Source organism: Gobio gobio, assembly GCF_949357685.1.
Source record: "Gobio gobio genome assembly, chromosome: 10".
Lineage (NCBI taxonomy): Eukaryota > Metazoa > Chordata > Actinopteri > Cypriniformes > Gobionidae > Gobio > Gobio gobio.
The window spans coordinates 2,071,551-2,648,266 of NC_137116.1; the positions used below are offsets into that span (position 1 = coordinate 2,071,551).

The following is a 576,716-nucleotide window of genomic DNA, read 5'->3' on the forward strand; positions in this document are numbered from 1 at the left end:
ATTCAGGGGGAGCATAATGTTTTGTGCCTGGAAAAAAGAACAAGATTTTGTTAATTTTGTATTTCCACAGCTTTTTGTCTATTTATTCATTATATGCAACAGGTGATCTGCTGCTGATAAAGGCTCATTATAACTATAATACGTACCACTTAATGTCAAATAAGCAGACTTCGTCAAGCGTCTACCACAGCCGAAGTCTATTAATTTGACCTGCAAGGTGTCTGGGTTGATGAGCAGGTTTTCCAGTTTGATGTCGCTGTGGAAGACGCCCCTTTCACAGCATATTATTGCCGCAGTCACAGCCTGACGCATCACAACTCGTGCTTTCTCTTCACCAGGACAGCCATGCTTCTTTAAAAACCTCCTCAAATCTTCACATGGCATGGGCCGCTCTAAGATCAGCATGTATTCACTCCGTGTCTCGTACCAGTCCAGCAGCTTTATTATTTCAGGAACGCTGGGGCCTTTGTTCAGACGAACCATTAAAGCGACCTCATTTGGAAGCCAAGATAGACCCTACAGGAGAGATGATAGTTATACGAAAGTTATACAGTTAACCTTTTTTGCCTGCAAAATGTATGATAAATTGATACATTTGTTTAAATATCTTATTACTAATGTGACCGTATACTGAGAGAAATAAAACTAAGAGAGCAGCAGCCTACTTACAATACGGACATTTGCCATGGATTTTCTCTTCAACACGTATTTGATTGCCACCTGTTAAGGGAAGGGGAAAAGTACTTTTTTGTTAGAATGAGTTAAAGAATTATCTGTGCGGAGGTCACATGATTCCAGTCATGAACCTTGATGTAATTGTTGTCATTTAAATTCCAAGAGAGTATTCTAAAATACCTTTCGTGAATCGGACAAACGGATCGCTTCATAGACAGTTCCAAATGATCCTTCACCCAGTATTTTTATATCTGAATAGTGCTCAAAGATGTCCCCTGATAATAATAAAAAAAGATGTACATGGTAAATTTACAGTATAAACCATAAAAATGCTGATTAAAGATTGCTTTAGAATGGACACATTATTGTGCTGCCTGTTGGGGCTTGTGGTGGTAAACTGACCTTCCGTTCCCTTTAAACTTAAATGGATATTTTCTTCCTCATTCTTCCAAGAAGTGTTGTCCGATGTCGAAGGTAAGCTGTTGTTATTCACAGTCACAGATGGCACAGTCGGAGAAGTACTGATGCCCTCTTGCTCTTGCCTGGGGATGTCAGCCTCCTGCACACTGGTGAGGGTAGACACACAGGTGTCCCAGCTGGACACTGAACTGCTCTCTGTGTTGCAGTTCTGTCCAGCTTCATCACCAGAGCTTCTCTCAGGCTGTTGGCTTCTGTCATCTTGACTCTGTTGAGCTTCGGTGTTGCAGTTCTGTCCAGCTTCATCATCAGAGCTTCTCTCAGGCTGTTGGCTTCTGTCATTACTGCACTGACTCTGTTGGGCTTTGTTGGAAGTTTTCTTGGTTTTCCAAGGAAAAGCCCATCGGAACCTCCCTTTCTCCTTCTTTTCTACCTTCTCTGGGACGGGTCTTTGAGACGTAGCAGCAATATCTTGCTCTACTACGTAACTGTGAGATATGCACTGGCCCATTGCTCCAGATGTCTCTCTAATGTTATGTCAAAAACTTGTATCACAAGTCGACTGAACTTTAATAGCACAGATCGAATTAAATACTAAAAAGCAAGAGATATAACACAGATCGAGAGATGTAACACAATTTCTCACCAAAGATGTAGGCCTACAGAAATACCAGTAAGACGGATTGAACAACCAGACACCAACTACAGAACAACTTGAGCTGAGAATTCCACAGCTTTGTATGAGGGACTCGGACTGTGATGTCACAATGAGTGGCGCGTTCGGCGGTTGCCATGGATTTTTTTTTCGAATTTTTTTGTCAGCGCAGAAACAGCAAACGATAACTGCTATTGTTTGGGCACAAAATACTATCCGCCTATATCTTTATAAACTTGCATGTATTTTAAAACATTTCTTTCAAAAGTTTTACATTGTCACGTTCACAACTTCTGATGTCAAACAGGGAGCTGTGTTCGTAATCGACCTTATAAAGCGAACCGTCATTCACAAACATTCATGTAGGACTACCAATGATAATGATTTAAAATAAATAGACATTTTCGATTATAAACGGAAAACTTTGATAAAAGTAACATGTATTATGAAGTTGTCATAAATTCAGCATGGTAATTGAATGTTTTGAGCTCCTATTGTTTTTCTAAAGTTAATATGAACTGTAATTTACGCATTAAGGATGTTATTTGACTTTCTGAAAACCAAGTTGAAAAGTAGAAAATGTAGCCTGATCAAATCACTATCCTATTTAATCATAAAAAAGGTGATGAAAATATGATGAGATCTTTCATGTAGGCTACCGTGATAGCTGTTTTTTTTTTCTTTCTTTGTTTCGTTCTTCATATTATTTCCTGTTACACTGTGAAATAATGATTGAAAGTTTAATATAGATACTTTTGTTGGAAATGATCTAGATTTCTAAAAAATGTGTGTTTGCACTATTGTAATTTTTTTTTAAAAATATTATCATTAATAATAATAAAAAAAAATATCAGTAACAGTTTCCACGTCAACCTTGCATGGCGTAGCCTATCGCTTAAATCAATCTCATTAAAAAACATTGATTGGGGATGTTTTTATTAACCTAAACCTTGACATCTGAACATTTGCGAGATTTATTTTATTTGTTTTATTCTATTATGCCCTGCAGTCCATATACATGTGTCATGTCAGAACAATTTAACTCATATAGCCTAGCCTATCAAAAGAGAAGACCTTTCTAAACTGTTAACGCGCAGCAAGTTTTCCTGATCCAAGATCTAAGATTTAGTTGTATATTTATTTTTTACTGAATCGATTTCGGACATCCCTATAACGTCGCATGGTTTGATTGCAGAACTGAAGCGCATCGTCGCGAGAGCTGTCCGAAAAAAAGGTGCCCTGGAAATAAATATAGCCCATATAGCCTATATATATATATATATATATATATATATATATATATATATATATATATATATATATATATATATATATATATATATATATATATATATATATGGCCTATTTATACTACTTAATTTCTAATGTTGGCAAATTCATGGACATCTGTAATTGAATAGTGACTTGCTTTTAGTCCTTTATGTAATTTTAAATCCAAAATCTGTTGGTGACTTCAATAGCCAACTTTTTTTTTCATTTTTTATTTTTATTAAAATAGCCTGTATATTAGGCTACTATAACGGAACATTGATAGGCCTATTTTATTTCTGTGTAAAAATATTACTTTGCGGTCCCTCTGTTGAAGTAAATATCTACAAAATCAAAATGAGCCTTTCCCAAATGTTGCGCTAATTATAAATGTGTAGGCCTACCCGTGCTGGTAAATCTAAAATGTCTCAAACTGAGCGGTAGGCTACTTCTGCACAACTTACTTAATATTCATGAGTAAACCTGTGCGTCCTTTTCAACGATAGTTTTAGATGTTGAAATTTGCATCCTTATTTTTATCTCATGTAGGCTATTGTAAAATTATTTAGGCTACTTTAGTTTGACGGTAGCCTATATAGGCCCTGAATGAGGTAGGTCCACCCTATTTCACCAAGGTCCACTAACTTCACAGACATTCGCATTAGGTACATTTTCTGGAATTTTTACTTAGGGTGTGTCAAAAAAAACCTTGGCAGACTCGGATATCTTATATTAGTGCTGTCATTCGATACAAAAATAATTAATCGCCAATTTTTTTCAATATTTTTATATGGTAATAATTTCACAGTTTTAAATTAATTTTCCAAATTAATAGAAACAACTTAAAGACAGTAGCCTATATTTTAAATATTTGTTGTGGTGGCATCTTTTTATGAATGAAGGCCAATAGCCTACCACTGATACTAATACTGTTACTGATGTCTCTATGAAAATGTTTGTATATATTGATGCTATACATTCAACATTACAGTATAGAAAAATAACTTTTAATTTAAGTGAACTTAACACAATCTTCACATGAACCTGTTATAATAAATGTCATATGTACACTGTAAGCAATTGCTGTAAATTTACAGCCAATTTTCAACACTAAAATACTGTTTTCGTGTTAAACAGTTTAGTACTATAGTTAATGCATTGTGGGCTGTTTAACTTGGAGCAACAGGACTGAGGCCCTAAACAGCTGATGTTTTAAATTACAGGACACTACAGTCTTTTTTGAAAACTGAGTGTTGACCGGGGAATTAGGAGCACGATCAGAAGTTTGATACAACGTTAGTCTTTTAAATTGAAGCTACTGCTTTTGGTCAATTTTCTTTAAAAAAAAAATTACAGAAATAATTTGCCATTAACTCCTGGAGGGACTTCAGGAACCATCATTTGGATTGATTTTCCAGAAAAGGACGCACAATTTAGATGACGTGCTGCACATCATCGAGTGTTCTTCATCAACATCCATCGGGTCTTGCATAAATAAACGGTAGATCATTTAAACGGTAATTAAAATCTTATATTGCCAAGAATGTTTGATATCAAACTGATGCTCAGGAGCTTGTCTTGCTAGGGATTTGAACATATCATTTAACAGTAGGGTTGGGTACCGAAATCCGGTTCCAATATGGCACCGGTACTTATATAACCGGTATGTACCGGACCGAATCAGAACGCAGATTTCGGTTCCTCATTTCGGTGCCAAAATTCAAACGTGCTTTCGCGCTTTGGCTGAGCCAGAGACAGACGCTCAGCGCTGGTCACATCACAACTCATGACAACTATTCAGTGTTTTCAACGACATCATGTTTATTTCAGGTTTCAGACATTTAAATGTTCATAAGTAGGCTACTAGCAAAAAACACACACTGATGTCTATGAAAGCGGCAATGACAATCCTTTCAGACGGTTATAATTTGACTAACGTTACGTGTTTTATTCACATCAGATAAATGCACATTAAATAGTAGCTATATCGTTTACTCTATTCTTCTTCCAGTTCACTGGTCACTTACTTTCATGTATTTCGTGAGACGAGAATGAACTCAAGTGTTGTAAATCCGACAGATCCGATTCTGAGGCGCAAACTAACATGGCGCCGCCCATTGCGCTTTATAGATCAACTAACACACATTCACTCACACATTTGAACATCAGATAGTTCGTGACACAGTTAAGAAGTTTGTGAATATTTTGAATAAAAAGAAAAAACGAAATAAACCCGATACAGCTGAGCTGTCAGCGCTATTGCGGCTGCTGTGTGTGTCATGTGAGAAACATGACGCGTCACCATGGAAACTTTAAGGCGATGCGTTCAAAAAAATTTAGCCAGAGAATATGATCATATTTCAAAATAAAGCTGAAGCTCGAAGCTGGTTTGTAGCAGAGCAAGAATACAGACGACTGCTGTTATTACTGTAACTGTTTAGAGTTATATTAGGCTTGTTGTAGTTGGGTGGCTTAGGTTTTACTGTGAGTTTGTAAATAAGTCAATTATAATTTGTAAATAAGTAAATTGTGTTTTGTATTTATTTATATTCATACATTTAAGTATACATTAAACTTTTAATAAATGGTTCAATTTAAATAATAAATAAATAAATAAAAAGCCATTTAATGTCATCCACCTCGTTTGGTGGTCTTTTTAAAAAAAAAAAGTATCGGTTCAGGCACCGTTTAGGCACCGGAACCGTTTTAAAAGTATCGGTTTGGCACCGGAATCGAAAAAAACCCAAACGATACCCAACCCTATTTAACAGTGAGGCTTAGATTTGAATAGCCAAAACAATATTATTTTGGGTGGTTTTTGGTTTAATTTTGGTAACATTTGCAGTAGAACTCCCCAAGACCTGTAACAATAAAATTGCTACCCTTTAAATTTTGAATGCCAAATCTATTTAGCAGTTTGACTGTAGGTACTTCAGAAGCCTACCTCATTCGCCTCTAGGTTACTCTCACCTACTGTAGTGTTTACTAATTATTGACCTTTTATCATTTTTCTTCTTAAAAATCTTGGTAAGCATAATGTATGTGTTCCCTACAGGTGCCTGCACTGCAGCTGACATTGAGACAACTCTCAGTCTTCCTGCAAGTCCTCGTCTTATACTGCCTGGTATACATTTAATTTAGATTCATTGATAGACATTATATATCATATCGGCCATTGATCGTGAGTTTACAGATGTTTACACAAGGTAACATGTATTCCCATGTTGCTATGACTTGAAGTTTCAGGTGCAACAGGGCAACTCACAATTAAAGGTTGGATGATCATCCTTGAGGGCTGTGTAATCTCTGAGGGCATCACACCAACATTTGCAACGGGACTTGATGAGGCAGCCTGCACTCTGGAATTCATTCAGAGGCAAAACCCCTTCATTCCTTGTCATCATTATATGAATATATACAAGTAAATGAATGTGTTTGTATTTTTTTTGGTGTAAAATGGTATTAGTACAGTGCATTTCAAGCCACAACACCTACACACACACACTTTGTTGGACTATAGGCTTTATTATAATTTCATTTGATGTCTTCTGCCATTCAAGTCCACTCTATTTGTGCAATGAAGAAAGACAAAAAACAATCCATTGCATTTAAATAAATGTTCACAAAACAGTATGTTGTTGCAACCCTACTCTGATCTTTGACTATTTTGATTTAAGGCGCTTCATTGGTATAAATCCAGAAAGAGGGACAAAGGCCAAAAGGGGCAAGGTTGTCTCCAAGAAGAAAGGTGTGATCGTCCAGAAGTCATCTTCTGCAGTCAAAATACGCGTTGCCATGCTACTGAAGAATCTCCTTGACTTTGAATGGAACTTCATAATCTGTGAGCTCTTTAATCTCGCCCTCTTTGTTTTGACAGTCTGGCATTGCCACATTAAGCCACAAGAGAATGTGTATTATTAACTTTATAAGCATTAGCTTGGAGTGTGTACATTCCTGATTTTATAGTTTATTTATTATTATCATCATGATTGCTTGTTGTTGTTTGACAGTGGCAACACTGGAATAATGCTGCTGAGAGGAACAGCGGCTACCAAAGTGATGGTCATCTCTCCTGGATCCACAAGAACGAAGATGTAAAAACACAAGCCTACCTCACAGGACAATTTTAAGAGGTAACCTGAAATGAAATGAACCCTAAATGTTTTTATTGATGCATATACTGTCAAAATGTTCTACTGTACTTTTAATAGTTTCAAAATGTTCTTAAGTTTGTTTTCCAAATGTTGCCAATTCTGCATATGTTCAAAATGTTATTATGAAAGTATATTTTTACAGACAGCAGAGAATACATATGTCAATATTTTAAGATGACTTTTTAGGAAATTTTTATCTAACTCACAGGACTATTTTAAGAGGAAAAACACGAGCCTGTGGACTTTTCCTTCCCAAAATGTGCCAAAGATGCTTGTATGCTGAATGTTCTTACTCATGTAATCAACAAGGTCTTATTGTTCCTTAAATATCCTTAATAGTGTAGTTTTCCAATATTGCTATTGATGTGTATTTGTTGCCTTGGTCCTTTTCTTACACCCATTGTGTTATTCAAGGTAAAGCTTAAGTTGCTATAGGTAAGAGAAATCACTTATGACAAGAATTTGGTAATTGTTCAAACTTATGTCTTAAATTTAAAAAAAAGTAAACTATAGGTTATGCCCTTCACATTTGGTAATGGTTAAGGGCAGTCTCTGATGAGCAATTTAAGAATTTAAAGGGTTAGTTCACCGAAAAATTAAAATTAGCCCATAGTTTACTCACCCTCAAGTCATCCTATGTGTATATGACATTCTTCTTTCAGATGAATAAAATCGGAGTTATATTAAAAATGTCCTGGGTCTTCCAAGCTTTATAATGGCAGTGACTTGTTGTTCTGTTTTTGAAGTCCATAAAAGTGCATCTGTCATATAACGTGCTCCACACGGCTCCGTGGGGTTAAAGGATTAGTTCACTTTTAAATAAACTTTTGCAGATATTTTACTCACCCCCATGTCATCCAAGATGTCCATGTCTTTCTTTCTGCAGTCGAAAAGAAATTAAGGTAAAATTAAGGTGCAAGTATTACATGACAATAATGTCTCTGAAACATCCGTGTATTGCCAAACGTTGCATTTACTTCACTTCAGCGGTGATAAAGTATGCAAACAGCGCGAGCAACACTACGAGAAGCAGAAAGCTGATTCATAACGCTTCCAAGCTTCATGTTGCATTGTTTTGAAATCGGTCATCACTATATAAGTAGTTATTTAGGTTTTTTTTTGCGCACAAAAACTATTCTCGTCGCTCCATAAAGTTATTGTAGAACCAATGTTGTGAGATGGACTTTGAAACGTCTTTAGTACCTTTTATGGGTCTTGAGAGTGTACAGTGCTTTGTGCCAATGGAGGCCTTTCTGAGCCATCGGATTTCAACTAAAATATCTTCATTTGTGTTCTGAAGATGAACGGAGGTCTTACGGGTGTCGAAAGACATGAGGGTATAGCCTGGTTAAAACCAGACCATTCTCAGTAGTAACTGAGTTATGGTCTGGCAAAGCTTCATAGACAAATCATTTCCAAAGGGGCGTCACCAACGGGCATCGCTCAAATGCCTCTCGGCGCAATTGTATAGACCTAAAACCAATCAAAGCGATGAGGGAGATGACGTATGCAGAGCGACGGAGAAACATCTGAGACTCTGGCCGTTTCTCAATATGCGTACTTGTCTGTACTTGTGTTCTCAAATAGGAAATGTCCCCGGTTTCCATTTCAGAAATCTGGTCACCTTACCTAAACCACTTATTAATGTTTAATTATTTTTAAAATGTAAACGAAAAGAGGCAGGGTGTTTTATACTTCGTTTTATTATAAATATATAAGATCATGAATGTAGGCCTAACTACTCGTTGCCTGAACCACATGTGTGTGGCTAATATGTTTAATTTTTTTTGTTTTGTTTATGAAATGAGGCAGTGGTGTTTTATGACATATTTTGTACACGAACTTCTAACTTGCGTCCGTGACTTACGAAGTTTGACTCCGGAGAATGAACTCCCGATGACGATAATAGTTAATATTAAACATATTATAGCCACACAAATGTAGTGAAGGCAATGCATATTATCTTCAATGCATGTATATAACAAAACGAAATATTTAAAAAACCCGGCCTCTTTTCGTTTACATTAAAAAATAAAAACATGTAATATCATGTGTGCATAATATAGCCTATGATTATCACTGTAATAGAATGAGATATGACATAAAACAAAACCCAGTCTCTTTTTGTTAAATGTTAGTTTAATGCGTGATCAATATCCATTTTAAAAGTATAAGTAAAAGGTATAAGAAGCTATACAATACATAAAGCAATTCAGTCAAAGAAAGTCAGCGCTAGGAGACTACAACGGTAAAGTTTAATAGCTTACAAATATAAAGTTATGAAACTTCACTTTGCCCTCAGACAAAACGATCTGTCAGGGAACAAATTATAGATTAATGAGAGCAAAGATCAGCCGTTAGATCTACACAAGACGAATCATATCTTCACATCAGAGCCAGCGGCAGATGGCAGAAGGACTGGCCGAGGAAAGGCGCCTCTCGGTGGAGTTGAGCAATTGAGCGCCGCTGGTCCACTGGAGCTCACAACTCCGAAAACGGCAGATCAAATTTTCAAAAAGGCGCTCTCTTTATAAATAAACCACAGATTTTGGCTTTAAAAACAACTACATTCTCGCCTGAAAAGGACTTAAAACTATATTTTGTGAAACATTAACATTACCAGAGGGCTCTCGCTAAGACAAGCAAGCTGGTATATCAGACTTTTGCCGAATCCAGTCGGTAAGACAGCGATAACATCTTTTTTAGATATGAAGGCTTCTTGTGTTGTTATTTGCTCTGGTTTTAACGGAATGGAAAAGTTTAAATCGCTTAAAACAGCCGCGATAGCTGATAGTGATGTTCCACTGCTGCATCCATCTTTGTAGTCAGTGTACAGAATCTGCTTCACTGTCGCTGCGCTGTCGTCATCGTGTAAAGCCCGACTCAACGTTTCTGATTGGTGCCTCGATTTCTGGGGCTTAGAAATGGGTTTGAATGGGCTCTTTGCCAGACTACTTGCAGAGCAAATCTAAATTTGCCGGAAGTTGTCTGGGTTTTCCCAGGCTAATGAGGGTAAGTAATTAATGACAGAATTTAAATTTTTAGGGTGAACTAACCCTTTAATCCTACCCTATTTGCTACAAAATGAACCAGAAGACAGTTTCAATAAATATGAACATAATTAAAGACAATCCGTAAACCTAAACATTAGACCGCTCTGTGGTTATTCATTACCCAGTACGTGCATTTATCAGCAGTCTACAGGTCCTCAGCATCCTTCCTCCCCGTACCAAGGTGAAGCTCTGCAAACTCTTCGGCTTTCCTCACATCCGTGAACACTGTGTCTGTGCCATTTAAAAGTCACTCTCAACTTCACTGGAAATATTTTCCCATACCGTACCCACCGTGGCTTATCTCGAAGCATTGCTCTGGCTCTGTTGAACGCAGCTCTGCGCTTTGCCACCTCAGAGTGAAGTCCGGGAAAACATTATATTATTCTGATATTCTGATCATCATCAGCTTTCTTGAGGACTGTTGTCACATCCTGATAATAATGAAGTCGCACTATAAGTGATCACGGTGGTTTGGTGTCATCAGGGCGCCAAAGCAGAGCCCTGTGGGCGCGATCCACTACCGGACAATCTTCTGGTGACAGCGCAGCTTTCAAAAGTTCTGAAACAAATGTGTTGATTTCTTTGCACTTCTCAGATCCTTCTTTCAGTCCGGCTATTTGCACATTTTGTCGTCTAGATCGCCCCTCTAAATCCATGCACTTGTCTGTAAGAAGATTCACTTCACCACATAAGCGTTTCATCCCCGATTGAAACTTTGTTATGGCATCCGAAGAGTGAGTTGCCAAGCTTTCTAGGTCAACAAGAGTAGAATTGTGTTGCGTGGTCATACTTTGCAAGGCCAAAATAGCGACCTCAGTTTCAGATTTTAGAGAAATTTCACCTCTGATAGTTGTGGCCATCTCTTTAATACAAGTGTCAATTGTCTGGCAAATTTCAACTTTAGTGGCTCGCAGATCAGAACGTAGCGAGTTAATGGCTTCCAGGACTGTAGCATCTGCCGACCTTTGCGAAGCTTCACCTGGCGGAACATCTTTGTCAGGGGAGATCGGTGTGATAGGGCCTACCTCATTCTGCTTTTTGGGGATTGTGTCTTCGAGCTTCCTTTCATCTTGTAACCAAAGAGTATAAACGAAACTTCAGCTAATTCAACTTTCAAGAAAAAATTTTTTTGTTAAAGATGTCAATTTATTAATAATTTTGCGGGAGCTGCAGGGGAGTGCGACCTACCGACCCATAGCCCACTTTTGTGAATGTGTTTGTGTTAAAGGACCAATTAAAGAGGGTTTATTTTTTGTTCAGGCACTTAACATTGTTGAATTGAGTCCGATTTTTTTTGTGTGTGTTCAGGTGGCAAATTTAGGAAAAGTAGCCAAGTCTTGTAATGATCTAAATGATAGACCAAAAGGATAAACAATGCAGATTTATTTTTACAGCCATCTTTGATCATCTTTACCAGGTATACCAATATTTGTGAACACAACTGTGTATATATATATATACACAAACACATAAAAGGTTTCTTCAAGCGTCTTGGAGATGTTGCCGCAGTTCTTTTGGATTTTGTCTGTAATTTTTTTCTGTTTCTTCATGTATTCACAGACAGACTCGATGATGGTGAGATCAGATCTCCGTGTTCAGCATTTTGGCTGTTGTCAGACTCATTGTGCATACAAAAATCTCACTGGATTATTACAATTATTGGCAAAAGGAATGTTTGGAAATGTAAACTAATATTTCCTACAGACACACTACAGCAAAATATATAAATAACTGGCTTAAAAACATTTACATGTAACTATGGCAACTGTATCAATAAATTACATCTAATTTAAATATTCAATATTCCCTCAGGAGAAACTTGAATTTTAATTTATTTTTTTAATTCCTGATTGGCTGCTACAATAGTCCTGTAAGACATTACTGCAATCATTTTGATTTAGTTCACATTCAAATGGAGTTCCTGGCTGTACATGTAGAGCAGATTTCTCATTTGTTATTGTCACTGATGATCTTTGAGTGTGTGACCACGACATTATTATTAGCCACGACATTAGTAACACAACTGTGTATGTGTTCAAAGTTTTGAAAGCCCTCATGTTGAATGCTGCTGGTTCAGTATAGGTGTTTGTCCATTAAGGGGCAGCCATGTGTGTCAGTCATCAGTAGAAAGTTGTTTGTGTTTTGTAGTGTCAGTGACATCAGGTGAAAGTGTGACTTCTCGCAGGTAAGGCAAAAAACTGAAATATTGAAGAGAATAAAATCAGACATATTCATATCAGTCATTATCAACAGCTGAAAACTAAAAATGGATCAAGGAAAAATGGAAAGACAAAAAATGAAACTCTAAAATTAGAAAGAGAGATGGAACAATCCTATCAACTATTATATTATATGATAAAATATCTCACTGTAGTTTCCACATGAACAAGCAACATTTTAAAGCTGCACGTGTTTTGCTAGTCTCATATAAGTCTTTGATAATGGTCTTCGCAGGAAAACAAATGGAGGACAAATTAAACACAAAAAGAGAGAAGATAACTATATCTTGATAATTATCAAGAGAGATAATTTGATAGAATCCTCGTAAATCATCATAATCTTCCTAGCATTATTCCCGCTCATTTGCAGGGTCCACTTAGCACACAACTTTGATTTGGCACAGTTTATAGAATTCTTGAAAATATTTACTAAAATTATGACTTACTGTAGTTTCTCCAGTTTAGAGTGTGGATTCTCGAGTAGATCGTAGAGAAGCTTTACTCCTGAATGTCCTGGTTTATTAGAGCTCAGATTCAGTTCTCTCAGGTGTGAGTGGTTTGATCTCAGAGCTGAAGCAAGAACAGCAAAACCTTCCTCTCCAATACTGCAATCAGACAGCCTGCAGAGAAAGAAGAAAACACCTCATGATTACAAATCAACACACGCTTAAACGCAGGATGAGTTAAATATGACTGATACATCCAACACAATCTCATGGTAATTCAAGACTATTGTACGTTTTGGGTCTAGTTTGTATGAATTTTTACGATCTCATTCTTACATTTTCATATGATCTGCTTACACTCCTGTGACGGGTAGGGTACAACTGGGCTAAAGGCACACCTTAAGAAAAATGTACTTTTCATTACTCCCATAGTGTATGATAGCTGAAAAAAACAAAATGTTTGTATTGAACATTTATGGAGCAACAGATTTTGTGTGAAAATAAATCATAAAAGTGGTTTATTTGTTTAAAAATCTTATAAATATATGGGGTGGCAAGGGGGGCCATTTACCCCACAAAATAATACTAAATAATTACAATTCTTATTTGCTACTTAAATCTACAACATTTTTAAAAACATAAAATATTAGATCAAATTAGTGCAGAACAGATCTTGTGATCACTAATTAATTAGTAATTTTTTATAATTTGTCATAATTACCTATTAGTTCTTGTGATGCCAATCTCATTCAGTAATTATTGATTACTTAATAAGGAATCATCTTAGTCCTAAATTCGATATTACTTACTGATTAGTTCAGCTTGTTTCCTTATTAGTTCATTGTAGTAGCTGAAGTGTTAATGTAGCAATACCCATTAGTACTGCATTATTTCCTGCAGTTACTTATTAATGGCGGACCGTTATTCTTAAGTGTTATCGTCAATGGTTTGAACTCTCCCATAAAAAGGATAAAATGTACAGATTATTTACATCAGGGTGAGTAAATTCAGTCCTGGTGGGTCTCTGTCCTGCAGAGTAGAGCACCCTGATAAAAACTCACCTGCCTGTATACTTAGTAATACTGAAGCTTTTTCATGTTTTGGAGATAAACTCTGCAGGACAATGCAACATTATCCGGCAGCAATATCGGAGGCTGCACTTTCAGGACCGCATTTCTAGGACCGCATTTCTAGGACCCTATTTTTTTGTGACAGCGCCACCTACCGAATCGGAAAACCGCAATCCCAGAAACGCATTTCCAGGACCCTAGTTTTGGAGATCTGAAACAAGTGCCACCAAGGCAGTATTTTAACCCTTTTTTTGTTGAGGTTTTTAAAGGTTTATTACACCCAAATAGCCTACTGCTTTCTTTATTGCAATTAAATCTGGTTTCTAGGAATGTTGTGAAATTATTTGGTCCAAGTTGCATAACTGAATAACTCATCAAGTAAAATAAACAAGGAATGGTATAGCCTTTTCAGTCAATCACATTTTCAAGTACAGAGGGAATACACAAGGATGTCTCTGGGGTAGATTTAAGATTGTGTATATTTTACAAAATAATATATTGCAACAGTTGAATTTGAACACACACAGAAACAAATTTGTTCATGACGTGAACCACATAGGAAGAACTTCATGGACAACGTCTTCACTGACTCCTAAGAGAGAGAAAGATAGAGAAGTTAATGAAATAAGGAACATTGAGTTGAACTTGTTCAACTCTCTAATTTTTAATTTCAAATTTAAATTTTTCAAATCTTAGTCACCACAGAGCACACACATTATATACAATACAAAATTATATCAATCTTCATACCAAATAATGTTCGTATTACTGTTATTGCATACTGTTCAAAGATTTGGGTGAACAGGTTCTTGAAACATTCATGTCAATAAAGCTCATCTGAACCGAGAAAAAAAAAATTTATAGAGAAAGATGCAAGAAATCTGAATAGAAATAACATGTTATTTCTACAATAATATGACTTTTCCTGTCCTTTAAATATTTAAAGCACACATTGTGATGAATGCAGCAGCACTACCTACCTACCAACTGCTCTCCCCTCTTTTCAACAAGTTCATTTTATATAAATAAATAGACATAAATTAGGGCTAAGTCTAGGACTTGACCAATTAATTCATCTTTTGTTATACTTCTGCCTGCCCTGAGCTGTGTCCTTGAAAACACTTCATATAGAGTACAGTACACAATACATGACACAATCTAACACAATCTAAGTGGTATTTTAACAGTCAATTATTATGATGGCCTCTGTTATACCTGACTTTAAAAACGTCAAATGTCTCAATCAACATTATAAAACCATGCCAAAATGAAGAGACGTACTCTTAACATGTCATGTATTGTGTGGTAACGTTAATCAGGTTGACTGTGAGCATGTGACAGCTAAAACATTACTTTTATTTTAACTTACTCTTAAAATGAAGAAAAAAACAACGAGTAACTAACAAGCTTTCACAACGAACGTAATACAGTTGTCTTAAGACACAATTGTGCTGCCACTAAGTCAACACAAGCTTTCATGCAAGTTTAGTTAAACGAATGTGCTAACAATTCATCTACAGCACTATCTAATATACGTATGATAGCTATGCATTCAAGACTATTTAGCAAATCACGATCACTTTGGCTACGTTAACTTTCTAATGAAATGCATCACGATTGTTTTAATGTTAAAATAAAAACTGATTCACATGTGATACTCACACTCTGATCGTCATCCATCTTTGCTGGTCCTCTAATTCGCTAGATCAATAAAAACCTAGGGTCCTAGAAATGCGGTCCTAGGAAAATGCAGCCTCCGGTTGTGCAGGCAGATGCTACTCGGACAATGGCCCTCCAGGACCGAAGTGGCCCATCCCTAATTTAGATCGAAGCGAGCTGACGTAGCTTCTAACATTACTCTGTGGCACTTTAAACTCATAGCTTCTTCTTCTCTTAATAGCGCTTCACAAGGAGTTGTTATACTTAAGAACTTCCTTATTCTCCAAATATCACACAAGATCATTTAGTGACTTGTCATAGATAATGGCTTGTGTGATATTTAAAGAACGAGGACTGCTGGGATTATGCTCTTTATTATGCATATATTGTTTTAATTTCTAAATACTTGGTGAGAAATAGAACCATCAGCTGTGCTTCCATGTCGACTACAGAATAAGTTGCTAACAGGTCAATCAAAGAAATCCCAGAAGTTTAATACAATTATGAGTAATTCTCTTAAAATTTGGAACAATGTCTGTAAATTTATGGGAAATTCTAGTATAACGGAGTCTCAGATTTGGAAAAATCAATATATACTATCTGGAAACAAACCCTTTGTTTTTAAGCCATGGTCTAAACAAGTTATACATGTTCTAGGTGATATATTCAACAATCAGGGCCAAAGGTCCTTTCAGGATCTGAAAGAGTGTTATAATATTCCTGGACATTTCTAGAGAAGTGCAATGCATGCACGAGTACTGTGGAAGTGTAACCTGGACTCTTATCCTCTGATGGACTGTTTGAATTTCTCTCAGACACAAGGAGCAACGTCACATGGGAAAGTATTCCTGTGCAGTCTAATCATCTCATGTATCAACTTACTGTATACACTACAAACTTATTCACAAGGCTTATGCTACTCCAAATGTGTTGCACAGAATGAAGTTTCTACCTACCCCTTTTTGTTCACTTTCCAATTCAAATACTGTGGCAACATATATGCACATGTTCTATGAGTTGTATGAGTGAAGGTATTGCAAGTTTTGACAGAGCTATGTGATATAGCTATTTCTCGACATCCCAGTCTCTGTTTGTTGAATGATCATTCACACTGTTTGTTTAGTTTGTGTGTTTGTCTTTAAAAGTTGGTATGAACCTATGTTTCCGGCAGATAAAATGTGTCTCATAGAACTCTGTTAGAAGGCTCAACAGTGAAAATTAATGAAAAAAAGGCAAGAAAAATGAAAGCATGGACAAAATTTATTGAGAAACTCCTATATAATATCTCGATATGGCAGTTGAGTATATTTAGGGTCCTGCACTGTTTGCTCTATCAAGCTAGGAAAAAGGGAGCAGTGGGTATAGGTTGGCGCTGGTAGTCTATCACTTACTGTAGTTTCTCCAGTTTACACTGCGGATACTCCAGTACATCAGAGAAAAGCTTCACTCCTGAATCTCCTGGTTTATTAGAGCTCAGATTCAGTTCTTTCAGGTGCGAATGGTTTGATCTCAGAGCTGAAGCCAGAACAGCAAAACCTTCCTCTCCAATACTGCAGCTATGCAGCCTGCAGAGAGAAAGAGAAAACTTCCTGACTTTCCTTACACACACAACAGGTAAAATGACATGATGGATTAAAAGCGTGACTGAGGTGTCCAATAAAAAGTAAGCATTGGTTTGAGTGACGCACTGCATTTTGGTAAAGCAGTTAGTTTCAGTAACAGCTCAGTATGCAATTTTCAGAATTGTCAAAAAATATTATATTTAGATCTGCTCACATTGCCATCTACGATTTCTTCTATACTTTTTTTTTTTGCAACATTGAGCTTTATAAGCAATAACTTTGGTTACACTTTATTTTGCAGTGTCCTTGTTACATATGTTACATGTACTTAATGTACAGTAAATTATGCATAATTACATGCAACTAACCCTCAACCAAACCCTAATATTAAGTACATGTAGTTAATTAATATTACTCAGTACTTAAATATATTTTAATTACACTGTAACAACTACACCGTAAAATAAAGTGTAAGTCTTTATTTTAAGGTGACGCAGTTACATTGTACTTACTCAAATAAGTACTGAGTAATGTTAAATAACTACATGTGCTTACTATAGAGTTATGGTTAGGGTTTGTTTTAGGGTTAGTTACTTGTGATTATGTATAATTTACTCTTATAACTATAGTAAGTATATGTAGTAATGTGTAACTACGTCACCTTAAAATAAAGTGTTACAATTTTGTCTGTGCATGCTCACTGACTGAATTCTGATCTCTTGTGGATTCATCATAAACAACAAAGTGCAGATACAATGTAATCCAGAAAATCATTTTTCATTTTCCTTTTTTTGCGAGAGTACCTAAATCAGTGACCTTGTGATAGAGCTCTTCAGTGATGGTGATGGGGAATGTTCTTTGCTCACTTTATATATATATATATATATATATATATATAGTCTATTTCCAGTTTGAATAACAGTGAAGTCATGATTGTCTAATGCATAAAAAACAATAAAGTAATTAATAAACGTTCTTAACTTTTGTCTGTGTAGCCTATACTGTAGCCAATTATTCAACATTAATAATCATTAATACTCTTGATATAATAATAATAATTGATAATGATTTATCATAATATTGCAGTTCTGCTCTGTAAAGAATTCCTGTTATTTAATATTATAATTTACATACTTTTGTGTTGGCTATTTACATTAAACAAAATCATGCAACATTATACTATACGTGTAAATATTTGCATGCCACCTTTGAGCAGAATTAAACAAGTAAGAACAAGCCATGTCGGATGCAGCTTATGTTTCACATTTGCAGTGTAAAGATTACTTTTGTTGATCAAATTTTATTGGTGATTGGTAAAGTAAAAATATTTGACAAAAGACAACACAGATACATTTAAAAAGGTAAACATAAAAATGCCCTTGGAACGATATAAAATCCACTTTAAAGCTACACCGTGTGATATTTTCTCTCATCTAGCGGTGAAAATGTATATGACCATCCAGTGAATATTAGTTTCTGTTCCTCTCAATTCCGATTTCCTTTTAACTCCTACGGTGGCCGATTTAGTCCAAGATTAACATGGCTTCCAGTTCGACCTCGTCCACATTCGACACGGTGCCATCGAGTGTTAAAACGCGAAAGGCGAAGCTTGAATTTACAGGTATGTCCCTCTTAGGCTACTGTACTTTCAAGATGGAGGGGCAACATGGCGACCCGTATTGAACCCCTCACCCGTATGTATTTTCAATGGCATATTCTAAACTTATGAGAATACTTTATTACTTGAAAGAAGTAAATATACATTAATGAGCACATATATTTTTGAAAGAACTAAGTGTTTTTAGCTAAGAATAAACTAAAAAAGTTACGCAGTGTAGCTTTAAATAAATTCCAGTGGGCAAATATTTCCCATAAATGGATTCGGATATCCTTTAATTTCTGACCTTGATCCCGCAGAAATATCAATCTGGCAACAAGAGCACATGAGAAAGCTCATTATCATCTAGACTCAGAATTGTGAGAAGCTGGATTGTGTATGGGTGGTCACAACTGATGAGTGGGTGTCCCTCTCTGAATCACAACACACAGCCCAACAACTCTTGACTAAACTTACAGAACAGGGCTGTGTTTCCCAAAAGCCACCAATGGTCTCTACGATCAATTTAGGCTTACAATGATTTTGGGAAACAGCCCAGGATGAAATGACAATGTATTTGAACACATTTAAGATGCCGGTTGGCCACAAGGGGTTGGACTCCTTTCTGCCTTTTAACTTATTGTCCTGCCACTAACTGGGGAGCCCCAGTGGGTCCAGTACTCAGTGCCAGTGACCTCCTCAAATGACTGGGACTTTGACATCGGCATATCATTGAGGATACAGGCTTCATATATTTTTCAGCTAGCAAGGCTACAGCTCTCCAAAAGTCAAAGCGCAAGTTCGCATAGACCCTGTGCTGCTTGCTCTGCCCGAACCTCATCAAAAAGCTACCAGAATGGCAAACTTGGAGACATTGGTATTGCTTGTTGAAGGCATGAATGTTTTGGAAGTATCACAAATGCAAGATGCTCAATAAAGAGCTTCCCCATTTTCTGGAGGGCCCCCAAAAATCCGTCGACAGTGTTTACAAGCTGATGAGTAGTGGATTACCGAACAAAAAAGCTCATTCAACTGCTGAATGGGAAAGATGCTAAAAAATAATGTTTAGTGGCTTTTTTACTTTACACATCAACTGAACAAGGGCTTAGAATAAAAGATAGACGATGGGATTTATGAATCAATATTGAGATTGTTCAAATGAAGAACACAATTTTTACCCATCTCTAGAACTACATGAGCCCCTCCCACGTGAAACAGCTCCAGATATCAGTTTACCACCCAATGAATTTTTGACCAGATGCACTAGTGGGTGTTGCATCGACTGGTAGCCGAAAATGAGCACGACTGGGACCATACATGCATGGGGATGGCCCAGTTTGTCTTGATGTTTGACCTCACTAGAGGTTACTGACAAATCGCCCTGTCCCCTAAGGCAGGTTTCCCAACCCCAATTTTGAGTGTCTTATCTAACCTAACTATTTCAGGTCTTGGGGTCTCTACTAATGAGTTGACGAGTTGAATCAGGTGTTTTTGATTAGGAAGAGTTTGAAAACATGTGATGTTGGTGTGCCTCCAGGAATTGGGTTGGGAAACACTGCCCTAATGCATGGGAAAAGATGACCTTCAGCACACCATACAACCATTGGCAGTACCGGGTGGAACAGAGAGAGAGAGACAGATGGGATAGGCAAAATAATCCAATTAACTGCATTATATTATGACAAAATAATAACACTCACTGTAGTTTTTCCAGGTTACAGTGTGGATCCTTCAGTAGATAAGACAGCAACATAACTCCTGAAACTCCTGGGTTATTCCAGCTCAGATCCAGTTCTCACAGGTGCGAGGGGTTTGACCTTAAAGCTGAAGCCAGAGCAGTAAAACCTTCCTCTCCAATTCTGCAGTTATACAGCCTGCAGACAGAGCGAGAGAAAAACTCCTCACACTAACACAAATTCAAAAGGTCAATGACAAGTTAAAAGCATATGACTGAGGTGTTAAATAACTGAGGGATTTTGAATGACAATGCAGTGTCACTATAAACAAAAGACAAGAAAAAACAGCCAATGCACGGATATAACTAACAAGACAAAGAAAAAAATAAATGTAAATCAAGACCTACTACCTCCAATTCTCTTAGTTCATTACTGTAGAGTAACTTATAAGGGGCTTTTGCACCAGTTAGTTCTAGGAACATAGTTCTAGGAACTAGCTACCAGGTTCCCCGAGAACTAAATGTTCCCCTAGGGCCATTTCCTGGTTGCATTCACACTACCAGTAAGAACTCTGAAGTGACATAAGTGTAATGATAGTGTGAGAATCTGTTAGGTTATATATACGGTAATAAATAGAGCAACTTATACCTATTTGTGGTATGTGTAGCTAATAGGGAATATACGGTAGACAGTGAGTTGACAGAAACCAAGTGCATTATGCTGTTACATGTTGCACAGTTGTAAATAAAGATCAGAAACGGAGCAATGCTTGTATCACCTCATCTATACATGTCACTCTAACATTACAGTAAGCCGCGCTTGTTGTAACTTTTATTTTGACGGCGCAACAAACCTTTATTTTGATGCCACTGAGAACGCCAGAGTCTGAGGACACAGTGCTTGCATTCTCTGTCTTCATTAGTTTACAATCTGTTTAACAGTCCCTAATATGTTAATAGATAGATTAAAGAAAGTAGACAGTATATGAAAAATTATTAGCATTTGCTGTGTGGTTTATGTCCAATATCACTAGCTGAGCAAAAATACATAATCATGTTTTATTTGGTCCCCTCAAAGTTGCGTTAGATTTTCTCTTTAGCATAAAAGTTGAGAGGTCCATCTATCACTTTTTTCCATGTTCATAGAGTTAGCTTCTGGAGTAAATATGTAGGCTATAATCTGTGTGTTTCCACTGCTTTTTAAAAATGGCCGGTGCTGGTGTATCATGTGGGGCCAATCAGCATACACTAACGTCACTAGTAGTTCCTATTGTGCTGGGTTAGACCCTATTCTAAAGTGAATTTAGTTCTCCCAAAAGGAGTTCCTAGAACTAAAATCGTTCCCAGTTCTTGCCGTGCGAACACGCAAAAATCCGACCAATAGTTCAAGGAACTATGAAATGGTTCCTCCAGTGTGAGAGCCCCTATAATATGTTATTCACTCTCATATTTGGTAACTACTGATTGCACTGAAGACATACTTACTCTAATGTCCTAAGTTTACAGTGAGAGTTCCTTAATCCAACAGAGAGTAGCTTCAGTCCTGAATCCTGCAGGTTATTATGACTCAAGTTCAGCATTCTCAAATTTCTGAGAGTTTTGGCCAGAATTGAACAACTTTTCCATGTGAGATAACAGCCACTCAGACTGGGAGAAAGCATAACAATAATTCTGTGTTAAACTACATATTAACGCAACAATACAGTTTTACAATTCACATAAACAATAAACGCATACTTTAGTGTAAATTATGCAACGTAAAATATATATTGAAATTGACTTTGGACTAACTTAACAAATGTTATATTTTGGATTCACTATTTATTATTTTATTATTAAAAATAAATTAAATAGTAAAGCAATGAAAATACTCACTTAGCTTTTCTGCATACTTTGACCACTGGCAGCAGCCTCAGAAGACCTTCTTCTGATTGATAGTATTTACTTAGTTCAAACTCATTAAGTTCCTCTTCTGAGTTCAGTAACACAAACACCAAAGCAGACCACTCAGCAGGAGAGAGACTAAAATCAGAGAGACGACTGGCACGAGTTCCGTTCAGGTATGTTTGGACTTCCTGTACTAGAAAATGATCGTTTAGTTCATTCAGACAGTGAAACAGATTGATGGATTTCTCTGGAATGTCATTCTCCCTGATCTTCTCCTTGATATACTCAACTATTTCCAGACTACTGTGAGACATGTTTCCTGTCTGTGTCAATAGACCTCGCAAGAGACTCTGATTGGACTCCAGAGATAGACCCAGAAAAAAGCGGAGGAAAAGATCCATGTGTCCATTCTCACACTGCAAAGCCTTGTCCACTTCCTTCTTTTGAAAATTGGTTATTTCTGACTTGTGTTTCTTGTCTGAATCAAAGGAGAGAAACCTGTATAAAGCAGCAAGAAACTCCTGAATGCTCAGATGCACAAAGCTGTACACATTCCCCACACACAGTCCAAACTCTTCTCTAAAGATCTGGGTACAAACTCCGGAGTACACTGACACTTCTCTGACATCAATGCCACATTGTCTCAGGTCTTCCTCATAGAAGATTAGGTTCCCTTTTTTCAGTTGTTCAAAAGCCAGTTTGCCCAGTGAAAAAATATACTTTCTGGCCTGGTGAAGATCTACGTCATATTTCCCATCATACTTGGTGGTCTTCAAATTGGTCTGAAACATCAGGAAGTGTGTGAACATTTGAGTGAGAGTTTTGGGGATCTCTGCACTCTCTGCTTCACCCAACATTGTCTCTAGAACAGTGGCTGAGATCCAGCAAAAAACTGGTATGTGACACATAATGTATAGGCTTCTTGATGATTTGATATGTGTGATGATTCTGTTGGCTAGACTCTGATCATTTATCTTCTTCCTGAAATATTTTTCTTTCTGAGGATCACTGAATCCTCGTACCTCTGTCACCTGATCAACACACTCAGAAGGGATCTGATTGGCAGCTGCTGGTCGAGAGGTGATCCAAAGGAGAGCAGAAGGAAGCAGCTTCCCTCTGATGAGGTTGGTAAGCAGCACATCCACTGAAGCTGGTTGTGTGACATCAGACAATGTCTGATTGGTTTGGAAATTTAAAGGAAGTCGGCACTCATCAAGCCCGTCAAAGATAAACATAACTTTGTAGCCATCAAGGTCTGTTGATCTCAGTTCCTTTATATCTGAGAAAAACTGACGGAGAAGCTCCATTAGACTGATATTTTCCTCCTTCATAAAATTTAACTCCCTGAAAGGAAGTGGAAATATGAGGTGGATGTCCTCGTTTGCTTTTCCCTCAGCCCAGTCCAGAATAAACTTCTGTACAGACATTGTTTTTCCAATGCCAGCAACTCCCTTTGTCAGCACATTTTTGATGGGTTTGTGTTGTCCAGGTGAGGGTTTAAAGATGTCGTTGCATTTAATTGGTATTTCCTGCATGTCTGGCGTTCTGGACATCTCAATATGTCTAACCTCATGTTCGTTATTGACCTCTCCACTGTCTCCCTCTGTGATGAAGAGCTCAGTGTAGATCTCATTCAAAAGTGTTAAGTTCCCTTGATATGATATTCCTTCATTTAGCCTCTGAAATTTCTCTCCCAGTCTGGATTTGTGTTTTTGCAGACCAATAGGGGCAAGTTCTGATGAAAATTAATAACAGAAATTACAATAGAACAGAGTAGTTTTTGACATGCCTTATATTCAAAGTGACTTAGAATGCAAGCTATTCATTTTGCGGGTTTCCTAAAAATGACCGATTGAGTAACCGTTGCATTTTTAGCAGCATGCTCTAATGGTCAGACTTACTGAATTACTCAAATCTAACTATGAGCCTACTTCTGAGGGGTATTCTAGAAAGCAGGTTATGTGATTTACCCGGTTAAGTTTACTCAGAGTAGTAGGGCTGGGTATTGACACAAATTTCACAATTCGACTGATCTCAATTCACAAGCTTGCGATTCGATTCGATTCAATATATTGATTATTTTGGATATATATCAGGTTCAATACATGGCAAATTTTCTCAAGGAAAATATGGTACATATATTTATCAAAATGCTCCTTTCTAGAATTATTTTTTATAGCTGACTAATGAGTTTATGGACACTGGATATGATTTTTCTGAGCTAAATGTGATTTTACATGACATTGTTTACAAGCTGTTTTACTGATGCCTTTCCACAGTTGAAACACTGATTGAGTGATAAGTTGTACACCTCAGTTGTACTCTATCTTTTAACACACTTTCAGATGCTTATTCATGTTCACTCCGCGCTGCCGCTTTTCTTGAGTTGAGCTGAGCCAGAGCGATCTCACGACACTGCACCAAAACGGTATTTATGTTTTTGTATTTCTTAATAAAATGGATGTAATTTGAAATCTCAGAATTTGTTTCATATCAGTAGTAACAAAGCATAAAGATTATTGTGATTTATTGGATGGGAGGTGCGCTACAATGTTCCTTTCATTCATCAACTGAAAACAGGATGACTAATCAATTCTTGGGATTTAAGAATCGATATTGGTTCGTAAAAATGAGAATCTATTAAAATCGAGAAATCAATATTTTTTACCCAGTCCTAGTGGATTACCTCAACATTTGGTTCCAAATGTTTTGGGTTAACCTTTAAATCAACAATCAACCCTTAATCAACCTTCTTAGTATCTCTCAATCAATTAATTATAAACAATATTACAAGTAGGGGTATAGCATTATTTAAACCAAACCAAAAAGCTGCGGTACACCACCCACACTGCCCCGGCCCAGCTCTCACTTCACCTTATGCCGCAAAACATGAACCGTGGCTCCAAAACCATGATATGAACCGAACCGTGGCATTGGTGTATCGTTACACCAATAACAAGAGGAAAAAATGATAAAAGAAGGCTTGTTTTCCCATTCATTTTTTGAAAAAAAATTGTGTCGCTAACGACCCGAGGTGTCAACTGAACAACAATAATTGAATCTTTGATGACTGAATTAGTGCAATTCACCTTTATTCCACAAGGTGGCAATGTCTTATACACAATGATGAAGTGACGTTTCACTCATAGTTACCGCAGGCAGAAAACAAAAGACTTGGAAGTATCATCATCAAAACTTAAAATGGTTGAGTAATTTACTGCAGAGCAAGTACTGAACGCAATCAAATATTAGTGTCACTGCCACTTGATGCTGTTGAAAATGATAGTTTTGAGAATATGTTTGAGATGGCAAATATGAGCCAGATGCTGAATGTACTGGGTAAATGAGCCCTGATTAGAACACTGATGATGGTATAAAACATCTGCTTAAACTGAACCCTTCCAAGATCCAAACTGTAGCTTTATTTTAATCTTAATAGTTAATCTTATAGGAGTTTTATATTATCACGAAAAATAGACATTTTTCCGTGTTAGACACTGATCCGGGTCGTTAAAGACCTGAATATGTAATAATGATTGGCAAAACATTCATGCATTCATGGGTTAATTAATGAGAAGGTTTATGTGACATAAGTTATCCCTGCTTTCTGTAATACCACAATTACACAAACCCTGCATAAAATATCTTTAATATCAAATCAGCTCCATCTTTCCTTTATTGACTATTATATACTATTAAATCACCTTATGCTATCTATAAATTGGTTGCTTCCAAGTTGTCATCAGCTTTAATGTTGATCCCTCTTTATATTAGGTGTCTTTTGACTACTTACTAGTTACTTGCGTCAAAATAAAATCAATTGTTAAGTAAAATGTTGATGTATTGAAGTTGCTGCTATTTAAGTGTGATACTGGTAGGGTGGGTTAATGTGTAAGGGAAGGGTCAACACTGTATTTATAGATGTAATTACAGAGATTGATTACAGGAGTAATTATATGCAGGTATTTTCTTAAATATAAGTACAGTGTAAAATCATGTATGTACACAATAAGTGCATTGAATCAAATAATTAATTTAATTGTTAGTACAATGTAGTTAAAGACCCTTAATATAAAGGGATCTGAGAGGTTTTATATTATTTAACAGTTCTGAGCTCTTACTTGTCTGTAGCGTACTGGCTAGGTCTGTCGGGTCCATCTTTCTCTGGACAAGCAATTCATCCTCTTCTTTCTCATTGAGTTTTCTGGTATAAAAAAAAATTCACATCCATACCACTGACAATGTGAATGTATGTATTTCTCTATAGACCATGGTGTCACTAGACACTTTTTCTAAAATGAATTCAGCAGTGCACCAGGAAGTGTGCCGCACAATTCATGAAAAGTGAAGCCAAAATGTTTTGGTCGGCCCCAGGTGGCTGGTCCCATGTATCGGTCATAAACCCGCCATCTCTATGTAATCGAATGTAACGTGAGACAAACTAAGTATAACTTAAGTTTAAGATGAACAGTAAACTATGCTTCAAGATCTCAATTGCCACGCCCATGTCATCGTCACGCACATGGACTGCAAACACTATGTACATCTGATGCATATGGCACACTAAACTGGAAACAAAGTCTAAACCTAGTTGAATTGTAAATAATTATTTAACACTATTTTCTGAGCTTGGTCAACCCTTTGGATTCCATTTGTGTCTATGGCCAATCGCAGTGAGTATAGAGGTCAGACCTTATGTCTTTAAGCAAAGTTCTGGCTACACGAGAATAGGTTGCAACAAAACCATTAAAGTTAACAAAGTGGTTCCCAGTCCTGGTCGGGAGTACATCAAACTGCACATTGCGATGAGAGCAGGACGGGTATGGTCTTAAAGTGATAGCTCACTCAAAAATGATATTTTTTCCCCCACTATAGTAGTCAATGGCTGCCGAGATCTGCTTGGGTACAAACATTCTTACTTTGTGTTCAGCAAAACAAAGAAATGTATACAGGTTTGGAACAACTTGAGCGTGACTAAATGATGACAGGATTTCCATTTTTGGGTGAACTGTCCCTTTAATGAGCAAGTGTTAATGAGCGACACCGGTGAGTGTCAAGTCCCACGAGTTCCGGAAGGATACTGTAAAGAACTGAGACAATGAGTGCTTATCAGGATCAACTAAACGCTGGATTTTAGTGTAAAGAATGTGACGTTCACGGCAAAAACTCTTTAAAAGACATCCAAGATTTTCTGATATACATTACGTATATAAACATGAAGCTGAACAAAAACTGCCATCGGTTGCTTTATGTGACAGTCAGACAGCCTCTTGGGCAGTCCTTGACCAATGAAAGCTACTATGGGCTCCAGACCTTCTGTTGTCAGTCTGAAGGTCTGGCTACAGAAGACTAAGGAACCATGACACTGTCCTCACCTCAGATCCGTGGAAGAGTCTCCTGAACTGAAGTTGATTATATCATCTCTTGACTGGTCACTCTTTATGGACACACAGCTGGGTTCAGGAGATTCTCCCTTATTTAGACTAAAACATAGCAGCAGTTAAACCCTGTTCGTAATGCAAAAATTCTCAAACACTCTTTTTTGTCAGTCACTCCTCTAAAACTCTTTAAAGTTAAGTGGCTGTTTCATAGAATCATGAATATAATCATGAAATAATGTTGATTAACACAAATATAAATGTTGACATCTTTAAACAAAGCAAAATAGACATTACAGTAATAGTTGCACTTGAGAAAATGGTTTATTCCAGAGGTTTTTTTTTTGTTGAGAAAGCTGCATAATGAAATGTCATGTACACGTGAACACTGTTTTCCTTATGCCTTTATTTCCTTAAGAGTAATCGTGTTGTGGAGACCACTGTACTTCTATTGAATCAATATTGGATCTGATTTGACATAGAACACCAAATTAAGAAGTTACAATTGAATTAATGGCCAATTTGTAAATGTTAAATTCTCACCGTTTTAATAGGACCAATTATGTTTTTACATAATTTGATCAAATTGCTTAGTAATCTATTATTTTTTGTAAAGTTATAGCCAAATGTCTGACCTGGTCACTGTAAAATCAAATAGGTTGGCAAAACTAAAAAAAAAGGTTTTTATTTCAGTTACATAAAAAAACAAACTAAATTAAGAAATGTAAAGTTTAAGTTAGCAGAACTTGCATATTTTTATTTTGTACTTATAGATTTCAGTTGCTCTTAACTTGAAATATTTAAGTAAGCTAATTCATACATTTAACTTAAAAAGTTGTGGGGTGGATGTATCACAACTCATTTTCACAAACAGCCGTCAGCAGCACCTTGCCAGTGGGCTAGATTTGACTGTTGACATCAGTGGAAATTACAAGAAATCTACAAGATTTAAAAAATAAAATCACATTCTCATACCCAAATTTAGTAATCAAGAGCCTATGTAAGCATTTGTTCTCAACAAATTCAAGCAGAAGAGTAGGGTACAACGGGGCTAAAGGCTCCACGGGGGAAAAGGCTCCTTTGGTTTTATTTTCCTCTAAACGAATAGATGGCACAACAACCTGCTGTAGCACTTTCCAAAACATCCGCTTTTCAAGATGCATGTGGAAATTTGACCGATCCTTGAAGCAATCGCAGGCAGCAAACGCTGATTCTGCACTAATTTGAGTTAATATTTTATGTTTTTTTATGTTGTAGATTTAAGTAGCAAAATTCGCTAAAATTATTGAATATTTTTTTAAACAAAGGTCTTCTTAATGATTTTCAAGGTATTTTGTTTAAGGTAATTAAAGCAACATTTGCTCAATAACGGAAGAATAAAAATATGGTATTTGGGTTAAAAGGCCCTGCTGTTGGGGCTAACAGCACAATAAATAACATGATAATAAACAGCCGGCTGACTTTTCCATTTGTTGACATGACATGGTTAGATTCAGATGGTAAATATCATATGGGTGACCACCATAAAAATAATCACCATATTTATAATGAAACCATCATTAAAAAATGATATTAATCATATCATTTAATACAATATAATTTATTGTTACTTCTATAAATAAATAAACCACTTTTACAAAATATTTTGCTCATAAATGTTCAATACAAACCTTTTTCTGCAATCATATATGGGATTAATAAAAAAAAAAATTTTTCTTAAGGTGTGCCTTTAGCCCCATTGTACCCTAAATGTCAAAAACGTGTCCTTCTTTACATTTACATTTTTATAGACTGTGCTCCATACTAATGCCTCGTATTTCATTTAATTAAACATTAATTCTTAATATCATATTTTATTTTCTCCTTGCAATAAATGAATTATAGAAAGGGAGGGAGCATTAAAAGTGGGAGCCCAATACATGGATTAGTAGGCTTTTTGTCAACATTGTGACAACATCATTTAATCATTTATAATAAATACTGCAACATAAAAAAAGTTATAGTTTTGATTTCAAGGTGACTTTAAAAGCACACAAGTGACCCATGACGGTTTCAGTCACTAAATCAGGTGTGTGACATTGTTGCTCTGGCAACACCAATTCACATAAATATTACATAAGTGACAAATAGCTAATAAACAAGTGAATTTGATTTAAAGTAACAGAATAATAAAGGGACGTTTTATTCTCACCTTTTGTCCATTCTTGTGTCATGCTCTCTATAGATACTCTTTCTTGAGGTCATGACGTCAGCTCTGATATCTGGGGTCAAACTGTACAGTCCACAGTCACAACTTTAACAGACAATTTTATGATTGACCTGACTGCAGTCAACCTGTCAGTCAACCAAGTTCTACAGCAGTACTGGCAACAACAAGGAACTGGTAATTTATACCAATTGTATGTCACAATTAATTCCCAGTGAGAGACAATGTCTCTTTTCCAGAACCTTCACCCTCCCTGTTCCCCTTCCTGGAATGAGCTGTCATCCTCAACCCAATCTACTGATACCATCACAACTTTCAGGAAAAGGCTGAAACCTGCCATAAACTCTAATAACTTCTTACAAAAATTTTCTCTTTTTCTTTTCTGAATTTCACATCTGCTCTTGCTTGTGTACTAGGATGCACTTACTTGACATTGCATATTGATATGTACTGCAAATATTAAGGCTTCTAAATGAATGTACATAAAAAAAAATTATTAGTCAAGACATTTATGAATAACTTCATCTGTTGATTTCAAATAAAAGGGGTCAGAGTCCAACTGTTTTGATTGTTTTGTTCCTTGTACTCACTGATAAAGATTTTATAGCTAGATTATAAAATCATATTGCTTAACTGCGTGTTGCTATGCAGGCAAATAAAGTGTTTTTCACTGAGAACAGAATCTTTGAGATATTCTCTGAACTTTCTTTGTGCATTACTTAATAAATAATAAAAACAACAAAATAAATCACTAAATCATAACAATATGTGATACAATTTTACTGTCAGAGTATTAAAACACAATAAAATACAATTTCTGTTCCCAGAATTGTTTTAAAGAGCATATAATAATCTATTCATGTTTTACAGTTAAGATTTTATGAATATTGTTAGTACATTGTGGCCTATATAGGCCTTTCTATGTATTTGTGTACATAGCAAATGTCTAAAAAAGCTTTGATAAACAAGAAAATAATTGAATCAATTGTGATACTTACTTCCTTAGTGCTGTTTATATTCCTCTCATGATTAAATGAGTCAAATACTGACTTTCACAAGGATTTTCACCTGTACTGTCTAAAGACGAATGACATTTTGTGATCCAAAAACCATAAAAAAGGAGGTGCAAAGCTGTATGAGGTTTCAAAAGTCAAGCTCCACCTCTGTGGAGCTAATGGCTGGAGCGTGTTCTGCTTAGATTTAGGGAGAGGTTTATGGGTAGGGTTAGGGTGTGGCTGGATCTTAAAGCTCCACCTATTACATCCAGAGAAGGGGAGCTGGACCCTTCTCTGGATGTAATAAGTTCCTCAAGTACACTCATATTTTTGAGTCATTATAAAGAACTGGTTTATACGAGTCATTTGTTTAGAAATCGAACTGCATTGGCCTTGCTGTATGTTTTTTGACTCAACAAAGAACCGGTGAATGGGACATTTACACTAACTGCTATTTCAACGAGACATAATTAGTTTTCCCACGGCCTCACACAATATTCTTTGTTGTCTGTCATGCCTAATTTAGGGTACATTTCACATCAGCAAAAAATAATAAAACAACTATTGGTTTCAGTTTATGTATTTTATCAGTGTGCTTAGTTGCAAAGCATAATCATTAAGGATATTACAAAAAATGTTGGGTTGAGTTTGTTTATATGTTACAGACAAACTGGAATCTTACAGTGCAGCACTCAATAAATGTGTGTGTGTGTGTGTGTGTGTGTGTGTGTGTGTGTGTGTGTGTGTGTGTGTGTGTGTGTGTGTGTGTGTGTGTGTGTGTGTGTGTGTGTGTGTGTGTGTGTGTGTGTGTGTGTGTGTGTGTGTGTGTGTGTGTGTGTGTGTGTGTGTGTGTGTGTGTGTGTGTGTGTGTGTGTGTGTGTGTGTGTGTGTGTGCGTGTGTGTGTGTGTATTCTGCCATGTGTACAGAGATTATCTTAAAATACTTTTTTTTCTTGTTGATATTTGTGTAAAGGTCTCAGGGCGGACAAGAACATTTTTGATCATAAATCTACTGTAACCCTTATGCACTATTCGTTTTGAATGTATACTCATGTGGGACTCTCCAGAGACCACAGACAATAAAATGTGATTTTGTAAATAATAGGCTAATGTATATAATGTAACAAATATTATATCACTCCTTTTATTTATGTTTTTGCTCTAAATTTGTGCAGTGTTGGAGGGATTTAAGTTATTATTTTAATTTATATAAATATATATATATATATATTTTTTAAATACATTTTAAAAAATGTTTAACTACTTTTTATTTAAAAAAACATCAACATTTCTCATTTTCTTTTATGGAGATAACATGGACAATGTGCCATGGTTTAATGGAAGATTGCTGCCATCAACTGGAGAACAAACACTTTTCAAATTAAAATAATATGAAATTGTTTACTTTAAATGTTGTTAATAATTTCTTATTTCTTCTTTTCCTTGTACCTTTGGAAATATTTTTCTGCGGAATTGATCATGCATGTAAGGATGCGTGAATGTTATGATCCCCTGTAAAGGATATTGTTTCTGTGTGCAAGTAATTGTTGTAAAAAGAGATTTGAAGAACATTCAAAATAAAAAAATAAGTAACAAAAAAAAAAAAAAATCACATGAAATGCCATACAGCCATAGGCGGCTTCAAAGCAGTACTCAATGGCTCATTAAGCCATTTCATCATGGGTATATCCTTTCACAATTTTTTTATTTTATTTTTAGATTTATGTTTAGAAAACATAAATTATAATAATAAACATATAAACAATAAACATATTATTATAATAATAAAAAATTATTATAATAAAAAATGACAATTCTTTTCAAAGTTTAGCATTTATGTACTGAAGTATCTTTTTTAAATTATGACACATTATTACAGTCAAACCTGAACACATGCAGTGTAATATATGTGTTTTATGTGTGTCATATGTGTATGTGTTGTGCGTGTGCTTGCATTTGTTCTCCATCATATATGTTGTAGTGTCACTCCATTTCTGTGTGTGTTCTGCATTGTAGCTGATTTACTTTTGACAAATTATGTAACAGAGCAACTTATGGCAGGTCATTTTTAATTTCTAATGCGTTATTTTGGGGGTGGTGTGGAGATATTGTGTGTGTTTTTATCCATCAGGGATGTGTGTGTGTGAGTGTGTGTGTGTGTGTGTGTGTGTGTGTGTGTGTGTGTGTGTGTGTGTGTGTGTGTGTGTGTGTGTGTGTGTGTGTGTGTGTGTGTGTGTGTGTGTGTGTGTGTGTGTGTGTGTGTGTGTGTGTGTGTGTGTGTGTGTGTGTGTGTGTGTTTTCTGCACTGTAACAGAATTTTTTGACAAATTATGTAAAAAAAATACTATCTCATAGTCTCCCATTGCATGATGTCTGTGGGTGATTTTTGGAGGGTGGAGCTGTGTGTGTGTGTGTGTGTGTGTGTGTGTTTGTGTGTGTGTGTGTGTGTGTGTGTGTGTGTGTGTGTGTGTGTGTGTGTGTGTGTGTGTGTGTGTGTGTGTGTGTGTGTGTGTGTGTGTGTGTGTGTGTGTGTGTGTGTGTGTGTGTGTGTGTGTGTGTGTGTGTGTGTGTGTGTGTGTGTGTGTGTGTGTGTGTGTGTGTGTGTGTGTGTGTGTGAGCACGAACTTTCCACATTGTGGATGTGCTATGGGTTGCCACTTCACTTCTGTGTATTTGTGTTCTGTGTTGTGGCTAATTTAGTTTTTTTATTTGACAAATATAAAAAAAAGTATAGACATTTTAATTTCCCCATTCATTTCAATGAACATCCTGAAAGGGACTTTTTTCACTCCATACAACAAGATATCATTCCAATTCATTGTTTTGTTTGTAGAACTAACAAGTGTCAACCATGACATCAAGTCTCATGCCATTTAGATGAAGGGAACTTCTTTTTTAATTTTTTTATTTCAGCAAACGTCATTTGGGGTCAAAAAGACCCCAAATAGAGTATTTAAAGATGATCTTTAAGAATTTTTTTAAGAAGTTTTAAGAATGTCATACAAACTCCAGTTCAAGTGGATGTAATCTATACCTTGAAATGATATCAAAAGCAGCAGTCTAGACATCTAAAATGTAAAAAATCTGTCAAAACATAGTTGACAATGACAGTAACATAGTTGACGCAAGTAACCTAATTGATAGCATAGTTGACAATTTCACAATTTTCACAATGGCAGGCCTTGTCTGGCCAACCAGATGTTATTTTCTTGTTAATCTCACATTTTAATATTTATTTGAAATAAAATTATACAAAATATTGCAAACCATAACAATACCCAGCATAGTTGACAGGCAATTAATCTCTACTCCTTGACAATTGGTCATGAATGGGGATAAAATATAGAAATAAAAATAAGAGGATATTTACTAATGTGTTTAAAATATCCACCGCAGAAGAAAAGGTGCGTTAGCGCCATGTTGTAGGCATATTACAACAAAAAGCATTCAAGCTCGTAATTAGAGAAGATAGGACATTTCTGAGAGCTACTTGTACCACGTGACTGTTGTACCACCTGACCGCTGCAGATTAATTTAGGCATTGATAGGTTTGCCATAGAAACGCATAATTCTCAGTCCGAGGATGTCGACACGTGTTGTCATCTGGAGACTACAACATGAATGTAGCAAAAATTACATTGCATGATGTCACGTCGTTCTAGGATAAACCATTTTTTTCAGGGGGGTGTTTGGTTAGTAACATAGTTGACAGAATTTTTGCAGACATTATTATGAAATAGAAATTAAATAATTTCTTATTTGAAAGAAAATTACAATTAAACCCAATCTATTTTTCTATGTTATTTAGATTGTAGTAAATATTTAATATAAAGCCTATCATTTTGACTTTAACATTTTTATTTAGTATTTTGAACTCAAGACCCACTCACTTCAAAAAGCAGACATTGCAAATTTCCAATAGTATCCAAATTTCAGGCAATTTCAAGCAAACGGAAAAAGGGTCCATTAAAAATATTGGTGTGAGATTATTGTATGCATTCTCTTAATGGATAAAATATGATATTTCTTAAGATAATTGTTAGAAAAGCTATAGATAGAACGACCCCTGAACTGTTTATTTAAAGGAGTAGTTCACTTTAAAATGAAAATCACCCCATGATACTCACCCTCAAGTTATATATGACTTTCTTCTTTCTGATGAACACAATCCGAGTTATATTAATAAATATCCTGAGCCTGACACTTCGAAGCTTTAAAATGGCCCACAAGTTTGAAGCTCAAAAAAGTAATTTCATCCATCCATTCATCATAAATGTAGACCATGCTCCACATGGCTCTGGGGGTTCATAAAGGCCTTCTGAAGCGAATCGATCAAGTTTTGTAAGAAAAATATCCATATTTAAAACTTTATAGCTAAAGTAATCTATTCAGCCTTTGCAGAAAGTGTAATGCCTCTCGTAGTTCAAAACGTTGCGTCAACAATGCTTTTTCCATAAGTTGAATACGAAAGGCATTCTGGCAGAAGCTAGATATTTTACTTTATAACATGTTAAATATGGATATTTCTCTTACAAAACCCCATCGCTTCGTTTCAGAAGGCCTTTATTAACCCCCCGGAGCCGTGTGGAGTACGTTTATGAGGGATGGATGCACTTTTTTTTAGCTTTAAACAGTGATGGACCCCCATCACTGCCATTTTAAACTGCCAGTCAGGATAATTATTAATGTAACTCCGATTGTGTTCATCAGAAAGAAGAGAGTCATACCGAGGATGGCTTGAGGGTGAGTAAATCATGGGGTTATTTTCATTTTAAAGGGAACTAATCCTTTAAACGTCGGAATGAAGCTGCTAACTCATAAACGGAACGGGTCCCTTTAAATCCTCTATAGAGTGGAGCAGGTGGGCGTTCCCCTGCGCAACACACAGCGCTGCCGCTGCTGGAACTGAGCGGAATCATTACAGATACTTTCAGCTTGTGCTCGACACTTCAGTGAAATGCTGCAGCTGAATGACAGCGTAGATCCTGAGAGCCCGGGTGCGGCTGTTTTACACCCGGGGGACTGCGATGATGGAATGGACGTGGTGGCCCGAGCTGGATCTTCAGTGGCCTGCTGCACCCCGCTACAGACCCTCACGCCTTTCCATGTTCACAACCCAACCATGCGAGCTAAAGTCAAAGACTATTTCGTCTTTAGGGTGAGTACGCAATCCAGTATTTGCTACAGAAGATCCAGATTCGGTATTCAAGGTTGTAATCTGTGGAAATGTTTTGTTTGTTTGTGTGTTGACAAGACAAGGTTGTATGTCAAACCCTAGGAAGCTGCCTACTTAGACAGCATGAATGTGCGTCATAGACACGTTTATCGAAGGAGTGCAGCGACATGGAACAAAACCCATAGAGTTTAAACGTTGAGTTGTTTTTAATTTCACACGCATTAGAACGGGTCCTATATGGCCAAAATGCCTATAATGCTCCTTCTTTGCCTGAAAATGCGTACTACGTAGGGAGCACAGCATCTTTTGTGACCCCGCCATTGATTTGTGACCTTTAACAGCAGTCTCTTTTTAGCTGGAATGAAGTGCAGTCAGAAAGCAGTACATAGCCTAGTGACCTTGTTAACATTAATTTGAAACTAACTAATTATGAAGCCCAACTAACATTACAAATCTCCCTGACTATGATAGTATTCACATAAAGTTGATTTTTACCAAAAACACATTTAACTGTACTTACAGTATGTTAAATTAACGGTTACGCTTTATTTTACAGGATATGTGCTTGGTGTACTCACCCAAGAAAGTACTGGTAAAATAATGTAATGGCATGGATTAAAGTGCCCCTATTATGGTTTTTTGAATATTCCATTTCATGCAGTGTGTAATATAGCTGTTTATGAATGTAAACATTCTGCAAAGTTGTAAAGTCGATAAATAAATGCACGATAAATAAAGTTATTGTGTCCCAAAAGAAAGAATCGACTCTGAACCGCCTATATGAGTCGATTGTAATCCGAATCCCACTGCATTACGGTTCTACGTCATTAGAAAATACATTTGCATAATGTCCGCCTATGTTGTACATTGTCCGCCCGCAAACAACTTGTCCCGCCCTCAAACGTCATTTTACTGACGACTGCCTTTCAAATCTCGTGATTCGCAAAACGCTTGCTCTTGATAGATGGGTCAGTACTCCATTTATTTGGACGGTGCCAACATGCTCCTCAGAATCACAACCTGTAAGTATGAATAATTATTGATGTATTTTCTACTGGGTGTTCATAATACATAGTTTTGTGTTTTATATTGTGACTTATTTTACTTACTAAAATACTTCTGCTCATCAGCTGTGGGCCACTATTACCTACAATTGTGTCTATTAATGCGGATTCTCTGTCGTTCTTACTACTTTGAGTAAAGGTAAAGGATGGAGCAAGATTTGTTTTACAGACTTTAATGTTACATCAGTCATTCACGTTAGTGCTCTGCTAATGTATGCACTGTTATCGATACAGTTCCCACATGTGCACTGCAATAAATTAGAAATACACACACACACATTGGTTTGTTGATGGACATACACTTGTTAATGCCAATGGTGAGGAGGAATTACAGGTGCAGCATCTCATAATGTCCCTCAAAATGAGTAGCGTATCACTGAGAAACGTCCTGCTCAAGTTGTCCTTGTGTTGGAGGTTCAGGTTGAATATGTAGTTCTTCCAATGTTTCATCATTGGACTCGCGCTCGGATTGATATGGTAAAATCGACATCATCGCTACTGTCTTTACAGTGTGTACAATTACTGAGCTTTAGGAAGCCTCCAGAGCGGAAGTTCGGTTATGGTAATGGCCGTTTAGCTTCCAAAACACACGCTGTAAACGGTAGACCAATCTTAACCGACTGAGCCATCTGGCCAATCAGAGCACAGTAGCTCGCAGAAAGGAGGGATTTAGAGAGACTGATTAATCTGTCGAGTTGTTTGAGAATCATTGAAAAATGTGGTTATGTGCAATGTCTATTATGAGAAAATGAAACTTTTGTTAATTTTTTTTATCTTTAATGCATGTAAACATGTTGTAGGAAACCTCCAAAACAAAATTAGGAGCCTTCAAAATAGCATAATAACACTTTAAGGGTAGGTTTAGGCAGGGGCGTATCCATCTTTTCAGTAGTGAGGGGGACAGAAATGTCAGGTGTAATACCAGTTTTTTCTGACCTTTGTCTAATTGACAGATTTAATTGATCTCATCTCTTGCTTTTAATTCAGTAATATATCAAATACACTGCTGAACAATAACCACTAATATCTATAATGTTTTCCCTATATTTTATGCCAATTTTATGATTGGTTTATGTACTACAAACACTTGTGCATTAAGTCCCCATGGATTTTATGCTTTGTAAAAAAAAATATCACTGAATAAGGCAGAAAATAAACAGTACCTATCAAAAGTTTGGAAACATTACAATTGTTAAATGTTTTTGAAAGAAGTCTTCTGCTCACCAAGGCTGCATTTATTTAATAAAAAAATGCAGTAAAAAAGTAATACAGTGAAATATTATCCCAATGTAAAGCAGCTGTGTGAATATATAGTAAAAAAGAAAAAAAATCTTTGTAATTTATTCCTGTGATCAAAGCTGAATTTATCATCATTACTCCAGTCTTCAGTGTCACATGATCTTTCAGAAATCATTCTAATATGTTCATTTGATGCTCAAGAAACATTTATGATTATTATCAATGTTGAAAACAGTTGTGCTGCTTCATTTTTCTGGAAATCATGAAACTATTCAAATATTTGTGGTAAGATAAAAAAGAGGGAAATTAATACTTTTATTCATCAAACATGCATTAAATTGATCAAGTGGCATTTAAAATATAACAAAAGATTTATACATGATTTATTCAATGCAAATAAATGCTGTTCATTTAACTGTCTATTCATTAAAAAATCCTGAAAAATATCATCATGGTTTCCACAGCTGTTTTCAACAATGATTATAATCATAAATGTTTCCTTTTCATCAAATTATCATATTAGAATGATTTCAGAAGGATCATGTGATACTGAAGACTGGAGTAGTGATGCTGAAAATTCAACTTTGATCACAGGAATAAATTACACTTTACTATATCATTACAAATTAAAACATCTGTGAATATACAGTATATGTGAATATATTTCGCAAAATTCATGTTTTAACTGTATTGTTTCTTAAATAAATGCAGCCTTGGCAAGCAGAAGATACTAAACATTAAAAAGGCTCAGTTAGCACTGCATTATTCATATTCTTTATTGTCAATAAATACCTTGAGATGGCTGGAAAAACACAAGCCATATTGTCGCAATCGTGTTTGTTGTCACGTTTCATCAGTCATATTATTTTTATTCAGCTGCTGCTACAGCGCTGAATGCCTTTGGAAGGTGACAGGGTTTTACTTCAGTTTAGTTCTTTCTGTGAGAGCGCACCCTATGGCTTTGAGTATGAATTGGAGTGTTGCACGAGAGTGTTAGCACTCCATGGTGTTCAGATAGCCTCATTTTTGGATACGAATAAAATGACAGGTCATGTATAGATTATTTTGTGTCTTTGAATTTATATCTAGATTTATTTATGTTGGCTTCTACGTAAACGAACTTGCTTGTGTAACAGACGCAGGCCAGTAAGAGCGGTGCAACTAGACGTCGGTTCGAATCCCACGCGGAGCGGGTCGACTAGGACCGGTGCGACCCGGTAAAAGTGCGGGGGACGAATGTAGGTTTTATTAAAATTGCGGGGGACATGTCCCCCCCGTAATCTACGCCCATGGGTTTAGGGATAGGTTCAGGGCTAGTACCTAGTTATAACCCAGTTATTTGCTATAGTATGTACATGTGGTACTGGACTGCAAAATAAAGTACTACCAAATTAATTGCTACTTTGTTACAATGTACCTGTTGTGGTCATGTTGTATTGCAAAATACTTTTGTTGCTATTGAGGTGGGATACAGTTTAGGTTAGGGACAGGTTTGGTGACATGGGTAAGGGGTCCGAAAAGTTTAAAATTTGAAGCTTGTTAATTCGTCACTAGAAATGATCACACTAGAATTACTCAAGTGCATTGCATTGTACACTGTACAGTGTTGCTATAGATATTCTGGTTTCTGATGTTCGGAATTTGTAAATTGCTTTGTACAACAATTTATTATTTATAAACAAATACTTAATTAAACACACAAATACTTACATATGTGTGGTTAGTGACCCAGTGACTTTATACATTAGAAACAGTTGGAGCAGTGTGGCATCATGCTTTTTGTGTTTGATGAGCTATGTTGTCATCTAATTTTGTGGCCTATAACAATGGTTCTCAACCAAGGGGTCGGAGCCCACTAGGGGGCCTCAGCCAACTTCTAAGGGGGCTTCAAGATGACCTGAACTGACAAAACAATAGGGCTGGGTTAAAAATATTGATTTCTCGATATATGTTTGATATACAGTATTTTTGAATAAAATCAGTCATGTGTGAGTCATTTGTGACTGACTATTTCAATGTTTATTTTATTGTATCGTTTATATGTTTATAATAAAAAAAACACACATAGAAACGAATTATGTCATTAAAGTTATTATTATAACATTATTATTATTATGAAAAAAATTATTTGTGATTTAAATGTAAGTAGCCTATACAAATCAGTTAATTTTAACCATTCATTTTATAGTAATGTACCAATTGGAGTTCCATGTATAGTTTACAGCATTAGTTTTTATTTTCTACCATTAGAAAATGTGCCCTGTACCTGTGTAACCGTATCATGGCTCTTATGAAGCGCACAACGATAGAGAATACAAGCACAAATTCTTTAGTCACTTTGGTTTTTTTTTTTTTCATTCCACAACATTTTTTTTTCTTTGAAGAAATAGAATTCACTAGGAAAAGTCATGTAAATTAATAAAATTGTATAACTTTGGATGTTTTATACATTTTATATAAATATTTCTAGATATGCAAAGCTCTAAAATATTTTATTAGGTAGAAATTGTTTAAAAAAATCCTTTATCCTTACTCCGTAAACAACTGGACAAGTCTTGTTGTGTTTGAATATTGTTGTGGACAATGGGGGACCTTGGACTCAAAAAGGTTGAGAACCATGGCCTATAAGGACTTTAACTACACAGTAGACAGTGTATGGGTTGCATATTTATTATAAGAATGTTTTATATATTTATTTTATATTTTATTTATTATATCCATGCTAATTTGATGTAGTTTCAAGAATCTAAAATAGTTGCTCTGTTTGTTCTCGTCCCAGCCAGGAACCATAGAGCAGGCAGTCAATGATATCCGCACGGTTGCCTTGCCTTCAGAAGACGGAGAGGTTCTTAGTGTGTGGCTGCTAGCAGAGTGAGTCTAATGCTGCCCTTTCTTATGACGTCCACAGATTGAAGCATAATATCAACAGCGCAAAAGTGTCACTAAAGGTGTTTTCACACTTGGGTCCTCTTTAAATGAACCAAACTCAGACTCTTTTGAGTGGTCCAAGAGGTGAACCAAGTGAAAAAGTCTTTACGGTCACACTGGCCCAGAAAGAGGACTCGGATGTGGTCTCAGACCTCTTTGTGTTCATACTTTTGCTTTTTGGATCTAGTCCGTGTTTGATGGCTGACCCTATGGCCTTCAAAAATTATCCCATTCACTTACATTGTTTGTGTCTCAGTATGCAAGACATTTGTTTGCAAAGACTATTATTATTATTTTTTCACATACATTTTGTTGCAATACTACATCCATATTATATGCGCTTATTTGCACATCCATATTCTTATATGCATCCATATTTTATACGCACTAGCTATAATCACACATCCACATTTGTAAATAACATTTATTTTGAATTGTTTTCCTTAAATCATGTTTTTGTTGCAGAAGGCAATGATAACATCAGCATACAAAAAATAAACAATACAAAAAAATTATAAAATGAAATAAACTGCTTAAAATTTTCCATGTAAAGTAGGTCGCTATGCCTAAAAGCAGCATTCAAGTAAGACATGGAATAATCAAATGAGAACAATAAACACTGTTTTTGACACTTTAAATGCAATAAGATGCGAAAGATAATTCAGATTAGTACATGTGCTATGACAGCCGGCTTCTGTGCATGCGCTTTATGTGTGTGCGCTCGTAAAAGCATTTAAACCGTTAAGGCGCGCAGCCGCGTCTCTCTTACGCAGTTCGGATGCTGTTGAAATTGCAATAAACAAGTGTACGCTGTGAATTAACAATTTGTAGAGATCTGCCAGAAGAAACAGCCATGATGAACAGCTGATTTGTAGGCATCTGATGACCAAACTACATTGGAATTCACGAAACAGAAAAATCAAGTGAGCCTAGAGGTTTGCGTTCAGATTGTGTTTTTAGAGAACCGTACCATTAGATGAAATCGAACTGTACCCAGACCACCTCCCGCGCTCAGACCTCTGAAAAGGACCAAGTGTGAAAACACCCTAACCCTGCTCCAGAGGAGGGTTTCATAAGCCTGGGTAAAAAGCGGTGCTAACCCCGCTTCTATATTACAAGTGTGAAACGTTCCTTTACCCAGGGTTAAAAGCAGGGTTTAGAGCGATGATAACCCGGGGTTAAGTGCAGTGTGAAATTACTATGTAATTACTGCAGTACTATAAAAATACAATGGAATGTGAATATAGTAATCCGCCAGTACTATAACATATTAAATACTGTGATATTACCATCTAATAACATCAGAGTTCCATTGGTACCACTACAGTATGTTATGCTAGAGAATTTGAGCTTGACAGTTTTGGACTTTCAGAATGAGAATGACCTCTTGAATAAAACTGACAGATGTCCTTTCAACCAGATCCATTTCCTCTTTATATTTTACCACAGAGTTGATCACTGGAACAATGAAAAAGAGAAATTGGTTCTTATAACTGAGAGGTAAGTATGTCTTTACTGAAAAGGATGTTTAATACATTAGCAGCAGGAAGCCAGTATTGAATGAGCTGCTTCTGTTATGTTGTAGGTCTTTGTTGGTGTGCAAATATGACTTCATAAACCTCCAGTGTCACCAGGTCATCAGAATTTCCTTGAACGCTGTGGACACAATCTCTATCGGCGAGTTTGAGTTTCCTCCAAAATCTCTCAACAAGTAGGATACTTTCTTTCTCAAGCTCAAAACACTATTCTGTTGATGTGATATTGTAATTTTTGGCCTACTATAGCTGCTCAACGTGTAGTCAAATATTTGAGGATTTTCTCTATATTTAGTTAATTAGCCAAATATATTTAAAGTGGTGCATACTACACTGCCCAGCCAAAAAAAAGTTGCTGTTTGAATTTAGATAGGCAATGCTTAAGAGTGTATGATTGGATCGTAAGAGTGATTATTATGTTTCTAGCATGTTATTTGTTTGGCAACAGTTCTTCTAACCCTATCTGTGTGTGTGTGTGTGTGTGTGTGTGTGTGTAGCTTTTCATTTCTTAAACAACCATGTAGGAACATCATGGCCATATTCCAGGATGACAATGTCATGTTTCATCAGGCTCAGACTATGAAAGAATGGTTGAGAGGGAGCATGAAGAATCATTTTCACCTCTGAGTCCTGACCTTAAATTCATTGAAAGTCTTTGGGATGTGCTGGAGGAGATTTTACAGAGTGCTGGACTCAAGTTGCATTGTCAAAACAAGATCTTGACCAAAAACCTCGCATATTTTTTTGGTGGAATATGGCCATGGTTGTTTAAGAAATGAAAAGCTCCATCAATTAGGGTTAAAAGAACTGTTGCAAAACGTATAACATGCTAGAAACATAATAATTACGGCAATAATCATCCACTCATTGACTTATTGAAGCATTTGCCTTTTTTTGGGGCTGGGCAGTATATAACAACATTAAAAAAACAAAATGAGATTTAGGTAGTATTATACTGCAGGATTGTTGTATGATCAGATGTGTGTGTGTGTGTGTGTGAAGGAGAGAGGGAACCGGAATCCGTGTTCAGTGGGATAAGCGACCAAGACCTTCATTCATAAATCGCTGGAACCCCTGGTCCACTGACATACCCTTCGCCACCTTCACTGAACACCCCATGGCACACGCAGATGAAAAGGTGGCTTCCCTCTGCCAGGTAAATGTGCTTTAGGTCTAGTGCTGTCAAAAATATTCTAGAAACCGCCAAAAAAGAGGCTCAAGCATTTAACTTAAGTCATAAGTATCGTATTTTACTACTGTAAAATATTTAATATCCTTATGAAATATTCTGTTTGTTTTTAATTTTACAGTGCAGTTGTATCTTGGAATACAAATTATTATTATTATAATATCCCACTTAGTGCTATGTTGTCTGAGGCATCAGTTTCTGTTTATAGGAAAATACTTTGACTATGGTCAAAAGTAAATTAAATTACAGATAAAATGTTATGCTCTGAATGCTTTTTCAGGCAATTTTCCCCCAAAATGTTAAATTATAGTATCATGACAACACTACTTCCTACAATAGGCAATTTTAAAACCCTTCAAGGAAATAGGAAAAAAGTCATTATACTATATCCATAACTAATATTTCACAATAGGAAAATGTGAGTCCCATCAAAAACTTTCTGCTGTCAACTAAGGCTTTGCCCTACATCAATAAATCTTATGTAATTTCCTGAACTTTTGAAAAAAAAAATTGATAATGTTTTTGATAATGATAACGTGATTGTCTCCATGTTAACTGCAAAATCGTGAATCTGTGAAAATGGTGATATTAAAGGTTTAGTTCACCCAAAAATGAAAATAATGTAATTTATTACTCACTCTCATGCCGTTCCACACCCATAAGACCTCCGTTCATCTTCGGAACACATATTAAGATATTTTTGTTGAAATCTGTTGGCTCAGTGATGCCTGCATAGGCAGCAATGACATTTCCTCTCTCAAGATCCATTAATGTACTAAAAACATATTTAAATCAGCTCATGTGAGTACAGTGGTTCAATAATGTTATAAAGCGACGAGAATATTTTTGGTGCGCCAAAAAAACCTAAATAACAACTTATATAGTGAAAACCGATTTCAAAACACTGCTTCGTGAAGCTTCGGAGCGTATCGAATCAGTGGTTCGGAGCACCAAAGTCACGTGATTTCAGCAGTTTGGCGATTTGACACATGATCCGAATCATGATTCAACACCCTGATTCGATACGCTCCGAAGCTTCATGAAGCAGTGTTTTGAAATTGGCCATCACTACATAAGTCGTTATTTAGTTTTTTTTGGCGCACCAAAAATATTCTCGTCGCTTTATAATATTATTGAACCACTGTACTCACATGAACTGACTTAAATATGTTTTTAATACATTAATGGATCTTGAGAGAGGATATTTAATTGCTGGCTATGTAGGTCTTACAGGTGTGGAACGGCATGAGGGTGAGTAATAAATTACATCATTTTAATTTTGGGGTGAACTAACCCTTTAAGTGCATGTGTATTACATGTTCAGTCTCTAGGCGTGTAGTGTTTCTTTAAAGAGTGAAATCGCCAACTACTGGCCTGGCAGCATAATACAGCATTTGATTACACTTTATTTTAAGGTAAAGTAGTAATATTGTACTTACTCAAATAAGAATGGAGTAATAGTAATTAACAACATGTAGAGTTAGGGTTAGTTACTTGTAATTATGCATAATTTACTGTTTTTACTGTAGAACGTACATGTAGAAGTGTTACCCATTGTTTAGACGTTGTCACGGATTCGTGTGAACAGGGATTGTTTTTACAACAATGTTGTCTATATGCGAAAAACGCAAAGTCGTGTAAACGTACCCTTAATCTTAGATGCTAAAATTGTTCAGTGCGCTCTTCATACTTTATGCACAAGACAACAGATAAAGATTGCATTTTTCCATTTCAGCTTGAGAATTTCAAGACCCAGCTCATCCAGGCTGTGAAAAAAGCCCATAAAGAATTCCCCATTCCGGGGCGAGCCAATGGCGTGCTGATACTGGAGCGGCCACTCCTTATCGAGACTTACCTGGGCATCATGTCCTTTATCAACAATGAAGCCAAACTGGGCTACGCCATGACAAGGGGGAAAATCGGCTTTTAACTACTGAATTCTCCCTGCATCTCTGTCATCCTTCAGTCAAGTGCTGTTTTTGAGTGATACTGCTACACTTGAGTATGTGAGTTGAGTACATACTTGTTTTGTTGTTTGGATGTATATAGCGTGTGAAATGTGCCAGGCAGTAAGACATGGTCACTGCAACAGGATGTGCCTGGATGAACCGATGCCAATCTACGTGCCCTCTTCTCTATTCAACATGTAGTTAAAAAAAAGCCTTTCTAATGTGGTCAAATGGTTTGGAGAGGCAGTTTGTGTCTGTTTTATGGCATGCGTTGATGGCCATTTAATATTTTTAACAAATATTGTGGCACTCGATTAGTTTGTAGGTTGATTGAATGACTTAAGGAAGTCTTTTCCAACTTAGATGCGTTTAGGGTTCACCTGACCCCGCTCTGCTGACTGACTTAGAGAGCGTTTAGATAAAACACGGTCTTGCGTTTCAAAAGCACCTGGACTGTGTGCACTGGAATGGAACGCAATACTCATAGAAGGATGCTCAAAACACAAGATGCGATGCAATGACTGAAGACATCCATCTGCAGGTGTATGACTATAGCGCAGATTGAATTTACAAAAAGAAAATGTACAAAAGAGTTTTACCAAGCGAACAGTTAAAGCACATTTTGCTAATTAAAGCATTGCCGCCAAAATATAAATAATAAATGATAAATTATAAAAACTTGACCTCAGGGTTAGGGCTAAGACTTGTTGCGTTCAAGATTACTTTTAAATCTAGGATTTACAGTTGCGATGAAATGGGAGTAGCATCAGCTCTTTTTTTTCCATATTGTGACATATATCAAGTGTAGTGGATTATCGAAAAAGAAAAAATGTGAGGGGACTGGGGTTCTATGCATAGGCAGTTGATTGGATGTTGAGATGTGGGTGTGGCACTTAAAGGGGACCTATTATGCCCCTTTTCACAAGATGTAATAATAAGTCCCCAGAATGTGTCTGAAGTTTCAGCTCAAAATGCCCCACAGATAATTTATTACAGCTTGTCAAATTTGCCCCATTTGGGTGTGAACAAATGCACACCATTTTTGTTTGTGTCCCTTTAAATACAAATGAGTTTCTGCTCAGCGCCCCCCCTTTCCAGAAGAGGGTGGAGCCTTTACAGCTCCTACTTCATGGCAACAACAAAACTGGAGAATCTCACGCAGCCATAATGTCAGAAATTGTTAGTAGCGGTGTAATATTCAGCCTTATATTTCCGAACTGGAGTCGGACCATGATAGAGAGACTCAGGAAGAAGTTACAACATTTAGAATGTAACTCAACGTTTCAGAATCTTATGTAAGAGTAGGGGGAAAATCAGAAACCGACTGTTTATGATTTATGGGGATTATAAAAAAAAAAGGAATGGGTGGATTTGTACTATTATAGGCTGGTTGTTTGCACACACTGTGGACACACATCTGTATTCAAACACCTTTTGAATTTTGTGAATTTTGCATAATTGGTCCCCTTAAAAAGTAGAGGCAGAAGAATGTGAGTTTGCAGGAAATCGCATACTGTATAGTAGGTACTACATCTGGTTTGAAACTTACTTCGCAAGCATTAAAAAAATACATTCTATATAGTATGAATGAAATTGGATGTGCTACATCCGGCATGTTGTCATTGTCATGTGACCAACGATGTCAGTTGCGTCGCTTCACTGCCATTCATAAATCCTCTCTTGTGGCCTCATGGGATGGTAAAGTGCCCATCCAATGTGCTCTTCAGAATCTCGACCGAAATAGTAGGTCATTTATGTACTTTTTGCCTACTGTTTTTCACCTACTATGTATTTGGACATACTACTCCTAGCGCACTGTTTTTCACATACTATATAATAGTGTTGTCAAAAATATTGATATTTCGATATGTATCCATACTGAAATATCTGAAACGGTTCCTATACTCCTTTTCTGCAGTATCGATACAGCGATTCCACTTGGCACTTCACCAGCCTATTAAATAGTGCTTGTATTGCGCACCAAAAGCACACGCACCACTGATCTATATAAGTGGAGCTCTCATAAAGCCGCTTCAAAAACAGCTTGCAAGTACCAAATTTACTTCTTTTTCGTGGCTTATTGCGATTTTTAAACGGTCAATACGTACAAAGGGATGTCAATGCCTGAATAGCAGAATATTCAGATAAATACAGTCAGTTTTGGAGCGCAATATTTGAGAGAAAACGCATGTTGTGTAACAGTATATTAGATCCGTGCGTTAGCTCTTATGCTGCGTTCACACCAAACGCAAATAGAGCGTCAGGAGCGAGTGATTTCAATGTTAAGTCAATGGAAAGGCGCGTCGGCGCGCGTCTGGAGGTCCTGCGGCGCGACAGACGCGTTTCACGTGACGCGATTCCGCCTCATTCGCGCGAATGACACAAATTGAGCATATTGTGCGTTATGCGCGAGTGGTGCTTTTTGCGCATTCACGTGTTTGAAGCGAATTCGCGTCCGACACCCGAGTTGAAAAATTTGAACTTTGGCGTCAATTGGCGCCGCGTTAACCAATCAGGAAGCCTGCTTGCTGCTGTCACGTGGTAAAGTGACATGATGAGAAACCTGCATAATTAAAAAATACTACTATTGTGTCACAAAATGTAGCTTTAAGACTTTTTCAGGTGAGAATGTAGTTGTTTAAAGCTCAAATCTGTGGTTTATTTATAAAGAGAGCGCCTAATCTTGCGAGATAATCTTTTTTTGGATCCAGGCGATCACCGGGCGCTCAGCGCTCATTAACCCCGGCAAGAGCAGCCTTTCCTTGGCCAGTCCTTCTGCCGTCTGCCACTGGCTCTGATGTCTCTGTAGTGGTTAAACATGAGATATAATTCATCTTGTGTAGATCTAACGGGCAATCTTTGGTCTCATGAATCTATCATTTGTTGTCTGCCAAATCGTTTTGACTGAGGGCAAAGAGAAGTTTCATAACTTAATTTTTTTTAGGATATTTAAATATACATGCAGTGAAGATAATGTAGGTATGCATTGCCTGGACCACATTTGTGTGGCTGTTAATGTTTAATATATATTTTTAATGAAAATAAAAAGAGGCAGAGTGGTTATGACATATTGCGCCTGGAGCGCCTTGCTCGATTTAAACTATTTCGCTTCAAACGCTCGATTTATACGTGCGTCCAATTCGCTGTAGATGGATTCAAAATGTTCAAGCGTCCAACAAGAAGCGGTATACGCGATTTTGATGCTCTATTTACGTTTGGTATGAGCGCAGCATTAAAGTGACAGCAGCCCAATAAACCTGTGGCTGTCTGTCAAGTTAATAAGAGAACAAAAGAAAGAGAAAATCACTCTCTGCTCTTGACTGAATAACTTTTGTAACTTTAATTGTAAGCATTAATCTGTATTTAATTTTTACAATTAAATCCATCCAGTGTTATTTTACATTTGATTTACTTTAATTTCTGTAATATTTACCTGAATATACTGTAAAAACTTAAAGCCATGTTTATTTCAGTTGTCTCTTTATTTATATTTTATTGCTATCCTTTGCAATGTGTTTATTTGCTTGTTTTATTACTGACTACTTACTTTTTTTTAACTGTAAATCTAGTTCAACAATTTAAATAAAGCCTCCCTGTGCTGTGTGTAATCTATTACAACAAAATTACCCAAATTATAAAATTAAAAAAATAGATACATTATTTGTATGGCGTGTATATATGGCAGTTTTCCCCGTGGTATCAAAAATGGTATTGAAATATCAATATTTTTCAAGGTATTGTATCGAAGTTGGAAATTCCAATATCGTGACAACACTACTATATAATAGGGAAGTATTTGATTTTGGACGCCGTGTAAATGATTGGAGAATCTGAAATACGTCACCAGATAGAAGTCTGTCATTTTTTACTGGAAGGTCCAGTTATGACATTTTGATTAAACACTGCAAGGTCAAAAAAAAATAAAAAAATGTATTGTTTACCAAGAAGGTCTATAACATTAGAAAATTAGTGTGAATTTTCATTTCAAATGTAAATACTAGTGTAGTTTGGAGATTTGTCAATTTTAAAATGGTCTACTTTATTCATGAAGCGAAACCACAATTCATTTTTAATGTAACAAACAGCACATTTAAAACTTAAAGTACGCAATTGATCGCAAATAATTTTTACGAACGATTTAGATGGGTATTCGTTCTGTTTGTTTCATGAAGGGTCCAGTGTGACTAAGGGTTTCAAAGCTTGTTATAGAAAAACTGCATGCCTTCTGAACAGCAATACTATCAAATTAATACTAAGGCTTGCTTTATGTGAAATGTATTAATTTTACTGTACTTCAGTGCTTTGATAAGGTGTGAAACTCTTTGAATAGGTGATTTGGACCCTTTAGTGAAGATATTAAGTACTCACATTGCTGACATCAAAGAAATCTCTAATAATAATTTTAGGTCTAGACCAAGCCTGCCGCACTTGTGTTAAAAACTGAAGCCAAAGGTCTCGATCGCCCCCAGGTGGTTGGTCCCAGTATAGTTCATAACCCCCGCCCCTCCGTGTATTCTAATGGACACGAGACAAACTAAACAATCAAATTACACTTCAAATGATTTTTTTCCCAAAGATGCTTTGTCATTTTAGGCAGTTTTTCCTCTGAGTGAAGTTGTCACTGTGGCACCAATAGACTTTTTTCGGGAGGAGAGTGGAGCTTTAGCTTTAATTTCTACATTTCCATAACTGTTTATTTCACACCGACATAATGAATTATTCTGCATCTGCGAGTGCGGGCGGGCTTTTGATATCGCGCCTCTACTTCCTGCTCTCTACTGCGCAGACCCCAGTCCCGAGGTCACTACTGCGCAGACTCTGTCCCAAATCTGCGCAAGATGTCAGCGCCATATTCGGACCTCCGACGGCTTCAATTTTCTTCAGCGGAAGAATGAAGTTGCGTCGTCCATATTTTTTCACGGTCTATGGTCTAGACCCATATACCTTCTTAAATTCACATTCAGTAGCATCTGCTCTGCTGTCTTTGCAAAATGTATTTTCACAAAGAAATGCCTAGGTCATATTTCACTCCAAAATCAGGTTAAATTTTTTTTTTTGCATACAGAAAGTGAAACTCGATCCTCACTAATGTAATGTGAAAAATCTATTTCGCATTTGTGTATCAAGTATTGAAAATAATTCTGTGTTGACACAATATCAAATCATTAAAATGAGATACAAGGTTTTTTTGAGATACAACACCCCCCCCCCCCCCCCCCCCAAAAAAAGAAGGGAAGATTGATAGAAGACGTGTACTCTCAAATGTGTCCACAGGAAGCACCTGCCTGACATTTATTTTCACACTCTGTTCAAGTCCCGTGGCTGCATATTTCCAAGTGCATTTATTGTGGCTACTGTTAACCTCATGAAAAGTAGTGTACTACTGTTACATGTGCATTGTTACATGTTTGTGTGCTTTATTGATTATTCATGCCTTATTTCTTTCAACCTTAATGTAGACAAATTGTTTGTACCCTTAAGTTACAGAAAATATGGATGATACTGTATGCTACAATATTTAAAGCTAAAATGAAGTTCATGTTTAACTAAGGCAAATAGATATGCTGTTAACTCCTCAGGTGATGTTGGTCAACAGATTGGCTTTAAATAAACTGTTTGCGTAAGGATGCATGACACGGTGGAACATTCTGACTATGAAGGTTTCCCGCTGTCGAGCGATTACGGGTTCAGAGTATTTTTCATGCTTATGCACTTTTGTTGGCCAATTTCTGTTTGCTTTTTTGCTATGCATAAAGAAATAGTGGTGATTATTGAAATAATCTTGTTTGTTTGTTTTTTTAAACCGGCATCATAGTGTTTGTTATATATCATTTATTTTTATGTAATGCAAAGTTGTGCATGAAGATTGTGCCTGCAACTTGATAGGTGTAAAATTTGTAGATCATAGCCTCCATTCACCAAAATGTAAGCACTTTTTCCTCCGCTTAAACGCATGTACATTTTTTTTTTCAAGTGAGAAGTGACAAATTATTTGAATATCCATTTAACCATGTTATTACATTAAAATACTGTTTCTGTTACCCAAACAAAGTCTAGCTCTGAACTCTTCCAGGTTTTCCCAGGTTTTTTTTTTTAAATTGATTTAACAAAAAAAAAATTTTTTTTAATTCTTTCATCTGGATTTACCTACTACATGATATTTGTTTTATTGTAATAATTTATGTAATATCAACACGCTTTAAGTAAAATTACGGTTATTTTAACGCATTTCATTTGTTGGGTGTTTTTCATTGTTTTCAAAATGATTTATGCAAGGGTGAATCTTAACCCGCCGAGAACAGAAAAATCAAAAGCCAATTTTTTACATTGAGAGATTTTGATGACAATTAAAGGGTTACACTGTTAAAGAGTTGGATTCTCATGCTAAACATGGCCAAAATAAAAAAAAAAAAAAAAAAAACTGTTGGACGTATGACGGAGTACTTCTGTGCCAAATACACTCCTTCAGGATTGGAATAAGTTTCAGAAAGTTTTTTTTCCGAGCATGGCCCTGTATGACGTCATAAAGGGCAGAATTCCTTGTATGGGCATTGGGCACTTCTCCCGGGTGCGTGCGCACGTCAACCAGAGCGAGAGCAAGAGCGTGCCCATCAACGAGCTTCGTCCGGGTTACAGAAGCCGCCGGCATTTTAGACCACAAAATCAACTATGTCACTAAAGAAGTGTGTTTCTGGTTTTGAGGGAAAGATAACTTTGTTCAGCTTCCCAAATAACTCAGCATTAAAGCTACACTGAGATATTTTCTCCCATCTAGCGGTGAAAACGTATATGACCATCCAGTGAATATTAGTTTCTGTTCCTCTCAATTCCGATTTCGTTTTAACTCCTACGGTGGCCGATTTAGTCCAAGATTAACATGGCTTCCAGTTCGACCTCGTCCACATTCGACACGGTGCCATCGAGTGTTAAAACGCGAAAGGCGAAGCTTGAATTTATGGGTATGTCCCTCTTTGGCTACTGTACTTTCAAGATGGAGGGGCAACATGGCGACCGGCATTCGAACCCCTCATCCGTATGTATTTTCAATGGCATATTATAAACTTACGAGAATACTTTATTACTTGAAAGAAGTAAATATACATTAATGAGCACATATATTTTTGAAAGAACTAAGTGTTTTTAGCTGAGAATGCTCTCCGGAGCAGCAAGTGTGTTTGTTTGTTCCCAGACATGAGTCGGAACTGCAGGCAACCGCGGTGAAACAGCAACAAATGTCTATGTTTTGTTGGCGATCGGCGTGCAAGTGCATATAATGCAAACAACACGAACGTATAATGAATCGAAAGTTATCGAGGGATAATGCCATGATGTATTGTGTGTGTGCTCATGAGTCTTTAGCTCCGCCCACTGCACGAGTTCGTCTGTTTTCGGAAAGAATCAGTACAGCGTATCTGTCTTTTATAAATATGATAAAACTAAAGCCCCTTCAGAGGAATGAAGGATCCAATACTACTCTATAGGTACTCAAGATTAATATGAGATTGGCAGAAACTATTCATAAACCAGTCTGTTATGTACCCTTTAAGTACAATTCCACACAAATTGTCATTAATGGGATGTAAAAATGTTTAATTAAAAAAAAAAGTATTTATACATACTAGTAGTATTAACTGTATTGCTGATTTTAATTACGGTAAATTCTTATTTCAATTTTTTAGATATATTACAGTAATTCTTTAGTAGTAATACGAATCATAACTAAGCAAAACCTTGAGGTAAAACATCCATCCATAGTAATAAGCATTTTTGTAAAATGTTCTTGTCAGGTGTTGAGACTCACCTGTAATCTCTGTAAAAGAAAAACAATTATTGGAAACATCAATGTAGAAAACTTTATTACAAATAGATCTAATTTTTATAAAAATAAATCTAGTTCTGAAACATTTTCAGAAAAAAACAATGAAATACTACAGACATTGTCATTAAGCAAAAAGCTTCACATTCACAACTCACATTCTTCTAAAAAAATCACAGCAAATCTAAAGTGACATTTTTGTTTGTATGCTTGGTCCTTCACAGAGCACGGTTAACAGCTATTTAGCTTGTCTAAGGCCATAAGAAGCAGATCTGAGTGAAAGCAGTTCTTTTGCACCAGGTTGGTGCGGGAGAAACACACATATCTGATAAATATTTTCTTCATAGCATGTGCTGTACTGACAATCAACATTTTGTGTCCAGATGAAAATGTTATAAAAACCCGACCTAAAAACCACAAAAAGTGAGGTATATTTGAAGACACAGTGTTTTTGTCTAGAGTTCTTTGGAATCTCTCATGCTCAAATGGGAGCAGTGTTTGTTATTTTGTAGAAACAGACTCTTGGGAGTGTGATGAAGTGCTTTGGTTCATATATCCTCCTCTGTTTCCATGTAACACAGGCAGAGCTGCTCTTTTGAGAGCAGGATGAGTGAGCTGCCACTGCAGTGCCAAAATAGAGACTGTACCTGAAAACTGCCTGTGAGGAAACACATAAAGAGAAGTTACATTTTTCCACACAACTTCCTTTTATGCAAGCAGCTTCCTGTATTGCTTGGGGTAACATTTCCTAAAACAACTGTATATGATCAAAAGTTGTAAAAAAGGCTGATATACTCAAACCTGTGTCTGTACATCAGTTATTTTAATTGAAGCAATAATTTCCTTATATAATAAATGGCAAAAGTGATCAGCCTAATTAAATTGCCTAAGAATTGCAGCTGAGGGATGCACTGATATGAAAATTCTGACCAATACGAAAAGCTGATAATTATTTTCATGTTATGACTGATATCATAATTGACAATCAAGTTATGGCAGATAATAAAAAATATCAAATGTAAAAATGTCCGCATTAATTAAACACTACAAACTAAAATCAATCATGTTAATGAATTCTAATATATACACACACACACACACACACACACACACACACACACACACACACACACAGATCAGGCATAACATTATGACCGATGAAGTGAATAACATTTTCTCTTCATCACGGCACCTGTTAGTGGGTAGGACAGTAAGTGAACATTTTGTCCTCAAAGTTGATGTGTTAGAAGCAGGAAAAGGGGGCAAGCGTGAGGATTTGAGCGAGTTTGACAAGGGCCAAATTGTGATGGCTAGACGACTGGGTCAGAGCATCTCCAAAACTGCAGCTCTTGGGGGTGTTCCTGGTCTGCAGTGGTCAGTATCTATCAAAAGTGGTCCAAGGAAGGAACTGGTGAAGCTGCGACAGGGTCATGGGCGGCCAAGGCTCATTGATGCACGTGGGGAGCGAAGGCTGGCCCGTGTGGTCCGATCAAACAGACGAGCTACTGTAGCTCAAATTGCTCAAGAAGTTAATGCTGGTTCTGATAGAAAGGTGTCAGAATACACAGTGCATCACAGTTTGTTGCGTATGGGGCTGCATAGTGACAGACCAGTCGGGGTGCCATGCTGACCCCTGTCCACCGCCGAAAGCGCCAACCAGTGGGCACGTGAGCATCAGAACTGGACCACAGAGCAATGGAAAAAGGTGGCCTGGTCTGATGAATCACATTTTTTTTTTACATCACATGGATGGCTGGGTGCGTGTGTGTCGCTTATCTGGGGAACACATGGCACCAGGATGCACAATGGGAAGAAGTCAAGCCGGCGGAGACAGTGTGATGCTTTGGGCAATGTTCTGCTGGGAAAACCTTGGGTCCTGTCATCCATGTGGATGTTACTTTGACACGTACCACCTACCTAAGCACTGTTGCAGACCATGTACACCCTTTCATGGAAATGGTATTCCCTGGTGGCTGTGACTCTTTCAGCAGATAATGTGCAAAAATGGTTCAGGAATGGTTTGAGGAGCACCATGAGTTTGAGGTGTTAACTTGGCCTCCAAATTCCCCAGATCTCAATCCAATCGAGCATCTACATTACAGTGATTTTACCACTTTCAATGGGCAAAAGCATCTGCCTATGCGCAATTTGCGTATCTTTTACATCAGTGGAAATCTACCACCCTATGTTCATCCATAACTGCATGTGGTGATACATGTGTAATATTTCGTATTAAAGGGATAGTTCACCCAAAAATGAAAATTAGCCCATGATTTACTCATCCCAGGTGTATATGACATTCTTCTTTCAGACTAATAAAATTATATTAATATTTAATATATTAATATTAAATATAAATATATATTATATTAATATAATATATAAAAAAATTGTTATATTAAAAAAGTCCTGGCTAATCCAAGCATTATAATGGCAGTAAATCGTTGTCTCGTTTTTGAAGTCCATAAAAGTGCATCTATCCGTCCTATAACCGCTCCACATGGCTCCAGGGGATTAATAAAGGGCTTCTGAAGCGAAGTGGCATGTTTGTGTTAGAAAAATATCCATGTTTTAAACTTTATTGACTAAAATAACTAACTTCCGGCGGATTGCCGTACGCATCAATTAACGGCTAAAGAGTAACCCTTGACGAATCCGTATTGACGAACGCAGAAGCGCAGAGGATAGAGCAAAACAAAACACTGGTCATGAATTAGAGCCTAAAATGAGAATTTTTAAAGAGAAATGGCAGAGGATTTCCATATGAGAGAAGAGGGGCTTGAGTTTGTTGTCCAGCACTATCCGCGAGAGGCGTCAAATACTATACATCGTGTCAGGGGATACTCTTTTGTCGAATTGCGTACGGCTTTCCGCCGGAAGTTAGTTATTTTAGTCTATAAAGTTTTAAATATGGATACTTTTCTTACAAAAACGTGCCACTTTGCTTCAGAAGGCCTTTATTAATCCCCTGGAGCCGCGTGGAGCAGTTATATGATCAGTGTTGTGCAAGTTACTTCCAAACTGTAATACATTGTAGATTACTTATTACTGTTATTTAAAAGTAATTCTTTACATTACAATATTACTGTCTCAGAATTGTAATGCGTTACATTACTCATGTATTACTTTTGGGTTACTTTCTCCAACATAACTACAGAAGTAGAACTTAACATTCTAAAATGACAAAATGTGGGCTACTACAGAGCATTTTATGTCCAGTAGAAGGCTATCCAGGCTATTAACAATATAGCATATAATTGGCAAAGTGAAGGCTCAAGACAATGCAAGAAAGGATGACAGACTGAATCACAAATGATCTAAGTCTGTTAAAAGTATAGTAGAGGTAAAGTAATTATCTGGCAATAGCTTGGGTCTATTCATATTAGAAACAACTGAACTGTATGTAAACTGTAATTCCATGACAAGATGCACATATGTTCTTTTCTTATTGTTGTCATTATTTTATTCTCTTTGAATTCAAGAGGTTCACAACACAAAAACGTCATTGCAAGTGCAAAAAGTGTGAGATATTTTTTTTTTCAGTGCTAGTGCTATTTCGCGATGTCGATAGTTCTTTCGTTTTTAGACAGTGGCGGCTGGTGATAATAATTTTTTTGGGGGGGGCAGTATCAAGATGCATGTTGACTAAATTCAGTCTTCACTTTTATCTTTTTACACATTCATTTCCCACATATAATTGAATGAGGAAAGGAAAAACAAAAGAAAACAGCAACAACAGACTAGCATGTTGACTACTTGAACATACATTTTGCTCTCCTTTCTTTCTGGCCAGCAAATTTCTCAATGACTCTCTGATTAAAGTCAGTCATCTCAGTAGTGTCATGACGTTTGCATTCAGATATTTGAGGTGTCTTACCCCCGTTGTTGTCAGTACCGACTTCAGTACCGACACTTTGAAATAAAAGACAGGGAAAGCAATAAAGGGCATTGCTAACAACACATCCAGCCAGCCACCTACGTTTCTCATAACAAGCGCGTGGAGCTCCGAGTGTAGCTTCATCCTCTGTCACTGGCCTGCTGCTGGATTTGTAAATCGCGTTGGTCCGGGATCCTTTATCATTTTTTTTCCTTCATCAGATCCTTCATCTTGTGAAAGAAGTTGGTTTAACTGCTGCCATCTCTACAAAAGTGATCATCCTAACAAGGTTTTGGCGGAGTTGGAGTGACTGTGTCGCCCGCGCACTTTCGCTTTAGTGGCCAAGAGCGGAAAGTTGAATGACAGGTGACGAGAACCAATCAGATTGGATAAAATAACACGCATCCAATTCTGATTCGCCAGGGACGCAGCGACCTGCATCCGGAGGAGGATCTTTAAGAAACCAATTAGAGACCAGCTTCAGGTCACATGCTGCCTGTAGATTTTTGGACTCAGATAGACATCAATTTGTCCGGCGTCCCTCGCCCATGGAACCGCGTGAAACAAATTGAAGAACATATAAAATAGTTAACCGGTCAAAGCCAGTTTTTATTAAATGCTGAGGCTCTTACTAACAGCCGGCACGTTGTATGAGTAAACTATTTTATTTTTATTTCATTTTTATATCATTTTTGTATACATGTATATTTCTGGAATTTTGATGGGGCGGCGCCCCAGCGCCCTCTATTGACCAGCTGCCACTGTTTTTAGACAAAGGTTGCATTTGACTATTACGTTCTTCTTGTCCTTATCTCGGACAAACTCAAAGTAATGCGCATACGTCCATCTCGCGAATGTACAGTCTTCTTCTGCCATCTTCATTCATTAAGCCTTGTTTATTTTCGTTTGGCTCTGCAGTGCGAGCCTCCGCTGGCGCTGACTGCGCACACGCCTCGTCCTTTTGGGGAAGTATAGACGGTTTCATCGGACGCACGCGCGTTGCCACGGTTACGCGCCTGGCCCGAAGTTAACTTCCGGTCTGTGTTTGTTTATCGGTCTGGCAAGGGGATAGTATGGCGCACTACTCAGTAGAAACACATTTTTGATGTACTATTCTTGGATAACATGATATAAATCATTGAAACCGTCTATACTCGATGCGCTCGCAGTTGTGCTATTCTTTGAAATGACAGAGCCTTAAGCCTTCTTTAGCCGCTTTTCTACTGGCCAGCGCGAGCACAGAGGCCGAAACTTCCCTTCACTGGACCATGTCACACAATACAAAAGTACACCAGCAAGAGGGAGATTAATTAAATAAATTGCTACACAAATATATCAGAAGCTGTCATTTAGTCTTTATTTACAAACTTGGACACCACACGCGGCTATTGACTGACCACGAACAGGTAATACTTGCATTTGTCATTCGTTAATGTGCCGCGTTCTTTTTTTTGTTTGTTGAACAATTACATTTTGGGCTAAATGTGTGTTGTAACGCAAGCGTTACTGAAAATGTACAGAGTAAAATATTACTGAAAATTGATTAGTAATGCCTTACACTACTGCGTTACAGCAAAAAGTAATATGTTACTGTAATGCATTACTTTTGTAACACGTTACTCCCAACACTGTATATGATGGATAGATGTACTTTTATGGACTTCAAAAACAAGACAATTCACTGCCATTATCCAGCTTGGATTAGCCAGGACTTTTTAGATATAACTTCGATTTTATTCGTCTGAAAGAAGAATGACATTTACACCTAGGATGACTTGAGGGTGAGTAAATCATGGGCTAATTTTCATTTTTGGGTGAACTAACACTTTGAGCCACTTAAATGAAAATATGAGAAACAAAATCATGATAGTTCATCTTCATGATTTTGTGAAAGGTGCAGTTTCACCAAGAAACAGAGATTTAATTAAATTTAATATTTAATTTAATTTAATTTATGATGCTGTGTCATAATGGCACAAATATTTAGGGGGAAAAAACTGCTAAATAAGTCTTGTTATTGGAGAAATATATATATATGGAATAAAGTTCATTTTGGACAATAACACAGCCTCTAACAGTGATTTTCGCTTTGTTATAACACACAGAACTGTAAGTGTTGTTTAAGCAATAGTGTAAAAGCTTGTTTGAAAGTAATGTTGAGACATGAGCTGTGGTGAAACTGGATACTCCATACCTTCAACTGGTACATTCACAGACACACAGCCAGCTGGCGACCACAGATAAACTTTGGTGTTTCCGGTGCAGAGAGCCAGTCGAGGTCTGCGTGGGTCCCAGACGAAGCAGCGCACAGGAGCTGTCTGTTCCAGGACAGCTAGCAGACTGAGTCTCTGCATGTCCCACACCCACAGGCTCTGAGGCATGTTATCTGACAGAAGTTGGACAAAGCGTCAGCATCTCAATAACAACACCCTCACAAACACGAGCCTATGAAGCACAGTTGTTAGGACATCTGAATGGGAAGAATAAAGTCTGTTTGATGCAAGGGAATTTCCTAAGGAAGCAAGGGCAACAAATGGCTCTGAAAATCCCATTCAGGTTCTGGCACTGGCAGAATGTAATGCTTCTCATAATGACTATTGTTGCCAAATGGCAGAAAGGGCATGCAGATTGAGATGAACTACACAGAAAGATTGAACCTGGCTTTATAAAATGTTCAGATTTCTAATTGGAAAATGTATGGAAATTAGTGCATATTTAATTAGATAATGCCTCATATTTAAACTAAACATTTCAGAAAACTTGTAATGTAAAACAACTGTCTTAATCAAAATATATCTATTAGTTACATTTTGCAAATTAGTTACATCTGTAGTGTCTTGACTTGTGTGAATATGTTTGAAGTTATGCACAACTAGAAATAGCTCTTTGTGATCTATCAATGTTTAAAAATCTGCACCTAGTAATACAAGTCATGGAAATTCATAGGTTTAAATGTGGAAACCCTGCTTGATTCACATTCAGGACTCATGATTGTTTCATGAATACATTGCACACACAGCCTCACCATTCTTTGTAGCAAGGTAGCGATTATCAGCACTGAAAGCCATTGCAGAGATGCCGATTTTAGGGTTGGCACGGTCTGGATCGGGCTTGATTACTGGAACCTGGGTTGGCAGTTGTGTGATCTCATCTGAAACAAGGCATTGAAGTCTATCTGATCAAAATGTAAAAGAACAACTTTCACAATTTATTTGTATTTTACCACCTCTTTGACTTATGCTTACAGATTGTGTGCATTAATGCGAAAAGCGTATTTTACATTTTTGTAGCATTCATTTTTTGAATCTACTTATAAATGCTACCCAAAGTTTCTTGTACCAAAATGTCATATTTTCAGTGTTGGGGAAAATAACTTTGAACTCTTTCCCTGCCAGGTTTTTTTTTTATCATTTTCACAAAAATTTAATGGTCCATAGAATATTTTGTTGTATGAATATCTGAGCATGCAATATACAGTTGCAAGAAAAAGTATGCAGAATCTGTGAAAATGTGAATCATTTTCACTAAACAAAAGAGATCATATAAAATGCATGTTATTTTTTATTTAGTACTGTCCTGAATAAGATATTTTACATAAAAAAATGTTTACATATAGTCCACAAGAGAAGAAATAGCTGAATTTATTAAAACGAACCATTCAAAAGTTTATGAACCATTGATTATCAATACTGTGCGTCGTTCCTTGAATGATCCATGGCTGTTTTTTTGTTGTGTGATGCTTGTTCTCGAGTCCCAATGTTCTTCAGAAAAATCCTCCAGGTCCTGCACATTCTTCAATTTTCCAGCATATTTGAACCCTCTCCAGCAGTGACTGTATGATTTTGAGATCCATCTTTTCACACTGAGGACAATTGAGGGACTCAAACCCAACTATTAAAAAAGGCTGAAACATTCACTGATGCTCCAGAAGGAAACACGATGCATTAAGAGCCGGGGGGTGAAAACATATTGAATTTGAAAATCAAGGTAAATTGTACTTTTTTTGTCTTCTGGGAAACATGCAAGTATCTTCTGTTGCTTCCGAAGGGCAGTACTAAATAATTTTTTTTTTAAAGAGCACCTATCATGGCATTTAAAATGTTCCAAATATTGTTTTAGAAGTCCCCAACAACAGTTTTGCATGCATGCAATGACAAAAAAGACTTTAGTTTTCTTATAATATGCATTTATTTTTACCTGTTTTGACAGCGATTCTCAAATGATTCCTTTAGTGATTCACTTTTCAAAACTCCGCCTTTACGTGACGCTAATCTGCGGTGATTGGTCCGATGACCCAGTCAGTTGTGATTGGTATAGTCTGTGCAGATATTTTCGGAAACGGAACGCCCATCAAAGTCTTATAGTGACAGTAATTTGTTAATATGTGTCAGGAGTTATGAATATGAAAACCGCGTCGGTATCGTTTGATTGTAGTATGAGCCTCAGCTGATCTCATTCATAAAAAAACTCCTCTATTCTCCTCACGAAGACTCGCGACAAATCAACATCCCTCAGGGCTTTTAGTTCAAAAGTGTGCAGATGAGGAGACATATTGATAGATTCTCATATGTCTGTGTCAAATTTCTAAACAGAGGAGTATTTTTTATTCAATACTTCCTCAAAATGCGCAGATAGCCTAATCATGAGCGATTGAGTCTCTTATGTGTTGTTTTCAATTCATACTGGCAGCCGGAGGGCGCTCTGTGCACATGTAGTCCATATACAGACAGACGAAGAAGATACCATGTGCCATAATAAAAGTCCATAATAAAAGCTTCCTGAGATCGCGAAACATACATTTGAAGACTAATAAACACAATCGCGACGATGTATGGTTTGTCTTCAAGCCACTTAGTCTTCAAATGCTCATCCTTGGGCAGATGAAAAAAGTTTGCTTTTGAGTCACACTTCAGAACACAGCGTCTCGTGGCCATGATGTTTTCTAGTTTTCACTGGCGTCTTGGAGCGCAATAAGTGGGCGTATCGTATTCAAATAACTTGACAAGTTGACGTCATCTAGTCAGAGAAAAAGCTTCGGTCTTCTAACGATTCTTAAAAATGACTCAGAGTCGACTCTTACTTTTGAAAGAAAATAACTATATATACGGTGCACTGTCATATTTCAAACTATGCAGGATGTTTTTGTTCACTTAGATCTATGTTACACACTACATGAAAGGTAAATTTCAAAATTCCATGATAGGTGCTCTTTAAATAAAATAAAATAAGAAAAATTTCGACATCATCCTCCTATTCAAAAGTTTTCACCACCCGGCTCTTAACACATTGTGTTTCGTTCTGGAGCATCAGTGAATGTTTCAACCTTTTTATATTTATGTTTGAGTCCCTCAATTGTCCTCAGTGTGAAAAGATGGATCTCAAAATCATACAGTCACTGCTGGAGAGGGTTCAAATGTGCAAAAGATGCTGGAAAACTGAAGAATGTGCAGGACCTGGAGGATTTTTCTGAAGAACATTGGGCAGTTTAACTGCTCAGGACTAACAAGGGACTCATGAACAACCATCACAAAACACAAAAACAGCCTTGGATCATCCAGGGACCGACACACAGTATTAAGAATCAATGGTTTATAAACTTTTGAACGGGTCATTTTAATAAATTCAGCTATTTTTTTGTCTTGTGGACTATTTGTAAACATTTTTTTATGCAAAATATCTTATTCAGGACAGTACTAAATAAAAATTAATGCATTTTGGATGATCTCCCTTAGTTAAAATTATTCACATTTTCACAGATTCTACAAGCGGTTCAACATACTTTTTCTTGCAACTGTATCAATATACGTATACCCTCTGCTTTTAAACAACAACAAAAAAAATTTTTATTCTAGCTTCATGCATTCCTTTTTTAATCAACACTTAAATATGGTTAAGTTTCATAAAAAAAAAAGCTAAATTTTGAACAAAAAGCTGAAAAAAACTATTTTTTTGTCAAAGACTACATCCAGATCAGATTCAGAGCAATGATCAAAAACAGATAGACTAGATGGAGTCCATCAACACCCCTAATGCTTGCACAGTCCTATAGCTTGTTCTCGGTCGACATTTCATTCAGTAACATTAGGCAGTTTTGATATATATGATGTTTAATGTTGATGATCACGTTATTTTACATATACATCTGCTTACATACGATCGCTTCTTTTCTGCGTCTTCTTCGCCTGTGTTTTGATCAGGAGATTCTGTACTCAGTCAGATGCGTAATAGCACCCCTTCGCGTATAATAGTGAAAACACGGAAACCCAGAAAATTTTCTCACAAATAACGGAAAATTCCGTGTTTGGCGGGGAAAGAGTTAAAAGTAATCCATTAAAATATGATGTTACTCCCTAAAAAGTAACTAATAGCGTACTTAGTTACTTTATATGGAAAGTAATGCAATTTTTCTCAACATGAGGACAGAAGAGCTGTCAGTCAATAAATGGGAAAATAAAGAAACTTGCATTACCTGTTTGAAAAAGTAACTCAGATATTTTGTTGCACATTTAAAAGTAATGCATTACTTTACTAGTCACTTGAAAAAAGTAATCTGATTACATAAGTTGCGTTACTCTCAACACAGTATGTCTTGATTTTTTATAACCATTTTCCACCTTCTCTATGATCAAAAACATGCACTCCAAAATCCAAGGAAATGGTGATTTTCCCAAACTTCTAATTCTGAGAATGTATATATTAATAACAATTTTCATTTATGCTTACTGCGCTCAGAAATGACAAGAGCTATCTACAAGCTCCGATCTGATTGGCTTGCTTCAACAAAAAAAATCTGTATTTAAAAATGACGTACACTAATAAGTAATTAGTACCTCAATCCAAATGCTATGTACATATATATTACATCTTGTAAATGCACATACTGTATAGGCTACTAAAAATAATGTTACATAGTACGTCTTAAGGCAATGACCAGAATCTGGTATAATGTACAGTATATATATTAATATATTTAATATAATAATATATTTCATTTCTTTTTTAATTCTATTAATATTTGTTGTACTGCCTTTATGTAAATGTTTTAATAATAACAGTAAAAAGGCTATTTTTGGTACTGTATCTTTAAATCTTCTATATGTAAATTGTCTCTGTTGTGATTGGCTAACCTTAGCATTTAACCTCAGCAGGTGTTGATTTATAAATTACATGTGAAATACTGTCATATGTTAATGTGCTCAGGTTTATGATACATGACAACACATTTTTGTGGAGCTTATTTTCAGTAAATGTTCAAGATGGACTGGAGAGAGCTTTGCAGCGTGAATGTTAGAGTACGTCTGCAAACTACAAAAAAGGGAGTTTGGGGTATGATTGTAACATGAGACACTGTGTATACCATGTAACATTACTACGATGTTGGTGAGATTTATGTAGTGTATCTGCCGACCTCTGTCAAGAGTCCAGCAATAGAAATAGTTACTCAGAGTTAAATCTCCGGCATCCACTGAGACAGTGCTGTCAGCATAGCAGGTAATATTAGTGCAAACACATACAACAGACACCCTCCTCACATTAGGAACATAGTTTACCTACCAAGCATTGTACACAAGATTAATGAAACTTACACTTGCTCTGTGTGCTAAATAGTGAATTATCCATGGTCAGCTGATGAATAGAAAGATCCTCACTGCCCACAACAGGTCTTTTCTCCACTTCCTTAAATACCACCTAGAGAAAAAAAAAAGTATTCGATTATAAAAAAAAAAGAGACTTACATTCTCTTACAAGAAAAATGTAAACTCAAAATCTAACATTTTCATAATGGTCTAGTTTGTGCAGCCTAAGCTTATTGGACAACTTTTTGCATGTGGCAACAGTTCAGCATGATATTACATTGCTTTGCATGTCTCGTGACACTTTCAAAGTGAAATGTCCAGCAAAAGTGGCACAAAAAGTTTGATCTAAAACGCATGAATGTGAATCTACCAACATTTTATTATGCTGGTTGTTGTAGCAAGCAAGTTTACCATGTCAGAAAAGTCATACATATGATGCAAATGTTAAAATGTATTAAGTTTACAAATCATGCAATATGGTAAAAGTGCATTAGATAGAGGCAGAGCTTGTGTTGAGTTAAGCCTGTAAAAGTGCTGTTTAAAGTGCCCATATTATGCTTTTTTTTACATTACCATTAATGCAGTGTGTAATATAGCTGTTTGTGAATGTAAAATATCTGCAAAGTTAACGTGATAACGTTATCATGATACATCACTCAAAAGAAAGAACTGTTTCTAAACTGCCTGAAATGAGTCGTCAGTAATTCCAGTCTTAATTCTTGCGCGGACCTCTGTAGGTTCGTAAGACATTTGCATAACGCCATCATTTGGTCTTCAATGACTGCCTGTGAATATCATCTACTCTGACCCGCCCTCAAACACTGTAGTTGTAGCTGAGGCCTGGAAGAGTTTGGTTCATGTTGTTCGTGTTAAGACGACGCTGTTTCCACTTAGCATACACTTCAAAAGTTTAAGGAATTGGGCTCAAATTAATGCTGTAAAACCAACGCCAACAATACTGTTCGTATCACAGTGTATCAAGTGCAGAGAACCTCTCTGGATACGGTAATGGCAATTTCTTTTCTGATTTGCTCTGTAAGCGGTTGACCAATCACAACAGACTGAGCCATCTGACCAAGGCCCTATGAAAGCCGCTTTATTTTTTCTGGATTCTGTTTTTTCCCCAGGGTTTTTTAATGACTCAATTTTAATGGTTAATTCATTTTACTCAACTTGATGGTTGAATTACTTAATTTTAATGGTTAAATTCAATTTTAGTAATCAAAAAGCATGTCTAATTAATTGAAATCATGAAACTTATACAATTTAACAACAATTCATTAAAAGTTCAACAAAGTACATTTATAGAGCCCCGCGAAATGGGTTTTATGAAATTTTTTCTCAAATTCTGTTTTATTTTTTTACTAAATTCTGTGTTTTCTGTTTTAAAGTTTTCTGGATTCCATTTTAGTTTTAATAATACAGAAGCATGTACAGAAGCAATTTAATAAAAACAACAAAAAATATTCCGAATGTATACATACATTGTGTTTGTGTATGTGTGTGTATGAAATATGCAAACTTGTGTATATTTATGCATACGTGTTTTTTTGATAAGTATCATATTTATACATCAGGCTTTTATGACTCATATATGTAATTCATTGCAAATCAATGATATTTGAGAGATGGACAAATAAATGTTCCCCAAAAGCCAAAAGTTCCTAGCCTGGCTCCGCCCTCCAACGTACTTCCACTCAATTAAAATTTTCCTTCAGTACTCCATCTGGGATTGCAGTATATTCTCTGGTTTTCTCCGGTCAAATTTTAACTGGTCCAATCAGCGAACAGAGGGAGTGGCTGAGAACGATGACGTTGATGTCGTGCGCTAGTTTGAGATGACATAAGTCACAACCAAACGTTAGCGATTGGTTATGGCAGATCCAATAGTTTTAAACTTCAACAGAGTACCCGCCTTCAAGGAAGTCAACGCTTGTCAATGGAGAGTGGCCAGACTCTCTGTACAAATGAAATGTACGAGAGTCTGGTAGGACCAGGCTAAAACATTTTGACAAATTCCATGACGTACCGCATTCTACAGTAAATTCATACATTTTTATGACTGAATTCTGCGATTCCGTCCACGTTTTCCGCATCACAGAAATCATAGGGCCCTAAGTTTAGAGAGACTGGATCTTTTATCGAACCGTTTTAGACACTGTGAAAAAAGAGGTGATGCTGCAGTGTACATTATGAGAAAATTAAAGGGATTGTTCACTAAAAAAATCAATGAAAATTAAAAGAAAGAAAAGAAAATTAAAACATATTTTGGGTGAGCTATCCCTTTAAAGAGTTTTTTATTACCTTGGATGCATGTAAACCTATTGTAGGAGATTTCCTAAATAAAATGAGGAACCTTTAAAATAGCATAATGGGGCACTTTAAAGTGTAGTTGAGAGTTTTCCCCTCCCAAATAACAGTCCTACCCCCTCAGACATGTGCTCAGGAGAAAAACACCTACAGCTTTGGTGTTTATGATGGTGGATGGATGCTCAAATTCTGTGATCTTCTTCCAGGTGATATGATTCAGGAGCCGAACCTGATGGAAAGCCCATTAAATCTCTTTTACACAGATCCTATAATATTAAACAGATATTTTCCATATATTTCTCTAATATATTTCCTACCTTCTCATCATAGCTGCCAACGGCCAAGAACTGGCTACTGGGACTCCAAGAGACAGACTTTATGCCTAGAGACCACTCATACGCACTGAAGGAAGATAGCAGGCGGCCATCCAGCGAATATAATAACATTTTATACTGAGGAGAGAAATAAAGTTAATCTGATTAGTTAATACTTAATACAATTTTATTAAACAAAAATTGTTTCAATGATAAAAAGTAAAATTCTGCTGATCAATGATAAGAGACATTCAAAACATACGTAGTGTCTGCATCAATCGTCTGAGTATCAATCGTTCAGAGCATTTGATGCTTATTGCGCTCAAGAGCTTTTCAAAATTCCTCCAAAAAGTTCCAATCTGATTGGCTGGATTTAACGAAAATTCTGTGGTAGAAATCATGTAGATTACACTAACAACTAATTAGTACATCAGTCCAAATGCTAATTATATATTGCACATCTTGTAAATGCACATGCAGAATACTAAAAATAATTAATGTTATGTAGTACGTCTTAGGTCAATGATCAGAATCTGGTTGTGAAAGAAGTCTTTTGTGACCATAAGCATTGATTTTCTTCACCTCAAGACAGTTGTCCCACACCGCAAGCACACAGCCGTTAGGAGACCACTCCAGCCCTGCCAGATCTTGAGTCTCGCTCTCAAAATGCTACAGACAAAATGGAAGACCATTATAAATGCAAGCCAAGTTTCTTGCACCAAAAATGCATGTGTACATTTTAAATAATATGTGTTTGCCCTTATGCTGCCCAGTATTTGTACTGCCCTTAAAATTATTTTAATTAAATAAACAAATCTGTATTTACTATAAAATATTAAATATTTATACAGTTATTTAAAATCTGGATGTTTTAATAAATATCCAAAAAGGTTAAAATAATATAAAATAAAAATAATAAAATAATAATAATACTTCATGTTAAAAAAAAAGTATGAAATATTAAAATGCCCCAAACAAAGGGTTGTTCTTTTAAAACATTACCAGGATGGGTAGCACTTTTCAATAAGGTCTCATTAGTTAATGCATTGATAATAATGAGCAATATACTATATTTTTACAGCATTTATTAACCTTTGTTAGTTGCTTAATAAAAATATTCACAGTGTATTAACTTGGGGGTTTTGTTTTTTGCTTTAAATATGGAGAAATTACATAAATAAAAATATTTGATTAAAATAAATACAATTTGATTAAAATAAATACATTTGATAAAACTACATAAAACTTGATTTAAATTAATTAAAATAAGAAAAGCAGTGTAAATATGTACAAATAAATAAATAAATAAGATTAAGTAACTAAATAAATTAATACAAAGATTGAAAAGCCATGCATCAACTAATTTTTAGAGACATAACTTTTAATCTTAAAAATGTATTAGTAAAGGTTTAGATTAACATTAACTAAGATTAATAAATGGTGTAGAAGTGTTGTTCATTGTGAGCACGTGTGCTAACCATTAGGCCACAGCTCTGACACAATTGCAAACTACCTTTGATAATTGCACTCACTCTGAGAAGGTGCCAGTCATCACACACAAACACACTGATGAAGTCTTTACACTCCCGCCTCTCCGCCAGAGCCATATAACGGCCATCTGCAGTGAAGTCCATACCTGAAACACAATTATGCATTTAAAGCATAAATAGTCAACCATATACTCTATAGATTGTAATTTATGAAATATGGGGTTTCTTTTTTGATGAGCAGCAACTGACCGGGGCACTGTTATAGTATCCATAGTATAGCATAGTTTAGTATTTCCTACACCCCCTGACGCTTAGCGCGAATTATGGAAGTTACTTCCGTTAAACTGTAAATAATCAGCGAAACGTTCGCTCTATAAACACAATAATAAGCATTTTCAAAAACTGGGATCGATGAGATGACATTATTCTACACGCCCTTTAACCATCGAACATTAAAAGGAAATTTAAAGTGTAAAAGCATTAACAAATTACAACAACAGATGAATGACACCGAAAACGTGTTATATCACTGTATAATATTTGTCTGTATTGTAACATATAACCTAACCTTAATCAAAAAAGATCATTAACTTTAGCATCGACATCAAGTGATAATATTTCAAAGTCTAATAATATTTCGATTTACGTTTTCTAGAAACACTCCAGTAAACACTGCTTATAGGGATTAGGAGTGAAAAGGGGAGACTAATTTAGCTTAGTTCATTTTTGTTAGTAGAAAGTAACTTGACTGTTGTTGAACTCCTTTAACAAGACATTATAAGCTCCAGTGTCTGTCAATGTAGCTTCCCCAAAAGTGGATGAAGGTCAATTATGTTAAGAATGGAACTGTGATCCATAACTCTAACCCATGACTGCAAACAATAAATGACTACAATTTTCATAATTCACTCTGGTAGACAGACAATACAATGCTAGCACAGAAGCACCTTTCAACACAAGTTTTCCATCAGCTGATCTGAAGGTTACAGCTCAATCCAAAAGCAACGGGGGTGACAGATAGCTAAATCCACACGCTGCTGACCAGAAAAGGACAATCTATGGCAGTGGTGCATGATATGAACCTGATGTCCTGGAGTGTAAGGGTGGTTATGAGGACTATGTGCCATTTACCAGCTGTCTGTGAGAGCTCACGCCAGGCTAGACGTCCAGGGACATGACTTATATTACAGGTAAATATTCTCACATGATTCATGTTTCTGTCATCCTGTCCTTACAGCTCGCCTCCCACAAACAGTTTATAAAACTAGCTATACCCCAGACTAGTTCAGACACTCATTGTCTGCACTTACGCGCATGCACTCACCTTTCTGGCAGGCTTTAGGATACTTGATGTAAGATACAGATTTTGTGCATAGGGACCAGACGGTGACTCTCAACTGTGAAGATAAAGCAAAAAATCTTAGAGAAATAAATGTTTAAATTCAATGATACAAACCCAATTGCAGCTTCAAATTGTCAACCTTAAGATTAAAACAATGATCAGTGGTGTACGAACAAGTTTAAAGGGTTAGTTCACTCAAAAATGAAAATTATCCCATAATTTACTCCCCCTCAAGCCATCTTCTTTCAGCCAAACACAATCAGAGTTATATTATTAAAAAACATCCTGGTTCTTGTAAGGTTTATAACGGTCTTGTTAAAATGTACCTTGTTATTTAAAGCCTAAAAAAGCACATCCATCCATCATAAAAAGTAATCCATACGGCTCCAGGGGGTTAATAAAGGCCTGAAACAAAGACATGCGTTTTTGTAAGAAAAATATCCATATTTATAACTTTATAAACTATAATCACTAGCTTCCGTCCGCGAGTCTAGTTCCGGCGGAAGAGTGACCTCTGCCCCGACGCATGACAGATTGATGAACGCAGAAGCGCAGAGGATAGAGCAAAACAAACCACCGGTCAAGAATTAGAAGTCTAAAATTAGAATTTTTAAAGAGAAATGTGGGAGGAGCTTGAGTTTGTTGCCCAGCCCTATTTGAACCGCGAGAGGCATCTACTCTCACCTGAGCTTACGCTACTCATACATCGTACGTCATGCGTGGGGTCAGAGGTCACTCTTCCACCGGAACTAGACTCACGTACGGCCGTTACCGGAAGCCAGTGATTATAGTTTATTAAGTTATAAATACGAAGATTTTTTTTACAAAAATGCACGGCTTGGCTTCAGAAGGCTTTTATTAACCCCTGGAGTCGTATGGATTACTTTTATGATGGATGGATGTGCTTTTTGGGCTTCAAAACCAGTATGGAACATAATGATGTGCCTTTATCATAACAGAGAGGGAGAAAAAGTAGGAGAGGAAAAAACTCTATATACCCAGTGAGAATGATACCCAGTTTTGTTGTTACTGGAACCAAGCCATGTCCATTTAGAATCAATTATATGATAAATAAAACAAAATACTATTGAAATAGTAATGAATAGGTGTGTGTGTGTGTATTAGGGGTGGGAATCTTTAGACACCTCACCTCACAATCTGATTCTGAGATTCTTTTTTATTATCAAGTAATGAGTTTACCGAATTTGAATATCAAATGTATGCGTTGAATTTTATTTAACTACTTCAATTAAACTGTAAGTAATAAAATAATTATGAATAAATAATAAATCAAAACAATTGTATTTTAAGAAATATTAACCAACTAATAAATATAGTTTCACCACATACAAGCAGATATAAAGTAGTAATTGGGAACAAATAACACATTACAAGCAATAAACAGCTTTCAGTATAAGAGAGTGCTTTAAGTACCTGAGAGTTTTCCAGACAAAGTAAAGAATTTATGAAGCGACGACAAACAAACAAAAATGGCAACTTTATTCAACAATCTCTTCTCATCTGCGCCAGTTTTCTACGCAGCGCTTACGATTTTTACGGCTCACCATTGTGTGCAGAAAAAGTATTCTAGTTGCTTCATAAAATTAAGGTTGAACCACTGTAGTCACATGGACTATTTTAACGATGTCTTTCCTACCTATCTGGGCCTTAAAAGTGTTAATTAAATTGCTGTCTATGGAGGGGAAAGAGAGCTCGCCAATTTCATAAAAAATATCCTCATTTGTGTTCAGAAGATGAACAAAGGTCTTATGGGTTTGGAACGACTTGAGGGTGAGTAACTAATGACATAATTTTCATTTTTGGGTGAACTAGTCCTTTAAGACCTAACGGACTGTGTTTACATTGATTTTGCATCATAAAATAATTTTGGAGCTGCAAGTGCATTTAACCACTTACAGAATACAGTCTATAGTGCACACAAATGCCATTCAACATATGCGGAAAAAACTTCTATTTTGAAGTTTTTAGAATCAATTCAGAATAGTTGAAGAGAGAATCGTGATGCATCAGAGAATAAATGTTTTGTCCAACCTCTAGTGTGTATGTGTGGTGTATTGTATGCAGTATTTGTTTTTATCCAATTTGTAAATTTTTTCAGGTTGTTAATGCTGTATGTTACTGAGTGCAAGTGTAATAGTGACCTGCCACGGGACTGCAGATGAAAATTAGCAATTGGTTACTTGGGTACATACAATAAATGGTCAAATGTGTTTAATATTTTACATGGTCCCTTACAAACATATATGTATATTTTTCCATAAAAAGGTGGATAGTGATTCACACACTGTCAATCTCTTACAAAAAAGTCCCAACAAGTCAAAAAAGTGGTGCATTCAACCCGTGCACAATTCCAAATAATCTAAAGCCATATGAATGTCCTTTGTCTACAACTTAAAGGGATAGTTCACACAAAATGTTTCCAAATCATAATAGTTCAATCCAAAAATGATTCTGTCATAATAAGTCTGCTGATGCCAACAGCACATACAGTTTTAGAACTCTAGTGTGAACTCCCCACCTTTATATTGTTCAGTTTGAATCCTCTAGGTGGCACACCAGAGAAGCAAGCTGTCTGTGATTTCAGTCTTTGTCCAATTTTCAAAGAAACAGCATTGACTATGTACCACTACCTTACACAACCTTGATAAGCTGCTTTAAAAATGACTATCGCAAACTTATAAACACTGCATGTGCTGTCATTAAAACAGACAAACAAAACAAACTGTTCATTTATGGAAGCCTGTAACAGAGACGTCAGACGGAAGACAACAGACAAGTGTCCAGTCATCATTCACACTCACACACTCCAGACAAAGAGCAAGAATTCCAGACAGACAGACAGACAGACAGACACTTCATTCCAAGTGCATGGTGAACACACACACACACACACACACACACACACACACACACACACACACACACACACACACACACACACACACACACACACACACACACACAGCTGTCCATCATCTCAACACCTGTCAGTAATTCTTGGAATCAAGTTCAGACGACAGACGACTACTGTGGCACTCAGGCCAAGTGTAATCCAGACAGACAGGAAGAGAGAAGGAGAGAGAGAAAGTGGCATCGAGATTTCATAATACACTACCGTTTAATAGTTTGGGTTCAGTTAGGTTTTTTATTAAAGAAATTAATACTTTTATTCAGTAAGAATGCATTAAATTGATCAAAAGTAAAGTAATTTATAATGTTACGCAATATTTATATTTCAAATAAATGTTGTTCTTTTGGAATTTCAATTCAAAGTATCCTGAAAAAAAAAAACAATAATCATGGTTTCCACAAAAATATAACGCAGCACTGTTTTCAACACTGATAATAACTAGAAGATATGTTCTAAATCACTATATTAAAATGATTTTTTTAAACACCATGTGACTCTGAAGACAGGAGTGATGGTAAAGCTGAATTTTCATCTCAATAATTATTTGTTTTAAAACATATTCAAATAGAAAGCAGTTATTTTAAACTGTAATAATATTTCACAATATTACTGTTTTATTGTTTGTTTGCTTTTTAAATCAAATGAATGCAGACTTAATGAGCAAAAGAGACTTTTCATCTTACCAACCCCAAATTTTGAGCAGTAGTGGACATGGCCATTTCTACTCATGTAGATAGAAATAATAACAAAAAAATTCCATCATATTATGCACCTAGTGCTATTGGTCGAAAATATGGTAGTATTTTTATTTTTGTATTTCACTTCTCACGTTTTGCATTATTAACCAGATCATAAGAAGTGTATTCTGACTGTGACCCCACAGAGTTGAACTCAGTCCTGTCCATGGTTATTTATGGGCAGCAACAGTTGACATGGTGCAGAACTGACTCCTCCTACCGCCATACTTACATTGAACTCAGTGGTGTTGAGTATGTGTCGCCCGTCAGGACTCCAGCGTGACGAGACTAGTCCAATCGAACCCTCGTCTATTTTACAATGCCAGTCCGGCTGCTCTAGAGACCATACCTGAGAGCGAAAAGAGAAACACAAAGGCCATTTAGTGACGAACTGTTGAATAGTTCAACATGAAAGACTGGCGCTTACTTCCCTTACAAAGGTAAGGTCATTTGATGTGTGAATTAAACTATAGAGGAAATGTTATTTAATTTTTAAAAAAGAAAATTAATTATAAACTAATATTTAAGTTATTAGAGGGGTTATTAGGCTGAAGTAAGGGTTATTTGAATGCTTAATCCCAAGTTTTAAAATTGGTGTCTAGCTCATACCTTTTGTGCAACAGATGTGAATGAGACCTCAAATCATGTGTCTTGTTTAAAAGATACGCAATTTAAACACACATGCAATCTAATTCCTAAATGACAACAATTCTGCTTTGTCTATTTAACCTTTACAAGTACGATCAAAGCGAATGTGCGAAGACTAATACAAACGGCCAGTGTTGGGGAAAGTTACTTTGAAAAGTAATGCATTACAATATTGTGTTACTCCCTTAAAAAGTAACTAATTGTGTTACTTAGTTACTTTTTAAGAAAAGTAATGTGTCACATTACTTTTGCATTGCTTTTTCTCACCTGGGCTGGGTTTGTTTTTTTGTTTTATAAAAATAAAAATACAAAGTTATATTTTTGTGCAAATGGAGCTCAAACAAAACTTTCAGTGCTGCTGTTCTGGATAATGCAAGAATAGGACACAGGAGAAGAAAAAAAACGTTTATAACTTACAGTACTTCACCAATATAAACAAAAAATCTAAAGTAATTTTTGCTCATGGTTTAACTGAATTATCGAATGTCAGCAGCAAGAAATTTGTTATATAAAGTGAGATTAAATGTATAAAAATATTAGTTTTATTTAACATAATTATTGGGTATTCTGATTTTGCATTTGACTGATTTTATTCATTTTGAGGAATACTGAATCTTTTTTTGTGCAAGCGAGATTAGTAAATGCTCACTTTTAGTCTAGAACTACAATAATAGTTTACACACAACGCTTCTGAAATTACTCTCGATTCTTCTCAACATGGGTACAGGAGAGCTGTCAGTCAAATAAATGGGAAAAAGTAACTTGTGTTACTAATTTGAAAAAGTAACTGTTGTAAATTTTAAAAGTGATGCGTTACTTTACTAGTTACTTGAAAAAGTAATCTGATTACGTAACTCAAGTTACTTGTAATGCATTACACCCAACACTGCAAACCACCTTTAACAAAACAGGTAAAACAATGATAAATTAAATAATACATATGTCATTCAACATACAATAAAATTTGAACGATCCTCCTTCTTCACGCTTGTAAGCAATGGGGTGGTACTTCCGCCTACGTTCAGCGTGACCTTTTCAACGTGATTACGTAATGCCTGGCATGCGCAGACCAGCACAAGACGAACAATTGTGGTTAAAAAGTATATACATTTTTATTCTTTTTAGAAAACAACTGATTGTGACGCTCGGTAAGACCCTATTCCTCGTCTGGGATCGTGCAGTGCCATTTGAAGCAATTCAAAGCCCTTTGAAACTGCATTGATTTAGAGCTTCAACATTTTGGTTGCCATTGAAGTCCATTATATGGAGAAAAATCATGAAATGTTTTCCTCAAAAAACGTAATTTATTTTCCACTGAAGAAAGAAAGACATGAGTAAAGACATCTTCCAGTAGTAATGAGAAGATTTATAGAAACTAGCATGTACCTTAATTAAACAATTTAATAATCAACTAAAAAGGAATTTATGCCTGTATGATATTACGTTGTAGCCACATTGGACCAGCAGTTTGGAAAGTGAATGAATGGATGATTCAGCTGCAGGTGCCATCTTCTGGTGAACGACCCTCACAGTGCATTATGGGTATTCTAAAGCCGTTGAGTGTATGGCTGCGTCTGAAAACTTAGACAGCTGACTTGTTGCCTGGCTGCCTTACCAGGCAATGACTTTGTAGGCAGCGTTTGCACACGAATGTACCTCAGGAAACTGATTTCAGACAGACTTCTGAGGCAGCGTAACGGTTTAATGATCTACAGCAAAATAGAGCAAGCTTTGCTGAGAACCAAGTGAATATTTAATTACTACAATAGCAATTTCTTGTTAGAAATGACATCTGAAATGGAAAACGTTGGTCACATTTTTCACAAGCTGACCATCAACTGCAACTTTCAGACGTCATCTTTATTTTTTTAGCTCAAATGTCACAGAATGGAAAGCACAGGATTGTGGGATATCAAAGGCAGCGAAAGATACATCTATGCTGCCTTTAACAGTCGATCAGATGAAGGTATCTCAGGAGACAGGAAGTGAAGCTAACATTGGATTCGGACATGCCTTGATGCCTTCCTACCTTGGAATGCAGCCTCCGAAGGCAGCATTTTTAAGCTTTGAGACGCAGTCTATATCAGTTGTACACTCGTTATTGCGGTGCATTATGGGATTGAATGAGTGCACTCGATAACGTCCACTATGTTTTCAAACACCACTACAAATTGCTTTCCCCTCAAATAGTGACCTATTGAAGGGTATAGGGGGGAGATTTCGAACACAGCCACTGATTCATCCAGTAATGAAATGAAACAAAGGAAGTCTTTATGAGCGAGTCATTGAATCATTCACTCAAACCGATTAAAAAAAAAAAAAATTATTCAAAATGGATTAAAGGGGTTGTGAACTGAGAAATAAAATTTTCCTTGAGCTTTTGACATATAAGAGGTCATCATACTATAAAAACATCCTGTAAGTTTCAGAACTGAAAACAGCTTTTATTGTAACCAAGCCCAGAGAACGACTGGTTGTGGAATGTGCCTATGTATGAGGTGAAAGACCACCTCTGCAGAAGAAGATCAACACCTACTGCTTCATTGCAACTTTGGCCCCACCCACTGGAGTGTTAGTGAGATGACGATGAGAGAAGAGATACAGGATCACTGGACTAAAAATAACATTACCTTCCGATGGATCCTAATGTTAGGAAAGTGCTTATTTATTTTCAACAATGTGAATGTCTCAGTTGAGCATTATTTATTTGTATTCGGTACATTTCACTGCGTAGGCTTTGCAAACAGACTTTTACGATATGGACTCGACAGTAATGACACAACATGCAAGTAACTGTGTTAATGCTGATCTGTGACCAGTGATTTCTGATATGTAAAGATTGTACAGTCAGATGTTCTTTGTGTCAGTAAATCAAACCAGTGACTAAACGGTCAACTTCACATCTCTTAGTAGGATGAAAATAATCTGTTATTTAAACTGTGATTAAATTATATATAGAAAGCGATCAAAGAATGCTCCCTTTACAATCACTGGAGCTGTCAATCAAACAGCGCGCGTTTAACAGTGACTGAGTTCTGGACTCTCATTGTAATCAACAAATATATTATTTACATTGTGTTTGCACTGTTAGTTATGATAAAGCATTTGTTAGTGTGCAGAAAACGAGTTGCAATGACGAGATCACTGCATTCATGTGCTCTGTGATCGGCTACAGTGCTCATCACTGCAACCTTTCATGCCACAATCTAAATATAATACTATATACACAACACTTTTTACAATTAGTTAAAGGAAAGGGTTAGTTCACCCAAAAATGAAAATTAGCCCATGATTTACTCACCCTCAAGTCATCTGAGGTGTTTATGACATTCTTCTTTCAGACGAATAAAATTAAAAGTTATATTTAAAAAGTCCTGGCTAATCCAAACATTATAATGGCACTGACTTGATGGGTCGTTTTTTGAAGTCCATAAAAGTGCATCTATCCATCGTAAAAGTGCGCCACACGGGGGTCAATAAAGGTCTTCTGAAGCGAAGTGGCGCGTTTGTGTAAGAAAAATATCCATATTTAAAACTTTTTAGACTCAAATAGCTAACTTCCGGCGGATTGCCGTATGCATCGATTTACGACGAAAGAGTAACCCTTGAACCCTTGACGCATACACATTGATGAACGCAGAAGCGCAGAGGATAGAGCAAAACAAAACGTACCATCTCTACGTACTCTTTTAGCGCAAGTCGACTCGCACACTGACCCCTTGCAATGCAGTTCATGACCCCTTTAAAAAAAAAATTGTTTTCAAATAGACTGCTGCAATTAAAGGTGCTCTAAGCGATGTCACGCGTTTTTTTAGGCAAAAACATTTTTTGTCACATACAGCAAACATCTCCTCGCTATCCGCTAGCTGCCTGTCCCCAAATCATTCTTGTCGGCTATTGGCTGGAGCACTGTTTGTTGTGCTTCGTGGTCCAGCCTGCCCACGTTTGTTTTTGTTGCAGTTTGTGGAGCTTAGGCGGACTACAGAGACCGCGTTTTTTTACAGTGTGTTCAGGGGACAGGCAGCTAGCGGATAGCGTATGTGAAAAATGTTTTGGCCTAAAAAACGCGTGACATCGCTTAGAGCACCTTCAACATTTTGTCAGTATATTAAATGTTATTTCGTAGAGTCGTGAAAAATCCAGATCTCTATTTTAAACAAAACAAAATTGTGATTGTCAACTTATCCTGAATCGTGCAGCCCTAGGAGAGGAGTGATATTGCTTTTCAAACTTTTTAAAGACCTTCTGGATAAAAGATGAACATACCCAGACTGAAAAAGTAAAGGTAAAAGTGCCTCAACAAATGCAATGGGCAACTTGACATACCTGCACTAGTCCTCTTTTGTACATGGCACAAAGGATGAAGAGGGAGTCAGAGGACCACTCCATGTGCATCACTTGGTCCAGGCATGTGTACAGGTGCACGATCTGAAGGGTGTTGATATCACGGACCACCAGGCGGTACTGAACACAGGTGGCCTACGAGTCCAAATTAAATGTGGTGATTAACAAGAAACAGTAAGATCAGTACGGTTGTATGCTATTCTGATAATAGTCATAATTTGATTTATGATATGATGTTGATGGCTGTAAGAAAAACATCTTACCAAATATTTCCCATCAGGAGAAACTTTGCACAATTGATTGGACTGTTTGAAGACCTCTGAGAAATTCATGCTACTGGAAATAACAGTAAATCTTTGATTACTCTGTGACTGAAAAGACAAATATGAAAATGCAACTATAAATTAAATATAAATATATCGACTGCATACTTTAAAATGTTGACAGTATCATACTACCAAAATGATAAGTTTGCACACAGAGACAAAACCTAGTAAAACCTCATTCTTCACCAAAATCAAATAAAGTAAACATGATACATTTAGTTAAAAAAAGGACTATTTAGAGAACATTAAGATTTTAAGATGTAGTTTTTACATTTATTTGTAATTGTCATTATTCTCAATGGTGATTAGATTCTCATTACTAAACTATATTAATTATAATTTAATGACAGACAGACTTTATTATAATCAGTAATAAAGAAATACATCAACAGAAAGGCTATAAATCATTTGGCAATAATACCATTATGCATAAACACTTTTAAATTAAATTATTAATAATACCATTATGCACATATACTTTAATTCGTATGTTTTTTCACAGTACTAGAGTAATGCAAACTATGTTTAATAATAATAAGAGGGGAAAGGTGCTCGACAGACAAGAAAATAATGTCACAATGAAAAAAAGTCTTAAATGTTCCTAAACATGTTGATTTATGTTAAATATATTTCTTAATAACATATTTAGTAACTAATGCACACAGGTAGGCTGAAATTATAGTATGAATCGAAGTCAAAACCTATTCTTACTTTTCGTTTATGACAAATCCTGGGTTTACTATCTATGTAATGACTAACGTTACTTTGTAATTGTATTACATTTTTAAAACGACTAGTATAATAATACAGAAATTCTGTTTTGTCAGGCTTAGTACGTTAAACGTTAACGGCTCCGTATCAGTGCTTACTAAAGTTACAACACCGGTTACACGTCTAACGTCTAAGTTAACAGAAGATTCGTTACCTGCGTTTTAACAATTTACCTTTCAGAGTATTGTAAGTACTGATCCGAAGAGTTTATTGGTTAGTTATTAAGACCTTTGCAGGATAAAACAACAAGACACTCATGAGAATCAACTGTCTCATCCAAGGAGCGCTAAAGGGCTCAACCGAATCTCTTATTGTTTCGGAAGTGACGTTTCGAAAACGTCATTTGCGTAGTGCTGACAGCCAATCAGCGCCACGCTTTATTGTCGGCGTCGCAGGGGAATTATGGGAAATGATGTTTCATCTCTATTTTCTAGTGTACACTGGAATTAACAATAAATATGGTTTGCCAAGCTCATACTCATTAGTTTTATGACGTGTCTACTTTAAACGACGGTAAATGCATTTAAAATCAAATTCAAAAACGTGTTTATGTTGTCTAGGGGAGGGAATTTAAATCGTCGTTGTCTACGCTTTTGTTAGGGGCAGTTAAAGTCTTTCTACAATCGAATTAGACGGTCACATCTTTAAGTGAGAATATAAACGTCAAGCTTTAATCACATTTTAACGACCTCTTCATATGGGATTAGTGTTTCCCGCTCGTGTGAGCCCAAACGGCGGCTAACGCCTCCTCCCGTCCCCCACCAATTCCCCCAACCCAACCCTCCACAGCCAAGTGCACTCACACTCCGCGAGCCTATTTACCCTATAGGCTATACCTGCATAATCAGCCTCATCTGTCTCTCTCTCATCTGCCTTTTTAACTATTCAAGTTGCGCTCTGTTGTTCAATGGCTTAATTCGGAGCTCATTTGCTACATGACAAGACTGTAGTTTACATAGGGTCAGCTGCAGGTCAAGGAAAGTGATTTTGGGATCAAGAGAACATCAACAGTTTGTTCCAAGCCAGGAAAATAACTTGTTTGGTAAGTAAATCTAATATAAATACAGTATTTGTGGTTCGTTTGAACTCTCTTCGATTTGTCACGGTATGGGAAAAGTATAAGCGCTCACATTGCTGAAGGTGAGCATTTAAACCCACCCACTTTAAGTGAACGCAGTAAGATCTCCTCATGTTTTCATCATCCACTTCAATATAGCTTATTATAGACTAGATTTGTGTTTTAGCATTCAAATGATTTAACGTTATTAATGCTAAAAATGTATACATTTTTTTCACTCCACTGATGGAGTGATTTGTCATTCACGTAGCCTAATTTATTTATTTTTAACTAAGCAAATAGAGCACAAAACAATACGTGTAGCCTACTGGTGCGATTTAATTTGTTCCTTTTTGTCTGTCAGTTAGAAAATCGATGAGTGTCCTACAAAGGTGATGCAGTGGTCAGAGTTCACTATGATAATTGTCTGTCAACATGTATTACAGTAGACTAAACATATGCTTGATAAGAAACATGAACTTCTGTAGAGAGCGTTTATGGGGTTTTTTTTTCACAAGACACTGTTATGTTTATCTAGCCTACTATTTAGTTTTGCAGTTATATTATAGGTTATTATATTATTATATTATATATAAGTATTAAAATATTATTTCCAAACAATAGACCTATATAGGCGATAAAGAAGATATTAGGCAATGCTGGGTTGTTTCAATTGGGTCAAATATGGATAAACCCAACCGTTAGCTTTAAAAATCTAATTTAAAAATGTAAACCAACGGTTAGGTTTATCTAACCTACAAGTTAGTTTTACAGTTATATTATATGATATTATATTATATAGGCTAAATATTACATATTCTTTTCAAACAATAGGCCTTTATAGACGGTAAAGAAAATTAAATAAATACATCAAAAAGAACAATTATTACTTTACAAATGCTGGGTTGTTTCAATTGGGTAAAATGGACAAACCCAGCCGTTATATTTTACATTTTAAATTTAAATCAACGGTTCGGTTTGTCCATTTTTAACATGATATGGGTTGACACAACCCATCATTTTTTAGAGTGTATATCCTATATAATGTCATACATTTTAATTAAACAGCAAGCAGTGTAAAGCAAGAGGTAAAATGAAGGCAGGTGATGTGTGACGGTTTTTGTGTAATTCGTTGTCAAGGCTGCTGTAGGCTATTAGTTCAGTATAACGTTAGCTGCGCTGACAGAGTCGCTCGGAGGAGTTTGCAGTCTTTATCAATATTTTCGCCAAAATGTCCTTTTAGGCTCTTCTGTTTTAACATATGCTATATATCTAAACCCGGCCGGAAATTAACCCATACAAAGGAAGATTTTTGGCATTTTTTGTCCATGACGCATTTAACCGCTGAGGCTGCTTCTCTAGTGTGCTGGCTATATGGCTGATCAATTTTTGGGCTGTTCGGTGTGAGCATCGCATCGGTAAGATACAGCTTCATTAGTTCTAAAATACAAGGCCTTTGTCAAGTGATAATTCAATTCTCCGCTTGAATCCCTGTTGTCTGTGTATAATTGCTGGCAGAGCTTTAACTCCTCTCAAGGTGGCAGCTACCACGGGAATACTGGTCAAAATTAGTAAACACGTTGTTGCCTCGTTCGTGAATCTATACAGAGTTAATTCGGACTTGTAAACGAAAACCTACCCTCATCCCAATTCAGCTGTTTGAGCTTTTGTAGTCTTTCCCAGGTTGGAATGATTTAATTAGCGACGTTTTATTATTATTATTTAAATAGTTTAGTTTTGCTTTACTAAAGAGAACAGTGTCATATGCTGATCGCTCTTAAAGTTTACATCCTAAATTAGGGAGAGTGGACTAAACCATCTCCAAAAAAAAAATCAGTTAGGCCAATTGAGTAGCATTTAAGAGCAAAAGATGGTTTTATGAGATGTTTTTTTTTTTTTGGTCATATAATAGTGTTTTCAAATGCTCAGTGAGTTTTGTTTGAGTAAACCTTAATTTGGCTTATGCACGCGGCGTTACTGAGGGAACAGACGCGCGCGCGTTGCGCAACTGTAAACAGGCTATGTGTTCTGCATGAAAGCACGTATTATATGAGAAAACGTTTTATTTATATATTATTATATATTTTTTTAATTAGCACATGTAGGCCTATATTTACCTGTCTATTCTATTTTAAGTTAAGGGGAGACCGGGCTAGTTGTAATGGGGAAGTTGTAACAAGAATTATCTCAGTAATATCTTAAAATAAATGTTTCCGCTTGCATAATGTTGGTTTTAAACGTTTATAAAATCTGTTTAAATTATTTTGGCAAATCCAAATTACAATTATAATCTTTTATGTTTTGTAATAGCTAACAATTGAACAAAATAAAAACACAGTCGGTATTTAACTGGAAGGCTAAACTGTTTTCTCACAACAAATTTTGTTATAAATGTTATATAGTACATGAATGCTATAAATGTATATAATTGTTTGTTTACTTAATTTTGTTTTTTGTTTTTTTACAGTTATTTTACTATTGCGATTTTGCTGAATAATCAAAGTCAGTGTTTTTAATAAACTACGCCTTTTTTTCTTTTTCTAACTTTTTTTTCCTGCACAAAAATGATGTTTTATCTTCAGTATCCAAAATATAGCCTTTTATTCATTGATTGAGATAAGGTGAATTTAAAAAAAATACTTTTAAATTAAAATTTACATTTTAAAAAATGCTTAATTTATGTTCCTATGAAAAATTATATATATAGCCCCCCCCCCCCCCCAGTTTAAATAATGTGAGCATGTGGAAACATATAACAATCAAATAATAGCTAATAGCAATGTGATTGTCATCTTCAAATTTATCTAATTTACTTGAGCATGCATGAAATTAATCATGTTTAAAATAGCTACTTTAATTATCATCCACAAAATAAGGGATGTTGATATTTTTAGTAATAATAAAATAAGAAGTATGGGTATTTAATATGGGTATTTGAGCCCTTTATCTTTCCTTTTTCTTTTTTTTTTTTTTAAAGTAATTATTTTTCCTACCTTCAAATGAGTATAAAATCTTTTGATTAAAAAATCATGAGCAATATATTGCAAATTGACAGAAACTAACCCGCTGATCTTAGTTGTCTGTGAAATTAGAGAATTTTCTATCGGGCGTGTTATAGCCTATGTTACAGTTTCGATGGTCCACAACTGTAACAGACTCACTTTCTGTGTTGACTTGCTCCTCTGTGGTTTGGATACACTTTTCTAGCCCTCATTTCCTGTGAGTAATATGATGGAGGAAGTATGTGGTCACTGTGGAACAGTGCCAGGCAGGTTTGGACACGTCAAGCCTGGCATCTTTATTCTGAATCTGTGCATCAGCCTCAAAATCTGCTGGGATTCAAACTTCAGAAGATGCATTGGGCAGCAGGGTGGAAATTACTTTTAAATCGAACACTGTGTGTGTTCAATTTCTACACAGTGATGCAGTTTAAGTCATTTTACAGAGTATGAGTTATAATGCGCTCCCTCTTTAGGATCAGGGTCCATTATACAATTACTGGGTCCGTTAATGCATAACAATTGTGATTAAAATGTATAATCATTATATAGGTATTAAATATAATTTGGAGTTTTTATTTAATAATATCAAATGTAATTTTAAAACATTAAAAGTAACCTCTTTTTTAAAGTATATTTCAAAATATTGTTCACCTTTATTGTTCACCAAGATTATGTAATCATTCACTCTCATGCCATTTCAAACCTCCTTTTTTCATGTAACACAAGATGTTTCTTTCCGTATTAAAAAAGTGTATGGTGATTCTTACTGTCAAGATCCTGTCCAGACAAAAATGTACTTCACTGTGAAAAGTTATAACCTGCAATTGTTACCTTAAAGAGCTTTGTTGGTATAATTTAATGTATTTAGGTTTATATTAAATAATATTTTTGACTTGAATAAACTTTTGACTCGAAACTTAATGTTGTTTTCTGATGACCTCTTTTTTCCACTGTACTAAAGAAGTCCATGTATGCTATATTGCATATTTAGCTAGTTTTTGCATGTGTACTGTATGTAACTGACCGCAACTGGTCATTTTGCTGATGGTTCTGTTTGTTACGGATGCTTTTATTTTATGCATGCACCTCTTGTAACCCTTGTTTGGTTTGTGGTTTTCAGTGTGATCTGCCCTGCGGTGGATTGTCCAACATCAAAGATGTCCCAGTCATCCACCGCTGATGAGGGTACAACCTTTGAACACTTGTGGAGTACCCTGTGAGTTTAACCGGCAGTTACGTGCATTTCTGTTGTGTTGTCATATGCAGTGTTGGGGCGTAACATATTACAAATAATGTGAGTTACTGGATTAGTTCACTTCAAAATGAAAATTTCCTGATAATTTACTCACCCCTAGGCCATCCAAGATGTTCATGTCTTTCTTTCTTCAGTGGAAAAGAAAGGATTTTTCTCCACACAATGGACTTCAATGGCAACCAAAATGTTCAAGATTCAAATCAATTCAGTTTCAAAGCGCTTCAAAGGGCGTCAGAGGCTCTGCACAATCCCGGCTGAGGTATAGGGTCTTATCTAGCCAAACCATTTGTCATTTTCAATTAAAAAAAAAAAAGTATATACTTTTATACCTAAATTGCTCATCTTGTGCTGCTCTGCTACATGCCACGGATTGCATCACATTGGAAAGGTCACGCTAGAGCGTGTTTATAAAGCGCTTGTGCGAAGACTAATACAAACATCCTTTTGTAAAAAAAAATGTAACAACTATGTCGGACGATAAGATAAGACCCTATTCCTTGGCTGGGATCATGCAGAGCCTTTGAAGCCCTTTGAAACTGCATTGATTTGGACCATCAACATTTTGGTTGCCATTGAAGTCCATTATATGAAGAAAAATCCGGGAATGTTTTCCTCAAAAACGTACTTTCTTTTCGACTTATCAGGAAATTTTCATTTTAAAGTGAACAAATCCTTTAATTACTCACCCTCAAAACATCCTAGGTGTATATGACTTTCTTCTTTCTGGTGAACACAATCGGAGTTATATTAATAAATATCCTGATGTTTAAGCTTTATAATGGCAGTAAACAGGGCCCACGAGTTTGAAGCTCAAAAAAGTGCATCCATCCATTATAAAAGTACTCCAGGGGGTTAATAAAGGCCTTCTGAAGGGAAGCGATGCGTTTGTTTAAGAAAAATATCCATATTTAACAAGTTATAATGTAAAATATCTAGCTTCCGTCGGACCGCCTTTCATATTTAACTTGGAAAAAGCATAACTGGTGCGACGTAGGATGTAGCGTACGCGTTTTGAACTGCGAGAGGCGTTACACATTCTTCGTAAGTTGAATATGGAGCTTGGAAGTGTCAGGATATTTATTAATGTAACTCCGATTGTGTTCACCAGAAAGAAGAAAGTCATATACACCTAGGAGGTCTTGAGTGTGAGTAAATCATGGGGTCATTCTCATTTTAAAGTGAACTAATCCTTTAGATCACATTACTTTTTTACCTAAAGGTAACACGTTACGCAAATTACTTTGTTTTCCTATTTATTGACTGACAGCTCTCCTGTCCCCATGCAATGTGAGCACGCATTTACTCATCTTGCACAAAAACAGATTCAGTATTCGTCAAAAATGGAATAGAAACAGTGAAATGCAAACTCAGAATATTATGCAAACCTGCAATAGTTAAATATGTTAAATTACACACATACACTTTATTAACCAATGTCTTTGCTGCTGATATTTGATAATCCAACTCAACCATACTAAAAAGCAAAATGACTTAAACATCACATTTGTGTTTCATTTTGTTTTTATTGCTGAAGTAAGAGTGTTGAACTTTCTGCTCCTGCGTCCTATTCTTCTGCAATCCAGAACGGCAGCACAGCTGAAAGGTTTGTTTGAGCTGCGCCCTCTTCTGTACAGCCGCGAATTTGCATTTCCTTCAGCCTTTTGGTGTGAACAGGCCTTACATTTGCCAAAAATAGAAATTTAGTTTCTAGCAAGCTCAGCACAGGTGAAAAAAACACAACACATTACTTCCCATAAAAAGTAACCAAGTTACACCATTAGTTACTTGTTTTAGGGAGCAACGCAATATTGTAATGCATTACTTTTAAAGTAACTCTCCCCATCCCTGTCAGTTTTCGGTTGCGAATGATGAGGAAACGCATCTAAATGCAGCACTATCATATTTATTAACAAAATACTCAGAACACTGGAAAAGCAAGAATAGAACAACTGATTAAAACACGACGAGAACAGACAATGAACAGAAAGAAACCCAGAGCTTAAATACACAGACAAACCAATCAATGGAATGAAAAACGGGTGTGAAAAATGAATCAAACCATGAAAAACCAAACTGAAAACACAGAACTTAAACACGTGACAAACCTACCCAAAACAGAAACAAACCTAGATTATCCCTATAGGTAACATTTATTATTTAATGACTGTGATATCAGCAACACGTTTTGATATTAGTAACAATTAATTTGCACTATTTCAAGATAAACTGCCATTTGTTTTCTTTGAATTACAGTTACAGAAAAAAATCCAGATACAATATGGGAAATCTTTTACATGACCTTTTGATATAAGCTGGACTTGCTTATATAATCCATTTTTGATTCACGTACCATCTCTTTGTTTTGTTACAGTGAGCCAGACAGCACATATTTTGAGCTTCCTCAGGCAGGACACTCAGGGGACAGGGTGGCTTCCAGCAGCCTGCCCAGCAACCGCGCTGAAGTCTGCATGGACGTCTACCACATGAGAGACATGAACGACAATGTCATGGTAAGAAGCCGGCGGAAAATTCAAGTGTCAAGCAAATACAGCTGTAATCTATTGATTTACAAACATTCAAGACATTCTCAGTAAAATCAATCAAAAGAGCTGTGACTCAAACTTGACAGGATGTGTTAGTATTTATGTTTGTGGTATTTATATTTGTTTATTGTATTTTACTCATAATTTAGCTTTTGCAGATATGCAAACATAATTAATATGAATTAATTCAGCGTAATCTCTCAATCAAAATGGTGACATAAAACCGAAGGTATAATAATTATACAAGAAGCACAAAAATGAAGTGAAGAGTTTTAGGTAGAATATACAGTAGCAATGTCATGTCAACCTCGCATCCAAAAAAAAAGTCAGCCAATACTGAACCAAATTGGTTTTCCCTCCTTATCCATCAGGATTCCCTCCTCAGTCCTTAGTTTTCCCTCTCCTGCGCAGTTTTTTCCCTCCCTTCGGGCTCTGCAGCAGGCCAGAGTATACGACTGGAGGGTGTAGTGGGAGGTTGTGATGCCTTAATTAGAGAGAAAAGCCAAGCCAGGAACACGACACCTGCTACTGCCTCCCATCTGGGGCACACGTGCTGGGAAACAGAGCAGGAGAGATGGATGGATAGATGGAGACACAGGATATATGGCTAAAGGTCACTTTTCACCTCAAAATCAAAAGAAAGAAAGAAGAAATTATGTTTTGCATAAAGAAAAGGAAGCCTATTTTAGTGACTTTAACTATATGAAAATTGTGCACATTTCCCCCAGTTCTCATTTCCACAAAGAACATTGGACTTTTTTTTGTTGTTGGAATTTTAAATTATTTTAATTCTCATTAGATTCTTATTACTGTAATATAATATTTCTTACTGTTTCTTTCTATAATGATTGATTATAAAATATTTTTGATTGAATCAGCATAAATTATAATCATCAGCATAAATTAGTACAACAAATACATACAATATTTAATTATAAAATATCAAATTTTTTGTACTTTAATACTTTCAGTTAGTACAATTGATAATATTATACAATAATGAGGATGAGATTTGTTTGCATTATCTTAATGAGAATGGGGGGATATATGTTTAAATTGTCATGAACATTTTGTTATGCGTAATATATATATATATATATATAACTTCTTGAGCAATTTGAGCTACAGTAGCTCGTCTGTTTGATCGGACCACACGTGCCAGCCTTCGCTCCCCACGAGCATCAATGAGCCTTGGCCATGACCCTGTCGCCTGTTCTCCACTGTTCCTTCCTTGGAGCACTTTTGATAGATACTGACCACTGCAGAACACCCCACAAGAGCTGCGTTTTGGAGATGCTCTGACACAGTCGTTTAGCCATCACAATTTGGCCCTTGTCAAACTCACTCAAATCCTTACGCTTGACCATTTTTCTCTTGCTTCTAACATATCAACTTTGAGGACAAAATGTTCACTTGCTGCCTAATATATCCCACCCACTAACAGGTGGCGTGATGAAGAGATAGACAGTGTTATCCACTTTACCAGTCAGTGGTCATAATGTTAAGCCATAATATATATATATAATATATATTTCTTTTTTTAGGTGAAATGTGACTGTTTTGCGAGATTAAGTCATATATCTTGTGCATTGCTTTTGTGCATTTTTGACTTTCTGCATCAGTGGTTGAAGAATTCTGTGAAATATCTGTTCTAGGGCATATGGATTTCCTTCTCTTTATTGAGATGTTTTGGTTGTTCACTTTAGACTTGGACAAGCATTTTCAAGAATGTATTGATTTTCAAGTGTTTGTTTTGTACTTGGCTCTTATGGGAAATTGCTCCAACCGGTTGGTTATCTCTGTTTTGTGAGGTCTAGCAATTTAAAAAGATGTAGTTAATTTCAAAATCAATTAAAGAAAACGATAATTGGAAAACCTAAGCAATCTAGCCGTCCCCCTTGCAAAAAAAATGGTATAGTCTAAAAGACAAGTGGGCAAGTCTAGGCCTGCTTTTTTAGTTAATGAATAGTCATGAGGCCAAAAAGTGGGAGGGCCAAAGATTTGTTGTTGGCTGCATCTAGAAGCTGACAGGGCAAGGAGAACTGGCGGAAAATCAGAAAAAGCAACTCACAGTGCGTTACCTTTCCTGGAGTTGTTTTGTCAAGTTAGTTTCATTCAGAGCATCTAAAGTGAAGAGGTGAGAGACGTGAGGAACTGAGAATTGCAGAACTCACCTGTGTATTCTGTGAGGTCACATGACCAGACCAGTGGGAGAATCTCCCCTGTCTTTTGCCTGCCTAGCGGGAACGTTACAATGCTGTGTATCGGCGACCTGCCTCATTACTACAGCACGGTAGGTGAGCAGTTTCTGATCCGATTGATTTTTCCCGAGCAATATTTTTTCTTTATTTTATTTTATTTTATTTTATTTTATTTTATTTTATTTTATTTTATTTTATTTTATTTTATTATTTTATTTTATTTTATTTTATTTTATTTTATTTTATTTTATTTTATTTTATTTTATTTTATTTTATTTTATTTTATTTTATTTATTGATTACTTATTAATCATTAAATTAACTTGATCTCCTATGGCACCATATATTGATATAGCAGTCTCTTCAGTGCAAGGTTTATCTGTAATTGATTTGCAAGTAATAATTTGATTATAATGCATACGAATATACATACAATGTGATTTGATCATGTCTTATGCTGCTTGATAGAAAACCTTCAGCTGTTGTGATGCTATAGCTCCAGCACATTTGCTAGATGGACACCTGTTGATGTTCCTTTCTGTGCACTCTTGTATTGTTTTCATTCATTTTTGAGGGATTTCAGAGATGTTTTATTTTTGTGTTAGTTGAACTAAGCAAATGTAACATTTGATTGTTTTGGTTTTAATTATATTTTGCAATTAATTATATTTAGTTTACGGAGTCCAAAAATCTTCATTAGGATAATGGCATATAATGGCAATTCTTTGTGTTTTCAGCAGAGGGTGCTGTTTTTACATGTTATTATACAAAACTTTTCTGCAGTCCACAGACACATCTGTGTAACGCTTATTGTGTTACTGTAAGATCTGACAGATGTGCATGGGCTTTTTGTCACATAGTTCATAGAACACGTATTCTCACACTGTATGGGGTAAGTTGTCACAACAGACCCTGGCATTAAACAGTATATTACAGGCTTTACAGCAAAATATAAACTGTAAAACAAAAATGAATCAAACTAAATAAATAAATAAAAATAAAAGATCTTAAATGCATCATTGTTTTGACCAAACTAATATTTAATAAAATGTCATAAATATGTAATTAATAAATGAAATAGCATAATGTATAGCCTAAAGCCTGTATAGCCTGTATAACTTTTTAAATGAATGTGACAACTTGCCCAACTTTTCGGTTGAAATTTGCCTTCATTATATAATTTAATCTTGTCTGAATTAATGTCCGTTTGGTTTTATTTTGTACGCTTGTAAGTTATAAAAATATTGATATAAAGTAATGATTACATTTTAGTTTAATGGGCAGTTCATTCAGTCATTATATATAGATTAACAAAAATTAAACATTGAATAATTTACACACATCTCTCTCTCTCTCTCTCTCTCTCTCTCTCACTCACTCACTCACTCACACACACACACACACACACACACACACACACACACACACACACACACACACACACACACACACACACACACAGACGCACACACACACACACACACACACACACACAGACGCACACAATAACACAACAATGTTTCTGTTCTGTTTCAACTTGAAACAGAACATGTTGAGACTTACTGATGAGGCACACCTGAGTGTGTGTGTGTGTGTGTGTGTGTGTGTGTGTGTGTGTGTGTGTGTGGTTAACTCTGAAACAGCGTTTCTCACACTTTCTTGTTCATTTTAAGAGATCATTTATGGAAAGCCCCCTATTTGAGGCTCAAACTAAATTCAGAAAACTATGATGTATAGGATATACTGTACATGCTAAAGCAAGTTTACAATTACTGCTGAACATACTTAGGGTTATTGATATGAACAAACCCTCAAAAAATGTAGCAAGAATGATTCCTCAAATCTTGCTAATGTTGAGGATAGATGCTTCTTGTAGTGGTCAGATTTGCAATTGCCTCCTGGTGGATGATTGAACAGATTGAAAAGGCCCATAGACTTATATTGAAGGAGGGATATAAAACCTTGGAGTAAGCTTTTTGACTTGGGCCAGTAAATCACGACTCAGAACACCCTAGCAACTTCTTGGCAACACCCTATAATTGTATCAGTGAGTTTTGCACAAGAAGCACTACTTGCTTCTAGTTTTCAATTAAATGCATGCATGAAAAACTCATCTCTCTACCTTTGAACCCTTTTATCCTGTGTATGCTTGAATGGTGTTATTCACACAGACAGAGTCTTGAGAAAGTGATTTCTAAGCAAGTATATTCTTGTGCAGGAGTTGTCTGACTGCCGATATGCCATAATTAGGACAATATGTGGTTTCTGACCTCCGTCCCTTTGGACTCCACCCGCTCTCATTCACCATGTCCGCAAGGATCATGACTCCATAGAGGAGATCTCTTAGGGAGAGAGAGAGAGAGAGAGAGAGAGAGAGATAGACTAGTGAGAAAAGGTGATAAAGTCTCAGGTTGAGTTAACTTTGAGAGATGAGTGTTTTACTCACTATGGTTCCTATGGGTTCATCAGTGTGTCGTTTGACAGCAGAGGATATGTGATTCTGTCGGTTTGGACAATGTACTATCTGAAAAAGAAGGTAAAGACTTTTCTCTTTGCTTGACTTGTGTTTCAGTTTTGGTTATCTTATTTCACAGGGCTCTGATTGGTCCAGAGGTTTTGTGGGAATCATTACCCATCATGCTTTTTTCCTGAACTTTGAGTCATTATATCAGTCAAGTGATTTCTGATTTATTTGCTTTTATTAATTTTTTTTTTTGAGGTTTGGAAGATAATATTATACCATATTTATATAATAAAAGCATAATGTAGATTTTTACATTTGATTTCTGAATAAAACACATATGGTGCTTGTCCATAAAAACATCTGCAATGATGGTAGAGTGTTGTGGCTTCTTGGACATTGCTATGTGGTTGATAGAGTGTTCTGGGTGGTTGCTAGGGTGTTTCTAAGTTGTTTTGGGTTTTTGGGCTCATTGGCCCAAATCAAAAGATCCCACCCAAAGTCTCTTTTATATTATGTCTTTTTTTTAGCTATGACTCTTGTCTATGAGATTTTCATTAAAAGTCTCTTTGATATTATGACTCTGGCTTCCAAGTCTATGAGAGTCACACAAATGGTATGGGATGATTCATTAACCCTAAGTATGAGTACACTCTAAAAAATGCTGGGTTAAAAATAACCCAATTGCTGGGTTAAAATAACCCAATCGCTGAGTTAAAATAACCCAATTGCTGGGTTAGTCCATTTTCAACCCAACTTGGGTTATTTTTAACCCAGCATTTTTTAGAGTGTAATAGCGATGTTAATATTTATAAAGCTAGACATATTAAAACGAATATATATGAAACAAATGAAAAACAAAGAAAATATCTTTATTTGAGGACTCATCAAAAGCATTAGAATACATAATTTGTTACCAAATTAGTCCAGCTAAGCTTTACTTTTAACACACCTGTTGAGGTACCACTAGCCCAACACATAATTTATGAGTGGTGGGTATGATCTGTGAGTTTTGTGTTTGCCAGTTAGAGAAGAGTATAGCAGGCAATTAGACATTGGACAGATTACGGTTGTGTTTTACAACCTACCTTTTGCCCTGGAGGCATGGCTCCCTCTCGTACGTCCCATAGTGTAACTGGAGCTGTAGAAGTGGAGTGGATGGAGTCTTATCTCCTCCCTCTTTCCTTCAATATAAACTTTTTTGCCTACCTCCTTTCACCTGTCTCCCTCCCACTCCTTTACCTGTCTCACCCTCCTTCTCTTTCTGCCTTTTCACTCAGTCTCAGTACAGCCTACTGAGCAGCAGTATGGAACAAGGTTTGGGGAACAGACCAGCGTCTACCAGTCCCTACAGCTCAGAGACCACCTCCAACGTGCCAACGCCGTCACCCTACTCCCAGCCAAACTCGACCTTTGAGGCCATGTCTCCTGCCCCGGCCATCCCCTCCAACACTGACTACCCTGGGCCGCACAACTTCGAGGTCACGTTCCAGCAGTCTAGCACCGCCAAGTCAGCCACCTGGACGGTGAGTAGAGCGTCTCGGTTGTGGTGCAACCGCATCACGTGAGGTTCTTTATGAACGCATGCACACACTATGCTTTTCCCACACTGACGATCTTCATTTCAAAATGCATACAGAACTTTTACTTTTCTTTGGTTGATTTTGCCCTTTCTTCGCTGTCGGCTCTTCTTCTAGACTCTTATTTTGGCCGCGTTCCCGCTTTGTTCCTTTTTTTAATGTATTTTTTTTTTAGAACTAAACATCTGTATATGGGTAATTGACATGAAATTTCAAGAAGTGACAGCAGTGTCCTGTGGTGTGACATGCTTTTCGCCTATAATACCATTCAAAAGTTGTTAATGATTTTGAAAAGAGGATTTTATGCTCACCAAGGCTGCATTTATTTAATTTAAAAATACAGAAAAATATTAATACGGCAAAATATTATTACAATTTACAATAACTCAATTTACATTTTAAAATATATTAAAATAGAAATGTATTCCTGTGGAGACAAAGCTGATTTTTTTTTATGTCTTTAGTGTCACATGATCCTTCAGAAATCCGAAATTGTGGACCGTGACATTTTTCTTTCTTCGGTATTCTTTAATGAACAGAAAGTTCAAAAGAACAGCATTTATTTAAAATTTTAAAAATGTTGCAACTATTTTGTTTGTCTCAATTTTGATGAATGCATCTTTGCTGAATAAAAGTATTAATTTCTTTCAAACTTTTAAATATCAACATTTTTCTATAATTATGGGAATATTTGTACTTCATTAAATAAAAATATTAAAACACTTGTCATGCAACATGACTATTAAAGTGAACTGCAAAAAAAACCTTGAAATTGAAAATTTGTGAAAATGAAAATTTTGGAGAATCGAAAATACAAGTAACAAAACCTACAAATAAAAAAAAAAGTATATTGCTTCCATCTGGTACATCTGGATTATTATTTGTCATCTACCCATACATTTTTGTTGTTTTTAATAAATATATATATAAACATGTGACCCTGGACCACAAAACCAAAGCAATATTTGTAGCGTCAAAATTATCGATTTTTCTTTTATGCCAAAAATCGTTAGGATATTAAGTAAAGATCATGTTCCATGAAGATATTTTGTAAATTTTCTACCGTAAATATATACAAAATGTATTATTAGTAGTAATATGCATTGCTAAGGACTTCATTTGGACAACTTTAAAGGTAATTTTCTCAATATTTAGATTTTTTTTAGAATAATATATATATATATATATAGATCTGATTCCCTCAGATTCCAGATTTTCAAATAGTTATATCTCGGCCAAATATTGCCCTATCCTAACAAAATTTTAAGGAGACTAATGAAACTTAATTTCATAGTTTCATGTTGTTGATACATTTTCCTTGTAAGTGGTCCAAAGTGTCCGATGCTTGCTCATGCAAATGTTGCCTCCATTGGTGTTCTGTTAGAAGTGGTTTCTACAGCTTTGCTAGATGGTTACTGAAATGTTCTGGTTGGTTGCTTACAGAATTGTGCGTCAAAGTTTAATACTTAGGTTTAGAGGTTAGTTCGGATCTTTAATATGAGAGATAGCACTCATACTTTTTTACTTGTACATATATTGCATCCACCGAAGACAAGTAATGTCAAGCAGAGATGCTTGAAATCAGAGCAGTCTATGTTTTCCCCAAAGTCCAGTGTCGCCATGAAGAAAGGTGCTACATCAGTCTGTCATGAAGATGACCCTCTGAAACAGGAGATGGGGCTCTTTCTTGTGTCGGTGGCTCTTAGGGTGTTTGCTGGATGAAGTCAAGCGTGAGGCTTGGTCTCTGACTTGATGTGGATGTGTAAGGTGATAGCGGTTTCAGGAAGGTGAGTGCTATGGCCATCACTCAGTGTCTGCCTGTGAAGACTGTCACCTTTGACGCGCCACGTTCCGCTCCATTCTCAAAGACTAGCAACAATAGCAGGAGGATAAGCTTCTAAAATGGGCATAAGTGGAGTTTCCAGCACAGATTGCTGTTTACGTTTTAGGATAAGAGACACGGGCTTCAAATCTGAGTGCGCTTGGCACCCCATAGCTAAATAATGATACTAGTACATACTATTAGTTTTGTTTTCTTTATGTTAAATCTGTGGAATTCTGTGGGAATATCCCTTCCCTGTTCAAAAAACAGCCTTGTTTTTCAAATTCTTCACAAGCCTTCTTGTTTCACAGATTGGCCCAGATTATCCATTATACGTCTCTGGACTTTTAGCTATCACCTCATGTTTTGGAGTGTTAAATGTGCATTGTGCATGAATCAAAATATTAATGTTAGCATTTCCAGTCAAAAAATACTTTGCTTTACTGTTTTTTTAAAGTAAATGTATGTTTATATTTGACATTTCTTCAATCATATTGAAATAACTTTTAGAAATTACATTATCAGCTTAACCCTGACTCATTCCAAACCTAAAAGATTTTTTGGTTAATGTCTGATTTTTTTGTTTGTTTGTTTGTTTTGTTCATAGAATGAAAGTCAATGGTCACCAAAACCCCATTATTGCGAACAACAACAATAAAAAAAAAAACACATATTTTGTGTTCCACAAGAAAGAAAGTCATGCAGGTTTGAAATGATATTAGAGTGAGTAAATGATGACAGAATTGTCATTTTATTGGTCGATCTATCCCCTTAAAAGTCCACTCAGTAATTTTCCTGCAGTAAACAGTTTTACACTTAACAAAATGAAAAAAGAGAATAAAATAAAGATGACCTGTTTATGGACACTTTTTCTTGCAGAATAAATTTACAATAGTTGACTACAATAGCATTTCTTGATGGCATTCATATCTGAAAGTTTTTTTTTTTTTTTGCATGATGCTCCATGCCACTAGTTGTCAGTATAAGTCCAAGATGACTGCTGTATGATCCAGTGCAACATAAACAAAAAGGGGATATATTTTTGTTCATTTTGCACTATACACCAAAGCAAATTTGGTGAAGGATTTACTTTGAAGAAGAAGAAGAAGAAAAAAAAAAACACTTCACAAATAATTACAAAGAAATAACAGTTATCACAATTAATTAAATGTGAGATTCAGTAGAATGACTGAAATAGTATTTGTTTGTAAAACATACTCAAATAATCGTTGTTTAATTTACAACTTCGGAAAAAAAATGTTTTCAATGTATTTTGGGATTTTACAGTGACAATTGCTGGTGTTGACGAGATAAACAAATTAGGTTACCAATATGCCATAGTAGAAATACACCTCATTGTCCCAAGAGTCCAGTAATAGAAGGGTTGTCAAGATTTTTTTTTAACTTGTAGGCCTCTATGAGATGACCTGCTACATGTTAAAAATAGAGTGATATATACACCGATATAACTGTCTTCATATCATGTGAGTAAACATCATTTTAAACATAATCATAAAAACTGCAACTGAGCAATTTTGAGCTTGTTTTAGCTGGACGTGGTTCTAAAAATGATCTCATGTGGCTTTTAAGACAAATTCCCTTTTGTCGTGTAGCTTACAAACAAACAACTACACTCTCAGAAAAAAAGGTACAAAAGCTGTCACTGGGACAAGTATCTAAGGTACTTATACATTAACCGCAAATCAGAAAAAGTTGGGACAGTATGGAAAACGCTAATAAAAAAAAAAAGAAGTGATTTCTAAATTTACTTTGACTTGTATTTCATTGCAGACAATATGAACACAAAATATTTCATGTTTTGTCTGGTCAACTTCATGTCATTTGTAAATATGCATCTTTTCCTGTCATTCAGACCTGCAACACATTTAAAAAAAAGTTGGGACAGTAAAGCATTTACCACTTTGTAATGTTGCCATTCCTTTTCACAACACTAAAAAAGACGTTTAGGGACTGAAGACACCAAGTGATGAAGTGTTTCAGGTGTAATTTTGTCCCATTCTTCCTGCAAACAAGTCTTAAGGTGGGCAACAGTACGGGGTCTTCGTTGTCGCATTTTCAAAATGCGCCACACATTCTCTATTGAAGACAGGTCGGGACTGCAGGCAGGCCAGTCAAGTACCCGTACCCTCTTCCTCCGCAGCCAGGACTTTGTAATGTGTGCAGAATGTGGTTTTGCATTGTCTTGTTGAAATATGCATGGACGTCCCTGGAAAAGATGTCTTCTTGAAGGCAGCATATTATGCTCCAAAATCTCTATGTACTTTTCAGCATTAATGGTGCCTTCACAGAAGTGCAAGTTACCTTTGCCAAGGGCACTGACACAACCCCATACCATGACAGACCCTGGCTTTTGGACTTGTTGCTGGTAACAGTCTGGATGATCCTTTTCTTCTTTGGTCCAGAGCACACGGCGTCCATTCCTCCCAAAAAATACCTCAAATACTGATTCATCGGACCACAGTACACGTTTCCACTGTGTGATGGTCCACCCCAGATGCCTCCGAGCCCAGAGAAGTCGACGGCGCTTCTGGACACTGTTAACATAGGGCTTCCTTTTGGCACAGTACAGTTTTAACTGGCATTTGTGGATGTAACTACGTATTGTGGTACTTGACAAAGGTTTGCCAAAGTAGTCCTGAGCCCATGTGGTGATATCGCTTATAGATGAATGACGATTCTTGATGCAGTGCCGCCTGAGGGATCGGAGATCACGGTTGTTCAGCTTAGGCTTGCGCCCTTGTCCTTTACGCACTGAAATTCCTCCAGATTCCTTGAATCTTTTAATTATGTTATGCACTGTTGAATGTGAAATATCCAAATCTCTTCCTATCTTTCTTTGAGGAACATTGTTTTTAAACATTTCAATAATTTTCTCACGTATTTGTTGGCAAACTGGCGATCCTCTGCCCATCTTTGCTCCTAAAGGATTAGACCTTTCTTGGATGCTGCTTTTGTACCAAATCACAATCACCTGTTGACATCACCTGTTTCAAATCACATCATTATTTAACCATTTTACCTCATTACTAGCCCTAAATTGCTCCTGTCCCAACTTTTTTATAAATGTGTTGCAGGTCTGAATGACAGGAAAGGATGCATATTTACAAATGACATGAAGTTGACCAGACAAAACATGAAATATTTTGTGTTCATATTGTCTGCAATGAAATACAAGTCAAAGTAAATTTAGAAATCACTTTTTTTTTTTTTTTTTTTGCGTTTTCCATACTGTCCCAACTTTTTCTGATTTGGGGTAGTATTTAGGTACTAATATGTAAAATTTTAGTACCAATATGTACCTTTTGAGCTAATAATATGCAAGGGTGAATATGAAAGTGTACCACCCCAGTGGCAGCTTTTGTACCTTTCTTTTCCTGAGAGTGTAGTTTCATTTATGTCTTCACCCCATATACAAATTATACCTTAACAAGGAGATTCAAACAAAGTTAGAACATTGGCTGCATCCGAAATCACATACCCTCTTGAGGTACTTATTTTAAATAAGTAATTACTTCACGACTGCTAGAAAAAGTATGTTCTAGTATGAATGTGTGTAGTATGAATGTAATCCGGACGTACTACATTCGCCTTGTTGTCATTATTATGTGACCTACCAGCGTCAGTTGCATCACTTCACTGCCATTCATAAATCTCACATGGCCTCATGGGATAGTAAAGTTTCCATTGTATGCACACTTTAAATCTCGCCAGAAGTAGTATAGGTCTTTTTGTAGGTTACTTTTAGCGTGCTCTTTTCTGAGTACTGGGAATTTGGACATAATTATTTTGTCACAAACAGTTTTTTGCTATAAAAAAATCAAAACGACAGGTGCCGTGGTGAACAAGTGATGTAACTGGTGTTGTGGCTGAACACCGCCAACACCGACTATCGCAGCAAGCCTAATGTCTGCTAAAGGTTAAAATACATGTTTAATATCTTATAGAAGCAGTGTGTAGGCTTCAAAGCTAAAATACATACTAAACAACAAAAAAGGTCTTTAAAGCCATTTATCGTTAAAGCCTTTAATCGAGACATCGAGCAGTGACCCCTGATACAAAAATGTGTCAAATAGAGCTACATATTAAGTAGTCTTCGATATTAATAGAAACAAACTATATTATGATAGTTATATTATATTAAGACTATGTAGTCTTTATGTAGTAGTCCAGATTAGAACTATGTACGTTATTGTTGTTGCACATGCATCACTGTCTGTATATTACTTTTGATTGTTCTCATGTCATTCCAAACCCGTAAGACTTCATCTTTATCTACCATAACTGATGTGTGCGTTGATGAACGCATATATGTGCGACCCTGGACCACAAAACCAGTCATTTGAGATTTATACATCAATAAGCTTGAATAAATAAGCTTTCCATTGATGTATGGTTTGTTATGATATGACAATATTTGGCCGAGATACAACTATTTGGAAAAATGCTAAGTCCTTAGCAATGCATAGTACTACTAATAATACATTTTTTATATATTTATGGTAGGACATTTACAACATATCTTCATGGAACATGATCTTTACTTAATATCCTAATGATTTTTGGCATAACAAACGAAAAATCAATAATTTTGACCCATACAATGTATTGTTGGCTGGTCCAGGGTCACATATGTGAATAAAAGCCTAAATTAAATCTGTTCATCACAGAAAGTGATCGAGTCTCTTCAGAAAATTTGGACTAAACCGCTCAATTCATATGGATTAGTTTTACGATCCCTTTATGATGGAGGGATAGATCTCTGTCAATGGAGGGACAGAAATATCTCAGATTTCATTAAAAAAATGTGTCTTTTGAAGATGAAAGTTTGGAACGACATAATGGTGAATAACTGATGACAATTTTTCATTTCAATTTAAAGTTTACTAAAACTTTACATTTTAATTTCACTGTGAGATGGACAATTAAGAATCAAATCACTGAGCATCTGAAATTATTAAAAATTGCGCAGCTTCCTTCCCTTCACAGCTGTGAACATTGGTTCCCCCTAAACCCCAAACTTAACATCAGAATCAGCACAATCGGAGATTATTATAAAATGCAGTCTCTACTGTTTCTAAATTGCGGGACGTGTTTGATAATAAATAGAGCTATTAAAAGCAAGATCCGCGCAAGAGACGCAGTTTCCAACTTCAAGGTGGCTTATGCGTGTGCGCTTTGAAACCGATCGCAACTAGACTTGGACATTAGGCTTTGTGTGTGCGTCTAAACCATCAAATACAAACAACAAGTAGCCTATGTCAAAATGACCGCTTGGAGAGTATTCACTTAAAGGAACACAGCACTTTTTTGATAATAGGCTAATTTTCCAACTCCCCTAGAGTTAAACAGTTGAGTTTTACCGTTTTCGAATCCATTCCGCCGATCTCCGGATCTGACGGTAGCACTTTTAGCATCGCTTAGCATAGCTCATTGAATCTGATCAGACCGTTGGCATCTCTCACAAAAAATGACCAAAGAGTTTCAATATTTTTTTTTCTATTTAAAACTTGACTCTTCTGTAACTACATTGTGTACTGAGACCGACGTAAAATTAAATGTTGCGATTTTCTAGGCCGATATGGCTAGGAACTATATTCTCATTCCTGCATATGGTCATTTTTGAGCGAGATGCTAACGGTCTAATCAGATTCAATGAGCTATGCTAAACTTTGCTAAAAGTGCTACCGCCAGACCCGGAGATCGGCTGAATGGATTCGAAAATGGTAAAACTCAACTGCTTAACTCTACGGGAGTTAGAAAATGAGCTTATTTTCAAAAAAAAGTGCTGTGTTCCTTTAAACACAGTTTATGTCTTAAATGGGCGTTAATAGTAAATATTATGTGCATTATTAGATCTGCATTTGGTCTTAAACACTGAAAAAAAATGAAAATTTACCAAAAAAATGTATCGTAAGTGATCGCAATCAATTTATTTGATCTCAATTTAAACAAAAACAAATGCAATTCCCATAAAACCAATTAATTTTTTTAATTAAAATCAAAAAACTACATTTAAATTATTTAAACGAGCACAAATTAATTATGCTTAATTTAATCGGGCCATAATAATTTTTTTCAGTGAAGGGGCAGCATCTAATAAATCCTGACGATTGTGCCATTAATGTGAATCAAACAACAAAAGCCGAAGAGAAAGATACTCGCAGCTTTAATAAGCATTAATCTATCAATTTGTACAGTGAAAACTATGCAGTGTTATTTTACATTTTACTTTATTAGATGTCTTTTGTAGACCATATTACCTTCCTGAGATTAAAGCACTGTCTTTCATTTGTATCTTTGTTTTATTGTATATTTATTGTATTTATTTGACCATTTGTTTCTTTGTTCTTATATTCTTATCTTAAGCATATAAAACACAAAAAATGTCGGCACACTGGTGCATTTCAAAGTAGTTTTATATTCGTTTTGTTCAAACATTGCTGTTTCTTTTGCCATAGATATTTAACATTTCAGATTATAAAGCAATGTTAATTATGTTCTTCATTTTTCTTTTTATTATAAAAAATTATAATAAAAAGAACTGATAAGAATACCGTTAAAGTACCGGATCGATAACCCATCCCTATTTACAAGTCATTACTTTTACAAATAATTGGAACAGAATATCAAATATATATTGATACAAATATTTTTCTTTTTTCTTTCTTCTATTAATCTGCATTTGAATTGTGCGGATCTATTTTGACATGCCATATGTTTGTCCCGTGCTAATTAGCACTATGTCAATTGCAATTTTGAGAGTGAATCCTGCATTTGAAGATGTCACTTCTGAAATTTTGCAGTGTAATTGGCCGTCACTCCTCTTAGCAGCATATAAAACAATACATTTATTCAATGAATTATAGCTAAATAGTCTCGAAAGCGTGCAAAGACCATTGCCTTTACAATCACTACAAAGCTGTCACTCATCTTAGTTTGCGATCTCACAGAGTTCCATTAATATCAGTAAAGCTGCATAATGAATCTCTTTCTTACATCGTGTCTTTGGTTGTTAATAAACAAGGATTCGCAAGTGTACAGACCAAAAGTTCCAGTGTTTTGAGCGGTGAGTGGATTCTGATTAAATTAAACACCTCTGTTTGCCCATTGCGTTCAAGAGTTCAACAAACATGTCTGTGATTGGCTACATTTCTCATCACTGCAAAAGCACTTTGTAAATATTAACATTTGACGTTCTCAAGAGCGCAAACACAAAACCGCACTGCACGTTTCGCCAGTATATTATTCCAGCATCAGCTGAGGATGCTTTCGTTTGAGGGTGCATATATTTAAATTAGACTTTGCGAATGTTTTTTAGCCATGTTTTAATTTTTTAACCCAAAAATTATTTGTGATCACACATTAATTGGCGCACCCCCGATTGAAGACCCTTGCTTTACAAAGTTTCATGTAAAGAATATCATAGATTCTTGTCATGATTGTTTGTAACTCAAACGCCTTTTTTGTAACTGGATGTGAATGTCCATCCCAGGAAGACAAGAAGCTGCTTGCCTTGCTACTTTTTTTGCAACAGCTTTCAGTTTCACTCTAAAGACCAGTAATCGGTTTACTTTCTCCTCCAAAAGAAACAGAGAAAGGTAAAAATGACTCACAATATGTGGAATCTCAATGTACCGTCAAATTTAGGGAATTTCCAGGCATGATACAAAGGCTTGTCGGATCAGGAGATCTGGGATTACTGTGTAAATGGTAAGTGATTCATTGCGTGGCGAACTGAAGGGTTAAAACATGATGCTCTTGGATTTGTGTAGCCTCGGGATGCTTTGGGAGAGGCATGGGGGCATTTTGACTCTAATCTACTTGATCCGCAGTGGGCTTCTCACCACTACCTGAAACAACATTCCTCTTAGCCAACCTCATGGATAAACCATTTGTAAATCCTGAGTATTGCACAATCGCCTGTATTAGAATTGTTGGGGTAATGTTTCCTCATGCTTTTGTATCCCTCTGGTTGTTTGCCATTAATTAATAAATTGTATCATATTAATTGTTTTAGTTAAAACCACATGCCTGCTTAAAGGAGTGTGTAAGTGACATATAAATGTAAAATGTATAATGCAAAAGGAGATGCTTTGCAGAATGTCTGGACTACTCTTTTCCATACAGTGGAGCTGAATGGGGACCAGTGTAATTTTAGAATTATTTACTATTATATTATGTATTATGTATTATTTTATTTTATTATTTATATATTAGCTTGTATTTTATATTTTTGAGCTTTCCTTTTACATTTCGTTTTTTAAGTTTAATTTTTTTTATTAATTGTATTATAGCTTGTATTTTATATTTTCAGTTTTTATTTTACATTTGGTTAAGTTTTATTAATTTTGTAATGTGCCTGTCAAATGTTTTTTTTTCTTTGCTTTTTAAAATATTTCTGTTTAACTTTCACTTTTAGTTTGAGTAATTTCAGTACTTCAATTCAAATTTATTTCAGTTAGTTGCCATGGCCAAGGAAACATTTCTAATGTTTGCTTAAGTTTTATAAGTTTAAGTTGTGCAACTTGTATTTATATTTTATTTTATTTCAGATTTGTGTAATGATGAATGCGGTCGAAGACAGTAAAGCTCAAAATGGACCTGTGTTTTTTGCTCACCAGCCACTGTAGCTACTGGTTTTCCAAAGTTACCTGCCACTCAGCATTTTCACTGGCCACAAATTTGACATCGATACCATAGGGACAAACTGGCATATAGATGTTTTTAATATTATCTTATATATTATCTTATAATTTGTCAGCAGGTATATTAGGCTGCTGTCACTTTAAGACCTGACGCACACACATGTGTTTTCTTTCTCAACTGTTTATGCTCACTGTGTTTATGTGAATACTCGCCAAGACCTAGCCTGGCTCCGCCCTCCTACGTACTTCCGTTTTCATTTTCCTTCAGTACTCCATCTGGGATTGCAGTATATTCTCTGGTTTTCTCCGGTCAAATTTTAACCAGTCCAATCAGCGGACAGAGGGAGTAGCTGAGAACGATGATGACGATGATGTTGATGTCGTGGGCTAGTTTGAGACAAGCCTGCAGTGCTTCTGTCAGAAATTGAAGCTTCCGCGCCTCGATCGCCCCCCCAGTGGCCGGTCCCAGTATAGCTCCTAAACCCCACCCCTCCATGTATTTGAATGGACGCGAGACACACTAAACAATTCAATTACACATCAAATAATTGTTTCCTAAAGATGGTTTCTGTCATTTTAGGCAGTTTTTATTACGATATTATTTCATTTCAAGTGTTCGTTTTTTAAATAAGTTTAGTTTTAGTGAGTTATTTGATGCTATAAAAACGGGGGGTGTGACGTCATGATTGACAGCTGAGATTGACGGCCTCTCTGAGTGAAGTTGTCACTGAGGCACTAACGGACTTTTTTCAGGATTTTTGGGAGGAGATTGGAGCTTTAGCTTTAATTTCTACATTTCCATAACTGTTTATTTCACACCAACACAATTAATTATTCTGCATCTGCGAGAGTGTGGGCGGGCTTTTGATAATCGCACCTCTACTTCCTGTTCTCTACTGCGCAACTCCGGTCCTGAGATCGCTACTGCGCAGACTCGGTCCCAAGATGTCAGCGCCGTGAGCGGGCCTATGAAAGCTTCAACTATGGTCAGCGGAAGTCAATGAAGTCGCGTCGTCCATATTTTTTTACGGCCTATGGTTTGAGATGACATGCGTCACAACCAAGTGTTAGCGATTGGTTATGGCAGATCCAGAGTGGCTCTGGGCAGATCTAATAGTTTGAAACTTCAACAGAGTACCCGCCTTCAAGGAAGTTAGCACTTGTCAATGGAGAGTGTCCAGACTCTCTGTACAAATGAAATGTACGAGAGTCTGGTAGTACCAGGCTAGCCAAGACTGGCATTTTTACATTATTTTGTGTGTATTTGACTAAGTGCAATTAGTCAATAAATCAAACATTCTGCGTTAGTTCAAAGATTCAAACCCCACCCATATCGGCTGATCCCCTTAGTTCACTTTTTAAATAAACTTTTGCTGATAATTTACTCACCCCCATGTCATCCAAGATGTCCAGTGAGGTCAAAATACGAGTGTGGTCATAGATGTATACGTAGATACCTCATTAGTGCTTGTACGGATCAATAGAATTAGGCATCTACGATAGATTATATCTATGACCACCCTCGTAATTTGACCTCACTTAGCGGAGGTAATGGCTGAGCTCAGAGATGATCACGTTCGTCTGAAAAGAGGTAAAATAATAGCATGAATACTGCTCGGTTTCTCGCAGAAACTGATAGTTTCGCTAAATAAGACCCTTATTCATTGTTTGGTATCGTTTAAAGCCCTTTGAAGCTGTCCTGAAACTGTCATTTGGACCTTGAACCGTTTGGGGCCCATTGAAGTCCATTATATGGAGAAAAACCCTGGACTGTTTTTATCCAAAACCTTAATTTCTTTTCGACTGCAGAAAGAAAGACATGGACATCTTGGATGACATGGGGGTGAGTAAATTATCAGCAAAAGTTTATTTAAAAGTGAACAAATCCTTTAAGCGCAGCTTAATTTCAGTCTGCCTGCTTGGCTTCTTCCGCTGCACACTGCTTTGCAACCCACCTCCACCCCAGCTCCTCCTTAAACTGTGTTTAACTTAATGTTGTCATTGATGCATGCTCTGTTCTCAATGGGGATTTACGCTGCCCTCCCAGTTTAAAAAAATGGGAGGTTGTCCCCAGAAGCTGCTGCTGTTCCCTGTCTTAGCTTTTCATGGAGCTCATGAACAGGATGGGGAATTTAGAACAGAGCCATATCGCTAAATGTAAATTTAGCTAAATATGCCAATTAAATAGTTTACTGAACTCAATTTAGTACTGAGAGGCGGCTTTATGTGCCGCACTTTGGGTGTGAGCACAAAATCTGCGGGAATGAGTAAAATTATGAGCAATACGTGCAATCCCACGCCAATTATGAGCAATACGTGCAGTCCCACGGCAAAATTCAAGCCCTGTAACACCAACAATATTCATCCGGAGCAAATGAAGGGAGTGAGTGAGGGAAGGCAGGTTTGTGTGTCACTCGCTGTCAGAGAGATGAGAGAGAGAGAGAAAGTGCAGCTGGTATCATGTATCTTTTCTGCGGAAAATTAATATGGTAAGGATTTCAAATATTTCAGTATCGATATGTATCGAAAAATTTATATTTTTGACAACACTACATTGCACTTTGTTTATTATTTCAGATGTCTTTTTAAAAGACTACAATTGAAAAATGTATATATTATATATAAAATTCAACCCGCCAAAGTGGCTATGCGTTACACGACCCTGCTGAAATCCACCCGCATTTGGTGGTTTGGTGGGTGTTAATGTCAAGCCCTGTTTGTAATGGTTTGTAATGCTTGGGATTGGTGTTGAGTTCAGAGACCACGTCCCTGTCCTTGGTTCTGAACCCCTTCTGTTCATTCAGCTGTGTGCATTTCTCAAAAGACCTTGTGCAAACTCTTAAAGGTGTTTTTTTTTTCACCATTGAGGTTTTGTTAGGGTCATTTTATGTTATCTTCCTAAATCATGTCTGTTTCTGCCTGGGCCTTTGCCTCTGTATTCTTAGGCCCCAATTATAGTATGATATCACTGAGTGAATCATAAAAACAAATTGTGTGTTAGGGATAACTGTTTAAAAGCTCGCTCTCAATCGCAAATTATAGGCTTAAAGCATGAGCTGTCATAAGGGATGAAAATGAGTTCTGACACCTCAGCTTTTCCAATAAAGACCCCAACACTTTTTTTTTTCATTGTTGGCATATAAGTAGGGCAAGCCTGAGCACGTTTTTGCTTCTGGAGTATTTGAGGCTGCTCTTCTTAGCTTTTACCCTCATAGTCAGCTAGCGGGTCTAAACACGCCCCAAAGCCAGCGCATCCTTCCTCTCCAAATGACAAAACCTAACAGCACACAAAAATGATGAGATTTGCTACAAATGTGCACACACACTGCATGCTAACTTTGTTCATTTTTAGATGTAAAATCAGGTTGGCCCATCATTCTTCTCGTTTGGTTTTGCCTTATTCTCAATTAACTTAAAGTGATAGTTTAGCTAAAAGATGAAAAATGATGCACTCGTCATTCCAAAATCATTGCATTAGTTTTTTTTCTTCTTGCACATAACACAAAAAGAGAAAATTAACAGATTGTCCAATGAGTTTTTCTTCCATACACCATGACAGCTGTTCACTTTCACACTTTCATTGCATGTAAAAGTGCATCTTGGACATTCTGCTAAAAGTATCATTCACAATATGTATGTCTTACTTGTACACTTCCTTATGCAATCCTAACCAATTTTATTTTAACATAGCATTTTAATTTAACCTAAACCTAACCCAATTTAATTTCGTACAAAAATGTTATTTGTCGACTACCCAGTTTCTGAATTCAGTGATCTGGCATAAAACTGAAAAATGGTTCTCCCTTTAAATTATAATCTGGAAAGAAATGTGTCTTTGCGTTCTTATATTGAATTTGAACAAAAACAGAATTGTTTTAAGAAAAAAAGGTCTGCCCCTCCCTGTAAAGAATACCTGTTTCCACATGTCAGCAAACAGCCGCTAACTCCAAAGTAAAGCCCTCCAAAAATATGGAAATAAGTTATGTACTCTGAGCTCAGACAAGGCTCAAATAGACTTTAACTCTTTCCCTGCTAGCTTTTTTTTGTTTTGTTTTTTGCCAGTCAGCACCAGCGTTTTTTGATCATTTTCACAAAACTTTCGAGGCCCCCAGAATATTTGTTTATTATGAATATCTGAACAAGCAATATATCAAAAGAAAGAACTGACCCTCTGCTTTAAAAAAAGGTTTTTTTTTTTTTTATCAACACTTGAATATGGGTAATATGGCTTTTGTCAAAGACTATATTTGGATGGGATTCAGAACGATGATCAAAACATAGATGGAGTCCATCAACACCCCCAAAGTTTCACAGTCCTATAGCTCGTCCTGGGCCGACATTTCATTCAGTAACATTAGGCCGTTTTGATTAATATGCTGATTAATGTTGATGATTGCGTTATTTTACATACGATTACATATGAGATCACTTGTTTCTGCATCTTCTTCATCTGTGTTTTGATCTGGAGATTCTGTAATCTTTCAGAAGATATAATATAAAGATGTAATAGCGCCCTCTACCGTATAACAGTGAAAACATAGACAATTCCGTCAATGGCAGGGAAGGCGATAAGTGAATCTAAAAAACTTGAGAATAAATGTGATCAGCATGCTGTAAAAATGCCAGATATTAGATTTGATATGAGAAAAACTACAGGTGATTTTTAGAGATATTATCTTGAAAGGGCTTTTTCCTCCAAGAGCATCTGGATTATGTTGTATTAGAACTGCTTTTGTCCATACAATGAAAGTCAATGGGGACCAAAACTTCAGAGTCCCGCACATGACATGCAGACAAAAAAAAAAAACACACACATTAAGATTTCATTTCCACAACTTGTTAATTCGTTCCCTCAGTTTAGCAATTTGTATCCTCATTTGATTTAACTGAAAAAAGGGAAAAAATTCTTAATTTGTGGACATGAATTAAGGATATATATATATATATATATATATATATATATATATATATATATATATATATATATATATATATATATATATATATATATATATATATATATATCGTTTGGAACAACATGAGGGCAAGTCAATTATGACATTTTTTTAATGCTGTATGGATTTTCTTGCTTTATTACTATTTCATTTTAAAGTTACTTTATAAAACAAAATGATTTGTGGAGCAACTATTTCTCCCAGGCGTGTCCTTGGAGGGACAATGGAGAAGTATGTGATGCTGGCTGCAATTTCACAGCCGTTAGCATAGGCAGCACATTTGTGAATTTATCGACGGAGATGGGGAGTTGGCTGAATTTGCGGATGGCATGCTGAAACATGTCCATCAGGCTGTCAGACTCGTCATTATCACTTAGGCCGCCGAGCCTGCCCGAACGTGCGCCTTTCCAATGCTCACCTTCCTCCAGCCCATCATCTTATTCTACCGTACAACACTTACACTGTGTCTACACTGCAGGCGAGCAGTGCTGCCATTATAATCAAGCAAGCTGTCTACAAAATGCACATTTCGTGCTTTGTGTTTTTGTTTGTTGCATAGCTTGCTGTGTAGATGGGATTTATACACTGTAAAACAAATGCAGTTGATGCAATTTAATTCACAGAAATTCAATTTGGCCAACTAAAAAAATTAGATGTGATCAGTCACTAGAAAATTTTCAATTGGAGTCCTGATTTTTTTTTTTTTACAGTGTACATGTAATGCTTAGAGCTTTGTTTCTTCTTCAATTCTTATTATATTATATTATATTATATTATATTATATTATTTTATATTATATTATATTATATTATATTATATTATATTATATTATATTATATTATATTATATTATATTATATTATATTATATACCATTGCAATCAAAATTATTCAACCCCCTTGAGACTAATAATTTACAAATGTAAGCTTTTCTAAAGATACAAAGTTTTCTTTTAAAATTGAATCTATAAAAGTTAAGAGGCAAATTAAAAGTGATAATGACAATATATAATGTAATGCTTTGAGTTATAGGATTTTTTGTTGTTGTTGTAATACAGCTGTCATAATTATTCAACCCCTATTCAACGCTGCTGTTTTTAAGTCACTAATTTGTATGGTATGGTACAATTTATTTTAAAAACAATTAAGCCTTTGGAAACTCTATAACAAAACTGAATTAGCTTGTGCTGTTACACATACATGTTGAGTAGCAAATATGGCCAAGTCAAAAGAGCTCTCACAAAAGCTATAGAGAACCCTCAATTTACTGCCAAAGACTTGCAAGATGACCTGATGAAAGGAGGAAAAGAATAACGCTAGACAAGCATGGCCTTCCTTTTGGGACATCTTGCTGAATGCCACTCTAGACCAAGAAGAACATAAAAGGCCAACTTGAATTATGCTAAAATTCATTTGGATAGACCTGTGGAGTTCTGGAAGAATGTTTTATGGAGTGATGTAACCAAACTGGAACTTTGGACCCATGCATCAGCAGTATGTCTGGGGCAAAAAAGGCAAAGCTTATGAGCAGAAGACCATCTGGTCAAACACAAAGGCGGTCCAGTCTTGTTACACTGTAAAAAAAATCCCTGTAAAATTTATGGTAAAAAAACAGCAGCTATGGTTGCCAGAACTTTACCGTAAAAAATACGGCAGTAATGTTTTAGGTTTTTAGGGACAGCACCATATAATTTAAAGGTTTATAATGTAATAATTACGGTTAGAAAAATTGTTATTTTACAGTTCATTACCGTATAATTTAAATGTTTATATTGTAATGATTATGTTTACACTGTAAACAATTTAGGTTAAAAAAACATATTTCATTAACTGAAATAATGTTAAATTACCAACCTATTGAAATACTAATATCTGTTATGTACCTTTGATATATACGGACAACCACCAATCACAGTGGTGATGAGAATCACGTGATGAATCAAAGCTCATCTCAAGCAGCTTTTAAGAGGACAATACTAATATATAGAAGGTGCTCAGTGTCATTCACACAAACACTAAACATGGTCTTTATCATATAAACATTATCATGGTAAAACACATGAAATTTAAAAAATGCAATAAACATTAATTTAACAACATCAGATGTAACATAAACCCCGAATGTACATAACTGATTAGAAAAAACAAAGAAGAAACATAGTTATTGCAATGAAAATACATCAAATGCGAAGTGTCACGCAGGGAATTCTGGGAATGTCAATTTACGGGTTTTCACTGTAAATTACACAATGACTTGTTCTTTTTCACTTCCAAAAACTGTAAGGTTAGATCTATTACAGTTATTCACCGTATATAGTACGGAAACTTTCTGTTAACCAATTAACTGTTTTTCACTGAAGCATTTTTACAGTAAAATACCATTAAAATCACAATGTTTTTTTACAGTGTATGAGGGTACTTTGCTGTTGCAGGAAGTGGAAATCTCGACTGTGTGAAGGACATTATGAATTATTTGAAGTATCAAGCCATTTTTGGCAAAGGTGATGATGCTTTTAGTGCAGAGACTGAAGCTTGATGATCAATGGACATTCCTAATGGACAGCCATTCCAAAATATACATCCAAACCTACTTAAGATTGGTTCAGAGATCAGCTGTAGAATGTTCTTGAGTGGCCTGAAATATTTGGTGGAATTTGAAGAAAGCAGTGGTAACATGAAAACCAAAGATTATCAGTCATCTGGAAGCTTTTTTCAAGCGAGGAATAGGACAATATTGCAGTAGAGAGATGACAGAAGCTTATATTGGAGGTTATATTTTTGTACAAAATTAGAATTTTGGGGGTTGAATAATTTTGTACATGAATGTTTAGAGCCAATTAGAATTTTTTTTTTTTTTTTTTTTACATTTTTCAGCAACTTTACATTCTCAGAATCACTCAAATGTGTATTCATAAACTTAATATAATATTTTACTGATTCCTATGTTGAATTGTTTTCATAAAATGTTGTTCTCGCCAGCAAAATGTCTTGCAGGTCAATGGGGTTGAATACATTTGATTGCAAAATTTCGGTCTATTATATTTATAAAGTTCTTCAGGGGTTGTTTGCAGCATCACAGTGGCCTAGAGGAGCTATGGTTATCCATAACGGCATCGAGTATGGTACTTTGTGGGAAAAAAGGTTTGAAAATGATCATGCAATCGAAGCTGTTTTGAACAACACACTCTGTATCACACATTGTAAGCAATCGTTCATGATGAGAATTTCAGACAGGTCCAGCTTTTGGAAATCCAGTTTACTCAACATCAATCTTTGTTTCTATAAGAGAAGCTTTTCAGCCAATAACTATTTATTCTCTAGTTCTTATAAAACTTAAGTTCTTTAAATAATCCAGAAACCAATAGATTAATCTAGAGCACCTATAATGTTTCTTCAAGAATGATTAGCAACTCATGAACCCAATGCAGCAAAAATTATTCTTTTTAAGATTTGTTTTCTACAAAGTAAGAATCTACAGAAGGTAATGATGTAAAAATTAAGGTTCTTTTGAGCATTTATGGTTCCACTAAGAACCTTTAACAACCTTTCCATTGCACAACATGATCTTTAGTGAAGAAAGATTCTTCTGACTATTCAAATGTTTTTCACATTAATAAAAAAACGCTTCTTTTAAAAACCGTTCACAAAAAAAAAAAAAAAAGGTTACTCTGTGGCATTGTTGTGAAACCCCCTTTTGCAACCTTTATTTTTAGGAGTGTAGGAGCATCACTAATGGAGCTCTTCTTGTCCCACTTTCAGTTGTTGGTATCAACACATCAAAACTTATCTTTCAATCAGTAATTATTTAACCTTCTTTCATCCCAACAATAATTTCAACTAAATTAAATTGAATGATAAATGGTGTACATCCAAAGCAGATGGATTAAGTGTAAAACAGTGGCAAGATAATGTGAATAAGGGAGTGTGTGTCAGATGGGCGTGTTGAGACGTCTCCCTGTGCTCACACGTTTGAACCCAATGATTTATGCGGTTCTTTTGTGTGTATGTGTGTTTATGAAAGACTGTGTTTATGTTACTCATTTACATAATCTCTCAGTGAAAGTGTGTGAGGAAGTTGTGCTGATGTTCTTACTGTAAAATAACAGCAAAGTTAAACAATACTTCACAGAAAAGAGACTATAGCATGGGAATCAAATCACTTTGTGGTGTTTTTGTTGTTTTTATGACAATTGTAGATGAAGGAATACAAAAAAAAGATACTTTAAACTAACCTAATTCAATTACAGTGGTTTCACATAATGGAAAAACGTGTTATCCCTACTCAAATACCTCATGAATGATGAACTTAACTGAATTGAGTAAACTTAAGTATGTCTAAATAACTTTAGGAGTATATTAGATAGCGAGTTGTGAAAAAAGTCTGTAAGAAATATAAATATAGCTAAATATTTTTAAACATATATTGATATATATATATATATATAATATATATATATAATTATATATATATATATATATATATATATATATATATATATATATATATATATATATATATATATATATATATATATATATATATATATATATATATATATATATATATATATATATATATATATATATATATATATATCAATATATATATAATTATTTCTAACATACAGTCAAACCGAATATTATTCAGACACCAGGGGCACGTTCAAAGCTCAAACCGGTGCGCAACGTTTTGCTACGGTTTCCGGTTGAACGTCATGTTTCCTGGAAACGGTGTGCAACGGTGTGCAACGGGTTTGAGATGCGTTTGATCTCGTTTGGTGGGTGTGTCAAAAATGACAGCCCAATCAGCGGCAAAATGTATATAAACCACGCAGTATTAAAGAGACAGCTCACACAATGGAAGTAAAGTTGTTTAATGTGTTCGGTGGTATTAGAAGACATGATTGTCGTAAGAGTTTAATATATATATATATATATATATATATATATATATATATATATATATATATATATATATATATATATATATATATATATAATCAACATGATGATGTATTTATTTATATCTTTAGCTTAATTGCAAGGCAAGTTTATTTATATACCAAATTTCATATATGGTAATTGCTTGGTGAGAAAGAAAATACAAGCTATTAAAAAAGTAAGAACTAGAAATAAAATGATTTAAGTTAGAATTGATTACCAGGAGATGAAAAAGGTTCATTAAATGGGATTGGGATGTTGTCTTTTATTCTGGACGGCAAGGGCAGTGATTGCATGTATTTTGCAGTATTAAACACGTATTTATATCGATTTCATCAGGCTCCGAAAATTCCACAAAAAGAACACAAAGAATGGCCTTCTCGGCTGCCATAGTTACAACTCTTGCGTCAACAGAACAGGGTGTTCAACGCAGCACCGTTACCGTTTAAAAAACGTTTTGCAACGTTTTGTCGGGGCTGAACGCAGCCCAGATGTAATTTTTTACTAGTGGGTGCAGGACACAAGCTCATTTATGTAAGTGAGGATAGCAAAATAAAGTAAACTGTGACGTATTATACCCAAAAATTCTTCATACATTGGACTACCAGTAAAATTTATAAAAATTGGGACCAAAATTATTCAGACACTTTGATCTGACCATGTTTTGCTTAAGTGTTTTTTCTTTAATTGCTAATGCAACCTTTTACAAAACCGACTGAACCGACAAAATGAAGCATTGCTTGGTTTGGTTGACCTAAATTGCTATTATCTAATTGTGTGCTTAAATTTAACAGCTGACAGCTGATTGGTTGATTGTAATCCATTACATACCTTTCTATCAAAATTATCTGACATTATCAAGATGAATTTGTTCTGACACAGTTGAACTATTTTGTAAACTATAGCGAATAAACTGTGTTAATGTTTGAAAATGTTGAAGGTGTCTGAATAAATTTTGGTTTGACTGCATTTCTCCTGTTCAGTTTACCAAGAAAGGTCAAGATTTAACTGTTATTATTTTTTTTTCCTGCTATTTTTCATGTTCAGTCAACTATTTTGATTTTACAGTGTGGTTTCTGTTCAATTCTGACACTTATGATAGGTGTTAAGACAGATTGGATGTTGTTTGTACTAAGTTACACAATTGTGTAACATAGAACTCCATGAACTAAAGCTTTCACAAGCTTTAGGGAAACATATATGATTTGATATGATTGCAACATCAGTAGCATTCAGTAAACAATGTTCATCACATTTATTCTGTTGCTGCACCTGGTGTACAATCTCTCTTTCATAAAATCTGAATCACATTAATACAAGTCTGCACAAAGCAGGCCTGTACATTTGGTTTTTGAGGGAATATTTGGGATGTCTTTATAGTTTTAGACAAGCTCTGACATGTGCCTTGTGTATGTGTGTGAGAGAGAGACAGAAACCTTGTCCGATGATGATGAATTTGTCTTCATTTATAAAAGAAGAAAAAATCTGAACATAATCTGGTTATTTAGTGTAATGAAAGAACAAAATTTTGCCATGACGGACCCAGGACCTAAGTAGTTTTCAGAAAAATTTGCATTATTAACATTTTGTCTCGTTTTCACTGTGTAAGCAGTATTGATTTAAATGCTTATGCATAACCAATTGTTTATTTCCCTTTTTTCTGCAGTACTCTCCGTTGCTCAAGAAACTGTACTGTCAGATCGCCAAGACCTGTCCGATTCAGATCAAACTTGCTTCATCGCCCCCAAACGGCAGCGTAATACGCGCCATGCCCATCTACAAGAAGGCTGAACACGTCACAGAGGTGGTCAAACGCTGTCCTAACCATGAACTTGGACGGGACTTCAATGAAAGTTTGTAAACTTGATTCTTGTTTTAAATTGTGACATTTCATTGTGTACTACTTTTTCTGTTGTTTGACTGTTCAAGTTAGTGGGAAACAATTAAATATACTTTCTCTCTGTATTAGGGATGGGCAATACGGACTTAAAAATATATCACAATATTTTCTGGTATTTATTGTGATAACCATATTAATGACAATATAAATTCAGTACCATTTCCCATGTTTTTGGCTACAAGTGAGAGCTGCATGCATTCTTGAGAGCCTCAACACAAACAAGTAAAATGTACCCATCATCAAATTGGCTCCTATAAAAAAAGAATTGCATAAAAGAATACAAAACAACAACAACAACAACAACAACAACAACAACAACAACAACAACAACAACAACAACAACAACAACAAAAAACGGTAAAAATCCAAACACAAGCCTTTTCAGAAATGGAAAAGTTGCAGATATATGGTACTTTTCTTCTGTAAAAGTGCAGGTAATGTTTAAATAGTGCAACTGTGCTGAAAAACATCACACAATACAAACAATAATAATTCAAATCAATGACAAGTTTGAAATGTAAACTCAGGTTCTGTATTTATTCATATTCTCATGGTGCAAACAGTGGCAAACATAGTGCTAAAGTAATCCCAAACATGTCTTCAGATTACAACAAATTGCAAATAATGATTTAATGAAAGAACTTAAGTAATTTGAACTAAAACTTGGTAATTATGTGCGAATTAAAACATATTAATCTATATTTTTCCTTTTAACTGAACTTAGGGCTGGTAGTGGTGCTTAAGACATGTTGGTCATTCAGCTATTTCTGTAAAAAGTTAAAAACACTAACAATAATACTGATAAGATACTACGAATTCTACTACTAATAACAATACAGACCGCACTAAGGATTGATGAGCTGCTGAGATCATGAATATCAAATCATGTTGTCTGTGTTCGTTCGAACTGATTTGCTGAAATCAAAACCGGCCAGCCAATGAGATTGCCGTTTGCACATTAGTTTCTTCTTGTTCATAAATTCTGAACAATTCTAAACGAGCGCCGTTATTTTACAGGAAAATACAACAAAGAATATTGTTTACATGTAGCACGTCAATTCGGCGTGTGGTGTGTAAGACTCTCGCGCTCTCTTTGAGTGTGTGAGAAACACGGAGCGCTCTCAGTTGGGTACGCTCACACTAGTGTCTAGTGTGCATCAAATACACTGCGCATTCATTGAGATGAACTGAAATAGCACGCTTTACCGATCACTTAAAAAGAGCGAATCTCTCAAACGCTCAGTCCAAGATCCTAGTTTAGCGATAAACTCCTCAGCAGCTTCCGCCATAGTTGTTTTCGCTCTGCATGTGAGCTGCGAATAGGTCGCGTCATCAACTAGGCTTTATTGTTATTATCGCGGGAAGACTAATTCTTATCATGGGGAGAATTTTTACCGGTATATCGCAAACGATAAGATATTGCCCATCCCTACTCTGTATATGATGTGATGACTGATCGGATCAGACATCTGAAAGCATTTTTAAGTGAAAATGTACCAAATTGGTTAACAAAGACATTTGAACAAATATTGAAGTAAATTCGAATAGTCTTTTATTATTATCATTATTCACTCCTCCTCTAATTCAATGCTTTCTTTCAGGTCAGACAGCTCCTGCCAGTCACTTGATACGGGTGGAGGGCAATAATTTGTCTCAGTATGTGGATGATCCTGTGACAGGCCGACAGAGTGTTCTAGTTCCATATGAGTCTCCACAGGTTAGTTGAATATAGTTGCAGATGTTCTACAGTGTCTTTTGCAGCATAATGTTAAAAAATGTCAAACCTACTCGAAACACATTAGCAACCACATAGCAACACCCGGAATTTCTTATTTTTTTAGCTTAAACATGACATACAGCCTAGGCGATTTGTGCAGAACCAAACATTTTTCGTGTGCGGGTGGTTTGGGGAATCCATTCAAAAACTTTACAAAATATAAATTTTTAGTCTTCTGCTAAAATGACTTTTACAGATTTGACCGAACACATTGGTAAGGTAGGACGTTACGTTTGCAGGTAGGCCTGTCGCGATAATTAAATAACCGTCTAATCGCGGTTGTTTCAGACAAAGCATAATGTTGTACATTTTACTGCACTACATTTCATAGATAAAAGTTTTTTTTACCTTTAATAATAAATTACATAAAAAATTTTGTACTTTATTACTTGTACTCAAGTAAAACTTTGAATTACTTGAGTAAAAGTAAGAAAGTACTACATTGTTTTTATGTAATTAAGTATGAAATGATATTCAATATGAAACGTAGTGCAGTAAAAAGTACAATATTATGCTTTGGAATGTTGTCAAGTAAATGTTTTCCAAAGAAAAACACAAATTAAGGTCAAATCGGATCTGAAAATTCTGCATCCACAGATGGTCGGCACCCCACGCAGCCCCTGTGCAACTTTCCATAACAAATTATTGACTTCTGGTCCAACAGCTGTCGTTTGTCGTGTGCAGTGGAAAGGTGGCTTTAGTGCATGATGCCCCTGCTGGGTTAACATAGAGTAGTGCAGGTATAACGTCACTTTTTAGGCCAATCGGCAGTTAACATCACACTGGTTCCCTCGAGAAAAACCCAATAGGATTTTCCCATAGGCTTTAGGATTATGCTCTGGGATCAACAAAAGTTTATGATACTTGCACGTTTTCTCCATCATGCTAATATGAATTTTGAAGCTTAAGTCGCTATATTTATGCTTTAAACAAACTACATCACGGTCCACGACTTTAACGTCACCATCTCTAAGCTTCCGACAACTCTTTCAGTTTTTATCTAAAAACATATTTTTCCAGAAAGTTTGAGTTAGAATAGTTTATAAGAGCACACTAAGAGCATAACAAGGCTGTAAAAGGGGACTAAGTTTACTTGTTCGGCGTGATGACGTTTAATCTCTCAGACAGCCTCTGTAGTCCCACTAGATAAAGTCTGTGTAAAGCAATATTAAATATGTTCTGAGTTAGTCACACCACAAATTTTTTTTTTGTTAATAACCACCCAGCCATATTTCAATGGTTTAAAAAACACCAAGAAAATAAAATAAGTTATCAAATCTTGAAAAAATAAGCAGTATTCTCTACTCTCAAATACTTGGGCGTGTCCGCTGTCTGCGTTGAGACCACGCCCACCCGCAGGAAAGCTGCTGCCTCTCTCAACTGTCAAATACCGCTCTTGTGGCTGGAAGGGACTGCTTTGTTAACAGGTTATAGTTGAAATGACTTGCCTAATGAGTCAAACATAATGATGCATATACACAAAAGAATCACGTTAGAGGGTTGTGAAATTTAGTAGAGTTAGTGTGGACTACCTACTATAACATATGCACACAAGGTAACTTACACTCATTGGTGGGCACGTACTGCTGACGTGGCACCAGATGTCGGCGGGAGGATGAAAAGCTGGGGTGGGACTCGGGAGATAGTCGGTCTGGCCCCATCACCAGTGGTCAGCGGGATGAGATGGGGGGATGAAGGAGACCAAGCTTTTTTGTAAATTATCGCAACCAGATCATAAGCATTTACATGACAAAGTCATAACTAGCTAGCAAAATGTAGGCTGTAGTAACTAACAGTACTGACAGTAACTCGCGATTGAGCGGGCGAAACACTGATGCTAATGCGCTCTAGTTATTATAGTGTTAGGGGAGGGGCCATGCTCAGTGGCTCCAGTGTGCCATCGAGCCATGATTTCAGGCAATTCAGTACTACATAGTTTGCAGTCTTTGTAACGTGCTTTCAGCAATACATTTCTAACATTTAGAATGCGTTTAGAAACAAATCTCTAAATTGCCTTTACACAGACTTTAAACAAAAATAATGAGTGGGGTAATATTGATGTATTTTATGTCATAGAATAAAACTTGGAAGTGTCTTGAGCGTGTGTTAACCACAGACCTTATTTCAGCCAAAAGCCCATTCAAAAAACCCATTGACTTTTGGACAATGTAACCGGAAGTGCTAAAATGCAAAAAACTTGTTTCTGCGTGACAAATGTACGTCATACCTGCACCACTCTAATGTGGAGAAGAGTGGAGCATCTGTGGAGTGGTACAGCATATGTCATTACTGCTTTGCTCAAGAAGCGTAAACCGTTTAATAGCATTTACCATGCTAATATGTGCTATTGTTAGCTAATATGTGCTATTGTTAGGGTTCTGTCAGGGAACCCTATAAGATCACTGAAAGAAGATTGTCCAAATTTACACAAATACATGTTTGATGGTTTGAAAATGAGTCGATCCATGCAATGATCATTCGATTCAGGATGCTTAACATGTTCTGACTGGTTATTATTGTCAGTAACAATACCTGTAGTTATTCCTCTATTCCTCTGTTGCTCTGTTTTGTGTTTAACAGCAAATTGGTGGCGCCACCTAGAGGTACATATATCTTATGTTCTGTCAGTGCTGATGTTTGATTAATAAATACATTTCTGGTTCTTTTTAATAGTTTATTTAAATACATTCAAGTGTTCAAAAACGGTGATAAACAGCAGTTTTTAACTAAAACTGCTTTTAAAAATACATGTAAAATAAAAAAAGGGACATCTTAAGCATCATTGACTCACAACGGGCATCATGAGCATCATGACTCACAACGTGTGTTTCTCAAACGGAGGGCTGCATCCTACCGAGACTGTGTCCTTCCTAGTCCAGGCCTTCAGAGGCTTGTAGGCTATAGTCCTCCTCAGCAATTAAACGCTAGAATGAGACGGTCCAGTAAGTGCGCATAGCTACGTTACGTATGTTCTTAATTTTGAACACAAAACTTAATTTTGAAAAAAAATACTTTGTATTACAAATCTTTAGATTAACTGGCTTTCTAATAATGCAATACAGTGAATGACAGTGTATGCAGTCTCCCAGTGGCTTACAATATTGTCCGTTTAGTGTTAATGATAAATTTACCTCAAAACAAAAAATAACATCTATGCTTTCATATACGAAAACATTACATTTCATAATAAACTCAGACAGCTCAGTATCGACTCGTTTTCCATCCGTTTATTTTCGTGTAATTAAATGCATCCAAAGGATTGTGGGTGATTTAAGGCTGCAAAGGAAACATCCAATGCGTCCTTCAAAACAGGCCGAATGAAGAACGTGAAACGAAGACTGCCTTCAAATTGAGATGGCCTTCAGCGATGTTTGATGATGTGGCAGCCGAGATTTGCAGCCTTCCGTTTGAGAAACACCCTATATCTGGTTCATTTCAGTGTTTCTGAGTGAACCTAAATTCAATTATTAGAGTGAATTTCACTTCCCAATGCCATTTTTTTCTCTGAAAAGGGTACAATATGCTATATTTGCAATTTAATGTAATGCTAGAAACTCTTTGTTTTCTCTTTCTCAAGGTGGGGACTGAGTTCACAACCATTCTGTATAATTTCATGTGCAACAGCAGTTGTGTTGGTGGAATGAACCGCAGGCCTATCCTCATCATCATCACGCTGGAGACACGAGAGTGAGTGAACGCCTTTACTGTTTTCGCCTTCAGCAATGAAAACTTTACTTGCTTGTCATTTAACTGTGGACAACATGCAAATTAGGAGGATTCAGTTTGGTTATGCCAAAAGTTAAAGCCGAACTCTGCCATCTTTTCCCACAGCGGACAGGTTCTAGGCAGGCGTTCATTTGAGGGCCGAATTTGTGCGTGTCCGGGTCGAGACCGCAAAGCAGATGAGGATCATTTCAGGGAGCAACAGGCGCTAAATGACAGCGTGGCCAAAAATGGAAATGCCAATAAACGAAGTAAGACATGAATGCATTTCATTCTTCATATCATATTCAACATACGTTTCTAAATGTTATCATAGGGCGTGTTCATACTTGGTAGGTTTGGTTCGATTAAAATAAACTTGTGTGATTGCTCCATCAGTGCGGTTCATTTAAATGAGTGTGAACGCTGCCATCCGAACCCTGGTGCGCACCAAACAAGTGAACCAAGACCGCTGAAAAGATGAGTCTCGGTTGAAATATGAATGCAATCTAAATGAACCAAAATCAGAATGTGATGTCACAAGATGCGACCCTAAAAAAGTCTAAAAAAGGCATACCAGATTTTTCCTTGTCATAAGAGCTATGTTGCCCATTACAGTTTGGTTTAGGCATCGGAAACACAATCTCCTCACAGCAGATCTTCGTTTGTGTGTGACGGAGGAATTACTGCTGCTGTTGTGACTTCTTTACACATATTATAAGCTCTTTGGGAGTTCTCAGCTGGTAAAATACCACCATAAGCAACGAGCACACAGCATTGTTTTAGATGTATAAAATATATATATAAAATATACGTCATAAAAGCCGTCATAAAAGCCTTTATAAAATATACGTCATAAAAGCCGTTTTTGTTTGTTTTGCTTCTTTAGGTTTGTTGTTAAAAATGACAGTGTGAATGCTATGTGAACAAAATGTATTCTTTTCTTTTTTTGGTCCGGACCAAAAGAACAAAGACAACCAAAGTACAAGTGTGAACACACCCTTAGTTATTTTATCTCTGGTTAAAACTGGAGATTCTGTTTATGAACTTACAGATTTCAAACAGACTCCAGCCAATATTACAGGCCCTTCCATCAACATCAAGAAGAGGCGACATGGAGAAGAAGAGATGTATTACATACCAGTGAGTGTGGAAGCGTGCAAAACATACTTGTGTAATGTTTGATTTTTTTAAAGGGGTTTTTTTCCACTTTAAATGTCTTAAGTTATTGTAATGTTTTTGGATTGATTTGAAGGTGCGGGGACGGGAGAATTTTGACATCCTGATGAAGATAAAGGACAGTCTGGAACTTGTGGAGTTTGTACCACAGCAGTTAGTGGACTCATACAGACAACAACAACAGCAGCTCATACAGAGACAGTGAGTGGTTATATATCCATCGTACGCTGCCGTTTAAAAGTTCAGTGTCAAGTGACAGCCACTTAAAACAAAGATTTGTATATATCAAACAATCCTGGAAAAAAATAATGTATCAGTTTCCACAAAAATATGAAGCAGCACAACTGTTTCCAACATCGCTAATAGTAAGAAATGTTTCTAGAGCAGCAAATCAGCATATTAGAATGATTTCTGAAGGATCATGTGACTGGATTAATGATGCTGAAAATTCTGATTTGTCATCACAGGAATAAATTGTATTTTAAAATATATTAAAATTGCAAACAGTTATTTTAAATTATAATTGTTCACAATATTACTGTTTTACTGTATTTATGATCAATTAATGCAGCCTTGGTGACTTTTAAAAGCATTACCAGCCTCAAATCTTATTGCCCCCAAACTTTTGAACAGTACTGTATATACTGTACATATACCAAAAAAAAAATTATATATATATTTTTATGTTCGTCAAGGTTTTTTTGGCAAAAAAAAACATTTTTGCTACTGTAACTTTAAGACTTACAGTATGTATGTAAATGCCCTCGGTTATGATTGACTGACAAAATTGCATGTAACATTTGTAATGTCATACCTACCAAGTTGCTGAATGCAGGCCTTGGTTAGTAAATGAGTCACAGTGTTGATTGTAATATCATAACTACCATAACTAAAATGTCATACAAGCCAGCTCTGTTTCAGTAAATGGTTTGGTGAACTGAGGAGAGGGCTTTGCACAGTGAATGTTAACGTGTCTACATATCATTAGAAAAGCATATTCAGCTGTCCATGATATGGTCTTTCAGCTCATTCTTTAGCAGCTAGTATTGTAGATTTCCATTGAGGGCTGTATATAATTGTGTTCCTCTCATGTGATTCACAGGAGTCATGTTGCCTCTCCATCTCCATATGGCACACTCAATAACATGAATAAGATGCACGGGTCCATCAGCAAGCTTCCCTCAGTGAATCAGATGGTGACACAACAAACTCAGCAGAACGCAGGACCGTCTGCATCCATGTCACATATGGGTAAGCTCATTTGCATATATATATATATATATATATATTGTATATATCTTTTTGACAAATCTGCCAGGGGCTTATGAATTAGGGAAGTTTACCAGCTTTTATTGGTCAACTTGATTTGGCATTATTTCTTTATATATATTGTTATAATAACACTGATTATCTCTTCACCATGGCACCTGCCCATTTTTCTTGCTTCTAACACATCAACTTTGAGGACAACTTCACTTGCAGCCTAATATATCCCACCCACTAACAGGTGTCGTGATGAAGAGATAATCAGTGTTATTTACTTCACCAGTCAGTGGTCATAATAATATGCCTGATTGGTGTGTGTGTGTGTGTGTGTGTGTGTGTGTGTGTGTGTGTGTGTGTGTGTGTGTGTGTGTGTGTGTGTGTGTGTGTGTGTGTGTGTGTGTGTGTGTGTGTGTGTGTGTGTGTGTGTGTGTGTGTGTATATAAAACATTTTTTTTTGCAGTTTTTCTTTTTTTTTCTTCTGCAAATTATCATATACCAGTTCATCTCTAACAAGCTCTTTTAAAACAATGTTACTGATTTTGTCCATATATTAATTTTGCTAGCTCAACATTAGTGTGTTGCCACATTGAGTTTTGAAGTTATGACAATAAACAAATAAATAAAATGCTTCCTAGCTAGACGTATGATGATAACCCTTGTGAAAAAGAAGTGCGCTTTAGCACAATTTAAAAAAAAAGAGTGTGACTGAATGTAATGTTTTCTTTTCAGACATTTAATTACATGTCAACTGCAATTCAATTAAATTATTATAACTGAAACTTTTATTAAATGCAATTACTAAGTGCTTTTTTGACCCAGTTAAGTAGGACTTGCATGTCTTTTTATGAATTTCCATAATTCTGTTGTCTTTGAAATGTGGTTAAAGTGTACAGCCAAATGCACTGACAAGCATTTATGATCAAATAAAATACATTTTAGTGTAATTTCTATTAAAACTTGTATGTCATATAATTGCAGATTTGTAATGAGGTAGTTTCAATTTAGTACAAAATATATTAACTTAAAATGTAATGTCAAATATAAGTACTTTACATGCGCTTTAGTTAGGCACTACTTTAAAGCATGGCAAAAGATTATTAAAACAAATTTTAAATGTACACCAAAGTAACACATTAAATTATAAAGGGCACTTTTCAAAAGTGTATTTAATAAGTGTGTTAAGAAACAGTAATAACAGTGTCTCACTCTTTAAGTAGACTTAAGTGACCTTTTATTTCAGTAATATTATATTATCTGCAAGTATTTTTTTTAAATATATACCTTTAAGATTTGAAGTATGCTACAATTGCACATTCAATACAATCAAGTGCACTTGTTTTTCACAAAGGTATCTCTTTGCTTTCATTGAATGAAAGCAAGACTTTTGTTCTAGCAATGACATTTGCATTCAAGAAAAGCTACCAGACATTTGGCCAATAGCTAAGCATTATTTGATCATTAAATCCCATGTGATGCTCTATTTGATGTTTGGTGAGTGTTCATTTACGTTTTGTGGATTTCTTCATGCAGGTACAAACATGCTGGGTGGACACCACATGCAGTCTAACGGCGATGTGAATGGAGCTCACCCATCACAGTCTATAGTGTCCACCTCTCACTGTACCCCTCCCCCACCTTACAACCCCGACCCCAGCCTCGTCAGGTACTTCACCCTGCAGTAGCACCAACCTGACACATACGTACACACAGACTATAAATGATGGACAGATTCTTTTTACAACACTGCAATTCATATGGATTCCAACAGCAGTGTGACTGAAATTAGCCTCATGTGTCTCATCAACAGTGGCTTCGGGTTGTCTTATTCTGTAGGGAAGGGGTTTCAAATTCAGTTCTTGGATGGCCAGTGTCCTGCAGAGTTTAGCTCTAACCCTAGTTAAACACACCTGAGCCATCTGATCAAGGTCTTCAGGATTATTAGAAACTTCCAGGCAGGTGTTTGGAGCTACAGTGGCCCTCCAGGAGTGAAGTTTGACACGTCATCTAGGCCCTGTTTACACCTGGTATCAAGATGCATTTTGGTTGATTGGATCACAAGTGGACGACACTAAATACAGGTGTAAACGGGGTCTACAACATTTTGAACTTGTCCACTTTCCACCATTTCCAGAGGTAGTCGAAAATGCATTCGACCGGATTGCTTATGTAGTGTAGACGCTCATGTGGTCGAATGTGTTCGAACGGGCACTCCGCCTACTGACCACATGCGTAAACCATATTGGGAAGCGTGCTAGCTAGACGGGATTTAAACGTTGTCGACTGAAGACCCAAGTTTGGTTTGAAGAGGAAAAACATACCAAGCACAATGTCCTTTCACCATTCCTGATTTCTAACATGCACAAACCGCGTTCGACGGGGTCTTCTCAGAACAGAAACGAAAGCTGCTGCTCTCTGTATGCTTTTCCGCCATCCGTTCATATGTAAATTGCGCAAGCTTATTTTTAGGGCTGGGCAAAAAAATAGATTTTTCGATTAATCGTTTTTTAAAATGTGGTCGATTCGAAATCCATTCTCAAAGGCCAAGAATCAATTTTTTTTACCATATTTATTTCGTACAATTTTAACATAAAATTAATGTAAATCTAATTACCAGTCTTCTCCACTAGATGTCACCCTCTTATTGGCCTATCGATGTTACAAAGGAGCGAGAGGTGCGCCTGTCATTCCTTCATTCAGTGCTTAAATGGCGCCTCACAAATGATAAATCAGTCAATAGAGTCAATAGACAGCGCAGGACCAATAATTCAAACCTAATAGCTTAGCCTATATTATAAACAGATTTCCTCAAATAAAAGTTAGTCCACATAAGTCAGCACGTTAAGGTATGGTTAATTACCACGGTAACTTCTTGTGTCCAGGAACACGCTTCTCGTGTATGAAAAGTAACGAGTGGTGCAGAGGGAGGCTCGAGACGGAGCCCCCGGCAGAGATGACCGAGCGGCGCGCCCCGCAAAGAAAGCACCCATTCCCGATTACGACCTCGATCCTCGAAAGGACTCGTCAGGCACTACGATCGACCCAAATTACAGATGGTTTCGCCGGCGCGTTTCCGAGATATAGCCGGTTAAATTTTCAACTGGTCTCGTTCAATCCGCCCCGGTTCTCTGTCCCGGGGGTTTCCAGTCGATCCTGCCCGGTATCGCATATATGCTTGTCGCAAAGATAAAATCGAATGGCAATCGCATCTAAGGAAGGCACGCAAATAACAGAGATAGTGACGAAATATAATGCATCATCCGGGGCACGAATCAAAGCACAGACGCCCCTGGAGGAAAAAGCCTTCATAAAAACGGACAGAGTCTGAATGACGGTCGGCTAAATCGCAAGAAAAGCTTATCCTTTACTGAAAATTGCTGAAAATCATCCAATATCCTTTTTATGTTTTAGAATAAATGTATCGAATATCCATAAAAACACAATTGTATTGTATTTAACATAATTGTATGCATTTGAAATATAGAGATGGGTTCTGTTTTAATGTACACAAGTGTACCTAAAATAAAAAGAGTTTAATATACAGGTTTGTGGCTCCTAATTTCTTTTTAATTACCCACTTGTAAACTTGTTCACTGTTCTTTTTTATAAATATAGTATTTGTATTAAATCTATATTCATTGAGTTGAATCAAGAATCGAAATTGAATCGAGAATCGAATCGAGAATCGAATCGGTTTGAGAGTTTGCGAATCGAATCAGAACATCTGAATCGATACCCAGCCCTACTTATTTTGTCCATTAGATCGAAAGATCTGAAAAAACCTATACATTTATCCCTCCCCTCGAAGAAATCAGGACAGAAGTGGTTGAAAGTGGACAAAAGAGACGGATTAAAACACCAGGTGTAAATGGGAATGTGTCAGCCTTGTCTATTTGTGATCCGATTGACCAAAACACATCTTAATACCAGGTGTAAACAGGGCCCTAGAGAGAGAGCAACCTTAAATCATTCAAAATGCTGCTTTAGATGCATCTCCATTTCTCCTCAACTTGATCTTTACATACAGTTAGACTTGTGGAATTACTGTATACTGAGACTTTCTTTTGTGCTAATACTCAAAAGAGGATTTTGATTATAATGAAACCTTTGATTTTAAAGAGGTTTCTATTTCATACTTAATAATTTGTACATAAGAGTAATATCTTTCTAAATATTTCTCTGCTGGTCAGAGAAACCTTTTGACTTTAAATCACACCTTAGTGTACAAAACATGTCAAAACAAGCTGTTTTCATTAATATACACATTCAAATTTCAAACACTTGTGTTTACATTTTACATCATTATACATACACGGCAGATCGCATGCAGTTATTTATCACATTGGCTGGGTAGAGGGTGGTGAGGTGCCTAAATGGCCAGTGCAGTTTTGATCAGGTGATTCTCACAAAAACATGTCCGGTACACCCCAAAATCAAAAGGAAAAAAAATTATTTGGCTTGATTTTTTTTAAAGGGTTAGTTCACCCAAAAATTAAGAAATTGTATTGAGCGGTTTAGTCCAAATTTTCTGAAGAGACATGATCACTTTATATGATGAACAGATTTAATTTAGGCTTTTATTCACATATAAACATTGATCAGCGAAACATGAACACAAGCTCAACTGTACCTGCTTGATGCGCAAGAAAAAACCTCATTGGTTCTTGCAGAAGCTCAAACGTGCTGCGTAACACGAGAATTAACCTCATTGGCTCTTGCAGAAGCTCAAATGTGCTGCGTAACACGAGAATAAACCTCATTGGTTCTTGCAGAAGCTCAAACCTACTGCGTAACACAAGAACAAACCTCATTGGTTCTTGCAGAAGCTCAAACGTGGTACATAATATGAGAACAAACCTCATTGGTTCTTGCTGAAGCTCAAACGTGCTGCGTAACACAAGAACAAACCTCATTGGTTCTTGCAGAAGCTCAAACGTGGTACATAATATGAGAACAAACCTCATTGGTTCTTGCTGAAGCTCAAACGTGCTGCGTAACACAAGAACAAACCTCATTGGTTCTTGCAGAAGCTCAAACGTGCTGCGTAACACAAGAACAAACCTCATTGGTTCTTGCAGAAGCTCAAACGTGCTACGTAACACAAGAACAAACCTCATTGGTTCTTGCAGAAGCTCAAACGTGCTGCGTAACACAAGAACAAACCTCATTGGTTCTTGCAGAAACTCAAACGTGCTACGTAACACAAGAACAAACCTCATTGGTTCTTGCAGAAGCTCAAACGTGCTGCCTAACACAAGAACAAACCTCATTGGTTCTTGCAGAAACTCAAACGTGCTACGTAACACAAGAACAAACCTCATTGGTTCTTGCAGAAGCTCAAACGTGCTGCCTAACACAAGAACAAACCTCATTGGTTCTTGCAGAAACTCAAACGTGCTGCGTAACACAAGAACAAACCTCATTGGTTCTTGCAGAAGCTCAAACGTGCTACGTAACACAAGAATGAACCTCATTGGTTCTTGCAGAAGCTCAAACGTGCTACGTAACACAAGAACAAACCTCATTGGTTCTTGCAGAAGCTCAAACGTGCTGCGTAACACAAGAACAAACCTCATTGGTTCTTGCAGAAACTCAAACGTGCTACGTAACACAAGAACAAACCTCATTGGTTCTTGCAGAAGCTCAAACGTGCTGCCTAACACAAGAACAAACCTCATTGGTTCTTGCAGAAGCTCAAACGTGCTGCCTAACACAAGAACAAACCTCATTGGTTCCTGCAGAAGCTCAAACGTGCTGCGTAACACAAGAACAAACCTCATTGGTTCTTGCAGAAGCTCAAACGTGCTACGTAACACAAGAACAAACCTCATTGGTTCTTGCAGAAGCTCAAACGTGCTGCGTAACACAAGAACAAACCTCATTGGTTCTTGCAGAAGCTCAATCGTGCTGCGTAACACAAGAACAAACCTCATTGGTTCTTGCAGAAGCTCAAACGTGCTGCATAACACGAGAATGAACCTCATTGGTTCCTGCAGAAGCTCAAACGTGCTGCGTAACACAAGAACAAACCTCATTGGTTCTTGAAGAAAGCTCAAACGTGCTACGTAACACGAGAACAAACCTCATTGGTTCTTGCAGAAGCTCAATCGTGCTGCGTAACACAAGAACAAACCTCATTGGTTCTTGCAGAAGCTCAAACGTGCTGCATAACACGAGAATGAACCTCATTGGTTCTTGCAGAAGCTCAAACGTGCTGCGTAACACAAGAACAAACCTCATTGGTTCTTGCAGAAGCTCAAACGTGCTGCGTAACACAAGAACAAACCTCATTGGTTCTTGCAGAAGCTCAATCGTGCTGCGTAACACAAGAACAAACCTCATTGGTTCTTGCAGAAGCTCAAACCTGCTGCGTAACACAAGAACAAACCTCATTGGTTCTTGCAGAAGCTCAAACCTGCTGCGTAACACAAGAATGAACCTCATTGGTTCTTGCTGAAGCTCAAACGTGCTGCGTAACACAAGACTTAAACTCATTGGTTCTTGAGGAATATGAACACACATCAAGCGAACATGCTTGAGCTTCCGTTTACCACTGATGTGTGAGTTGATGAATGTTTATATGTGAATAAAAACCTAAATTCAATCTTTTCATCATATAAAGCGAGTCTCTTCAGAAAATGTGGACTACACCGCTCAATTCATTTGGATGAATTTTACAGTCTCTTTATTAACTTTTTGAAGCCTCAAAGTGGTAGTTGCGTAGCTGTCAATAGAAGGACTGAAATCATTCAGATTTCATTAAAAAAATATACATTTGTGGTTTGAAGATGAACTAAAGTCTTAAGGGTTTAGAACAACATGAGGTTGAATAAATAATGACAGAATTTTCATTTTTGGGTGAACTAACCCTTTAAGCACCTTAAATGGTTTCTGCATTGTGACATTATTTTCATGATAATTAAGCACATTTCCCCATGAATACTAATTTCTGTCACAGATTTTTTATAATTCTCATAAATGTTTCATTAAATTCTCTTTTTTTAAATTAAATAAGCATTCATTAGAGACAGCACAGCAAATACTAACATTTTATTTAAATTATTTACAATTTAAGTAACAGTTATTTTATATTACAGTTGTGAGAAATTAGGAAAATATAATGTAATAATGATTTATTATAAATAATGTTATTAAAAAATGTATATTACAAAATTTAATTATTATAACTAGTGCTGTCACAATTCCTCAATTAAATTCAAGTACTCGATTTTAAAAATGATGCATATGCACTATGTATATTGTATATGTTTATTATATGAAATTATATACAGTATTGTTCTATACAACCATATGATTACTTGCTTTTGATAATTTGAAATAAATATGATTGCCTCATTGTTATTATCTATGTATTTTAAGTCATTTTAAAAGCTATTGTTTGCTTAAGTCTATTTTTATTACCACAAAAAAATCGTCAAAATAATCGGCTGATTACTTGATTACCAAAATAATCATTAGTGACAGCCTTAATTGTAATATAATAAATGTCAAAAATGATGTCACAATCGAAAATAATCTTAATAACAAAAAAAAAACAAAAAAAACATTCCAGCAAAATATAATTATTACTTCTTTTTTATTATTTTGTATTGAAATATGACCATGTATGATATATTCTAGACAGGTTTTTTGAGATTCACTTTCACCCAGTTATGTGTTTTAGTCCATTGCCACCAACAACATCTTCACATTATTTACGAATAATAGCATTTGTCCTTCTTTGCCAACCATAAGTCTTATATATTAGCGCCAAGAGTGATATTTATTTTAAACAAAATGTGTCATTTTCCATGCACATTGCAATGTTTTACCGACTCCATTGACACAAATTTAATTTATTAACATCAATGTTCCATCTCCATTTAATTATCAGTGTATCAGGGTGAAAATTAAGGGCAGCGTCTATAATTATGACAAAGCAACCATGTGTTTGAATCTATGTTTTGTTTAAAATGACTTAAACTGCACAACTGCTAGATTAAATCAGATATTGTGATCATCAAGCCATTTCAAAACCCTTTACAGTCAGATGTTGAATTTACTACACATCCTTTACTCACTTTCTTGTAGTTTTGTTTGTCTTATTTGCTTAAAATAAATGTCGGTTTTATATTTGCTACATTTCCTGTTTTGATTGTATCAAGCAAATCTTTTTTTTGTAAATATTTATAATAAAAAGATCAATACAATTAAAATCTTGTTACGCATCATTAATGTAATTGCATGTTTTGATTGCATTTTTATTTATAACATGAAATCTTATGCAAACATTTGCATGAAGCATTTCATTTAACTACCGTTCAAAAGTTTGGGGTCAGTAAAACTTTTTTTTTTTTCTTAAAGAAATTAATATTTTTATTCAACAAGGATGCATTAAATTGATCAAAAATGGCAGTAAAAACTTTTACATTCTTCAAAAAAACTTTTGTACTTACTTTCTATAGAAAATAGAAAAAGAAATAGAAAACAGTTATTTTAAGTAATTGTAATACTATATCACAATATTACTGTTTTTACTGTATTTATATAATAAATAATGCAGCCTTGGTGAGCACATGAGACTTCTTTCAAAAACATTTAAAAATCTAATTCGTACCAATCTTTTGAATGGTAGCATATATTACATTTCACCATATTTAATTGGTATATGCATCATCAAAAATGTAATCATAATTATGATTATGCAAATGCTTTGTTGCCTAAATAGACTCACATGATTATTCTATCAGTACTTGATAATAATCCCTGTGCAGATGCAAATGCCGTGGTGCTTTGCTTGTTATGTTCTCCATGGGTGAATATGTAATTCACAGGACGCAGCCGCTTGGTCTTAGTGGGATTCCTTTTCTCTCTGAACAGTTTCTTAACCAGCCTGGGCTGCCAAAACTGTATCGACTACTTCACGTCACAGGGACTCCAGAGTGTGTACCACCTTCAGACTCTTTCTATGGAGGTAAACCAACAGTTCAGTCAATGTGGTCTTTTCATTCTTGAATCGTTTGTGTTCTATCCTTATAGAGTGCATTAGTGTCCGTCCCTTTTAGGTCACCTTGATTAAGTAAGACATGTTCCTGGATCAACATATTTGTCTGAAAATGTTGTCCTAATCCCTTATCTCTAAAATGGGAAAAGGGAAATGAGTGAATAACACTGATGTAGAAACACCCAACCCCGATTGTAAGCCTAAACTTGACAAACTGTAAACTTGTCCATAAAAATCTGATTGGTTGATTAGAATTTTGTTCCAGGATCAACAAAGAAACATGTTGCGCTAGATGAAATCACGTTCACATCCATTTTTTTCCCTTGCACTAGATGTGCTGGTTTCAGCCTCATCACCGGCTGCAGTCATGTTCTCATCTCATAAATCAAACACTTGCGATTAATCAACTCCCTGCTAATGCACTCACATTCATGTAAAGTAGCCTTGTTGACATGTTTGGGTGAGTAAAAGCAAAACGCACAAAATATCAGTGTTTGTAGTACTCAGGCTCAGTCTTGAACTCGGTCTCGACTCGAGACCATATTTTAATGGTCTTGGTCTTGTCATGGACTCGTGTGCATTTGGACTCGTTATTGACTTGTACTCGAACATATTAGGAATTGGACTTATTCCCGAGTCCACACGAGTCCCATTCAAAATATTTCATGATTATTACTGTACGTTAATATTTCTTTAAAGGGGTGGTTCTGTGGTTTTTTTTCTAGGCTTGGTTGTGTTTATGGGGTGCGGTATAACATGTCTTAATACTTCTTTTTTTTAAAAACGTCATATTTTTCTTATATTTTACCTTTATTCCACACTGCTGTCTCCACTGTCCTTTGAACGGCTCATTTGCTTCCTGCTTCTGTGAAGCCCATCCCTCCGAAAAACACAATGGTCTTAAGATTGGTTAGATGGCAAAATGTAGTTTGTAGTTCTGCAGCTCTCTCTTTCGTAATGACTGTGACGTGGCCTCGCCCACTTTGTTGCGTGTTGGCAGGGGGAGTGTTTATGTTAATAGCAAGGGTTTATGATGTCACCAACCCGGAAAGAAGCTTGTTGTAGTCCAAACCGGCCGTTTTTGTAGGCAATAAACTGCCATAACTTTAAAAGACAATATCTCTGTTTGCATTGAACTTTCAGCGCTGTAACTTTGCAGATACTGTTTATGCTCAAGCAGCAACATTACACACTGACTAAAGTTAAAAAAGTGAAATCGCATGCAACCACCCCTTTAAATTGATGTTTGATTGACACGTCCAATGATTGGTGATTTTCTTGTGCGCAACTGTGCATGCCTTGAGGCGTTAGTTCAAAGACTCCCGCCAGGTTCTCTCCCACGCCCGTGACTGGCCCGCTCTCGCTTCAATTTTCCACCTGCCATCAACCTGTAGTGATCCCACTTTCCAGAAAGTCACATTGCTACATTATTTCTCTTCTATTGTCTTTTTATTGGTTTTGGTATTTAACATAATATGAAAATAAAATAAATAAAAAATAAAACGACAGCAACAACATTAGATACAATTAGTGGCAGATGATAGAATAATTGAAGTCGTAATAATAAAGATAGGTATATAAATAATAACTGTAGAAATTACATTGGGGAAAAAAAGTACAGTTCCAACTATGGTATGCTACATTATTTCTCAACTGTGTTACTTTAATATTTTCTGTTTACAAAGTAGGACAAAAGTGTCAGAGAAAACCAAATCTCATTTAATGACATAAAATGAATACAGATACGATGACTGCTGACATACGATGACTGCTGACAGTCTCAACACTGAACATCTTCCCCCAAAAATGTCTAACAGAAGGCCGCCCGCCCTCTCTCCCTCAGGCACATTCACTCTTTTGCATTAAAAAGACAGCAATTTTTCTGCAGTCACTCTTGTGCACGCCCTCCGTAACTAAAAAGTTAATTAAATTGAGTTCTAATACTGTTTGTGGATTTTCTCTGGTCTCGGTCTCGACTCGGACTCAACCCTCTCTGAACTCGAATGAGCTGGTCGACTACAACACTGCAAAATATAGTACCTTCAATGGCCTTAGATGGCGATATTGTTTCTTTATAGCAGAAATAAACTGCTGCAGAAAAAGTTAGGTGCCATGAAAATGTATGCTGCGTCCCAATTCGCCTACTTATACTAGGACCTAAAAGTATGTACTCTTTTTGTGAAGAAAAAGTACATACTTTTGAGTGTGTAGCAGAAGAGTATGCAAGCTTTGGGACATACTACTTCGTCATCTATAACGGACTCTGTTGCTTAGTTACGTGCATCCCGTCACCGTTTAAACTGCCCTGTCAATCATCGTCACAGTTAAAATCCTTCACATTACAGAAATCACAGAAATGTAGTAGCACGTTGATCTGCCTTCTGTGGGTCTTTAATGCAGATACTCCTCTCATGTGTTTGCAGTTTAAATATAATGATACATTTAAAAGTTAATGGCCAAACGTATCATTACAAAAGTTCTCAATGAAATATAATGCAGATAATATTGAATAAATATCTTTTTGTCAGGTTAAATACTGATAATTGCTCACTCAAACCCCTTTATCGAACCCTCTCTACTTAACCGTCCGACTCGCATAACCATCATGTTTGTAGTTTTTTAACACTTTTTATCCGCGTTTGTAGTTCTAATCGAATCCTCGTCCATCTAGCAATGGGTTGTGGGCAATATCAGCCGTTAGAGTATGCATCGATCTGCACTTCGAATTCTAACCGGAAATAGTAGACCATCCGGGAATCTTTGGAATACTCTTTTCAACATACTACGATTTGGGACCTACTAATTCTTTTTTCGAATACTATTTAGTACGGATAGTATGCGAATTGCATAATTGCATTACTCAACACAAATGTATGAGTAAAAAGTACATTTACTTCAAAAAAATGTAGTCAAGTAGAGAGTAAAAGTTACTAATATCTTTGATACTCAGTACAACTACAAAGTAGCCAAAAAGATACTTAAGTACTGTAACTAATTACATTTACTCAAATGCTTTACACCACTGTTTGTATCCCTCAGGATCTTGGGGCCCTGAAGATCCCTGAGCAGTTCCGGCTGGCAATCTGGAGGGGCCTGCAGGACATGAAGCAGGGCCACGATTACGGCCAGCAGCTCATTCGCTCCAGCAGTAACATGGCCACGATGGCCATCGGCCCCGGAGGAGAGCTGCAGCGCCAGCGCGTCATGGAGGCCGTGCACTTCCGAGTGCGTCACACCATTACCATCCCGAACCGCGCCGCGTCCACGGGAGGAGAGGAATGGGCTGACTTTGGTTTTGACATGCCCGACTGCAGGATACACAAGCACTCCATTAAGGAGGAGTTCGCGGAAAGCGACGTTCGCTGAGAAGGACCACTTTCCATTTCTATATTGGCCGCATTGGGTTCCTAAAACTGCAATGGACCGTTTATATTTTCCATATAGTAGCACTTCCATATTTGACAACAAACGATTTGAGGAGCAGAAATTCCCTTTTTATGAGCTCTAGGGTTCGAACGAATCATTTTATTTGATTGTCATCTGTGGCCTTATGCTAATATTACATCTCACACAATTTTTTGTCATTAACTAAAATAAACAACATTATTAGGACGTAGTTATGAATGGTTAGAAGCAGTGTATGATTTCAAAACATTGCCTTATTTATTTTTTGGCTTGGTGTAAATATTAATTGTGCAATCGTGTATGATAATGAAAAAAAAAACAGTGTGAAGTAATGCCCGTAGATAAAGTGGACGCTTTAAAATCATACTTATTTTGATAAACGCAGGTTTATCTAATCTATATGTGTACGGCTAGATCAAAAGGCATTCTGTATTTGAATTATTCTCTCATTACAAAAATGTCATACAACACTTTTTATTTGTACGCATGCCATCCACGTTTCACAACGACCATAAAAGTGCAGGTGAATTTATTGGATTTCTTTTTTTGAACAGGATATCTTTTACTGCTTTTGTAGTGCTGTTTAATATTTTTATGCATTTTTTTCAAGTATTATGCAGTTGACAGGGAGACACTGGATCATCATAAGCGTTTTTTTGAATGCCTTTACAATCAGACTTTTAAAGTTCACCTGTTTTGTGGTATTAGCCTTGCAGGACAAGGTTTTATTTATCATGCTGTACTGTTATGATGTCTATTTTTCCTTTAGCAGATGCTCTTATATGTTATTGTTGTAATTGTCTCTAATTATAGGATGTTTTTAATAGTAAAAGTATGGCTCAGCCAAGGTATTAAGGTGAATTTTACAAAAAATTATTCCAGGTCATATTTCATCCCAGAATTAAAAGAAGAAAAAAATATATAATAAATTATAATTTTGCAGGGCCATTATATTATATATTTTTGACATTGTGCCATTATTTTCATGATAAAATTCTCATCATATTATGCATTTTTAAATCAACATGCCATGATGTAAAACTACTGTACACATATACTCCGCCGTTCAAAAGGTTTTAATCATTAAGATTTGTAATGTTTTTAGAAGTAGTCTCCTATGCTCATCAAGGCTGCATTTATTTGATTAAAAATACAAAAAAAACGTAATATTGTGAAACATTATCAACATGTAAAATAACTGTTTTCTATTTTAAAGGTGCACTATGTAACTTTTCCGTCCGCTTGAGGTCGCCTATTCAAAACAAAGGCGTAGCTTGATGACTCCAAGATTGAGAGCAGAATCTTGGGACATGTGGTCTTCACCTCACAGCCGGTGGAAAAGAATCGGGAGAGGACTCGGGCAGAAATCATGTTCATGGATGCGATTATTAATGTTACTGTAATATGCAGCAGAGCAGGACCGAGTGTTGTGGAGCTGAGCAAGGCCTTAATAAGATGAACGCAATACACGCTTTGCGAGCAGCGGGACTTTTATTATGCCTCACCGGTGCCATTTCCGCTTTTCCGGTCATGAGTATGAGGTAACGCAGCTCTGTTTATCATATTAGATACATTTGAGTTTGTTGAAAATTATGTTATGACGTTACTCTGTGCGTTCGCTCGCCAGCTGCTATGACACTTGTTGCACACTGCAGTAAGAGTAAAGCGCTTCTGCAAAATAAAACGGGAAACCGAGGGTAACCCAGATATGACGCATTTGACAGGCAACTCCCTCACACGTCCTGGTTCCTTCGTTAAAATAGCAATTTATCAAGATTTACAAATAGTTGGAAACATTTTGGATATTGTAAGTACTCAACTGAACAAAATACACAACACTGGCCTAGTTGTTTTTGGCTATTTTACTGAGAGAAAAAAAAGTTACATAGTGCACCTTTTAATATGTTTTAAAATGTAATCTATTCCTGTGATCAAAGCTGAATTTTCAGCATCATTACTCCAGTCTTCAGTGTCACATGATCCTTCAGAAATCATTCTAATATGATGATCAAGAAACATTTATGATTATTATCAATGTTGAAAATGTTTTTTTAGGATTCTTAGCATTTATTTAAAATATAATCTTTTGTAACATTATACATACACTCAAAAAAAGAATTTGTTGAGTTTACTTAAAAAAGCTGCGTCAAGTGGTTCCACACAACTATATTGAGTCATTTTTACAAATAACAATTTAGTTATATGAACAAAAGAAAGTCAAGTAAAGCTGACACGATTTCTTTAAGTAAATACAAACCATTTGAATTTGTCACTGTTACATAATATTTATATGTGCAGTTTACCTAATAATGTTATGTTAAATTTATAAAAGTTTATGTTAGGTGAACACATATATTGATTTAATTTACCTTATTAAATTAACTACTTGCTCTACAAGTGTAAGTGTAAAAATATTAAATATAACAAAAAGCATATTTTTAGAAACAAAATTCAAAAATAACTTAATTAAGAACAGAAAGTACATCCAATAAATGAGTGTATGAGTGGCCACAGCCTAAACACAGGCACTACTCTTCTGCATAATGGTAACCAGAAAATTACAGAAACCTCCTCTAAATGTCCAACATAACACTAACATAAACTAACAACATCTTTCCCTTTACCGAAAAAGATAAAATAACACTTTAATCCCTAAATTTACTCTCCTAATGCAGTCACTTGCAAAGCATGCTGGGAACTACAGATCCACTGCCCAGTTTGTTCGTTTCACTCAGCAATGTTAAGTTGACCGAACAAACACTTTTTAAGTAAAGCTGACAATACTAATTTTTAGTAGAAACAACTCAGTAAATCTAAGTAACTTTAGTTACATGAGTTTTTTAAGTAATGTGAACAAGGATGATTTGAGTGCAACTAACAACAGTGAACGTTCATTTTTTTGAGTGTATCAATTTAATGCATCCTTGCTGAGTAAATGTATTCATTTCTTTAAGTTCTTTACCAAAAAACCCCCCCAAAAATCTCAAAACTTTTGAACGGTAGAACAATGTTGCAAAAGCTTTCTATTTTAGATAAATAATGTTCTCTATCTAGAACTTCTTCTAAAAACATTCAAAATGTGCTAAAAATTGCAATGGCCTTAAAATTCTAAAATTGGTCTTTAATCTAAATATATTTTTATTTAGCGGCTGAAATATGACCTGGACCTCATTTTGTGATTCACCTGTCTAAGACTAATCTTGTATGTACTCTTTAAGGCCCAGACTTTAATATCCCTTATACAAGTAGTACTAACAAATCAAAGTTGGAAGTACTTTTATTCAGCTGACCCAATTATTATGATATGATCCCATCAAAACCCACTGCTCCAAGTAAAAAATAATATAGTAAAGTGTTTCACACAGAGCCGTCATCAGAGGAGGACATCCAGCAACATTGTCCTCTGTGGAATATGAGGAATGTATTTATATTTCTTACAGTCTGTGTATAAAACTGAACTAAGAGCCGTCTTGGACATTAATCATTTGGTGGATTATATGTAGTCAAATTTACATCTACCTTTATTCAACAAGCAAACGCATTTGTAAATAACTAGTGTTAACCATATTATTCATGTGATGATAACAGCACATCTTAACTCGGATGCCGCTAAAGGGTTGATGATGTTTTTAAATTGGCCGTGATGGTAAAATGCCATCCATCATATAGATCCAAGCACTTTATGGCTTTAGGATATTGTAAACAATGTTATATTTACAGTAAATATCAGTCAGTATTATGTCATGCTGTGTCATTTTGACAACTACAGATTTTAGAAATGTTTTTAAGAGGTAATATCTTGTGTTTTCATTAAAGAGCTGTAATGCTGTTTCTTTTTTATATCGCCATGTTTGAATTATGTAAAGTGATTTCTTTTTCAAATAAATACTAAAGTGTGCAAAAATGAGGGTGTTTTAATGCAAGGTCATTTCCGTGATTTCTGCTGGACCTCCAGTCATTCCAGACGTGAAATTTCATATTAAAATGTATGATCAAGATTGGCCATCTATGAGATGACAGTGGAGAGCATCTGAAAGAGCACTTGACTTTTGCCAATTATCTGAAGAATTTGCTCGTTTCGGCCTTTGGTCCATTTTTCAGCATGTAAAACTAGTAAAACTGGTTGGTTATGCCCAGTAAACAATCATGGAACGCCTAAAATGTTAGTGGGTTATACTTTTCAGACATCTTTATTCATTAAAACCTATAGGCTAATTGAGTAATATCGTTCAATTTGAATTAACATTGTTGATATTATGACATATCTTTCATTGGAATTCTGTCAACTATAATATATTAATATGCCTGTAGGCTAAACAAGTCATAGAATAATTTACATACCTTTCAGATGAATCTCTTTTACTGCTTGGTCTGTCATCTCTTATTCAATTGTGTAAATAATTTGCATAGATTTAATTGATTTAGTGTTATATTAATGATACTTTAAACACACACATATATATAAATTATAGTGCTGTCAAATCAATTAAGCGTGATTAATCACATCTAACATAAAAGCTTGTAAATTTATAATATGTCTGTATGTATTATATATACAACCCCAAATCAGAAAAAGTTGGGACTGTATGGAAAACGCAAAAAAAAAAGAAAAAAAGAAGTGATTTCTAAATTTACTTTGACTTGTATTCCATTGCAGACAATATGAACAAAAAATATTTCATGTTTTGTCTGGTCAACTTCATGTGATTTGTAAATATACATCATTTCCTATCATTCAGACCTGCAACATTTAAAAAAAAGTTGGGACAGTAAAGCATTTACCACTTTGTAATGTTGCCATTCCTTTTCACAACACTTAAAAGACTCAATGTACTTTTCAGCATTAATGGTGCCTTCACAGAAGTGCAAGTTACCTTTGCCAAGGGCACTGACACAACCCCATACCATGACAGACCCTGGCTTTTGGACTTGTTGCTGGTAACAGTCTGGATGATCCTTTTCTTCTTTGGTCCAGAGCACACGGCGTCCATTCCTCCCAAAAAATACCTCAAATACTGATTCATCTGACCACAGTACAGGTTTCCACTGTGTGATCGTGATGGTCCATCCCAGATGCCTCCGAGCCCAGAGAAGTCGACGGCGCTTCTGGACACTGTTAACATAGGGCTTCCTTTTGGCACAGTACAGTTAACTGGCATTTGTGGATGTAACTACGTATTGTGGTACTTGACAAAGGTTTGCCAAAGTAGTCCTGAGCCCATGTGGTGATATCGCTTATAGATGAATGACGATTATTGATGCAGTGCCGCCTGAGGGATCGGAGATCACGGTTGTTCAGCTTAGGCTTGCGCCCTTGTCCTTTACGCACTGAAATTCCTCCAGATTCCTTGAATCTTTTAATTATGTTATGCACTGTTGAATGTGAAATATCCAAATCTCTTCCCATCTTTCTTTGAGGAACATTGTTTTTAAACATTTCAATAATTTTCTCACGTATTTGTTGGCAAACTGGCGATCCTCTGCCCATCTTTGCTCCTAAAGGATTAGACCTTTCTTGGATGCTGCTTTTGTACCAAATCATAATTACAATCACCTGTTGACATCACCTGTTTCAAATCACATCATTATTTAACCATTTTACCTCATTACTAGCCCTAAATTGCTCTTGTCCCAACTTTTTTTTTAAATGTGTTGCAGGTCTGAATGACAGGAAAGGATGCATATTTACAAATGACATGAAGTTGACCAGACAAAACATGAAATATTTTGTGTTCATACATATTGTCTGCAATGAAATACAAGTCAAAGTAATTTTTTTTTTTTTGCATTTTCCATACTGTCCCAACTTTTTCTGATTTGGGGTTGTATATATATACACTCCGATCAGGCATAACATTATGACCAGGTAAAGTGAATAACTGATTATCTCTTCATCACGGCACCTGTTAGTGGGTGGGATATTTTAGGCAGCAAGTAAACATTTTTGTCCTCAAAGTTGATGTGTTAGAAGCAGGAAAAATGGGCAAGTGTAAGGATTTGAGCAAGTTTGACAAGGGCCAAATTGTGATGGTTAGACGACGGGGTCAGAGCATAGCCTAAAGGCCTGTACACACCGGGACGAATATCGCACGCACTTATTGCCAGCGTTTTTCGTGACGTTTTTCGGCGCGTCTTGAGTGTTCACACCCAAGCGATTTCCACTGGCGATGCGCCGAGTGAACGTGCACATTCAGTAGATGCGCTCCCGGTACACAAGGTGGTGCTGCGGCACTTTACGCTTCTGACACTCGCTTGTCACACCGAAGAAGAAGAGAGACAGTATTTACGTGCTTGCCAAAACCACAGATATATTATGTCTATGGCAAAACCATTCACACAATTTTTGCTAACTAGCAAGCAGCATTAGCAGCCCATCTTCTTCTTTGTCTACTTACTACTTCTTCTTCGTATCAATGTGTGCTCGGCAAGACCGATTTTGTGCTTGAGCGCCACCAAGTTGTGTTTTACTGTCACTTCAGCAGCTCCAGGCACGTGAACAAAAGCGCTGATCTCATTGGACGGCCAGTTTTTAACGCGCCGCGTCAAAATAAAAAAACGAACCCGAGGCGTTTTTTTTTAAATGACGCTTTTACGCCTGCCGTTTTACGCGTCGGTGTGAACACTCACATTGGCGCCCATTGTTTAGTCACGAGGCGTTAAACATCTGCGATTAACACGCGCGAAAATCGTCCCGGTGTGAACAGGCCTTAAGGCCTGGCACACTTGTGCAATAATCATGCTGTCTAATAAGCATCTTGATGTGCCACACCTGTGAGGTGGATGGATTATCTCGGTAAAGGAGAAGTGCTCACTAACACAGATTTAGGCCCCATCCACATGGAGAAGCGTTTGGTTGTATACGTAAACATTTTGTACCGTATCAGCGTTCCGTCCACACGTATCCGGCGTTTTGAGAGCATGAAACCGATATTTTTTTAAACCGGGTCCCAGAGTGGATAAATCTGAAAACGACACCCTTGCGTTTACAGCCAATCCGTATATTTTGTGAAACGGTGATGTCATAACACCACATCCCGCATGGGAAAGACTAGAAGGGAAACAACTACGGGGCACTGGCATGCGCACATCAATATTGCGTCATTTAATTACTGTATTTGCATTATTGTAAGGGTAGGTTTAGGGTTGGGGTAGGTGTAGGCGTTAATAAAACACATTTGGTAATAGCAAATGTATTTATTGTTATTTTATTGTGAGATTTTGCCTCACTTCCTACAATTGCTGTACCCCTTCTAGCCACAACTCTTCTTCTCCATTTTTTGTGTATTTCTTTAGCAGAATTACAGCGCCACACACTGGTCCGACATGTATACTACATCGTTTTGAGTCGTTTTCAGTGCTCTCGTGTGTACGCGGATATTGCTGAATAAAAGTATTAACTTTTCAACAAAACAAAAAAATTCCTGATCCCAAACTTTAGAGTAGTTGTGTACATTGTTCAAAAGATTTTTGCATCACAGAAATAAAATATGTTTCTAAGTAAATTAAAATAGAAACCCATTGTTTTAAAATTGTAATAATGTTTCACAATATTAGTTTTCCCCCCTGTATTTTTGATCAAATAAATGCAGGCTTGATGAGCATAAGAGACTTCTTTCAAAACTAATTTTGAATTTTTTTTTTTTTAACTTCTAATGTTTCCAAACTTTTGACTGTTACTGTGTAAGAATAAGAATGATATCAGAAGTAAATTAAGTTAAGAAATCACATACCCATTTAAAATATAATTCGTATCAGTATTTGAATCGGTATCGTTGAAATTTAACCAACAAAATACAGGTATCGTATCGAATTAAAAACAATTTGGTATAATTCTCGCTCAGTTTGAAGCGATGATGTCTGCGCTCGGCTACTGTGGTCTGATGCGGCTGCGGTTACAGAAGCACTGACGTGTTCACAGAGCAGCAGCGCGACGCGCGGATCGGCAGCCGAGAGTGACACAGCGGCACAACCGGGTAAGAGAAACTGATTTCTTATCATCTCACTCCTGTTATGAACCTCTCACGGTCGCTCCGACTCCTCGAGAATGTTAATTGTCCGCCTGAATTCATTTCCATCAGTGGTGTGACGATTGTAAAATAAGGTTTTCTATAAGATGCAGTAAAAGGTAGTGCTAGCAAAGTTTACCACTCGTCTGCGTTCGGATTTCCCCGGAAGTGAGTTGTCCACTTTTCTGCGTGTCTGCTGGTCTTTGTAGTTCCGTCTTGATGCCTCCCTAGGGTAGTTTCAATTACACATTCGCCAATGAAAACTACAACCCTTGCGTTTCCGCTCTGATGTATAGTAGAATGGGAAGTGTAGTGTTTAGGTTGTCCTCCGTGTTTACTGTCAACGCAGAAGACCTGTTCTAGAAACTACATTAACCAGCATGCGTTACGCCTTAAAGGAATCAGCTACGGCTAACAAACCGATGCTAAATAGCAAATTAGCTTACAAGGTCTGACCACTACCCTTCTAGTTAGGTGGTTACATTAAACAGCGAGTTTATGAAATAAACACTGAGGTAAGTGTGTGTCGCACTGGTTCACTAATGAAAACAGAGCAGATCTGTAAGTTACCGGAACTATAGCTAGTGTTCATTTGCATGCACTGTCCCGTTTGGTTTAGATGTCAGGAAATGGACGGATCTGGATCATGAATGGCAGGTTCTGCACTGGGATCACTATAGTTTATTTGGCATATAAATAAACATATTGGCATTCACCACAATGAGGCATTATATTCCACTGTAGCCGAAAGAAGTGAGTGAAAGATGAGGGAAATTGGGCTGATGAGCTGCTTTGAGGCTCCTATCCATTCATTTTATGCGCCGTTATATTGAAGGTAATCTTGATTATTTTACTCGAACAACCTCTTGTTCATTGACGTGGTCGGGTTTTTTTTTTTTTTTTTGGACTTTGCCTCAGACTACATCTGTAGGTTATCACACGGAGGCTTCCCCTGTTTTACGACTAGGAAATCAATTCCTTTAAAGGCACTGTGAATCGCAAGGCAAGTGAATCGTATATTATCTTTGATTGAAATGGGGGAAATGCACTGATCTGCAAGGAAGATAATGTATTCAACAGGAATGTGGATTTTAAACATACAAACCTAAACGTAATACAACACCACCCTCTTAACCCCGCCTTTGAAATGTCATTCAGTCAGCAAATCAGGTGATCCAAAAGGGGAAAAAAAAGATCTTTAAGGAATGTGTTCTGGATTCCTAATGGCATTTCTGGAACCGTTCCTAGGGGATCTTTATATCTTTATTGGAAAGTGTTTAAACAATAAAATAGCTTTCCACGCTTGTTTAATGAACCATAAACAATTATTGCACAAGCACCTGTGGAACAGTGCTTAAGACACTAACCAATCATTAAAGTCACAGATCCAATAACTTGGGACACTAAAGAGCCTGACTGGGAAAAACACCAGAGAAAGATGACCAGGGTCCCTGATCACCTGTGAACATGCCATAGTACTGTTGCTGAAGAAATTGCGACTGCAGATGTGACCAGAGCAATAAACTGCAATGTCTGTAATGCAAGACGCCTAAAGCCCTATTCGGACGGGATTCGTTTTACAAGGGTAGATGGAGTAATGTAATTTCACCATAGGATGTCTGTAATATCTATAGCCAATTCACACAGGTTAAGAAATCTCAGTAAAACTAGCAGAAGTGGGAGGGGTAGTGCACAATCTATATATAACCTATATATATAACAGTAATGTCTAGTCAAACAATTTATTAATTAGAATAATTAAATTCTGATTGGTTGGTAATACGTTTTGTGCTTCTGACAAGTGCTTTCGACCTTTTTTTTTTCTTTCTGAATGGTAAGCAGAAAACACTTGAGGTTTGCCACACTTTTCAAGCGCCTCGATACTTGAGAAACCACGGAAAACTACTTTTAAATAGGAAATTACAGGATATTTACAATATAGAACACAATATAGTTGTTTTGGCTTTAAATATGTTTTTTATGATATCAAAATTTGTGATACTATTGAAATGTTGATAATTCATGTCACCATTTTTAATATCACAAAAAAAAACTAATACTAGCTTAAAGGGTTAGTTCACCCACAAATGAAAATTAGCCCTTCTTTCAGAAGAATAGCTCTGTTTTTGAAGTCCATAAAAAAAAATCATCTGTCCGTCAAATAATGTGCTCCCCGCGGCTCCTGGGTGTTAACAAAGGCCTTCTGAAGCGAATCGATGTGTTTGTGTAAGAAAAATATCCATATTTAATTACTTTTTTTTTTCTGAATGGTAAGCAGAAAACACTTGAGGTTTGCCACACTTTTCAAGCGCCTCGATACTTGAGAAACCACGGAAAACTACTTTTAAATAGGAAATTACAGGATATTTACAGCAGGTCTATTCGCACGGGATTAGTATTACCTGAGGTAATTTTTCCAGACCTTTTTTCAGAAGGTAAAGTCTGTAATGATAACTGTGATGGCACATTCGGACGGGACTAAAATCAAGTTCTGGTAATAATTACTTTACCCCACCTCTCCATGTTAAAGGAACATGCCGACTTTTTGGGACTTTAGCTTATTCACCATATCCCCCAGAGTTAGATAAGTCCATACATACCATTCTCATCTCCGTACGTGCCATAACTCTGTCTGACACCGCTAGCCTAGCTTAGCACAAAGACTGGAGGTAAACAGCTCCAGCTAGCCTACTGCTCAATAAGTGACAAAATAACGCAAACATTTTCCTATTTACGAAGACCGACAGAAAATGAAAAGTTGCGATTTTCTAGACCGATATGGCTAGGAACTTTACTCTCATTCCTGCGTAATAATCAAGGAACTTAACATGTAAATAGGAAAATGTTGGTGTTATTTTGTCACTTACTGAGCAGTAGGCTAGCTGGAGCCATTTACCTCCAGTCTTTGTGCTAAGCTAGGTTAATGCACGCACAGAGATGAGAATGGTATGTATGGACTTATCTAACTCTGGGGGATCCGGTGAATAAGCTAACGTCCCAAAAAGTCGGCGTGCTCCTTTAAACTAATCCCTTCAAAACAGGGTTTAAAGGGTTAGTTCACCCAAAAATGAAAATTCTGTCATTAGTTACTCACCTGTCGTTCCAAACCTGTAAGACCTAAATTAAGATATTTTTGATGAAATCTGAGAGCTTTCAAGGCCCAGAAAGTTAGTAAAAACATTGTTAAAATACTCCATGTTACTCCAGTGGTTCAACCTTAATATGATGAAGCGATTAAAATACTTTTTGTGTGCAAAAACACAAAAATAATGACTTAATTCACCAATTTCGTTCTAGTGTCTGTGTCAGTCTCCTACGCAGTTTACGGTTACGTCTTGGTAGAAGAGTGGAGTAACATCTCACAGCAAGAACTGGCAATTCCAGCTCAGTCCATGAGGATGAGATGTACTATAGATTTTAAAGCAGATGCTTTTCACATAAGATACTGCCTGCTACTTTTGATATTGTTCAGGGACTCATTATTCAATTTCTGATTGTCAAATGTCTGTGAAATGTGTTCAGTTTATGTCTCAGTTGTTGTATCTTTTTATGTGATATAGATATAGAGATATAGTATGCAATAGGGCTGTAAAAAAAAACAAAAAAAACGTATAAAGTATCCTAAATGAATGGCATATTTTCCAGTAGAATCATTTTTGGTAGGGTTTTATATAGTCTTAATTGGATTTATAGAAACTAAGGATTTATAGAAAAATATAAATACAAATATACATTTATATAAAATGTATATTTTGAAATTTTATTTTTTATTTTAGAAATGTTGCATTGGTGTACCTGTTCAACACCATTATAAGCTAAATTAACAGTTATAATGTACAGGAAAGCATGCATACATAGTAGACCGTAGGATGGAAAAGTAGTTAGTTACACTCATAAATGGTAGAATGATTTGCATGCAGTTTTGAATATATGGTTGGATAGACGGCGAGCTCAATGAAGAGATTTATATTGTGTTATTCTAGGGTAATTATGTAGCAGGGGTTTTTACATTTCTATTTAACTGTAAATATAAAAATTAGCATGCAAAAATAATCCCTTTTCACTGTGCCCTCATTATGTTCCTCCACATTCACAGACAGAATGCCAGAAGGAGACAGTGCTGGTGAATCCATCCATGGGAAACCATCAGCGATCGGAAACTTCTTTAAACGGCTCGGGCAGGTGAGGCTCTTGGAAATGCCACTGACTGTTCAAGTGATTTTTAAGATTGTATGAGTGTTAGGGGTGGGCGATATGATCCAAATCTTATATCATGATAGGAGTAATTTTATTTCACGATAACAATATAGATCACAATATAGTTGTTTTTGCTTTAAATATGGTCTTTATGATATCAAAATTAGTGATACTTTTGAAATGTTGATAATTCATGTCACCATTTTTAATTTCACAAAAAAGGTAAAAGTTAGCTTAAAGGGTTAGTTCATCCAAAAATGAAAATTAGCCCTTCTTTCAGATGAATAAAATCAGAGTTATATTAAAAAAAAAAGTTCTGGCTAATCCAAGCTGTATAATAGCAGTAATAATAATAAAAAAAAAAAAAATTGCATTATTTTTCATATATTTGACCTTTTATTCTACACTGCTCTGTCCCTCCTTGTATAACGGTCTGATGCTTTCCGGGTTGTATGAAGCCAGTCCCTCAAAAATACGCACTGGGCTCAGATTGGTTAGCTGGCCCAGTGTGTTGTGATTCGCTAACCGCAGTGCACGTTTATCGGAAACGCCACGCCCCTTACCTTTACCGATAGACTGTGCTTTGGTAGTATTAGAAACAATGGTGTCAATAAAACCATACCAATCTGAGCCCGAAGCAGACCCAGAACATTTTAGTGAAGATGAGTGAGCAGAACCTGTTCATTCCTCAAGAGTAAAGACTGCGGATCTATAGTTATCGCTACTAAATGGCACTGTTACTTTTGTATTTTTAGAACGATTATAGCCAAATATCTGTCGCAAGAACTATTAACCCAAAACGAACACTAAGCACTGGCTTTACTAGTAAGTTAGCCAAATCACACACAGAACCATGTTTAGCATGCCTGTAGATAAACAATACATAAAAGCTCTAATCAAAGAATCATTTACACTAATGTCAGGTTCGCTGTTGAGATTTTAACGTTAGTGTTTGTAACGTTAGGTGTTCGTTGGATAACGTTAAGTATGAATGAGCATTTAACAGACTGGTTTGCAGAACAGCGTTGTCATCTGTTTACTTCCTTGCTACAACGTACAATTAATGTATTACAGGAAAACACATCGATGAAAAATAAATCAGACTTACAGGTTGTGGCCCGTTAACAGCTTCTGTTTGTAAATCCAGCTTTCAGGACAAGCCGTTGTGCATATCCTGCATTGAACTCGCGAAGTTTGTGGAAGTTTTCCTCCATGAAATGTGCTGCGGGAGCCCCGCACGCGTCGTGCATGATTCACACTGGCCGTGTTTCTCTCACGCAGCTGACGTTGTGCGAATCCTGTATTGAACTTGCGAAGATTGTGGAAGTTTTCCTCCGTGAGATGTGCAGCGGGAGCCCCGCGCGCGCCTGTTCCCCTCCGTCTCAAACACACATGTGCATATAACATGCTGTATGTTAAACGCTCTGCAACGCACCCCCGTCCCACAAGGAAGGCTGAACAAAGCAAGTACCCCAGACCTGCAATCCGGATGAAAATAACAGCGTTTCCTTGGCATCGCGGCAACAACACTCCTGCCTAACTATACCACAACTGCGCCGAGATACAAAATGCCCCTAGAAGCTAAAGAGCAGTGAGCGGAGGGACGCTACGCTCCTCACTTCAAAACGGAAAAAAATAAATACCGATAATGAAATTCATTGCCAACTCTTTTAATAATCAAATTGAATTGATTTGTTGTTGCAGCCCTACTTCAAGCACTAGAAATAAGAAATGCTACATAAATTGTATAATGTATAAAAACATTTATGCATAGTCTTCACTGTGATTCTGTCAAGAGTAGTGAGATTTTCTCTTGTTTTGTTTGATTAACATTAATGACAGGTATATTAGGCTGCTGTCACTTTAAAATCAAACGCGCGAATCCAATATACTGTTTCTCAACTCTTTACGTTCACGTAAGGCATAAATGTTTACGAGGATGCTTGCAAAGATGGGCATTTGATATGCAAGTATGTGTGTTTAACCGTTCAAGCCTTATTACGCAGCAGAAAGAACTCAACTCAGTACTCGCACACTTTGAGCAGTGGATTTATGTGTGCGCCTCTCAGACAGCACTCCGAAACCATCTCTCAGGGTGTACTCACACTAGACTATATGAACCATGCCGTGCATGTTTGACTCCCAAAGTCTGGTTCTTAAAGATCTTAAAGTTTTCTCCTTCATTAGCATGCTAAAATGTCACACTAATAATAAGTGGATGCACAACATTTCTAAACTTAACTTAATTTATTAAACACTGACTTGAACCATCTCTCGAATCTTAATTGTGTGCACTGCACGGTATTAAAATAAAATATGTATCCAAAGTTAACGAAACAAATCAATAAACTGACCAAGTATTAATGATAAACATGGCCATAAATGTCATTCCCATTCTATGAAATGCATCTATACACTATATCTAATTTGCATAGTAATGTGTTTTTAGGACAATATGTACTAATGGGTGTAATAAAAAGGAATATTTTCATAAGAATATCCAGACAAAACTGTATGTTGTCAGAGAAATTCATTAAAATATAATGTCCTCTACAGATGTGAAACCTCTATTCTGGGTCTCAGGAGGATATTTCTGTCTCGTGCAGTGTGAATCCAGCATTTATATTTAGATATCACTTCCGAAACTTTGCAGCATGCTGTTGGCCGTCGGTCCTCTTGGCAGCATGAAAATCAGTAGTTTTATTCAATGGATTTTATAGGCTGTATAGCCTCGAGTTTTGCCAGCCTGCATTAACTCAGCACTGAATAAAAACTCTGATCGCGTTCAAGAGATCTGGCTACATTACTCACCACTAGGGGTGCTCCGATTGATCTGCAACCGATCTCTATCGGCCGATAATCGCTTTGGGATGATTGATCGGCGGTCTCTAAAAAGGCCGCTCTCATGAACCGATAAACACACAACCGATAGACACATAAAACCCCGCGCCTGCCGTGAGAGCTAGGGCATGACATGCAGCGACACTGTCTCATTCTCTTTCCGGCGCGGGAAAAATAATTATAATGCTGAAGGTGAGGTACAATTTATATTTCTGTATTAAATAACTTACAAAGTCATTTGAAAACTTTCTGTGAGACGTAAGTTCACAAACAGCACGAGTGAATCACCCCGTGCGTGCACTTTCTTTCTCTTTCAAAATGCTCAAATGGCTTCACATCAGCGCATCGCATCTGCACTAAAATCGAGCTGCACAGTTGACACAGGATTTGCCACTTGCACAATCGAGGCAGTGTCGCATCGTCACTAAAGTTTATCATTTGCATTTATTTTTAAGTCTTGCCAGTGTTCAAACCGCTCCGCACTCGCGTGCTCTGCAAGAGACCGTGAGCGCGCACGCGCGCACACACACACACAGGCCATCTCACAAAAAGCTTGCAAATACAAATTGCGCTGAAATAGTCAAATACACACAAATGTATGTACTACATTACCGCCTTGACGAGTATGCACGTAAACCCCGTCGTGACTCGCGAGTGAACGTTAACATTTGTGCAGCTGCATGTAACCGTATCCGTGTTCGCTCTTAAAGTGACAGCAGGCGAATAAACTGCTGCTGTCTCTGAGTTTCTCTTTGTCTTGTGTTGTTTGATGAACCTTTATGACACTCACTGCTCTTGAATGACTAACTTTTGCAACCTTAAGTGTAAGGATTAATCTAATTTAATTTATTCAGGGAAGACCAATGTTAATATACATTTGATTCCTTATTAAATGTCTTTAGTATTTCTTACCTCAATACTAATGTTAGACCTACCTGAAAATTTGTCTTTAAAAACAAAAATGCTCTCCATGATCAAATATTTAGGTGAGATAATTATATACATTTATATGACAAGAGTCACCTAAGGGGGGGATTCCCCCATTGTCAGAAATAAAATTCAGGCCCTAAATGGATGTCTGTAAAATTCCCTATAAATAATTCCACATGATAATAAGAAGGCTTCAAATAGATCGGTATCGGTGATCGTATCGGCAGATACTGCTTCCTGTGATCGGTGATCGGCTCCAAAAATCCTGATCGGAGCACCCTTACTCATCGCTGCAAAAACACGTTGTAAATCTCCAGAGCGCGGACACAAATGTGCAAATCTGCCCAATCTGTTTCGCCAGTATATTATTACAGTATCAACTGAGGGTGCTTCAGCCTTGTTTATACTTTCTGCAAGCCTCCGCTGACTGCGCGCGCGCCACCGATGACTGCTCTCAACGCGCACGACCGCCCACCCTGCGTTGACATAATTTTTGCCGCGCGCACCCTCTCGCTCGTGCGGATGCGTTGAGTATAAACAAGGCTAGCCTGTCATGCACTGTTCTGGGCTGCTCCAGGAGTCTGGACAGCTCTGTGTCTCCGAGCACGGTGCGGTCTGTGAGCGGGGCGGAGTAACGTAGCCTTCGCCCTCAATCACGCTGCAGTGTTTGTGAGAGCTGCTGCTTTCTCCACCCCACGCACAAATTCTCTGACTGCTAATAGTTTTCGACTACTGTCCTTAAAGTTAACGGCAAGCATTGTTACAGTATACCAGTTCCGGACGGTTCCACTGTACCAATAACACGGGGCTGCCCGCGGACGTGCCTGTCTTTAAATTGCGCTACTAAACACATATATCTGCCGATATATATAAAAAAATTACAAATATCGGCCGGCCGATATATCGGGTCGATATTGGTATTTTTTTTCGTTCAGAAAAAAAAAAGAGCGTTTTTCTCCCTGTTTTCTACAAAACAAAAAGTTCCATCGTAATAATGTTTTGAGCCGAAGCACACTTACGCCAAGTGCAATGGTTTATAATCACTTGTTTTTGAACCGCAATGCTTACAAATGCATTGAAACGATAAACTTTTGTGACCACGCAGCACAGCAACGTCACGTGAGCGCAACCACGATAGAGACGATAGTCCAAAATCTGTACCAGTTGACCAATTTCTACTAGTTAATCGTGTCTACCAGTATATTGCCCACCCCATAGTGAGTGTTGTTGGATAATGAGAACTACTGTTTCTCTTTTGCAGATTTATCAGTCATGGTTGGACAAGTCAACACCATTCTCAGCAGTCCGATGGGCAGCCACTCTTCTTCTAACGGCCATATATATGATCAGAGTATATATTCTACAGGTAAAAAACACCATCTGTTTAGGAAAGATTGCAAAATACTTCAATTTTGTCTGATTCATTTATGCTTTGACAATATGGGTAGAGTTATCATGCAGTTCTTGTTGTGTAATAGCATCTGGCAGGTCTAGAAAGATGCATTTTTGATCACAAAACATTATTTAAATGCAGTGAAACATTTGTGTCTTTTATTAGGGCTGGTACATAGTCACATATGCTCTTGGGATCTACCACCTTAACCTCTTCATTGCGTTCCTCTCACCAAAAGTGGATCCATCATTGCTCGATGATCCAGGTAAAATCGGCATTTGAAATGATCTTATCATCAGTGACATTTGCATCGCTGAGGAGATTTTTTTTCCTAATCAATCTCTCCCTTCACTAGATGAGGGTCCAGCACTACCCACAAAACAGAATGAAGAGTTCCGGCCGTTCATTAGGAGGTTGCCAGAATTCAAATTCTGGTAAGTTGTCACATCATGGGTGACATTTTAAAATCCATGTAATCGTTTAACGAGTGCAGTTTTCTTCAGAGAATAATGAGTGGATTGACTTGATCTAGGGACATGCAGAAATGACCAGAAATAGAGCCCAATGATTTCCACCATATGCAAAAAGTAGGCAGAATCCAGTGATAAAAATTTAATTTACTGTATAATACGTAATGTCGCAAAATTTGGATGAATAAAAAGTAAGGCTGTACACTTAATCATAATTAAAGCTATTTAAGATATTTAATATATGAATATGCCATCTCACTATATGAGGACATGAACACATGCACTGAGGGTCACTTCATGAACATTTCGCCACAGAAACTTATGGAGACCCTAATGGGACCTTTGCAAAAATAATAAATATACATACATTTCACAAGAAACTATTCGCGTGTGCACAGGATTTATTTTCGGGCTCACGCATTACAATTTCCAGTTTGTATATGGTCTATAACAATATTTTTTGGGTAGAGCCAATTCAGTGGGTGTTATTACTTTTGGTTTACACAGTGTAATTCACAGAATTCATAAATATGTTTTCACCTAAAAAAAAATGTCACGTCCATAACACATTTATACACACACGAGTGCTGATATTATTCTAATGTCTGGACTTCTTTATTAAGGGATTATGAATATAAAAAAAAAACTGTTCAATATATTGGTATTAAAAGCATTCTCTGAGAATTTTTTGACTGCAAATGTCACGTCCATAACGCTGGAATTGCCCTACAGTAAAAAGTGATACATTTGTATTTCGTTAGGGCAGTATATTTAAATTGTCCCTTATAAAACGTTAACAGCCAATTCAAAAAATATGTAAAAAATAAAATGTACAAATTTCATATTTCACAAGATCAAACACCCTTTATTCAACGACGTTGGATTTAACGCATTACAGGTGGCGGAGAAATGCTAATTTTCTTGATTCAATTCTAGCTTCAAAAAAACGAATAAGTAGCTGGATTGAGCCTCGTACTAAACAAACTGCTCTAACGAAATCCAAAATTTTAGCACTTTTAATCAGCCCAGTGCACACAGCCGTACTGCACCATCAGAAACTCTGCTCCATAGAAACTCAAAGGTCTTAACTACAACCCACCAAAATAAAACTTTGATTTATTGTGAAGTTATGACAGAAATTATTTTGTGTTGTACAGTAGAATGCACTTCCCAAAGTAGTAATAACAATAATAAAGCAGTTTATTTATAAAAACTTTTATACCACAATTTAGTGCTGGGCGGTATACCGGTTCATACCGAATACCGGTATTTATTTTTATGATATGAATTTTGATGATACCGCAATACCGGTATGTGTTGCGTTCGGACGTACGGAACGCGGCGCAGCGCGTCACTGTTTAAAGGGTCACGTTGTTGCACTGTAGTGAGAGCACAGCGGATATCGCATTACAGCCTATGGTAAGTCCAAAATCACCCCCTAAAGCCTCATTCACTATTATTCCCTACGTTATCCACTTATATTGTTCACTTGAAGGAGTGATTGAAAACGAGTGAGTGAATTCGGACAGCCGTTGCGTGTACATCGGCTGTACACTCGTAATTGCGGTGCAATGTGAGATTGAATGAGTGCACTCCATAACGTCCACTATGATTTCGGACACCCCTACAAATGGCTGTCCCTTCAAATAATGCCCTATTTAAGGTTATAGGGGGTGATTTCGGATTCAGCCCTTGATGGAGAATTCAAACTACACGCGGCGTGCAAGAGAGACCGGTTTCTGCGCGGAACTGAGATTAAAGTTCTTCACATGGATCATATTATAAGACATATAGACCGGAGTGAGCGCGTTTTAAGTTTTTTATGGACATATTTTATATACTCTAGTGCTTTAAACATAGACCGACAGCGTGTATGCGCACATATTTCATCACGTCTTCTTCAAATGAAATGTAGCCATAACGTAATGCAAAGGATCCGTCTGATCACGACTGCGATGACACGATGGGTTATTCTGCTACACGGAAGACGATGTAAGTAAATAGACTGACAATTCAAAGAAGAAATGGCAAAAATGTAACTGCTTTATTCTTTCTGTGTTAAACTGACGTGTGTCAGTTGTTCAGAGACTGTAGTGCTCTTAAATGTACTGAAAATATCCTTAGACAGTTTAAATGTTCTTCCGCGTTTCTCCCTCGTTTTGTCAGTTTGTTGTTATATAGATTTTAAAAATGCTTAAGGTGCCCTCAACTCTTTTTTTTTTTTTTTTTTCTTCTATCTCCATGGTCATATTTGAATATGCATGTGTCTGTTATGAGTGTGTTGCATGTGTTTTATTGGTTTTCTCCCCACAGCATCATTTTGTGGGGCTTTGCAAACCTGTATTAATTCTAGTGTGGAATTTTTCTACAATATTCACTCATCATGACAGTAAAATAGGGCATTCTAGACAATCTACTGCATTATATCCTCTCTCAATTAGTAGAAAATGTGGTTAACACCCGGTCATGCATAGGAGAAAAGAATACCGTCATATACCGCAAAACCAATATAATAAAAAAAAAAACGTGATATATATTTTTGGTCATACCGCCCAGCACTACCACAATTCTTTTGTTTGCTAAAATTTGAAAGGAGTTGTTCAAATATCATTTGATTGTATTTTGAAAATGTAATTAAATTGTTAGTTTTAAGCATTAATTTGACTACCACCGTTTTTTATCATTTCAATTTAATCATAAAACACCAGAGAAATAAAGAGAAATTAAAACAGACAACACAGAATTTCTGGCACATTTCTTAGGACACTTCTATTGTTAAAAATAACAATATTGTGGAGATATAAAGCTGATCTGTGAGATATTAAAAATGAATGAAAACAACACATGCACAATATTGCTGCAAATGTAATATTTATATGATGTTTTATTTACTAAAATCATTTTCAAAATGATCGTTTTGAGATAATTTTTTACGTTAGTAAAAACAAGACAGGAGGGAGATGGAGAATAAGAGCTGTAAGAGCATGAACGCTTTAAAGATGCAGGAAGTGATTTCTGAGAAACAATGTTGAAATTTGAAATCAACCCAAACACACCCCTCCCTTCGTGTAAATATTGTTTGATTAGCATGTTACAAGAAGCTCACAGTGATTTTATTTTTTTTATGGCTCTTGACTTTACATATTTAATTTTAGACCTTTACCCCCGGTTTCACAGACAAGGCTTTTATTCTATTATGCCCCTTTTCACAAGATGTTATCTCAGGTGTCCCCAGAATGTGTCTGAAGTTTCAGTCCAAAATACCCCAGATAAATAATGTAAATGCCCATTTTTGATTGGAAGGGAAAACATGACGTTTTCGTCGGGCAGCAACCTTCCCCAGTTTCTCTTGAAGCCAATACTGAAGTGACTTAAACTGCAATTCATCGACTGGCCGCTAGAGACAGGCTCAAAAAGGGAGCAGAATCACATTGAGCCCCATGTTAAAATGCCCAAATTTACAGCAGAAAAAAACATGTTTACAGCCTGGTACAAATCTGTAGGTTTCTGAAAATGCTCTTCAGAAACCTACGGGTGACGTCACGGACACCTACGTCAATATTTATTTACAATCTATTGTTTTTGTGCATGTATCTTTAAATGCAAATGAGCTGCTGCTCCCCACCCCACTTTCCAGAGGAGTGTGGCGCCTACAGCTAAAACATCATTTTGGTTTTGAGTTATCATCTCTATCGCTCTTCATCCCCATGAAAGTTTATTATCTGCATGTGTTTTAAAGCCATATCAGTCTAAACGCATCCTGTGAGTATTAAACTAAGTTCTCTTTCACGGCTTATTGCACTTAAACTGTCAAATACACACAAGGTTATGTCAAAAATACACAGTTCACATAAACACAGTCAGTTATGTCTGTGAACATAAACCGTAAGTAAAGAAATCGCATGTGTATATAAGATCTGTGTATTAAAGTGAAAGCAGCATAATATACAGTACCTACTGCTAAATATGCTGTTAATATGAATCATACAACAAAAGAAAAAAGAAAGTAACTCACTGCTCTTGATTGAGTAACTTCAGTAGCTTTAATAAGAATACATTTCTTACTTGAATGCTGCTGTTAAATGCTCTGGCGAGGAGATAAACATGGTGGACTCACTCGGGGCGGGGTCTATGCTAATTGAGGTTATGCATTGATGTCACTTTCCCTTCAGAACACGCCAGGACTGATCAGTGTTGGGCACGTTACTTTAAAAAAGTAATTAGTTATAGTTACTAGTTACTTCTTACAAATAGTAACTGAGTTAGTAACTGAGTTACATCATTATAAAAGTAACTAATTACCAGGGAAAGTAACTACTGTGTTAATTTTTTTTTTTTCTTCAAATGTTCAAATATGTCATAACTTGGATGCCCCCAATATTAAATATGTTAAATGAATGAATTGGACACTAAATAGAATAAATTACTATTATAAAACATTGTTCATTAATGTACACTATTGTAATGTTGCGGTGGGACAATGTGAGAGACACCTATCAAATTCAATACATTATTGTAAATATTATCAGTAGATCTACTATAGTGTAAATATTGTGTAAATATTATCAGTACTATACTGCTCACGTTATCACATGGGTTTTTAGCCACTCATTTTGTGGCGGCATGTGATGATGTGAGGCTTCATTAGATTATAATTACTTGCCACAGACGTGGAGAGACTCTTTCTTCCTGGGCATAAGTTGCACATTACATAAACATTCTTACCTTTCACCTCAACGAGGGAAAAGTAGCGCTTATACTTCCAGTTTGCGAAAGCTACCTGTGAAGTCGTTGGACTTGCCATCGCTGTGCATATGCGTCATAGGTGTGTGTATGTGTGAACCATTGACCGTAAAAACATAGGTGTGAACTCAACCTATCAACCTCAACCTTGTCTCACACCCACCAATCATCATCAGTTATGTGTACCACCCCACCCACCCCCAAAACGCATGGCTGGTGCGAGCGCGCGCACACACACACACACACACACACACACACTTTGCAGGTCCGACTGACAGAGAGCCTGTTCGGATGAAAACCGCTTCAGTGAGCTCAATTATAGTAATGCCGCATTTTTTTTCTCAGTAGCGATAACGGCGTTGTAGCGGGAGAAACGGTAATTCGTTTGATTACTCGTTACTGAAAAAAATTATTCTGTTAGTAACGCCGTTTATCTATAACGCCGTTATTCCCATCACTGGGACTGAGTGGCAAAAGACATGCTGCATGACTGGAGTTAATATAGGAAACTAAAGGTTAGATTCGATCTAGTGTTCCTTACAACTTCCCAAAGATCCAGTGATCCATGGATATTGACGTGCAGCCAGAAATGATGTTTTCTGACATTTATATGTGCCTGATTTCGACGCTGGGGAAATACATGAAGCAGATTTGGCTGTGAACGCTTTATACAGCGCATCCAGAAAGTATTCACAGTGCTTCGCTTCTTCCACATTTTATGTTTCAGTCTTATTCCAAAATTGAATTCATTTTTTTCCTCAATTCTATAAACGATACCCCATAATGACAACGTAAAAAAAGTTTGTTTGAAATCTTTGCAAATGTATTAAAAATAAAAAACTAACAAATCACATGTACATAAGTATTCACAGCCTATGCCATGACACAAAACTGAGCTCATGTGCGTCCTGTTTCCACTGATCGTCCTTGAGATGTTTCTACAGCTTGACTGGAGTCCACCTGTGGTAAATTCAGTTGATTGGACATGATTTAGAAAGGTACACACCTGTCTATATAAGGTCCCACAGTTAATAGTGCATGTCAGAGCACACACCAAGCCATGAAGTCCAAGGAATTGTCTGTAGATCCCCTAGACAGGATTGTATCGAGGCACAGATCTGGCGAAGGGTACAGAACAAATTCTGCAGTATTGAAGGTCCCAATGAGCACACTGGCCTCCATCATCTGTAAATGGAAGAAGTTTGGAACCATCAGGACTCTTCCTGGAGCTGGCCGCCCAGCCAAACTGAGCAATCGGGAGAGAATGGCCTTATTGGCCAGGTGCTGAGCGCTTTCCATCCAACCTGATGGAGCTTGAGAGGTCCTGCAAAGAAGAATGTGAGAAACTGCCCAAAAATAGGTTTGCCAAGCTTGTAGCATCATACTCAAAAAGAGGTGACCAAGAACCCGATGGTCACTCTGACAGAGCTCCAGTGTTTCTCTGTGGAGAGAGGAGAACCTTTCAAAGGAACAATCATCTCTGCAGCACTTCACCAATCAGTAGAGTGGCCAGGCGGCACATGACAGCCTGCCTGGAGTTTGCCAAAAGACACCTGAAGGACTCTCTCTGGTCTGATGAAACAAAGATTGAACTCTTTGGCCTGAATGGCAAGCATCATGTCTGGAGGAAACCAGGCACCGCTCATCACCTGGCCAATACCATCCCTACAGTGATTATAAAAGCTACATAAATATCCTAATTGAACTAAAGCCTGATCCTAAAGCCTTGTCTGTGAAACCTGACCATAGCTTACTTGATGTCTGAATTACATAAAAGTGCTTCAGTTCATGCGTGTTGTTTTTTGATTGATGTTTCAGGCATTCAGCGACGAAGGGCATCGTCATCGCTATGATTTGCACATTCTTCGACGCCTTTGACGTGCCGGTGTTCTGGCCCATCCTCGTAATGTATTTCATCATGCTGTTCTGCATCACCATGAAACGGCAGATCAAGGTTCGGCAATGGAAGATTTCTTTTGAGATATTTCCAGTTCATATAGCTGAGCTGTTATCTGAAAATAGAGTTCCAGAGATGCGATGATGTAATCTTGAGGTTTTGACTCTGTTTGTGTTTCCTCTACAGCACATGATCAAGTATAGATACCTGCCCTTCACACACGGGAAGAGGACTTACAGAGGCAAGGACGACACAGCGAAAACCTTTGCTAGTTAAAATTCCCCTTCCTGAAATTAAAGTTATTGATGAAGAATGGTGCGTAACGGGGGTTGAGGTTTTTTTTTCTTTCTTTTTTTTCTCTTTTGCTTTCTTTTTCTGAGTAAGAAAAAGCCAAGCCTGCTGAAACTTTTGATCGACGTTGAAACTGTAATGATGCCTTTAAGCGTTTGGGGTTTGGGCTTTGAGAAATGCTGTTGAGAGCTTCTACACTGGCAAATTTTAATATATTTGGACAACTAAGTATGAGATTTGACACATTTATTTTTTGCTCAGTGGTTCCCATTCTTCTTCAAACCTAGAGGATTTTTAAAAGGAAATCATCTTTCATTCGTCCTTGTGTCATTTCAAACCCGTATGACTTTTTCTCAGTGGACCACAAATGGAGAAGTTTTAAAGAATGTCCCTGCTGCTCTTTTTCCGTACCTATTTTTATGGAAAATGGCAGCATGGAAATTCTCCCGTGCGTGCGTGTTCAACTGATGAAAAAAGTCATACTGATTTGGAACTAAAGGTTGAGAAATGAGTTTTGAATGATCTATTTCCTGATTATTTACAAACAAGGGAATGTAATATAAAATAGTGGGAAGTATAAAATTCAATACATTGGTACATGAAATGTCTCTCATAGATAATAACATTAGATTCAGTATTCAGACCGACGAAAGAAGCTTCCATGAAGAGAGAGGAGACATTATTGATCATAGGGTGGGAGTTCCATCTTGCCACATGTTAATATTTGCCTTTTATGAACATTTATAAATCTCTTAATGTGCTGTAGTATTGTATTTAATTTTTTGTACATAGTTGTCCACGTTAATCACATCCATTCGTGCTGTTTGTAAGTTATTCTTCAGTAGGTAAACCGTTTCAAACCCCCTCACTTTGTACGTCAGGATTTTTAAAGCGTGCATTCCATTAAAATGTTGATACAAAAATACTGGCTGTATGTTTTTGTCGTTTAAGCATTCCCAATTAAAACTGTCTCTCTTTTTTCTTTTACAGAGGAAACATAAAGTTGAGTGCTTTAACTATTACAAATGGATGGAGAGGGTTGAAGGTTGTTCATTTTGTTTTTCCTTTTCCTTTTTTTTTTTTTTTGAGATGGGCCATTACAACTAGTATAGAATTTTTTTTTTTTTTTTTATGGGCAAATGGAGAACTTCAATAAGCATTTGAGATGAGGATACAATTTCCAATTGGAGTGCAGTTTTTTTGGAGGGGAGATATATATATAAAAAATGTATAATGTATAATTTTTTAATGGTTAGCATGTTTTTTTTTTTTGAAAATGCCATTTTTACTGTATTAAATTAATCTTCATCAAAACAAAATAGGTTTGTTAATTCCTGATTAAAGACATTGCATGTTTTAGGTTTTCTTGTGCTGCTGGTTAAGAGAAAACAAGATGATTTTAATAACTAAGTGTAAATTTTTCACTTCAAATGCTATTAAAAGGCTGTGTCCCTTCACTGTTTATTATTTTGTTTTGTTTTTATAAGTTTAGTGAATAAATCAATTGAAGTGTGCTGATAATTCTGGTAATACTTTATTTTAGTGTCCTTGTTACACATGTTACATACTATAGTAATAACTGTAAATTATGCATATTTTAAGGTGTACGCGTTTACATTTGAGTACTAAGTAATAATAATGAGAATAAGTACTTACTATAGGGTTAGGAATAGGGGTTGGTTAAGGGTTAGTTGCATGTTATGCATAATTTATATTTATTAATACATTAACTACATGTAACATGTTTAACAAGGATACTGTAAAATAAAGGGTTTCCCATATTTCTGTATTCTACTTGCAAGAGTGTTTGGTTGACTCTGAATCCAAGATAAAGTGTAATGTAATAGGTTACAATTCTGTATGTACTATGAAAATTTGATAAACACAATCTTACAACATTTTGCATTTCCATTTACAATAGAGAAGCCCGCAAAATACACTTGGGTTCCACCTAGAAATGCATGAATGTCATTGCATTAGATAACAAGACAACAAACCAGCCGTCATCTGCAAACATATGATGCCAGCGCTTTTCTCAGAACTAGTGTTATTTATCTATATTTTGAACCGGAATGGAGCGGGAGATAAGACGTGTCGTCGTTATTGTCATGAGATGATGTATTTAGAAAGGGCCCATCTTACAAGGCAATAGCTGACTGAGTAGCACGTGATGCATTTTAAGCATTTTAATGCTAAAAACGTTTGCTTGTCAAAGAGTTGTTGTGTGTAATTTGACAGCGAATAAGATAATTATGAGTATATAAAATAAGAATTAAAAAACAGTCAACTAGACAAAGCACTTAGCCTATTTTGATAATCTTCCTCCCTTGCACTCATTTGCTGACTTTAGTTTTGTGGTATTGTAGATTTTCCTGTAGGGGGCAGCAATGCCACAGACATCGTGTCGTTCTGTCAAGCGCATGAAAAAAATAACTTGTGGTACATTTTGTGATGATTCTGTCGTTATATTTTAAATTAGCTATATGTTAGATTTCATATGTTATCCTCCTGACACCCAGACTTAGAATTTGTCGTCTGTAGAGGACATTATTTGAGCGAATTAAGACCTTTTCAGTTTCACCACAACAGCTTCCTCTACTTAGTCTTTAAAAACGACTGACTGAATTATCAAATTTAGCACTCCTATGGAAAAATTATATTTTTTAATTAGGCTATCATTTGAATCTGACTGTCAAATTGTCGTAGATAAACATCTCAGGAAAACGTTGGTTTCAAATCAGAATATGAAAACAGCCCAGACACCAACATGGTGTGGATTCCATATGTACCAGATGTGGGCCGGATCTGGGTCTACTATGTTGCTGTCTGGGAAGGCATCGGTTTTTTTAAACATGTCCTCTGTAGAAGACACCATACATGCTGTTTATCAGGCATTTTGAGAGACACGAGTGAATAGGGAAATAAATTATATAGGCTATGCTGTCAAATCGGTTAATCACATCTAACATATACCTAGCTAATTATATACGTTTATATATATATATATATATATATATATATATATATATATATATATATATATATATATATATATATATATATATATATATATATATATATATATATATCCAAAATTATTGGGACACCCCAAATAATTTGTGAAACATTGAAACATTTGTGAAAGAATGGGTCGATCTCTGGAGCTCAGTGAATTCAAGTGTGGTACCGTGATAGGTTGCCACCTGTGCAATAAGTCCATTTGTGATATTTCTAGTGATGGAAAAATTAAGCTTTGTGAAGCAAAGGCTTTCCCCTCAACTGTATCGTAAAAAGGTTCACTACTCGAAGCTTTTCAACATGGTGCACACTAACGGCATCTTGTGGTAAAAAGGTGGAAAAACCTCTCTTTGTTTCATATCGTCAACTTCCTAAAATATTTCCCCAATGACTTAGGCAATTATTTTAGGAAGGTGACGATATAATGAGTTTGTGCAATGAAAACCGGATAAAGCAAAGAAAATAGAAGTCTATATAAATAAGTATTCCACATGTCATTGTACTTACACAATGTATGAGTAAATGAGTCTGTGAATAAATTTGTGAACAAATAGGCAAGACCCATTGAGGATATATGAGAAAAATAAAAGAAGATCATCATAGAATGATCAGTTGAAGTGCCTGTGAACCGGGAATTCATACAAAATGAACATGCACAAAACTACAAATTTAAATAATTACATCATAATTTCGTATTATGATTTAGTCTTATCAAATAAGCGAATGACACTTGAAACTGTGCAAGAGGTTTGCATTATTTGAATCAGAATACGAAGCAATCACGTGGTTGTGTGCAAAAACTAAGCTTCAGACATCACAGATCACGTGGTCATGGCAAAACGAATCACGCTCCGACAGTGCTTCACTGTGAGATGTTTCGGTTTTTTTTAAACAAGCTTTTAAACAAACGAGGCCTCTGTGTCGAACGTCACATCACTAGAAATTTCCTCATGATTAAATATTCCACGGTCAACTGTTAATGGTATTATAACAAAGCGGAAGCAGAGAACCACAGCAACTCAGCCATGAAGTGGTAGGCCACGTAAAATCACAGAGTGGATGCTGAGGCACACAGTGCGCAGAAGTCACAAACTTTCTGCCGAGTCAATAGCTACAGACCTCCAGACTTCATGTGGGCTTCAGATTAGCTCAAGAACAGTGCGTAGAGAGCTTCATGGAATGGGTTCCTGAGCAGCTGCATCCAAGCCTTACATCACCAAGTGCAATGCAAAGTGTCGGATGCAGTGGTGTAATGCACGCCGCTAACTGGACTCTAGAGCTGTGGGGACGAATCACGCTTCTCTGTCTGGCAATCCGATGGACGAGTCTGGGTTTGGCGGTTGCCAGGAGAACGGTACTTGCCTGACTGCATTGTGCCAAGTGTAAAGTTTGGTGGAGGGGAGATTATGGTGTGGGGGTTGTTCCAAGACATTTTGGACAATTTCATGCCCCCAACTTTGTGGCAACAGTTTGGGGATGGCTCCTTCCTGTTCCAACATGACTGCACACCAGTGCACAAAACAAGGTCCATAAAGACACGGATAAGAGAGTTTGGTGTGGAGGAACTTGACTGGCCTCCAGAGTCCTGACCTCAATAGAACACCTTTGGGATGAATTAGGGCGGAGACTGCGAGCCAGGCCTTCTCATCCAACATCAGTGCCTGACCTCACAAATGCGCTTCTAGAAAAATTGTCAAAAATTCCCATAAACACACTCCTAAACCTTGTAGAAAGCCTTCCCAGAAGAGTTGAAGCTGTAATAGCTGCAAAGGGTGGGCTAACTCCATATTAAACCCTATGGATTAAGAATGGGATAGATATCATTAAAGTTCATGTGCATGTAAAGGCAGATGTCCCAAAACTTTTGCCAATATAGTGTATATATAGGCTAAACACATTATGTAAACACAACATTTTATGTAAGATGCGATTATTCCTATGAAATATGAGATACTCTTATGAAAATATTTCCAAGTTATTACTCCCATTATTACACTTTTCATTACATGTTGCCTCAATGACACATTCATATGCAATTAGATTAAATGTATAGAATGGGACTACACACACATATTGCATAAACATAAAGTATGATAGTATATAAAATGTTATATTGATATATATGTTCTGTTATATGTTACATAACAGTTGAGAATAATCTTTCTGGTCAGGTTAAAAATTAGCCTGAAACCTAAAAACTGAAACAACAACATTGTGTTTGCTTATAAATGTATTTTCATGCCATTCTATTTTCATAATAAATGAGTGGTGTCCTCTACAGAGGACATAACATAAAATAGGCATAACATATATTTAAAAAACAAACAAACAAAACTCAATTTGTTTTATTATGCTCCAAACAATGTAATGACTAAACATTCACAAAAAAAGTTGTTCTGGTTCTCAGGAGGATATAACAATAATTGTGTGGCGTGGTGTTGCCCTCTAGTGGCTCTTATTGGACACGCATGTGCGCGTCCCCGCTGACGTCACCGCGTTGTGTTAAACTACATCTACCAGAGCGTCACTGACAGTAGACGACCGAGTCCACCTTAACGCGCGATTTATTCTTGTTCTAAACCTGTGTATGGCCGTTTCTTTAATTTAACCTCGTCAGCAGACAATGATTGTACACTATTATTCACTTTGCCTAGGGAAAACCCCATCGAACCGACTGTTTCCCTGCGTATACATTGCACTTCCGGGTTTTCGGGCAAGCGTCTTTGCTGAGGATCAGCTGTGATGATTGAATGAGCAAACGGAGAGGAGAGCGACCCCTGAATGCTGTGCTGCCGATAATCGTTGCTGGATACCAAGTGCACTAAAAAGACAAGAGGACTCTTGGAATAAAGCTGCTTCCCGGCTTTATGTTTATGGCACTGGAAGGAGTGCGCTGGTTGGCACTCGTCAGATATGTTGTTATAAGATAGTGTTATGGCTACATAAGTATGAAGATATGTCAACGGTGACTCATCCTACTAGTCTGATAACCTATTCCTTCTTATGCCGTTGAGTTGGTTTGCTCTCCTAATACTTGGTTTAGTTTAACGCAGTCTGATATTGTGATGTGGGTCCGCTGAGATATATTTAGAGATTATCGCGCTTTTCTATCATTTGTGCATCTCAACGACTGTCAAGCGTTGTTGTTGGATCTGGAGAACGACACGTAACGCGGGAGTCTGGTTGTTTTTCATGGTTTAATGAAAAAGTGTTGCTGGTTGGACAATGAAGAAGTTCTTCGACACCCGACGGGAGATGGTGAGCTCCGGGCCCGTGTCTGGAGCCGGTGCGGGAGGCGGCGGGGGGTCCGGCGCGTTCATCGGACGCGTTTTCTCCATTGGACGATATCAAGTGACCGTGGAGGAGACTGTGGCAGAGGGTAAGCGACTTCATGCTTTCATAACGACATATAATAGATGTAATGTGTGCACTGGGGATGCCTCTACGCTCCATGTCTATATACATAAATAAATAACGATGCGTTATTATGAATGACTCCGAGCCTCTGTCGTCACTCGTCTCACTCATGCGTCATCTGAATATTTGCTGACTGCATGTAGTGAGTGAGGCGTGCTGCCTCAGCAGAGGAGCTTCAATTTAATATTCAAACGAAACCGTAAGACTTACTTGCTTCCTGGAAGTCAAAAGAAGTTTAGCAGAATGTCGTCGCTGCTCTTTTCCAAATAATGAAAGTGGATGGGGATGAGATGTCATGCTCCAAACGTGACAAAAAGCATCTTAAAGGGTTAGTTCACCCAAAAATGAAAAAAAAAAAAAAAAAAAAAAAAATTCCCATTATTTACTCACCCTCAAGCCATCCTACGTGTATGACTTTCTTAACTTCATAAACTATAATCACTGTAACGGCCGTACGCGAGTCGAGTTCCGGCAGAAGAGTGACCTCTGACCCGACGCATGACGTAGGATGTAGGCGTAGCGTAAGCTCAGGTTACAGGCAACAAACTCAAGCTCCTCCCACATTTATCTTAATTGTTTTAGACTCTAATTCATGACCAGTGTTTTGTTTTGCTCTATCCTTTGCCCTTCTGCGTTCACCAATACGTCATGTGTCGGGTCTCCTGGAAGGCACCAGTGATTTATAGTTTATAAAGTTAGAAATATGGATATTTTTCTCACAAAAACCCAACACTTTGCTTCAGAAGGCCTTTACTAAAGGTGCACTATGTAACTTTTCCATCCGCTAGAGGTCGCCTATTCAAAACAAAGGCCTGGTTTGATGACGCCAAGTTTGAGCGCAGAATCTTGGGACATCTGGTCTTCACCTCACAGCCGGTGGAAAAGAATCGGGATAAGGCTCGGGCAGAAATCATGTTCATGGATGTGATTATTAACGTTTCTGTAGTATGAAGCAGAGCAGGACAGAGTGGTGTGGGAGCTGAGCAAGGCCGCTGGAGCGATTGTTAATAAGATAAACGCAACACACGCCTCGCAAGCAGCGGGACTTTTATTATGCCACAGTCGAGGGTAACCCAGATATGACGCAATTGACAGGCGACTCCCTTAAGGCCTGTACACACCGGGACAAATATCGCACGTGCTTATCGCCATCATTCAAGGTGGTGCTGCGGCACTTTACGCTTCTGACACTCGCTTGTCACACAGAAGAAGAAGAGAGACAGTATTTACGTGCTTGCCAAAACCATAGACATATTATGTCTATGGCCAAAACCATTCACACACTTTTTGCTAACTGTCAAGCAGCATTAGCAGCCCATCTTCTTCTTTTTCTAATTACTACTTCTTCGTCGTATCAATGTGTGCTCGGCAAGACCGTTTTGTGCTTGAGCGCCACCAAGTCGTGTTTACTGTCACTTCAGCAGCTCCAGGCACGTGAACTAAAGTGCTGATCTCATTGGTCGGCCAGTTTTTAACGCTTCGCATCAAAATAAAAAGCGAACCCGAGGCGTTTTTTTTTAAATTACGCTTTTACGCCTGGCGTTTTGCGCGTCGGTGTGCACACTCACATTGGCGTCCATTGTTTAGTCACGAGGCGTTAAACGTCGGCGATAAACGTGTGAACAGGCCTTTACACGTCCCGGTTCCTTGGTTAAATTAGCAATTTTCTCAAAATTTACAAATAGTTGGAAACATTTGTTATATTGTAAGTACTCAACTGAACAAAATATATAACCCTGGCCTAGTGTTTTTTGGATATTTTACTGAAAAAATGCCGCCATGACAGTCGTTGCAAACGGAGTGATAAGAAGTGTTAAAGCGGTCCCAGTGCTGAAACTGGGGAAATATCACACGGCTGAAAAAGGCTCCCAGCCAATCAGATTTAGACTCATCATTGACTTTGTGATTTTTAATTCCATCCAAATCTGCCATGTCTCTGTTTTTCCTCACACACCCCTCAGTAAAACTTCCAGAGCAAATTACCTACTGTTTTCGGCTGATTTAATGGTCCTCTGAGAAATCTTGTCCCATCTGAATGTGACTGTCTGTGATTGCTGATGCTGTATTATCCTGACGCTTCTCCTCATGTTTTGACCTTGCTACTGTTTGAACACCAATCTTCGGCGTGCTTTCAATTCAATATGGATGGTATCTGACAAAAAATAACATTATATAATAATAATAATAATAATAAATACACCCAAATTGCAGAATGAAGACTGCTCAATTTCATATCAGTATCAGGTAAGATACTTGTCAAATGTCTATATTTATCCGCTCAATTATGTGGGTTTATTATAAATAACCACTTCTATAAAGGAATGTGATTTTATTTAAATATTGTTTTTATAATAAATAAAAATAAAAGATGTACGCAAGCATAGCACATGACCCTCTGCATTGCCCAGATCAAGAAAACACTCACTCCCACCTCTGTAATAAACACGGAGATGTTAGTCCCGTCCAAATCTATACATGAAATCACAGATGTCGGGTGACAAGAATTGTAACTAAAATATTGCTTTAATGTTGTTCCAAACCCGGATGACTTACTCTTTTGCCGTGGAACACAAAAACGATAAAAGCTGAGCGTATGACAAAAGAAATTCCTTTAAATATGATGCGTTTACCAGGGTTTCTGGAACGTATGCAGCCCCAATATTGTGGTAGTGCGACTGTGCATGGAAAGTTCTGAATGCACAGGATGCATTGCGTGAGTCATCAGCTTTAGTCTCTTAAGCAGATTTGAAGTCATTCCTCCTGCTGATGCAGTGAGATGTTAGCAGACGAGTCGTAATCAGGGTATCAGGAACTCAAGACTGGTTATGTGTGAGAGAAATTTCAAGCTGCATTTTAGGGTTTCAAAGGATGAGCTGTCCCTCAACTCCCCATGTAAATGCAGACGATATTATGAAGGCTGAGAGAGAGAACCGGCTGTCATATGTTCATGTCATGACCTCAGTGCATTGAGAATTCTGAACGCCTTACACAAGTCATTTCTGTTATTGCCTGTAAGCACATTTGGAGTCTCTGTGTCTCATGGGAGATCGGAGGCATTCTGCCATTTCAAAAAAGTCTACAATCTGCTAGTGAGAATTCTGTATTTGATAATTCAGTATTATATGATGTTTTGTCCATGAAGAGACTACACAATATGTTCCTTTTTGAAAACACACATAAAAATAAAGGTTCCTAAAGGTTTTTTTTTTTTTTTACAGTGACGGCTTAGAAGAACCATTTTTGGATCCCCAAAGATCCTTTCATTGAACAGTTATTGAAAGAACCATTTTTTTTCTTATTGAACATTTTAACAAACATTTAAAATATCTAAAGAACCTTTTTCTGTTATAAAGAGCCATTTGTTCAATGAACCATGGAACCACTCATGCCAATAAAGAACCTTTATTTTTGAGAGTGAAGCTGTCGATTGTGGAGACACATGATGTCCTCAGAACCTTGCACTTTATAACCATGCCAACCTGGTATTTTATGACAAACTTTGAACTGCTTCTGTGTGTCTCAACAAAACAGGACTTGGATATCTGGGGTTGATTTAGTCTTTTATTACACTGCCATTCCAGTCAAGCAGTACATTTTAAGCTTTTCCTGGAATTTTTTTTATAGATGCCTCTTAAAGGGATAGTTCACCCAAATTTCTGTCATCATTTAAGGCCTGTTCACATCAAGAATGATAACTATAAAGATAACTACAATGATAGCTATATTAGCGTTTCCACTAGCAATATTGTTCTGTTTATTCTAAGCACCTACTGCAGTTATGCCGTCAGATTGAACTCTTAAAGGGATAGTTCACCCAACAATGAAAATTCTGTCACTAATTACTCACCATCATGTCGTTCCAAACCTGATAAAATCTGCAGGATTTCTGTTCCTCCATTGACAGCTACATAACTACCATCTTGAAGTTTGAAAAAATTCATAAAGAGATCGTAAAACTAATCCATATGAATCGAGGGGTGTAGTCCACATTTTCTGGAGTCTCGATCGCTTTACATGATGAACAGATTTAATTTAGGCTTTTATTCAAATTTAAACATTGATCAGAGAACATAAACAGAAGCTGCTTGATGCGCAAGAAAACCTCACTGGTTCTTGCTGAAGCTCAAACGTGCCGCGTAATACGAGAATGAACCTCATTGGTTCTTGTAGAAGCTCAAACGTGATTCGTAACACAAATATGAAACTCATTGGTTCTTGTAGAAGCTCAAACGTGATTCGTAACACAAGTATGAAACTCATTGGTTCTTGCTGAAGATCAAACGTGCGGCGTAACACGAGAATGAACCTCATTGGTTGAGTGAACATGCTTGAGCTTCCGTTTACCACAACTGATGTGTGAATTGATCATTGTTTAAATGTGAATAAAAGCCTACATTTAATTTGTGCATCATATGAAGCGATTGTGTCTCTTCAGAAAACTTGGACAATGCCGCTCAATTCATATGGATTAGTTTTACGATCTCTTTATGAACTTTTTGAAGCGTCAAAGTGGTAGTTGCGTAGCTGCCAATGGACGGACAGAAAGCTTGCAGTTTCATCAAAAATATCTTCATTTGTGTTCCGAAGATGAACGGAAGTCTTGCAGGTTTCGATTGACATGAGGGTGAACAATTAATGACAGTATTTTCATTCTTGGGTGAACTATCACTTTAAATCAGGATGGATTTTGATTGGATGTCAGCATTTTTAGCGTTCATCAGCTAGAAAAAAAATCGCTCAAAGATATAGTTTCTTTGTGCTGTTATCATTATAGTGGTGATGTGGATGTGGCTATTCTTTTATATTTAGAACAATTTTTAGAAGTACACTCACCTAAAGGATTATTAGGAACACCTGTTCAATTTCTCATGAATGCAATTATCTAATCAACCAATCACATGGCAGTTGCTTCAATGCATTTAGGGGTGTGGTCCTGGTCAAGACAATCTCCTGAACTCCAAACTGAATGTCAGAATGGGAAAAAAAGGTGATTTAAGCAATTTTGAGCTTGGCATGGTTGTTGGTGCCAGACGGGCCGGTCTGAGTATTTCACAATCTGCTCAGTTACTGGGATTTTCACGCACAACCATTTCTAGGGTTTACAAAGAATGGTGTGAAAAGGGAAAAACATCCAGTATGCGGCAGTCCTGTGAGCGAAAATACCTTGATGCTAGAGGTCAGAGGAGAGTGGGCTTCTCTCGTAAGCAGATCAAATGAAAACGTACAAATTAGATCATATTAGCCGCCAATTTGCCAAAAACATCAAATAGTTGTGAAAATATCTTGTGTTGCAAAGATAAACAAAAGTCTAATGAGTTTGAAACAACATATCAAAGTAGATAATTTTGACTTGTCAATAGTTCAGTAAAATGCCATGTGGTACAACCTCTCAAAAACAAAATATATTTGGTTAAAAATCTTTTTACCTTGAACATGTATATTTAAAACCTTTATTATGATTAAGATCACTCACATTTATTCAATACTTTAAACTTGGCGACACCACATGACATTCCTTGGTTATTCAATTAAATGTTTTTTGTAAACCATATGAAGCCAATGTTAATGCAAGGATATTTCTTGGAACTTGACATGCTTTTAAACCTAAAAAAAGCATTCCTTTTTATGGTGGACAAGCAGAAACAAGCAGAAAGTGCACTATATTTCAGTCACTTTTTTCACGCATTTATTACAGGGGAGTTTAGGAAACCGAACACAACAGCTGAACTGTGAATGATTTCAGCTTGCTCCTCTGAAAAACAGCATCCAACCCTGTGCTCATGGCAGTCGGCCACCATAGTATAGTGGCCAGTTATGCAGTCTAAGCCATTTTGTCAAGAAAAAACTGTCAAGGTCTAGAGGCTTTGACCTTGAACAGAGTTCAGTAGATGTTTGGCTTCTGCCTAGTCATCTGAATGAGTTCATAAGGCCTTCAAGCGATATCTCAATGTTGTTAAACCATTACGTCACTGATTCAGTCAGGCTGTCATTTCTCTCTCTAAAAGACTGACAGGAACATTTGGAGGTTCTTACAAGCACGCATACACTCGCCGTAGGGACAAGAACACTATGCAAGTAGACAAATGCAGGCACAAATGTTTAGCCAAACTATTTGCAAGTGTGTGGTTCTGTTGCACATTATCTTCGTATTCAGGATGCCACATATAAACAGATCAACATTCAAACTAACTTTAACTTGCTCAGCAAGATTCTCAAGATATCCCCAGCTTTGGGATAAAACATAATAAATAATCCATCCCGATCTAATGAGAAACCGTAACAATTTTGCACAATGTGATTTGTACATAAATATAAGTATATAAGTATGAAGGTCTACCCTAAACCTAACTATCAGTGGGGAAAGCATAAAGTACGAAAATGCATGAATGAATGTACACATTTATATGATTTGGCCACCAATTCGTCAAAGCATAAATGGTTGTGAATTACCATGAGAGCATGTTGAATATTAAAAATACAACCTTGTTCCGAAGATAAACAAAAGTCTTATGGGTTTGGAACGACATGAGGGTGAGTAAATGTTGACTATGGGCCCTTATCATACACAATGTGACGCCAGGCACGACGCAAGTGTTTTTTCCAGTTTCATCCCTACGCAGTTATCATTTTCACATCCAGGGCCACGTTGTTTAAATACCAAATGCACTTGTGCCCATTTGTGCGCTGGTCTGAAAACGAGGTGTGTTCAGGCGCATTGTTGGCGTGTTGCTATTTCGAGGAACTGAAAACGACTGCGCCATTGACCAACAAAAACCTGGTCTAAAGTCAATAGCACAGTGTTTTTTGTTATTTAAAGTGTGCGTTAGGAATATGCGCCTATAGGCGGGTGCACAACGCACGTACGCTTATTACACACACAGGGCAGCGCAGCAGCACACAAACATGCCAAATATTAAAAATAAAAGGATTCCTCTCTGGAGAAGCATTCAGTTTTTCTGCTTGCAAATTCTGCCATGTAAATAGCGAATGTAAATCTGCCATGGTGCAAGTGCAACTGGCATTTAAAGGGAATGGGAGATGATACTCTGATTGGTTTATTGCACGTTACGGCCAAAACACACCCATGGCTCATTAAGAGACCAGGTACAACCCTTTTAGACCATGTGCCTGGCACGCAGACCGTTTCTTTCTTTGTTAAACTAGCAAAAGTGGATTCGGACACGCCCTAAGTACAAACTTTAAACTTGGTTACACCACATGACATTTCGGTAACCCTTTACAATAAGGTTTCATTAGATAACATTAGTTAACTACTTTAGTTAAAATGAACTAAGACTGAACAATACTTCTACAGCATTTATTAATCTTATGCTGCCTACTCAATTCACCTACTTATACTATGACCTATATTGTGAAGAAAAAGTACATACTTTTGAGTGTGGCAGAAGATTATGCAAGCTTTGGGACATATTACTCCGTCATCTATAACAGACTCTGTCGCTTAGTTATGTGCATCCTGTAACCATTTAAATGATGCAATTAAAAGTTAATGTCCCAACCTATAAAAGTTCACAATGCTGTTGCAGATGAAATATCATGTGGATAATATTAAATAAATATATTTTCGTCAAGTTAGATACTTATAATTATTCACTCAAACCCCTTTATCTAATGCGGCATTCCAGGCAACCCGTAACCGTATTTTTCCAACCTTCTACGCGTGAAAATGCACTGGAATTGGCAGTCCAACCTGTGAACTCGTACTAGAATGATATACTCCCAGTTACGAGCTCTGACGTCACATAGCCCGCAAAACAGCAATGGCAGCCCCTACAGATGCAGTGTTTATGGAAGTCGTACACATTATTTTACAAATAACGTAAAATAAAAGGTATCACAGCTTCTCTTGCCATATGCGCCGTTTTCTCCTTTGTTTCCCTCAAATAAGCAAGGAGTAAGCACCTTTGGCGATATAAATGATTGTAAATGAGAATAAGCCCGTACGGCTTTGTTTACATCTAGCTACCGGAATTCCATGCGCTCAGGCAGTTTGGCGTGACTGCCTGGAACATTACAAAGTCGTGGTTTGAAGTCGTGACTTACCGGCTCAAAAACCTGTCTGGAGCGCAGCATAAACCTCTCTACTTAACCGTCGGGACTCGCACATCTGTCATGTTTGTAGCTTTTTTAACACTTTATCCGTGTTTGTAGTTCTAATTGAATCCTCGTCCAGCGCGAAATGAGTTGTGGGCAATATTAGCTGTTCTACACAAATTCTAACCGGAAATAGTAGACCATCCGTGTATCTTTGGAATACTTATTTCAACATACTACAATTTGGGGACGCACTAATTCTATTTTCGAATACTTAGGATGTATAATATGTGAATTGGGACACACCGCTAGTTAATGTTAATGTTGAAATATTTCAACATTTACTAATACATTAAAATTAAATGTTGTATTTGTTAACGGTGTTTAATGCACACGAACAAACAATGAACGGCTGGATTTTTATTAACAAACATTAACAAAGATTAGTAAATACTGTAACAATACATTAACTAATGTTAACAAATGAAATTTGTTATTTACGTATTGTAAAGACAGACATTTCTTAGATATTAAACTGAAATTTATTTTGAAAACCATATATAGCCAATGTGTCCAACCATCAGTGGGGCATACGCAGATCATACAAAAACGTAAAAATTCATATGACTTGGCCACCAATTCACCAAAGTGCAAAAATTCAGTTGAATAATCCATTGGTAAGTTATGTGTAAACACTCTGACTCTGTGGTGCTGTCTAAACATTGGACAGTTGACCCCAAAATAATAAATTCTGTCATCGTACACTCCCCCTTGCAGTCAAAACTCACATGAACTAAAAATTTAAAACGCTAATTGGCTAAATATAGTATTTAGGAGATAACTGTCCAGTCAGCATTTGTGACTGCAGGCTCATTTTAGAGTCATTACCCACAGAGCAGTAAACTCTGCAATGATGCTTGACTCCAACAGCTTCATTATGGGAAGCTCAGCGGTTAAGTGTCTATGAACAATAAAAGTGGATTGAAGCAAATTGGATTAACACACTGAAGACATTGAAATGAAGGCCTGGTGCATTTAATTACATAACACTGAGAGGTTGTGTGTGTGGACTGCAGGGCATGCTTCGTGTGTTACATGATCTTTACTGCAGGCTAATCTTAATTTAAACAGGATGGCTGAATGTCAACAGCTGTGAGTGTCACCTATGACACATGGGCTGGATCGGAGACAGTTGTTTGATGGATTTGCATTTTTGTGGCCTTAGGAATGTGTCTGGCCTAAATGTAAAGAGGTTATTTGATACACTAATAACATGTTTGCCACACTACCAAAGAGGGCATACACATGCATAGGTTGGTATACAACCTACTATATTTGAAAGAATGGAGTATGCAGCAGTATGTATACTGTGAGTGCACACTATGCAAATTACACTGCACAATGTTATCGATCTTCTGTTTATATTAAGATAATCAACTGAGAAGAACAAACCAGAAGCCACATTTTTGCAAATTTCCTTTTCATTGTTTGATCCTTCGGCCACAAGTTACAAAAAAACTAATAAAATTGAAAAAACAGGCAAAATAGACACATTTATTTCCAAAATATCTAGTAAACACTGCTTACTTAAACGTCATGGTGTCAATTGATTCTATTGGGATCTAGAATTTGTAGCGATTTCAATGGATGAATCCCAATTCACATACTATTCGTCCTGACTAGTATTCAAAATTAGAATTAGTGTGTCCCAAATTGTACTTGTATGGTGAACTGAGGATTCCAGTTACCCTGATGGTCTACTATTTCAAATTTGAAATTATGATCCATGCAGACTCTAAAAGCTAATATTGCCCACAATCCATTAGAGGAGGATTTGGTTCAGAACTACAAACGTTAATAAAAATCTTTTATAAAGATGCATTCGGTCATTAAATGAATCCAATGCATCATTATGGGAAAAAAGGAAAAAACACGTTTTACACATGAAAGACTTTTCTCTCCAATACGGTAGGAAGAATTGTTGAGTTGTGTACATTTAAGGGGTAAATACCCACTGGCAAGATGGGCTTTAAATAAAACTTGGCTGTGTAAGAGTGTATGCAGTGTAGAACAAGACTGAATCGGTGCATGACTAGAGAAAACAGAGAAAAGGGGCTGTGCTATTCCCTTTTGCCAAAAACCTCAGCACCCATAATGCACTTTTGATTTTGGCACCACCCCTAAATCGATCCGACTGTAGTTTTAACTAAAGCTCTGGAGCTGTCAAAAATGGTCAAATTGTCCAAAATTGGCTGACAAATGAAAGGAGATATCTGGGTACACATTGTTCATATATTTTTCACATACTACCGATACTGTAACAATGCAAAGCTGGTTGAAAATCGGCAAGTGTGCAATTTTTATTTATTTATTTCTGGGGTTGAAAAAAAAAAGAAAAAAAGCAGGATGTGATGTTTCCCATATTTGTCATGCACTTACATTTATCAAAAAAAAAAAAAAAAAAAAAAAGAATATCGGCAAGTGTATGATGAGAGTATGCATGTAACAATGCTAATTTTATTATTAACGAATTATACAACTACTATAATTATGTCCAACCATCCTCTGATACATACAGTACACTCATATTTAAAAATAGTTCAATCATATACTAAAATATCATTTATTTTGACTACTTATTGGCATATACTTATTTTACTACTTTATTAAATTATTATGGGATCTCCTTCAATGTTTTCAGAATCGTTTTTTTTATTTAAATAATTTTGTTTCTGTTTTTTTATATTAGGCCTAACATAAACAGAAAATAGTACACACTTTGCTTAAGTGATTTTGAAAAAAAATATTAACTTAGACATTATTAAAAACATTATTTTAGCACACAAAATCTGTTGGTCCATCAATGTTCAATACAAACCTGTAATATGATATGATATATTTTCTGCAATCTTACAATATGGGAAAAACACATTTTTCTTTTGGTGTGCCTTTAGCCCCGTTGTACTATTTAGCAAATCTCAACTGCTTGATTGTTATATCTGCAAAAAATGTGCTGTCCACCTCTTTCCTACACTCAATGACGCTTTGTGCAAATTATAGGTGTAAATTATAGGATTATAGGAGTTTGCTTAACTGTAAACAATCAGCGAAAGGTTGGCTCTGTGAACATTTTCAAAAAGCATTTTCAAAAACTGGGTACGATTTGCCGACCCCCCCCCCCCCCCCCCCCATATTGTTGTTTGTCTATTCTGTTTTGTTTTATGCTAATTGGTGTATTTTGTACAATCTTTGTATGCATCCACTTGTTCTTCCCTTTATTATACTGTTACAGTGGAATACAAAGGGAAAAAAAACAATCAGGAGAAGAAGAATGAAGCGACTGAAAAGAGCTCTTGCCATAGATATTCTTGTTATACCATGTCACATTAAAATACCAAATGTTACGTAGTCTGAAAATAGAACATGAAGGAAATTTTAAAACCCATTCAGTCAAACTGACGGATAAGAATAATTTGTAGCACAACCTTATGATTTGTTTCAGTATTTTTGAGTGGAACTTTCACAAACTGTCTCCCGTGATCTAAAACGCAGTAGTCTCCTCAGGAAAAAGGTGGACAGCATTTGTTACAAGAAATTACACAGTATATTAAAAGTTGGATATAGAACATCCTACATTACCTGCATGAATACTGTATATGCATGTAGAACAGTTTATACTATATAGCAAATCTTGGCTGTGTGATTGTTTATATGGTCACTGTAACAGGGTTTGTTGTTATGGGAAGAAGGAGGTGGGAACCAGCAAACATTTGGCAAACATTTAACAAACCTTAATTAATAAATAAACTGAAAGTAAAAACGGACACACACATAGTAAACCATAAACAAAACAATGTAAAATCCAGGCCTGGTCCTCTCTCGTCCTTCACCGTCGTCTAGCGCTGCACAATATATCGAAATTATTGAAATATCGCGATATGCATATCGCAACGGCATGCAATATCTGAATGATTTTAATAGGCTACTTCAACATTGTGAAAAGTGTACGTTTTAGGTTGACGCATATAGTAGAGAATAGACCGGGCACACTTATGTGACTTGTTTGACATAAAAAAAAAAAAAGTTATTTAAACGCAATAACTTGCAGTCTAGGCATGTGCCGGTATCAAATTTTCATGTTGCGGTTAATTGCTGAAGCTTTTATCACGGTATACGGTATTATCACGATATTGGAATTTGTTGCAAAAAAAGTGTTGTCATACTATAACAGGTTTAAAAACTCTCTTATAACAAAAATAACCAAACATACAATAAAGCAATACACAAAAATGTATAAAGTAAACAAATATTTTAACATTAAAGTGCAAAAAAATTATAAAGAACAATAGGTAACACTTTACAATAAGGTCTCACTAGTTAATGCATTAACATTTACACATTTTTAACATTAACATTATCAAAGAATAATAACTGTAAAAATATTAGTTACAAAAAGCAAATGTTAGTGTTAGCTCAGGTCCATTAAATAATAGTTACAACTTTTGATTTTAATAATGTGGCATTATTTTGCTGAAATTTACTTTGAACTAAGATTAATAAATGCTTTAGAAGTATTTTTCATTGTCAGTTTGTTAATGAATGAACTAATGTTAAATAATAGAGCCTTATTGTTTTCATTCAGCCGTTCCGCCATGTGCTCGGCTCATGCCCGTTGGGATTCAGTGGTTGATGGGAAAAAGTATTTTTAAAATGCATTCTAAAAATCTGAATAATTCGTAAGAAATAATTATTCACGGTATTTTGAAGTGCCCACGATAACAATATTGTGCATGTTCATTATTGCGGTATATCGTATTACCGTATACCGGCACATGTCTATTGCAGTCTCACGCTGTCTGCTGTCTGACACACACACCGAAACGTGCGCACAAGCCGCCTCTCTGAAAGCGTGTGACCCCTTCAGTTCTGTTTCGTGCCTTGTTAAACACTCGAACTGTCAAATACACACACAGTTATGTCAAAATGGCTGTCTTGATGAGTATTCATGTAAACACAGTCAGTTATGCTTTAAGTGAACAATATCCGTTGTGGAAAGAAACCGAATGCATGTCAATAGAATCCGTGCATTAGGTCTTAAAGTGATAGCCTGCTAATATAGTAAACCTGCTAATACAGTAAACCTGCCGCTGTCTGTCAAACAACAAAAGAAAAAGAGAAAATCACTCAGTGCTTTAGGCTGAATAACCTTTGTAGCTTTATTATGTATCAGTGTATATTTCATTCATGTGAAGACAACTGTTTTAGTTCCTATTTTTAATAACAAAGATGAATTAAAATAACAAAAATAATCGTCCACCCTTAGTTCAGGTGTCTTTGTTTACCTGGATGTTCTTGATGTTAAGTTTTAGGTTGAAACTATATATTACCAAGTCAAGCAAAGAGTTTTTGGTATTTAAATATTGGCATTACATATTTTGTTTCTTTACATTGATGTTAAAATTATATTGTCAGATTTGTGACATAATTTTTTGCTAAAACACTGCTGGTCACTTTCAGAAGTTGTAGCAATGCTTTCTTTTCCCAGAAAGAATGTGAAACGCATAAATGGTATCATTCTCATTTCTTAAATATTTTTTTAAAATATAATTTAAATAGATTTTACACACTTAAAGCAATATTGTATCGCATATCGAATATTGCATTATTTATAAAGGTATTGCATATAGAATTTTTCCTTTTTCCTACCTTCGTCGCTCCTCCTTTTATGCTTTTGAGCTCCTGCTTGTCACAGTCACAAAATGCAAACTATATTATCACATAGCTGTATATATACAAAATTGGATATATTCTATCCAACTGTATTTGCATGCATATAGTACTCACATAAATGATACTATATAGCAAAAAAACTTGTTATATAAAGTTGGATCTATAAGTATGTCCAACTTGATCTGCATACTTAAAGTATACATGTGTAGGGCGATAAATACTTTATACAGTAGCATATCTCAACGGCTTGATTGCTTGTATCATCGCAAAATGTTAACTATATTATCACCCAGATCTAAATGCGACTATAAGGCATGAAGATATTAAGATACTAGGGATGCCACAATTCTCAATATAATATTGAACCGTTCGGTACGGCATTCACGGTTCAATATGCGCTTGTGAATTTCGGTTTTGCATTTAATTAATTATTTTTCTACAAATTCTATAATTTGCCTCCATCCCAATATAGCTACTGAACAACACGACATACATTCACATCACACGTTAGTGGTAGAGTTATACTCACGTAACACTATAATTATTTACAATCACGAAAGTTCATTATTTGCATGCGTTTTAAAGCCTTGCCGGTTTCATTCGGGTGCGTGGTTTTAACATGCGTTTTTCAGAGCGCGCACACTAAATGCCTGTCAAACACGTGATTACAGGACTAAATAGTCGTCTTACTGTGCTAATACTGTCAAATACACACAAGGTTAACATAAACACATTCGGTTATGTCTAAAGTGAAAGTAAAATCGTTTGTGTCTGTATATTAGATGCACGCAGGTCTTAAATTGACAACAGCGCAGTTGTGAACATGCGATCCTTAAAGGGACAGTTCACCTCTAAAATAATGTCATTATTTACTCACTCTAATATTGTTTAAAACCTGTATTCATTTCTCGATGACAGAATTTTCATTTTTGAACGAACTATCCCTTTAATGTTAATACAACAACAAAAGACAAAGAGAAAATCACTCACTGCTCTTGACTGAAAAACTAATACAGTAGCTTTTAATTAGAATCAATGTATATTTTATAGCGAAGTCTATGTAGTGTTTTATTTTTACATTCATTCATTAAATTTCATACTTTAATGCTGCTTTACAGCTCTGAGCTGCCAGTGTAAAGCTTTATATATTTATTTTATATTATACAATACACTAGGAATACAAGTTTTTTTTTTTTTAAAGTAAAGTTTTAAGTTTAAGGTAAAGTTTTCAATTCTTTTAAGTAAAATAAAGAAAGAGTATTGCAATAAAAATACTCTTTTTTTTCTCCTTAACCTCTTGCTGTTCCTGTCGCCTAAGAATAGAATAACAAAAAAATTATGTGACAAGCCATCAGAACCGAACCGAAAACCGTGGTTAAAAACCGAGGTATGTATTGAACCGTGGACTAACTGTATTGTTGCATCCCTATAAGATTCTGTATCATAAACATCATGATTTTCTGTAAAGCTGCTTTGCAGTGTGTATTGTGAAAAGCACTGTACAAATAAATTTGACTTGACTATGTTAAAGACACAATTATGAAGCGTTAGTTTGTCCCAACTTTTTTAATAAAAAAATACAGGGCTTAGTATAAGTAGGCAAATTGGGATGCTCTTGGGTCATCGCTGATGTTTTTGTCATTAAGTAGACATCAAACTGCCCTAGAAGAGCGTCTTTACCTCATTCTGATCGTTCAGTTGGACTGTGTGTATGTGTTTGTGTGAATAATAGATGGTCAGCAGCTGATTTATTCATTAATGTTTCTAATGGCCGCCATCTGTTGGCCCTCAGCTGTCATGCTGAATGTGCTCTGGTGTGTTTGTTTCTGAGTTCCTTTCGGACTGTGTTAGTGGGTTATGTTGGTTTTAGTTGGTTAGTCTAGTCTATCTTGTCTAGCTGGGTTTAGTCTTTCTTAAAAGAATAGTCCACTGGATGAATCCGTAGGCCATTTCACACATTATACTGGTAAATTATAAACCATAAAATGACCAATTGACTTTTCCGGTACGCCATGCTATTCACATAAGCAACGGCATTCTATCTTTTTACAGTTAAGATGCCATTCACACACCAGCACCAAAATACCGGTAAACTCTTGTGATTTCAATCATTAAAAGTTACCTTTAAAAGTTACATTTGTGCAGCCATATAAACGAGCACAGCAAACCTAGATTTAATTTCAAATGTATCTTTTTATGAAGTACGAACCTTAACTAACTTGCTCAGAAAGATTCTCTTTAGAATGTTTAGTCACCGCTAAAATTAGTCAAAAGAGAAAACTGTAGAAAACTGTTATGCTAAGGCTGTGGGCACTATCATACACCCGGCGCAATGCAACGCTAGGTGTGACACAAGTGTTTTTTGCTAGGTTCATCCCTACGCAGTTATCATTTTTATGTCCTGTGCCACGTTGTTTAAATGGCAAATGCATTTGTGGGTGCCCATGGGTGGACTGGTCTGAAAACAAGGTGTGTTCAGGCGCGTTGTTGGCGTGTCGCTATTTTGAGGCAACTGAAAACGACTGCGCCATTGACTAACAAAAACTTGGTCTAAAGTCAATGGCAAACACAATATTCTTTTTTTTGTTATTTAAGGGGCTCGTTTGTAATATGCACCTATAGGCAGGTGCACAATGCACGTACACTCTGCTTATTACACAAACAGCAGCAGCACACAAACATTTTTAAATATGAAAAAGCAGACGTCATTTCACAAGCAGATCCGTTTCCTCGCGAGAGATGCGTTTTTTTGGTTATTGTAGTTAAACCATGGTAACCAGAAATCAACTATGGTTTTACTAACCATAGTTTAACCATGGTATTTGTAGTAAAACTCTTATACAAATGGTAATTAATCCAATATTAATGGTTAATTTTCATAATTTATGATAATTTGATATGGTAATGATAATTTTCGTTATAAATTCATTTAAAGTCCCTGTGAACTGGAAGTTGCAACTGATTTTATTTCAGTGCTGTGACGTATTTCCAAGTGGAACGGAATATTGAATGGACATAGAGGGCAGGGTTTTACTTCAGCGCTCTTCCTCTCCATCTCTCGCTCATAGCAGACTATCGGTTGGAGGGGAGTGGTTAAAGAGCACCTATCATGGAACTTTGAAATTTACCTTTCATGTAGTGTGTAACATAGATCTAAGTGAACAAAAACATCCTGCAAAGTTTGAAATATGACAGTGCACCGTATATATAGTTATTTTCTTTCGACTCTGTCGACTCTGAGTCATTTTTAAGAATCGTTAGAAGACCGAAGCTTTCTCTCTGACTAGATGACGTCAACTTGTCAAGTTATTTGAATACGATACGCCCACTCATTGCGCTCCAAGACGCCAGTGAAAACTAGAAAACATCATGGCGACGAGACACTGTGTTCTGAAGTGCGACTCAAAAGCAAACTTTTTTCATCTGTCCAAGGATGAGCATTTGAAGACTAAGTGGCTTGAAGACAAACCATACATCGTCGCGATTGTGTTTATTAGTCTTCAAATGTCTCTATTTGCATGTTTCGCGATCTCAGGAAGCTTTTATTATGGACTTCTATTATGGCACATGGTATCTTCTTCGTCTGTCTATACCATATATGGACTACATGTGCACAGAGCGCCCTCCGGCTGCCAGTATGAATTGAAAACAACACATAAGAGACTCAATCGCTCATGATTAGGCTACATCTGCGCATTTTGAGGAAGTATTGAATAAAAAATACTCCTGTTTAGAAATTTGACACAGACATATGAGAATCTATCAATATGTCTCCTCATCTGCACACTTTTGAACTAAAAGCCCTGAGGGATGTTGATTTCTCGCGAGTCTTCGTGAGGAGAATAGAGGAGTTTTTTTTATGAATGAGATCAGCTGAGGCTCATATTACAATCAAACGGTACCGACGCGGTTTTCATATTCATAACTCCTGACACATATTAACAAATTACTGTCACTATAATACTTTGATGGGCGTTCCGTTTCCGAAAATATCTGCACAGACTATACCAATCACAACTGACTGGGTCATCGGACCAATCACCTCAGATTAGCGTCATGTAAAGGCGGGGTTTTGAAAAGTGAATCACTAAAGGAATCATTTGAGAATCGCTGTCAAAACAGGTAAAAATAAATGCATATTATAAGAAAACTAAAGTCTTTTTTGTCATTGCATGCATGCAAAACTGTTGTTGGGGACTTCTAAAACAATATTTGGAACATTTAAAATGCCATAATAGGTGCTCTTTAAGGATATTCAAACCCAAGCCATCAAAATGGCGCCATGGGAAAGGGAACGCCTTTTCAGATTTTCATTAAAGATTACCACAGCAAAAAAAAAAATTCTGTGTATTAACTTGCACGGATTATTTGTTCACCCTAAGACCTGTAATGTGCGCTAACAAAGTAAATAAGATTTTGATTTCATGAGGACTTTAATAATATAATTTCAACAGATGTGAAATATGATCAATAAGAGAAAAACAGTTGAGAAGACAAGCACTGGACTGCTGTAGGTTAGGAAGGGAAATAAATTTATAGGAACATTTCAGCATATTTCCACATAATATTTTAGAAGGACCTTCATCCCGCGGTATCAGTCTCACCCATGTTTAAGTTTCCTCTATTCTTTTTATGTCAGGAAATCGTAAAAACTAAGGTAAGGGTGTTGTTGCTTAGAATTAGAGCTGCTGGATCGCTGCAGTTACACCGGTGAGAGGATTCAGACATTAGTTTTGATTGCGTTGCGATAGTACCGGAAGTAACGATACACAGCTGCGTTTTTAAGCAGCAGTGTGATACACTTTTGGTGGACACGCGGCCTAAAGCAAGATAAAGTGCCCCTAGTGTCAACCCTGAGAATGCTTTTGTGTTATGAATTGAGTCCTAACCACAGCTAGGTGGAATCAAGCTAGTGTAGAAGCTTTTGCTTTCTCATGGTTGTGAGAATGTTTGAGGACTTCAGAGTACTCATGGGTCAGTAGAATCTACGCAAGGTTTTTATAATGGTTGGTTCAGTGCTACACATGCAGGTCTACACTGTTTTGGGGTGAGTGTGCGAGTCGATGTTGAATGGATGAGTCATAGTTATGCTGTCAGCTCTGCCTGCTTCAACCTCCTGCGAGGAGATCTCTAACACACACAAGAGGGACCACAGGAAATGAGAGATGGAGGGTGAAAGGAAACGATACCTCCTCTCCAACAAAGCTGTTTAAATTTAGCATAGTCCTGAGTCGCTGTCTGTTTGTATTGTTTCTGTTGTGCTTGATTTACTTCCATTAAGTTAAAGGTGAAGTAGGCCTATGTAGTTTCTGCGACACTAATGGCACCTTGCAGAATTGCAAATATAAAGCATATTTTCAAACGTCCAAACCTTGCAAACGCCCCTTTCACGCATCGCACCTCTCCCAATTCAAACATCACAAATACAGCTCTTAAAGGGATAGTTCACTGAAAATTTTTTATGACCCCTTGTTTTACTCACCCTTAAGTCATCCTAGGTGTATGTGACTTGCTTCTTTCAGACGAATGCAATCAGAGATATACTAAATAATGTCCTGGCTCTTCCAAGCTGTATGATGGCAGTGAATAGATTATTAGATTTTGAAGCCCAAAAAAGTGCATCCATCCATCATAAAATATATCTGCACAGCTCCTGGGGGTTAATAAAGGCCTTCTTAAGTGAAGTGAAGCGATGCGTTTGTGTAAGAAAAATATCCATATTTAAAACTTTAAAAACTAACAATATACTTCAAGCAAAATCGAAAAGTTATACTTCTGATTAAATGAGACACTGACACTATTTTTAAATGTTTAATATAGCAGTCTATTGTATAAAGTGCTATATAAATAAACGTGATATGACTTTACTAGAATGCTGAATTGAAGAGCTTGTGCAAACATATCCACATTGCTATGATCAGATGCTTATCTTATGCTTTATTTAAAAAGATGCTTGTTTTCTCAATTTTGTTTTTTATTTTGTTATTGGGAGGAAAGCACGGAGCACATATTTACATATTCATCTAAACACCGTTCTAAGTAGTGTGGCATGTCAGATGTTCACTAATAGTATATCGCTGGTGACAAATTTTGAACTTTGTTTTACCCCTAAGCGAATAACTAAAAAGAACTTCACTGTGAGTATATAGAGGCCTTTACAGGTGAAGGCATGTCTCAACAGGGAAAAGTATGCTACTTTCAATAAAAACTAATATTAGGAATACTTTTAGCTGGATTGCTATGTGTCATGAGTAAGCAACTGAGTAGACTGACACTGTCTAGAGCGGATGTGAGCACCTCGCTTATAATAAACTCATCCAACATACACTATATTGCCAAAAGTTTTTAATGACATTTTAACTTTAATTACATCCCATTCTTAATCCGTAGGGTTTAATATGGAGTTGGCCCACCCTTTGCAGCTAAAACAGCTTCAACTCTTCTGGGAAGGCTTTCCACAAGGTTTAGGAGTGTGTTTATGAGAATTTTTGTCCATTCTTCTAGAAGCGCATTTGTGAGGTCAGGTACTGATGTTGGACGAGAAGGCCTGGCTCGCAGTCTCCGATCTAATTCATCCCAAAGGTTTTCTATTGAGGTCAGGACTCTGGAGGCCAGTCAAGTTCCTCCACACCAAACTCGCTCATCCGTGTCATACCATACTTGAATTCACTGAGCTCCTGAGAGCAACCCATTCTTCCACAAATGTTTGTAGAAGCGTCTGCATGCCTAGGTGCTTGATTTTATACACATGTGGCCATGGAAGTGATTGGAACACCTGAATTCAATGATTTGGAGGGGTGTCCCAATACTTTTGGCTATATAGTGTATCTGCACCAGTTGTATTTTTTGACATGACACGCCACAACAGTTTGAGGCCGTCTACACTAGACACATCAAAGTAAACATTATAAACGGGTACATTTGTCTTTCTGAACATGTGCAGATGGTATTTCAGGCATTGCAACGTCCATTTTGCCCCGTTCGCTTGTTCATGACCTGTTTTATCTTTGAAGGTCTAAATACAGTGAATTTTGGCTTGCACTTCTGCAACTGAAGTTGAATTTCTTTTCCCATGAAACGCATCAGCCATTGTTCCACACTGACTAAACACCCTCTGGCTACGCCTGCTACAGTAGCCACACCCCAAACTCTCGCTATAGGTTGAGCTGGAAAGAAAATGACAGATCTCAATGTTTACTATTGGAGATAAACCCATGAATGGCGTACTAACAGTAGGCAATAAACAATAAAACGGATTAAGTTTTTGTTCAGTTGTTTGTTCAGTTTCATCATTTGCCCTTGAGCATTGGAAACATAGCTGTAATTTTATATTTGTACCTCTGTAAAACAGCACAATACCGAAATGACATGTGAGACACACTGTGAAGAAACCTGAGTAGTGCATACTGGGGCACAGGGTTCACATCACAATAGAGATGCCACAGAAACAGTCACAGACCACAAGGAAATGGGCTGTTTTCGTAGCCTTTTGATTGTCTCTGTCAGATAATGTATTGAGGCCACCACTGTAGTTATTTGTAAATTGTCATCTTTTAAAGGTCGGGCTACTTTCATAAGTGTATTAATGTCTTTTTATAGGTTATTGACATAATTCCTGTGTGTGTACTTTGAATTCTCAAGTTGGTTTCATACCATTTCCAAGAAACAATTTAATTATTCTAAAAATATCTGGTAATGAAACCATCACAAGTAAAAGGTAATAGCAATTTCCTGACAAGTTGAATATATGAACGTGTACACAGCTTAATTATTATTATCAAAAAAAGTTATTCATAAAAATATAATGAACTGTTTTGGGACTGAAATATCCCAATATGTCAAACTATTTTACACTTGCTTAATATACTACTAAACTACTTTTGGTTGTATTCTTTTGTATAGTGTTCTTCTAGACCATTTACAGTACAGTTTTTGACATTATGCCGCTACAAAATATGAATTTTAATCCACAAATTTTACATGCTCATCATGGGGTGTTTAAGTGTGTATTAATTACATTTGTGTAATGTATTTTTGAAAACAAAAAGAAAGAAAAAGTAATGGATTCAGACAAAAAAATAATAATTCACCAATGTTGTTACCACATCATAAACCAATATACATTTGAAAAAACCCATTCCTTTATTCAAAGTCAAATTAATATAAATATTAACAAATGAAACAATAGAATATGGCATTAAAATGTTTCTCAATTAAGTAAGCAAAGCTTCAAGCAGACAAAGAAATACATTAGAAGAAGCAATACTTGTCTTTTTTCTTGTCATTGTTGTTTCATTAATATTGATAATATAAAAGACATTTAAGGTTCTATTAGGCTGCCTGCATTTACTGTATCCTGATGTACATCCTTTCAATGTCCCTTTCTCACACATAAACCATGTGAAAGGAACCGGATTTACATATTTAGCTCAGCATTGCAGAAGTTGAAAGATTGGTTATAAATGAGCAGTCTCATGCCAACACGTGTATTTAAGAGTCTGAAGTGGAGTATTCCTTTAAGATGCTGCAGTTTTGAGTTCCGTAAGTTTCACAGTCCAGCCTATTAGAGATTCTTTGTAAGCGGCATGGACAAGATAGTGGGGTGATATTTATAGACCCTTACATAATCACATTCTCAGTTTACTTACGGCTATACCACACCTCATCCGAAGGCACTGTGTGTGTGTGGCTTGCGTGTTTTGCGGTGAGGACACAGGCGGGGTTTGTTATTTTTGAAGTAATTGCCATTTTCCGTGTGTTTATCTGAAAGCAGACTGAAACCTCTCTCCTATACAAAAGAAAAACACGGATGCAGGGATCACAGTGTGTGCAGAGCTGTGTACTGTATGTGTGCATAATGCATATACTATTTGATGCATTTGATTTAATCAGCTCATGGCAGCAGGTTTAACAACCTGTGTCCTGATTTATATGAAACTGTCTCCCGGTTTATATGAAACTGTGTGTGCTCTCTTAAAGGGATAGTTCACCCAAAAATGAAAAATTCTGTCATCACTTACTCACCCTCAAGTTGTTCCAAACCTGTATGAGTTTCTTTGTTCTGCTGAACACAAAAGAAGATATTTAGAAGAATGTTTGTAACCAAGCAGAGAGAGCAACCATTGACTACCATAGTAGGGAAAAAAATGCTATGGTAGTCAATAGTTGCTCTATCTTCTTTGTTACAAACATTCTTCTAAATATCTTCTTTTGTGTTCAGCAGAACAAAGAAACTCATACAGGTTTGGAACAACTTGAGGGTGAGTAAATGAAGACAGAATTTTCATTTTCGGGTGAACTATCCCTTTAAGACAAAACAAAAAATAAACCAATGAGTCTCATCTCCCATTCCTTTTAAAAGCCAGTTGTGCTTGCACCATGGCATATTCGCTATTTACATGGCGTAATTTGCGAGCGGCAAGACTTCTCCAGAGAGGAATCCTTTTATTTTTAATAATTAAACATGTTTGTGTCCTGCTGCGTGTCCCTGTGTGTGTAATAAGCAGAGTGTACGCGCGTTGCGCACCCGCCTATAGGCACATATTATTAACACAGCCTTTAAATAACACATGTAAAATATATGGTGCGGTCGTTTTCAGTTTGTCAAAATAGCAACACACCAACAATGCGCCTGAACACACCTCGTTTTCAGACTAGCACGCCCATGGGCGAACAGGTGGGGGGCGAGTGCATTTGCCATTTAAACAACGTGGTGCTGGACGCGAAAATGATAACTGCATCTGGCTGAAACTAGTAAAAACACTTGCGTAAACACAATGATAGGGCCCTGTGAGTTGTCATGACAGAAATATACTTAATGCATTTAATCTCACATTATTAACTAATGTCTTTGCTGCTGACCTATACTGATCCAGTTCAACCATATTGAACCATAGGAACGGGATATGTTGATATGGGTTGGAGGCGGGAACCGGTGAACGTTCAACACTTTAATAATTGATAAACACAAACTGAACGGACGGCTGCCACACATACATAAACAAAACAACGTAAAAGTCCATGCCTCGTTCCTCTCTCGTCCTTCACTGTCGTCACTCCTCCTTTTATGCTTCCGTAGCTCCTCCGTGAAAGGATACGAGACCGATGTGATGCGCAGGTGACGCTCATTAGCAATCACGCCACAACCTTGTGCCGTTCTCTCACGGTGCCGTTCTCTCCCTGCTAGTCACACATAAGCATAAGCAAAAACATTGCATGTGTATATTTATTTTTATTTTTATTGCTGAAGAGTGTTGATTTTTCTTGTGTCCTATACGATCTAGAATGGCAGCACGGCTGAAAGGTTTTTTGAGCTGTTCCCTCTACTGTACAGACGTGTATTTGCATTTCCTTCAGCCTGAGGCTTATTCATTTCACTTTTGGTGTAAAAGGTCCTTTACCCAAAAATTTTACTAATATATATATATATATATATATATATATATATATATATATATATATATATATATATATATATATATAAATATAAATATAAATATAAATATAAATATAAATATAAATATAAATATAAATATAAATAAATTTAAATATAAATATAAATAAATTTAAATATAAATATAAATAAATTTAAATATAAATATAAATAAATTTAAATATAAATATAAATATAAATAAATTTAAATATAAATATAAATAAATTTAAATATAAATAAATTTAAATATATATATAAATTTTTTAGGTCCAGACCTTCAGTGGTGGGTACTGTACATGGACCTGCTGAAAATTCTGAAATCATGAGACTTTTATGTGCTTCGTGCCAAATCATATAAAAATTTCAGAATAAAGTTAATTGTTAATCTCACTAGGCCTTTGACAGTTTTATTCTTCTGACAGGTTTCTGGACAGAGCTCCTCTTGTCCAGTTGCTCAGTTGGACTGACATTTGTGACATTTTATTTTCTGGACCTCATGGTGCTTCATCCCAGCTAACAGCGTAATCTGATGACTATACTTTTGATGTGTCAGCATAACTATTTATGCTGCGACAGCCAAAATAGTGAGATTCCTGGATGTGTTGCCACAATGCAACTTCGGTGTCAGATGTTAAAAAGGAACTGTGTTGCATTGCTAATCTGTAGGTAATATTTTACTTGACAGATTAGCCTGCAGGCAGACATGCAGTAGAACAACCAGTTCAACCTTAGTTTAAAGGATATGCTAGTTTTTTTTTTACAACTTAGTTCTTATGAAAATGACAGGTGGAACTCTTGGTCTTAACAGCAGCAGTGATCCTCCCAGAAACCTCACAAAGTCTGCACAACTACACAGCTAAAAATTCAAGCAAAATATATTTGGGAAAAGGTTATACCATGTTGTAACGACATCTCAGGTTTTAGGTGACATCATCTGGTTTTTATCTAATACTCTAATACTTCTCAAACAAAATGAAACATCTTAGGTAGATTCTAAATGAAAAATAATATGATCTGAACATAAGACATTCATGATGTTGCCGTCTTGAGCATCAGTGAATGTTTTCTCCTTTTTATTAGTTGTGTAAGAATCCCTCAATTGTCCTGTGAACGGATGGATCTCAAATCATACAGTCTTTTTTGGGAAAGGGTTTAAATATGCAGAAGATGCTAGAAAACCAATGAATGTGCAGGACCTGGAGGATTTCTCTGAAGAACCATGCTCCGTTTAACTGCTCAGGACAAACAAGGGACTCATGAACAACTATCACAAAACACAAAAAGATCATCCCGATAACAACAAATAGTATTAAGATTCAAGGTTATGTACACTTTTAAGCTAGTTAATTTGTCTAAATTCAGTAATTATGTCTTGTTGTGGAATACATGTAAACATATGTTATGTAAAACAGCGTTAACAGTACTAAAAAATAAAGAGAAATTATGATCCCTCTAAAAAATGTTTTAATATTGTTAGTATCTTGAATATTCTGCAAGGGGTATATAAACGTATGAGTATAACTGTAAAATGGGCCATAACTTGGTGTTTTTTAGCGTGTTACTCTGCAGTTTCTAGGTTGTTTTGGGCTGTTCTGATTCAATCATGCGCCTCAGTTTTTTTTTTTCTCATGATATTTTGCTTTTGATATTGCTTTGTATCAGTATTTTCTTTTATTTGTGGATTGCATTCATATAATTCCTGTTGTTCAATTACTAATGAACAGAGTTTGAAAAATTAAAAAATTTGGATTTCATACATTAATTTCTTATACAAAAAAAATCCTCTCATCCAGCCATCTCCTCCCTTTCTCTTTCATCCTCATCCTTTTGACCAAAAATGTATTTTAGGTGGACAGATCAATACAGTACAAAGAAAATCAAACACCATGCAGAACAAAACAAACCTGCGGTCTCAGGATAAAATTGTAGGATGTTGGAATAAAACAATGTCTTTTCTGTTAACCAAATGCTCAAATGTCCTAAAGAGCTCTAATCTTCAGAGTCCTCTGTAACTGTAAGGAAGTGCTGTTTTTCTAGTATCGCCACTTTAATATGTTTTTTTTTATCTTTGCTATTGCTTCAATACAAATGGACAAGCGTGCCATTATGAAGTGTATGCTCAAGTAAGCCAAATCTGCGCAGATTCTGCGCAATGCGCTGTATTTAATATATCATGATGACTCACGAGTTGAGTATTTGTGCTAAATCTGTACAGATTTGGCTTACACAAACTTCCCCAGTAAAGTGAGTAAACATAATAAGTAACCTGCCAAATTGGCTAGTGATTTAACAGCGCTACCCGTGTTAATTAAAAACCCTGCTAATGAAATACACTCACCTAAAGGATTATTAGGAACACCTGTTCAATTTCTCATTAATGCAATTATCTAATCAACCAATCACATGGCAGTTGCTTCAATGCATTTAGGGGTGTGGTCCTGGTCAAGACAATCTCCTGAATTCCAAACTGAATGTCAGAATGGGAAAGAAAGGTGATTTTAAGCAATTTTGAGCGTGGCATGGTTGGTGCCAGACGGGCCGGTCTGAGTATTTCACAATCTGCTCAGTTACTGGGATTTTCACGCACAACCATTTCTAGGGTTTACAAAGAATGGTGTGAAAAGGAAAAAACATCCAGTATGCGGCAGTCCTGTGGGCGAAAATGCCTTGTTGATGCTAGAGGTCAGAGGAGAATGGGCCGACTAATTCAAGCTGATAGAAGCGCAACTTTGACTGAAATAACCACTCGTTACCACCGAGGTATGCAGCAAAGCATTTGTGAAGCCACAACACGCACAACCTTGAGGCGGATGGGCTATAACAGCAGAAGACCCCACCGGGTACCACTCATCTCTGCTACAAATAGGAAAAAGAGGCTACAATTTGCACGAGCTCACCAAAATTGGACAGTTGAAGACAGAAACAATGTTGCCTGGTCTGATGAGTCTCGATTTCTGTTGAGACATTCAGATGGTAGAGTCAGAATTTGGCGTAAACAGAATGAGAACATGGATCCATCATGCCTTGTTACCACTGTGCAGGCTGGTGGTGGTGGTGTAATGGTGTGGGGGATGTTTTCTTGGCACACTTTAGGCCCCTTAGTGCCAATTGGGCATCGTTTAAATGCCCCAGCCTACCTGAGCATTGTCTCTGACCATGTCCATCCCTTTATGACCACCATGCACCCATCCTCTGATGGCTACTTCCAGCAGGATAATGCACCATGTCACAAAGCTTGAATCATTTCAAATTGGTTTCTTGAACATGACAATGAGTTCACTGTACTAAAATGGCCCCCACAGTCACCAGATCTCAACCCAATAGAGCATCTTTGGGATGTGGTGGAACGGGAGCTTCGTGCCCTGGATGTGCATCCCACAAATCTCCATCAACTGCAAGATGCTATCCTATCAATATGGGCCAACATTTCTAAAGAATGCTTTCAGCACCTTTTTGAATCAATGCCACATAGAATTAAGGCAGTTCTGAAGGCGAAAGGGGGTCAAACACAGTATTAGTATGGTGTTCCTAATAATCCTTTAGGTGAGTGTAAGTTGTCTAAGGGGCCAGGGTACATTTTCACGACATTTGCATTCTCGCGTACAGAAGACAATGTTGTCAAAATGATTCCCGTTTCACACGGTTCCGCGAAAAAGATGAAAAACCTCTATATTATTCATGACACTTTGTAAAGAAACACTACATGCCTATACGAACACGTAATATACATGCGCATGATATCACGGTTTTCACTAATTCACATTTTTGTGTTTTAGACGGAGACAATAACGATATCATTTTCAAAAATGTGCACTTTGAAAATCATTTTCAAAAGTTTGCGTTTCAGGCCCCCAAAATGCTATTGTCATGTGATGAACGGCCAAAACATGTTAGTTTCCTGTTTTTAGTTGAAAATGGTGTTGTGTAACTGGCCCCTACATAACTAGTAACTCTGAAACATCCAAACAACATTGAAGTGAACTGTGGTTCAAAGTAATAGCACGTCTCCATTTAGCTAAATCATACAATTTGAGGTCTCATTCCTAGCACAAACGGTCCATGATGAGTTACTTGTTGAACTTTTAAATCATTACTCTCAAGTATGAGCATTAGTTAATGTGATGCACCACCAACTCTTTTTCATTTGGGCAGAGGGTTGTATTTGCATAAGGTTAACCTATCTATAATATGATAATATACACTGTGCACTGACAGTTGCTCTGATAGCAAAAGGGAACCAGTGTTCAATACCTCCTTATTTCCCTGGACAAAGGTTGCCAGTGTTCCTTGTAATGCTGCGTTACATTTGTTGAATCACAAATGAGATCGATTTGCCTTTCTGTGCATGTGAGCTCTCAGTAGCTCGACTGTTTAAAGATGTTCAGGCTGTTGGTTTTCTTTCCACAGGTGGTTTTGCTATCGTATTTCTGGTGAGGACTCATCAGGGCGTCCGTTGTGCGCTGAAGAGAATGTATGTGAACAATGAATATGATCTTCAAGTATGCAAGATGGAGATTCAGATTATGGTGAGACATTCCCTTAAATGGTTCTTTACATGTTCTTTACACATTTTTATAATCTTGCAGCTCAACTGACTGATAAAAAAATGACAAAATTGCCTTTTTTGGGTAAAAACATCTGCCAAATGAATGTATGTCAATTGCATATCACCACAGGCAGCAATTATCACACTCAAAGCTGTTTAAAAAAAGGGGATATCATTTGCAATAACAGAATAGTTATGGTTGTGAATTTCTATTTATAGATATTGTAGTTAGTGTTCCCTATGGGTGGATTTTGACAGTAAATAATGGGTGTCTGCAGAGTGTCCTGTTGTTGATGCCTACCAAATTTCATACAGATGTGACTGTTTTCAGCGGGTATATAGGCCAAGTCAGTACGGGTCACGGCTAAAAATTAATAATAGTGAATTTTTTGGTAAATGGAAATTGACAACTCACACACACACACACACACACACACACACACACACACACACACACACACACACACACACACACACACACACACACACACACACACACACACACACACACACACACACACACACACACACACACACACACACACAACACTCACAACACTCACAACACTCACAACACTCACAACACTCACAACACTCACAACACTCACAACACTCACAAAACACACACACATTAAGCGTTTCTGCAAAATAAAACCGAGGGTAACAGATATGACGCAATTGACAGGCGACTCCCTCACACGTCCCGGTTCCTTGGTTAAAATAGCAATTTTCTCACAATTTACAAATAGTTGGAAACATTTGGGATATTGTAAACACTGGCCTAGTGGTTTTTGGATATTTTACTGAAAAAATGTTACAAAGTGCACCTTTAAACAATTACAATAACTTTTTCATTAGGCCTGAGTACAAGTTAGAAAGAACTTTAAAGTATGGACCTTCTTGAATTATTGACTAAACAATTGGTTTTCCCCATGTGTAAATGTGTTTTGCTAATGACAGATATTAGGAGAAACCTGGCTTTCAGATATTCCAAAAGATGAGGGAAGATTAACATTTTCAGTATTAGAACATTAAGTAAAGTTCTTTAAGTAAAATTCTTTCAAACTGATAAGGTTTTAGGTGTTTAAATAATATAAAATACATATATCCCATGTAAACAAGTAATTGTTAACTACTAGGCTGTTACTTTATTGAAGTTATCAATCAGCTTTGCATGTGGATGATACCACAAAAGACCATTTAAAAGACCAAATAAATCTCTTGAGTCAACATGCCCGGGAATTTGCTAAACGGTTCACACTTCAACCCACCCCCACAAAGTCTGCATGAAATTTAGTAGGCATCAATAACAGATCATTCTGAGGACACCCATTCATTTTTGTCAAATTCTACCAACAGGGAGAAGTATAACTAAAATATCTATATATTTATATCTCTCATATATCACACCACTGATTTGCTTTCTCTTGATTCATACAAGCGCCACTGGTGCCATCTTGCGTCTCAGTAATTGATTGTTTTGAAAATGAAACTTGAGTATTTCACTAATACCCTTTATTATGCGGGAACTGACTGGCTGTACATTATTATCTTGTACTAAGATGTTGCTAACACAAAGTTATTGCATGGCTTCAGACGCAGTCATTATAATGTTCTTTTTGGGTACACTATTCCTTAAAACTAAGCATGTTTTCTGTAGATTCCCATCCCCCATCATTATTTGTCCTCTGCTTGATCTATCCTCATAATACCATTGCGAATAGACCTTCAAAACTGAGCCATGCACAATCTTAAAAGGATTTGAGGTCTACTGTTCCTCAGTTTGGATGTAGTGCAGTAAATACAGTGCTGAGAACAGTACAGTGCCGGTAAAGGTCACCCGTGTCCTCTGGGAATGAGTTCCGAATGGAAATCCAGTGTACTTCGCTGTGAGCCCTGCTAAATAGACAGGGAGGAAAATGTCAGCACTGTTTTAGCTTCACAAAGTGTCTTGCTGTTTCAAAATGAGCAGCTGCTCACAGTGCACTCCTAAATTGACGACTAACTGAGGGCATTTCCAATTTGTGAATGAATGAGTCCATTTGAAAGGACATTGACCAGCTAAGCTATTTCATTTAAAAACTAGCATTGACTTAGTCCCCTCAAAGGCCCATTGTCTGAGCCATTTAATGGTCGGAAAACAAAGTGAGCTTTCACAATTCAGACAGTGTTCAGTAATTCTGACAAACCTCTGATATTAATTTCGGGAATATTTATATAAATACAAAGTATTTATTTGTACACCAAATAAACCGCTTTAATACACAGAGAAAATAACATTTGTTAGTGAAAGAGCTTTGTGTGTGTGTGTGTGTGTGTGTGTGTGTGTGTGTGTGTGTGTGTGTACAGCGCCGGAAAAAATGATGAGATCACTTAACATTAATTTCTCAATGTCATTTTTATATACAGTATATATTACGGTGACACATTGCTGCCACATACATATAATTTTTTCAACTCAATTATGTCGTAATAACGAGATGTTATGTCGTTTTAACGACATCTTTTCTCATAAAAAGACATGTATTTTCTCCTAATAAGGACATGTGTTGTGTATATGTCTATCCGCATTAGAGAATTCATATAGCCTATGTGCCTTTTTCACACTTCCATGTTTGAAAAGCTGAAGCAAGCTCAGCGTAAAATAGGCTTTTCCACTGCCTGTATCACTGGCAGTACCCATAGCACGAAATTGTTGTAATTAATTGATGTATCCTACAGTTCATAACAGATAGCCATGGGTAAGGTGCCATGGGTGGACCGCTCATGATTGGCGTAACTTTAACCTAGTAGCCTAAATAACGGAATCCGGTGCAGCCACACTATCTATAATAGGCCTACTGTAATTAAGACATATATTCAAGAAATGTATTAAAAACAGAAATACGCTATAGTTTCAGCCTTAGGCTATTCAAAGGCCGCGGAAACCTGGCCAGTGGGTTCGTTACACACGTCAATTAATTCCCGGCGTTTGCTTCTTATTTATCAAATAAACAGGCAATTTGTTGATGGAACCAAAAATGCACAAAATTCACTTTAAAGAAAGCCTTTCTTTAAAACAAAATCATGTCTGACCCCACTCCATGTCTCGAGACATATTGCACGTCTTACTCATGGTGCTCACTTTCCATAATCAACATATGAAATAAAAAAAAATAATAATATAATAGGCTAATATTTTCACATATAACCTAACTATGAAACTAAATAGGCTACGTTTTCTTTAACCCTCTGTCCGACAAAAGCGTCTGCGCATTTTTTCCTTTGTGACCGGAAACAACTCACAATACTCCATCATTTTTAGCCATACAGATAAGTTCAAGACATAATTATAAACTATAAACAGTCTACTTTTATTTGTGTAAACTCACAATAACAAAAAAGGCTCTGGATTCAGGGAACAGATTAATTAGCATGCATTCCACTCCAAACGCTGTCTACATTCAAAAAATTAATTTGGTTATTAAACGCAAAGTTTTTAATTTCAAAAGCATTTCTAAATTCAGTTCATATTTCCAACAAACGAAATTCCAAACCAAAATAACGAAGTGGTAAAAAACCCCGGAAAAATGCACGGGCGCTTTCGTCTGCATTAGTAAGATATAGGCTAAGACGCGCAATATGTCTGGAGACATGGAGTGGGGTCAGACATGATTTTTGTTGAGTTTTGTTTTATAGAAAGGCTTTCTTTAAAGTGAATTTTGTCCATTTTAAAGCGAATTTCGTGAATTTTCGGTTAAGTCAACTAATTGCCTGTTTATTTGATAAATAAGAAGCAAACGCCGGGAAGGAATTGACGTGCGCAACGAACCCACTGGCCATGTTTCCGCGGCCTTTAAGTAGCCTAATGCTGAAACTATAGCGTCTTTCTGTTTTTAATACATTTCTTGAATATATGTCTTAATTACAGTAGGCCTATAGATAGTTATGATATTTGTGGTCCGTCATTACTAGATTAAAGTTACGCCACTGAGGCTAATCATGAGCGATCCATGGCACCTGTTACCCATGGCTGTTAAGAACTGTAGGCTACATCAATAAATTACAACAATTTGGTGCTATGGGCACTGCCACTGATACAGGCAGCGGATGAGCCTATTTTACGCTGATCTTGCTTCTGGTTTTCAAACAAGTGTGACAAAGGCACATAGGCTATATAAATTCTCTAATGTTGACACAGACACACATCACTATACAACACATGCCCTTATTAGGAGAAAATGTATGTCATTTTAACGAGAAAATTATGTAGTTTTAACAAAACATCTCGTTATTACGAGAAAATTATGTAGTTTTAACGACATAAGATCTCGTTATTACGAGAAAAGATGTCGTTAAAACGACATAGCATCTCATTATTACGACATAATTGAGTGAAAAAAATATGCATGTGGCAACAATGCGTCAACGTAATATACAGTGTGTATATATATATATATATATATATATATATATATATATATATATATATATCTCATTATGACCTAATATTGTGTTAGTTCCACTTTTGCTGCCAAAACAGCCCTGACCCATCGAGGCATGGACTCCACTAGACCCCTGAAGCTGTGCTGTGGTATCTGGCACCAAGATGTTAGCAGCAGATCCTTTAAGTCCTGTAAGTTGCGAGGTGGGGCCTCCATGGATCTGACTTGTTTGTTCAGCACATCCCACAGATGCTCGATTGGATTGAGATCTGGGGAATTTGGAGGCCAAGTGAACACCTCAAACTCGTTGTTGTGCTCCTCAAACCATTCCTGAACCATTATTGCTTTGTGGCAGGGCGCATTATCTGCTGAAAGAGTCACAGCCACCAGGGAATACCGTTTCCATGAAAGGGTGTACATGGTCTGCAACAATTCACTTGCTGCCTAATATAGCCCACCCACTAACAGGTGTCGTGATGAAGAGATAATCAGTGTTATTCACTTCACGTGTCAGTGGACATAATATTATGCCTAATAGGTGTGTGTGTGTGTGTGTGTGTGTGTGTGTGTGTGTACCCATATACCAATCACAGAAAACATTGAGGAATACCTGAATCACACACACAAACAGTGGATATAAAAAATCTACATGATCCTGTTTAAACAGCTGTTTTTTTATGTAAAATAAAACAATAAATAAATCATATCCAAACTTTTGCACGTACTGTAAAAATTGCAATATATGCAATGTCATTGAGAAGCAAAGTAACACATTTCAGAGAAAAAAGATACAACTACAAATAAAAACCTGCAATAACCTAAATGCATAAGTGTACGCACCCCTTTATAATTGGGTATGTGGCTGTGTTCAGAATGAACTAATCATCAAGCTCATTTAAAATAGTACACACCTGATTAACTCTGATTAACTCCAAATAAATCTCAGCTCTTCTTGTAAGTTTTTTTCTTAGGTTGCATCATGCTACTACAAGATCCATGGGCCACAAAGAGTTAATGAAGCATCAGCAGTTTGCGTCAACTTTAGTATTCAGTGGCATTGCGTAGGTTGTAATTTTAACATAAAAGGTGCAAACCTTCTGTTATGGTTTACCTTTGTTTTATTTTCTACGTCACAAAAACCTGCAATTTTAACAGGGGTGTGTAGACTTTTATATCTAATGTATAGCCAGACATTTCGTTGAGATTTTTCCTGCTTACATTTTTTTTTTTGCCTCTAAATGTGTTGATCTTCTTGAACAGAGGGACCTTGTGGGTAACAAAAACATTGTTGGTTTCCTGGACTCCAGCATCACAGCAGTGGGATCGGGAGATGTTTGGGAAGTTCTCATACTGATGGACTTCTGTAGAGGTCAGTGTGTGTGTTCCTCTCTCAAGATGGTTTTGACATTGAGATCCAGATCCATTTTTCCCACTACTTTTAGTGGTCTGGGGCCGTATTCACAAAACGTTCTCCTAAATGGCAGTAAAAGTTCTTAGGTAACAGTAACCTCTTAAACCAATTCACAAAGCTGCTGAGACCAACTTTTACTAAGGAATAGAGAGAAATCTTAAGCTAAAAGAAAGGGTGGGGTTGACCTCATTGCTATGGATGATGTCAACATGTTTACTAACTATGCACACAGTGATTGGCTGATAGGGGAGGGGTCTCTGTCAGTGATTTAATTATAGAAATATTATAGAATGAGCTATCATGTTGCCATATTCGAATGAAGATTTTAATGTGGTGGTTGATTATGATTTCACTTTTTAAATTTTAGTTAGTGTGTAATATTGCTGTTTGAGCATAAACAATGTCTGCAAAGTTACGACGCTCAAAGTTCAAAGCAAAGGGAGATATTTTCATTTTAAAGAAATTACTTTTTAAGAACTACAACAAACAGCTGGTAAGGACTACACAAGATTCATACAGGGTTAGTGACGTCACTAACCCTGAAATGTACATAAATCCTGCCCCCGGAAACGCACAACAAAGGGGGTGAGATTATCATGACAGAATATGCTTATCAATGATTTAAAGATCGTTAACTTCACATCAGCTACATAAATTCATCAACTAACCATTCAGAAACGTCCCATCTCATTCTACATGTTGTTACTTCTTCTTGAGTCTCTACATCATTGGCCTACTCCGAGTCTGAACACAAAAGGCTGAACTGTTTCATTGACTGTCTGCATGAGGTTATCGGAGCTGCTAACTGGAGTTCTTGAAGCTCCGCACCATGAGCAGCAGCTCATTTGCATTTAAAGGGACACAAAAACGGCACGTTTTTGCTCACCCTCAAAAAGTGACAATTTTAAAGGGTTAGTTCACCCAAAAATGAAAATTCTATCATTAATTACTTAGAGATGCAGCGCTAGTCCTCGTCCGCTAGCACTTCCCCTGATGTGAAGGCCTCTGAGTAAAGGAGGAGCCCTCACCCTGATCTGAGGAGGTGGAGCAGCGTTGGGCAGATCCTCGCTCTCTGGGCCTACTCAAACCAGGGGTCGTGTAAAATGCCCTGCAGGGTCTTCAGCAGCCGTGTCCCTCGCTGCTTTTGCAGACGCCGGAGAAGCCTGGAGCATTCTGGGATCAGAGGAGAGCGCATTAGGTCAAGTCAACTTTATTTATATAGCGCTTTTAACAATGCAGATTGTCTCACAGCAGCTTTACAGTGTTAAACAGGAAAATAATGCAGCATAATTTTATTCAGCCGTCTGGCCATTCTGGAGAAAACGCTGATGTCATCAGTTCATTTCAATTATCATACAGTGACAGTGTGGGCTTTAGATCAGTAATTAGATCAGTAATTTAGTTTATATTTGGTTAATTTAGTTTAATAATTAGATTTATTTGGATATTTAGTTGGAAAGTGTAGTGTCCCCAACTGAGGAAGTGACGAGAATAGTTTTTGTGCGCAAAAAAAACCTAAATAACGACTTGTATAGTGATGACCGATTTCAAAACAATGCATCATGAAGCTTCGAAGCGTTATGAATCAGTGAGTCGATTCAGCGGTTTGGATCGCCAAAGTCACGTGATTTCAGCAGTTTGGCAGTTTGACACGCGATCCGAATCATGATTCGACTCGCTGATTCATAACGCTTCGAAGCTTCATGATGCAGTGTTTTGAAATCGGTCATCACATACACACTCTGGGGACATCAGAGACTTATTTCACATCTTGTAAAAAGGGGCAATCAACCATCCCTTTAAAACAAAAATGTTGACGTATTCAAATAAAGATTTTAAAATGTAGTGTCACTAATTAAACATGTTTATGTTCAGCTAATTGTCAGCCTCTCTCTTGAGATTACAGAATTTAAGCGACAAATTATATTTTAATAACAGGAGCACTATCTAATCAGCTTGAGAGGAGGCATATAGATACACAGCCGACTCACCTAGTTACCTTGACAGTTTTCTGCACCCTGACTCCTCACTCTCGGCCAGGGATACGGGGGAGTACTCTGGGTTTTAGCTCAATTTTGAGCTCTGAGCTTCCCCTCGGACAGCACACCAAATACTCTTATTATACTTGTTTAAGGCCCTGATATATTCACAGCGAAGTTCTTATTTGTTCTTATTTTATTGGCTAGGATAGGCTAACTTCCGTCAACATAACCAACGTGACAACCTGTTTGCACAGAGAGCGTGCTGGGGCGCTGCGTAATATCATTGCACCGCTGCACCCATGGTACGGCAGCTAAGTTTCTTGATTATTACGCAGGAATGAGAGAATAGTTCCTAGCCATATCAGCCTAGAAAATCACAACTTTTCATTTTCCGTCGGTCTTAGTACACAATGTAACTATACACATCACAACATGTTAATAGGAAAATGTTGGCGTTATTTTGTCACTTATTGAGCAGTAGGCTAGATGGAGCCGTTTACCTCCAGTCTTTGTGCTGAGCTAAACTAGCGGTGGGTGCGTCAGACAGAGTTATTGCACGCACGGAGATGAGAATGGTATGTACGGACTTATCTAACTCTGGGGGATACGGTGAATAAGCTAAAGTCCCAAAAAGTCGCCGTGTTCTTTAAAGATGTTTTGTGAATACGGACCAAATACTGGACCAACTATGCAACACTTTTCTGCGTGTGATAATCCAGGTGGGCAGGTCGTGAACCTGATGAACCAGCGCTTACAGACTGGATTCAGTGAGCCTGAGGTGCTGCAGATCTTCTGTGACACATGCGAAGCTGTCGCTCGACTACATCAATGCAAATCTCCCATCATCCACCGGGACCTCAAAGTATGAACTCTCTCCAGACATTTGTTATTCAATTTCCTTCTTAAAGAAATTCTGTCATCAAAAATTCTGTCATCATTTAATCACCACCATTTTGTTCCAAACCTGTATGACTTTCTTATGGACCATCTTTATTTTTTGCTGTTCTTTTCCATACAGAAACTAGTTTGTCAGGCTTATTTCTTCCATCCTGGTGGAATGCCTCAAATTTGAATATTTTGAAATGTACTGAGTAAACAATTCCTTTTACCCTGTAAAGCCTGACATACAAAATAATAGTCAGGTTTTTTTTTTTTTAAAAGGGAACAGTTTACTGAACCAAAATATTCAAATAAAAGAATAAAGTTTGCATATGTGATTTTTGTTGAGTATAATTGATACTTCAGGCTTTTTTGGGCTCATATAATATAGTGAGAATATGGAGCTCATACTCAAGGAGGAAATCAGTTTTATTCAGAGATCCAAAAACTGAGCAAAAATATGCAATTTGGTGCAGTTGCTGATAATTATATTGCCAAAAAGTAAGCTTTCTTATAGCTTGTAATGTAAATCAGTGAGATCTTTATAACAGTATAACACACTACTTGGATGAAATGCATATAAATATCAGTTGTCACTATATCTCCCATTAATATGTCTTAGTAAGATGATATTTTACTGCAGATTTTATTCCATCCATCCATCATCTTCCGCTTATCCGGGGCCGGGTCGCGGGGGAACACAGAGACTCCCAGACTTCCCTCTCCCTAGCCACTTCCTCCAGCTCTTCCGGGGGAACCCTGAGGCGTCCCCAGGCCAGCCGGGAGACATAGTCCCTCCAGCGTGTCCTAGGTCTTCCCCGGGCCTCCTCCCGGTGGGATGTGCCTGGAACACCTCCCTGGGAAGGCGTCAAGGAGGCATCCGAAATAGATGCCCGAGCCACCTCAGCTGGCTCCTCTCGATGTGGAGGAGCAGCGGCTCTACTCCGAGTTCCTCCCGAGTGACTGAGCTCCTCACCCTATCTCTAAGGGAGTGCCCAGCCACCCTACGGAGAAAGCTCATTTCGGCCGCCTGTATCCGGGATCTTGTCCTTTCGGTCATGACCCACAGCTCATGACCATAGGTGAGAGTAGGAACGTAGATTGACCGGTAAATCGAGAGCTTTGCCTTGCAGCTCAGCTCCTTCTTCACCACGACAGACCGGTACATCGACCGCATTACTGCAGAAGCTGCACCGATCCGTCTGTCAATCTCCCGTTCCATCCTTCCCTCACTCGTGAACAAGACCCCAAGATACCTGAACTCCTCCACTTGAGGCAGGAACTCTCCACCCACCTGAAGCGGGCAAGCCACCCTTTTCCGACTGAGAACCATGGCCTCGGACTTGGAGGTGCTGATTCTCATCCCAGCCGCTTCACACTCGGCTGAAGGTCCTGGCTCGAGGAGGCCAACACGACAACATCATCCGCAAAAAGCAGTGACGAAATCGCGTGGTCCCCAAACCGGACACTCTTCGGCCCTTGGCTGCGCCTAGAAATTCTGTCCATAAAAATTATGAACAGAACCGGTGACAAAGGGCAGCCCTGCCGGAGTCTAACATGCACCGGGAACAAGTCTGACTTACTGCCGGCAATGCGGACCAAGCTCCTGCTCTGGTCGTACAGGGACCGAACAGCCCTAAGCAGGGGGCCGCCGACCCCATACTCCCAGAGCACCCTCCAGAGGATGCCACGAGGAACACAGTCGAACGCCTTCTCCAAATCCACAAAACACATGTGGACTGGTTGGGCAAACTCCCATGAACCCCCCAGCACCCTGGAAAGGTATAGAGCTGGTCCAGTGTTCCACGACCGGGACGAAAACCACACTGTTCCTCCTGAATCTGAGGTTCCACTATCGGCCGAATTCTCCTCTCCAGTACCCTGGCATAGACTTTCCCGGCTGAGAAGTGTGATCCCCCTATAGTTGGAACACACTCTCCGGTCCCCCTTCTTGAAAAGAGGGACCACCACCCCGGTCTGCCAGTCCAGAGGTACTGTCCCCGACCGCCATGCGATGTTGCAGAAGCGTGTCAGCCAAGACAGCCCCACAACATCCAGAGACTTGAGGTACTCAGGGCGGATCTCATCCAACCCCGGTGCCTTGCCACCGAGGAGCTTTTTAACCACCTCGATGACTTCAGCCCGGGTGATGGACGAGTCCACCTCTGAGTTCCCAGCCACTGCTTCCTCAACGGAAGACATGCCGGTGGGATTGAGGAGATCCTCGAAGTATTCCTTCCACCGCCCGACGATATCCCCAGTTGAGGTCAACAGGTGCCCATCTCCACTGTAAACAGTGTTGGTAGGGCACTGCTTCCCCCTCCTGAGGCGTCGAACGGTTTGCCAGAATCTCTTCGAGGCCGACCGATAGTCTTTCTCCATGGCCTCACCCAAACTCCTCCCAGGCCCGATTTTTTTTTGCCTCCACGACTACCCGGGCTGCAGTCCGCTTGGCCTGCCGGTACCGGTCAGCTGCCTCCGGAGTCCCACAAGCCATCCAGGCCCGATAGGACTCCTTCTTCAGCTTGACGGCATCCCTTACTTCCGGTGTCCACCACCGGGTTCGGGGATTGCCGCCTCGACAGGCACCGGAGACCTTACGGCCACAGCTCCGAGCGGCCGCAGCGACAATGGAGGTGGAGAACATGGTCCACTCGGACTCAATATCTCCAGATCCGGTCGAAGCTCTGCCGGAGGTGGGAGTTGAAGATCTCTCTGACAGGGGGCTCGGCCAAACGTTCCCAACAGACCCTCACAGTACGTTTGGGTCTGCCGAGTCTGTCCAGCTTCCTCCCCCGCCATCGGATCCAACTCACCACCAGGTGGTGATCAGTTGACAGCTCCGCCCCTCTCTTCACCCGAGTGTCCAAGACATATGGCCGAAGGTCTGATGACATGACCACAAAGTCGATCATCGACCTCCGGCCTAGGGTGTCCTGGTGCCACGTGCACTGATGGACACCCTTATGCTTGAACATGGTGTTCGTTATGGACAAACCGTGGCTAGCACAGAAATCCAATAACAGAACACATCTCGGGTTCAGATCAGGGGGGCCGTTCCTCCCAATCACGCCCCTCCAGGTGTCACTGTCACTGCCCACGTGGGCGTTGAAGTCCCCCAGTAGAACGACGGAGTCTCCAGTCGGAGCACTTTCCAGCACACCTCCCAGAGACTCCAAGAGGGCCGGGTACTCCGCACTGCCATTTGGGCCGTAGGCACAAACGACAGTGAGAGACCTGTCCCCGACTCGAAGGCGCAGGGAAGCGCAGGTGAACTCCAACACATGGCGGCTGAACTGGGGGGCTATAAGCAAACCCACTCCAGCCCTCCGCCTCTCACCATGGGCAACTCCAGAGTGGTAGAGAGTCCAGTCTCTCTCAAGAAGTGTGGTTCCAGAGCCCAAGCTGTGTGTGGAGGTGAGCCCGACTATCTCTAGTCGGTACCTCTCGACCTCCCGCACAAGCTCAGGCTCCTTCCCCGCCAACGAGGTGACATTCCACGTCCCTAAAGCCAGATTCTGTGTCCAGAGATCGGGTCGTCGGGGGCCTCGCCCTCGACTGCCGCCCGATTCGCTATGCACCGGCCCCTTACGCTCCCTCCTGCAGGTGGTGAGCCCACAGGAGGGCGGCCCCACCTCACTCCTTCGGGCTGAGCCCGGCCGGACCCCATGGGGGGAGGCCCGGCCACCAGGCGCTCGCATACAAGCCCCAACCCCGGGCCTGGCTCCAGGGTGGGGCCCCGGCTGTGCCATGCCGGGCGGCGTCACGGTCCTTGGTCTGATTGTGAACATAAGGGTTTGTGAACTGTTCTTGGTTTGCTTTTATTGTCAGGGGCATTTCAATGTGATACAATGATGATTGAGAGATTAATTTATTGAAATTATTTGATGTATGGATAATCAAGTAAAGATTTGATTCAGTCTAGAAAATGTTTATCTTGAAATATTACTAACAATATAAAAGTTACATTTACTTTATAGAAATCAGTACGATTTCACAGTAAAAAACAACAACCTGAAGTGGGATGTTTTTATTATTATACTAAAAGGCCTTTTACTTGCTTAAAAAGTATAAACGTATGCATACTATATAAATAAACATTAATATATTGTATATTTTGTGCAACAGGTTTTTCAGCAAATTAGTGTATCAAATATACAGTAGGCTTTATAGGGTTGATTTGACTTTTTATTTCTGTACCCTTTTACGTTTTAGTTAAGCTTTACAAAAACAAAGGCACAACCTAGCACACGTGTCTCCTCTTTTTTTGTGTCTTTTTTAGGTGGAGAACATCTTGCTGCATGACAGAGGTCATTATGTGTTGTGTGATTTTGGCAGTGCCATTAACCGCTCCCAGAATCCACAAACAGAAGGTGTGGCGAATGTAGAAGAAGAAATCAAGAAGTGAGCGTCAGTTTCTTTGTTTATATTGCACACCACAGTTTTAATTATTTACATCAATTAAATCGTTTGCTCTGTCTGTGTGTTTGAAGGTACACTACTCTTTCATACCGGGCCCCAGAAATGGTGAATCTTTATGGGGGCAAGATTATCACTTCTAAAGCAGATATATGGGTAAGTTAAATAGGTGAAGAATGTTAGAGAATAATTTTGAATAAATTTAAAACTATCTACAAAATAGTGTATTTCAGTAGCAACCAAAGTGTGTTTTTAAACATGGTTGTTTTTTTGTTTTTTTACAGTGTTCAGAAACACAATGACTTTTGTATGTTTGTGTCTTCAGGCTTTGGGTTGCTTGTTGTATAAGTTGTGTTATTTCACATTGCCGTTTGGAGAGAGTCAGGTGGCCATCTGTGACGGCAGCTTCACCATCCCAGACAACTCCCGCTACTCGCACGACATGCACTGTCTCATCCGTAAGTTCAGCTGTTGATAGGTTATCTGATTTCATTTTTTTAATGAAAGATTATCTTGAACATTTTGACACTGCATGCTAGTTTCATAGCTGATATTTTATGTGCGTGTCCTAAATGCACACAATGAAATAATATTTTCTCACTTGCATTGTTTGGCAAAATTACAGCTTAAATTGGAAATCATGTCCAAAAAATATTCTGTTCACAAATGATTTATGTTTTAATAAAAACATTATTAGGGACAGAACTGTTGGTGGAAAAGACACCACAACTGAGGTCAGTCATAATTGTTGAAAGAATATAAATACTTCTCATACAATAAATATTAAAGTGGTTTGTTTATTTCACTCTTTGTATAGATTATCATAGTTTTAAATATTTAAATATATTATATACTGTATATACAGTTGCAAGAAAAAGTATGTGAACCTCTTGCAGAAAATGTGAATAATTTTAACAAAAGAGAAATCATACAAAAAAATATTTTTTTATTCGGTGCTGCCCTGAATAAGATATTTTACATAAAACTTTTTTTTTATTTAGTCCAAAACAAAAAAAAATAGCTGAATTTATTAAAATGACACAGTTCAAAAGTTTATGAACCATTGATTATCAATACTGTCGTTCCCTGGATGATCCATGGCTGTTTTTTTGTTTTGTGATTTTTTTTATTATTTTTTTTTCTTGAGTATCCTGTCTTGAGCAGTTAAACTGAGCAATGTTCTTCAGAAAAATCCTCCAGGTCCTGCAAATTCTTCGTTTTCCAGCATCTTTTGCATCTTTGAACCCTCTCCAGCAGGGACTGTATGATTTTTGAGATCTGTCTTAAGGGACTTAAAAACACCTATTAAAAAATTGAAACATTCACTATTGCTCCAGAAGGAAACACAATGTATTAAGATCTTTTCAAAAAACTTTTGAACAGGATGAAGATGTCCAAATTTTTCTTATTTTTATTTAAATTATTATTATTTTTTCATTTAATTCTGCCCCTCGGATGCAACGGAAGATGCTTGCATGTTTCTCGGAAGACAAATGCAGTACAATTTACCTTGATCTTCAAGTTCAAAAAGTTTTCAAGTTTTTTTAATATTTGTGTTTGAGTCCCTCAATTGTCCTCAGTGTGAAAAGATGGATCTCAAAATCATACAGTCACTAAATAAATTAATACTTTGATTCTCTAAAATTGACATTAAAGACATGTTACAAAAGATTTCTATTTCAACTAAATGCTGTTCTTTTGAAAAACATTTGTTCTAAAAAAAAAAAAAGTGTCACAGTTTCCACAAAACATAAATCACTACTGTTTTTTTTTTTTCATTCTTAAATTTATAATAATAAGAAATGCAAATCAGCATATCAGAATAATTTCTGAAGGAGGTATTTTCCGAACAGAGGCTATATACAAAGAAACTCTAGATGTCATGAAACTCTTGATGCCGCAGGCTCATAGGCCCTTAACTCAACCTACTTGCAATCACATCGTTGTCTAAAGGGCACAGCTGATTGGTTCCTGCTGTATCATTAGCCAATGAGCTTGCTGCTCAACCTTCAAATAGTTGGTCAGCATTTACTGTAGCATTGCAGCGTGCTTTCAGAAACCCTACACCTTCCCCAGCTCCACCTGTATAGATCTGCTATGGGTAATTCATGTATGCTATTTTGTGCAGCAGCAGCAACATGTCTTATTCGCTCACAGTGTGTCTCATATGTATTGGCAGTAGCAAGAACCATACTTGCTCTGCAGCAGATTGATTCTGCCAAAATATTAACATTGTCATATCTATTATCATGCCCCTCAAACACTCTGAGAGTTGTCATGACAGAAATATACATATGTAAACATTTGAAAAGTAGCAAAAAAAAAGCAGTAGTAAAAGTAGCACAAAAAAGGTCCACTTTAATGTGACCTTCAAATTTAACACAAAGAGAAAAATAATGTAACACAATTTGTTTTCTGGTACAAAAATGTGCAAATGTTCTGTATTTACCAAAACGCATTTTCACCTGTAGACTTTTGTTTTAATTTGTTTCATTTTTCCCATCTCAGGTTACATGCTGGAGCCAGACCCTGATGTAAGGCCAGATATCTACCAGGTGTCATATTTCGCCTTTAAACTGGCACGGAAAGAATGCCCAGTACAGAATATTGATGTAAGACCTGCTCATTAAGACTGTGACAAATGACTTAAGATCTCTGTGCTATAAGTAGACAAATTACCATGTGCATTTGCCCTGATCTTCTCACCCATTTTCCTGCCATACTCAGGGTTTTTGTTCTCTATTCCAGCACATACTTCTTAATCCATGTTTAATTCATGCCCATCCCTTTCAGTAGATATAGTAAGTGCTTGCATGTAACAGCAGAGGAAGTGGAATGTCGCTCATGGCTGCCATTTGGCCCATATCCAGTGGCCCCTCCCACTCTGAGTAGTATTGATAGCATAATGGAAGCATTGAGTCACGATCAAAGACATATTAACATTGGCACCGCAAAGTGCTGTTTAGAGTTCAATAGGAATGACCTCCATCAAACAGTTTTTTTTTCAGTGTTGCTGCTATAAAAAGAGCTTTTAGAAAAAAATAGTTTAATACAAAGCACTTTTCTGTTCTTAAGCACATGGAGAATCTTGTAAAGTAAACAGGTATTTTAGGATAAGGAAGTCACCCTGATTGCCTATCCAATGTAACAGAGGGTTCAGTGCTAAGTTGTTTTTTTTTTGGCTCAGTCTGTCTGCTAATGAACATGCCTTTATTACACACTTGTGTTTGTGCCAACAACATGCCTATCTTTCATTGTTGATGATGTCATCTTCACTTATTTTCACAAACTCTATAATACAATTATAACACTTAGGGATGAGACGCTTGGGAAACTATATTAAATAATTAAATAACAAATAATAAAAACTTAAATTAAATTGAAGTAAATTAAGTAACTTATTTATTTAACTTTGTTATTCCGTGTTATTTTATTGTTATTTATGTACTATTATAGTATTTATTAATAATTTGAATGAGCTTTTATTTTTATGTTTTCCATTTTATTTTTTTTTATTTTTTTTTATTTCAGCTTCAGTAAATTCAGTCATTTTCAACTAGTTTTATTTCAGTGTATTTGCCAAGGCAACATTTCTTATTTTTGTTATAAATTAAAAAAATTCTAGTTTTAGTGTAAGTTTAGTGTAGTGTAAGTTTTTCATCTAATGTTTATATTTTATTTCAGCCTTATAACAATAGATTTAGTTTTGGTTTTAATTAAAAATAAAAACACTGGTGTTATTCCAAAAATCTTTGGAATTTGGGATTCTTTGGAAAATTGCTCCACATCTGAAGCACCTTTCCTTTTCGGCTAACTGCAAATTCACATTTTGCTGGCGCTTCATATTGGTTAATTAGTATATGCCCACTTTTCACAATCCGGTAAAGTCCTAAATACCATTCAGCATGTTTTTGTGTTGAATTACAGAAATTTCTGCAATAAAATGAGTTTCAAATGTGTCATGTTGACTAAAGACAACCAAATACAAAATATAACAATGTGATGGTAATAATATTCTTCTCATTCCACTAGAATTCACCCATTCCAGCAAAACTCCCAGAGCCAATCAGAGCCAGCGAAGCCGTGGTCAAGAAGAGTCAAAACAAAGCCAGGTGAGACTCTCATTTATCTGTATGGCCTCAGATGTTTTTACATTTTTATGACATATATATATATTTTTAAGCCTTTGAATGCATATAGTGGTGCAGGGATGATGTGAAATAAGGTCTGTAGTAAACATAACTTGACGAAACTTGAAAGTTTTGTTCTACAACGTAAACCACACACTCACACCCCAAACAATCTTATTTAGTCACTTATTAGAAACATATACTATATTGCCAAAGGTATGGAACTCCTGCCTTTACATACAAATGAACTTTAATGACATGCCATTCTTAATCCGTAGTATTTAATATGGAGTTGGCCCAACCCTTTGCAGCTATTACAGCTTCAACTCTTCAGGGAAGGCTTTCCATAAGGTTTAGGAGTGTGTTTATGAGAATTTTTGACCATTCTTCTAGAGGCGCATTTGTGAGCTCAGGTGCTGATGTTGGACGAGAAGGCCTGGCTCACAGTCTCCGCTCTAATTCATCCCAAAGGTGTTCTATCAGGTTGAGGTCAGGAGTCTGTGCAGGCATTTGTCCTGGCTGGTCCAAGCTTTATAATGGCAGTGAATGGCTCTTTCTGTTTTGAAGTCCATAAAAGTGCATGTATCCATCATAAATGCACTCCACACAGCTCCGGGAGGTTAATAAAGCCCTTCTGAAGTGAAGCGATGCGTTTGTGTAAGAAAACTATCCATATTTAAAACTTTAAAAACTGTAATATCTAACTTCCGCTAACTTTAAAGCATTTGTTTGTTTTGTTTCTTCAAATTTCAAGAATCTAAAACTAATTGAATATAGGTTAGTTCAACTTAAATTTATCATTAATAATCTATAAAAAACTGTTTTAATTCCTCTGGATTCTGTACTGATTTAATACAAATATACTATCAAAGATGGTGGTAATGAAATGAATGCATACATCTTTAACAATGTAAATAATGTTTTAAAATGTAATCAAATGAAAATAACTTTTACAATTTTACGCTGTAAAACACTATGAGCATTGCGCTTACTTGAGTATCTAGTACATGAAGCGGCGGTGCTCATTCACACACAAAACAAACAGATTATATATTTAAATAGCAGTCTTTTTGCGCTTTAATATTCACAGACACTAGACACTGTGTTTATACCGTGGCATACCGTCATAGCGATATATCGTTACAACCCTACCACACACCTTATTTTATTCATAAACTGAAAATCCCATTATTAAAAGCCTATAGGAAAACCGAGGGAACATTTGGCATATTAATTTTCTAGGTTTTGACTGCAGCACTCTTATATAGTGGTAGTTCTGACTTGACTTGAACTTTTTTTTGTCATTCAGGCTCACTGATCCAATCCCCACTCTTGAGACATCCATAGCACCACGACAACGTCCCAAGGCTGGCCAAGCTCAACCAATCGCAGGCATCCTGCCCATCCAACCAGCACTCACTCCTCGCAAAAGAGCCAATGCACCTGCAGGACCCAGCCAGCCAATCAGTGAGTGTTCATTTATTCTCCTTCATCCAAATTCAAACCCTATCTAGGCGTCACCCCCAGAACAAACCCATTCATGTGGCTACAGTCCTTCATCTCTTCATGCTCACTGTCTTTTTTTCCTTCTCACTTTTACTCTCTTCCCCTGACGACACTTCACCCATTGTATTGACCGGCATGTGTCTTTGGCTGACACACACAACTCTAGTATTCCCACTGGTTCAATCAGTGTGTTATTAGAGAGAGCTTTTAAAACCTTGCTAATGAGCCTGAGCTATTGAGCCCCTGACACACTGAATCCTACTGAGCTGTCATTTCACTTCTTACACGTTTCATTGAATATACTGACGTATTGTTATCCTCCTGAAATGTTTTAGCACCAGATTATCTGGGTCTGCAAGGTAACACCATGCCTTAATTTAGGGTGACGTTTCATTTTTATCAAGCAATTTATTATCGCTGAAAATTCAAACAAAACAAGAAAACTACACAAACCATAATTCATTTTTAATCTACAATATATTGACATACAATTTAATATACAAAAGCAGTAAAGTCATTGATAATATTACCAAAAATAGCAGTTTCAAATAATTGCTAATCTTTTGAACTTTCGATTTATCAAATAAAAAATAATCACAGTTTCCACACAAACTGCACCAATGTTTTTAACATTGATTATCAGTGTTGGGGAAAGTTACTTTTAAAAGTAATGTGTTACAATATGGTGTTACTTCCTAATAACGTAACCAATTGTGTTACTTAGTTACTTTTTATGGAAAGTAATGAAGTACTTTTTCTCACCAGGGCTGGGCTTTCTTGTTGTTTTTTAATGAAAAAAAAAAGGCCTTTCACATCTGTATAGTAGAGGGCGCAGCTCAAACAAACCCTTCAGATGTGCTGCCATTCTGAAATAGGATGCAAGAAAAAAAAAAATCAACACTCTTACTTCAGCAATAAAAAAATTAAATACAAATGTGATGTTTATCTAAAGTCATTTTTGCTTATTAGTATGGTTGAATTGGATCATTGAAGGTCGGCAGCAAAGACACTGGTCATGGCTCGACATTAGTGCTTGTCAGCTTGTCCGGGACAAGTGTATTTTTTTGAAGGGGCAAGTGAAAGAGAATTTTACTTGCCGGACCGGATAAATATCCTGCCTAAAACGTTGATGATAAAAAATAACTTGGGAATCACCAAAATGCAAGAATGATTCTGCATTAATTTAGTGTAAGTGGCGATCCATAGTGAATAGTAATATATAAAGTATAATGAACTAACGGTAACAATTCTGCGCTGTTGACGCCCACGCAGCCTCTTGAGGAGAAATTGCAACAAATGATAGCATCTCACACAAAGAAACTACAGTAAACATACACGGTTAAAATTACAAATTGTGGAGTTTTTATATGTATAACATATAATACAGTTAAGCAACATCACACAACCAAGAGTGCTGTTTTCCTGAATAACATTACGACTGAAAATGACACAAATTTTTTATGGAACTGTCATTTGAAATAAATTAACATTAAATCACTTACATTTTAGATGCAATATTGATGTTTTTGTTCTATTTCAGCTGTGAAAATAGTTCCAAACAAAGATCACAGCAGAACCATATCTCATCTCACAGCAACAGTGTCTTACTGAATGATTCAGCGTTTTGAATAAATCGGTTGAATGAATGACTCAATGACTCACTCATTAAGATGGTCACCTGCTGCCCCCTACTGGTGGTTTAGTTTAATGTTTTCTTTCCAACATTTCTTATTTGTATATTCAAAAATATTTAAAACAATCTCATAACCTTTTTCATTGTAAATTATTTAATTTGATTGGCAACAGCCCTATAGTGTCTTATTCTAATTTAATTTATAGATCAAATTTATAAAATGAAAGCTGAAGCGTAGCCTATATTTAATAAGATTATGGAAAAATGCCCTTCATAAAAGGTAAAAATATCACAAATATGCAGATTTAAATATGTTAAAGCTGATATTGCTTCAGAATAAATGATATTTATAACACAAAAAAAATATATATATATATATATATTTTTTTTTTCAAATGTTCCGGACAAGCAAATGTTTTACTCGGACAGGTGAATAACAGATTTACTTGTCCAAAGGACAAGCACGTGAACAGGCTTAATGTCAAGCCCTGCTGGTTAATACATTTATTTTTGTTATTTTACATATTTAATTATTGCAGGTTTGCGTAATATTCTGACTTTGCATTTACTTTTTTTTATTCATTTTGAGGAATACTGAAAGCAAAAACTCACATTTGGTCTAGAACTACAATAACCATCATATTTACACAGCACAACATGGGGATAAGAGAGCTGTCAGTCAATAAATGGGAAAACAAAATGACTTGCCATTTTAAAAGTAATGCATTACTTTACTAGTTACTTGAAAAAAGTAATCTTATTACGTAACTAATGCGTATCCCCAACACTGTTGATAATAATAAGACCTGTTTCTTGAGCAGCAAATCATCATAGGCATCACAGTAGTAAATTAAAATTTTAAATATATTAAAATAGAAACACATTATTTTAAAATGTTATATTTCACCATATTACTGTTTTTAGAATGTGTCATGTAAACATATTAACCTATTGACTTTAACATGTTGTTGACTAAATTACTGTGTAGAATGCAGAGTAATAAATAATAAGAGTTATAAGAGTGAATTTAATATGTATATACCTTGCTGTGGATTAGAACTGTTTGAAGTATATTGAAAATAGAGACCGATTTAAAATAATTTTACTGGAAATATCAAATTGACATTGTGAATATTGTGAGCAAGTATGATAACAGGGGTTTTAGGGTTTCGTGTTTTGTTTTTTTAATTTCAAATTTGTGTTTTATTGTGTTTTTCTATTTGTTTACAGGTGTTAACATGGCTTCCCAGCCTGTTTCTCTTGCCCAATCACAGGTTCCTGTCGCTCAGCAACAAGCCACTCCTATTCCAATACAGGCCACTCCCTCTCCATCCCAGACCACACCCCAGCACGCACAACTTTTTGTACAGCAGCAAAATACAGCCTTCTTTACTGCTCAACAACAGGTAACTGCTACAAAAAGCATTCTGGACATAATATTAAAAATAAAATTATAATTTGAATGGACAATTGACCCGTTTTACTTTCTGAACCTATTTACTTTCTACTACTATCAAATCCAGATTGATAAAAAGTCCTACCTTGGATTTTTCCCCCCTCATCGAATACCCTATTTTCCTCATAAATATGTCACATTATGGAAGTAAAATGGGTTGTGATTGTGGTTTCATGTGAATTTAAAATAAATAATCTGGGAAATGCTATGTAGTGGATTTGAGTTTTTACATTTGCAAAGAGAAGATAATTTTTTGCACCATGTGATGTCAATTGTTGCACCTACCTATTTTAGCAGCATCACTCAACGCTGACCGGCGCCATACCTGCACAAACGGTTGCTTCATCCTCCACCCTTGTTTCTACACACTCTAAACCTAAGAATAGGGCACCCCCTCCACCCATACACCACCCTCAAACCGACCTCCTGACATTATCAGCAACCGCACAGACAAAAAACAAAGCAACGGCCCCAGCTCCGCCTGCAGAGTCTTCACCTAGTAATAACGTAGATGGTGATATCTCTGCGACTGTGTCGGCCCAACCTAAAACCAAAGCTATGGCACCTCCACCCCCTACAGCACATACCTCCACCCCTCCTCCACCTAAAACCACCTCAGCACCATCCGCTGACTCTGAAGTGGACCCAGAGCAGAGGGTAACCCTCCGAACATCTGTATCTGCTCTGTTAGAGTGATTCTCTTTGCTTTATTCTCCTCTTGTTGACTTGCCATGCACCTTAAAACTTGCTCATGGGGGATTTTTTTCTTGTATTTTTTTTTGTCATTTACATTGTCATAAAATCAGTAGGTGTTGAAATTTTCATAAAATCAGTAGGTGTTGACAGGTACTGTATAATTATACATGCAGGGTAAGGTGTCATGTACAAAACAAGGGGAGTTGTTCTATAATAGATTTTATTCAAGGCTGTTGTCATATTGAATTTCACGTAGATGAAAATAAGGCTGTGGGAGATAGACTTATAGTCTTTAAAATGGCATGCCCTGTATAAAGGTTCTAAATCAAATGGAATTTGTAAACTTGACTAGGGCTGCAGGATTAATAATAATAATAATAATAATTATTATTATTATTATTATCATTATTACTACTACTACTACTACTACTACTACTATTACTACTACTTATGGAAGCTTGTTTCCGCCACAGAATAAAAAAAAGTATTCATGACACATTTACAAGTCAGAATTGTGAGATAAAGTGAGTTATAATGTCCAATTCTGAGGGGGAAAAAGACTGACCTTTTTCCTCAGAACTGCAAGTTTATATCACACGATTAACTTATTTTCTTGCAGTTGCGAGTTATAGTCAGAATTGTCAGATATAAACTTGCAATTGCAAGAAAAAAAAGCCAATTACTTTTTATGAAAATTATTAATTACTACTAAATTTAGTAAATACTGAATAAAAAACAATATTACAATATTATTGTACTATTGTAATATTTCACTGTAAAATATATATATTTTTTTACAATTATTTAATAATTTTTTTTATATTTTTATCTTATATTACAGCTGTAAAATTACAATAATTATTTGTATGGCTGTCTTCATTTTCAAACGTTTAATCATCAAGCTTTTATTTTGACGAAATCGCAGGGAACTCGAAAAAAGTATCTTCTGTTTATAAGCACTTACATGTATGGAAAGATGGTTGATGTGTGTTGTGTTCCTAAATTACGTTAAAAACCCAAATGATGTTCATGTGGATCAGCATTTACTGTGAACTGATTCGTTCTGAGAGGCTGCAAACACTGCCGGGTAGTGAACTACTCGCATCTAAGAAAACAGTTTCAAACGCTCTGAAACACTTGATGCATATTTATTTAATTAAATATTGCACGAAAGCTGTTTCGTCAGCTGAACAATTGCCACTGTACAACAGTACAATCCACTGAACACAGCATATGTCTATCTCTGACAGCCTCGTTTTCATGGTGCTACCCTGACTAAAATCTATAACTTTGTCATGAGACATCTGAAGTTCATCTTTGTCAACTCTCATGTTCTTCCAAACACATCTCATTTGTTGTTCTCTTGAAAAACAAAGGAGATGTTTAGCATAATATTCACCTAAAATGAAAGTATTTTTAAATTCCTGAAGTCTGTTTTGTTTGAGGAACAAAGGTTGAAATTTTTAAATGTTATTCAGTGAAGAGCCCTTTGCTCTATTCCTCAAGTTTAAGTTGTGTTTGTAAATTGGTCAAAATATTCTAAGTTTGGCACAAAGGAGGACAATATTTTCAATGAATATCAATTTACATTTCGGTCTGTTATTTACACACATGCTATTGCCTCCAAAGGAGCACAACATTTTTGGAGCACAACAGTGCAAATCCTTATCCACTTCCATTGTATGGAAAAAAAGGTACCCAGGATAAAATGTAAAAAGAAGATTATACAGATTTGGAATAACATGAGGGTGAATAAATGAAATGCTTTAACAGATTATATTTAATGAAAGGTTAATGTCTAACAACAGACATTTAACCTTTCAAAGGTGAACCTTTGGCATTTTCTCATTTTCACAGATTTTCTCATTTCACAGACTTTTTTCAACAAATCAGAGAGATATCAGATTTTTCTCTTTTTTGTATATCTGAAGCTCTCTTTGTTTACCTTTCAAAGACTACCATCTTTTCTACAGAACTTCCACAGGCTTTAATGTTGCTTTGTCTTTATACCTTTCTCTCTATAAAAGTCCATCGCTGGAAGTCGTGGGGCGCATAAAGTCGGCTCTTTGACTCCACCCTCTTCTCCTAAGACCGCCCCAAAGGGAGGCCACAGACGAATTCTGAGTGATGTCACACACAGCACCATATTTGGAGTTCCTGTGAGCAAGTCCACTCAACTGCTTCAAGCTGCTGCTGCAGAGGCCAGCCTTAATAAGTCCAAGTAAATCAAGAAAATTCTTTATCAATAATTCTGTTTAACCATTACGTTATCCAGTATTGAGTAAAGATGAAGATTGTATTGGAGTAAGCACTACATTGACAGTTGATTGGAACTACAATGTAGCAAAGAGCAAAGTGAAAACATTAGGGCAGTTTAAAGGGGTCATGATATATTTCTATTGTTATATGCAGACATTGGATAAAGTATGTTCAGTCTAAAAACACATGTATGTTCTGCTCCTGCATGAGAGGAAATAACTCTCCATACCAGCAGGTAGCAGTAGACTGACGGCCTGACATTGGTCTATGGTCTTAGATGTTTTTACACAAAATCAAAAAGCAAATACTTTTTATTTTCAAGATGATAACATGATGCCTATCGCATACAACATGCTGAGATCATTTGCTTGCTTTCGTCACTTTTTTTTTGTGCACTTGTTTGCGAAGACTGAACAGCCAATCAGATTGATCTCTCTCACAGATGGCTTTGACTGCCACTCGACATGCTCAGTTAGCCAAAAAGGCTCAGATGGGGTCTGACTAGTGCCAGAACACACCGCAAAAAACTGGGCCAACAGACGCTCAACAACAGCCCAACGTTGGCCGACCAGCGGCTTGATGTGTGATGGTCTTAGATGTTTTTACACAAAATCAAAAGGCGAATACTTTTTATTTTCAAGATGATAACATGACACCTCTCACATACAACATGCTGAGATTATTTGCTTGCTTTTAGACTTTTTTTTGTGGGCTTGTTCGGTAAGACTGAACAGCCAATCAGATTGATCTCTCTCAATCTGGGCCAACAGACGCTCAAAAACGGCCCAATGTTGGCCGACCATTGGCTTGATGTGTGATGGTCTTAGATGTTTTTACACAATATTGAATTGAAAATGTGAATAGTTTTTATTTTTGAGGCTTGACACCTCTCTCATGCAACATGCTGAGATCATTTGAGAACTATGTAGCTTACTGCTGTTTTATATATTTATTGTGGAGTGATGCTCCCCAGACAAATCAATGTCTTCGAATGTCATAGTTATGGCATAACCACCTTAAAAATACAGTAGCAAAAGCAACCTGTTCAGTTATAAGGTTTAAAGAGAGAACAATTGACTTCAAAACCAAATTATGACAGTTTTGGTGCAAACTACTTTTTGAAGTTTTCATTGTTGTTTTTTTCTCCTCGTGGATGTAGGTCAGCTAGCACCACTCCCTCTGGTTCTCCATGTTCATCACAGCAGAGTGTTTATCAGACAGGAGAGGCTTCGGGACCCTCAGCTGGGGCCTCAGCATCCTGGAACCCTTTTGGCGATGACAATTTCTCCAAACTCACAGCAGAAGAGCTGCTAAACAAGGATTTTGCCAAATTGGATGGTAAAAGCTATGTTTTCATATGAAATCAAGTACTCCAAGTAATTTTTAGTACAATATTTATTTTAGTTATCCTGCACACTTTCTTTAAACAAACCTCTACAGAGAGACTTCTGAAATTAACTGTGGTGTTCCACAGGGTTCGCTTTTAGGACCAATTCTGTTTTCAATTGACATGCTTCCTCTTGGATCTGTAAATCAAAAACATAATATACATTTTCACTGCTATGCAGATGACCTACAGTTATATTTATCACTGAATTCCAAAGATCTGACTAGTCTGTATGTCCTTCAAGCATGTTTAATAGATTTAGAAAATTGGATGGCCTCAAACTTTCTGCTGTTAAAAACTGATCGAACTGAAGTTGTGATAATTGGTCAGAGCTCGAGTAAAAATCAGATTGAGCTGTTTTTTTCTTCTTCTGAATATTAAGCAGGTATTAATTTGGGTGTTTATTTTGAAACCAGTCTTAATTTTGAATATCATGTTAAGAAGTTCATTCATAAGGTTCATTCTTGTTTGTATCAGTTTAGAAATATTTGCAAGGTGAGGCAGTTTGAGTTTTAATGATACAGTGAAGCTTATTCATGCTTTTATTTCTTCCCGTCTTGATTGACGTAATGCCTTGTTTTCTAATTTAAATGTTAACACTTTACAATAAGGTTTCATTAGTTAACTACATTAGTTAACACAAAGTAATAATGAACTTCTCTTCTACAGAATTTATTCATCTTTGTTAATGTTAATTTCAACATTTACTAATACATTATTAAAATCAAAAGTTGTATTTGGTAACATTAGTTAATGCACTGTGAACTAACATGAACAAACTATGAACAGTTGTATTTTTTATTAACTAACGTTAACAAAGATTAACAAATACAGTAACAAATGTATTGCTCATGGTTAGTTCATGTTAGTTAATACATGAACTAATGTTAACAAATAAAACCTTATTGTAAAGTGTTACCATTTAAATCATCTAACTGTGCTGCAGCCAGACTATTGACATGAACAAAGTTATTTAATCATATTACACATTTGAGCTTCTTTACATTGTTTAGCTGTTCATTTTAGGATTGATTTTAATATTTTATTGTTGACATGCAGCGCATTAAATGGTTTGGCGCCTATGTATTTAGCTGAGCTTTTGAGACCTTACAAAACAGTGAGATGTCTTAGATCTTCCTTTAACATTAGAGCTGCTGAATGAAAAAACTTATTTGTATAGATATGGTTTTAGTATTTTGTGATGTCTTTTTGTGTGTTCTGGGGTTTGATATTTGCATTTTGTTTGTTCATATGTTGTGTATATCTATTCATGAATGTATTCTTAATGATTGTGTTCTTATATTGTGTAAAGCACTTAATGCATTGCAGCTTTAAAAGTGCTATACAAATAAAATGTTACTTACTTACTAATACTTATGTGTGTATGTATGTGTATGTGTTTGTGTGTTTCCAGCTAAGATGGCAGAGAGATCGTGTCCTGAAAATCAGATTTCTGGGTTGCAGTCTGTGTCTTCCAATAAAGGCTTTCTTCAGGGAGGAGGTACAGTCTATTTATCACTCTCTCTCTGTCTATTTCTCTTTCTGTCCCAGTGCCTGCTGGGAATCTGTTTATGCTTAAGACAGAACTGCACTGCAAAATTATTTTGTTTTTCCACTTTCAAAGCAATGTTATGGCACAAATGCTGTTAACTTCTACTGAACCTGAAACAAATTCAACCAATGGGTTCTGCTGGATTTTCAGTATGGGGGATAGTCCTCCACAATTTACTGCAAACTCTGAAATGGGATGACAAATTTTCACAATCCTTGTAATTCCCAATGGATCAAGTCCCACCCTACATTTTTGTCTTGAATATCCTGTTTCACCCAGAAACATGCCACGTTGCAGAAGAAAAGGGGCTGAGAATGTTGATTCACTTTCAAAGTCTTTTGAGAGACTTTAAAAAGCAGTAATGTACTTGACCTCTTCTAGCCTTCCAGAAATAAAGTAACATGCATCTTACCTGCTAGCAGCATTGTGATAAGCCTTTCCTCTTCCTATTTATATGTAGATAAAGACAGATACAGCACTCTTTCCACCTGGATTCTTTGTAACATTGTAGAGCTGTGTCAGCAATCAGTTAAATAGTACATTCTGATCAAGATTGTTATTGGGTGTCTTGATTAAGACCCTTTAAAAGGTATAGTTTCTCTTTGTTGTGATTTGTGTCAAAAGGAGAATGTGAAACTTTTGGTGAGACCAATTTACGTTTAGGGATTTAGACAAACTTTGGTGAGTACTGTAACTCACCATTTGCGTGACAGCCATTAATGATATCTGAAAGACTGCGGCTTTTTGAGGAGAGGTGTACTATTTCTTTACTACAGTGATCAGCCTTACAGCTTTCACCTGGTTGATGATAAAACTATCAAAATCCAATAGACTTGCATAGGAGGAGGAACCCGAGCCATTTCCAAAGACCATAACATCATAGAGACTTGGGTCTGGGCTCTTCTGACATGGGTCTGTAAGCAACTGTCTAGCAACACCCTAGCAACCTCTCACTCTATCTGTCACATGGTAATCGACTTAAAGGGTTCACCCAAAAATGAAAATTAGCCCATGATTTACTCACCCTCAAGTCAGCCTAGGTGTTATAATAAAAATGTCCTGGCCCTTCCAAGCTTTATAATGGCAGTCAATGGCTGAGTCGGTTTTGAAGTCCATAAAAGTGCATCTATCCATCATAAAAGTAATCCACACGGCTCCGGGGGGTTAATCAAGGCCTTCTGAAGCTAAATGATGCATTTGTGTAAAAATATCCATATTCAAAATTTTAAAAACTAAAATAACTCATTGGCTAATTTTCATTTTTGGGTCAACTATCCCTTTAAAGGCCCTAAAAAAGGAGTATTGTGTCGTCATTCTCATTCTCAGATCATTTTTTTTTTTTTGAAACATCGTAAAAGTAATCCATATGAACTGAATGGTTTAAAGGTGCAGTGTGTAGTATTTATGATGATCTATTAGCAGAAATTCAATATACAATATTTTGTTTTCAGTGGAGTATAAAGACCTTACATAATGAACTGTTATGTTTTTATTACCTTAGAATGAGCCATTTTTATCTACATACACCACGGTTCCTCTTACAGTGAAGTCGCCATTTTGCGCCGTCATGTTTTTACAGTAGCCCTGAATGGACAAACTGCTCTACAGAGCACAAGCTACACTCTGATGTCTCAGACGACAACATTTTTGTCCTTTGTCGGCTACCGTAGCTTCTCTACATGCTTCGAAAGGGAGGGGTGAGTGGTGGGCATTTGCAATTCACAACCTCACTGCTAGATGCCGATAAATTACACACTGCACCTTTAATCTTCCGAAAACACACGATCATTTTATATGATGAACAGGTTTAATTTAGGCGTTTATTCACTATAAACATTGATCAACACACACATACAACTCATTAAATATACTAAATACGGTAAATGGAAGCTCAGACGTGCTTGCTTGATGCGTGAGAAGAGATCCAATGACGTTTGTTCTCGTATCAGGCAAGCACATTTGAGATTTCACAAGAACCAGTGAGGTTTGTTCTCACGCATCAAGAAAATACAGTTGATCTTCTCGGCCCAGTTTTTCAAAAGTAATCTGACTGGATTTCGGCTATAGGATTGGATCAAATTGTCAGTTTGTGTTGTCCAAAACTTTTTAGTAAGATACCTTCAGGATTAACCTGATCCCAGTAGAGTGGTGGACTTCAGGAACAAAAATGTGATACTAATTTAAAACCGGTCAAAAAATACAAAATTAGTAATAAGTAATATGCACGAAAATGTTTATTTTGCTCATGATTAGTTTAACTGTTAAAGCAATGAATTAGAAGTAGACATTATTAGGCTACCTATTAAACCTTTCGGTACAGTAAAGTAAAAAAAGTGATTCTAGCGCCATAAAATAGTCCCCCAAACAGCTGTCAATATCAAACAAAAATAATATATTTAATTTTAAGTGTTTTTTTTTAATCACTGTATATAAACTACATCATCAAAGATGAACCAGTCAAAAGTAGTTTCTAACAATGGCATTCCTTATTGCACGTATATTTGTTTGTCTTTGTTCTGGGTCACATGTAGGGTGACCACCATCAAACAAACCAAATGTGTGACTAATTTTGTGTGGGACAATGTGGGACATGTCACCAACACTAAAACATAACCTGAAACTGTTGTATAATCTTTATTTTACATGTCATTTAAATTCAACATCATTGAGCCCAAAGGCAGCAGGCATCATGCAGATAACTATTTTTGAAACAGTTCTGACCAAGTCCAACTAAAATCCAACAAAATAAATAATGAACAAATAAAACATAAAACAACATGAAATGAGTTAATTTACAGTCTTATATATTAATTTATATTATATATTAAGAATTTAACCAATTTACAGAATTATCCATTCGTTTTCTGACAGGGAACACATGGAACGCTCCACATTTTGATTGACAGCCGTCACAACCTACTACACAACTCCTTTCTTTTCAACCATTGGATAGGATTTCAAAAACGTCTGTTTTATTTGTGTAAGGCTGGATGTTACTTCTGATGAAGCTCTGAAACGCTGTTAAATATAGGTGAAAAACGATGCCACAAAAAGAATAAATAAAATGCTTTTTTTAAAAAGGTAAAAGAATGCATGCATGTTTTCTTAATATGATCATTAAGAACCAACAGACTGATTAAAATGCGGTACAAGGGGTGAAAATGCTGGGCGGGACAACGCAAAGCAGGACGGGTGGTCACCCTAGTCACATGAGGGGCTACATAAACATGGGGATATGGTAATGGGAGGAAAAATATTAGATGGAAGAAAACATTGAATTGAATGCTTTTGTATTATTTCGCTAATGTTTTTTATTCCCCCAAGAAACTTCGTATTCGCTCTCAAAACTTGAGTTCTTTGCAAATGAATGCACAGTTTCTTGGGGTAACAAAACGTTGAACTAAATATATTATATAAATTATATATTAAAGGGGTGGTAAAACACATTCTTTTGAAGGCTTGACTGTGTTTGTGGGGTGCACTGTAACATGTGTTCATGCTTCGTTTAAAAAAAAAATTGCCTTATTTTTCATATATTTGACCTTTATTCTACACTGCTCTGTCCCTCCTTGTAAAACGGTCTGATGCTTTCCGGGTTGTATGAAGCCAGTCCCTCAAAAATACGCGATGGGCTCAGATTGGTTAGCTGGCCCAGTGTGTTGTGATTCGCTAAACGCCTAGTGCACGTATGTCGGAAACGTCACGCCCCTTACCGGAGGCTGTGCTTTGGTCAGTATTAGAAACAACGGCGTCAATAAAACCATACCAATCTGAGCCCGAATCAGACCCAGAACATTTGAGTGAAGATGATCGAGCAGAACCTGTTCAGTCCTCAAGAGTAAAGACTGCGGATCTATAATGATCGCTACTGAATGGCACTTTAACTTTTGTATTTTTAGAACGATTATAGCCAAATATCTGTCGCAAGAACTAACCCAAAACGAACACTAAGCACTGGCTTTAACTAGTAAGTTAGCCAAATCACACACAGAACCATGTTTAGCATGCCTGTAGATAAACAATACATAAAAGCTCTAATCAAAGAATCATTTACACTAATGTCAGGTTCGCTGTTGAGATTTTAACGTTAGTGTTTGTAACGTTAGGTGTTCGTCGGATAACGTTAAGTATGAATGAGCATTTAACAGACTGGTTTGCAGAACAGCGCTGTCATCTGTTTACTTCCTTGCTACAACCTATTACAGGAAAACACATCGATGAAATATAAATCAGACTTACAGGTTGTGGCCCGTGAACAGCTTCTGTTTGTAAATCCAGCTTTCAGGACAAGCCGTTGTGCATATCCTGTATTGAACTCGCGAAGTTTGTGGAAGTTTGTGTTGTCCTCCGTGAAATGTGCAGCGCGCGCGTTATGCATCCACGCACCGGCAGTGTTTTTTTCACGCAGCTGACGTTGTGCAAATCTGGCATTGAAATTGCGAAGACGGTGGATGTTTTCCTCTGTTAGATGTGCTGCAGGGAGCCCTGCGCGCGCCTGATTCGCCGCTGACTCAAACACACGTGCATATAACATGTTTTATGTTAAACGCTCTGCAACGCACCCCCGTCCCAAGGAAGGCTGAACAGAGCAAGTACCCCAGACCTGCAATCCGGATGAATATAACAGCGTTTCCTCGGCATCGCGGCAACAACACTCCAGCCTAACTATACCACAACAGCGCCGCGATACAAAATGGCGCCCCCGACCCCCCTATTTAATATTCTCGGAGGGGTTTATGTAAATATTGAGCCTGTTGATGTCACCAACCCTGGAGGAATGTGTGTAGTCGCCTACTGGCCGTTTGCTGTAGTTCTTAGAAACTGATTTCTTTAAAAGCAAATATCTCCCTTTGCTTTAAACTTTGAACGTTGTAACTTTGCAGATGTTGTTTATGCTCAAGCAGCAACATTACACGTTAGCTAAAGTTAGAATAGTGAAATTGTGGTTTACCACCCCTTTAAAATATATAATTTTGGGGGATTTGAATTATTTTTTCCACATGTCTCTTTAGTGCCTTAAGGATCTGATTGTTTAAAGGAATTTGAAAATGAAAGGGAAATAAAAATACTTAAAGTCACCCACATTGTCTCTTCTATCTGTTGTTCTTTACATAGCTATCAGTCTACTTTGTCAAATCTAACCTAATTAAGACACTGGTAATCCAGATTTGGTAATCTGAAAAAGTGTGTTATCTGGATCAGGGTGATCAATCCTATTTTGCTTTAAAAAAACGGCACAAAAGTAAGATGGATTACATGATCCTAGAAAACAAAACCTGGGATTTTCAAATTCAGATCATTCTGATTCTCCAGATTACATTTTTTTAACAACTGGGCCCTGTTTACCATATGTGTTGTGCTCTGTTCAATGTTTATATTGAAATAATAAAAATAATAATAAAAGTAAATATACTGAATACCACTCTCCACAAATCTAGTTAACTCTTTCATGGCCTTTGTGTGAGGCGTTCGAGTGTTACTATTATTTAGTGTGAATTTATCATTGATTTATTTGGTTAAGAATTACAGGTCCTCTTTTGTATACTATTTGTGAAAAGACAAAAAAAGACAATTATATTTAAACAACATATTCTGCTACACTGTATATACTGGCACATTATGGTACATAAATATTCTTTTAAATGTTATTTTTTCTTTTTGACTTTTAGTGTTAGAATTTGTATGTAAAAGAGAAGCATGTGTGATGATTCTCTGCAGAAAGCACAGAGAGTGGATTAACGCTCGCAAGTCTTACGTAAGCACAGTCTAGTAATCCTCTCTGAATCTGATGACACACTAGATCATGCTGGGTAAAATTAAGGCACAGGTAAACCGCAGCCGGTCATGAAATTGGCAATCATGTGTAGCGTAGCTCCACGGAGATCTACGACACACACTTTTCCCAACATTAGTTAGTAGCCATATCTAGGGACCAATTTAGACCAGTACGCAATCTTCTTGGAACAACTGAATAACAATATGATTAAAACCCACTCAGAATGCCCAAGAAACTATGTAGCTATGCCCTGGCAACCGCTCACAACGCCCTAGTTGAGTCTGTTTACTCAAAGTAGGAGTGGTGTTCTCTAAGATTTGAAGACCTTCCTTGATTCAATTATGCTTAAAGATTGATGGTTTGCTCTCTGCCTTAGTGAAAGGGGGGGAGCGAGCGTTCTGCTGTTCTGTGTCCTGAGTACCCCCCTCCTCTCCCCATACCCTCATCCCAAAGTCCTCCTTTCGATCACAAAGACTGTGAGTAAGACTCCAGCATTGTAACAAAGAGTCCGTTTCTCAACTGATCCGCATGCATCTGGTTGAATGAAACCCTGACAGTTGCACCATTCCGAACGTTTGCCAGTTTAACTAATAGCTTGTCTGGTAGTCGAGTACTGTACCTCCCCTCTGCTTGAGTTTTAACCCTGTGAAGTATGGATTGTCTGTCTAACATGAATAATAGGTTTGTTTCAAACTGTAGTATGCTACACCAGTGGTTCTCAATCCTGTTACTGGAATCCCGCTCCACAAAACTGCTGCTTTTAATGTGTCCCTAATCAAATAAGATATTCAATATGTGCAGTGCTAGGGGGTCCCAGGAACAGGGTTGAGATGCGTTTTGCTACACGACCTCAGTTAAGTATTTCACACAGTGTGTTCTGTTGTATACTGCATGTTCTAGCAAATGTGGTAGGTCATTTGGCTATTCCAAGCACACAGAAAATACTATGCACTGTATACCTGCTGCATACTGAAGAAATTTGGGTTCAAGTAGTATGCCATGAACACAACTACTCTCTCTCTTTTTGTCTGGATTTTGTTGGGTTTTTCAGTTTGTGCTCTTGCATTCTTGTTTTTTTTTTTTCTACAGGATTCTGTATGATTAATGCTTAAACTGTGAGAACTACTTTTGACTTCACTCAATCCTGCTCCTGGATGGACACTGACCTCCAGAGTTTGGCTTCAACCCTAATTAAGTACCTGAAACAGATAATCAAGGTCTTCAGGGCCTCTACTAAAACTTTCAGGCAGGTGTTTGAGGCGATCAGAGCTAAACTCTGCAGGACATTGGCCTGCAGTGTTTCGGGCAGGAGCAGGATTGGACACCCCTGGCATAACTCTCCTCTTCACACTGTATACTCTTCTGTCCTAACTGTTTCCTCTCTCTGCTCATAACTTTCACCTATCTCTTTTTCACTGTCTCTTCTCTCTCTCCTCACTGCTACATTTCTCCTCCCCTCATGGTTACCTTTCTCTTCTCCTCTCCTTTCTGTCTCCTATCTTCCCCAATTCCTTATCCCCTTCTCACAGTCCTCTCCTCTCCTCTCTATCTCTGTTCTCCTCTCCTACTTCTTACCATCCCCCTCTCCTCCTCACTGTCTCTTATCTTTACTGCCCCCTCTCCTCCTCACTATCTCTGTTCTCCTCTCCTTACTGTGTTATCTCCTCATTTTCTTCTCTCCTCTCCTCCTTGCGTTCCCCACTCTCCTCCTCACTATCTTTTCTCCTCTCTTTATTGTCTCATCCTCTCCTCAGTGTCTCCTCTCCTCCTTACTGTCCCCACTCTCCTCCTCACTCTCTGTTCTCCTCTCTTTATTGTCTCCTCTCCTCCTCACAGTCTCCTATCCTCCTTACTGTCCCCATTCTCCTCCTCACTATCTGTTCTCCTCTCTTTATTGTCTCATCCTGTTCTCACTGTCTCCTCTTCTCCTTACTGTCCCCACTCTCCTCCTCACTCTCTGTTCTCCTCTCTTTATTGTCTCCTCTCCTCCTCACGGTCTCCTCTCCTCCTTACTGTCCCCACTCTCCTCCTCACTGTCTGTTCTCCTCTCTTTACTGTCTCCTCTCCTCCTCACTGTCTCATCTCCTTACTGTCCCCACTCTCCTCCTCACTATCTGTTCTCCTCTCTTTATTGTCTCATCCTGTTCTCACTGTCTCCTCTCCTCCTTACTGTCCCCACTCTCCTCCTCACTATCTGTTCTCCTCTCTTTATTGTCTCATCCTGTTCTCACTGTCTCCTCTTCTCCTTACTGTCCCCACTCTCCTCCTCACTATCTGTTCTCCTCTCTTTAATGGCTCCTCTCCTCCTCACTGTCTCCTCTCCTCCTTACTGTCTCCACTCTTCTCCTCACTATCTGTTCTCCTCTCTCTTTATTGTCTCATCCTCTCCTCAGTGTCTCCTCTCCTCCTTACTGTCCCCACTCTCCTCCTCACTATCTGTTCTCCTCTCTTTATTGTCTCATCCTGTTCTCACTGTCTCCTCTTCTCCTTACTGTCCCCACTCTCCTCCTCACTATCTGTTCTCCTCTCTTTAATGGCTCCTCTCCTCCTCACTGTCTCCTCTCCTCCTTACTGTCCCCACTCTCCTCCTCACTATCTGTTCTCCTCTCTTTAATGGCTCCTCTCCTCCTCACTGTCTCCTCTCCTCCTTACTGTCCCCACTCTCCTCCTCACTATCTGTTCTCCTCTCTTTAATGGCTCCTCTCCTCCTCACTGTCTCCTCTCCTCCTTACTGTCCCCACTCTCCTCCTCACTATCTGTTCTCCTCTCTTTATTGTATCATCCCCTCCTCACTGTCTCGCTTCTCTTTACAGTCTCCTATACTTACTCTTCTAACTGTCTCTTCTCCTCACTCTCTACTCTCCTCCTTTCATGTCCTATCCACCTCACTGTCTGCTCTATTTTCTTCTCCTCTCCTCTCCTCTCCTCTCCTCTCCTCTCCTCTCCTCTCCTCTCCTCTCCTCTCCTCTCCTCTCCTCTCCTCTCCTCTCCTCCTCATTGTTTCTCCTCTCATCTCTTTACTCTCTAATCTCCTTTCTTTTTTCCTTATTGTCTCTTCCCCCCATGGTCTCATTTGCTGTCTTCTGTTTCCTCTCCTCACAGTCTCCTCTTTTTGTTTCCTTCATCACTCTCTCCTTACTGTCTCCTTGTCTACTCTCCTCTCTGTTTCCCTTCTCCTTCTCAAGATCTCTGTTCTCCTCTCTTCTCTTTACGGTCTCCTCTCCTTCTTTCATCTCTTATCTCCTCACTGTCTCTCTCCTTTTCTCACTCTTGTCTCTATTTTACTTTCTATTCTTCTCTTTATTGTCTCCTCTCTACCTCACGGACTCATTTCTTCTCCTTTTCTTTTCTTTTCTTTTCTTTCTTTCTTCATCCTCTCCACCTATTTTCTCTTCTCCTCACTGTTTCTTCTCTCTTCCCTTCTCCTCACTGTCTCCTCTTCGCTCATGGAGTAGAGAAGTTGATTGAGGGTTTGAAGTCTCCAGAGCCCTCTTCCTCCCTGATCCTCCCTGACCTTCCCTTGAATGACCCCTTCAGCCCTGCAGACTGTAGTCATGGTAACCAGCCGCTTGTCTGTTTATTGTTGTTTTTTGTCTGTAACCCCACAACCGATATTGCCTCACTGGCCTTCATTGGTCTTTAATGGTGATTGTTTTCTCAGTTCAGCTCAGAGTAACACCTGGAACTCCTGGATGTCCCTAATCGTCCCCCTTTCTGACTTACTCCTTCCTGTCTGTAATTATAACCCCACTGCAGTTTAATCTCTCATGTCTGTATAGTTGTTGTAAACTTTGTCTTCATCAGACATCTGTATATCTTTGAATGATCTGGTTCAAAGAGTGCTGCTTCATGCATGGAGTGAATTGACATCGCCATGACCATCTCTCCTTTACTTTTGCTACATAAAACGTCATATTAGTCTCTTCTCTTTTTTTTCTTTCTGCAGTTGGGACGGATTCTCTGATCCCTGGTCTGGATCCTCTACAGACTGATCCTGGGTCAGCTGCACTACCAGGTCAGCAATTCTGTAAATATTTATCCTATGTTTTATACAGCAGCTCACTCAAGCACTGAATCTGCTGACATTAGGCTGGGAAAATCGGATGACATTATCACTTCCAGTTATGAATCTCCATTGAAATTAGGTACCTTTGTTATTACTCTAAGTATTAAATTTGAGTCAAAGTGCAGCACATGGATAGTGTTGTCGCATGGTACTTTACTTTTTGGTAGGGTTACTTTTCTCACTGATCTGGCTGGATCACAGGTTTGTGATTTACTGTATAAGGCATACCATTTTTGAATTTTATTAAGATTTGGCAGGGTTGGGCAGATTTTCTGCACTGTTTCAGGCCTTTAAAGTTATTAGATTTACAGCCCAGTGTTTTCTATGTACTGTGAAATAGAGCTGGATCCATGGTCCATTAAAATCCTTTGTTCACTGTGGTGTTCATAAAAAAGGGAATCAACAACAGTAGTTCAGTCCCACTGATTAAAACATTTCTGCACAATAACCACATGACCTCGTCTGTCCTTATTAGCAGTGAAATAACTTGTCATCGCTTGCTGATGAGAACATGTGGATGGTTTGGTTGAATGATAAATACTTAATTATTTTGGCAGCAAAGAGAATGAACCAATGGCACATTGTTGTTCATACTAGGGTGATGACCTATGTCTTTAAAAGCCTCAAAATGCTGTGTCACCTTTCTTGATATTGCAGTCCAGGTTGGACTATGTTGTTGTCTGTTTTTATTGTGAGTAGAGCCACCTGGTGACCAAATGGCTAACTACATCCCAGTGTGTATCACATAACTTCATTGATTATTCCCAGTGTGTCTCTCATGGCTGTAGGTGTACTTGAGCCTATGCTGTCGCACCAGTAGTTATTATTTGTTTGATTTGCATCACTGACATTGTTGTGGTCCCCAAAAACTATTTTGAAGCTTGATAGCATTTATTCAGTAGTCATTATTTTGACAGGAATGTTGTTTTACTCTTTCAAGTGGTTTTAGGCCTCAAACATAATTTGCAGAAGTGTAAGAATTCAGATATCAGTTTCGCATTTTAAACTGTACTCTTACATTGGTCTGGTGGTAACAATGTAATAACGGAATCCAGTCATAAAAATGGAATTTCCTATGTAACGCGTAATGTCACGAAATTTGGATGAATAAATAAGTAGGGCTGAATACTTAATCAAATCGCTATATGGACTAGTGTCTGTGAACTGCACTCTTTGTGTGAATGAGTGGCGCGGTTTCGTCTACTACACATGCTCAAAATAAAAAATATTTTATTAATAAGACTTTATCTCAGAAATATATTACTATTGTTCAGTAAACAGAGCAGAGCTTCTCTTTGATTTCTCACTGCCACCTTCTACCCATCCTCTTTATACTTCCTTTGCACTCTGTTTTATCTGTCCCATCTGAACTTTTTTGTCTCTCTCTTTATATTCTCAATCTTTTATTTCTCTTGTCACTCTTCCTTCTGTTATCTGTCATTCTTTATTCTTCATGCTTGCCCTATGTCCTCCAGAATCCTTGGTTGGACAGGATTCTCTTTTGGATGGGCCGCTTCTCTCCCTCCCCTCCACTGGGGGTCTAATACTGGCTTCATCCCCCTCATCTCTCCCTGCACCATCTATGGACCAGTTTACTACTACTGCTTTGAGCAGTGGACAGTCCCACCAGGGTAAGAACCATATGCACACTCACCTCAGCTGCATGCCGTATATGTAACGAGCCATAGATTGTAAAGTTTGATTGTTGTTTGTTTATGAAAAAAAATTCAAAATGTGCTCCCCTTTGGCTTATTTGGCTTATCCCCTGATCTGGGGATAAAACTAATAGCTATGCAAGTTCGATTTCACACATTGCTGCACTCCAAATTGTGTCCCAACCCAAATATTATGCTTTAAAAGTCAAAGGTTCGACTCGATGGGTTCAGTTCCCAGGTATTGCATGAAATGTAAACGCCTAAAGTCTTTGGATAAAAAGCATCTGCCAAATGCATACATGCAAATGCATAGAGGTTCTTCTACTTTGGTCAGTTCAACTACTGTCATGACGGAGCAACAGTTTAAAGAAAAAGATATTGAGTAAATTTGATCTTAATAATATTTACAAGTTTTTGTCTCCACTCCAGAAATATCAAGCAGCACAACTGTTTTCAACATTGATAATAATAAAAAAAAGTTTCTTGAGCAGCAAATCAGCATATTAGAATGATTTCTGAAGGATCATGTGATACTCAGGCCCTGTTTACACTTTTTCGTTTTAACACAGCGTTTTAAAATGAAAATGATCCTTGTCCATGCTGGCGTTTCCACTGCGTTTCAGAAATAATCTCCATCCACACTACACGACCGAAACGCATGTCAGATGACCATTTGTGCATGTGCATACAAGTGTAAGCAGTGACTCATCTAGAAGAGGGCTCTAATAATAGCTTGCCTTTTGCGCATGTAGAATTTTAAAGGTGGCAGATTCCGCCATAGTCGTTGCCTGGGTTACGTATGTGTGGGGCGGAGCTATCAAAACAGGGGCGTGTTTGTTTTGGTGATTTGAAATCAACATCGGTTACCAGAAAGCACTTACCCCACCTTTAAAATGCAGAATTTTAACTGCACAATGGCTGTTATAAAGGACAACAAAAGTCAACAAAGCTTGCAATTCAGTCTCCATATTATTACTATATCGTCGATGCTGGTCTGTTACAGAGTCGTTGAGAGAGACGCCTCTGGTCTGTTATGTTCGTGTTCCGGTAGCGTAATGGTCATATGATAGGGGCTTGAACCAGGGAAGGATACGCAATGATCCAGAAGACCCAATTAAGGAGCAAATGTTTGCAGCCACGCCATCGTTTTCAAAAGTCTCAGTTTTGGTCCGTTTACTCTGAAACGCAACCCCGGGGTCTGCAGTGTTTCCAAAAGTCTCTGTTTTCAAGGTGTCGAAAACTCCAGAGTAGTGTAGAAGCCAGGCGTAACCGTAGCAAAAGTTATGCGTTTTAAAACGAAAACCCACTAGTGTAAACAGGGCCTGAAGACTGGAGTAATGGAGCTGAAAATTCAGCTTTCCCAACACCGGAATAAATTACAGTTTAAATATTTTCAAATAGAAATCGTTTATTTTAAATTGTGATAATACAGTATTTCACAATATTACTATTTTTACTGTATTTTTGAAAATAAATTGTAAAATGTGTAAATAAATAAATGCAGCCTTGGTGAGAGACTTCCATTCAAAAACATTAGGAGTAGTGTATGTATGAGACCAAACATACAACATAAAGCATTGACAATGACAAGCAAGTAGGTAACAAGACCCAATCAGCCAATCGGGACATATTTCATGTTTCAATGTATAGTCAGTGGAGTGTGATTTTGGACCAATAAGATTCGCAATGGGTGGAGCTTCCCAACGAAACACAGCCAAAATGAAATTTCAATTAGCCTGTGATAAAAAGTTTTAGTTTTTGCCGAGCAAATAAACAAAATTGGTCTACACTGCTAAAATGGTGAAAAATTGTGCTCAGAATAGGCCATGACAAATGAAGCACTATATTTTTCTGAAGTCTATTTACGCGTTTTAAGGACCATCTCTTGCATTACTGACCTGTTCTTGCTTATTATCACTCTTTCTCCCCTCTCCAACACTCTTCTTAATCTCTGTCTTTTTTTATTTCCTCTCCGCCGGTCTGCTGCGGCACTAACCTCTTCCTGCAGCCTCTCCCCTCTCAGCCTTCCAGTCCTCTGAGACTGGGGACCAAAGCTCTGATAACCAGTTTGACCCAATTCCAGTGCTTATCTCCAAAAGCTCCAGCCAAGGTAAGGGAGTTTGGATAACAGCAAAAGTTTTTGGAAGAGGGCACATCCTTTATTTACGGATTCTAATTCTCACTGAAGTGCAGGCATATGGTTGCAAACTTTTTGACTGATCAAATTGAAAGTGGTGTTGTACAGTTAGATAGTTCCGAGAAGCTGGTGTTTTTGACGTTTTTGAACACTTGTTTAAGTTGAATCTGGATGACCAGCATTTGAGTAACGCAAAATAATAGGAAACACTCCTTTGATACATGTTTAAATTTCTCCATTGCAAACTATTCTCGCCCTGTCGCAGTCATTGTTAAATGGGTGAATCAAATACGTGTCGGTCATATTTCACAAAAAAATCCAAAGACAAAAGAAAATGCAGTTGTGTTTGCATTGTGACACCTTAATATCTTTAGTGTTTTCCTTTTGAGATTTTTCCCATTATTGTCAGTGGTTATTTATTAAAAATAAATAAATAATCAACCTAACATACTGTAATACAGATTAAATTGATGAATTATTGAATTACCGTAATAAAGTATAATACATTATAATACATTATATTTATTTATTTATTTATATATATATATTTAGTTATACCATTCAAAACTTTGGGGTCAATATTTTTTTAAGAAATTGTAATGCTTTTATTTAGCATGGATGCATTAAATTGCATAATTAAGTTAAGACATTTATAATGTTCCAAAATATTTCTAGTTCAAAACTATTTATTCATTAAAAAAATCCTGAAAAAATATATCATATATCATAGGTTTCCACAAAAATATTAAGCAGGACAACTATTTTCAACATTGGTAATAATCAGAAATGTTTCTTGAGCAGCAAATGAGCATATTAGAATGATTTTTGAAAATTCAGCTTTGATCGCACACTGTAAAAAATAAATCCATAAAATAACAGAAAAAGTACTGGCAGCTTATTAACCAGACTTTATCCAGTAATTTTAAGGACATTTACGCTAACCCTAAAACACAGTTCAAAATTCAAAATGCAGGTAAAACACCTGTGAATATAGAACAATTCGTCAAATGTATGCAGTAAATTGTGCCTTATTTTTACGTATTTTTAGAGTGCAGGAATAACTTACATTTTAAAAGACATTTAAATAAATAATAATCATAAAAATTAAGTCATATTGACCCCAATATACAGGGAGTTTGAAGAAAAATGTGCTTAAAATGGTTCCTAAAATTGTCTTTATTTTCTTTATGCAAAATATAATACATAAAAATATATTATTTTTCTTTTAATTTTGGGATAAAAATGGCATTGCTTTTGATATTCAAGTATGTGGTTGTCATGTACTACATAAATAAAATATTACATCTAAAATGTAAACTATGTCCTTAAAGTAGCATTACAGTGAACATAGTGTAATTCATACTGAGACTTTACCAACACCACCAACCACTTTATATTGATGGTCACCTTTAGACATTCTGTAGACTGTAAGTAAGTTGCACCTACATGTCAACTAACTCTCATTAGAGTATCAGTTATTAGTAGACTTTTAGGGTTAGTAGAAGTTGACATGCGCTTGCAAAGTTACTTATAGTCGGTGGAATGTCTGTTGGGGAGCATCAAAATAAAGTGTTAGCAGATATAGAGCAGAGCAGACAGTCTACTAATACTCTAATGAGAGTTAGTCGACATAGGTGCAGCGTTACTTATAATCAACAGAATGTCTAAAGGGGACCATCAAAATTAAGTGTTACCTAGGCTTTTTGGGGGTTTTGTTTTACTTTCTAGCCATCCTCTTGAAAATATTCCACTTTGAATCCGATCTGTTATCTTTTAGCGTTTTATGCTTTCTCTTTCCTGCTATTCATCTGGTTTTCTCTTTCCTCCTTTCTTTTCTCACCCCTCATTCTTCACTCACCCTCCGACAATGTCTTATCTTCTTTTCATCTTCATTCTTTCTCACACTTCTCATTCCTCACATCCTTCTCTTTCTCTCTCTCTATCTCTCTCTCTCTCTCTCTCTCTCTCCCTCTCTCCCTCTTTCCGGCATGTTCTAGGTGGTCATTCTCGCAGCAACAGTGGCAGTTCTGAGACCAGTCTGCCCTCGCTGGCACGCTCTCTTCTGCTGGTGGACCAACTCATCGACTTATAGAGGAAACAGAAAGAGAGGCAGATGAATAGAGATAGAGAGAGAGGGAGGAAGAGGGCAGCGTGCAATTCTTAAAAATATAGCGAGAGTTTAGAAACCTCAACCTTAAGTAATCCCATAAACCTTGTGCACATTTTCCTTTGCCATTCTTTTCACATTTGCTCTTTGTCTCTCTTCTGCTGATCCATAAACATTCTCATGACTCTATCATTTGATTTATGCTTCATTCTTCAGGATGTCAAAACCAATGGCAACCAATGATGATTTATTTCAACTCCCAAAACCTACATCTCAATTATAACAAACCAAAAGTCAACATTTTAACATTTTGTTTACAATTTGTTAAATGCTATTTTGATACAGGTCATTAAAGACATCATGAAATGGCCCTCTGTCATGTGACGTAAAAATGAAACAAAATATTTAATGGGAGGATACATGTGAGAGAATTTGAATGAATCCATAGGCTAACATTTAAAAAGCCAGTCAACTAGCTAGCAACCACCCAGAAAACCCTAACAACCGCTAGCTTAGTAAATTGCTAAACCGCTCGGAACAAAAACAGCTGTATATCAGCACTTTGACACTCTGCAAACCACTGTCAACACCTTAGTATTGTGATGAGGATGTTTGTCTGATCAAGCACCTAGATTTTCGTTGCTGTCGGGCGGAAACCTCTTCATCTTTTTCCAAAATTTAATTATAATTTTAAAAAATATATATATTGTGGTTTTATATATGCTCAGACACTTCCATGTGTTATATTTAGTGAATGACATTAACTTGGCTAGTGGTTTTCCAAAGTTAATAGCCACTCAGCATTTTCACTGGCCACAATTTTGACATTGATACTATGGGTGAAAAAACTGCCATATAGAGATATATGATTTATATAAGATTTAGTATTATCTTATAATTTGGCAGCAGGTATATTAGGCTGCTGTCACTTTAAGACCTGATGCACAGATCCATTATACTGTTACACATGCATTTTCTTTCTCAACTGTTACAGCATAACTGACGTTTACGTGAATACTCGCATTCGGCATTTTGACATTTTGTGTGTATTTGACTGTTTAAGCGCAATAAGCAGCGAACAAGAACTCTGTTTCGTACTGAGAGGTGGCTTTATGTGTGCGCACTTTGGGTGTGAGCACAAAATCTGCGGGAATGAGTAAATTATGCACAGTACACTCCGTAGCACCAACAATAGCCCAGTAACGCCAACAATATTCATCCGGAGCAAATGAAGCGAGTGAGTGAGTGGAGGTAGGTTTGTGTGTCACTCGCTGTCGGAGAGATGAGAGAGAGAGAGAGAAAGAGCAGCTGGTATTGTGTATCCTGTGGAAAATGAGTATTGGAAGTGTTTCAGATATTTCAGTATCGATATGTATCAAAAAATCTATATTTTTGACAACATTGCGCTTCGTTTATTATTTCAGATGTCTTTTTTTAAAAGACTACAATTGAAAAATGTATATATTATATATAAAATTCAACCCACCAAAGTGGCTATAGGAGTGACGGCGTTACAAGCCACTGCTGAAATCCACCCGCATTTGGTGGGTGTTAGTGTTAAGCCCTGGTTATATTATTAACATTTGACCAAAATCAAGCTCAAATGAAGTTACAAGGTTGTTGATGAGCGATTGTCAGACATTAGTCAGTTATAAGAGCAGCCGCTTCTGAGGCAGTAAGTGCATCCCATTACATTTTAATCAACTTAACAGGTTATAAAGTTTATTTTAGTAATGTGGCCACTCAGTTTAATCTGTCATTTGGCCAAAATCACATATTAGAAAAGAGGAAGTGTTACACAGGCTATTTTAGACAGTGTTGGCTTTGACTCGATGACAAATGCTAGACTAAGACACACTTCTCCGCTCCTCAGATACATAAAACAATCGCCTTTTATGCATATAGAAAATGCGGTACGTATTCAAACAACCAGTTCTTTATTTACCCTTGCATTGCAAACAAGCAGAGATGGTCCAAAATGTGTGCGGCACGTCTTTCAGGACGTTATGAGTTTGAGGATCCAATGCATTTCGAGGTTTAGTCACAAGCTCTTTTTAAAACTTTTCATTGGATAAATATTTGCAAAACTCACAGACAGACGTAAAGGTTGATCAATAGTAATGATTTATAATTTTAAAAAAAAATGTAATATGGAGAGACAAGGTTTCCACCCGACTGTGACGATATAAAAAAAAAATTTTTAATTCAGAGAAAAGTAAACATTTCATTAAAGGATTATAAAAACAATTTATCTTTAGAATAATGTGGACGGCTGAATCATGTACAACTACACCAGGGACTTTTTGATTCCTCTGATTGTTCATGTGGTCAGCCCACTGACGATTCTTGGTATTGGAGCATATAATGCCTTTTCCAATTTTATTCAGTTTAGTATGTAACATTTTATGCTGGTTATACAGTTTCATACAGACAATACAAAAGAAATGAGAGCAAGTAAAGGGTTAGGGTTTAATATCTTAAAAGGATGGTGTTGCATAAATAATTAGACTAAACTAAAGCAAAGACTAAAGCAAATTTCAAGAAATTGAGCCATTAAGGGCAGAAGCATACTCTACATAAAGTATACAAACATATACAGAATGCTTGGCCAACTTATTCACTCTAGCAACCAGCTACAACATGCTATAGCAATGCCAGAATGCTGCTCAATAAATATTTCTTATTATTATCAATGTTGAAAACCCTCCTAATGCATTCAAAATTAGCTTGGTGCAACTTAAGCTTATAAAATAATTTATACATTTTCAACTAAAACCATATTTTACCATGTTTATTTAGCAAAATGTAAATGTGTAAAGGGTTAAATGTTATTACTACATTAACCTCCAATTTACATACATTTTTAAAAACACAAAAATAGAAATTCTTTGAAATTTCTAATAATTTTACTACAGCAAAAATACTGTACAATTTTTTTTATAAATATGTTTTATTTCGATATATCATTATATGATTGGTCTGTCAAGCGATTAAAATGTTTAATCTAATTAATTGCACATCTAATTTGGCTGAGAAATTGCACCCAAAAGATAATTTAAAGTTATTGTGTTAAATGAGAAAAGCATCAAATATACATTACAAAAAATATATATTTTATTTGATTCAACATAGAGTTTATTAAACATAATAGGCTTCAACGGCCATGAGGGTGAGTAAATTATTCATTTTTGGGTGAACTATACCTAGTTTTTAATTAATATGGAAAAAATAAATAATGAAATGATATTCTAAATAAGAAACCAGTAGGTGGTTTCTTATGTCTAAATGTGTAAGTTATTGAGTCATTCATTCATTTGATTCCTTCAAACGGCTGATTTATTCAGGAATTAACTAAATAGCTGTCCCATTGAATCATTGGTTCACCCGATTGATTTGAATTCATTCAGAAACGAAGCGCCACTGTGTGTTTCTCTGAGGTGCACAACAGTCCTGCTCTTGCTTTAATATTTTCGTTGGCAAAATTGAGCAAAAACAGACAATATTGTGTCTAAAATAAAATATTGACTTCTTAATATTGCATAAAATCAATATTAATAATGTATGAAATCAATATCACATTTACACTCGTGCTGTTCGGGGCAAAAACATCACTTGTGTGATATTGCACCTGTTATTAGTGTGATGTTGCTTAACTATATAAATATGAGGCAAAAAAGAGCATTTTGCTAGGGGATATAACTGCATTCTATAGTGAGCTGTTGCCCTGCTTCATGTTCGTCACCAATCAACTGTATGAAATGTAAAATGATCTACAGTCTGGGGCCGGTGCATTAAATGTGTTAATCATTTCTATAGCTAATTAATTAAATTAACGTGTTAAATTGACAGCCCTATTATATGATATTGAACATACAGTATAAAATAATAATTACTAGTATGAACATGATATACTGTATGTGTTTTTCAGGATTATTTGGTAAATAGAAACTTCAAAAGAACAGCATTTATTTAAAATGGAAATATTTTGTAACATAAATGTCGTCTTTACTGGTACTTTTGATCAAGTAAATGGATCCTTACTGAATGAAAGTGTTAATTTCTTTTAAAAATAATAATTTCAACTTTTGAATGGTAGTGTCGAACATGCTAGCAATTCCTAACATGTTAGAAGTCTAACATTGCAGGTGTTCTGATGGAAACAAACTATAGTCCTCAAAAAGGTGATAGTTACCTTGAAATGTCTATGTTATTAAAACAGAGTATGCTTTGGCCCTTAGAAGGTGCATTTAAAGTTTTCCTATCCACATTTACATTAGATTTAGTTTGTCCTGCAAAGTTTTAGACATGCAACATCACAGATAAATGTATAAACTGCTGTAAATGAACACTCGTCTTACTCGTTTAAACAAAGGCGTTTCCCTAGTTGTTATAATCTGTCACAGTATTAATCATCTTGGATTTCATTCCTCTGTGATGTTCTTTGATCCCAACATTTATTTTTTCTGTCATTCTGTCTCATCTCCTTCTTCCTTTTTTTTCTTTTCTTGTTCATTTATACCCCATGCTTCTTTTACTTTGCTTTTTGCTGTATCTGACATATCTGGGACACCTATTATTACCTATAGTGCAAATATAATATTTGGAATTTCAATCCAGTTATGCATTGTCCCCTTTAAGACACACAAAGGGTAAATGCAAAATGTAGATGAAAAGGAAACATGCATCATATTGAGGGTAAATTGGACCGTGATGGTATAGGATGAATGTAAAAACTGATAATCTGTATAAATGTGTATTATTCTCAAGATAAATATTATAAGATAAAGATTATTTATCTGTATGTTAGAGCACAAAGTTGTAAACTTTGCTTTTCTGTCAGTTGGATTCTCTTGTCACATTTTGCCTGTTTCTCCTCTGAGCCTGTCATGCGAAGGCTATTTTGGATAAACTTGAACATGCATATAGCGACTATCAGAGTTATGCGGTTCTGAAGAAACTTCAGTAACATTTCATCCATCAAGCTCTAAATGATAAATGTAAATATAAGCTGTTCCAAAACCTCATGAGCTGTGCCTGTGGGCAGCATTTATTTTTATCCATTACCTCCTCAAATAACCTCTATTTTGAATCTTAATCTCTTAAAATTTCAATAAGACAGATATGTGTTTATTTTCTAAGTTAACTGTGAGTAAATGTATTTGGACTGAGCCTATGACGGTCTGCTCCTCCTGAGGTCTCGTCTGCCATCTGACGTTTACCAGAAATGAGAGATTCAAATAAAACACACAATGATTCATTCAGTTACATCCGGAAAATCTAACCCTAACTAGTAATTGTGCTTTTCAACAGGCAATACCGAAATTCACAGGGTTCTCAGCCATGAAAAACCTGGAGATTTTTAAGTTGTGTTTTCTGAGCCTGGAAAAGTCATGCATATTACAAAAGTAAAAAAAAAAGCTAGATATTGCTCTTCTGTAGACGAATTGTCCAAATACAGGGTTCAAACCAGTTCTGAATCAAACTCATTTTTAAAAATCCTAATCACAAACAATTTGAAATGTCATGGAAAAGTTATGGAAATTCATTGGACAAAAAGTGTGGGAACCCTTCATCTAAGGCCAAGCAGGCCACTCTTACACTCTTAAAAATAAAAGTTCTTAATTGGCATTTATGATTCCATGAAGAACCTTTAACATCTATTGCACAAAAGGTTCTTTATAGTGGAAAAGCGCTCTTTAGATTTTTAGGGTGTGTTCACACTTGGCATGTTTAGTTAGATTAAAACAAACCCTGGTTTGATTACGACTGAACGCAACACGGAACACGGAACGCTAATCGGACTAGGACTTAATGTTTTGGGGTTTTTTGGTCCGGACCAAACAAACCAAGCAAACTAACCTACAAGTGTGAACACACCCTTAAAGTGTTCTTCACACCAATTGTAGGGCCCGTCCACACGGAGACGCGTATCACTGTATACGTATACATTTTTTATCGTATTGGCGTTTCGTCCACATGGATCCGGCGTTTTGGGAGACTAAAACCGCTATTTTTTTAAACCGGGTCCTAAAGTGGATAAATCTGAAAACGACACCCTTGCGGTTTCGTGTATACAGCCAATCCGTATATTTTGTGAAACGGTGATGTCATCACACCACGTCCTGCACGGGGAAGACTTGAAGGGATACAACTACGGGCACTGGACATGCGCACATCAATACTGCGTTGTTAAATTACTGTATTTGCATTATTGTAAGGGTATGTTTAGGGTTGGGGTAGGTGTAGGCGTTAATAAAACATCTAGTAAGTAGCAAATTTATTTATTGTTATTTAATTGTGAGATTTTACCTCACTTCCTACCATTGCTGTACCCCTTCTAGCTACAACTCTTCTTCTCCGTTTTTAGTGTATTTCTGTGGCAGAATTACAGTGCCACATACTGGCCTGGCATGTATACTACATCGTTTTGATCCGTTTTCATGCTCTCGTGTGTACGCAGATATTTCTTGAAACGAGGGGGGAAAAAAAAGATTGGATAGGGAAAGTTCTGGCTTCATGTGGACGGAAGCCTTAGATTGGCTCAATAGCTCCTTTCGCACCAGTTAGTTCTCGGAAATTAGTTATAGGAACTAGCCACCAGGATGGTTCCCCGAGAACTTAATGTTCCCCTAGAGCAAGGTTCCTCAAATCTTGCTTTTAGCTCCAACCCTGATCAAACTCACCTACCTATGTTTTCTAATGAACCTGAAGACATTGATTAGCATGTTCAGGTGTGTTTGATTAGGGTTAGAGCTAAACTCTGCAGGAAAGTGGATCTCGTGGGCCAGATTTGAGGCCTTAACATTTTCTAATTTCTCTAAACATTTTCAATAAGATTCATGAAAATTGTATTAAACATGGATCTTTATTTTCATTAAAAGGGCTTATTTCTGCTATTGTTGGCTCATTTTGTAAATATAAGCAACTGATTTAGGCGCACAAACTAGGTGCCGGTGTGATGAGACGTCATGCTCGGCCAGATTAGCTTCGAACTCATGCATCTTCGGTTGCGGAGTTGCACTCAAAGTTACAAAATTTGACGTACACACCGCCAAATGAAATGGGGTCTCTCCCTCTCGACGCGCACGACTGTGCTGTGCGCACCCTCACGCTCGTACGGACGCGTAGAATATAAACAAGGCTTTACCTCACTGGTAGTTCCTATTGTGTTGGGTTAAGGCTGATTTATACTTCTGCGTCGGACCTGCACCATAGCCTTTACGCCGTGGGCTACACGTCGATTTTCATTTATACTTCTGTGTCCTTGTCCGCGTCGACTTGCAGTTACACATACAGAGGGAGCATGTGTACCTCTGAGGGAGGGGTTCTGGCAGACCAATCACAGCACTTGTGGTCTGCGTAGAATTGACGCGTTCTTACATTTTTTGGAGAGGTGCACGTCAGGGTACATCGTGGGCTACGCGTCCAACACACAGCCTACGACATAGCTGCGGCGTACACTCGACGCAGAAGTATAAATTGGGCTTTAGACCCTACTCTGAAGTAGGAGTGAATTTAGTTCCCCCAAAAGGTGTTCCCAGTTCCTGTGGTGCAAACATGCCAAAAAGTGGGTACTTCCGCCATTAGTTCTAGGAACTATGAAATGGTTAATCCAGTGCAAAAAAATCCTAAATGGTTCTTCCATGGCATCACTGTGAAAAAAAAACCTATTTGGAACCTTCATTTTTTTTGGAGTGATATACTGTAAAGCTGATACTAATACAAATTGAGACATAATGAAATTACTCAAAATTATTAAAATTAAATTAACACTTATTTACCTCCAGATGTATGCAAAATTCACTAAAAAGTTGACAACAGAAATAGCTTCTTATCCTTAGGGTTAACTTTTCAGCAAATGCCAATATATCAAATATTGGCCTATATATCGATCTATCACAATCCTATAGCTGACGTCACACCGGTGTCTAGGCAGCACGTATCAGACATGTCGACATCGACTCTTGACAAATCTCCACAAAGTCACATTTTACCAACACATATCAAACATAAAACAGAGCTCAATATAAGAAAACATGTCTGTCTGTATGTATGATGTTTGAACTTTCATAATTAGATGTGCAGAAGCAGTAACAATACACATTTATTTATTTTGAGATGTAACTGCTTGTAGTGTACGTCAATGTTTTTTATTAAATGCTAAGAGCACTGTTTTATTTTGAGTCATTGTTTTGTCCGAAGCTTGTGCAGATGTTGCATCGGTAGAACATTGTTGTGTAATATTCAACCCGATCTCATGATTATACGTATCTGTTTTACAAGGTGGCGATTTCGTATGAAATTTGTACGGTGTGATTCATATGGAAACAAAAATAAAAAACAAGCATGAAGGCCCACCTTTAAACCTAACCATCATAGCATATCGTACGAAAAACCTACGAATGAGATTGTATGGATTCTTTCGAATTAGCCAAAATGTAAAATGGTCACAAATTACCATGAGAGCGTGTTGGCAATATTATGTTTATGTGACGGTTTTCTTTGTTGTCACCCCTTAGATTCTCTTTTCTTTTTTCCTCCCGTTGCTTGTTTTACTGTGGCTGACCTATGCAATCTGACTGTAGTGCTCCTATTAGATCTTAGATATGATCCCAGCGGTGTGGCTAAGTAGTCTGATGTTGAAGTCTTTATTATGTTGTAGCGTGTATCACATACCATGTCAGAAAAAAAATTATGACAACAAAAAAAGTCTTATCTATACTGGAATGACATCGTTTCATCATTTTCCTTCGTGTTATCGAGCGCCGTATTCCTTCTGTTTTTATGCGACAATGAAAATTCTGAAAAGGAGGATATTAAATAAAATGTCAATGGGAACATGGTTGTGTCTCAGTCTTTGTTAATGGAGATCAGGCCACATTCAAATGCAGTGAATAAACATGAATGCTGGTTTTTGCTTTCACAGATAAGATTTTTGTGTAACTTAGTTCCATTACACTACTGTTTAAAAGTTACTTTGGGGTCAGTAATTGTATTTATTTAAAAAAAAATGAAATGAATACTTTTGTTCAGCAAGCATGCATTAAATGTGTGCGTTAAAAACGTGACAGTAAAGATATTGATAATGTTACAAAAGATTTTTATTTCAAATAAATGCTTTTCTTTTGAACTATGTATTCATCAAAGAATCTTAAAAAAGTGTATCCACAAAAATTTCAACATTCATATTAATAAATGACAGAATGATTTCTGAAGGATCATGTGACATTAAAGGGATAGTTCACCCAAAAATAAAAACTACCCCATGATTTACTCACACTCAAACCATCCTAGGTGTATATGACATTCTTCTTTCAGATATATATATATTTAAAAAAAAATGTCCTGGCTTTATATCCAAGCTTTTTAATGGCAGTGAATGGCAACCCAAAATTTGAAGCCCAAAAAATCTATCCATTATAAAAGTAATCCACACGGCGCCATGGGGTTAATAAAGGCCTTCTGAAGCAAAACGATGGGTTTGTGTAAGAAAAATATCCATATTTAAAACTCTATAAAGTAAAATATGTAGCTTCTACCAGACCATCTTCTGTAATCAACTTACGGAAAAAGCGTAATACCTCTCGCACTTCAAAACCTTTTGAAGTCCGATGTCACATGCAAGTTACGCTGAAAGAAGAATGTCATATACACCTAGGATAGTTTGAGGGTGAGTAAATCATAGGATAATTTTTATTTTTGGGAGAACTATCCCTTTAAGGACTGGAGTAATGATGCTGAAAATGCAGCTTTGCCATCACAGGAATAAACTACATTTTAAAACATATAACATCTTTAATAAGGTATTTCATTTCTTCTTTCAAAAACATTAACAAATCTTACTGACCCCAAACTTTTGAATGGTTGTGTATATTGTATCTTACTTGCATCTCACTGGCATATTAAAGGATTAGTTCACTTCAAAATTATTTTGAAAAATATTTTACTCACCCCCATCTCATCCAAGATGTTCATGTCTTTCTTTCTTCCGTTGAAAATAAGTTTTTTTTTAGGAAAACATTCCAGGATTTTTCTCCACACCATTGACACTCAACCAAAATGTTGAAGGTCCAAATCAATGTGGTTTCATAGGGCTTTGAAGGGCTTCAGAGGCTCTGCACGATCCAAGACAAGGAATAGGGTCTTATCTAGCGAAACGATTTGTCATTTTCAAATTTTGAAAATGCTTTTTAACCTAACCTAAAATTAAACCCTTTTTACCCTTAAATGCATGCTTTATACAGAAGAATAAAATAAAACATATTTCGTTACCTTTTGGAGCTTGGAAGGGTTCAGTTTGAGCAGATGTTTTATACTATCATCATTGTCCTCGTCAGAGCTCATTTCCCAGTACATTCACAACCTGGCTCATATTCGCGATCTCACGCATATTCTCAACTCATTTTCAACGAATTGAAAATAAATATTTTGATCACTGATTCCTTCCTTCACTAGATCCACCATCAAGTGACAGTGACACTAATATTTGATTTTGTTCAGTACTTGCTCTGCAGTAAATCGCTGAGACATTTCAAGTTTTGCAGATTAGAATTATTATTGTTTCGTTTTCAGTCTGAGGGTAACAATGAGTGAAACGTCACTTCATTATTGTGTATCAGACATTGCCACCTTGTGGAATAAAGATGAATTGCAGTTATTTCGTCATTATAGATTTATTTATTGTGCAGGGAAAAAAAAGTACAATCTTACACACCTCGGGTTGTTAGCGACCCTATACAATTTTGACAAAAAACTAGTGGAAAAAAAGGCATTCAATTATAATTGTATTATTTTTTTCTTGTTATATTGTTTAAAATGGATTGTTTGAGGAAAACTAAGAAGGATGATGTCTAACTTTAAAAAATGAATGAGGAGGAGGGGAGTGAATGACGTCTCGGGTCGCTAGAGATGCACGAGGTATGCATTTAAGGGTTAAATGACCGATCGTTTCACTAGATAAGACCCTATTCCTCAGCTGGGATCACGCAGAACCTCTGAAGCCCTTCGAATCGCTTTGAAACTGCATTGATTTGGACCTTCAACATTTTGGTTGCCATGGAAGTCAATGGTGTGGAGAAAAATCCTTGAATATTTTCCTCCAAAAAATTATTTTCGACTGAAGAAAGAAAGACATGAACATCTTGGATGAGATGGGGATGAGTAAAATATCAGGAAATTTTCATTTTGAAGTCAACTAATCCTGGACGAACGTCCTGCTTTTTTATGCAGAGTTAGACGTGTTCCTGAGTCGACATATTTTATTGATCCTGGAACAACATTTCTGTCTGAAAATGTGCTTTGTCTGTCATTTAAATGATCATCAATGAAGGCTTTATTATTAGCTTCATTCTGAGTTAATTCATTTACTGGTCATAAATTACGTCATTTTTTTTCACGCTTTTTCTTTTCTTGGTCAGATTTAAACGTTGTTTTGCAATACGTGACAGCACACACTCATAACACTACATGGGTCTTTCCTGTTCTGCACCTTTTGAACTGATGAATGCTTTTAAATGAATTTTCAGGCACTTTGACCTTATCTCTTTATTCAGTTTTTTTTAAAGTTAGCCATTGCTCAGGATTGACAACTTTCCGTTGTAGGATTGACAGTTAGCTTACATGCGCTTGCCAACTTTCGTGTTTTTCATTTTTGAAACACTGGTATTCAAAATATAATTTGTAATGGATTCTTGATAGTGACAGTAGTGCATTAAATATATGATGCCTATTTTAAACTTTAAATTCCCTGAAAAAGGAAATTGTCATCATTTACTCACCCTCATGTCATTCCAAACCTGTGAAACACTAAAGATATTTTGAAGAATGTTGGGAACCAAACCGTTTTGATGACCATTGACTTCCATTGTATGGACAAAAATATCTTCTTTTATGTTCAACAGAAAAAAGTTAGTCATACAGATTTGGATCAACATTATGAGGGTGAGTAAATGATGACATAATTTTTGGTTGAACTATCTTTCTACTTTAAGGTGATTTCTTAGAGTTTTGCGCTGCATTTTACATTTTCATCTTTGTCAAATCAATACATATCTACACGGGTGTTTAAGCTTTAGGTGTAGTGGCATTTCTCATATTGCGCTACTTCGCATCCCGCCTCATCAGTATATAGTATATTACTGTCTGACCAACCAAGAAAAAGTATGTTTCTAGCATGTTATATGGTTGGCAACAGTTCTTCTAACCCTAATTGATGGAGTGTGTAGTTTTCATTTCTTAAATAACCATGTAGGAAGACACACCATGGCCATATTCCAGGATGACAATGTCAAGATTCATCAGGCTCAGACTGTGAAAGAACGTTTCTTCCTACATGGTTGTTTAAGAAATGAAACGCTACACACTTCATCAATTAGTATATATGTGTAATATATATATATATATATACAGTGAGGAAAATAAGTATTTTGCAAGTTCTCCCACTTAGAAATCATGGAGGGGTCTGAAATTGTCATCGTAGTTGCATGTCCACTGTGAGAGACATAATCTAAAAAAAAAAAATCCAGAAATCACAATGTATGATTTTTTTTAACTATTTATTTGTATGATACAGCTGCAAATAAGTATTTGAACACCTGAGAAAATCAATGTTAATATTTGGTACAGTAGCCTTTGTTTGCAATTACAGAGGTCAAACGTTTCCTGTAGTTTTTCATTAGGTTTGCACACACTGCAGGAGGGATTTTGGCCCACTCCTCCACACAGATCTTCTCTAGATCAGTCAGGTTTCTGGCCTGTCACTGAGAAACACAGAGTTTGAGCTCCCTCCAAAGATTCTCTATTGGGTTTAGGTCTGGAGACTGGCTAGGCCACCCCAGAACCTTGATATGCTTCTTACAGAGGCACTCCTTGGTTATCCTGGCTGTGTGCTTCGGGTCATTGTCATGTTGGAAGACCCAGCCTTGACCCATCTTCAATGCTCTAACTGAGGGAAGGAGGTTGTTCCCCAAAATCTCACAATACATGGCCCCGGTCATCCTCTCCTTAATACAGTGCAGTCGCCCTGTCCCATGTGCAGAAAAACACCCCCAAAGATTGACAGTCATGTTTAGCTTCTTCCATTTTCTAATGATTGCTCCAACAGTGGACCTTTTTTCACCAAGCTGCTTGGCAATTTCCCCGTAGCCCTTTCCAGCCTTGTGGAGGTGTACAATTTTGTCTCTAGTGTCTTTGGACAGCTCTTTGGTCTTGGCCATGTTAGTAGTTGGATTCTTACTGATTGTATGGGGTGGACAGGTGTCTTTATGCAGCTAACGACCTCAAACAGGTGCATCTAATTTAGGATAATAAATGGAGTGGAGGTGGACATTTTAAAGGCAGACTAACAGGTCTTTGAGGGTCAGAATTCTAGCTGATAGACAGGTGTTCAAATACTTATTTGCAGCTGTATCATACAAATAAATGGCTAAAAAATCATACATTGTTATTTCTGGATTTTTTTTTTTAGATTCTGTCTCTCACAGTGGACATGCACCTACGATGACAATTTCAGACCCTCCATGATTTCTAAGTGGGAGAACTTGCAAAATAGCAGTGTGTTGAAATACTTATTTTCCTCACTGTATATACATACAGTATACTGTGCATCCGGAAAGTATTCGCAGTGCTTCACTTTTTCCACATATTGTTTTGTTACAGCCTTATTCCAAAATGGATTAAATTAATTATTTTCCCCTCAATTCTACAAACAATACACCATAATGACAATGTGAAAGAAGTTTGTTTGAAATCTTTGCAAATTTACTAAAAATAAAAAAACAACAAAAATCACATGTACATAAGTATTCAAAGTATTCAAAATACTCTTAACATCAGTCAAATATTATGCTAATTAAGCCCTATTTCATGATACAATGATCGTAATTAGAACTAAAACTTGGTAACTTGTATGAATGCTTATTTGTCATTTTTAACTGCACTTAGGACTGGTGGTGGTGCTCAAGATATTGTTGGTCATTCAGTGTTTCTGTAAAAAAATAGATAATAGTAATTATTAAAAGATAATACTACTACTAATTCTACTAACGATAACAATATGCGACGCACAAAGGATTGATAAGCTGCTGGGTTCATGAATATTAATCAGTTTGTCAGCTTTCGCTCAAACTGATTTGCTGAAATTAGAACAGGGATGCCAGCCAATGAGATTGCCATTAACGTATAAGTTCCGCCCACTACCAGAGAAACCGGCATATCTTCTGCTTGCTCTTAAAAGCTGAATAATTCCAAATGAACTATTATTTTGACAGGAGAATAAAACAAAGAATATCGTTTACATGTAGCGTGTCAATTCTGCATGGTATGCAAGAATCTTTCGTCCATCGAGATTAATTGAAGTAGTATGAGATCGCATGACGGAGAGCGAAACTCTCAAGCGCTCAGTCAGAGTGTTTCGTGAGGGAAAATATAACTATGCTAAACTTATACTTGGCCTCTAACTATGGAAGCTTGTTTCCCCCTCAGAATAAAATACAAAAAAGGTAATTGCGACTTTTTATCTCACAATTCATACTTCATTTTTTTTTCTCACAATTGTGCGATATAAAGTCAGAATTGCAAGTTATAAAGTCAGAATTGCATGATATAAAGTCGAAATTGTGAGTTTATATCTCGCAATTCTGACTTTTTTCTAAGAATTGTGAGTTTATGTCTCACAATTCTGACTTTATTTCACACAATTGCAAGTTTATATCACAATTCTGAGGAAAAAAAGTCAGAATCGCAAGATAAAAAAAGATTGCGCAATTATCTTTTATGTTTGCGTGAGTGAAGATTTAGTCGCATATGCGAGTGATTTATTCGCATTGTAGAGGGTTTTGTTAACTGGATCAGCCAATAGAAAAGATCAGACTCAAAAGAATGATTGACATCTCTACTTCTCTCATGCACTTGTTTTCTTAATGGTATATGTTGATGTAACGGAGTTCTTTGTTCAGGGAAGGAGGCGGGAACCGGCGAACATTCAAAATACTTATAATAAATAATAAGAAAGAAAGAAAGAAAATACAAAGTAAAAGCGGCAGCCCCTCATGGACAACTGCCGCACACACACATCACAAAACACATCATAAAATTCAGACCTGGCCTCTCTCGTCCTTCACTGTTGTCGCTCCTCCTTTTATGCGAACGAGCTCCTCCGTGAGACACAAGAGCTTGTCCCGCTCTCACAGTCCCTTGGCCTCGCTGCTTGCCACAGTTGGATGCCCAGATATTCATGGAATCTGTTGTTCACACAAACTGACTGTATGTAGACTTCAGTAGACTTGCTTCCATTTTGAAGCTTGAACTCTACAGTTCATTCAAAAAATCACTAGTACAAAATGTCTCCTTTTGTGGTCAGCTGGAGTAAGAAAGTCATATGGGCTTGGAATGCCATGAGGGTGAGTAAATGATACAGAATTAAAATTTTTGGGTGAACTATCCAGTAGAGGAGGCACAGGAATGTCATTGTGCTGAAACAGGCTGCAACAATACTTTTTGGTCACAATCATTGGTTGTTCATAATGATTCTCCTGCTATTGAATTCATACTGGAGAGTATTTGTGGAAATGTCACTAACTATCAATTTTCTTTTTACGGTTTTCTGTTTTGCAGAAGCCAGAAGGAAGAGTGATGGATATGGAGTACTGTTAGATGGAGGGGGTGTTGAGAACCCCATGGAGGACTGTTTTCATTCCAGTGATGAAGACGATGGAGACGATGGAGAAAAAGAAGGGGGGAGGTCACAGGTGAGCGGCGAAGAAACACCAAGTCTGGACTGCAGTGGCTCCAGACCGTTACTTCAAGACTCGGATGACGATGATGACCAAAGCCCCGCATCTTCGAGAATCCTCCAGATGTCTTCCGATTCCGAGGTACCAGTTGAAAACCAGTCCTCTCTGGTTTCCGTCCACGCTCAGAACCACTCGCCACAGCTGGTGTCACAAGCCCAACATTCAGGCGCAGATCCAGGCGTCGATGTCTTCTCCAAAGCTCCATTTCCGATTGGACAGGACAGTGACAGCGATGGAGATGTATTCGCCAATGCGCCTTTTGCTCGCCCCGCAGCTCGGCCTCAACAGCCTGATATTTTCCTCCAGGCCCCCTTTGGTAGGAAGAAGGAGACTTCCGGAAAGGTTTACACCAATCCGGTGGCCCAGCCGAGATATTTACACTCCAATCCAGGTTCTTCCCTTGACCAGAGCATCCTCGGCCAAGTGACGCCTCTACCCTTTCGACCTCAGGAACTTTCTAAGTATTCCAGACACTACGAAGGACCTGTGAACACAGACCCGGAAGCGAGCGGTGAGCATCATCACAATCTGACGTCTGATGTGGCTTCTGGTGACCCGTTTGTCTCGGCGCCCTTCCACCTTAAAGGCCGTCATGATAAACGCTGAGAGGATGGCGTCTGAAACCACACCATAGTACTTTCGCCCCCTAAAAGATTTGAGCTCAACATAATAAAATGCTGTAATATATTCAAGAATGAAGCACATTTATGGCCTCTGGCTGTCTATCTCTGGGTAAACATTTGATTTGTGATATCTTTTGCTACCTCAGATCATTCTCATGCTGTCAAACTTCATTTCTGTCCTGTTGTATGTACCACGTCCACAGAAAACTGAATTGGGCTGTTGCTTGGCAAAAATGTTGGATCGTTTTCTATTATGAGCATGAGCTTAAAGAACTATTTCCACCATTTTCAAATGTTTGTATTATTCTCCATGTGCTTACCAATGGTACTTCTACTATCATGGTATACCAGGCAGTTTTGTATAGCTCAGATCTGGCAGAGTTACACATCATCATAAAAAACAGGGAAGCATTCGTCCCAACAATTAATAAATGAAACCTATTTAATTATTTGATTTTGTGTCTCAAAAAAGGTTATCAGCCAAAATTTCATTGGGGTATGAAAATACTTTTACATTATAAATGATTCTTTCCCGTCATGAAGAAATATCCAAAACAGGTTTTAAGCACCATTAATATTTTTGAATTGTAATATGACAATTCCATCTAAATTCCTGTAACTTTAATGTAAAAAAAATAATACAGTAATGATCATTTATTACTGTGCTTTTATAGTTGTTGTTTTTTATTTATTAAAATCAGCATAAATTCAATACTACTATCATATACTTTACAAATGTACTTAATATTTTAAATAATACATTATAGATTTATTTTGCAATCTCAATCCTGTAAACATGCCTAATTTTCATGAAAATAATTTGTTACAATGAAAAAAAAAAACATAATGGTCCTAAAATGTAACCTGGACATGTCAGATTCATCTTTATTGTTATATGTGTTACAGTTGCACAACTGAATGGGGAAAGCATCAATTTGTCAAATTTTCACTGGAAATTGTATCTGTGAAAACCTGAATGTATTGCAATTTTGAAATTATATATAGGCCTAATAGTTTTAAAATCTATTTTTCAATAACCTTTTAAACTATCCATATGTTGAATTGCCTTTTTTCATTTTGACCCTTAATAAGAGTTTGCTCCAATTGAGTATTTACCTAATAATCGTGTTTAGCATGAAAGCCAATGAAAAGCAAGCAGACGTCAGCTCTAAATATTGTATAAGCAACACCTGATCTTGGTCGCAGTGTTTATGGAAGAGCAGTGATAGTGTACAGTATTTAATACAATCTTATGAAGTTTTTCATTTAGCACATTAGTGTTGGGCTTACAGCTGGACGTTAAATCCAATTGATGCTGGATTATATTGCACACAACTGTAATAGAATGTCACTATTGAATGTAATATGTGTCTATTTCTAGCTATCAATGAACACTGCACATTCCCTTTATTAGTAACAGGCAGCTCAAGTACCAAGATGCTGTTCTCTCTGCTGTTCACAATATCCACTCAATCTCTTATTGAATGCAATATATGGTAAAATTCCGTCCCAGCCCATGAAACGTTTAACTTTTGCTGCAAAGATTTTCAATGCATCTGTCATCCTCCGTTTGCCTCCTCAGCATTTCATCCCATAAATGCAAATGTTTAAATTGAGGCATTAAGGCTGTTGTTAATATACACAGGTGCATAATACACTTTTTCACTATGATACTAAGAGTAATAAGGTGTAGTTTATATTAAATGGGTTGAATTTTAGGTGTGTATCTATCCACGTTGCTCTTTGTGGAAAGGTGTTTTATATGAGAGACTGGGGATTGTTCATATTTTTTATGTTTAATGTTTAAAAAAACGGCCATGATTGCTTGATGGCCTTGAATGAATTTGGAAGCACTTGTCTTTTGGAAATACTTGAGTTACGCAAAACACTCACTGGTGTAGAATCTCTATAATAAATTAAATGTGTATAATAAGTTGTCATTGTATTGATATATTATTGTGTAAATATATATATATATATATATAGGCAAAAGTTTTGGGACGCCTGCATTTACATGTACATGAACTTTAATGACATCCCATTCTTAATCCGTAGGGTTTAATATGGAGTTGGCCCACCCTTTGCAGCTATAACAGCTTCAACTCTTCTGAGAAGGCTTTCCATAAGGTTTAGGAGTGTGTTTATGGGAATTTTTTACCATTCTTAGAAGCGCATTTGTGAGGTCAGGCACTGATGTTGGACTCTGTGCAGGCCAGTCAAGTTTCTCCACACCAAACTTGCTCATCCATGTCTTTATGGACCTTGCTTTGTGCACTGGTGCGCAGTCAAAGCTGGGAGCATGAAATTGTCCAAAATGTCTTAGTATCCTGAAGCATTAAGAGTTCCTTTCACTGGAACTAAGGGGCCAAGCCGAGCCCCTGCAAAACAACCCCACACCATAATTCCCCCTCCACCAAACTTTACACTTGGCACAATGCAGTCAGACAATGCCTGTTCTTCTGGCAACCACCAAACCCATACTCATCTATTGGATTGCCTGACAGAGATGCTTGATTCGTCACTCCAGTGGCAGCGTGCTTTACACCACTGTATCCGACGCTTTGCATTGCACTTGGTGATGTAAGGCTTGGATGCAGTTGCTCGGACATGGAAACCCATTTCATGAAGCTCTCTATGCACTGTTCTTGAGCAAATCTGAAGCCCTCACGAAGTTTGGAGGTCTGTAGCTATTGACAGAAAGTTGCAGACTTCTGCGCACTGTGTGCCTTAACATGCGCTGATCCCACTGTGATTTTACATGGCCTACCACTTCGTGGCTGAGTTGCTGTTGTTCCCAATTGCTCCCGCTTTTTTATAATACCACTAACAGTTGACAGGAATATTTAGTAGTGAAGAAATTTCACGAATGGACCAATCACGGTACCATGCTTGAAATCACTGAGCTCCTGAGAGCGACACATTCTTCCACAAATGTTTGTAGAAGTGTCTGCATGCCTAGGTGTTTTATACACCTATGGCCATGGAAGTGTTTGGAACACCTGGGGCACGTTCAAAGCTCAAACCGGTGCGCAACGTTTTGCTACGGTTTCCGGTTGAACGTCATGTTAAACGGTGTGCAACAGGTTTGAGATGCGTTTTATCTCGTTTGATGGGTGTGTCAAAAATGGCAGCCCAATCAGCAGCAACATGTATATAAAACAGACGGTATTAAAGAGACAGCTCACACAATGGGTCCAAGTAAAGTTGTTTACAAATGTGTCCGCTGCAGCTCAGTATGTATACGCAACAATTGAAGATATTAGAAGACATGATTGTCGTAAAAAAAAAAAAAATACAGTATATATCAACATGATGATGTATTTATTTATATTTTTTGCTTCATTGCAAGGCAAATTTCACATATGTTAATTAAGTGCTTTAGATAAAAATGAGAAAGAAAATACAAGCTATTAAAAAAGTAAGAATTAGAATATCGATTTCGTCAGGCTCCGAAAATTATTCAAAAAGAACAAAGAATGGCCTTCTCAGCTGCCATAGTTGCAACTCTTGCGTCATCAGAACAGGATGTTCAACGCACCACCGTTTCCATTTAAAAAAACATTTTGCAACGTTTTGTTGGGGCTGAACTCAGCCCAGAATTCAATGATTTAGAGGGGTGTCCCAATAATTCCCAATAGTGTATGAAGTCGTTTATGCTCATCAAGCCTGCATTTATTTGATCAAAAATACAGGAAAATTGTTATATTGTGAAATATTACAATTTAAAATAATGGTTTTCTATTTTAGTATACTCAAACATATAATTTCTGTGATGCAAAGCTGAATTTTCATCAGCCATTACTCAGTTTTCAGTGTCAGATGATCCTTCAGCAATAATTCAAAGATGCTGATTTGATACTCCGTTATTATCAATGTTGGAAACAGTTGTGCTGCTTTATTTATTTATCACTCAAGTGTTGAGTGTTCGTAAGTTTCTTTGGTTTATTTGACAAAAAATTAATCCGAGAAAAAGAATAAACACTGCCATCTTGCGTTTGACAAATATTACTTCCTACTGTTTTGTCTGTTTTCCTTCCTCCAGGGGGCGCTTGGCGGCTCAGTAGCCGAAACAAAGGCCTTCCTTCGGCCGCATTCATTTTGATTTTTCAAACGATTTGTTTATCCATAAACTTCAGTAATTAACAAAAATGACTGAACAAAAAGACGTATTCAGTATTCACAAACAAATGTGATTGGGATATCTGTAGTCTTAGTTTCACGTGGCAACTCTGGCAACACCTAGATCTAGATGTGTAAATAATGATAAACAGCGAATATTTAGACAGGAAATTATTGACACATTGGCCTATTGACCAATTAAAAACGACGTCTAGATCACTAATTCATTTTTCTCTAATTCATTCTTATTATATATTATATAACATATTATGTAACGTAAATAACAAACTAGCAACCAGTATCATAAGGCATGGTATAATAACGATTGCCATTCTATTCTCCCAGTAATTTCTGTGAGCGGTCGCTACGTCATCACTTCGCGACTGCAAAACAGTACTCGAGAGGCACCCACATGGTCACTGTACCGTTTATTTTTTCATTTATGAAAGCTTTCATTGAATATATAGTTCCATCATTTTTAAGTGAGTGAAATAAAGGTTTACGTGGCGCTGACACGAGCCAGGAGTCACTATAATGGCGTTATTTATGATAAACAGGTATGTATATATTACATTAAAAGGATATGTTGTTCACTGCACATTTAGTTCACTGACAGAACTTCTTAGAGTAAATTATTTGACCTGTTTAAACATAAGTAATGGCTCTCATTCTTACTTTGTTGTATAGTCTGGCATATAATTCTCTGTTTATCATCCACTTCATCTGAAATGACTTCTTCTTTCTAATTACTGTATAATTGTCTGACTTCATGAAGCATTTATATTTTTTAAATTATCTCATTGGAGAGCTATTCAAGTAAATTAGTGATTAAAATACATAAAAAAATCCACTTGATATTGATATAATTTAACCTACAATCTACATGTTGAAAAATGTTCATGTTATTTGTCAACAATCCATCATCCCATGTGACGCCCTGTCTTTTGTTGTGTTGCATGTGATAAGGTATTTAGGGGAGGAGGAGGACAGTGAATCTAGCAGAGAGTCTCGGTCCAAAGCTTTGCTGGCTAAACTTCAGGAGCAGGTCAAAGCTAGAGAACAGCAGAGCGTCTCTAACACGGCCGAAGAAGATGACGACCATCAGGGTGATGTAAAAGAACCAAAGAAAAGAAAACGTGAACGGCAAGAGACTGAGGGAGTGCAACGTAAAACAAAGAAGAGTGAAGATGTTAAAAAAACAGACCCTGTTAATGAAGCTGCCAGTTCAACTAAAAAGAAGAAAAAACACAAAGCATTGTCCAGTGAAAATGAGAGCGTGAATACAGGTAATGTTTGATTGTTTTTAAATTGAACTAGTCAAGCTTGTTGATTTGGTGACCTTAAAACATTCTGCACTTTAACACAAATAGGGTGGTATTCCATTACTGTTCTTAAAACAATAATGGGGTCAGTCCATGTCAACTCAACCAGTGGTCCCTGGTCCCCAGCTTTTTTTTCTGGTGACAGAAATACATACATGAAGTAGAAAGCCAAAATATTAAATGTCATGAATGTATTTTTACTGAGTAATTCACTGTTTTGTCAAAATGTACATTTACATGTCTGTAACTCAAGAAGCGTTTACGATATCTTATAATTTTAGATTCTTTTTCCCATTAAACTTTTCTTTTGAAATAATTTTTAAGGCCCTATATAGTTCAATCCCAGAGATATTGGGATGTCAGTGTGGTAACATGTAGTTATGATACTGCATATTTGAACTCTTGGTAGCTTCAGAAGCTGAAAATCCCTTCTTCCAAATATCCCTGAAACTCATTCAAATATGGATTCTTATAAATACACTTTTGAGAGTTAATGTGCCTCAACTTTTGATTGAGGGAAACAAGATACATTTCTAGTTTCAACATTATGTATTCTTCAGACAGTTGTGCGCAAAGTGACATGCATTTGATTTTTGCCCATTAAAATGGGTACCATTCTACAAATTAAACTTGGAGCCACATTGAGATCATGTCTATGGGATTGAACCAAATAGGGCCTTGAAAATGAAGATTGTTAAGAACCAGATTTTAAAATAATATTGAAAGATCTTAAATATTTTTAGAGTTACAGGCAAGCAAACTTTGGAAAAACAATATTTATGGCAATTAGACAGGTTTTCTAGTTTTAATATTATGTGTTGTTCAAATATTCCTCTTTAAAAGAAAAGAACATTAGCTGTATGCAAAGTGACCCACATTTGATTTTTGGCTTTTTTTTATTTACTCATGGAGCCGCATTAAGATCTCCATATCTCTGGGATTGAACCATCGAGGGCCTTTAAAATGAAGATACCAAAATAAATGTTTGTTAACAAACAAAATCTAAAAGGATATTAAAGGTCCTGTTCTTCGTGATCCCATTTTTCAAACTTTAGTTAGTGTGTAATGTTGCTGTTAGAGCATAAATAATACCTGTAAAATTATAAAGCTCAAAGTTCAATGCCAAGCGAGATATTTTATTTAACAGAAGTTCCCTTTCAAAGCCTACAGCGAACGGCCAGTTTGGACTACATCCTGGTATTTCCTGCTTTAATTACGTCAGTAGAACAGTTTGTTGACTAACCTCCGCCCACAAGAATACGTGAAAAGGGGGGCGTGGTCTTGTTGCTCCCTCGTGGAGAAGAGGGAGTGTTGCGTTCGGTTCGGTTCGGTTGCGTTTGTCGCCATCAGACGCTGTTATTTTCATCCCGGAGTCAAATCACCTTTGTTTGGCCTTCAGGGGCTGTAGTTTGAGCGCGTTCATCTCCCCGTTATGGTAAGAGGCGTGACCTTCTCGGGCAACGTGCGCTAAGCTGCTGTCGAATCACAACACGGGAACCGCTAGCACAATCAGAACTCGTTACGTGTTTCTGAAGGAGGGACTTCATAGAACGAGGAAATTCTCAGGCCGTTTTGAGGACAGTGAAAACAGCAGTATACAGTATACGGTATAAATTGTGTGAAAAATACTGTGTTTTTTTACACATGAAACATGAACACATGTTATATTGCACACTGTAAACACAATCAAAGCTTCAAAAAAACACGAAAAACGGGACCTTTAAGATATCTTCAATATTTCTGGAGTTACAGGCATGCAAACTTGGGGCAAAAAAAACACAATAAGTGCTTTTTCCCAGTTTTGAACTGTCACAGTTGGCATACACCGATCAGGCATAACATTATGTCAGGTGAAGTGAATAACACTGATTGTCTCTTCATCACAGCACCTGTTAGTGGGTGGAATATATTAGGCAGCAAGTGAACATTTTGTCCTCAAAGTTGAAGCAGAAAAAATGGGCAAGAGTAAGGATTTGAGCGAGTTTGACAAGGTCAAAATTGTGATGGCATCTCCAAAACTGCAGCTCTTGTGGGGTGTTCCCAGTCTGCAGTTATCAGTATCTATCAAAAGTGGTCCAAGGAAGGAACAGTCGTGAACCGGCAACAGGGTCATGGGCGGCCAAGGCTCATTGGTGCACTTGGGGAGCAAAGGCTGGCCTGTGTGGTCCGATCAAACAGATGAGCTACTGTAGCTAAGAAGTTAATGCTGGTTCTCATAGAAAGGTGTCAGAATAGGTGCATCACAGTTTGTTGCGTATGGGGGTGCATAGCCGCAGACCAGGCTGTTTTGGCAGCAAAAGTCGGACCAACACAATATTCGGACATCATTTTATGCCTGATAATTCAACAAATATTTAACTAATAGACTTAACCATAAAATAATTATGCTGCTGTCTTTTAGTCATCTTTACCCCTTGTAATTTGGCTCCAAATCTCAGATGAAAATTTACATTTTGACCCCCCCCCCCCCTCTTTAAAATACTGAATTACTCAGTAAATATACTTTACATAGTTTGTCTTTCTTCAAAAAAATATGAACAAAATAAAAAAAATTAAGCTAAGGAAGTTTCCGACATTTGGTTGATTTGGCATGGAATGACCCAAAGGCATAAATCTCATGTTGCTTGGAGAGAGAACGATTAAATATGTTATATAAACTATTATCAAATATTACATTAAAGTGAACATTGAAAAGTAGCTATGAATATGACATTTCAAAATATAATTACTGTTATATTACTGTTATAAATATAAATACTATATTTAGCTTACCACATTTTTGTGCAACATCATTACTGCATTTACCCCCCCCCCCCCCCCCCCCCCTTAATAAATTAAACATGCATGGAATTGTGATACTCAAGAAGTGATATCATTTGGATTGTTTTTATGCGGCATAACAATAAGATAAGGAAATAATAATATAACATTTTCTCAATTTTTACACAAATTTTGTGTTGGCTGCATTTATCAAGTTAAAGCAATCAATCAGTTTTTTTATTTAAATAAAATACACATATTTTAGTGACTACAAATCAGCATTTGCAACCCTGTTACCAATTCTACCATATTGTTTTTTGTTGTTGTTTAGTTGTCAATGTAATTTTTTTCTTACATTTATTGATATAAAATAAAATAAAATCGTGAAAATCAGGGTCTAAAAATCAGGTCAACTGTTCTAAACTCTAATTTTGGTATCAGGGTTACAAAAGTTGCAAACCTTACCTTATATAAAATGATTAGAAAAAAAATAGCTCGTATGGCATTTAATTTAAACTTCTTATATGGTCAAACAAAGTTTTTTAACATTAATAACCTCATTTGTTTACAAAAAAAACATGTTTTAACAAATATGTACTGTTTTTGTGGAAATTACTTTATACAGAAAATTATCATTTATTTTAGGAGATAATGAATCGGATCATGAGAAATCTGTGGAAATCACAGAAGCAAGTGATAGTGACCCAGAGGAAAGTAAGAAGACTGAAAAAGCTGTGATTGATCAGATCCAAGCAGAGGCAGGAAACGGCACCTCCCAGACCAGCTTCCACGTCCTGGGTGGCTTTAAAGAGAAGACAGTGCAAAAGGTAGGGTGGGAAAATATATTTAAGTTCTGAATGAAACTGTATTGATGGTTTTTGTGCAATTGCAGGTCAGAAGAGTATTGCCTCAGTGGTTGGCACAGCCTGACGTCATTCAGAGGGACATGAAGAATAACCTCATTCCCATCAGTCAGGTGCCAGGCATCTGTCCCATACTGCTGAAGAAATTAAAAGCCAACGGGATACAGAGCTTCTTTCCAGGTGAGAGGGAATGATAATTCACTGGCATTGTATTAAATACAGTGCAGCCAGATAACCAACCAAATCTTGACCCCCTATTATTGGAGATTCTGGGGCTGGATTCACAAAACATTCTTAAAGTGCCCCTATTATGCTATATTAAAGTTTCCTAATTTAATTTTGGAGGTCTCCTTCAACAGTTTTACATGCATAAAAGGTCAAAAATACTTTTGTTGTCACACAATATACAGGCGCTGGTCATATAATTAGAATATCATCAAAAAATGTATTTATTTCACTAATTCCATTCAAAAAGTGAAACTTGTATATTATATTCATTCATTACACACAGACTGATATATTTCAAATGTTTATTTCTTTTAATTTCGATGATTATAACTGAGAAATAAGGAAAATCCCAAATTCAGTATCTCAGAAAATTAAAATATTACTTAAGACCAATACAAAGAAAGGATTTTTAGAAATCTTGGCCAACTGAAAAGTATGAACATGTACAGCACTCAATACTTAGTTGGGGCTCCTTTTGCCTGAATTACTGCAGCAATGCGGCGTGGCATGGAGTCGATCAGTCTGTGGCACTGCTCAGGTGTTATGAGAGCCCAGGTTGCTCTGATAGTGGCCTTCAGCTCTTCTGTATTGTTGGGTCTGGCATATCGCATCTTCCTCTTCACAATACCCCATAGATTTTCTATGGGGTTAAGGTCAGGCGAGTTTGCTGGCCAATAAAGAACAGGGATGGTACCATGGTCCTTAAACCAGGTACTGGTTGCTTTGGCACTGTGTGCAGGTGCCAAGTCCGGTTGAAAAATGAAATCTGCATCTCCATAAAGTTGGTCAGCAGCAGGAAGCATGAAGTGCTCTAAAACTTCCTGGTATGTGGCTGCGTTGACCTTGGACCTCAGAAAACACAGTGGACCAACATCAGCAGATGACATGGCACCCCAAACCATCACTGACAGTGGAAACTTTACACTGGACCTCAAGCAACATGGATTGTGTGCCTCTCCTCTCTTCCTCCAGACTCTGAGACCCTGATTTCCAAAGGAAATGCTAAATTTACTTTCATCAGAGAACATAACTTTGGACCACTCAGTAGCAGTCCAGTTCTTTTTGTCTTTAGCCCAGGCGAGACGCTTCTGACGCTGTCTGTTGTTCAAGAGTGGCTTGACACAAGGAATGCGACAGCTGAAACCCATGTCTTGCATACGTCTGTGCGTAGTGGTTCTTGAAGCACTGACTCCAGCTGCAGTCCACTCTTTGTGAATCTCCCCCACATTTTTGAATAAGTTATGTTTCACAATCCTCTCCAGGGTGCGGTTATCCCTATTGCTTGTACACTTTTTTCTACCACATATTTTTCCTTCCCTTCGCCTCTCTATTAATGTGCTTGGACACAGAGCTCTGTGAACAGCCAGCCTCTTTTGCAATGACCTTTTGTGTCTTGCCCTCCTTGTGCAAGGTGTCAGTGGTCGTCTTTTGGACACCTGTCAAGTCAGCAGTCTTCCCCATGATTGTGTAGCTTACAGAGCTAGACTGAGAGACCATTTAAAGGCCTTTGCAGGTGTTTTGAGTTAATTAGCTGATTAGAGTGTGGCACCAGGTGTTTTCAATATCGACAATTTAACACAATATTTCATATTTTCACAATATTCAAATTTTCTGAGATACTGAATTTGGGATTTTATAATCATCAAAAATTAAAAGAAATAAACATTTGAAATATATCAGTCTGTGTGTAATGAATGAATATAATATACAAGTTTCACTTTTTGAATGGAATTAGTGAAATAAATCAACTTTTTGATGATATTCTAATTATATGACCAGCACCTATACATTGCACATCACATTCTCAAATTACTTGTCTGAGGATTCGGTCTCTCCAAGTCCCTCCTTTCCAGGAGCCTGCTCTGCTCTGATTGGTCAGATGGCCCATTCTGTTGTGATTGGTTTACCACTTACAGCAAATGTCGGAAACGAACGGAGCTCTGGAGGCTTCTTACATCTCAGCGTTTGTGCAGATGGTAACAATGGCATTGATTTTACCATATCAATCCGAGCGCAAGTCCAATGATGGAACATTGGAAGAACTAGTTATTCAACCTGAACCTCCATCGCAAGTACGACTTGAGCTGGACGTTTCTCAGTGATGCGCTACTCAGTTTGACGTACATTATGTTGCAGCTGTAATTCCTCACCATCAGCATTAACAAGTCCGTCCAAACCAATGTGTATATTTTTATTTTTTAAATTGCGGTGCACGTGTGGGAACTGTATCATTAACTGTATCAATAACAGCGCATGCGCTAGCAGAGCACTAACGTAAATGACTGATTTAACAATAAAGTTGGTAAAACTATATAGTTTGAACACCTGGTTGAAAATATGTAATTTAATAATTTATCATTCTTACAGGTTGTGATTCTGTGGTGCAAGTTGGGTACTGTCCTATCTTTAACGGATAAGCGATTTATTAATTCCATATAGACCTCACAGTGATTTGAGAAGCAGTCGTCAAAAGTGTTTACAAAGAGAATTGGCTTTTACAGCGCAGAAAACGGCGTATTCTTGACACGTACACAATGCAAACCAGCTACAGTGTTTGAGGGCAGGTCAAAGGAGACGTTGTTCACGTGCACTTTCGACTTTACAACTTTGCAGAACGTTTACATCCACAAACCGTTATATTACACACTGCGTGAAAGGGAATATTCGAAAAAGCATAATTTGGGCACTTTAAGAATAACATTTTTCTTAACTGCTATTTTCTTATAGAAACTTTTTTGCTATTTTATTTTAGAAACTTAAGGAAAATGGTAAGAATATTTTGTATTCCCAAAAAATTTTCTTAACTTTCTTAACTTTATTTTATGATTGTTTAAGTATTCATATTCCTGAAAAGAATGTTCTTAAAAATCATCTTAAATAACTTCTGAAAGTTAGAATAAACTCTGTCTTAAATCCCCAAAGGTAAGTTTTCTCATTTATTGGGTTGTTTCAAATATTAAGCATTAGAACATAACACTAGCTACTAGGGCTGGGTAAAAAATATCGATTGCTCGATTTTAATCGAGTCTCACTTTTACAAAACAATATAGATTCTTATTACTATTGATATGAAACAGTCTCAGATATCAAATTTCGTCCAATTTTTTACGAAATTCAAAAACATAAATACCGTTTTGGCACTGTGGTGTGAGATTGCTCTGCCGCAGCTCAGCTCAAGAGAACCAGCAGCGCAGATCTTCTTTTCCGCCGTAATACCAGTTACAGCACGAAATAAACATGAATGAGCATCTGAAAGTGTGTTAAAAGATACCGGACAACTTACCGAAATCCGTATCATGTCACATAGAATAGCTCAATCAGTGTTTCAACCGCAGAAAGACGCAAGTAAAACGGCTTGTAAACAATGTCATGTAACGTCACATTTACCTCAGAAAAACCATATCCAGTGTCCATAAACTCGTTAGTCAGCTAGAAAGATTAACTCTAGAGAGGAGCATTTTGCTAATCATTGGCTATTCATTGTCATTTTTAATGTTCTTCAATTTAATGCATGGATGTATGAATAAATTTTTATGACCATTTCAACAAACTAATTGGAGTAGAATTTTGATTGTAATTGTAAAGTTAATATTATAACTTTATTATTATATAAAAAAAACATTATTTAGTGTAATTTTAGTGTTTGTATCCTACAAATCAGTTAATTTTTACCTTCAATATTAGTAGGCTAATGTAGTATCTATCAACTGACTCCCATAGCTTACAACATTATTCAGAGATTTGTTTTCCTTGAGAAAATTTGCCATGTATTGTACCTGATATAAATCCAAAATAATTGAATTTCGAAATCGAAAAACATATCGAACCGAAAGCTTGTGAATCGAAATCGAATCGAATTGTGAAATTTGTGTCAGTACCCAGCCCTACAAGCTACGTATAATTCATATTACTAGTACCAGAAATGTGGACGGGTTCTCTAAAGTGACACCGATCGATCATGACAACATGATCATGAACACGTTCACTCTAGAGAGAGCGCAAGGAAGACGGAGCGCAAATGAATGGGATAGATCGCTGTATCTTTAGACGGGCTCTTTTAAATAGCCATTTTAACTTAACACAGCACATTAAAAACACGCTTAATTATCTCCTGTCAAGCCAGGCACTACGAAAATAGCCTGTACGCTTATTATGATAACTACAGTAATCTGCGGACAGCACCAAAAGAAGGGCTTTGGTGCGCTTTTCATTCAGCAAATCTTTTGCAATACCCACCTTTTATTCAAATACCACAGCCTATCAGTTTCTTCTAAAGAAAGAAAATTAAGATGTTCTTTTCTTATTCTTTCTTAAGTAGATTTTCATGAATCATCAGCACTGACGAAATTTACTATTTAAATCGGTTCTACATTTATGAATTTAGCATCATCTTTTATCTAGTGACTTCATTCAATGTTCACATTTCATCAAGAACCCATGACCTTGACGTTGCTAGCGCTGTGCTGTGTTTTTCAGTTCAAGCTGAGGTCATCCCTGCCATTCTAGACAGCGTGGGCTCAGGGCTGCTACTGGGTCCTGGAGGCTACAGGCCCAGAGACATCTGTGTTTCTGCACCTACAGGAAGCGGAAAAACATTGGCGTTCGTCATACCTGTTGTACAGGTACAAACAATGAATTACATTTGAATGTATTTTTATTTCTGCCAAACTCAACCCAAGCATTTTCAAGAAAGAACTAAAGATGCATCTTTTTTGTCAACACTTGACCCAATTAATACTAAAACTTTCTATTCTATTTGTGGTCTATCTCATTTTTTTTTATATGTATTAACCTCCTTAGCTCTAGGACCATTTTTGGAAATTTCTACATCTGGATTTGGGCTACCCAAATTGAAAAGCTTCCCATACCCACATACAGTGGTCTAAATACACAATTTGTGTTTCATTTTACAGGAAACACTTTGAAGTTACATAAAACACTGTTTAAAGTGATAAACATTTAAATATATGTTGCCTAAGCTATAATAACCCCCCTCCCCAAAAAACAGGCGCCTTTTGATTATATGGTTATACATTCATTTTGAAAGTGGATAAATCAGGCCCTGTGTGCTCTAGCACCCTGCAGAGAGTTTTGGCTGTTTCCACTACATGGCAGCTAATACTGGAAAAAATACATTTGTCTGTATCATGTATGCAAGATTTATTCAAATGGATCTGAAGGGAGGAATATTACCTTTTTTATGTAATTTCCGCCTACTCAAATCTCTCCAATATAGAAGTCTCCTCATATACAGTGGTATAAATGCAATAAATAAAAAAACAAAAAACAAAACATGTTTCATATGCTGGAAACAGCCAAAACTCTCTGCAGGGTCCTGAAGCACACAGGGCCTGAGATATACACTTTCAAAAATGAATTTATAACCAAAACATCACAAATTGCCTCTTTTTTGGGTTTATTACAGCTCAGACAACATACTTAATTAATACATGTTTATCACTTTTAGCACTGATTTATGAAACTTCAAAGGGTTTCATGTAAAATTACACCAATATTGTGTATTTAGACCACTGTATGTGGGTATGGGAAGCATTTCAACTTGAGTAATTTAGTGTAAATAAGTTACTCTGTGTAAAAGAAATGATGCATATCTCCAGAAAGTAGACATTCTAAGCTTTCAAATGGTACCACATATGAGGTCAGAGCTCCTCCACGGACATTAAAAATTTAAAGTATATTCTTGTTGACATTGTTCCTTATCAGGGTCCTTGGAGTTTAAGAGGTTAAAAAAAACTTGCTATGTGTACTGTGCTAGACTAATTGGGACTTGTCACAGCACTTACATGTTTCCCTTTTGTTGGTTTAACTGCTTCTATTGCTCTCCTCATTCTCCTCAGTCTCTTCGGGTAAAAGCATCTGTTAAATTATTAAATGTAAAATTTGGATGATGCAAGTTTGAATCCTGCTCATGGCATTTTTTTGTTGTTGTTGTCATGAAACCTTTCAAGAATAAAATGATAGTAATTAGGGCCGAGCACCGATGGTGTGAGGTTTTTGCCATTTGCCAGTTTTTGCCATTTCCAGACATTGTACTTTAATGAACTCCTCCTAGAGATTTAATCAGATCAACATCATATTTGCACAGTTAAATCTTAAGGCCTTGGTGATGTTAAATTGAGAAGATCTTGAGTTTTCTGAAGGGTGTGTCCGTGGCGGCCTCACAAAATTCGATGTTTCACCATGAAACAGTAAGTTATTGTAACTAGGGTATGCAATGTCCAATCTGCCCCAAACTTCACGTTTAATAAGAGTCCTGGCCTGAAGACATCTACATGCCAACATTCAGTTACAGGCATAGCGCCACCTGTGGGCAACAGGAAATGCCTTTTTTTTTACATTATGAATAACCCCTTATATAGATTTAATCAGATCAACATCATATTTGCACAGTCTAATCTTAAGAGATGTTAAATTGCGAAGATCTTGAGTGTTTGCGGAAGGGCGTGTCCATGGTGGCCTGATAAAGTCTGATGTTTCACCATGAAACAGAAGCTGTTGTAAGTCAGGCATACAATGTCTGACCTGCCCCAAACTTGGCTTGATAAGAGTTTGATAAGAGTCCTGGCCGGAAGACATTTACATGACAATATTCAGTTAGTCATAGCGCCACCTGCTGGCAACAGGAAATGGCATGCTTCACACTGTAATTCACTCCCAGAAACATTTAAATATGCCACGAAGTACCAAACATGCTAGCAATACATTAAAGCATGCAACACTTGGCTAAGTGCGAATATATGTGATTAACGCCACGAAACAGGACGTTGTTGTAACTCAGACATACAATGTCTAATCTGCCCCAAACTTCACATGTTTGATAATAGTCCTGGCCTGAAGACATTTAGATGTCAATATTCAGGTATAGTCAAAGTGCCACCTTCTGGCAATAGGAAGTGTGGCACATTGAAATGACTGCTATTTTTTCCCTGTATATTTACCCGCTTAAATGCAAATTTGCTGTTTTCCTGAGGCCACGGGGTGGCGGTGGCCCCGGGTGCGAGGGCCCTTTTATCGCTGCTTGCAGCTTTAATTATTATTATTATTATTATTCATGCTTAGATATAAAAATAAGCATACATTTTCTCTTATGCTCATGAAGCCTGCATTTATTTGATAAAAAATACAGTAAAACATTAAATATTGTGAAATATTATGAAAATTAAAAATAACTATTTTCTATTTCAATATATTTTAAAATGTAGTTTATTCCTGTGATGCAAATCTGAATTTTCAGCATCATTACTCCAGTCTTCAGTGTCACATGATCATTCAGAAATCATTCTAATATGCCGATTTGCTGCTCAATTTATGATTATTATCACTGTTGAATACAGGTATGCTGTTTAATATTTTGGTGGAAAGTGTGATACATTTTTTTCAGGGTTCTTTTATGAATAGAAAGTACAATGAAAAATATTTATTTGAAATATAAATCTTTTGTAACATAAATGTCTTAAATGGCTTCTGGATATTTCGCTTTCTATTGTCTTTTTACATTTTACATAAAAATAAAAAGACGGTTATTTTAAATTGTAATATTTCACAATACTATTTTTGGTAGCACTTTTTTTTACAGTCCTGTTCCACGTATACATATTATGTACTTATTGACACTAATTGGGTAATAACTAACAAACCCAGAACCTACCCCTAAACCTTAACTTAACTTGCATAGCTCGGTACTTTTGTCTGTTGGTAGGTACACTGTAAGTACATTTAAAGTGCATGGACTGTAACATAAAAAAGTGCAACCCTACTTTTGATGAAATATATGCAGCCTTGTTGAGCATAAGAGACTTCTTTCAAAAACATTTTAAAACTCTTAAATTATTCCTGATTTTTGACCAGTAGTATAATTTCTATATGAGACTGACTTTAAATAAAAGATGTAGAAGGAAACCGATTCAATTATTAGATATTATTGATGTTTTTTTTTTATATGTGTGTTTGCTAATGCAGGCGTTATCCAAGCGTGTGGTGCGTGAGGTCCGGGCACTCGCTGTACTACCCACCAAGGAGTTAGCACAACAGGTAATGATTATTAAGCATCAGTGTTGGGTATAGTTACTTTGGAAAGTAGTTAGTTAGGTTACAACGTTACCATCAATTAAAAGTAATCAGTTATGATACAGCGTTACCTATTCATAAAAGTAACGCGTTAGAGTACTCATGCGTTACCAAAAATTAAAAGCCGTTTGCAGCGGCTCACACATGACAGACACAGCCCCCGGCCCCTTTAAATGCACCTAGAAGTCGTGACTCCCGACAATGAATAACGTCAGTCATCCGACTAAATTAACACTGCAGGATAACAATAACAGGAAAGACAGTCAGCAAATGCCTACAAAAGACAGATGAAATTTAATATGAATAATTGATCCATGTCGGTATACACAGCCTAATATTTTTCACTTAGGCTATAATAAAAAAAAATAGCCTACAAAATCAAGATAGCCTATTTACTTTTTATTTATTAAATCCATCCAGGAAATTAGTTAATGAAACATGGATTAAAATTAAGATACAATTAATACAAAACGAAATTCGTTTTAAAGAAAGGCTTTGTGCTTTCTTTTTGAGGTCTCTGTGAAAGTTTTAAAGTCTTTAGTGCCGCGGCGCTTTCAGGGTGGTCGCGTCCGTAATGGAGAAGAACTGTCACGTAACATTGTTTTTTCCTCATAAATGACAAAATACTTAAAAAAAAAAATACAAAACCATAATTATTATTTTTTTTAAAGGATGGATTTATAGCGTTTTGGGGGAAAATGGATGGATGACCTTCTATTGCCTTTGTTAATTCTCATTTTTTTGAGTTTGTCACGTAAAGTTACCTCCTTCGCCTAAAAATATTTTAGTAAAGCTTGGTAAGAAATGAGCAAAAACAAAAAACAGACGAAAAAACAATTTTACCTCAACTATAACATCAGGCAGGCGGCAGGCCAGATGTCATCCGGGAGAGACTGTCTTTTAAATCCAGTGTTTTTGCATCTCCTCGACTACATAACCGGCCACAAGTTTGTGAACCTCACTGATGGGGACTGTTTTAGCAGAGTTAAAACTCAAACGCTGTTGCTTTGGAGCTGGTGCACCACCGTCGTCCTCCTCAGCAGGCTTTTCACCAACGCAGAGTGGGCATTTTACCGTTATGTTCTTTTCTTTTTCGTTGACAAATTGAAAATAATGTGCGTACTTCCATAAACCAAACGCTGTCCTCTCTGCCATCTTGCCGGGAGTTCGAAAAAAAAAAAAACCCCACACACACACAGGGTCAGGCGCAGGGCACAGACGTAGGCTATCACAGCCATTGACTTTACGATCACAGAGCTTCGGCTCCGCTGATACATCCGCAGGTGGCACAGTAGACCTAGGCCTACTGTCTGACAAAAAGCAGGCTGCAGTCGGGATTTTCCTTTCCTTAAAATAACGGATTACTTTTTTTAAAAAATAACAAAGTTACTGATTACTTACGCACGAAACTAACGCGTTAAGTTACACATTTCAGGAAAAAAGTAATTAGAGTACTCTAACGCGTTACTTTGTAACGCGTTACCCACAACACTGTTAAGCATTGATTATTTATCAGTTAATTATCTACATGTCCAATTATCTTCATACCTGCCTATATTCATTGTTCATCCTTGATTTCAACCCCACAGGTGTCAAAGGTGTTTAGCACATACACTGAGGGCAGCAGTCTAAAGGTGGTCATGATCGCAGGCCAGAAGTCATTTGCTGCAGAGCAAGCAGCGCTCTTTGAAAACAGGTGAGTGTGTTTGTAGGCTCATGGAAAGAGCTGCACGATTCTGGATAAATTGAGAATCATGATTTTTTTTGTGTGTTTCAAATAGAGATCACGATTCTGAACAGACAACTAAACAAAATAACATGTAATTTTGTGTCATTACTGGATGAATCAGCGTTTTTGAACAAATCTCTTGAATTAATGATTCAATGAAAAACAAGTTTTAACAGTCACTTGTCAACTCGCCACCTAGTTGCATAATGATCGATACAATCATTATTTAAAGAGCCAAGTTACTTTCAAAGGGTGATTTGTTCTATTTTGATTGCTTCCGTAGGCATCAGTGTTACTACCCGAACGCTAATGTTCCGGTGTGATTTGGTCAAATGTTTAATAGACAATGCCGAATCGGTGGATGGACTATGAGTAGTAACTTCAGTCATCTCCAAGAGTTTAACCTTTGCGTCTTTGTGTAGGGGAGGTGTTAGCCACAGTTTGGCAGATATCGTTGTGGCCACACCGGGCCGACTGGTGGATCACATCAACAAAAACAACAACTTCAGTCTACAACACCTACGATTCCTGGTGAGTATCAGTACAAAATCTAAATCTGGAACAATGTGTTCAGTGAAATCCCATGAACAGAAAACTGAAGCAATAAACACAATTATATTAATGTTTAAAGACCCCTATGAATCAAAATGAGTCTTGTATAGTTTAATTGTACAGTGTATATCTTGTATAGTGAGATCATCTGAATCCTAGTATACACCTAAAAGTTGACTAAATTGACATTTTGCAGATATATTTTTACTGTTCAATAGTTTGGAAATTTTAATACTTTTTTTTAAGCAAAAACATTTAAATTAAAATTGGAATTAAAAGTGAGGACTGAGGAAGGAAAATGTGGAGGGAATTACAGTCAAATTGCAAAGTAACGAAAGTGTGAATAACTTTCTCCATATCCTAAAAGGACAAAAAACATCTTTAAGAATGAAGTTTGGAAATGTACAACGGATACAAAAAAAAAAAGATTTTATTTATTTTTTAACAAAAGAGTCTTTGTTTGACTAATCAAAGATCAGAGTCAGGAATTACACCCAGGCTAGTTACTTGAGACTTGAAGGAGTAGTTCACTTCAGAATTCAAATTTCCTGATCATTTACTCACCCCCATGTCATCCAATGTCTTTCTTTCTTCAGTCGTAAAGAAATTAAGGTTTTTGAGGAAAACATTCCAGGATTTTTCTCCATATAGCGGACTTCAATGGGGTACAACAGGTTGAAGGTCCAAATTGCAAGTTTCAATGCAGCTTCAAAGGGCTCGACACAATCCCAGCTGTGGAATACGGGTTTTATCTAGCGAAACCATCTGTCATTTTCTAAAAAAATATAAAAAATGATATACTTTTTAACCACAAATGTTTGGCTTGCGCTGCTCTGTGATGTGCCACATATTACATAATCACGTTGAAAAGGTCACACGTGACGTATGCGAAAGTACCGCGGTAACTCTTCATTTTATTTTCTCCTCCAACTTCAAAATCGCCCAACATCGTTGTTTTACCTTTTTTGTGAAGGGCGTTTGACTTAGTCTTTGCACGTTTGCTTTGTAAACACTTGATCGGTACTTTCGCGTGACCTTTTCGACGTGATTACAAGCAGTGAAAGACAAACATTTGTGGTTATAAATTATATAATTGTTTTTATATACGTGGGGGTGAGTAAATGATCTGGAAATTTTAATTCTGAAGGGAACTACTTCGTTAATAAATGGAAAATGATAACCAAGATTCTAGGTTAAGAGGCATCATTGCCTCTGTTCTGTCAATAAGTTGGAGGAGAGAACGTTGTTTATCTCATCACGGCGCTTCGCGCAGCATGTAGTTTGAATTCTCCGCTGTAATCAAGGGCTGAATCCGAAATCGCCCTCTATAACCTCAAGGGCATTATTTGAGGGGACAGCCTTTTGTAGTGGTGTCCGAAGCCATAGTGGACGTTATTGAGTGCACTCATTCAATCTCACATTGTACCGCAATAACGAGTGTACAACTGATGTACACACAACGGCTGTCTGAATTCACTCACTCGTTTTCATTCACTCTTTCAAGTGAACAATATAAGTGGATGACGTAGGGAATAGTGAATGAGGCTTTAGGGGGCGATTTCGGATTCAGCCATAGGCTGTGATGCGATCTCAGCTGTGCTCTCACAACAGTGCAACAGTTTAAAACGGGAGCCCTTTCAAACAGTGACAAGCTTCCGAACGCGACATATACCGGTATTGCGGTATAATCAAAATTCATATCATAACAAAAATAAATACTGGTATTTGGTATGAACCGGTATACCGCCCAACACTAATCAAGACAGCAAAGGCTAAATAGATTCACCAGATTTCAAAGGAAGATATAGCGCTTTTTAAGCAGCATCAGCATACAAATGAAATGTTTCCTGATAATATTTCCAATGGGAAGCATATACAGATTAAAGAACAGCGGCCCCAGAATGGAGCCCTGAAGGACCCCACTGACAATAGGAGCTAGGGTTGAGGAGAATTTATCCACAGCTACAGAGAAAGTCCTTAATATATCATTAAGACTAATTAAACCACTGCTGCACCATTTATGCCAACCCAAAGTACGATCTAAAGATGCATGAATCAAAGGAATACATTTTAAATTACATTAATATAGAAAACTGTTATTTTAAATTGTTATAAGATTTCACAGTATTACTGTGTTCACTGTGTTTTTCAAAAGAGACTTTTTAAAACAGTAATTTATATTTAAGATTTAAATAACATTTAAAACAAAATATTTTTTATATAATGTTTGGGGGTTTAAAAATGGTGTTTGGCCAAAAAGGAGAGAATTTCTTTAATTTGTGTATTGTTATATCCTTTATATATGAAACAACATACCCTTACACACCCCTCTACCACCACCTACTGGCCAATATGCACAGAAGAACACAACATGTATAATTTAGTTTTTACCCTTCACTTTTCTCTATCACGGTATTATTCTATTTTCTGTATAGAAAGTGTGTTTATAATGTGTATGTTGTAGATTATTGACGAGGCAGACAGGATGATTGACAGCATGCATCAGTCCTGGCTCAGTCAGATGACTAAAGCAGTGTACAAAAGCCCAGGTGACACACAGACATCTTTCTTCAGGAGAATAGTGCCTGGACCAATCACAGTGGCAAGGTAGGATGTCATCTGCTTTATTCATTATTTAGAACAAAGATTTTCAACCCCACCCACACTATCAGCCAACCTAGCCACCCTCAGTTCAACAATGTCTGTGCATTCCTTAACGTTAAAGTTCGAGTAACCTGGGTCTTGCTCAAAGACTACTACACCTGCCACAACTAGAACCTGTGAGATCCTATTGAGATATTACATCTCTTCTACCAGGGAGACCTGGTCAAGACGGCAGCACATGAAACAATTAATAAAGATAAAATCAAGAAAAGCACTTACAAGACTTGTTTAAAGCACTTTGCAACTGACATTTAAAAGTACTCAGAGGCGGCAGTATTTCTAGTTTAACTATATTTTGCATATCGTTCCAAGATAAAATAACTTTTCCTAAGTATACCTTTGGAATTTTTAATTGAATGAGCGATGGGGATCTAGTACAACAACTATTTATATAAAAAGTTAAAAGATTTGAAATATAAGAAGGCAATTTACCTAAAAGTGCCTTAGCAATGAACATATACAAATGCAATTTCCTCCTATGGTGTAAAGATGTTCATGCCAATGATTCATATAGTATGCAGTGATGAGTACGTGAGTTTGCACCACTAACAGAGCATAACGCTGCATGATAAACCGAAAGCAGTTTCCTGATTAAATATGAAGCTGTGTGCATATAAACAAGGTCACCATAATCAATTACAGATAAAAAGGAACTCTCCACGATTTTCTTTCTAGCCTCATAAGGAAAGCAGTTTTTTAAACGATAAAAGAACCCCAATTTTGGTTTAAGCTTATTCAGCAGTTTATCAATGTGTACATTAAAAGCAAGTTTTTCTAGCCTGGATGCCAGCCGAACTTAGCCCCGCCCACAACATTTTTACTCGGGCAGTTCGGTCTGGACTTGATCCGTAGAGGAGTAATTATGCCCGAACAGAAACTGTTCGGACCAATGAAATTGTCAGGGCGGGCTTTAGACGATGATGGACAGATTAACGTAATCATCCACGTCATCAAAGTATTTAGGATTAGAACAAACTTGGGTTGAGTTTGTTCTAATCCTAAACGGAGAACTTGTTCGTATATGCATTCACCTTTACTATTTCTCTCAGAAATGATGATCGTGTTGGTAAGTACTCTGTGTATCCTTAAATTCTTTTTTTACAACACCGGCAAAGATCGTTTACACATCTTTTTCTTCTAATGTTAGGCTACTTATTTCAGCGTGTGTGCAGACAGGGTTGCCAAGTTTTTACAACAAAACCCGCCCAATTGCTAACATTCCTCAAACTAGCCAAAAACAAGCCCAATAGCTTTCCAGGCGGGGTTCTCTGGGAAAAAAGGCATTTGGGGGGTAAAATATGTGTTATTTTGGCAGGGCTGGCAGCTAAAAATCGCATTCCTGGGTCTGTATATCACATAATTGGGGTCGCTTCAACCCGCGGACATGGCAACACAGTGCAGTTGAGTTCTGTTGACATTTGACAACTAACGTTATGCGTCGCTCCGTTGCTCTGATTGGTTGTAGGTCTATCCAATTGAGGTCTTTCCTGGTTCGGTTGAAACACGCCCCATAATCACAGCCCAACGGAGCAGTATCAGACTCATATTCTGACTAGAATTGAGTATGACGACGTCAGGCTAAAGTTTTTCATCTAACCATGTGCCTAAATATGTATAGGAACAAACTCTTTCAATGGTTGTACATATTACCACATCCGTTAACTTAGAATGAGTATAACTAAAAATCATATATTTTGTCTTATAGTACTATATAACTGTCTTAGGGATAATGATAACAACAATACAAATAGTAATAATTATGATGTATTGTATATTAATTATAATATATATTAATATAATAATGCCCCAGTCAAGGTCACTCACAAAATTCTGTGGGAAACTGCTGTGATTGTTGAGTTATTAGTCTAAAACACAGTGTAAAGCTCAATATTTATGTCTGTTTGTTTGCATGTATGTCAGTTTGTCTCCGCCACAGATTCCTCTGCAGAAGTTGCTATTTTCCGCCACCCTCACACAAAACCCTGAGAAACTACAACTGCTGGATCTGCACCAGCCTCGACTCTTCAGTTCCACACACGCCTTTTCAGAGACCCACACACAAAGCCAGGACACATTTAACTTCCCTCAGGGCCTCTCTGTTAGTTCAACAACATTTCCTGAACTTTGTAATCAGACACCATATAATGTACACTGGTACAATTCTTCTTTGCACACCTTTAATATATGGTAATGTCTTATGCAGGAGTATTACGTTTCCTGCAACCTAAGCAACAAACCGCTCATCATCCTTCACTTCCTGCTTCGGCTCAAGTTCAGTCCTGCTTTGTGCTTCACAAACTCCAGAGAAGGAGCTCACCGGTAAGGATGGATTTTAAGCTCCAGCACGATGCAGATATAAGACTGTGTGTTTATAAACAGGGCTCCAGGCCATGACTAAAATAGTTGCAACAATAAATAATAACCTAGTCGCCACTGACAATAGAACTGAAAATCTGATTAATCTTTACAAATAATTTTTTTCAATCAGTCCATTTAACTTAATCTATTCAGCAATTAGCTTACTTCATTAGTTAAAAGTGTTTATTGATGTCCCTTCAAGACATTCATTACATTACATTAATTATTTTATTGTAATTTGTTGATAAATATTGTCACTTATTCAGGAATATGCCATACAGTATATGTTAGTTTTATTATGATTATATATATATATATATATATATATATATATATATATATATATATATATATATATATATATATATATATATATATATATATATATATATATATATATATATATATATATATATACATATACATATATATATATATATATACATATATATACACCACACACTGTTTAAAGTTCTTTAAAATGCAGTAAAAACTAATAAATATGAAAGTGAAATATTATTACAGTTTCAAATATATTATAAAATATATTTAAAATATAATTTTAAGTATTATCTTATTTTTAATATTTTAATGTATTTAAAAATGTTATTTATTTATGTGATGTAAAGCTGAATTTTCAGTGTCACATGACCCCTCAGAAATCATTATAATATGATGATTTGCTGTAAAATACTTATTAAAAATTTTGCAGCAGCCCTATAAAGACAAACATGGAAGACAGTGCTTCTGAACAACCATCTACCTCATTCTTTAATTCTTTAATTTTGGCTCCTAAATGTTTCATTTTAGAAGCCAGTGGTTCCCTAGGGTTTTCAAACTGGGGTCCAGGGGGCCGCAGAGGAGTGACAGGGGGTCTGTGGAAAAGTCTAGAGAAAAACCATTAAAAAAATGTAATAAGATTATTGAAATGATTGAATGGTAAATGAACATATGATAAAAATGTAAAAAGTAAATAAATAAATGAGATTAAAATAAATATATGTGGAAAAGCCTAAAGTAAAACTGTAAATATAATAATAATACAATTCATAAATAAATAAATTAGCTTGAATAAATCTGCAAAAGTGTAGAGAAAACCCATATATATTAAATTAAGTACATAAATAAATTAGATAAAAATAGATAAATAACTGATTAAATGTTAAATTAACATATAAGGTAAAAAACTAAAGTAAAAATAAATAAATTGGATTAAAATAAATTAATACTTTTTTTATTAATCTATTAAATGAACGATTAATATAAATTAATACAAATTGGAATAAATATACAAATAAATGATGTAATTAACAGTAGCCTACATTTCTTATAGTGAGTAGAAAAGATATATAATAAAGTAACGTAATAGAGACTAATATTAGATATATAATAATGGTGGTCCCTCACACAAGAATATTTGGGGGTCCGTGGAGGCCCGAGATAATTCCTTTTAATATCAACAATGTGAATTAATTATCATGAATAATTCACAAGGATGTGAAGTCATCTACATAAAAGAAAAATAACCACACAGATAAGATGGTGTACACAATGAAATTTACACAGGAAGTAACAAATATGTGCAGATACTTGCGTTTTAACTGTGATCAACTGCCTGTATTTTTGTCTAACTAGACTTTATTTGCTGGTGAAGCTGTTTGGCGGTGTGGAAGTGGCTGAGTTTTCCTCTCGTCTGAGCCCAAGTGAACGGAAAAAAACACTGAAAGACTTTGAGCAAGGGAAGATCCCACTGTACGTATGCCTCAATTATGTACAAAAATAATGCGCAAAATGTTAAAGCCCAAAAAGATTTTTATATATAGAGTTGTATTTGAGTGTAATGCATTACTAAGTAAATTACTGTAATTTAATTACTTTTCCCTCGAAAAAGTAAAGAAAGGGATTACATTTACTGAAATGTAATTACAGTTACAGTACAGTAAGTTTGGAAATGTTAAGGTTTTTAAAAGTAGTCTCTTATTCTCACCAAGGCTGCATTTATTTGATCAAAAATACTGTGAAATATTATTATAAATTAAATGAACTAGTTTCTGTTGTAATATATTTTAAAATGTAATTTATTCCTGTGATGCAAAGCTGAATTTTCAGCTCATTACTTCAGTCTTTCAGAAATAGTTCTAATATAATTTATTATTATCAATGTTGATTATTATCTAAATTTAACATTAATGTTACATGTGTTTTTAATGTAATCTTCTCCCTTTAAATAGGTGGGTTGATATGGGATTAAGAAAGTAGTTAGTAATAAATAATGTGATAATTTGTAGAGATTGTAATTATTATAGTAATCTAATTACACTGTTGAAGATTAGTAGCTAGTAATGAATATAATAAATATTAGTGATGTTTGTCATTTCAGGTTGATATGCACAGATGCTGCTGCCAGGGGCATTGATATCAACGGCGTGAAATGTGTCATTAATTACGATGCTCCTCAGTACATCCGAACATACATTCACAGGCAAGTCAAAAATATTTCAGTAAAAATTCAATAAATCCATTGATTTGATCTGAGAATTATGATTATCATATCCATCCGTGTATCTTTACTGCATTTCCATCTGCAGGGTGGGCAGAACAGCGAGAGCAGGGAAAGCTGGGTTGGCGTTTACCTTCCTTTTAAAAGTGCAGGTCTGGTTTTTGTCATAACTGGAATTCAATTTAACAATTGTGATTTAGTTGTGTTTGTTGTTCCAATCAATTACCAAATTGTATTACTAAAAAATGTGCATGTGATAAGTTGCTCTAGCTGATTATGTCACAACAATTGTGCTTGAATACCTTTGGTCTTTGTTCATGTTTCAGGAAACTAGGTTTTTGCAGATGGTGTCAGATGCTGGCAGTCCTGGCATAAAGAGGCAGCTTGTGCAACCAGGAAGTCTTAAAGGCATGGAGGCTCGCTATGAGCAAACGCTGGCTGAGCTGGGCAAAGCTGTGAAGGTAAAAGCAAAGCTGCAGAGCTGGCAGGTGTTCCCGACATGGATTAAAGACATGCTTTTACTGTTGGACAAGGCTTAGTGTTTGTCTGGGGAACCTGAATAATGCAAATTTACACAGAAGGTTTTTGCAGAATTCAGAATTTAAGAATTTATTCATGAATGTGATTATAAATTGGATTGACAGGAATATGAATTTACTAAATTACAGTAAATGAAGCCACTTGGAGAATCTCGTTATTCCAAAATATAACTAATTAATTCAAAAAAGTTTCTATATTTTATTATAAATATTTAATGTTCATTTGCTCATTTATTCTTTTTTTTAGACATATTTTAATCAGAAATATATTAAATGCATTACTGTTGAAATATATAATTCAATACAGAACCACAGAATTTCCACCACATTATTTTTAGATAACATTATACAGTTACATTTTGAAATCAAAATCTACTGATATATTAATATTTGGCTGCATTTTGAAGGCTTTTTGGAGTAAATTCTGGGGAATGATTGTTCATTGTTCGTGAAAGTTAATTCACTAGATATAATGCAATTTATATTAAACAAATGTCTATAGGTGGCATTTCAGACACAGGTTGTTATTACCATCTAGTCTTTATATTGTTAAATATAAATAATACTGATAAAATGTTTTAAAAACTACACTATAGCATAGCAGCTACATGATTTATGAATTGCTGTATCATTTACTGTGAAACAGTAAAACGACAAATGATATTTTGCTATCAGTAAATGTATTAGTGTTTTGTGCAAATCACTGAAGGTGCTCCTAGTAAAGTGTAGATGTAGGCTTAGCAACGGCTCCACCATACAGTGAGAAATGTAGGATTGTTTACAAGTTGGAATTTCAAAAATATTTTTTACAAATGTTTGTCTATTAATCTGCCTTTACCAGTCCCTCCAGAAAAACGCGATTATGCGATCGCGTGATTTAACGCATAATCAGCCAAAGTCCGCATATTCATGCGGGGGCCGCATTTTTTCAAATACGCCGCACTTTCGCCGCATAAATTGCCTATTTCCGCGTGCAAAATATGCGGGGCTATCATGATTTCATAATCCCCGCATTTTCGTTGCAAAAAAAGTCATATATATTAGCAGAAAGTAGAAAAAGTTTCGTTTACTTCACACAAGAGCCGCCATTTCCGCCTATTGCCATGGGAACGTTTTGAAGTGACGTGATTACCCGACGCGAACGTCATCGAAAAGCTTCAAACCCCGTGGAGAAACCATAGATACCGGTGAAACCATGATGAAGCACAAACTCCCATTGGCCAACAAAAATAACAGCAAAAGAGCAAAGCAGTTTCCCTGTGTGCTGACTGATTTCAAAACACAGCATCATGAAGCTTTGAAGCGTTATGAATCAATGAGTCGATTCAGCGGTTTGAAGCGTTATGAATCAATGAGTTGATTCAGCGGTTTGAAGCGTTATGAATCAATGAGTCGATTCAGCGGGTTGGATCGCCAAAGTCACGTATTTCAGCAGTTTGACACGCGATCCGAATCATGAATCGACTCGATGATTCATAGCATCATGATGCTGTGTTTTGAAATCAGTCATCACTATATAAGTCGTTATTTAGGTTTTTTTTGCACACAATAACTATTATCGTCGCTTCATAAAGTTATTGTAGAACCACTGTAGTGAGATGGACTTTGTAACGACGTCTTTAGTAGGCTACCTTTTATGGGTCTTGAGAGTGTACATTGTGCCAATGGAGGCCTTTCTGAGCCATCGGAATTCAACTAAAATATCTTAATTTGTGTCCAACAACATAAAGGGAAGTCATTAATGACAGAATTTTCATTTTTAGGTGAACTAACCCTTTAAGAGATTGCACTTTGTGCATTGGAAGCACTCAAATGTCTGTTTTGTATAGCGACATCTGTAAAACAGGAAGTTATTTATAAATTTTTTCAGAAGTTGTAGCATATTCCTTTTGTAAAGCTACAGAACTTGATTGACTAAATGTTTTGTAAATTTGAGCCATTATTAAGGTCTTCAATAAAACAAGATGAGAACTTAAATATTCCAGCACTTTCTGTGATGTAGTGCTTTTTTTCTCTTTCTCATCAAACCGCAGTTTTTGCAAGTTCCCGCAATTTTATCGCATAAAATTGCATAAATATCCTGCATTTTTCATCGCATTTTTTAAGAAAACGTGCCGCATAATCAAGGATTTTTGCCCGCAACAATCACAAAAAAAAGCCGCATTTTTCTGGAAGGACTATGTGATTGGCTCCATTACTCACCGCTGCAAAAACACGTTGTAAATAGATGCTTTTGGCGTTCTCCAGAGCGTGAACACAAATGTGTGCAAATCTGCCCTATCTGTTTCGCCAGTATATTATTACAGTGTCAACTGAGGGTGCTCACCCCCGTAGAACCAGGCCTGGTTTTGTGTTAAATTTTCTGTTATTTGATAAGTGTTTATTGCATCATTTTAGTATCTCGATTTTAGGGGGATTTTCTATATAATAGCACTGGCCATGTTTTATGGACAGGCCATTTATAATGAATTTTGATTCTGTTGTTCCACCTGTATTATCATAGATAAATGTTATAAGATGTAAACAGGCACAATATGCCATTCTGTAAAACCAGAAATATTGTCACCATATATTTGGCAACCAGAATAGCTACATTGTTATTACCATAAACTTGACAGGATATTTTTTTACAGAGTTTACTTCCCTGTTACACAGCCTCTGACTCAGATTTATCTTAAAAGGAATTACAAAAGCTTTTACTGTACTTCAAGCTTTGGTGCTAATGTTGGTATTTATTTGTTTTTAAGGAGGAAAAGGCGAGGAAGCGTTTCTGAGCAGCATTTGACTGAGCTATACATTTGTTTGCCTTTGAATGAAGACTTCATGCCTTGTTTCTCAAAGAAAGCAATATCTGAACTATAATGTAATGAGCTACAAAAGTTTTTAATAAAATGTGATAAGACTCAAGTTTGTTTGTTAATGCTTTGAAATTAAAATGCTAAATTGTATGCCCCGAAGAGCAGTAAGAGACTCTTAAGTAATGCTTTTTCAAGTAAAATAAAATCTTATAGAAAGAAATTAATGACTAGTAGAGACCATTACTTAACGTTGTAAACTGCCACATTAGATGAGAGGTGTGTCTCTACACCAGAAACACTTTCACCTTTGAGTAAAGTTTGGACAAACCATTAATAATTCCAGTTTTGCAGGGGCCGACTTTCTCAGTGCTGCTTTGATACCAAGACATCAGGTTGGATGTTGAAGATCTCTTTTTTTTATTCATGTTAAATTATGTTCATGTAAACAATCAGGAACTGCTATTAACATCCAGAAAAAAATTAAAATAAAATAATATATATATATATATTTATATACCATAAATAACTCTTATTTCAAAATTTCTGTTCTGACTATTTTCCCTTGCATTTAAAACTTTAGCAGGGGAAACAGGATAGTTCACACAGGGAAGCTCTGAATCTCATTAACTGGTTTACTGGGTCACAAGGTTTTTAGTCAAAACATACTCAAATTCTTGTTTTCTCTTGCAGTGGTTTTGCATGTTGGTCTTAAAAACCAAGGTTAACTAGTAATTCCTACTAATTTCCGTCCGTCTATGTGTAAACTGCTTGTTATTTACTGTTATTGTGAAGCGTCCTTGAGCTTGGGAAAGGCGCTATATAAATTAAACTTATTATTATTATTATTTAACTTTATTAACCCCTTAACTGTCACCCCTCTTTTGAGAATAGATGTGAAAATGCACTATCCAAACTTCAAGAATTCAAGTAATTCAAGAATGCTTTGGAATATAGACAAGTTTGGTCTCGTTTTAAAGAAGACACTGTGCACATTATTGCTGAAGTGAATTTCAAAAAATTAAAGTATGAAAAAGTTATGGAAGTTTAAATTTACCATAAATGGAATTTACCACACTAAATAATTTTTTATTAAAAAAAACATATTTTACAAAATAATTTTTACTCTAAAATTACTGTAAAATCAAAGCCATATGTCTAAAGTTGTGTTCCAAATTTGAAATCACAAAAATTAAAGTTCCCATGGGATTTTGTTTAGGCGCTGTACCAAAAATATCCACCAGTGTTACCGGTGTGGGTGTCACCCACATTCCATAGATTTTTTTTATGCATTCCCCTGTAACAAATTAATACATTTCTGTCCAAATATCACTTCTATCAGAAAACAGCCACCAAATATGGAACCTTGAGACTCAGACCTTTCCAACGATATGTGTTTTGTCAAGATTAGAAAGTGTTTTGATTATAAAGTAGTTAAAATAATTTTTTGTAATATGAAATCTGACACCGCCCACTAGGGGAGGAGCCTGCTAGAAGAATTTAGAATACAGTTTCCATGGTAACGCAATGTCCAATTTCAAAACGGTTTTCACAGGTTGAATTTTGAGTTCGTTAGCTTTTGAATGATACCTAATTTACCTATATAACTATATGTGATGTGAAAAATGGTGTTAAATGGCTAGCGGGATGGTGACAGCTAAGGGGTTAAATTAAGATGAAAATTGCATTATTATCATATTTATATAATTTCAGTGAGGTAAAAAGCAAACACAATAAAACCTCACTTGCATGAGATAAAGGTTTTAAGGATGAACGGTTCTCACAACAGGGGGATATTCATATATTTTACATTTTAATACAGTTTATAGAATACCATATTTATTGCATAAAACTGACAAAAAGTTTCATTGTGAAAACACGTCCTGCTTTTATTTATTTGCAATAGCTTTTCATTAAGCCTTCCTTGGCCATGTTCTTGAAGTGACGAAGATATATATGACAAATGTAAAATTCCATGCTTCAGGGTTTTTTGTTTTGTTTTGTTAGCAGATTTACTTTATTTTCAAAGGACAAGATCTGTTGACCTATTTATTACATGTAGGGGGAGAACGGGGTAATGCGAGACATCGGGTAATGTGAGACACCCCCTGTATCTAGTCAACAGAACACATTTGTGGTCATATGACCATTATGTTTTAAGCCCCTCCAATTTCCCCTTGGCCATGAAGGAGAGGACCTCGTGGTGCTGTGGCAAGCATTTTTTTTTTGCATGTAAAATTACATTTTCTTGCTTAATCAACTGTTGTGCCAAAGCAAATTGATTCAGGTAGAAAAACGTACATCATACATGTTGATGAACTACCAACATATAAAACCATGTGATGAAGCTAGCTGAAGATTAGCCTGAATTGCTGAGAGAGATCGTTTTTTCTACAAATGTGGCAGTGGGGTAAAGTGAGACAAATGCTTTGGGGTTAAGTGAGACATGAGGCACAAGTTAAAGGGTTAGTTCACCCAAAAATGAAAATTCTGTCATTTATTACTCACCCTCATGTCGTTGGACACCCGTAAGACCTCCGTTCATATTCGGAACACAAATGAAGATATTTTAGTTGAAAGCTGATGGCTGAGAAAGGCTTCAGACAGGCCTCCATTGGCATTCAGTACATTGACACTTCCAAGATCCATGAAAGGCACTTAAAACGTTGTTACAAAGTCCCTCTCACCACAGTGGCTCTACAATAATTTTACGATGCGACGACAATAGTTTTTGTGCGCAAAAAAAAATCTAAATAACACCTTTATCCAACTTGTTCTCGACTTCCGTGTGTGCCTCCACGACGCATGCGCGAGAATATGACGTAGCGCCGGCGTACGGGAATCCATGAAGTACACACTTAAACCCCAGTTTTAGCACTACGCCGAGACCTAAAGCACGATCAATGTAGAATCCAACAGTTTAGACACGCGCGTCTTCCTCTGCTCGTAAACAAATCGCTTCTGGGTCATATGTCCGAACGCCGGATCTGCGTCATATTCTCACGCATGTGTCGTGGAGGCATACACGGAAGTCGAGAACAAGTTGGATAAAGGTGTTATTTTGATTTTTTTTTGCGCACAAAAACTATTGTCGTCGCATCGTAAAATTATTGTAGAGCCACTGTGGTGAGAGAGACTTTGTAACGACGTTTTAAGTGCCTTTCATGGATCTTGGAAGTGTCAATGTACTGAATGCCAATGGAGGCCTATCTGAAGCCTTTCTCAGCCATCAGCTTTCAACTAAAATATCTTCATTTGTGTTCCGAATATGAACGGAGGTTTTACGGGTGTCCAACGACATGAGGGAGAGTAATTAATGACAGAATTTTCATTTTTGGGTGAACTAACCCTTTAAGTTTAGTCTTAAACATATTTTACATTACATTACATACGTTTTATTTTAATGTCATAAACATTGTAGAAAAGCCATCATGCCAAGGCAATACACCAGGAAGACAACTTGGGGCACATGTTCCTAAAAGTGATGTGGTAAAGAAGCTGCCTCAACCTAAAAGGCCTGGAGGAACCACACGGAGAGAGCAACTCATCTTTCCCTGTAACCTTCAAGAATGTACAGCTGATGTTCTAATCCAGGTGAGTCTAGTCCTGTGTTCTGGGTCTGCTTGTCCTTTGCTCTGACCCCCCAGACACTAGCTGGCTCTAAGGGTCCTGTGTTCTGACCCCCAGACTGTGTTCTAATCTAACTGGTTATATCTGTCATTCGAATGTTGATTAAAACATTTTGAATTATATTATGTTGTATTTGATTTTGTTCAGAGTTACTTTAATTGACCAATCCCCATGGTTCTATTACTAGTCCAACATTAGTTCTGGAATGTGTGGTTGTCAGGATTCTAAATGTTACAACATGTGTTGTTATGGTAGTTTCAGTGTGGAAAAAGTAAGTGGTTCACTTTACCCCCTTGATTTCTCTGGTTTGTCTCAGTTTACCCCTAAGCTGGGGTAAAGTGAGACACAAGACGACTTTTTAAAAAACAATCATAAAAACAATTCACTGACCTTCGTCCTGAATACATTCTGGTAATTTCCATTGCTAGGAAACACCCTGAATTAATGGGAAATGTGTCAATGTTACTGATATATCTTTTAGCTCGCAGAGGGGAGCAAATGTAAAAAATGTCCTACTTTACCCCACTCTCCCCCTAAGTCTTCTGTATATTTTGCTAACGTATTAGAAGTGCTGCGTTTCTTAAGTGTCTAAGCTGTCACCTTTTTATACTGCAAATGCTGTATATTTAAAACTTAAATGGTAAAGTCACAATTATATATGGCAGGTTTTCATTTAGATAGAAGGAATGGAAAAGGTCTACTCAACTGTAGTACCTCAAAGAACCATCAAGCGATGAAAGAAACGACTGTTTCCTGAAAAGACAAGTGAATCAGAATGAAGTGCGCATGCGCGTTGCGAGTCAAGGCAAAAACGCTGCAATTTGTTGAGTGATTTCATCCCGGAAAGACTACCGAATATCGAGATGTCCATGTTTTATCCCATTTCCTGACGATACCTTTTACATTAAACGCCGGTAAGGGCAATTTGACACTAATCATATCATTTTGACACTAATATATAACATTTATCTGTAGTAAAGTGGAAAGTGTGACTAACGTTATAACAATAAGCTGTATTAGCAAGCATGCTACCAAAACAAAAGCAGTTTCGTACTATGGATTTGCATTTTAACTGTGTTTACAGTCTGTGTGGCTTGTTTACTATTAACACTTTCTAATTCTTTATTTAAGCATTCGTACAGTAAAATGTTTCTTTCATTTGAAAGGCACAGTAGTAACGCGTAGCTAACCTGTAAAAGTCCCTGGTGATGGTGAACATGGTTACTTGCACAGTCTCTGTTTGTACACTACACTGTTTTGGTTTGCTTTGCTTTTGTTCCTGCAGTAGATCCTGTGACCTGGGTGTGCTCTATAAAATATTTGTTTAGTGATTATGTACGTAAAACGTGCAGGTGTTGTAAATTATGTGGGTTGGTAGGTCGAACAACAGGTTTTCATTCAATGGGACACCAATGGAAACATTAAGCCTGACATAAAATAATAGTCAGAAAAAGTTTTTTATAAATGGAACAGTTTGCCCATGTGTTGCACATCAGGCTTTTGAGGCTCTCATACTTCACATCTCAATAAATGATGTATGGATAATTAATAAAGTAAAACTAAGTTGCTTCAGTCCAATAATTGTTCATTTTTAAATTATTACTAACTACAATATAAAAGCTATTCTTACGTTTACTTAAAGATTTCACAGCAATAAGACATGCATACCATGACCTGAAGGGCTTTTACTTGCTTAAAAGTATAAACTATTAATCAGAAGACATAAGGCATGTATTATATTGTGTACAACAGGTTTTTCAGCAAAAAGTTTTGATCATTTAGAGCCCTTAGAAATTTGTGTATCAAATATACACTAGGCTTCATAGGGTTAAAAAAACTCTACCAAACAGTTGAGGAGGAAGAAAGAATAACTATATTTTCAGCACCAGACTCTAATGTGATTGTTACTATTAATAAAACAATTGACCAGAGCTGTGAAATATTATTTGCTTGAATACATTTTTTTTTATTACTTATATTTAGGGTTGCCAATTTGAGCAAAGGAAAATAAGGGACAAACTATTTATACTGTACCACATAGTGTGTGCCACTTTAGTTTCTGCAGTTTGGTATGTGTATATAAAAAAAAAGTGTTATTCCTGAATTAAATACTAAAATGTATTTCGGACATAAACACATATGTTTTGGTTAATCTTTTTATATCCTATTACATAGAGCTACAGCAGTGACCTGGGGAGACCTGCATGTGTACAAAAATTACAATTATATTTCATTCACGAGATCCCATTAAAATATGGGAGTGACCATCCGGCAGAGGATTCTACTTGGTCTTAAAACCTTCCTCGAAGGGCTATTTATGTTCACAACGCAATGATTTTTAAAAAAAAGAAAAGATTAACTCTCAATGTAGAATTTGATATACCACTGCCTATATTAAGGTAGGAAAAATGCGGAACAAACTGCGTTTCTTATGGGTTTAACAGCTATTTAATTAACACTTTAAAGACCCAGAAAGGTAGTAAAGACATTGTTTAAATAATCCATGTGACTCCAGTGGTTCAACCTTAATTTTATGAAGCGAAATTATTTGTGCACAAAAAAACTAACAAAAAAACGACTTTATTCAACAATTTCTTCACCTCTGTGTACGGATGGGTATGGAGTACCGGTTCCATTTTAGAACCGGTTCCAAATTGCCCAGAACCGCTGATTCGATAAGAAACGTGCATTACGTTTCCGCTTATCGTTTACTGTGTGTGCATTTCATTGTGATTTTTAACCACTGCAGACACAAACACGTGCGCACAGAACGGCTTCTCATAGTGAATGAATAGTGCACGAAAATGAACTGAGTTCTCTTCCTCGTCTTTTTGCACGACACGCAAATGGACAAATACACACAAAAATGTCAAAATACTCTCGTAAACACAGTCGGTTATGTCGTTGATGGCAGATTTTCTTGATGCCGTTTCTATGATAACGTTAATCAAACAACAAAAGATGAGAATTCACATGCTGTTCTACTATATTTACTATATTTGTAATGTATAGCCTATATAATTTATCAAGTATTATTTTACATTGGATTACAGTTTCTGTACCTACCTGAAAATGTTTATTTCAATATTTTTTTAATTACTGAGTGTTTACTTGTCTTTAATAATGCTTGAAATTTATAGTAGGCTTCTTTTTTTTTGCTATGGTATTTTTAAACCATAGGCAAAAGTTGCTAGCCTGTTGACTTTTGTTCATGGTATTCAGCTACAGTGAAATGTTTTTCAATAATAGCCTAATAATAAATGTGTTTTTTACCCTATTGGATTCGACATTAGGAATCGATAAGAATCGGAATCGATAAGCTGAATCGGAATCGTTAAAATTCAAACGATACCCAACCCTACCTCTGTGTCAGTCTCGTATGCTGTTAATTAATTTGTGTTCTAAAGATGAACGAAGTTTGGTTTGGAACGACATGAGGGTGAGTAATTAATGACAGAATTTTCATTTTGGGGTGAACTAACCCTTTAATACAGAACACTACCTTGATGTCTTAAATATGGGACGATTCCGTATTATAGATAATACGGAACGGTTGGCAACCCTACTTTATATTGATGCAGGAAAAGCACGTGTACCATGTATGGACAACTCAACTCTTTGATTGAATTTTCCAAAATTAACCAAACTTGTTTCAGTATTTAGTTGATTTGATCTATTCAAAAAGTCTCTGAAATCAATATTCTTGCCTTTGAAATATGCATGAAAACAAACCAATTACATGCTATATTCTGTCATGGTTGATGAAAATAGAATATTCTTGGAAACTGCAGTGATAATCAGTGAAATCAATGGGCCTCATTCATGAAACGAGCAGAACGAATTTGTGTGTAAATCGTTCGTAAAGCCGCTCTGACGGAAATTTTCGGATTCACGAAAATGGTCGTATTTTCAAAATTTTAGTTTGTACGAAATAAATTTACACCTGCTCCATACCACGTGTAAGTGGTGCGTAAAACATTTGAACGTTCTGTGTTCTAATTTAGGCAAACTGATGACATTGCATTTTGATGCACTATGTATCAAATCAAATAGTAATATTTCAAGAGTTGATTTGCCCCGTCTTTTTTTTTTTTTTTTTTTAATGTTCAACATTTGGTAATAGGCAGCACTCGTCACTGTCACTTTTTACCCAAGCCGTCCAATCACAGTGGAGGAGGTGCGTAGGCCTGTCGCGATAGTCAATAAATCAATTAATCGCACGATAAAAAAAAAATTTGCTTGATAATTTTTCAGGCCGCGATAATTTCCAGCGTCCGTTTTTATATCCATTTTTGCAGAGCGTTACATTATATGATCACGCTCTTATACATTTAAATGCTTCTAAGTAGGCTTGGGCTGTATCCAAATTTTGATACCGTTAAACCTCCTCCCTTTTTTACCTCGGTATACGGTATTACCGTGAATAATTTAAAAAATATGACGTAAGGCTCAGAAAGCCTCAGCAAACTGTTGGCTTGTGCCTAAACCGTTCAGAAACTGAATACCAAACACTAATACTGAAACAATAACAAAATAAAATGCACAACAATATTAACAACTTTTATTAGCAACAAATAGCAGTTTATAAAAAAGGTGCAAATACAACAGTCAAACTGAATTAAATTAACATAAACATCCAGTTTTCGCGCAGAGACGCGCACACAAATCAATTAAATTTAAATCACAGCCCTAACAACTTTTAATAACAAAGAGCAGCTTATAAAAAAGTGCAAATAACCAGAGTTGAATTAACATAAACATCCATATTATAAAAATGATTGCAAAGTAATAGGCCTAAATAAAAACTTCTTACACAATATTGCTTTTAACGAAATAAAAATACCTGAACCAATTAAATAAATAAAAATAAGCAGTGCGAATAGGAACGAATGGCAAGTGGCATCAAATCTAGTCAAGATTTTTCGCTAGAAAAACCAGCATGTTTACTTTGTCCGGCTTTAACAGGGCACGTTGTGGACCGACAACTTTACCTGCGGTGCTGAAAACCCGCTCCGATGGTGTGCTTGTGGCACAGACGCACAGGTACTTGCGTGCCACTCGCGACATCTGGGGAAAACGCCCTGCTGCATTTTTCCACCAGAGAAGTGGGTCCTCGTCTCCTTGAGTAACTGGCTCCAAACAGTAGGCTGTTATTTCAGCTCCGACTCGGTCCTCTACGGTGCCGATGCCGACGGGACCTGCCATTGCATCTGCTTTTTTTTGCAGCATACTTCCCAGAGTCATCTTTTTTCGTGGGGGCTCGGGTTGCGCCTCTCCCTCTTCCACTCTGATGGCCACTGGACCTGCTGCCTCTAAATTCACGATCTCTGCCTGTAATTCAGCCTTGGTCTCAGCCAATGCGTGGTAATCCGTCTCATATCCTCCACGGTAACGAGGGTCAAGGAAAGTACATTTTCGCATTCGTTTGCGCGATGAATCGGATTCATACTTGGCCTCCAACTTTGTTAGAATTCCAGTTTTTATTGACTTTGTTAGCTGGGGGTCATTTTCTGACGCAGCCAACACATTGTCCCTGCAGAGCTGTAGTATGGGGAGGATACAGGAACTGGTCACATAATTTTCTCCAGACAAAATATCAGTGAAGTCACCGACTGGTTTCAGTGCTTTGTGAACAGCTTTCAAGACGTCCATGTCCTGCCAGGTCAGGGACAGGCTGCTCCTTCTGTCATCAGACAGGACATGTCTGATCGCTTGGGCCTGCTCGAGAATGCGCTCCACCATTGCCAGTTTGGAGCCCCAGCGAGTTGCGCAGTCCTGCCGATGGATGGATGGATGGATGGATGGATGAATTAATTAATTAATTAATGATGAAAACGATTAAATGAATGAACAGGCCTAAATAAACAAATAATAAATAAATAGGCATACATAAACGAATGAATGAATAGGCCTAGATAAACCAAATTCGTTTATTTAGGCCTATGTATTCATTAGTTTGTTTAACGAATGAATGAATGCATTGGCCTAAATAAACGAATGAATGAATAGGCCTAGATAAACCAAATTCGTTTATTTAGGCCTATGTATTCATTAGTTTGTTTAACGAATGAATGAATGCATTGGCCTAAATAAACGAATGAATGCATAAATAAATAAGTCCATTAATGTATATTATTCCATTTGGTCAAATTTGCATGCACTTTTTTTTTAAAAAATAAGTCCCTTATGCGCATCAAGCCTGCATTTATTTGATGAAAAAATTACAATTTAAAAAAATGTTTTTCTATTTTAATATAGGCTACTTTTAAATATAATTTATTTAGGCTATGTGATGCAAAGCATATATGCCCCTTTTTTACATTTGAGCCCCTGCCCCTGAGGAACGTTTTATGCTTACCGTTATGAGACTATGTTTTGGGAGTCCCAAGTCCACTTGCTTCTTGTGGAGTTCATACTTCCGTTGCCAGCTGTGTGAAAAGGCCCCGACAATATTACGGCATAGTCCAAGGGCGCGCTCGGTTTTTTGCCTCTGGTCATGCAATGCGTTTGTGACAGCCAAGTTTAGATTGTGACCGAAGCAGTTAAGCCACGGCCAATGCAGGGACCTGATTGCGGCATGAATGTTGGCAGCGTTGTCAGTGGTTATGGCTGAAAGTTTTTTCTCGTCAAGTTGCCATTCCTGAAGTGCAGCTCTGAGCGCAGCAGCAAGATTGTCCGCCGTATGACTCTCAGGAAAATATGTAGTTTGGAGGCATTTGAATTCAAGTTTCCAGTCAGATGTAATAGTGTGAACAGTCAGGGACATATATGGTGTCATGTTAACTGACGACCACATGTCAGTTGTTAAGGAATAACTGTCTGCCGCTGACAGCAACACTTGAATATTGTCTCTAACTTTACTATATAAATGGGGGACGGCTGTTTGTGAGAAATGTTTCCGTCCAGGCAGCTCGTACTGGGCATCTAGGACCTTTACCATATCCTTAAAGGACTTTTTTTCCACTGTGTGGAAAGAGACCATTTCCTTCGCCAAGTATTTTGTGACTGCATCAGTACAGGTTTTCCAACGGACACTGTCCCTTTTGTACTTTGTTGTTTTCCCGAAGGCCCCCATTATCGTCGGCTGCGAGCTGGCGGCGGACCTAGATGTTGTTGGTCCTGCATCGGGAGGCGTTGAAACTGTTGCACTGCCACTGAGTGAACTCGGGTCCATTCTCGCAGCAATGAGTGGATGGTGGTTTCGTAGATGCGACCTTAGGTTTGAGGTATTTCCATCTCTCGCGGTTACCTTTTTGTTGCACAATTTGCAAATTGCCTCGTCCGTATTTACCACCTCTCCCTTCTCGTTCGGTCGAAACCCGAAATACTGCCAAACTGCTGAAGTTGTATTCTTTTTCGCGACCAGGTCACTCGGTGCTCTACTCGCCATCTTTCCCCGCTCTCTCTCGTTCGCCTACACGCTGTCACGTGATGACAACCACGCATACGCATTTTTAGCCATTAAATAAATCATATTTAATATTTAATCCTTATCTCCTATATAAGTGCATTGTTGTTGTTTTTAATGACGGTATAAGGGTATTGAAACTGATACCGTTGCTATTTTTAGATCCCGCGGTATACCATATTACCGTATTACCGCCCAAGCCTACTTCTAAGCGCGCGCGACAAGACACAAGTAGAGATGCACCGATTGATCGGCCAGGGATCGGAATTGGCCGATTTTCTGCATGATCAGTCTCACGTGTCTCCGATTTTGAGCCGATCCGTCTACATGCGGCTGTGGCACAGGCACATGCAAACACTAGAAGACGCTAATTATGCCATTTGTAAAACTTGTAAGGTTAAAATAAACCGCAGGGGAACCACCAGGAAAGCGCACAACACAACAAACCTAATCAGACACTTAAAGGGTTAGTTCAGCCAAAAATGAAAATTCTGTCATTAATTACTCACCCTCATGTCGTTCGACACCCGTAAGACCTCCGTTCATCTTCGGAACACAAATGAAGATATTTTTGTTGAAAGCTGATGGCTGAGAAAGACAGACAGGCCTCCATTGGCATTCAGTACATTTACACTCCCAAGACCCATAAAAGGCACTTAAAACGTCGTTACAAAGTCCATCTCACCACAGTGACTCTACAATAATTTTACGATGCGACGACAATAGTTTTTGTGCGCAAAAAAAAATCAAAATAACACCTTTTATCCAACTTGTTCTTGTCTTCCGTGTGTGCCTCCACGACGCATGCGCGAGAATATGACGTAGCGCCGGGGTTCGGGAATCCATGAAATACACACTTTAGTCCCAACGCCGGATCTGCGTCATAAGCAATTACAAATAAATTATGGACTTCATGGCGCTGGATGATCAGCCGAACGCATGAACCGTCACTTCATGAGAATTTACCGTTTCATTTGAGAAAACTGTCATATCATGAACACAGACACTGAAGGGCAACGGCAACCCGTCAAAATAAAAGTTGGGTTTAAAAATTGTTTCATTGACAGAATATATTAGGCTACTATTGTAGCCTACTGTAGATTTAGCGCCGGCTCTATGTAATAATAATATGTCTCTACTACTAATAATAATTATGCTTAAATGGTTGATTATTTTTCACTTGATATAAACAATGTTTACTTTTAAACAGCATACAGCCTTTAAATGTTAATGTATATAAAAAACATTTAGCTGTGGTACCGGAATTGGTACAGAGTACCATAACATTTTTATGGTATTGGTACCGACTACTGGAATTTTGGTACCGTGAAATCCCTAGCTGGCAACATTTATTACCCAAATTACTGAACTATTATTTGGAGGAGTATTGTACACTTCAGGTTTGTTCATTCATAGGATCTTTTGTACTTTAGTAAAAAAGAGAAAAAGGTCAATTTATAATGTTTTGTTTCATAAAGCAACTGATTTTCAGTTGTTTTGTCTACTTCTTTCCAGGCACAGAACACTTATTTTTTGACAGTGGTTTAAGTGAGAGAAGATCCTGTTGTAATGTTTAATAATTTATTTTAGAATAAAAAAAAATAGCTTTGCAGAAAAAGTGGATTTTTGTTTGTATATGCTGTAGGGCTGAACGATTAATTGCATTTGCGCTAATATCGCGATATGATAAAACGCGATTTCCTAACCGCAAAGGCTGCGATTACAATCTGGTCGCGTGACACGCGAGAGTAAAGTCTGCAGAAGAAGCATCAACTTGGCACGTTACACATATCATATGCCTGGCCTAAAAGAAAAAAAAAAAACTGTTTGTGTTTGATCTATCTAATATTGTGTTGTTCATACTATTGGCTACTATCATCTCTCCAATGATTCTGGATCGATTCTGAGCTTAGATTTTAACTGCAGGTGCGCGGTGGCGCTGCGTGTGTTTTAGAAACACCCGTATTCTGATTGCTTCCATTATATCTCTCTCACACACACATACGCACAATCACGCACAAACCATAAAATAATATTTCATAACGTTCGGAAAGGTTGACGGCGCGAATTGCAATGACATTCGCAGGCTTCTTTGCACAGGATAAGCGCTGTGAGAAACTTTGCTTAATGTCACGCTTACAGTGTGTGTTCTCGCCCGCCGGTATTTTCCTTACAAATGCTCAACGAAGGCTTCATTCATGTCGTTAGAAACTCATTGACAGAAGGCATTTCAAATGCTCACGCGGCGCATTGTGAAGAGTGCTTGCGAGCACGCGTCTGTGCGTGTCTCAAAATGCTTTTATGACGCAAAATTAATGTAAACACCATCAGTAATGTCTTAATGAATTAAACAGACAGGGCAAAAACATCTTATATTTCAAAAGAGATCTGTGCATTAGTGTGAGTGCAGGTCTCACGCTGTCTATGATGATGTCATGATTAATAATCAAACAACAGTAAAGCTGAGAAAGAGAAAAATCACTCACAGTTCAGACACTCTTAAATACTGAAAGCACTCTTTGTTCATTGCTTGTAATATGTTTTTTTTTGTTTCTCTTTATGATTTACTACTTTATGATTTGCAGCTATATTAGTTTATATATTTAAAATTATTAACATGCAATTGTTTTAATTAAAATGTTATTTTAAAAAGCTTATAATTACATATATCATAATAAAAAACATATTAATTATTAATATTAATCTTATTAATTTATTAAAAACTTTAAAAGGAAAATTTTCAAGAATTGTTTTGGAATCGGATCGTGACTCCCAGAATCGGATTGTGAGGTACCAATTAAAACATATTAATTATTAATATTAATCTTATTAATTTATTAAAAACTTTAAAAGGAAAAATTTCAAGAATTGTTTTGGAATCGGATCGTGACTCCCAGAATCGGATTGTGAGGTACCAATTAAAGATTTCCACCATTACTATACAATGATGTATTGTTGAATAATACAGAAGATAAAGAGTTTAAAAAATAATCGCATATTAAATCGCAATCGCAATATTGGTTAAAAAAATCGCAATTAGATTTTTTTCCAAAATCGTTCAGCCCTAATATGCTGTCAATTATAGTTCTTAGAAAGAAAATCGGAATCGGCAAAAATCGGTATCGGCCGATCTCATTAACAAAAAATCGGAAATCGGAATCTGCCTAAAAAAATTGCAATCGGTGCATCTCTAGACACAAGAGAATGCGCTGTATGTCAATGTCCTGTCTGTGTGGCTGCGTCTCATGTCAGCTAATCGAGGGACACTCTGACGCACACACACACTCAGACAGACTCGCGTCAGTCTCCTGCTCATATCGAGTTCTCTTTTGCTCATGAACAAACAATAACAACAACACAGAGAATTTTGAGTATTCTCATATTAGGAGTCTTAATGGATTACCCCCATGTCATCCAAGATGTCCATGTCTTTCTTTCTGCAGTCGAAAAGAAATTAAGGTTTTGGATGAAAACAGTCCAGGGTTGTTCTCCATATAATGGACTTCAATGGGCTACAAACGGTTCAAGGTCCAAATGACAGTTTCAGTGCAGCTTCAAAGGGCTTTAAACGATACCAGACAATGAATTCTGTCTTATCTAGCGAAACGATCAGTTTCTGCGAGAAACCGAGCAGTATTTATGCTATTATTTTACCTCTTAACAGAGGAATGCGATCGTCTCTGAGCTCCGCCATAACTTCCGGAGAGTGAGGTCAAATTAGATCGTGGTTATTAAATTTTTTAATGAGAAATTAAAAAAATTTCAATATAAAATCACCATACATGCAATGTTTTTGCTTGTTTTCACTTCAAGAATGACCACACGGCTGACATGATCTTATCGCTATAGCACTCCTTGCACACGTGAGTTATTGCAGGCTCATATCAACACATTATCATATCGGCAAGGCATATCTGCATAATTTTTTCATATCTGCCGATGGCGATTTTTATATTTTAAGCGTTTATCGGCCGATTCCGATAATATCATGAATCCCTACTAGATAGTTTTGCTTTGCCTCACTTGGTTTCTTTTTGCATTTGTTTATTTCTTGTAGGGCTGGGCGGTATACCGGTTCATACCGATATATTTTTGTTATGATATTGAATTTTGATTTTACCGCAATACCGGTATATGTCGCGTTCGTAAGCTGTTTGAGAGGGGTCCCGTTTCACTGTTGCACTGTTGTGAGAGCACAGCTGAGATCGCATCACAGCCTATGGCTGCATCCGAAATCGCCCCCTAAAACCTCATTCACTATTCCCTACGTCTATCCACTTATATTGTTCACTTGAAAGAATGAATGAAAATGAGTAAGTGAATTCGGACAGCCGTTGTGTGTACATCAGCTGTACACTCGTTATTGCGGTACAAGAATGTGAGATTGATTGAGGGCTGTCCCCTCAAATAATGCCCTTGAGGTTATGGGGGGCGATTTCGGATTCAGCCCTTGATTACAGCGGAGAATTCAAACTACACCTGGCGTGCGAGAGAGAGAGCAGCGTCATGAGATTAACAACATTCTCCACATGGATCATATAGCACATGTATATAGACTGGAGCGAGTGCGTTTAAGTTTTTTGTGGACCTATTTCATAAACCAGCAGCGTGTATGCGCACATATTTCATCACGTCTTCTTCAAATGAAATGTATGCAAAGGACACTAATACAACCGAAGGCCTACGTCTGATCACGACCGCGATTATACGATAGATTATTCTGCTACACGGAAGACAATGTTGTCAGTTAATAAATAGACTGAAAATTCAAAGAAGAATGGGCAAAAATGTAACTGCTTTATTCTTTCTGTGTTACACTGACTGCTCTTAAATGCATTGAAAATATCCTTAACGTAGACCTTTTAAAAGTTCTTCCGCGCTTCTCCCTAATTTTGGCAGTTTGTTGTTATAATATATAGGGTTCGATTTTTTTAAATGCTTAAGGTGCCCTCAACTTTTTTTTTCTCTCCGTGGTCATATTTTAATATTCATGTGTGTGTAATGAGTGTGTTGCAGGCAGGGCCGGCACAAGCTCAGCTGCCGCTCTAGGCAAAACACCGTCGTGCCGACCCCACACACTCACAATTAAAGACGAACTTTGAGATATATGTGAAAGACTGGAGATTTTATGAATTGATAAAATTGCACTAAAATAAAAGCATACAGAAGCATGTTTTCAGATTTTTTTTAATTCTGCAACGTTAAAAACAAATCGGCTCCACTAGTGCAAATGCAAATTCTGTTTTAAATAATAAAATAAGTAGCTTAGGGGCGCGGGAAGTGGGGCTGCTGGTTTCACATGATTGCATTTGCAATGCAAATTTTTGTTCATTTACATTTATTCATTTTTAGCATTTAGTTATTTATTTGTAATAAACACTTTAAGTGGCCCATTAAAAAGTAGTATTTATATGTTGAATTAGCCTATGTTTTTTAAACAAACATGAGGTCATATTGTGACCGTTGTGGTGTACGTAGAATATTTCCTCCAGAGTGAGAGCGCCTTTCTGAAGATTCCGTTCATTTCTAAAGCTCATACCACTCAGTGTTGTGCGCTCAACCCAGAATGCCCTTTGTGACATGCTGATTCGAATAGGTTCGAATCTGAAATAAGTAGCTATAGGGTTGCCCCCAACTAAAGTTTTTTTCTAGTAGTTGTTCATTGTGTCCGTGCCATGGTCTGCTATATTTGCTTATTATTTATTAAATCCAGTCAATTGGTTTATAAAACATTTATTAAAATTAAGATACAATTTATACAAAACTAAATTCACTTTAAAGAAAGGCTTTCAACAAAACAAAATTGAATGAAGTGGTCAAAATCATTCCTGACCCCATGTCTTCTGACATAAGCTTCTTATGTGTCCTCTTCACTTTTCATAATCAACGTAGATTCAATAAAAAAATAACATTATAATATTTAAACGTATGAAACTAAATACGTGTTTTAATGGCTACAACAAGTAGCCTATAGTAGGCTACAGAGAAATTTCATGTCGAAGCGGGATTTTTGAGTGCACGTCGTTTTGGCAGTGAGCTGTTCATGAGTGGAACTTCGCTCACATGCTCTGGTAAGGTAGGCAAGTTTTATCGCATTCACAATGTGCTGAAAGCACAAGCCTCTAGTTAATTTTTAATGAATGACACAGGGAAAGCGGCAAATCAGTGGTAGTCTCTGCGCGCACAGCTCTTTCTTAACGGTTATAAATAATATTAATATCAATATGGCATCCCAGCAAACATTCAGATATTCTCAACGTACGTCCAGTCAACTTTCATTTTGGAACTATTTTTCAACCATGACAGGACGTGTCAGAGGGACTTCTTTTCAACGGTCATTAAAGGTCCAAATGTTTGCTGGGATATATAAATATTACGCACACAATAAGGTGAGACACATAACTTCTCCCCCGCTTTCTCTCACATGTATAAGCCTAACTTTCAGAAGCGCGTGTCAGGCTTTAAAATCATTAGCCATCACCAGCCATAAAAGTAGTCATCTTCTGTATTCATGTATGGATTCCCCCCCCACCCCCCCCCCCCCACCCATTTTTTCGTTTTGAAGATATTTTTGGATGTATTTCATGTAGACCGATGGCGCTGTGGGGCGGGATGGGGTGTGAGTAGGCTAGCCTACTAGAATGAAGGAAAGTTAATTTAGATTTAGAATAACTGATGGAGTGATAACTTGAAGATGGAAGTGCAATAATTCAAACGAATGTAAAACAAATTCAAAAATATTTTATTCTTGCCGCCCTGACTGTGGTTGCAGGTCTGTGTTTTATTGGTTGTTTCCCGACAGCATCATTTTGTAGGGCTTTGGAAACCTGAATTAACTTTAGTGTGGAATTTGTCTACAATATTCACTCATCATGACAGTAAAATAGGGCATTCTAGTCAATCTACTGCTGTATTTCCTCTCTCAATTAGTAGAAAATGTGGTTAACACCCGGTCATGCATAGGGAAAAAAATACCGTCATATACCGCGAAATCTATATAATTTAGAAAAATACTGTGATATAAATTTTTGGCCATGCCGCCCAGCACTAATTTCTTGTATTGTGGCTATAAATGTCTATATAAAGTTACATTTTCTCTTTCAGAAACCTATCTTTAAAGGTGTTTGTGGAACTGTCATAGAGCATGATGGGTGCACTTGGGAACGGTCGACGTGGTGGCCGCTCTTCATCTTTGCTGTTGGCGGCTCTCATCACCTGCATCCTCCTGCTCGGCTTCAACTATTGGGTCTCAAACTCCAGAAACGTCGAGCTGCAGGTTTGACACTGTGTGATTGGATGTAGTCTGTGGCAAGTGGCAGTGTGAGTGGCTGTTTAACTATAATAGGACTGTTCAGAAAGGAGCTTTGTGTTGTTCTCCAGAGCAAGATATTAGAGCTGGAGGACCGCATGAGGAAGCTGGCTGTAGAAAGCGACAGAGAGCAGCAGAAGGCAGAGGAGGAGGCGCGCAGACAGAATGAGCATCTGGAGTTAATGGAGGAAACACACCACAGACAGCAGGAAAGCTCTCTGAACACCTGGATACAAGAAAAAGTATGAAAACACTCATCTTGCACTCACTGACAACAGTTGTGGAACACACTGGTGGAAGTTCGGATAGTGTTGCACGATATACCGGTACTAGAAAAGTATTGCGATACCCTGTTATTAAAAAGGGTACGATATAAAATTGTATTCGTTTTCTGCTGAGAATTGGGATTGAATGGTCAAAAATATGTAAAAACGCACGTCCTGGTGAGTATTCAGGTAAACACATTCGGGTATGTCTTTAGTGAATGCATACAGAGTTGAGTGAGAAATCGGATGTGTTACAATGTATTGGGTCCGTGCAGCTTTTAAAGGGCTGGAACTAATATTCTGTGTGATTAATGTTAATCAAACAACAAAAGACAATTGAAAACCACCCCATGCTTGACTGAATAACTTTAATATATTTATTAAGAATCAGTGTATAGTTAATTTATATGGTGAAGACTATGCAGTTTGTATTTATTTATTTATTTTACATTTGATTATTTAATTTCTTTCTTGAATGCTACTGTTAAATAGACCAACTCTAGCTGAAAAATAAAGCACTGTTTTTGTCATATTATTGTAATTATAAAATTACATTTAAAAAATATTAAATTACTCATGAAACTATTATTGTCATGAAATAAGATTTTGGTCATTCCAACCTGTTAGAATAGTGAAAGGTTAGTGTTAACATTAGGGATGGGCGATATCTTATCGTTTGCGATATACCGGTAAAAATTCTCCCCACGATAAGAATTTGACTTCCCGCGATAATAACGATAAAGCCTAGTTGATAGCGCGACCCATCCGCACCGTGCCACCGCTGGCCGTCTCTTGATGCTTAAAGCGGTTACTTTATGGTGGCTGCGTTCGTCAATTTGTATAGCTGAACGGGGGTTGGAGAGAGAATTTTCTTGTGGTGCCCCCGCAGCACTCGGTGCCCTTTGAGCGGCGGCACTGAATCCGCATCTCACGTGCAGAGCGAAAACAACTATGGCGGAAGAGTTCATAACTAAACGAGGGGCTACCTGAGGGCAATCTGAACCTGTACATACAGATGTATTTTCACTCGCTGAGCACTTGGACTGAGCGCTTAAGAGATTCGCGCTGTCTCAATCGATCGGTAAAGCACACTATTTCAGTTCATCTCAATGAATGCGCAGTGCATTTGACGCACATTAAACACTAGTGTGAGGCGCGCGACTGAGAGCGCTCAGTGTTTCACACACACACTCAAAGAGAGAGCGAGAGAGTCTTATACCACACAGAATTGACGTGCTACATGTAAACAATATCCTTTGTTGTATTTTCCTGTAAAATAATAGCGTTTATTTGGAATTATTCAGCCTTTCGTGAACAGGAAGAAACGAATGCACAAACGGGAATCTCATTGGCTGGCGTGCACCTATTACGGTGCCTGTTTTGATTTCAGCAAATCGGTTAGAATGAGAGCTGACAACGTGATTAATATTCATGAACTCAGAAGCTCAATATTCCTTAGTGCAGTTTATTTTTATTAGTAGAAGAATTCGTGGTATTATTATCTTATCTACTCAAATTACTGAAGTTCTATCATTAAATCATTATTTTCAACTTTTTTGTAATCTGAAGACATTTTTGGGATAATTACTTTTGCGGTTTATTATTGTTTGTATTGCGTGATGTTTTTCAGCACAGTTGCACTATTTAAACATTACCTGCACCTTTACAGAAGACAATTATATCTGCAACTTTTCCATTTCTGAAAAGGCTGGTGTGAAATTTGACATAAAAAAAATTAATGAATTATTTATTTATTTATTTATTTATATATATATATATATATATATATATATATATATATATATATATATATATATATATATATATATATATATATATATATATATATATATATATATATATATTTATTTATTTATTTTTTTATGTATTATAGGAGCCTATTTGATGACATGTACGTTTTACTTTAGATCATTGTTTGTTTTTCTGAAACTCGCAAGAATGCATGCAGCTTTCACTTGTATCCAAAAACATGGGGAATGATACTACATTTATCGTCATTGATATCGTTATCGCAATAAATACTAGAAAATATCGGGATAAATTTTTAAGTCCATATCGCCCATCCCTAGTTAACATGACTAATAATAATGTGATTATTGCAAATATCTCTTTAGTCTGGTATTGTATCGAAGTCATAATTTTGATGTCGTGACAACACCAAGTTCGGAGCCAGTAGTCATGCAAGTTTCTGGTCAAGATTTAATAATTTTTATTCAAATAATTTTACCCTATTGATTTGATAGGCAGATCAGTAGGCTTTGATGCTCTCCTTGTGAGCAGGGAAGCTGTCCTGCCCAATGGAGCAGGCTAGATCAGTCATTCTCAACCTATGCCCTTATTGTCCACAACTATATTCCAAGGCACCTTGACTTGGATTAAGGGATAAATTTGCGGTCATCTGGCGGACTATTGACAGCTCTTGTGAAAACTACAGATTTGAACAGTTGGATCGAGCCTAGTGCGTTATGGGTGTTAAGGTTTTCCTACCTAAAGACAGACGAGTTTTATTAAAACCACCTTGCCCGCTGTGAATCACCACTGTATGGATGAGGATTTTTAAAAATATGTTTTTTCTAGCATTATAAAAATGCCCATGGAGTTAGTGGCCTTGGATTGCTCTTGAGCAGGTTTTATTCTCGGTAAGAAATAGCAAACCAAAACTGGACCAATCAGCTGTGAGCAAATATCTGACGCAATAAAGCGGTTATTTATTATATTTACTTCATATGGATTATATTGTTAATGCATTGCATAAGTATTTTACATTATTTTATTTTCAACAATTAATATTAAACTTTTAATTTAAATGAATATAAATATGCATGTAACATGTTAATATAAGTAATATAAGTATGAGTAAATATACAGGGAGTGCAGAATTATTAGGCACGTTGATTTTCTGATCATATTTTTTTTTCCAGGCACATTTGACCAATTCCAAACCACAGTAATCCTAATAACTACTATTGATTTAGTATTTAATAATGTATAAGTGATATATAATTGTTCATGAAGGCTGGAAATGAAAATCACCTTATATTCAGGTGTGCAGAATTATTAGGCATGTTTTCTTTTACAGATAAATTGAGCCAAAAAAGAGATTTAACTCAGACTGAAAAGTCAAAAAGTATTAAATGCCCATGAGAAGGATGCAATACTAATATAATACTAGACATTGCAGTTAAGGCATGACCATTGGACAGTGAAATGCTCGTTGGGTCAGCAGGATCTGACAAAAACAGGTGGTGAAGAAAAGACGCCTGTTAACTGCAAAAGAATTAAGAATTAAGGTGAAGAATTAAGGGTGAAACCATCAGGAACCCTTTAGTCTCCAGCGCCACCATTTTCCAGAGCTGCAACCTACCTGGAGTCTCCAGAAGTGCAAGGTGTCAGGATCTCAGAGACTTCAGTTAGGTAAAGAATCCTAAAAAATGACCCCCACTAGATAAGAATCACAAGCTGAAGTGTTGTAAAATACATGAAGAAGGTTTTTTTATAGGCTTTATGGACAGATAGGTTGAGAGTGACTCTTGAAGGACCAGCACCACATCCTCTAGTACCACTGTTTGAAGAATTCATCTTCCAGAATCTGGCAGTAAGTTTTGGGAGTTCATTTTTAGTCCATCTCTGCAAAACGGACTTCAGGATGGACTAAAATGAACTCCTAAAACGTACTGCCAGATTCAGGAAGATGCATTTTTTAGGATTCTTTACCTAGCTGAAGTCTCTGAGATCCTGACACCTTGCACTTCTGGAGACTCCAGGTAGGTTGCAGCTTTGGAAAATGGTGGCGCTGGAGACTAAAGGGTTCCTGATGGTTTCACCCTTAATTCTTCGCCAAATAAACGCCAAATAATTCTGCACTCCCTGTAAGATTTAAACTTATAAAGCTTTTGTAATTTATTTTAAGCTATTTTTGAAGCTATATAAATTTATTAAATTCAGTTGGTTCACTTGTGTTAGTATAGTCACAAGTTTTCTTTTAGCTGCCTTCTCAAATTTTTGTGGCAGCAGCAGTATTTTTTTCCTGCCTTGTAAATGTTTAAATTCATGATATTTTTCATAATGCTATCTTAGGATGTTTTCACACCTGGTTCATTTGGAGCATTTGTTTCCAAACCTGGTGTGTTTTCTCTGTTAGTTCGTTTAGTTTAGGCATATATGTATATATGGCAATCACGTTCGAAACCGCACCAAAACAATCGCTCTGAGATCGCCTGAATGAGGTTGTCTCAGCCTGATTGAAAACGAACTCTGGGGCGGTTTGGTTGAGGTGAGAAAGCAAACCAACCCAACAGACCAAAGAACCAAGCAGTATCATAATTCATAACAGGAAATGTGTTATATAACAAGCAGCAGTGTCTGATTCTGTGAGTGAGCACATTAGTAATCGCAGTTGAAAACCAAGCAGGGCCTCTTAATCTTAAAATTATGTGTAATTGCTATGCGTATATAATTAAATATATAGAATTTATCAGTTAGCATGGTGTAACGCGGTATGAAGCCACAATTAACTCTTTTCCACCAAGGCAGTGCTGGTTCGGAGCCAGAGCCTAGTTTTAAATCGGTTCTTTGTCTTTCGACAGCCAAAGCACCAGCTCCGAACCAGGAAAAGTGGTTCTTAAGTAGCACCATAACATTGCTGGTCTGGAAATAAGAACCGGTTGCGTCAGGGGCTGGGGGCGGGGTTACCGTGACCAACAAGAAGAACACAAACTAGAGATCCACCATTTTTTAAATGGCAGCTAATCGAGCTAATAGCTACTCGATTGTAATCTCCGGCTATACAAATTACAGCGAGCTGCGCGAATGCGTTGAATTCGCTGTGTTTTGATAGGATCGTAAAGCCATGAGCATCAATAGTAACACAACGTTCGCTATTGTTGATGGAAGGCTTGTTTGAGATGCATCGGCGCTGCACAGACCGATCGCCGTATCACATAAAAGTACAATGAGAGCAGACGACTCCTTATGCTTTTGAATCGCTCATGCGGTATTTTGATATCATACACCGATCGGTCTGTGCAGCGCCGATGCATCTCGAACAAGCCTGCTGTGTTTGTGTTTCCTGATGCCTCGCTAGCGTTGCTGAGAAAGATGAGACGTATACAGTGACGTAAGACCTGGCTCTGTGGTGGCGCTCTAGCCCTTGGAAAGGCAAACCGGTTCTTAGAAGGCCCGTCATGTTTTCTTTTACAGATAAATTGAGCCAAAAAAGAGATTTAACTCAGACTGAAAAGTCAAAAAGTATTAAATGCCCATGAGAAGGATGCAATACTAATGCAATACTAGACATTGCAGTTAAGGCATGACCATTGGACAGTGAAATGCTCGTTGGGTCAGCAGGATCTGACAAAAACAGGTGGTGAAGAAAAGACGCCTGTTAACTGCAAAAGAATTAAGAATTAAGGTGAAGAATTAAGGGTGAAACCATCAGGAACCCTTTAGTCTCCAGCGCCACCATTTTCCAGAGCTGCAACCTACCTGGAGTCTCCAGAAGTGCAAGGTGTCAGGATCTCAGAGACTTCAGTTAGGTAAAGAATCCTAAAAAATGACCCCCACTAGATAAGAATCACAAGCTGAAGTGTTGTAAAATACATGAAGAAGGTTTTTTTATAGGCTTTATGGACAGATAGGTTGAGAGTGACTCTTGAAGGACCAGCACCACATCCTCTAGTACCACTGTTTGAAGAATTCATCTTCCAGAATCTGGCAGTAAGTTTTGGGAGTTCATTTTTAGTCCATCTCTGCAAAACGGACTTCAGGATGGACTAAAATGAACTCCTAAAACGTACTGCCAGATTCAGGAAGATGCATTTTTTAGGATTCTTTACCTAGCTGAAGTCTCTGAGATCCTGACACCTTGCACTTCTGGAGACTCCAGGTAGGTTGCAGCTTTGGAAAATGGTGGCGCTGGAGACTAAAGGGTTCCTGATGGTTTCACCCTTAATTCTTCACCTTAATTCTTAATTCTTTTGCAGTTAACAGGTGTCTTTTCTTCACCACCTGTTTTTGTCAGATCCTGCTGACCCAACGAGCATTTCACTGTCCAATGGTCATGCCTTAACTGCAATGTCTAGTATTGCATTAGTATTGCATCCTTCTCATGGGCATTTAATACTTTTTGACTTTTCAGTCTGAGTTAAATCTCTTTTTTGGCTCAATTTATCTGTAAAAGAAAACATGCCTAATAATTCTGCACACCTGAATATAAGGTGATTTTCATTTCCAGCCTTCATGAACAATTATATATCACTTAAGCCGCGTTTCCACCGAAATTACCCGGAACTATTTGTACCAGGAACTTTTTTCCCAGGAACTTTTTCTCCCCCAGACCTGCTACAATCTGCGTTTCCACCGCGGTCTAAAGTACCGGGGAGATTAGGCAAATTAGTCCGGTGACGTGGGAATGCGCGCGACTGCTTCTCCCAGTTACCGACGGACAGTAATCACTTTTGCGCGATACTGTCTGCAACAATAACAAGTGTAGGAGATGCAAGCAGCGCTGCTTTTGCTGATTATGTACACACATTACCAACACTGCTTATTTAAACGTGCACTTTCACCTGGTTTGACCATTTTAATGCAAAATGGGATGATGGGCAATCCAAAATCTGAATGTGTTGTAATAGCTCAATTCCAAAACAAAACATTTTCTATAAAAGGATAATGAGGTTTCAGTCATGACAGATGTGTGAAAAGTTAATTGAATGAAAACAATAGACTGAATTAAGCAGTTGAAAGATTAGGTACTAGACTGCAAGTATTTTATTTTTTATCACAATAACATCTCTTAACATTCACAAAAAAAAAAATTCACATGACTAGTATTACAATATGCTTCATTAAATGCATAATTTTAGAGACTTCTTCCTCAAATTTGAAATGAAGCAGGACCACACTTATGGCTTCACTTAAGTTGTGGTTATAAGTTATTATACTACATTCACATAGTTATACATTTAAAAATATAATATTTGGGTTTTCTAGATATGTTTATGTGCATATTCAGAAAGACTTGCGAGCAGCAGCCCTTTTATTTGCTTCCTACACTATATGAATACAATTAGAATGTGGTTATATAGTTAGAATGTGGAAATTAAAGACACAGTGACATTTTACACATTTTACTTTATTTTAGACAGATTAGTTCTTACAAAATTAAAATAAAAGTGTGCAAAGACAAATAAATTACTAGAACAATAAAATGAAAATATAAAATGTGAAAACAACAATATAAAAAAAAAAGTGTATTTTTCAGTAACCTTTCCAAGAGCTGTGCCAACATGTACAATATATAAAGTACAAGTGTGGTAGTGCAAATGCTTCATTCAAGCGGCTGGTCATTGTGGCTACTTCTTGAACGACTGGACAAACTGTCCAAGAACAGACAGAAACCCGGTCTGAAAGTCCCTCTGCTGCCGTCTGCTTTCTTCCGCTTCTGACTGGTGGAATGCCAGCTCTTGCCTCCTCATCTCTCCTCGGCCTGGCTATCCAGTAACAGCTGCATATATTGGTCTCGCTGTTCTTGTCCATGCTGCAGGACGGCCCGGCCCATGTCCCTCAGTGCATCAAAAAAGTCACAGTCCTTTTTCCTTTTCCCTAAGTAGAAAACTTGCACAGAAACACATGGAAATTAATACACAAGGCAACCATGAAACAATAGAAACCATCAATTAATTATTTAAAGTGTTTTCACTACAAATAATGAACAATTGTTTGGCCAGCTTGAACAATGCCCAGTGTGCAAATTTTATCATGGGCAATTTAAGTTTACAATTAAAAACAACAAAACCATTAAGGATTACACATCAGTTTTTAAATATATACACATTTTTGTCAGCTTTATAACGTACTAGTGACCGCGGGGGGAAACACGCTGGTCTCCGTTGCCTGCGATTCATCAGGGCCACTCGTTATGTCTGGAAAAGCACGTTGAAAAAAGTTACTGCAACGTGTTTAAACACTGCAACGAGTTTAATAGATGATACCAAGATGATATATTTACCTTCAACCCACTCGGATTCCTGGATGGTTTCCAACAACGCACTAGCCGAGTCTTTCGTTACCGCTGCCCTAGAAAAGGACGGTCTGTGTCCCAGCAACGCGTCCAGGCGGTCATAACACTTGTTGATACGCCGGTCGGAACCGCTCCGGTTGTTATGATCCTTTAATTTCTTGTAATCTTGTCTTAATTTCTTCAACTTCTCTCTGCACTGTTTTCCAGTGTGACTGGAACCGAGTCGATATCTTCAGGTATACCTTTTCATTACGGGTCGCCGTTTCCAGTTCGCGCTGGATGTCCTCCTCCGCATATATGCTCAATAAAGCCTGAACCTCGTCGTCGGTCCATCGGTCGAATTTATTGTTGAACTCCATTGTTGCAAAAAAAAATATTTACTGAACGCAAAACCCACAGAACTCACCTCGCAAAAGACTCGTAAATATGGCGGTGGAAAAAAAAAATAGCTGCGAGAGCTCAACCAATCAGCATGTTCAGCGCCCAAGTCCCACCCCCGAAAGTTCGGGAACTTTTCAAAAGTCCCACCTCGCAAGCAGGGCCGTTTGGAGGGGGAAATATTTACCCGGAACTTCATTTAGACCCTGGTTCCTGCGGTCGAAACACACCGAGTTCCCCCCCAAAGTTCCTGGTTCCGCGGTAAAGTTCCTGCGGTGGAAACGCGGCTTTATACATTATTAAATACTAAATCAATAGTAGTTATTAGGATTACTGTGGTTTGGAATTGGTCAAATGTGCCTGGAAAAAAAATATGATCAGAAAATCAACGTGCCTAATAATTCTGCACTCCCTGTAAGATTTAAACTTATAAAGCTTTTGTAATTTATTTTAAGCTATTTTTGAAGCTATATAAATGTATTAAATTCAGTTGGTTCACTTGTGTTAGTATAGTCACAAGTTTTCTTTTAGCTGCCTTCTCAAATTTTTGTGGCAGCAGCAGTATTTTTTTCCTGCCTTGTAAATGTTTAAATTCATGATATTTTTCATAATGCTATCTTAGGATGTTTTCACACCTGGTTCATTTGGAGCATTTGTTTCCAAACCTGGTGTGTTTTCTCTGTTAGTTCGTTTAGTTTAGGCATATATGAATATATGGCAATCACGTTCGAAACCGCACCAAAACAATCGCTCTGAGATCGCCTGAATGAGGTTGTCTCAGCCTGATTGAAAACGAACTCTGGGGCGGTTTGGTTGAGGTGAGAAAGCAAACCAACCCAACAGACCAAAGAACCAAGCAGTATCATAATTCATAACAGGAAATGTGTTATATAACAAGCAGCAGTGTCTGATTCTGTGAGTGAGCACATTAGTAATCGCAGTTGAAAACCAAGCAGGGCCTCTTAATCTTAAAATTATGTGTAATTGCTATGCGTATATAATTAAATATATAGAATTTATCAGTTAGCATGGTGTAACGCGGTATGAAGCCACAATTAACTCTTTTCCACCAAGGCAGTGCTGGTTCGGAGCCAGAGCCTAGTTTTAAATCGGTTCTTTGTCTTTCGACAGCCAAAGCACCAGCTCCGAACCAGGAAAAGTGGTTCTTAAGTAGCACCATAACATTGCTGGTCTGGAAATAAGAACCGGTTGCGTCAGGGGCTGGGGGCGGGGTTACCGTGACCAACAAGAAGAACACAAACTAGAGATCCACCATTTTTTAAATGGCAGCTAATCGAGCTAATAGCTACTCGATTGTAATCTCCGGCTATACAAATTACAGCGAGCTGCGCGAATGCGTTGAATTCGCTGTGTTTTGATAGGATCGTAAAGCCATGAGCATCAATAGTAACACAACGTTCGCTATTGTTGATGGAAGGCTTGTTTGAGATGCATCGGCGCTGCACAGACCGATCGCCGTATCACATAAAAGTACAATGAGAGCAGACGACTCCTTATGCTTTTGAATCGCTCATGCGGTATTTTGATATCATACACCGATCGGTCTGTGCAGCGCCGATGCATCTCGAACAAGCCTGCTGTGTTTGTGTTTCCTGATGCCTCGCTAGCGTTGCTGAGAAAGATGAGACGTATACAGTGACGTAAGACCTGCTCTGTGGTGGCGCTCTAGCCCTTGGAAAGGCAAACCGGTTCTTAGAAGGCCCGTCAGTCGAACCAACTCCAAACTGGCACTAGCACTGGCTCTGAACTAGCACCCGGTTCATTCTGGTGGAAAAGGGGTAAATATGCTGGCAGAGCAAAATTGTCAGTCCATCTTCATGAATGACGTAAAGGAAACTCTAATAAGACTAATAAGAGAACATATTTATTAATATGTGACTTGCATAAACAAGTTTTGGTAAGTTTTGAAATGCTGCCTTGTGAAAGCGAACCGAACCAAGAAGAAAATGCAACATTGTAACAAATTGAAGTCCCCGTAAAGTAAAAATTAAACATGTGTTCTGAGTTTGTTACGCCACAGACAAATGTTTTATTAACCACCCAGCCAAATTTGAATCATAAAAAGAAAAAATAAGCAGCATTCTCTGCTCTCAAACGCTGGGGGCGTGTCCGCTGTCAGGGCCGAAACCACGGCCACTCGCGGGAACGCTACCGTAAGCACACAAGGGTAGACAACACTCACGTACTGCTCACGACGGCACCAGATGCCGGCGGGACAGGAGGATGAAGGCCGGGGCGGGAGATAGTCGATTCGGCCCCATTCTGCAGCGGATTATCAGTGTATCCCAGTTCTCCGATGAACGTTTGTAAAACTATCCGGTGTAAAGTCACTGCAGCGGCAGGTGTTGGTAGTGATCCGCAGCTCTCCATAAAGGCAGCTGTTCACAAAATTAATCCACCTCTTCTTGATATCATCGTTCTCTTTCATAGGTTCACTCGACGCTGCGTCACTTTAATGACGTAATGGGACGCCCTCTGGGTGTGCCGATTGTCTGAAGCCCTTATAGAATCACGCCAATTGATTGGCTGATGGCGCGCACGTCGCCCCACCTGACGTAGTCACCTATATTAGCGCTCGCGCGCGCCATCTGCTCCTCAGATTTCTCTGCCTTCACGAAGCGGCCATTTCATGCCCTTCGGTTATCGATTTTTCTGGCCCAAAAACAGTCGATATTTACCTCAGCACTTCAGCGACCGCGGATTGTGGAACTTTGTTCTCCTTGTGGTGAAGTGCTATGGAATTCCGACGTTGCCCACCGCCGTGCACTCGCTTCATCGCGATCGACGATCCCCACAGTAAGTGTGTTAAATGTCTGGGATTTCCACACGCACGCGACGCGGTTCAGGGGTTCTCTAACTGTAAATACTGCGATAACCTCCTTCTCAAAACCCTCCGCTCGAGGCTCGCGGTTTTTGAGAGGGAGTCATCCGTTTTTCCCCGTCGCGCTCCCGAGGCCGCGCAGGCCTCTCTTGGATCCGCGACCTGGGGTTCGGATGTAGAGCTCGAGGATGTGGAGTGCGAGCAGACGGGCCTCGCCCTTTCTCTCCCTCTCTCCCCCGAGCATGTGCGCGGGACTCCGCCTGTGGAATACTCGCACGATTATCTCTGTCCCAGCCCGGAGGCACGCGATGCGGTTTCCTTCGGACTGGAGGATGTCATTTTCACTGCAGCATCCGACTCCGAGGATTTCGGTGCTGCAAATACTGACGACGCTCTCCCGCCAAGCGGCCAGGAAGCGCGGCCATCAGCGGCGTATGACGAGCTCGTGGATGTACTCGCGCGCGCTACACAGAAGCTCGCGATCGAGTGGCCGGATGAACCCCGCGAAGCTCAATCTTCTCGGTTGGATGAGAGATTCCTCAGCGGCCCTAATTCTAGGCCTCCGCGGAGGAAGCTACCATTTTTCAGTGATCTACACAGTGAGATTTCTAGATCCTGGAAGCAGCCGTTCTCAGCCCGCCTAACTAACGCGGCAGCCGCTGATTTCACTAACCTCGTGGGTTTTGAGGAACAGGGCTATTCCGCTATTCCCGCGGTTGAGGACACGCTGGCCACTCACCTCGCGCCATCTTCAGCTCCCTCATGGAAGTCCCGCCCCCTTCTTCCCACTAAGCCGTGCAGGACCACTTCTGCCCTGATTGGAAAATCCTACATGGCGGCTGGTCAGGCTGGCATGGCCCTTCATACTATGGCCATTCTCCAGGCATATCAGGCGGATGTACTGAAGGAAATGGACGAGGGCACCGGTTTGACGCCGGAAGCTGTAAAGGAGCTTCGTAAAGCCACGGATTTGGCGTTACGAGCAACTAAACACACAGCTCGCGCTGTAGGGCGCTCTATGGCGGGCGCGGTGGCGGCGGAGCGCCACTTATGGCTTAATCTCACTGAGATTCGCGATAAGGAGAAAGTTTTCCTTATGGACGCTCCGATTTCCCAGTCCGGATTGTTTGGGGAGGCGGTTAACACTGTGGTTGAGAAGTTTAGATCTGCAAAATCCCAGTCTGCCGCTCTTAAGCAGTTCATGCCGAGGAGAGCGAGGGACGCTCCTTCCCCCTCCCCCTCTCAGTCCAGAGATCGCCCCTCTTTCAAAAGAGAGTTTACCGCCCGGAGGAGCGACCAGAGTTATCCTCCACCCACCACGGTCTGGGGAGCTCGCGGTCGTCCATTTCCCCGTCAACGTCCTCACAAACGCATCGACCCAAAGCGGCCCAGCAAACCTTCTGCTTCGGCCACTTCGAGTCGCTCCTGACCCTCCGGTCAGAAAAAGGGGAGCTGCAGTTCACGACCGGGGCTGGGTCAGACCGCGCAAGCGTTTCTGCCCGCCCCCCACCAGCTCTCCCTATCCAGCTCTGTCATTTCCGCCGCCCAGCGCGCTTCGGAATACAGAACCGAATATATCCTCGCCTTTTCCGGCGCTGGAGGAAGGAGACGCTCTCTGCTTTCTCCCCTCACGTCTGATTGGCTCACCATCCGCCGCTCGTCCAGACGGAGACACATCCGGTCTTCTCCGGGAACCAGAGCGGCCCAGCCTTCCACTGCCTACTCCGCGCCAGGACGCCACGTGCTCTCCTCTGCGGATGGCCACACCCCCCTCAGAGGTCCAGCTCGACACCCCAACTCAGGTATGTCCACCGCACCTCATCATACCTCCCACTTTGTCAAATTTCCTCCTCGAGTGGAAACTTTTGCCAGGGATATCATCCTGGGTCCTCCGCACGATTCAGTCAGGCTACACGCTTCAGTTCTGTCGCAACCCTCCTCGCTTCGACGGGGTCGCTCAGACGGTAGTAAACAGCGCCTCTCAGGCTTCTGTGCTACAACAAGAGCTCTCTTCTCTCCTCCTAAAGGGGGCAATAGAGGAAGTTCCGGCAACAGAGGAGAAATGTGGCTTCTTCAGCCGTTATTTCCTTGTTCCGAAGAAAGACGGCGGTCTGCGTCCCATCCTGGACCTCCGCCGCCTGAACTTCGCCCTCTACAAAGGGAAGTTCAAGATGCTAACGCTAAAGACTATCTTGTCTCAGATACGTGCGGAGGACTGGTTTGTCACTATAGACCTGAGAGATGCTTACTTCCATATTCAGGTTGTCAGACGACACAGGAAGTTTCTCAGGTTCGCCTTCAAAGGGAAGGCTTATCAATACAAAGTCCTTCCCTTCGGCCTTGCCCTGGCACCAAGGACGTTCACGAAGTGTATGGATGCTGCTCTGGCCCCGCTGAGGCTCCAGGGCATCCGTATTCTCAATTACCTGGACGACTGGCTCATTTTGGCCCACTCCAGGGAGTTAGCCTGTCATCACAGAGATGTCGTTCTTCGACACGTTCAATCTCTTGGCTTGAGAGTGAACACAGACAAGAGCGTTCTTACTCCGGCTCAGCAGACCACCTTCTTAGGTGTTCGTCTGGACTCCGTTCCGATGCAGGCCCGTTTGGCCCCTGCTCGGATTTCCAGTATCACAACATGCTTGGTCCGCTTCAGGCTAGGCCATCATGTTTCTGTGGGTACGTGTCGCAGGCTCCTGGGTCTCATGGCCGCAGCTTCCCCGGTGCTTCCCCTGGGACTGCTCCATATGAGGCCCTTCCTCTGGTGGATGAAACGCTCAGGGGCTCGGTCAACAGGATCGGCCCTTCGCCTATTGAAGGTGTCACGCGGCTGCTTTCGTGCCCTATCAATGTGGCGGGACCCTCTTTTTCTTCAGAAAGGGGTCAAGATGGGGGCTGTTTTCCGTCGCCAAATGGTTACGACGGACGCCTCTCTTACCGGCTGGGGTGCGGTATTCGAGGGCAGACCAGCTATGGGGATCTGGGAGGGGGAAGTTCTCTCCTGGCACATAAATTGCCTGGAGTTGAGAGCGGTATCCCTGGCCCTTCAGCATTTTCTCCCCTCACTCAGGGGGCATCATGTCATTGTCAGGACCGACAATATGGCAGTGGTGTCTCACGTAAATCGCCAGGGAGGATCACGGTCGCGCACCCTGGACAGGCATGCGCGCCGACTCCTCCTGTGGTCTCAGGACAAGTTTTTGTCCCTGAGAGCAGTCCATGTACCCGGAGTCTTGAACCTCGCTGCAGATTATCTGTCGAGACAGAAGCTCCGGTCAGGGGAATGGATGCTGAACCCTCAAACTGTGTCACAGATTTGGGAGATGTTCGGGAAAGCGGAAGTGGACCTCTTTGCCTCGAAGGAGTCGTCCCAGTGTCGGCTCTGGTTTTCTCTGAGCTCTCCGGCCCCGTTGGGGATAGATGCGTTCGCGCATCCATGGCCCAATCTGAAACTCTATGCGTTCCCGCCCATCAAGCTGATTCCGGCGGTTCTGTACAGAGTAAGGGAGAGTGGGGCCAGCCTCCTGCTGGTGGCTCCACACTGGCCATCCCAGACTTGGTTCTCGGAGATGGTTCTCCTCCTGGACTCCTCCCCATGGGAGATACCGGTCAGGAAGGACCTTTTGACACAACTTCAGGGCAGGATTTGGCACCCTCACCCGGAGATTTGGAAGTTGTGGGTATGGCCCATCAAGGGCCAACGATACTAAACGCTGGTCTTTCTGCAGACGTTCAGGAGATCATTGCTAATGCGAGAGCCCCCTCCACAAGGAAGCTCTATTCCTCCAAGTGGAGGGTCTTTGAGTCGTGGTGCTCGACTCATGCAGCGGATCCAGTTAACTGCCCGGTTGGTTCAGTTCTGGAGTTCCTGCAGGAGAAATTTGCTGCTGGAGCAGCGGCCACCACCCTTCGGGTCTATGTCGCAGCTATAGCTGCCGGTAGGGAGTCGGACGAAATCCCGCTAGGCAAGCATAGACTGGTTTCATCTTTCATGCGAGGGGTTAGGCGCCTGAGACCGGCACGCTCCCCTGGTATTCCCTCTTGGGACCTCTCCGTGGTCCTTGAAGGGCTAACTTTGGCTCCATTTGAGCCTTTGGAGTCAGCTCCTGAGCGAATTCTGACTCTCAAAGTTGCTCTTTTGTTAGCTCTATCTTCTTTGAAACGAGTGGGCGATCTACAGGCTCTCTCTGTTAGTGGGACCTGTATGGATTTTGCCCCTGGCTTAGTCAAGGTTACTTTAAGACCTAGGCCAGGTTATGTGCCCAAAGTTTTGTCCACGTCATTTCGCTCTCAGGTTATTACTCTTCACTCCTTTCACCCCCCTCCGTTTGACTCGGAGGAAGACGAGAAACTTCATTTGCTCTGCCCAGTTCGAGCGTTGAAGTGTTATGTTGACCGTTCAGACAGCTGGAGGAGATCTAACCAGCTGTTGGTATGCTTCGGTGCTGGCCGCCGCGGGCTTGCCGCTTCGAAGCAAAGGGTTTCCCATTGGGTGACAGAGGCTATTTCCTTAGCTTATGAGGTGCGTGGTTTACCTTCACCTCTTGATATTAGAGCGCATTCTACCAGAGGTGTGGCTTCCTCTCAAGCACTTTTTAGAGGGGCTCTTTTGGAAGATATTTGTGTGGCGGCAGGTTGGTCCTCTCCGCACACTTTTGTGAGATTCTATAGTTTGGATCTCGACATGGCTCCGGGTTCGCATGTCCTGTCTGCTTAACCTAGTCATGTAGGTTATCTGGTGTTCTTTGAGCCAGATACGGCAGCGCTTTAGCTTGGCGTGTTTGGTATATCGTTCCCATTACGTCATTAAAGTGACGCAGCGTCGAGTGAACCTATGAAAGAGAACGTCTCAGGTTACTTGCGTAACCTATGTTCTCTGAGTAGGGAACGAGACGCTGCGTACGCTGCCAAGCTCTTCGCGCTGCCGACAGGCTTTCCTTTTCGGCAGAGAAATCTGAGGAGCAGATGGCGCGCGCGAGCGCTAATATAGGTGACTACGTCAGGTGGGGCGACGTGCGCGCCATCAGCCAATCAATTGGCGTGATTCTATAAGGGCTTCAGACAATCGGCACACCCAGAGGGCGTCCCATTACGTCATTAAAGTGACGCAGCGTCTCGTTCCCTACTCAGAGAACATAGGTTACGCAAGTAACCTGAGACGTTTTTGTTTTGTAAGCTGTTTTGTAAGTTGTAAGCTGTAAGCTGTAGAAACTAACGGTACTGACTGTAACTCGCGATCGAACTGATGCGAATGTGCTCTAGTTATGATAGTGTTAGGGGAGGGGCCATATGCACAGTGGCTCCAGTGCACCATCGAGCCACCGGTTTAGCCCCGCCCAAAAATTCCTGAACACAGCAATGGTGAAAAACTGTTTAACAGTATATGTAACGTGTTTCAGCAATACATTTCTAACATTTATAATGTGTTTAGAAGCAAATCTCAGAATTGCCTTTACAGGGACTTTAAGTCTCTGTTTCGGACACTTTCTAAGTAATCTTGAGGTCTCCTTTGAAATGTGCTCAGGCCTTCTAGTGGCTCTTGACTCACTACTTGAGAACCACTGATCTAGAAAGGTTGCTCACTAGGTTGTAATGCACATACATGCTCTTATTGGGTTTTGATGCCCAGGCCAGAAAGGCTGTCTGTATAGGCAGGTATGCATGTTTAAAAAGTGCTTTCAATATAGGCATCTCACGACATGCACACTGAACACTGTCTAGGTAGGCAGGAAAGCTCTTATGTTCGAGAATGGGATAATGCTATCTATATAGGCATGTATTCTATGATGCCCCAAAATGCTTTCTAGGTAGGACAATTGGTATATTGTTAAACAACAGTATAATCCATTGAACGCACTGTAATTCTATCCCTCATTCCTGTCAAAATTTTAATATGGCGCTACCTTGATTGAGGGTTATTGATGCCCAGAAATATAAGCAGGGATGCAATTATACCTAAAATGGATTTGAATGTAAGCTGGTCACTGGGTTTTGATGGCCAAAATGGGATATTGGATATGCTGCTCAGTGTATGTTTTTAGGTCTAAAAGTTTTCTCTGTCTTAGGCAAATCTGAAGCTCAACATTTCGTCCAGTGCTAAAATGGTGCAAGACATGAAGAGTAAGTGTTTACCTCATATTTGTCCTATTATATTTACTCTGTGACATATATCATCTTTCCTTCACATTTCTGTTGATTTTCTTTTATTAGACCGTATGAAGTCATTAATGGAGGATGTGAGTAAAATGCAGAGCGAGCTGAAGTCCTGTCAAAATAACATGGACACTTTCAGTATGAAAGCCAGCATTGAGATGTAGGTCCATTCTGAATGCTCTAATCTACAATACCAAAGACATTATAGTGCTTGATCAGTATGATAATGGCTGTGTGTGTGGGGGGGGGGGGTGATTGTGCAGGACTAAGTGTAACAAACAAATTGAGGCCATAAAAGAGGAATGCAAAGGGAAAATTGCAGCTGCCAAACTGGAAAAGCAAAGGACGCCTGAAAAGGTAGCTCCACAGGTATGGCTATAAGAAATAATGTCCTTAAATGGTTCTTTTATTGTGATTCTTATTTATTTGGTGTCTCTTACCCCTTTTCCACTGACACAAACTGTCCTTCACAGAATGCTGATGGATCCAAGCAGAAACTCTCTGTTTCAAAAGCCAAATCTGATGTTCCCGCTACAAACCATCCTAATAAAAGTGTGGCAGAACCTCCGAACAGCAAACCAGATGTGAATTTGCAGTCCAAAAATGATGCTATGGTCCAAACCAATGAGTTAGTGGTGGAGAAAAATGAAGAAGGTGCGAGTTGCCTGTTTGAGTGTGGTTTGTAAATGTTTGATTACTGGCCTATCAGTTAAAAAAAACTGATGTCTCCATATGTGGATAAAGTCCCTCATTTAATGCAAATCTGATAACTTAAGAGTACTAGCTAGGTCTGTGACGGTTCCCTACGTCCTTTGGCTGAAATTAATTATAGCCCATTATTCGCGCAAATACACAATGCAGAAATTGTGGTTGTAATGTGATAAAAAACATTAAAAGTTAATTTAAAATTGAAACAATATAGTTCTTGAACATGGAAAACAATAGAAATGAAACAAAATTAGAATACGAAGTAGGGCTGGGACGGTATGGATTTTTTCTTACCACGGTTGAAAAGCAAGAAATTCCCGCGGTTCAGCGGTAAACCGTTTTAAACGGCTCCCGCTCGACTTTCACGCACAGCCGCACACGCACACACCAGCGCAGGCAATTGAACATAATAAGGAACATGTTTATTTTACATTTATTTTTTTCACGTTTAGAACAGGAACAATTAGAACAGAAATGGAATGATATCTGAAAAAAAAGTGCTGGCAAAAACGAAATATAGACTAGGCTATGGTTTACATCCCAGCCTTCATATTTTTTGCTGAGAGAGCAGATCAGATCACGACTGAGAGATCTGAAGATGGAACAGCATAAACAAAGACAAACAAACACATTTTTATTTATCGGTATCGATCAGTAATATATATTTATTTGTTCATGTTTATTTATTTCCCATATTTTTACTTTCAGATTACAGTCGTCGTCATCAAACAATCACTTAAACTAACGACTTTCGCGCACACACCAGCGCATATAATATAATATATTATTTATATTTATAGTATTTATATTTTTATATTACATATTTTTACATATTCAGGCTATCAATTTACATTTACAATTTACATCTCGTGTGCGCTTTTGTCTCAGTGGATAATGAAGACAATTTAAAGAAGGCTCAAGGCTATTTAATTTAACAAAGTGTCATCACTCGCTGCTCACACTACTGTGATTGTATATTATGCTACTTTTATATATATAATATAATATAAAGCCTAATATGAATATTATTTATATTTATTTTTTATATTTTATAACATTTACATATTTATATTAATTTAGATATCTCGTGTGGTGTGCGCTTTTGTCTCAGTGGTTCAAGGCTATTTAACGAAGACTATTTAGGCTATTTTAACAAATAATCGCTGCTCACACTACCGTGATTGTATATTCATTAAAAGGCTGTCGAAAAAGATAACCGTCTGGCAGGCTTACAAGCACAGCCTAGTGTGCGACACTTTGTTAAATTAAATAGCCTTCGTTAAATATTTGAACCACTGAGACAAAAGCGCACACGACATATATAAATTAATATAAATATGTAAAATATGTAATATAAATAACATAAATATAAACAATTTTATAGATATATTTATATATATATAATTGTTTATATTTATGTTATTTATATTACATATTTTTACATATTTATATTAATTTATATATAGGTAGGCCTATATATAGGCGCATCTCGTGTGCGCTTTTGTCTCAGTGGTGCTATTTAACGAAAGCTAATTAATTTAACAAAGTGTCGCTGCTCACACTACCATGATTGTATATTACTTATTATTTATATTAGGCCTACATATTTTTACATATTTATATATCTCGTGTGTGCTTTTGTCTCAGTGGTTCAAATATTTAACGAAGGCTATTTAATTTAACAAAGTGTCGCACACTACTGTGCTTGTAAGCCTGCCAGACGGATATCTTTTTCGATAGCCTTTTAATGAAATTGGAATTTCAGAATCACATAGCCTACTTATATTTAATTGCCTACAATAGATTATTTATTGATTATAATGAACGAAATTTCGCTTACCAGTACTAAGAAGTACTAAGGAGTGCTGAGGCAGGTCCAGCTCAGTTTGTTCTTTCTGAAGCCGTTGTTTTTTTGCCAGCTATGGGAGAAAGCGGTCACCAGTATTCGACACAAACCCACGCCCCAGGCGGTGCGTTCTTTTTCTGCTTTCATGACTTCTATCTACCTACCCGCTATTGTCGGCTGCGAAACCACGTGAGAGAATTGTGTTAAGCACGTGCAATTAAAAACTGAGGTCCTGCTTATGCGCCTGTATTTTATGCTTTAGTAAAATGAAATTCAAATTATAGGCTACAAGACATTACACAGGTACTCTCGCATATAGGCCTAATAGTTGTTTTTTTTTGCGGTGATGGCGGTGACGATCTCAGACCCGCGGTAGGCGTCACATGACCGCGGTAATGCGGTAACCGTCCCAGCCCTAATACGAAGCCAAGTTTTATTATGTTTCCCCACAAAGATAAATTTGTCATCATGCACTGATCAGGCATAACATTATGACATTCCTAATATTGTGTTGGTCCCCCTTTAGCTGCCAAAACAGCCCCGACCCGTCAAGGCATGGACTCCACTAGACCCCTGTTTTCAGCAAAGTTTACACCACAACTATTACTGTAATGACACAGAGAAACTAAACCAGCTAAAAACATTGACAGCCAATCAGAATCCACCCATTTGAGCATTTAAAGGGACAGATGACATTTCTGCAGCATGTGCTTATAATAAATACAACATTATTGTCCATAATCATTCTTGGTGTAAACAGGCCTTTAAATCTTGTCTTCTTTTTTTTTTTTTTTAAAGAAAAACTAATTCTCTGTTCCTCCAGCATGTGTTTTAACAGCATTCTGTCTGCTCCTCTAAGATGCTGTGATTTTACAAGACTCACCCACCTCCAAACGAACCAATAAGAGCGAGACTCTTAACACACCAGCCAATGAAGAAATTCCAGAAGAAGTGGTGGACGTTAAAGGACAGGCTTCAAAGGCCATAGGTGGGGTAACAGAGAATCCAGCCATTAAAGCACAACACACACACACACGTTACTTATTTTATCTGTCTTCATGCAGATACTGTTCTGGATGAAGCAGGGATTTTAGACCCGAAGGAAGATGACATCGGGATTGGAAACGAGGAGGAGGAAGATATCAGAATCGGGGACAGGAAAGAGGAAGACGCAGCAAATGGGAAGGAAGATGCCCTTATGTACGACAATGAGGGCGAGATAGAAAAACAGCTGTCTAAGATTAAAGGTGGTTTTCAACAACACAATCATCACACAGAAATATTAAACTCAATCATACAATTATACTTTTTTCAATTTTAAAATTAAAATGACTGGATAAAGATGTTTCAAGTGCTCATTTTTACAAATGGAAGGATGATGCATTTTTTTGTGGTAATTGAAGTCACAGAAAGTTGTTGTTTTTATGCAATAGAATTACGAATAATTTCTGGCTTTTACAGATGAAAATCAAGGTGCAGGTCAAGAGCTAGAGGATGATGTGGCTAATTATAACGGCGATGATGACAACCAACCGGAGTCTGAGGATGAGAAGCAAGCGGAGCTCGCAGGGATGTAACAAACATGCTCCAGATCACATGACGTGTCTGCAACATTTACTTCAGCTGAAGGCTGTCACAAACGTTTTTACCCTCACAACAGACGTTTAAAAGGTGGGAGAGTAAACCTGCTGTAAAGACTCATTTGTGCTGGTGGATACTGCACTACTGTGTAATGAAGGATTTGAGTTTATGTCATTAACAAACTATCTCATATGTCTTATCAGGACAGGCATGAAGAAGACATTCTTTTGCAAGTACTGATTTTAGTTTAAACTTGAATATAACTACTTATGACATCATGCCTTTAAATGAATGCTTCATGGTGAATTTTCGCTATGTCAAACCATCTCTTAAATGTAAGATGCTTTGTTCTTGTACAAAAGCAACTGCTGATCTTTTACAAAAACTGCTTTATTTTGTCTTTAACGGTTCATGTTCCGTTTTGAAGAAACCGGATGTCAACATTTTAGCTGCTGAAAAACACAGGAATATTAGATGTTTAATATTAGATGATTAAAAGACACGTTCCTCTTCATTCATTTAATAACAGTGCAATCCAGTCTTTTATTTGCTGTAAAAGGTTACTTTTATGTTGATGTAATAATATTTTTAAATTTTCATGTTGGGGACTAGAATATGTTTTTGGAAAATATGGGTTTTTCTTACTGAATTTCTGATCTCATAATAAATTTTTTTGTTGCGCTCTTCTACCTGTTGTGTGCAATCAATGGGTTAACCATGTAGATAAGCAATGACTGTGGCATTCTGTGGCAGTTATTACAGAAGTCCGTTTGCAATTTTGTGTAAAAATGTAAATTTTGTCACTTTCAAATAATATTTCAAGGAGTTAATCCAGATTAGTATCTGGCTCTTGTCACACTGTAAATAGAAGAAAACACATATATCATCTATTTAGTGTGCTCTGTGGTGTGCTGCACATTTTGCCAATTCAATCATTCCATGCATGCTGATAAATCATTATACTGAGCAAAATATTAGTATGCTATTCAACTTAGCATGTGTAGTGTGCACTCTCTTCAGAAACTAGATGTTAGTTATTAAACATCTCATAACAATATTTCATGTTCTGTCTTTAGCCCTATTCGGATGGTAATTGTTTCTCGTGGGGTCGTAAGGTATTTTCTTCAATTACAGGGGATAGTCTGTGATTTATTGCCGTCCAGAATGTCAGTGTGTTTTTCTTCTACCACCCGCGTAAAAATCCCCTGCCGAATTACCTACGATCGTGGCCAAAAGTTTTGAGAATGACACAAATATTAATTTTCATAAGGTCTGAAACCTCATTTATTATGATGGCAATTTGAATATACCCCAGAATGTTCTGAAGAGTGATTAATTGCAAAGTCCCTCTTTGCCAAGAAATGAACTTGATACCAAAAAACATGTCCTCTGCATTTCAGCCCTACCACAAAAGGACCAGCTGACATCATGTCAGTGATTCTCTTGTTAATACAGGTGAAAGTGTTGGTGAGGACAAGGCAGGTTATCACTCTCATGCTGATTGAGTTAGAATAACAGACTGGAAGCTTTAAAGAGAGTGTGGTGCTTGAAATAATTGTTCTTCCTCTGTTAACCATGGTTACCTGCAAGGAAACACGTGCAGTCATCATTGCTTTGCACAAAAAGGGATTCAAAGAGAAGGATATTGCTGCGAGTAATATTGCACCTAAATGAACCATTTATCGGATCATCAAGACCTTCAAGGAGAGAGGTTCAATTGTTGTGAAGAAGGCTCCACGGCGCCCAAGAAAGTCCAGCAAGCGGCAGGACCATCTCCTAAAGTTGATTCAGCTGTGGGATCAGGGCACCACCAGTGCTGAGCTTGCTCAGGAATGGCAGCAGGCATGTGCGAGTGCATCTGCACGCACAGTGAGGCGAAGACTTTCGGAGGATGGCCTGGAGTCAAGAAGGGCAGCAAAGAAGCCACTTCTCTCCAGGAAAACCCTTTCCGATTGTTTGGGGCATCCGGAAAAAAGCTTGTCCAAAGAAGAAAAGGTGAGTGCTACCATCAGTCCTGTGTCATGCCAACAGTAAAGCATCCTGATGTGTGGGGTTGCTTCTCAACCAAGGGAGTGGCCTCACTCACAATTTTGCCTAAGAACACAGCTATGAGTAAAGAAAGGTACAAAAACATCCTCCGAGAGAAACTTCTCCCAACCATCCAAGAACAGTTTTGTATGAACAGCATGATGGAGCACCTTGCCATAAGACAAAAGTGATAACTAAGTGGCTCGGGAAACAAAACATCGAACTTTTGGGGCCATGGCCATGAAACTCCCCAGACCTTAATGTGGTCAATCCTCAAGAGGCGGGTGGACAAACAAAAACCCACAAATTCTGACAAAGTCCATGCATTGATTATGCAAGAATGGGCTGCCATTAGTCAGGATGTGTCCCAGAAGTTGATGACTCGTCGCCCCACAGTTGATCAGCTCGCCTCCCTGCTCGCCTCTCTATTCTGCTTGCTGCTCTCTGCAGCCAGCAGCTCTCTCTGCTCTTCAGCTCGCCGCTCAGATTGCCGCTCTCGTACAGCGCTGATTGCCCGCCGCTTCCAGCAGCAGCAGATCAGCTTGAGGCTCTCAAGCAGTCCTGTTCCCACGCCGCCGTTTGCAGCCTGGTCAGTGCTTCGCCCCAGAGTTTCCTGCAGATTGTGCGAGTGCACTTCACGTGTATCCTTTTAAGAGCTTTCTAAAAGAGCAAATTCTGGACGTCGTCAAGCACTTTCTCAGCGGTCGGCGGCCTTTTTTCCAGAAGTGCATGACAAACTGAATAAGTCATGGCGCGCTCCTTACTCCGCCCGCCTACATTCTTCTGCCTCTCATGCTCTCACTTCCGTTGAAGGTGCCGGGCAGAAGGGCTATGAGAAGTTACCTCCTTTGGACGAAGCCGTGGCCATACACTTGTGTCTGCCCGCTGCCATTGGATGGAAGACTAAAGCCGCTCACCCATCCAAGCCCTGTCCTACCACCTCGGCTATCACTGGACGAGCGTACACCTCGGCTGGTCAGGTAGCTTCCGCGTTGCACTCCATAGCAGTACTCCAGGTGTACCAATATTATGAATAATAATATATACAAATATATACACAAGATGAAACAAACCAAAGGAACAACTGGCAACCAAAAAAATCACAAAGAGGCACAGTGAGAGAATTGGAGAAGGGATGTGGGCGGCTTCCAAATGAAATAAATAAACAAAACAAAACTTAACACTACCTTATATGGCCCAGTCTCTAACCTAACTACCAAAAGAAAGTATGAAACAAAATAAAGTCTTCAAGTCTCAGACGCCTACCTGACTTACACTAACTACCCAAACACAGAAATACAACGAGTGGATTTCACCCCTAATCTAGTGTGTATAATACAGAGTAAATCCTACGTGTGCACAGTGTATATCGTGCGACCTTGTTACCTGTCCCTTTTTCCAACCTCGTACATATAATGCCATAACAGAGGTAGAACCGATGGAGACGAGACAGTACACTAGACTGCATCCATTAACACACGGGACACACAAAATCATCACACGCGGGCAGTCATACAAAACAACATTCCATACATATTGGGCCTTGCGAGTGGCGTCTTCTCCCCATTTATATGCCACGGGCACCGGCCGGATTGGAGAGCTTGTCAGGGACGTCACAGGAATACGGGGATCAGGTGAGTGTCGAGGGCCAATAGGATGCGACTAAGAAAGTGAAAGTAAAAAAGAAGAAAGACTCTGGAAGAGAAGAAAACATAACCAACTCAAGAACATAACAGCGCTCGATGGCTAGCTTGGTGGTGCTGGAGCGCCACTTGTGGCTTAACTTGACCGAGATCAAGGACGCAGATAAGGCCATCTTCCTCGACTCACCAGTCTCCCCCACCGGTTTCTTTGGACTCACTGTCGATGGCTTCTCCAATCGCTTCACAGTGGCACAAAAGTTGTCCCAGGCTATGCAAGACTTTTTGCCTAAACGCTCCAGCTCAGAAAGGAAGAGGAGGAGGCTAATGCTAAGTTCAGACTGCACGATTTTCAAACTCGTCGGATCACTGCTTTTTTCACACTGCATGACTATCTGGGGTAGCATTCAGTCACTGCTCTGTTCACACTTCACGATGAATCGGCGACCGGGGGTTTCACACTGCATGACTTAACCACCAACAACTCTCTCCGGTGTGCAAACGCAGGGTTGCCAACTCTCACGCATTTGGCGTGATACTTGCGCTTTCAGGCTCTGTCTCATGCTCTCACGCTGCCCAACAGAGGGAGCAAGGATTGTGTTCTGAAAAGAGAGTTTGAGGTAAATAAATAATTTTGCAATGTGCTACTGTTGTGGCTGGTCAAGCAAATGTTTGTGCTTTGTTTCTGTTTGATAGAATTGTAAATATATCTATTTAAAAAAACGAATATTCTGGTCTATAACTCCTCCCTGAACCTCTACCCTGTATCTTGCTCTCTCATTGGCTGTAGGTCATCACCGATGAATTTTTCATTTTACACAGCAGGAGTTTGAATCGCAGACAGGTCCAGATATTTAGCATGCCAAATATCTCACGGGTGTTGGCGACTCATCTGCGATTCTCTCAGATCACATCTTTGATAATTCATCTGCTTGATTGTCACTCACGTGCAACGAGCACCAATTTGCCTATGATTTCGGGCATTTGTCTGCGATTTCCCAAAACCTGTCTGCGATTCAAAATCGTGCCTAAAATCAGGCAGTTTGAACTCGGCATTAGTCCCACTGTGGCCGCACCGCCCCCTCCAAAATGCCTCGCTCAGTTTTCCTGCCACCCTGTTCAGTTCCGGGTGTCCAAGAAAGAATGTTTGCTGCTCGCACAGCCTATTCAAATGCCCTGGCAGGGAACCGCTGTGATAGCAGAAATAAAAAAACCAAACACATGCACCAGTCCCTCACAGCGACTTAGTGCCAGTACCAATTCAGCTCCTCGCCACATGGGACACTCCCCGGAGTGTCAGCATTGGTTCTGAACATAATAAAAGTAGTTTTTGTACTCCAATTTGCTCAAAGGGCCAACGGCGTGGTCCAAACCTCTGGAAAGCAAGGATTCACATGTCCTGCGTTCCGAAGTAAACACTATTTTGGCTAAAGGAGCTATAGAGGTGGTTCCTCCAGTGCTGAGCGTGTCAGGCTTTTACAGCAGGTACTTCCTCGTCCCCAAAAAGGATGGCAGTCTCAGACCCATCCTCGATCTCAGACTTCTGAACAGGGCCCTGATAAAGGACTCGTTCAGAATGATCACTTTAAAACTGATTTTCCCACAAATACGCCCGGGAGACTGGTTCTTTACCCTGGATCTAAAAAATACTTATTTTCACATCTAGATAGCCCCCATCATAGGCAATTTTTGAGATTCGCCTTTGAGGGAGTGGTATATCAATACACGGTCCTCCCGTTCTGCCTATTTCTGACTCCCCGCACTTTTACGAAGTGCATGGAAGTGCTCTCTCCCCTCTGAGACAGATGGGTGTGCGCATACTGAATTACCTTGTAACACTCCACTAAACAGCTTTGTGGAGTTTACACTAATTAATGGGACCACTCGTTCCTTTTAGCTAAATCAAAATAATGGAGTATAAAACACTAGACAAATCAGATCGTATAGCCAAAATCACCAGTGTATTAACAAGACATATTATACCCAAAATAACATTTGCTCAATCGTGAGTGTGTGTGTTTGTTTGTGTGAGCGAGGTGCATAAGTCTTTCTGTCCAGCGTGTACTATGTACAAAGTCAGATCCGTCTCACCGGCAACGTTGACAACTCCGGGAGCATTATCTGTGTGTTGTCCAACTGTTTAAAGTCCTCCGGAATGAGTAATCCACAGTCCAAGGAAACGGATATACTCCACAGAAGATCGGCAGTCAATGCTCCATAGTGTGAATGAATGAGCGCGCTCCGGATTGCCGGTTTGCCGGTACTATATATTTAAAAACACACTCTCAGTTCCTGTTTGGGTGACGTGTCATCACGTGACACTCTGTCTCGCCCGGAACGAATCTCGCGAGACGGGAGATAAAGCTCAATAACATAGACAGGTTAGGGAGAAATACAGAACACAGGAGATAGCATTTAAAACAAATGACCAACTAATCACTCTTATTAGTTGATCTACTATAAATATGCTTCCCCTTATGTGGCCACGCTACAACCTCGACGACTGGCTCTTTCTGGCCCAGTCAGAGGCGGAGCTAATATCCCACAGATCCATCATCCTCAACCACTTAGAGTGCTTGGGACTCAGGGTCAATTTTGCAAAGAGCTCGTTATCCCCCAGCCAACGTGTCATTCCTGGGGATAATTTTGGACTCAACCTACAGTCCCTCCAGAGCGTGCTCTGGCCATTCAGCAGCTCATGCTGACGTTTACACCCAGGGGTTTTCTGGGGAAATAAAAAACTGGAAATAAACAGCTCATGATGCTGCTCGTTAGTTTTATTGATTGAAACAGCCTAATGCCGTGTCCTAACCAGACACGATAAGAATTCCAGCGGCAAGCGTCTGTCCATACCAGACTTGACCCAAGTCACGTCAAAATCAATTAAAAATCACAGCCAATTAGAAGAGTGTGTGGGCAGGCTCTCTTTGCAAATGCACTGCATTTGCAACGAAATGGGTATATATTATCAAATTCCTAATTCTTACACCATTTTAACATGATTAAATATACAGTGCATCAGGAAAGTATTAGCAGCGCTTCCCTTTTTCCACATATTGTTATGTTACACCAGACATATAACATCTCCCCTTTTTCACTTATAGTTAAGGGTAACAAAACATAACTTTAAGCAGTCAATACTAACAGTTTGGGGTAACAAACATAACAATAACTTCCTTTAAGCGTTTTTTGCCTGAAAACTTCCTGGTGGCCACTCTGATAGGGCTGATACGGAAACACTCGAAAGGGGGAATTAAAGGGTCCGATCATGAAGCCTGATTTGATTTCTTTATTGATTAGAATATCAACTGTGTCAGGCTCAGCGAGAGCGGACTGGAGACATCCAGTCACATATGATACTTTGAGTTGGGATCTATCACGAGATAGTCATTTAATTCTCGTCTCCTGTGGGGAAGTGTAGCGCAAATTATTCCGCTGTACCGGCGGAAAGCGTTAGAAAATTCAGAGAATTAAAGAATGCGGGATGAATTATGTGCTGGGTTTTTGAGAGTGACTGCAAAATTACCACAGTCGATTTGACAATTTGAAACTGAGGGAGGGAGTAAAGACAGAAGGGAAGATAAATCGATGTCCGCACCTGTGAGGATCTGTGCTCTGATGTTGCTGGCAACAGGGGGCGGTTCCAAGGCTGTAGCGTTCGGCGGGATGGCCATCGGTGTTGCGGAAAACAAGGTGAAAGGAGAATGAGTTTGGGGGAAAGTGTTAGGAGGAAAAAAAGCCAGAGCCAAGACCGCTTGCGGAAGCAACCTCATGCTTGAGTCGGCCCCTGGCAGAGGAGGAATGGGAAAAGTGGGAAAGGAGGAAAGCTGGGGAGGTCAAAAAGGCAGCTGGGCCTGCGCGGCGCTAGCGGAGGCAGCCTTGCCCTAGAGTTTGATAGTGGGGCTGCAGGCCAAGCAGAAGGGAAAGGGTTAGAAAAAGTGACAGGACCGCGCTACTGGTGGAAGCATACTCACGCTGAAAGGACGGCCACAAGCTGGCATTGTGACCTGAGGCACAACGCTGGAGAAAGCTGTGGTCTGTAGCTCGGCGGAGCAGAGAGACGTGTTGGGCCGGGTGGCGGCGACGGGATCTGGGGCACTGCCCAGGCTAGCTGATCTGCAGCGGCCTGACGCTCGAGGAAGAATCGGTCCTGCGAGGGACGGAGAAGGTTTTTTATGAGAGCATGAGATCGGGGCCTTGTGATTTCTTGACCTATTTGCGATTCTGGAAGGTGGAGTAGATTTTGGAGAGGGAAAAGCTGCTTGGAGTGACACGTACAGGTTGTATAGTTGAGATTTATTCATTCTTCTAGAAAAATTAATGTCAGTGCTGATTAGTCCATTTTTCTATTGCTGGAATCGTAGGTTGTGCTGAGGTGTAGGAGTAAGCTGGAGATGGTGGATGTCTTGATGATGGAGGCGATGGCAAGTCTCGGGGTACAGGAGGCGGCGCGGCTGGGCCGATGGCCACGCTGTGTTGCTGGAGGTTCGGTTGCGGCGTCCTGTTGAGTCGGGGTGCTCCTTGCATCAGTGGGATGCTGCAGAGGATCCTGGGCAACAAGGGAATCATCGTCGGATGGATAAAGTTCTATCTCGGACATTGTAACGGATGGTTAGGACCAAATTCTGCAAAACTTGTTGAGGAACATTGGAAAGTTTACTGGGTATTCCTCCACTTGTGCTGATTGGTAGACATGTTGATTACTGATTGCATCAGCATATATCTGCAGTCAGCAAGTGACCCATGTAGCTCACTTTTTTAGCTTTGAATGTAAATTTTTCTGGATTTAGTTTTATGTTCCTTTCTCTGATGCGCTGCATGACTTTTTCCAGTCTCTTATCATGTTGCTGCTCATTCTCCCCCCAGATCAATTTGTCGTCCACAATCACTTCAACGCCTTCCAAGTCTTCAAATGTTTGTCACACAATTCTTTGAAACATCTCCCCGGCACAGCTGATTCCAAACGGCAGTCTTTTGTAGGCAAATCTTCCAAAGGGACTGTTGAAAGTGCATAATTTGGAACTCTCTTTGTCCAATTTTATTTGCCAGTAACAAGACTGTGCATCGAGTGGGGTGAATACTTTAGCTCCTGTCATTCTTGTTACCACCTCCTCAATTGTTGTCATTGGGTAATGCTCTCTTTCAATTGCTGCATTCAAATCTTTTGGGTCACTGCATATTCTGATTTTTTTTTCTTTTCTGGTTTCCATATAGTGACCATACTTTTGACCCAAGCTCTGGGCTCCACAACCCTTTCAATGACATCAAAATTTTCCATCCGTTCCAGCTCTTCCATAACTTTGTTCCAGAGGGCCACCGGAACTCGTCTAGGTGGATGTATGGAAGGCTGAGCATCTGGTTTGAGTTTGATGTGTTGTTCCCCTTCGATACAGCCTAGTCCTGTGAAAACATCTTCATATTGGTCTTTAATGTCGCTGTGTCATGATGTAACTGCCGCTACACGTTTAATGAGTCCTATCTGTATACACGTTTTTAGTCCAAGCAGGGGCTGTACATCATGTACAGTTTTACCTCAGAAGACTACAGAGGGTAGTCCGGTCTGCTGAGCGAATCATTGGTACAACTCTCGCCACTCTCCAAGATCTGTACTTATCCAGAGTGCGCAAAAGGGCTGGCAAAATCACTCTGGCCTCCTCTCATCCAGCACACTCCCATTTCGAACTGTTTTGTGACAATAAAACACACACACACACACACACACACACACACACACACACACACACACACACACACACACACACACACACACACACACACACACACACTATTATACATTCCTAATATGCATGTACATAATATTGCTTATCTAATTTATTTAATTTGTATATTGTGTCTTTGCTATTTTGCACATTGTCTGTATATTTGTATATTGTTATTTTATTGTCTGTGTCTTGTCTTGTCACTGTCATTCTGTTGCACTAGGGAGCTTCTGTCACTACAACAAATTCCTAGTATGTGTAAACATACCTGGCAATAAAGCTCATTCTGATTCTGAATCTGATTCTGATCATCCTCCAAAATCTGGCATTCGATGTCATTATATTTGCCTTTGTATTCACCTAACAACAAGCATTTGCCTTTGGGTTTTAAACATTGCCCACCATATGTCACCAACCTTGCTTTTGATTTCGCCAACCTTGAACAGCCTTGACTGTGTTGTAAGACCGCATGAATTCGCTCCAAGGATCGGTAGCGAATCGCGGTGAAGTCTGCACGCGTGTTCAGTGTCTCAGCTGGAAACATGGATTTGATTATAATATTCTTTATCTGACTCCATTTATCATAATTCTCGCATTTAGAAGAGAATGCCAACTGGTTGTTTGGTCATTTATATTTGATAGTTAATCATACATTTAATCATTCTGTTTTAACCCTTTGTTGCAATTATACCGTTCCGTATTGGAGATAGTTAATAATTACAGATTAATTCAGAAAGGATCAAAAATTTAACAATTTATTAACAATCAAGTAAATGTAAAATGTCAATTCCATCATAGACATAAATCTCTTTTAAAAGGAAACACAAATTCTAATTATGGTTACACTTAAAATAGTTTCAAATAGATGTAAACTTAAACCCTTAATTATACTCAGTAGGCCTCTGCCTAGAATGTTACCTGTGAGATAGAGAGAGAGAGAGAGAGAGAGAGAGAGAGAGAAAGAGAGAGCCAAAGAGAAGCTCTCTCTAGAGAAAGCCAGAGAATCCAAAAGAGAGCGAGCTACAGTTGAAATCCTCTTTTATCCTTTTCCCTGATATCACCAAACTCAAAAATGACTCTTTCAAAACTGACCAATCAGACCAAACCGTAAGACGTTTGAAAATAACCAATCAGACAAAACTTCCCCCATTGTATCAAAGGTGTGAAAACCATTTGGCCATTATTTTGTCCTTCTAACTCCAACTGGCCCCTCTGATGGCGTTAAGGGGGGAGGGGGTTGAGTCAATTTCAAATATCTTGGTCACGACGATGGCTGCTAACAGGAAAGCAGATGATTTTGTTCTTTGATTATTTTCCACCTTACAGTGTATTGACTGTGGAATGATATTACGTTGATAAAATCTTTTGTTTGATGGCCACCATCCAATCATCTCCTTTTTTGCATTCACAGCATCCACATATAATTCATCTTCTGAATCAGTCTCTTCAGACACAGTATTTATATTTTTCTGAGGTCTGGTGGACATGCATTTACTTGCAAAATTATTATTTTTTCCACATCTATTGCAGTGTTCTCCATATGCTGGACATTTATCTTTAGCCGCGTTTCCACCGCAGGAACTTTACCCCGGAACCAGGAACTTTGGGGGGGAACTCGGTGTGTTTCGACCGCAGGAACCAGGGTCTAAATGAAGTTCCGGGTAAATATTTCCCCCTCCAAACGGCCCTGCTTGCGAGGTGGGACTTTTGAAAAGTTCCCGAACTTTCGGGGGTGGGACTTGGGCGCTGAACATGCTGATTGGTTGAGCTCTCGCAGCTATTTTTTTTTTCCACCGCCATATTTACGAGTCTTTTGCGAGGTGAGTTCTGTGGGTTTTGCGTTCAGTAAATATTTTTTTTTGCAACAATGGAGTTCAACAATAAATTCGACCGATGGACCGACGACGAGGTTCAGGCTTTATTGAGCATATATGCGGAGGAGGACATCCAGCGGGAACTGGAAACGGCGACCCGTAATGAAAAGGTATACCTGAAGATATCGGCTCGGTTCCAGTCACACTGGAAAACAGTGCAGAGAGAAGTTGAAGAAATTAAGACAAGATTACAAGAAATTAAAGGATCATAACAACCGGAGCGGTTCCGACCGGCGTATCAACAAGTGTTATGACCGCCTGGACGCGTTGCTGGGACACAGACCGTCCTTTTCTAGGGCAGCGGTAACGAAAGACTCGGCTAGTGCGTTGTTGGAAACCATCCAGGAATCCGAGTGGGTTGAAGGTAAATATATCATCTTGGTATCATCTATTAAACTCGTTGCAGTGTTTAAACACGTTGCAGTAACTTTTTTCAACGTGCTTTTCCAGACATAACGAGTGGCCCTGATGAATCGCAGGCAACGGAGACCAGCGTATTTTCCCCCGCGGTCACCAGTACGTTATAAAGCTAACAAAAATGTGTATATATTTAAAAACTGATGTGTAATCCTTAATGGTTTTGTTGTTTTTAATTGTAAACTTAAATTGCCCATGATAAAATTTGCACACTGGGCATTGTTCAAGCTGGCCAAACAATTGTTCATTATTTGTAGTGAAAACACTTTAAATAATTAATTGATGGTGTCTATTGTTTCATGGTTGCCTTGTGTATTAATTTCCATGTGTTTCTGTGCAAGTTTTCTACTTAGGGAAAAGGAAAAAGGACTGTGACTTTTTTGATGCACTGAGGGACATGGGCCGGGCCGTCCTGCAGCATGGACAAGAACAGCCTGACCAATATATTCAGCTGTTACTGGAGAGCCAGGCCGAGGAGAGATGAGGAGGCAAGAGCTGGCATTCCACCAGTCAGAAGCGGAAGAAAGCAGAGGGACTTTCAGACCGGGTTTCTGTCTGTTCTTGGACAGTTTGTCCAGTCGTTCAAGAAGTAGCCACAATGACCAGCCGCTTGAATGAAGCATTTGCACTACCACACTTGTACTTTATATATTGTACATGTTGGCACAGCTCTTGGAAAGGTTACTGAAAAATACACTTTTTTTTTATATTGTTGTTTTCACATTTTATATTTTCATTTTATTGTTCTAGTAATTTATTTGTCTTTGCACACTTTTATTTTAATTTTGTAAGAACTAATCTGTCTAAAATAAAGTAAAATGTGTAAAATGTCACTGTGTCTTTAATTTCCACATTCTAACTATATAACCACATTCTAATTGTATTCATATAGTGTAGGAAGCAAATAAAAGGGCTGCTGCTCGCAAGTCTTTCTGAATATGCACATAAACATATCTAGAAAACCCAAATATTATATTTTTAAATGTATAACTATGTGAATGTAGTATAATAACTTATAACCACAACTTAAGTGAAGCCATAAGTGTGGTCCTGCTTCATTTCAAATTTGAGGAAGAAGTCTCTAAAATTATGCATTTAATGAAGCATATTGTAATACTAGTCATGTGAATTTTTTTTTTTGTGAATGTTAAGAGATGTTATTGTGATAAAAAATAAAATACTTGCAGTCTAGTACCTAATCTTTCAACTGCTTAATTCAGTCTATTGTTTTCATTCAATTAACTTTTCACACATCTGTCATGACTGAAACCTCATTATCCTTTTATAGAAAATGTTTTGTTTTGGAATTGAGCTATTACAACACATTCAGATTTTGGATTGCCCATCATCCCATTTTGCATTAAAATGGTCAAACCAGGTGAAAGTGCACGTTTAAATAAACAGTGTTGGTAATGTGTGTACATAATCAGCAAAAGCAGCGCTGCTTGCATCTCCTACACTTGTTATTGTTGCAGACAGTATCGCGCAAAAGTGATAACTGTCCGTCGGTAACTGGGAGAAGCAGTCGCGCGCATTCCCACGTCACCGGACTAATTTGCCTAATCTCCCCGGTACTTTAGACCGCGGTGGAAACGCAGATTGTAGCAGGTCTGGGGGAGAAAAAGTTCCTGGGAAAAAAGTTCCTGGTACAAATAGTTCCGGGTAATTTCGGTGTAAACGCGGCTTTTGTTGTGATCCTTTCCGCAGTACTTACAGTTCCGTATGATGTAATGTGACGTGCCTGAATCGTTGACTTGTGCTTTGTGTCATGTTCGCATTTTTTCTCACAGTGTGAACTTCTGCTGAGACAGAGTGGCTCGCCTCAGCAGCGCGGCACATTTGAATGCTTTATGCAAGTCCAAATTCATTGAATTGAAAATATGCCGTTCAAATGTCACATTCTTTTGGGGTTCGATCGAAGTAGTGGTCACATTTTTTTATTATGACTTTAATGTCATTTTTGTCTTCAGTTTCTGCAAACTCGAATGTGTTGTAGATTTCCAGGGCTTCGTCACCAATAACGTGCAGTAGTGTGCAGCTTTGTATTTTCTTAGCTTTCGTTCAGTTCAGTTTGTACAGTTCAAATTTGTGTTTCCATTTTTTGCCTTCCAACTGCAGTGGTTGTGGTGGCTTTAGTCCTTCCATAATGGACTTGAATCCGATACTTCTGACACCATGTAATAAGTTAGACTGAACAAACTGAACAAATTTAGGTAAATAAAAACTGATTTTATTCGTCACCGTTCTCACAGTATATCCTTGACTATTAGCACCGTCACCTGGTAAGGAACCACACATATAACACTATGGAAATAAGGAAGTTGACTGGATTTTTTTATTCACAATTATATGCTTCTGAAAACTGATATTATCAAAGCGCTGATGATCCACTTAGAGATCTACCAAAGCTTGAGATTGAGCAGAAAAAGGCTCTGGATGATAGCATTACTTTTCAAGAGCTTACAGAGGCAATGCAGCAGTTGTCCACGGGTAGATCCCGAGGAATTGATGGATTGACTGCTCAGTTCTATTAGCATTTTTTGGGGTATTTTAGGAGAAGATTTTTATGAGGTACTGTCTGAATGTTGCCAAAGTAAGATACCCATAAATTGCCCAGGTAGCCAAAATACAGTGGTGGAATGTAACGAAGTACAAATACTTTGTTACTTTACTTAAAGGGATAGTTCACCCAAAAATGAAAATTCTGTCATCATTTACTCACCTTCAAGTTGTTCCAAAGCTGTATGAGTTTCTTTGTTCTGCTGAAAACTGCCAGCATTCACTCGTTCACAAGCCATGATCTCTCGAGGACAAACAAATATGGCGCTCGCATGGACGTGCCAAATTCTCTGGGCTGAGGAAAGGGAGGTAACCCTTCCTGTTATGACGTCATAACAGGAAAATTCAAGATCAGCTCGTCTGAGCTGTCATTTTCTCAAAAGCAGAGAAAGACAGCCAGAACTCGGTTTACACCCATCAAAATTTCTAGCCACTTGGGGACAATATTCAGGCTAGGGGAACTCATATTAATGTTGAAAAACCTAATAAAATTTCATGCCATGGGACCTTTAATGCTTGTCCTCTTGTAATGAACTGACGGTAAGGTTGCGCTGTTGACGCTCGCGCAGCCTCACGAGGAGAAATGGAAACAAATCAGCACCGCTCAGAAAGAAACTCAGTAACAATTCAAAATGTGAGTTTTTATATTTAAAACATATAATACAGACAGTTAAAAACATCACACGACCAAGAGTGTTGTTTTCTTGAATACCATCATTAAACCACATTTATTTATAAAACAGAGCTTTGAATAATTCGTTTTTTCCACAAAATGACATTACCTTAAAATGCCATTAATAAAATCTTATAAAATTAATAAAATCCTTGTTGCATACATGTACTTGCCTACATGTATTTATGCATGACAACTTTACAAAGATTAATGGTTTGGCCTTTATACCGTTTTTTTTAATGACATCCCCATGCAATTACTACCCCATGCCTTCCCAATAGCATCCATATATGCTCCTTTTCCCCAAGTAAAAATTACACTGTGGAAATATGAGTGATAACCATTTATTTGAAACATATTTGAAACATAAAAATGTGATGAAAAAAAAAAATCAAGTAAGCATATCCTAAAATAGGGACAGATTAACAGAAAGAGAGATAAAAAGGGGAACAGACAATGACACGTATGGTTAGTCAGATAGATCTCAGAAATCTTAGACTGATAACATGAATGGTAACTCTGGTAAATGTTAAAATGTATACCTTATGTGGCGAAGCGGGCGTTATAAGGTGGGGCGGAGCACTAACCATACGCGTGCTCAGTAAACTCAAGTTGATATCACTTTCCGACTACGCCACCTTGGGAATTGCACCCAAGGAATTAAGTGCGCCCTCTAAAGGCACGCACAGGTTCGAATCACCATTGAGCCAGAGACATAAGGAATCATACAAAAGTATTTTATTCGGTACAAAAAGGGCATTAAAAGACAGCCACACTCATCTCATTAAAGGTTAAATTATCTTTGGCAAAGGAGCTGGGGCTTACCGACAGGGGCAGTCTCAGTTAGAATAATCACCCTTAAATCGTGAAAATCACTCAAATCACAGTGCACACACACACTAGCACACTCACACACCGACTTATGTCAGTGAAGAGCACGACACACAGTGAAGGATGCCACAACACAAAGAAGGTCACTCGTCTGCCCCCAGTGCCCAGGTCCTGCCAACAACGAGAGAGAGAGAGAGAGAGAGAGATTAATAATAAAATAACAATATGCAGGAGCAAAACAATAATTTGACAATATAAGAAATAAACTCAAAAAGCAGCTCCAGGCAAGACCCAACTACTCAGTTCCACCCGGGTCTGCACAAATCAAAAATACAAATAACACAAAAACCCAACCATAAATAAATGCAAGTTAAATCACAGTAAATGAATATAAATCAAAAATACAAATTTAGAAATACAAAACCGGTCGAAACCGATTTAAAGAAATAAACCAGAAAAGGAAACAAAAAGGGCACTTAAAGTATGTCACTAATACACACACGCAGCTCAAAAGCACAGCAATTCTCCATTTAAAAACAATAACATAGACAGTACATAGGAAGCACTTCAGGCCCGTGCTAAACACAAAACAGTCCCGTATAGGAAACAGAACAGTCCCGTATAGGAAACAGAACAGTCCCGTATAGGAAACAGAACAGCAACTTTGAGGCACAGAGCATCGGAGATTACAGCACTTGACTAGACCGCAGCCATCGCCCTCATCACGCGCCTACAAACAAACAGAAAATGTTACACTGCCATTCATTCTCCCGGGACTTCAGGCTCGAGCAGATATACTCACGATAGAACACACTGCACCGGGGTTAGAATCCCGAATTCCAACAATGCATGGAGCACGATATCCAGATAAGACTCGGTGGAGAATACAGATGAACTTTGGACTATGTGAAAGATACAGATTAGCACCCGCTCAGTTGACGCAACCCATAGACCCGCTATACTAACGTCGTCATACAAAAGGCTTTCCTTACCGTCTCAAATGTCCACATTTGATCCCTCAGCCAGCACACACCAGTAAAGCAATAAAGTCAGTGGCCCAGAAGCTTCAGCGGTCTCTACGACCCGCACTCACATGTAGGGATGAAACGGTATGGAAATTTAACATCACGATTATAGTGACCCAAATTATCACGGTTATCAATATTATCACGGTTTTGTTCAAATGAGATGAAAGTATTCAAAAAGAACAGATGCACACACTTAAAACATTTCAACAAGTTTTATATTTGAAAATCAACAAACAACAAATAAATCAAGCAGCTCTATGCACTTTTTTAAGCTAGATTCTGTGGGATTTCCTTCCTTATAATGGCCGTCGTCAATAGCAACGCATAACGCATACATAATAATAATTTGTCGTAAATATAATCTCTAATATTATCTCTGTAAATATATTCAAGCAATATTCTCATCAGTGTTCAGCAATGATGCATTTTAATCTAGCATATTTTGTGTAAGAGCCCAAACAGTATCCATGTGAAATAATCCATATTTCCATATGATTTGACAGTTTATTTTATTAAATATCAAAAGGTGTGTATCATACCTGACACCTAAATGATCACTTTACAGTCAGTTTTGTGACTGTCATTCTCTTCAAATGCTATTGAAGATTGAAACGTGTAACGTTACCAATGTTGTATGTAACTTTAGAGACGGTCCCTAAATTCGCCTGCGTTATGCCAGTCATATCAGATGCGCTGTGGTTCTGCTGTGTTTGTTTGAAACTATTTTCGCTGCTGAAATAGAACAGAAACAGTTCGATAACTGTATGATGTGTGAATCTCCTGCGTACATCGCACGTTTATCTCTGCTCTGAGTGCAGATTTCAGTGAGAGCGGCGCGCGCTCTGAACATAACTCCGCTAATCTGAACGACTCTGATTATGAGACATCGCTTTCATAAACTCAATATAAACACGTGTAAGTGGTTATAATGCGCAACGCGATTATAACAGATGGCTTTTGAGAAGACTACAATAAGTTCAACAGCCAGAGTGACTAGTGTGCAGCCGAAATAACGTTACACCCGCAAATGGCGGTTGTTAATGTCAAGCCCTGATTATTATCCCTTAAATATCACCCTAGTCTTGACTGAATTTGTTCGTTCGCTTCACGTTATTATTTCCCAGACGTAGTTTTGGTATTGAGGTCAAAGTCCACTTGCCTTGCGTTCGTAGTTTTGAAGTGTTTCCCCTATTACAGCGACTTTCTTCTGGCATGTTCTGCAGACAGGGTGACCATCTTCGATTAAGTTTCCCTCAGGACTTTTATAAAAGCCAAAACATGACCACACCTCAGATTTGGTCCTTTCAGAAGTCTAAAAACGGCGCTGTCACTGCCTTCTGCCATTTCTTCTCATTCAAAAGACAGCGGTGCGGTGTGCCTGAGCCAGACTGACGCTGACTGGACAAGATTTACCGCGAGTTTTCACAATCGTGATAATCACATGCGGTTTTAATGATAATTAAATTTTATACGATATTACTAACCGTCACAAAATTTTATCGTGGTTTATCGTGAAACCGGTAATCGTTTCATCCCTACTCACATGTCAACACAAGCGGCGCATCGATGACGTCACGGCCCTCAAAAGTGACACACACACCTACAACTGGCAGTCCGTACTCTTATACACCCATAGTCACAGCCTATTGGCCAAACCTCAAATTACAGACAATGGGAGGGGATAATAGCCCATCCTGCCACACTTAGGTATAATTAGTTTGCTCTTGGGCCCGCTCTTTTCTTCCCCCATCTCTGTCCGAAGTGAGTTGCAGCCATCTTTTTATGAATGTTTCTATCTCTCCATCTAATGCACTGACAGTGTTTGCATTTCTTCAGACTGATTCTTAAAAAACAAAAAAGATCAATTGGTTGAATATGTCAAAAGTTTGCCTGTTCAAACATGAAGCTGGTTAGCATAATTTAGCATTTAGCAAAAACTAGTACTTTTAGAGGGCTATATAGTCAGTTGATAAAGTATTTACATCTCTTAATTTTTTTGCAGACTTTGTGTTGTAGCTTTAATTTTACATACATACTGTACATTTCACATTTTATTATTATTATTATTATTATAGTTATATCTATTCCATATATCTAGCATATAGACAGGACCGTTTTATCAATGTCCTCATCAAGTCTTGGCAAGAAAGTGTAAATATGTTTCTTATAACAACGAAAATCACTTTTCAAAGCACTAAATAACACTATTATACACAAATTAAACTTACTGAGGACAACGTCTTTCCACAATGGGAAGAAACGACATACTTCCCATTGACGCCAGTTGATTTGGTTTGCTATATGGTTTGTCATTCAGTGCTTGATGGAGACCTGTTGGTCGAAATGTTGCAATAAATTGAAGCAATTATATCAGTATGCAGACATCACATTTGTTTTTTGCTTTAGTTGTCATCGGTCTTGATTCAGATCCTGCCAGTCCAAAATAGGTGACCTGAAATACAATATATTGTCAGTTAAACATCGTACAATACCTATATTATATACCTATATTATATAAAGTATTCATCTTTCTAAATATTTTTATGTCTTATAGCAGAGGTTTTCAAACTTTATGATGCCAAGGACCCCCAAATATGAAGAACCTTTTATGAGGGACCCCCTTCCTAAAATCCATCCATATATTTTTTTTATGTATGGAAAAAAAAAACCATTTAAACTGTTAATCAGATAAATAGTAAGTGTGACATTATAAATACAACATATTATTTCCAAAATGAAATTCGCTATATGTAATGTTGGACGTTTAAAACTGAAGAAAAACATTTTCAATTAAAAATTATTTGTGTAAGCAACTTTCACAATAATTGTATGTAAGCATCTTACGTACTGTGAAAACTGCCTTACAACCCCAGTGAGAGAGACAAAGGGCACTATAGTGAGAAACTCACTAGAACAGGGCCGGCCCTGACCAATTTGCTGCCCTAGGCAAGATTTTACGTGGTGCCCCTTGTATCAAGGTTTAGCACTACATGTTTTCAGTCTAAGTTGCGGAAACACTGGTACTGTTTTATTTTTTTAATGCATTGATGTTTTTTAATTTTTATTGTTGTTGTTTTATATGATGTCCAGTCCATTCTACCCCGTCATTATGTTCATGATATTATTATTACTTAATTTTTTAAAAGGTTGATGATAGTTAAACTATACAAAAATAGCACCTACGCCCCATTACAGCCTAAACACAAATAACAAGTAATTGCATCTAGCATTCATGCACAAACTATTGAGAACTAGCAAAAGTGTTTGTTTTCCAGTAGATGGCAGCAAACTTCCACTAATATGCACATTCATATTTTCACCATGAATTAAACTGAGAAATTTAGATATTTAATGTACATAAAATGTTGCTATTTTAAATAAACCTTTATATAAATATCATTACTAATTTCGGCAAATACTTTTTAAAATGTCCATATGTCCCCTTAAAACTGCACAACTGTAGAATAAAAACATTAGGCTATTAAAAAAGTGATATTACATGCGTTTAAAAATCAGATATTAATTTTTTTTGACAAAATACACTATCTGTGGCCACTGGAGAACCCAGAACAGCTGTAAAACTGGAATTAATTAGCGTACATTAGTATTTTACTACTATGCAATTAGATAAACTGTTCATTCATTACACCACTTTACCTCTGTCTTTACACTGCAAAAAATGCTCTTCTTATTTAGTATTTTTTTCTTGTGTCCAGTCCAAACATCAACAAATTCTTAAATCAAGATGTATTTACTAGTAAAATGACAATTTTTTCCTTGTTTTCTGGGGGAAAAAAATCAAAATGAAGTGAGTTTTAGCTTAAAGCTAGCACAATTATCTGCCAAATGGGGTGAGAAGAATTATCTTATTTCTGTTTGGGACAGAAATAAGATTTTAATCAGAAACAAGATTATTTTTCTCACCCCATTGGCAGATAATTTAGCTTGTTTTAAGCAAACTCACTTAAGAAAAAATATTATTTTTCTTATCTAGTAAATGCATCTTGGTTTAAGAATTTTTAGATATTTAGACTAGAAACAAGACAAAAATACTACATAAGAAGAGCATTTTTGCAGTGTTTCCCTTATCTTGCCTGCATCAGAGGGCTTCTGTTTTTATGACACTACAATTCGGCCATCCGTCATAAATGATCAGGCAACTTTCACCGTGTCTACACCTGGAGCGAGCGGCCAAGCACCCTAAAAAATGAAAGCAATCCTGTCTACATTAGATGCGGCGAGAGGCGACGCGACACAACAAATTCCATAAGTTAAACTGATCACGCGTTATATTTCTGACGCACTTCAAGTAGCTCGGCGGGGGAGATTGATGAGGCGGACCGGGAAGAGGCGGGGGACTTAGTTAAGGTTTTTTGCGCTTTATTTTGTCATATTTCAAATTAATATGAATAAAATAGTATCAGTAATACATTTTGGCGCCCCTATGGATGAGTGACGCCCCTAGCATTTGCCTATTCCGCCTATGCCACGGGCCGGCCCTGCACTAGAAAGATACAATTCTGGAAAGTATGTATACGGCAAGAAAGGTGAGAAATATTTAGAACTGAAACAGTTAGAATGTTCGGTAGACTTTATCCATTATCTTAGGATGGCTGCCCCTTAGAAACTTCTGGAGGACCCCTGGGGGTCACTGGACCCCAGTTTGAAAACCCCTGTCTTATAGCACAGAACTTTAAATGTGTTTATGACACAATTAACAGAATAATCCCTTAATCCTAAATGTGTAAACAGATGTCTACAAAGTTATCTACATGAATAAATAAAATACTAAATCAGGTCTCCAGGTTCTACAGATGGTGGCACCAACACGTGAGGTAAAGTGGTAAATTATGTGTTTTTGCACAAACAAAGCATTCACATTGCTTCTTAAAGTTAAAGTTAAACCCCTGGAGACACACGGATTACTTTAATGATGTCCTTTCCATATTTCTGGGCCTTGAAAGAGCTATTCATGTAGGCTGTCAATGGAGGGACAGAAATCTCTCACATTTCATTACAAAGATCTTCCATTACATGCCTGTTAGGGGGACATTTAAGGGTCCTGTTCTCCATAAAAATTAAGGGTACTTTCACACTTGGTGTGAATATCTGGTCCAAACCCAAACAAAAGTTTGATAACCCCCGAGCTGGATTGTACACACGGGCTTGATTCTGAACCGCAATCTAAAACCAAACTCTACATTAGGCTGACCTAAAGTATACTTTTTTGAAGATAAGCAGACCGGCTGTCAATTCATTATGGCTACCATAATTCTCAAGAACACTATGTCAGCCAACTGACAATTTTATCTTCATTATAAATAAACAAAAAATTGTGTAAAATGCGATTTTAAATATTCAAAGATTTACTCACCACGACAGCAAGAAGTTCTTCTGCTCTTCTGCCAAATGCCATTTAGCAGCAGGTGTCGAGTCGTCAATAGATGTTGCAGCTAGTACGCATGTTTTGAAACTCATAGCAGAAATTGTTAAAGTTCCCTTAACCACTTTAAGCTTGTTTCATTATAAGAATAAATCATTCATTTCCAAATTTAGCTAGTTAAGAAAACATAATGTTGTGGAAAAAGGGAAAAATATTAATATGTATTAAAATAAAAAATACACTAATAAATAACATAACATTGACAGGGAAAGGATATTACATTTAAGTTTAAATGCTACATACAATTTACCACATTGTAGGAGACCCACCCCCAGCACTCAACCTAAACTGTTTTGGGTCTATATGGCTGTTATGTGGTGTCCGTTTTGGCTTATGCAGATGATGTTACCGTTTTTATTACAGGCCAGGATGATGTTACAGTTTTAACTAACAACATTGAAAAATATGGCATCCTCTGCTAAGATTAAACTGGGGAAAAAGTGAAGATTTCTTTATTGGACAGTGGGTGGGAAAAAAGACCTCCACAGCTTCCTGGTGGTTTGAAATGGGATAGGAAAGGGCTGAAAGTTTTAGGTGTATATTTAGGGAATCAACTTCAGAAGATTGAGACGGAATGCTGGCGAATGTGATTGCCAATTGTCTACATGGAAATGGCTATTGGCTAAATGGAAATGGAAATGGTGTGCTCTTTGATACCAATCTTTCATTTTAAAGCCGCGTTTCTAGCATCTGTAAAACTGCATTCTCCCTTCTTAAAGGATTAGTTCACTTTCAAATAAACGTTTGCTTATAATTATAGATTTCTTCAGTCTAAAAGAAATGAAATGAAGATTTTTGATGAAAAGATTTCAGGATAAGTCAATAGACCCGATACAGTTCAAGGTCCAAATGAGAGGTTCAGTACAGCTTCAAAAGGGCTTTAAACCACATCAAACGGTACCAGACGATCAATGGTTTAAAGCCCTTTTGAAGCTGTACTGAACTGTACTGTACTGAAAGTATTCTCGTAAGTTTATAATATGCCATTTAAAATACATACGGGTAGGGGTTCGAATGCAGGTCGCCATGTTGCCCCTCCATCTTGAAAGTACATTAGCCAAAAAGGGACATACCCGTAAATTCAAGCTTCACCTTTCGCGTTTTAACACTTGATGGCACTGTACAAAATTCCCTGCCTCGCGCATGTCAACTTGTTCAGACTTGTCTGGTGCATGCGCAGAGAGTTTTCATCTCAGCAGCGTCCAGTAACAGAGTTATACGGAGTTTTCCTGGCTTGTTTATTCCTCAAAAGTTTGTTTTTCCTTGTGTGGTATTTCTGTGCGTTGATAACTCCGTAAGTAATAATAGTTATTGTCATTGTAGATGTGTTTCAGAGTGTGTCATCGCGTAATTCAGTTGATGTCACCTCAGAAGTATTTTTGTGTCAACATACAATAGCGTAATGCTCACCTATTTGAATATCATTCAGTTATTTTGTTATCAACAATGTTTATTCGTTTATAGAAAATTTTTGCTTGTAATGTATGTTGATGTAAATATGTATCAGGTCTGATCGGCATATTAACAATTGTTATACAGAGCGCACTGCAGTGCTAAAGCTGTGCACACACTTTTGTAATCCGACACCGCTTGTTAGCAGCAGCGGCAGCTCCGCTCCTTTTAATGCAGCTGCATTTAGCGCCTATATAAGCACTGGTTTACGGTTACATTATACAAATGTAACTTGTAAGTATAGTTATACAGTTCTTAACTGTGTATCTTCTGTCATGTCATTATCATGTATATTTACCATCCTTATTTGTTCTCTCACAGAAACCACATTTATGTACATATCCACGCAAACCTGTTTATGCCTTGCAATTGGATGACTGAATAAACATTACTATCATCAAAGTTCACTCTGGATTAGCTGCAGTTCTTTCTAGCCGAATAATTAGGCCAGTTGAGTTCCAACCATCCCACTGCACACAGAATATCCCACAGGCACCGTGTCGAATGTGGACGAGGTCGAACTGAAAGCCATGTTAATCTTGGACAAAATCGGCCACCGTAGGAGTTAAAACGAAATCGGAATTGAGAGGAACAGAAACTAAAATTCACTGGATGGTCATATACCTTTTCACCGCTTGATGGGGGAAAATATCACACAGTGTAGCTTTAATAATATATCTAAATTACGGCACATGCTTTAAATGCAAAATGCTGAACAGTTAGTTAATGCGTTCTTGACCTCCAGGCTAGATTATTGTAATGCTCTACTGGGTGGTTGCCCTGCTCGCTTAATAAATAAATTGCAGCTGGTCCAAAACGCAGCAGCTCGAGTTCTTACTAGAAACAGGAAGTATGACCATATTAGCCTGGTTCTGTCAACATTGCGCTGGCTCCTTATTAAACATTGTATAAATTTAAAAATAATAATAATAATAATTTGTTACATTTATATAGCGCTTTTCTAGGCACTCAAAGCGCTTTACATAGAAGGGGGAATCTTCTCAACCACCACCAATGTGCAGCATCCACCTGGATGATGCGACGGCAGCCATATTGCGCCAGTACGCCCACCACACACCAGCTGATTGGTGGAGAGGAGACAGAGTGATGATACCAATCATATATATATGGGGATGATTAGGAGGCCATGATGGACAGGGGCCAATGGGCAAATTTTACACCCCTACTCTTTACCGATGGGCATCCTGGGATTTTTAATGACCACAGAGAGTCAGGACCTCAGTTTAACGTCTCATCCAAAGGATGGTGCTTGTTACAGTATAGTGTCCCCATCCCTACACTGGGGTGTTAGGACCCACACAGACCACAGGGTGGGCACCCCCTGCTGGCCTCACTAACATCTCTACCAGCAGCAACCTAGTTTTCCCAGTTGGTCTCCCATCCAGGTACTAACCAGGCTCAGCCCTGCTTAGCTTCAGTGGGAAACCAGTCTTGGGCTACAGGGTGATATGGCTGCTGACTAAATGCTAAATATTGCTAATTACTTATAAAGCACTAAATGGTTTAGCTCCCCAGTACTTGAGCGAGCTCTTATTGCATTATACTCCATCACGTCTATTGCGGTCTCAAAATTATGGCCAGTTGATAATACCTAGAATATCAAAATCAACTGCAGGCGGTCATTTCTTCTCCTATTTAGCACCTAAACTCTGGAACAGTCTTCCTAGCATTGTTCGGGAAGCAGACACACTCTGTCAAATCTAGACTAAAAACACATCTCTTTACTATGGCGTACACATAGAACATTATCAATTTATATTATCCAAATCAGTTAAATTATTGTTTTAGGCTGCATTAACTAGGTCAGCCGGAACTGGGAACACTTCCCATAACACCTGATACATCATAAGAAGAATGGCATCTACGCTAATGTTAGTCTCGCTGTATCCCGAGTACTACTGCAGTCAGCCGGATCCGGGCCGTATCCAGATCAGATGGTGGACCTGCGCCTAGACATGACCAAATCATCCCTGAAATGTCTGCAGAGACCGTGTCAATTAGACTCCCCCCTGTATATGCCTCATCGACACGACATCCTCAATAAACCTGTCTCCGGCATGATGACTCCAATCTTTTGAATATTCTGATCTAATAAATATTGAATTAACAAGGTTCGGGAGGAGCATGTTCAGATAATTGACACAAGTGGAGAGCACTCAGCTCATCAACAATAAGAGGTATGTTTATTGATATTTATATTCAACAGTCTTACCTCCGTTTGTTGACAGTTTATCAGCATCCCTCCACCACCCCTTCTCCACACGTTAAGTTCTAACCACTTACATACAGGTACATCTCAATAAATTAGAATGTCTTGGAAAAGTTAATTTATTTCAGTAATTAAACTTAAAAGGTGAAACTAATATATTATATAGACTCACTGTATGCAAAGTGAGATATTTTAAGACTTTATTTGTTGTAATTTTGATGATTATGGTTTACAGCTTATGAAACCCCCAAAATCAAAAATCTCAGAAAATTAGAATATTACATGAAATCAATAAAAAAAAAAAAAAGATTTTAAATACAGAAATGTAAGCCCTCTGAAAAGTATAACTCGGTACTTGGTTTGGGCGCCTTTTGCATGAATTACTGCCTCAATGCGGCGTGGCATTGATGCTATCAGCCTGAGGCATTGCTGAGGTGTGGAGACCCCTGCTCTATGGGGTTCAGGTCAGGTGAGTTTGCTGGCCAATCAAGCACAGTAATCCCATGGTCATTGAACCAGGTTTTGGCAATTTTTGGCTGTGTGGGCAGGTGCCAAGTCCTGCTGTCCTGACTGAAATTAAGTCAGCATCTCCATAAAGATTGCCTTCTTTAGGAAGCATGAAATGCTCTAAAAATGTCTTAATAAAGCACAGTGGACCAACACCAGCCGATGACATGGCTCCCCAAACCAACGCAGACTGTGGAAACTTCAAACTGGACTTCAAGCATCTTGGACTGTGTGCCTCTCCATTCTTCCTCCAGACTCTGGGACCTTGGTTTCCAAAGGAGATGCAAAATTTGCTCTCATCAGAAGAGAGGACTGGACCACTGAGCAACAGACCAGTTCTTTATTTCTTTAGCCCAAAAAAGATGCTTCTGACGACATTTGAAGCCCATGTCCAGAATCTGTCTGTGTGTGGCGACTCTTGATGTAGTAACTCCAGCCTCAGTCCACTCCTTGTTAAGCTCCCCCACACATTTAAATGGCCTTTTCCTGATGTATACCGAGCGGAGGTTTGGTGAGTGGGGTCCACTGGCGGGGACTACCACCGATGAGGGCGTGCTGAGGTAATCAAATCAACATCGATATTGTTGTTGTGTGAGGGGTGTGAGGGATGAGAGGTGGGGGGGGGTAATGTAAGGGAAATCTATATGCGTTTTTTATATATATATATATATATATATATATATATATATATATATATATATATATATATATATATATATATATATATATATATATATATATATATATATATATATATATCAGACGAACTTGACAAACTTGCTTACCATGTCATCAAATCTAATAATCCAATTCTCAAATATGTGCAAGTGAGTGTGTTTTGCCATTTAAAAACCTTCATAAATTACCTTGATTTTGATCTATAACGTGAGATGGGCGCCTATGTTTGTTTGCGTCGCAGTTCAGAGAGTCCTGTCAGTTGGATTTGCGTGAATTTATCAGTTTCTCCCGAAATACATGCAAGTAAGTGACCGGTGAACTGGGAGAAGAATATAGTAAACTTTATAGTTACTTACACTATGTGTATCTGATATGGATAAAATGTCGGCAAATTATTTTTGAATGGATTGTTATTGCTGCTTCTAGTGACAGCAGTGTGTAGGCCTATTTTACAAACTCTAAATGTTGTTTTACTAGTAGGCCTACTTATGTGTATTTAAATGTTTGAAACCTAAAATAAACATTATGTGGTTGAAAACAATGCATGATATGTCAAGTCACCTTCATTTATTTAGCGCTTTTTACAACACGGACTGCTTCAAAGCTTTAGTGATAATCAGAAATAGGCTACATTTTGCTTTAGAAGAAAAGCTAAAGTTATTTTTATTATTATTATCAAGCACTGAGCGAGTGCTTTTATTATCAAGCACTGAGGCCCTAGTCCGGCCCGTGTCCGACAGCTTATCAAAATGTTCAGCCTGAGTCCGACTGAAGCCCGTGTTTTATTTTTCTTCTATTTTTTATCCTCCCTATTAGGCCTACACATTGTTGCAGCCATTAAAATAGTTCAGTTTTGTTTTTAATGTCAAATTAGTTATATTTCCTTTATTAAGTTAATTTAGAAAAATGTTTGAAGCATTTTTTTGTTTGTTAAATTAAAGTTTTTTTCTTTTTTTTTTAAGTAACGACTAAGCGGCCAGCAGCCGACAGTGAGTTAACCACATGTTTGATCAATTTAGCCTCTCAAATCAACACTGGACTTGTCTCTTGCTTATAATAAAATCCATAGATATAAAACATTTCAAGCATCACAATGTTAATTTAAACGTTTAGCCTAAAAAAGGTATTTTTTTACAAGCTGAGGCAGGCTGCTTGCAACGGCGCTCACAAACAAAACGGGCTGATCAAAAAAAAAAAAAAAAAACATGCTGTTTGTCCTATCCTTACACCTATCTACAAAATGAATATAAATCCGTCAATTCCCGGTCTGAGCTATATGCACAATTAACAGAGTTCTCGTCAACGAAAGCAACAGATATGAGCTGCATTATATCAGCTCATTTCAAGATCAAAGGCCGAAATATGAGAGAGCGACCTGAGCACTGGTAAGAGCATTTAGTCTCATTTGTTTTAATGAAGATGATTGTGTTTTTGAGCATCTAAGACGTAGCCTATTTTCAGTTTTACTTGCAGCCGTTTGCGTGTTGGCTTGCTTTACTCATTTGCGGCGATGCGTTGCACAGCGCCAGCCCCGCGCCACTCTACACACTGTGCGAGCCGTCTTGACAGTCGTGGTGTCATGGTCTCATGTTGTTTCCACCAGCGCAGCACATCTCATCTCAGGTGCATCGAAATAAAAATCCCACATGTGGGACCGCTCAAAAGGGTAATAAAGATGGGCTCAAAAATGACCACATTTCCTCCCGTTTGTCGCGCCCCACCTGTCATGTCTCTATTCCCCACCAGTGGGGTGTGCCCCACAGTTTGAGTATTGCTGCTGTAGACAAACGCACATGGGCATGCTGACCACACATACCAAGCATGTGAATATCACGTCATTCGTCCGGCAGCAAACTGATAAGACGAGTTCACAAAGACGAGCTGTAATACAAACAAACCCCCCCCATAACTACATACATACTAATAAAATGAATACAGCCCCAGAGCAGGGAATGAACGTACCAGGAAGTCAAGCAGCAATCCACCGGCGAGGGCAAACCTTCAGACGGTGTGCACCCATCAGCACCGACGAGGGTAACACTGCACACAGTAACCAGGTTAACATCCCGTACGCCCCAGCCCAAAGCACAATGTAAAAACCACTTACCTCCAACAAGGGAAACCAGGGCGCCGTAAAGGCGGTCACACAATGACGCTACCCCTGGCAACAAAACAGCCGCCCTAATATACGCTTAGAAATGAGATGCTGATTACCTGAGCCTAGGGAAGAGTAATCGATCCCAGAGAGGATGGATGTCACTCCACTACACTGACAATCTTCTCCAGGTTGCGGACATCCCTGCAGCTTGTGTACCTTTTTCTTCCACACTTTTCTCTTCCACTTAACCTTCTATTAATGTGCTTTGATACAACACTTTGAGAACATCCAACTTCTTTTACAATTACCTTTTGAGGCTTTCCCTCCTTGTGGAAAGTGTCAATCATGGTTTTCTGCACAACTGTCAGGTCAGCAGTCTTCCCCATGATTGTGAATTCTACTGAACGAGACTGAGAGACAATTTAAAGGCTCAGGAACCCTTTGCAGATGTTTTGGATTAATTAGCTGATTAGAGTGTGACACTTTGAGCCTACAATACTGAACCTTTTCACAATATTCTAATTTTCTGAGATTTTGATTTTGGGGGTTTCATAAGCTGTAAGCCATAATCATCAAAAGTATAACAAAAAAAGACTTGAAATATCTCACTTTGCATGTAATGAGTCTATATAATATATTAGTTTCACCTTTTAAGTTGAATTACTGAAATAAATGAACTTTTCCAAGACATTCTAATTTATTGAGATGCACCTGTACATGGGGGGTACTCTGGGTTCGGGCCAAATTCCAAGCTCGAAGCTCTCCCCCCGGACAGCACGCCAAATACACATTTAAATTTACTCCCTATAAATTATATGTAAGTGTGAACTCGAGAAATGCCTCATCGTCACGACATCCTATATAAACCCATCTGCGGTGTGATGACTCCGATCTTTCGAATATTCTGATTGATCTAATATGACTTCTGACCTGTAATGTTGCCAGAATCATAATCATACACTGTTTGTTCGTTGACCAGAGGAGAACTGGCACCCCGACTGAGCCTGGTTTCTCCCAAGGTTTTTTTTCTCCATTATGTCACCTGGTGGAGTTTTGGTTCCTTGCCACCATCGCCTCTGTCGCCTTTGACATTTGGCTTGCTCAGTTGGGGACACTAAATATTCAACTATATTATTGATCCGTGCGCATTGACACTATATGATAATTGAAATTAGCTGGATGACATCACAATTTCTTTACAGGATTATTGTCATGGATCCACCTGATGAACTGATCTGCCATATACAGAGAGCATAATTTGACTTTTTCTGGAGTGGGCAGCACTGGATCTGGGCAGCAGCACTGTATCTACCTGTCCAGGAAGGAGGCCAGGGATTGGTGGATGTGAGGAGTCGTATCCGTGCTTTCAGGATACAAGCAGCACAGAGACTCCTGTATCATAAGGACTTGACTTGGGCCCAAACTGCTTGTGCTTTGCTACAGCAAGCAGGAGGACTGGGATTTGATAAAAATGTATTCCTAATAAAAATGGAGGGCGTGAGCTTGTCCGTTTTACAGGTCTATGTTGCAGGTTAAATCAAGACCGTCCGCATTCCCGTGCAATTCTGACTTCCGATATTTGATGTCATAGGTGTGAGCGGATAGCAACAAAGCAAGAGAGGGAATGCCATGGCATGGGCCAAAAATTGCAGTGAGTGGGCGATGATCGGTCAGCAACATGAACTTCCTTCCAAAGATGTACTGATAAAACTTGCGAACTCCAAACACAATGCTCAACGCTTCTCGCTCAATCTGACCATAGTTTGCTTCTGCTTTACTCAAACCCCTGAAAGCAAACTCGATCGGCCTCTCTTGACCATTTGGCATGATGTGGGACAAGACAGCTCCCACACCATATGGGGAAGCGTCGCAGGCCAGCTGGATGGGAAGAGCAGGGTCAAAATAAGTCAGGGCATTTTACCTTAAAAGTGTCTCCTTTGCTCTTTTGAATGTCTCCAGGCATTCAGAGGTCCACCTCCATTTATTATCATGACACAACAATTTGTGCAGAGGTTTCAGCAGCATAGCAATGTTTGAAATAAAACGCACATAATAATTTAGGAAACCGAGGAAAGACCGCAGCTGGCTTACATTTTCGGGCACTGGAGCATCCACAATGGCCTTAACCTTGGATGGGGATGTATGCAAACCCAAGGCATCAATGGCATGGCCTAAGTACTCGACTGAAAACTGGAAAAATTCACATTTATCCTTGCACACTCTCAATCCGTATTCTTTCAGTCTCTCAAGGGAGAGAAGAAGGCGTACGCCACTCTCTACGCAATAATTGGTATTTATAAAAAGCAAACTTGACGGGAAAATGTGCGGTCCTTCATGCAAGCTCTGACCCAGGTTGAATGATATTCTTGTATGAATATCTGAGCATGCAATATATCAAAAGAAATAACAGAGCTTCTGCTTTTAAACAACAAAACACCAACAACAAAAATGTATTCTAGCTTCATGCATTCTTTTTTTATCAACACTTGAATATGGATACGTTTAATAAAAAAAGCAACATTTTGAGCAAAATTTTTTTTGTCAAAGACTACACAGCTACACATGCTACACATGCCAAACACAGATGGAGTAGATCGAGTTAATCAAAACCCCTAATACTTGCACAGACCTATAGCTTGTCCTAGGTCAACATTTCATTCAGATTTATATGCTGTTTATAATGTATGTGATCACATTATTTTATGCATCTGCTTACAAATGAGATTGTTCGTTTTTGCGTCTTCTTCACCTGTGTTTTGATCAGGAGATTCTGAACTCATTCAGAAGATATGTAAGAGGGCCCCCCCAGATTTATTTGGATATTTAGTTGAAAATTTAGTGTCCCCAACTGAGCAAGCCAAGCCAAAGGCGACAGTGGCAAGGAACCAAAACTCCATCAGGTGGCCTAATGGAGAAAAATAAACCTTGGGAGAAACCAGGCTCAGTCGGGGTGCCTGTTCTCCTCTGGCCAATTAACAAACAGCGTATGATTATTATTCTGGCAACTTTACAGGTCAGGGGTCATATTAGATCTAAATATTCAAAAGATCGGAGGCAACACGCTGGAGACGGGTTTATTGAGGATGACGTATCGATTAAACAATGATTAAATTGCAATATTCGAAAGATCTAAGTCCTCACGCTAGTAAGCGAAAGCTAAACCAGAGAGTCTAACTTAAGGTAAGAAGTAAGAGAAGTAAAAAATTTTCAATTTTTGCAGTGATTGAACTGTGATGATAGAACTGATTGTTGTACATAAGATGAGTGTGTGCGACTTTGCGTGTGTCCTTTCCGGCTTCGGCAAAGTCAAGTCAAGTTCATTTATTCGTCTCCCTTGGGAGAAATTTGGTTTAGAGACAGGGTACTGCTGCATAGGCAGACATAAAACATATAGACAACATAAAACATAAAACATCCAACAAAGGAGAGGGTACATAACTGGCAACCAGATGGGGACCAAAGTGCAAGAGGATCAAGCTTCAATACTTGAAGTACATTGCAATTACAATTACACATTTAAAGTGCAATGCACAGTAAAGTGCTGGTGCATGTTAAAGTGCGGTGCACAATACAGTACTGATACACATTCGAACACACACTACAAATGCTATACATATTAAAAATACTGGTACGAATTTAAAAAGATTCTGGTACATGTTACAGTTCTGATAAAAACCTCCCTACATTTGCTCATTAATGAGCTTAACTGACACTGGGACAAAAGAATGTTTGAACCGGTTGTATTTACATAAGGAGACCCTGTATCTTCTCCCTGAGGGCATCTGCGAGTATTCGCTGCACAAAACATGGGAACTGTCATTTAGAATGTTTTTTGCCTGAGTAAGGACAGCCTCGTTGAACAGTTCCTGAGGGTTAAGGGGGGGGTGACCCATAATCCTGCCCGCTACTCTGACCAGGTTGAGAATCTGTGATTTAAATTTGACACTCAGATTACCAAACCAACTGGTGATACCATACCGTAAAATAGACTCTATTGCTGCCCTATAGAAAATTAACATTATGTTTTTACTGACACCAAACAACCGCAGTCTGCGTAAAAAGTGGAGGCGCTGATGGATTCTGGCGCACACAGTGGCTACTTGTGTCTGCCAGCTCAGGTCACTATCAATGTGAATGCCTAGGTACTTGCATGAATTTTGTTGAGTAATGTTATTGCCATGTATTGTCACAGGGCTTCGGTCACCAATTGATTTGGGATCAAAGAGCATTTCTACAGTCTTACAGGTGTTAATCTGTAATTTATGATTGTCGCACCAGTCCACAAACCTATCCACAGCATCTCTGTGAATGGATGAGTCAGAGTTCTTAGTGAGCAGACTAAGAACAGCTGTATCATCCGAAAACTTCACCACATATTGATTAGGCTCAGAACTAACACAGTCATTTGTATACAGAATAAACAAAAATGGTGAACTGACACATCCCTGAGGGGCACCAGTACTACATATTTCTATATTTGATAAGGAGGAATTAAACTTCACCTGCTGTGGCCTCTTAGTAAGGAATGAGTGGTACCACCTGATTAAAAATGGATTTACATTCAGAAGGGCTAATTTTCTTAGGAGAATATGTGGCTGAATTGTGTTAAAAGCAGAGCTAAAATCAATAAGGAGCAGTCTAGCATATGCACCCGGGAATTCAAGGTGCTTCAATGTAAGGTGCATTATAGTTGATATGGCATCACTTGTACTTCGTTTCTTTGTATATGCAAACTGATATTTGTCTAATGCTGGCTCCACCTCGGAGCGAAGTACATTTAACATAAGTCGTTCCAGGCCCTTGAAGACATTGGAAGTTAATGCAACAGGTCTATAATCGTTGTCCTCCTGAGGACATGCCTTTTTTGGAACTGGAATTATAGTGGACTTTTTCCAGATCTCAGGTACAACATGTTTATCAATAGAAAGTTGGAACAGCTGGTGCCATACCGGAGACAATTCCTCTGCAAATGTCTTTAAAAGAAAAGTGGACATATTATCTGGCCCCGTCGCTTTTTTCAGGTGCATTGATTTAAAAACCTTGGTTACCGCATGTGGATCTATAAAAATCCTGTCCTTCACAGTACAGTTTACATTATCTAAAACATCACAGCAGTCCCTATTGTTGTCAGATTCAAAACGCATATAAAATTGGTTCAGTGCATTTGCTTTTAAACTCTCATCCTGAGCAAACAGGGGCTTCCTTTTAGCCTCCATGTTTGTCATTCCTCTAATTGAGTCCCACAGTTTCTTGGAGTTGAACATGGACAAGTTCTGTTCTGCCCGCTCCTTGTGCTGCAGCCTAGCTGCTCTCATATGTTTATTTAGCTCTTTTTGAGCTGTTTTGACTCCATCTGTATCACTAAGTTTAAAGGCAGACTTTTTCCATTTAATACACTCCTTAATATCTTTTGTTATGTAAGGTTTATTGTTCGGATATATCTTAACAGTTTTCTGTGGAATGATGGAGTCAACACAAAAGGAGATGTAGGCAGTTGTTGATTCTGTTGCCCTGTCAATGTCTGCCTCCTTGGCAAAGACGTCCCAGTCTGTCAAGAGAAAACATCCTTTCAGTTCCTCAATCTTATCGTCCGACCACACATTTACAGTTCGGATTTCTGGTTTGCTGGACTTAAAGACTGACCGATATGTAGGTAGCAGATGAATTGCATTGTGGTCAGAGTTGGCAAGGGGAGGTTTGGCTCTGGCTGTATAAGCATCCCTGACATTACCATAGCACTTGTCAAGAATGTTATTTTTCCTGGTGTTGCATTTCACATATTGATAGAAACCAGGTAGACTCTTGTTCAGGCTGCTGTGGTTAAAATCCCCTAGTATCAGTATTGGGGCGTCAGGTTTGTTTTGTAGGTGACGATGGACACAGTCAGCAATTTGATTTGCTGCTCTGTTGGCATTCCCACTTGGTGGGACATAGACAGCGCACACAAAAATGTTGCTAAATTCTCTTGGCAGGTAGTGTGGACGTAAAGTAACACACAGTAGCTCCAAGTCCGGGTTGCATATAGTGTCTCTTATTGCAAAGTTTGAGCACCAACTGTCTTTGATATAAATACATACTCCTCCTCCCCCTTCTTTGCCCGAATTTGCGTCTCTGTCCAGGCGTACATGAGAAAACCCGTCTACCTGTACGAAATTGTCTGGTACATCTTTACTAAACCAAGTCTCAGTGAAAATCATTAGGCCTGACTCACGGTATTCATAGCAACCCCTGGCCAGTAAACGCAGTTCATCCAGCTTATTTCTCAGGGAAACTGCATGGTTATGTAGGTCTAGTGGTTAGTTTTGGTCTTATAGTGAAGCAGCTTAGCCTTAGATTTGGAGAAGTTGGAGTGATTGCGTGCGTGTGCGAGAGAGAGAGAGCACCCACTGTGGGGATGTTTGCCTTGTAGGCTGTCTGTCAGCATCCGCTGTGGTGCTTCTTGAGAGATGGCCTGTTTGCACGGTTAGGCGAATGTGCTTTGTGTATGTGTTCAATGTTGTATTTGTCTGATCGTATTTGCTGTAGATGAATGGTTAAATAATGTCACATGATCGGTCATACTGCAGGCTCTTATTTGCAAGTGCACTGTTTGCGTGCAAGTGCACTGATTGCGTGCCATTCTCCGATAGGCTATACCTGGCATTTATTCAGTTGATTGATCTTGTAAGTGCACCAGATTTGCCTCTCTTTGTTATAAAACAACGTGCATCCAAACAACTTTAGCCAATGCAACCACCTATGTCAGTGTTGTTTTACAAATACTATAGCATATCGGATTATCAAAAATTGTTAAGTGTGTGTGTTGTCGTAGGCTATAGCCTGATTGTCTTGGCTTGCATCCATGAAATATTGTAATGTTATAGGCCTGTATATTAAGAAAATGTAGATTGGTATTGCGCAACAATCGGTATATGTGTATAAAATGTGTATAAAATGTACAGAATGTAGTATATGTGAGTATGTGATAATGCATATTCAAACACATTTTGTTATGATGAGCATTGTGGTGTAATGCTCTATTTAATAACTGATTGACATATGCATTGTGAGTTTAGATATGGAAATGTACTACTTTTTAATATGGTGGTTTAAGCAAATTGAAATGAGTTTTAATAAAATTGAGTAGAATATGAGCCTGACTCTCAAACGACTAGCCACTGCACTTCTGCTTCATGACCAACAGACCATCTTAAACAATGTGTCTCAGTAGCATTTACATTTTCCTTGTGGGCTTTTCTAATTATTTCTTTTTCAAAGTTTCTAGCTCAAAACCTGAGTTCAGCTTGGAAGGAGATTACTTATTGGGTGGACTTTTCGCTATACATGAAATTGAACAAACAACACCCCTGTTCTTCCCAGAGACCACTGACTGTTTAAGGTAAGCAAGGACCTTTTTATCAGCCTGGCAGTCAGTATATAATATTGTAAATCAACGCAGCATTTACTCAAAGTCACATAATACATCGAAACTTTAATTACATGCTATTCACTTCTTCACTGTTTTTTTCAAGGCACAGTTTCTCAAAATCTGCCTATCAGATGTCGCAAGTAATGAGGTTTGCCGTTGAAGAGATTAATAACTCCACCACTCTTCTGCCAAATGTTTCTCTGGGCTATGAAATTTTTGACCATTGTTCTAATACCAAGAATTTCCCTTCAGTCTTAAGTTTTATCTCAAATAATGGATCGATAAAACCTAAAGAAAAACTGAACAACTATCGCCCTAAAGTGATTGCTTTAACAGGGCCATATGGAAGCACAAGAACTCTTACTATTGCACCACTGATCACAACGGGCCTTATACCATTGGTAAATAGTTTCTTTTTATACAGTTTACAAAATACTTACACACTTACTTACTGCCCTTTGTTCAGGACTACCAAGTTACTTTATAAAGTATAATACTAATGAATTTTTTATAATTGAGTGTTTTCTTCAATTTCAAAGGTGAATTATGGAGCTACTAGCTCTGCATTAAGTAACAAACTCCAGTATCCTTCTTATGTAAGAACAATCCCTAGCAACAAAAACCTGATAGAAATGATTGTTCATATCATACGGTGGTTTGGATGGAACTGGGTTGCCTTTCTTGGTAGCCAAGACGATTACAGTTCAGACGGTCTAAAGCTGTTTACCAAGTATATAAGCAATACTGGCATTTGTTTGGCCTATCAAGAGGGTCTAAGCCTAAACGCAAACTACAGTCAAACACTTCAAAAGATTGATATGCTCAACATCAATGTCATTGTTGTTTTTGCTCTGACACAATATGCAAGCAAAATTATCAAAACAGCCATAGCGAACAACATCCAAGACAAAGTATGGATTGCAAGTCAAACGTGGGCTATGGATCAACAGCTTCCTAGAGAGCCAGGAATTGGGAAAATTGGCACAGTCATTGGTATTACGGAGAGATTGTTGTCTTTACCTGGATTTAATGAATTTGTCTATAAAGACAGAAGAACAACTGATGTTAACCGTAATGAAGAGAGTGACATCCAGAAGAGTAAGACATGTAATCAAGTTTGTGGTTACTGCACATTGTTGACCGCAAAGGACATTATAAATGAAAATCCCACATTCTCCTTTGCCATCTATTCTGCCATATACACCATAGCTCATGCATTACATAAGGTTCTGCAATGCGACATGAATGGATGCCGCAAAAACACAGTGGTTAAGCCATACATGGTAAGGGAATTAATTTGAATTTATGAAGATGAATTATTATTTTAATCACATTATTGAAGTAACGTTTTAATTAATTAAATAACAAATTATTGGTTATTATACAATAATTTAATAAATCAATAAAACAATATTAATATGAATTTATTAAAGTTGTATACAATGAAAATGGTCATTTTTTGTAAAATAACACAGCTTCTGGGAGAAATAAAGAAGTTGGATTTTCCACTCAATGGCCGTCGGGTGAAATATGATGTTAATTATGATCCAACCATCAATTATGCAGTTGTGCTCTGGCACACTGATGTAAATCCTCCCCAGTTTGAGATGGTGGGCACGTATGATACATATCCAGAAGTGACTTTTACAATCAACAACTCTCTCATACCCTGGCATAACAGCAGATCTGTAAGTCTTCATTTGAGCCTTTATCTAAACATTTAGCTTGATAGATTCCAGTTTTTCTCAATCAATTTTTAAATACTGATATAAAGATAATTAGATTGTTATCTGTGGAATGCATATGCAAGTATACTATTGAAAAAGTAAAAAAATATATATATTTTTCCATTTTTTAAGTTAATTGCTTGATAATACTGACCTCAGTTTAGCGAATGTGTATAATTAGTTGAGGAAAAACTGTACTAAAAAAATCATTGAAATCCCATTCTTTAAAGGTTCCTTTCTCAAACTGCTCTACTGAATGCAAGGAGGGATTTTCAAGGCAACCTGAAGGTTTTCATAGTTGCTGTTTTACATGTAAAAAATGCCAGTTTAACAGCTATGTGGATTATTCTCGTAAGTACAAATTAAGTTTCCGAAAATGAAATGTCCAAAATCATAACATTCAGTTCAAATTTATTTATTTGATTATTTTTTGTTGCAATTTTCAGAAGCAAATGCTAGATTATTATTTTTTTTAAATGGCCCCACCAAGTATAGTAATAACAGTAAATTTTGATCTTGTGGACTTTTTTTTTTTTTGGTCCCCACGAGGAAACAAGTTAATAAATCTGACAGAATTATGTATTTTTGAAAATCTAAAATGGCAGAAAGTTTTATGTGATGGGTAGAATTAGGGGTTGAATTAGTATAGAGGGATAGAAAAATAGAATATATAGATTTTTTTTTTTAAATGCGACAACTGTATTAATGTTAATTATTAATGTTACATCTTTTATTTAGCAATAAGGCTGATTTAAAACATGCACTATTTGTTATTGAATTAACTGATTGTTAAAGCTATTTTGTTCTAGTGATTTAAATAAATGTCTCATTAAGTATTCGATTGATATTGTGTTTTGAAACAAAGTAAATTATGTGTAAATAAACATGTATAGATTTTGAATGAATCGCTAGCTGTGTTACAAGAGTGAACAGTTTGGGTTTTTGTACTAGGTTAGAAAATTTCCACCTTACTTGTGAAAATAGTAATAAAGCGAAGTATATTCTTTTAAATTATATTATTAGTGTAATAATTACTCTTTTTAAAAGTATGCTGAAATGTACTGTACTTCGTTTTCACAAAGCTTTTGAAAAATACTGTCACTAAACATTCATATTATTTTACTGTCTCTCAGGGGACCCCTATACCTGTTTTCCATGTGCCGAACATGAGTGGTCTGATGAAGGCAGCACAACATGTAAGACACGTTCTGTTGTCTATCTTCAGTTCACAGAAATCTCTTCCATTGCTGTCATGGTTTCTGCCACATGCCTAATTATTTTACTCATTGCCATATTATGTCTTTTCGCCTACAACTACAACACACCATTGGTGAGGTCTGCTGGTGGTAGTATGTGTCTTCTTATGTTGATATGTTTGATTATGTCTAGCATAAGTACATTCTTTTTCTTTGGAAAACCCACATTTTCACTTTGCCTCCTGAGAAATGCCATATTTTCATTTTTCTTCACTGTCTGTCTTTGTTGTTTGACTGTCCGTTCCTTTCAAATTATTTGTGTTTTTAAAATGGCTGCTCAGTTCCCTAAGGTGCACAGCCTTTGGGTTAAGCACAATGGCCAGTGGCTCTTCATTGCATTTTCTTCATTCATACATTTAATTTCTTGTGTGATATGGATGACTGTCTCTCCTGACAAACCAATCGCTGACTCATGGACTTTTAAAGATCAACTTATGCTCATCTGTGAAATGGGGAACACTATAACCTTAGCCATAGTTGTGTTTATAAGCTGGTTTCTTGGTTTCCTGTGTCTCTTGTTTTCTTACATGGGACGAGATCTGCCGAAAAACTATAATGAGGCCAAATCAATAACCTTCAGTCTCCTTTTGTACTATCTGACCTGGATTATTTATTTCACAGCATACCTTTCTGTCAAAAGCAAATACATCATTCTTTTGAATGCAATGGCCCAGATAGCCAGTATAAATGGAATTCTCTTCAGCTATTTCATACCAAAATCTTACATCATGATATTCCAACCACAAAAGAACACTCCCGCATACTTTCAAACTTCTATTCAGAATTACACCCAAACCATTAGTAGGACTTAGTTTTAGACATTAGTTTTAGACATTAGTCTTTGTGTACCCACCTTATTTTTAACAATAGAGCAGGTGCTGCCACTTGTAATTTGAATGTACGAGGCTTCCAATCTCATTTTAGTTGTATGAAAACAGTCCTTTATGCTGATGGATATTGCTTTGTTATCAAATTATCTGGATCTATTATTGTAATAATAAACACACTGTTCCCTTTCAGTCAATCACTTTCAATGTTATTTTAGAACTGAACTGACAAATTGTGATTTTGCCTGAGAGCCCAATCACCTTCGAGTGTAAACTAAATGAGCCAATGGACATTGGTGTGCAAGATTTGCATCTCGTGCTCTGCCAGTATAAACACGGAAGCAGATGCAATGCACATTCAGCTTTTCGCTTTGGAGCCGAGCATTTGTGTTGTTCTGCTATTGCCATCTGTTCAAGTGACTATGAGTGGGGTGCCATGTACAATGCGCATGCAGTCTCAGGTATTTGGATGGGGCCCCAATTGCATTGGCACATCAACTGCCTCAACAGCCTCAAATCACAGCTACATGGCAAGCATGTAATAGTCTGTACAGACAGCACTGGGGCTGTTGCATACATCAACCATCAAGGTTGTCTACACTCCCGTTGCATGTCGCAACTTGCCTGCCATCTCCTCCTATGGAGTCAAAAGCATCTGAGGTTGCTTTGTGTCATTCACATTCTGGGCATGCTTAACCGTGCAGCCGACTTGTTCTCATGACAGCCTGCACTTCTGGGAGAGTGGAAACTCCATCCCCAGTCGCCCTGGACACATCGCAAATCAGTTGTTTTGTGAGGGTTGGGGACCCTCAGCATGGATGCACTGGCATACGACCCCGGGGCCTGCACAAATTTGTGTTTCTCCCAGTTAGCCTAGTCGCACAGACACTGCAAAGTCAAGGAGGACGAGGAATAGGTCTTGCTAGTTGCGCCTTACTGGCCCAACCTGACTCTACCAGGAGTGTTGCTTCCTCCTGGGCGTTGGCGCACGGTGCCTCTCTGACAGATATATCTAGAGCTGAGGGCTGAGCAACACCCAACACATTTGCTAGATCCTGTAGTCTTCGTGTAGAGCTGGTATCCTCCCGTGTGCTTGCTTCAAGTAGCCAGTAACACCGGAGATCCGCTCAGTGTCTTGCTTGCTGCACCATTCCCCTCCTAAGGACCGGATATGTGTGCTATCCTGCTCTATGGTGAGTTTCCCAGCTGGCGAACCCTGTTGGAGTTCCTCCAGCACCCAGTCAGACATGGCGGAGACGTCCTACACCAGGCCTAACACTCATAAGTACTCCCAGTGCTAGGCTAGTTTCCTATATGCAGTTATCCCTACGGTGCTTCCTGTCAGCAAGCCAGTGTCTTTCCCTTGGCAGAGTCTTCTCCGTATCGATCGACATCATTCTTGCGGTAGAAGAAAGCGACACAGTAAACAACAATGGAAGACAAACAGCAGATCTTGTTCTTGCTTCTCGCCATGTGGCTGTTTGTCACAAGAAGAAGACATGCTTTGTTTGCCCAAATGTTGCAGACTGCAAGGAAAAACACAGCCGAAATAGCACATGCAAGTGACGATTCTCTGTCAAAAAGTGGTACGGTACAGTGCGGAATTAGGGTTCCATTCACAACTTCTGACAATGGAAACAACAAAAATTGCATCCTGTTCTGAACTTTACTGAACCGTACTGTACGGTGGAAACAAGCAACAGTAGACATACTGAATGGGTCAAGCTGAACAGCAGTAATCAACCTCTGTGTAAGCCCTGTCCAATCCTACGCCCCAGCCGGTGCGGGGGAATCAGGTGGCTTACACGAGGAGCTGGAAGGAGCAGCAGTGGTGGCGCTTTGGTAGGGATCCCAATTCGTCAGTTCAGTTCTTGTACGTAACCGAGACGATTTGTACCACACATAGTTTTACCGTTTACTGTACTTTGTTATTCTTGTTAGTTACCTATAGTAGAGGCTACAAGTCAACACAAGTTGCAAAATAAGGTGGATATGATGTGAATTCATAAACTCTGTATTAGTGTCTTAGATCCTTCCCAAAGTTGATAATGAAGATCTATTCTGGGGTTTAAACTGCATTAAGATTATAAAAAGAGTATATATTTAAATATGTGTAAAGCTTTTGTTTAAATGCTTACATCAACAATATGTAATGTAACATAATGTAATGTAAACACAAATGCTTTTTTTCTTCTTTTTTACTTGTAATAAAGAACACTTTCAGAACGTCCATAACTTAGTGTCCAAGTTTTGTATGTTTTATGTCATACTGACTGTCTATTCAAACTCACATGCAACTTTTTATAATAGTATAATACATTTAATTATACTATTTAATGACAGAAGGACATGACCTTTTATACAAAGAACTTCGCATGGTGAATATCATAACTGTTGCAAACATGTTATTTGTGACCTTCAAATAGGAACAAATCTTAATATTTCTTCTTCTTCTTCTTTTTTTTTTTTTTAAGGATTTCCAAAATGCTAAAACTAATGTTAGATTGAGTACAGTTGGAACAGAGGGACAGATTAAGGCCCAATCCTATTTCTACCCCTTAGCCCTTCCCTTTCCCCTACCCCTTCATTTTGTGTGTTCACGTGAAGGGGTAGGGGTGTCTCGATTCTCTTTTGGCTGGAGTGGTATGGGTAACGGGAAGGGCCAGATAGCCCTTCAAACAAAGATTTTTCAGGACCACACTTTGAACGAAGGGGTATGAGGAGTTTCCCTCCACCGACTACACTCTAAAAAAAAAGGCTCGTAATCATAGGGGAACCTTTTTTAGTGCTATATAGCACCAATTTTGGTGCTTCAGTGGTTCTTCAGCGGTTCTTCAGATGTGCTATATAGCACCTTAGTCAAAGAACCGGTGAAGAACCTCTGAAGAACCGCTGAAGAACCTCTGAAGAACCGCTGAAGAACCTCTGAAGAACCGCTGAAGAACCACTGAAGCACCAAAATTGGTGCTATATAGCACTAAAAAAGGTTCCCCTATGATTACGAGCCAAGAACTATTTTTGGTGCAATATAGAACCTTTTTTTTTTTAGAGTGTACCATGCTGCTAGAATGTGTGTATTTTGTCACTCGGGATCGATCACTTGTGTGTCGCCTGGCTTCCAGTTTCTCCGTAGCTTGCTAAACGCTTGCTAAAATTTGAGTGATGTGAAAACATATTAATAATAGTTTAAAAATATATATATCTGGTCATCCTTCATAACGCAGTCGATATTTACATCACATCTGTTATCTCTGTTAACTCTTGAGTTACCAAGGCAAAGACTGACTTGACGTATAACGTATGAACATTATCGCAGTACCACAGTAGAAAACGAAACCATATCTGTACCGGCCGGCTCAGATCAGCACGGAATGGAACGGTTAATAAACAAAGAGAACAGTTTGGCCCGATGGAACAGCGGCTTCACTAGTCTTGTATGTTCTGTATCATTCTGTATCGTCTTAGAAAACTCTAAGGCTCGTACGTTTTTTAACTGAAAACGAGTGCCATTTTATTAAGTCCAAATAAAGCACTAAACTCTGTTGGTTGAAAACCTGATTTCTGACTGCCACTGTTATTATAAGTTGCAGTTTCCGTGACTATCACTAAAATTACACGTTTTGTTATGAGTAAACATGTGTGACTCACTTAGAGGTAAGATAGTTCACCCTGCAATCCTCTGTAATATCAGAACTGACTAATCTGTGTCCGTTAGAGCAAGTGAAACCGGACGCTTAGCCTATTTGAGACTCCAGGTCCCATGGAGGAAAGAATATTTGAAAATAAGTGATACTAAGAAAAATCAACGATCTAAATTAAATCGCAACTAATCTTAAAATCAGCTGATAAACTCTAAACGTAACACACTTTATGGAGTCAGATAGAATTGGAGTCAGATAAAATTATTAATGGAGTCAGATTTAAAATGAGATATCAATAAATTAAGAGAACTTCACCAAAATGCTGAAAAGGCTTACACGCAGAATTCCTTTTGACCAAGCCATTAGTTTTCGGTTTTTGGGCTAAATGGATGGAAATTTACAGTGGTGACCTGTCCTCCGTGATCTCCCGGTGGCAAGTGTCTTTTCAGCTAAATATTGGGATTGCCACAAGCGAGAGGTTTGATCTTCTTCTATTTCTTCAGCTGTTATGGTAAGTCCATTCTTATTTGCCTTTTAGAAATGTTGGGAGTGTATAGTACTGAATACTGTATAAATCTGATGGGGCGTGAAAATTTGACAACCATATTGCTTATCAGGGACATGAAAGCAACAGCGTAGAGTAGAAATGATATCCCTTGCTTTAAAATTATCCTTGTTTGCATACGCAGCAAGAGAGGAAATCTTATTTCTGTACTCAAGAGAGCTCTGTAAATTAAAACCTTGAATTCTGAGGAAAAATGTCCAGTTACATTTGTTTATTTGCTTTGCTGCAACAACGCGACAAAGAAAAAGAACAAATGGTCACGTTAACTTGTGAATGAAATCTTGTGAGTAGATGAGCTAAAATAGCATTGAAACGATCTCACTGGAATCCTTTGTGTGTAAAATGTGAAGGTGGACAAAACAGGACTCAGGTTCAGGACTGATGTCACAATTACAAATATCTTATAAAATATAGCGTTTACTATGGTCTTACTTCAGACTTTGCAATCACTGCACTTTTGTGTGTTTATTAATGTCTCAGAAGAGACTGAGAAAATTAACAGACCAAATAGAATCTGTGTCTTTCTCCATCAGACCTGTGTTTGTCAAACCTTCCTTTTCATATGCAAATAGATTCTCCAAAGAATGCAATTTATAACTCATCAGCCTAAAACAAGAAAATTGTGCCCAATTCTATATTGTGTAGTCACAAAAATCTTTGAATTGAGCAATGATTTGATCTGTGCTCTCAGTGTTTGCAGTTTATTGAACGTTCACAGCAACTAAGTTTATAACTGGGTTCCAGTTTGGTCTTGTGATCACACAATGATCAGGCCAGCACAGCAGTAGCTGCAGGGCCAATCTAAAGATCAGTGAGATGATAGATTATTCTGGACAAATGACTCAGCAGAGATCCTCTTGAGACCAGCAAATAAAATTATTATTTAATTCATACTATTTTAATATAATATGATTTATATTATGATTATAATGTAAATTATATTATAATGGCCAGAAATGGTTTTAATCTCATAAGGATTCAGCATTATTTAGAAGAGGAAAGAAGGTTGGGAAAGTATGAAAAGGATTAGAATGTAGAAAGATGGGATGTGCAAGTAGGGAAGCAAGAGTATTATTAGTGTTGAAATGATGGGAAGGAGAATATAAATGGTTAAAGAAAGAATTGTTAAGGAAGAAACTGAAGAGAAAAAAACCTAAAGAGAAAGAACTTCTGTACCTTCTATTTGTGCAAACATTTAAATGAGAAAAATTACAATGCCCAGTTAAATGATTAACCTGATTGTTGTAACTTGAATAGGCTGAATTCAGGCAAGGCCTAATAATTTACATTTCTTTGATCTGCAACCCAATGAGAAAGGGGAGGTACAAGTTTTCCATTGCAAAGAAACTCGCAAGTGTTAGCGAATTCCTCTCTGGGTGCGTCAGATTACATGGGACCTGATTGGGGAAGTCATTTTACTGGGAATGTAATGAAAGTTGTGTGTTATGTTAACTTCAGGCATTCCCTCTACAGGGGTCACACAACACAGAGATCCAAATGGTCAAGAGTTCAAATGACACCATAAACACCTGGTGACCTGATGCTCTAAACACAGATCTGACTTGTATAAACAGCATAATTTAAAGAGATTGCCCCAGGGGACCTGGGTGTGATAAAATCACAATCCAGCAGATTGTGTAAACACAACTGCAACAGCAAATTAAGGTGCAACTGGTCTGACTGCATTTACACACAATCAGATCTGACCATTATAAATCAGTTTATCTGACCTTTTCCTTTACAGAAACATGATCATGACAATGATCAGAATCAGAATCAGAATGAGCTTTATTGCCAGGTATGTTTACACAAACTAGGAATTTGTTGTAGTGACAGAAGCTCCACAGTGCACAGAATGACAGTGACAAGACACAGATAATAAAAATAAAAAATAAAAATTACACTATACAAACATACAGACAATGTGCAAAATAGCATAGACCCAATATAAAAATTAAAAATAAATTATATAAGCAACATACTATGTACACGTATTTTAGGTTTAAATTAGAAATGTAAATAAGTGTATAAGTGAAATAAGTGAATAAAAGGAATGTACAATTGTGTGTGTGTGTGTGTGTGTGTGTGTGTGTGTGTGTGTGTGTGTGTGTGTGTGTGTGTGTGTGTTTCTCGTTTATTGTGAAGTGTTCATGAGATGGATTGTCCAGTCCTTAGCATTGTTGAAAACTGGAAGGGCCCCTAGTTTCCAACATATGACTAATGACAATACAAACATATCTAAAGACTTAGATCTGGGATGCAGGCATTTCCATAAATTAAGTAAACAATTCTCAGTCAGACCTGCATCATTGAGTGTGACTTAGCCTGTACATCAAATGTGCAGAAGATGAGTGCCAAAGTTTGACTAAAGATTTTAAATCTCCTTTTTTTGTAAATCTCATTCTCTAAGTAATCTGATTGAAACATAAGAATTCAATAATGATTTGCATTTAAAACAACTGATACAAACAATTTTATAATGGCAATTATCCAATTGTGTATTTCCATGTTTAATTATATGATATATTTTAATTATGCATACTGCTGCAAATATACTGTTCTATTGACAGTTTTGATACCCTTCCTTCAATTCATCCAGACCATGTTTAAATTCCACTTCAATATCACTAGTGGTATTGAAGAATCTGGCGATCAAATGAGACTTGCTCACTAAATATATGACACTGAGAAATGAGACCGTTTTTACCACTCGCACTTCTGACAGGAGTTTATCATGTGTTGTTATGTTGAGGTGTGATTATTCAACAACTCTCTTTTTCCATCTCACAATAACCACTAAGTCATCGGTGTTCAATTATTGCATGGTTATTCAGAATTTGTTCAGGTGTCTCACCCACAATGGAGCATCATCAGTGAAATGATTCCTTCACCCATGGAGATCTGACCTGCCCGGCAAACCAAACCTTCTGCTTGAAGGTAACTGAGGATTTCTCTAAGGGTCAGCTATTGATAAGTATCCTGGGGAGGACACAGATGTTTCCTCAAAGTGTAAAGACACGTTCCACTGACACTTTCTGCTCATGCTGACTAACACAACTGACTTGGGTCATCGGCAGGTGGAAACAAACCTGACCAACGGGATAACAGATATCCTGTCTAATTGCTACAGCATCCAATCAGCACAGTACGCCTACACCTAAAGGGACTGTGCCGCTGAGGTGTATTTCAGCAGTGTTTTCATCTTCATGTTCAGCCTGTCTTAATGTTGTTATTTCAGGTGACTACTTGACTCCGGCACCCATTGACTTGTGCTGTTAACTCAAGGATCAACATCATGAACACTTCAGAAATTACATCCTAAATATGGAAACAAGGAATGTCCAAGTATGTCCCCTTGAACTAATCTGAATTTGTCCCAATGGGCCAGGGGCCGCCTGTGAGGATCGGTTTTGGTGCTAAGACAAAAGCTGAGAAACACACCCCAGCAATTGAACAATAAAAGTCACTAATCTTGAGAGAAAGATCTCACAGAAACTGTGTGACAACACCCTGACAAACATTGCTCCCCCCTCCCCATTTTGCCCTCTCCTTGCCCTGTTTGCAGTCCCCAAATGCAGATATACCAGTGATGATGTATCTTGTAAATCTATTGTTTTATCCCTTTCATGTGTGATGTCTTTTTAATGGTCTCAGTTTCACTGCAGTCACTAGTAGTATTAGAAAGATTGAAAACTAATGAGAATTCAGTTCTCCTTTGAGTAGTCTCTTCAAAGATATCTGATCCACTCCCCCAAAACCAGGTGGGGGTGTTGCAAATATTTACAACCCTTTTGTTCTAGTTGAAGTATTTAAGGCTGGATAATCTAACTCTCAGGGGGAATATTCTGTAGTCAGAACCCCCCCGTGTGGTGCAAACTGCATGTAGTGTGCCAGACATGATGACTCTTTTAAATTTTTTTCATATTGCTTTGCAATTGTGTTTTATGTTTTTACGCTGATCAGTTGTGTACCATGGATTCTTGTTTACTTATTTAATTTTCCGGTCTGGCCAAAATAAATGTTAATCTTGATTTATTCTGTATCTTTCTGAAATCATTATTTTATTAGTGTCCGTGAGGAGTAAGTAGGAGTTACCGCAGATCTCTCTGCCAGGGCAGATCATACTGGGAACCCCATAGCGGGAGCATTGAGCCATGCATGAGGGAAAACCTGATTTCTGACTGCCACTGTTATTATAAGTTGCAGTTTCCGTGACTATCACTAAAATTACACGTTTTGTTATGAGTAAACATGTGTGACTCACTTAGAGGTAAGATAGTTCACCCTGCAATCCTCTGTAATATCAGAACTGACTAATCTGTGTCCGTTAGAGCAAGTGAAACCGGACGCTTAGCCTATTTGAGACTCCAGGTCCCATGGAGGAAAGAATATTTGAAAATAAATGATACTAAGAAAAATCAACGATCTAAATTAAATCGCAACTAATCTTAAAATCAGCTGATAAACTCTAAACGTAACACACTTTATGGAGTCAGATAGAATTGGAGTCAGATAAAATTATTAATGGAGTCAGATTTAAAATGAGATATCAATAAATTAAGAGAACTTCACCAAAATGCTGAAAAGGCTTACACGCAGAATTCCTTTTGACCAAGCCATTCGTTTTCGGTTTTTGGGCTAAATGGATGGAAATTTACAATCATATAGTGTCAATGCAAAGTTGAATATTTAGTCTTCCCAACTAAGCAAGCCAAAAGCAAGGCAAAAGAGGCAAGGACCCAAAACTCCATCAGGTGACATAATGGAGAAAAAAAACCTTGGGAGAAACCAGGCTTAGTCGGGGTGCCAGTTCTCCTCTGGCCAAAGAACAATCAGTGTATGCTTATGATATAGGCAAACATTACAAATCAGATTAGATCGGAACATTCAGAATAGTTGTCAGTTCCATCTGGTTGAAGATCGGAGTCATCACGCAGGAGACGGGTTTGTTGAGGATCAGTGCCACTGGATGATGTGATGATGAGGCCTTCACAGGGGAGAGTCTAGTTGACACGGTCTCTGCAGACACTTCGAGGATGTGTCTGTCGTGGCTAGGCGCAGGTCCACCAGCTGATCTGGACACTGCCCAGATCCGGCTGACTAAAATAAACCTTGTGATAAACATCCATCCATCCATCCATCTTCTTCCACTTTATCCAGGGCCGGGTCGCGGGGACAGCAGTCTAAGCAGAGATGCCCAGACTTCCCTCTCCCTAGACACTTCCTCCAGCTCTTCCGGGGGGACACCGAGGCGTTCCCAGGCCAGCCGGAAGACATAGTCCCTCCAGCGTATCCAAGGTCTTCCCCGGGGCCTCCTCCCAGTTGGACATGCCCGAAACACCTTCCCGGGAAGGCGTTCAGGAGGCATCCGGAACAGATGCCCGAGCCACCTCAGCTGACCCCTCTCGATGTGGAGGAGCAGCGGCTCTACTCCGAGTTCCTCCCGAGTGACTGAGCTCCTCACCCTATCTCTAAGGGAGCGCCCAGCCACCCTGCGGAGAAAACTCATTTCGGCCGCCTGTATCCGGGATCTTGTCCTTTCGGTCATGACCCAAAGCTCATGACCATAGGTGAGAGTAGGAACGTAGATTGACCGGTAAATCGAGAGCTTCGCCTTACGGCTTAGCTCTTTCTTCACCACAACAGACCGGTACATCGACCGCATTACTGCAGAAGCTGCACCGATCCGTTTGTCAATCTCCCGTTCCATCCTCCCCTCACTCGTGAACAAGACCCCTAGATACTTGAACTCCTCCACTTGAGGCAGGAACTCTCCACCAACCTGAAGAGGGCAAACCACCCTTTTCCGACTGAGGACCATGGCCTCGGATTTGGAGGTGCTGATCCCCATCCCAGCCGCTTCACACTCGGCTGCAAACCGTCCCAGTGCATGCTGAAGGTCCTGGTTAGAAGGGGCCAACACGACAATGTCATCCGCACAGAGTAGAGACGAAACCGCGTGGTCCCCAAACCTGACACCCTCCGGCCCCTGGCTGCGCCTAGAAATTCTGTCCATAAAAATTATGAACAGAACCGGCGACAAAGGGCAGCCCTGCCGGAGTCCAACATGCACCGGGAACAAGTCTGACTTACTGCCGGCAATGCGGACCAAACTCCTGCTTTGGTCGTACAGGGACCGGACAGCCCTTAGCAAAGGACCCCGGACCCCATACTCCCCGAGCACCCTCCACAGGATGCCGCGAGGGACACAGTCGAATGCCTTCTCCAAATCCACAAAACACATGTGGACTGGTTGGGCAAACTCCCATGAACCCTCCAGCACCCTGTAGAGGGTATAGAGCTGGTCCAGTGTACCACGGCCCGGACGAAAACCAGACTGTTCCTCCTGAATCCGAGGTTCTACTATCGGCCGTATTCTCCTCTCCAGTACCCTGGCATAGACTTTCCCGGGGAGGCTGAGAAGTGTGATCCCCCTGTAGTTGGAACACACCCTCCGGTCCCCCTTCTTAAAAAGAGGGACCACCACCCCGGTCTGCCATCCCAGAGGCACTGTCCCCGACCGCCACGCGATGTTGCAGAGGTGTGTCAGCCAAGACAGCCCCACAACATCCAGAGACTTGAGGTACTCAGGGCGGATCTCATCCACCCCTGGTGCCTTGCCACCGAGGAGTTTCTTGACCACCTCGGTGACTTCAGCCCGGTTGATGGACGAGTCCTCCTCTGAGCCCCCAGCCTCTGCTTCCTCAATGGAAGGCGTGATGGCGGGATTGAGGAGATCCTCAAAGTATTCCTTCCACCGTCCGACGATATCCCCAGTTGAGGTCAACAGCCGCCCATCGCCACTGTAAACAGCGTTGGTAGGGCACTGCTTCCCCCTCCTGAGGCGCCGGACGGTTTGCCAGAATCTCTTCGAGGCCAGCCGATAGTCCTTTTCCATGGCCTCACCGAACTCCTCCCAGGCCCGAGTTTTTGCCTCCACAACCACCCGGGCAGCAGTCCGCTTACCCTGCCGGTACATGTCAGCTGCCTCAGGAGTCCCACAAGCCAACCAGGCCCGATAGGACTCCTTCTTCAGCTTGACGGCATCCCTTACTTCCGGTGTCCACCACCGAGTTCGGGGATTGCCGCCTCGACATGCACCGGAGACCTTACGGCCACAGCTCCGAGCAGCCGCTTTGACAATGGAGGTGGAGAACATGGTCCATTCGGACTCAATATCTCCAGCCTCCCTCGGGATCCGGTCGAAGTTCTGCCGGAGGTGGGAGTTGAAGATCTCTCTGACAGGGGGCTCGGCCAAACGTTCCCAGCAGACCCTTACAGTACGCTTGGGTCTACCGGGTCTGTCCAGCTTCCTCCCCCGCCATCGGATCCAACTCACCACCAGGTGGTGATCAGTTGACAGCTCCGCCCCTCTCTTCACCCGAGTGTCCAAGACATACGGCCGCAGGTCAGATGAAACGACCACAAAGTCGATCATTGACCTACGACCTAGAGTGTCCTGGTGCCATGTGCACTGATGGACACTCTTATGCCTGAACATGGTGTTCGTTATGGACAAACCGTGACTAGCACAGAAGTCCAATAACTGAACACCACTCGGGTTCAGATCAGGGGGGCCGTTCCTCCCAATCACGCCCCTCCAGGTGTCACTGTCATTGCCCACGTGGGAGTTGAAGTCCCCCAGTAGAACGACGGAGTCCCCAGTCGAGCACTTTCCAGCACCCCTCCCAGGGACACCAAAAAGGCCGGGTACTCTGCACTGCCGTTCGGCCCGTAGGCACAAACAACAGTGAGAGACCTATCCCTGAGCCGAAGCCGCAGGGAAACGACCCTCTCGTTCACCGGGGTAAACTCCAACACATGGCGGCAGAGCTGGGGGGCTATAAGCAAACCCACACCAGCCCGCCGCCTCTCACCATGGGCAACTCCAGAGTGGTGAAGAGTCCATCCTCTCTCGAGGAGTGTGGTTCCAGAGCCCAAGCCGTGCGTAGAGGTGATTCCGACTATCTCTAGTCGGAACTTCTCAACCTCACGCACAATCTCAGGCTCCTTCCCCGCCAGTGAGGTGACATTCCATGTCCCAAGAGCCAGTTTCCGTGTCCAGGTATCGGGTTGTCTAGGCTCCTGCCTTCGACTGCTGCCCGATCTTCTCCGCACCGGCCCCTTACGGTCCCTCCTGTGAGTGGTGGGCCCACGGGAAGGTGTCCCCACGTCGCTCCTTCGGGCTGAGCCCGGCCGGACCCCGTGGGGGAAGGCCCGGCCACCAGGCGCTCGCATACGAGCCCCAACCCCAGGCCTGGCTCCAGGGTGGGGCCCCGGCTGCACCGTACCGGGCGACGTCACGGTCCTCGTTTTCCTTGTCGTCATAAGGGGTTTTTGACCTCGTGATAAACAGAGAGACTAATATTAGCGTAGATACCATTCTTCTTGTGATGTAACGAGTACATCAGGTGTTATGGGAAGTGTTTCCGGTTCCGACTGACCTAGTTAATGCAGCCTAAAACAATAATTTAACTGATTTGAATCATATAAATTGGAAATGTTCTATGTGTATGCCACAGTAAAAACATTTTTTTTAGTCTAGATTTAAACTGACAGAGTATGTCTGCTTTCCGAACAATGCTAGGAAGACTGTTCCAGAGTTTAGGTGCTAAATAGGAAAAGGATCAACAGCCTGCAGTTGATTTTAATATTCTAGGTATGATCAACTGGCCAGAATTTTGAGACCGCAATAGACGTGAGGGAGTATAATGCATTAAGAGCTGGCTCAAGTACTTGGGAGGTAAACCATTTAGTGCTTTGTAAGTAATAAGCAAGATTTTTAAATGTATATGTAACATGACCAAAAGGGGAAATGATCAGGCAGAAGGCGGTAGTGAAGCTTCAATAAACAAACATTTTAAAACATTAACAGGATGCAGCAGACCTTCAATGCAATTACCTACAAAGAAAAACGATAAAAATAAAACATGAAATAAACAAAACCCACCGATGGCCACAGGTTACCTAGGTTGTGAAACAGAAGTGGCGTACAGACAAACGTGCTCCCACTGCAGTCAAACTCACAGCAAATCACACTGCAGACCTAGAAGGAAAGAATAATAAAGTGACCAAACCACCACACCCCTGCCATCCACCAGTGAAGGCAACCCCGCAGCCACCGTCAGGTCAAAAAGAAATCTACAACAACAAAAACAAGACAAACAATAATATTAACAGTGGGTAATGCAAATGGAACAGATAAGTCAACACTTAACTGACTATGATCGACTTAGACCCTTTTTTTGTCTTTGGTGTGGCCTCAGTTCTGTACTTGGTCAACTCTGGTCCAACATCCAACCAAAAAAACACAATCTCAACAATAATTCAACCTAAAATAAACGGTAATCGTGCATCCCTGTAAGGGAAAACACAATCAATTACTGAAAATAAATATTTACAATAAAAAGGAAAAGTCACATAACCAAAACATTTTAAAAGAAATAAAACATTCAGGATAAACATTTAAATCATTAAAACATTTAAAACTCCCTTTTTAATCTCTATGTTTTAAATAAAAAATAAAAATAATACCTCTACCATCCGTTATTTTGGTTTATGACACTCAGGCAACCATCCAGCCATAATGCTAGAAAACAAACAAAATAACATCAATAAAACACGTGTTTAATACACATGGCCACGCGATCATCGGATAATAAAATTACTACCTCCTAAACGATGCATCATGTGTTCAAGACTATGTTCCACAAATATTTGGCATGTGACTGCGCAAGCGATCCTTATATTTGCTGGTCTATTGCCACCATGCAACCCGTAAACCTGCCGCGACTATCATTTTAATGAACAGGAAGACATACAACAAACAGAGGGGCAACCCATTATTTATCACATCACTACATGCAGATTACAATAACTTCACAACACTAACTATCTAGCGTCACAATGGCATACCTTAGATCTGCCGAGACTCCCATTCACAAATCTTCAGCGGAAAACAAAGGGTGGAAGTGGACGAACAAATCTCATCACTTCCTTTTATAGAACCGAGGCTGATGGGATTTGTAGTTCCTGAAACACGCCCGTTACAATCTACCCCCTAGATTTTAAATCGACGTCCCGTCGATCACATCACATTACAACCATGGGCGGAACATTTCGTGGGGCCTGTTGTTGGACAGCCGTATCATCGGGAGAGCAAACTGACCACTTAGCTGGACTTCACTGGTACATGCTGGCCGAGGGAGACGATATGGATTTGCATGGCATCCAGCTGTTGACCTCTTAGTGCGTCTTACTGCAGCTTCTTGTTGTGAAGGCGGATGTTCTTTAGCACAATCCTCTACTATAGTTGGGTAGATGTGATCTTCTCGAGGTCTAATAACTTTGTCATGAGCAGATGTACACTCAGGCAGTAGGGACACAACAACCATGTCCCCATCTCTGTCTTCAGAGGTTCTTTGATGGTCCACTTGAACTGGAAGTCCAGGATCATCCATGGAAATATGAGCTGGACGCAACTCACAGCGGTGAATATGTCTGAGATTACCTCCTCCATCCACAGGGGCAATGGAATACACTGCTCCATTTCCATCTGGACACCGGACCACCTTATAAGGAGTAGGATCCCAGGCATCTTGGATCTTCTTCATGCCTTTTATGTTATGAGCTCTTTGATACACCACCTGGCCTTCTTGTAACCTTTCATGGCACACCTTAAGATCATTTAGTCGGGCACGATGTTCTGTGGCACCCTTAAGGCGGGCTCGAGTCTTATTAAACATCCGTTCCAGCTTGTCCCAATGGTCCATTACCCAGTCCACTTCACCCTGGGTATGATTGTCCAATCCCAACATGAAGTCGAGGGGTAAATGTGGTTCCTGTCCAAACATAAGGACATAAGGACAGTACCCAGTAGACTGGTGCTCAGTGGTGTTATACGCATACACTACCTTGGCAAGATGGTCTGGCCAATGGCATTTTTCCTCTCGAGGCAGAGTACGCAACAAGTCATGCATTGTTCTGTTAAAACGCTCACATTGGCAATTTCCTTGTGGTCGATAAGGTGTAGTACGAGTTTTTGAAATGCCATACAGTCTACATAACTCTTGAATGAGTCTGCTTTCAAAGCACCGCCTCTGATCCGAGTGAATTTGTCGTGGTACACCAAATAAGTAGAACCAACGTTCTACTAGAACACGTGCCACTGTCGATGCCGTTTGATCCCTTGTTGGGATAGCCTGTGTGAACTTTGAGAATACATCTGTCATAACCAGTACATTTTCAAGTCCATTTGATGCAGGTTCCAGCAAAGTAAAATCAATGGCCAATATATCTAATGGCCTCTCTGCAGTCAAGTGCCCCATAAAACTACGTACTTTTGGTCGTACCACTTTAGCTAGGGTGCAACGCTGGCATTTTTTACACCATTCTTCAATGAACTTGAACATGCCAGGCCAATAACACCGGGTTCTCACTAAGCTCGCCGTCCGCTCAATCCCTTGATGGCCATGATCATCATGCAGACTTGTAAGGACCCTTTCCCTGAGAGCCACTGGTAACACAACTTGACACATTTCTCGATGTTCATCCTGAGGACAGAACCGCCGATACAATACACCCTCTATTTTCACCAGCTTTCCCCACTGCCGTACCAATTCAAGTACTTCCGATGACTCCAATGCTCTCTCTTGTGCATCTGGTGGCTTTTGGCGATCCCAATAAACAAGGAAACGCCCAATAGCGGAATCAGATCCTTGCAAATTGCTAAGATTTTCTCTGGGTTGTTCAGGGAGAGCAGAAATTGTTTCACTTAAAACCACATGCTGACAGTCATGAGCACAAAGATATAATTCCCTCAGCACAACGGTAGTCATAGACAGTTCAGCTACAGGGGTAGCAGTTTTTCTAGACAAAGCATCAGCATTAACATTAGAACGTCCAGGCTTATACTTAATCTCCAAATCGAAGTCCGCAAGCTGATTAGCCCATCGTTGTTCCAATGCCCCCAATTTTGCAGTCTGCAAATGACTGAGTGGATTGTTATCGGTGTACACCAGGACCTTCTGACCAAGCAAGTACTCTCTAAACTTTTCCGCAACAGCCCACTTTAGAGCCAAAAACTCCAACTTCATTGAGCTGTAATTCTGCATATTGCGTTCGGATGGTCGCAGACCTCGACTGGCAAAAGCAACTGGTCGATATTTACTTCCATGTTCTTGAGATAGAACAGCCCCCAAACCTTGGTGGCTTGCATCAATATCCAAGATAAAGGGCTTACTGAAATCTGCATAAGCGAGGACTGGAGCATTGGTCAAAGCAGTTTTAAGGGTTTGAAATGCCTTTTCACATGAATCAGTCCATCTAGTCCCCAGATCAATCTTTGGTCTTCTGCTTTTTTGTCCCCTGATCACTTCGTCCACTAAAGTATTCAAGGGTCCAGCAATACAAGAAAAGTTTTTAACAAACCGCCGATAGTAACTAGCGAAGCCAAGAAAGTTCTTGAAGATTTTGCGGACGAGCCCACTTAGCTACAGCAGATATCTTCTCTGGGTCTGTACTGACTCCTGTGGAAGAGACCACATGCCCCAAATAACGTACCTCTGGCCGGAAAAAGCAGCATTTACTGAGTTTTATCTTCAAATTCTGTTGTCTCAGCCGATCTAACACCAGCTCCAGTCGATGAAGATGTTGCTTGACGGTGGCTGAGAAAACAATAACATCGTCCAAATAAAGCAATAAGGACTGAAAACTCTGATCCCCAAAAATTCGCTCCATTAACCTTTGAAAGGTACTTGGGGCATTGCACAGCCCAAAGGGCATCCTATTGAATTCAAAGAGCCCAAATGGGGTGCAAAAGGCAGTCTTAAAACGATCTGCTTCAGCAACCGGTACCTGGTTATATCCACTAGCCAGGTCTAATGTTGAAAACCACTTTGCTCCCGTCAAGGCATCAAGTGACTCCTCTATCCTTGGTAAGGGAAAGGCATCCTTGCGAGATCTAGAATTGAGCTGGCGGTAATCAACACACATCCTCAGGGAGCCATCCTTCTTCTTCACCAATACAATAGGCGAAGCATACGGACTGCAGCTCTCCCTAATGACTTGACTGTCCAACAACTGTCTAATATGGGCCTTTACTTCCTCAAACTGACTGGGAGGAATTCTACGGTGTCGCTGGCGTATGGGTGTATTATCTACTAACAGGATTTCATGATCAATTAAGTTTGTACACCCCAGGTCATTATCATGCTTGGCAAAAACATCAGAATATTTTGTTAAGAGTCTCCTAACGGCCTCCTTCTCAGTCTCTGAAAGTCCCTGCAATTCTAACCCTTGAACATCAATGCTCGAGGCTGTTGTAATAGTTTGACACTGAACGATCACGGTATTAGAGTCACATGATAAATCTTCCTCAAAAAAAAATATCTTGATCTGATTTTATCACTACCTCAGCACTAACCAGACTACCCAATCTAATTCTTGATGGTAAATATAGGGGTTCTGTGCTAACGTTAACCACTGGTATCTGAACTACTCCTTGGATACACTGCAACAAGGCAGGTGAGATTAACACCCCAGCAGGCAGCCCCCCATCATCGGGACCCAGAGGTTCTAAAAAGACAGAGGTACATATACAATGTTTAATAAGGTGCCAATGCAGTGTTGACAGAACCGGGCTAATATGGTCATACTTCCTGGTTCTAGTAGGAACTCTAGCTGCTGCAATTTGGACCAGCTGGAATTTGTTTATTAAGCGAGCAGGGCAACCACAGAGTAGAGCATTACAATAATCTAGCCTTGAGGTCATGAACGCATGAACTAACGGTTCAGAATTTTGAATTGAGGGCATGTCGTAGTTTAGCTATATTTTTAAGATGGAAGAATGCGGTTTTACAGATGCTAGAAATGTGGTTTTCTAATAAAAAATTGGAATCAAAGAGCACACCAAGGTTCCTAACTGACAACAAAGGCTTGACAGAGCAGCCATCAAGTGTTAGACAGTATTCTAGGCTACTATTTTACGAAGGTTTTTGGTCCAATAATTAGAATCTCTGTTTTTTTTAGAATTAAGTAGTAGGAAATGACTAGTCATAAAAAATTTTATATCAGCTATGCATTCCGTTAATCTTGTGAATTGGTAAGTTTCGTCCGGGCGCGAAATGGAGCTGACTGAGTATCATCAGCATAACAGTGAAAACTAATGTCATGCTTCCTAATGATATCTCCCAAGGGTAGCTCCATTTTTCTGGCATTTTTCTGGCCCGAGTGTGCTCGTTTGTACCAAGCCGTTGGACTATTTTCTTTAATAGACCTCGTTACTCTTTTTCGAAAGTAATATTATCACTTTACTTATTACTCCCTGCTAACAGTAATTCGTTGCACTACTCATATTACTTCTCCATTACATCCCACAAAATTGGGTGCACTATTCATGTGCACCTCTTATATTTATTTAAACATTAACCCTTTCATGCATAAATTATGACAACCCCAGTCAGGATTTATGTTCAAAATTTACATTTCCATAGCTCTCCTCTCTGAGAAAACCTCACACTGATATCTACATGGATCTAGTTTTCGGACTGTGGAAAAAACTAGGGATAAGGTGTTTGGGGATAATGCATTACAAGTAACATGCATGACATAATCAGATAACTTTTTTATATAACGAGTAAAGTAACACATTACAAGTAGTATTAGTATTATTACATCACATTATTTTTTTAATGTAACTGCAAATGAGATTCTAATAGCACAAATATATTTATTTACAGCCAAAAAAGTTGCAGATGAAGTATTTTTCAAGAACAACGGTCACAGTAATAGTAGCCTATGAGTTGTAGCTGAAATATAGCTATAATGATGCAGATGTCCAATTTAATTAGTTAATTAGTTAAATTCTGATTAATCAAATTCTTGATTAATCAGAATATCCTCCTTCCTTTGATCTAAAATCAGTACTTGGAAAATTTGACAATGATATGATTGCTTAGATGTTACTTGATGCTTACAACATTTAGTTTTTTACCTGCAAGATTTTCCTAGGATAGAAGGAATGTATTGATATTCCAGAGCATTCCTTGGCATTTCTGACTGAACGTTGGCCATCTTGGTTTGGAGAAGAAGAAAAAAACAACAACACAAAGGCTTGCCACTTGGATTCCGTTAATTTGTGAATTGGTAAGTTTCGTCAGGGCGCAAAGAAATATAGAGCGGAGTATCATCAGCATAACAATGAAAACTCACGCCATGCTTCCCTAATGAAATCTCCAAAGGGTAGCAAGTACAGGGTGAAAAGCAACGGTCCTAGCACTGAGCCTTGCGGTACTCCATAAAAATACTTTCCTTAACACTAGAAGTCCCAGGGAGCAGCCATTTGGCTTTTCTACCTATAAAACCCGCAGGACAGCCGATGGGCTGGAAGGCTTTAGGCTAATAGCCTTAATCAGCTGTGAACAGTTGCTTTTGTTATGTAAACAAGGTGGGGCCATGCTGAGCCACTTCAAGGAAACTTGTGTTTCACTTTGCCATCTTAGGGAGAAATCAACACACATGTTTTTTTTTTCCTTTGTTGCTGAGATTTATTGATAAAAACAGTACAAAATAAAATAAAAAAGAAACCAACCATTTGTACACATATTTACAAATAATATTAAAAAGTGAGTGAGTACATTCCAGCAATCACTCACAATCCTGGCACTGCCATGGTATCTCCCGTCTGCATTTACCACATGTGTATCTGTAGCAGTGAACACAATGCACAGTGGCATGATTGTTCTTGCATTGGTGTTTGGTGTTCCGGCTAAGAAGTTTATGCGCAAGTGACAGCGATGTGAAGAAATTGTCTGTGGTAACATTTCTGCCCTTGTCTAGGAATGGTTCCATCAGCCTCATCACTACATTTTCAGACAGTCTCTCTCCACTGGGATGACTAGGGTCCTTGCCAAGATATGGGAGGACATTACAAATGTACTTGGATTTTAGGTCGCAAGCCACCCAAAACTTGATCCCAAACTTGTCAGGTTTAGTTGCAATATACTGCAGGAAACAGCAGCGAGTCTTTGACGGGAAAAGCTGTTCATCAACGGTGATATGTAGACCAGGGTTGTAGAACGTGATGCAATTGGTAACAAATGATCCCCACACACTGGAAATTGCAGCAAACTTATCAGTCTTTGCTCGATCACTCCGGGTGGACCTGTCATCAAAGCGTAGGTGTCGCATGATGTCTTGGAAGCGGTTTCGCGGCATTGATCCAATGATATGTGGGTTTCTCAGGTTTGCTGACCAGCAGTCACGTAGTGATGGAACCTTGGTAAGCCCCCGGAAGATGACAATTGCAATAAATGCCATTAGTTCAGGGAGGGCCATGAACCAATGAACATGCTGCCTTTCCTGTGCATGTTGAATAGTCCATTCTTGAGTGCTATGAAGCATGTCAAGAGTGATGAAACACAGGAAGCTCTGAAGGCGACTCGAGATACTTTTCCTGGCCTTAGCCGTTGGCTCTCCATCTGCAGCGTACGCTTTGATTGGGGTGAAAGGGAGACGCGTCCCCACCAGTTCTTCACGCCACACTGTGCCATCTTTCGCTGTCTCTGTCAGGTTAGTCCCCAAACGGGCTCTCTTTTTTTGGTTGAGGAGCAGTCTCCTCATCTGCTGTGTGAACAAATTCAAATTGTGAGCAATGGAAAAGTCAAATGATATCACAAATGCATGCATAGATACTAATAATAATTCCAGTATCTCCTTCTCTGTATCGGAATAATGTCTGAAATATCTTACTAAATAAAAAGATACAACTAAAGCAAAGAAACAACTAATAATGTTTTGCACTTCAGATGGCAGTGAATGTCTGCTAAGTAGTACAAACAAAAAAGTGGACTAAGAGAAAAACACAAAAAAAGCAGAGTGGAGTGACATAAATATTTACTTTTTTGTATTGTCTGGTTTGAAATGAAATAGGAAATAATATGAAATGAAACTTAACCTGAAGACAGATCAGACAGCTCTGAGTCCGAATCCGGCTGAAGTTCTATGTCTTCTCCATCTGAGTCACAAGGGTTTCCTTCACTCAGGATAATTTCCAAGGCCTGCCGAGTGGTGAGTCTTGTTAGCAGCCCTCCCTCCCCCACACATGCAAACAAGCCACCAGCAACCATTCACACACACACCCCCAACCCCCCTGCAGATTGCTCAGGTAATGACCACATTTACACATGAATTGATGCTAATGATAGCCAAAAGACTAGCCAGTTAGCTTCCACTTGGCTAAAGGAGGGGTAAAAATCTCCGGGACTTCTAGTGTTTAAGGGTTACTTCAGGGATTTAGCATTAAGCTTTGCATTTAAACTGGGTCATTTATGTAGTAGAAATGTGAAATTATTTTTGAATTTGGTGCCTTCTAGACTGTGAAAAGACAGAAAATTAATTTTTGTCTCATGGGGATGGAAGACAACAACTCCCAGAATGCACTTGCTTCGCTTCCCACCGCGGCTCCACCCCAACGTCGGTTTCATTTTTATAGTAATACAATAATTTCGTTCAGCTAGAGAATAAACACTACAATTAAAAACTGAATGTGTCTTTTCAATAACGTGTGAGTGAGCCGAACGAAAGTCACAAGACAAACGCAGCAGGAGCAGGAGTAAGATTTAATTAATCACGAGAGCACAGAGCTGAGGTAAGCGCGGCAGTCACTTACAGCGCGTGTCCAGTCTGGCGTGTTCTCAGATCGCATATGGAAGCTAAACTTTCATAGGAATTAATTGAGTAAGTTGAAACACTCACTTTCTCTGCACGGCTCTGTTATGAATGCCAGAGGCTGAGCCATGCGCATTTACATTCTGTGAGTGAGATGAGATCCCTGCCCTGTGAGCGGGTTGAAAACATGCGGAACAGCTCCCTCTACTGGCTGTAGTCTTTAGGCTCTGGCTAAAAAATCCTCAGATGACGCAAAATGACGATATTTGCGTCATCTGAGGATTTTTTCCAGAAATAAAATGCATAATTCTCTCGACTCAGGGGGATATGAGGGGGGAAAGTACCATAATTCGAATATACTACCAGGTTTCTACTGATACAAAGCTTAATGCTAAATCACTGAAGTAACCCTTTAATCTGAGCGGTACACGACTTGGCTACTTTTCTTAAGTTTACCACCTGAACACACACAATTTCTTTTCTTTTTTTTACTAGATTCTACAATGATAAGTGCTTATGAAGAGTGGTCTCTTCGGCATGTCAGCTCCACTGGGTCTCCATTTCCAGTGGTGTCTCCATCGGCCATCCACAGGGTGTTGCCTGTCAAGTCTCCACAATGGCTCGCGGGACCTCATCATGGCTCTGGACCAATATCTGGCTCCAGTGTGTCTGATTAGTTCATTTAGTTCACCTGTTGTCTCATTAGTTAACTCGTTAGTCCCTGTGTATTTATACCCTGTGTTCACCCTCATTCTCTGTCCGTTCTCATTTGTGCATAGTTTGGATATCTCCCTATTCTCCTGAGTGTTGTCATTAAAAGACACACGCTACTTGTGAGAGTATCCAGTTTTAATGACCCATTCATTTGCAATGGCACAATCTATTTTTAATTGGTTATAGCACTGACATTCACAGGTTCTTCACTTTGCATTAGAAAGGGCTGAACAGCATTATTATTTGGCATATTTTTACATGTTACCACACCAACAAATCATGTTAGTCAGTCTCCTCCTCTAAATGCACACTTGTTTTTTTCCCTTTGTGAAACACTGTTTGGCAAAGTGTTTTTTACATTTGCATTTAGTGCATTGTTTTCCATAACCAGGGTATCTCCTAGGCTGTTGTCGGGAACCACAACATTTGCAGCTGAAAGTGTTCACATCCTCAGCATTCTTTGTTGGCATTAATTGACTTTGGTTTGTCTCTTTTTTATCTTTACTGTGCTAACAGGTACACTTCTCATCGACTAGGGCTACACATGGGTCAATTCTGAATATCTTTATATGCTGCTGTGCATAACTTATATGACATATTTTCACTGCACCATTCACAGACAATTCTGTCTCTCTGGGAAGTCTTTTTCTGAGCTTCGTATCATAAATCCCAATTTTTTTTAAATCAAGAATCTTAGGGCCCTATTTTAACGATCTGAAACGCAAGTGCCAAAATGCGAAGCGCAAGTAACTTTGTGGGCGGGTCTCGGCGCTGTTGCTATTTTCCCGGCGGGATAAATGGCTCTTGCGCCCGGCGCAAATCTAAAATGGGTTGGTCTGAAGGAGCTTCATTATTCATAGGTGTGGTTTGGGCGTAACGTGAATAAACCAATCAGAGCGTCATCCAACATTCCCTTTAAAAGCAGGTGCGCAAGTTCCATTATGGATTGCTATTATTATGGCGTATTTACCAGGCGCACGCCAGGAGCGGTTCACAGCCGAGGAGACTGATGTTCTTGTAAGAGCAGTGAAAGACAGAGAAGTGAAGTTGTAATGTTGTACATTATGGTAAAGGTGATTTCACAGTCTTTTTTTTTTCAGTCTTTCAGTTTTTTCAGTTTTTCAGTCGATTTTTTTTCCTGGTTCTTGACGGACAAACCAATTTGTCAGATGTCCTTATATACATATATGTCTTGCCACTATTGGGCAAACAGGTTTTATCCTTAATTATTACAATTAGCCTGAATCATTTGTAAGCTAGATTTATGCCTATTTTTTCACATCTTCGTGGCACACCACAATGATTTCCGTCATCTCATGTGTTAATATTTTTTTAGTGTAACAATTTATGATTTGCAAAAATAACTGTTGCATCTGTGTAGGTTACATGAGCAAAGTGTATGCGCGTTGTGCACGCTATACATTATGGTCAAGCATGCGCCCTTAAAATAGCATAATGAACAACGCGCAACGCGCCACTGACTTTAGACTAGGTTTTTTCTGGTCAGTGGCGCAATTGTTTAATGGAACAGCAAAATAGCACCAGGGATTGTTTGCGCCGGAACACGCCTCCTTTTTTGCGCTGAACCGCCCAGGGAGCGCAAGTTCATTCACTAGTTTAGCGACGTGCTTCTGTGGAGGGAAAAGCGCGCTTTGCGCGGGTGCAAAATAGGAATGACACATGCGTCGGTGTACAAAGTCAATTGCGCTGGGTGCAAGATAGGGCCCATAGACTTTCAACGAAATTACACATTCAGGCTTTTAATTTTAGATCAGTCAGAAAACAGACAAAACGTTTCACCCTGTTGCTGAACTCGGGAACAAAAAAACATACCTCTCATACAAACGGTGCTCATCGGATTTCAGGAGAATTACATCAAACTTAGTTCTGTCATCCTCATTTGCAAAAACAAACATTGATGGCTTGTGGACCAGCAACAGTCAGCAGTAATGCTTTTCTCCAGCTACTGTAAATATTCCCGGTTAATTAAAGTCCTTCTGTCTGCTTCACTCTTCTTCTTTCCACCTTTTAATTTTTAAAACAACTAAAAGAGATCCATTTCTGGTACCTTGTTATGTTTGTCTCCTGTTGCAATTCAAATAAAGGGCCTTGTCTCACCACACCTCGGCTGCATCCAAAAACCTAGGCAGCTGACTTTTGCCTCGCTGCCTTATTATGACTTGTAAGGCAGGATAAGCACACAAAGGTACCTCACGAAACTGATATCGGAAAGATTTTTGAGGCAGCATAACAGTTTAATGGTCTGCAGCAAAATAAATTGAGCTTTGATGAGAGCTAAACAAACATTTAAATACTACAGTAGTAATTTATATCTAGAAATGACATCAGAAGTGGAAAGCGTATATTTACACACAAACTGACCAGCAACCGCAAATTTCAGATGCCGTCTTTCTTTTTCTAGCTCAACTGTCACCGAATGCAACACATAGGACTGTGAACTCCTGTTCTCTGTAACCTGTACTTGGACTTTTATGTTGAAGTATGTTCCTGTTTCCTGTGCCATGTTTGCCGTCCCTTTTAGTTTTGTTGATCAGTCCCTGATTATTACCAGCTGTGCCTTGTTAGTCCATTACCCTTTGTGTATATAGAGGGTATGCACGTGACGTCACCTTCAGCTGGAGTGACTGTGGTTACGCCACATTGAGTGGCAAAAAGACTGAGAGGCCGCATTGGTTTACAACGTGAATGCCGCTAAAAACACACAAAACAAGACCAGACGCCAGAACATGTGGGGGGGCGGGGGCGGGGTCGGGGGAGGCTTGGCCACAGACCCCATGGACATCTCTGTGCCCCCCTCCGGACCGAGGGAGATGGACTTGATAATAGCGTGTCATTTTCGCACTTAAACCACTGCTCAGGCAGTGCACTGGCACTCAGGATTTACTGCTTCGGCTTATTGCTTTTAAGGGAAAAGCTGCCCAACACTGCTGATCTAGGATATGTAATCCACTGTAAGAAATTGTAATAATAGCATCTTATTAGCGAAGAAGATTTGGCAAAAGAGCCAGTGCGTTTCTGTATTTGCACTCGTCCAATGATTAAATTTCCAACGTGTTTTCCCTTCGGTGAGTAATGTAGCCAATCACAGACATGTTTGTTGGTTTCTAATACGCAATGGCCAATCACAGGTGTTGAAGTTAGAATCCACTCACCGCTCGAGTTTTTGTCCAGTTCTGCACACACGCTAATCCTTTCTAACAAAGTGTAGACATTATGTAAATAAGAGATTCATTGTGCCGCCAGCTTCACTGATTAATATAACAGAACTTTGTGAGATCGCGTTCATTGAATGAGTGACAGCTTTTAGTGATTATAAAGGGAGCACTATTTGCGCGCTGTCTAGGCGATATATATATAAAAAAAATAGGCCTGTAATATATTCAGAATTTGAATTTTGATTAGCTGTGGACGCAAGGTCTCCTTGACACCGGAAGTAAGGGATGCCGTCAAGCTGAAGAAGGAGTCCTATCGGGCCTGGCTGGCTTGTGGGACTGCTGACGGGTACCGGCAGGCTAAACGGACTGCAGCCCGGGTGGTTGTGGAGGCAAAAACTCAGGCCTGGGAGGAGTTCGGTGAGGCCATGGAAAAGGACTATCGGCTGGCCTCGAAGAGATTCTGGCAAACCGTCCGGCGCCTCAGGAGGGGGAAGCAGTGCCCTACCAACGCTGTTTACAGTGGCGATGGGCGGCTGTTGACCTCGACTGGGGATGTTGTCGGACGGTGGAAGGAATACTTCGAGGATCTCCTCAATCCTGCCGTCACGTCTTCCATCGAGGAAGCAGAGGCTGGGGGCTCAGAGGAGGACTCGTCCATCACCCAAGCTGAAGTCACCGAGGTGGTCAAGAAACTCCTCGGTGGCAAGGCACCAGGGGTGGATGAGATCCGCCCTGAGTACCTCAAGTCTCTGGATGTTGTGGGGCTGTCTTGGCTGACATGCCTCTGCAGCATCGCGTGGCGGTCGGGGACAGTGCCTCTGGGATGGCAGACCGGGGTGGTGGTCCCTCTTTTTAAGAAGGGGGACCGGAGGGTGTGTTCCAACTATAGGGGGCTATGTCTCCCGGCTGGCCTTGGAACGCCTCGGTGTCCCCCCGGAAGAGCTAGAGGAAGTGTCTAGGGAGAGGGAAGTCTGGGCATCTCTGCTTAGACTGCTGCCCCCGCGACCCGGCCCCGGATAAGCGGAAGAAGATGGATGGATGGATGGATGAATTTTGATTTGAACTTTTGTTTTCCATTCTTGACAAGCGGACACATACAAACTTTAAAGGGGTGGTAAAACACATTCTTTTGAAGGCTTGACTGTGTTTGTGGGGTGCACTGTAACATGTGTTCATGCTTTGTTTTAAAAAAAATTGCCTTATTTTTCATATATTTGACCTTTATTCTACACTGCTCTGTCCCTCCTTGTAAAACAGTCTGATGCTTTCCGGGTTGTATGAAGCCAGTCCCTCAAAAATACGCGATGGGCTCAGATTGGTTAGCTGGCCCAGTGTGTTGTGATTCGCTAACCGCCTAGTGCACGTTTGTCGGAAACATCACGCCCCTTACCTTTACCGGAGGCTGTGCTTTGGTCAGTATTAGAAACAACGGCGTCAATAAAACCACATGAGCCCGAATCAGACCCAGAACATTTGAGTGAAGATGATCGAGCAGAACCTGTTCAGTCCTCAAGAGTAAAGACTGCGGATCTATAATGATCGCTACTGAATGGCACTTTAACTTTTGTATTTTTAGAACGATTATAGCCAAATATCTGTCGCAAGAACTAGGGGATCAAGGGGCCGGTGTCATAGAAGTCGGTACCTCCGGGGCATCCGCTGGATCTGGGTCAATACTGGGACTTTTGTTTGGCATACAGGTAAGTATAACTTCGCTCAAAGGATATCACTCACAGACTCTGTAGACACGGTTCATCAGTTTCTCTCTCCTTGTTCCAGGCTCTGTGATAGCGGTGGCTCAGGGGGCTTGACCACGGCGGTGGTGCTGGATCGGGCGCTTCTCTAGATGGCTTCACACAGGTAAGTGCAGGTAAGTATGACTTTACTCAATGGATATCACTCACAGACTCCGTAGACACGATTCATCCGTTTCTCTCTCCTTGCTCCAGGCTCCGTGATAGCGGTGGCTCAAGGGGGCTTGACCACGACGGTGGTGCTGGATTGGACGCTTCTCCAGGTGGTTTCACATAGGTAAGTGCAGGTAAGTATGACTTTGCTCCGGGAGTATGTAGCGTTCCCCTCTCCTCTCCTCGGGCCCTGCACACGCACAAACAATTTCCTCCGACACAAGCACGTATCAATGGCTATTCAAGAGAGTGCTTACTTGGCTCCGGTCGTGCTACCCCCGTAGAGACAGAGAGTAGGGTGAGGTTCACAGCGTGAATGGTTAGGGCTAGTTACTCCGCCAGCTTCGGGATCGTACCTTCCCCAGAGAGTGGGTCAGCCTGGATAATGGTCTCTGGGACGACACGCACACACACAGCACAACACAGCAGATTCCAAGTGTACACTCTCAAAGTCAAGATGCTGACTCACCCACGGCACTCTACACACTAACCAGGTGTACTTAAGGTCCAGAGACCACTTTTCCCGCGTCGTTTATCTCGGGGGGGGGGGGGGGGGGGGGTTCGCTGAAGCGCTGGTATAGCGAAGAACCAACGAAAAGGACGTTGCTGCTACACCACCCCGGCGGCTTTCACTGTCCGCCGTCTCTGGCTCTCCCACTCGTTTTCCTAGTTTCAACGTCACAAGGCTCATAGATGATAAACTTCCGATGAAGTTGTTACTGTATACGTTTCTCAGGGTACTCACACATTGATCAACCCGTGTGCTCGTCTTGTTCTCTCTTCCAGTGTCTGGCTCGCGTCCTGACCGCTGTGCTCTCTCTCCCGAAGGGATTTGCTCATTAGCACTTCCGGCAACTGTCCTGCATGTAACTTCTCAGAATCGGACACACACTTGACACTTGAATCACAATGCAAAACTCGGTCTGTATTATACTCAGCCTCGTCTCTTTTCTTCTCTTTATAGCTCTCCGGATCTTTGATCGCTCAGTCCTCAATATCCACCTCGTGTTATCCTTTGTTTGCCCAGATGCCCAGATCCTCTCGCCGCAACGGCTGGAAGCGGCTACCACCACGCTCAGCTTGAGCCCGACCCGGAACTAACAGCTGTGGCTGTGTGTGACCGCTGCAACGACTGACTCCGACTGACTCCGACTGACTTCTGGAGGCCCTCTTTGTACTCCTCCTACCTCCCCTTCACCCAATCTGGAGATCGCGGTTTTTATTGGAGCACCTGCCGCCGATTCTCTATGATTTTTGGCGCGGGGACGGGAACCCGGAAGTAGTGGTGTTTGATCCGGGCGGAACAAATCTCTGGCACTATGGTTCCGCCCCAGGAAAAGTCACAGCGTGACACAACCTTTAGTTTAAACTGTTTGTTTTACTCGCGTTTTTCCCTATTAACTCCAGTCACGCAGCAGCTCTTCTGCCACTCAGTCCCGGCTGAGGGGGCGTGTTCCGGCGGTAAAGTGACGTCGATGCATACCCTCTATAATGCTGCCTTCACGTGATATCAGAATTATCACATTTCCTATGAACGCCCTCTGATGTCGTGTTTACCACTGGGAAGTTCCAAAATAATTGTAATACAGAAATTTCAGAGATAGGTGTGACATAAACTTTAAACATGGTAGCGGGGAGAGCTACTGCTGTGACAGGTGTGATTTATTAGTCAAAATGTTCACCAATTTATCCATTACAAAACATTTTGGATAAAAATAGAAAGCCTTTCAAAATGAAGGATAATTTTTTCAAGTTTAAGTACAATTTACACAAATTTGACAAACATTTAATAATTAATTACTATATTTTGGGGGGAGGAGTGACAATATGATACTACAAAACATGTCAATATATGTTAAATTATTATATACAACACATTAAGTGTTTGCCAGACAATCTACTAATACTCTACTAATACTCTAATGAGAGTTAGTTAACATGTAGCTGAAATGTTGCTTATAGTCTACAAAATGTCAAAAGGAGACCATACAAAATAAAGTGTTACAAAATTTGTGAATTATCATTTTAATCCAATTGTAACAGCCTACTGAAACTTTATATGGTTGCGAGCAGTTTGTTTGAAGAGTTTGAATTATTTTGCATCTTCTATTGTTTTTAATGTGGTGCAATGCTCTACTTAATACTCTACTTAATGCTCTACTTAATAGAGCATTGCACCACAATTGATGTAAACTTTTTGAGTTTAGATGTGGAAATTGTCATTTGTATAAGTGAATATAGTGGTTTAAGCAAATTGTGGAGGGGAAAAGTGCTGTATAATTCTATGAAAAGAATTGCCACTACAGATTCCAGTTTCATGACCAACAGGCCATCTAAATCTATGCTTCTGTTCTGAAAAGCATTTACAATTTTATTTTGACCTTTAATTATTTATTTTTCAAAGTTACTTATTTATAAAATTAATTCAGATTGAAGGGAGGTTTCTTATTGGGTGGGCCTTTTTCTTTACATGAAGTTAAACATGGGACAACTCTGTTCTCCCAAGAATGTTTCAGGTAAGAAAGGACATTTTATTGCACTTTTTTTATTGCAGCACCATTTCCTCAATATTTCATTTCAAGTCACTTTTAAAAAAAAACAAATCTTCAAATACAATTAACTTCCTTGATGATGGTGTCTAGACATACTTTCTCAAAATCTTAATTTCAAATGGTCCAAGTGATGTGTTGCTCCTTTTTTCAAAATCTTTTTGGAGAGTATTTATTTAAACATTTACCTGTCTGAAACGGACACAATTGATCAGTGTTTTCTGTAAAGCAATTGGAGGTCTTGAATTGACAAAACTTTGGACTCACACTGTCCTGGAAAACCGGGTCCAGATACCCCCGCTCAACAGCCCAGATTCCCCGCCGATGTATGATTTGGATGCGAAAACAGATATTATGCCAGAGTATTCGTGACATTGATTTACGCTGTGCTGTTTGCAGTCGGCTTAATCAGAAACTCCATGACTCTCTACAAATCCCTCCAGAGGAGATCCATCAAACATCTCCAAGGCACGTCCATTATCACCTCGCCAGTCTTGTTGTATTTGACACGCTCGTTCAGGTGCTGTGCATGCTGGTGGTTGTACAATCTGCCCACTGGTTGGTGGTAATGCACCAATATCTGGCCGGCCAACTGCCAATAAATTGAAAAGAAGAAGAAGTTTATTTAAGTAAAAGAAATCGAAGAGAAATCAAAATTTTTAGAATTGTTTCTTATGTTTCAGTTATTGCTATTTTGTTGTAAGATGCAATCCTATTAACTGCAATGGAGCAAATTTAATAGGTTTTCAAAGGGACAAGCTCACACTACAGGAATGTAAGGGCACGTTTATACTTCAACGATGTATTAAAAACGGAAAAGTAAAATAGATTTGCTGGGATGCTTGGGATCATTGTCCTGTTGCATGACCTAATTTCAGCCAAGCGTTAGTTGCCTCACATTTGACTCTAGAATATTTTGGTAGTTAATTGTTGACTCAATGACTGCAAGGTGCCCAGGTTCTGTGGCTGCAAATCAAATCATCGCCCCTCCACCACTATAATGAACAGTTGGTTTGAAGTGTTTGTTCTAATATGCTGTGCTTGGTTTTCGTCAAAGGTGGTGCCATGCATTATGGCCAAACATCTTCACTTTGGTCTTGTCTGTCCAAAGGACATTATTCAAGAATGCTTGTGGTTTGTTCAAATGCAACTTTGCAAATCATTTAATTCAGATGTTACAATGACTTCCAGACCTCCAAATTTTTTTTCCTTCAGATTAGTTTAAGAACAGTGCATAGAGAGCTTCATGTAATGGGTTTCCATGGCCGAGCAGCTGTAATGCAAAGCGTTGGATACAGTGGTGTAAATCATGCTGCCACTGGACTAGAGCAGTAGAGACGTGTTCTCTGGAGTGACGAATCACGCTTCTCTGTCTGGCAATCCGGTTGCCAGGAGAACGGTACTTGCCTGACTGCATTGTGCCAAGTGTAAAGTTTGATTATGGTGTGGGGTGGTTTTCAGGGGATGGGCTTGGCCACTTAGTTCCAGTCAAAGGAACTCTTAATGCTTCAACATAACCAGACATTTTGGACAATTTCATGCTCCCAACTTTGTGGGAACAATTTGGGGATGGCCATGACATGGTCCACCAGTGCACAAAGCAAGGTCAATAAAGACATGGATGAGCGAGTCTGGTGTGGAGGAACTTGACAGGTCTGAATAAAGTAGACCAGTCATGACCTCAACCTGATAGAACACCTTTGGGATGAATTTGAGCAGAGACTGTGAACCAGGTCTTCATGTCCAACATCAGTGCCTGACATCACAAATGCGAGAAGAGTTTAAGCTGTTATAGCTACAAAGGATTGGCCAACTCCATAAACCCTACGGATTAAGAATGGAATATCATTTAAGTTAATGAGCATGTAAAGGCAAGCGCCCCTAAACTTTTGCCAATCTAGTGTATTTTGTACAAGTAATGAACAAACAACATACATAATCAAAACTCTGAAGACAAAAATGTTACCTTTCAAAGTTTTTTGTCTTCCCTTGCCATCTCTAAATCTTTTCCCAAATTATTATTATAAAATGCTCTTAAATATGCTGATTAATAATGCTAAATGCATGGTAAAAAACAACATCTAAAGGCACCACACGTTAACGGTTGGAGACCTGTATGAAAGGTATTTGCTGCATTCTTGTTTCCTAGATGATTTGCATCATCTACTACTGTTGTTAAAATAACAGTGTCAACTGCAGCTCATCATTTTGTGCTTTACACTTTATCAAGACAACTAGACTCTCTGTGATGGCCCATTGACACAATATCCTCAACAAACCCATCTCCGGCCTGGTGACTCCGATTTTTAATCAGATGGAACTGGACAACATTTCTAAATATTCTGATCTAATATGACTTCTGACCTGTAATGTTGCCTCAATCATAATCATACACTGTTTGTTCATTGGCCAGAGGAGAACTGCCCCCATTATACACATACCAACATCACAACACCATTCAATCTCAAAAACATTGATTGCATTCATCGTTTTGTAATAATTGAAATCAACAAGAATTCTTGATTTGAACATATTCTTAAAAACTGATACAATGTGTTGTCCATTTCTCTGTTCTATTTGATTTCTACTGGAAATATAAATCGCAAGTTTGGCCAACAATAAAGTTCATTATATGACACTTATATTTCTGTAGTCTACTATACTTAAAACCAAATATAAAACATTGCTTTGTAAAAAAAAAAAAAAAAAATTCTAAAAGATCAAAGACTGGAGAAAGTCTGTCACAATTCATAAAACAATGGAATATTGTTTCTCTCTCTCTGAACAGAAAGGACAATTATCCTCACAAAGTCACAAAAGAGCCTGACCACTGAAGATCGCCTGCCCTTTTAGTCAATGGTGGTTTGTATAATACTCTCCACTCTGGTTTAATTTCCTCTAACACTCCCAGTTTGTCTCTCCACACTGTCAATTCTATCTTTTAACGCATGTTTATTGATTACCTTCACAATGCATTTGTATATCACCTTTCCTTAATTTAACTGTACAAAAATCAACATTTTCATTTTTATTCAAACACAACAGTGGACTATTATATGAGGATTTTTCAAGATCAGTTATAATTCTGATGTCTGGGAAAAAGTCATTAGCGTCAGGGAAAATATCACCCATGCTGTATCTCTCGAGTACGGTTTTTTCCTTGGAGTTTAGAACCCCGTCTAGTTTTTTCAGAAACTTTTTAGCAAATCTCACTGACCTTAAACCCAGATGTATAGCAACAGTTTCTGCATTTTTTAGTCCAGGTCCTGCTTTGTAAACAATATATTTCAGTTGCAGTAATGTCTTTGATACAAGTCTTTTAGCCCTGGAAAGTCCTCCCCTGACACATCAAGGGGACTCCCAAAAACCACAGGTTCCTCAAGCAACCAAAAAAGAGATGTAGCTGACTCTATCCACTCATGTTTAAAAAGTATCCACATGTTAAAAAGACTTGTAAAAAGAGGGTAGTCCAGAAGAGAATGATCCATTTAGAAAAGTGCAGCATGAAGTCCCATTCCATTCAAACCACGTAAAATGGTTTGTGCTAATGGTTTCCAGACTAGAATAAACTGCAACCGATAATAAGTAGCTCCTCTGCTGACAAGATTAACCAGACATTGACCTCCTTTATCCCTTGGCAGGAAAAGAACACTTTGAGGTGTCCAGTGCAAATTGTCCCAGAAAAAATTAACCATCTCTCCTTGAAGCCTGTTCTTAAACGTTCTGTAAACGTTCTGTAAACGTCCTTTGATTTTTTTCCCCAGCATACACAATCCCAATTCTTTTGAACAAAATCATCATTACCTAAAAAAATCCCAAAATATTTTAATCCACCTTTCTTCCAGATTAAACCTCCAGGTAAACTGGGAGGTCCTCTATTCCAATCACCCATTTAAAGGGCCTCACTTTTCCCCCAGTTGACCTTTGCAGAATATTTATATTTTAAAACTGTTAACAATAATCTCCAGTTTTTCAATATCATCAGCACCCGAAAAAAAACAAATACATCATCAGCATAAGCAGAAAGGTGCAACGAGACATTACAGGGTGGTATAGTAAACCCACTCAACTCAGTTTTTAATTTATGAAGTAGAGGTTCAATGGCCAGGGAGTATAACATTCATAAGAAAACAAAACTGGAGGTTTTTCGCAGAGCATGATGGCATACAGAAAGCCCGTAAAAACTGCTAGATCTGCTTATTTCTCGACTCTCTTAGAAGAAAACAAACCCAACCCTAGGTATTTTTTCGATACAGTGGCTAAATTAACCAAAAATAAAGCTTCAACTTCTGATGTTTGTAAACAGCACAGCAGTAATGACTTTATGAACTTCTTTACGTGTAAGATTGATAATATTAGGAAAAATTGTATGACCATGCAGCCGTCTACTACAGTATCACATCAGACAGAGCATTGTAGTGTCACTGAGGAAAAATTACACTCATTCACTGCTACAGGAGAAGAAGAATTGGCTAAACTCGTTAAATCATCAAAATCAACAACATGTATGCTTTGCCCTATAATGAATAAGCTACTGAAAGAGATGCTTCCAGAGGTCATAGATCCTCTTCTTAATATCATTAATTCATCCTTGACATTAGGATATGTACAGAAAACTTTTAAGTTGGCTATTATTAAACCTCTTTTTAAAAAACGCAACTTGATCCTACAGAATTAGTCAATTACAGGCCAATCTCAAATCTACCCTTTCTGTTAAAAATACTAGAAAAGGCATTGTCCTCACAATTGTGCTCCTTTTTTAGAAAGAAATGGTATCTGTGAGATTTCCAGTCAGGATTTAGACCGTATCATAGTACTGAGACTGCTCTATTAGTGTTACTCGATCTTAGCGCTACATTTGATACTATCGACCACAACATTTTTTTGAATAGACACTAGGACCGTTGCTTTTCACCCTGTACAAGCTACAACTGGGAGATATCATTAGGAAGCATGGCATTAGTTTTCATTGTTATGCTGACGATACTCAGCTCTATATTTTTTCACGCCCTGACAAAACTTACCAATTCACAAGATTAACAGAATGCATAGCTGATATAAAAAAATGGATGACTACTAATTTCCTGCAACTTAATTCAGAAAAAAATTAATTTTTAATTATTGGACAAAAAAACTCCACAAGTAGTAATCTAGAATACTGTCTAACACTTGATGGCTGCTCTGTCAAGTCCTCGTCGTCAGTCAAGTCAACTTTATTTATATAGCGCTTTTAACAATGCAGATTGTTTCAAAGCAGCTTTACAGTGTTAAACAGGAAAATAAGGCAGCATAATTTTATTCAGCCGTCTAGCCATTCTGGAGAAAACGGTTATGTCATCAGTTCATTTCAATTATCATACAGTGACAGTGTGGGCTTTAGATCAGTAATTAGATCAGTAATTTAGTTTATATGGTTAGTTTAGTTTAATAATTAGATTTATTTGGATATTTAGTTGAAAAATTTAGAAAAATGTAATGATCCCGGCCGTATCCAGATCAAATGGTGGACCTGCGCCCAGACATGACCAATGCATCCCTGTCTGTGCAACGCAAGTGTCTGCAGAGATCTAATATGACCTCTGACCTGTAAAGTTGCCAGAATAATAATCAAAAACTGTTTGTTAATTGGCCAGAGAAGAACTGGCACCCCAACTGAGCCTGGGTTCTCCCAAGCTTTATTTTTCTCCATTAGGCCACCTGATGGAGTTTTGGTTCCTTGCCACTATCGCCTTTGGCTTGGCTTGCTCAGTTGGGGACACTAAATTTTACAACTAAATATCCAAATTAAATTAAATTACTAAACTAAATTAAATACATCAACTAAATTACTGATCTGCCCACATTGTCGCTGTATGATAATTGAAATAAGCTAGATCAGCTGGAGCACACGGTGAAGTTGCTTTGAAACAATCGGCATTGTAAAAAGCGCTATATAAATAAAGTTGACTTGACACCAGGGCTCTGAACCGGTTCAAGGAACGAAAACGAAAACCGGAAACAAACGAAATTTTAAGAGGAACAAAAACGGAAACGAAATCAAAATCAAAATCAATTTGAATCGTTCTGAACAGAAACGTTAATTTGAAATGACCATTAACCGGTTAATAACGTTATTTTATCGTTCTCTTTAATATTTTAATTTGGCAGTGACCAATCATGAATTGAGTAGTACAGCATGTGACGTTGACGGATCAAGCGTGAGTGAAATGCCCGCGCACCAGTCATCTATGAATCTACCGTCAGTGTGAGCGCGCATTTTCATGCCTCAAGTACATTTCTTTCCCCGCTGAGGTCTACAATGAATGTGCAGGTATTGGAGGACATTCTTTTAGAACGTTTAAATAAGCAGTACGGACTTTAAGCTCAAATAGACTGATTTAGGCTAGTTTATGGATTTTGTTTAAGCCTGTCCAAACAGGTTACTAGCATCTATCAAACATTTTTCCTATAGTCTTTCAGATTGCCAATACAGGACAGGTCAATGTTTTCTATATAGACGGTTGATGCTTCGTATTAAATGGTATGTTATATTGCATTAAATGATCAAGCTTTATTAGCTGACTGAATTTGATTATGTGATGCAAGGACGTGTTGCGCAGTGTTTGCTTTGAAATTAGCAGTTGACGGTGCATTAAACGAGCAATGGTTATCCAGTTTATTTATTCTTTATTCATGCAATTTTTAAAACAAGTCGTGTTGAAAAAAAGTTATGTACAAAGAATGTTATCACTCTTCTGAAAATAATTCGGCATAAGAGGGCCACTTTCCATTATCTAACGCTCCATTAAAACAGGTCAATATTTGTCCCGCTGTTTATGCTTTGTAATTAATGCATGTATTTCTGGTTTTAAAAATGTTATGAAATAAATATTCAAGTTTAATCACCATGCGTTATATTATTATTGAGTGAAAATAAGTCTAATTATACATATTTGTTTAAAGTATAGGCTAAATTAATTTTACGTTTTACGTTATTAACCGGTATTTTTTCATATCAAACCGTTTTCGGAACAGTAATGTTTATAGAGGAACGCAAAAACGGAAACGCTATAATATCGATTCTGCTCGGAGTGAACCGATTGATATTTTTTTCCGTTTTTAAGCCCTGCTTGACACACACACACACACACACACACACACACACACACACACACACACACACACACACACACACACACACACACACACACACACACACACACACACACACACACACACACACACACACACAATAATATGCTGTTATACTCCATATAAAAGGCAGAAACTAAGCTTTTTTTGCACAGTCCTATCTAAAGGGTTAATGGTGCCACCTGGTTATCAACTGTAAAAAATACAAATTTTACCTCTTCCCAACAGGGAAAACCATCAACAATCAAAAATGCTTGAGTATATGGTGTCATGGCTTTGCAATCAAAAAATGTGGTTATAATGGAAGTCAATGGGACAAAAACAGCCACGAAGAGTAAATGAGGGAGAAAAAATTTAAATCTGATGCTGCACAAAAACTAACAATGCATCAAAGCCAATGTTGTTTCTAATCTTTGACATGTCCAAGACTGTGATGAAAGGTAAAAAAAAATCCAGTCCACAATCACATTTTATATTGAAATTAAGTCCCCCCCCCCCCAATCAGTGACATCATTTATGAACTTGGCAATTAAAGAGTTAAAATCCAGATTTTTAAACATTTAGTAGTTTTGATCAGGACTGAGGTTGGTTAATAGATGTATGCAAATAAAATTGAAAAAAATATTTATCTGATACATTTTTTACAGCAGTTTAATTTAGTGGATGTTTTCATCCACGAAGATAATGAAAGGGTAGTGAATTTGAAGAATGCACAAGGGTTAATAAAAATAATACAAATAACAGAACACTGATAACTGATAAAAAACGACTGGAATTATTTTACATTCTCTTGCAAGATTTGCTTGAAAATTAAACACATAAAGCCTATCCAGTCTTGCCATAGAAATAAGATTATCTCTACTATGTGCCCAAGAATTTTGTCTGTTCTTGTCATGCACGTTCCACCAAACATCACATAAATCAAATGCTCTTATCAATTGTTTGAGAGCTTTTTGTGAGGCTCCAAGTGATTCCGGTCTAATTTATGATTTCCTGTATAGTTAAAATCTCCACCAAGGAACAATAATTCTTCTGGGTTTAAATTTTTCATAACAACACTAATTGTATCAAAGAAAACGTCTCGGTTACGTATGTAACCCTCGTTCCCTGAAGGAGGGAACGGAGACGTATGTCGGAACTGACCAAAGAATTGGGATCTATTTTCAGAGACCAATCTACTTCGAGTGTATAGAAACGAGCCAATAAACATTGGCATGCGGTTCACGCACCGCCCCGCAGCGCGGGTATAAAACACGGAAGTGAACAACGCATACCGCTTTTACAACTGAGGAGCCGAGATGTGACTCGGGCCTGCAGCTGAAGCACAGCACCTGGCGACGGGATGTACGTCTCCGTTCCCTCCTTCAGGGAACGAGGGTTACATACGTAACTGAGACGTTCCCTTTCATTCGGTCACGTTCGACGTACGTCGGAACTGATTGACGAATTGGGATCCCTACAAAAACGCCAGGGTGCTGGCCCTTCCAGCGCCCTGCTTAAGCTCACTGGGTGCTCCTAGTTGGAGCAAGCGTCAGGGCTTAAAGCAGGGAGGTCCGACACTGTTGTTTCTGCAAGACCCACTCAGCGTGACTATTGGATAACGCTGGGAAAGCGTGCCCGTCTCGGGAGATGGTACGCTGCGGAGCCACGTCCTCCTCCGGAGGAGAGGTGGAAATACTCATACGGACTAACCTATCTGGGTAGTAACATCCTATGGCAGTCTCTGGGGTGGTTCCAACCTGGTTCCAGGGGGGGGAGAACACCGCCAGAGACGACAGAGCGGGCTATCCAGTGGGCTAACCTTTCCCTTCTACTGGCCTCCGTAACAGACGAAAAGCTAATCTGAGGTCCTAAAGCTTTGTGTCCAGTCAACGTAAGCGCAAAGAGCGCGGACGGGACATAAAGCCAGGGCTGGGTCTGCCTCCTCCGAGGGCAGCGCTTGTAGGTTCACCACCTGGTCCCGAAAGGGAGTGGTAGGAACCTTGAGCATGTATCCGAATTCTAGGCATGATTCGTTGACCGAAAGCGCATGCAGGTCCCCCACCCTCTTGATTGAGGCCAATGCAGTCAGGAGTACCGTCTACATAGACAGGATTTTTAACTCAACGGACTGCAAAGGCTCAAAAGGAGGGCCCTGAAGTGCTCTGAGCAGGGTAGCGAGATAGAACGAGGAGGATTTAGTCTCCTCGCACCTCTGAGGAACCTGACAATTAAATCGTGCTTCCCTAAGGATTTACCTTCAACTATATCGTGATACGCTGCTATTGCTGCGACGTACACTTTCAGGGTGGAGGGAGACAGCCTTCGCTCCAACCCATCTTGTAGGAAAGAAAGCACAACATTAATCGAACACTTCCGGGGGTCTTCGCGGCGAGAAGAACACCATTCAACGAACAGGTTCCACTTCAGAGCATAGAGGCGCCTCGTAGAGGGGGCTCTAGCCGAAGTGATGGTGTCTACCACTGCCTGTGGTAGGCCACCTAGAACCTCCGCGTCCCGTCCAGGGACCAGACACAGAGTTTCCAGAGGTCTGGACGCGGGTGCCATAGAGTGCCCCCTCCCTGATAAAGAAGGTCCTTCCTCAGGGGAATCGGCCAGGGTGCGGCTGTCGCGAGGAGAGTGAGTTCGGCGAACCAGGTCCGGTTGGGCCAGTAGGGCGCAACTAGCAAGACCTGCTCCTCGTCCTCCCTGACCTTGCACAGTGTCTGTGCTAGAAGGCTCACTGGGGGAAACACATATTTGCGTAGGTCCCGGGGCCAGCTCAGCGCCAGTGCATCTGTGCCGAGGGTACCCCCGTTCAGGAAATAGTACCACTGGCAATGGGACGAGTCCGGAGTGGCAAACAGGTATACCTGTGCGGCTCCGAAAAGGTCCCATATCAGCTGGATGCTCCGGGGGTGGATTCGCCACTTTCCCGGAAGTGGACACTGACGAGAGAGCTTGTCGGCTGTCTGGTTCAGCGCACCAGGGATGTGAATGGCACGAAGCGACCTCAGATGCTTCTGACTCCACAGGAGGAGGTGGCGGGCGAGTTGGAGCATGCGACGGGAGCGCAGACCACCCTGACGGTTGATGTACGCAACGGCCACAGTGCTGTCCGTGCGGACCAGTATGTGTTTGTGCTGAAGCAGCTTCTTGAAGCGACTTAGCGCAAGACGTACTGCCATTAACTCCAGGCAATTGATATGCCAATGCAGCTGGGGCCCCGTCCACAGACCCGAGACTGCATACCCATTGTGCGTGGCCCCCCAACCCGTGGCTGAGGCATCCGTGAATACCACAACATGCCTGGACACCTGTCTTAAGGGCACTCCGGCCCGTAAGAACGAGGGGTCGGACCAAGGGTTGAAAGTTTGGCGACAGTACGGGGTAACTTGGACCCGATACTGGCCACTCTGTCACGCCCACCTCGGGACTCGGTCGTGTAGCCAACGTTGAAGCGGTCTCATATGAAGCAATCCGAGCGGCGTTACCGCGGCTGCAGATGCTATGTGCCCCAGGAGCCTCTGAAAGAATTTCAGTGGGACCGCCGTCCTGCTCTTGAATGCATTCAAGCAGTTCAACACTGACTGGACTCGTTCCTCTGTGAGGCACGCAGTCCGGTTGACCGAATCCAGCTCCATGCCGAGATAAGAGATCCTCTGTGTGGGACAGAGTTTGCTCTTCTCTCCGTTGACCCGAAGGCCCAACAGGCTGAGGTGACGGAGCACCAGGTCCCTGTGTTCGCACAACTGCTCCCGAGACTGGGCGAGTATAAGCCAGTCGTCGAGATAGTTGAGAATGCGAACGCCGCGTTCTCGGAGTGGAACAATGGCTGCCTCCGCGACTAGCGAGAAGAGGGGAAGACTGGAGAGAACTGTTGGGCGAAGCTCTCGATGGCGTCGCCAAAGAGGCCGGCCTGACTGACAGGGGCGTCGAAGAACCGCACTTTGTCGGTTTCGCGCATATCAGCCAGGTTCAGCCACAGGTGTCGTTCCTGGACCACCATAGTGGACATCGCCCGACCCAGGGAGCGGGCAGCGACTTTCGTCGCCCGGAGGGCGAGGTCCGTCGCTGTCCGCAGTTCCTGCATGATCCCTGGGTCGGCACTACCCTCGTGCATCTCCTTGAGCGCTTTGGCCTGGTAGACCTGCAGGAGCGCCATGGCATGCAGCGATGATGCGGCTTCCCCGCAGGCAGCGTAAGACTTGCCCAGTAACCCGGACGAGAACTTACACGCCCGGGAGGGGAGACGCGGGGCATTCCGCCAGTCGACCGCGGCCCTGGGACACAGTTGCATCACCACAGTGCGCTCGACCGGAGGTATCCCCATGTAGCCCTTAGCCGCACCATCGTCGAGGGTAGTGAGGATGGAGGAGTCAGTCGATTGATGGCGGGCGCTGTAGGGCGCCGACCACGACTTTGTGAGCTCCTGATGCACCTCCAGGAAGAATGGCACTGGGGCGGGGTGCTGAGAACCAGCACGGGCCGCCCCGAGATACCAATCATCCAACCGCGAGGGTTCGGGACACGTGGAGGGTTCCACTCGAGCCAGACACTCGCGGCGGCCCGGGAGAGCATAGCCGTAAGTTCTGGATCCGGCTCGGACAACGCTACCACACCCGAAGGGGGCAACGCAGCCGGGTCGTCATCTCCAGATTCAAAGACAGCACAGGAGTACAGGTGTGCCAGGACTAAGTCATCCTGCATTACCAATGAAGAACACGCACCATTTTTCACACAGCAGCTTGTGAAGGAGATGAAAAAAGCCCCGTATACCCTTGTTACGGATGGGTCGAATGACACTGGTATTTCCCAAACTATTTGAGATTTTTCTTCTCTGCAAAACATTTGCTTTGTGTATTTTTAAACATCTAACAACATGAACATCTTTATGATTCTAACCTTGTCATGTGGCACATATCACCGCCAAAGCTGCAGTAGGATGTTTTAAAGTGAGTTAAGGCCTGATTTATCTTTACATGTAACTTTTTATTTCTATCCTTGTATCCTTATGTGCATTGACTGAATGTGTTATGATTTGATTAATGTATTGCAGGTGTCCAGTTTTGATTTGGAGGATATGGTAGTGGACATAGGTTACTGGTTAAAGGGTAGCACAAATCGGAAAGGATACCTGACAGGTATATATGTTTGATACTATTTAGTGTAATATTGAAATGCTGAGCCATAAAAAATATATGATATGGCATTAAATGTCTGAAACAGAGTTTTGTGAGCTCCATGAAATGGAGTACATGGAGGTCCTCCAGCATATCTCGGTTCGTTGGCTAAGCCTTGAACGTTGTGTGACCAGAATCCTGAGGCTATATGAACCTCTGGCCAGCTACTTCAAATCTGCTAGTATGGTCATCAGTTTTCAATTTCATTATGCAGCAACTACATGGATTGTTAGACACATGCTTGTATTAATGTCAACCTCTTGTTTTGTGTTATTTATTGATTGATTCAAGATGAAAATCAGGCCAGGTTCAAGAGGCGAGTGCAGACATTCACTTACCCCATGACAGAAGTGTACCTGCTGTTCTTTCAAGCCACCGAACCAACTTTCACTTCTTTCAACTTGCTTCTTCAGAGAGAGCAGTCGTCAATATTTTTGTTATATGATGAGGTGGGATTGGATTTAGCTGTTTTCTCTATTCTGTGTTTCTTGCTGATATCTGCAGGGATCCTTTAAAACAGGTTTAATATGTGATATTTAGCCTTGTACCAAGCCTTTTGCCACTTCATGAGTAGAAACCTGGTAAGGTTTGTGGTAGTCCTTCCATTAACCATGAGCTTCTGGATGGATTTCTTGTCCTATGTGTCTAGCTGATATTGCCGTATCATCATGTTAAACCATTTGTGTTAACCTGATATGCTGTATCTGTGACAGGAAGAAAGTTGAACTTTGGGTTCACAACCAGGGCTAAACTTAACAGATTACGCGACGAGGGTGACATCACACCACACCACAGCAGGTGGATTCATTCCATGAAGCTGTGTTGTGTTTCCTGACAAGTGCTGTGGACTATGCACTTCAGAAGCTGCCAATGGAAGAGCCACTGATCAAACATGCAAAATTCCTAAATGTACGGCAGAGGGCTGAAAGTGACATCAAAGATGTCCTGTACTGTGTTGAAAGGTTAGTTTTTTTTCTCTAATTATTGTCTATCATCTTAGCTAAAAATTCCCTGCGTTTTATGATGTGGTATGTTCACTCCTAAACTGCACATTAAAGGTCCTGTTCTTCGTGATCCCATTTTTCAAACTTTAGTTAGTGTGTAATGTTGCTGTTAGAGCATTTATAATACCTGTAAAATTATAAAGCTCAAAGTTCAATGCCAAGCGAGATATTTTATTTAACAGAAGTTCCCTTTCAAAGCCTACAGCGAACGGCTGGTTAGGACTACATCCTGGTATTTCCTGCTTTAATTACGTCAGTAGAGCAGTATGTCGACTAACCTCCGCCCACAAGAACACGCAAAAAAGGGGGCGTGGTCTTGTTGCTCCCGCGTGGAGAATAGGAAGTGTTGCGTTCGGTTGCGTTCGTATAGTTTGTTTGTTGCCATGTCGTCGAGACGCTGTTATTTTCATCCCGGAGTCAAGTCACCTTTGTTTGGCTTTCCCAGGGACGCTGTACTTAGAGATCATTGAGCGCATGCATCCCCGTTATGGTGAGAGGCCGTGACCTTTCCGGTAACGTGCGCTCTGCGTGCCCTAAGCTGCTGTCGAATCACAACACGGGAACCGCTTGCACAATCAGAACTCGTTATGTATTTCTGAAGAAGGGACTTCATAGAACAGGGAAATCTTTCAAGCCGTTTTGAGGACAGTGAAAACAGCAGTATACAGATAAGTAAATTGTGTGAAAAATACTGTGTTTTTTTACACGCGAAACATGAACACATGTTATATTGCACACTGTAAACACAATCAAAGCTTCAAAAAAACACGAAAAATGGGACCTTTAACTATTCTTATGTGGCTTCTCCTCAAAGATGCGTATGAACTGCTGCTGGTTGATTACAATATACCTAAAACTTCTTTCATAAATAGGTTTCCCCATCTCCTCCGATACCATGGGCCAGAGGAGCATGACCTTCTGGGTGAGGAGTTTCTAAATTATCAGACCATGCCAATGATATCCCTGCAAGATGAAACTGAAATGGAAAGCTTCTGGGCTGAAATGGCAACCCGGAAACTTAAGGTAAACATTTTTTTGTATTTGCTTTTGGCAGGTGTGGCTTGGCTACATCTGTTGCTTAAATTGTTGCATGCATATGTGTCATGCATGTTGCAAATTATGAATGTTTTTATCTGAACTTGAAATGGATCAACCTACAGTATACTTACAGTATTAATCAATCAAAAATCAAGGTATGTTTTTCCATTGTGTTCTTGGTGCATTTTCCATAGGTGTCAGGAGCCAAAGAATTTGAGAGGCTTGCTGCCATCACCAAGCTGGTCCTGGTGTTGCCCCATGCAAACGCAGATGCTGAAGAGGGTGTTTTCAGTTATAGGACTGAACAAAACCAAGAGAAGAAACAGCCTAGCATTGAATGGCACCCTGTCATCAATGATGACCATAAAGATGGCCAATCTGGAGCCCTGCTTCAAATGGGAGCCCCCCTCTGAAATCATCATGGCCTCCAAGAAAGCCACAGGCCAGCATAACCATGCCCACAGATCATAGACAAGGACTTTACCCAGCTTCTGATCTGCATCTTATACTGATTATACCTTGTTTTATTGCTTGAAAAAGTTGTACTGTTTAAGCACTTTATTTGTTGCACTTTATTTGTTTCTGATGTTCCATGTGTTGGGAGGCTTTGAATGAAGAATAATGTCCCTCCCTAACTAATCTTGTGTTGTTTTTGGCTGAACATAAATCATTAAGTGCTCTTAAGAAGTCAATTATTCACAACATAGGCTAGGTTTCAGTTAAGAATTAGTTTAATACCATTGTACTCAAAATATCAATCAACCTACCTAGGTCAAATCTTAAAACACTGGTCTATGAATAGGGCTTTATTGTGGTACATAGGAAGTCATTTAGGCACAATAATAGTTTTCTGATTGAATGTTCAGCTCAAGTCTAAAAGGCCCTACAAGTCATGATGCTGAACATGAATCAGAATAAGTTCAGGTATTGCACATATTTAACAGACCACCCAAAAATCCACTAGAATGCAGGAAATCACATCTACTTAATCCAAAATGTTCTAGGGGTGGACCTTCAGCTATGTCTGCTTCACAGAATGTAACCAATATTGTCCATCTCCAGTAGACTGCCCTTATAAACGGCTTTGGGCCTCCCCACAAACTACCAAAATACAGGGTAAAACATTGGTAAAACATCAAATTAATTCAGATTTTCTGATATCTGAGCCACCAACTTGTGTGTCTGCGAGCGCGGCATAATTTTGATCACCCCTGACAAAATCTCACTCCAAGGTTTTTTGAAAAGTTGGCAGGTATGCTTTTCTTATTAAAAGACTCTTAAATGACTTTTGAATTGTGTGTTAATATACATATTACACCTAGAAGGATGTCTAGAATTGCTACATAGTTCTCATGTGATTTCTTAGAAGTGTGTGTTATGTAGTGGCACCTGTTGTTTAATGTGACACTGGTTGTTTAATGTGACACTTGTGGGGTGACAAATCTAGAATAATGTCAGATATGCAAAAACATTTAAATTGATGCAGGAACTGGGTTAAGCAAATTTAAAAATGTAAAGTATATGTGAACAGCAAAATCTATGATTTTAGCATTGGTTTTCAGCCTCCAGGGAGAGCATTAACTATATCTTATACTCAAATGTGATGTGTAACCACAATACTCAACTCAACAGAAGCTGCATGAAATCTCATGTACTGTATACACATGCCAGAGTCAACTTTTATATTTGCTCACCACATAAACTTTGAAATCTTAGTAATTCTAATCCAACTGTAAACCCCTGCTGAGAGTTTAGGTTACAGTTTGTAAAATATGGTACGGGTGCGGTGTAATGTTCTATTGATTGACATATGCTTTGTGAGTTTAGATATGTAAATGGTCATTTGTATCATTGAATACGGTGGTTTAAGCAAATTAAAATGAGTTTTAATAAAATTAAGAATCTGAGCCTGATTCTCAAACTACTTGCTACTGCATATCTGCTTTATGACCAACAGACCATCTTAAACAATGTGTCTCAGTAGCATTTACATTTTCCTTGTGGGCTTTACTAGTTGTTTATTTTTCAAAGTTTCTTGCACAAAACCTGAGTTCAGCTTGGAAGGAGATTACTTATTGGGTGGCCTTTTTCCTTTACATGAAATTGAACAAACAACACCCCTGTTCACTCCAGAAACCACTGAATGTTTCAGGTAAGCAAGGACCTTTTTTTCAGCTGGGTAGTCAGTATATAATATTGTAAGTCAAAGGAGCATTTCCTCAAAGTCACATTTATAAATTGAAACATTAATTACAAGTTATTAACTTTTTTCTGTTTTCAAGGCACAGTTTCTCAAAATCTTTCTATCAGATGTTGCAAGTAATGAGGTTTGCCGTTGAAGAGATTAATAACTCCACCACTCTTCTGCCAAATGTTTCTCTGGGCTATGACATTTTTGACCATTGTTCTAATACCAAGAATTTCCCTTCAGTCTTAAGTTTTATCTCAAATAATGGATCAATAAAACCTAAAGAAGAACTGAACAACTATCGGCCTAAAGTAATTGCTTTAACAGGGCCATATGGAAGCTCAAGAACTATTACTATTGCACCACTAATTACAATGTACCTTATACCAATGGTAAATTGTTTCTTTTTATACACTTTATATAACAAAATACTTACACACTTACTTGCTGGCCTTTGTTAAGGACAGCAAAGTTACCATTTATACAGTATAATGCTAATGGATTTTTTAATAATATTTTGTTGTCTTGTGTTTCAAAGGTGAATTATGGAGCTGCTAGCTATGCATTAAGTAACAAACTTAAGTATCCTTCTTTTGTAAGAACAAGCCCTTGCAACAAAAACCTGATAGAAATGATTGTTCACATCATACGGTGGTTTGGATGGAACTGGGTTGCTTTTCTTGGTAGCCAAGACGATTACAGTTCAGACGGTCTAAAGCTGTTTACCAAGTATATAAGCAAAACTGGCATTTGTTTGGCCTATCAAGAGGCTCTAAGCCTAAACGCAAACTACAGTCAAACACTTCAAAAGATTGATTTGCTCGACATCAAAGTCATTGTTGTTTTTGCTCTGACACAATATGCAAGCAAAATTATCAAAGCAGCCATAGCGAACAACATCCAAGACAAAGTATGGATTGCAAGTCATACGTGGGCTATGGATCAACAGCTTCCCAGAGAGCCAGGAATTGGGAAAATTGGCACAATTATTGGTATTACGGAGAGATTGTTGTCATTGCCTGGATTTAATGAATTTGTCTATAAAGACAGAAGAACAACTTATGTTAACCATAATGAAGAGAGTGACATCCAGAATAAGAGTAAGACATGTAATCAAGTTTGTGATAACTGCACATTGATGACCGCGAAGGACATTATAAATGAAAATCCCACATTCTCCTTTGCCGTCTATTCTGCCATATACACCATAGCTCATGCATTACATAAGGTTCTGCAGTGCGACATGAATGGATGCCGCAAAAACACAGTGGTTAAGCCATACATGGTAAGGGAATTAATTTGAATTATTATTTTAATCACATTATTGAAGTAACAATGTTTTAATTTATTAAATAATAAATAATTGTGTTCATATTTAATGAAATTGTATGTTATATTATTTATTATACAATAATTTAATACATTAATCAAACAAAATTCATGTTAATTTATTACATTTATATATAATAAAAATTGTCTTTGTAAAATAAAAAAATACCACAACTCACAACAGCTTATGGGAGAAATAAAGAAGTTGGATTTTCCACTCAATGGCCGTCAGGTGAAATATGATGTTGATTATGATCCAACCGTCAATTATGCAGTTGTGCTCTGGCACACTGATGTAAATCCTCCACAGTTTGAGATGGTGGGCACATATGATACATATCCAGAAGTGACTTTTACAATTAACAACTCTCTCCTGCCCTGGCATAACAGCGATTCTGTAAGTCTTCATTTGATGAGCCTTTATCTAAACATTTAGATTTAGCCTATATAGATTCCATTTTTTTCTCAATCAATTTTAAAATACTGACATAAATACTATTACATTTGTTCTTTGTTGAATGCTAGAATACTACTGAAAAGCACTTTTATCATAAAGCTGACTGTGGCAAGCAGCGAGGCAGAGGGACCGTGAGAACGGGGGGGTCTCACGGAGGAGCTCGGAGGCATAAAAGGAGCTCCTCCGTGAGACATGAGGCCAGTGTGACGTGCAGCACTCATTACTCACAACGGGCCTGTTTTCAGGGTCCCTCGACTTGCCACACTGACAAAATATTTGAGACATTTTTGGGTGTTTCAGGGAATTATATAATTTGTATTTTGAAATTTGCAATCTGTTTATGGAAACTGCATATTGTTCAGATGGCTGAGTTAATTGTTTGAGAAAAATGACCTCAGTTTAGAGAAATGTAGATAATCATTTGAGAAAAACTGTAACTTTAATAACACATTTTCCTATTTTTTAAAGGTTCCTTTCTCAAACTGCTCTACTGAGTGCAAGGATGGATTTAAAAGGCAACCTGAAGGTTTTCATAGTTGCTGTTTTACGTGTAAAAAATGCCAGTGTAACAGCTATGTGGATTATTCTCGTAAGTTTCTAAAAATGAAATGTCCAAAATCATTAGCCTACATAGTTCGAAATAACTTTTTTTTTTTCTTTTTGTAATTTTCACAAGCAAATGAAAAAAAAAAAAATCCAAACCACAATATTCCCACAAAGGATGTGTGTGTGTCTGTGTGTGTGGTCCTGGTATTCCCTACTTTATGGGGACCGAATGTCCCCACAAATATAGTATTACCATGACCTTGGAAATTATGTGGAAATAAATATGTATAGATTTTGAATGAATGACTAGCTGTGTTTCAAGAGTGAACCGTTTAGATTTTTGTACTAGGTTAGAAAATTTCCACCTTACTTGTGAAAATAGCACTAAAGTGAAGTATATTCTTTTAAATTATATCATTAGTGTAATGATTACTCATCTTAATGGTATGCTGAAATGTACTTTACTTCTTTTTCACAAAGCTTTTGGAAAATACTATTACTAAACAATATTTTACTGTTTCTCAGGGGACCCCTATACCTGCTTTCCATGTGCAGCAAATGAGTGGTCTGATGAAGGCAGCACAACATGTAAGACACGTTCTGTTGTCTATCTTCAGTTCACAGAAATCTCCTCCATCGCTGTCATGGTTTCTGCCACATGCCTAATTATTTTACTCATTGCCATATTATGCCTTTTCGCCTACAACTACAACACACCATTGGTGAGGTCTGCTGGTGGTAGTATGTGTCTTCTTATGTTGATATGTTTGATTATGTCTAGCATAAGTACATTCTTTTTCTTAGGAAAACCCACATTTTCACTTTGCCTCCTGAGAAATGCCATATTTTCCTTTTTCTTCACCGTCTGTCTTTCTTGTTTGACTGTCCGATCCTTTCAAATTATTTGTGTTTTTAAAATGGCTGCTCAGTTCCCTAAGGTGCACAGCCTTTGGGTTAAGCACAACGGCCAGTGGCTCTTCATTGCCTTTTCTTCAATCATACATTTAATTTCTTGTGTGATATGGATGACTGTCTCTCCTGACAAACCAATCGCTGACTCATGGACTTTTAAAGATCAACTTATGCTCATCTGTGAAATGGGTAACACTATAACCTTAGCCATAGTTGTATTTATAAGCTGGTTTCTTGGTTTCCTGTGTCTCTTGTTTTCTTACATGGGACGAGATCTGCCGAAAAATTACAATGAGGCCAAATCAATAACCTTCAGTCTCATTTTGTACTATCTGACCTGGATTGTTTATTTCACAGCATACCTTTCTGTCAAAAGCAAGTACATCATTCTTTTGAATGCAATGGCACAGATATCCAGTATAAATGGAATTCTCTTTGGCTATTTTATACCAAAATCTTACATCATGATATTCCAACCACAAAAGAACACTCCCGCATACTTTCAAACATCTATTCAGAATTACACCCAAACCATTAGTAGAACTTAGTTTTAGACATTAGTTTTTGTGTACCCACCTTATTTTTTAACATAAGAGCAGGTGCTGCTACTTGTAACTTGAATGTGCGAGGCTTCCGGTCTCATCCAGTCTTATTTTATCTGTATGAAAACAGTCCTTTATTCTGATGGATATTCCTTTGCTATCAAATTTTCTGAATCCATTATTGTAATCTTAAACACACTGTCTCGTTCGTTACATCAGAACTGAACTTACGTATTGGGATCTTGCCTGAGAGCCCAATCAACCTTTGAATGTAAACTAAACGTACCAATAAACATTGCCGAGCAAGATTTGCATCTTCTGCTCCGCCCGTATAAACACGGTAACAGATGCATTGGACATTCAGCTTTTCGCTTTCGGAGCCATGCATTTGTATTGTTCTGCTACAGCCATCTGTTCGAGTGACTATGAGTTGGAAGAAGCTCTGCATTCCGATGTTGGTGTGATGGCACTGCAGCGGTGGTTATGCCTCTACCACCGACTGGGGTGCCATGTACAATGGGCATGCAGTCTCGGGTATTTGGACGGGACACCAAATGCATTGACACATCAACTGCCTCGAGTTGCTAGCAGTACTTCTTGTGCTGGGCAGCCTCAAATCGTCGCTACGTGGCAAGCACATAATGGTCTGTACAGACAACACTGTTGCGTACATCAACCGTCAAGGTGGTCTACACTCCCATTGCATGTCGCAACTTGTCTGCCATCTCCTCCTATGGAGTCAAAAGCATCTGTGGTTGCTTCGTGCCATTCACATTCCGGGCATGCTTAATCGTGCGGCCGACGAGCTCTCATGACAGCCTGCACTTCTGGGAGTTGTTTTATTTCCTGACCGAGGGGACCCTCAGCATGGATGCGCTGGCACATAGCTGGCCCCGGGGCCTGCACAAATAAGGGAGGACTTATGCGATCTACCCCAGGCGGTGGTAGACACCACTTAAGCAAGAGTGCCCTCTATAGGGCACGCTTATGCCTTGAAGTGGAACCTGTTCTTTGAGTGGTGTTCTTCTCACCGGGAAGTCCCCCAGTGATGCCCAATCAGAACTGTGCTTTCCTTCCTGCAGGAAGATTTGGAGTGAAGGCTGTCTCCCTCCACCCTGAAGGTTATTGTTGCCGCTATTGTCGCACATCACGATGCTGTAGATGGTAAATCTGTGGGAAGCACGACCTGATCATCAGGTTCCTGAGGGGTGTGAGAAGGCTAAATCCTCCTTGCCCTTACCCAGTACCCTCTTGGAATTTCTTATTGGTGCTAACAGCACTGCAGAGAGCCCTCTTTTAACCGCTGCAGTCAGCTGAGCTGAAAATTCTGTTGTTAGGAGTCCTAGGAGTCTGAGCTGTTTTGGGGCCCTTTAGAAGTTTTGACATGCAATGACATTTGTGCATTTTTCAGTTGCTTATAAACACTTTAATGGCAAAAGTGTAATTACACTGTATTCAGCACAAACTGGGCTACCATAATATGTGAGCAACGTGTATGTACATGCTTGTACTTTTGAGAGAATAATGTTTATGCATAATTTTTGAAAAAACTAAAAAAAAAAATTAAAATTAAGGATTCAAAACACACAATAGATATGTGTTCACAAGCCCTTTATATATTGGGTGTTTTTGTTTAGAGATTTTGCTTTAAACTGATGTGAGAATCATTGAGCCTACTCATTCACATAAAAAAATATATTAATTTACATTTTGTAAAACACTTTTTCTTTATTCAAGCCTTATGCGAGTAGGCGTGAACGAACCATGAATAATAATGTGATCACTCCTGAGAAACAAAGACCTGCATAATAATGAGCTGCATAATAAATGAGCTTTAGGTCTACTAGATTTTAGGTTTACTAGATAAGTACAGTAACAGTAAAAAAAAAAAAAAAATTCTGGGGGAAAAATCTAAATGTTTTTTACTTAAAGTTTTTACTTAAAGCAAGCTAAATTATCTGCCAAAAAAAAGAAACAAGATTTCAATCAGAAATGTTTTTGAAAGAAGAGCTAAAAAAAACAGCAATATTGTGACACTGAACATTGGCTCACTCATTTCAATGGCAAATATTTTCTTAATAATTTGTAAACGATCAAATACACACAATACTCAAATATCATTTCGAGCTTCAGTCAGAAACACGTGAAATGCATGAGCCAGTGCTAAGGCTATTGTCTGCTATATTGGAATCAAATATACTAATATATTTATTATACCAGTCTGTTATATTATATCAAATATATTAAAAACATTGCTTAAAATTAAGATACAATTTATACAAAACGAAATTCAGTTTAAAGAAAGCAATTAACTTTCTAAAAAAAACAACAACATAGGGTATAATATTTAAACATCAATATGAAGCAAAATTCGTTTTAAAAACATTGATTAATTTTAAGATACAATTTATACAAAACGAAATTCAGTTTAAAGAAAGCAATTAACTTTCTAAAAAAAACAACAACAGCAACATAGGGTATAATATTTAAACATCAATATGAATCAAAACTCGTTTTTAAAAACATTGATTAAAATTAAGATACAATTTATACAAAACGAAATTCACTGTAAAAAAGGCAATTAATACTCCAATATCATTTCCATCTTAAATTCATTTATGAGACCCGTGCGTTAAGGCTATTGTCTGTTATATTGACTTCTTATAAAATAAGAAGCAACTATATTAAAAGCATTGATTAAAATTAAGATACAATATATGCAAAACGAAAACAGGCCAATAAATCTTGTCTAAACAGTCTTGCCATGTTGCATCAGGATTTATATTTAAACAGTCTTTTTGCGTTTCATATTCACAGATGCTAACAGAATAAACCTAGCCTACCACAATGAGCTCTGAATCAGCTTTCCGTTACGATAATTATTCCAGGATTATTACTCAAAGCGATGTATCTGAATTCACTAGTTGTGTTTGTATGAGTTGATGTGTGTGTGGGCGTCGACGCATGGATTGCCTGTATTTGAATCTGAATGAGCACACGGTCCGTGGGCATGGATAATTAGCGGATAATGAGTCAGTAATGAGTTGACTGAAATCTCCCACTTTTCACACAGATTACATAAACACAGAATATTAGTTTTTTTTGTTTTGATTTACATGATTTAAAACCTGTCATTTCAACGTTTCTTTAGACATATGTCTCATGTTTGTGTGTCAAGGTTTCAATAAGCTACAGATCATTTTCTGAAGAGAATCAGATTAGACCTCATTGAAAGAGAGGCTGAAGATCGCGAATCATGTTTGTTTCCCTTATTTTGCAAAAAGCACAACAATTTATTTTTATTGTGACTGTACACAAACAAAATAGAAACTTAACAGAATATAATGATGTATAACACTTGCATGAATGATAAAAAATGACAGTTATTTGAGTCTATGGCACTGATAAGAAAAAAAGAAAGCCGATTGCGCGGGCGCGACCGCTGACTCGAGGGGGTTAAAGATGGAGGCAGACCAGCCCTCGCTTTGCTCTGTCCCAGTCACGCTTTGCACCTTTATGTGGACCAAACGCAGAGCTTCAGGAACTCAGACCAGCTCTTTGACTGTTACGAAGGCCAGCAGAAGGGAAAGTCTGTCTCCAAGCAGAGGTTGGCCAACTGGATAGTTGATACCATTGTCTTGGCGTACCAAACCCAAGGCGAGCTTTGCCCCCTTGGGTTGAGAGCTCACTCCAGGAGTGTTACTTCCTCCTGGGCGTTGGCGCATGGTGCCTCGCTGACAGATATATTTAGAGCCGCAGGCTGAGTGACACCAAACACATTTGCTAGATTCTGTAGTCTTCGCGTAGAGCCGGTATCTTCCCGTATGCTTGCTTCAAGTAGTCAGTAACACCGGAGACCCGCTCAGTGTCTCGCTTGCTGCACCATTCCCCTCCTAAGGACCGGATATGTGTCTCGCTTGCTGCAACATTCCCCTCCTAAAGCCACCTTTCCACTGCACACAACATTCGGACACGACTGTCGGAATTTGCCCCCTAGTGGCAGTCGCACGGAAATTTCATTATGATCGTACACGGCAACATGGGAGAGAAGCTTATCCTCGCGGTTTAACAAGTACACAGAATAGTGTGGGTGTATAGCCTATATATATATACACACACACACACGTGTGTGTGTGTGTGTGTGTGTATGTGTGTATTAGGCCTAACATATTATTATTAACTTGGGTTTGTACCTGAGACAAATTGCCAGACGTTCGGGCTGATGGATTCCCGAAATGCAGTATCCTGCCTGCTAATTTTTGGGCCAACACAACAACCTGAAGGATCTCATTAAATTCCTCTCGTGAGACCCGAAAATATTAACGGAAATCTTCAACGTTAAAGCAGCTCATTCACTAAACGGTGATACTCGCCAAGATGTTTCCTCCAAGCCATTATGTATTTTTTTAAAGTTTTAAAACAAAATAAAATGTGATAAACAAGAATTCTCAACTTGTGCACACTGATTTGATTGGACAACTTTGGAATACATCACATTCGGTCGGCGTGTCGCATACGGTGTAGTCGCTCAAGTTCAAATATTTGAACGCATCCGAAGCTCAAATCGGATCCGAAAATTCCGCATTCGCAGATGGTCGGCACCACACGCAACCCCTGTACGACTCTCCATTGAAAATTAATGACTTCCGGTACAACGGCTGTCGTTTGTCGTGTGCAGTGGAAAGGCGGCTTAAGGACAGAATATGTGACCAGGCTCAGTGTCTCGCTTGCTGCACCATTCCCCTCCTAAGGACCGGATATGTGTGCTATCCTGCTCTCAAGTGAGTTCACCAGCTGGCGAACTCTGTTGGAGCTCCTCCAGCACCCTCTGCAGTCAGACATGGCCGAGACGTCCAACTTCAGGCCTAACACTCATAAGTAGGCCCAGTAGTTGACCCCTATGCTAGGCTAGTTGCCCATATGCTGTGATCCTACAGTGCTCCCTGTCGGCAAGCCAGTGTCTTTCCCTTGGCAGAGTCTGCTCTGCCGTCCCTGCCGGTGTTGACTTCCCTCTAATTCGGTGTAGTGATCAACGTCATTCTTGCACAAAGAAGAAAGTGACACAGTAAACAACAATGGAAGAAATACAGCAGATCTTGTTCTTGCTTCTCGGCATGTGGCTGTTTGTCACAAGAAGACATGCATTGTTTGCCCAAATGTTGCATGTTGCAAGGAAAAACACAGCTGAAAAAGCATGCGCAAGTGACGATTCTCTGTCAGCCAATTAAAACGTTCTGCAGTGAGTCTAGCTCCACCCTTTAGGACAGGACTAGTGGGCTAGGTACTCCAATGGGAGGGTGCCAAAAAAGTGGTACAGTACGGTTCGGAATTAGTGTACCATTCACAATTTCTGACAATGGAAACGGTAAAAATTGCGTACTGTTCTGAACTGTACTGGACCGCACCGTACGATGGAAACAAGCCACAATAGTCTTACTGTATAGGTCAAGCGGGACAGCAGTAATCAACCTTCTCTGCGTTAACCCTGTTCTATCTTCCACCTCAGCAGGTGCGGGGGGATCAGGTGGCTTACACAGGGAGCTGGAAGGGGCAACAGTGGTGGCGCTTTGGTAGGGATCCCAATTCTTCAGTTCAGTTCCGACGTCTTTCCGAAGGGTTACATATGTAACCAAGACGATATGTAGCACACATAGTTTTACCATTTACTGCATTTTGTTATTCTTATTTACCTACAGTAGAGGCTAGAAGTCAACACAAATTGCAAAATAAGGTGGATATGATGTGAATTCATAAACACTCTATTAGTGTCTTAGATCTTTCGAAAGTAGAGAATGAAGATCTATTCTGGGGTTTGAAATCCATTAGGATTGTAAAATGAGTAAATATAAAAAAAAATTGTAAAGCTTTTGTTTGCATGCTTGCATCAATAATATGTAATGTAACATAATGCAATGTAAGCACACATTTATTTTTTCTTCTTTTTTTACTTGAATTAAAGAACACCTTCAGAACGTACATGATGTAGTGTCCAAGTTTTGTATGTTTGATGTCATACTGACTGTCTATTCAAACTCACATGCAACTGTTTAAAATAGTATAATACATTTAATTATACTATTTAATGACAGAAGTACATGACCTTTTATACAAATAACTTAGCATAGTGAAAATCATAAATGTTGCAAACATTTAATTTGTGACCTTCAAATAGTAACACATCTTAATATTTCTTCTTTGCTTTTTTTAGGATTTTCAAAATGTTAAAACTAATGTTAGATTGGAACAGGGGGACAGGTGAAACACATTATATTACTTTTCTGCAGGGCCGTTGCTAATGGGGTGAAAGGTAGCCCCCACAGCCCAGGGGGCCCCACAAAATCCAGAAGTTATACTATATAGGCCCTTGTTCTGTGAATAAATCTAATATTTATATTAGTTGTATGCCTTATATTTTAATGAAAACCACAAAAACATGCAAATAGGTTAAAGAGGTTTTCCAAATATCAGCTCCTCTCCCCTTCCTAAAAATGGTTTAGTCCGGTTTAGTATTTATTAATTTAATCAGTCAGTGACAAACTGTCATAAATTCCCTGTGTGTTTGTGGACTCTTTTGTCTGGTCTTGTGCCATGTGTTGTAATCCTTTGTAGTGTTTCATGTTGATTAGTTTTCCCAGGTGTTTCCCATTTACCACACCCCCTTGTTATCTTTTTAACCTTGTTTACCTTTGTGTATATATACCAGTGCATCAGTTGTTGTTTGTTGGTCGTTGCTCCTGTATGTGTGTTCCTGTCGTTGCACTCTTACCTGTTTTTGGATACCCTTGTTCTTGGATTACCTTGTTCTTGGATTTTCTGTTGATGTTGTTTGTTATTAAATTGTTCATGCTGCACTTGGATTCTCACTCAGCTTCATCCCTGCTCACACGTTACACAAACATCAGATCATCAGATTCAATAAAATTTTAGGTACCACCTAGGCTTGTGAACAGAACCATTCAGAGTTGAGGCAGCAGCTGAAGTTAGCAATGAACTGGGTACCAGAAACGCCGTGAAAAGAACGAGAGGGAGGCCAGGAGAGTTGCTGTATCCCAGTCGATCAAGACGTTTTTTAAGACAGGTTAGTAACTTAATGTATTGTTATTTTGCAGCCACATTTACTTTCATGGGAATAGGAAAACTACCGTCTGCCAACTGCCTACTGTCCTTTTTCATTACCGACACGCACCGCCATCGATCGAATGATTACTTTGTCAAAATCCCTGTCTTTTAACGCTATCTTTAATCAGTGGAAGAGATAATCAGTGTTATTGGGTTGGGCGAACGCTGGCGCACTTTGGCTGCCGCTGCTCTTCTGTGTTTTTTTTGTGTTTTAATTGTTTACTTCTTGTTATAGTTCTATTTTATCATTTTTAATTCCTTACTCCTGCTAAACTCTGCTGTGGACTGGCATGATGTGGATTTACCATCCTTTCACACGTATCATCATTGTTTGGACTATCTTGGCATCAGTGTTCCATTTAGCGACCTCGCTGTTCCTGTATACAGTGACTGAACTTCAACGGCTGCGGTGCTACTCTGCCGAGCCTCCGCCTTCACTCTACCTGTATCAGGACATTGTTCATCGTCCGAAATACATCCATCGCGGGTCTCGACGAGGTTTCAGGTATGATGACTCGAAGGCTATACGATCTTTTTGGACCTCGGCTCCCCGTGCAGCAAGGAAAACACGGTGGACTGTTGATCAGGATGCACTAACTAGCGTAGCCAGATCGACTAACGTTAGTTCTCCGCTGGGAAATGTACTCAAAGTTGGACTTTTCAACATCCGTTCACTATCCAACAAGGGTCTCCTCATCAATGACATTATCGTTGAACGTTAGTTTGACTTCATCTGCTTGGTTGAGACCTGGCAGCAAGAAAATTACTTCTTAGAGTTGAACCACGTGTGCCCTCCTGGGTTTGTTTACATCTCACAGCCTCGTATATCCAAACGTGGAGGAGGTCTCGCGATACTACACAACTCGATCTATAAAGCATCTCCGCTGTCTGTTCCAGTGCATGCTTCCTTTGAATCACCTGCTTTACTTATCAGCGGTCCAACACCTACAGTATTGGCTGTTATCTATCGACCTCCGAAATACTGCAATACTTTTTTTAGATGAATTTGGTGCATTCTTAACCTCTCTATGTACACTTTCACCTAACATTATTCTACTGGGTGATTTTAACATTCATGTGGACAATGCCACTAACCCACTTATAAGGGATTTAATTTCCTGCCTTGACAGTTTTGGTCTTCAGCAATATGTGGATTTTCCCACCCACTCTAAAGGCCACACTCTGGACCTCGTTTGCTGTTCAGGCATTACACCACTGGACTGTTCTGCAGTTCCAATGCCTATATCGGACCATAAAATGCTTTCTCTTAATGTAAAGGTTACACTCTCCAAATCCAAACAACAACGCTTGATGACATTTCGGAATATAAAAAATATCAACCCATCAGTCTTGTCTGCTGCAATCACTGATCTTCCACTCAGTGACCATCTCACTTCTCCTGACGATTTGGTCTCTTTTTATAACACTGAATTACAGCAGCTTCTTGATACTCTTGCACCTCTTAAAACGCGGACTGTATCATTCACTCACTCTGCGCCTTGGTTTACTCCTGAACTTCGCCAGCTCAAAACTAGAGGCCGGCGCCTGGAACGTCTTTATAAACGAACTGGACTTATGGTACACAGAGAATTGTATAGTGAACATCTTCACCTCTATAAACATGCTCTTTCTGCTGCAAAAAATGATTTTTATTCACATTTAATTGAGTCTGGAGATGGTAACACTAAAGCCTTGTTCTCCTCTGTAAATCGTATTTTGAAACCACCTGACACACTTCCTGCACATCTGTACTGCACTGCTCACTGTGAAAGATTTATGTCCTTTTTTAATGACAAAATAACCACCATACATCAACAGTTGGCCTCTTTGGCTACCCATTCACCATACATTGTCACAATTGATTCTTCCCTTACTTTTCTTTCTTCTTTTATTTTGCCATCTGAACAAGATATTTCTCATCTTATTTATAAATCTAAATCTTCCACATGTTCACTTGATCTTATACCTACTAATTTGGTAAAGGACTGTTCTCCTTTTCTTTCTTCTCTTATAACTCGCATTATTCATTCCTCTCTTAGTTCCGGTATTGTTCCAGCATCTTTCAAAAAAGCTGCTATAATTCCAATCCTTAAGAAACCTGGTGCAGACACAAACAATTTGGATAATTTCCGTCCCATTTCAAATCTTCCTTTTATTTATAAAATTCTTGAAAAAAACGTGGCAGCACAGATCCATGCTCACCTTTGTAATAATAACTTATACGAGTGCTTTCAGTCAGGATTTCGTCCTAAGCATAGTACAGAAACCGCCTTACTGGGAGTAACTAACGATCTGTTAATGGCGGCTGATGGCGGGTCTTTATCTATTCTTGTTTTGCTGGACTTAAGTGCTGCCTTTGATACCATTTCACACAATATTCTGTTGAATCGTTTATCTGCTATTGGTATCAATGGTATTCCTTATGCCTGGTTCACGTCTTACCTTTCAAACCGAACACAGTTTGTACAACTAAATAATTTTCAATCCCAACCTTCTTCTGTTAGTTGTGGTGTCCCCCAAGGTTCTGTCCTAGGTCCCCTATTGTTCCTAATTTATCTCATCCCGCTTGGTAATATCTTCTCCAAATTTGGTCTTAAATTCCACTGTTATGCTGATGATACACAGCTTTACGTATCCACACACCCTGATTCCATTCTTCCGCCGGCCTGTCTCACCAACTGCCTCCAGGAAATAACAGTCTGGTTTCCTGCCAACTTTCTCAAACTGAATGGCAGTAAAACTGAATTACTCCTCATAGGCACTAATTCTATTCTGTCCAGGTCCGGAAATTTTGCTTTATCCATTGACGGTTCCTCCGTTTTTCCTTCCCGTCAGGTTAGGAACTTGGGGGTCATCTTTGACAGCACCCTTTCATTTGAAGAACACATTAATAACATAACCAGGTCTTGTTATTTTCATCTCCGTAATGTTTCTCGCCTCTGTCCATTTCTCACTCTGCGTAGTTCTGCTATTCTTGTTCATTCGCTTATCACCTCTCGCATTGATTACTGTAATTCTCTTTTATCTGGTTTACCACACAAATCTCTTCATAAACTTCAACTTATTCAAAATTCTGCTGCACGAATAATAACCCGGACTCCATCAGTTCAACATATTACTCCATCACTTCAGCAGCTTCACTGGCTTCCTATCAAATCCCGGATAGAATTAAAAATTATTCTCCTCACTTACAAATCTCTTCATAACCTTGCTCCATCCTACCTTTCAGCTCTCTTACAGCCCTACACCCCTTCTCGAACTCTTCGCTCTTCCTCATTGGGTCTTCTCCATGCACCCCCTGCTCGTTTAACCACCATGGGTCATCGGGCTTTTAGCCGTGCTTCTCCTCGCCTCTGGAACTCTCTCCCAGTCAGCATCCGCAATTCTGATTCGTTACCTCAATTTAAAACCAGACTTAAAACCCATTTATTTAGACTAGCTTTCCCTTCGTGATTACTGTGTGCACTCACTTTTAGCACTTTGTGTTTGTGATGGTCATGTTTGTAAATGTTGATTTCTTTATGGTTTATTGGTATTGCTCTTTACTGTTAATTTTTTATTGTATTTTTTATTTATTTTTATTGTTGCTACTTTGATGTATGGTGACCTTGAGTGTTCTGAAAGGCGCCTTAAATAAAATGAATTATTAAAAAAAAAAAATAATTATCGCTCTTGGATGGATACTGTAGCGGACAGCACATTCCAGGGCCCAGTTTATGGCCGGGCCCCTCTCTGCCCGTAACAGTAAACAAAGTTTTGCTACATTTTGATTGGATCTTTGTGGATGAACACAAACAAACTGTCCAACACCATCAGATAAAGATGCTAGGACAACAGCCAGACACCTCTTAGAGGCCAAAAATACCACCTCTAGTACCAAGCCCAGGAAGGACAAAACATCTCATTGGTCCACATGCAGTTTCTGCCCTTCACCCAAATCCCTAATGTCCTGGTCTATGACTGCATTACAAATTCCACAGGACCTTAGTAGTAGCGGGTGAAAGAAAGAGCACAATAACCCATCAAAATCCATTCATAACTATGTTTGGAAACCTTAAGACTGATGTAAACTACACACATCCATTTCATACTTATTCAGATAAATAAGTATTCTCAGTGACAGCTATTTGTAATGCAACATCTTACACAAATTCAGCTGTTAATGAACAAATTAATGAACAGTTCAATCTTTTTCCATCATGTTTGGTGTCTATTTGTTTAGAACAGTGGTTCTCAAACTTTTTATACCAAGTACCGCCTCAGAAAATATTTGGCTCTCCAAGTACCACCATAATGACCAAAATTAAAATACAGTAGCGTAGTAGGCCTAACTATTTAGCTACAGCTCTACACAGTTCAAAAACGAGGCAGTTTATTCCTAAGAATATTTATTGTTGTCAGCCATTTTAACATTATAAATTCACAGTTTGTACATTAACACTGCACTGTGCTTACATACAGGTAAATCAAATAATTAAATAATGATTAAATTAAAATGTGTTGTAAAGTTAAATTAAAACTATACTGTAATTAAACGTAAAAAAAAATCAAATAAAGATTAAATTAAAATGTATGTGTTTTAACATTATTTTATTTAGTGATTCCTGTGAGTTCCACTAGAGGCAGCCTGAGTACCACTAGTGGTACTCGTACCACACTGGTTTAGAATATTGCCAGGGGTATTCGGATGGTGGTTTGGAAAGTGAGAAATGCATTGGTAAATTTTAATAACAATTTAAAGACTTCTAAATGTGTACAGTATGCAAATGAGTTCCACAGGGGAAAGAAGGGTGGGCCACACTGTGTGCCCCCTCTGATGCCAGCAGCCAATCACAACACTGGAATGGAAAAGCGCCAAATTGCAATCTCCTCCTATTCGGAAAAGGATAAAGGTACCCTTTCAACAGACACACCTTGTTCTGAGTCTCCCCGCGAGGATGAGACTGTGACAGACAACCAGTTCTGGGTTTCTCCTTGAGAGAGACAAACAGTTCACCAAGTTCTGAGTCTGAGTCCTGCAAGGATGAGACTGAAACAGATCACCAAGTTCTGAGTCTCTGGTCATCGAGATACAACTAAAGATCTGAGGATCTGAGTCTACAGCTTGTAGGCAGCAACAGATATGACCACGTTTTGAGGCTCCAGCCTGTGAGGAAAGAGACATTAACAAACACTACGTTCAGAGTTTTAGTCCAGCGAGACGACTACAGCACGTCCCGAGTCTCCATGCCAGAGAGACCAAAGCGGATTGACCAAGTCCTGAGTGTCTGGCCCAGAGAGGCAGAAGACACACAGAGACATTTGCAACAAGGTTATGCTCAGGAGAGCAAACCTTCACTCCAGGGTTCCTTCGTCTGCGTGTTCTAGATTAAGGACCTTCTGCACCTACTTCAGGGCCCCATCTGCGAGTTCCAGATTTTAGGACCCTTTGGTGCTCCAGGAGATCAGCATCCCACAGATCTTCGTTTTCTATGCTGTTGAAACGGATTCCAGTTCCTTTCCCACTGCATTGTCACCCAGCACAACCAGTGGATGAAGTCACCACCATCGGACTGCTTACTCAACCATGTGGAACGTAAATATCACTTAACCAAACCTCTTTCCAGAAACCTTGGCATGTTGTATATTATCAGTATATGATTTTCTAAGTTACATTAGAGATAATATAACTGATGCTAGTTAATAACAAATAATCTTTTTCTGCAGCAACAGATGTGGCATCATCTGACTCACAACCCCATTCCAAAGATGACATGGAGGGTCAGTGCAGAAGATACTCATTGGGTATATTAACTTTAATTTTTGATATTTAATATTTACTAGTCACATATATTTTAACTGAACTGAACTGAATTGGAAAGTATTGGTTTATTCTTTATAGAACTATTTGAGTCATGGTATTTGTTGTCTACAGAGCCAGGCCCTTCAAACCAGCAAATGCATGAAAGTGGGCCAACATCAGTTAGTGAAGGTCAAAGTGAAGAAGCTGAAAGTAGCACCAGTCAGGACACAGTAACAGACAGCCCAAACTCAGCAAGTACAGGGCGAAATGAAAACGAGAGTGAAGGAGATTTTTTTGACAACTGATCCAGGATTATGGCCAGGGAGGTTCACAGATCGTGAACGTGAGGTGATCGTTAGAAAGCTAGCCACTGCCAGTAAAATAAAATGCATCAACAGCGGGCAGGTGCATAATGCTTGTGACATGTGTTGTGTAGCCTACATTTTGTCTGTGTGTTATACAAACAAACTCAATTTACAATAGCGTAAAAAGACAGGAATTTTTACCACGTAATCATTCGATCGACGGCGGTGCGTGCCGGTAATGAAAAATATTATGCCCAAGGATTCAGAAGGAAAGAAATGTCCAGAGTATCTCCAGTTTAGTCAGCAAAGTCAGCAAATGGGCGAGAAAAACAGAAGAGAGACTGGTTGACGTATAGTCCAAGCATGTATTCATTATATTGTGTGCCATGCATGCTCTTTTCACAGGATGACCTCAAAAAGACATCCTCTAGTGCAGTGGTTTTCAAACTTTTTTAAGAGCGACCCTCTTTTGTTGTTGTTGTCGCTACCCATATGCTATAGGCCCCTTTAAGAGCTGCGTGCTCCCTGTTGAACTGTCTGCAATGTGCACACTTCGCTTCGAGCACTCCCATGTATACGCAGGTTATTTTCTGTTTTCTGTTGCTCAAATCAAGTTGTTGTAAGTTGTCGTTTGTGACGGACAGTTACACGAGTTTCACGGGGAATAAAGTGCGAGCTGTGAAATGTCCATCGCCTCCGTGTCTGCAATAACTCCAGTTAAGTGAGCTATCCTTCTTTTCCTCCGGACACAATGCGTTACAAAATCCTTTAAATTTAACGGTATTCAGAACAGATCAAGTATTAAAAATATAAGTAGGCTATAACTATTAAGTCAAAACTGAATAATTTAATGAGATACTTAAAGTAACCAGCATAGCCAAACTCTCTCATTCGAATCCAAAGGGTGTCATATTCGCGATGTATTTGGATGCTAAACCATTATTTATTATAAGCTTTGTACTTCACTCGCATCTCAATATTGATGGAAAAAAATCATCCTCTTCACATGCGCACAAATGTGCTTGGAAACACCACAGTGGAGCGGTGCTCACTCTGAATGGCACGAATTGTAGGCTACTACTGACTTTTTAAACTGAGCTGTGTAACTTTTTAGATGTCAAGTTTGCAATGCTGGAATATGTTGTGCCCTCGCGAACGAGCAGAGGACACATAAAATACTCAGTCATTTTGGTCATACAGATAATAAGATTAGGACAACATTCAAAATTGCTAAGTGTTTACTTACATTGTGCTATTGTAAAATAAAGAAAAAAATATGTGCTTTCTGTAGTCTGGGTTTCCTTTCCGTGAGCTTGTTTGATTACACTCATTCACTGCTATAGGAGAAGAAGAATTGGCTAAACTCGTTAAATCATCAAAATCAACAACATGTATGCTCAACCCTATACCGACTAGGGTATTAAAAGAGATGCTACCAGAGGTCATAGATCCTCTTCTTAATATCATTAATTCATCTTTGTCATTAGGATATGTACCGAAAACTTTTAGGTTGGCTATTATTAAACCACTTATTAAAAAACCGCAACTTGATCCTACAGAATTAGTCAATTATAGACCAATCTCAAATCAACCCTTTCTGTCAAAAATACTTGAAAAGGCAGTGTCTTCACAATTATGTTCCTTTTTAGAAAGAAATGGTATCTGTGAGGATTTCCAGACAGGATTTAGACCGTATCATAGCACTGAGACTGCTCTCATCAGAGTTACAAATGACTTACTCTTATCATCCGATCGTGGCTGTATCTCTCTATTAGTGTTACTCGATCTTAGCGCTACATTTGACACTATCGACCACAACATTCTTTTGAATAGACTCGAAAATTATGTAGGTATTAGTGGAATTGCTTTATCATGGTTTAAATCATACCTATGCGACCGTTATCAGTTTGTAGCAGTAAATGAAGAGATGTCACACTGATCGCAAGTTCAGTATGGAGTACCACAAGGCTCAGTGCTAGGACCGCTACTCTTCACCCTGTACATGCTACCACTGGGAGATATCATTAGGAAGCTGCTGACGATACTCAGCTCTATATTTCTTCCTTCGGTTCTTCCGCTTGGGGCGGTTCCCGGCCGTGCTGGCGGGCTGGGTGACGGAGGCGAGCAGGCGGTCAAAACCTGGCCAATCCTTTCCAAGAAGAACGGGGACCGTGAGATCCTTGACGATCCCCACTTCCACCGGCCAGGCTCCGGGAGGAGCCGCGATGGTGACGAGCCGGGCCGGTACCTCTCTTGTATCTCCGTGTACACAGGTGACTGACAAGGTGGTCTTGGGGTCGACTCGTGGGGGTAGGATGGTGGCTTTGACCAGGCTGACCGCGCTGCCGGAGTCCAGGAGAGCCAGATATGGGCGGCCGTTGATGGTTACCTCCGCCCGCGGAGCGTTCTCGGTACGGACGATGCAGCCCGCCAGCCAAGCTCGTCCTGGTGAGCGGGGCTCCTCGGTGGGCATGGGTTCATCCTGCGGACCGGGAACCGCCGGTCTGCTTACTGGCCGCTGGGTGCCCTCCGGCGGGTGTCGCTCCTGGACCACCCTTCGGGGAAATGGTGGCACTCGCTCCCCAACCTCACGCTGTTGGGTGGCTTCCGCCAGCTCAATGGCCTCTGCGAGCTCGTCCAGGCTGGTAGGCTTCCGCATCCCTGCTGCCTGACGAAGCGGCCGCGGGAGGGCTCGGAGAAGGCGGTCAATGAGGGCTCGGAGAAGGCGGTCAGTTCCGCTACCTGGTGTGCGGTGGGCTCCCCGGCCAGAAGCCAATGGTGGGCGAGATGAGACAGCTCCGCGGCTTGAGCCCGGGGCGGGCCGGCGGGTGTTATAGGTCCAGTCGTGGAACAGCTGTGCCGCGTTCAGCGGTGACAGCCCTGCATGGCCCAGGATCTCCCTCTTCAGCACCTCATAGGTTGCACTCTGTTCGGGGGTCAGCGTGAAGTAGACACGCTGAGCTTCTCCGGTTAACAGCGGGGCCAGGATCCGGCCCCACTCATCTCTGGGCCACGCCTCCCGGACGGCAATGGCCTCGAACATTTTCAGATACAGCGCGACGTCATCATGCGACGTCATCCATGGCACCAATTGTGTTGCTTGGGCGCGGGGATCTGGCAGCGGAGCGCGCTGGGCAGCAGCGACGCGGAGCGTGGCGAGCTCTCTCTCTGACTCGCCTTGGCAGGAGGCCATATGCTCCATGATTTGCTGCTGGCGGATGCTCACCTCGGTGAGGTGTTTCAGCAGCTCGTCCATGTTGGGGAAGTGGCGCCACCTGGGGAAACAGAGAGGGAAGGTGAGTGGAAAGAAACCAACCGGAAATCCCTCAACCAAAACAATGCGGAGGACTTCCGGGATGAACCCGGAAGTGCGGCGAACGCAGCGTGCGGGGAAATGTGTCGGTGCTTCTTCAATGTAATGCCCGCATTCTCCACCAGTGTGACGGGGTGAAGAAGCACACGACACGAGGTTGCAGGTGAGTAGGTGAGTTCCCCGAAGGGTGGGTTTTATTGAAGTGGCAGAGTGAAAGTGGGCCGTTTCGGCATGAGGTCGGTGGGTGCTCGGTGCTCGGCGTCTGGTCCTTCCTTCTCCCAGTGGTGCGGTGCAGTGTGGATCCGTGCTCTTCTCCCGTGAGTGGGCTGGCGGTCACACGCTGCTGTCTGTGGGGAATAGCAGAAGTAAGGTTAGCCGAGTCTTCTGGAGACATCTCTCACCTCTCTGCTTGCCTCTGAGTCTTATATAGGGGATGGTTGATGACCCGCAGCTGTGACCGCTCAGCCCGTGCTGAGTGGGTGCAGGTGTGTCTGGTCCGTTTCCAGGGCGACGCTGATAGAGGCCCGGGACGTATGTCACAATAAATATATATATATATATATATATATATATATATATATATATATATATATATATATATATATATATATATATATATATATATATATATATAAACATTTAGCTGTGGAACCGAAATTGGTACCGAGTACCATACAATTTTTATGGTATTGGTACCGACTACTGGAATTTTGGTACTGTGACATCCCTAGCTGGCAACATTCATTACCCAAATTACTGAACTATTATTTGGAGGAGTATTGTACACTTCAGGTTTGTTCATTCATAGGATCTTTTGTACTTTAGTAAAAAAGAGAAAAAGGTAAATTTATAATGTTTTGTTTCATAAAGCAAATGATTTTCAGTTATTTGTTATTTCTACTTCTTTCCAGGCACAGAACACTTATTTTTTGAGAGTTGTTTAAGTGAGAGAAGATCCTGTTGTATTGTTTTTACAACATTACATTTTACAACATTTACAAGGCAAAAATTTGCTTTGAAGAAAAAGTGGATTTTTGTTTGTATATGCTGTCAATTATAGTTCTTAGAAAGAAAATTCGGAATCGGCCAAGAAAATTGCAATCGGTGCATCTCTAGCTTCCAGTACTTCTTGGTGATGACCCAACTGAGTTCTTCAAAGCATGCTTTGTAAGTATTATTAATGCAGTTTTACTGTCATAGTTTTTTTGTAATATTTTTCTTAATGTGCATTTATGTAAGATCATAGTAAAAAAAAAAACCCCCACCAAAACCAATGTCATAGTTTAGTTAAATGATGAATGAAATGAGGAGTGCGGAGGTTTTAATTCTAAATCATTCAGGAGAAATTTTAATTCCTGTCATGACACTTGTAAAACTCTAAAATACAATCCTGGTTAATCTCATTATTTTACATATTTTTAATTGAAAAAATTTATTGACTGAACTCCTGGATACATTTGTATACATAATTCACAAAAAATATGCCTGCATACAATAAAATTAATATCTAGAAAAAACTGTACACTGCTAAAATGTATCTTGGTAATCTCCATATTCTTGTCCAGGCTTCTGATGATGGAGACTCGTACCACCAACATGTGCCAGTTGGAACCCTCAGCTTAGAAAATGAAGATGTAGCTCTGCAACCCCTGTCATTCCGCCTCAACCCATCCTCGGTGGGAATCATCTTGGAGGGGAATGTTGTAATGGTCAATTTAGACAATATACCCCAGGCCATGTGTCGTCTTTTTGGTTTAACTTGTGCACTGCACCTAGACTACCCAAAGTGCATAGGCAACACCTTTCTTTTCATTCAGCAAGTTTTGCTTGGTTTGGGAAAGGAGTTGAAGGGCAAGGTTCTGGCTGTTACAACTCAGCTTACCATGTAAAATGTACAGAAAATGCAGGCTTCTATAGGTTCTCTTTCAGAATCGTTAGATAATCTTTCTCAGATATTCATTAAACTATGCCTTAGTGTTTGGCTAATGTTTATGCTCCATATTAATACAGTATAATAACATACTGTACTTGTTAGATATTTGGAAATGGTTTGAAATACTGTTTTAAATATTTAAAATTGCGTAATTGGTACTTACGACATTTTATTGTTTTTGTCACTCTTTGAAAACTGGTTTTAATAAGTGAATTCCAAAAAATTGTAAGTTCAAATAAATCATTGTTATCCTTTGTCCTTTTTTGAAATGCAGTTGTATCTTCATTAAATAATTTACAGTAAATAGCTATATTTAAATTAAAGTTTTGGTTTCTGCAACAGTCATCCATATTGATTTCACATCTGATTTCTATGCATTAGCATATACAGGTTGATTGAACTTAAATTTATGGAATCTCGTTGCCCTAAAAAAGTTAATTTTGTCTTGTTGAAAAAACAAAACATTTCCATTTTAATGTACCTAAAATTCCAATAGCACTGCATTAAAAACTGTTAGTTAAATCAACTAATAGTTTTTAATGAAATGCTGTTGAAATCTTAAGTACTTTAAACTGGAAATGTTTTGTTTTTTCAACATGACAACATTAACTTTTTTAGGGCAACGAGTTTCCATAAATTAAGTTCAATCAACCTGTAGAGGTTTACAATGTACTTTACTTACTCCCTGCTAAGGGTAATTCCTTGCACTACTCCTATTACTTCTCCATTACATCCCACAAAATTGGGTGCAAACTTCATGTGCACCTCATATATTTATTTAGACATTAACCCCTTCATGTTTAAATTTTAACAACCCCAGTCAGGATTTTAGGGCATGAAAAACATGATTTGAACAAGATTTGTTAGTTTTTCAAATCAGAAAAAGTTGGGACAGATTGGAAAACGCAAATAAAAAAAAGTGATTTCTAAATTTACTTTGACTTGTATTTCATTGCAGACAATATGAACACAAAATATTTCATGTTCCCTTTCAGTCGGTCACGTTCGACGTACGTCGGAACTGACCGACGAATTGGGATCTGTTTTCAGAGACTGACCTACTTCGAGTAATTAAAACCAGCCAATGAACATTGGCATGCGATCACGCATTCCACGCACCGCCCCGCGTCGCGGGTATAAATAAGGAAGTGGAAGTTCCTCATACCGCTTTCAACTTCGGAGCCGAGCATTTCAGCATTATCTGGTGTTCCTACGAAGAGTTTTCTACAACGAGCGGAGAGATCCTTACCTGTTCCGGTTCCAGTGTCGGTGTGACGGTGCCTTGCAGCGGTGGTCGCGAGAATCCGGAAGAAAACAAACAGCTGTTATCACAGCTCGCTGGGCGTTTTCTCCTTGAGTGCTCACAGCGGGCTTGCATCTTTGAACCGCTGTGAGCCGCGGCCATTTCCCCTGTGTGCCTCGGCACTGTCGGAGCGGTTTTTTCTTCTCTCACTAAAAGAGCAACACGGTTTGACCCTGCGTCTTTTTCAAGATGTCATTAAAAACCGTGTGTTTCTGGATGCCGTCGGTATCTGTCCCCAGTTGACGGACATGATCGCTGTCTCTCGTGTTTGGGCATTCAGCACGCGGAGGCGGCTTTCGTGGATGACTCATGTTCGCACTGTGCTGCAAAGCAGAGGGCTGCTACTTTGGCTGATGCCTTTGGTGGAGATCTGAGGGTGACGGTCAAGGCACCCCCGCCAAGTCAACAGGCTCCTCGGGCCCCTCCCCCCTCCGCTGTGCCGGCGCAGTTCCCGGAAGATCGCGGTGGTCCTTCCCATGGGGGGGCCACCCGTTTCTTTCAGGGCTCCTGCTGAGGACATGTTATCGATAGCTGCATCGGGGGATGAGCTAATGGACTCTGGAGATGAGGATTCGGCTGCGTTGCCCCCCTCGGGTGTGGCAGCGTTGCCCGAGTCTGATCCAGAGCTCACGGCTATGCTTTCCCGGGCCGCCGCGAGTGTCGGGCTCGAGTGGAACCCTTCACCGTGTCCCGAACCCTTGCGGCTGGACGATTGGTATCTCGGGACGGACCGTGCTGGTTCTCAGCGCCCCGCTCCAGTACCTTTCTTTCCGGAAGTGCATCAGGAGCTCACGAAGTCGTGGACAGCGCCCTACAGCGCTCGCTCATGATCGACAGGCTCCTCCGTCCTCACTACCCTCGATGGAGGCGCGGCTAAGGGTTACATGGAGGTCCCTCTAGTGGAACGGTCGGTCGCGATGCAGCTGTGTCCTAAGACCGGTTCCGACTGGCGGGGCCATCTGCGTCTCCCCTCCCGGGCGTGTAGGTTCTCGTCCGGTCTAACGGGCAAGGCCTACACAGCCTGTGGAGAAGCCGCGTCTTCTCTGCATGCCTTGGCACTCCTGCAGGTCTACCAGGCCAAAGCGCTCAAGGAATTGCACGAGGGTAGTTCCGACCCAGGGGTTATGCAGGAACTGCGTACCGCAACGGACCTCGCCCTCTGGGCGACGAAAGTTGCCGCACGCACCCTGGGTCGGGCGATGTCCACTCTGGTGGTCCAGGAACGCCACCTATGGCTGAACCTGGCGGATATGCATGAGACCGACAAGGTGCGGTTCCTCAACGCCCCTGTCTGCCAGGCCGGCCTCTTCGGCGACGCCATCGAGAGCTTTGCCCAGCAGTTCTCGGTGGCACCGAAGCAGACGGAGGCCATCAAAAACATCCTGCCCCGGCGACCTGCTGCTGCCTCCACCCAGTCGCCGGCTGCACCTCCGCCTGCTAGTCGCCGAGGGCGCCCCCCAGCGGCCGCCTCCGCCCCTGCTAAACCAAAGCAGCAGCCTTCACCATCGGGGAAGCAGGGTGCCGGTCGTAAGGGTGCCGCCCACTGACACGGGGAGCCCAGGGAGAAGAGGAGCTGCTCCAGGGGAGGTGGTGTCCACCTCCCCAGGACCGGGGGGAGAATGTCCAGACTGGTACCGTGACGAACATCCTCCCACATTCTCAATAAAAGAGCAGTTTCCTCCCTCCCTGAGCCCCGAGATGGACAGGTTGGCAGTGCGCGACGCCCCCGGGCCTTGCCACTCCTTTCCTTCCCTCTCACCCCTCGCCAGGGGGCAGCAGAGTGGGCACCGAGGACGCCCCCAGGCCTTCTCACCCACTCTCTGCCCCACCTGGAGTATTCAGGCAACACTCCGGGCCACCTCCGGGCCTCCCGAGTCAGGTCTGAATACTCCACCTCGCTGCCTCACCCCGGGTACGTCTGTGGTGCCGTTGGTCCCGCTAGTTCAGTCTCTGGGGGCCTGGCTAGGTCTCCTCAGGCCGTCTCGCTGGCTCATCCATACCATCAGACTCGGCTATGCGATTCAATTCGCACGCCGGCCTCCCAAGTACAGGTGCATCCTCTTCACCTCCGTGCGGAGCAGCGATGCCCATGTCTTGCGGTCCGAGATCGATGTCCTGCTGGCGAAGGGCGCGGTCGAGCCGGTTCCTCATGCCGAAATGAGGTCGGGGTTCTACAGCCCCTACTTCATTGTACCCAAGAAAGGGGGTGGGTTAAGGCCAAACTTGGACCTGTGCATTCTGAATCGGGCCCTGCACAAGCTCCCGTTCAAAATGTTAACGCAGAAACGCATTTTCCAATGCATCCGTCCCCGAGATTGGTTCGCAGCGATCGACCTGAAGAACGCGTACTTTCATGTCTCTATCCTTCCTCGACACAGACCGTTCCTACGCTTTGCGTTCGAGGGGAAGGCATATCAGTACAAAGTCTTGCCCTTCGGGCTGTCCCTGCCGCCTCGCGTCTTCACGAAGGTCGTCGAGGCAGCCATTGTTCCGCTCAGAGAACGCGGCGTTCGCTTACTCAACTATCTCGACGACTGGCTTATACTCGCCCAGTCTCGGGAGCAGTTGTGCGAACACAGGGACATGGTGCTCAGTCACCTCAGCCTGTTGGGACTTCGGGTCAGCCGAGAGAAGAGCAAACTCTGCCCCGCGCAGAGGATCTCTTATCTCGGTATGGAGCTGGATTCGGTCAGCCGGACAGCGCGCTCACTCCAGAGCGCGTCCGGTCAGTGTTGAACTGCTTGAATACGTTCAAAGGCAGGACAGCGGTCCCACTGAAATTCTTTCAGAGGCTCCTGGGGCATATGGCATCTGCAGCCGCGGTAACGCCGCTCGGATTGCTTCATATGAGACCGCTTCAACGCTGGTTGCACGACCGAGTCCCGAGATGGGCGTGGCAGAGCGGTCAGTACCGGGTCTCAGTTACTCCTTACTGTCGCCAAACCTTTAGTCCGTGGTCAGACCCCTAGTTTCTCCGGGCCGGAGTGTCCCTAGAACAGGTGTCGAGGCATGCTGTGGTCTTCACGGATGCCTCATCTACGGGCTTGGGGGCCACGTACAACGGGCACACAGTTTTGGGTCTGTGGACGGGGCCCCAACTGCGTTGGCATATCAATTGCCTAGATTTACTGGCGGTACGTCTTGCCCTGGCCCGGTTCAAGAAACCGCTTCAGGGCAAGCACGTACTGGTCTATTTGGACAGCACTTCGTGCCATTCACATCCCAGGTGCGCTGAACCAGACAGCCGACGAGCTCTCTCGCCAGTCGACACCTCCGGGCGAATGGCGACTCCACCCCCGGAGCGTCCAGTTGATATGGGACCACTTCGGAGTTGCGCAGGTAGACCTGTTCGCTTCTCCAGACTCGAGCCAGTGGTCGAGCCCTGACCGGAGGTACCTTAGGCATAGATGCACTGGCGCAGAGTTGGCCCCGGGACCTACGCAAATATGCGTTTCCCCCAGTGAGCCTTCTCGCACAGACTCTGTGCAAGGTCAGGGAGGACGAGGAGCAGGTCTTGTTAGTTGCGCCCTACTGGCCCAACCGGACCTGGTTCCCAGAACTCTCACTCCTCGCGACAGCCCCTCCCTGGCCGATCCCCCTGAGGAAGGACCTGCTTTCTCAGGGGCAGGGCACTCTATGGCAGATTCCAGAGGTCTGGACGCGGAGGTTCTGGGTGGCCTACCACAAGCAGTGGTAGACACCATCGCTTCAGCTGGAGCCCCCTCTACGAGGCGCCTCTACTCTCTGATGTGGAACCTGTTCGTCGAGTGGTGTTCTTCCCGCCGGGAAGACCCCCGAAAGTGTTTGAAAGTGGTTGAAGGCTGTCTCCCTCCACCCTCAAAGTATACGTCGCAGCAATAGCGGCATATCACGATGCAGTGGACGCTAAATCCTTAATCGTCAGGTTCCTCAGAGGTGCGAGGAGACTAAATCCTCCTCGTTCTACCTCGATACACTGCATGAAAAAAGGTGCATCCGGACCAGGATACTCCTGTATACACTGCTGAAATTCGGAAGAATCCAGGAGTATACTGGCCGGATAGGTCAAATTCCATGGATCCGTATATGTCCGTATTCATCCGAAATGGTACCAAATCGGATGTATGTTGTGGCCGTATACTCCCATGCTACAGCCATTTGTTGCCATGGCAAATAATCCCATCAAGTTTTTCCCAGGAGACATTTTCACACCTCTAAACAGCTTTGCCTTCCACACCCTATTGGTCCTTCATCTCAAACTGGATTGGTTGTTTTTTTTAAAACCACTCCCAAAACCCAGACTGCTATTGGAGGACAGGACGCATTGAAAACCCAGTCAAGTAACTTTATTGGTTACTTCTAAGGCTAAGGGTGGGCTAGGTTTTGTAGCATAGTGACTTGATTGGTTATAGGCCAGCTATGCAGATTTTGCTCATTAATATATATATAAATAATCCCCTCTCCCTCCCAAAAGAAAAATACACACAAAACAATTTGAGAAAGTCTGAAATATTTATTAAAAAGTTAATTAAAATTAAAATTAAAAAAAAAATTAACAGCATTATAAACGAACATTAAAACAATGGTGAAACAAAAAACAAGTGAACTAAATGTATTTAACAGGGATGAAAATGTAAAGGAACAAATGTAAAAATATAAACAGTCCAAAGAACATAAACATATGTTAAAATGAATTGGTAAAGAAACAAAAAGGAAAAAAAAGTGAACAAAATGCATTTAAAGGACAGAGATGTAAAGGAATAAAATACACAGTGTACATAAAAAGGAAAATAATAAATATACAAATTAAACAATATAAAATGAGAACAATAAATTTATAAGACAAAAAAAAATGTGTATATAAGATACACAAATATTCCAAGTAAACAATATAACCAAGTAAAAAGAACAAAGAGCATTATAAACATACATTAAAGTAAATGGTGAAAAAGATAAGTGAACAAAATGTATCTAAAGGAAGGCGACGTAAGAGGAACAACAATACAAAACGTGGAGATCAAAAGCAACATGGACATCTAAAAAGGAACAAACATACAAAGTATACAATATAAAATGAGACAAAGTCTATAAATTAAAAAGTGTATATAAAATATATGTAAATACTCTATATATGGGAACCAATAAAAGTATATAAACATAGGAATAAAGAAAATATAAAATGGAACAATTGAATATTAAAATTATAAAAGAATTGTGACCAACTCTAACACAATGTTGTTTGAGTTTTGAACATTTTTTCAAACTGGCATGATGGGCTGGTGATATGATGCGTAGCGTGGGTCAGCCTAGTCTGGTTTGTAGTACCTAGCCTAACCATTCACACTGGCCATCCATTAACAACAGCATCATCTTCTTCAGACATCAGGAGTTGCGGTCTTCCACAGGTTCTGTGTTGGTTTGTGCAACCCTGGACCTGGTCTCCAGCAACTGCAAAACATGACAGTAAATTAACCACTAAAACTCAGAGAGTTTTGACATTCTGGGGGGAAATCTGCTTAACCACTTTGTGACACTGTCACATAAGAGACATGTTTTATCCGCTCTATTTAATTCAATGATATGTATAATAGAGTTTTAATTGGTTTACATGTTTTCTTAGTCCATTTTTATTCCTCTTACCATCTTAGGTGTGTATATGTCTTTAAGTAGTTAAGGGTTGGCCTGTCAGATGACCTGTCACATGACAGGAAGGAGGAAATGCATGGGTATAAAGAGAGCAGCATGAGAACAAACAAGGGGGAAAAAAAGGATCACTAACAGACACTTAATAGTACCTTCTGGATTGTGGAGTTTCCAACCTGTGGACTCACCTTTTCAGACACCACTGCACACGTTTGGATTATCTTTTTCTTGGACTACACTGGAGGACACTCACATTGGGACTTATCAGCACACTAGGATGCTTGGACTGTTTTAGGGTATGGTACATTGGACTCTATGCTTTTAGCAGCCTTAGTTTTCCTGGTTTTACTGTGTGGTTTTAAAGTCTCAGGTGAGCTTTGTAAATACACCATTTCTTTATTATCTCATCGCTGGTTCATGTCTCATTATTTTAACACTTAAAGATTTCACACAGTAAAATCTGACCCCATTTCAAGTATTGTAACCTACCCACTTGGGCTGAATGTTACATATGGTGGCCCGTACGGGGAACGTTTGAGATTATAAAGGCTGTGTTGAGAAGAAGTGTTAAAGATGACGACTCAGTTGGATAATGATGATGCTGCTGCATTTAAAACATCTGTGGATTTTAAGGATGAATGGATGTTACCCCAGTGTAATTGTGAACAGCTTCGCTCTGAAGTACTTTCTCTTAAAAACCTTGTTTTAAAACTGGAGAAGGATTTTAAAGACTCGGTTGGAAGCCATTTAAATCGTGAAGTATATTTTAGAGAGGCTGTGAATGTGAAGTTCAGTAAAATGGAGGAAGATGTGAAAAAGGCTGTGGTGGAATTAGAGAGAGAGGTGGTTGAGTGCTTTCGGAGGAGAGATAAACAGTGGGCGAAACAAAGAAAGGAAATGAAATCCCAGGAAGCTACTGTCCCACCTCCTACAGAAATCGGCGACCCGGCGCCTTCTACCATCAGCTCCTCTACTCCTTAAACTGACTGTTCCACAATCTCAGCAACTTCACTGACCAACGGCCGAGCAAAGGAAGGAACTACCTTCGCCAAGACCTCATCAGGGCCAGATGTCACCTACATCTTCTCTGTCCTTCCCTTTTCCAGTGAGGAAGTCAACAGTGCACAGCAGGATGATGTCACACTTCCAATCTCCACTTCCACACACCAGACTGACGGGATCACAATGATCAACCACCAGGGCTTGCTGTACCGACGGATCCAGGAGGAGGACGGCCAGCACCGTTTGCAGCTCATCGTTCCGAAGGCCTTGATCCAACGAACGTTACAAAGCCTACACAAAAGGACCACGGAGAGACATCACGGATGGCTAAAAACTCTCCTCAGCATCCTGGAGGTAGCCTGGTGGTCCACGATTCGGAGGGATGTCTGGCGATATGTGGGAGACTGCGAAAGGTGTACCTTCATCAACAAGAACAAAGAACCATCTCGTCACCCTGCATCAACACTAACACCCACATCAACCATCAAGTCAGGAAGGAGGAATTTACAGGGGGAACGGCGTGCCGGCAAAGCTGGGTATAGAAAGCACCAGGGAGGAATCGCGCAACCTATCCAGGGTTACCCAGGCTGGTATCGACTTCCACCATTCTGTAATGGTTCTCCAGTCCCTTCCAGCCAACTAGTGCCTGCATGGGAGTGCCTAGTTTTAGCTAATTTATTTCAAAGACATGTTAAGACACACTTTGAAGAGGATACCCATTTTATGGACAATGGATGACAGTACTCTGGAGAGACTGGTTTCTTGCCCGTGGTGCCGTAGGCAAAGGGGGGAGACTATGTGACTCTGTCACATAAGAGACATGTTTTATCCGCTCTATTTAATTCAATGATATGTATAATAGAGTTTTAATTGGTTTACATGTTTTCTTAGTCCATTTTTATTCCTCTTACCATCTTAGGTGTGTATATGTCTTTAAGTAGTTAAGGGTTGGCCTGTCAGATGACCTGTCACATGACAGGAAGGAGGAAATGCATGGGTATAAAGAGAGCAGCATGAGAACAAACAAGGGGGAAAAAAAGGATCACTAACAGACACTTAATAGTACCTTCTGGATTGTGGAGTTTCCAACCTGTGGACTCACCTTTTCAGACACCACTGCACACGTTTGGATTATCTTTTTCTTGGACTACACTGGAGGACACTCACATTGGGACTTATCAGCACACTAGGATGCTTGGACTGTTTTAGGGTATGGTACATTGGACTCTATGCTTTTAGCAGCCTTAGTTTTCCTGGTTTTACTGTGTGGTTTTAAAGTCTCAGGTGAGCTTTGTAAATACACCATTTCTTTATTATCTCATCGCTGGTTCATGTCTCATTATTTTAACACTTAAAGATTTCACACAGTAAAATCTGACCCCATTTCAAGTATTGTAACCTACCCACTTGGGCTGAATGTTACAACTTTCTTAACTTACCCGTCTCTTTCTTTGACGGTTCTGTGTGATGTTCTTCATAGTGTTTCTTTTCTGGGCCTTTTCAGACTGACAAAGTCTCACAAAATAAAATACATATTGCAACCTGCCAAATAAATCATGAATAATATATGTAATGCCAATAAAAGTAAGTAAAACAATTCAATTCAAATGTATTTGTATAGCGCTTTTCACAATACATATCGTTTCAAAGCAACTTCACAGAAAATGCATGCGTCTACATTACAGAAAAAAACAGAGAACATTCAAATAATTACAACATTTTTAAGATTACCTTTTACACTTTCAGGGTCAACATCTGTAAAAGTTCTTCAGGATCATGGATCCAAAACTTCAGGATCATTAGGGGGGAAGAAACATGCACACACACACAAATGAATATTAATTTGTTTGATAAAACATTAATATTAATTATCAACTTACTGACATGGACTTGCAAAACATACTCACCAGGCCCATACAAAAACTTCACAGTAGAGACAAAATCCTGGTTTTCCTGTAATTCTTCAGAGTCCAAGGATGGTGGATTCATGTCCTCTCTGCTGAATGAGTTCATGATCTCAGATTATTCATTCCAAAGCTCCTTTAAATTTATGACAAGCTTGATCTTAAAACTTGCTGACAGTAGGGATGGGCATTATGACCATGTTATTCTACATATATGAGAAATTAAATTTTACAATAACGATATCACAATATATTTGTTTTGATGGATATTTTATTAAAATGCTACAGAATAATACTGCTTTAAAAGTCTTCACTGTATGATATTCAATTAATTAATATCACTTGATTCTTAAAGAAGCAGAAGGTCTTCTCTATTCTTTTGTTGTTTTATTAAAATTATGACAAAGCTGCAGCCCCTTTAAGAACGGATGCACAGAATGGCAAGCATCCGGGATTCCCCACGTTAACTTGAACTGTTTGACTTTACTTTAGACATAACTGACTGTTTAAATCAAGTGAATACCTCACATGACAAGGTTTCTGAGATAAGTGTGTGCATTTTACAGAAAGATAATTGATTTCGGGATCGCATACTGTCTGGGAGAGGCTTATTTTAACACATGCATGTCCAACTCAGTATTCTACATTCATTCATGTTTCCTCGTCAAAATGTCAAAAACGTTTAGTACAGTCAGTGCTGCGTTATATACACTATATTCACATTCTGCGATATAAAAAGGTAATGTTAACATTTAACGTACTGCAAAATCGCTAACAATATCAGATCGTCATAACATCCAGCCCTATCTTAACAATATTACAACACAACAAAACACAGAAACAGAATATGTAAGTTAATCACGATTAGCATATGACTTTAATGCACTAACGTTATATCTTGATGAGCAGTAGAAACAATATAAAGGGATTTACGTTACCTTCTACCGTCTGCTGTCCGCCATTGAAAACTTAGTCTGTTCGTATTCATGTTTTTTCGTTCTCAGTCGACATCCCACAATCAAAATTCGTCCAAAATAAGATTTTAACAGATTTAAAATGATCCATGCAATGCCATTAATGGACCGACGAAGCAGTCCTGTTGAAGATTAGAAGCCGCGACCGCGTCCCCGCGAGACACTCCAACGACAACGCGTGTATAATTCAAACTGAAGGCGCGCACTGTCATTGGCCAGATTTCTGGATGACGTTCAGATTGACCAATCACGCTCAAAAGAACACAGAAAGACAGCAAATAGCCTTGCAAATATAGAAAAAAACTTGTTTTAAACAACAGTTAGAAAATGTGTATATTTATTTTTATTTGCTGTTATATTTAATGAATTGGTCAAATGTGGTTTTGTGGTGTGGGCAGAGGCCTGGAAGTTTCAACCTGGAGAGCAGTGCAGATTTGTACTCTTTAAAAACAATTATTGTTTGATATTTAGTTTGCTATATAGTTTGCTATATTTGTATCCAGAATTGAATGTAAAACCAGTTTGAATGTAAAAATACACCTTCACTGTAAAACAGAAAATTAAAGTAAAATATCTTAATTTAAATAAGGAAAAATCTGTAAACTAATAGTGTTTTCTCTAAAACGTTTAATGTAAATTTCTGTGAAGTTTTTCAACTTTATTTGACTTAAGATATTTGACTTTAATTTTACGTTTTTTGTTTTGCAGCTGTAGCTGCCAGTCATTTGACCGTTTTTTTAGGTTTTTATTTTTACAGTGTAAATATAAAACTAATAAGATTTACTTTAAAATGACAAAGAATAATGTTCAATTGTTAGTATGGACATAAACCTAAACCTTTAATATAATGAGCTAAATATTTTATTACAGTTGTTAATTTACAGATATTGTTTGTAATTTTGCATGAATTTGTTATTTATGAAAACAGAAAAATAATACAGTGATGTTCCTGTATAAAACAATGAGAATTACTGTAATTTGTCATTAATGATATAATCCTTAAAATAACAGTCAAGTTGTTTATTTAGATATTGTTTGTAATTTTACATCGTTTTAAACATAATTCAAAATTACAAGAAAATACTGTAAAAAACTGAAGTTCCCATTCAGTCGGTCACTCTCGACGCCACGTCGGAGTACCGACGCATAGGAATCTCGCTCGCGAGAGCAAATCTACTTCGAGTGTAACTAAACGAGCCAATGCACATTGGCATGCAATGATTGCACCAGGTGCTCATGCCACGCCGTGCGGGTATAAATGAGACACAGGTGATTGCATCAAATCAACCTTTTGCTTCGGAGCCGGGTGGTAGATGGTTAGGCCAGATATCACTCACTACTTCGCAGTCCTGACTGAAGACGGACCCAAGAAAACCGGTGGGTTACGGCCAATCTTGGACCTGCGAGTCCTGAATCGGAGCCTCCACAAGCTACCGTTCAAGATGCTCACGCAGAAACGCATTTTCGAATGCATCCGTCCCCAAGATTGGTTTGCAGCGATCGGCCTGAAGGACGCGTACTTTCATGTCTCAATTCTTCCTCGACACAGGCCGTTTCTGCGCTTTGCGTTCGAGGGTCGAGCATATCAGTACAGAGTCCTGCCCTTCGGGCTGTCCCTGTCCCCCCGTGTCTTCACGAAAGTCACGGAGGGGGCCCTTGTGCCCATGAGAGAACAGGGCGTTCGCATCCTCAACTATCTCGACGACTGGCTCATTCTAGCACAGTCCAAGGATCAGTTGTGCGAACACAGGGACCTGGTACTCAGACACCTCAGCCAGTTGGGTCTTCGGGTCAACTGGGAAAAGAGCAAACTCGCCCCAGTGCAGAGGATCTCTTTTCTCGGTATGGAGTTGGATTCGGTCGAACAGACAGCGCGCTTCACGGAGGAGCGTGTCCAGTCGATGCTGAGCTGCTTGAACACGTTTCAAGGCAGGATGGCGGTTCCACTGAAACCGTTTCAGAGGCTCCTGGGGCATATGGTGGCCGCTGCGGCAGTAACACCGCTCGGCCTGCTTCATATGAGACCGCTTCAGCATTGGATACACGGCCGAGTCCCGAGATGGGCGTGGCAACGCGGCACTCACCGGGTGAGCATCACACCGGCCTGCCACCAGTCCTTCAGTCCATGGTCAGACCCCTCGTTCCTTCGGGCCGGAGTGCCCCTGGAACAGGTGTCCAGGCACGCTGTGGTTTTCACGGATGCCTCTGCCATGGGCTGGGGAGCCACGTACAACGGGCATGCAGTGTCAGGGGTTTGGACGGGCCCGCACCTGCATTGGCATATCAATTGCCTCGAGTTGCTAGCAGTGCATCTTGCTCTGAGCCGCCTCAAAATGCGGTTACGGGGCAAAGATGTACTGTTCCGCACGGACAACACTGCGACCGTTGCGTATATCAACCGACAAGGTGGTCTGCGCTCCCGTCGCATGTCGCAACTCGCCCGCCATCTCCTCCTCTGGAGTCAGAAGTGTCTGAGGTCGCTTCGGGCCATTCATGTCCCTGGTGTGCACAACCGTGTGGCCGACGAGCTTTCACGAGCTGCGCTCCCAGGCGAGTGGCGACTCCACCCCCAGGTGGTTCAGCTGATTTGGAGACAGTTCGGGGTGGCACAGGTCGACCTGTTTGCCTCCCCAGAAACGTCCCACTGCCAGTGGTTCTATTCACTGACCGAGGGTACACTCGGCACGGATGCCCTGGCGCACAGCTGGCCCCAGGGGCTGCGCAAATATGCGTTTCCCCCAGTGAGCCTACTTGCACAGACTCTGTGCAAGGTCAGGGAGGACGAGGAGCAGGTCCTGCTGGTGGCGCCGTACTGGCCACACCGGACCTGGTTTCCAGAACTTATGCTCCTCGCGACAGCCCCTCCTTGGCCGATTCCTCTGAGGAAGGACCTTCTGACTCAGAGACGGGGCACCCTTTGGCACCCGCGTCCAGACCTGTGGAAGCTTCATGTCTGGCCCCTGGACGGGACGCGGAGGTTCTAGGTGACTTACCCCAAGAGGTAGTTAACACCATCACTTCGGCACGAGCACCGTCTACAAGACAGGCTTACGCCTTGAAGTGGAACCTGTTCGTCGAGTGGTGTTCTTCTCGCCGAGAAGACCCCTGAAGATGTTCGATCGCGTCTGTGCTTTCCTTCCTGCAACAGGGGTTGGAGCGTAGGCTGTCGCCCTCCACCCTCAAGGTTTATGTTGCTGCAATATCCGCCTATCACGACCATGTAGAAGGTAAGACGGTTGGGAAGCACGGCCTGGTCGTCAGGTTCCTTAGGGGGGCGAGACGGTTAAATCCTCCTCGCCCCCCCTCCATACCCTCTTGGGATCTTGCTCTGGTGCTCCGAGCACTTCAGAATGCCCCATTTGAGCCTTTGCAGTCAGCAGAGCTAAAGATTCTGTCAATGAAGACTTTGCTGTTGGCTGCATTGGCCTCCATCAAGAGGGTAGGGGACCTGCAGGCATTTTCGGTCGACGAATCGTGCCTAGAGTTCGGGCCGGGTGATACCCACGTGGTGTTGAGACCCCGGCCTGGCTATGTGCCCAAGGTTCCTACCACTCCCTTCAGGGACCAGGTGGTGAACCTGCAAGCGCTGCCCCCGGAGGAGGCAGACCCAGCCCTAGCTTTGCTCTGTCCCGTCCGCGCTCTGCGGGTTTACGTGGATAGAACTCAAAGCTTCAGAACCTCAGATCAGCTCTTTGTCTGTCACGGAGGCCAGCAGAAGGGAAAGGCTGTCTCCAAGCAGAGGATGGCCCACTGGATAGTGGATGCCATCACCTTGGCTTACCAAGCACAAGGTGTGCCCTGTCCGCTCAGGGTGCGAGCACACTCTACTAGAAGTGTTGCATCCTCCTGGGCACTGGCACGTGGCGCCTCGCTGTCAGACATCTGTAGAGCTGCGGGCTGGGCGACACCCAACACGTTCGCTAGATTCTATAGCCTACATGTAGAGCCGGTCGCCTCCTGTGTTCTCACCTCAAACGGGTAGAAGCACTGAGAGGCCCCGGCTCTTGTCGGCTTGCTGCGCTACGGCGCTTATATTCTCCAGAAGCAAACTCTGTGAGTCCTCCACCGCCCTCGGTGCCGGACGTGGCGGAACGTCTGGGATCAGGCCCCTTGCCGCTGAATCCTTGAGAACCGGTATTGGGCTTGGGCCATATGAGTGACCCTGCGGGGATCCCATATTTTCTTCCACGGTCGCTCCTTCGGGAAGCCCGTGTCTTTCCCTTGGGAGAGCCTTCCCTGCAGTGGGACTGAGCCCCCTTCTCCTTGCGGGCTACGGCTCAGCATTGTACTCCACATAACTCCTTCGGGGTACGATGTGGGCTCCGCAGCGTTCCCTTCTCTAGGGCACGCTTTCCCAGTGTTATCCAATAATCACTGAGCGGGTCATGCGGAACAGCAGTGATGGACTTCCCGGTGTGAGCCCCGTCTCATCAGGTAAGAGAGCTCAGGTGGCTCACACAGGGCACTGGATGGGGGCAGAAGCCATGGCGCCTTGGTAGGGATTCCTATTCGTCGGTACTCCGACGTGGCGTCGAGAGTGACCGACTGAATGGGAACGTCTCGGTTACGTATGTAACCCTCGTTCCCTGAAGGAGGGAACGGAGACGCCACGTCCCGTCGCCATGTCCTCTGTACCCTGCTGGGGTGCCTGTCTACCTACCCGGCTCCTCAGCAAAAGGCTGATTTGATGCAATCACCTGTGTCTCATTTATACCCGCACGGCGTGGCATGAGCACCTGGTGCAATCATTGCATGCCAATGTGCATTGGCTCGTTTAGTTACACTCGAAGTAGATTGGCTCTCACGAGCGAGATTCCTATTCGTCGGTACTCCGACGTGGCGTCTCCGTTCCCTCCTTCAGGGAACGAGGGTTACATACGTAACCGAGAAGTTTTTTTCTGTAAAATTAGGATTATTTTTATTGGTTGTCTTATTTTTATTGGTAACCTTATTGGTTGCACCTACATCTATTGTGAGTGGTGGATTTCAAACCTCAAAACCCAACTTTTTTTGCAGCGTGTTAAAGTTAAGAATCTTGGAGTGACACTTTTTGTTAACAGTTGCAGAGCTGAAAGATCTGCTTGTGTTTCTGTGTTTCTTGAGCAAGTGAATCCCTGCTCTTTTTTATTCCATATTTTTATTTTGAGCATATCAGTTTTTGGTGTTTTTAAAACAAACTATTTTATATTCCACATTTCATCTCCTTTTTATTTAATGCTATTTTTGCCTAAAATTTGTAAAACTGTGCAAAAATAGTTTGGGGATAGTCTAAAATGTTTGGTTAATTATCCTTTGTTAAATCCATTACATTTCTTTGTTTATTTCATTACATATTCAGATTTTTTTGTGAACGTATATGTTCAGTCAGGGTTTTTATTTTGTACTGCTTTTATAAAAAATATTTGATTAAGAGACTCTTTTCATGCAGTGGTTTTAAGGCCCTGACACACCATTCTGATAGTTTGGCCCAGACCCAGGCAACGTGAACCAACCCCATAGTCGGCTTTAGTCATTGCTAGTTCGGTTTAGTGTTTCAGGGCCTTAAGAATTAATTTTTCTGTACAAAAAGCTCGTTTGCTGTAGCTTACAGTAGACCAGAGATAATTCTCAATCCTGAAGTCCTCCCCTGCCCCCCCTCCCTCTGAGAACAGCCAGCTCTAGTGTCAGTCATTAACATATGAAAGGTCTTCTTCACACCTAACAGTATTCAGTCCTAGCACACCCAGCAGTGTTTCAGCTGTATATGTCCGTGAAATTTCACGGATTCCTGTATACGTCCGCATACGTGAGGTTTCCGGGTTTTTCTGGAAATATACTGTTCCGTGTTACTCTGATCCGCTTTTTCCCACATACATCCGGTAAACATCAAATTACACAGGAGTATACCATGCCCGGATAGTGCCGGATTTCAGTGTTTTCATGCAGTGATACCCTCTTGGGACTTAGCCCTGGTGCTCAGAACACTTCAGGGTCCCCCATTTGAACCTTTGCAGTCTGTTGAGCTAAAAATCCTGTCCATGAAGACAGTTATCCTGATTGCATTGGCTTCAATCAAGAGGGTAGGGGACCTGCATGCACTCTCGGTCGACGAATCGTGCCTAGAATTCGGGCCGGCCAACTCTCACGTTGTCCTGAGACCCCAGCCTGGATACGTGCCCAAGGTTCCTACCACTCCCTTTCGGGACCAGGTGGTGAACCTGCAAGCGCTGCCTTCGGAGGAGGCAGACCCAGCCCTAGCTTTGTTATGTCCCATCCTCGCTCTTCGCGCTTACGTTGACCGGACTCAGACCTTCAGATCCTCACAGCAGCTCTTCATCTGTTACGGAGGCCAGCTGAAGGGAAAGGCTGTCTCCAAGCAGAGGTTTGCCCACTGGATAGTGGATGCCATTGTCTTGGCTTACCAGTCCCAAGACGTATCTTGCCCGTTCGGGTTGCGAGCACACTCAACAAGGAGTGTTGCTTCTTCCTGGACGTTGGCTCAAGGCGCCTCGCTGACAGATATATGTAGAGCTGCGGGCTGGGCGACACCTAACACGTTCGCTAGATTTTATAGCCTCCGTGTAGAGCCGGTATCTTCCCACATTCTCGCCCCCAGTGGCCAGCAGCGCTAAGTGCCCGTTCTAGTGTCGGCTTGCATATGCCATTCCCAGTGTTGGGAATAACGGCGTTATAGATAAACGGCGTTACTAACGGAATTACTTTTTTCAGTAACGAGTAATCAAACAAATTACTGTTTCTTCCGTTACAACGCCGTTAGCGTTACTGAGGAAAAAAAATGCGGCGTTACTATAATTGAGCTCATTGAAGCGGTTTTCATCCGAACAGGCTCTCTGTCAGTCGGACCTGTGTGTGCGCGCCAGCCATGCGTGTTGGGGGTTGGGTTGGGTGGTACAAATAACTGATGATGATTGGTGGGTGGGACACAAGGTTGAGGTTGATAGGTTGAGTTCACACACACACCTATGACGCATACGCATATGCACAGTCAGCGATGGCAGTCCAACGACTTCAAAGGTAGCTTTCGCAAACTGGAAATATAAGCGCTACTTTTCCCTCGTTGAGGTGAAAGGTAAGAATATTTATGTAACGTGCAGCTTATGCCCAGGAAGAAAGAGTCTCTCCACGCCGGTGGCAAGTAATTCTATTTCTAATCTAATGAAGCCTCACGTCATCACAGCCACAACATTAGGGGCTAAAAACCCAGGTGATAACGGGAGCTCCACTACCAGAGGAGTAGTAAAGAAGTACTGATACTATTTACACAATATTTACACTATAGTAGGTCTACTGATAATATTTACACAATATGTACACTATAGTAGGTCTACTGATAATATTTACAATAATATATTGAATTTGATAGGTGTCTCTCACATTGTCCCACAGCAACATTACAATAGTGTACATTAATGTACAATGTTTTATAATAATAATTTATTCTATTTAGTGTCCAATTCATTCATTTAACATATGTAATATTGGGGGCATCCAAGTTAATTGACATAATTGAACATTTGAAGAAAAAAAAAAGTAACACATTAGTTACTTTCCCTGGTAATTAGTTACTTTTATAATGATGTAACTCAGTTACTAACTCAGTTACTATTTGTAAGAAGTAATTAGTAACTATAACTAATTACTTTTTTAAAGTAACGTGCCCAACACTGGCCATTCCCGCCCTCTGGGCCGGATACGTGTGTCTATTCTGCTCCAGTTGTGTTCCCCGGAAACGGCTAACCCTGTGAGTTCCTCCATCACCCCTTCGGTGTCAGACGTGGTGGCCGTCTGACGCCAGGCCTGCACCCGTATGCTTGTGGAACGTGTGTGTAGGCTGGGTTCCATATGTTGCGGTCCCCTCACGGCTACCCCATATGTGTATTCTCCACGGTACCAGCTACCCTACTCGGCTAGCCCCGTGTCTTTCCCTCGACAGAGTTTCCTCTGTCGTCTCTGGGTGGGTTCTTCATCCCCCTGGAACCAGGTTGGGTCAACTCCAGAAACTGCCATATGTTGCACTACCCTGTCAGGTTAGTCCTTATGTGTATTCCACCTCCTTCCATTGAAGGACGTGGCTCCGCAGCGTACCATCTCCCGAGACGGGCACACTTTCCCAGCGTTATCCAATAGTCACACTGAGTGGGTCTTGCAGGAACAGCAGTGACTGTCCTTCCCTGCCCGGAGCCCTGACTCCCACTCTAACATAGGAGTGGTCCAGCGAGCTCAGGCAGGACGCTGGAAGGGCCAGAATCCTGGCGTGTTGGTAGGGATCGCAATTCGTCTGTCAGTTCCGACGTACGTCGAACGTGACCGACTGAAAGGGAACGTCTCGGTTACGTATGTAACCCTCGTTCCCTGAAGGAGGGAACGGAGACATACGTTCCGTCGCCAGGTGCTGTGCTTCAGCTGAAGGCCCGAGCCACTTATCTCGGCTCCTCAGTTGAAAACGGTATGCGGCACTTCCACTTCCTTATTTATACCCGCGACAGGGGGCGGTGCGTGGAATGCGTGATCGCATGCCAATGTTCATTGGCTCGTTTTAATTACTCGAAGTAGGTCGGTCTCTGAAAACAGTTCCGACGTACGTCTCCGTTCCCTCCTTCAGGGAACGAGGGTTACATACGTAACCGAGACGTTTTGTCTGGTCAACTTCATGTCATTTGTAAATATGCATCCTTTCCTGTCATTCAAACCTGCAACACATTTTAAAAAAAGTTGGGACAGGAGCAATTTAGGGCTAGTAATGAGGTAAAATGGTTAAATAATGATGTGATTTGAAACAGGTGATGTCAACAGGTGATTGTAATTATGATTTGGTACAAAAGCAGCATCCAAGAAAGGTCTAATCCTTTAGGATCAAAGATGGGCCGAGGCTCGCCAGTTTGCCAACAAATACGTGAGAAAATTATTGAAATGTTTAAAAACAATGTTCCTCAAAGAAAGATAGGATGAGATTTGGATATTTCACATTCAACAGTGCATAACATAATTAAAAGATTCAAGGAATCTGGAGGAATTTCAGTGCGTAAAGGACAAGGGCGCAAGCCTAAGCTGAACAACCGTGATCTCCGATCCCTCAGGTGGCACTGCATCAAGAATCATCATTCATCTATAAGCGATATCCCCACATGGGCTCAGGACTAATTTGCCAAACCTTTGTCAAGTACCAAAATACATAGTTACATCCACAAATGCCAGTTAAAACTGTACTGTGCCAAAAGGAAGCCCTATGTTAACAGTGTCCAGAAGCGCCGTCGACTTCTCTGGGCTCGGAGGCTTCTGGAATGGACCATCACACAGTGGAAACGTGTACTGTGGTCAGATGAATCAGTATTTCAGGTATTTTTTGGGAGGAATGGACGCTGTGTGCTCCGGACCAAAGAAGAAAAGGATTATCCAGACTGTTACCAGCAACAAGTCCTAAAGCCAGGGTCTGTCGTGGTATGGGGTTGTGTCAGTGCCCTTGGCAAGGGTAACTTGCACTTCTGTGAAGGCACCATTAATGCTGAAAAGTACATAGAGATTTTGGAGCATAATATGCTGCCTTCAAGAAGACATCTTTTCCAGGGACGTCCATGCATATTTCAACAAGACAATGCAAAACCACATTCCGCACACATTACAAAGTCCTGGCTGCGGAGGAAGAGGGTACGGGTACTTGACTGGCCTGCCTGCAGTCCCCACCTGTCTCCAATAGAGAATGTGTGGTGCATTTTGAAGCGCAAAATGCGACAACGAAGACCCCGTACTGTTGCCCACCTTAAGACTTGTTTGCAGGAAGAATGGGACAAAATTACACCTGAAACACTTCATCACTTGGTGTCCTCAGTCCCTAAACGTCTTTTAAGTGTTGTGAAAAGGAATGGCAACAATACAAAGTGGTAAGTGCTTTACTGTCCCAACTTTTTTTTTATGTGTTGCAGGTCTGAATGACAGGAAAGGATGCATATTTACAAATGACATGAAGTTGACCAGACAAAACATGAAATATTTTGTGTTCATATTGTCTGCAATGAAATACAAGTCAAAGTAAATTTAGAAATCACTTCTTTTTTTTATTTGCATTTTCCATACTGTCCCAACTTTTTCTGATTTGGGGTTGTAAACATTTTTGTCAAAAAGAGATCTCTCTTGAGATCCACTTGAAAGGACAGTATGCGTTTATGGTTTTAACTGAGATACTAAATACAGTAAAAACACAGCAATACTGTGTGTATTCAAAAACCAATGAATAAAATTATATAAAATCATGTGAAAACTGCACCTACTGCACCTTCCTCTCCGTTTGCCCATTCGCTTGTGGATGGTAGCCGGACGTCAAACTGGCAGTCACACCTAAGAGCGAAAAGAAAGCCTAAATTGGGGTCCTCGATCTGAAACTATATCTTCTGGGATTCCTAAATTGCGAAATACCAATTGCTAAACAATGTCTCTGCTGTTTCCAGGGCTGTGGGAAGAATTTTTATGGGAATCAATTTTGCAGGCTTTCGCGAATCTATCCACAACGATCAGGATGCACGTGTTTCCTCCAGAAGGGTGCAGGTCAGTGATGAAATCGACTCCTAGGTGTGACCATGGGCGTCGAGGAATTGGGAGAGGAAGGAGCTTGCCAGATGGTACGTGGTGTGGAACATTAGAGACTGCACAAAGTTGACATCCCAGGACGAACCGCTTGATGTCTTTGGCCATGCCAGGCCACCAGTACCGCTGTTGTAGGAATGAGAAGGTTTAAGTGGTCCCCAGGTGGCCAGTAACTACAGAAGAATGATCTGACTTGATCAGAGGGTTGCAATGATTCTCGGAAACGAAAAGAGGAGCAGGTTCTTGACAAGATGCTTCAAGTAGCTGGCTGTCCAAATCCCAACGAATAGGGCTCACAAAGAGATTGGAGGGAAGCACTGGCTCAGGAGTTTCATTGGAGTCTGAGGGAGCATGAAGCCTAGATAGGGTGTCAGCACACACAGTCTCATGGTGATGATGCACAGGGCAACTTTTTGAGCAATGTTACTAGACAATGTTGCCGTCAACAGGCAACCAGGTAAGACACAGGGCCCATGACCGATCTTAAGTATTCAGATAGAAATTTGTTTCCCATTCCCAATGGGAAAGTGGCCAAGCAACATTGCTTTGTAACATTGCCCCGCAACATTGCTCAAAAAAGTTGACCCATGTATCATCACCTTTAGAATCAGGGAGATAGGAGATACTGAACTGGAAATGAGTGAAGAATAATGCCCAACTGACTTGTCAAGGATACAATATCTTTGCTTCTTTGAGATATTGCAAGTTCTTATGGTCGGTAAGGACTACAAAAGGGTGACAAGCTCCCTCTAGCCAGTGCCTCCACTCATCGAGAGCAAGTTTGGTACCGAGTAACTCTCTGTAACACTTTATAATAACGTTCAGTTATGAGTCACTTATAAGTTATTAGTTAATGATGAACTAATCATTTACAAAACATGACTATATAAATATAACTTATCAATTAGTGGTATACTAATTATATACAAATGTGCTGTGAGTTATCTTTAAAAAATTGTAAATCATGAAAAAAAGATCAATAGTAGATGGTTGAGGAGTTATTAGTTTATACACCATTTATAACTTATAAATCATTGAAGTATTTATGTATTTATGATTAATCTTGAACAAATTATGAACATTAGTAAATTATCAGTATAGTTGTACTGATTGTGCAAAAGAGGAGAAGTCCATGTACTGTATGTAACGATATGTACTGGTGTGTGTGAGCACGCAATGGTATGTACAGGTTTGTCAGGATATGTGAAAGTATGCGTTTTAGACAGAATTGCATTGCAAAATTGCATTGTCAGCCTCTTAAGCTGATTCTTCAGCTTCCAGAAGCAAGCAGAGTTTGGTGATAGGTCTTTGTAGAACAGCAGTTTTAGTCTTCACTAAGACACTGCAGACAAGACCTTTGGGTCCTGGTAGGGTCTTCATCACACGAACTAAGGGCCACGGGTTAATTGGTGCTTTATGGTCTACTATGACTACTATGTCATTTACCTTGAAGTTTCTCTTGGTATTGACAATTTTTGCCGTTGCTGCATCAATGAAAGATATTCAGTGGTCCATCGTTGCCAGAAAAGGTCTGCAAGATATGGCACCTGTTTCCATCGCTTTCTTGCATACAAGTCATCCTTATTGAAGAGCCTAGGTGGCCAGAGGGGTTTGGATTTCAACTGCAGAAGGTGATTTGGTGTTAGGGGTTCAAGATCATTTGTGTCACCTGATACAGTTGTGATGGGCCGGTCATTGGGAATGCATTAGACTTCACACAAAGCTGTTTGTAACATATCATCATCCAACGTCTGTTGTTTTAGATTAATCAAGCTAGTAAAAAAAAAGACTGCTTTCTGTCCTCTCCCACACTCCTTCAAAGTGGGCTACAAATGGTGGATTAAATATCCACCTGACATGATCGCTCAGCAATGCATCTTGAATTTTGTGATAGTCTATCTGGTTCAAGGTGGCCTCTAATTCCTTCTGTGCACACACAAAATTGGTGCCACGATCAGTCCTGATGGTCAGTATTGGTCCTTTCCGACATAAAAACCGTCTAATAGCATTGCTACAAGAGTCTGAGTCAAGCGTGCTTGCTACTTCAAGATGAATGGCTCTGCTTGCCAGGCATCTCTTTTGACTTCTATAGGTCCAAAGTAGTCAATATCTGCATGCGAGAAACGTGGTAGATCAGGGGTGACATGTTCCTCTAGTAGGTCAGTCTGCATTTTAGCCTGCATTCATCTGCAAACGACACAAGACTTTATTATCTTTCTCGCAGAGGAATTGGCAGATGGTAACCAGAACCTAATACTGAATGTCTTTATATGCTGCTGTGCAAGCTAACTTGTATTACATAATTTCATCGCACCATTCAAAGACAATTCTGTTTCTCTGAGAAGTCTTTCTATGAGCTTCGTATCATAAATCCCAAAAACAATTTGATCAAGAATCATGGACTCTTGTAAGTCAGCGAAATTACACATTTGGGCTTTTAATTTTAGATTTGAGTGAAAAGCTTCACCTTGTTTCTGAACTCGGAGACAAAAAACATACTTCTCATAGGTCTCATTGTATTCATCGGACATAGTTCTGTCATCCTCATTTGCAAAAAAAAAAAAAAAAAGAAACATGTTAAAGGGTAACTCAACCCCAGCTAAGAGCCCAACTCCACCCACTGGCAATATTTGAAAAATGCTGGAAAAGCAGAGACTTAAAAGAAAACGATATCTATGAAAAATTTCAGTCTGGATTCAGAGCCCATCATAGCACAGAAACTGCGCTCGTTAAAATCACAAATGACTTACTCTTAAGGCCTGTTCACACCGGGACGATTTTCGCGCGCGTTTATCGCCGACGTTTAAAGCCTTGTGACTAAACAAAGGGCGCCAATGTGAGTGTGCACATGACGCACAAAACGGCAGGTGTAAAAGCGTCATTTAAAAAAAAAAACGCCTCAGGTTCGTTTTTTTTATTTTAATGCGGCGCGTTAAAAACTGGCTGACCAATGAGATCGGCGCTTTTGTTCACGTGCCTGGAGCACGTGTGACAGTAGTGACAGTAAAACACAACTTGGTGGCGCTCAAGCACAAAACGGTCTTGCCGAGCACACATTTATACGACAAAGAAGTATTAAGTAGACAAAGAAGAAGATGAGCTGCTAATGCTGCTTGCCAGTTAGCAAAAAGTGTGTGTGAATAGTTTTGACCATAGACATAATATGAAGAGTTTCGTTGCAAAATGAGATATATCCATTTTGAGAAATGTTGGTTATTAACATTATTATTTAAGACATCAATAGTCAAGTTCATTCACAATTTTTTGTACATTAAACTATTACTTGAGCTCAGTGAAGGCCAGGGACACAATATTCTTCAAATCCAGGATATTTTTAATTTAATTTTATCCCTTCAAACCCAAATGTCAAAACATTTACTCGAATCAATGAACAGCACTAATAAAGCCCCAGTCTTGCAGATCATTAACTAAAAAAAGTTGGTTTAGGGTTTAGTTACCCTTAAAAACTTTGATGGCTTGTGGACCTGCAACAGTCAGCACTAATTATATATTTTTTTAATTTGGCTTACTTTCCAGTACAATAGCCTGTATATACAGCACAGATGGCTGCTTAAAATATCTCTAGTTACTGTCAACATTCCTTCACGCTTCTTTTCATCTTGTCTTTTAATTTTTAAAACAACTTAGAGATTAATTTCTGGTACCACACTGTAAAAAAAAAAATCGTAAAAAGAACATAAATGACTGGCAGCTACGGCTGCCAAACAAAAACCATAAAATTAAAGTAAAATATCTTAATTCAAATAAAGTGCATAAACAATAATTTTACAGAAATTTACATTAAATGTTTTTGTGAAAAACACTGTTATTTTACAGATTTTTTCCTTGTTTAAATTAAGATATTTTACTTTTATTTTAAGTTTTTTGTTTGGCAGCCGTAGCTGCCAGTCATTTACCATTTTTTATACAGTGTTAAACTGTTATTTTACTGATTTTCCTTGTTTAAATTAAGATATTTTACTTTAATTTTATGGTTTTTGTTTGGCAGCCGTTGCTGCCAGCGATTTACCATTTTTTAACAGTGTAAAACTGTTATTTTACTGATTTTTCCTAGATTATTATGATCAAACACCTTCAATAAAGTGACAGAACTAAAAATTCTGCAGAAAAACAGTTATTTTACAGATTATTACAATAAAAAAACATTCAATAAAGTGTTAAATTTGTTTATTTTGGAAGACAAAATACAGTCTGTAAAACAATACAATACATAATACATTTCAAATACAGATAACAGTGGAACAGTTTCATCAAATTTTTTAAGTTGAATAAAATTTAAAACTGAAAAAAATACAAAACTGATACATACTGTATACATTTACAAGATTGTCACGGATTCACTATTGATTCTAAAACTTGTATTATTCAGATGTAAATTTATGTAAACAAATTCTTCAGAGCCCCCAGGAGGAATTGAAAAACTAAAAATTGCATTTATCTTGTAAGTTAGGGTTACTAATATCATGATGAGGTCATGATTTCACCTTGTAACAAAATAGCAAATTGTGCCATTTACTGTTTTGTATTTACTTTTTATTTTCCAAATAAGTTTTGTATTGTTTTCCTCTATATTCAACTGACCCCCGAGGGCTCCATATAGCTCTGATAATATATGTGGATATAAATCAAAACACACAACAGGTCCATGATTCTGCACCAGAAGGGACAGACACAGCAGATAATGAGCAATCCTTTTCCAAATCTCCATTAATCAGCTGGATCTGTAAAAGAAAGAAAGAAAAAGACATTGATTCACTGAAAAGTCCTTAAAAAGGGAGGATTTTGTTTTGTACCTTTCCTTTAAACAACTTTTGACATTGAGATATTCTGGCTATATGAACACAGAGTCCGCTCAGCTTTGAGATGGTTATTGGTAATTATTGTCCATAAAATTTGGTCCAATGTAGCTTGGTTACCAACATTATTCAAAATATTTTGTTTCACAGAAGAAAGTCATACAAGTTTGATAAGACATGAGGGTGAGAAAACAATGAGGGAGTTTTCATTTTGAGTGAGCTATGCTTTTAAACTCAAGAAGGTACGTTTGAACCAGAGTTGTGCCTTGGTGCTGAGTTGCCTGTGTTCACATTTCCACACACATAAGGGTAGCGTAACAGTATTAATGTTGGATATGACATGAATGAATACTCACTTCCATTGAAGATCATGTGGCAGATTTTCATTCCCAAAACTTCTGGATAACGAGGGGGGAAGAAACATACACACACACAAATGAATATTAATTTGTTTGATAAAACATTAATATTAATTATCAACAGAGACAGAGACATGGACTTGCAAAATGTACTCACCAGGTCCATACAAAAACTTCAGTAGATCCAAAATCCTGGTTTGCCTATAATTCTTCAGAGTCCAAGAATGGTGGTTTCCTGTCCTCTCTGCCGAATAAGTGTACATGACAGTGTTCTCAGATTACTCATTCCAAAGCTTCTTTACTTTTTATGACAAGCTTGATCTTAAAACTAGCTGACAGTTAGTTGGGCATTATGACCATATTATTCTACATACATGAGAAATTTTATTTCACAATAACGATATCACAATATAGTTATTTTATTTTATAGATATTTTATTAAGAAATACTACAGAATAATACTGCTTAGTCTTCACTGTATGATATTCTATGCAGTAATATCACTTGATTCTTAAAAACGCAGAAGGTCTTCTCTAGTCTTTTGTTGTTTGATTCAAATTATGAGACGGCAGTTTATTAAGCTGCTGCCCCTTTAAGAACGAATGCACAATGACGCATCCGGGTTTCCCCACGTTAACTTGAACTGTTTAACTCTAACGTTACTTCAAACATAACTGACAGTTTAAATCAAGTGAATACCTCACATGAAGAGGAATTTTGAGATAATTGTGTGCATTTTAGCGAAAGGATAATTGATTTCGGGATCGCATGCTGTCTAAGAGAGGCGGCTTAATGTTACTCTTTATTCTTCATTCATGCATGTTTCTTTATCAAAATGTCAATAACTTTAAGTAACGTTAGTACAGTGCTACGCGGATATATTTACATTCTGCGATATAAAAAGGTAACATAATTGCAAAATCTCTAAGGATAGTCACTATCATCGTCATAGCGCCCAGCCCTAGCTTAACAGTATTACAACATAACAAAACACAGAAACAGAATATGTAAGTTATTCGCGATAGCATATCACTTCAATGCACAATATATTGATGTGACAGTAGAAAAAATATAAAGGTATTTTTTAACCTTCTGCAGTCTGTTGTCCGCCATCGGTAACTTTAATGTCTGTTCATATTCATGTTTTTCGTTCTCAGTTGACATCCCACAATCAAAATTCGTCCAAAATAAGATTTTAACAGATGTAAAATGATCCATGTAATGCCATTAATGGACCGACGAAGCAGTCCTGTTGCAAAATTGGAAGCCGCGCCTGCGAGCACTCCAACGGCAATGGGTGTATTTTCAAATTTGGTCGGTAGAAGGTGAGCACAGTTGTCATTGGCCAAATTTCTAGATGACGTTCAGTTTGACCAATCACGCTCAAGTGAACACGGAAAGACAGCAAATAACCTTGCAACTATAGAAATAACTTGTTTTAAACTACAGTTAGCAAATGTGTGTATATATATTTTTTTTTGCTGTTATATTTAATTAATTGGTCAAGTGGTGTTTTGTGGTGTGGGCAGAGGCCTGGAAGTTTCAACCTGGAGAGCTGTGCAAATTTGTACTCTTTAAAACAGATTATTGTTTGATATTTAGTTTCCTATATACTTTGTTCCCTTTCGTTCTGTCACTACGACGTAACGTTAGTGACTAACGAATGGGGGGGTTTCGCTTAGCAGCCTATCATCTTCGAGCTTAGAGAAAACGCCCAATGGCGTGTCAATGCCATGGGGCATGCGGAATTTGCATACGTGACTCCGCCTCACCGCGTGAGTATATAAGGAAGTACGTGGCAATATCGCATTATGTTTCTGCTTTCGGAGCCAAGGGTACCTACCTCTTCACTCCTACAGCTTTCTGAGACTCTGTCAGCTTCTTCGAGACGAGCAGCTTTCCAGTCGGTGTTGGTGTTACGGCGCGTTCCAGTGATTGCATACTTCCTGCCTGCTGATCTGCGCAGTGGTCCGTCTGACAGCTGGTGTGCGTTTCCCTGGGCGCTTCGGCATCGACTGCGAGGCTTCCTCTCCTAAAAGAGCTTGCACGTGGCACGTCCTTTTCAGGATGTCTCGCCCGTGCACTTCTGGGTGCGGTAGATTTCTCTCGCCTTCTGATGGGCACGAGCGCTGCGTGACGTGTTTGGGCTTTCAGAACGCTCAGGCAGCGCTCGTGGATGACTCGTGTTCTCACTGCGGGAACATGATCATCACGGTGCTACGGTCGAGACTCCGTGACCTCCGTGCTGATGCCGGAGCGAGAGTCCCCTCTGCCACACCCCAATCTGCGGTCTCCACCAGAGGCGGCACTTTGGCTGGTGGCCAGGGTGACCTGAGGGTGACGGTGTGGAATAAAGCTCCGACGCTCATGCCTCGGCCCACACCCCCCTCTCATACACCTGACCCGCCCCGCGTTCAGGCGTCTACATCGGGGCCAGCTCCTGCTGTCCCGACTGTGGCGTTTGGCGTGGCGGAAGACGAGGAAATGTCTATCGCCGCATCCCAAGGTGGGCTGGAGTCATCTGAGGATGATGACTCGGCTGTGCTGCCGCCTTCGGGTGTGCCAGCATTGCCCGAGTCGGACACAGAGTTGACAGCCATGCTCTCTCGGGCCGCCGCGACGCTTGGGTTGGAGTGGAACCCTCCGCCCCGACCTGAGCGCTCGCGGCTGGATGATTGGTTTTGGGGGCGGCGCGTCTGGACACCCGTCCGGCCACCCCTCCAATACCTTTCTTCCCCGAGGTGCATGAAGAGATCGCGCGGTCCTGGAAGAACCCGTTGTCTTCCCGCGACCATTTGGCGAGCTCTTCCGCCTTCTCTGCCCTTGATGGAGCCGCGGCTAAAGGGTACACTGGGGTTCCCCCAGTCGAACGCTCTGTTGCGATGCAACTGTGTCCTCAGAGTGCTTCGACCTGGCGTGGCGACCCAAAGCACCCCTCCAAGGCCTGTAGGTTTTCGTCGTCTCTGGTGGCGAAGACCTATAGAGCTGCGGGGCAGGCCGCCGCTTCGCTGCATGCCATGGCAACCCTCCAGGCTTACCAAGCCCAGTTGCTGTGCGACATGCACAAGGGTAGAGCTGACCCAGGACTCAGCAATGAGTTGCGTGCCGCCACCGACCTCGCTCTCCGGGCGACGAAGGTGATCGCACGCTCCCTGGGTCAGGTGATGTCCACTAGTGTGGTCCAGGAGAGACACCTATGGCTCACCCTGGCCGATATGCGGGATGGCGAGCGAACCCGGTTCCTCGACGCACCCATATCCCAGGATGGGCTATTCGGCGGGGCGGTCGAGAGCTTCGCCCAACAGTTCTCGGCCGCTCAGAAGCAGACTGAGGCGATAAAACACATCCTGCCCCGGCGGTCAGCTGCTGCCTCCACACCACCGCCCGCGCAGGTGCCTCAGCCTGCTCGCCGCCAAGGACGCCCTCCAGCGGTTCCCTCAACCTCTGCGCCACCCAAGCAGCAGCCTCCACCCGGGCCGCGCAGAGGTAACCGCAGGAAGGCGTCCCAGTCCGCTCCGCGAAGAAACGCCAGGCTAAGCGGCGCTCCTGATGCGGACAGCTCAGGGATGGGCAGTTCTTTCCAGGAGATGGCAGCAGGGTCGCTCCTTCCCCCGGTGGAGGGCCGGGGGAGAATCTTTTGTTCAGCTGCTGGCCCCCGGGTCAGCAGCACCCTAATGTGGTTAAAGAAAGAACTGACAATCCCATCTCTGAGCACCCAGAGAGCGGTGATGACAGTGCGCGCCACCCTCGGGTCCCGCCACTCGCATCCCTCTCTGTCGCCAGCCTCCTCTCAGAGCAGACCCCAGTGGAACGTGCGTCCTTCCCTGGTCTCCTCTGTCAGGATGCAGCCGTTAACCGTGCCCCCACACCGGGACGTCCCACAGCCTCCCATGTCCGGGCCGGTAACGCTGCCTCGCTGCCCCACCCTGGGTACGTCTGCCGTCCGTATGACCCCGTTGGTGCAGTTTCTGGAAGCCTGGCTTCAGCTTCCGGGGTTGTCCCGCTGGGTCGCGTGGACCGTCATGCTCGGCTACGCGATTCAGTTCGCGCAGGCTCCTCCCCGCTACAGGGGAGTCCGCCATACCGTGATCGGGGCCAACGCCCCCGTCATGCGTGCGGAGATTGCCTTCCTGCTGGCGAAGGGTGTGATCGAACCTGTCCCTCCAGCCGAAATGAAGTCGGGGTTCTACAGCCCCTACTTCATTGTACCCAAGAAAACCGGTGGGTTACGACCAATCCTGGACCTTCGCATCTTGAACCGATCCCTTCACCGGCTTCCGTTCAAGATGTTGACTGCGAAACGCCTTTTCGAATGCGTTCGTCCTTACGATTGGTTTGCAGCGATCGACCTGAAGGACGCCTACCTTCATGTCTCCATCCTTCCTTGACACAGACCGTTCCTACGGTTTGCGTTCGAGGGGAGAGCATATCAGTACGCGGTCCTCCCATTCGGGCTATCTCTGTCCCCTCGCGTCTTTACGAAGATTGCCGAGGCAGCCCTTGCGCCCCTTCGGCAGCACGGGGTTCGCATCCTGAACTATCTCGACGACTGGCTCATACACTCATACTGGGCCACATACACGGGAGAAGGTTTGCGGACACAGAGATCGGGTGCTCCAACACCTAGCCCGTCTGGGCCTTCGGGTCAACTGGGAGAAGAGCAAACTCTGCCCAGCGCAGAGGATCTCTTTTTTCGGTATGGCCATCGACTCGGTCGCCATTTGCGCGCAGCTTTCGAGCGAGCGCGCGCAGTCTCTGCTGACTTGCCTCCGTCAAATCGAGAGCAAGAATGCAGTTCCACTGAAACTATTTCAGAGGCTCCTGGGGCATATGGCATCTGCAGCCGCGGTGACGCCGCTCGGATTGCTTCATATGAGACCGCTTCAGCACTGGCTTTGCGATCGAGTCCCGAGATGGGCATGGCAGTCTGGCACGCTCCGGATCCAAGTGACTCAGCCCTGCCTACAGACGCTCACCCCGTGGTCGAACCTCAGTTTTCTACGGGCCGGTGTCCCCTTAGAACAAGTTTCCAGGCATGTTGTCGAATCGACGGATGCCTCTGCCACGGGTTGGGGTGCCATGTGCAATGGACAAGCAGCCGCGGGCTCCTGGACAGGACCCCAGCGCCTACTGCATGTCAATTGCCTCGAGTTGCTGGCAGTACGGTTCGCCCTGCACCGCTTCCGAGCGTTGCTGAAGGGTCAACACGTGCTTGTCCGGACAGACAACACGGCCGTAGTAGCGTACATCAACCACCAGGGCGGTCTACGCTCCCGCCGTATGTCTCAACTCGCCCGCCATCTCGTCCTATGGAGTCAGAAGGTCCCTTTGTGCTGTCCATATTCCGGGAGTCCTGAACCACGCAGCCGACGAGCTCTCGGTGTTTCAGCCTCTCCCGGGAGAATGGAGACTCCATCCCCAGACGGTCCAGCTGATTTGGGAACAGTTCGGCGACGCACAGGTAGATCTGTTTGCCTCCCACGACTCTTCCCACTGCAGCAAATTTTTTTTACAAATCATTACAAATCAAATAAATAATTTTTTTTATTCCCTGACCTAGGGCACGCTCGGCTCGGATGCACTGGCGCACAGCTGGCCGCGGGGCCTACGCAAATATGCGTTCCCCCCAGTGAGCCTACTCGCACAACTCCTGTGCAAGATCAGGGAGGACAAGGAGCAGGTCCTTCTGGTCGCCCCGTACTGGCACGGCCGGACCTGGTTCCCCGAACTCATACTCCTTGCGACAGCCCCTCCCTAGCCTATTCCTCTGAGACCGGACCTCCTTACTCAGAGACGGGGCACCCTATGGCACCCGCGTCCCGACCTCTGGAACCTCCACGTGTGGCTCCTAGATGGGACGTGGCAGGTTTGAGTGGCCTGCCACCTACGGTGGTCGCCACCATCACTTCCGCTAGGGCAGAGTCCACTCAGCATGCCTATGCGTTGAAGTGGAACCTCTTCGTCACCTGGTGCTCTTCCTGCCAAGAAGACCCCTGGAAATGCCTGATCGGGTCCGTGCTTGAGTTTCTCCAAGAGGGGCTGGAGCGAAGGCTGTCTCCCTCCACCCTCAAAGTTTATGTGGCCGCTATATCTGCCCACCACGAACTCTTGGAGAACAAAAAGGTAAGTCAGCATGACCTGATCATCAGGTTCCTGAGGGGAGTGAGGAGACTGAATCCTCCTCGCTCTCCTCTCGTACCCTCTTGGGACCTCTCAGTAGTTCTAAGTGCTCTGCAGAGGCCTCCCTTTGAGCCTTTGCGGTCGGTTGATATTAAGTTCCTGTCGATGAAGACGGCTCTGCTGACCGCATTGGCCTCTCTTAAGAGGGTCGGGAACCTGCAGGCATTTTCGGTTGATGAAGCGTGCCTGGAATTCGGGCCGGCTAACTCTCACGTGATCCTGAGACCCCGGCCTGGATATATGCCCAATGTTCCTACCACTCCCTTCAGAGATCAGGTAGTGAACCTGCAAGCGCTGCCTTTGGAGAATGCAGACCCAGCCTTGGCATTGCTCTGTCCAGTACACGCTCTCCGCGCCTATGTAGACATGACGCAGTGTTTCAGGACCTCAGACCAGCTCTTTGTCTGTTATGGTGGAGAGCGGAAGGGAAGTGCTCTCTCAAAGCAAAGGCTGTCTCACTGGATAGTGGACACCATTGTTTTGGCTTACCAGCAGCAAGGTCGACCATGTCCCCTTGGTGTGAGGGCACACTCCACTCGGAGTGTGGCCTCCTCTTGGGCTCTAGCGCATGGCGCCTCGCTAACAGACATCTGCAGAGCTGCAGGCTGGGCGACACCTAACACATTCGCCAGATTCTACAATCTCCGAGTGGAGCCAGTGTCCGACTATGTACTCGCCCCCCCGAGGGGCCGGTAATGGGCCAGGCTCAGGTGTCTTCGCTTGCTCGCCACTCCACTCCTCGGACTGGATACGTGCAATATTTTCCCTCAGGTGAGCTCCCCGAGAGTCCTGAGTTCCTCCAGCACTGCCTACGCCAATACCTGTGTGTCTGCCCTCTAAGCGAGCCCAGACCCTCGTCTCCGGCCAGGTGCCCCGTGTGCATGGTAACCCTCCGGCGACCCCCACACGTGTATTTTACCGTAAGTCTCCGCTGCGAGCGGGTTTCTTCCCTTGGCGTGTCCCCCGCCACTCATAGGGTTAAAAATCCACCTTCGGCTGGTACCCTAGAGTTCTCCATATGCAGCCCTTAGTGGGTCATATGTGTTTTCTTAAGTCCTCCCCACGGGTAGGCATCTTGGCATTCCCTCACTGGGATATGCTTCCCAGTGTACCTTGGTATTCCTGTGATAAGTGGGAGTCCTTCGTCCGTACTAGTCTTACGACAGGGTACTCACACTTACGCAGGGCACTGGAAGACAGCTGAGTGGCGTGATTATATTGGGACCCCCATTCGTTAGTCACTAACGTTACGCCGTAGTGACTGAACGAAAGCGAACGTCTCGGTTACGGATGTAACCCTCGTTCCCTGAGGAGGGAACGGAGACGTAACGTCCCGTTGCCACATCAGCTATGCTACCTGGAACGCGGAGTTCAGTTTGGCTCCTCAAGCAGGTAACATAATGCGATATTGCCATGTACTTCCTTATATACTCACGCGGTGAGGCAGAGTCACGTATGCAAATTCCACATGCCCCATGGCATTGGGACGCCATTGGGCGTTTTCTCTAAGCTCGAAGATGATAGGCTTCTAAGCGAAACCCCCCCATTCGTTAGTCACTAACGCTACTTCTCCGTTCCCTCCTCAGGGAGCGAGGGTTACATCCGTAACCGAGACGTTATATTTGTATCCAGAATTACAGTTTGAATGTAAAAATACACCTAAACTGTAAAAAAAAAATAATTAAAAAATTCAAATGACTGGCAGCAACGGCTGCCAAACAAAAACATAAAATTAAAGTAAAATATCTTAATTTCAATAAGGAAAAATCTGTAAAATAACAGTTTTCTCTCAAACTTTTAATGTAAATTTACGTAAAGTTTTTGCACTTTATTTGAATTAAGATATTTTACTTTAATTTTTAAGTTAAGTTTAAGTTTTTTGTTTGGCAGCCGTAGCTGCCAGTCATTTACCATTTTTTTACGATTTTATTTTTACAGTGAAACTAATAAGATTTACTTTAAAATTACAAAGAATAATGTTAAATTGTTAGTATGGACATAAACCTTTAATATAATCAGCTAAATATTTTATTACAGATTAGTTCTGTAATTTTACATACATTTGAATGTAATTTAAGAAAACAGAAAAATACTGTATAAATAATACAGTAATTTCCCTGTATAAAAAATGAGGATGACTGTGATTTGTCATTAATGATAAAATAATGGTCAAGTTGTTAATTTACAGATATTTTTTGTAATTTTACATGAATTTGTATGTAATTTATGAAAACAGAAAAATACTGTATAAATAATACAGTCATTTTCCTGTACAAAAATGAGAATCACTGTAATTTGTTATTAATGATATAATCCTTAAAATAACAGTCAAGTTGTTTATTTACAGATATTGTTTGTCATTTTACATAGTTTTAAACATAATTCAAAATTACAGGAAAATACTATAAACAATTTTGAGTTATTTTCCGTAAAATTTAGATTTTTTTTTACAGTGTGCCTATATAGTATTCACTGCTCTCATCTATATTTTGAGACAATTAATTAAAACAGAAAATAGAATAATATAGTTTTATATAATGTATGTTGGTCTATTCACTATGCTCTGGGTGCTGTTGGAGGACAAAACACAACAAAAAAAAATCCCATGAAACATGCTTCACAGGTTTTTCTCAGATTCAGTAGCTAAAACAATAATCTGTAAATAAATCAATGGTAAGAAGTGCTTTAAAGAAATGCTCACAAGAAATTTGGTGATCAGAAAATATGATACCAAGAAGATGTAGCGACTATGAGTCAGATAAAATAATAACTCAACGGGGAACTGAATTAAAATGAAAAAGACTCGAACGACACAATAATTTATAAATAATTCAGAATTAATGTTTACACCTTAACTTATTCGTCTGCCGATATGTAAGAACTTAAAGGGGGCTCTGTTAAAGGGAAACATGTATATTTAGCTCAAATGAATGAATTAATGAATTCATAGGGAATTTTGAGAGTCTATTTTACAGCCGAGCAAATGACTCTTCCAGCGTTCATTTGAACGGGCAGTAAATATCAACTCTGCAGCGGATATTAATATCCGAACAATAGTGAAACACTATTTAACAGCCGGGTAACTTAGATCGGCAGTTCAAGACATTAAATTGATAAGCACATAACACAAGAACAGTTATCTTTGAATACAAACGGAACTGTATTGATTACTCTAACACATCAAACTAATATCTAACATAAACACACGCACTCGCACATTCACACGTTGCAGAAAGGAAGAAGGTGAGGAAAATAATAAGTTCTAAGAGAGAGAAATTATGAAATCCTAAGCAATCTATGCATTTATGAAACATGACCTGAAGAAACCATTGATCAGTAATTTAACCTCCTATCGTTTCTTAGGCAGGGTTATTACATTTGATCTAATGCACCAGTTCAGCTTGGAATCAAGAGGCATTACTTGCGTTGTGTCGTGTGTCGTCTGACAAGGGGGATTCCCTTCTCCTGGCTGGACAGGGGTTTTCCCGGATCTTTGATTCGCTGAAGGTCTGGTCGACGTCTGGGGAAGCCAATCACGTGGCGTGTTGGCGGCTGGATGAAAGTCTTGTGGGCGTTGTTTGAAGTTGGAGCGCGCTGTTAGAAACTCGTTGTTGAGAGACTTTTGAGGCGAAACTTAACAGAACCCGAGACTTAACGGAAATAAAATAAACTTTAAGTAAAAGAAAGGAAAGTGAGAGAAAAGCAGATGGCCTGAATGAAATCGTTGTTAACCCATTTTCTCTGATGTCGGTCTGTCACGATCGTCAGATCGTCTCCTGGGAGCTCTCCGTTCAGAACTCACTCTGGTCAAACTGCTAGGACTTAGCTCATCTCTGAACTGCGAACAGGCCGCGAACCAGCTCGAACCGAACTGGTTGTGACGTGAACTGGAAACTGAACTCTGAACTGCAAACTCTGAACTGAACTCTTCGTTCGTGTTCTGAGATTAAACTCAAATATTTGCCCATCCCCTGGATGGGTTCTGGCCAATTAGGCTTCAGGGGTGACTGTGTCTCCACCCCTCCCACAAAATTGGGTTATCTATAGAATTTAGTTTCCTGCTCTTAAAGGGGTGGGGAAACACTCAGTTTCAGTCAGTCTCATGTCAATCTTGAGTACCTATAGAGTAGCATTGCATCCTGCATATCTCCGAAAAGTCTTTATTTTTATTATAATTATAAAAGGAAGATGCGCTGTTCCGAGTCTTTCCGATAAAAGCCGTGCGGCTGGGGGCGTATCGTGTGGGCGGAGCTAAAGAATGTCGAGCGCGCGCCGCTGTTACTGTCTTGAGTGCGTCTGAAAGCTGCGTCATCCCTAAAAGCGTGAAAAAACTTTATTCAACATAAAAAATGGCTTTTAATCAGATACAGCCATACATCTATGATCCGGAATCAGACCCAGAGGCTGAAGTTGAACAGGAGCAGCAGCAAAAACGGCTAGAGCAGGACATCTCTATGTGGTATAAGTTACACTAACTATATAATATGCTTAGCGGCTTGTGTTATTTACACATTTATACTTTAATTATATCGTGTGTGTGTGTTTACGCGTGGTTTGTGTAGACATGATTTGTAGTAAGCGGACTGGTTTTGCACGTCAGGCTAGTGTTTACATAGAAAGACATGGAATAGTAGCGCATTTGAATGAAGAAGCGCGCTTATTTAGTTCAACATATTTCCCCACTCTTTGTGTATTGTTGTTTGGAGTGCTTTTACAATACACAAACATACACATATAGTGGCCAGCTAAACAAATGTACACACTATACATCGCATGCTCCATTGATCAATACGTGGTCATGTTTGGGCTACTTGATAGGCATAGGCAAAAACAGACATTTAAAGCAGTCTTACTCACTGCCTGCGGTTCCAACGTTGGGACCTTTATCGTTGGGACCGCTCCATCCTTCAGTATTAGGCGATTTGAAAATCCGGAAAAGCAAATTCCATCCACTTTTGCCTTAACTCGGGGTTATTTGGCTACGAGCCAGCGCTTTGATGGGCGTAGCCTATTGCTTTCACGCGCTCTCTCTCTCTCTCTCTCTCTCTCTCTCTCTCGCGCGCGCGCTCTTCCGGTAGAATTGTCCGTTCGGCCCATACAAGGAAATTCCGCCCTGTTGACGTCAAGCGGACCCATGATCGAAAAAAACTTTCCGAAACTTATGACTAACAGGAAGTACTAATTTTGGCAAAGAAATACTCCCATCAAACGTCCACCTTAGCTTTTGAAACTGTGTCCATGTTTAGCATGGGAATCCAAGTCTTTAACAGTGCAAAAAGATCAGTATGCATGAAACAGCATTTCACCCCCCCTTTAAGCAGAGAGTAAATTTAGACCTAATTTCTTACTATAAGGACATGATCAATTCTATAAAGATTTCATTCAGCTCATCTGTTGGATTATACCCATACGAACACAACGGTATCAAACATAATGCCTTTTCATCCAATCATTCAATAGTTACACAATTGCATGAATTGTGAGTAATATACATGCCTAATAGTCTAACTAACATGTATTAGTTGTAAACACACTAACAAGCTATGTCGAAGGCTATTTGAATGAAAGTCCAATAATCAGTTATTTGATGTACTCCATAAGCTAACAGTTTCTGTGAGCTTGCTTGGAGTTTTAGCTGTCACGTGGAGTTCAGTTACTGCTGATTGCAAAGACAGAGGTCTGGTTGTTTCTTTGTCTTGTGACACAACGAATCCTTTGTCCTCTTTAACTGAGTTTGGTCATGAGTCCATAGGAAGTCAGTTGGTAGGAAGTCACAACTAGTAGCTCCGGGCAGAATCGAGCCCCCATCTCTCTCGTGATCGATGGTCGATTTCCTGGGGTCTAGAGCTGAATTGGGCTTTTGTGAAAAGGATGTTAATTTGATCGAATCATTTGGAAGATTTATTCATCTATATGTCTGCGGCCATAATTGCTACAAAGATGAGTATTAGAGTACTTTGTAAACCATATCCACAACCTAAATGATATGGCTTGATGTTGCTATTATTTTAAAATTATTTATTTATTTTGTAATTTAATCCCATAAAACAGAAAACTACTTTTGTGATATCTGATTCTGATCGATTTAAAGGGATAGTTCACCCAAAATTATATTTTGTTGTTAATTTACTCACTCTCAGGCAATTCAAGATGTAGGTGTCTTTTTTTTCTTCAGTAGAACAGTAAAGATGTCTAGCTAAAATTGTGTTCCTTGGTGATTCATATAATGTTAGTCAATGACTACCGTCACTTTCAGAGTCAAAAAAACATATACAGGCAAAACAAATATAATGTCTGTTGCTCCTGACGATTCATTGAGGTCTTATGAAGCAAAACGATCTGTCTGTGCAAGAAACTGAACATTATTTACAACATTATAACTTGTAATCCACAGCCTCTGCAAACGGTCCTGAGCACTTCCATGGCAGCCTGGAGTGCGAGGTGATTTGGCCCAGACTTGGGCCAAGTCACCATAAAGGAATCCGCAGTCTTGTCCGGATGAGTAAAAACGGATCTGTGCCGGTATTGGCACATTGTGCCAAAACACACCGGCCCAGGTCCGATGCATGGATCTCTCCATACCCCCTTGTGATCTTGCTCTGGTGCTTAGAGCACTTCAGAATGCCCCGTTTGAGCCTTTGCCATCTGCGAAGCTAAAGATTCTGTCTATGAAGACTTTGCTGCTGACTGCACTGGCCTCTATTAAGAGGGTAGGGGACCTGCAGGCATTTTCGGTCAACGAATCATGCCTAGAATTCGGGCCGGGTGACACCCAGGTGGCACTAGCCATGTGCCCAAGGTTCCTACCACGCCCTTCAGGGATCAGGTGGTGAACCTACAAGCACTGCCCCCGGAGGAGGCAGACCCAGCCCTGACTTTGCTCTGTCCTGTCCATGCTCTGCATCTGTCCTTGATTAGAACTAGGGTTGGGTACCGAAATCCGGTTCCAATATGGCACCGGTACTTATATAACCGGTATGTACCGGACCGAATCAGAACGCAGATTTCGGTTCCTCATTTCGGTGCCAAAATTCAAACGTGCTTTCGCGCTTTGGCTGAGCCAGAGACAGACGCTCAGCGCTGGTCACATCACAACTCATGACAACTATTCAGTGTTTTCAACCACATCATGTTTATTTCAGGTTTCAGACATTTAAATGCTCATAAGTAGGCTACTAGCAAAAAACACACCCTGATGTCTTTGAAAGCGGCTATGACAATCCTTTCAGACGGTTATAATTTGACTAACGTTACATGTTTTATTCACATCAGATACATGCACATTATATAGTAACTATAGCGTTTACTCTGTTCTTCTTCCAGTTCACTGGTCACTTACTTTCATGTATTTCGTGAGACGAGAATGAACTCAAGTGTTGTAAATCCGACAGATCCGATTCTGAGGCGCAAACTAACATGGCGCCGCCCATTGCGCTTTATAGAACAACTAACACACATTCACTCACACATTTGAACATCAGATAGTTCGTGACACAGTTAAGAAGTTTGTGAATATTTTGAATAAAAAGAAAAAACGAAATAAACCCGATACAGTTGAGCTGTCAGCGCTATTGCGGCTGCTGTGTGTCATGTGAGAAACATGACGCGTCGCCATGGAAACATTAAGACGATGCGTTCTAAAATATTTAGCCAGAGAATATGATCATATTTCAAAAAAGAGCTGAAGCTTGAAGCTGGTTAGTAGCAGAGCAAGAATACAGACTACTGCTGTTATTATTGTAATTAAGAGTTATATTAGGCTTGTTGTAGTTGGGTTAGGTGGCTTAGGTTTTACTGTGAATTTGTAAATAAGTCAATTATAATTTGTAAATAAGTAAATTGTGTTTTGTATTTATTTATATTCATACATTTAAGTATACATTAAACTTTTAATAAATGGTTCAATTTAAATAAAAAATAAATAAATAAAAAGCCATTTAATGTCATCCACCTCGTTTTGTGGCCTTTTAAAAAAAAAAAAAGTATCGGTTCAGGCACCGTTTAGGCACCGGAACCGTTTTAAAAGTATCGGTTTGGCACCGGAATCGAAAAAAACCCAAACGATACCCAACCCTAATTAGAACTCAAAGCTTCAGGACCTCAGAGCAGCTCTTTGTCTGTTACGGAGGCCAGAAGAAGGGAAAGGATGTCTCAAAGCAGAGGATGGCCCACTGGATAGTGGATGCCATCGCCATGGCTTACCAAGCACAAGGTGTGCCCTGTCCGCTCAGGTTGCGGGCACAATGTTGCATCCTCTTGAGCCCTGGCACGTGGCACCTCGCTGACAGATATCTGTAGAGCTGCGGGCTAGGCGACAGCCAACACGTTTGCGGCCGATTGCTCAGCAGTCATCTCTGTTATGTATATGTAACCCTCGTTCCCTGAAGGAGGTAACGGAGACGCTACGTCCCATCGCCATTTCCACTGCTGGGGTGCCAGGTCACCGACTCTGCTCCTCAGCAAAAACCTGATCTATGCAACCAGCTGCTGCTCATTTATACCTGTGCTGCGAGGCAGATCAGCTGCTGCAATCATTGCATGCTAATGTGCATTGGCTCGTTTAGTTACACTCAAAGTAGATTGGCTTCTCTGGTGAGATTCCTATTCGAGACTTTTTAGCGGTTGTGAAGTAATTACTTATTCAAAATTAGTACCTACTCAAGAGAGTATGCAATTTCAGACGGAGTTTACTTTAACAAAATGTTTTACTGATTTATCAACTACAAATTTTTTGGGATAAACTTAGAAAGCCTTTCAAAATAAGGATATTTTTTAAGGACAGATCATTTTCTGAACTAGATACACATGGTTCACAGAATTATACACTAGTTTCCCCAAATTATACACACATTTAATAATCACTATATTTTTTGGGGAAGGGTGACAATCTGATACCACAAAAAATGTCAATTAAATTATTATATACAACACATTAAGTGTTTAGCAGATATTAGGCAAGGCAAAGCACGTTTATTTATATAGCACGTTTCATACACAATGGCAATTCAAAGTGCTCTACACAGAAATGGAATCGTCTCGGTTACGTATGTAACCCTCGTTCCCTGAGGAGGGAACGGAGACGTACGTTAGTGACTAACGAATGGGGGTTTCGCCTAGAAGCCAATTACCTTTGAGGTGTTTAACAGCGCCCAATGGCGTGCCAATGTCATGGGCATGCGGAATTTGCATGCGTAACTCCGCCCCACCTCGTGGGTATATAAGGAAGTACGCTAGCAACATCGCATTATGTATCTGCTGCGGAGCCAAGATCTGAACTCCGCGTTCCAGCAGCACAGCTGACGTGGCAGAGGAACGTACGTCTCCGTTCCCTCCTCAGGGAACGAGGGTTACATACGTAACCGAGACGTTCCCTTTCGTTCAGTCACTACGACGTACGTTAGTGACTAACGAATGGGGGTTCCAATATAACCGCGCCACTCAGCTGTCATCCAGTGCCCTGCGTAAGTGTGAGATCCCACCACTTAAGGCCGTAGGACTCCCACTTATCACAGGATTACCAAGGTACACTGGGAAGCATATCCCAGTGAGGGAATGCCAATGATGCCTACCCGTGGGGAGGATTTAGAGAGTACACATATGACCCGCTCGTTTTGTGGCCTTTTAAAAAAAAAAAAAGTATCGGTTCAGGCACCGTTTAGGCACCGGAACCGTTTTAAAAGTATCGGTTTGGCACCGGAATCGAAAAAAACCCAAACGATACCCAACCCTAATTAGAACTCAAAGCTTCAGGACCTCAGAGCAGCTCTTTGTCTGTTACGGAGGCCAGAAGAAGGGAAAGGATGTCTCAAAGCAGAGGATGGCCCACTGGATAGTGGATGCCATCGCCATGGCTTACCAAGCACAAGGTGTGCCCTGTCCGCTCAGGTTGCGGGCACAATGTTGCCTCCTCTTGAGCCCTGGCACGTGGCACCTCGCTGACAGATATCTGTAGAGCTGCGGGCTAGGCGACACCCAACACGTTTGCGGCCGATTGCTCAGCAGTCATCTCTGTTATGTATATGTAACCCTCGTTCCCTGAAGGAGGTAACGGAGACGCTACGTCCCATCGCCATTTCCACTGCTGGGGTGCCAGGTCACCGACTCTGCTCCTCAGCAAAAACCTGATCTATGCAACCAGCTGCTGCTCATTTATACCTGTGCTGCGAGGCAGATCAGCTGCTGCAATCATTGCATGCTAATGTGCATTGGCTCGTTTAGTTACACTCAAAGTAGATTGGCTTTTCTGGTGAGATTCCTATTCGAGACTTTTTAGCGGTTGTGAAGTAATTACTTATTCAAAATTAGTACCTACTCAAGAGAGTATGCAATTTCAGACGGAGTTTACTTTAACAAAATGTTTCACTGATTTATCAACTACAAATTTTTTGGGATAAACTTAGAAAGCCTTTCAAAATAAGGATATTTTTTAAGGACAGATCATTTTCTGAACTAGATACACATGGTTCACAGAATTATACACTAGTTTCCCCAAATTATACACACATTTAATAATCACTATATTTTTTGGGGAAGGGTGACAATCTGATACCACAAAAAATGTCAATTAAATTATTATATACAACATATTAAGTGTTTAGCAGATATTAGGCAAGGCAAAGCACGTTTATTTATATAGCACGTTTCATACACAATGGCAATTCAAAGTGCTCTACACAGAAATGGAATCGTCTCGGTTACGTATGTAACCCTCGTTCCCTGAGGAGGGAACGGAGACGTACGTTAGTGACTAACGAATGGGGGTTCCAATATAACCGCGCCACTCAGCTGTCATCCAGTGCCCTGCGTAAGTGTGAGATCCCACCACTTAAGGCCGTAGGACTCCCACTTATCACAGGATTACCAAGGTACACTGGGAAGCATATCCCAGTGAGGGAATGCCAATGATGCCTACCCGTGGGGAGGACTTAGAGAGTACACATATGACCCGCTGTGGGCTGCATATGGGAAACTCTAGGGTATCAGCCGAAGGTGGATTTTTAACCCTAGGGGTGGCAGGGGCTTGCCAAGGGAAAGACACCTGCTCACTGAGGAGGCTTACGGTGGAAACACTCGTGTGGGGGTCGCCGGAGGGGAACCATGCACACAGGGCACCTGGTCGGACATGAGGGTCTGGGCTCGAAGGGGCAGACTGAACTGATGTCGGCGTCGACAGTGCTAGAGGAACTCAGGGCTCTCGTGGAGCTCACCTGAGGAGAATAACGCACGTATCCAGTCCGTGGAGTGGAGTGGCGAGCAAGCGAAGACACCAGAGCCTGGTCCATTACCGGCCCCTCGGGGGGGCGAGTACATAGTCGGACACTGGCTCCACTCGGAGATTGTAGAATCTGGCGAATGTGTTAGGTGTTGCCCAGCCTGCAGCTCTGCAGATGTCTGTTAGCGAGGCGCCATGCGCTAGAGCCCAAGAGGAGGCCACACTCCGGGTGGAGTGTGCCCTCACACCAAGGGGACATGGTCTACCTTGCTGCTGGTAAGCCAAAACAATGGTGTCCACTATCCAGTGAGACAACCTCTGCTTTGAGAGAGCTCTTCCCTTCTGCTCTCCACCATAACAGACAAAGAGCTGGTCTGAGGTCCTGAAACACTGTGTCATGTCTACATATGCGCGGAGAGCACGTACTGGACAGAGTAATGCCAAGGCTGGGTCTGCCTCCTCCAAAGGCAGCGCTTGCAGGTTCACTACCTGATCTCTGAAGGGAGTGGTAGGAACCTTGGGCACATATCCAGGCCGGGGTCTCAAGATCACGTGAGAGTTACCCGGCCCGAATTCTAGGCACGCTTCGTCAAGCGAAAATGCCTGCAGGTCCCCGACCCTCTTAAGGGAGGCCAATGCGGTCAGCAGAGCCGTCTTCATCAACAGGAACTTAATATCGACCGACCGCAAAGGCTCAAAGGGAGGCCTCTGCAGAGCTTGTAAGACTACTGAGAGGTCCCAAGAGGGAACGAGAGGAGAGTGAGGAGGATTCAGTCTCCAGCCCCTCTTGGAGAAACGAAAGCACGGACCCGATCGGGCATTTCCAGGGGTCTTCTTGGCGGGAAGAGCACCAGGTGACGAAGAGGTTCCACTTCAATGCATAGAGGTGTCGAGTAGACTCTGCCCTAGCGGAAGTGATGGTGGCGACCACCGTAGGTGGTAGGCCACTCAAACCTGCCGCGTCCCGTCCAGAAGCCACACGTGGAGCTTCCAGAGCACTGGACGCGGGTGCCATAGAGTGCCCCGTCTCTGAGAGAGGAGGTCCGGTCTCAGAGGGATAGGCCAGGGAGGGGCTGTCGCAAGGAGTAGCAGTTCTGAGAACCAGGTCTGGCCGTGCCAATACGGGCGACCAACATGACCTGCTCCTTGTCCTCCCTGATCTTGCACAGTACTCGTGCGAGAAGGCTCACTGGGGGAAACGCATATAAGCGCAGGCCCTGGGGCCAGCCTTGCGCCAGTGCATCCGTGCCGAGCGTGCCCTCGGTCAGGGAATAGTACAGGCTGCAGTGGGAAGAGTCGTGGGAGGCAAACAGATCAACCTGCGCGTCGCCGAACTGTTCACAAATCAGCTGGACCGTCTGGGGATGGAGTCTCCATTCTCCAGGAAGTGGCTGAATCCGTGAGAGCTCGTCGGCTGCACGGTTCAGTTCTCCCGGGATGTGGGTAGCACAAAGGGACCTCAGGTGCTTCTGACTCCATAAAACGAGATGACGGGCATAGACCGCCCTGGTGGTTGATGTACGCTACAGTGGCCGTGTTGTCTGTCCGGACAAGTACGTGTTGACCCCTCAGCAACGCTCGGAAGCAGTGCAGGGCGAACCGTACTGCCAGCAACTCGAGGCAATTGACATGCAGAAGGCGCTGGGGTCCTGTCCAGGAGCCCGCTGCTGCTTGTCCATTGCACATGGCACCCCAGCCCGTGGTGGAGGCATCTGTTGATACAACAATATGCCTGGAAACTCATTCTAAGGACACACCGGTCTGTATAAAGTTGAGGTTCGACCACGGAGTGAGTGTCTGTAAGCAGGCCCGGGTTACTTTACAGGCCCGGGAGCGTGCCAGACCGCTATGCCCATCTTGGGACTCGATCGCGTAGCCAGTGCTGAAGCGGTCTCATATGTAGCAATTCGAGCGGCGTCACCGCGGCTGCAGATGCCATATGCCCCAAGAGTCTCTGAAAGTGTTTCAGTGGAACTGCACTCTTGCTCTCGATTTGACGGAGGCAAGTCAGCAGAGACTGCGCGCGCTCGCTCGTAAGCTGCGCGCACATGGCGACCGAGTCGATCTCCATACCGAGAAAAGAGATCCTCTGCACGGGGCAAAGTTACTCTTCTCCCAGTAGACCCGAAGGCCCAGACGGGCTAAGTGGTGGAGAACCAGATCTCTGTGTTCACAAACCTGCTCTCGAGAGTGACTCATTATGAGCCAGTCGTCGAGGTAGTTCAGGATGCGAACCCCGTGCTGCAGGAGGGGCGCAAGGGCTGCCTCGGCAATCTTCGTAAAGACACGAGGGGACAGAGATAGCCCGAATGGGAGGACCACGTACTGGTATGCCCGCCCCTCGAAAGCAAACCGTAGGAACGGTCTGTGTCGAGGTAGGATGGAGACATGAAAGTAAGCGTCCTTCAGGTCGATCGCTGCAAACCAATCGCCGGGACGAATGCATTCGAAAAGACGTTTCGCTGTCAACATCTTGAACGGAAGGCTGTGTGGGTAATGGTTCAAGATGCGCAGGTCCAGGATTAGTCTTAACCCACCGGCCTTTTTGGGTACAATGAAGTAGGGGCTGTAGAACCCGGACTTCATCTCGGCTGGAGGGACAGGCTCGAGTGTACCCTTTGGCCGCGGCCCCATCAAGGGTGGAGAAGGCGGAGGAGACTGCAGACCGATCACGGGAAGACAACGGGGACTTCCAGGACCGGGCAATCTCCTCATGCAGCTCGGGAAAGAAAGGTATTGGGGGCGGGGCCATACCTGGTTATGTGGAGGACGTTGAGCGGGCCCGCCTCCTCAACTCGCCCATATCCCAGGCTGGCCTCTTCGATGGTGCGGCTGGGAACCGCGGCCAACGGTTCTCGGCCGCCTGAAAGCAGACTGAGGCTGTAACGCGTACGCCGCCGGCTCAGTTGCCTCAGCCCGCTTACCGCCAAGGGCGCCCTCCCGCCCGGCCCAGCAGCAGCCTTCACCTGGACCGCGCCGTGGAGGTGGTTGCAGGATGACGCCCAGTCCGCTCTACTGCCTGGTTAAACGCCAGGCTGGAGGTGGACAAGTACGTGTCAAAAGCCCTGAGTTCCTCCAGCACTGTCAACGCCGACATCAGTTCAGTCTGCCCTTTCGAGCCCAGACCCTCATGTCCGGCCAGGTGCCCCGTGTGCATGGTTCCCCTCCGGCAACCCACACACGAGTATTTCAACCGTAAGCCTCCTCAGTGAGCAGGTGTCTTTCCCTTGGCAAGCCCCTGCTACCCCTAGGGTTAAAAATCCACCTTCGGCTGGTACCCTAGAGTTTCCCATATGCAGCCCACAGCGGGTCATATGTGTACTCTCTAAGTCCTCCCCACGGGTAGGCATCATTGGCATTCCCTCACTGGGATATGCTTCCCAGTGTACCTTGGTAAGCCTGTGATAAGTGGGAGTCCTACGGCCTTAAGGCGAGACACTACAGGTGAATAGGGATTTTTTTTTAATTACAAGATATCACTGTGAAACTTCTCCAGTTTATTACTGGCATAAACATAAGAAAAAAATGTATTACACGTTTTGTGTAAATTAATGTTTTAATATGCAATTGAGGCCTTATATACTTAAATATATGCTCATTTGCATACTTTTCCAAAAACAAAATCTGGATATTGGAAAGGACCATGTTTAAAATTCTTGGTTCTATTTGTTGACATGTTAGATGAGAGGGCTTTTACAGAAGGGATTCTGGATATCTTATTTTGTGCTTTAGTAAATTAGAGAATACTGACAATAGCCTTAAAAAATCAATTTTCGCCCTGTTTTTTGGAGTTAAAGGACCTATAACTCAGGATAGGAATGATATATCAACAAATCCCTCTGTAAAAGCCTTCAGAATATAGTTCAGTATAAGACTGCAAAAGTTGGTGCTTGTAGGTGCTCCTGAAGTGGATAAATCTGACTCTGAGTGTGAGCAAAAACTCATTTTGAGAAAACGGCCTTTAAAGTTTTATACTGTATAACTGCATACATTTCTATAAAACCCCCCAACCTACAAACAAAATATATATTCAGTTAATTAATATCAGTATTGTATAATATTTAAAAAAAAAAAAAAAAAAAATTATTAATAGCAATAGCTATTAGAGAACTACCTTAAGAGAACTACCTTAACAAACACCAGTCACAAAAACTGCAGATGAACTGTCCCTGTTTGATGAATTGGTCCATCTATAACTATTTGAATCTAATTCTGACGGGGTTTCGTCGTCTAATCTGTTGTTGTTTACTTTCTTTTTACTAGCTCTTGCTACTTGGTCTTTTCTGTGAGCGTTTATGAGCCGATTTCAGCGTTGACTGCACTTTCTCTCAGGTGGAGAATACACAAGCAATCGGCAGCGCGTGAGAAATTCATATCGACCAATCAGATGTGGTTTTTGGCTGCAAACTTTAAAAAGGAAATGTCCATATTTGGATTAGACAGTGCTGTGTGTGAGACTGCGAGCTTTATAATGATACCAAGCATGACATGTTTCTGTGAATGGAGACGGCACGAGAGATCGCGCTAGAATAACGTTTGATGATTTCGGGTAGAAATCAAAAGGCGCACGGTGACAAAATATAATGAAATAACCACCTAAATGTGTAATGTTGAATTTTTTTTTATTTTGACATGAAAGCTTACATGTTAAGGGAGCAAACTGGCCCAAAATCTCAAAATTGACCACTGCATGAAAAAACGATGTTTTCACCTGCCGTGTCTCGCCTTAAGTGGCGGGATCTCACACTTACGCAGGGCACTGGATGACAGCTGAGTGGCGCGGTTATATTGGAACCCCCATTCGTTAGTCACTAACGTACGTCGTAGTGACTGAACGAAAGGGAACGTCTCGGTTACATATGTAACCCTTGTTCCCTGAGGAGGGAATGGAGACATACGTTCCTCTGCCACGTCAGCTGTGCTGCTGGAACGCGGAGTTCAGGTCTTGGCTCCACAGCAGATACATAATGCGATGTTGCCAGCGTACTTCCTTATATACCCACACGGTGGGGCGGAGTTACGCATGCAAATTCTGCATGCCCATTGGCACTGGTATTGGGCGTTGTTAAATTCTCGAAGATGATTGGCTTCTAAGCCAAACCCCCCCAATCGAAAAATTTAAATTTTTTCATAATTATTAATAGTCTCTGTCCAAAAACATTTCTACAGTGGTTTGGTTCCAATCAGGGAAAAATTGTGGGAGTAGTTCACAAAAGTAGATTTTTCAAAAAACCCCAAATTTCTCGAAATATATAAGACACTTGAGCCCACGTCTAACGGTTTAGGAGTTATGAGCCATTTCGTACTTTTGCTCGCTGTAGCGCCCCCGTCAGGCCGGTCGGGGCGTGCCTCGGTGACGCTGGTAGTCGTTGTGAGTACTACCAGCCCTGAAAGTTTCATGTCTCTACGACTTACGGTTTGGTCTGCCCAATCAGTTTTAGATGGAGAATGATGCATCATGGGAAAATTAACGAATACAATAGGGTTTCAGCACTTCGTGCTTGAACCCCTAATAAGAAGGGCATAAAAAGGGCCTAAAAAAGCCTATAAAAAATAAACTATAGGGTCTGAGAACTTGATTTTTGAGCTGGTGGTTACAAAAAATGAAAGCTTTAGCATAAGTTCTGCCAGGAAGACTTAATTGTCACGTCACTTCAACTTTTTATCTATCCAATCACATTCTAATACTTGGGTATAAAAGATCGGTAACTACTCATGTCTGAGTTCGCAGATGCTGACACTCCAATTCACCGCCATCCTCCCCACCACCTCCAAGTCAAATCCTTCCCTACATCCACCCCACCACCACCAGGTTCCCTTCCATACCTCACGGGTGGGTCGGCTGCGCCTCTGCCTTCGTCTTCAGGCAGGATATGCAGAGTCCGGACCCTCAGATTGCGAGCTACGGACGGGGCCTATGCCAAAGTACTTTATTGCTTGCTGGGTTGTTAATAAATGGATAATTGTCACAGTATTTATTCTCCCGAGTCTTTCTGGTAGAACTTTAAGCATTTTCACATGAGCATCGGAGAGGTCAAAGGTCGATTTTCGCATTTCCAGCTCATTTATCATGGAAATGCTGTGTTTTTTTAAAAACCTTTTAAGCTGTAGTACCTCTTCTGGTCGCCCGATCTCCACAAAAGTTTGCACGCTTCTTTAGAATAATATGCCGCACATGCTCAGCTAATTTGGTGAAGTTTTGCGCAGAGCAGACCCTTTTTCAGTCATTTAATGGTCATTTTGCAAAGGATAATATAGAGCATTTTTTCACCTTTATAAGAGTTAAACCACCATTAATGGTCATAACAGTTTGCAAGCTTCTTTGGGATCGCGTGACGCATGTGTATGCCCGATTTGGTGAAGCTGTATGCAAATCAGGCCGCTTTCAGCCATATAATGGGATTTTCCATTGAAATACATCATTTTGACCCCTTTTTAACCTCTATAGCGCCACCAAGTGGCCAGTCGCTGCATCCTTTTTCACGCGGCCACAAAATGAGCTCTTACATAAGCATGCTGAGTTTGGTGAAAATATCTCGTTCCGTTGACGAGTTATGGCCAATGAAGCAAAAGTGGCTCCTCCCACCTCAAACTTTTTGGCGGCCCTTAGGGACCGTGAACCGTTGTAACACTCCCCTAAACAGCTTAGTGGAGTTTACACTATTAAATGGGACCACTCGTTCCTATTTGCTAAATCAAAACTATGGAGGAGTATAAAACACAAGACAAATCAGATTGTAAAGCCAAAATCACCAGTGTATTAACAAGACACAAATATACCCAAAATAACATTTACTCAATCGTGAATGTGTGTGTGTGTGTGTGTGTTTGTGTGAGCGAGGTGCATAAGTCTTTATGTCCAGCGTGTAACGTTACTATGTACAAAGTCAGATCCGTCTCACCGGCAACGTTGACAACTCCGGGAGCAGTATCTGTGTGTTGTCCAGCTGTTTAAAGTCCTCCGGAACGAGTAATCCACAGTCCAAGGAAACGGATATACTCCACAGAAGATCGGCAGTCAATGCTCAAAAAATCAGCCATCAAACAACTCAGGTAATCCGACACGATCGGGTCCGTAGTGAGAATGAATGAGCGCGCTCTCGATCGCCGGTTTGCCGGTCCTATATATTTAAAACCCACACTCCCAGTTCCTGTTTGGGTGGCGTGTCATCACGTGACACTCCGTCTCGCCCGGAACGCATCTCGCGAGACGGGAGATAAAGCTCAATAACACAGACAGGTTAGGAAGAAATACAGAACACAGGAGATAGCATTTAAAACAAATGACCAACTAATCACTCTTATTAGTTGATCTAATATAAATATGCTTCCCCTTATGTGGCCACGCTACACCGTGACCGTTTGTTTTTTATAACTTTTGACATTCCGACTCCAGAGAATCTTGCTGCGCTGGTTTAGTTCCGGTCGGGCCAAAAACCTAGGACTAGTTCGCAAAAGTAGGTTTTTGGAAAAAGCCAAAATACCTGACCTTTTTCCCAGGGTGATGGGCCAATCCGATGCATGCACTTTGTCCGCCTTGAGCCAAGGATTCCAAGGATATAAGACACTTGAGCCCACGCCTAACGGTTTAGGAGTTATGAGCCATTTCGTACTTTTGCTCGCTGTAGCGTCCCCGTCAGGCCGGTCGGGGCGTGCCTCGGTGACGCTGGTAGTCGTTGTGAGTACTACCAGCCCTGAAAGTTTCATGTCTCTATGACTTACCGTTTGGTCTGCCCGATCAGTTTTAGATGGAGAATGATGCATCATGGGAAAATTAACGAATACAATAGGGTTTCAGCACTTCGTGCTTGAACCCCTAAAAAGAATTTAAAGACTAAAGAGATAATACATTAAGATAAAGTGCAATCATTTGGACAGTGGCACAGTGCTCATTATGCACAGCCAACCAGATGTGTTTTGAGTTTGGATTTGAATGTGGCTATTGGAGCGCATCTGATCTGTTCAGGAAGCTGGTTCCAGCTGCGGCTGGCATAATAGCTAAAAGCAGGCTCTCCTTGCTTTGAGTGAACCCTTGGTATTACTAAGTGACTTGAAACCTGTTATGTTTATATTCAGTGAGCATATCTGAAATGTATTGAGATCCTAGGCCATTGAGTGATTTATAAATGAGTAATAGTACTTTAAAATCAATTCTAAATGTAACTGGAAGCCACTGTAAAGACCTGAGGACTGGCGTGATATGTTCATATTTTCTGGTTCTGCTCAGAATCCTGGCAGCAGCGTTCTGTATGAACTGCCGCTGTCTAATGGTCTCTTTGGGAAGGCCGGTGAGGAGTCCATTACAATAGGTAATGCTGGTAATGAACAAGTTTCTCTAGGTCTTGCCTGGAAACAAAACATCTAATTATTGCAATATTTTAAGCAGACAATCTACGAATACTCTACTAATCCTCTAATAAGTGTTAGTTGAATGTAGCTGAAATGTTGCTTATAGTCAACAGAATGTCTAAATGAGACCATACAGAATAAAGTGTTACAAAATTTGTGAATTATGATTTCAATCCAATTGTAACAGCCAACTGAAACTTTGTATGGTTGCAAGCAGTTTGTTTGAAGAGAATTTGAATTATTTTGCATCTTCTATTGTTTGTAATGTGGTGCAATGCTCTACTTAATAACTGATTGGTGTAAACTTTTTGAGTTTAGATATGGAAATTGTCATTTGTATAAGTGAATATAGTGGTTTAAACAAATTGTGGGGAAAAAAGTGTTGTATGATTCTATTAAAAGAATTGCCACTACAGATTCCAGTTTCATGACCAGCAGGCCATCTTAAACCATGCTTCTGTTCGGAATAACATTTACAATTTTCTTTTGACCTTCAACAATTTATTTTTCAAAGTTTCTTATTTATAATATAAATTCAGATTGAAGGGAGGATACTTATTGGGTGGCCTTTTTTCTTTACATGAAGTTTAACATTGGACAATTTTGTTCTCTCAAGAATGTTTCAGGTAAGAAATTACTTTTTTTTTATAGCAGCACCATTTCCTCAATATTTCATTTCAAGTCACTTTTCTAAAACAAATCTTCAAATATAATTAACTTCCTTAATGATGTTGTCTCCACATACTTTCTCAAAATCTTAATTTCAAATGGTCCAAGTGATTGGGTTGCTCCTTTTTTCAAGATCTTTTTGGAGAGTATTTATTTAAACATTTACCTGTCTGAAACAGACACAATTGGTCAGCTATCTATCTATCTATCTATCTATCTATCTATCTATCTATCTATCTATCTATCTATCTATCTATCTATCTATCTATCTATCTATCTATCTATCTATCTATCTATCTATCTATCTATCTATCTATCTAGCCCATTGGTTGGTGGTAACACACCAATATCTGATCTGCCAACTGGCAATACACTGAAAAGAAGAAAGAGAAATTGAAGAGAAATATAATTTTTTTTTACGTTTTAGTTATTGCTATTTTGTTGTAAGATGCACTCCTACACTCTAAATAATGATGGGTTGTTTTTTAACCCAAAATACTGGGTTGAGACTGTTGGGTAATTTTTGTTGGTTTATTTGATCACATTTTAAACACCATTGGGTAGTTTCAAATTTCCAGTTGTTGGGTTAAACCTGCTGGGTCGCAACGCTTGGTTGATTCTACACAGCGCCTGGTTGTTTCACGAGCTTCACGCCTTGATGTTTAAATTCGCTCTTAAACTGTCATTTTGAAAGGACAAAGCAAGGGCAAAGCCACTGATTGCAGATGTTTTAAGGTAAGTTCATATAATGTTTTCATTAATAATCATTTTAAATAGCATAATTATAGTTCTGCCAGAAAGACTCGGGAGAATAAATACTGTGACAATTATCCATTTATTAACAACCCAGCAAGCAATAAAGTATATTGGCATAGGCCCCGTCCGTAGCTCGCAATCTGAGGGTCCGGACTCTGCATATCCTGCCTGAAGACGAAGGCAGAGGCGCAGCCGACCCCCCCGTGAGGTATGGAAGGGACCATCCTGGTGGTGGTGGGGTGGATGTAGGGAAGGATTTGACTTGGAGGTGGTGGGGAGGATGGCAGTGAATTGGAGCGTCAGCATCTGCGAACTCAGATGAGCGTAAGTACCGATCTTTTATACCCAGTATTAGAATGTGATTGGATAGATACATTTAAAGTGACATGACAATTAAGTCTTCCCGGCAGAACTTATGCTAAAGCTTCCATTTCTGCCAGAAAGACTCGGGAGAATAAATACTGTGACAATTATCCATTTATTAACAACCCAGCAAGCAATAAAGTATATTGGCATAGGCCCCGTCCGTAGCTCGCAATCTGAGGGTCCGGACTCTGCATATCCTGCCTGAAGACGAAGGCAGAGGCGCAGCCGACCCCCAAAAATTAGGTGGAAGAATTCTTCCACCTGGACGGAGCCTATCCTATCCCCCAAAAATGGTAAATAAAATAGACCCACCGGTCTTGTATCCTGGAGTTCCTACAAAGAAGAAGAGCAAGAGTTAACATGTTAAGCGTGAACATGGAACGCCGCCTGCTGATGGCTAAAAAGGCCACTTCATGATTAACAGAACTTGAAGTTATCATTTGTAGAGAGTACTACGCATGAGCAAATCATATCTGCTGCTGCATAAATGTAAACATTTGGCTGTTGTTGTTTTGTTTTTTTTTATATATATAAAACGCATGTATAAACCATCGAGACAGGCCGCAGGGCCACACGGTCTGCTAGACCACGGAGACAAGGCCGCAGGGCCACACGGTCTGCTAGACCACGGAGACAAGGCCGCAGGGCCGCACGGACTGCTAAACCACGGAGACAAGGCCGCAGGACCACAAAGATGAGGCCGCAGCGCCACACGGTCTGCTAGACCACGGAGACAAGGCCGCAGGGCCGCGCGGACTGCTAAACCACGGAGACAAGGCCGCAGGGCCGCGCGGACTGCTAAACCACGGAGACAAGGCCGCAGGGCCACAAAGATAAGGCCGCAGGACCACAAAGATGAGGCCGCAGGGCCACACGGTCTGCTAGACCACAGAGACGAGGCCGCAGGGCCACACGGTCTGCTAGACCACAGAGACAAGGCCGCAGGGCCACACGGTCTGCTAGACCACAGAGACAAGGCCGCAGGGCCACACGGTCTGCTAGACCACAGAGACAAGGCCGCAGGGCCGCGCGGTCTGCTAGACCACGGAGACAAGGCCGCAGGGCCGCACGGACTGCTAGACCACGGAGACAAGGCCGCAGGGCGGCACGGACTGCTAGACCACGGAGACAAGGCCGCAGGGCCACAAAGATAAGGACGCAGGACCACAAAGATGAGGCCGCAGGGCCACACGGTCTGCTAGACCACGGAGACAAGGCCGCAGGGCCACACGGTCTGTTAGACCACATAGACAAGGCCGCATGGCCACACGGTCTGTTAGACCACATAGACAAGGCCGCATGGCCACACGGTCTGTTAGACCACATAGACAAGGCCGCATGGCCACACGGTCTGTTAGACCACATAGACAAGGCCGCATGGCCACACGGTCTGTTAGACCACATAGACAAGGCCGCATGGCCACACGGTCTGTTAGACCACATAGACAAGGCCGCAGGGCCACATACACCACCACCAGTAGTTGCATAGGGATTTACTTAGATTTTAGACCATGTACGATTTGGGTTAAGATGCGAACCCACCGGCCATCGTAGTTCCTGACGCGAGATTCACAGCTACCATGACGTACAGATATATGGGCCACAGCCATCTTTTGATATAGTAGAAAGACCATGCAATCATAACGTACCGAGCCGAATTGGCCGGAACACCACCACCAGTAGTTGCATAGGGATTTACCTGAACCATTACTGGAGAGCTTGCTGAGCTTCAAGATGATTTTAGAATCGGTCTTGTATAAGACTTGAATGCAGAAAAACACCATCTCCCCAGTAGCTAAATGCTGGCCTGGAATTTCCGCGGTCGTAGCTCTAGGAAAGTCTGACATGAAGAGAAGGAGGTAAACTGCAGCTTTTAAGGTCAGTATAAAAGTGGGTCGGAAACCAGGCCTTAGAGAGAGGTGCTCCATTAGATAAAATATCGGTGTAAGTGGAAGAGCGACCTTTACGATTTAAGTGTTAGGAGTTAAATTAAAAGCTTTGAACTTTCCAGATGTTTGTTAAGACAAGTAGGTAATCTTAGTTTTACCTTTGGAATTATGAGGGATTTTACTGAACATGCCTGATGGTTTAAGCATTGCTGAAGAAAACCATCTTGACCATCATGGAATCCCGCATTCAGATGCTTCTTGATAGGGGAGACCTTGGTAAAGGATGCCAACTCCGCGGGTTGAGCTATGTTCGTAGCAACTCCAATCTGAAAGAATGGCCCATGCACAGGTGAGTTGGAGTTCGCATTTCTTTCCATCTGCAGTTAGGAGGATTCTAAACCCCTGGGCGTAGCTCCCGCTCACATCTTAATAGAACACCATCTAACCGTCAACCTGCTGAGAGAACCCCCAAAAGAAAATTAACCAGAACAGCATGACAAATACATAACATGCGCATGTGGTTGAGAACACCGGACGATGCCCTTGCAAAAGGAAAATAAGTGTTATATGGTTTAGCTTTACTAGCTAATAAAACCATAACTAGCTATATAGGACCCGACACAGCTACCGAACCTATGAAAGAGATCAAAGCGAGATTCATAATTTGATAACCCAAGCCAGGATAATACTGTGATTTTTGCCACGTTTGGCAGTATGAACAATATCGCAATCCTAAAAATTCCTTTGACCCTAGAATAAAATCTGATTTCTTTAATAGTTAGTTGACATGTTCACCAACACCATGATAAAAGTTTTGGCCTGAATGATTTCGCTAAGTGAATGGGTTGATGTAAAACTCCAGACAAGTCCTTGTGCATCTGATTAACATACAGCCTGCCGTAAATGCCCTGAGATCCCACAGGGTGGCATCGGGATCGCAGTCTGAAAAGCAACAAATCACAATGTCTAAGCGCACCGTGTGTGCCAGCTTTAGTGAAGAGAAAAAAAACTTACTGCGAGAGACCTCTCAGTTTGCGGTGCAACCAGGCATCAATACGCATATGCAGACTGTGTCAACAGTCAATGTTATATTTATCCCCCTGTATATTGTGTTAGTCACGATAGAATTCAATGCGAGTGTAACCGGTCACAGACATGCATTTTCTGTAGCTCAAACAGTAGAGCGTGGCACCAGCAACGCCAAGCCACAGGTTCAATTCCCAGGGAAAGCAAGACCCGAAAAATGCCAAATGTGCACCCCGAATGCAACTCAAGGTGACCTAGACAAAAGCGTCTACTGCCAAAAGCGTTACTGCCAATTCTGCCTTCTAGTGCATACGTTTGACCAACGAATAGTAGAATATGCAATAGATCATGATCCGGTGCAGTCAGATTGACCACAGCAGTTTCCACTGGAGTTCATCTGAAATGAAGCATTGACAGTTTAATGCGTTTATAAAGGGAGTGCACTCTGCTCACTGTATTCATAAAAGATTTGAATAATTGTATTCCCGTGCTGCGATTTAGATGCTGAACGATCCTATCTTTATGTATACGGGTCGGATTGAGTACGGAATTAAATTATTGCTGCTATCGAATATCAAGTCAAACCTTGTTTTGGATGCAAACCTTACCCGACATATGGTGCTGAGAGTACAAGCGAGATACAAATGTGTTTTATTCATAAATGTAGCCATGGCGTCCTAGCACGGAAGGACCAAGTGAGACGTAACACCAAATTCTAATTTCTAAAAATAAAAAGAAGTATCCAGATATCAGTAGCTGAATAAAATATGAAGAGTCAAATTAACTGGAGTAAAGCGAAGACAAAAGCACACAATTACTAATATATATATATATATATATATATATATATATATATATATATATATATATATATATATATATATATATATATATATATATATACGTTTTGATTAACTAATATGTAGCGCATTTTATAATGCAATGAGCAAAGCACCTTTATATGAGCCAGAACACTACAGTTCTTCCTCATAGGGAAGGAAGCCATATTGAATCACGAAAGGAAGCCATTCCAACACTTGGTGCCCCATATGTTTGAGCAAAATATGTACTCTGCTGGATGACACCCAAAAACACTTCTAAGCTTGAAACTATGTTATGTCAGTTAAATTGCATATGTGACGAACTCACAGCACTTGAAAGATGTATCTAACGCCATTGAATCAGAACGGATCAAAGCACGGATGTCGGTGCTGTACCTACATATGCAAATTTGCTCAGCACAGATTTTAAATTGAATTTTAGCGATCTGATAGCACTGAACCCAATCGCGATTTCAACTTAACTCAGTTCATAATGAAGCCCCGATAAATGGGTGCATGTTGCTTTAAAACCCGTTTTGTTTTCCTTGCATTCATAGGGAGAATGATAGTCTAAATATGCTGTTCATATCTGTTCTGTTTCAGTTTTCTAACAAAATACTATCTATAACGGTAACCGGTGTCATGCGAATCATTTACGAGCACTATGGACACAAGCGAGTCACAACGAGCGATCACGTTGCACAAGCAGACCGGCAAACACCTGTGCGCGTCTCATACGATGCATGTGTGTGCTCTACAGACATGCTTCGACAAAGTTGAAAAAGAGTAAGATACTACACCCAATCGGCGTCAGAATGCATAACCATATGCATATCACTGTGATAAATGCTGATGTAGTGATGTCGCCAGAATGGTGATGAAAACCACAGCCGTGTCTTTGATAACTTGCCCAGATAGTCCTCCATGAAAGCGATTGATCTGAGTCTGACGTGAGACTTGCTCTTGTTAGTGAAGTACTCGCGTCTGTTACCGCGGTAACCAATAGAACAGAATGATAGGCTGACTTGGACTTAGAACGCCACTGTATGCACATTATTAGTTATCATAGACCAGCGATCGACCACTACGGAACATCCGGTTCGTCAACTGAATTGGAGCGTCAGCATCTGCGAACTCAGATGAGCGTAAGTACCGATCTTTTATACCCAGTATTAGAATGTGATTGGATAGATACATTTAAAGTGACATGACAATTAAGTCTTCCCGGCAGAACTTATGCTAAAGCTTCCATGTATCGTTTTGTTTTCTTTTTTTCGCAGCAACAATTCTTAAGCTTACATGATATATGTTAACTTAGACAACAAAAGTTTTACCTCAGAATCCGATGCATAATCATGTTAGTTTAGGTATGTGAGATGATAGATTTATACAGTTTGTGATTATTTATTACCCGGAACCATGATCCCCTTATGAAAATTAACCATGGTTTTATGTGGGGATGTCACAAGTACCGGTACTTCGGTACCAAGTCCGTACTGAAATTAGAAAAATGTGACGATAGCCTACCAGCATTTCTGCGAATTAGCTGGGATGTCCATTCCCTGGAAGATTGGCAACTGTCTTGAATGTTTTACACTTGTAAATAATCTTCCTCACTGTAGAATGATGGACATTCCGAATGATGGACAGCCGTAGTACTTTGTAAAAGAAACACTCAAAATTAGAATCTTGGGCCCAGAGAGTCAAAGCAGTGACGTCTAAGAATTTTTACCAAAATTATCAAAAATAATTATTTCTCCCATCTGGATATGAATATAAAAAGGGTAGATCAGATGTTTTATCAGGCTTTTTAAAAAAAAAAATTACATTTAGACACCTAAGTAAGGCCTTAGGATTGCGAAAACGTCTCAGGTTATGACTGTAACCCTTGTTCCCTGAGAATGGAACGAAACACTGCGTTGGAATGACACTTTGGGGATGCTCCCATAGCATTGCGCGTCTGAAGAATAAATTAAAGTAGACCGATCTTGATTGGTGCTACGTCATGACGTAGTGTGTGACGGCATACCGGAAGTATAAAGGGACGCCGGATCACAGCAGCGCCAACTTTTCACGATGATGCAAGTCGCTCCCAGATATGGGGAGGCATGGCAAGGCGACACAGTGGAACCCAGGCACACTTGGGACGAGAGCACCCTAGCGCCTGCCGTCACAGGGAGATACAGAATATAAAATCTGAGTGTGTGGGGTAGCCCAGCCGGCTGCCTCGCAAATCTCCTGAAGTGGGACCCCCATTGAAGGGCCCTAGAAGAGGCCATGCCCCTAGTGGAATGCGCCATCAAGGCCAAAGGTGAAGGCAAACCGTGCACCTGATAGGCCAAGGCAATCACCTGGACAATCAAATTACTGACCTTGTCTACTTGGACGTGGGCAGCCCCTTTCTTATGAGACCCGAAACACACTAACAATTGGTCCAACCTTCTCCACTGCGAAGACTTGGGCAGGAAAATTTGCAGCGCTCTGACCAGACAGAGCAGATGAAGTCTCCCCTCTTCTGCCAACACATGAGGTGGAGGATGAAAAGCCTCCAGGGCCGTAGGCCGTGCCACACTCAATGGCACCTTGGGCACATAGCGTGGCCTCGGATGAAGGATGGCCTTAACTCCGCCAGGGGCAAACTCCAGGCAGCGAGTTTGGCAATGGCCTGGAGGTCCCCCACCCTCTTAAGCAAGGTGATAGCTAGGAGCAGTGCCACCTTTAGTGACAGAACTCGATCTGTCGCCGACTCAAGCGGTTCAAAGGGGGCCGAAGAAAAATCCCTTGAGAACCACCACCAGATCCCAGGTTGGAACTCTGGAGCGAGTCGCAGGCATCATCCTCCTAGTACCATGGAGGAAACGTACGACCAAAGGGTGCCACCCCAGAGGCCCATCACTTACAGGAGCATAAAAAAGCCATAATGGCAGCCACGTACACCTTAAGGCGAGACACTACAGGTGAATAGGGATTTTTTTTAAATTACAAGATATCACTGTGAAACTTCGCCAGTTTATTACTGGCATAAACATAAGAAAAAAATGTATTACACGTTTTGTGTAAATTAATGTTTTAATATGCAAATGAGGCCTTATATACTTAAATATACGCTCATTTGCAAATTACTAATAGCAATAGCTATTAGAGAACTACCTTAAGAGAACTACCTTAACAAACATCAGTCACAAAAACTGCAGATGAACTGTCCCTGTTTGTTGTATTGGTCCATCTATAACTATTTGAATCTAATTCTGATGGGGTTTCGTCGTCTAATCTGTTGTTGTTTACTTTCTTTTTACTAGCTCTTGCTACTTGGTCTTTTCTGTGAGCGTTTATGAGCCGATTTCAGCGTTGTCTGCACTTTCTCTCAGGCGGAGAATACACAAGCAATCAGTAGCGCGTGAGAAATTCACATCGACCAATCAGATGTGGTTTTCGGCTGCAAACTTTCGCGGTTGGTTAGTTCTACAAAGGAAATGTCCATATTTGGATTAGATAGCGCTGTCTGTGAGACTGAGAGCTTTATAATGAGACCAAGCATGACATGTTTCTGTGAATGGAGACGGCACGAGAGATCGCGCTAGAATAACGTTTGATGATCTCGGGTAGAAATCTAAAGGTTGCACGGTGACAAAATATAATGAAATAACCACCTTAATGTGTAATGTTGACATTTTTTTTATTTTGACATGAAAGCTTACATGTTAAGGGAGCAAACTGGCCCAAAATCTCAAAATTGACCACTACATGAAAAAACGATGTTTTCACCTGCCGTGTCTCGCCTTAAGTGTGGATGGGGTAAGCCCCGCAGAGAAATGATCTTAGAGGAACTGGGCAGTTAACTGGGTCCACCTCACACTCCCTGCACCAAGTGGAAAATACATTCCACTTTGAGCCGTACATCCAGATCTCTCCTCCGAGGGATCTGCCATGGAGGACCTGCAAGCAGTGCTATGATGTCTGCGAACCATTCTCAGGCCAGCCAGACCCTCTCCAGAACTCCCGGGAGCAGGGCTCTCGGGGGAAATGCATACAGATGCAGCCTCGGCCACGTCTGCACCATAGATCCACTTCCACTGAGGGCCGAACCTCTCGCATATGGACTCCACCACCCCGGGCCTCAGCCCCTGCCTTGACAGGATGTCTGCTACCTGATTCCGGTCCCTGGGGATATACATTGCTCTGAGAGACAACAATTTCCCTTGGGACCTCAGACCCCCCTGATTATTCAGGTACACAACTACCGACATATTGTCGGATCGCACCAGAACATGATAACCCCTGAGATCTGTAAGGAAGCTCCACAGAGCCCTGAACACAGCCAACATCTCCAGGCAATTTATATTCCATGAATGATGATGGTCCTGCCACAGACCCTTGGTAAAGCGGCAGTCCATGACCACGCCCTAACCAGTGAGGGAGGCGTCTGTCGAAATGGTTTTCTGGAAACATGGCACTCCCAAAACTGGCCCTTGGGACAGAAACCAAGGTTTCTTCCATATTGATAGGGAACGAAGGCATCTGCACGTAACCCCCTTGGCTTTCAGCCACCACTGCGTTGTTGAGTCCCATTCTACTCCCAGGAACGTGGTCCTCTGGGTCCTCTCAACACTAGACATGTTCCGGTAAACGGTAATACGATATACTGCAATAATGAACATGCACAATATTGTTATCGTGGGCACTTCAAAATACAGTGAATAATTATTTCTTATGAATTATTCCGATTTTTAGAATGCATTTTAAGAATACTTTACCCATCAACCGTTTAAAATGAACAATACGTCAAAGAGGAATGCGCACTGATGTAAACAAAACCCAACGAGCTGAGCACATGGCGGAACGAGTGAAGGACATGCCCTGAATGAAATGCATATTCACTCTCTGACAGTAGAGGGCGCTGACGGAATCTGTCATGAATCTGCCTTTAGATCTGTCATGACAAACTAGTCCTCGGACCAAATTTGATTCACGATAATAGGTAATGTGAGGAATTTGAACCTGAACCTCCTCAGGGACCGGTTCAAATATTTCAGATCTAAAATTGGACACAACCCTCCATCCTTTTTGGGAACTGTAAATTGCCGGCTGTAGCACCCCAACTCCCTGTCTGGCAGAGGAAAGCGTTCTATGGAAGTACCAACAGGGAGTGTACTTCCTGTTCCATTACTCAAGCCCGCTCTGGGACCACTGCAGTCCAGACCACCTCATTGAATTTTGGTAGGCTGCGGCCAAACTTTTTTACAGTCCTTAGGACCCATGGCGACACATTCGCCAGGCGTTGCCACGGCTGGAAAAAATCTATCAAGGGAATCAGCCTCTCAAGACTGACCGTGGGTGTTTTTTGAATACTGCTCTTGACCCCCTGAAGTAGCTGACCGGCAGGGAGAGGTTGTGAATGATTTTCTGTGTGCGTACGCCATTGCTGCCCGCCCGAAAGCCCTCGGGGCAGACGAGGCAGCACGTGTTCGCTGGAAACACAGAAGGTGGACCGAAGCATCATGGATTACCACAACGATTTCCAGAGGTCTCCGCGGATTTTCCTCCCGGAGGGGAATGCCCTCAGAGGTCCTACCACAGCTAGAGCCTCTTTCCCGAAGCCTTCCTCGCCTGAAGGATGGTCCTCAGATCGACCTTCTGCTGGGTCGGCTTTGGGGCGAGAGGGCCGCCTCTGTTGCCAAGCTCCCTGAGGAGGGGCTCTAGAGGCAACACTCTCTTTTTTCACCTGCCAGTATGAGGAGCTTGATGACAGCTGGGGCTGGTCGGTCTTTGATACAGCCCCTTTAGCATAAGAGCGGCAAGGGATAAACTGCTGAATTGCCGCAGACTGCCTCTTTGCCTCCTGAAACCTGTTGACGACCGTACTGACAGCGTCGCTGAATAGGCCAGACCGCGAAAGATGAGCATCAAAGAGGAAAGCTTTGTCCTTCTCCTTGATGCCCGACAGATTCAACAACAAATGTCTCTTCGTGGCCAACATAGCTGACATGACACAGAGAGACAAATCTGTCACTCTGTGGAGCTCAGCAATATCCTCTGGTGTTGGTCCCTCGCCCTCATCTAAGTCTTTTAGGAGTTCGGCCTGGTATGCCTGCAACAAAGCCATGGTATGCAGACATGCACCAGCCCGATCACCAATCAAGATCGGTCTAGTTTCATTCATAATGCTAAATGCATGGGAAAAAAACAACGTTTAAAGGCACCATGCATTAACTTGTCACAAACATGGTTTAGTTTAACGGTTGGAGTTAAACGGTTGGCAGATATGACAGATAAAACTGCTCGGGTTATGTATATAACCCTTGTTCCCTGAGAAGGGGAACGAGCACTGCATCGGAACGACGAATTTGGGGACACTCCCTAAGCAACAGCGTATCTGAAGTCTGAATGAAACCTAGGATCCGTGCTAGGCCCTCTGCTATTCTCAATATATATATGCTGCCACTTGGTAATATTATAAAAAAACATGGAATTAATTTCCACTGTTATGCTGATGACACTCAATTATATATTTCATCACGACCAGATGAAAACGCTAAATTATCTAAACTGACAGCGTGTGTTGATGATATTAAACACTGGATGACGTGTAATTTTCTGCTATTAAATTCAGATAAAACGGAGGTATTACTTATTGGTCCAAAAAACTGCCCACAAAACCTCTCACAATACAACTTTAACTTGGAAGGATGTCCTGTCACTTTATCCACTACAGTAAAAGACCTGGGTGTTATATTAGACCGCAACTTGTCTTTCGAAAATCATATTTCATATGTTACAAGAACGGCATTTTTCCACCTTAGAAACATTGCTAAGCTACGTAACATGCTATCTATTTCTGATGCAGAAAAGTTAGTTCATGCATTCATGACCTCGAGACTAGATTACTGTAATGCTTTATTAGCTGGTTTGTCCTGCATCATCAATAAACAAGCTACAGTTAGTCCAAAACGCAGCTGCTAGAGTTCTTACTAGGTCAAGAAAATATGATCATATAACACCAATTTTATCATCTCTACACTGGTTACCTATTAAGTTCCGTATCAATTACAAAGTATTGCTACTGACCTATAAAGCCCTAAATGGTTTAGCTCCAGTGTATTTAACGGATCTTCTATCGCCCTACAATCCATCGCGCTCTTTAAGATCACTAAACTCGAGGCTTCTGGTCATTCCTAGGATATCTAAGTCCACTAAAGGAGGGAGAGCATTTTCACATTTAGCTCCTAAACTCTGGAATAGTCTTCCTGATATTGTTCGAGGTTCAGACTCGCTGTCCAAGTTTAAAACTAGATTAAAGACGCATCTCTTTAGCCAAGCATTCACATTATAAATACGTTTTATACTACAGTTAAATCGGATCAAAAGCAATAATATTTTCAACAGCAGCTATGCTAATTATTTCCCATCTGCTTTTCTGTTGTTATCTCGGGACACTAGTCCCGAGGTAACTAGTTCGTCAGCTCCAGTTTGTATCCAGCCTCTCATGGAGACTTCAGATGCCCCAACACCTGTGATGAGACGACTCGATGCCTGTGAAGAGACGACTCAACGCCAGCGTTGTTATGGCCTAAAATAATACATGATTGATTAATTTATTCTAACATTTTTCTTTAACATTCTCTTTCTAACATTTTTCAATGTACATTTATGAAATGCACTTTCTGTAAAGCTGCTTTGAAACAATGTGTATTGTTAAAAGCGCTATACAAATAAATTTGAATTGAATTGAATTGAATTGAACCCGTGCCAATTCTGATTGGTGTTGCGTCATGACGTATCTATGACGGCATACCCGGAAGATACATAAGAGGAGCCGGTGCATAGTAACGGCAGTAATCGCGATGAAGCATGCGCTCCAGGCGTGCCGAGGTGTGGTGACGAGATGCAGTGCTCATTCCCCTTCTCAGGGAGCAAGGGTTATATACATAACCCGAGCAGTTCCCTTTCGAGGGAACTCGCACTGCATCGGAATGACGAATTTGGGGAACGAGTACCCACTAGGCCACACCGAGGGTAGCGCCTGCCCTAGTGTGAAGCCGGAGACCGGGCACAGCTAGGACTGGAGCACCCTAGCACCAGGCGTCGCAGGGAGGTGCAGACTATAAAATCTAATAAAAGTGTGAGGGGTAGCCCACCCGGCCGCCTCGCAGATGTCCTGCAAAGAGACCCCAGAAAGGAGGGCCACCGAGGAGGCCATGCCCCTGGTGGAATGCGCCCTCACGGCCATAGGTGAAGGCAGATTGCGCACCTGATAGGCCGTGGCTATTGCCTGGACAATCCAGTTACTGATAGTCTGGGTTGACGCAGGCTGCCCCTTCTTAGGTGAACCATAACACACTAATAGCTGCTCAGATCTCCTCCACTGTGCAGACTTCTCCAAGTATATTTTAAGGGCTCTGACTGGGCAGAGCAGGTGAAGTCTCCCTTCTTCCGCCGTCTCATGAGGCGGAGGATGAAATGCCTGAAGCACCAAAGGCCTGACCACACTAGATGGCACCTTGGGCCCGTAACCCGCCCTAGGGTGTAAGATGGCTTTTACTCCGCCAGGGGCAAACTCCAGGCAAGTCGGCATAAGCGCCAAGGCCTGAAGGTCCCCCACTCTCCTCAGAGAAGTGATGGCTAAGAGAAAGGCCATCTTAAGGGTCAGGTTCTTTGGGTCCACTGACTCTAGCGGCTCGAAGGGGGCCTCAGCCAATCCTTCGAGTACCACTGCCAGATCCCAGGTTGGGACTCTGGAACGAGCCGCAGGCCTCATCCTCCGAGCCCCACGGAGGAACCGTACAACCAACTGGTGCCTACCCAAAGGCCCATCATCCAACGGTGTGTGGAAAGCCCCAATGGCAGCCACGTACACCTTGAGTATGGATGGGGTAAGCCCTGCAGAGAAACGATCTTGGAGGAACTCCAGCACTGAAACCACTGGGCAGTTAACTGGGTCCAACTCACGCTCTCCACACCAAGTGGAAAATACATTCCACTTGAGGCTGTACAGTCTCCTCGTAGACAGAGCCCTGGAACTGAGTAAGGTCTCAACCACATCTGCCGGCAGGCCAGCCTCTAGGTACCTGACCCCCTCAGGAGCCAGACCCAAAGGTTCCACATCTCCGGCCGGGGGTGAAATATTGTGCCCCCTGCCTGAGACAGGAGATCCCTCCTCAGAGGGATCTGCCATGGAAGACCCGCCAGCAGAACTATGATGTCTGAGAACCAAACTCGAGTCGGCCAACACGGCGCCACCAGAAGCAGGCTGGCGCCTTGTCGACAGACCTGCTCCAGGACTCCCGGGAGCAGAGCGATCAGGGGAAATGCGTACAGCGGGGCCGGATGCGTGAGAGAAAACCACAGCAAATAAATCCACTTCCACTGGGCCGAACCTCTCGCACATGGCCTCCACCACCTCTGGGTGGAGTCGCCACTCCCCGGGCCTCAGCCCCTGCCTTGACAGGATGTCTGCTCCCTGGTTTTGGACCCCTGGGACGTACATTGCCCTGATGGACAACAGTTTCCCTTGGGCCCACAGGAGGATCTGATGCGCCAGTCTGCATAGAGGGCGCGACCTCAGACCCCCCTGCCGGTTGAGGTGCGCTACGACAGCCGTATTGTCTGTCCGTACCAGGACATGGTGACCGCAGAGGTCCGGGAGAAAGCTCCTGAGAGCCTTGTAGACCGCCATCATCTCCAGGCAATTTATGTGCCAGGAGGAATGACGGCCCTCCCACGGGCCCCTCGCAAAGCGGCCGTCCATGACCGCGCCCCAGCCAGTGAGGGAGGCGTCTGTTGAAACGGATTTCCGGCAACAGGACGCTCCCAACACTGGCCCCTGGGACAGAAACCAAGGTTTCTTCCATATGACTAGGGAACGAAGGCATGCGCTGCCTTCGGATTCCCCTCTGGGAATCCATTGTGGGGGATCTCATGTGCAGATCACCACTGTAGGGATCTCATGTGCAGCAGGCCAAAAGGTATCACGTTGGACGCTGCTGACATGTGACCCAGCACCTTCTGGAAGTGCCTGACAGTAATGCTGCGGCCTAGCCTTAACCCTGAGACCATCGCCATGTGGTCTCGACTCGCGCGGGAGACAATTGTGCCCGCATCAACGTCGAATCCCACACGATTCCCAGGAACGTAGTTCTCTGGGACGGCGTCAACACACTCTTCTTGGTGTTGAGTCTCAGCCCCAAGCACTTTATGTGGGCCAGAACGACATCTCGATACCGAACTGCCATATCGTACGACTGGGCCAGAATGATCCAATCGTCGATATAATTCAGCACACGGATGCCCTGGAGTCTCATTGGAACCAGAGCTGCATCCATGCACTTCGTGAACGTGCGTGGGGAAAGAGCTAGACCGAAGGGAAGCACTCAATATTGGTACGCCTCGCCCCCGAAAGCGAACCTCAAGAACCTCCTGTGACACGGAAGGATGGATATATGGAAGTATGAGTCCTTCAGATCTATCGTGACGAACCAGTCCTCGGACTGGATCTGACTCACGATGGTGGGAATGGTGAGCATTTTGAACCTGAACCTCCTCAGAGATTGATTCAAATACCTCAGATCTAGAATAGGACGCAACTCTCCATCCTTCTTTGGAACTATGAAGTACCGGCTGTAGAACCCGGACTCCCTCTCTGGCGGAGGAACATACTCTATGGCCTCCTTTACCAGCAAGGATTTTACTTCTTGTTCCATTACCCGAACCCGCTCTGGTACCACTACAGTCCACGTCACTCCACAGAATTTTTGGTGGAGGGTGACCGAACTGCAGTCTGTAACCCTTTTCTACAGTACGCAGGACCCACGTAGAAATACTCGGAAGGCATTTCCATGCGCCGAGATAATCTACTAAGGGAATCAGCCTCTCGAGGCTGGCCTCGGGTGAGTTTAACGAGTGTCAACTCATTTTCGGTGTGCAATCGCGTTAGCTGCCCAGCTGCAGGTCTTTTCAGAGGCAGCTGGAGCAGCGAACGTCCGCGGGAAATTGATGTGGCCCGAAGCGTCTGTGACGGCGGGATTACCACATCGATTTCCCCAGAGCGCCGCGGAGGAAGCAACCTCGGTTGCCCCTGCCCCTGGGGGACCGCTCTTTGAAGTCCAGCCGAAGCTAGGACTTCTTCCCAGCATCCTTCCTAGCCTGAAGGACGTTCCTCAGATCGCCCTTAGGTGCGGAATACTGCTGGTGCGAGTGCCGCCTCTGTTGCCAAGCTCCGGGAGGAGGGGCTCTGCTTTTGCACCTGCCGGTGCGAGGAGCTGGTGGACGGCTGAGGCTGCCCGCTGGAGGCAGCCTTCCCCTTAGAGCGACGAGGGAGGTACTGGTGGAAGGCCGCTGACTGCTTCCTCGCCTCCTGGAACCTGTCGACGACGGTGTTAACGGCGTCGCCGAACAGGCCAGAAGGCGAGATCGGGGAGTCTAGGAGGAAGGTTTTATCCTTCTCCTTCATCCCCGATAGATTAAGCCACAGATGTCTCTCCACAGTCACCATTGAAGCCATGGAGCGTCCAACAGCACGGGCCGTCTCCTTGGTGATGCAGAGAGACAGGTCAGCAGCCTTCCGAAGCTCCAGCACATCCTCCGGAGAGGGACCCTCACCCTCGTCTAACTCTTTGAGGAGGTCAGCCTGGTAGGCCTGCAAGCTTGACAAAGTATGCAGGGAACTACCAGCCCGCCCATCCGCCATATAAGCTCTGCCCACCAAGGCTGAGGTGTCCCTGCAGGGCTTGGTGGGCAGTACCGGGGCTTTAAGCGACGAAGCCGATCCGGGGGAAAGATAGCTCGCGAGAGCATCTTCCGCCCGCGGCATCGTCCCACGTGCCTCCAGAACGTTGGAATAGTCCAACACTGGGGGATTGGAAGCACGCGCTGAGTATGGCTGCTTCCAAGATGTGCAAGTCCGGGAAAAAAGGCAAGCCCCGGCGAGGTGTTTGAGCCCAGCGTGTAAGAAAGCGGTCATCCAGCCTGCTTGGGTGCTGGATTTTCTTGTGGCCAATCGATGTTAAGCGTGGCCACAGCACGGGTCAACACCTCAACCAGCTCCTCTTGGGTGGGTGGGTGAAGTGGCGACTCACTCGGTGCTTCACCACCCGCCCCGATGTCCACCTCATCCGGTTCCTCGGAACCGGAGAGAATGAACATCAGATTCTCCACCCCGGGGAAAGAAGCCGCAGCGCGGGCTTCCACACGGGGAGGGAGAATCTCTGAATCGTCAGATGAGGTGTGGGAAAGTGCCTCAGCAGTCCCAAACCTATCTGACAGATCCCGCTGTGAGCCCCAGGATCTGCGAGGCCGAGCCGCCTCAGCGACTGCGGGTCCAGAACCAGAGGGCTCACGAGGCTTGCCGGCCTCATCGAACACGGCCAGCCGAGAGCGCAAGAGTCTGAGTGTGAGCCGCTCACAGTGTTCACAGGCGGCTCCCTCGAGAGCCGCCCGAGCATGCTGCACACCCAGACACTGCACAAAAAGCGAGTGTGTGTCCGAGCCCGACATGTAACGGGGACACGGATGCACACACTGCTTGAACTCTCTCATCTTTTCAGTCGCCATTCTCACACACACGTTTCACTTTGGACGTACAACAATAAATAGACAGACAGTTTCACAAAGAGCGCTATGCTGAAGAGCAATAACTGCCGTTACTATGCACCGGCTCCCCTTATGTATCTTCCGGGTATGCCGTCATAGCTACGTCATGACGCAACACCAATCAGGATTGGCACGGTTTCATTCAGACTTCAGATACGCTGTCCCCAAATTCGTCGTTCCGATGCAGTGCGAGTTCCCTCGAAAGGGAACTAATCGTATTTGCTGCATTCTCATTTTTTTGCAGTGTTTTAGCAAAAAAAATCTATTTTGCTGCTCAGTGTTTTTACTAATGTTGTTAACCCTCTCTAGTCGGCCGTCGCGCCGGCGTGATTGGCTCGCTTTTTTTCTTATCAGTGCCAAAGAGACTCAAATAACTCTGTTGTTTTTTATCATTCAGGCAAGTGTTATACATCATTATAATCTGTTAAGTTTCTTTTTTTGTGTGTACAGTCAAAATAAAAACAAATTGTTGTGCTTTTTGCAAAAAAAAGAAATCAAACATGATGCGCGATCTGCAGCCTCTCTGTCAAAGACGTTCATTCAGATAGTCTTCAGAAAATGACCTCTAGCTTAGTGAATACTTGTCTCACAAACATGAAACCTATGTCTAAAGAAACGCTGAAATGTCAGGTTTTAAACACTGTAAACCAAATCAAAAACAAATATTTTGTGTTTATGTAATCTGGTTGAAAGTAGAGAGATGTTAGTCGTTCCTGAGCGGCTCATTATACACTAATGCGACCACGCCCACGAAGCGCACGCTCTATTGAGATTCAAATACTGAGGCTCCGGAGACGACGCCCACACACACATCATCTGTGCTGCATTCCTACTTCAACTACATCGTTTTGAGACGCGTTTAATAATCCTGGAATAATTCTCCATGACAAGCTGTTCATTTCTGGAAGCAACGATCCCCAGCTGTGTCTAAGTAGCCAAAGTTTACTCTGTAAGCATCTGTGAATATTAAACACAAAAACCTGCGCGAGGACACAATGAAGCTTTCTTTGCTTAAATTAGCTCAAAATTACTGTCAGATGTAAGTAATTACCTTGACAAACTATACACCATTTAAAAGATCTAAGACTCAAGCTTCCATTTTTGACCTCTGTTTTATTCTCAAAGTCATATAGTGACCGTAATTTGTTAATATGTGTCAGGAGTTATGAATATGAAAACCGTGTCGGTACCTTTGATTGTAATATGAGTGTCAGCTGATGTCATTCATAAAAAACTCCTCTATTCTCCTCATGAAGACTCGCAACAAAACAACATCCCTCAGGGCTTTTAGTTCAAAAGTGTGCAGATGAGGAGAAATAATGATAGATTCTCATATGTCTGTGTAAAATTTCTATACAGAGAAGTGTTATTTCAATCTGTTGTGTTTTCAGTTCATACTGGCAGCCGGAGGGCGCTCCGTGCACATGTAGTCCATATATAGCATGCATGAAGAAGATACCATGTGACATTGACATAAACAGCTTCCAGAAATCGCTATAACATGCAGATAGACACATTTGAAGATAATAAACACACAATCGCCACAATATATGGCTTATCTGTGTTATTTATACCATGTTGGCTTGGCTAACATTTGACTTGTGATATAAAGTAAGTTTGGAGTAAAAAACATGGTTTTGATCTCATTAATTGTTGTGTTTTAATAAATTGGTGTAATAAATCATAAATTATTGTGGCAGATAATATAGATTGTTTTAAGTTATCTGGTCTACCCTTATGAAGCAACTCTGCACTGTGCCCAAGCAGAATTTCCCCTTGGGGACAATAAAGTTAACTAACTAAGCAAATACTCACTTCATTTTGACCCCCCCCCCCCCCCCCCCCAGCAATTTTTACTTATCTAGTTTAATCTTAAATTAATCTTGATTTAAGAATTTTAAATATTTGGACTGGAGACAAGAAAAAATACCAAAAAAGAAGAGCATTTTTTGCAGTGTAGTCATATCTTTTGATGATTTAAATTATAATAGGCCTTTATTGACTACTTTTCCAAAAAAAAAATTCCTTTGCTCTGTTGCTCTCTGTCACATAGGCCTACCTGAAGCTCATTCATTATGCAGCTCATTAATGCAGGCTATTATGTCCTTTGTTATCTCTGGTGCTATCTCATCATTATTCATTAGATATCACGCCTCCTCGCATATTGGCTTTGTGAAGAGAAACTGTCTTACAAATTTTAAATCAGTGTATTGTTTTATGTGAATGAGTAGGCTCAATGATTCTCACATCAGTATAAAGAAAAAACTCTATGGAAATACAAGATAGAGTCAAAAGTCTTGTGAACACATATCTATTGTGTGTTTTGACACCTAAATTTTGAAACAAAGTTTTTTGTTTTTTCAAAAACCGTGCATAAACATTTTTCTCTCAAAAATACAAGCATATACATACATGTTGCTCACATATTATGGTAGCCCAGTTTGTGCTGAATACAGTGTTATTACACTCTTGCCATTAATGTGTTTATAAGCAACTGAAAAAAACACAAATGTAAGAGCATGTCAAAACTTCTAAAGGGCCCGAAAAGAGCTCAGACTCCAGAGGGTTAAAATAACAGTGTCATCTGACGCTCAAAATTGTATGCTTTACACTTTATCAAGAGAAAGAGAGAGGGAGAGAGAAGCAATGCACATGGAATGGAAAGGGCTTGATTAAAGTGTGTTTGGCTCTAGATAAAAATACCACTCCGTTGTCTTGATTCACTTCTCATTTTAAACTGTAGAAAGTGTAAAACTACGCAATTACCTCCCGCAGTCCGGATGGAACCAGTCTAGAACAGGACTGCTGTCTGCCCTTTGAATACCACTGCTTTAGACCATCAAACTGCAAAATCAAAACAATACTTTTATAGAATTGGTCATGCTTGCTGATGATCAGTTAATCAAAGGCATTTGATTAAGCAGCGCCTGACTGATACTTACCCTCTTAATTCCTGTGGAAGCAGTAAAGCCGAACGTTTACTACTTAATTTTGTACGTGTATGCAATCGTATGCGCACAGTTGAACGCAGAGCCTAGCAAAGTATACTTCTTTTGACTTGTACGCGTACACAGGCGCAGTTTTGAGCAAGCTCTCACCACGAGTTACAACTCATGTAAATATCTTTGTATTCTTTCATGCTAGAGTTGTATGAGGGTACTTCCTGACCTCCTTTTTTGCTGAAACTTGTATGCGTTCCGGTCTGTTCTGTTTATGCAGTTATTCTTTGACTGCCTTGTGAATCGATTCCCCCATGGCACGGTTGCCACCTTGTGGATAAACTAATTACTGCAAAAAAAATTTTTAAATGCGCATGTGCAAATGTGTGCGGTTACAAAAATCCGGCAGTGCACGTGACGCAAATTTTGACATCAGAAGTATACGCGCTCTGCCGGATTTTTGTAACTACGCATACTTGCACATGCGCATGAAATATTTTTTTGTTGCAGTAATTAGTTTATTCACAAGGTGGCAACCGTGCCATGGGGGCATCGATTCACAAGGTTCATATGGTGACCCTCGCGTACGCGTAAAAACTGAAGTATACTTTGGCCTTTAGGGTGTACTTAGTTTGTCACACATGGCTTCTCCATTTTGGCCTAGTTTCTGTAAAATAAACCTTGACATGGTGTAATATGTCATGTGTTGTTGTTCATCTAAGGTTGCCTGATTTCCCTGATTTTAAGACATGCCAAGGTCCAGATGATTTTTTATTGTTCTGATAAAACCATACAATTTAAGATGTAAAATTATAGAATTTAAGAGTGCGTACTTTCTTTTTCACATGACTGTACATCCCTCCGATGTGTAGATTTAAGGCAAAAGATTCTGTTGGCATCACAGAAAGCTCAATCAAGTTTAAAATCACTGCATGAAAAGTGGGATTTTCGTCAGTATGTGGCACTGTAGATTGCCGTGAAACTTCAGGTTTACGACTGTGCACGGCAATTTGCAGGCAACACCGAAAACTGCCGTAAATTGACGGAAATTGACGTGGGCCTTGCTTGGCAGTTTTCCCCCCATGAACCCCCCTCCCCTTAATTCTAGGGGAGGCTTTATCATGTAAATTAGCGTGCTGTGAGCTACACAAATGCAAATCCGAGTATAGCAGCAGGGGGAGTTTTATCTAGGTTCTGAATTTTTTTAACTAAAACATTTTAAGTTAAATGTACTCGTTTTAGTTCACATTACTACATTTTTAGGGCAACCAGTTTACTCCAATTTTTTAAGTAGATTCAACTTGTCCGGGCTAACAGAGTAGATTAATTACTCTGTATGTCATTAGCAATAACCAATGTTATGTAAAAAAAAATACACACAAAATAAAAAGTTACGGTGTTATGCCTATATGTAATTGAAGCACATTTGCCACACCCATTAACTTAAATAAAGTGAAAATAAATATAATAGGTTTTTCTGGAGCTCCTTGGTGGTCTGAAACCTCAATGAGGTTGAAGAATATAGGGATAAATTAAGCCCCTCTGTGGACTGATTTCCGGACTCTTGTGATTCTCTATCTCTCTCTCACACACACACACACACACACACACACACACACACACACACACACACACACACACACACACACACACACACACACACACACACACACACACACACACACACACACACGCACTCACACACACACACACACACACACACACACACACACACACATCTGTGCAGGCAGACACACACACACACACACACACACACACACACACACACGCACACAGCCAGAATACATCAACATTTTTTTTATTTTATTCACCTCTTAACATTCTTTTGTTTCATTTTCTTGTTAATTTAATACATTTCTTAAAATCAGTTTGTTGTTAGACTCCCTTCTTTGTAAACTGTCATAGACTGACGAGATCTCTCGTTCAGACTCAATAAAAGCAACTCGGTCAGTGATGGACGTGTTCGTTACCTCCAATAATATCGCATTTTTTATTTGTTATTGAGCGTCAGCGTCAGTTCTGGCAGGCCAAGTAGTCAAGACGCTGCTAACGCTATTGGTAACAACACTGTCTCATCAGCTGATTTGCATCAGCTGTTTCAACTCCCCTCGTTACTAATGGCTACGCTAAAAGCAGGGTGCCTATTAAAGCAGATCAAGTTCGCTCTTACTACTAGCTGCTCGCTGCTCTGCAACCAGGATAAGAATTTATTGGTTTTCCTTTGCTTATCACTATGCATTTTGTGCGGTCTGCTTTAACAAATCATCGAACATACACAAGGCTCTTTTAAAGTGCATTGCCTTTCACTCTGTGTTCTATTGAGTGAGATAAGTATGTGTTGGCTAATGATTCAATCATGCAATGTGAGTATTATTTTTGCGAATAATGTATTCAATATTACATACAAATGCCAGCAGCTGCATTTTCGGCAGAATTATATCAGGACATATACTATAACTATGGGAGCAGCAACAATTATGACCATGTGTTGGATACTTTCGTCAGCTTATTTCTAGACTAAATGCTGTCTCGTAAGAATTTTTTTTTCCAGCTTATCCGAGTGTGCCGGTTCAAGTTCTAACATTACAAGCTATTTTCTCAACGAAAGCAACCCCGCTTGATGAGCCTGTAATTTTTGGCAAACGTTTCACTGGGTTCTGTGTCTCGGGCTCTGGGATACGTGTTCCATTTGCAGCGTGTTTAGCAGCGATGGGCGGCGGCCAATCGTCACGGACGTGATCCTGAGAGGTGGCCGTCAGCGAGGTATTATTAGTTAAAATCACTCACTGCCTAAATGCATGTTTTGCTTTAATACAAGATTTGTCAGTAGCTAATTAAATGTTGAATTCGGCAGGCAAAACAGAATCATATCACAAGGATTTGTGCAGTGCGAAATATAGCGAGCAATTCACCCCCACACGGTTCACCTCACATTCATTCAGGTTGTAAACTTGAACTTGCGATTTTGTCGCATGGTTCATAAACTGTCTAATTTGGAGTTTGCATCGCTGCATTATTTTCATGGACTCTCTGAAGTTATACTTAAAACTTAATGTGACTGACTCAAGAAAAATTCAGAGAAATCTGCACTCCACAAGGTAAGTATATAAGCATATGTCTCAGCTGGCAATTTTCACCCTCATTCATCTCTGTGTCTTCATGAAGCTAACTTCGTTTTAAAACCCTGTTAAAAATTATCAGGTAATTGGCAACGTAATTGACAATGGTATCTGCATGGCTTAAGCTAGTCGTTTTCAGTAAATGCTAGGCTTATGGATATTGTTTTTATCTCTATAGTGGTATTTGTAAATCTGTAACTTGTTTTAAGCTAAAGTTGCTATTGGATATTGTCTTAAGCTATAGTTGAGATCTGAAGTGCTCGTTATTAAAGCTATAATTAATATTGGAAGCGTTGTATTAAAAAGCTAATATTGGAAATGCTTGTTCTTAAAGCTATAGCTAATACTGAAATGCTTGTTCTTAAAGCTTTAGCTAATATTGAAATGCTTGTTCTCAAAGCTTTAGCTAATATTGAAATGCTTGTTCTCAAAGCTTTAGCTAATATTGAAATGCTTGTTCTCAAAGCTTTAGCTAATATTGAAATGCTTGTTCTCAAAGCTTTAGCTAATATTGAAATGCTTGTTCTCAAAGCTTTAGCTAATATTGAAATGCTTATTCTCAAAGCTTTAGCTAATATTGAAATGCTTGTTCTCAAAGCTTTAGCTAATATTGAAATGCTTGTCATCAAAGCTTTAGCTAATATTGAAATGCTTGTTCTCAAAGCTTTAGCTAATATTGAAATGCTTGTTTTTAAAGCTTTAGCTAATATTGAAATGCTTGTTCTTAAAGCTTTAGCTTTATATTGAAATGCTTGTTCTTAAAGCTATAGCTAATATCGGAAATGCTTGTTCTTGCTATAATTAATATTGGACGCGCTGGTTCTTGAAGCTATAGCTAATATCGGAAATGCTCGTTCTTAAAACTATAATTAATATCGGAAATGCTTGTTCTTAAAACTATAATTAATATTGGAAATGCTTGTTCTTAAAACTAAAGCTAATATTGGAAATGCTTGTTCTTAAAGCTATAGCTAATATCGAAAGTGCTTGTTATTAAAGCTATAATTAATATTGGAAGTGCTGGTTCTTAAAGCTATAGCTACTATTGGAAGTGCTAGTTCTTAAGTTCTAATTAAAAGTGAAAGGCTTGTTCTTAAAGCTATAGTAATATTGAAAATCGTGTGTTCTTAAAACTATAATCAATATTAAAGCTATAACTAATATTGGAAGTGCTCGTTTTTAAAGCTATAATTAATATTGGAAGTGCTTGTCGTTTAATTAATAGTTGATATCGGGAACATGCTTGTTTAAAGCTATAATAAATATTGGAAATCGCTTGTTGTTAAAGCTATAGTGTCTGATGCATGCTTGGCTTAAAGCGATATAGCTACTGGAAAACTACTTTTTCCTTAAGCTATAGATGTTGGAAATGTGCTTGTCTTAAAGTGATATCGTAAGCTATAGTAGAGTTTGGAAACATGCTTGTTTTAAAAAGCTGTAGGTACTATTAGAAACACACTTGTTCTTAAGTTATAACGAACTTTAGAGTTAGAAGTTACTTTTCAGAATTGTTTAAAGATTCTTTCAGGAAATCTTTCTTCAAGCTAAAGTCGCTATTGGAAATTTGGAAATATGCGTTTTCTTAAAGCTATAGGCACTATTGGGAATATGCTTTTCTTAAAGCTATAGGCACTATGGGATTTGATATTATTAAAGCTGATAGAGGTGTTTTGGGCCTTATCCTGATATATTGCTAAGATACGTTTTACTTGCGGTCACATGACCTCACATTTCTTATGTATCAATTTGTTCCTAGCACTTCAGCATAATTCTAAGCACACTAAACTGATAGGAAAGGGGATGAATGGCGTTTTATCTCTGAATCTGACTCTGCTTTTATGTCATCTATGTTAGCCTACCTGAGGAGTCATCCACAAGCTGGTCAGCAGGATCCATTATTTGCCTTGGAGTGCGGAAAGCTCGTGTCCAGAGCCTGGCTTGCCTCCTGTCTCCGCCGCTATGCATACCGCAAGCTTCCCTCAGGGCGTTATACAGCTCATTCTCTGTGCATTATGGCTGCTACAACTGCAGTTTCCCCCACTCTTGTCTCTACATTTGAAGGCCATTCATGCGATTGTCTTCATCTGCTTATGAACGTTTTATCTGGCCCGATGCTCGAGCCATCCATTAGAAAAGCTATGAGTGCTGCTCTCTGATCGTTGCATGGGAAATTTAATATTATAGCTTCAGTAGCTGTCGACGGATATAAATTACTTCTATCAATTAGCTGGTTACATTCATCATGCTAGCTTCACGTAGATCGATTGGATCTTTACAATTAAATTCAGTTCGATTGCCTTCTCTCGAAACACTCTTTTGGATCCTCCGTGGCTCTTCGACTTAGAAGGAAGAGCCTGGGAGGATTGCCTGGTTATGGTCTATTGGGGGGATTTATGCTACTCTCCAGTCTATAAAATAGGATGATTGCCCCTAGAAGCTGCTGCTGTTCCCTGTTTTGGATTTCGTGGAGCTCCCCATGATAATGAAGGGGAATTTAGAATAGAGCCATATCACCTATTTACTATTTATTTACTCGTATCAATAACTGTAGCTACATCCTCGTGCTAGATGAAATTGCTTTTTATCCTCTGCTGTCTCTTCAATTAGCTGAAAGAGCCAGGGAGGATTGCCTGGTATGGTTTTGGGGGGGGGGGGGGGGGTAGTTCAGCTCCCCTAGTCCTAATTCATATGAGCGTCCACTAACGCTGCTGCTGTCCCCTGACTCAATGCTATTTCATGGTGCTCATGAAAGGTCAGGAGACTCATCTGAACAAAACCATATTGCACTAATTCGTAATTTAGTCATAAGACGTCTAAGAATTTTAATTGTCTAATTCCATCCTCTTGTTTTATTCTCAAGAGGATTGCCATGTGTGGATTGTTTGGGGGGAATAGTTAAGCTCCCCTAGTCCTAATTCACGTGAGCGTCCACTAATGCTGCTGCTGTCCCCTGACTCACTGCTAATTCATGGTCTCATGAATGGTCAGGAGACTCATTCGAACAGAACCATATTGCACCAATTAGTAATTCATTCATAAAATTCATAAGCATTTTTCTACACCATCCTCTTGTGTCATTCTCAAGAGGATTGCCAGGTATGGTTTGTTTGGGGGGAATAGTTAAGCTCTCCCAGTCCTAAACTGGTAAGCGTTCCCTGATGCTGCTGCTGTCCTCTGACTCTCTGCTATTTCATGGTGCTCATGAAAGGTCAGAGGACTCCCTGAACAGAGCCATACCGCCAAAAACAATTTAATTCAGAATTCATCAACTGATTGCAATTCAATAAAAATTTCTAAATCATTTTTATTGTCATGTGTGTTCTTGACTTAATGGACCTGACAGAATTACAGTTTTTGGAGAAATGCATGACATGACTCGAACGTAATGAAGTAATTTGTATTCATTTTATAAAACAACAACAATGAAAATGAATAATACAAACACAATACATCAGTCCTTAAGTAATCATTTAACCATCAGCCTGCATTATTACACTGTTTTCATTAAAATGGTAAAGTGTACATGTCTTTCTTTGCTGCATACCGTATATGCCTAACTACACAAGCCGAGCTCTACATGTTCGCTATCAGTATCGTTCAATAGCTGGTTCATTTCGTTCACGAACAAGTCGAGGAGATCAGTCTTTGGTTCAGAGTCAGAGTCGGATTCGGATTCAAAAGCATCTCGGTCAGTAAAAGGCGCATTCGTTCACTGAATTCAACAAATCACATGCTCCGTCACATCTTATACTCGAACGCTATTGGCTCGAAGTTTTGTCATAGACAGGATGAAACAGTCCACAGAGCTGCGCATGCGCTCGCTCCTCGCTGCTAAAAGTGCCACGCTGCTGTGGAGGGAGGAATTTCAGTGAACGAGAAATATGAGTCAGTGGACCACTTGAACGAGAACGATTCGTTCACCTAAAAGATTCGTTCAAAAAGAACGATTTGTTCACGAACGTAACATCACTACTGCTTTGCATTTTCGTGATGACTGGACGGGTCTCGCCTTCAGCTCCCCTTGAACTTCTCTGCATGGACGCGACCAACTTTTTCGACTAATTTTCAGGAGGCTGTCTTCGTCTTCACAACTCTGAGGCAAACTGCAGGCGCTATGAACAAGGGCATGGGTAATGTAACGTTACGATTTAAAGAATATGCTTTTATTCAGCTGTATAAGGAAATGGATGCGTTAATAGATCCGAGCTTAAAACTGCACATTTTGTTTTCACAGACTATCCTCGCCTCATAACGAAGCCGTGAGCTCTTATCTGCTTGGAGCGATTTCCGCGAGTCCAGATTTAACCGCTGATCACGACGAAATTGTGTGTAAGTAACTTCTTTGTTTAATTTTACCGTGACTGTTTTTATTAATACCAGTCTCATGTAATTGTTTTCCAGCTGCCTGTAAGACGTATTATGAATCGACACGCCGGAGCTTCAGATACAAACAACCTGAAATTACATCGCAGGCGGAAACTGCGAAGTTTAGCTCGGAGTCGATCAAGAAGAAAAAGGGTAAGATTTATTATATTAGATCCGTTTTTTGTCAATGTGAGTATTTTTCAGGTTGCTTATTGTCTTTATGGATTGTATTACAGTTGCTGGAAGCGAGAGTGTGCTGGATGAGGTGGACATTTGGAAGTCCGCGACCATTGAACTCATGTCTGATGAGGAAGACGGCATTGTTGACGGGGTGTCTGGATGGATTGTGCGGCCACCGCCCTCTCGCAGCCTGGAGCACGCCGAACTTTACATTACATTACGAGACATTACTGCTGCACTGTACATAGTTGTGTGTTTAACAATAAAGCTCTTTCTTTGAATAAACAGCTGCGTTTTATAAATGAAGCCCTTTCTGTGAATGAACAGCTGTATGCTTATAAATGAAGCTCTTTCTTTGAATAAACGGCACGGTCCGTATAATTTTCCCATATATTCCTTGATGGTATGAATACTTCATAGCACAATAACATTAATATAAAACAAATTATTACAACATAAATTATATATTTATTATTATTATTGGGGTTTACATTTATAATGAGCCAGGGGGACCAATAATGATTGGTTTGCAGTGATCTGCCAACCAATCACGAGAGATTTTTCTTTTTTAAATGTAGTGGCTTCAGCCAATAGTGAGTGAGTAAATTCAAGTCTGGCCGTTGACTCTCTGGTTTCGCTGCAATTCATATGCTAATTAGAGGCGTCGCACCTCCGCGCGGTCTCTCAGCGGGGGGCTCTCCACCTACGTCATGGTTCGTTTACGACAATTTGTGGCACAGACGAACGCAACGTTCGCTGCCTCTAAATTGACGAAAACTGCCGAAAATTCGAGAGATTTCCGGGAGTATACAGGCGTTTACGGGGTCGAAAATCCCACTTTTCATGCAGTGAGTATGATTCAAAGTTAGTCTAAAGTGTATTTCTCCATGACGGAACAAGTCAATCTTTTGGTCTGGCCCATTAAGGGTTAAATTTAAATGCTCTCCAGAACACTAGAGACCCATCAACGTGTTCACTGTATGATCTTAAATGGCATGTGTTTGAGGACTGGTGTCCTCATAAAGGTGTCATTCATTCATTCATTCATTCAGTGTGCGGTGAGTGATATCGCATCGTAACATCTCAGCCCGGATTGTGGAGATGCAGGGAAGAGTGGGCTCCATCGGGGGTCAGGCTAGTGAACTGCTACACAGTATGTCTGGTCTGACCATGAAATTGGATGAAATGTCCAAGTCAATTCATGAACCGGACGCTCGCCACTGACGCTGAGGATCAGAACGGATTGATTGATTATGGTCCGGAAAATTACCGAAGATCAGCTAAATGGATTAAGATATTGACCCCCTCCTTCCCTCACCTCACCTCACCTCACCGTCCACCCTGTACCTATCTCTCTCGGTTGGGAGGTCAGCTTTACAGCTGGGTCCTGCTATCTTGTTATCGTTCCCTGTGCACTGCCACATCTCCCTTCAAGGACAAGCCACAGAACTGAACTCGAAAACATCTTAAGTTATGGCTTACATTCACATTCACACAACACAAGCTCACACAACACAGGACTCTTCAGACTCTTACTCGCATCATACATACCTCACCCCCATCCCTGCCCCCGTCCACCCGTCTGCCCCTCCCTTTCCTCCTTCCGATCTCCCTTACTCAGTCCCAACAAAAAATTCCATCACGTGACCACGTGTACTGTGTTATGTATGTTATGTTTTTTTGCATGTATGCTTTGCAATCTGCATTTCTTTTTTTTCTGGAGAGCGTGTGGCGGCGCTTTAAATAGCTGTGGCTCGGAGGCTTGCTCCAAACTCATTTCGTTGCATTGTACTTGTACATGTGTAATGACAATAAACTTGAATCTAATATAATCTAATATACTTTGCTTTTTGCAAAGCTTAATGAACAATGGGAGGACATTTTCTATTCGTAAAGTTTATCTGCCTGCTAATTCGGCTTGTCAGATAGGCTTCGAAGGAGGTTCAGTGGGATGGCATCCACTTAGATGCCATTTTATGAAGGGAGTGAAGACCAGTGTTGAAACGGCTGGTCCCGTCATTGGATTTGTCTATGGTTCTGAATGCTTTAACTCGGGCCCCGTTCAAACCTCTGGAGAGTGTTCATATTAAGCTCCTATCTCTAAATAAGGTCTTACTACTTGATTTAGTGTCAGCTAAGCGATGGGTGAGATACATGCCTTGTCAGTTCATCAAGCATGTCTGAATTTTAGTCTGGATGACAGCAAGGTTATACTGCTGACTTTCATTCCAAAGTCAGTGATTCAGCTTATAACTGCTCTGCTTTGGAGTTGTGTGCCTTTTCCCCTTCTTTTTTTTCGTCGGAGGAGGAGAAACTGCACACTTTGTGTTCTGTACGACTGTTATGCTATTATGTAAACAGGACACGATTGTTCAGGAGGAATGATCAGTTATTAATTTCATGGACCACTTAATGTAAGGGTAAGCCTATCTCGTTGCAACGCCTTTCCCATTGGATGGTGGAGGTGATTGAATTGACCTATACATCTATGGGTCTTCATTCCCCTCAAAGCATAAATCAAAAGCCACGAAAGCCATCTCAGTGACTCTAGAAGACAAATTGCATAAAAGATGTTGAGAGAGGAAGTAGCTTTGTTCATAGATGGACTGCAGTTGGCCATCTCGCTAATAGACACTACCCCCCATCTTGTGTACTTACCAGTTGGTACCTCACCCCCTGTACACAGAGATGAACGATGACCTACACAATATCATTGCCCAAGGATAGGTTCAAAAGTTGCACCCAAAAAATATGGTAGTTTACAGTTGTGTATTGATTGCAGAGAATGAAATTGAAGGACAAACACTGGCCGACAGCCCATTTTACGTGTTCAAGATATCATGGACAGTCTTGGAGGAAACACCTAGTTCTCATTACTTGACCAAGGGAAAGCATATCACCAGGGCGTCATGGCCAAAGAGAGTAGACCCATGACAGCTTTTGTAATGCCATGGGGATTATACGAGTGATTTTGCATCCCTTTTGGTCTGGTTAATGCTCCTGCTTTCCAACACTGTATAGAAGAGTGCCTGCAAAATCTCAGAGACAATTGTTGTGTCCCCTAACTTGATGACATGTTAGTGTTCAGCAAATCCTTTGAAGACCATGTCAATGATGTGACAAGAGTCCTGCAGCATTTGAGGCATTTGACACCATGCACTGATCAATGAGAATCTCTTTGGGGATTCCCACTCAGGAAATAATGCGAAACAGCGCATCAACCACACACTGTAGATATGGTGCATAACGGCACTGCTGCCGGCTATCGTGTTGCATAGTCCACAAGAATGAATGCAAAACGATGTCTGTGTGCTGAACGTTCTAATGGCCCGATAAGGTCCATATCAATTCTCTGAAAGGGGACCTCTACCAGTGGTGATGGGCGCATTGGCGCTTTTGAAAAGGCTGGAGGCCGCACACCACCTGCGGACATTCTCATGAATGCCAAAAGAATTGGGCCATGAGACATTCACGAGTAAGTCTTTGACGATCCCAAAACTGCATCTCCAGCCTGCGCCTCCGCTTCTTCGTTTCCCAGCCCTGTCCCCCAAGAAGCATCCGCACACAAAATTCCCAATAATTGTGTAAATGTTGGCCAATCTGTACCCACAATAAGCGGATGCCTAAGGTGGGAATTAACCTTAATTTTATGTGTTTTTCCCCAAAATGTAATACTATCAGGCACTAACGGGTAGTCCACCACATCCCCATGCACACACCTCACCTTAACCTTGCGGCTCGTATCCAATGTCCCTTGCTGCATGAGGCTTTGATGAATGGAGGTTTGGTTACAACTTGATGCCACCAAAGCCTGATATGTATACCACCCCCCCCCCCAATACTCACAGGTATTTGATACTGTCCGGCTTGATCGGGGGCAGCCCACAGGGAGTCGGGGACCCAGCGGCAGAAGGTTGGCCAAGAGATTGCCAGAAAGAGGAGAAAGATGGAGATGGATCGCCACGCCCCCTCGTGTCCCAGATCTGTTCCCCTGGAAGAAACTTCCCCACTGTGGGGTTCGAGGAGGGGCGTTGCTACGAGACCTAGGAGCAGAAATAGCGCAAGAGAGAGCAGGAAGAGAAGCAGATAAGTTGAAGAGAGAGCGTTTAAGGAGGGCCCGCCGACCCCAGGGCACACCACCAGATGGCTACAGATCCCGATATGAATTCTGACTTGTGATGCAGTCTGAATCATAACCACACAGAGGACTGGCCCCCCGACTGAGCCTGATTTCTCCCAAGGTTTTTTTTCTTCATTCTGTCACCTGATGGATTTTGTTTTTTTCTTGCCACTGTTGCCTCTTGCTTGGTTAGTTGGGGACACTTAATATTCAACATATTATTGATCTGACTGTACTGACGCTGTGGTATGAGAACTGAACTGGATGATGACATCATTTTTTGCAGAACTGCTTTATAGATTAAATTAACAAATTGAATAATTGATGATCTTTACAATGGAACTGAATCAACACTGAACTGACTTGAACAACAGCCGAAATGCATAATTTTCCTGTTATCACTGTAAAGCTGCTTTGAAATAATCTGTTTTGTATAAAGCGCTATATAAATAAAGATGACTTGGCTTGTTTTGTTTAGTCTCTGTGTTCCTGTTGGCCTTAATTCTCTAGTTATTCTCATTGGTTCTTAATTAGTTAACACCTGCTCTGTTTTTAGCTTAATTACTCTGCCTTTGTATTTAAGCCCTTAGGGCCTGTCCACACGGAGACGCGTTTAGCTGTATACGTAACACTTTTGTGTCGTATCAGCATTTCGTCCAGACGGATCTGACGTTTTGGCAGCCTGAAACCGCAATTTTTTTTAAATCCGGTCCCAGAGTGGATAAATCTGAAAACAACACTCTTGCGTTTTCATGTGTACGGCCAATCCGTATATTTTGTGAAAAGATGATGTTATTACCCCACGTCCCGAGGTTCCCGTCCAGTCCCAAGTCTTCTTCTCCCTTTTTAGGTTATCTCTGTGGCAGAATTATAGCGCCACATACTGGTCTGGCATGTATACTACATAGTTTTGAGTCTGATTCAGTGGTTTTGTCTCTATGCATATATTTCTCGAGACAAGGAAAAAAAAAGATTGGATGGGGAAAGCTCTGGCTTCATGTGGATGTGACCTTAGTTTCCTCAGTTTGTTTGTCCAGTATTGTTTATGTTAATGTGTAGTTGTTATGTTGCTACACCTGTGGTTTCTCTTTTCTTATTAAAAGACTCTTAATTTTCTTTTGAATTGTGTGTGTTAATCTACACATTACACCTAAAGGGATGTCTAGAACTGCTACACAGTTCTCATATGATTTCTTAGAAGTTTGTGTTATGAATTGACACCTGATGTTTAATGTGACACTGGTTGTTTAATGTGACACTTGTGGGGTGACAAAACTAGAATAATGTCAGACATGCAAAAACATTTAAATTTATACAGGAACTTGGTTATGCAAATTTAAAAATGTAAAGTATATGTGAACAGCAACAGTGGCCATTCAAAATCTATTATTTTAGCATTGGTTTTCAGCCTCCAGGGAGAGCATTAACTATATTTTATACTCAAATGTGATGTGTAACACCACAGTACTCAACAGAAGCTGCATAAAATCTAATGTACTATATATATGCCAAAGTCAACTTTTAAATTTGCTCACCATATAAACTTTGAAACCTTAGTGATTATAATCCAACTGTAAACCCCTGCTAAAAGTTTAGAAGGTTACAGTTTGTAAAATATGCTATGAATGTGATGTAATGCTCTATTTAATAATTGATTGGCATATGCTTTGTGAGTTTAGATATGGAAATGGACATTTGTATCACTGAATATGGTGGTTTAAGCAAATTGAAATGTGTTTTAAGAAAATTAAGGGTAGAATATAAGCCTGATTCTCAAACGACTTGCCACTGCACATCTGCTTAATGACCAACAGACCATCTTAAACAATGTGTCTCCGTAGCATTTGCATTTTCCTTGTGGGCTTTACTAATTGTATCTTTTTCAATGTTTCTTGCACAAATCCTGAGTTCAGCTTGGAAGGAGATTACTTATTGGGTGGCCTTTTTGCTTTACATGAAATTGAACAAGCTACACCCCTGTTCTCCCCAGAGACCACTGAATGTTTCAGGTAAGCCTTTTTTTTATTAGTCAGGTTATCAATATGCAATATTGTAAATCAAAGTAGCATTTCCTCAAAGTAAAATCTATAAAGTGAAAATTCAATTGCATGCTATTAACTTCCTCACTGATGTTTTCAAGGCACCATTCCTCAAAATCTGCCTATCAGATGTTGCAAGTAATGAGGTTTGCCGTTGAAGAGATTAATAACTCCACCACTCTTCTGCCAAATGTTTCTTTGGGGTATGACATTTTTGACCATTGTTCTAATACCAAGAATTTCCCTTCAGTCTTAAGTTTTATCTCCAACAACGGGTCGATAAAACCTAAAGAAAAACTGAACAACTATCAGCCTAAAGTGATTGCTTTAACAGGGCCACATGGAAGCACAATAACTATTACTATTGCACAACTGATCACAATGGATCTTATACCATTGGTAAATTGTTACTTTTTTGTTTACATAACAAAATACTTAAACACTTACTAACTGCCCTTTTTCTGGACTACCAAGTTACTATATAAAGTATAATACTAATGCATTGTTTATAATTGAGTGTTTTCTTCACTTTCAAAGGTGAATTATGGAGCTACTAGCTATGCATTAAGTAACAAACTTCAGTATCCTTCTTTTGTAAGAACAATCCCTAGCAACAAAGACCAGATAGAGATGATTATTCACATAATTCGATGGTTTGGATGGAATTGGGTTGCCTTTCTTGGAAGCCAAGACGATTACAGTTCAGACGGACTAAAGCTGTTTACCAAGTATATAAGCAATACTGGCATTTGTATGGCCTATCAAGAGGGTCTAAACCTAAACGCAAACTACAGTCACACACTTCAAAAGATTGATATGCTCAACATCAATGTCATTGTTGTTTTTGCTCTGCCTCAATATGCAAGCAAAATTATCAAAGCAGCCATAGCGAACAACATCCAAGATAAAGTATGGATTGCAAGTCAAGCGTGGGCTATGGATCAACAGCTTCCCAGAGAGCCAGTAATTGGGAAAATTGGCACAATCATTGGTATTACGGAGAGATTGTTGTCATTGCCTGGATTTAATGAATTTGTCTATAAAGACAGAAGAACAACTGATGTTAACCATAATGAAGAGAGTGACATCCAGAGTAAGAGTAAGACATGTAATCAAGTTTGTGATTACTGCACATTGTTGACCGCAGAGGACATTATAAATGAAAATCCCACATTCTCTTTTGCCATCTATTCTGCCATATACACCATAGCTCATGCATTACATAAGGTTCTTCAGTGTGACATGAATGGATGCAGCAAAAACAAAGTGGTTAAGCCATACATGGTAAGTTAATTCATTTGAATTTATGACAAGATGAATTATTATTTTAATCACATTATTGAATTAACAATGTTTTAATTTATTAAATAATAAATAATATTTTTCATATTTTTATGAAATTACTATTTTATTTTACTAATTAGTTATATTATTAATCTTACAACAATTTAATAAATTAATAAAACAAAATTAATGTTAATTTATTAAAGTTATATAAAAAATAAAAATTGTCTTTTTTTGTAAAATAACAAAAATTTCCCTAACTCACAACAGCTTCTGGGAGAAATAAAGAAATTGGATTTTCCACTTAATGGCCGTCAGGTGAAATATGATGGTAATTATGATCCAACCATCAATTATGCAGTTGTGCTCTGGCACGCTGACGTAAATCCTCCACAGTTTGAGATGGTGGGAACGTATGATACATATCCAGAAATAACTTTTACAATCAACGACTCTCTCCTGCCCTGGCATAATAGCGGTTCTGTAAGTCTTCATTTGATGAGCCTTTATCTAAACATTTCTTTTATATATATTTAAAAAATTTCTCCAAATGAAGGTCAACGCTCTCAAAACAATTAACACAATCATCAAAAGAAAAACAATTTATCTTCATGATGAAGTACTGTATTTATGGTAACAAATACTAATATCAAGACTTAGATTGTTCTCTTTTGATTACATATGCAAGTATAGCTACTATTGAAAATCTGATAAAATATTTTTTTCCCATGTTTGAACGCAAGGTCTGAGAATTTTTTGTACGTTTAAAGGAATTATGTAATTTGTAGTTTGGTATGGAAATTACGTAGTGTTTAGATGGCCGAGTTAATTGTTTGTAAAAGAAAAACTGTTACTTTAATAACACATTTTCCCATTCCTTAAAGGTTCCTTTCTCAAACTGCTCTGCTGAGTGCAAGAAGGGATTTTCAAGGCAACCTGAAGGTTTTCATAGTTGCTGTTTTACATGTAAAAAATGCCAGCTTAATAGCTATGTGAATTATTCTCGTAAGTACCTTAGGTATTTAAGTTTCTTTTGTCCTTTCCATAACCACAATATACTTTACTGGAAGTATGGTGCTTTTTTAAAGGTCCCATGGCATGAAATTTTCATTTTATGAGGTTTTTCAACATTAATATGAGTTCCCCTAGCCTGAATATTGTCCCCAAGTGGATAGAAATGTTGATCAGTGTAAACCCGAGTTCTGGCTGTCTCTCTCTGCCTTTGAGAAAATGACAGGCCAGACGAGCCAATCCTGAAGTCTCCTGGTTTGACGTCCAAGCAGGAACGGTTACCTCCCTTTCCTCCGCCCAGAGAATCTGGCACGCCCATGCAAGCGCTCGAGAGATCATGGGTTGTGAACGAGTGAATGCTGGCAGTTTCTCAGTGTTTGGATGTACAAATGAAAACAGAAGTCTTTTTTCAGTTCCTTCTGATCTGTGATCAGTGATTTCTGATGTGTAGCTAATTATTTATTATTCGTGCACACAATGCGGCTTCTCTCTCTCCAGACAGAACGGTGTTTTCGTGTTTTCTATCTTGTGAGTCAGTGTTTTTGTACGTCCTCGTCGCGTCTATCGGTTCTAAAATGTGCATACAGTCATGAGTTTCTGCTCAACATCGGCCTCACACACGCCGAAGCTCGGGCTGCACTGGCCGGTGGCCTTCAACATCCCCGACCCCCAGTACTGCATCTGGCCCACAGCGGAGGCACCAAACGTGGCGTGAGATTAAGCAGAAGGGGGGTAAGCGTGAGCATATCCGGGCTAGCCAGCCTAGCCCCACAATAAACTGGATTACATTCGATTACTGCTGTTGTGTCTTTGTTTGCGCTGTGTAAGTTACTCAACACGCGTCACTGACGCTTTTATTTTATTTTAAAAATAATGCTATTATCAACACTTACTTTTAACTCGTTCATCTCGACAGCTGTAATGGTACTTTGCATGTGTTACAAAGTTGGTAATAATGATGAAGACGGACTCGGTGTGACTGGGACTCGTGTTTATTCAGAACTCTCAGATACAAACACAATAAACTCGCGCTGACTGACAGCGCTCTCATAACTCAGTAGTTACTATAAATAACTTTGTTAGCAATCGCTGAGCTCCGTCTCTGGTACATTAGTGATGTCCGGTTCGCGAACGATCTTTCTTTTGAACCAGTTCTTTTTAGTGAACCGAATCAGTTCACCAAATCGGACTGAATCGTTCTAAACGGTTCGCGTCTCCAGTCAGCGCTGATCCATAATTTACTAAAGTTACTAACTTTCTGACATGAGTGACAGTCCCTCCGACTAGAAATAGACTAATAACCTGAAGTATATGCTGTAACTACAACAGTTCAGACATGCTGAGAACTGATGTGAAGTGAACTCAGGTCCATCCGTCTCTCTGGCAGCAGCTAGTGCCTGCTCGTGCCTCGTAGACCTCGTTAAACCACGCCCCCTCCGCTCATTTAAAATGCAAAGATGTCAGCCAATCACAACAGTGGGCGTTTTTACTGAAGTCTCACAGCAGACACGCCTCTTGAAGCAGGGCATTCAGCCACAGGGCAAACAGCAGTATAGAAAAAATGCCTTTTATTTCTAAATTATGACATTTTATGATGTAAAAGTCATACTAACAATATAAGTACACCTCAGGAAACATTATAAAATAATAGAAAAATGCCATGCCATGGGACCTTTAAGTGTGATTTGAACACATCAAAATAATTTTTAGTTCTGTTACTAGATCCTAGAAAATAGGTCCTTACTGTATTCTGCTAGCTATTATACTACATTGTACAAGCTGGTTTCATCTACAGCCACTGAGCTTCTTGCTCAATATCTAATTAGTTTGTGATCTTTTTTGGTACAGTGCAGAGTTTGTAAACTGAGTGGATTATTTACTGAATGTTTAGATAGAGGAGGGGAAATTGTTGCTTACTTACTTAAAAAATAATACTTTTCTAAATAAATTTATATGACAATCCATATGTTTTCCTTCAATGTACGGGAGTTTTTCCCCCCACAGTGGATGAATAAGAGGCTCATATTTCAAATTAAAGACATATACTTTAAGAAATTGATATCACGGATAAAAAGCACAGATTTTTATAACAATAATACATTTTTTTACAATAAATCTTTAGACCTTTCTAATGATTTTTAGTCATAGGCTGTCTGCATATTAACAGGTAAAGCAGCAGGTTTTTTGTAAAATAAGTTTTCTGTAAAATATAACTAATAATAATAATAATAATAATTATTATTATTATTATATTGTTATATTTAAATACTCTTAAATACTCTATTTTTATGAAAATGCTATTGTAATAGTAATATTTCTTATTTTGTTAAATATTTTTAATTATTAGTAGTCGTTAATATATAAACACAACACGTTATATACACACACTTTTCATTTGTAAAAATAAAAAAATGCATTTTAAATCCTAAATTGCAATTTTAACCAGAATAATCACAATTAGATATTTTCCCCAAATCGTGCAGCCCTAGACCAAAATAAAAATGAGGACTATATGAAACACTAGGGACAAAACGAGGTGATTAACTAGACACAGGTGAGACACAAATAAAACACTATGGCAACAGATGACAGAGACAAAGGAAGCTGAACTGGGAATAGTACAAAATGTCTTGGGTTACATATGTAACCCTTGTTCCTTGAGAAGGGGACACTTTGGGGATGCTCCCTTAGCATAGTGCATCTGAAGTATGAATCCTGATTGGTGCTGTCATGACGTAGCATGTGGCGGCATACCCAGAATCTACAAAGGGACGCTGGCACACAACAGTGTTAGCTTTCACAATGAATCACTCTCAGGCATGGAGAGGCATGGCAAAGAGATGCAGTGTCTTGTGTCCCTTTTCAGGGAACAAGGGTTACATCCCTTGTTTACCCCACCATTTTAAGAGAGGTGATAGCCAGGAGAAAAGCCACTTTAAGGCTCTAGCAGATCGAAGGGGGCCAGGAATAACCCTTCCAGAACCACCGCCAGATCCCAGGTTGGAACTCTGACACGAGCCGCAGGTCTCATGTACGACCAGCTGGTGCCTCCCCTGAGGCCCATCACTTATAGGAGCATGGAGAGCCATAATGGTAGCCACGTACACCTTAAGTGTGGACAGGGTAAGACCAGCAGAGAAGCGATCTTGGAGGAAGTCCAGCATTGAAGCCGTTAACTGGGTCCAACTCATGCTCTCTACACCAATTGGAAAACACATTCCACTTTAGGCCGTACAAAATCATCATGGAAGGAGTTCTGGAACTGAGTATGGTTTCAACTACTCTAACTGACAGGCCTGCCTCTAGGTACTGAGCACCCTCAGGGGCCAGACCCACAGCTTCCACAACTCTGGCCGAGGGTGAAATATTGTGTCCCTCGCCTAAGACAGCAGATCCCTCCTCCGAGGAATCTGCCATGGAGGGTCTGCCAGGAGTGCTATGATGTCTGAGAACCATACTTGGGCGGACCAGTCTAGACGGACAATCTCCAGAACTCCCAGGAGCAGAGCAAGCGGGGAAAAGCCTTGGCCATATCTGCACTATGGCATCCAACCCCAGAGGTGCTGGATGCATGAGAGAAAACCACAGTGGACGAGACGCAAATAAATCCACTGGGCCGAACGTCTTGCATTTCGACTTCATCACCTGGGTGAAGTCATCATTCCCCGGTCCTCAGACCCTGCCTCGATAGGACGTCTGCTCTCTGATTGTGGTCCCCGGGATATACATCGCTCTGAGAGGCGACAGTTTCCCTTGGGACCACAGGAGGATCTGATGCGGCAATTTGCATATTGGGTGCAATCTCAGACCCCCCTGATGATTCAGATTAGCAACTACCAACAAATTGTCTGAACATATCAGAATGTGGTAACCCTGATGTCTGTGAGGAAGCTCCTCAGAGCCCTGAACACAGCCAACATCTCCAAGGAAATATATATAAGTGATGATGGTCCTGCCACAGACCCCTGGCAAAGCGGCCGTCCATGACCGCGGCCAGCCCGTGAGGGAGGCGTCTGTCGAATAGGTTTTCCGGCGACATGACGCTCCCAACACTGGGCCTTGGGACGGAAAACAAGGTTCCTTCCATATGGACAGGGAACGAAGGCATCTGCGCATAACCCTGATCAAACAGAATGGATTTCCCCTCGGGGAAAACCCCTTGGCTTTCAGTCACCACTGTAATGGTCTCATGTGCAGCAGGCCAAAAGGTATTATGTTGGACGCAGCTGCCATGAGCCCCAGCTGTCTTTGAAACTGCTTTAGAGTTCTTCTTTCATTTTGAGATGTTCTGACCTAGCTTCAATCTGGATACCGTCACCCATATGGACTCGATACGTGCAGGAGACATTTGTGCCTGCATCGTAGTCGAGTCCCATACCACTCCCAGGAACGTGGTTCTCTGGGAAGGTGTCAACATGCTCTTTTTCATGTTGAGTCTCAACCCCAAGCTCTGAATGTGGGCAAGGATGACATTTCGATGTCGAACTGCCATTTCTCGCGATATATCGATATATCTCAGTACACAAACGTCCTGGAGTCTCAGTGGAGCCAGAGCTGCATCCATGCACTTGGTGAACGTGCGAGGGGAGAGAGCTAGGCTGAACGGAAGAACCCGATATTGGAACGTTTCGCCCCCCGAAGGCGAACCTCATGAACTTCTTGTGACATGGAAGGATGGACACATGGAAGTATGCGTCCTTTAGATCTATCGTGACAAACCAGTCTTCGGACCCGATTTGAATCACGATGATGGGAATAGTGAGCATTTTGAACCTGCACCTCCTCAGACACCGGTTCAAATGTCTCAGATCTAAAATTGGATGCAACCCCCCATCCTTTTTTGGAACTATAAAGTTCTCCCTATCTGGCGGAGGAACACGTTCTATGGCCTCCTTTACCAGCAACGATTGAAATTCTTGTTCCATTACCCAAGCCTGCTCTGGAACCACTGCAGTCCAAACCCCCCCATTGAACTGTGGGGGGCGCTGGCCAAACTGCAGTCTGTACCCCTTTTCTACAGTCCGCAGGACCCATTGAGACACATTCGACAGGCCTTGCCATGCTGTGAATAAATCTACTAAGGGAATCAGCGTCTCAAGCAGAATGCTTCTTCGCTTCCTGAAATCCAGGAGGAACAATTTATTTCTCTCCTTGATGCCCGACAGATTCAACCACAAATGCCTCTTTGTGGCCACTATAGCTGCCATAGAGCAGCCGATAACACGGGCTGTCTCCTTGGTGACTAGGAGAGACAAATCTGTCGCTTTGCGCAATTCAGCAATATCCTCAGGTGTTGGTCCCTCGCCCTCATCTAAATCTTTTAGAAGGTTGGCCTGGTATGCCTAAAAAACTTCCATCGTAAGCAGGCATGCACCAGCCCGACCCACCGCCATATTAGCACTGCCCAACATAGCATAAGTGTCCCTGCAGGGTTTGGTGGGCAGCACCGTGTTTTTAGGGATGATGCTGCATCCGGGGAGAGGTAACTCGCTAAAGCCTCTTCAACCCACTGCATTTTTCCATAACCACTCTCCCGCCCCAGCTATAGTGCTGTAATCCAACACTGATGGATTAGATAGGTGGGAGGAGTGTGGTTTGTTCCACGACTTACATAACTCATTGTGTAAGTCGGAAAAGAATGGCAAACCCCGGCATTGAGGTTGTGATCTGTGCTGCAGGAAGCATTCATCCAGCTTGCTTTTAACTGGTGCATCTCAGCTGGCCAGCTGATGTTTAATCTGGCCACCGCACAAGTCACAACCTCTACGAGCCCCTCATAAGCGGGGATGTGAAGTGGTGAGTGTGCTTCAACATTGCCTTCCTCGATGCTGAGCACATCTGCTTCCCCAGAAGCAGATAGCTCAAGCATTAGGCCCTCTTCCCAAGAAGAAGACGCCACTGGCCGGGCTTCAGCACAGGGAGGAAGGGCATCAGAGCTGGCAGACGAAGATTGAGAAAGTCCCTCAGCAGTCTCAATCTCATCTGCCAGCTCATGCTGCGAACCCCACGTTCTAAGCCGCTGTGCAGCCTCAGCAGACGTGGGACCCGAACTGCCCAAACTAACAGGCTAACGACAAAACTCATACCCAGAAACAAACATAACACTTGCATCATGTGCTACTGAATTAACTGATTTGAAAGAACTGGTGTGTTCTAGTGATTAAACCAAAAGTTTTGAAACAGTTTGGTGACTGTAGATAAAACTAACCCCCCCCCCACACTTTTGTCAAAAGATGGCGCTACTGAGCCCCTGAACCACGGCCGTTTTTAAGTCTTTGCCCATATCTACTGGATAGCATGTCTGATGTGTGTCGAGTGTCATGTAATTTGAAGCATTGTAAGAGTCTCAAAAGCATCAGGAATTTTTTTTTAGTTTGATGTGTTGCCATGGCAACAATATTTAGATTATCGAGAAGTGCTTACCGGGTTTACATCTGCTATGTTTTGACATCATACTGATGAAGTTTGAAGTAAATCGGGTAAAAATAAGATGATTTCAAAGCATTTTGAAAATGACACACTTCCTGCTGCCAGTTGGTGGCACTATAACTTTGACTCACAATAGTGACACCCATGTGATCGGCCTCTTAAAACAAACACACAGCTGAAGTTTCATCCAAATCAGTCAATGTTTGCAGAATTTATAACACACTTCCTGTTTCACTTTTCTCGCCATAAATTTGTCTCCTCGCCACGGCCAAACCGTTCGAGATATCAAAAATCTGCTTGCAATTTAGCATCCTCAATGCCTTGACCTCATGCTGACCGAGCTTGGCACTGATTGGGTGAATTTTCTAGGAGGAGTATATCAAATTCCAGAGCATGCGTTTTCCGAATAACCCATAATAGCTCACTTCCTGTTGGGCTTACGTATAACATAGAACACAAAAGTTTTTCGGCCAGATGAGCTCCATATCTGCTTGGGCCCTAAAATGAAAAATAATCCTTAGGGGAACAATAGGGCTCTTAGCCCTTTTAGGGCTTGGGCCCTAATAATCTTTAGGGGAACAATAGGGCTCTGCGCCCTTTCAGGGCTTGAGCCCTAATAATAATAATAATAATAATTATAATAAACAGAGCAATTCCAATAGGGTCCTCACACCATCGGTGCTCAGGCCCTAATTATATTATTTTAAAGGATAATTACTAAGGATAATTAAAAGTATGCTTAAGTATAGGGTACAATAGGGCTAGAGGCTCCACAGGGTAAAAGGCTCCTCTAAACCACTAGATGGCACAAAAACTTGTCGCAGCACTTTCCAAACATCTGCTTTTGATGATGCACATGGAATTTTTTTTTTTTTTTTTAATGTTGTAGATTTAAGTATATTTTGAGACAAAGGTCTTCTTAATTTCATTATCATTAAGATTTCATTTCATTTATCATTAAGATCTTAATGAATATTTAAAAGTATGGTATTTGGGGTAAAATGCACTTTGCTAAACTGATTATTTTGAACAAATAGGCTATTAACATTATAATTACAAAAAACATTATTGTAGCTAAAGTCAGTCCCGCCGCTGGCCGTTTATTGTGTAGAGAGAGCATTTCTTGTGGTGCCCCCCTGAGCACTTGATGCCCTACGCGCAGCGCGTAATGGGAGCGGCGGCACTGGCTAAAGTATTTGAAAGTATTTAAAGAATCATAAAAGGCCAAATTTGCCACCTCATATTTTAAACAAAATAAACCACTTTTATGATTTATTTTCACACAAAATCTGTTGCTCCATAAATGTTCAATACAAACATATACATTTTTTCCTGTAATCATACACTATGGGAATAGTGAAAAGTAATTTTTTTCAGGCCCCGTTGTACCCTACTGTACTGTTTTTCATAAGGGTATGGGTTTTGGAAAACTATTATTATAAACACTCATATTATTTTACTGTTTTTCAGGCGACCCCTATACCTGTTTACCATGTGCAGAGAGTGAATGGTATGATGACATGACCATGATGTGTAAGACACGTTCTGTTGACTATCTTCAGTTCACAGAAATCCCCTCCATCGCTTTCTTGGTTTCTGCCACATGCATAATTATTTTACTCATTGCCATACTTTGCCTTTTCTCCTACAATTACAACACACCAGTGGTGAGGTCTGCTGGTGGTAGCATGTGTTTCCTGATGTTGACATCTTTGATTTTGTCAAGCACAAGTACATTCTTTTTCTTTGGAAAACCCACATTTGCACTTTGCTTCCTGAGAAATGCCTTATACGCATTTTTCTTCACGGTCTGTATTTCCTGTTTAACTGTACGTTCCTTTCAAATTATGTGTGTTTTTAAAATGGCTGCTCAGTTCCCTAAGGTGCACAGCCTTTGGGTTAAGCACAATGGCCAGTGGCTCTTCATTGCATTTACTTCTGTCATTCATTTCATTTCTTGTGTGATATGGATAACTGTCTCTCCTACCAAAGTCGTAGCTGACTCATGGACTTATAAAGACCAAATTATTATAATCTGCGAAAGAGCAAATACTATAACCTTAACTTTAGTTGTGTTCATATGTTTTTTTCTTGGTTTCCTGTGTCTCCTGTTTTCTTACATGGGACGAGATCTGCCGAAAAACTACAATGAGGCCAAATCAATAACCTTCAGTATAATTTTGTTATATCTGACCTGGATTACTTATTTCACAGCATTCTTTTTTGTCAAAAGCAAGTACATCATTATTTTTAATGCAATGGCCCAGATATCCACTATAAATGGAATTATATTCAGCTATTTCATTCCAAAATCTTACATCATGATATTCCAACCACAAAAGAACACTCCTGCATACTTTCAAACATCTATTCAGAATTTCACCCAAACCATTAGTAGGACTTAGTTTTAGATATTAGTCTTTGTGTACCCACCTTATTTAAAACATAAGAGTATGTTTGTAACTTGAATGTGCAAGGCTTCCGGTCTCATCCACTTCCAGTTATTTTAGTGTACAAAAACTTGATATTGCAAACGGATATTTTTTATCATATTATTTGAATATTTTATCGTAATCAAATTCACATTGATTTGTAGCGCAAATACTTTTACTGCACTTTGTTTCTTCTGGTTATTTACCTATAGAAGCTGATGAATCTAAAGTCTCGCACATACACAGAAAATAGCTTACTTTCGAGTTGTAAAATAAGGTGGATATGATGTAATCTCTTAAACTCTGTGTTAGTGGCCTTCACTATTATTTTACCACAGTCTTAAAGAAAGATATCATATGAGAATGGAGATTCTGAGGTTCAGTCTTAATGAAAATACTATGTGAATAAAAAAAAGTAGAGTCTAACATTGTCCTTTATTTACGGTGGCCCAGAGAGCTCAATGAGCAGCAAATGAAGGAAACGCATGCAAATAGAAAAAAAAAAAACACCAGCAAATTAAGAACACATCTCCATCAGTTCGACACCACATGCAAATACTCACAATGCACTCAAATACAGAAACACGCTGCAAATACTCACTACGCAACCAAATACAGAAACACTGTAAATACTCACAATGCTACCAGATACATAGACGCTCTGCATATACTCACAATGCTATCAAATACATAGACATTCTGCAAATAGCACAGACCAGACACAACAGAAATGTTTCAAAGGGACCCCAACAAGTGTGGTCTTTAATCTATGCTCTAAAAATGACATATTTTATAACACTCATTGTACTCCTACTGTTTATTTCCATGTTTAAATGTAATTTTAAACCATAGATTTTCAATGTGGTCAATATGGACATTTTGACCTCACTATTACACTTCTTACTTGTGTTTTGTGTCTTGATTCATTATTAATACCATTTGCCTGGGTAGAATACAAGCTTTAATAAACTTTACCAAGGGAGCTACACAATCTGGCATAGCAACAAGTTTTGCAAGCAATACATCTAATGAAACAATAGTTGTATATAGTTTGCAGTTGTATAGTATATATATATTTATAAAATTATAGATTAACCATACTGTATAAATACATATACATTTTAAGCATTATTTTATTTTATTTTTTAAATTGAACTGTAAAATAATTTCTGTGATTTAAAGTGGTGAAAAACCTCAAATAATTTACATTCTAAATACAATCCTTAAAAGAGTACTTATTTGGAAAAAAGTTCATGTTTGCCAAGGTCGCCGGTTAAGCAAATGTAGCAAGTGGCTCAATTTTAGTGACTACGCCACCCCGGATTAACAGGGAAAACCAACCAAAATAAAGCACAGAAGTACGTTCCACCTATAAAGCCGAGAGGCATGGGTTTCCGTGAAAACAATATTTTATTAAAGCTAAGAAAGTTGGCCAACAATTATTTAAAACCGATTATAAACAAGTGTCTTTGGTCGAATAGAACAAAAAAAAAATAATAATAATTCACAATAAATCTTGCAGGGGCTGAGGCTTCCTATAGAGAACAAGCTAATGTGACAGCAGCAGGTCTACAATAGAAACCACGCCAATCAGAATCCCACCCACCAAATTCACTGCAAATGACACAAAAATAGTGACACCGCAATAATGACAACCCTTGCTGATGTAAAGCCTGTAGTGCAGTAGAAAACCAGCCTGCTCCAGGAAGCCCTCAGCTCCTAAAAAGAAAAGAAAAAGATGAGTCAAATAATTAATAAAAAATAAGTTAAAAAAAGTAAGTAAAGAAAACACATTCAAAGTCAATTTACTAAATTAAAGATAACCAATATGGAAAAAAAAGCAGCAGCGTATAATAGAAAATAATTTGAATGCAAACAGAAACAAGATTATTCTTCTTACCCCATCTGGCAGATAATTTACAAAATAAAAAAATTCACTTAAATTAGTTCCTTAAGAATCTTAACATATTTTGACTGGAAACAACCAGTGAAAAATACCAGTGAAAAATACAATGTAAGAAAAGCATTCTTTGCAGTGCAGGTACATTCATTCATTGCGCATATTTCATCATGAGGACACGGTCAAAGTGACAAAAATGGCATGTCCTTTTATAAAGGATCCTGACATTCACTTGATAAACCTTTAGAAGTAACCTAATAATTAGAATTTCCCATATGATTTCGAGTGGTTGGATGCATTGATGACACGCATATTCCCATCATCACACTTTCTGAAAACGGATCACTGTATGGAATGGAAGGATGTCAGATGGTAGTCCGAGATATATGCTGCAACCACCACAGCTGTTAAAATAAACACAAATTATTCACAATTTCTATGGTCATCTTTATTTCCTACAAATACTTAATTCTTTTTACTGTTGGATTTTAATATTCTTCCTCCATCTCCTCTTCATCTGTCAGTGGTGCTGGTGTTTTGTGAGCCTCTGCCTTCTTGCTGTTGACTGGCCTGAGTAGAAGTTAAATAATTAAGAAACGTAACAGGTTTGATCTGAGAACATTTAATTATCTGAAAAGAGCATCAGACTATGCTGGAAAAGCTGCTGCACATTGAAATAGACACTGAATGATATTTATTTCATATGTCAAATGTTTGTAAAGACATGAAACCTATACCCATGAACCTTTTATACTTAAAGCTTTACCTGATTTAATTATAAGTTTTTAGAATTTTAAAGAAAATAGTCCAACGCCGTGGTACAACGAGCACACTCAGGCCCTCAAGAGAGCAGCCAGAAAAATGGAGTGCAGCTGGAAGAAAACAAAACGTCTCTGGTTACGTATGTAACCTCTGTTCCCTGAGAACAGGGAACGAGACGCTGCGTCAGCTTGACGCTACGGGGGAACGCCTTCAGCATGACAGGTGTCTGAATCACAATCGAATCACGTCAATCCTATTGACCGGCGACAGCCCATGACATCATCAAAGTGCGACCAGGAAGTATTTAAGGGCGCCTTACCAACATGACACCGCCTCTTCGTCTGAAGGGACTGTTCGGCGGGCAGGCCCTGAGGCATGGCAAAGCGACGCAGCGGCTCGTTCCCTGTTCTCAGGGAACAGAGGTTACATACGTAACCAGAGACGTTCCCTTTCGAAAGGGAACTTGCGCTGCGTCAGCTTGACGCTACGGGGAACGAAATACCAACGCCGCCATGCCGAGGGGAGTGCATGCCCACTGGCAGTGACAACTGTCAGGACAAGCAAATTCAAATGAAATGCCTGAACCACTCCCCCTCTGGTCACACAAGGCTGTCAGTGACAGCATTCCCTACGGTCATAGCCCAAGCTATAAGCCTTGTCAGGAACCTTAGTGCGGCTGCACGAGGTCCTATTCAGGCCGCTCAAAGGCCTGGATCCAACCCATTCAAAGGAAGGGGGCTCCTTTAAGGGAATGTGGCTAGGGGGCCCTAGGGCGCCCCAGCCAGCCACTATTCGGGAAGAAATCCCCGAATGCCACCAGGGAGACCTGACCCAGATACCTCTATATGGAACACATGGGACCAGCCATCCTTGTCTGTTCGAGAACAGAGCTTCTGGAAACTCACCTCCGGGAGAGGCATCCAACCCAAGGTACTGCAAGCTGGCAGTGTCCTCCTCGAGCCGGATCTCAGAGACGGGCATCCTGGAGAGCAGTACTCAGCATAGCACTTTCTACCCTTGGTAGCGAGGGGAGTCAATCTGCTTGATCCTAGGATCTACTGAGCTATTATCAAGTAGCAACACTCAGGAGGCCAGACTGGCCTAAAAGCTGATCCAACTTGGGAGGCCTCGCGAGGGGCCTACGACCATCTGATCAGGCCCAGGCAGCTTCGGGCTCACAGACGACCCTCGGAGAGAGGGGAGCTTAAGAAGGGTCTGCCCGGTAGGTAAGCCAGGTTGTAGGCTAGATTCCCTCCCATGGGAACCAAGTAGCAGAAGTAGCCAGGGTAAGACCATCCTCAGATGCTGCCAAATAAGGGGCAGAGACCACTAGCTGTCAGCATATGCCAGTAAACAGTTCTTGAACTGAGAACCCAACCCCTCAGGGAGGCCTAGTGAGGCATATTACATGATAGCAGTACATGCCAATTACTCGAGGAACCAACTTGGGAACTCGGCTAAAGGGAGGCCAGATGAGGCCCATCACCATAATAGCAGTCGAAGCCCACTGTCGATGCAGCTGGAAAACAGGAGCTCATCCCCTCAGAGAGGCCTGGAGAGGCCTGCTACCTAATAGCAGGCTATGCTTAGCCGCCCGAGCATCCTGACTCGGGAATTCCCCCTCAGGGAGGCCCAGAGCGGTCTATTGCCTGGTAGCGAGCTCACCGGGAGGCAGAGTAAGGCCTACCATCTGCCAGCAGTCCATGTTAGTCCACATGACTGAAACCTTGGGGTGTGCCATCAGGGGAGGACCGGCTTGAGGCCTACTCCCCACGGCAAACCTTCAGGGGGGCCTGGTGAGGCCCGCTACCTGGAAACCCCACATGCCTGCTGCCAGAGGCATCCTAGTCCCGGGGCTCACCCCTAGGGACGGTCAGGCAGCCGCACTGACTCATCATGGTCGACTGACGTCCATGGAGCCTTACAGCAGATCCGCGGAGGTGGCTTCCTGTTGTGGCAGGCATGAAAACTGGCTGCTATATCTCCCGGCTGACAGCGGCTCCTCTGCTGGCTGACAAGACAACAAAGAGAAGTTATTAGTTGATAATTCTGCTAATTGAGGTCGACATCGTTGGGAGTAAACACATAGCAATACCAAAAAGGGGCCGACTTTGCAAAAAGGCCAACTTTCCAAGGCTGACTACCTATCTAGGTTGCAGCTATTAATCGCTAACCTCCCCAACGTTGGGACTCACTTGCAAGGAGGCCTACTGAGGCCTACCACCTGACCCGGAGTCTACTGCCCAGACTGCCCGAGTTGGCTGCTCACAGCCAACTGGCTTCCCCAAGGTCTCAACCTGGGGCTAATCCATCCCAGCAGCCCACTTTTCGGCCTACTGTATGACAGTTGCAGTCTTACCAGCAGCGCCTACAAGCTCTGGAACCTAATTACGTTACTCATGACAGGATACTCGGCAAAACAACGCCCTGGACCCCCTAAACGGGGGGAGTACCACGTACGCCACCCGCCCAATGAAGGACCTAGCTTTTGAAGCGGCCTATCGTTTAAAATGCAAGGGCGTCAGCCATGGCAATGCTCTGGCTACAAGGGAGCTCACTACCAAACCAACAAATTTTGCTTCACAAAGGTTAAGAAGTGCTGCTCAACCCAGGCAAAATGATACAGAGCTAGGTTAGCGAAATACTCTAATCTACCCTGTTTTAACAGAGGACTCTAGATGGGCTCTAGATCTAACTGTAGTTGTAACACAGTCTGATCCCAATTCTCTAGACACTGAGAGAAGATGCAGACCGCTCTACCCTGAGGCGGCTACCAGTTACAAGCTTAAAGCTGGGAATTCTTACACGCAGCCTTTCTATATTTAGAGAAAAGCGCTACACACCCGCAGGAATGAGCGGCACTACCAGCGATATTCCCGTTTTTTTTATAGAGATAAAAAAACTTAATCAACAGCGAACAAAAACCCGCTGAATATACTTTTAAAGCAACTGGCCTGTAAAATGCATTCGTTCTGGCCGTCCAAACAGGGGAACTATAGGCCCAACAGAAATATCCAACGATTCCAAAGTGATCTCGAAATCCTCAGCAGGGAGCATGGAACAGAAAATGTATTGATATTTTCCCCACAGGGGACTTACCCGCTCGCCTGCAGCGCGCCATTGATATTCACCCACAAGCTTTATTCACAATGTGTGTGCTTAGGTGCAACATTACCACCGACCCGCTCGAGGGCGCTCTCACACACCAGGCCTGGCAGGCCGTCAGAGATTGGGGTACTTCCTTTTCCCGCTCATCACGGGCCCACCGCCTGATGTAAGAGAAGCTGTCCCCAGAAGCTGGACCCACTTCCCTCGAGAAGAGGGCCAGACGAGAGCGGAGCGTCCGGATGGGAAGACGCTCGCAGTTGGCACAGGAGGCTCCCTCGAGAACCTCCCGTGCGTGCTCTTCCCCAGACAAAACACACAAAGGGTATGTGTGTCCTCAGGTGTAAGGAACCTGGGACACGGATCCGCGCACTTCCGGAAGTTATGCTTGGACCTCCCTGTTTGTTTCATTGTAGCTTTCGTGATTCTTTTCTCGAAGCAGACAAACAGTCCCTGAAGACGAAGAAGCGGTGTCATGTTGGTAAGGCGCCCTTATATACTTCCTGGTCGCACTTTGATGATGTCATGGGCTGTCGCCGGTCAATAGGATTGACGTGATTCGATTGTGATTCAGACACCTGCCACGCTGAAGGTGCTCCCCCGTAGCGTCAAGCTGACGCAGTGCGAGTTCCCTTTCGAAAGGGAACTAGAGGTTTTTCGCATTTCGTGGAAAGAGAGCACGATTGCATACAGAAAGGCCTTAAAAAGGCTAGATCTGCTTATTTTTCAACTCTCTTAGAAGAAAATAAACACAACCCTAGGTATTTATTTGATACAGTGCAAATTAAGAAGAAATAAAGCTTCAACTTCTGACATTTCCAAACAGCAGCAGTGATGACTTTATAATCCTCTTTACTTGTAAGATTGATAATATTTGGGAGAAAATTTAAACAATTTAACCGTATCAGACAGTACACTGTAGTGTCCCAGAGGAATAATTTGATTCATTCACTGCTAATGGAAAGGAAGAATTGTCTAAACTTGTTAAATCATCTAAATCAACAACACGTATGTTAGACCCTATACCGACTAAACTACTGAAAGAGATGCTTCAAGAGGGCATAGATCCTCTTCTTAAAATTATTCATTCATCTTTGTCATAAGGATATGTATTAAACTTTTAAGCTGGCTATTATTAAAAAAACACAACTTGATCCAAGAGCATTAGTCAATTACAGGCCGATCTCAAATCTACCCTTTCTGTCAAAAATACAACAAAAGGCAGTATCCTCACAACTGTGAGGATTTCCAACCAGGATTTAGACCCTATCATAGTACTGAGACTGCTCTCATTAGAGTTACAAATGATTTGCTCTTATCATCTGATTGTGGGTGTATCTCTCTATTAGTGTTACTGGATCTTAGTTCTGCATTTGATACCATCGACCACAACGTTGGCATTAGTGGAATTGCATTAGCATAGTTTAAATCAGGGATGCCAAAATTCGCAATAAAATATTGGTTTTGCATTTTAATAATTATTTTTATTTCTCTCCGTTTGAAGTATTTCTCTCAGTTTATTTCGGCTCTGTTTGAGTGTGCCTGTGAGTCTATGCGCTGATATGAGCAAATATCCAATCACTATGCACTAAAGTTAGAGGGTGTTTAGCCACGCTTGCAATGCTGGTGTCAGAGAGTTATACTCACGGAACACTATAGTTATTCACAATCACGAAACTTAATTATTTGCATGTGTTTTAAAGCCTTGTCGGTTACACATTTAATTTGCGTGCTGTTTTAAATGCGCTGAGCACGCAAGCTTAAAGCCTGTCAAACACGTGATTACTGGACTAAGTAGTCTTACTGCACTAATACTGTCAAATACACACAATCTTAAAATAAACACAGTCGGTTATGTCTCAAGTGAAAATAAAATCGGCATGTGTCTGTAGCTATATTAGATGCGTTCAGGTCAATTGACAGCAGCGCAGCCTAGTGAACACGCTGCCGCTTGTCCTTAAAGGGACAGTTCACCTCTAAAATAATGTCATTATTTACTCACGTCACCTGTTTTCATTTCTTCTGTTGAACACAGACAGTTGAATACTAGACAGTTCATGGTAGCCATTGACTTCCATATTATTATTTCCTACAATGGGGACCAGCAACTAGTTGGTTTCCAACATTCTTCAAAATCCAACAGAAGAAAGAACCTTATTTAGGTTTAAAAGAACTTGAGTGAAAGTAATCGATGACAGAATTTTCATTTTTGAGTGAACTATCCCTTTAATGTTTTAATAAATAAACAACAAAAGACAAAGAGAAAATCACTCACTGCTCTTGACTGAAAAAATTTAATACAGTAGCTTTAATAAGAATCGATGTATATTTTATAGTGAAGTCTATGTAGTGTTTTAATTTTACATTTATTCATTCAATTTCATACTTAAATACTGCTGTACAGCTCTGAGCTGCCACTGTAAATATATATATTTATTTTATATTATACAATACACTAGGAATGTGTACAAGTTTTTTTTAAGTGAAGTTTTAAGTTTTAGTAAGGTTTTTCAAGTCTTTTAAGTAAAATAAAGAAAGAGTATTGCAATAAAAAAAAAAAAATTTCCTCCTTAACCTCTTTCTGTTCCTGTCGCCTAAGAATAAAATAGCAAAAAACTCATGTGACAAGCCATCAGAACCGAACCTAACCATAAACTGTGGTTAAAAACCGAGGTATGTATTGAACCGTGGACTAACTGTATTGTTGCATCCCTAGTTTAAATCATACTTGTCTGAGCGGTATCAATTTGTAGCAGTAAATTAAGAGATGACATACTGATCACAAGTTCAGTATGGAGTACCTCAAGGCTCAGTGCTAGCTGATTTTCACCCTGTACATGTGTAAGGCTCCAGCTTGAAATGACTCTCCCTGCTCTATTTGGCGCTGAGCTGTAATGACTCTCCCAGCCACTAGGTGGCCCCAGCTTCTGAAAATTCATATTTGCCACTCACTAGTATTTGTTTTCTCCCACCTGTGGGGTTCATTAGCTTGTTTGTGTTGGCCTATTTAAGTATGCCTGTTTAATTCAGTTGTGTTCAGTCTTGAGCCTACTATGCCATGATTTTCCTTGCCAAGAAAGCTAAGTATGTTGTGTTTTTGGATTTTCCTTTTGCTCACCTTTTGTTTCTTTGATTTATCTCTGGAAGCTCGGCTTTTTGATCGTATTCTAGCTTCACTGTCTAACCAAGCTTCCACCATTCACAGACATGAGTAGATCCTATCTGAGATCCTACAGTGCTTAAGTGAGCAGACTGCATCTCAAGCCTCTCCAGTTTTAACCACCCAATCTGTGCCAGCTGGCAGACCCACACCTCCATTGACTGGCCTTCTACCTGAGCCGAGACCAGCACCAGAAAGGTATGATGGAAATCCTGAGAGATGTCAAGGTTTTATCACTCAGTGTACTCTGGCATTCGGATTACAACCTAACAGCTTTCCCACAGAGAACAGCAAGGTGGCATTCATCATCACTCTCCTCACCGGAAAGGCGCATGACTAGGCTACGGCTTTGTGGGAACAACAGTCCCCACTTACTGACAATTGTGACCTGTTTGTTGCAGAAATGAGGAAGGTCTTCCATCACCCTACCAGAGGTTGACCACAAGCTGTTACAGATATCTCAAGGGACAAGGAGTGTGGCAGAGTTTGCAATAGAGTTCCACACATTAGCCTCAGAGAGCGGTTGGGACCAGTGAGCCCTGATAGCAATGTTTCACCATGCCCTGTCCCCTGAACTGAAAGATGAGCTGGCCTTCCGAGACCCAGCTCCTGACCTTGAATCGCTTATTGACATTGCATCAGGGTGGACATCCGCATTTGAGAGCGCAGATGCGAATGTCGTGGGGAGGTCAGGCTTCCTGAGCCCCAAGTTTCTTGCAGTGCCATGGAATCCCCTCCGCTTCCCATGAACTTCGAGGAACCCATGCAGTTGGGAAGGGCCAGACTGTCGCAAGCCAAGAGGGAACGACGCATGAGGGAGAAATGCTGCTTGTACTGTGGAAAGCCAGACCACTTCAGGTCCAACTGTCCCGAGTTGACAGGAAAAGACAACTCTCGTCCAAGAAGAGGGGCTCCAACCAGCAGCTTCTGGGGTTTCACTTGAGGTTTCTCTGCATTGGGGCAACCAGCACCACAAGCTTCTGGCCTTCCTTGATTCAGGGGCTGCTGGGAATTGTATTGATTTTACTTTGGCCAGACACCTGAGAGTTCAGCCCATCTCTCTTCAAGAACCCCTGACCATAACCGCATTGGATGGGAGACCCCTGGGATCTGGTCAGGTTTTCATGATGAGAAGATACAGTTTTTCTTGATCCATTCCCTTTAATTATTGGCTTCCCATGGTTATCCCTTCACAATCCACATATAGATTGGACTGCTAGGGTAGTAACTGCTTGGGGCGCTAATTGTGGTCTCTCTCTCTCTTTTATTTTTCTGAGCTGCTGAAGACACCTATTGATTCACGACCAACCACCTCAAAGCTGCCGCCCATTCCTCTCAAGCCACCAGCCCAATCCACAGAGGTACTAACTATTCCCAAGCTTAAACCTGTGGCCTCCAGAATGTCTTGAGTCCCCTCAGATATGCAGACCTCTGTGAAGTCTTCAGCAAGACCTGCGCAGCCTCTCTGCCACCCCATAGGCTGTATGACTGTGCAATAGATCTGCTCTTAGGTACCTACCCTACGCGAGGGAGACTTTTACCCTGTCTGCCCCAGAAAGAGCTGCCATCGAGGAATATATCAAAGATGCTCTTAACCCTCTGGAGTCTGAGCTCTTTTGGGGCCCTTTAGACGTTTTGACATGCGCTGACATTTGTGTTTTTTCAGTTGCTTGTAAACATATTAATGGCAAAAGTGTAATTGCACTGTATTCAGCACAAACTGGGCTACCATAATATGTGAGCAACATGTATGTACATGCTTGTATTTTTGAGAGAATAATGTTTGTGTGTGGTTTTTGAATTTTTTGAATTTTTTTTAATTAATTTTTAAATCAAAACACACAATAGATATGTGTCCACAATACTTTTGACTAATGGATGTTGTTGCCTAGAGCTTTTGCTTCAAACTGATGTGAGAATCATTGAGCCAACTTATTCACATAAAACAATATATTAATTTACATTTTGTTAGACTCTTTTTGTTTACGAAAGCAGTATGCAAGGAGGCGTGAACGTTAATGAATAATGCTGGGTATCACACCTGAGAAAACAAAAGAATGTAAAAAAAACAGTAATATTGTGACACTAAACCCAATTCAGTATTCAGTAAATACAAATAACTAAATAATTGGTAAGGATAAATGTTATAAAATATTTGGGATTTAAAACAACATAATGCAATGCAATTATGATTTCAAATAGTATAGGGTGAATTCAGGTTGATTGGGACACTTTTTCCCCAGTCATTTCAATTGCAAACATTTTCTGAATCATTTGATTTTGTAAATGATCAGATACACACAATACTCAAATATCATTTCGAGCTTCAGCTCATTTATGAGACATGCGTGCAATGCATGATCCAGCGCTAAGGCTATTGTCTGTTATATTGGCTTCTTATTAAATAAGAAGCAAATAAATTAAAAACATTGATTCAAATTAAGATACAATTTATACAAAACAAAATTCCCTTCAAAGAAAGTGTAACCCCCATAAGTTCTTATAGGGATGCAATTCTTATAACTTCTGAAGTTAATAGCTTATATTATTATATTATGTGATATTATATCATTATTAATCCAATCATAATGCTACAAATAACCTGGATTTAGTAAATTGTTGAGCAGGCATGAACAAGTAATTGTGATTGGTTAAACGAACTATGCTCCGCCCCTGCTACGTTCGGGGTCCAGCGGGGGATGCGAGTGTGTATTCAGAGCGCAAAGAACAATAAGCTGCATAAACTCAGCGACATGGTTGTTGTTGTAAAGCTTTATTGAGAATGAGAAGGTGACGTAACGATGTTTACTCCGCGTTGCATTTTGGGAAGGCGCCACCATATTGGGAGGATACGCTATCAGTTGCCATGGTTATTTCAACAGTGAGACCGAGAGAACAGCTTAAGATTTGTTTTAATTTTTGCAATGCGGTGCAGTTTCTTGGGGAGAAATGGAGAAGGAGGAAGTGAAAGGAAAGGGGCTCTATCGGGAGAGACTAAATAACACTGCCAAACAGCGTTATATAGAGAAACTGCTTGACATCAACAACATCGACTGGTATGATCTGGCTGCTACAGAATGACACTACCACCTCTCACACACCCTGACATCGTCAAGTATCTGGTTAATAGTATCAGTGCCTACACAATGCAAGCGTTCGTAAGCTTTAACGCCGGCTTCACACCTCACGCGCAAGCAGTGCGTTGACAGGGCAGGAGCGGTGCGTATGGAGAGCGGGAGCTGCACGCGCCCGTTGTGCATTCACACTGGCAGCGTTTTTCTCGCGCAGCTGAACCGCGGCTCGTGTATTGCAAATACAGACGAATTTTGTCCATTATGTCACATTTTCCGGTGTTCTCCTCCGACCCCCGTCTGTCTCGTGCTTTGATTTATGATGGGCAGCATATATCTGCTGCAAATGCGACCGTGTTCCCCTCTGTCTCATACACACATGCATATAACATGTTGTATATTAGTAGTTCACATGATAAATGTAACATTAAAGTGAAGATATGCTTCTAGTTTTAATAATTTAAACAGGCTTTTGAAGTTTGGGCAAAAACTTTTGGCAGTGTTGTGTTTTCGTATATATATTTTTTTTTTTCACAGCACTGGATGTCATGGTGATCGTGGAACACACGGGACACTTCTGTAGCCCTATAGTAATTTTGGGTATTTGCTAAGAAACACTATTTTTATTTTTGTTTATTTTATTTAAAATGTACATTTCATAATGTTAAAAAATGTTTAAATAATGTTTATGGGGGTTAAAAAATTAAGTTAGTTAAAATTCATGTACCCGGAGGAAAGATCCAATCAGGAGTGAGTGTGAGAGGTCACAGAGGAACGAGGGGATGTTGTGAAAAGAACGAGATGAGAGAGACACGAGAGCAGAGGTGTCAAGTAACGAAGTACAAATACTTCGTTACCTTACTTAAGTAGAAATTTTGAGTATCTATACTTTACTGGAGTAATTATTTTTCAGCCTACTTTTTACTTCTACTCCTTACATTTTCAAGCAATTATCTGTACTTTCTACTCCTTACATTTTAAAAATAGCCTCGTTACTCCTATTCCATTTCGGCATGTTTTCATTCCGGCTTGTCATAAAAAATAAAAAAAACCTCTCCAGATAAATCGCGCCATCCGGACAGAGTGAATATGATTGTGGTTGGATGAGAAGGATAAACACAAACCATTCCGACACCCTATTGGGTTGTAGGCTATCAATCACGCCTGCACCTGCACAAATCACACACCATCTGGCCAGATAGGGCGGGTTCTCGCCGACGAGCACGCACTTTCAGCCAATCAGCGATCAGCAGGCAGACGTGCTCAGCCTCATTCATGACTTTAGCCGGTTTTTAGCGCGATAACTCATAGCTGTATATTCCAGTGATCGCTATGCCAGTGGCATAAATACACAGTAAGTTGTATCTACAGTAAAGAGTGGGAGAGTGACTCAACTCTCAAACGTGAATTACACCTGTGACTCGAAGACTCTTTAAATATAACCGTGACTCCTGTCCATCGTCATATACACACTCAGGACATCTGCAACTAGCAACCCCGACAGCTGCTGAAAGAGGCTTAAAACAACGATTAATCCGTGTTGACTGTACTAAGTTTATGTGCCATGTACTTCACAAAAGACGTACTGTAGTTTTGTCAAAGCAAAGTGCAACACAAGGGTAAGCGCATTGTTGTTATTTATTTGTTGACGGATTATTGTACAGTATCAATGAATTACGCAATTTGGCAGTGGTGTGTGCATTAACGTGTGAAATGCCTGCTTTTTCCAATCTCTATATTGGGCACTTTTTGCACGTAAATCGGCTTCTTACTGTTGACATTGAAAATCTTGTGTTTTTCTGAGGGATAGCCGTTTTGACAGTTTCTACCTGAACATATAGTCATATTTGAACCGTTTTACTGGGATTTTTTTTTTTTTTAATCATCAATGTTATGCTTTAAGGAGATAAAATGGTAACTTACTTATAAACATTGATTGGTATGGCAATACAATAATATCACATTATTTTGGCAGTTAAAGTTTTGGGTTTTTTTCTTCGAGTGACTAGTTGCCTATAAGTATTGTAAGAGGTGAAAAATTGTTATCAATAACCAGGCATGTTATCAATAACCATTTTTTTTTTTAAATATAAATGTACATTTGGTGAGGTTTTTGGGCTGGAAATTGTTGACCCAATCTGGCCACACTGATCACACATTCAAAAAATGATTATTGATAACATGCCTCTGAATTTTGACTTTTTGCACCTTTACAATATTTATAGGCAACTAGTCATCAAATCTTCCACTCCATGAAACACGTTAATGCTCAGTAGTACACAATATGGTTCTTTAATGTATTTGCATTGTCCTAAAATGCGTTCATTTTCAATGAGAATATATGCGGCTGAAACGCGTAGTCAAGTGCATCTAAAAATGTTCAACATTAACTTTTTAATATAACATTATAGTCATTATGGCCTTCAGAAAAATGTTTTTTTGAGGAGGTGGGGTATGCACTGTGGCGTGGCCTAATCTTTTGTCCTTTAAAGGGATACTTCACCCAAAAATGAAAATTCTGTTATCATTTACTCACCCTCAAGTTGTTCCAAACCTGTATGAGTTTTTGTTCTGAAGATATTTTGAAGAATGTTTGAAACCAAGCAGGGGAAAATACCATGGCAGTCAATGGTTGCATATAATCTGCTTGGTTACAAAAATTCTTCAATCTTCAGAACAAAGAAACTCATACAGGTTTGGAACAATTTGAGTAAATTATGACAGAATTTTCATTTTTGGGTGAACTACCCCTTTAATGGCATTTTTCCCCTTACATTACTTTTACTTTTATACTTTAAGTAGTTTTGAAACCAGTTACTTTTACACTTTTACTTGAGTAAAAAGCTTGAGTTGATACTTCAACTTCTACAGAAGTCTTTTTAAACCCCAGTATCTATACTTCTACCTGAGTAATGAATGCGAATACTTTTGACACCTCTGCACGAGAGAGACATGAGTGAGAACCACGCGGGGACAGACACGTTTATAAATTGGTAAAACACCAAATTAATGCGTGTGGGATAGTAAATGTACTAGTAATCTACACTAAGTGTGAGTTACGGACATTTCACTAAGTTTCCAGTGTAATAGTTTTTTGTTGTGAAGCACTCGGTTAGAGTTTTCCACGAGGAGGAAGAGTGAACGGCTTGTCAGCACGACTTAGTTACAAGGACATTGCGAGTGTGTAGCCTGCTCGGTTGCCCTTTTGTGCATCGCCTGGAGAAGCACTCATCTCCACAGCTATTGCCTAGCTAGCTGTCAGACGGCGCCCTCAATCACAAGCATCGCAAGCATCGCGTTGCCGAGGCGTGAATGACGACGCTCTGATCAGCAGTACAGCCGCAGTGAGTTTTGTTTTCTGCACCACGACGCGAAACGGCCATTGTGTTTCTGGTCTCACCGCTCGCAAGCAACATTACAGGCCTGCAACGTATCCTCATCTGACTGTCTCAGGGGTATTTATTTTATTTCATTGAGTGGCCATTTATTCATATTTGCCGACTTAGTTTAAATTTTGGGAACTGGATTGTGTTTCATTTGAATGTACTGTTGTATATTTGATCTGTATATATGTACATACTATTTTTCTTAAAGTAAATAGTTCAAACGTATTTCTGTGGTAGCTTTGTATTACATTGTGTTTATGATATTGGAGGATTTTAATACTTAAGGCAAGGTAATATATAAGTTTACAGTATCCTGATTGAAAGTTAAAGTGTTTGATAATTCTGATTTAGATAAGTGACCTGTAAAGTGATTCATATTGACTAAAAGTATTGATAGTCATTTAAAAGGGGTGAAATATTACTGTAACTATAGTGTTGACATTTGATTAACCGAGCACTTGAAATAATTCCCTACAATTAGTGTTATCCTCTAATTTAGCAATAAAGACATTGTATTGCCACTTTTCATTCAATTAAAAGTAGTTATTCAGGTAAATGGTTCCAAGTAGGTAATAATTAGAGAATTACATTTAGAGCATTAATTTCTCAATAAACAGGAATTCGGGGAGCGCACTCCACACTACTAGCTAGACACGCTAGGGGGCGCTACACTTCACTACATGATTTCATGGTGAAATTTGTTCGTTTCCATGTTAATCAGGTCAGTTTTGATCAAGAACAATCCACTGTGGCTTTAATTTAGCGTGAGCAGCGCAGCAAAAATAGACTCGGCGGCGGAACGATCGCGGCACTGCTGCTTCTGCTCTGCTCCTGCTACGCGCTGCCGTGCCGCCTCTGCACGTGGTGTGAATGCTTTAATCTGTTAACATGGGCGCAGAAAAAAATACACACTGATACTATAAACCAGATAATTGACAATGTCAGGGTGTGTGAGAGGTGGTAGCGTCATTCTGTAGCTGGCAGATCATACCATTTTGGTATGCTGTTTGGCTGTGTTTTTAGTCTCTCCCAATAGAGCCCCTTTCCTTTCACTTCCTCCTTCTCCATTTCTCCCCAAGAAACTGCACCGCATTGCAAAAATGCAAAATCTCAAGCTGCTCTCTCGGTCTCACTGTCGAAATAACCATGGCAACTGATAGCGTATCCTCCCAATATGGCGGCGCCTTCCCGAAATGCAACGCGGAGTGAAAACATTGTGACGTAACTCCTCATTCTCAATAGAGAGTGGAAAAGAGTGTATGCATCAGAAGAGGAACAGAAGATTTATTTTAATTTATTGTTGATTTTGGGAACAAAAGATTAAATGATGACTGAATTTTCCTTTTTGGGTGAACTATCCCTTTAACACAGCGATTAACTGATGGTATGTTCCTATAAAACGTATTTATGTTCATTTTTGTTTCCAATTATCTGGAAAGGCATTGTAGTGACCTATTTTGACTTATTGATGAGTCATTTGTGTCAATTAATATGTGGGGAACACATATATGTATGTGTATAAATTTCTGTTATTGTTACGTGAATTCAGGAACTGAGTTTATTGTAAATCTGAGTTTGTGCATTTGTTATTAATGCACATGATGGACTATGTGGACTATTTGAGTGATATTTATGTGCCTGTTTCTATATAGGCCAGGTTTTTGGTTCCTCCTTGAATACTCTCTTCCGGATGGAAGTGGCGAACCATCCAGCTTGATTTGTGATCTCCAGGTGATTTGTGCAGAGAGCTCCTTGACGTCCAGCACTGCAGTAGGATTGTGCATAAACTCGCAACCTATGGATTTTCACCGCCTGAAACTTTTCCTTGATATTGAACCAAAAGAAATGTTACTCCCAGTAAATTGGAGCAACTAATCTGAGCTCAGCAACGTGAAATTGAGTGAACAGAACTGGTGATCCTTACACGTACACTGATAACACACCTACACCTATTGTAATTGTTTATTTCAATTGTTGTTCAATTAGTACAAGTTTAATTTTGTATTCAAAACCTTGTTGTTGTGATTTAAATTTTTCTAAGGTGAATTGTGATTTTGGGTTTTTGTATATTCATTCAAACTAACCTAGTGTATAATTACCCGTACTAAGGTTACAAAAGGCTTTCTACAAAACGTCTCGGTTACATATGTAACCCTCGTTCCCTGAAGGAGGGAACGGAGACACCACGTCGGAGTACTGACGAATAGGAATCTCGCTCGCGAGAGCCAATCTACTTCGAGTGTAACTAAAACGAGCCAATGCACATTGGCATGCAATGATTGCACCAGGTGCTCATGCCACGCAGCGCGGGTATAAATGAGACACAGGTGATTGCATTAGTCAGCCTTTTGCTGAGGAGCCGAGTGTGTAGACTGGCACCCCAGCAGGGTGCAGAGGACATGGCGACGGGACGTGGCGTCTCTGTTCCCTCCTTCAGGGAATGAGGGTTACATATGTAACCGAGATGTTCCCATTCAGTCGGTCACTCTCTACGCCACGTCGGAGTACCGACGAATAGGAATCTCTACCAAAGCGCCATGGCCTCTGGCCCCGTCCAGTGCCCTGTGTGAGCCACCTGAGCTCTCTTACCTGATGAGACGTGGCTCACACCGGGAGGTCCATCACTGCTGTTCCGCATGAGAACAGTGTCACCAACCCTGGAGGAATGTGTGTAGTCGCCTGCTGGCCGTTTGCTGTAGTCCTTAGAAACTGATTTCTTTAAAAGCAAATATCTCCCTTTGCTTTAAACTTTGAACGTTGTAACTTTGCAGATGTTGTTTATGCTCAAGCAGCAACATTACACGCTAGCTAAAGTTAGAATAGTGAAATCGTGGTTTACCACCCCTTTAATGTCAAAGTAGTTATATTTCGTTTAGTTTCTTTATTAAGTTAATTTTTTTGTTTGTTAGATTAAAGTTTTTGTTTTTTAAAGTAACGACCAAGCGGCCGACAGTGAGTTAACAACAAATGTTTGATCCATTTATCCTCTTAAATCAACACTTGACTTGTCTTGCTTATAATAAAATCCATAGATATAAAACACTTCAAGCACCACAATGTTGGTTTAAACATTTAGACTATACCAGTGGTTCTCAAAGTGTAGTACGAGTACCACTAGTGGTACTCAGGCTGCCTCTAGTGGTAAACAGAGGAATCTCTAAATTAAATAATTTATAATTAACACAATACATTTTAATTTAATCTTTATTTGAGTAGTTTTTTTTTTACATTTAAGTACAGTACAGTTTTACACATTTAACACATTTAAATTTAATCATTATTTTATTATTTTATTTACCTGTATGTGTCAGGTCTCGGGTCTGATCACCTGTCTTTGTGTTTGTTTTGTGTTTTGGTGCGTGGCTTTGTTTTGACAGCTCGCCATGTGCCTGTGTCTCCTCCCCTACCTGTTCCTGCTCGTTAGCTCATCTCTCACACCTGGTTCTTGTTCTCCTCATTATTATTTTCCCTTTATAGCCCCTCGTGTGTCTCTGTCCTTTGTCAGACTGTTATGGTTTATACCACTATTCTGACTGCCTGTGTCCGTATCAAGTACTCTTGTCTTGTCTTGTCTTGTCTTGTCTTGTCTTGTCTTGTCTTGTCTTGTCTCTTCCCGTTTCGTTCAGGCTCCAGTGCTCGTGGCTGCAAGTTCTCTCACCATTCTACTGCGCTCACTGTGGACTCTAACACAGAGAGCAGCCTTTCCTGGTTGTGTCGATTGCCGCGGTCGCGGCTTTTCCTGTCCCACGAACTGTTTTTCTGACGCCTAAGTTATTTTCTGTTCATTAAACCTTCTGTTTGCACCCGCATCTGAATCCTGCCTATTTTCCTGACAGAATGTAAGCACAGTGCAGTGTTAATGTACAAACTGTGTATTTACAATGTTAAAGTGGCTGACAACAATAAATATTCTTAGGAATAAACAGCCTCGTTTTTGAACTGTGCAGAGCTGTAGCTGAATAGTTATTTTAATGTTGGTCATTATGGTGGTACTTGGAGAGCCAAATATTTTCTGAGGTGGTACTTGGTATAAAAAGTTTGAGAACCACTGGCATATACTATCACTTTTTTGAACCACATACATATGTCTAAAGAAACGTTCAAATGTCAGTTTTTAAATAATGTAAACAAATATTCTGTGTTTATGTAATCTGTTTGAAAAGAGAGAGATGTCAGTCATTCCCAGGCGTCTCATTATCCGCTAATGCGACCACGCCCCGGAGCGCACATTCTTTAAGATTCAAATACTGAGGCGATCCATGCATCAACGCCCACACATAAGCTCAAACAAACACATCAAGTGAAACGCTACACTTCAGCTGCATTGTTTTGATATGCATTGAGGAATAATCCTGGAATAATTCTCCTTATGAAAAGCTGTTCATGTTCTGTTCAGAGCAACGGATTCAGCAAAATGTCAGACACAATACTGTTTAGACAAGATTTATTTGGCCTGTTTTGGACAGATTATAACGTGTTTATTGTAAAAGAGCCTAGTGTCACATCAATAAAGCTTTTATTCGCAAATGTCTGCTCAGATGCTATAAATATAGAACCAGTCAAACGTTTTGTGTTCAGTAGCCATTAAAACATATTTTGCTTCATATTGATGTTTAAATATTATAGCCTCATGTTATTGTTTTTATTTCATATCAAAGTTTGTCAGAAATGATTATGGAGTTTTGTTCCCATTCAGTCGGTCACTCTCGACGCCACGTCGGAGTACCGACGAATAGGAATCTCGCTCGCGAGAGCCAAACTACTTTGAGTGTAACTAAAACGAGCCAATGCACATTGGCAAGCAATGATTGCACCAGGTGCTCATGCCACGCAGCGCGGGTATAAATGAGACACAGGTGATTGCATTAATCAACCTTTTGCTTCGGAGCCGAGTGTTTCATGGTGTCAACAAGCCTGTTTACACTCACCGAGAACTTCGCAGTCCTGACTGAGACGAGCCGCCTTCGGAAGGGATCTTTTCAGTCAGGTGTTGTTGTGACGGCGCAGCAGCGGTCGTGTGGGTTTCCATCTCTCTTGTCGTCTCGTCAGAGCGATTGCAGGGCGTTCTCTTTGAGCAAACAGTGCGCTAGGTGGAGAACGCTAAAAAGACGTTTTTACGGCTGGTTTAAAGCGCCCTGTGTGAGAGAGCGCGCACGCCAGGCTGCACTTTTCCCCTGGATGCGTTGCCGTGACTCCTCCCCCTGCGTGCTTCAGCACCACGGAGAGCGTCCTTCTGAAAGAGCGACACAGATAGAGCTTGCGTCTTTTTCAAGATGACATTCTATCTTTGTGTTTCTGGGTGCGGTGGTTACCTGTCACCGAGGGATGGTCATCAGCGCTGTATCTCGTGTTTGGGCGTTCAGCACACTGAGGCAGCGCTGGTGGATGACTCATGTTCTCACTGCAGGAACATGACCATCTCGGAGTTGCGGTCTAGACTCCATCTCGCAAGGGCTGGAATCCCCGTGCCTCTGCCCCGTGCCCCCGGGAAACCCTCATCCCTCCCGCACTCCGCAGCCAGTAGAGCTGCCGTCGGAACGTGGTGGGCCGTCCTCGAGATGTGCACCATCCGTATCCTTCGGGGCTCCCCCTGATGATCAGATGTCCATCGCTGCATCGGAGGGAGGGTCAGACTTCTCTGGAGATGATGTGTCAGCGCAGGGGGCTCCTTCGGGAAGATCCGCTGTGCCCGATACAGATCCAGAGATGATGGCCATGCTTTCCCGGGCCGCCGAGATGATCGGGCTCGTGTGGAACCCTCCACCGTGTCTCGAACCTTCAAGGTTGGATGATTGGTTTCTCGGGGTGGCCCGTGCTGGTTCTCAGTGCCCCACCCCGGTTCCTTTCTTCCTGGAGGTGCAGAAGGAGCTCACTAGGTCATGGACGGCACCTTTTACTGCCCGAAACCGGCCCAGTGGATCCTCCTCCCTCACCACCCTCGATGGCGGACCTGCAAAGGGATACACGCAGGTTCCTCCCGTGGAACGGGTCGTTGCTATGCAACTGTGCCCTAACTCCACATCCTAGGGGAACCCGTGTCTCCCCTCCCGGGCCTGTAGGTACTCGTCCGATCTGATCGGAAAGGCCTACCAGGCTTGTGGAGAGGCAGGCTCCGCCTTACACGCTATGGCGTTGTTGCAGGTTCATCAGGCCCAGGCACTGAAGAACCTGCACGAGGGTGGTCACGATCCCGCAGTTCTCCAAGAACTGAGAACCGCAACGGACCTCGCGCTTCGTGCGACGAAGGTTACGGCGCGGGCCGTGGGTCGCGCGATGTCCACTATGGTGGTCCAGGAACGCTATCTCTGGCTGTGTCTGGCAGACATGAGGGAGACCGACAAGATCAGGTTCCTTAACTCCCCCGTCTCCCAGACCGGCCTCTTCGGCGACGTGGTCCAGAACTTTGCCCAGCAGTTCTCGGCCGCACAGAAGCAGACTGAGGCCATCAGTCACATCCTGCCACGGTGGTCAGCTGCTGTCTCCACCCCGCCACCGGCAGCACCTCAGTCTGCTCGTCACAGAGGGCGGCCGCCTGCGTCTGCATCCGCTCCCGCGTCGCAGCAGCAGCCTCCACCTAAGCAACGTCGTGGAGCCGGGCGCAGGCAGGCCGCCCCGCCCATCCAGGCTCCTGCCAAGAGAGGTGGCAAAGGCAGGGGCAAGGGCAAGCGGCCCTGAGACGGGCGACCCGGAGATGGGGAGGACTGCTCTTCTGGAGACAGCACCGTCTTCACGAAAGTCACGGAGGGGGCCCTTGTGCCCATGAGAGAACAGGGTGTTCGCATCTTCAACTATCTCGACGACTGGCTCATTCTAGCACAGTCCAGGGATCAGTTGTGCGAAACACAGGGACCTGGTGCTCAGACACCTCAGCCAGTTGGATCTTTGGGTTAATTGAACACATGTTACAGTGCACCCCACAAACACAATCAAGCCTTCAAAAGAATGTTTTACCACCCCTTTAAAAACAAAACTGAACTATTTGAATGGCTGCAACGATGTGTAATAGGGAGGAATGTTTACTCAAAAAAAAGGTTCAATATGGCACTAAAATAAAAAATAAATAAAATAATTAAAAAAATACGTCACTTTATTTGTTTCGTTTGCGCCGTTGTGAGCAGCATCAGCCTGCCTCAGCTTGTCAAATATGCCTTTTTACTGTGGTGGTGGTGGTGGTGGTGATAGTAGGCTAAACGTTTAAACTAACATTGTGATGCTTGAAGTGTTTTATATCTATGGATTTTATTATAAGTAAGACAAGCCCAGCTAACAAAAAAAGGTCTCCAGAACGTCCCCTAAATGGCCTCACTGAACGTCCCCCGGACGTCCATGTGTAGGGTCCTCTTGACGTCCTCCGGATGTTCATAAGGACGTTCACAGGACGTCCAGCGGCCATTCGGGACGTTTAGGGGACTTTCACTTTAGCAGCATTTATATTTCAGCAAATCAAAGAAAACAGACACATATTAATTGTAAGGAACAAAGTACATTTATTTTAATTGAACAGTTGTAAAGGTGATGTGCTCTTTCCGTGCGGCAATTCTTCCACTTGGCTTCTAACCTAAAACAACAAAATTAACACACTCAGTAGTGTTATGATTTTATGTCTAGTATCATCGTTTGTCCATTGAAAAAAAAGACTGTTGACTATTTTGATTACGTTAGACCATGGTCCAAATTAGCCTAATGTTATATTCAGCGCATATTGGAAGATAACGGTTGTCCCAATTTGGGCTTTGTCTTTTTACTCAGTATATTTACTGTATAAAGTTTGATATTTAATCCCTATATTTGTCAATATCAGATAATGTCGTCTCATTTCAGCTTAACATATAGCTTCGAAGTGCTAGCATAACGGTTAGCAGCTGTAGGCCTACTACACAATGGAAAACAGGGCGTTGCCATGGATACATGTACCTTTAAAGAATGACGTCACTCGGTGAGGTGCATTTGATCTATTTTTTGTTTTGTTATTTGAGCTATGTGCGCTAAGTATTAAGCAGTAAAAATATTTTTCCTGAAATAACTTTTCTTGAATAAAACCAGTCGCCTTCACCTGACCAGGTAAAATAGGAAAATGTTATTTTTCTTACCTTTCCACTTTCTTTCCAGCAATATGGTTTTTCATTCTTCACGTTTTCTTTGGCTGCATTCATCAGTTGAAGTCGATTCATTCTTTTAGAGCTCCTGAGATTCAACCTTATTTTCTTCATGCATGTACAAGACATAATAAATTGTAGCCTATGTTCAATTATATTATTGAAGGGTATCGTGTTTTGATGTTTAAATAACTGCTGAAAACAAACTCGCAATTTGATGATAGTGATACTGGTAAGTGTAACAGAAAAGTGATTTGTAACATTGACCTACAATTCATTCAAATCATATTTTTAGGCCTATAGTTTACTTGCACTAAAATGTTAATCTACAAAATATTTTTTTTAGCATATAATTTCCATTGTCACAGTTAATTTAAGGGATTTTAAGAAATAAACAAATCCCCTTTTAAGTCCAATACGGGTTTATTTTAGTTACATTTTTAGTTTGTCTGAGTTGTGTCAGGTCTGATGATAAAAGGCAATGCATTTGGGCGACTGGATTTTTCAAGTGTTGCTATCCCATATGGAAATGGCAGGTGATGAGGGACGAAATAGACGTTCGTAAACTGGCCTGGACAAATTTCTTGGGAACGTCCGCCAGCGAACGTTAAGCAGACCAAATGTAGATGTCCTCCGAAAGTCCGCCAGATAACGTTACAAAGCGGACCAAATCGGGACGTCCTCCGAATGTCTGCCAGCGAACGTTATAAATGGAGACGTCCTCCGAACGTCCGCCAGCGAACGTTATAAAGCGGACCAAATGGGGACGTCCTCCGAATGTCCGGGGGACGTCCCCTGTTTGCTGGGAGTCCAGTGTTGATTTGAGAGGTGTTATGGTTAAGATGCCTTTTTACTGGAGCGTGGAGGACACTCCCTTAACACTCGATCACACTCAGACGAAGAAGCAATAGTTCAATGATGACTTGGTTCAAACGCTCTCTCAGGTGACAATGACACTCGTGATCAGTACACTTCACAACTTCATATTCAGTTCAGTGCAGGTGCATACATTCAATGAAATCCGATACTCATACTACTTATCTCCGTTCTGATGTTAATGGCATTTCTCCAGTCTGTACTCAACTCTGTAACTCCTTTCAAACGTATCCATACAAATGCCACTTCACCCTTTGTACAGCCGAGCCTTTGCGCACCCTCCAGAAACCTCCGTGAACCAACACACCCAATGAAGAAAGGACTTCTCTCGGGGAAGGAAGAACGCTGAACTGTCTCTCTACTTCCTTTTTATACTATCCTCTGTCATCTTCCACACCTGCTCATCATCCGCCATTAGCCGCCATTTTGTAGGGGCACATGTCCAACCGGAACCGGCCTGGTGTTACACCAACAACGTTCCGGGGGGGAACAACTTCTGACGGGACTTAGTTCCGCCTCACTTCGTCACCTTGTGACAATATCTCTATCATAGTCTGAATCCTGCAGGTCATTAGGATGGCAGAGGATAATTTGGAGACATGGTGATGGCTTTAAGAGGACGGCTTTTGAAGTTTAAAGAGAGTGAACAGATGTATCTAAACTAAAGATAACTTGAAACAATTTCACAGTATAACTTATTGGAGATGTTCTAATTTGAAAGTTCAACAGTTAAATTTCTAAACTTTGTGAAGGATTAATGAATTAATGGTTTGTGAATTTAACATTATAGTAAAAGTCTTAGAAGACAGTTGAAAATATAAATCTGGGTCAGAGAGGGAGAGAGAGACTGCTTGAGTGGAACCAGGGATTGTACTCTGCCTGTGACTGAGATAAAACAAAAACAATGATATCAGAACAAAACAACCCAGCTGACTTTTCTAAAAATAGATTAGTAATGAACAGATTTGAAACTGGTTAAGAAACTATGTAAAAGCACATTTTGAGAATGAGCAGTTCATATTTATGTGTCCTGATTGAGTGTAGTGTGCCATTAACCTCTGGAATGAGTGTTTTTATCATTACAGATGGGTTAGTTAAGTGAGACGACAAACGCTAAAGAAGCTGATTATTCTGAGCGAATCTGGTGAAAAGATGATCCAGAACATGGACGAGCTTTAAATGGATTGGTATCCAGCTCAGTCTGTTAATGGTAATTATGACTACTTTGTCATTTATGATGTTGTTTTTTTTAATTAATCTATGGATTAGTACATATGTTAAAGCGGAATAGTTAAAGATTGCCGCCCATCATGGGTTTAACACCCTTCATAAATTCAACAGAGGGTCGGAGTTTAAATAATGTCAATTGATTAAGAATGGCAAATGTAAATTTTATAGACTGGACGGCAGAGACAAGGAGACAAATTAACTAAAGTCACACTATCTAAATTATCCAGAGACTCCCTAATATTTATGAAAGGCCAGAGGGCGAACAAAGGGAGAACTTATAAAAAGAAAGAGTTTTATTTTATGTTTCCTCTGAACGGAGGCATGACATTAGATGTCTAAGAGAGCTTCTATTTGTGTATTAAGGGCTGAAGGAGCAGGCAGAGAAGTCTTTCTGTGTGACTGGAATTGAGATAAGAGGAATATAATATTTTGGTTTCTGCAGAGCAGATAAGAAACAATAATGATCACATGGTGCATCTGCAGACGAGCTCTTTGATAGAGGAATAATGTGACAAGTTAAAACAGAAGAGAAATAGCCCAAAAAGATTGATTTTTTGGTGGAAAATTAATGAACACCTGTAAAGTTAAATAGATTTAATATACATATATGGAGTTGAAAAATCATTTTGAAACGGCTTTAAAGAAATTGATGGTACTTGTAGTACAAATTTGAATCACTTTACAGTGATATGGGAGATTATGAAAATTTGCAAGTTCTTGGTAAAGTTATAACAATTTTGGGTTTAAGTGGCAAGGTGAGGATTCGATGATAAGTTTAAGATTTTGGGCCAATTGGAGCATATGTCTAAAGAGTTTTAATGGACAGGGCATGGAGAAAAGGGTACTTTAAAAGAAAGCCCTGATGAATGGATTTTGGATGGTTTACTGATATCAGGAACTGAAAAGACTTTAATAAAAATTGGAAATTGATTATGATTAAGTATGATGTCACAAGATAAAGATAAATGAACAAGCTGATTGAATGTAATACGAATTGATAACTATGGCATTTTGATGAAGTGTATTTAAAATTAGCAAACTTAGATTTATGTTCATTAGTGGTTAAATATGGTGTGGGCTATGGTGAGTTAGAAAGGGTCTGCTGGAAATAGTATGTTTAACAAAAACAGGGTGGTTTGTGAAGAATGGTGTTGAAACAACTGACTAGAGGAAGGTTGATTGTGAAGCGGAGTGAGAAACTGTGGGCATTTAGCAAAGTGACCCCATTGACAGACACAAAAAAGAGAATCGGTGCATGACAGACATTTGTGCTTTGGAACTATGCCCTGCATGGGCAGAGGTGTCCTCTGAACTGTGAGCAAAGCACAAAATGTAAACTGAAGGATGGTTTATGTAGAGACTTAAAGTGCTAAGATGGATTATTATCTATCTTACTTATTTTTATCGTTTAGTTTGAGTTGTACCACTATTGTGTTTAGGACCGCAAAAAGGTCTGTTATGATTTTGATTAATTAAGAGAACCACTGATTGTTTGTTTCTTCATATGTGTTTTCTAAAGTGTGTATTGGGTCTCTGAGGAGTGACTGTGGGTCTGGCCTAGGGATGTGTGATGTGTTACTAAACGCTTGATAGCAACAAGGTGTCGTGTGTTTGGATTTTGTAGGTATCACACACCCCTAACATGTCGGGAGTGCAGTAACAGTGAGTACTCACTTAGTCCGGCTTCCAGAAATGAAATATGGATTTGTCTTTCATTTTATAGGATATTTTCAGTATGTTTTTGGGGAAAACCTTCTGGTTAAGACTGCCATTCGTAGCTTGACGGGAGCATGCAAGCTGATGGAGGGTAAGAGTGTAACGATGTACACAGACAAGCGTTATGCGTTCGGAGTTGAGCACGATTTTGGGGTCCTGTGGAAACGCAAGAAAATTTTAAAGTCTGATGGGCGCACAATTATGAATGCTTCTTTTGTGTCTAATCTGCTAGACACAATTTTCTTGCCTGGCTAGGTTGCTCTCTGTAGAATGCGCAGCGAAACTAACAACAAAGAGTTTATTTCAACAGGAAACTGTGAGAGCAGACACAGCTGCGAAGGCCATGGAATTGCAACAGACGACACAGCCAGAATGTTTTTATTATCTGAAATAACCACGAATGTTTTGCCTTCCTTATAGACTATGCAGTCTTTCAACTCAGGGCCAGAAAAAAAGCAGCGATGGGAACAGTGTGACTGCACTGTGCAAAATGGCGTCTGGACGAGTAGTGATGGCAAGCCTTGTTTACCCCCCAAAAAAACAAAAAAAAATAATTTTCGATGATTATGATTAATGGCTGCATGGGTGATCACGCAGCCAAAGGGGAATGATACTCAAATTCAAGTTTATGAGGAGGTTACAATATTTGCTGAAAATGTTTCGCATCTTGATGCGTATTGATATACACGAAAACGAGAAAAGGCCTCGATTAAATCTGAGACCGTTTGAGACCGTTTTTTGGAAGACCACCATTCATGGGAAAGGGGTAAACAATAGCTTACATCAATAGAATTGTGAATTATTGCATAGAGATGTCTTTTCTGTTGTCTAAGGTCTGTGTGCAGGTAAAATTTGGGGAAACCAGCTGGGACTCTTTTACATGACATCAAACCAGGTGATTTCGTGTTGATAGAGGGTAACGGGAGGAGGAGCTGGAAGGCGAAAAGGTGGCTGGGGCCTTACCAAATCCTCCTAACAACCGCTTACCGCCGTAAAAGTGGCTGAGAGGGAGACGTGGGTACATGCAAGCCACTGCAGAAAGTTTTCCACCAGCAGGAAGGGGAGGAGCAAAACCGGAAGTGAAGAAAGCCATGACGAAGTGCCAGGGGAAACAAAGCCTGTACTTTTGCACGGCTGCAGAAACAACAGCTAGAGATAAAGACGAGCTGCTGGCTTTGTCTGCAAATGTCCCATGTCTGCAAAGCAGTACCACTGACTGTTGTAACACTAAATGAAACTGACTGTTTGATCCCGCAGCAAATGACTGAGATAGTGAGAGCTGCGAAGAACATTGAGCACGGGAAAATCCCAACAAAACATCCAACATCTGACTGCGAGAGGACTGAAGTCAGAGTCTGAGTCAGAATTGACATGGTAGTGGGTGGCATTACAACTAATTTTACCTGCCAGGTTAGAAGACCGAATGACACTTCAACTGCGACAGTTTGGTTTTATGGTTAAGCGTATCATTTTATGGAGAGGGGAGTGTTGGCAGGATGATGTTAACCAGCTTTGATGAATGTGGGGACATGTATGTATTTACCAGGTAATGAAAACAAGAAAAAGGATAGACAGAGGATAAAGTTAATTCTGTGATAGGGACTTTACCAGATAGAGCAAATGTGGGTTGGTCTGTTTTCCTGGGGGTGGGTACAGCAGGATCGATAAACAAGATAAATGGGTTAGCATGGATTGTACTAACTAGCTAATAGCATGGAACACACTTTAACAATGGTAGATGAGGAAATGAAGCAAATCCGAGATGAAGATATCCAAAACAGACTAGTTTTAGACATGATAACAGCTGAGAGAGGGGGAGTTTGGAAAATGCTTGGGGTATCATGTTGCTTTCATATTCCAGATTATAGTGACAATGTAACCAATATAATTGAGTAGCCTGCATGAGACAGGCTGTAAGAAAACCTGAGAGAGAAGGGGAAAAAAAAAAAACATAGCTGATGACTCATGGTTTTGTTGGATGACAAATCTGAAGGGATGGGGATACTGGTTATGTTTTACTGTATTGCAGGGTTTTTAAATTATTGTGCTGATTTGTATGTGTTCACAATGTATTTTTCAACGCATTTCCAGGATAGTTCAACGAGTAGTGAAGCCCAGTGTATCACAACAGATGGTCAAATTAGACATTTATTACGGGTACGACGAGTGGATGAACAAATCTAGTGATAGGAGATAGTGACTAGCAAAGTGAAGAATGAAAAAAAAAAAAAAAATAGGGGATTATGTTTTCGTTGGTTTAAATCTGGACGGCCTTTAGAGGCCTCAGATATCTAAATATTATAACATGTTTTTTGTTTGCAGTGAGTTTTACCCACAAAAATAGCCTATGCATATTTTCTTTCTTCCTTCACAAATTCAAGAGTGTAATGAGAATGGATTATTGAATTTAATTATTATTATTATTATTATTATTATTTTTTTTTTTTTTTCATTCAGTTTAGATTTTCGTTTTAATCATTTAAAACTTTACTAGTACATTTATTCATTGTCATATTTACCCCTTTTTAACCTTACTATTATGTTTACTTATTTTCGAGGTTGCAGTCATATATAATATATATACAATGATAAAATTTTCATTATGGTTTATCAATGATGTGATAAAAAGAGGGGATTGTTATGGAAAAATTTAATCATAGCTATACATTAAACATTGCGCATGAAATGTTTATTGATTTGCATATATTCATACAGAACCAGCTTACTGGTTAAAAGGTCATATACAGAATATAGAGAACACGTTCTACACTCAGGGGTCAGGATGGCCTAAACGTGGGGATCAGAGTTAAAATGAACAGCACACTTTGGATTTGAGCAAGTGCTGCTTTTCTTGTCATGTGTGGAAATTTACAGGAGGAGTGACTTTGTTTGGGAAACTGATAAAAAGCTGAGTGCTGTTATGTCTAGTTAGTGCACTCTGCAGACATTGAAGATGGCTGTATGACTGTGACTCATTTCTTGCAAGAAATTAAATCTTTATAAAGACAATTGGGCAAGGTTTTGTCTCTTATTCAGTAATGCGGCGATAGTAGAAATTTTGCCACGACAATCTCTACTTTGTTTGACCGTCAGAGCGGATCTACACGGTCCTTCCTCTTACCACCAAGGCTATACAGATCTATCCGTCAGAGCAGATCTAAACGGATCGTCCTCGCGCTGGAGGGATTTCAATTTATCGCTCCCCCGTCTCTCAACCTCTTCCACCCAGACAGCCTTAACAAAATAAAGAATAATAAAAATAAAAAGTATAGTTAAAACTAAAAATAAAATAAAATTGAAACATATAAATTAAAGTGCAAGCAGTTCTGAAAACAAAGCACAGAGCTCATTCAGTAAATGCATAGCTAAACAGATGTGTTTTGAGTCTGGATTTGAAAGTGGCTATTGTTGGAGCACATCTGATCTGTTCAGGAAGCTGGTTCCAGCTACGGCTGCCATAATAATAGCTAAAAGCAGACTCTCCTTGCTTTGAGTGAACCCTTGGAATTTCTAACTTGACTTGATCCTGATGATCTGAGTGATCTGTTGGGTTTGTATTCGATCAGCATATCTGCAATGTATTGAGGTCCTAGGCTATTAAGTGATTTTATATACCAGTAATAATACTTTAAAATCAATTCTAAATGTAGCTGGAAGCCAGTGTAAAGACCTGAGGACTGGTGTGATATGGTCATATTTTCTGGTTCTGCTCAGAATCCTGGCAGCAGCGTTCTGTATGAGCTGCAGTTGTCTAATGGTCTTTTTGGGAAGGCTGGAGAGATGATTATACCCCCGCCCCAAGGAACCTCTTGCTTTATGAACCTAACGCTGGCCATTCGGGAATAGTGAGGATGAAAGAGATGGCACGCAGCTACTTCTGGTGGCCTGGCTTAGATTCAGAGATTGAAAAGGAAGCAAAGGGTTGTTCAGAGTGCCAGAATGTAAGGAACATGCCACAGACAGCCCCCTTACATCCATGGGATTTTCCAGAGGTGCCATGGCAAAGAATACATATAGACTTCGCAGGACCACTGGAGAACCATGTTTCTGGTGGTTGTGGACGCTCACAGCAAATGGCCTGAGGTTGTAGTCATGCATAACACATCCTCTGAGAAAACCATCGAGGAGCTTAGAACTGTTTTCAGTCATTTTGGGCTTTTTTGGGCTACCACAACAGCTTGTAAATGAAAATGACCCAGCTGGTGTCTGAAGAGTTTCAGTCCTTTCTGAGCGTAAATGGAATTCAGCACATCAGGTCTGCTCCTTATCATCCATCCACAAATGGCCAGGTGGAACGATTCGTTCAGACCCTGAAGAAGGCTTTAAAGACATCTCAGAGTAAGGGCTCCCTAAACCAAAGACTGAATACATTTCTATTGGCTTATAGAAACACACCCCATGCAGTCACAAAAGTCTCCCCAGCTACATTGCTGAAACGACAACTATGCAGCAGACTGGATCTTCTGAGACCAACAGGAACCAAACAGGTTGTATTGTCACAACAGCGAGTGCAGTTGGAGAGGCGATCCAAAGCGAAGCTCAGGAGTTTCAAAAGAGGTGACAGCATACTTGCTCGTAATTATGGAAAAGGAGCAAAATGGGTATCCGTAACAGTTCTGGCACGAAACGGCCCCGTTTCGTACATCGTTGAAACAAAGGAAAATCTGACATGGAGACATGTTGACCAGTTGTTGTCCTCGACAACTTCCAGTGATGATTCCTGTGAAATGGAGAAACAACAACAACACACAACTCTAGTCGGGATGTGGTAGCCTACCAGAAATTTTACCCACACCATTTTCAAGTGAACCATGGGTAAACGTTCCATCTGAGAATACATCTTCTTCCCCAGTGACTGTTACAGACACTCTAGTAGAAACACCACCTGTGCCTGTTCTTCATCGTTATCCAACTAGAGTGCAAAAACCACCACAATGATTAGACCTCTAGTTTAAACTAAAGACAACTGTATGTATGACGTCAAAAGCATTTATTTGTCGAGGTTGATGTTGGAGTTGTCCTCCAAAGTAAAAGTGGAGAAGTATGTTGTGTATTGCATTCCAAAGTTGCATGTTGTCCTTACGACACACTGTACTGGTTCCCTGTTGTATTGAACATGCGCAGAACAACTCAGTGTTTTTTACATATAGAGAACGAGTCAGTAAAAGCTGCCATGTGAAAATGCTTGTGTCAGTGTCATCACTCAAGCAGTGCACGATCATCATTTAACGATGTAACACCATACAAGTCTTAACACCAGGGGATTCCTTTTAATATATCAGGGCTCAACGCTATGGATTTTTTTCTATTGGCCCAGTCAGACCTGTCATTCCCATGGTCATTTTGGCCACGACACAATTTGTAAATTTTTTTTTTTAGAAATTTGACACTATTTATATGCACTATATTAGCCTATATTAATTATATTCTTCATCACTTAACCTGTAAGTGATGTCTTGAATATTTAATGTATGTTTAAATAAATCTGTCATGAAAATGACAGCCACTGTGTATTAATGATTAAATTTCAACAAAAAATTGGAGAAAATTTAAAAATTAGATTTAGAAGTTAATGCAAAAACTAAAGTTTACATGTTTGCATACAATGTGTTATTTGATTATTATATCTAAAAATAAATAGCAACTGAATTTAGGCTAATAGTTTGGGCTCTGTTGTTAACCTTTAATATTATAGTAATGTGCAAGTAAGGGCTCCCTATATAGTTTACAGAATTATCTTTAAGAAACTTTTAGTTATAATTGAATTAATTTAAGGACAGACACATTTTTTTCAGTAAACCACTGTTTAATAAAAATAAATAAAAATCAATTTTGTAAAACTGCTGTTCCGAATAATAATATCTAGCTGTTTAGTTGTAACATTAACATTACATTATTAAGTCAAGTTACTTCTATGGGACTAATGCAGTTAATGTAACTTCATGTGCTCAGTGAATCTAACAGGCTTCAACTGGACATACTTGAAGGATTTATTAACCTGTAAAAAAAACTGTTTAAAAACTGTTTAAAACTGTAAAAAACGTATTACACTGTAAAAAAAAAGTTTGAAAGACATTTTGTAGAATGACTAGTTCATGCATTCATTGGTTTCATGATTGTATTCCCAGTTACAACATCATTATCTAATGGTAGCCAATATTTTTTTCCCTCATGTCATGTATGTCTAAAATAATAAGTAAATTAAGACATTTGTGTGATATGTGCGCCATGCAACCGTTGAACACAGTGCCATTAGATTGCCGACGGCCTCTTTCAGGAATTATTGCCTTAATATCAAACATGTCAAGCTTGTGATTTTCTTATTCATTCATTAATTCGTCTCATCATCATTATATAATTAAATAACTTCTGTTCTGTCACATGCCACATGTGATGGAGGGGAAGTTTGTCATTGTCACGATCACCGGTGAGAGTGCCCCTGATTACCACCTGAAGTCACTCCACCCTGGACTGTCACTCCATCAAGGACTACATCTCCCATAATCCTTTGCCCGGACTCATCAGCACTCATTGTTTGCACCTATGTCTCATTTACCTCATTAACTCTAAATATATACCATGTTCACTCTGTCATTCACTGTGAAGTCTTGTTTGTTGTATAACTGCATGTCTGAGCGTTTTCCCTTGTTTCTTGTCTCTTGGTCTTGAATTACTTGCCTGTTCTGTGGATTACCCTTTTGCCTGTCTCTCCTGCCTTGTTTGCCTGTTTGGACTGCTTGCCTATGTATGACCTTTTGCCTGTTTTTGACTACGATTGTGGATTATCCTTTAATAAAGCTGCGCTTGGATTCTCAGCCTTTGTGTCTCGGAGCAGTTATGTTACAGAAGACTTCGCCAAGCATGGATCCAGCAGTATGTCTCGTCCATCTACGCCCAGGAACTCACTCACTCGAGACTTTCTGAACATCGCAAAAACATTACCAACCTCCCGGACTTTATTTTGATTAACTTTTTTGGCCATGAACTCAGTTACAAACCAAACTCGTCCCTGAGTGAGTTCCATGATTATGCCCTTCAGGTAAGCAGCTCTGCATTCACTGTGTGAGTCGCAGAGGACGAATGTAGCAGTCCCGTCATGGCCACCATTCCAGAGTTTCGTCCCATCATGGCCGCCACACCAGAGCCCTCTGCCAAGATGGTCGCCACACCAGAGTCCTCTGCCAAGATGGCCGCCACCACACCAAAACACTTTGCCAAGAGCCTGTCCCCGAGAGAGAATTTCCTATACTCGTACCTGAACATGTGTCTGTTCCTGTCAGTGATGCACTGACTGTTATGGCAACAGCCATTTTGTGTGTGTGGGCTGCACGCACATCAACTTTGTCTCCTGCCCAGAGTCCTGAGAGGACTTTGTCTCCTGCCCAGAGTCCAGAGAGGACACCGTCTCCAGCCGGGCCACCTGCTCAGCTTGCTCCGCCCTGGGTGTCGTCAAGCCCGTCTGCACTGCTTTGGTGGTCGTCTGCTCCGCCATGGGCTTCATGACCGTCTGCGCTGCTGTGGAGGTTGTCTGCTGCGCCATGGGCTTCAAGACCGTCTGCCTTGCTGTGGTGGTCGTCTGCTCCGCCATGGTCATGATCATGTCACGATCACCAGTGAGAGTGCCCCTGATTACCACCTGAGGTCACTCCACCCCGGACTGTCACTCCATCAATGACTACATCTACCTTTGTCCGGACTCATCAGCACTCATTGTTTGCAGCCCCTAATCAAGAACACCTTTGCAGACAAGTCATACCTAGGGCTGTGGCAGACACTTCTCACCAAGGAGCCATATTGCACAGACTTTAAGGTATGTGGGCTATATTTTGAAATTATTCACAATTTACAAAATTGTGTCTAGTTTCCTGAATAAATAGTTTTACATATTTACATTTATTTCAGAACTTTCTGCACTTGGCTGAAATACTGTTTGTGATGCCAATCTCTTACGCCCAGTGTGAGCGAGGATTTTCAGCCCAGAATCGAATTAAGAACACTACCCGCAGCAGCCTCCATGTGTCCACAGCTGAGGACTTGTCCGTATCAGCGCAGAAGGCTGGCCATTGGAGGAATTCAATCCAAATCGGGTAGCTGCTAAATGGATGACCTCTTCTAAAAGGGCCAGGAGACCTAATACAAAAGAGTGGCCAGCAGACATGCTAGATCTCTGACACACACACTATGTGTGTACTAAAGTAAATATGCAACTGTTGAAAGTATTAGTCTCATAAAGGAGTGTCATGGTTAGTGCTAGTTTGCAAATAAGAGTTTTTATTTAGTGATGTCTGTCCACAGATCTGTTCTACTTTGATGTCTAATGTGGAGGTGTAAGAGGTTTTATTATAGACGTTTAATTTGAGCAAATAAAGAAAAAGTTAGTCTAAACTATTTTTGTGATGCTTTGTATTTTTTGTGCTTTTTATGGAACATCTATCTATCTATCTATCTATCTATCTATCTATCTATCTATCTATCTATCTATCTATCTATCTATCTATCTATCTATCTATCTATCTCTCTCTCTCTGTCCCATTGGTTGGTGGTAATGCACCAATATGGTCTGCCAACTGGCAATAAACTGAAAAGAAGAAAGAGAAATTGAAGAGAAATGGAAATGTGTTATATATTTTTTTTACATTTCAGTTTGTTGTAAAATTTTGTTGGAAGATGCAATTCTATTGACTGCAATGACTGCAAATTTAATAGGTTTTCACAGGGAGCTCCAGTGAGATCTTTCAATTGCTCAGAAGTGTTACAAACAGACAGACACGGGAACCAAGTGCTGGTGAGAGATGACAGAGTTTATGGAAAACCAGAGCGTGGCAGGTAAGTGCAAGGCAGGTGATACTTGGGTAACTGGAAGTGCTCAGGATGATAACAGTCTGTGTACGTTGCAGGAGATCACTGGAGACACTGGAGACGAGACAAGGAGATGCTGGGGACTGGACGAGGAGATTCTGGGGACTGGACGAGGAGACGCTGGAGACAGGTAAGTAGGCAGGTGAGTCCAAGAGAGTACAGGAGCCGTAGCATGTGCAAACGAGACCGGACAGTGACTGAGTGAGAGCTTGGGGTTTAAGTGCAGGCAGTGATTGAAGATAGATGATGTGCAGGTTTGTGTGATTAGAATGTCTCGGTTACGGATGTAACCCTCGTTCCCTGAGGAGGGAACGGAGACGTAACGTTAGTGACTAACGAATGGGGGTTTCGCTTAGAAGCCTATCATCTTCGAGCTTAGAGAAAACGCCCAATGGCGTGCCAATGCCATGGGGCATGCGGAATTTGCATACGTAACTCCGCCTCACCGCGTGAGTATATAAGGAAGTACGCTGGCAACATCGCATTATGTTTCTACTTTGGAGCCAAGAGCATCTCTTCACTCCTACAAGCCTGAATTCTGAAGTCTTCTCTTCAGTCTTCGAGACCAGCGGTTCTCCAGGGTGTTGGTGTGACGGCGCGTTCCAGCGATCTCATGCTGCCTGCCTGCTGATCTGTGCAGTGATCTGCAACAGCTGTGTGTGTGTTTCCCTGGGCGCTTCGGCACTCTGCAGAGCTTTCCTCTCACAAAAAGAGCTTGCGCGTGGCACGTCTTTTTCAAGACGGTTCGCCCGTGCACTTCCGGGTGCGATCGATCTCCGTTGCTGTCTATGAGCACATTCACTGCTCGATGTGTTTGGGCTTCAGCACGTTCGGGCAGTGTTTGTGGATGTGTCATGTTCCCACTGCGGGAAAGTGACCATCGCGATGTCGCGGTCGAGACTCAGTGATCTCCATGAGGAGAGAGAGTCCCCTCTGCCACACCCCAATCTACCGTCTCCGAGAGAGGTGGTACTTTGGCTGGTGGCCAGGGTGACCTGAGGGCGGTGCGTGGTATTAAGAACCCCGACGATCATTCCTCGGGCCACGCCCCCCTCTCGCACATCGTTTCCCGCGAGTGTTGGACTGAAACAGCGGCCCGTCTCTGACGCCTCATTCGCTTCGTTCACGCTCCAGATAGCAGTGAGATGTCGATCGCCGCATCCCAAGGTGGGCTGGAGTCCTTTGGGGATGACGATTAGGTTGTGCTCTGCCTCCGGGTGTGTCAGCGCTGCCTGATCCGACCTAAAGTTGACAGCCATGTTATCTCGGGCAGCCGCGAGTCTCGCGCTGGTGTGGAACTCTGCCCGTGTTCCCGAGTGCTCGTGGTTGCGCGATTGGTTTTTGGGGACGGCACCCGACAGCTGTTGGGCCCCGCCCCCAATGCCTTTCGCTCCCGAGGTGCATGAGGAGATCACGCGGTCCCGGAAGTCCCCGTGCTTACCGCGATCGTTTGGTGGCCTCCTCCACCTTCTCTGCCCTTGATGGGGCCGCGGCCTAAGGGTACACTGGGGCCCCCTCACCCCCACTGTTGAACTCTCTGTTGCGCACTACGGTGTCCACAGAGGGCTTGACGTGGCGTGGTGTGGCTGTCCTAAGCACCCTCCCAAAGCCTGTGGGCTCGTCTACTTCGGTGGCGTGGTCCTGCAGAGCTACGGGCAGGCCGCCGCCCCTTTACACATGCACAAGGGTGGAGCCAACCCAGGGCTCTTCAATGAGCTGCGTGCCGCAACTGATCCCGCCCCTGGGCGGTGAAGGTGGCCACACGCTCCCTGGGTCGGGCGATGTCCACAGCTGTGGTCCGGGAGAACACCTGGCCTTACCTGGTGATGTGGAGGATGTTGAGCGGGCCCGCCTCCTCAACTCACCCATATCCCAGGCTGGCCTCTTCGGTGGCGCGGCTGAGAACTGCGCCCAACGGTTCTCGGCCGCCCCAGAGCAGACTGAGGCTTTAACACGTACTGCCCCGGCGGCCAGCTGCTGCACCAGCCGCCGGCTCAGTCGCCTCAGTCCGCTCGCCGCCGAGGGCGCCCTCCCTCCTCCCGCCCGGCCCCAGCAGCAGCCTTCACCTGGGCCGCAGCGTGGAGGTGGTTGAGGATGACGCCCAGTCCGCTCCCCAGCCTGGTTAAACGCCAGGCTGGAGGTGGACAACTCAGAGATGGGTTCCAGTTCTTCCCAGGGGATGGTAGCAGGGCCTCTCCTTCCCCCGGTGGAGGGCCGGGGGAAAAATCCTTCTGCTGCTGGCCCCCGGGCTAGCAGCGCTTGGGAAGAACTCATGTCCCTGTCTCTGAGGACCCAAAGACCGGTGATGACAGTGCGCGCCACCCACGGGTCCCGCCACTCGCATCCCTCTCTGTCGCCAGCCTCCTGGCAGAGCAGACCCCAGTGGAACGCGCGTCCTTCCCTGGTCTCCTCTGTCAGGACGCAGCCATTAACCGCACCCCCACACCGGGACGCCCAACAGCCTCCCTTGTCCGGGTCGGTAACGCTGCATCGCTGCCCCACTCCGGGTACGTCTGTAGTCCGAATGACCCTGCTGGTGCAGTTCCTGGGAGCCTGGCTTCAGATTCCAGGGCTGTCCTGCTGGGTCGCGAAGACAATCAGGCGCGGCTACACGATTCAGTTCGCTCAGGCTCCTCCCTGCTTCCGGGGAGTCCGCTTGCTATGGTCGGGGCCAATGCCCCTGTCATGCGAGCGGAGGTTGCCACCCTACTGGCGAAGGGTGCGGTCGAGCCTGTCCCTCCAGCCGAGATGAAGTCCGGGTTTTACAGCCCGTACTTTATTGTACCCAAAAAAGACCGGTGGGTTAAGACCAAATCCTGGACCTGCGCATCTTGAACCGTTGCCTACACAGGTTTCCGTTCAAGATGTTGACAGCGAAACGCCTTTTCGAATGCGTTCGCCCCGGCGATTGGTTTGCAGCGATCGACCTGAAGGACGCCTACTTTCATGTCTCCATCCTACCGCGACACAGACCGTTCCTACGGTTTGCTTTCGAGGGGCGGGCATACCAGTACGCGGTCCTCCCATTCGGGCTATCTGTCCCCTCGCGTCTTTACGAAGATTGTCGAGGCAGCCCTTGCGCCCCTACGGCAGCACGGGGTTCGCATCCTGTACTACCTCGACGACTGGCTCATACTGAGTCACTCTTGAGAGCAGGTTTGCGAACACAGAGATCTGGTTCTCCACCACTTAGCCTGTCTGGGCCTTCGGGTCAACTGGGAGAAGAGCAAACTCTGCCCCGTGCAGAGGATCTCTTTTCTCGGTATGGAGATCGACTCGGTCGCCATGTGCGCGCAGCTTACGAGCGAGTGCGCGCAGTCTCTGCTGACTTGCCTCCGTCAAATCGAGAGCAAAAGTGCGGTTCCACTGAAACATTTTCAGAGGCTCCTGGGGCATATGGCATCTGCAGCCGCAGTAACGCCGCTCGGATTGCTACATATGAGACCGCTTCAGCACTGGCTTCGCGATCGAGTCCCGAGATGGGCATGGCGGTCTGGCACGCTCCGGGTCCAAATAACCCGGGCCTGCTTACAGACACTCACTCCGTGGTCGAACCTCAGTTTTCTACGGGCCGGCCTGTCCTTAGAACGAGTTTCCAGGCATATTGTTGTATCAACGGATGCCTCCTCCACGGGCTGGGGTGCCATGTGCAATGGACAAGCAGCCGCGGGCTCCTGGACAGGACCCCAGCGCCTTCTGCATGTCAATTGCCTCGAGTTGCTGGCAGTACGGTTCGCCCTGCATGGATACTCCATCCCCAGACGGTCCAGCTGATTTCGGAACAGTTCGGCGACGCACAGGTAGATCTGTTTGCCTCCCACGACTCTTCCCACTGCAGCCTGTACTATTCCCTGACCGAGGGCACGCTCGGCACGGATGCACTGGCGCACAGCTGGCCCCAGGGCCTACGCTTATATGCGTTCCCCCAGTGAGCCTTCTCGCACGAGTACTGTGCAAGATCAGGGAGGACAAGGAGCAGGTCATGTTGGTCGCCCCGTATTGGCACGGCCAGACCTGGTTCTCAGAACTGCTACTCCTTGCGACAGCCCCTCCCTGGCCTATCCCTCTGAGACTGGACCTCCTCTCTCAGAGATGGGGCACCCTATGGCACCCGCGTCCAGCGCTCTGGAAGCTCCACGTGTGGCTTCTAGACGGGACGCGGCAGGTTTGAGTGGCCTGCCACCTACGGTGGCCGCCACCATTACTTCCGCTAGGGCAGAGTCTACACGACACCTCTATGCGTTGAAGTGGAACCTCTTCGTCACCTGGTGCTCTTCCCGCCAAGAAGACCCCTGGAATTGCCCGATCGGGTCCGTGCTTGAGTTTCTCCAAGAGGGGCTGGAGCGAAGGCTGTCTCCCTCCACCCTGAAAGTGTATGTGGTTGCAATATCTGCCCATCACGACCTCTTGGGAGACAAAAAAGGTAAGTCAGCACGACCTGATCATCAGGTTCCTGAGGGGGGCGAGGAGACTGAATCCTCCTCGCTCTCCTCTCGTTCCCTCTTGGGACCTCTCAGTAGTCCTAAGTGCTCTGCAGAGGCCTCCCTTTGAGCCTTTGTGGTCGGCCGATATTAAGTTTCTGTCGATGAAACGGCTCTGCTGACCGCATTGGCCTCTCTTAAGAGGGTCGGGGACCTGCAGGCTTTTTCAGTTGACGAAGCGTGCATAGATTTCGGACCGGCTAACTCTCACGTGACCTTGAGACCCCGGCCTGGATATGTGCCCAAGGTTCCTACCACTCCCTTCAGAGATCAGGTAGTGAACCTGCAAGCGCTGCCTTTGGAGGAGGCAGACCCAGCCTTGGCATTGCTCTGTCCAGTACGCGCTCTCCGCGCTTACGTAGACATGACGAAGTGTTTCAGGACCTCAGACCAGCTCTTTGTCTGTTATGGTGGAGAGCGGAAGGGAAGAGCTCTCTCAAAGCAGAGGTTGTCTCACTGGATAGTGGACACCATTGTTTTGGCTTACCAGCAACAAGGTCGACCATGTCCCCTTGGTGTGAGGGCACACTCCACCCGGAGTGTGGCCTCCTCTTGGGCTCTAGCGCATGGCGCCTCGCTAACAGACATCTGCAGAGCTGCAGGCTGGGCGACACCCAACAC

The 576,716-nt window shown here is 39.8% G+C and overlaps 11 protein-coding genes across 26 annotated transcripts; 9 read left to right on the forward strand and 2 right to left on the reverse strand.

Annotated features, from left to right (window-relative positions):
- Positions 1–12,884: 12,884 nt before the first annotated feature.
- Positions 12,885–29,960, reverse strand: LOC307132821 (NLR family CARD domain-containing protein 3; the record flags this gene model as incomplete). The annotated part of the gene is given in 9 exon segments (XM_079827398.1): positions 12,885–13,062; positions 17,009–17,182; positions 20,477–20,571; positions 20,575–20,650; positions 21,937–22,098; positions 22,327–24,073; positions 26,460–26,542; positions 27,714–27,821; positions 29,908–29,960. Coding segments are annotated over 9 exon segments (2,676 nt in total).
- A 5,806-nt stretch (positions 29,961–35,766) lies between these two features.
- tprg1l (tumor protein p63 regulated 1-like) lies at positions 35,767–49,909 on the forward strand. Its single transcript, XM_079828240.1, has 6 exons — positions 35,767–36,075; positions 41,176–41,267; positions 42,774–42,824; positions 42,910–43,035; positions 43,862–44,015; positions 45,784–49,909. The coding sequence occupies exons 1-6, from the start codon at positions 35,875–35,877 to the stop codon at positions 45,976–45,978; spliced, it is 819 nt and encodes a 272-aa protein (XP_079684366.1). The 5' UTR covers positions 35,767–35,874; the 3' UTR covers positions 45,979–49,909.
- Positions 49,910–53,564: 3,655 nt separating this feature from the next.
- On the reverse strand, positions 53,565–80,810 carry wrap73 (WD repeat containing, antisense to TP73). Of its 4 annotated transcripts, none has more exons than XM_079826827.1 (13): positions 80,655–80,810; positions 79,648–79,720; positions 79,367–79,519; positions 74,625–74,741; positions 70,706–70,778; positions 69,424–69,527; positions 68,474–68,560; positions 67,895–68,029; positions 67,729–67,806; positions 65,277–65,379; positions 60,716–60,841; positions 59,885–60,076; positions 53,565–54,471 (listed from the first exon to the last, which is right to left on the reverse strand). In XM_079826827.1, exons 2-13 carry the CDS (start codon positions 79,714–79,716, stop codon positions 54,362–54,364), a joined length of 1,347 nt encoding a protein of 448 aa, XP_079682953.1. In that variant the 5' UTR covers positions 79,717–79,720; positions 80,655–80,810; the 3' UTR covers positions 53,565–54,361. The 4 variants fall into 4 exon arrangements, with proteins under 4 accessions (XP_079682953.1, XP_079682955.1, XP_079682956.1 ...); XM_079826829.1 differs by having other exon boundaries at positions 80,636–80,787; XM_079826830.1 differs by having other exon boundaries at positions 79,648–79,717; positions 80,655–80,778.
- A 13,469-nt stretch (positions 80,811–94,279) lies between these two features.
- Positions 94,280–139,644, forward strand: tp73 (tumor protein p73). 4 transcript variants are annotated; one of them, XM_079826823.1, is made up of 11 exons: positions 94,280–94,525; positions 116,628–116,814; positions 118,463–118,578; positions 122,216–122,325; positions 122,470–122,612; positions 123,374–123,483; positions 123,596–123,720; positions 124,622–124,770; positions 126,316–126,448; positions 133,663–133,756; positions 136,826–139,644. In XM_079826823.1, the coding sequence occupies exons 1-11, from the start codon at positions 94,307–94,309 to the stop codon at positions 137,150–137,152; spliced, it is 1,713 nt and encodes a 570-aa protein (XP_079682949.1). In that variant the 5' UTR covers positions 94,280–94,306; the 3' UTR covers positions 137,153–139,644. The 4 variants fall into 4 exon arrangements, with proteins under 4 accessions (XP_079682949.1, XP_079682950.1, XP_079682951.1 ...); XM_079826824.1 differs by having other exon boundaries at positions 123,395–123,483; XM_079826825.1 differs by having other exon boundaries at positions 133,617–133,756; positions 136,826–138,337.
- A 5,432-nt stretch (positions 139,645–145,076) lies between these two features.
- On the forward strand, positions 145,077–163,421 carry rer1 (retention in endoplasmic reticulum sorting receptor 1). Of its 6 annotated transcripts, none has more exons than XM_079828062.1 (8): positions 145,077–145,164; positions 149,294–149,379; positions 154,427–154,531; positions 154,724–154,823; positions 154,914–154,992; positions 161,590–161,725; positions 161,855–161,909; positions 162,950–163,421. In XM_079828062.1, the coding sequence occupies exons 2-8, from the start codon at positions 149,299–149,301 to the stop codon at positions 162,958–162,960; spliced, it is 567 nt and encodes a 188-aa protein (XP_079684188.1). In that variant the 5' UTR covers positions 145,077–145,164; positions 149,294–149,298; the 3' UTR covers positions 162,961–163,421. The 6 variants fall into 6 exon arrangements, with proteins under 6 accessions (XP_079684188.1, XP_079684191.1, XP_079684186.1 ...); XM_079828065.1 differs by having other exon boundaries at positions 145,101–145,164; positions 161,855–161,983; XM_079828060.1 differs by lacking the exon at positions 145,077–145,164 and adding an exon at positions 145,595–145,712 and having other exon boundaries at positions 161,855–161,983.
- Positions 163,422–167,486: 4,065 nt separating this feature from the next.
- aak1a (AP2 associated kinase 1a) lies at positions 167,487–258,978 on the forward strand. Of its 3 annotated transcripts, XM_079826538.1 has the most exons (19): positions 167,487–168,356; positions 197,020–197,138; positions 202,843–202,951; positions 205,695–205,837; positions 210,137–210,258; positions 210,348–210,429; positions 210,599–210,731; positions 212,782–212,885; positions 214,306–214,385; positions 215,713–215,870; positions 218,773–218,948; positions 219,293–219,655; positions 221,722–221,915; positions 223,113–223,291; positions 224,755–224,841; positions 234,615–234,683; positions 236,210–236,365; positions 238,398–238,499; positions 256,246–258,970. In XM_079826538.1, exons 1-19 carry the CDS (start codon positions 168,203–168,205, stop codon positions 257,028–257,030), a joined length of 3,315 nt encoding a protein of 1,104 aa, XP_079682664.1. In that variant the 5' UTR covers positions 167,487–168,202; the 3' UTR covers positions 257,031–258,970. The 3 variants fall into 3 exon arrangements, with proteins under 3 accessions (XP_079682664.1, XP_079682663.1, XP_079682662.1); XM_079826537.1 differs by lacking the exons at positions 219,293–219,655; positions 256,246–258,970 and adding an exon at positions 240,524–241,169; XM_079826536.1 differs by lacking the exons at positions 219,293–219,655; positions 236,210–236,365; positions 238,398–238,499 and having other exon boundaries at positions 256,246–258,978.
- Positions 258,979–261,521: 2,543 nt separating this feature from the next.
- Positions 261,522–287,780, forward strand: ddx51 (DEAD (Asp-Glu-Ala-Asp) box polypeptide 51). 2 transcript variants are annotated; one of them, XM_079828068.1, is made up of 16 exons: positions 261,522–261,723; positions 262,133–262,452; positions 265,894–266,075; positions 266,141–266,291; positions 270,816–270,961; positions 274,320–274,391; positions 276,017–276,123; positions 276,579–276,687; positions 279,173–279,315; positions 281,293–281,470; positions 281,576–281,691; positions 283,366–283,482; positions 284,111–284,212; positions 284,319–284,382; positions 284,557–284,691; positions 287,517–287,780. In XM_079828068.1, the coding sequence occupies exons 1-16, from the start codon at positions 261,701–261,703 to the stop codon at positions 287,541–287,543; spliced, it is 1,992 nt and encodes a 663-aa protein (XP_079684194.1). In that variant the 5' UTR covers positions 261,522–261,700; the 3' UTR covers positions 287,544–287,780. The 2 variants fall into 2 exon arrangements, with proteins under 2 accessions (XP_079684194.1, XP_079684193.1); XM_079828067.1 differs by lacking the exon at positions 287,517–287,780 and having other exon boundaries at positions 284,557–284,897.
- A 4,186-nt stretch (positions 287,781–291,966) lies between these two features.
- On the forward strand, positions 291,967–328,415 carry golm1 (golgi membrane protein 1). 2 transcript variants are annotated; one of them, XR_013817348.1, is made up of 11 exons: positions 291,983–292,108; positions 305,707–305,878; positions 305,983–306,153; positions 323,504–323,558; positions 323,649–323,751; positions 323,855–323,960; positions 324,065–324,245; positions 327,005–327,133; positions 327,210–327,392; positions 327,607–327,816; positions 327,930–328,415. XR_013817348.1 is itself a non-coding variant. In XM_079827686.1 (10 exons), the coding sequence occupies exons 2-10, from the start codon at positions 305,747–305,749 to the stop codon at positions 327,720–327,722; spliced, it is 1,176 nt and encodes a 391-aa protein (XP_079683812.1). In that variant the 5' UTR covers positions 291,967–292,108; positions 305,707–305,746; the 3' UTR covers positions 327,723–328,415. The 2 variants fall into 2 exon arrangements, 1 of the variants encoding a protein (XP_079683812.1); XM_079827686.1 differs by having other exon boundaries at positions 291,967–292,108; positions 327,607–328,415.
- Positions 328,416–364,100: 35,685 nt separating this feature from the next.
- Positions 364,101–368,107, forward strand: LOC307132822 (taste receptor type 1 member 1-like; the record flags this gene model as incomplete). The annotated part of the gene is made up of 6 exons (XM_079827399.1): positions 364,101–364,282; positions 364,416–364,713; positions 364,852–365,595; positions 365,788–366,000; positions 366,270–366,390; positions 367,173–368,107. The coding sequence occupies 6 exons, from the start codon at positions 364,101–364,103 to the stop codon at positions 368,105–368,107; spliced, it is 2,493 nt and encodes an 830-aa protein (XP_079683525.1).
- A 46,539-nt stretch (positions 368,108–414,646) lies between these two features.
- On the forward strand, positions 414,647–418,656 carry LOC307132717 (taste receptor type 1 member 1-like; the record flags this gene model as incomplete). Its single annotated transcript, XM_079827227.1, has 6 exons — positions 414,647–414,828; positions 414,959–415,256; positions 415,403–416,149; positions 416,378–416,590; positions 417,119–417,239; positions 417,722–418,656. 6 exons carry the CDS (start codon positions 414,647–414,649, stop codon positions 418,654–418,656), a joined length of 2,496 nt encoding a protein of 831 aa, XP_079683353.1.
- Positions 418,657–524,085: 105,429 nt separating this feature from the next.
- On the forward strand, positions 524,086–535,426 carry LOC307132647 (taste receptor type 1 member 1-like; the record flags this gene model as incomplete). Its single annotated transcript, XM_079827111.1, has 6 exons — positions 524,086–524,267; positions 524,399–524,696; positions 524,835–525,581; positions 525,852–526,064; positions 526,466–526,586; positions 534,492–535,426. The coding sequence occupies 6 exons, from the start codon at positions 524,086–524,088 to the stop codon at positions 535,424–535,426; spliced, it is 2,496 nt and encodes an 831-aa protein (XP_079683237.1).
- Positions 535,427–576,716: the final 41,290 nt, after the last annotated feature.

Excerpts from the sequence above, each read along its gene's own strand:
- tprg1l (XM_079828240.1), top strand. The coding sequence starts at position 35,875 with ATGCTGCAGCTGAATGACAGCGTAGATCCTGAGAGCCCGGGTGCGGCT. Across the intron at positions 42,825-42,909 it reads TTGGTTCTTATAACTGAGAG|GTCTTTGTTGGTGTGCAAAT; the intron begins GTAAGTATGTCT and ends GTTATGTTGTAG. Across the intron at positions 44,016-45,783 it reads AGGTGGCTTCCCTCTGCCAG|CTTGAGAATTTCAAGACCCA; the intron begins GTAAATGTGCTT and ends TTTCCATTTCAG.
- wrap73 (XM_079826827.1), bottom strand. The coding sequence starts at position 79,716 with ATGAATTTCTCAGAGGTCTTCAAACAGTCCAATCAATTGTGCAAAGTT. Across the intron at positions 79,520-79,647 it reads CTCCTGATGGGAAATATTTG|GCCACCTGTGTTCAGTACCG; the intron begins GTAAGATGTTTT and ends TTGGACTCGTAG. Across the intron at positions 65,380-67,728 it reads CCATCATAAACACCAAAGCT|GTGGTATTTAAGGAAGTGGA; the intron begins GTAGGTGTTTTT and ends TTTTTTCTCTAG.
- tp73 (XM_079826823.1), top strand. The coding sequence starts at position 94,307 with ATGGAACAAGGTTTGGGGAACAGACCAGCGTCTACCAGTCCCTACAGC. Across the intron at positions 94,526-116,627 it reads CCAAGTCAGCCACCTGGACG|TACTCTCCGTTGCTCAAGAA; the intron begins GTGAGTAGAGCG and ends TTTTTTCTGCAG. Across the intron at positions 124,771-126,315 it reads TGCATCCATGTCACATATGG|GTACAAACATGCTGGGTGGA; the intron begins GTAAGCTCATTT and ends TTCTTCATGCAG.
- rer1 (XM_079828065.1), top strand. The coding sequence starts at position 149,299 with ATGCCAGAAGGAGACAGTGCTGGTGAATCCATCCATGGGAAACCATCA. Across the intron at positions 154,824-154,913 it reads ATCATTGCTCGATGATCCAG|ATGAGGGTCCAGCACTACCC; the intron begins GTAAAATCGGCA and ends TCCCTTCACTAG. Across the intron at positions 161,726-161,854 it reads CCATGAAACGGCAGATCAAG|CACATGATCAAGTATAGATA; the intron begins GTTCGGCAATGG and ends TTTCCTCTACAG.
- aak1a (XM_079826538.1), top strand. The coding sequence starts at position 168,203 with ATGAAGAAGTTCTTCGACACCCGACGGGAGATGGTGAGCTCCGGGCCC. Across the intron at positions 205,838-210,136 it reads TCATCCACCGGGACCTCAAA|GTGGAGAACATCTTGCTGCA; the intron begins GTATGAACTCTC and ends TGTCTTTTTTAG. Across the intron at positions 221,916-223,112 it reads GCCAGCCTTAATAAGTCCAA|GTCAGCTAGCACCACTCCCT; the intron begins GTAAATCAAGAA and ends TCGTGGATGTAG.
- ddx51 (XM_079828067.1), top strand. The coding sequence starts at position 261,701 with ATGGCGTTATTTATGATAAACAG. Across the intron at positions 262,453-265,893 it reads AAATGAGAGCGTGAATACAG|GAGATAATGAATCGGATCAT; the intron begins GTAATGTTTGAT and ends CATTTATTTTAG. Across the intron at positions 281,692-283,365 it reads TCCAGAGAAGGAGCTCACCG|ACTTTATTTGCTGGTGAAGC; the intron begins GTAAGGATGGAT and ends TTGTCTAACTAG.
- golm1 (XM_079827686.1), top strand. The coding sequence starts at position 305,747 with ATGATGGGTGCACTTGGGAACGGTCGACGTGGTGGCCGCTCTTCATCT. Across the intron at positions 323,961-324,064 it reads CTGAAAAGGTAGCTCCACAG|AATGCTGATGGATCCAAGCA; the intron begins GTATGGCTATAA and ends TGTCCTTCACAG. Across the intron at positions 324,246-327,004 it reads GGTGGAGAAAAATGAAGAAG|ATGCTGTGATTTTACAAGAC; the intron begins GTGCGAGTTGCC and ends TGCTCCTCTAAG.